At 42.7% G+C, this 576,716-nt stretch overlaps 1 protein-coding gene across 5 annotated transcripts; it reads left to right on the top strand.

The window, feature by feature from the left end:
* Positions 1–92,837: 92,837 nt before the first annotated feature.
* LRRTM4 (leucine rich repeat transmembrane neuronal 4) lies at positions 92,838–524,540 on the top strand. Of its 5 annotated transcripts, none has more exons than XM_081843289.1 (4): positions 92,838–93,118; positions 95,334–96,880; positions 316,844–316,903; positions 523,292–524,540. In XM_081843289.1, the coding sequence occupies exons 1-4, from the start codon at positions 93,115–93,117 to the stop codon at positions 523,511–523,513; spliced, it is 1,833 nt and encodes a 610-aa protein (XP_081699415.1). In that variant the 5' UTR covers positions 92,838–93,114; the 3' UTR covers positions 523,514–524,540. The 5 variants fall into 5 exon arrangements, 4 of the variants coding, with proteins under 4 accessions (XP_081699415.1, XP_081699416.1, XP_081699413.1 ...); XR_014151759.1 differs by lacking the exon at positions 92,838–93,118 and adding an exon at positions 95,104–95,223 and having other exon boundaries at positions 95,334–96,929; positions 523,292–523,335; XM_081843287.1 differs by lacking the exon at positions 92,838–93,118 and adding an exon at positions 95,105–95,223.
* Positions 524,541–576,716: the final 52,176 nt, after the last annotated feature.

The raw sequence follows: 576,716 nt of genomic DNA, 5'->3' as shown, positions 1-576,716 counted from the left end.
CAGATTTATTAGTCAAATCAAAAGGTCGTGGTTGGAGCTCTGTCATCTTCAGAAAGCACAGTTGCTGGAACTGAGGTCCGCCCCCTTCCCCCCCAACAGGAAAACCCCCACCTTCTCTTCCTATCTTTTTCACGTTTCTCCTCCAATCTCGTGATCCTACAAGATTTTGGAGAGGGCACTCCCTGTATTCCTGTGTCTGTATCACTGTCTGAGCTGACAAGTTGCATTATTTCACTCTGGCTCTCTCCTTCATTTTCCCTGTGTCCAGAGATCAAGTTGCGGCTGCTCCCTGCTGCTTCTCCCTCCCCTCTGCATTCCACTCTTACCTGCTCTCTCTCTATGCCTGCGTTCTCATTCCCAGTCAGTGAAGGAACGGAGCTGGCACTTAGGCTGCTGTGGAAGCAGCCAGGGGAGGAGCCTTAGAGGGTCCTTGCAGCTGCCTGATTGGGGCATCTGATTAGCCAGTCTCCTCTTCTTGGGCAAGGTTTTGAATGGATGGTAGCAGACCAGATCCAGACGCTCTTGGAGGAAACTGATTTTCTGATCCAATTCAATCATGGTTTAAGCCTGGTTATGGCACAGAAACTGCTTTGGTTGCCCAGTATGATGACCTCTGTCAGGAGACAGGCAGGGAAAGTGCCTTCTGGAGTGGCTGTCCGAGTTGGGGGTGGGTGGGACCACTTTGCAGTAGTTCCAGTGCTACTTGTACAAACATGTGTAGAAACTCCTCACTTTTGCTTGGCCACTATTACAAAGGTAATAGTGGCATCTGTTGCTGCCCACGTTTTCCTCTGGCCATGCCCACCAATAGTATATGTTACCCAGGAGGGAATATAGCCGTAGGGCTGAAATAGTTTCCTGCCTCTTTAAAAAAATTGAAGAAAGCTGTTCTGCATATGGACACCACTCTGGACCCTCCAAAATGTCTGGGGACCCTGAAAAGATAAAACCAGAATGTGTATCAGAAGACAGCAGCTATTCCCTATTGCAGACATGGGACTTTCTCATCCCTTCCAGAGCTGCCAGGACCAAACCTTTGGCAAACAAACCATTTTTTCTTCCATTGAGCTACATACAGCCACTCCAATATCAAGGGTCTAAAATTTAAAGCTGATTTTACAATAGGGGAAAAAATGGGAGAAGTTCCCCGAAAAGATGTTCTTGGGGCAATCCTGGCCACCCAGTGACAACTTGTTCAAGACTGGAGGGTGAAGTGGGCGTATTTGAACTTGCAAACCGGTTTTTCCCAAACTTGGATCTTTAGAAGTTGTTGGATTGCAGCTCTCACCAATGTCAGCCAGCTTGACTATTCATCATTCTGCCTGGGGATGAGGAGAGCTAGAGTCCAACAATATACTGAAATCCAAATTTGGGGAAGGCTGGCTTAGGGAAAAGGCTTGCAGATCAGCCAGTCTTGCTTCTAGGGACATATCAGTCCTGATGCCTCTCTTTCCCCCCAGAAATTAAGCACTGGCTCTCTGAGATATTATATAGTTCCAACATTCTCCCTCGCCTCTCAGTTTTTACAAATTGTCTAGTATCACTCTAGGAGTTGCCAAGGTTGACCAAATGCTGGCATCTTTGCTGGGAACTCTTCTAATATTAAACACAGGATAGAAATCTCCAAACTCCCATTTGGTGCTTGGCTCATATGACAAGAATAATGGCAGAGGGACCAATTAGTGCTAGTGGCTTATTTACCATCAATGTTTTTCCAACAGGAACCGGGCTGAGATCCTCAAAACTCAGACCATAGATGTTATCTCCCCTTCTTTTCAATTTCCATTATAAAATACGATTCCTAGTAAACTAGTAAAGGCCAACTGAGTGTAAACTGAAATCCTCACTAGGATAATTAGGGTAAATTATGATTTCCAAGAGAGCCCAATGGGCTATTCTTATTTTAAACAGATGCCTCTGCTATGATTGAGAATAGCCACAGCATCTGCTGTGTCAGGAAGGGAAGAAAGCAGGAGACAGGAACTGCTCTCTCGCTCCCCACCTGTGTTTATGCTTGTTGTCTCAGTTGATTTTGTTACTTGTTCACTCTGGTTCCCCAAGCAATGAGATGTTCTAGTGACAGCACCTTCTGGGTTCAGCTTCCTTTTTGATGAAAGGGCACTGTTTTTGCAATATTGGCTTTATTTACAAATATACATGTAGAATATATAAGTGTATACGTGGAAGTAAACAGCAAGGCAGCAGAAGCACCACCCCTGCAACAGAGCCGTGCCAAATATTCCAAATATTTCTTTTTTGACTATGTGGGTCAGAAATTTCTCTGAAGTGTTCATCTTGCTGCTGCTGCTCACTAGGCTTATGCACAGTCCCCCCCCCCGACCAGTCTGGGGCCCCAGATCCAATGGGCCTGACCCAAATCTATGTAACAAGCAATCACCCTGTCCCATATCTGGTCCCAAATAAATTTGGGGGTGGGACTGGACTAATATTTAATTAGGACCCAAGTAAACTTATAATTGGGAGTGGCCAGGGAATAGAGACATTGCATCCCTCTCCTGTCTGAGAGCAGGGGGCTCAACCCTGTGGAGGGCTGCTTTGCAGTCACCTTCTATGCAGAAGGAGCTTGTGCAGGAGTACCTCCTTGCACCCCACAATTTCATTCTGATTTTGGACAAATTCAGTGCACAGCTCTACTGCGTAGCTTACTCCAGGGTGGGGAACCTCAGAATGCCAGTCCTGAATGTTGCCTTCTAGGCCTCTGTGTTTCACCATTAGGACTCACAAAGACCATGGCCCCTCCCCATGCTATACACTCTATTGGTCCTTTCCCACACCCTTCTTGAGTGCTTTAGCCTGGCTGGAATGTATCCCTGAACTCCAATGATGCCTTTTGCTTGCGTGGATCAACAACAGATGGAAATGCATGAGTGCCTGCCAGCCCAGGAAGATTCTCTCCCAGAAATGTGCAGAGATTCCAAGTATATCAGTCACTCAGAGGTCACCCTGAGCCTCTTGTTGACTAGCTGGATGTTTGTCCATGTACACTAAAACAAGTACATATATTTAGGAATCCAATGGGGCAAGCACCTGGTTCATCGCCTGACCCTGGACACCCTGCTCCTGGGTTATCTTCGGAGCAATGCCAGAATAAACCACTTGACTCTCAAGACATTCCAGGAAATGTGAACAGCAGATGACACACAAGGCTTGCTCAGATTCTCACCAGCTGCACATCTTGGAGAGACCCAATAAGCTTTAAAAAGAAAAAAGCCCTCAGAAAGCAGTAGGTGGCTAGCATTTTCTGGAAAACGGCTGGGGAAGAGAAAACAACTAGCTGAGTCTTCATCAAGAAGAAGATGAAGATGAAGATGAAGATGAAGATGAAGATGAAGAAGAAGAGTAGTAGTTTGGATTTGATAGCCTGCTTTATCACCACCCTAAGGAGTCTCAAAGCAGATAACATTATCCTTTCCCTTCCTCCCCCACAACAAACACTCTGTGAGGTGAGTGAGGCTGAGAGACTTCAGAGAAGTGTGACTAGCCCAAGGTCACCCAGCAGCTGCATGTGGAGGAGCGGGGATGCAAACCCAGTTCACCAGATTACGAGTCTACCGCTCTTAACCACTACACCACACTGGCTCTCAAGCTATCTACTACAGCTCCAAGGTCCCTCTGTCCCTCTCTGCCTCCACATTCAGAACCATTTCAGAGACAAGATCAGGGGCTTCAGAACTCTGTGATCCTGGGAGAAATTTGGCTGAGAATCTTGGAAGCACTCCCCAGTGTATACCAAATGCTAGGGAAGATGTGGTTGTTCCTCAGTTCCACGTCAGTGAACCTGACTCACCGTTCTGATTCACTTCCATTTCTCTCATTGAATTCCCAGCACAAACAACAGCCAAGCCACATAATTTAGCCTGTTCTCCTTTCTAGAACAAAAGTGAAATCCCTGAATTATTGATGTTGCTGGAAGGGATGAGGCATAAAGGGATCCCATTGGTCCAAAGTCTTTAGTCAAAGTGGACAAAGCTAAATTCCGCCAGATATGAAATGGAGTGCCTTGAAAGGTCACCACAATAGAAAGGCACTTGGAAATTATTTACTATATTATTTATGTGAAATGCATTCTAGTCTTCATAGCAAACAAAAGCGATATTTTAACGGTATAATGCTGTCATAAAAGACCAATAACCACTGCTGTTTTAGTTAGAGCAATAAAGAAACATGTTTTATTTTAAAGATTTAATACGCTGGTCCTCCATCCACCCAGAGGAAATTGTTGTCTCAAAGATTAAAAATACATAAAATTCTCTCATTCTCTCTCTCTCTCATCTTGTTGGCAGCTTTCTCTCCCCATCCAAATAGAAATTATGGTCCCAAAGCCCTCCAAAAAAACTTTTTGGCACAGCAAAAGCAGAAAGATTCTTCATCCAACAAAGAGAAAAGGAAGTGACTATTTTTAAGTGCAGTAGATCTTTTTCCCCCACTGGGGATAGGATTTGCTATTTATCTATCCCTGTGGATTTCTGGGAGGAATGGTACTGCTGCTGGCATGGTTTAAGTGCTGTGCACTGTGGTTTTATTGGATTCTGAAGTGGGGTTTTTTTTAAACTGCTTTTCCTGTTGAGTAGTTGGGCTGTTTTCATTATTAGTTAAGAAAGATGAAGAAAGCTGACAAGCTGCTTGAAGGAAGGGTGAACCACTTGCTTTTGGAGGATATGAATAGTTTTCCTGTTCCTGCATCAATAGATCAACAGCTCTAAGGACAAGGAAGAAATTTGTTCAGTTCACAATTAATACAAACTAATTTGCACATCCCAAAACAATACAGAAACAGGAGAAGATCCCACTTTCAAAATAGAGACTTCTCTGAATTTTGTGATGCGGATCTCCAGCCCCAAAATGCATGCAATAAAGCAAGTATTTTTAGGTGAAAATGTGAACCAAAATGCAAATCTTAGTTAAAATAAAGTGAGGTGCTTCTTTTTTTTCCGCCAAAGTAGAAAACAGCAACAGAGGAAAACCTGCAGTCACCTTTTTATCAATATGGAAGGGATGGGGAAGCTTTTTCAGTCTGAGGACAACAGCATAGCTTTCCAGGCAGATGTCATTTTGGCATCAGAGGTGAACCACAACATGTTGGGTCCCCTCTCCTGGCCAGGGAAGAAGTTGTGAGTGAAGACCTACATCAGGGACGGGGCAGGGACACATTGAGGGAAATGGTGGGAGGAGACCAACAGCTCCTACCATTTGTCCAAAGGTCACTGTAGAGGCCGTAATGGGAGGGGGTGGGCTGCTGAGGAAGTGGCAGATCCAGCCTTCCAAGAAGAAGAAGAAGAAGAAGAAGAAGGGGAGGAGGAGGAGGAGGAGGAGAAGTAGTTTGGATTTGATATTCTGCTTTATCACTACCCAAAGGAGTCTCAAAGCGGCTAACATTATCCTTTCCCTTCCTCCCCCACAACAAACACTCTGTGAGCTGAGTGAGGCTGAGAGACTTCAAAGAAGTGTGACTAGCCCAAGGTCACCCAGCAGCTGCATGTGGAGGAGCGGGGACGCAAACCCGGTTCACCAGATTACGAGTCTACCGCTCTTAACCACTACACCGCACTGGCTACACCACAGCCATTGCTGCCACAATGGCAGCAGCAGTGGGCGATGCATTCCTGAGAGGTCGAATCTGCTGCCCTGCTGGATTCTGCCGCCTGAGACAGTCACCTCATCTTGCCTCATGGGTGAGCTGGCGCCAGGGGCCACATGTCAGTGATGAGTGGATCCAAAGTAAGTGCTTCTTGAGGCAGAAGTGTGTGGAGCAGTGGCTGAGGCTCTTAAGTTTGTATAATACAATACTTTCCAGACATGCAAAAGCCACAGATTTATACACACTCGTGAACACACGAAGATGCATTATTGCAGTCCCAAGGGCATTTTGAAGAGCAATTCTTGCTTAGTTGCTGAAGAGGCATAAAAAGGACCCAGGACCGAAGAGGTCAAACCTAGGAAAGAATGACAAGGATTTGTCTAAAGATCTTTCATGGCTTGGAGAAGGAACAGGAAATCTCAAGACAAGTAACAAAAGAAATTACCAGTAATTCTGTGTTTTTAGAAATCAAATTTCACCTAAATTTTTATGGGGACTCATAGCTCACCTTGTTGTTTGGCCTCAGAGAGAGTCAGATCAGCAAAAAGTAATGACAAACCTTGGATTAATCACGTATTAATTTTGTGGCCTTTTGGCTACAATCAAGTATAGTTGTAGACATCTGTCTGTCTCGGGAGCCAATGGAGTGAACCTCCAGGGGTGAAGTCAAACCACTGTGTTAGCAGCACCATAGCAACCGTGTGTATGCAGGCCCTGGGCTGCCCAGATTATAAGTAGAAATCTAAAACAAGAAATTAAAATAAGGTCCTACAGAACTCAGGACCAGGTAACTTGAAGGAGAGTGTATGTTGCTGTAATTTAAAGATTTTATCCAAATACAATAGACGTAATCAGGGAAGCCCATTCTAGGATTCCCATTCCTAACCCATTCCCAGGAGTTAGGACCAGGCTGTATGAAGAAAATATTTGACATTATTTCTCTCCCCTGCATCCCCAACTAACTGTGCTATCAGAGTAGTTCCAATATTCCCTTACTGTAAAGTTTCAGGTAAAATGTTCCTTCATGCTGGAGGCTTCTCCTGCTTCCTACAAATACTTTTCAAACACTGGCAAAGCAAGCAGTGTAATTTCTCCTCCAGCACAGATTATGACATGAAAGCAAGTAAACCTGCAACATTGATTGCTGTTGTAATAAGATGACAAGTTTGCTTTTATCACGGCTTTCAGAGATGATGAAAATGCCCTTTTCACTCCTTTGCTCTTTCTTTCTTGTCAATATGAGTCTCCATCCCATCTTCATCCTGGCTCCTATTTCAGCCTTGCTCCTATCACTGTCAAGAAAGCTATTTGAGTAGGTTTAATCAAACACTAATCTGTTCTGTTGAAACACCAGTCAGTACAGAGTGGTCGATAACTTTCTAGAGGGTTTTTTTTGTGAGGAGGGGGGTTAGGGGTGTTCTTCAACACTGACAGTGTAAGCATGTAAAATTTCTTGCATTGGACTTTTTTTGGTATATCAGGTCAGTTTTGCATGCCCTGATAAGTAAATATCCTCAGCCCCAAACAGCCTATCACTGTTATATGTTGTTTTCATAGTCTGACCTGCTATGGTAAATAGGTGCCTTTGAAATGTTACAGTATCACACAAAATGCCTTTTTCCCCCATAGCATTTTCTTCAGGTCCAAATCTCCACTCAGTGATCACTGGATGACCTAATCCCAACCTATCTCACAGAGAACTGGGTCATCCTTTGGCGTACTATCCAAGGCTTTCTGGAGGAAATGTAGCAAGCAAGGTAGACTTCAGTGTACTGCTGTGGATCTTGATGGCATTCTTAACGAAGGGGTGGGGGCCTTGTTGAATAATCAGCAGGAGTCTCAGGCACCCTGGAAGCTTCATCTTCCATGACTCTTTGTGCCTGGGCTGCTGCTAAGGACAACAATAAACATCCATGCTACAAACTCAGGCCCCCAGGAAAACTTCAGCCCCCAGTGGTGGATGGTCCATAAGGGTAAATGGGGTTTTGCCCCACCATTCTCAGTATGTCTTACTTACATCTAATCAGAGGGTGGCATTGCCCTTCATTGGCTTGATCTCCAGCTGATATTCACTCTGGCTCCACCTACTGTTGTCTTCCTACCTTCCACCTCACTAGTCCCAATGAGCACCTGAGCTGCTGCCATTTCAATGCCCCAGAAATCCAGGATGAATGTAGGTCACATGGCCACATGGTGACTACTGCTAAGATTTGGTAAAGAGGCCTTAGGGAAGGATTCAGGGGGTTCAGGGCAGATGGAGAGGTTTGTGGGATGCATTTGGATTAGAGACTGAGTATAATTTCATCCCATCCACAGTTATAAGAAAACCAACCTAATTCATATATATTTTTTTGCAAAAATTTTATTAGTTTTTACAATATCAATGACAAACAAAAACATAAAACAAACAAAACATAACAGACATAAATCATAACCTTATTGAAAATAACAGTTATTTACTTTGTAAAACGACTTCCTCGTTTCCCCTTAGTTGAATTTCATTGCATATCCTTATAACGGTTTTCCAAATCCCAATTTTAATACCCTTTAAATTAAACATTAACATCTTTAAATCTTCTCCTTCTTGTATTAAACATATTATTTTATCAGTTAACATAGATACAATTCTAAGCCCTTTAAGTATCTGGATGCTATTTCCAGTTATTTTAGCTTAACAAATTTAACTAAATAATCATTAAATTTCTTCCATTCTTTGTGATGTTCCTTCTCCTTCTGGTTGCGGACTCTTCCAGTTAGATCGGCTAGCTCCATACAATCCATCATCTTAATCTGCCATTCTTCTACTGTTGGTAATTCTTGAGTATTCCACTTTTTAGCTAACAAAATACGAGCCGCAGTTGTGGCATACAAAAATAGATTCACATCTTTCTTGGGCAATTCCGAACCTGTTATTCCAGGAAGAAAGGCCTCTGGTTTCTTTATAAATGTATATTTCAACATTTTTTTCAATTCATTATAAATCTTTTCCCAGAAGTCTTTCACCTTGGAGCAGGTCCACCACATATGAAAGAATGTTCCTTCCTTTTCTTTACATTTCCAACATGTATTATCACAATTATGATACATCTTTGCTAATTTTACAGGTGTCAAATACCATCTATACATCATTTTCATAATATTTTCCTTTAACAAAGTACATGCGGTGAAGTTCACCCCTTTCTTCCACAATCTTTCCCAGTCCTCAAACATTATGTTATGTCCTAAATCTCTTGCCCAACCTAATTCATACCACCTGGACAAATATACACATTGGGCCATAATTATCCTTCAGATTTCACACTTCTTCAAATTTTGTGAGACAATTTTTGGCTCCATAAATAATAGCAAAAATAATAGCAGGAATCTATAGTTTGGGATAAAATATGTTTAGAAATGTGTGCAGCTAATTTAAACACACACACACACACACACACACACACACACTTGGTTTCCTGAGACAAATTCCAAATTGATCTAAGGAGAATTCACTCACAACTACTGTAATCTCGACTACTTTTGTGTTCCCAGGTTTTGCCTCAGTAAGGTTTCCTCCTGATCAGATACTAGTTCAAATGAGTGTGTGTGTGTGCACACGCTTGTATGAAGAAGCAGGGAGATCTGTAGGCCACCTGAGGCAGAACATAAGCAACATTCTGCTTCAGTGTACTCAGGGAAACATGGAATTGACTTGCTAATTCAAACCATCTGACTTCACTGCTTTCCCCTACTCTGCTGCACCAGCAGTGTCATACCTTGAGACAATCATGAATGTCAGTGAGACTGAGTAGTTACACTCCAGCCTGTGTTAAGACAGTCACAAATGTCACTGAGACAGAGTGATTACACCTCTGTGCACATCCCTGAGCATTCATCATAATGACTATAGGATCAAATTTTTATATATTCATGAAAGAGCTTATTAATCATACTGCAGAAGTGAATAGCAGAGAAGGGGAGAGAGTCAAGCAAGCGACAGATGATTAAGGCATTGTGACAGAAAGCTCTTTGATCCAGCAGATCCTTCCAGTAATGTAATAGGGTTGTGCTTGGTAGGGCTATGCACCAGATTCAGCCAAAGCCCCAACTGGGCTTGATTTTAGTGGATTCTGACTTTGGTCAACTTGGGTGGAGACAGCCCCGGATCAAGCTTTCTGGAATAATCTGGGGCTGTAAAGGGGCAAGATTTTGGATTGGAAGAAAGTACTTTGGCTTAATATTCCTGTTTCCCACTGAAGAAAACACACACACACACACACACACACAGAGAGAGAGAGAGAGAGAGACAGAGAGACAGAGACAGAGACAGAGACAGAGACTGAGGCAGATTGAATTGAGGATATATGTTGTACAGTATATTAGACAAAATTCTATAGAAACATGTATCTTTGGGCAGGGGGGAATCACCATAAAAGGCTGATGAATTTTCCTGAGGACTTTTGCAGATAAATAAATCACAAACTGATGTGGAAAAATGGAGAAAATAAGACTGGAAAAATGAAAATATGAAACAAAACAAAATTGACAGATTCTTCCATCTCTAACCTTCAAGTATACAAATTTATCTGCTTTGAAAACTGTTAACTCTTAAAATAACTGCATGCAGGTCATGCTTAACAAACACAATGCATTTCCTGCAAATCATTCATTAGGCAAGCATTCACATAATGAGTCCATGATTTACCACATACCCCATGGAAATATTTCTAATCCAGGATTTGTCCGATCTCTTTTCCACGTCTCTCCCTTGTTTCTTCCTGAAATGACTGCAGCCAATCAGTTAAAAGAGAGACGAAGGGGGAGAACTGATTTGTCCCTGATTTCTCTGATCTTTCCTGCTTTCTGATTCTTTCAATCTCAGTCACCCCTTCTTCTCTCTGTGGCATCTGCCCCAAAATGTCTGCTGCCGACCAGCAAAGCACAAACCAACAAGGAAGTAAGGAAGCTGGCCGTTTGGATATCTGAACCTGCAGAACATATAGCAAGGCTTGGACATAATTGTTTAGCTGTGGATAAGTGAATTTTCGGATAACGAGCATGCAGATAGCAGAATCTGTGTGTATTGGGAACTGATTTTGTCCAAGGTACCTTCGATAAGAAACAATGCATTAAAAAAACAACAACTAACAACTACAAGGTAACATTGTGTGACCAGGCGGTGACAGCCCCAGCCGCCAGGGATCATAAGGAAGGAATAAACACTCCGACAACGTTATATGGAATTAAAATTAGGCCACAACTTTATTCAACTTCCGAATGCAGGAAGACCTTGGCTTAGGCCTTGGGCATGTATCCCTCCCAGCCCCCCAGCCAGGGGGAACTGGGGCTCCTCAGGGTAAATGGGATATGGGGGTGCTTCGAGACATAAGTATAGCAGGCAGCCCAGCCCATATCCCCGCACTCAGGGTGACAACCTTTCAGTGTATGGCCAGTGACACCTATATATATATAACCCCTTTTAAGAGGGGGACCTTGGAATCGCCAACACAGGGGGGGGGGTGAGTCACCACTTCACGCCCCCCCCCCAATATAGGAAAGAAGAGACTAAAGGATTCCACCCAAGGCCATAACCACCAAAGTTGTGACAAATCGCTATGGGGAAGACAAAACCTACCAATGCAGGAAAATTTCTTCCTGGTCCTTCAACAGCAACCAGTCAAAGACCGTAGCAACACCCACTAAACAGGAAGAAAAAGTTAACCTGCAACAAGAAAACATTAAACAAAGGGAGGGTAGGGAGGGTGAATCTCCAGAGCTGACTGCCTAGCTATTGTCGGCTCCACGCCCTATTTAAAAATGGGGCTGGCCCCACCTCCCAGCAAGAAACTTGATTACTGAGGATGGGCGTGAACCTCCAAAAATTAACACTGAGAGGCAAGCCAGCCCCTGTTTTCCAGTAAGCTCCCTGGGAACTGTAGCACTGCGCGCAATCCCACAAAGGGCACCCACAATGTGAATGCTCATTCTGCCCAAAATCAAGATAGACACTCTCTCTCTCTCTCTCGCTCTCTCTCGCTCTCTCTCTCTCTCTCTTTGTCACATCACTCTCTGGCACTCTGCAAGCAGCCTCAGTGGCCTGCTCATTTTCTGGAATACTCATGAGTACCATCTTCTGATGGGTGTTCATGGAGGAATGGCACAAAGAAAAGAACATGAGACGATCTGCTGGATCAGACCAAAGAGCCAACTAGTCCAGCATCCTGGGAAGCCCATGAGCAGAATCTGAGCACAATCAGCACTGCCCCTACAACCCCAGCAAATGATGTTTGGAGGCATGCTGCCTTCAACTGTGGCAGGGGAATACAATATCTGTTTGTGTTTGGAATAAATTGCTAGAATACCTGTAACCCTCACACCCTTCATAAAAGTGTTTACTAAGGTAAATGCCCAGATCTGCAAATAATTTCACTGTAATTCCCTGGACTCTGGGGAGGAAGAGATGGAGCATTTTTTTTCAAAATTCAGTGGTCAGGTTTGGCATGGAACAAATATTTGAAATACTAGAACTAAGCTGTTGCACTCATCTGTAGTTACAACCAGCTGTCTGATTTACTTTATGACGATGATTGTAAAGCTAATGCTAATCTTGTATTCTAAACTGTCGTGAGACCTGATGGTGAAGGGTGGGTAATAAATGCAAACACCACAACAACAATACAGTAATAGTAGTAGCAGCAATGCTATTCTGCATGAGTGATCCTCTCAATCAAACCTAGAAACCACTTTCTTAAGCCAGTCATTCTGGGTTATTAAACTGTTAATTCCTCTGTTTTCCAAATCAGGATCATCTGTGAATTTGGTTTCTTCTTCTTTTTGAATCTTAAGTTCAGTTTCCACATTTCCATATCAGCATTTTAGCGCAGGTTTCTCCTAAAATACACATTTTTGCAAGCAATTTACTCCTAATATAATGTATTTTTGCATGTTCTTTTTACTCATTTATTCAATTTTATGCACACTTCTACCCTAATATTTGTGTTTTTTGTACACAGTTTTTTGTTGTTTCTGTTTGCATATTGTTTCAGAAACTACAAGTTTTAACATGAACCAACATGAAATCACCACCACCACCCCTTCTCCCTATACATACTGTTTATAGGACGAAATACTTCCAGTGCATATAAATCTATTGTAGCTTCCCAAGCTCCTGATACAAATTAAAACTTTTTTTTCTGAAAGACAGGTTTGTAAGGATCTTTGCTAAGTGTAATATCCCACCTCCTACCCACTTTTTTTTACAGCTCACATTTTGTCCAGGAACATAGACATCCTCTTCTGTCAACCGTTTGCCTGGCTCTGATGGGTAGAAAACCACTTGGAGGACAATAATGCTAAATAGAGAATGGAGAAAATAGTGTTTGTTGTTTTGAATAAAAAGGATGGAGAGAAAAACTGGGCATCTATTCCTATTACTTGGAAGGGAAAACATATGACTGCCTATCAAAAAAAGAGAGAAAAGAATGGATGTCGATATTTTTACAGTGCAATGAAGCATTTGGATATAGCAGTGTTGGCAACATTTTATTTGCTGGCAAAGCATTCAGCAAAATGCCACTTTAAGTTGAACTCTCTCGTGTGCCAGCTCCATTAGTATTCCACAACCAAACCAACCCGGGTACCATCGGCATGGCATGCTAATTAATACAATTGCTCATTCTTTCCCCCCTCTCTCTCCCTCCCCCTTCTCCTGCCTTCCCTTTCCAGTATGGCCAGTCACTTCTATCAATGATATATGGTTTATATCTTCTTAGACATTATGCTGACGACCCAGGGCAGCACCTGCCACTTTTGATAAACTGTCAGATTATTTTTGGAAAGTCTAACATATGCTTTTTTCTGGAGTTACAATTTAGCACTGGGATAATCTATTAAATTGCTTTCTCGGTGATGCCAAGTAGTTGTGCTGTTCTTTTATTTAGGGGACTAAAGCAGTAGATTAAATGGGTGTCCAGATAATTTAGACAAACCGTGAATGAGACATGGAAAGATTCCACGAGGGCTTCATGCTGGAAGCTGGTGAGCAACCTCAGCTTTGTCTAGCCATGCTCTAGTCAGATATAGTATTTCACTTTATTCCATGGCAGCTATTTCTCTGGGAACTACAGAGCACTTAAATCCTGAGGGTGGGATTCACCTAATGAATTTAAACATTGGCCTAGGAGAAGCCAGCTTAAAGGGTACTAAAGTCTACAACAGTGGCGTAGTGGCGCCCACCCTGTGGAACACCCTCCCACCAGATGTGAAAGGAAAAAACAACTATCAGACTTTTAGGAGACATCTGAAGGCAGCCCTGATTAGGGAAGCTTTTAATATCTGAAGGACTATTGTATTTTAATATTTTGTTGGAAGCCGCCCAGAGTGGCTGGGGAAACCCAGACAAATGGGCAGGGTATAAATAAATATTGTTGTTGTTGTTGTTGTTGTTGTTACAATGAATGAATGGATTACATCACTCATTCCACTGCTTTCAGGCAGTTGTTTACTGAACTTCATGGCTTGCCAAATAGCCAGTGATCAAGATGTCCCAAACTAGGGAATATAGGAGACTATATTCTTGCTTTGTGAATGTAACACATTTATGTTTGGGATTTTATTTTATTTTATTTGCAAGATTGAGCTAGAAGACATTGGTTTCATGCTGTCAGTTCTTGAAGATTCATAAAATGTGAAATGACAGTTCCCCAACACAGTCCATCCCTGAATGTAAGAGCTGATTATTCAATGGACCTGATGTGCTTTATTGACACATATGTTACAGTGATGGCCACCAACTTGAATGATTTTAAAAGAGGATTAGACAAATTCATGGAGGAGAGGACAATCAATGGCTACTAGCCATAATGGCTATGCTCTTCCTCCACAGCTGTAGACAATAATGCTTCTGAATAATAGTTGCTGGAAGCCACATGAGGGAAGAGTGCCCGCATATTCCTTGTGGGTTTCACACAGACATCTGGTTGGCCACTGTAAGAACAGGATGTTGAGCTCGATGGGCCCTTGGCCTGATACAGCAGGCTCCTCTTGTCTTCTTATGTGTGCATCCAGGTGTTCCTTTCAACAACCTGGCTGAAGCATTCTGTTCAGTCTCACAGGAAGCCTCACATAAAGAACATCACAGTATTCCTATTACCGTTGCAATTCTAAAGACCCATTGTTTCAAATCACAAGTGGGAAGAGTTCTGTTGTGTTCATCTCCAGCTTTTGTGATTCCCATGAATATCAGGTTGGCAACTATGAGAACAGGATGATGAAGTCAATGAGCCTTTGGCCTGACCAAGCAGAGCTCTTCATATGCAACTAATACATACCGGACCTTTCTTCTATTGATCAAAATATAAGTATGTGTTCATTTCAGGTAGGCAGGAAGAGAAATAAAGCCTGACCTAAATAGAAAGACTAGATCTTTCTGAGATGAAACCAGTAGCAAAACTTAATAACTGAAAACAAACACTGTCGGTTTCCCTCCAGGGATCAAAATATATCTTTGAATAGAAGCACTTCTGTGCAAAAGACAAATGCAGAGCCAATTGCCTGAAAAGGTCACCTTTTCACAAACTGGGGGAGGGAACATTTTCAATTAAGTATACAGGCATTGAAGGGGCAGTTTTCAGAAGTGCCAACAGAGCCAAAGGGCACAATTGATATGGAACCTGACCTGCACAATCCCCCCACAAATAATAGAATTTGGGATGCAGCTCCTCACTCTTCCTCACGAGTAATCAAAGAAGGAAGCTCAAATTTACATACATCCCTTTTAAGTTATGTACAGCATGTCTCCATGAGATGTGTAGAGGAATACAGTTTTGTCTTCTCTTGAATCCCATATTTTGCAGTGAACTGTATGGGATCAGTGTTTGCCAACATGATGCCTTCCAGATGTTTTGGACTACAAGTCCTATCAGCCCAAGCCAACACATCCATGCTGGCTCGGGCTTATAGAATCATAGAAAGTTGTATGAAGTCAGACAGCTGGTCCATCTAACTGGTAGTGGCCCTCCAGGGTTTCAGGCAGGAGATGTTCCCAGCCCTGTCTGGAGATATTGGGCAGGCATAGGCAAACTCTGGTCCTCCAGATGTTTGGGACTACAATTCCCATCATCCCTGACCACTGGTCCTGTTAGCTAGGGATGATGGGAATTGTATTCCCAAATATTTGGAGGGCCGGAGTTTGCCTATGCCTGATGTTGGGGATTGCGTAAGGAACTTATGCAAGCAAAGTAAATACTCTGTCACTGAGCTACAGCCCTTCCTTACTAGCATAAAGGTAAAGGGACCCCTGACCATTAGGTCCAGTCGTGACCGACTCTGGGGTTGCAGCGCTTATCTCGCTTTATTGGCAGAGGGAGCCGGCGTACAGCTTCCGGGTCATGTGGCCAGCATGACTAAGCCGCTTCTGGCAAACCAGAGCAGCACACAGAAACGCCGTTTACCTTCCCGGCAGAGCGGTACCTATTTATCTACTTGCACTTTGATGTGCTTTCGAACTGCTAGGTTGGCAGGAGCAGGGACTGAGCAACGGGAGCTCACCCCATCGCGGGGATTCGAACTGCCGACCTTCTGATTGGCAAGTCCTAGGCTCTGTGGTTTAACCCACAGCGCCACCCACGTCCCTCTTACTAGCATAGATTGCATGAAAAAGAGACTAGACAAATTCAGACAAGTTGTATTTCCAAAACATTTGAAGGGCACCAGGATGGTAGAGGCTGCCATAGAGTATTGTGCAAAAGTGGCTGTATTCTCAGTGATGAAATAGACTCCAGTTTATTTCACATTCACATTTTATAAGGTTTAGTCCCAATGATAAACATCTGAATTTGCCATCTAAATGTTTTAAAATTGCAAATTTCAGGGATGCCTGCCTGAAAATTCCAAGAGGTAATTGCCTACAACTTAGCAGGCTTAATCTACTCTGGAGGGGCTCCCCTGCCTACAGATTTCAAGCACACTTACCAAGGGGGACTTATAGCCATTTTTAGATCCCCATTATAGTAAATGGGAAACACAGAGTTTTGTTGCATACAAAGCAGATTGAAGCAAAGAGGAAACAGAGTGATTAAGATTTAGGGATGTCAAATAGCTCAATCAGAAATGGAAGTAGAAACTGCTGCATTGCCTCATTTCATCCCGGAACAGAAGTCAAGCAAGCAAATATGAGTGTCATTCACTTTTATTGGTTATGTAAACATTTGTGTGATTTTATGCATTGTTTTATTCCATCCCATTGAAATTTATTACATTAGATTCAGCCATAGCAGACAGAGAGATGTAAGTAATAATGTAAGTTTTAGTGGAAGCCGAACTGTAGCGGAGCAGAAACAACACTAACACAGGATGCATATGTTTAAATTGCTGTCTCCTAACATTGCTTTGGAGAGAAGGACTTCAACACATTTTAGGTGCGTGTAAAATGGTCCCCTCCTACTACTCTGAACATTGGAGATCACTGCATAATAAGTAGAAATGCACAAACCCTCATTAAATAAAAATAAAAATCAATGTGCATTGCATAATTGCTGCTTTTCCTGAGAACAGAATTTCTTGCCACAGCACTTCACATTGTTCTGTTCACATGTTAATTCTGAGCCTAGCTTAAGTACAATAGGCTTTCCAACTTGTTATTTTTCATAGCTATTGCTCTACAGAATTCCTGTTTGAATAGCTCTTGTGCTAGCTATGGTGCAGAGCGATAGTCTATTACTCATCACTTTTCCTCGTTCAGATAGCTGGCTGGTTTGCTATTGTAGGCGAAGCTAGGCCATCATGCATTCTTTCTCCATTCTGTGTAATTGCCGCAAATGCAGATCATGAAAACGTGACTTCCATGCCCCCCCCAAAAAACCCTAATCAATGCTTGATATATACTAACAGCAAATTCATTTTCTGACTGTTGTGGAGGATGGGAATTTGGGGAAATGGCAATGGAATGAAGAATTCAGCTAATTTCATTCATGAATTGTTTCCCATAAAATACACTGAAGCAAATTCAAAGCAATAAAAACAGTTACACTACACACACACACACACACACACACACACACACACACAATGTAACAATTAAAAACACATTAATATTTATTTATTTTTAAAGGAAATCCAATCCACTGCTGACACAGAGTGGGATAATGATCTCCATCTAAAAGGCTGTGAAGAATCCAGTATGGATGAAACCTGACACATAGGTTCCAGGAGGGGGTTGTAAAGGGCAGATGCCACCATGCTAAAGGTCAAATTCCCATATTTTATATACCACACCTCTTAATGGGATGGTACCTGTGGGAGGTCTTCTGAAGAGTGCAGTGATAGGTTTGGTATATAAGGGGTGAGACATCCTGAGCTAAAGTGGTATAGCCTAGGGCTTGCTGATCAGAAGTTCAAATCCCCGTGACGGGGTGAGCTCCTGTTGCTCAGTACCAGCTCCTGCCAACCTAGCAGTTCAAAAGCACATCAAAGTGCTAGTAGATAAATAGGTAAACAGCGGGAAGGTAAACAGCGGGAAGGTAAACAGCATTTCCGTGCGCTGCTCTGGTTCACCAGAAGTGGCTTAGTCATGCTGACCACATGACCCGGAAGCTGTTTGTGGACAAACGCTGGCTCCTTCAGCTAGTAAAGCGAGATGAGCACCGCAACCCCAGAGTTGTCCGCATCTGGACTTAACTGTCAGGGGTCCTTTACCTTTAACCAACATATTGAACTTACCTGGGTAGCACACATACCAATGCACATCAAACACAGTGCAGTAGCCCAGCCTGGAGTTTACTAGTGCATGGATAAAAGCTATCAGCCTATCCCAGCCTAGAAAAGGACATAGCAGGCTTACCAGTTGAGACTGATAAAGGCACTCCTAGCCACTAAGGTCACTAAGGCCTCTCGCGACAAGCATGGAGCCCAGAAAACCACCAGGCTACAAACATGTTCCCTCATGGGAAAGACAACCCTATCCAAAGCAAGCAATTCTCCCTGCTTTGTGATGCAACATTATGTTTCAAGTCTCTGCTGTATATACTGGTAGTGATTTCAGTTCCCTGAGTTCCAAGATAGCTAACACAGCCCAGCCCACTAAGCAAGAGGAAGATATCAATAGACTTGGGGAAGCAAGGAAATAAAAAGACAAACAAGGAATGGGGCAGATAAACATTCTGTTACACTCCCCGGTTCTAGAAGGTATCAGCTCTCACCCATAGTACTGGCCAAAATCAGCATGATTTAACGCTGTCCAAAGAAACCAAGGTCAAGCACAGGGAATCCAGAAACAAGGCCAGGAAACAGTCCTACATCAATATCACAGGAAGCACAGGAAAGGGGGGGAGGGACTAGAACCGAGCACAAGGAAGAAGAGGCCTATGGTGTTTGCAGTACCGGGAAGAGTCAAAAGAGAGGCACTGTCTACTCCAGCCTCAAGGACGACAGCTGCTTGTAATAAAGGAGTTTCAGGGATTGAGTAGCATGATTACTCTAGGTCTAGGTGCATACGATGGTGTTCTTTGATCTTTTGGTGCCAGTGTTCTTGAGGACTGAATGGTGGAGGTTCCTCCTCATCTGACAGCTCCAGGGGTTCTTCAGCAGGTGCCAACCCAGAGGGTCCCTCAAGGGGATCCTCAGCAGTGGTTTCAGAGGATCCTGCTGGTTCCTCAAGGTCCTTGACCTGTGGAGTATCTGGCTCATCATCAGAGGACCTTGTATCATTGGTAGGCCGGGTCACAGCGAGGCACAACTTATTGGGTGAACCCCCGAAACAGCCCACAGAGGACTGAGCGTGTTCAATTAGCATGGAATGATGGGCAAAAAATCTAGGGTTGGGGTAGAATGGAACATCTGGGTTTGTATCCAATGTAGCACTAAGTTAATATCACTTAGCAATATATTTGCTCCACTGGCAAAATGTTTTGTGCCAGTGAACACTCTTGCACAACAGAATATATAAGCAGGTTACTAGTAACTTGGTTGCACAATAAATTGTGCAATTCTGCTGTGGGACAACTTTCCACTAATGTAACTGTTGCATTGGATTTCTCATTTGCACAGAAAATGATGGATTTCTATTCAGCAGCATTCCACACTGCAGCAGGTTATCAGAGGTCCAGCTGGTATGGTATATGCTGGATAAAGTTGCATCTAGGGTCCTTATTGTGACCCATTCTGCAGATCCATTTTACGATGGTCCCAAACCAACAGGGCTCTAACTTTGCTGTCAAAACAAGCACCCAGCATCTGGGGAAGTATAAGACTTTGCACAACACAGCTTTTCTCTGAGCTGAGACCCACACAATACATTCATAATAGCCAAGCCTATTTGTAGTCATAAGGTGGTTAACCAAATGGGAGCGGAAGGCCTAATTATGCAGAGGCACCTTATTGTAATTCTTGAGTAAGAGGTGTGAGAAAAATACAAAGTATTTGTTATTGTTGTGAATTTATGGAGCCAAATGATAGCTGCTATTTTCAGATCATGGTTTCAATTTGAGGGATTTGTGCATAAATTGGAATTCCCCAAGAAATAAATGTGACCTCAATTTCCATTTATTGACTGTGTGTCTGCCTGCCTTTGGCCTCCTTAGGCACTGTGGTGTGAAATGGGAGATTAAATTAAAGAAGCAATCACTTTGATTCCTTCTGTACACTGTACCTGGATTACTAAAACAGGAAAGGCATTTTGCAGGGCAGAAGGAAGTCATTTAAACCAGAGGCAATTTCTCGTGCCTGGAGCTTTGGACTCGTTACCCTCAGCTTCATTAGTTTGCCCACAGTGAAGCATGCTCTTTTGCAGGGCCTCAGTGATACAAAGATACTGCCATAAATGAGATTGCATGTGTAAATATAAGCATGATAATGCAATAAATTGAGGGTGGAGAACCTCTGGCATTCTGGGCCTCTGCATCTGGCCTCCGGGACTCTCCGCCGGCCACATCCTCACTATTTTAGCCCAGCTGAAAACATGTTCAGAAATAATCATGGGGATGGAGCAACTCCCTCATGGGGAAAGCTTGGCCACTGCTAGAATAGGAAGATTGGCCTTTGGCCTAATTCAGCAGGCTCTTAAAGTGTCATTGAAGAGAGATAGCATATTTTGCTTATCTAGATAAAGGATAGAGAGAGATAGGGGTGGAATATGGAAAACTCTGGTGTGTTGTTGTTGTAATGCAATCTACTGTACAATGGTAAGGATCACATCCATGACTTCACCCACTTTGGCCTTTGGCTTCACCCTTCATTGGCCTACGGCCCCCAGAAGTGCACGTGGCACTTAGGCTGAAAAAGATCCCCAAATCCAGCAATAAATGGAGGATGCATTTCTTATAGAGAGCCAGTGTGGTGTAGTGGTTAAGAGCGGTAAACTCATAATCTGGGGAACCGGGTTCGCATCTCCGCTCCTCCACCTGCAGCTGCTGGGTGCCCTTGGGCCAGTCACACTTCTCTGAAGTCTCTCAGCCTCACTCACCTCACAGAGTGTTTGTTGTGGGGGAGGAAGGGAAAGGAGACTGTTAGCCGCTTTGAGACTCCTTCAAGTAGTGATAAAGCAGGATATCAAATCCAAACTCTTCTTCTTATAAGTGCTTGAAAACTACACAGAACTGGAGTCAGGGCATATGAACATGAAGCTTGTGTCATGACTGAATATGACCAGTGTTTAGACCATTGTCTAGACTCAGACTTCTGAGTTGTGAGAAAACCACTGTGCATCTCTTTTTGAAATGCGGAAATCTTCAGCCCCTCAGCGAAGGTGACAATGCATGTCATTTGCATTCAATTCTGGCAGCACTCTGTTGGTGCTGGGTGGGGAGAGATCTTCTTTTCCCCCTCTCCCTCTCCCCACCCTGGTATTCTGCTTATATGATGTTTGAGACACTCTGTCTGGCCTTCTGGAAGATTGTTCTGAGCTACCATTCTGTACAAATCGCTACAAATCAATTCAGGAAAACCAGAGCTGTTCTACAGTCATTTGTAGCTGCTTCAACCCAATCTGGATAGGCTATTAATTGGCCCTAATTGGCAGGAGCTCTGGAAATGCTTTTCTCTCATCTAAGTAAATTGTGGCTTGACAACTTCCAGTCCTCATCTCATTTGTGCCTAGCACCTCCACAGATATCTTCTTCTTACGTTCCACAACTCAATAAGTGTAACAAATCACAGCTGGGGAATCACATGATCATCACCTGACTAGGGAGTGGGATGGGTGAGTCCAACTCCTGAGTCCTGGTTGGTGGATGCTGATTCTGGTGGAAGAAAAAAAGGTATAAAACAACTTCCATGAGCATGCTTCCTTTTACTCCTGCTGTCTCTTTACTGTTGCCTACAAGTGAAGCATGCAAGCCAGGTTTATTGCCTTGAAGGGGTCAGGCTCGGGGAGGGGACATGACTGGTGAGCAGATATATGGTAAAGCTAACCAAAAGAGTTCTCTTTACTTTGTATCTGTTTCTGTGTTAGCTGTAAGTCATCTTGAGTCTTTGTCAGGGGAAAAGTCAGGATATGAATATTATTGTTATCATCGTATGGGCTGATTCTGTACTCCAGATGTTCTTAAGCTGCTGATTTATTTTATTAGCCAATTTATAGTGCCTGGGGTCTTAAGGCCCTCTCTTGTTCTTTCTTATTCCAAGAAACGTTTGCTGCTGTAAAGGATTGGTATGAATTCTTGAGAAGGAAGTCCAAATTCTAAGTCCAGTGCACAGACTGGTGGTAATGGGGGTGAGGGGATCCCATTCCTACTCCTTTGGCTAGCTACGGAGTCACAGGCACAGAGACACAGGCTGAGCTTTTCCAGGGAGCTAATATTTCCCACTTTCATTTCTGCTGCCTGGTAAAAATGGTGGTGGGAGAAGTGGTGGTGCAGTCAAGAGGGTCTTACTGACTTGGAGACTCTCATTCTGGCATTTGTTTTATATTTAGATATGTTTGAGTAAGGGACGCGGGTGGCACTGTGGCTTAAACCACAGAGCCTAGGGCTTGCCGATCAGAAGGTCGGCGGTTCGAATCCCCGCTGTGGGGTGAGCTCCCATTGCTCTGTCCCTGCTCCTGCCAACCTAGCAGTTCGAAAGCACGTCAAAGTGCAAGTAGATAAATAGGTACCACTCCAGCGGGAAGGTAAACAGCATTTCCGTGCGCTGCTCTGGTTCGCCAGAAACGGCTTAGTCATGCTGGCCACATGACCCAGAAGCTGTACGCTGGCTCCCTCTGCCAATAAAGTGAGATGAGCGCCGCAACCCCAGAGTCGGCCACGACTGGACCTAATGGTCAGGGGTCTCTTTATCTTTACCTTTATGTTTGAGTTAGTAACTATTCGGTAGGCTTCTTGAAAATAATTTGCCTGCATTATCAAGCTGTATGACAATAAGCTACCTTCATTGTAATGCCACGGGAAGGTAGGGATGGAAGATAATTTTTTTTGTTCTCCCCTGTGTTGTTTCTGTTCTGCTGCATTTTGTCTTCCACCAAAAGCTACATTATTCACCCCACCGTCTGCTATGGACAAGTTACATAACATAATTCCACAATTTTCTAAATACTTAAGTTGCCATTATGCTGCCCCACCCCATTAGTTTCAGGGCAAAGAAACAAAACAGAGGGAAACATAATCAATTGCACATTTTATGGACTGAAAATAACTCTGATTGGTTATCGTATGTGTTCATTCTAGTCATGGGACAAATAAGTGATCATTGGTTATTTCAATTCCCACTTCTGTCTTTATTAGAATTCTCCAACATCCCTTCTTGAATGCTGCTGAAAATAGCATTGGCATGATGGTGTTCTATGTAGCTGGCATGGAAGCTCCATGATGGTGCCATGGCCAAGAGGAATGTTCAGCACTGGCATGAGGGTAGGTCATTCAACTGAGATCACATACACCTTATCAAAGCCATGGGCCTCACGTGGAGAACTGCCACATGGAAATAGGGTCTGGCAGCCTGCATATGGAGGGTGTTTGGATTGATTATATAAGGATGCTATTCACATATTTTTCTCTGCAGGATATTTTCTCACCAAGTGAAAGCTGGAAATCAGAAGCCACAAAACGTCGAATCATAGCTCTGTAGAACAAGATAACTAAGCAGCCCATGCATGTATAATTGTTTTACAATCCCAAGCATGTATAATTGTTGCACCAAAACATCTCCAAAAGGTCAACTAGTTATCAGAGACGGGGCCAAAGGGGAGTGTAATTAAATCCACACAAACTAACAAAGCTAATTTATTAGGATAGTTTGCAAAGAGTAAAACCAATGTTGCTTGCGAGTCTTCCAGATGTCTTGTCTGGTGGCCAAGCTTAAATATATTTTCAAATGATGATTTAAAGACAAAAATCCACTCATTTGACCTCTATCTCTTAATGCCTTCTGTGGCAGTGTGTGGGCATACATAGGAAGCTTTCTTATGCCAGGTCAAAAATATTCTAGCATGGTATCCTGTGTTGCTTCCTCTGTCGAGGCTTGATTCTCAACAGAGAAGTGTTTTCATTATGTGTTTCCTGATACTTTAAGATGGAGTCACTAATGTGCTACCCACAGGCTCACATGCACTCAGAGACCTCCCCTGGCACCCACAGGGCCCACTCCCTGCACTCAAATTAGACTGGAAGGGGGCATTCTGTTGTAGCCAAGATAATATACTGTGGTGTAAGCTTGGTTGTTGTGGGTGTATTGTGTTCAGTACAATTTATCTGGTTTGCAAATGTGCCCATCGTTGGTGATGCTTTCTTTAAGAACAAAAAATATATTGGAAATGCCAAGGACTGAGCCTGGGACCTTCCGCATGCTAAGCATGTGCTCAAATAATGAGTTCAGTGTTCCATCACTGAAGAGGAATTGCAGTTAGTGCTTAAACCCATTCCTCCTTCCTTGGAAACATAAATTAACTTGAAAAGATAGGTTTCATAACCTCTCTCCTTGTTTGAGGTAGGTTCTGATTGGAATATTATGAACCATTATGGGCCACTTCTAGGTGGTACCACTTCCACTAAACTATCTCCTTCTGTTACTGTCATTGCTTCATGTCCTCATCCATAATCTCACTGGTCTCAGACAACTATGTGCAGCTTCTGTTCTTTACCTCCAAGTCAATGGAGAGTTTTTAATGAGACTGCTCCTTTCATAGATTAGAGAATGAAGCCATTTTGTTTCATAATTGTTCCCCTGTTTGTTCTCCCCCAGTTTAATTCCAGTCAGCAACAACACTGCTGCATTAGACCCTGGAGCAGCTCAGAAATGGACCATCCTCCCTCTTGCTCCTGACTCACCACTTTCAACCTGCAAAGGGAGAAAAACTGAGCTTGAATATGGGGAAGTCCTATCCCCAGTTGAAGAGCAATGAGGTAGCTGTTTGAACTTGTGCTCATTCATCAAGGTGGATGTACCTCGGAGCTTCTTGGAGTCCTGCATGTCATCAAGAGTGGGGCATTACTCCTTGGGCGGCAGGGAGGTGGGACTGGAGCTTGTTGGGAATCAGCTACATTTCTCAGCATACAGTAGAGACTGATCTGTTAGGGCTAGTGGAGAGCATGGCTCCACCAAGCTCAGCTTGTTCTTAGCCCCTATTGAAGAAGAAGAAGAAGAAGAAGAAGAAGAAGAAGAAGAAGAAGAAGAAGAAGAAGAAGAAGAGGAGGAGTAAATATTTATACCCCACCCAGCTGGATGGGTTTCCCCAGCCACTCTGGGTGGCTTCCAGAAAAATATAAAACATCAAACTTTTTTTTTTTAAAAAAAATGCTTAAATCTCTTATTTACAACCAGCCCAAGAGTTCGCATTGATTGCCTACTTCTTCTTTCATAAGATCATAGAACTGCAGAGCTGGAGTCTTGTCGTCCTCTTTAGAATGCAACACTTAGGAACAAAACCTGAGAGTGCCACATGCTGGTGCTAGGCTCAATAGACTTACTTCATTTTGTTGCAAGCATACCCTTGTAAGTGTGAAATCAAATCAAATCAATATGATGTTTGCATGAGTAATTTAATCTTGGCCCTCTACTTATTGGCAAAAAGATGCTATTCTTAGCATTTATGATTTGACATCTATATGAACCTGCATCTTCCCCTCCCCCACCCCCACCCCAAAATGCCGCCTTGAGCTTGTGCAATTTTCATGTCTTGAGAATACATTAATTGCTGCTTTTATTGTTCTTTGGAATAATTTCTGTGGCATCCAACATTTTCCTTACTGTAATTAGCATGAATGAAAATCATTTCAGACAATTGTTAGAATTGAATAAGGATGATAATAATGTGTTGGGGGGGGGGAATCCTCCAGGACAACTGATAGCTAAGGCCAATTATTATTCTATTATCCTGATGTGGAGAATATATGGTTTTTAAAAAGGAAAAGGAAAAGTGTGCGTCTGTGCGCATGCATGCATGTAGAGAAAGAGTTCAGTCTGTGTTTGAGACAGTGTCTCTCCACATTCTTACAAGAAATCCCAACCCCATCTGTACCAGGTTGGCAGCAGTCGTGGGATTGCATCAGCTACCAGCAGCCCGGGCCTGTCCAAAATGACACAGAAAATAGCCCTGGCCCTCCTGAAACCAGCTCCTAATCCCCAATATCAAGAGGGCCCTAATACTGATATTCCTAGATTTGTAGAATGGGTAATTTTGTCAGGTTGACGCTTGTTTGTTTGTCAGGTTGACGCTTTGACGCTTGTTTTAATATGGAACCTGGCAAAACTTTTCACCGTCAGTTAAAATGAAGCCCAAAGCAGACACTTTTGCCTCACAGAATATCCTGTTATTACCACCATCACTATGTAGGATTGGTAGGATGAGGCTGCAATTGCCATGCAGAAAAAAAAAGAAAAGTGAGTGTCAGGGAACTGCCATCAGTGCAGGAGGGAGAGAGCAAAAGCCAAATGGATTATAGAGAGCCTCCAGGGATCGTGGGAAGTAGCTCCTCTTCAACGGAAGAGAGTAAACGCGGCTCCAGTGGAGAGGAGGTGCAGGAGTCGGAAGTGGCGAGGCCGTCCCAGGACTCCTTGCCTGGGAGAAGCGGGGAGGGAAGGGGTCCTCCGCTGCCCACACCCTCTTTGCGCAGAAAGCATTCACACAGAGAGGGGAAGCGCAGACTGGGCGTCAAGAAGCTGTTTTGCTGGGGAAAGTTTAAGAACCGCCCACTCACGGATTCTGCCAGCGATTGAGTCAGCCACGGGAGAGTGGCACTCTGGACAGATAAAGTTTATTTTGGCAGCAAAGCCAAGTCTTCACAGCCAAGTAGGGAGATATTTGCCTGCTTGCTCCCGAGCAACCCCTTGGAAACATAACAGTGAGGAAGGAAAGGAGCCACCATATCTTTACAGTACCTGTAGGAGATCAGTGATGGTGGAACTCAATCAATCAATTGATCAATCATTTTAGCTGTATGCTGCCTTTCCATGGTTAAAACCATGCTCATAATTACAAATATGACAAAAGTAGTCATAAACAATAAATAAATCATCAAAAAGTACACAACCAAATTGAACAATTTCCACATAAATCATAAGTCCTAAAATAAAGATACAAAAAATATATCAATAACAGCAACAACCCCTAACAACTCCCTCTAAACCAGTGTTTCCCAACCTTGGGCCTCCAGATGTTTTTGGCCTACAACTCCCATCATCCCTAGCTAGCAAGACCAGTGGTCAGGGATGATGGGAATTGTAGTTCAAAAACAGCTGGAGGCCCAAGGTTGGGAAACACTGCTCTAAACAATACCCCAGCCCAAGAGTCTGTTCAATAGACTCAGCTTTTGCAACTGTATTCAGAGCTCTGCCTTCCCAGGCCAGGTGGGGAAAGGCCTGTAAGGCAGGGAGAAGCTCCTCCAGGACTCACAACCAAGATGGAAGTGAGTAGATGGAGTCTGCAACCTCCAGATGCACAGTTGCTGACTGCTTATGGGAGCCTAATGTTAGCAGCTGGCAGTAGGGGAGGCTACACACCTGCATGATTCTAACTCTTGCTTCCTTGTTGCTTTGACTCAAATCTCAAGATGCTAAGGGCATGATGGGAGGAATCTGTGGTCCTTCAGATTTTATATGGAAACCAACTCCCTTAAGCCTCAGCCGGCATGGGCAATGGTGAGAAAAGATTGTAGTTGTAGTTCAATACCATATGAAGGGCCACTGTACTATTTCACTTACTTGCCTGGAGGGTATGTGTGTGTCCACTCTGTACATTCCCACCACTTAGGTATGGATGAAACAGTCAATTTTAGTTTCAGCTTCTCATTTTCCATGCTTAGCTTCCGTTTTCCATATTTCGACACCAACCCTGTGAAAATTCACACCCTTGTGAAAATTCATCAGCATTTTAGTATAAATTGCTCTCAATCTACACCTTTTTGGGCAATATTTGCCTAACCATCACATCTTTGCAAAGCATTTTTCTCTAACACAATGCTTTTTGATTGTTATTTTCAGCATTATGTGCATATTTATGCACACTTGTCCCAATGTAGGCATATTTTGACACATTATTTGGCTAGAGAACTGCACTGAAAAATTTGGAGACGTGTGAATTTTCAAGGATGGCTGTGTTTCAGTTCACATATTGTTTCAAATTGAGTGGGCTCATATTTAAATGGAAATGAAACTGAATTTCTCCACTATAGCTACCCAACACTCACCACCATGGTTTCTCCACAAGAGAACCACAACATTCTAACAGTCCCAAGAGAGAACCATTTTCTTCCCTTCCAACACAGCTTGTCTTCCCTTTCCTGCCCATCGCACATTCTCACTAGCCGCTGTTGCCTGCTACTTCACCTGCAGAAGATAAAAGGTATCTGCTGCTTTTGAGGAATAAAATAATCCATTTACGTTTTCTGTTGAAAGTGGAGAGGAAGTCTGAAGTGCTTTGCATCCACAATGAAAAGCTGATCCTAATTAACAAAAGCAGGATTAGTTTATAAATAAAATACGAGCCACAATACACTGTTCTACAGCTCTTCAAAACAAAAAGGAATTGTGACTCAAGTGCACATTTGATCAGAAATGTCTGTTGTAAAGGTCCCATCAAAAATGAATGAATAGCAGACTTGTTCATGCCCTACTGATTTACCCTCACTTATCCTCACAATACTAGAATTGTTTAAAAGCAGAGATTTATTAGAAACATAGGAAGCTGTCTTATGCTGAGTCAGACTGTTGGTCCATTTAGTTCAGTAATGTCTATTCCGACTGGCAGTGGCTCTCATTAGAAATGTGTTTTTTTACAGACAAAAAACCCAGTGCTTTTCAATCGACCACAATAGAACATGGTTGTGGTTGTTGTTGTTTAGTCGTTTAGTCGTGTCCAACTCTTCGTGACCCCCTGGACCAGAGCACGCCAGGCACTCCTGTCTTCCACTGCCTCCCGCAGTTTAGTCAAACTCATGTTGGTAGCTTCGAGAACACTGTCCAACCATCTCGTCCTCTGTCATCCCCTTCTCCTTGTGCCCTCCATCTTTCCCAGCATCAGGGTCTTTTCCAGGGAGTCTTCTCTTCTCATGAGGTGGCCAAAGTATTGGAGCCTCAGCTTCAGGATCTGTCCTTCCAGTGAGCACTCAGGGCTGATTTCCTTAAGAATGGATAGGTTTGATCTTCTTGCAGTCCATGGGTCTCTCAAGAGTCTCCTCCAGCACCATAATTCAAAAGCATCAATTCTTTGGTGATCAGCCCTCTTTATGGTCCAGCTCTCACTTCCCTTTCATGGATCACTGCCTTGCCATGGCAAAGGGGCTTGAATAACTCAGAGAAGCTATGAACTATGCCAAGCAGGGCACCCAAGATGAACAGGTCATAGTGGAGAGTTTTGACCAAACGTGATCCACCTGGAGGAGGAACCGGCAAGCCACTCCAGTATCCCTGCCAAGAAAACTCCATGGGCAAAGACAACAGAACATGGTTACAGGCCCCTAATAAGACGTGGAAAATTGTGAAATGATACTTTGTGCCTGAAAACTGAGCTAATTAAAATTTTTAACTTATTTAGACTGACACTTAGTGCTTCTACTGGGGTAGTGGAGGGATTGTTGATTGCTGCTCTTTTGTATTAGTAAGATATAATTTAAAAAGATATATTTAAGGAAAAAAAGAAATGTGCTTCTGTTTGCTTGCTTGCTTGCGGGACACCCACACATATTTTGATTTGTCTTCATTATTTGTAGAGGTTTCTGGATTGCTTTGAATATAGGCCCAGTGGCAGCTGTTGGTTAATTTATTTCTGGGCAGGGTTTTCTGATTGAAAGGGGACCCTTTACATTTGTGGGCAACCCAGACACTCAGGCACCAACTGCTTAACCATTAGTGTTGGGGGAAAGAGGGAAACATAAGAAAAGCTCTGTTGGATCAGGCCTCAGGCAGCTGAAATGCATTCTGCTTTGAAGGCCTCTAAGAGGAAAAATGGTTCCTAGAAGTTTCATGCTACAGTATAGCAGACCTGCATTGGTTACACTTAAGCCACTATATGTCTGCAATTCAAAGGATTACATGATACAAAACCAAGCTTAAATGCACGAGCATCTTTGCCTTTTGAAACAGGATTATGGAAAGAAATGCTACATTTGCTAAAAGAAGTTTAACCCAAAGCCACTTGACCTCCCCTTCAGCATTAGAATTCCCAGTGCAACTGATTTGGCTAGTGAGGTTTGAAATGTGGGGCAATGGGGGTGGGGAGGCGCAAAAAAAGAAAAGAATTCCAGAACAGATGGATTTATGAAATGAGCTCAGTGGCAGATGGTGCTTAGAAGCTTTTATTGGCATATAGTGGATTGTAGAGTTCTCTGTGTTGTTGTTTTATTTTTATTTTTATTTTATAGGAGCACTAGTGGTATGTAAATTTGCACAAGTGTTGACTTATTGATTCTGAAAAAGATTCCCATCTCTTACCCACTTCCAGAACTGCTACCGTCGGCAGTTTTCTCACCTGGCTGCATCAGAGGGAGAGGTGAGGCTGTGAGGCCGACTCCATCAGTTTATCTGGGACTAACTGTCCTTTAGCTCCTCCCTTCCTTCAGATTCGGGGCAATCTCTCAAAGAAACAAAGGCCTGAAAGTGCCTCACTAACAAAGTGCAACATGCAGGGCTGGCCCAAGACAATTTGGCACCTCAGGTGAGTCACAAAATGGTGCCCCCCCCCCAGGGGAAGAAGGGGGAATGAATATCTATATCCAGAACAAAGGGGAATAAAGATCCACATCGGCAACCAGCAGCGCCTCCTAGAGGCCACCAAGAGGCATGGGTGTGGGGTTGCCAAGGAGTCAGCAGATCCTGCCTTCAAAGAACATGCTACCGTGGCAGTGGCAGCAGCAGGCGATGCATTCCTTGAAGGCCAAGTCTGCTGCCCCTGTGAATTCTGCCACCTAAGGTGGTCACTCCATGTTGCTTTATGGGTGTGCTAGCCCTGGTCCAATGCTTTGTAATATGAGGGAGCCATAGGCAGCTCCTGATAGGCTTAAAGAGTGGGGCCTTACAGTTTCCCTTTTTAAAATAATACGCAGGGAACAGGGGAATCAAAACGTCTTGTCTCTGCACCTGACTGAGAGGAAGGGGAGAAGTAGGGAGGTTGGCATTGTGCAAATGCACCAGCAGGTGCACTGGATTGGTTCTGCCAATGTGAATGCACCATGCTGACATCTATACCACCTCATCTCTTCCCTCCATCTCTGTCCTGGTAAGGGGCAGCAATTCAAATAATGGGATATTATTTAAACGGTACCAACCCTCCATGGTGATCTGTGAACCACTCTGGGAGCCTTTTGGCTGAAGAACAGTGTGTATGTACACACAGAGAAAGAGAGGGGAAAGGGAACTGGGAAGCTCATAATTCAACAGGGCACCAGGGTGCCTGAAAATTTGAAATATGTTCTGGTACTGTTCTTAAAGTCCTTGTAATCAGAACTTCCTAATACCATTATCATTCAGTGAAAGTGGGATGAAAATAGCAACTTAGCCAGATTTTGATCACAGAGGGTTATCATGCTAGGAAATAAATAACCTTATAGGATTTAGTCTCCTGAGCTTTACACTCCTTTATTTGAAATAATCTTCCCAGATGGCAAAATCCAAAAGGACTTAGGGGAGAGATGCTTTGCTCTGTTTGCTGACAGAAGGTACATATTATCAGATAAGCTTTTTCAAAGAGAACCTGTTGGGAATTTGGTGGTCATAATGAGATAGTTCTGTACAGCGGGTGGGTGATGGGCTAGGTGATTGAAGTTGCATCAGGGAAGAGAGCAGCATGAAATACCTTTTCAGGACATTGCCTTGAATTTAGCTGAACACTTTTGTAGCCCCCTTTATGCTACACATTATGAATGTTTCTGCTGCAATATTTTTCCTGAAAGACTTGGAAAGTGAGCCAATGTAAAAACATTCAAGAGTATTTCAAATGACTCTCTTAGGTGGCTAGTAGATTTAGATTGTGATCAAGGCTGGAATCACCAACTAGCACTCCCAGGCAACTGCCAGGGTCCAAACATCCCTGCCAGGGCCCACTGGTGCTGATGCTTGTCTTGGCCAAGATGGTGCCAACACTTGGCTTTGGTCTTCCTTTCTACTCCTTGCCCCACCTATGGACTTGCCCGGTGGGAAACTGGGTAGCTTTGGGTAGCTACCTGGCATTTTCAGTTTCCTACAATATCTCACATAAATGTTCTAGTATTTAAAATACACAGCTGCATATTGCAGGACCCTTTTGCATCAGAATGGAGGAGATATTCAATTTACTTCCCATCTAAAGGCAAACCAACCTAGTTTGCACTTTCTGAAACAATATGCGAACCAAAACACAGCCTTCCTTCAGAATTTGTCCTTCAAATTTTGCAGTGTACAATAGTCTCCAAGCTAATGTGTATAAAAATGTGCATATTAGGGGAAATAACATTTAAGATGCATTGTATTCTGGAAAATTGCTTTGCAAAAATGGGTATAATAAGCAAAACTGCATAAATAAAGGTGAACATTGGGAGAAATTTGCACTAAATGCTGATTAATTTTTATGAGAACTGAACCTATGAGTGGAAAAAATGAGAAATTTTGGTAAAAATAAATTGACAGATTTACCAAGGTTTGTGCACTGTATGTTACTAGTGGGGATATAGCCGGAGAGGCAATGTGTGTGTGTGTAATTACCAGCAACATCAATAGGATTTACTAAAACACTACCGGTAACACGATTGCAGCCCAAACATTTTTGTTTTGCTTCTGTTGACTTTGTATCCTTTTTGTTTACCATTTTTATCCTTGTTGTTTACAGATTTTATTAGATTTTGTTTCAAATAGCCAAGCAAATACAAGACAGACGGCCTTATTAGTGGTGATGCAAAGGATCTGGAAAATGCTCCCGGTGGAGGTTCAGATGTCTCCATTGCTTATCTTTCTTGATATAACCATTATTAGAAATGGACAGAAATTTAAAACACTTTCTAAAAAAAAATAGGGTGGTTTGTTTTTTTAACCACAGCCCTAGTTACACCTATTTATTAATTTACTTGTACTATTTTTCTCCTGTTCCAGAGGGTACAACCTGAACCAATGGATTCCAGTTACAAGAAAGCAGATTCTGACTAAACATCAGGAAGACGGTGCAATGGGCTCCCTTGGAAGGTGTTGGACTCTCCTTCCTTGGAGGTTTTTAAGCAGAGGTTGGATGGCCATCTGTCATGGAAGCTTTAATTGAGATTCCTGCCTTGCAGGTGGTGGGACTAGATAATCCTCAGGGTCCATTCTAACGCTACAGTTATATGATTTTGTTTATATACCACTTCATTGCAACCATTTCTTAATACTGTGCAAAAACATAATGCAATAGAAATGAAGAATCTGTTAAAATGATAAAACCACTCATAACCCACCTACTTTCAGCAGCCAGAAGCACCATAACCAGACACCGGAGAGACCTGTCAGGAGTAAGCATGGACCAATGGTACCAAATAGTATGGGAAACAGCCCTACTAGAAAAAATTGTATTTGCATGAAAACCAATTAAAAATATTTGGATTATACATACATACATACATACATACATACATACATACCTGTAGATGCTTTAGACCAGGGCTGAGGATCCTTGAGTCAAGCTGGGCTCCAACTTTCATCAGCCACAGCCTGATACATGTTGGCACTTGAGGTGAACCTCAAAACCCCACCAGGGAAGAAGGGACAAGGTGGGGGAAAGAAAATATTGATACTGAGATATGCTACCCCTGGGGATCTTGCCACCTGAGGGAGTCAAGTCACCTGGTGTCATGGGTGTGCTGTCCCTGGCCCCAACTAGCCAACCAATGGTCAGGAGTGATGGGAACTGTAGCCCAACAACATTTAAAGGGCCTTAGGTGACCCACCCCTCTTTTAGGCAATGGTGACAGAGCTTATTTTCTCTGTAACAAATGTGTACAGTTAAACAGTGGAAAAAGCTAACTGTGCCATCAGTCTCAGAATGGTACAACAAAATATGACTACCATAAAAATGATTAAAATTAATATAAAGGTAAAGGTAAATGGACCCCAGACCATTAGCTCCAGTCGTGAGCGACTCTGGGGTTGCGGCGCTCATCTCGCTTTATTGGCCGAGGGAGCCGGCGTACAGCTTCCGGATCATGTGGCCAGCATGACTAAGCCACTTCTGGTGAACCAGAGCAGTGCACGGAAACGTCGTTTACCTTCCCTCTGGAGCGGTACCTATTTATCTACTTGCACTTTGATGTGCTTTTGAACTGCTAGGTTGGCAGCAGCTGGGACCAAACAACAGGAGCTCACCCTGTTGCGGGGATTCAAACCGCCAACCTTCTGATAGGCAAGCCCTAGGCTTAGACCACAGCACCACCCGTATCCCTACACTATATCCTTAGTAGCAGTAAAAAAAGATCCATGGCATTGATATAAAAAACCAAAGTACAGCAAAAGTAAAACACAAAAGGGTTGTAACCAACTAGGCTCTAATCAGAGTAGGCCCACTGAAATTAATGGACATAAATTGGCCATGTTAATTAATTTCAGTGGGACTATAATTAGATACAACCCTGAATATTTTATTATTTATAAAATATTATTTATTTTATAAATAATAAAATTATTATTATTAAATGACAAAAACCCACCCAAACATTTAATCAATAAGCATGCAAACAATTGTTGCTGTTTTTGCTTTCAGAGTCGTTATTCTGAAGGGATATTTGCATAATCTATTACTGACGTGGCAAAACTCATGGCTCCTGCCAACCTACAAACAGAGTGCAGCCACAGAGATACTAGTATCTCAGTGGAACTAAGGGAATCTGACGACCGTCCATTGCCACCCTTTTTGTAATCTATCATATATTACCGTAAGTCTCAGCCCATTCCCTTGCCAAATGCTGAGATAGAGAGATTAATTCATTCTCCTCCGCTGTTTGTTGACTGCCGAGAGCCCAAGTGAATATAATTCAGTGGCAGAGCACATGCTTTGCACGTATGAAGCTCCCAGATTCAGTCCTTTAGATCTAGGGCTAAGAAGAACCTGCTGGAAATGCTGGATCGCCACTACTAGGCAGTCTACTAAACAATACTAATGGAGATGGACCAGCTGTCTGTCTTCATTTAAGGAGCATTTTCCTGTCTTCCTGGTAGGGGTATGCAGCAAGCACAAGATTTGTCTTATATCTGTAGCATTTGGAAGCCTCACAATCTGTTTCAGATTCACTCTCTGTCATTTCATTTCATTTCAATTCATTATTCTAGTCTCAATCCAATCTGTTAAATCTGGAGCTCTGATTTGTTCCCACTGGAGAATCTGAAAATGACTGCAACTTTCTTTCCCCTTGTAACATAAGTGGCTAGAATTTTCAGGCAAATGAGCTCCTCCAGAGAGAATTAAGCCTGCCAAATTTCAGGCAGATTCATTGGGGGGGGGGGGGGGCGGTTGTGCAGGGAACTTTTACAGGTTTTTTTTCCTTTAAAAGGAAAATGTATCTAAACCTTTTTATTTTATACAGAATTGGATGCATATTGCAGGCATGAAAATCCATTCTGAGGGGCTGAAGCCTGCCAAATTTAAGTAAGATGGGTGCAGAAAGTAAGTCTCTTTCACTGGGTGGGGAAATCGTAGATTACATTCCTTCTATGTATTTTGGGACAATCAGTTTAAAAACTGGGTACATGAGGGAGGTGCCCCTGAGTAACAAGCCACCCAGAGTTCAGGGAGATAGATCTAGGGGGCACCACAAAAGTTACCATTAGGTTAGGTTACCTTTGTTGTAAAAAATGGGAAAGTTGTGGTTTTTCTTGCTGCCCCTCTAATAACCTCCATATGCGGGAAAATAGAGAGATATGGTTTTAAATTGTTTGCTAAGAAAATACAGTGGACCCTCCGGATAGGAACTTAATTCATTCCGGGGGTCTGTACATACCCCAAAAAGTCTAGAGGCACCGTTTCTGCGCATGCTAGCGGCGCTATAGAGCGCTTCTGCACATAAGCGCGTGGTGAAACCCAGAAGTATACACTTCCAGATTTGCCGCGTTTGGAACCTGAAAGTTACGTTACCCGAAGATAGCGTAACCCAAGGGTCCACTGGTCCATCCCAATATTCTGCACCACTTATGCCCTGCTATCACAGCCCAAACTTCTCATGGTTATTTGGTGTGCCCCCGCAGGGGTTGGGACAGCACCATGTATAACAGCACCTGGAAGCGGAAAGACTGGGCTTCTTCTTGCCTGGACTTCCCTACCCACCCTCAGTTTCAGCTCCTCGCTGAGGAATCCATTGGTCACTGGTTAACAAGGCTGGAAAGGAATTTTACTCACAACCACAATTAGACCTGCTGTGCTGGGGGTAGAAAGAAAACATGTCAGGAAGGAACAGGCCTCTCAGCTACAGATGTCCTTTATTGCTATATAGCAATGATGGAAAATAAACTCACCCTGGGGCTCTGCAGCATGCAAGCTACAGGGGCTCAAGAGTTCCAGAAAGCATTGCGCTGAAACGTAATGCCCACTGGCATATGTAATGAGACCCAGGTGGTGAGGTTTAGCCTCAGTAAGAGCATTTGTCATTATTAGGTGTTGCTGTTTTGATTTTGCCACAACTGGTTTCCCTTTTGAATTTATTTTCCCCTTTATTTTGTTCAATTGAAATATTTTCAATAAAATATAATTATAAAAATGATGGAGATGCATTGGACCCCACCGTCAACTTGAGGGAGACCCCCATAATGGGTCATGGGGGTGGCTTACAACACTACACATGAAGTGGATGCACACAAGAGGCTCTGCTGAAAAGTGTCGTTAAGTGAGGGGGGGGGAGAGGTGGCTGTGATCCCTGGCAGACACAAAGGGGCAGCAGGTCTACCAAGCAGCTGTACACAGACTAGGCAAAGATGGAGCCATTCCATCCTACATTAGCTACATTCATGTCATGGTAGTTTACGTGTACCCTCTCTGCAGTATGTGCAGGCTTGCTAATACATACCCTCCAACATTTCTCCGATGAAAGTAGGGACGTCCCATTCTGTAATGATAATTTTACTATTTATACCCCCACATATCTTACTAGGTTGTCCCAGCCACTCTAGGCAGCTTCCAACATACATAAAAACATTTTTAAAAGCCTCCCCTATACGGGTGGCGCTGTGGGTAAAAGCCTCAGCGCCTAGGGCTTGCCGATCGAAAGGTCGGCGGTTCGAATCCCTGCGGCGGGGTGCGCTCCCGCTGCTCGGTCCCAGCGCCTGCCAACCTAGCAGTTCGAAAGCACCCCTGGGTGCAAGTAGATAAATAGGGACCGCTTACTTGTGGGAAGGTAAATGGCGTTTCCGTGTGCTGCGCTGGCTCGCCAGATGCAGCTTTGTCACGCTGGCCACGTGACCTGGAAGTGTCTGCGGACAGCGCTGGCCCCCGGCCTCTTGAGTGAGATGGGCGCACCAACCCCAGAGTCTGTCAAGACTGGCCCGTACGGGCAGGGGTACCTTTACCTTTACTATACAGTGGTATCTCTGGTTATGAACTTAATTTGTTCCGGAGGTCTGTTCTTAAGCTGAAACCGTTCTTAAGCTGAGGTACCACTTTAGTTAATGGGGCCTCTCGCTGCCACCACACGATTTCTGTTCTCATCCTGAGGTAAAGTTCTTAACTCGAGGTACTACTTCTGGGTTAGCGGAATCTGTAACCCGAGGTGTTCGTATCCCGAGGTACCACTGCATAGGATTGCCTTCAGACGGCTCTGGGGTTGGATAACTGCATACCCTCCAACATTTTTCCAATGAAAATAGGGACATCCTAATGAAAAGTGGGGCATTCCAGGATCAAATCAGAAACCAGGACAGCTTCTCTAAATCAGGGACATCTCTGGAACATAGGGGCACTTGGAGGGTCTCCAGGTAGCTTTGGTCAGCTGCTGGGTGAGCTCTCCAGGCAGGTCCTCAGATGCAGCCTCCTAGCTGACATTAGTGTTGACCATGAACATGGGCATCTCAGTGGTGGCAGTGAGGGAGAGGCTGGTTGGCTGAGTGCAAAATGGAGCCTGGATGTTCCCCCTGTGCATTTGGGGCTGTCCCGTTCCACATACTCCCTCTCCTCTGCTCCTTTCCCCTCTTAAACTCTGGGTATCTCCCCAGTCAGCTTGATTTTGTTTCTCAGAAGAAGGAAAAAAGGGGGATTGAGGGCAGCTGTGGCCTTAACTTTATGGAACCAAAACTGAGGCTATAGAACTCTTTGGAGGGTCAGGCAGTCCTTGGTCTGCTTCAATACATATTGTTAACAGCACAATCTGACTCGGTAACAGATCTTGGTAGCAGAGCTGATGAAAATCACTAGTTCCTAGGATAACTCAGACACTGTGAAAATCACTTTTAAAAATAATTTCTGTCAAAGGGAATGGATTGGCCAAAAGTTCTTAAAAAACACACCAATGACATATGTTCAGTTAAAGTCACAGGTGCCCTGAGCATCAGTTGCATAGTCCCTCTTTATCACACACCGTGTCGGCTCGCACAAGTGTTACCTGTCATCAGCTTGATTCCCAGCCAAAAGAACATAGTTAATAGAAGTCTAAATAAGATCAATTTTCTCAGCAGGTCTCTGTGGACCATGAGAATTCCTTTCCCCATCCCCAAGAGAAATAAGAGGGTGTGGATTCAGTTCTTCCTTCAGAGGCATTTGTTTCCTGTGAAGAGACATCCATGAGAGGGCAAAGGAATTTTTTTGGTAGCGTGGAAAGAGGCCTTTTAAAATTTCAAGTTCAGACTCCAGTTGCAAACAAGCTAGCAAAATAAGTTTACTTGAGCAACTTTGAGTTCCTACTGACATGGAGCTCACTCTAAAAAATAATGATTTGGGTTTTTTTTTCTGATGGAATTTGTTATGCAACATCTATCGGCAAATATATTCTACCAAAATTTAATCCCCCCCCCCTCTTGCTTACCGAAGAAGCTTTTTCTGATGCTGTTGGTGCCATACACATGGACCCTCCAGCCCTCTGGCAGAAGAAGGAACACAGTGGTTGCTAGGCAACTGCATTACTCATTCTAGCCCCAATCCCTGGAGCGCAGGAGGGCTCAGAGGTGGGTTATAGTGCTATTTAAGACTGTGTCCAACAATAAAGATTATGGATTGGCACCCATGGGCCACTAGCTGTTCCAGAATGCACAGATCCCCATCTTCAGTGTCTCCATAAAGGGATATGTAGGAAACCTGAGAGCCCAGCAGGCATGCCTATTAACCTCCTCACCTTGCACTCCTATGTGAATCCCCTAAAGCATTCAAAAGAGAACACACATGCCTGTAAATGGGCACTTAATAACTCACATTTTAAAATCAATAATATTCTAGTTGCCCTTTAGACTTCTGGAGAGACCTCAGTTTTCATACAAAAGCCCCCAAAGATACTTGTTTGCCAGAAGTGCAAGACAACATAAAAGTAGGGATAGCTATGTCAGGTTTTAAACCGAAGGCACAGTAAAACTGTAAATACGTGTGTGTTTTTTCAGAAGTGTGCTTCATGTTAAGGGATCAGTCCCACCAACAGACAAACAATGAAAACAAGGCATTTGAGGGGTAAAAACTAACTTTGTCCCTTTATGATTGTAAAGGTAAGCCTCATAGTTGCACAGATTCTACAAGTTACAAGAAATAAATACATTGCCTATGTGAACCTACAATTTAGAAGTCCAGTCTCCAGCCAGTATGCCCAAACATACGCTATTTGGGAAAATAAAAGAGGCACAGGCAAGGAAGTTGAAACCACTACTGAAAATCCGAATCTGACAATCCCAGTCTCCAAGTCGAAACAAAATAAAAAAATTCCTTCCAGTAGCACCTTAAAGACCAACTAAGTTAGTTCTAGGTATGAGCTTTCGTGTGCATGCACACTTCTTCAGATACACAGATTCTCCAGTCTCCAAGTGATATACAAGTGGGATCCTAAGACTCTCCGTGACTGATTCACAGGTGCATGGCCTTAAAAGCATCAGTATGTCTCCCCAATCACACACACCACCCTGAAAACCATAGTAGATTTCCTCAATAAGGGATCGCGCTCAGCAGAACTTTAAAATTTAAAGGGACAAGCTGTCCAAAGCTCCACTGTCAAAGTTGCGCCAGAGTGCCCCTAGTGGCAAGGCCATGGTAATAGCAGGCAATACTGCTGTTCTTCAGGAATGGGACCATTTGCTGAGAAAATGTAGCAAGCCAAACAGAGGAGCATGCAGGCTTTCTGTTACAAACGGGAAACAATTAATCAAGCCTGCTTTACTAGGGAAACTGTGTATATATGAATGGAATATAGCATAAAATGGTTTGTAAATCATATATATTTTTTCAAATGAACTTCCAAAACCACACACATCCCTTGTTGTGATCCAGTGATGCTCTGGCATAGGAGGCCTGACCGGTGTGACACAGACTGTTGGTTTTGTGTGCCTGCCGGGACAACAGGTTGTAGCCTGCCTGCAAACTGGCCAATCACAAGCAGGCCCTCTCCAGGGGTGGAGCTAGCTGTGCCCATGGGCATCACTTACATCTGCTTCTGGAGGATAAATTGCGGCCTCCCTGAGCCTCCTCGCCCACTTCGTTGCAAGATCTCCCTCCCTCATTTATTGGCTGCTTGTGTGCAGGTCACTGTATTCAGGGCTGGGTAGGAATTTTTCGACTAGGCAAATTGGCTCTGGTCTTGTGGTTTTCACTTGCCTTATAACAGTGGACACAATTTTGTGCAGTTACGCATTGGGTAAGCCTTAGTCTTCACTGGAGGGGAAGTTGTAGCCTTTGCCAATGGGAAATGGGTATCCCATTAAAGGGACCTGGGAGGAGTTGCTTCTGTCCAGACACCCAGGGCCATAGCACTCCTCAAACGGGGATCCCCTCAGGAAGTGCTTCTATTTAATGTAGTGGGTCATAGGATCCCTGTAATGTGATACACATTTCCCATTGAACCCCATATGCTTCTTCCTGCATACTCAGCTAAATTCTTAATGGTAGAGAAAAGGCACACCATAGGACAGGACAGGACCTTGAATATTCTCCTCACCATCCTCCCAACTTCAAGTTTGATTGTATAAAGGATGCAGGGGAATCTGGAACCACAATCATTCAGGGTTCCAGATTGTGTGGAAGTCTTTGCATGTACTGCTGTAGGAACAATGGCTAAGTTAATACAGACATTTGCTCTTTATGCATAGATGCAAGGGTGGAGTGGGGATTTGACATTTCTGCTTCTGTGTAGGGCAACATGGGAACTACCACAAGTAAACAAGTGGGAGAGCCGAGAAGCAGAGCTCACTCCGTTGGCTCTGGCGTGAAAGGTCAGCTCCATCAGGCACCTCCTGCCCCTGAACTGTACCAGTTCATCATTTTAGGAACAACTGTTTCGAAATTGGTGCCTGAGTTTGGGGTTTGATTTTCCTCTTCCTCCCCTGTCTCTTTTTGCCTCGTGTTCCATGTTTCGTAGATTGTAAGCCTGTAGGTAGGGACTGCCTTGTTTTGAATGTATATAAGCCGCTCTGGGAGCCTTTTCAGCTGAAGAGCGGGGTAAAAATGCTCTAAATAAACAAGATACATAACAAACAGCTATGGTTTCCTCTAGTTCCATAGCAAAGGAGCAATGTGTTTTTTAAATGGTAATGAAACAATAATTGGCCTCTTGAGTATAAAGATGATTCCTTTGAGAGGGCATTTATGTTTATTATAAGCAACTCTATATCTTTAGGAAAGGGGGACAAACATACTCTCAGTGGTACTGAACAATGAATAATTGCCAATGTTATTTGTGTCACAGTAGCTTATTACTTGAGAAGGATGAAGCTGCTACCCCAGAGGTCACGCATGACCCACTAAATGAGAGCATCAAGCATTACCATAAATAATTAAATTGAACATGTTACTTGGGGTCTGATCATTTATTTCTTAGGTACTGTATTCCAATTGTCTTTACTGGTGAACGTTAATCAAGATAATGATCAGGTTCACCACACACTTGGATATATATATTTTTTTTTAAAAAAAAGATTTAAGGTTAATGATGCTTAAAGTAGCTCAGGGAATGAGAAATCAAATGGGGAGAGGGGAGACCTTTCAGTTTAGTGACAGACCTTTATCATATATGATAGGAGCAAATCACATCCCTTCAGGACCAATGGCAGGGCTCCCATTAACTGAAGCTGGATTGCACCTAATACTTTTTGTCTTTTGGTTTCAACCAAGACCAATAATGTACCTTGCCACACTGCCTTTTCTGACCATTCCCCACTCTTTTATCCATGAATAAATGGAAAACTTATGCATGTCCATAGGCGAAAGCTAGTGACACAATTTGCATATGGCAGAGAAAACTCTTACTTTCTTTTTAAAAATGTAATGTAAGGCTCTTCCGTATATACCATAATGTGATCTGGCAAAAATGCTCACTATCTCTGCTTGTGTTACTAAAATATAACAGAACCAGTATTCAGAAAGCATCATTGGTGAAAAAGAGTAATGAATCTGAATTCAGTGAGCTGGGTCCATGTTTAGTTGTCCTTGAAGAACACTCACTGGAATCAAGAGATTTAAGCTAGTAATGATGAAGTTAACTCCCATTGCTTTTGATGGGTCTGCTCTAAGCATTGCATACAATTAAATCCTAACTATGTCTCCTCAGAAGTTAGTCCTGTTGAAATTAATGGTGCTAAAGCCACACCAATGTGATTTATGTGGAGAGTGAAGACCAATTTCATACAGAGTAGCTGCAATTCTTTGTGTGGGTTCAGACACAGTGAATCATTCTCTGGTATACTCATGATTGATTGTGCCAGCATTATCACAAGCTCTAATGTTGAGTCCATACGGTACTGTACTCTGAAGAAAATTCATCTGTGGTGGGGTAGCTTGGTCAATGATACCATCCTGCCAAGTGCTAAGGAGGATTTTACCTCATAGCAGATGCAAGCAAGGTGATAAAACATGTAGTAAAATGTTCACTTATATTAGCCCTCACCAACTTGGTGCACCCAGCAGTTTTGGACTACAACTCCCATCAGCCCCACAGTCAAACTTCTGGGAGCTGTAGTTCAAAACAACTGGAGGGCAGAAGGTCGGAGAAGTAAGATCTACATCTACAAGAACTAATAGTAGATATATCAGTAGACATTAGATATATCCCACATTTTTCTGCCTTGCTTATGGGTAATAAAGACGGGCATTTTCACAGAGGTGAAGCAATTTAGAGAGTGGGAATACCAGCCTAACTAGTACTCCTTCCAGTTCCTCAAGATGGCTGGCAGCCATCTTTAATTCTTTTTCTTCTTTTTCAAAAAGTCCTTAGGAAACTTCATCAGCATGTGAGTGGAAATTTCTCCTGATGAACACATTTTTGTATATGGCTGTGACTAATATATACTCCTCCCTAATATGACACCGTATGTACGCAAATCTCTGGTTCGCCAGAAGCGGCTTAATCATGCTGGCCACATGACCCAGAAGCTGTACGCCAGCTCTCTCGGCCAATAAAGCGAGATGAGCGGCACAATCCCAGAGTCGGTCACGACTGGACCTAATGGTCAGGGGTCCCTTTACCTTTACCTTTAATGCTCACCTTTGGCCAAATTATGTTGCAAAAATTAAAGTGTGCATTAGATTCGATGGCACATTTACATTTGCCAGCAAATACTTTTTCTGTTTCAAGGTTCTGAAAATTGAGGTGCACATTAGAGTTGATAGCACACTAGACTTGAGTAAGTAAACCACCAGGGATATCAGCAGGATTTCCTGGGCTCAGTACATTGTAAGTGAATTGCCCCCCACCCACAATCTATTGGCAAGAAATGCTGCTTATGTTTATATTTACCCAGTCTATCCACCACCACAGGGCTGTTGCAAAGATAAAAGGGGGAGAGGAGGGTAATAATAATAATAATAATAATAATAATAATAATAATATAATTCATTATTTCTACCCCACTCATCTGGCTGGGTTTCCCCAGCCACTTTGGGCAGCTTTCAACAGAACATTAAAAACAGAATAAAACTTCAAACATTAAAAACTTCCCTAAACAGGGCTGCCTTCAGATGCCTTCTAAAAGTCGGATAGTTATTTCCTCCTGATGGGAGGGCGTTCCACAGGGCAGGCGCCACTACTGAGAAGGCCTTCTGCCTGGTTCCCTGTAACCTCACTTCTCGCAGTGAGGGAACCGCCAGAGGGCCCTTGGTGCTGGGCCTCAGTGTCGGGCTGAATAATGGAGGTGGAGATGCTCCTTCAGGTATATTGGGTCGAGGGTAATATACACCATCCTGAGCTCCTGGGAGGAAAATCAAGATACAAATATATAATACATCCATGTAAAAAAACAAAACAAAAACCCTATACATGCAAAAAGTTAGAAACCACTCAACCCTGCTTTAATTGCCACATTTTATAGTGCTGATATTTACAGCAAAATACCACATACACTCCCAGCCTTGATAAATAAGAAGATAAAATACTCTAATTATGTGCAGTTTCACAGCTTTGGTGTCTGAAGTACCAAGTGTCAGCCCAGCCTACCTATTTTAATCAAAGAGAGGGGAAGACATTGTCCGCAGCCTTGAGTTCCTCGAGAGGGGGGGTGGGGAAAAGAAGTCTTAAATTGCTGGAGCTGTTACTGTGTCTGATGATTTTATGGTTGCATCTGCTGATTCATTTTGTACTTTATATTTTTGATTCATGGTGACTGTATATGAATATATAATTGTCCAGTGGTGACAAGCAAACCACAAGTGGCTGGGGGGGGGGGCACATAGAAAGCGGGTGGGCATTGAAATATCACAATATTTTTTTTAAGTAGGAAGGCAGTTTCATTTGTTTCAAGATGTTGAAACTTCTGAGTGACATAAGTCACCCTTAAGCAAACATACCCCAACATCTTCCTCCACCTAGAGTCAGGCTAGTAGCAACAGTGATTAGCTTGTCCCATTTTTTGAGCTGTTCTGAGAGCCATCTGCCCTGATGTATCCAAGCAGGGATAGGGAAAAGACGCTTTTTGTGAGAACCTGCAGAACCGCTGTCCATCAGTGTTGGCAATATTGAGCTAGATGGACAAATGGCCTGACTCAGCAAAAGGCAGCTTCCTAGGCTGCTATGTGGAGATGAAATAACTCAAGGTACCCATGAGTGCTCCAGATGCTGTTGGACTACAAATTCCTTCAGCTCCAGTGAGCATGGACAATGGATGGTGGGTATTGCAGTCCAACAGCACAAGACGGGCACCATGTCAGCTATTTATGGTTTAATCATTCTTTGGATTAATGGGTTAATGAATCTTAATTAATCTGGCAGTAGGTTTAGCAACTCTTTTGGCAGCAGTAGTTCATGTTCCCCTGCAGCACACTCTGATATCTCCATTAAAAGCAAAACAAAAACCTCCCCAAACTGAAATAGCAAACAGAAATACCAGCCACTACAGGCTGATTGTTCAGAATGTGGAAATTTGAAAATTACAGCCACCAGCTCAAGGGATTAGCCAGCCTTCTCCTTAAGCATGCTGAGAAGCCTATTTTGCAGAAGTCCAAGCAAATACCCTTTCACAGCCACTTAATGCTGTCTGTCCCCGAACAATAGTGATTGATTTTGTTTAGTCCTGCAAACACAAATTATCCCGTAATCATCTTAGCCTGCAAGCCATGCTTACGTCTGACTTGTTTGTGTTTTAAGTGAGGGTGCTGGGTGGTGAGGTGGAAGGGCATGATTATAATGGAAAATGGAAAGGGTTTGAGGCAATGACAAAATTCTTCCTTTCAGGGTCACGGGACATTTATCCACTGTAATTTTATTTATTTTTTTAACCCTGGTGCTGGGTTTTGGTTGAATGCAAGAAGTGAAGGGTGAATGTAGAAATTAAAGAAATCACGTTGCTGCTTTCTGCTAAATTGCTGCCTCGGGGTTCCTCCATGAAGATCTTTGGGACTGTATGATTGCTTGTTTTTCTGCCGAACAAGAGCACACAGTAGGATGCTAAAGAGACCCTATTTTGTAACTACACATACTTCTCCACAACTGGTGGTTTAGTTGTTTACCATCAGTCTCCGTTCTGGGGGATGAAATTGCACCGACAATTACCCACCATTTTTGAATAGCAAAGAATATCCTCTGGCATCTATAGAAATGATGGGGGCCAATGTCCTCAGTGTCTGATATTTGTGTTTGTTCTGTTAATCTCTCTCCATAGCTGAGGCTTCTGTTCTAAATGCCTTCATCACATTTTATGTCCTCCCTGCAATTCCAGTTCATTTTCTCTGTCTGTGCCACAAATAAAACCACTGCATTTAATTGCATTGCCTTCTTGTGACTTGAGATGTTCAGATGAGACTTTTCTCCACTTCCCACCATTGAGAGAGGTTTCCTCTGTGGTGACTCAGAATACAGCCTTCTGCCTGATGGAATGCCTTTCCCTTACAACTACGGCAAGTGTCAATTTTGTTATCAGTAGCAGGTTAATGCTCGTTTGCTCAGGCATTACAAATCATAGATTTGTAAATAGTGCTTAATCTGCTCTGTTTTGCATTTATTTATATATTTTTTTCTTCAATAATATTTATTCAACTTTTAAAAGATTACATAAAAGAACACAGTATACAAAAACAAAAAATTATCCAAGATAGAAAAGAGAAAAAAATAAAAATAGCAAAATAGCAAAAGCAAAAACAGCTAAAAAAAGAAAAAAAATTACAATCCAAAAGAAAAATCAAAAGAACAAGTTAAACCTTAATGTAACTCCCTTTCTTAATCTCCTTGACCTCCTCACACCTCCCCTCTTTGTATTCTAATTCATATGGATATTTCAGCAAATCCTTCATCCTATTTTTATCCTTATATCTTATCTTAATATACTGTAATTTTCCATTCTTTCTTTCACCAATTAACCATCCGCTTTTACTTTATTTAATCTTATTTCTCATTAAAACTTATATATCTGAACTTATTCTTAAGACGTTTCCCCTAGGGTCAAAAAAAGATTCCATTCCACGATTTTCCCATCTCTCATTAAAAGGAAAAAAACAAAACAAATTATATTATATACATTTTAAATTCCCAATTTTCTTTCACCAGCTCCCCTCCTCAGTTTCGGCCCCTAGTAATAGTTCCAACAATCTCAAAAAACCATCAACCCGGAGATCTTAAGTCCGAGGCTCTTAAGTCTCTTTCATGTCCCCTCTGCCGGTCTTTTTGGTAGTCTTTGATATTAAAAACCAAATCTCGGGGATGCTCCAACCCAACGGTAATCGTATTCCTTCCTGCCAAACTTCCATAGTTAAAGGTAGGGCCTATAGGATATTCCAAATCTTGTTTCACTCTCCTTTCAAATCCAGAGGCCCCAAAAGCTCCATTCTCCACCTGGCTCAGATTTGTATCCCAAAGGTCATTTGATCTCCACATAGGGTGATTTCTCCATCTTTCATTTCCCAAACCAAGCCAGGCTTTCATCTCCAAAAATTTGCTTCTCCTAATTGCCATCATGTAAGGCCTCAAGTTGTAGTCCACCATTTGCCTCTGTAGGGTTACGGCTCCCGCTTTCATCAGAACAAGTTTCTCCTTCTCAAATTCTTCAATTTGTTCAATTTGTTCAATTTGTTCAGTTTGTTCAATTTGTTCAGTTGGAAGAGGTTCCTGTGCCGAGTTCCTGTCAGCTTCTTTACCAATGCCCACTTTTGTTCCCAAGATTACAACATTAGTAGCCATAACCTTTATCTGGTCTTGCAGCTTTCCCAACAGATAAAAAGTCCTGTTCAATTCACACTCAACTTCCTTTCTGACCGCCATCCTTAAACAATCCAAGGTCAAAAACTAGTTTCTCAGAGGAATTTTCCAGCTGCGTCCTTACGACAATATCCCAAAGCTCCCTCTAGAGGGATTCAAGTTCCTTTTCACTCCTTCCAGCACAGTCCCAAAGGTTCCATACGTTAAATTGTAACAGTTCCTTCCTTCTTTTTAAATGTAAGGTTGTAACAGAAACGGACAGTAGAAACAAAGTCCTTCTTTTGTATCTTGACAGCTAACTTGACAGCTGTCAGATTTATCTATTCACCATCAGCAGGCTCTCGCAGACCACTCCCGGGTTTAGGGAAGTGGCACTTCAATTCCCGAATTTTAACCTTCTCCTGCAGGCTCCCCGGCTTCAAAAAAAAAATATTGATGGTAGTTTCAATAAGTGGAATTTAAATCCTTTACATAAGACTCTCCACGACCTTAGTTAACAGGTTCTTTGCTTCAGTTTATTTACAGAAAGGGGAGGTGGACTTCCTGTTTAGACCTTCCCCGATCGGTGCCAATTTAAAAATACTTTGAAAATCCAATTTCCGTTCTACTCATGGGTTGTTGTTTGAAATCCAATTGTCCACAAGAAAAAGTCAGCGCTATCCGGCAACGGCTACACGGCTTCACTCCGTAAAAATAGCGGTTGATTCAAAACACCGCGCCGCTCACCCCACGTCACTTCGGAACCCCCGAAGAGGGGTTTCCCTGTGGGTAGGGGGGGCGCTCCTGGTGTCAGCCGAATCCCACGTTCCCAGGCTTCATCCGCCTGGGATTTCTAAAGGGTCTCTGCCTTCGCCGCGGCGGTACGACCCAAATTCCACGGAGCGGGTTCCTCTCAGTCAGAGGAACGCCGCCATTGCCGATGGAGCTAACCCGGAAGTCCTGTTTTGCATTTATTTATATTCATTTATTTAAAATATTTATAACCCATCCTTTACCCAAAGGTCCCAGGGTGAAAGTTTACACTGTCAAAATGACAAATGAAGCAATAAGATTTAAACGCTGCAAAGCATAATACAAACTTCAGTTACAAATCAAGTCACTAGTAGATACAGAGGCGTGTCTTCACTCGCTGATAAGAAAAATACCACTCGTCTTCTTGTGGGCAGCAGTTGCTGCACAATTCACTGTTGGTGCCAGTCTTTGTTCTGGAAGCTGCTGGGAGACATTCATCTCCCCCTTTGGCTGTTGGAATTTTGAAGTTGCCCACCTGTGAAACTGGCCAATCACAGTCAGGCTCTAGGAGGTGTCATTGGAGGGACAGAGCCAACTGGAGACTGTTTGCGGTTTCCACTTGGGTCTGTTTCCCAGGGATAAAAAGGGCATGCCTCCTTACCCAGCACAACAGTTTGCTTTTGGTCTCCCACGCCCCCACCCATACAACATGGAGCTCTTAGTTGCTAGATCTTGCTATGGAATTCACCATATTTGGGGCCAGCAAGGAATTTTATCCCCAGACAAATTGGCTGGTCTGGTGGTTTTCAACTTCCCAATAGCAATTGTCAAACTTTAGTGGTTAGGGCATTGGGTGTAATCCATGGTAATTAACACAAAGATAGGGGTTGTAAGGCATTGTATCCCCCTTCCAGAAAATGGGGTGGCCAGTTAAAGGGATCCTAGGGGAGGTGCTTTCATTCACAAGCCCAGTTGGGGGCTATAGCATTCCCCATGGAGGCAATTCTAATGGGCTGCTCCTATTTGATGTAAGTCATAGGGCAATCCTCACCCAAAGTCAACTGTGCGGCAGCAGTCAGCTGGCGGGCTCATTGAATGGAAAACCACCCAAAGCCTGAGCCAAAGTCCACTTATATCTACTGTATAATCAATAAAAGTTGTGGCCTGTTTGGCCCAAGAACCTAGTCCAGTGTCATTCTTTATCACATTCACAAGGCATCAGGTGACAGATTCTCCGTGCCTAAGAACACAACATCAATGTTATGGATGAATCAAATCTCACAGGAGAGGTCATTCCAAAATAAAGGGACCTGTCCATCAGCCTGCATCTCATGAATCATGTTAGGTGTGGGGTTCACCAGTAGTGATTCTTCTGGAGATCTTAAAAGATCTTGGATGGTTACTGTGAGATGATGCATTATTTCAGGTGTTTAGGAGGCTAGATAATATTGGGCCTTAATGATAATTGACTCCTTAAATCAGGCCCAGACATCAATTTAATTCTGAATTAAATGTTTTCAGAATTAATGTACCGTATTTTTCGCTCTATAACACGCACCTGACCATAACACGCACATCGTTTTTAGAGGAGGAAAACAAGGGAAAAAACATTCTGAATGAAACAGTGGATATATCATTTTTGTGCTTCATGCTGTGGCCACAGACATGTGATCTGATGGTGAATTTGGGGTTACCCAATGCAAAAATCCTGAGAATCCCTGTGGATCCATGCTTTGTAACCACGTTTTTGCACCATTGCAGCCCCAGGCAACAGTGGGTGTGTGATTTTGGGGGGGCAGGCTGTAGCCATGGACATGCTATGTGCTCTGATGGTGAATTTGGGCTGACCCAATGCAAAGATCCTGAGAATCCCTGTGGATCCATGTTTTGTAACCACGTTTTTGCACCATTGCAGCCCCAGGCAACAGTGGGTGCGTGATTTGGGGGGGGGGGCAGGCTGTAGCCATGGACATGCTATGTGATCTGATGGTGAATTTGGGGTGACCGAATGCAAAGATCCTGAGGATCCATGTAGATCCATGCTTTTTAACCACATTTTTGCACCATTGCAGCCCCAGGCAACAGTGGGTGCGTGATTTTGGGGGGGCAGGCTGTAGCCATGGACATGCTATGTGATCTGATGGTGAATTTGGGCTGACCCAATGCAAAGATCCTGAGGATCCATGTGGATCCATGCTTTTTAACCACATTTTTGCACCATTGCAGCCCCAGGCAACAGTGGGTGCGTGATTTTGGGGGGGCAGGCTGTAGCCATGGACATGCTATGTGATCTGATGGTGAATTTGGGGTGACCGAATGCAAAGATCCTGAGGATCCATGTGGATCCATGCTTTTTAACCACATTTTAAGTGGGGAGGGAAGGAAAAACACAGAAGGGACAAGGAGCACGAGAGGGGTGTGCAGAGAAGCAGCTGGCTAAGAATGCGGGAGGGAGGAAAGGAAGGCAAAAGTTTTCCCTCACCTACCCACCCAAGCCAGCCAGCTCGCGCTCTCTCTCTCTCTCTCTCTCTCTCTCCCTCCTGCATGTTTTCAGCTTTCCCCTCTGCTTGCCTGGAGGGGAGGGGCTTTCCCTGCTCTTTGTTCCGTTTGAACAAACACAGCAAGGAAACAGAGATGGGTGGGCAGTAAGACCCTGAGGCAGAATGCAGGAAAGCAGCCGCTTCCTCTTTTCAAGTTTCCCTTCTAGGAGACGCGCGATTTGATTTTTGCCTGCTTTTTTTTGCCTCCACTCGCCCCCTTTGGATCCAGGGACCACACATTCGCTGAATAACACGCACAGACATTTCCCCTTCCTTTTTAGAAGAAAAAATCTGCGTGTTATAGAGGGAAAAATACGGTAATTAAATACCCAGGATACCCACTGGGTATTTCAACTTCTGGTTATGGGTTATATTCAGTGCTGGTCAGAGAAGACCCATTGAAATTAATAAACATGAGTAACTTAGGATCATTTATTTCAATGCATCTACTCTGAATAAAAATTAATTTAATACTACCCCATTGTTCTGAGACGTTACGGAAAATTAAAATGGTGACTTCCAAATCCCCCCCAGTGGGGTCCACTTGACTGGAGTGTTACTCCACTGTTGGAGAATTGGTGATATGATGTGAAAGTGCCTAAGTGAATTAGATGGGCCCTTGGTCTGATCCAACAGGACTGCAAAATATGGCACTGCAGTGTCCCCCTCCAATTGACTAAACCCCCTCACTATTTAATCTGGCCCAGTCCTATGTCATGATCCATGCTGCAATTTATCTTGCCCTGAAAAATCCTAGCACTCTCCAGTCTTTCCCTGTAGTGACTCTTTACCACCCAAACACTGGACCAAGATAAATCCTGCCACGTTGGTAGGGCTTAATAGGATCAAACTGGTAGGAAGGCTCCCAGCATGCCCCTGCTAAATACATGGGATGTATATTCTGCTATTTGCAACTTACAGCCTCTGATCTTTAAGACGACTTTATTCCATAACTCCTTAAAAGGGAAAAGTTAACCAAGGGTCTTAGAAAAATGGATAATCCCCCATCTGTATCATAACAACTGGCTGTGATTATGATGTCACAGAAAGAGAATTATGTCCACAGGTAGAAAATAAGCAGTAGGAATGAAAGGATACTTAAGATTTCATTTTCATGTCAGTAATGAGAACAAGAGAGTGGGAGAGTGCGAAGGCAGAGGAAGCAATACGGATAATGGTTCTCTTAGGCCTTTTTTACGTACGTTATTGTCACAGTGGCTTTTACCTAATGGACTCTATCCCTGTCCCCTATTCTTCCCTATGGTTTTGCTGGGCTGACAAAAAGAGTTGTGCTATGCAACTAAATAAAGCCTGATCCATGTGTATAGTACCATCAACGTAGCAGGCACAGACCCTCCAAGTGTCCTTATTTCCCAGGGACACTTTCCAGTTTCTGATTTGATCCTGGAATGTCCTGCTTTTCCTTTGTTGTTGTTTAGTGATGTTCCTATTTTCATTGGAGAAATGTTGGAGGGTATGGAGTTATCTGACCCCCAAGCCATCTGAAGGCAATCCTGTATAGGGAGGTTTTTCTTTTAATGCTTAATGTTTTTTATGTATGTTGGAATCTGCCCAGAGTGGCTGGGGCAAACCAGTAAGATATCTGGGGTATAAATAGGAAGGTTATCATTATGGAATGGGATGTCCCTATTTTCATTGGAGAAATGTTGGAGGGTATGCAAGCATTGGGAAGACCAGCCATGGGGGCATCCCAGGGGGCGAGCAGCTGGGGGGGGGGAGGTGAAGCGAGCCATCCATGGTGGGCTGCTTCCTGGGCGGGGGGAGGGGGACACACCGCTTTTCCAGCAGCTTTCCTCCCTTCCTTCTTCATTTGACAACTCAGGGAGCTGCCCCCCCCCCAGAAAGCTGCCCACAAACAGGGGGCAATGGCACACTGTCTGCCCAGGACTCCCAAGCCTCCCCTGAGCTGTCAAAACGAAAGGGGGAGGGGGAAAGGCTGCCCACAAGGTGGCGCAGCTCTGCCCCTTCCCCCGATAGCTCGGGGGAGGCTGGGGGGTCCCAGGTGGGCGGTGCGCCAAATGTCACCCCCCCCTCAATGATGACACCCGGGGCAAACCGTCCCCACCCCCTTCCTCCACCCCAGCTGTAGCTCAATGGTATAGCACTTTTGCATGACTTGCAATCCCCGGCACCTCCAAGTAAGGCTGAACCTTTTAAAAAAATATATACCTTGTAGAAATCACATTGGGAAGCAAAGACAGAGCTTGGCTCAAGTGAGTCTCGTGGATGTATGCATGCATGCATGTAAGCTATCCATACTTCATGCTCCCATTTGCAAGGGAAAGAGACACCCTTGACTATTTTGTGGGTTTAAATAACTGTATGCAAAATAGCGCTGTTCCAAAATCTGTCCCCCCAATTTCGTGAAAGTTTTCTCCCCCTTGGAAAGAGGCTTCCATTTTTTTTTCTGACACTTTCTCAGGACCCTTTATAATTTCAGTGGGTACAGAATTTTGACCTTACCTTATTCTTGCAAGCAAGGTGCCTGTGGGCTGGGGGGTGTGTGCGTCTGGTTTCTTTCTGGTAAATATTTCTACAGCCTCCCTGGCTGCTCATGCAGGGAAAAGGTTGCCACATAATAGTCCTTTCCTGGTCTTTAATTGAAGTGTGGGCACCCAGGGAGGCTACAGAGTGCAGGCCTCTGGTAAGATGATTTGAACACTGGAAAAAGGACACTAAAAGACCACCCCTAAGAAGCAAGAGAATCATGAAAAATAATTACCCCACCAATGAGAGTTTCAACTGTTTTTTCTCTGCCCTTTGGTAATTTTCAAAAGCAATTTGTTTCCTCATTAGTTGATGGACATTGATGATCAGAGACAGTAATGCTTTGTCAGGAGTGCATGCAGGAGCTGGGACCTGTGACTTGTAGAGCTTCCTGAGTTTGGCCTGGAAGGACAAGGTGCAGCCGCACAGGTGAGGCTTGACAGAAGACTTGTAGCACCTGGTGGCAAGGGCTGGGAGGGGTATACCTGTATAAGACCAGCATTTCCCTCTGGCTCTTTGCCACCGCAACACGCTACCCACCTAGCTGTGCTTTGGCTTCCTGACTCCTGGTATCCTCACTCTTGGACCCTTGATTTCCTGACTCCTGGTTTCCTGACCTAAGGACTCTTGGCTTCCTGACTCCTGGTATCCTGATTTGTGGACTCTTGGCTTCCTGATCCCTGGACTGCTGACCCTGGACTGCTGATTCCTGCTTTCCAACCTCTACCCCAGTCCCAACATCCCAAGCTGGGAGTCCAACTGCCTGTAACCTGGACTGTGACATGCTTCTGAATGCTAGTTGAGGGAGCCTCAGGATGGGAGAGTGCACTTGTGCTAGGGTCTTGCTTGCAGGTTTCCTAGAGGCATCTAATTGGCCACTGTGAGAACAGGATGCTGGACTAGATGAGCCATTGGCCTGCTCTTATGGGATGTAAATACAATGGGGCAGAGATCTGAGACTGCAGGGCAATGTAAGAGAGATTAGCACAAGGGAGATATAAGGTTCTAGAAATCAGCAATGGAGCTCACTGGGTGACTTTGCTCCAGTTGCTATCTCTTACCCCACAACACTGTGGTGAGAATATCCAGGAGAGAAGGAACTGTTTCCCTGGTCTTCTTAGACTACGAACGGGGAACCTGTGGCCCACCAGATGCTGTTGGACTTAATCTCCCATCGTCCCTAGGCATTTGCCACACTTGCTGAGGATGATGGGAAATGAAGCCCAGAAACATTCTGAAGGCCACCATTGCTGTAGAGAAAGGGTAGGAGAAATAGGTAATAAATAAATGGTTTATTTCTCACCACAAAACAAGAAGCTGACACATAGTGCTTAGGTAGTTAATTACTGGCAAAGAGCAGGAAGCTACTGATATGAAGAAATAAATTCTGCAGGGGTGTTTCTAATTGCTCCGCATGGAAGGAAATGAGCATTCCCAGGACTTCATGGTGTTTAACTTGGGTCTGCGCACACACCTGTCACCAGCATTGGGATATGCATTGAAGGCAGGAGGGGAAAGTATTCTATGCTGTGAAATTCTCCAGTGTTGTTCCAGTTGGTTGTGTAACTAGGGAAGAGGAGTTAACGAAGCAAAAAAAAAAAGAAAAAAAAAAGAAAAGACCAGCAACAGCTGCTGGATCCTGCTACCAAGCCAGTGGCTTCTGCTAATTTCTTCAATAGGGGAACAGAAACTGTCTGCCAGTCTCTCTCTCTGTTTCTCTCTCTCTCTCCTGCCAATGATGCCTGGAGCTGGATAGAGTGGGTGCAAATTGCATCCCGACATTATGCTGTAAGAGCCAATGAAGGAAGTTCAAGGCGGATGTTATTCATTTGGACCAGGCAGTCGGGGAAAAAGCATCACCTTCAGTGTTAGGAAAGAGCTAAACTTTTTACCTTAAGTGAACCAGAGAGGGGGAAAGCTTCATAATATGATAAGAAGCATCCCCTGGTGCCTTTACAGTCTTGAGAGGTTCTGATGAAGATCTTCAAAAGCTATGTGGAGTTTTATTCTGCCCCTATTCTAGCATTATTAGAATTGGACTTAAATGTGAAGGGGGCAGCAGTGGGAGGTGCGGGGGGGGGTGACGGCTTCCCAGTAGCACAGCACTGCCACTTGCCAGAATGGGAATGGGATGGGGCAAGGTTGAAGGAGCCTCATCCTGAGGAGTTGCTCTGCCAGATGGTACCGCTGACACTCCCCGCAGTGCGCCACTGATGACAGGGCCAAGGACTGTGTACAACAGCCACTGCCCTCACTGCTAATCTTTGTAAGATCATAGGTCATAGAATCAGAGTTGGGAGGTATGTTCATTGTGAAGGTCTGATGGTTGAAACCCAGAGCTGTTTAATAATAAACCCCTCTTCCTACAGAACTCTGGGAATTGTAGCTCTGTTGAGGGAATAGGGGCCTATTAACAACTTGTAACACCTTTAACAAACTACACATCCCAGGAGTCTTTCAGGGAAGCCATGACTGGTTAAAGTGGTATCATAATGCTTTAAATGCATAGTGTAGGTTGCTTCTGTTGGGGGGGGGGGGCAGTGTTTTATCAACAGACCTCAGTAATAGGGGGTTGCGGAGAGTGGAGCACACTGTGCCCCATTCCAAATTCAGAAAGAGAAACAAAATAAAATAACTATAATGCTTTGGTTCAACTGATTTTTTTTTTGGGGGGGGGAGGGCGATTGTATCCAATGACACTTACAGTATGCACTAACAGAAAACATTTCCACACAGGTGGGAGCATCCAGTTTTATTGATCCCTTCTTTTCCACCTTATCACACATGCCCCCCCCCCTGAAGAAACTTCTCCTGAGGATTGAAGGACACACCAGGATGTGGCATTAGGTACCCGTGAGGGGGGTGGAATCAGCCAAAATTGAGTGCTCTGTTTTGTGTAGGTGTGCATGCTTTAGTTCAGGAGTAGGAAGTTTGGCCCTCCCATTGTTGCCGGAATGCAAGGAAATGTAACACTGTTCCCATTTTACATTTTGCGATGTTCCATTCTAGCAGGACTTTTCTTTTAAACATCCACAGAGCCTTGGAAATGTTCCTATGAAATCTTGCATCCAAGGATAATGGAAATCAACTTATTCCCTTTTCCAAATGTCATTATCTGATGTTATAAGCCAGCTTTCATATCGGGCAAGTTGTTAAGTCCACTAGATCTGAAATTCTATTTGAGTAAATGTGTTTTCTAGATTCTAAAGGTTATATCCTAATGTTAATGATAAGTGGCGCTTTCTCTTTATAATGATTTGTAAAGTCTTTTGAGCTAGCAAACGTGATGCTAGATGAAACTTCAGCCATGGCTAATTTTCAGTTTGATGATCAACTTTCATAGAGGGGAGGGAGGCCAACTTTTTCATTGATTTAACATCCTCTTCTGAATGTAAGGAAAACTAAAAGGGAGGGAGATGTCCACAAGATTGAAGGCAGATTTAAAATGTACCCTGGATGTGGTATATATAATAACTCAGTGGTAGAATATCTGCTTTGTATGCAGAGAGTTTCAGGCTCAAACCCTGGGATCTCCACACAGGGCCAAGAGAAACCATTGCCTGAAGGCCTGGAGAGCTGATGACAGTCATTGTGGACAGTCCTGAGATAAATGGATCCATGGTCTGACTTGGCACAATGCAGTTTCTTATATTCCTAAGAATACATTTTCAAGAATTCACAATACTTTAAAACCACAGATTCACCTCTGTTCAGGCTGACAGTGTATTAATGAGGTCACTGAAGTTGTTTCACTCCGATTGCTAATCTATTCATAGCTTACCACCAGAACAGGAAAACCCCAAGGTCTTCCATTAAATAGCCCTTTGCTTCGATACTTACTTGCAAACCTTGGGTTATAGATCATGTTCTCTCAGCCCTGGGGAAAGATCCAAGAGTGAAGGTAGCCAGAGAAATTGAGGCAAAGGAGACCAACTTGAAAATAGATTGAAATATGGAAGCATGGTATTAAATTACAGTCTGCTTAAAAGCATGTGCTGTCTTATCCAAAAGAATACTAGGACACCAGATAAAGCAGATGGATCTTGGGCCTAGTCCCACATAGCTACTAAAAATTTTAATGGCCTTGGGTAAGTCATTATCACTCAACCTCAGTTTTCCGTCCATAAAATGAGGGAAATGTTCCCACCAGAACAATGTGAGGGCAATGAAAAAAAAAAGTTTATAAAACATGGTAAAATGCAGTGCTTTTTTCAGGGGGTACTCAAGGGTACACAGTATCAGCACCTCTTTTTTGTTGTTAAAAAGTATGGCACTTACTGTCAGTGGTGGAACGTGTCCCACTGGTTTCTGAGGTGCAGAACAGAGCACTCTACTGGAGCGACTACAGTGGACGCTCAGTTTGCGAACATGATCCGTGCGGGAGGCACGTTCACAACCCACAACGCTGTGTCTGCACTTGCACGGGTTGTGATTCGGTGCTTCTGCGCATGTGCAAACCGCGAATTAGTGTTTTTGTGCATGCGTGAGCGCCAAAACCCAGAAGTAACCCATTCCAGTACTTCCAGGTTTTGGTGTGTCCGTAACCTGAAAACGCGCAACCTGAAGGGTCTGTAACCCAACTATGTCCTTCTCAGCCAGAGGGACACAGCAGCCCGGGTCCCCTGCAGGTCCCAGGCTGCCTGCAAAAGCAGTGCAGGGCCAGTGGATGGAGCCACCACATCCCTCTGTCTCCGTGCGCCCCCTCCCCAAACTGTGCCTGGGGCAACAGCACCCCCTGCACTCCCACACACGCTATGCCTCTGCTTACTATAACAACTTCATGGTGAGTACTGGCACCTATTTTTCTGGGGGAAAAGCACTGGCAAAATGTATTTTATTTTATTTTAATACCACTCTTCATTTACGATTTTAGGGCACTTTACACTGGCACATAAAGCCAATCCTAGGACTATACAAAAAAAGTATACAACTTTAGTATTAAAATGAATTGTATTCCAGCAGAATCTCAGAATCTCTCCTAGATGCACACACAGCTGCTTCTTTATTGGCTGATGGTGTGCCTATCAAGGCTTCTCCAGATCAGTGTTCCCGCCTCCTTGCTTCTGGTCTGTCTGGCTCACCTTCCATTGGGGTGATGGGAAAAGCAGTGCAGAGAGCAGCTGGCCATTCAACTGCTTCTCAGCAGACCTGTTGAAGATGAGGCAAAGGCATATGGAAGAAGCTAGTTCTTTAAGGATCCTGGTCACAAGCTGTTCAGCACTGTGCACTGCACCTGAAAAAAGATGTTTGAGTAGTTGTGGTGAAATATGTTCAGAACTGATGCTTACCAGTTAACAGCCTACCTGGCATGTTCTGAACCAGTTCACACTTCTGAAAAATCTTCTGGCAGACAGTACCATGTGCAGCACATTGCTGCAATTTAACCTGTCCTAAGATATGCTATATGAATACAGTGGTACCTTGGGTTACATACACTTCAGGTTACAAATGCTTCAGGTTACAAACTCTGCTAACCCAGAAATAGTACCTCGGGTTAAGAACTTTGCTTCAGGATGACAACAAAAACCATGCTCCGGTGGCGCAGAGTCAGCAGGAGGCCCCATTAGTTAAAGTGGTGCTTCAGGTTAAGAACGGACCTCCGGAACAAATTAAGTACTTAACCCGAGGTACCACTATATCTATAAATAGTATTGTGTTGAACAGCTCCTTTCAAAATTTAAATGCATAGACTGTGGTTCAGATTCATTTGTTTGCACCCCACAAGGTATTGCTCTTGAGTGGCACCACAGGAAAAAAAGCTTTTGCCCATCTGAATCTATGGCCAATACCAGTGACCAACCATATTCACTGAGGAAATGTACAGCTGTGGTATTCTGCACAAGGAAACACCTCCTCAAAGTATTCTCTGCCCTCTCTTATGACCAAATATCTGCTATTGGTCTCTGCTTTTGGATCGAAGAGCTCCATGTCACAATGTCATAACACAACTCACTTTCAGCTGCTTTTTCTTCGTGTGAGTAGTGATGAGGGAGAAATTTGGTTTGGTTCATGCTTTAACAAGAATTTAACGAATCTGCACTCTAAGAAACAATATGTGTATTGAAACACACCTGCCCTTCAAAATCCACACTTCTTTGGATTTTGCAATGCCCTTCTCCAACCAAATAATGTGAACAAAAACACATACAATGGGGGGAAAGTGTGCATAAGAATGCATGTATTCCTGAAAATAGCAGGGAAAATGCAGTCTACATGGGGAAATTGTAAAAAATGTGTATATAGTAGGCAAAATCCCGATGACTTTTAATGGATACTTCCCCCCACCCCCCACCCCCTGTGGAAATATGAATAAATGAGAAACAGAGAGAAACAGAAACTTGGATTCACTGATCCACAGAGATTGAGAGGTTGGTGAACTGTGGTCTGAGCTGATTGGAAAACAAATCATCACTTAACTAAGTGTTGGCCTTCTGCACAACTCCACTCCATGCATGCCTCCACATTCTTAGCATATTAGTTTGCATAGCTAGGCCATTTGCCAACATGAGTTTCCCAGTGCTAAATTTAGGGTTGTCTGCCTTGGGACAATAGGCATCAAAGCATGCACATGTTTTCTGAATGCATGACAAACACTTATTTAATCAAAGGAAGCTTTTAGTGAGTCAGAATGCTGCAAAGCAAAACCAGACAAATTTGTTATGAAACGGGAACAGTGTATCAAGCAACTTGTTCTTTCATCTATTCACATTTTGTCTTCCCCCCTCTGCCACCCCACAGCAAATATGTAAATGTGACAAGTAAGCATATACAGTGGTACCTCGAGTTACTAATGCCTCGGGTTAGAAACGCTTCAGGTTACAAACTCCGCTAACCTGGAAGAGTCACCTCGAGTTGAGAACTTTGCCCCAGGATGAGAACTGAAATTGTGTGCCGGCAGCGCAGTGGCAGCAAAAGCACGCCTCTGGTTAAGAACAGCTTCAGGTTGAGAACAGACCTCTGGAACGAATTAAGTTCATAACTAGAGGTACCACTGCATTTCATCCATTAGGTTTTAATCTTTCTAAATGTTTTTGTATGTAAGCATACATACGTTGGAGAATAGATAGACTAAAATATTGCCTTGAGCCGAGTTAATGAGCCTGAAAACATTGTGTTAACTTCTCTGCTCTCAAAAATAGCTTTGAGGGCACTGTGCATGCCCTAATCAAGCTACCTTCCAATATGTTTATACACACATACTTAGGCTCTGCACATGGACTATCATAACATTGGGGTCATCAGGTACCTTACTTAGCACAGGAGAAATTATCATAAAAGAGGATGGGAGAGGACATGAAATTATCCATCAACAATTACACCTGGATAGCAGATTGTGCAGGCCAGATAGATCACCTGGTTACAGAACCACTATGGTGAGATGCATTGCATTTCCATTTAAATTACAGTGATCGTTTCTAAATTTACATCAATGTATTTTAATTAGCATATGCCATCTTTTTTTTTAGTTAAAGCAGTGTCCTCTGTTGATGCATTTCCACTATTTTGACAGTATCCAAATGGTCACTACGCCATCAGTACAACTAGATGTGCACACCTAATTGCCCAGAGATAACAGTCATAGAATTTGCTTCAGTAGTAATTTTGCATCAATAGTTAGGTGTTTACATGGCAAAGGAATGAATCAGAGTTGAGAGCGGGGGCCGGTCTGTAGCTTCCTATGTTCCTATGCATCAGGACAGTTTCCTTTGCAGCCAATTAAACTAAGTCTTTAAACTGGTATTTTAAAATATCTCTTTTCCTATTCAACTCCAGTGGTGCTTCTGGTTGACTTTGTATATGGTACATTGGGTGTATTAGGCAGTGGGACCTTCATCTGCAGTTCTGAAGGATGAGCAAAGCTACTGCTTTGGAGCTATTTACAGCCATCCAGATCCTCATCAGCATCCCCCATCACCAACAAACTGTGTGTCACACATGGAATTGTGACAGGTTTACATCGCAGGAAAAACCAGAAGTTCAAGCAAGCCTTTTGTGGGTCAGCAGCCTCTGAAGAAAAATGTTGTCTTGCTGTCATTTAGGCACAAGGGGAGTTGTTTGTGCTGGAGAATGGCAGTATGTGAATATTCTCTCTCTCTCTCTCTCTCTCTCTCTCTCTCTCTCTCTCTCTCCAGGCACACTATGTTTCCCTGGGCTACTTGGTGACAGGTTTTCAAGGGAACTTTTTGTGCGTGGCTTTAAAACAAACAGACCAGTTCCCATTTGTAGTTTATCTCAGGATGTATAAAGAGGAAAACGGGGACAATGTCACCAAGAGCAGGGATGGGCTACTAATACTCACCCCAAAAATATCCCAGAGAAAGCACAGGTAAAACCCTCTGCACTCCAAATGTTACCTCAGCCAATTGCTTCCTTTCCATCACATGCCTAGGACTATGACCTTAGCATCACAGAATTGTAGAGTTGGAAGGGACCACAAGCTCCATCTAGCCCAGCCCCTCACACTGCAGCAAACCTTTGCTCAGTGTGAGACTTGAACCTACAATCATGGGATTAAGAGCCCCATGCTCTACCAACTGACCTAGTTAATTTGTTGATTTATATTTATAGCCCACCCTTTACCAATGGTCCTAAAGCATGCTACATTTTAAAAAAACAACAACAAAAGACTGCAATATAAAACCACTGCTGAACATAAGCATCCATTAAAATGTCAGTCAAAATCATTTCAACAACAGTAACAAAAGTAAAAATACAGCAATCTGGGCAAAGAAGTGACTCTTGACTTGCTTGATGAAAAAAGATATATGTAACAATGGTGCCAAACTGGGCTCAGAGAGAAAGGCATTCCTCAGCTTGGTGGTTGTGATTCGAGGACCCGTCCCCCGCTTGGGAAAAGTAAAGACACGTGGACACGGCATATAAGGTTAATGGGCTAGAAAAGGCCACAACTTTATTGATTACAGCATGTGAAAAGGTATTGGCTTAGGCATTGGACAAGAGCAATTTGACTCCACCCACTCAGGATGAGGGGTGAGTCTAACGAGGGCTTAACCACCAGTAGGGGGAGCCTGTTGATGCAAATACAACTATAAGCTCTCCCCTGATGTCACCGGGGGTCATGCCATGGCCCCCTGCCATCGGACAGGATCCACGACCGCTGGATTCCTTTAACGGAATACCCATAATTGAAGCGGTAGGTGATGGCCACACCTTGCCCTTCCTTACACCAACAACACATTCCAATGCCTAACCGCCAAATACCAAGAAAGTTGTGACAATTGCTACGAGGTAGGCGAAAAAAACCAAGAGGCCGGTGCCAATTTGCTGAATGGAAAAAAGCTCCTACCAGGCCCCCTGGGCAACCAGGGCGACCAACCAAGGGTCCATAGCAAGGTCAAGCGAGAAACTATGCACTAAAGGGAGTGGTGGGTGGGTGACTCACAGAAATCGGCAGGGCAAATGGTGGGGGAGAGCTGGCGCGGGCAAATTTGAACGGCTAGACCACGCCCCCCTGCGTGACGCGGAAGTCGGCTCCCACTGACAACACCTCCCCTCTGGAAGGAGGAGAGGCCTTACCACAGAGAAGGCCTTCTCGTGAGCCACCCTCGAATGTCACAGGGTGGTACTGCTGCTAGGAGGCCCTCCTTGCGTTAGTTCTCACTGCAGCAATGGTGACATATAAATGTTGAAAACAGGTCAGAGATCCAGGGCTCCAGTCAAAGGAATTTCATATTGTGAAATTAAGTGACAAGAGGCACCTTGCTTCATCTGTGACATGTTGGAAGGCATGACACATTGGAGACCCCAGGGCTGCGCACCAGACTCAGCAAGAGGCATGTGCTAAGACATTTTTTTATTAAAAAAACACAGTGCAAAATGACAGCAGTGTGACAGTCTTACTATCAAACAGGAAGAGAAATGAATAAACGGTTGGTGGGAAATGGACACAATATGCTTATTGTAGTGTTTTTATGAGGTTAGCTGCCCTGAGCCCGGCCTTGGCCGGGGAGGATGGGATACAATTATTATTATTATTATTATTATTATTATTATTATTATTATTATTAGGCTGTTAGAACAAAAGGAGATTCCTGCTGCATCAGACCAAAGGTCAGTCTAGTAGTCCAGCATTCTGCTTCCATTCAGATGTTTATGGAAAGCTTGCAAGTGGGACATGAGCACAATAGCATGTCTTGCTTGTGATTCCCAGTGATTGAGTCTGTGTGCACATTATCAGCTTGAACAATAGCCAGGTTCCCACCCCACTTATTTTGTATTGCTGTTTACACCAGAGAGGTGCCAGGGATATCTTCACCTGATGCCCATTACCTGATTTCTTTCTCGATGCTGAACTCCAGTTCACTGAAGCTGTCATCTGCCTGAAATGTACGCTCCTCAGCTTAACTGTGGTGTCCACATTCTGAATACCAGTTGCTGGAAACTTCAGGAAGAAAGAGTTCTCTTGTGCTCGAATCCTGCTTGCTGGTTTCCCACAGGCATTGGGTTGGCCACTGTGAGAACAGGATGCTGGAGGAGATGGGCCATTGGCCTGATCCAGCCAACTCTTCTTGTGTTCTTAATTGGTTTGAGGGAAAGCACATCAAACCGGAGTGTTTCTCAAGAAGCTTCAGGATATCTATGGACTGTGGCTTAGGCTATGTATACTCAGCTTCAAACACTAGTAGTGGGAGCATGCTGGAGCCAAATTAAATGGTAAAGCAGGCATAGGCAAACTCGGCCTTCCAGATGTTTTGGGACTACAACTCCCATCATTCCTAGCTAGCAGGACCAGTGGTCAGGGATGATGGGAGTTGTAGTCCCAAAACATCTGGAGGGCTGAGTTTGCCTATGCCTGTGATAAAGTGTATCTACCCTCATATTCAGAAGCATGCAGTCTCTGATACTTGGAGGTATTACATACAGTGGTACCTCAGATTACAGATGCTTCAGGTTACATACACTTCAGGTTACAGACTCCGCTAACCAAGAAATAGTACCTCGGGTTAAGAACTTTGCTTCAGGAGGAGAACAGAAATCGTGCGGCGGCAGCAGCAGGAGGCCCCATTAGCTAAAGTGGTACAGAGAGGTTAGGCTGGCCTCAACTAGAGCCAGGGCTTTCTCGGCCGCAGCTCCAATCTGGTGGAACGCTCTGTCACAAGAGACTAGGGCCCTGCGGGACCTGACATCTTTCCACAGGGCCTGCAAGACAGAGCTGTTCCACCAGGCCGTTGGTCAGGGCACAGCCTGACCCCCCTCCTCTGGCAATCTGCACAGAATTTTGCTTAATGGTTGCCATCAATTTGATTTTAATTAATTTTTATAATGAAATGTTTGTAGAATGTTGGATTATTTTGATTGTTGTTAACCGCCCTGAGCCCAGCTTCGGCTGGGGAGGGCGGGGTATAAATAAAATTTATTATTATTATTATTATTATTATTATTATTATTATTATTATTATTGTTACCTCAGGTTTAGAACAGTTTCAGGTGAAGAACGGACCTCCAGAACAAATTAAGTTCTTAACCCGAGGTACCACTGTAGTCATCATGACTGGTAGCCATTGGTGTGTCTTTCCACACATCGGGTGAGATAGAGTACAATGCATTTGAGGTTGGTTTTGACTTTTTCTTTCTGATTCTTTAGCAAAACAAACAAACAAAATCTTGCCATCACATTGTAAATTTTGTTTATGGATAATCACAACAGCTAGGAAATGGCCCAATTTCTTCACTGATACTTAGTTGTCTGAGAAATCTAATAAGAATTCCCCAAAGCATCTTGCAGAATCACATATTTCCAACCCTGATTGAGGCATTTAATAGACCCTAATAAAGAGTTTAGTAGATATAATTCTTTCTTCCCTTTTTTATTTATGACATTGAAGCTGCAGTCTTATACACACTTTCCTGGGAGTAAATCCCACTGAGTTTATTTCTGAGTAGACATGTATAATATTCCACCAGCAGTATCCTGCCTTTCAGTTCAAGTAGAATTCCCAGAACGGATTCCAATTATGAAATAAAAGGCACAACAAATTTCAATGCAGTTACCAATAATAGAAAACAGATTAATAATGTGATCTCTGTGTTAATGGGGTGTGCATTTGCTTAGCAGTATGAAAAATATAAGAGCAGATTAAAAACAAAAACAAAATTAAAGCACTGGGAAAATTAAAAATGTATGTGCTGGGCACAAAGGTATTTGGTTTTGCAGATTTACATGCATAAACATTCCTCAGCTCATAAAGAGTTAAGCCACCATATACTATTAATCTCAACTAAGATAATAATCAAGTTGCTCATCATTCCAGTTGCATCTAATATCTTCTCCATTGCACTGGGAATATTGCAGAACTGTGTAGCTGCAATTAAATAATATTAAAAGCATTGCTGCCCAACTCTTCTTAACATGAGTCATAGGCATCCTGTGCAACTCTCTCTGTCTCTAGCTCTTTGCTGATGATGTATTCATTCCTGACTGTTCATGGAGCTTTTCTCTAAAATCTGCATAGAAATTTTGTATCCTCTATTTTTTTGTATTTTCTCTTTTTAAAAATAAAAATAAAAATTTGAAGATCTATTGGTACTCTTTCTTGTTTTATTTTTCCCTTTTCAAAAATCAATAAAAACAAAAAAGATAAGAGACCCATGGGCCTTGGAGAACAAGCTATATGGTCAGAGGTTTGGACCTAGCTAGGGCTGAATGAAGGAAGTGGAAAAGAGAAACACAGGAAGTTGCCTTATATGAAGGAAGATCATTGCTCCATCTAGCTCAATATTGTCTGCACTGGCTGGCAGTTCAGGATTTCAGACAGGAGACATTAGCAGCCATATACGGAGAAGTCGAAGACTGAATACTGCATGCAAAAAAGATTTTCTATCATTGAATTAAAGAGAGGGGCAGTGGAGATACTATGAACAGTGGTGTAGCATTGGTTGCCAGTGCCCAAGGTTGGCACACATGTGCCAGGCAGGGAGCACATGCATGGGTGGGTGGGTGTGCCAGCCCAGCACTTGCTGCTGGAGGAACCCCACTCTCACCAAAGCAAAGCAGTGCCACACTGAGCCACCTGCCAACCTGTGCAGGGGGGAGCCTAGCTGGCTGACACGGCCCTTGGTGGGCAGAGAGGAGCACCAGGCAGGGCCGCCCTGAGGGTGCTTGTATAGGGATGACTAGTTCGTGTCCCTCAAAAATTGTGTGCCTATAGCCACACACCCTGGCACCCCCCACATTATGCCCCTGACAGTAAATAGTGTGTAATAGCTACATCTCTAGAAGAGGTGCCTCCAAACAGAAAAGGAAGGCAGATCTCTCACTTGCTTGCTTGTGGCCATCCTCAGGCACCACTCTTATCCCCACTGGGTGGGGCCAAAGAGGGGATAGCTGCATGCTAAGTTTAGCTACCCCTTTTCCTCCATTGGAAGGCATAGGAGTCGAGGGGCAGATCTACAATCGTCTTTTATAACATTTAAAATGTGTTGTTAAAATGTGACACCAGAGGGCGCTGCAGAGCAGTGAGCCACCAGCAAAGGGAAACTGGCATTAAAAGTTATAGAGAGTTATATTTTATAACGTTTAGAAGATCAATGTAGATCCAGCCCAGGACTAAAGCCTGCAAAGTAGAAGTGAAGAAATCTGTCAATTTTAGTTGTCTGCATTTCTCATTTCCCCAATCCTAAATACAGTTCTCCAGGTTTCTGCAGCAATTTGTGAATTTCATTTTTAAAAAATCCTCAGGAAAATTCACCAGCAGTTTAGTGTGAATTTCTCCTGAGAAGCACTTTTGTGTTTAGATTTGACCAACATACACATCTTTGCAAAGCAACTTCTCCTAATTTAATTCATTTCTGTATGTATCACTTTATTTTGCATATGCATCTTTGTGCATATTACTTTGCCACAGAACTTCATGGCAAAATTCAGAGAAGTGCAAGTTTTGAATAATGGTTGTGGTTTTTGGTTCACATTTTGTTTTGCAAAGTGCAAGTTAGGTTGGTCTGCCTTTACAAGTGAGCTGAATTGATTTTCTCCTTCATCCCTACCTAAGGTTGGCCCATGGGAAATAAGGAGTACCCCTGTTTTTATGTGCCCCTTCTCCCGGGGGGTATAGAACAACTATATGTCGAATGTTCAATGCTTAGGGAAGTGAGAAATGTGTGTCACTATGTCCTGTGAAGATGGGGTTGCCATATTTCAAAAAGGAGACCCCCTCAAAAACCAGGACATGTCAGGAATTTTTGTGACTTATGGCAATCCTATGTGAAGAGCCACCTTTGCAGGAATGGATCAGCCCACCAAAAAGGGTTTTAAGGCCCACTCCCCGCCCCACTTGCTTTGCTTGCCTGATGCTGGAAAAGAAGGATTAGCTGCCAGCTTGCTCATTGGCTCACTGCCAATGGGCAGTACCAACAATGAGGAAGAGAAACAGCAACCGCTAGACATTGAGAGAGAAGGGCCTATGGAGGTTGTCCTGCTCACCAAAGGTAATCCAAAACCTGGAGCCAGCACTGGCATCAATATATAGGTTGCTAGTCTAAAATCAGCCTGGCATAAATTCATCACCATTCTTTATATTATTAACTAGCTTTCAACCTATTTTCTTCCATTCCTTACTAAGCAGATATACACGCCAGTGGTGGAAATGGCATTCTAGCTTGGACAAAGAAGCTGCCTTATAGGACATCTTAGGAGGGAAGCCATGCTATTTTGAACATACTGCCAACCCACATGGATGCCTCTCCAGGCCTGGAATAAGCTCATCAATAGGAACAGCAGGAGACCGATTCACACTGATCATGCTGGACCTACTTTATGGGCAAACAGAAAATGCCAGACTCCAGACTCTGCAATCAGCCTGGCACTTCTTGTAAGCACCAAATGCTGATTAGGAAGCCACTTGTGGCTGGGACTTGAGTCTTGTCACTTTCTTCTACTTGCAGTGACCCAATTATTAATCGAGGAGGGGGAAAGCCATTTTTCCACATAAGAAAGCACCATAGATCCCACACAAATAAAGCCTGGAATTACGGAATCAGAATTGCTTTTGCAAATTTAGATGAATGCAAAGAACCTGACTTTTGTTTCAGTTGGATAGAGTTGGTGCACAAAGGATTTTTTTTTTTTTTTAGTAAGTAGAACAAGAATAAGAATTAGTAGCAAGAACATTTTCATGTTACACTTAGCATGCTCTATCTGAAAACACAAGAGCTATACTCAAGTAATCAAAGATGGATACAAAACACAAGTGGAAAGTAACTAGGAATTGTGAAGAGAAGGAAAGTGATGAGCAAGGGGAGAGAAAAGGGGGGGGATACATTGCCCTCACCATTGCATTGCTTCCTGCTCTTTCCCTCTCTTCCCTTTTCACTTTGCATCAGTGGCGTAGCGTGGGGGGTGCAGGGGGGGCCGGCCGCACCGGGCGCAACATCTGGGGGTTAGGGTTAGGGGGCGCAAATCCACAGGTTAGGGGGCGCAAATCCATGAGTTAGGGGGCGCAAATTACTTGCCTTGCCCCGGGTGCTGACAACCCACGCTACGCCACTGCTTTGCATCATCCCATGTGGCATTTGCCTCCTAGGTGGGTCATCAGGAAAGGGTTAAAATGAGTGTGAAGTGATTGGCCAATGGAAACTGATAGGAGGAGTTAGAATGAGAGTTGGTGTTGTGTGAAAGTCAGTTGAGAGTTGAGAGTTGGGAGTTGAAGAAGGAAGAGGGAGGATATAAGTCTGTGGGTCGGTCGAGTTGTGTGGTGAAAGAGTGAGAGGAACTGTTAGGTGGAGTCAGATAGTTAGTTGGGATAATCAGTTTGAAGTTGTTAGGAGTGAATAGGACAGTTAAGGAACTAAGATTAAGAAACTGCCAAGAAAAATTAACTGAAACCATAAGCTTGTTCATGCCTATAAAATAAACTTGATTATTTGTTAATGTTAACAAGTTACTGGACTCTGTGTGTACCCGTGAGAAACGGGTTGGTGGCAGCGAAGAAAGCAATTACAGTAGTGGCACAGGGTCAATAGAGCGTCAAACGTCCGGGGGCCCTGTGTGATCGCCACATCCCACCTTTCCTTTCCACTCACATCTGTTGATTCTGCACCTGGGTCTCCATTTAGCCATTTGTCTGTCTCTGCACCAGATAGTTGGGGCTAGGAGCCAACTTTTTACATTTCTCATGTCATAACTTCACTGCGGTACATTGTGAGAAACTTGAATAGTGAGCTCCAGTTGTCGTCTAGGAACAGGCATCGACAGGTGAAACTCAGAAAATTAGAATATCGTGGAAAAGTTCGTTTATTTCAGTAATTCATGCCACGCTGCATTGAGGCAGTAATTGAGACAAAAGGGGGCCAAACCAAGTACTGAGTACATATGCATGCTTCTACTTCTCAGAGGTCAAATATTGCTCTATTTGCAGTCCTTGTTTTGCTGATTTCATCTAACATTCTAATTTTCTCAGATTGTTAATTTGGGGTTTTAATCAGCTGTACCCCATAATATCACAATTATAACAAATAAAGGCTTAACATATCTCGCTTTGCATGTCATGAGTCTATCTCATATATTAATTTCACCTTTTAAGTTGAATTACTGAGATAAATGAACTTTTCCACGATATTCTAATTTTCTGAGTTTCACCTGTAAATTCCCCACAATTCGCTGTCATAACATCACTACAGGGCATTGTGGGAAAATCTAAATGACAGGGGCCTCTGGAAACAGCTATTTAAATTCCCCACTATGCCTCGGAGTGATGCTACATTGGTAATATTGTGGGACATTTGAATTGGCGTCTTCACCAGAGCAGTTGGGGCCCTACTAGAGTTCAGTCTGACCATGACTCCAGAGGAACCTCATGGAAGGAAGAGTATTGGTTTGAGACCTCCAGGGCCACAGGGAACCCCAAAGAGCCTACGGTCACTGTCAAGCAGCCCAAGATACCCAGCCCCAAAGACACCTTGTCTGCCTGCACTGCATGACTCCACACACAGCACTTGAACCCCTACCCATGCTTCACAGGAACAGAAATGGCATTGGGCCTAGCAAGAACTCCACAGCTGGCAGAGGAGCACTCACATGGCAGCCAGACAGCTTCATTACCAGGAAGCTTCACAGGAGTGTGGAAAGATCCAGAGAAGCACCAGGTGTGCATTGGGGTCCAACAAATGACCAGCAAGAGAAGAGCCGACTAAGATAATATAAATCTCCTAGTCTCTCTTGGTACTTTGATGGGATAAGCCACTGGTCTTCAACTGGTGGGGCAGGACTGACCCAAGGTGGGTTGCAGCAAGAGCACTACCACCATGCAAATGTGTGGGAAAACATATGTTTATAAGGCTGCTGTGGACAGCTCATCCTAGCTCTGATTTGCGCTGCTTCCAGGAGGGACCCCTATGCTTCCATCTCCAAATTGGGGGGGGGAACCAGCTTTTTGCTTTTTTAAAATACTAACTGGTCTTCTGGATATTTGTTCTGACTGCACAGTTTCCAACTGTCTCCTGTTGTCATTATTGCAATCCAGTGAATGTATTTGAGGTTAATTGGCATTGTTTGACCTGTGAGCATGCTCAGAGCTCTTTTCTTCAAGGCCACACCTCTCAACCTGTTTGTAGGCCAGCAGGAGAAACTGAGTAGTTTGAAATTTTTATTAGTCTTTTTAAACACACATGAAGAAATAATGGATGGTGTTTCTATGCCATTTATCTGTTTTATTTTGCCTTTTGTTCTTTAAATTATTTGCTTTTATTTTTATTTTTAAAAATATTTTTATGGATTTTCCAATATTGTTCCAATATCAGCCTCATTATCACAATACCAATTTTATCCATTTAATGCAATTATTAATCCCTATTATTCAAATGTCAAATTATACAATTTAATTAAAATGGCATGCTAGAATTGATGGCTCCTACATTCTCCTACATTTTTTCTGTTTTTAATAATTTCCATTCCATTCCATTCAGATATAGTAATCCCTTATATACGGTAACAGCTACGGTCTTGTGATTTCTATTCGTGTTGGTATATTAGGTAATTTATAAAGTTTCAAGTGAAGAACTCTAACTGTAAACCTTATTCTTTCCTGCATGTGACAGTTTCCCCCCATGATGTTTTCCTGTCCATATGTGGTGTTGTATCCTTCATTCCTGCAACTATTGAGGGTTCCCATCTTGCTGCGGTTATCCCACAGTTTCCAAAAGTCGCTGCATCACTTCGTCCCGTAATTTGGCTTCCAGTAAACAAGCCATCTTCACTATTTTTTCCAGCCTAGGAAGAACAGTCTGAATCGAGACTGCAGATAAATAATCCAAAAACTTTACCACAGCTGGTAGATGCCTTTCCTCCCTGTTGCTGATATATGGCCAATTGTGCATTTTTATCAATACACTGGGGTATACTATAGGAGGACTGGGAGACAAAACAGTGGACAGCAGCGGTAAAGCATGGGAGGGGAGTTATTGGGGAAATTGCCCATGGCTCATTTTCTAGGAGGGGGTGCAGTTCACATCCTTCTCATGCCACCCTCCCCAAGCCACTTGGCGAGGCTGGGTTCTGATCAGAGGCTGGGCTCATTCCAGCTTTGCAGAGGGACTCAGGGCTGGTGTTGCTCTGGAAGCGAGGGCTGGGCTGGTGCACAGTAGACTCTTTTCGCTCTCCACCCCCTGCCCCCCCAGAATGTGTGTGCTCCCCCCTGGCATGGTTAAAGCATGCTCCACAACTGGTGGACAGTGGACTGTGCCCCTGCACTTGATGGACTATTGGAAGGTGAGTAGCTGGTGAATATAAATTACTGTATTACAAATAAAATGGGGTGAGATTGTCCAGAGTTGTTGAGGTTTGGGAGGTTTTTTTGCCAAAAACCGCTTACCTGCCAGACCTGTGCTGCCAATCGCACGCAACGCAAAAGCAACCTATCATCTGTGCCCGCGCCAGCAAAAGGCTCCAATCGCACGCCCTATTGCCGCAGCGACAGCCTATCAACAGCCACTCACAATCTCTGGCTCGCGGAACCAACCAATCACACCTCCGCCCTATGCACTATCCATGTATAAGACAACCCCAAATTTTTAACATAATTTTTTCTTATTAAAACCTCGTCTTATACTCGGAAAAGTATGATATTTTCTGTTTCCCTGATGCGCCCACTCTCTATGTGTTTGGCAGTGGTGGTGGCAGTCCAGTGGACTACTTGTCTGCCTTTTCTGCAAGTGTGCTTGCTCCCAAAGGCTTTTAGAAAGTTGGCTGCGGTAGGTTTCTACTCTCTTAGTGTCCCACTCATGGGATTGCAGTCAGAAAGTTGGGAGGAGCTGGTAGATCTTTGTCTGCATTCCAGCTTTTGCTCCCTTGCTAAAGTTGCAGTCCAAACCCCACTTAGATGGAAGTTAGCCCCACTGTATTTGATAACTCTTAGATCTAAGTAGACATGGTTAGGCTTTTACTGTAAGGTGATGACTTGCTCAATTAAAAAAGATTTCTACTGCATGCTTTGTTGCTCATAAAGGCTTTTGGCAAGTTAGGAGGATTTTGCAGTAAGTCCCTCTCCTGTAGTCCCAAGCAGACTCCTCTTTCTGCAAGTTTGTTTACTCACAGCTATTAGAAAGTTGGAAGTGGGATGTTGGGGTCATTGCTTGTTAAGACTGCTGAGAGTTTTAAACTGAACTCTATTCCCCCTCCCGCTAAGAGCTACAATTTCCAGAGCTTCCTGGAGGAATTAATGGTTAAACCACTCTAGGAATTATAGGTCTCTTAGGGGATTGGGGGTCACCTAAGAACTCTAAACACTCATAACAAACTACAGCTTCCATGATACTTTTGAGGAAGTGCTATGAGGCAGCTTTAAATGTATAGTGCAGATGATACCATTATAGGGCTGGAAAAGCAGCCAAGGTGATTGACAGGTTGGAGCAACTCTCTTTGCCAATCTGGGATGCAGGCCAAGATCTGGCTCCAGATAGGGGCACTGATGCCACAATTCCCTCGTTGGGGTCTTAGTGGAGCCTCTGCCATCCCACAATGCCACCACACTGAAAGGGTGAGCGGACTTATTTTTAAACTTTGCTTTTATTGTTATTTTAATGAATACTTAATGTCATTACGAAAACTGCTTAGAGCGATTTTTTTAATTAAGTGGTATAGAAAACTTGCTAAATAAAATAAAAATGTGTGTGTTTGCTTTTGAAAAGAACGATGAGTAACGGGAAACATCATAGTGATGCATAAATTTATTCATCATGTGAGGAGAGATTTTTTTCTTCTCTCACAATAGTAGGACCTGAGGTCATCCAATGGCAGGTAGGAAATTAAGGAGGAGTTCTTAACACAGAATGGAGTTGAAAAATGGGATTCAGCTTCCACAAGATGCTATGATGGCCACCAACATGGGTGCCTCTAAAATGGGGTTACACAAATTCATGGCGGATAAAGCAATCAGTGGTTATTTATTAATTCTAATGACTATGTTCTACCTCCAGTATCAGAGGCTGTATGCCTCTGAACACCAGCTGCTGAGAATCACAAGCTGGAAAGTCATATTTTGCTCATGTCCTGCTTGTGGGCTTCCCAGAGCACCTGACTAGCCTTTGTGAAAACAGAAGACTGGACTAGCTAAGCCTTTGGTCTGATACAGCAGGATGTTTCTTATATTCTTATGAGTGTAGAATGAAGCGTGTCTCCAATTTAAATCCAGGCAAAAAGAGAGAGATGTGCCCCAGGTATCTAAAGTTTTGGGAACACTGCATTGAATCTATGACCTCAAATTTGCTTTTTCAGTTTTCAGTTCTCATTTAAGGTTTCATATTTTTTTCTGCAGAGAAGCAATGTGATTGGCATTTGAGATAGGCTTCACAAAAGTTGAACTTGCAAGATCAAAGCCTTGCCAAGACCTGAGCTCCACAGCAAGTTAATTAAAATGAACAAAATGACTTCTGCAAAACTCAAGGCAAGGTCTCGACTCTTCTGCAATGAGCTTTGGCCAAAGTGGATTTCTCATTCTTCTTGCAAACCTGATTGAAGCAAGAGTTGCCTTGCCTTCTGTGAATAAATGCCTCAAGGTTTGCAAAGCCCAAGCTTTCCCCAACCTGGTGCCCTGAATAAGTTTATCCCTGACTGTAGAATGATGGGCATTGGAGTCCAAAACACAGAATTATAGAGTTGGAAGGGGACCCAAATGGTCACCAATCCAACTGCCTGCAATGCAGGAATCACAGCTAAAGAATCTCTGACAGATGATCATCCAACCTCTGCTTAGAAACCTCTCGTGGAAGGCATAATTGTTTGGAAAGTTGAGCTAGAATAACCACAGAACTTCCTTAAAGACTTCAACACTTCTAGAGAGAAGAAACCCCTTGTCAGAGGCCACCTTATTGTAGGTTTTGCAAGCAGAATTGAAGAAGAGGAGGAGGAGGAGGAGGAGGAGGAGGAGGAGGAGGAGTTTGGATTTGATATTCTGCTTTATCACTACCCGAGGGAGTCTCAAAGCGGCTAACATTCTCCTTTCCCTTCCTCCCCCACAACAAACACTCTGTGAGGTGAGTGGGGCTGAGAGACTTCAGAGAAGTGTGACTAGCCCAAGGTCACCCAGCAGCTGCATGTGGAGGAGCAGAGACGCGAACCCGGTTCACCAGATTACGAGTCTACCACTCTCAACCACTACACCACAGATTCAGCTTGGATTTTTGCACAGCACGACAATAATCAGAAAGCATCTTAATGTTTTCACTTTTAATGTATTCTTAAAAGTAGGGTCAGCATGAACACAAATACAAATCCTCTTATCTTTAACTTATGGACCAAGGGACTGGGACTGTTGTATATGTTGGGGATCCCTTTTGATTTGCTGTATTTCTTTTGCATTTCAGACAATGAGACTTTTACATGAAACTCTCTAAAGCAATAGCTACCTTCTTGAGAACTGGGACTCACAGGTCATGCCTCATTGTTTAATGGTGTTTTGCTTCAATGCAGTATCCATATGCTTCAGGAATCTATGCATCTCATTGGTCTGTGTGTGGACACAGAAGGTGAGTTCAACCAGGTCAAGCTCCTCTTCCTGTACCAAAAGTTGATTAGGCTAAGTTGAAACGGTCCTTAGGACTCTGCAAAATTCTTTGCAAGCCTGGTAGCTTGTATGTTCATTTCATCAGTGCTTTGGGGGGGGGGGTGTTTGGAAGCAGGGCAAAGTATACCCATTTTGCAGAAGGAATTGCAACCTAAAGTTGCCTAGGTGATGTCGGGATGCATCCTCATCTCACATTATGCTCCAGCCTCTGAAAAGAATGAGCCTTGACAAGTTGTCTACACAACTCAGGGATACTTAGTTCTGTTACTATGCTGTGCTGCTGCCCTCCACGCAGGAACAGAAACCACCAGATGTTTCCCCATGGTCTGGAAAGATATACAAACAACTAATGACAGAAGAAGCCTTTTAAAATACTTACAAATTACGTTTTTCCCCAAGGGAAGGGGTTTCCACATCAAATCATTTCTGTGAGTGATGCATTGGGCTGTCACAACCTCAGGGTTACATATGAGAATTTCACACATGTTGGCTGGGATAAAGATGATTACTTAAATCAATATCCTGCCCTTCCTCCCAAAGGAGTCCGGGATGGCAAATACAGAAGTGAGAAAACAATTAAAATATCTACAAACATCTAAAAAGAATTCCACTACAGATGCAGACTTGGGGAAACCTCTGCTTAAAAGACTTGTTGGGAGAGGAAGATCTTTAGTAGGTGCCAAAAAGACAATAGAGGTGGTACCTGTCTAATATTTAATGGGATGGAATTCTAAAAGGTAGGGGGCATGACACCAAAGGCCTGTACCTTGTATGGAAAGGATCTCCTGATAAGACTGTGGTTAACAGTATATGTAAGGAGCAAAATGATCTTTCAGGAATTATCCTAATGTGCAGAAGCAGGGGAAGGGACATTTGCAGACTGCTGGTAAGTTCAGTTCCATTGGCAAATGACGATCATCAGTCCCTGTCCCCCCAATATCTGGGAGCAGCACAGATCAGAGCTAGGATGAGCTGTCTATAGCAGCCCTATAAACAGAATAGAGCTTGGCTGAGAGGTGCAGAGAGCCAGAGAATGGGAGACTGACAGAAAGGTATTCAAGACTTTCTCTACATTGGATTTGATTATGAGAGGTAGTGTGGAACAGGAAGAAGTGTGACTTTGAGATTTTGGGGGAAACTTAAAAAACCCAAAAAACTCTTGAGCATTTCACTTGGTAGGGCTGAGGCTCAGTTGCCATAAACAACAGCCTGTGTCCCAACAACTGTTCACTACCTTTAAGCTCTGCCGATAGCTGTGGAAAAGTGATATTAAATTTATGGAATGCTACAATTTAAGAGAGAATGTAATGAAAATGCAATACAGATGGTACCTGACCCCAGTTAGACTGGCAAAAATGTATAAAAACTGTAGTGATGTTTGTTGGAGATGCAACAATGGGGCAGGAACCTTTCTACACGTATGGTGGGAGTGCAAAGAGATAGTGGGATTCTGGGAAAATATTTACAAATTGAAAAAGATGTTTAGATTTTCATTTGGAAAAACCCCAGAATCCTTTCTCCTAGGTATCATGTCGGGGGGGGGGGAGGTCAGACCAATATTTATATATGTGACTACGGCGGCAAGGTTATTAATTGCCAAAAATTGGAAAAGCAGCAGCGTCCTACTAAAACAGACTGGCTATCTAAATGATGGAATACTTTCATATTGCTGAATTAACAGGGAGGATAACAGGAGATATGGTACAAAAAGTGAGTAAGGAGTGGGCTATCTTTAAGGAATACATCAAAAGCTATGTGGAAAAAGTAGAACTTTTGACAGATACTGAGTGAATCCAGAAAATGATTAGAGTGAAAGGAGAGTAAAGTTAAGATAGAAGAAGAGATTAAAGAAATAACAAAATGTGTTTAAGCCAATTGGAAAAACAAAGTAGCGTAACAAGAACGGCTGGAAGTCAAGTCACTTTGTGGGTGGTGGGTGGGGTAGGCGTGTAGGTGTGTTGGTATGTATAGTATAGGTAGGTATAATATAGAGTAATGTAGGTATGCTTTATGTTATGAAAATAAGGTGTTGTGTATATGTACTGTGCAAATGTAAATGTATGTGTTTTATATGTTAATAAAATATTTTAATAAGTAAAATTTAAAAAAAACCTTTAAGCTCTGCCGATAATCAGCTGATTCCAAACCATGTGGGCAACATGGATCACCTGGCATCACTGTAATGTCAAGAGACTGGCAGGTGGGGAGAATTGTCCACCTCTTAAACTTGACTCACAGTGGTCGACGAAAGAAATAATAATCTGGCTGGATCTAATTCCCCACGGCTGATCTGAAGCCACAGAGATGAGTGGTACAGAAAGGATAATTGACCTAGCAAAGTGATGGATTCCACAGGTCTGAATGTGGTGCAGCAACCTTACACTTTGGGTCTTTCTCACTCTGGCAGCAAGCATAGTCTTCAAATAAACCCTTCCTGGATATCACATTTCCCTCTGGCTTGATATATTTGCAGATGCTCTGGCAACCCGGCTGCTGTAACAGCATTTACTATCCTCCCCCTGCCCCCCACAATTCCAGCGAACACAAATAAAATGGCTGGTATTAATATCCTTGGAGAAATCAGGCAATGCAAGAACATAGTGTGAGTGTTCCCACTGTGGCTTGTAATACGGGCTGTGTTACACTGTTATAGGCATGTTTAGTAAATCTTGTCCTGCTTTTCAAATTGACATTGCCCGTGCAGTGCTTTAATGCCAGCACTCTCATTTTCTCTTTTGAAACATAAAAGGCCATACATTAGTGCAATTGCACAGTGTTGCACTGCCTAGTGTCAGTCTCTCGCTCACTCTCTTTCTCTTTTTAATAACATTAGAAATAAAGACATGTGACTTTTTCGCCTGCTGAATTGTTCCAAGAATGAAACAAATTGAAAGGCTTTAAATGTATTAGCAATTGCCAGGTCTGAATTATTTTTATAGAGCTGGAGGCTCAATTAACTAACTCAAGGATGATCTTCAGTATAAATGATAACCTTAAACACAATTGCCATGCAAGCAAAGAATGCAAAGTAGGAATATGACTGATTGCTGAAAAAGTGATTTAAAGGGGGGAAAGTCTCACTGGGGTGTTGTGTGTGTGTAATTGTAAGTAAATGCCATAATATTCCAAACCCCCATGTGCACAAATTTCATGCTGCGTTCAGTATCTTCCACTAGACATTTCAAATTCAAAAAGTGTTTTTAAAAGCATGAATGTTTACACGCAGGATGTCAGAGTCGCCACATGAATGCAATCATAGCATGAGGATGTAAGGAGCATTGGAGATTAGAGACATGTGCCAGAAGATGTTAGAAGTCCAAACAGCAGCAAGGACAGTTTTTGCTCTTCTGATATACTGATATACTGACGGGGGAGATCCATGGTCCACAAATGGCACAAGAGGTCACACGAGACAAAAAAAAAAAATCTATGATTGGATTTCCTAGCTTTAAAAAACCACACACATCCTTTTTATTAGAGGAATGACTTGGGGGTGGGGGAGTTGTTGTTGACCCTTCAACTTCTCTCTCTCTCTCTCTCTCTCTCTCTCTCTTTCTCTCTCTCTCTCTCTCACACACACACACACACACACACACACACACACACGATACTGGCCTTTCAATGTGAAAAATGCAGACGTAATATTGGAACTTGCGTTTCTCTCCACTGATAGCAATGAGGTGAATGCAGTTTTACTGGGATGACCATTTAGATCCAAAAAGATAAAATGGAGAAGCTTGAAAAAAGAGAAAAAAACACACACCAGCTCCACTTTCTCTACATACTGTAACCATACAACAAAATGAGTGGTGTCTGAAGTGACCACGGTATTAGTTAGTTCTCTGCATGAAGTTCAGGATGATAATTGATAATTGATAACCAAGGAAGGATAACCTTCCTGAGGCTTGCTAACTGCTGCTTCTACTAGTCAAATCCGCCTCCTCACTGGCACACTGATGATCCTTCATCTTTATTCCTCTTAGCACAGTCCACTTCATCCCCCAGCCCAAACTGCAAATCAAAGTCTTCCCAACCTTCTTAAGAACCAGTTGGTCCATTCCCCCCAGGTTGGTGACCACAAAATTCCCTCTCTGCTTGCTCCCAACTTCAATGCATTTCATGGAGCCAAACAAAGGCAGGTAGCCCTCTCAGTGGCTCTTGCCCCCAAACCCACAGGACCCTGGGTGTCCCTGGTTTCTGTCACCCGTTTAAGGGCTGCACCCAGTGCAGGGATGGGTCCCCACCCCACAAGACCATACTAGCGCACCCAATGGGCAAAATCGCTGACAGTTTTTATCTCACCCAGTTCACCAACTGCACTTCAAGCTTCTCCAGAGCACACACACAAGCCTCAAGCTGTTCCTTATCGTCCTCCTCTACACAGGAAAACAGTGCCTCTTCCTCAGACATGCAGAGAAACACCACCAGTGTGCCCTTCCCCATAGCACTTCCTTCTTCCACTGTTTGCACACTGGGAGTGCAGAAATCAATCAGCTGCAATTCTTGCACACTCTTAGGCACCTCAAATTCATTCTTTTCCAAAGCAGGCACCCAGGGAGTAGAGTAGAGAAATTGATTAACATGCCTTCAGCTCCTACCAGCATGCCTCCCCCCTCACCTGCAGCTACGGGCTGCATCTCATCACAGTCTGAGCCCTTTTGCTTCTCAGCCACGCGCTGGACCTCTCCGGTCACCACTTCCGATGGGTGCCATGCAGCTGGGCTCCTGGGTCACTTCACCTCATAAGGCAGGGCTCTCATCTCATGTGAAGTCACACTTTTCTCTTCAGGGAGGATTCTCATCCACTCTGTCAGCAGCTGGCATGATCCATCAGACCTCTGGCTTTGTTGCTGGAGCATCTTGTCAAACAATTGGCTTTGTTGCTGTTCCATTCTCTCAAGTTGCTGGCTTTGTTGCTGTAGCATCACCCTGAACTGCACCAGGAATGCTGCTGTTCCTCCTTCCATTTTTGGCTTAGGCACACCTTGTTCACAGGCCTTTCATCCAGGGTTCATGACAACCCTGATGTGAGATTCCAAGGTCCCAGGCCCTTCCAAGGTCCCAGTCTATGTTTTCTTTGGAAATGAGGCACAGCAGGGACTGTGGTGTCTTTATGATATATGGTTTATTTACACATAAATACAACTAGCCGGGCTTAGATTTTAAACTGCCACCCCCCATTCTGCTTTGCCCATCCCTTTCTAAAGCTTGCAAAACTTCTTGCAAATCCTTCCTGGTGGATATTGGAAAATGCTACCACAAACAGATATCAGACTTCTTAAGTGTTACTGACAGGGAGCACCCACATCTGGCCGTGTTGGTTTTTATTGAGGGAGGTTGCCACAGCTGCCTAAAAGAGAAAAAGGTTCCCCAACCCTGAGAGAGGATCTGAAATGCAAAGGATCAAGGATGTTGCCTTCATCCATTCATGGCATTCCTGACAGAGCTTTCCAGGAGTTGTTGCTGTTGTTGTTGTTTAAATGATTCAAAACTAAACACTATTAGAAGCTAGTTCTCTACCACCGGGGCACAATGCAAACCAGAACTTTGTGATTTAAAAGAAACAAAGCAAGGGTAGTAAAAGTATTTATTTTGTGGCGTTGCCAACCAAAGATGCCTTTGTTATGGATATCTCCTAAGAAGGAGGTTCCCAAGTTAATGTAGGTGTTCTAGTTTCAAGCTTCCAAAAAGTGGTTGGAATTCAAAAAGGGATTCTATTTGAAGAGAAGACATTCCTCATTCTAATAGTTAAAGCAGCTCTTCAATGGGGAAAAAAATAACAACCCAAAGTTATTAATACACTAGGGGTGAAATGTGTGTGACTCACACTGAGTGTAAAATGAAATGAGTGAGCCAGCCCTGGTTTTTTTGCCCGCCTTTGCTTCTCTGCTGCAGTATATGAAGTGGCTCTTAAATATGAACCACTTTACATTGGTGGGATGTGAAGTGGTTCCTAGATATGAGTCCCTGAAGACATGCAGCAGGTGAAGTGGCACTTGGGTGGCCTTGAGCAAATAATCTTTCTCAATCTTATTCCCTCATCTGAGAAATGGGAGGAACAGGGGTAGGAAGCATCAGTTCATGCAGTGCAACAGTAGGAATTAAGAAATGCATTGCAGGTGGAATCCAGACTCAGGAATTGCCTTAGGAATTAAGCCACGACTAACTTTTCATACTGCTGTGAATGGGGCCTAAACACAACAAACTTAGGCTAGATGTGGATAGATTGGTTAGAGTGTGGTGCTGATAACACCAAGTTCGCAGGTTCAATCCTCATAAGGGACAGCTGCATATTCCTGCATTGTAGGGGCTTGAAAGAGATGATCCTCAGGGTTCCTCCCGACTCTTTGATTCTATGATTCTATGTGGCCCAAGATGGTGATGGGCAGAAGTGTAGAACCAGTGGCGCTAGTGGCCATGGAGCAGGTAAGTCTGAACAAACTATCATCAGAGTCAATAATTCAAGTTTTGTTCTCCACCTCTCTGCTGAGTTCTACAGAGGCAACACTGAGACTAAGGAGGAAGAAAGAGACATGTGGCTCTTCCCCATAGTCTGGTTGGAAGTAGACAGGTAAGCAGGTGGGGACTGATGGAGGGAAGACTGAGGTTGGTGGGGCACTGCCCAAGTTTTCCTAAAGGAGCACTCTCCACTGCTTCACAGTCAGAATAATTACCGTATTTTTTGCTCTATAAGACTCACTTTTTCCCTCCTAAAAAGTAAGGGGAAATGTGTGTGCGTCTTATGGGGCGAATGCAGGCTGCACAGCTATCCCAGAAGCCAGAACAGCAAGAGGGATTGCTGCTTTCGCTGCACAGTGATCCCTCTTGCTGTTCTGGCTTCTGAGACTCAGAATATTATTTTTCTTGTTTTCCTCCTCCAAAAACTAGGTGCGTCTTGTGGTCTGATGCGTCTTATAGAGCGAAAAATACTGTGCATTACATATGACTGTTGAGGGGGTGTCATGAGAGAGTCTGAGACTAGGAGGGCAAGTGGAGGAGCTGCATCACTGAATGCCTTAAAGCAAACAAGTCTCCCTGCACTTAGAAAACCAGCATGTTAGGGAGAAGAGCAATAATTTACTTTTTCCTTGATTGGGAAAACATGGGAAAGCACTTTTTAAAATAATAATAATTATTTTTTAATAATAGAAATTAGGTACATTGATGGCTGTTGGCCATCATCTCTAATTGGATCATCCTTGTGCAGAGCTTATAAACTTCCTAGAGACACTTGGCTGGCAAATGTTGGAGATGTATCCCAAAACACAAGGTGTGGATAAAATGGATTGGAAGAAAACCTCATAATGCTGGAACTTGGGGCCATCCTATGAAACTGAATGTTAAAAGATTCAGGATAGACAAAAGAAAATACTTATTCACACAACATATAATGAAACTAAGGAGTTTGTTCCCGCAAGATGTCATGACGGCTATTTTCTACCAGTAGGCCTCGGAATAACGGTATCTTGAAATCACAAATGATGAGAACAGTGTTGTTTGCAGGCTTCCCATAGGAATCCGTTTGGCTACTGTGAGAAGATGTTAGAGTAGATGGGCCTTTGGCTTGATCCAGCCAACATTTCCTGATGCTCCTATGTCCTTCCATTCATGAAAGGCCTTTGATCCAGCAGAAGTGGGGGAAAGAATTTCCCCTGATTTCTCTTCCCCGATCCTCTCCCAGTCTGCTGCAGTCAGTTGGGGAACCCTCTGGAAGAGGCTGGGTACCGCAGGTGAAAGTGATGACATGCAAAAATGGCATCTTCTCCATTCATGAATGTTTCTGCTAGATTAAAGAGCTTTCCATGAAGAGATGGACAGGAATGGATCCAGCTCAGGATGCCTAATGAAAGGACCTTTGGTCTGATCCAGCAAACCTTATGTCATTAGGGTTATTATGAACATGAACAAGATTGCAAAACAACCACATACTAAAATGTCATGGTGATGGCTGATGTTGCTAACTGTGATATATAGCTTGTTTTAACCAGTTTAGGAGATGATATGGTTGGAGATGGCTAAGCAATAACTTATAGTGCTCTTTTGTAAATATACTTGGCATTCAGGAGCATCATCTTCATACAAGAGTAGCAGAAAAAGGCAGAGGCATTGGCTCTGTGTGCTGTTTAAACCCATAGAAACCCAGTAAGTACATTCACCTCAGCTTTCTGCTCTAACCCATATGTTTTCCTCTTATCTAGGCAATATCTTTTCACTACTATTGAGATAGGGAGGAATATATTGAAATACTAATAAAATGACTTTGGATAGATTCAGGGAGCTGAGGTACTATGTAGAACAATATCAGACTCACTGGAGGGGGGGATGGGAGAGTTGAAGCAAAATACTTTGATGATAGTTTTTTTGTGGTGGAGGCTACCATTTGCTGCAACTGAATTTTCCAGGTGGCAAAGAAATTCTGCAAATGTTTCTCAGGGCTGGGGCATACAGTCATCAGTGGCAGTTTCACACAATACCATGGGCTTTGCATCATTCCAGGGTGGGATGTCTGTGGATATATATTTTTAAATGGTGGAGATTATTCAGAGAAAATTCAGCAAAGTGGCATTCTCCCCCCGCCTTTTTTTTTCCTTTTTGGCAGAGGGAGGGTATGAGAAAAAGGTAAAAGGTAAAGGACCTCTAGACAGTTTAGTCCAGTCGAATTCAATTATGGGGTGCGGTGCTCATCTCCACTTTCAGGCAGAGGGATAAGTATCTCAAAAAGATAAAGTGTCTTATGAATAATTTTGGCTTGGCTCTGATAATTTTAATAAATCCAAGCCACTCTCTACGTTTCTCAGAATGCCATTCAGAAAAATGCTGTGTTGCGACATAGCATCGTTATGGAGGACTGTGAGCAAAACAAAATGGCAGCTGCCCTATGAATTAAGTCTAGAGCAGGAATAGGCAAACTCGGCCCTCCAGATGTTTTGGGACTACAATTCCCATCATCCTTGACCACTGGTCCTGATAGCTGGGGCTCATGGGAGTTGTAGTCCCAAAACATCTGGAGGGCTGGAGTTTGCCTATGCCTGGTCTAGAGGAACACTGTTAACTCCCCCCTCCCATAACCTTCTCCACCACCTCCTGAAGATGTGAAAGGTGTATGGAAGTTTCACACCCCCTTTTTTCACCCCCAAACCCTCCTAAAATTAGGAGGTTGTCATCTGAAAACTTCTAGCTTACACCTACATTAAAATAGCTTAAATAAATAAATGTATAAACAGGTATGGATATGTTGTTCTTAGCCCTTGCTTGATGGCTATCAATTCTAACAACGTCTACACATGGTGCTGCTACCAGAATGAAGGACCCCCATCTCTTGCTGATAGCAGGTCTATCTGTTCTGCTTCACCACTTTGCTTCTGTGCTCCCACATAATGCCTGCGGAGAACCTTCCGCCCCCTACCAAATTCGTTAAGACTGTTTTATAAATCATGCTTAAGGCCACACTTAAATGATGCTTAAATCACACTTAAATTACACTCAAGGCCACAGTTTCCAGTACAACAACAGAAACATACACATGTTCATGCACACACTGTGTGGTTGCAGTCTTTATGAGAAGCTTAGCTAAGCAAATACAGAGCCATCAGCCTTGATGATAAAGTGCAAATCAGCAGTGTAAATAGGCTCACTGGATATCAGTATTGATATTTTCTGCAGGTTACCAATAACAGCAGGAAGCCATCTTAGGTAACACTGCTGCTCAAGCACTCATCTATGGACCTATTTTTGTGTGAAGACTGTTTTGACTTCCATTCAGGTTTTGTTTGTTTGTTGTTGTTGTTTTACTCTGTGATGTTTTGTTAGGTAAAAGTATGGACACTTTGTGGTTGACCTGTGAATGTAGTCTCCCAGGATTAAGCTGACTTGCAGTTCTACTGCCACCCTGCCTCTGTATAGGAAAGAGGGCCAAATTTGGTGTAGTAGTTAAGCATATCAGGCTTACTGGGAGAGTATAATCAATCAATCAATCAATCAATCAATCAATCAATCAATTATACCCACCTTTTCCTCTGATGAGATTCAAGGCAGCTTACACGGAAAAATTGTTGGCATCCATCTGTCTCAAGAGACAAGAGTATGCCTTCAGAGTTAAAGTCAAATTGCTGGAGAGTTACAGTGTCTGCTGTGGCAGTAGAAATTGATATGGGAGAGACATGTTTCATTGCAGCTGGGGCAAATAAAAGCGTCCAGGTTTTTTTGCTACAGGTGCACCATGGCATTTCTTCTCTCTCTGTTCCTCCCAGCAGTCATTCTTCCTCTGGTCACTACTGTGGATTCAAGACTTGACTGTCTCTAGGCACTGCAATAGTTTGCAAGGGATTCCCATATGGCAGGGTAAATGTCGCCAGACTTCATATCACGTTTGCAGACATCTTTGCCATGCAGAGTTGGTCTGCCAATGGGCCTGGTGACTGAATCCTTGGGGATCGTACCATCTTCCATTCTGCAGACATGACCAAGGCAACGTAGACATTGCTTAGACAGATGTGTGAACCTGCTGGGAATGTGGGCTTGGGAGAGCACATCTTTGTTTGAGACTCTGTCCTGCCATGTGATGACCAAAATCCTGATGCAGCGCATGTGGAAGGCATTGCTCTTGGCAGGTGACTTACTTTCATAAAACAGTAGGTGCTCAACACACAAGCTGGTAGATCTTCATCTTGGTATTGGTCATTGGCGTCACATTCTCCCATACCCTTTTGGAGAGATGAACCATTGCTGTCGCTGCCTTGCCAATATGTTTGTCCACCTCAGCACTGAAAGAAAGGTTGTTGGTTATGGTGGAGCCCAGGTAGAAAACATCATCTACCATCTCAAGCATATAGCCACCAATGCTGATGTGTAGAGCAGTGTTTCCCAACCTTGTGCCTCCAGCTGTTTTTGAACTACAACTCCCATCATCCCTGACTAGCAAGACCAGTGGCAAGGGATGATGGGAATTGTAGTCCAAAAACAGCTGGAGGCACAAGGTTGGGAAACACTGGTGTAGAGTGCAGGTGACATCCTGAACCAGGATGTTGGTCCTCATCTGGCTGGTGATGAGGCTGAAATCCATGCCAGCATGGGCAAAAAGATTGATGAGTCTCTGTAGAGCTTCTTCAGAGCGTGTTATCAAGGCTGTGCCATCTGCAAACATCTCTTGGATAAGAACCCACCACACTTGTGTCTTGGTATGGAGATGTGCCAGGTTAAACAGACCTCCATTGCTCCATGAGTGGAAGGACACCCCCTCTCAGCCTCACTGATGTGGTCCAAAGGAAATCAAAACAATACATTTGGCACCAGCTCGGCTGCAGGAGCTGCCAGAAGGAGGTGTCCCACCAGGCACCTTCCAACCACTGAGGTTTTAAAGGCATACAGGAACTTAGTGGATCCCCAGTACGGCCAAATCTTTGCTTGAAAGCGCATTCAGTTGCAGCAGCAAAAATGCACAGTATATACAAAATGAAAGTGAAGAGAGAAAGAAAGGATAAGGAACTGCTCTCAGTGGCAAGTTTATATCACCCTGTCTCTCAGCACTGACCTTGAGTTCTCACATGACTCACAGAAGAAAAACACCAGCTGTGGCATGTTTGACTAGAAAGTACCAGAATGTTCCTGAAAGATCTAGTAAATTCAGGAAGATTCTGCAGCTCCATCCCCGACAAAAAACATCTGGAGGGCACTGCATTGGCTACTCTGGGAATAGCATCATTAGGCTGAACATTACAGTTTGGAGGCAGCTGGAATTACTCAGAGGAATTGTGACCATGCTGCATGCTAGGGGGGACCACACTGGAGATGAGTACATGTATACAGCATAGCACTTTGTGCAGCCCACCAAACCAACAACTCAGAGATTTGACTGTTTCCTCTTGGACCCATCCAGGAAGATTGCAATGCTAGCTGTGAATTCTTTCTGGGCTCTTCCAGTGCCAAAATTGGCAGCCAGTTTGGACGTCAAACAAAACAGCAAGACCAGAAACCTGGCCAGGTAGCCTGAAGACCCTTCATTTAACCTAGATTTCAATGCCTTCTACAAACTTAAGAAGCTGAAGTGCTGTGGCTGAAATAGCAGGTAATGTGGATTAGCAGGTAATCTATCAAGATTTCGGAGAGCATGAACTGCATCTCTTTCTTGGGCCGTGATGTGAGGCAGAGATTGGCAAACATTTTGGGGCTGATGGGCATATTTGTAAACTGGAGAAATTATTGTGAGCACCACATGCATGCTTCAACATTCCCCATCCCATCTTTAATACTACCATCCCATCATCCCCCATGCCACAATTAGCCGGGGGGGGGGGGGAGCCCTGCTATTGGCTAAGGATGGCTTATTTAAAGCATAATTTCTGCAGAGGGAAGGGTGGAGAAGAGGACCCTGCAGGCATCAGAGAAGACCACTTTGGGCACACGCACACTCAGTGGCGCCACGTTGGTGACCCATGGTGGGGTGTATTCCTATTCCACATGGGGGCAGTCATTACACAACTGTAGTTACACAGAGTTGCTTTGCAGCAGCTGAACCTTTGTATTCACTACGGAGGAAGCGTTTGCCTTTGAAGTACAACTGGAAAGTAGAAAAAGTGAAGAGCTCAGGATCTGACTATGAATAATATCTGAATATTAATCCCTTGAGTGTCAGGATGGGTAGATAGCAAATTAGAGAAGCTGCTCTGCTTGTGTCAAGATGAAAGGGAAAGGAGGTAGCTCAGCAGGAAAGGAAAACACAGCCTGAAGTATCGGAACTAGCATTAACTGAGTGAGGACTGGAGCAGCTGAACCCAGTTCTGGAAAGCAGGTAGAAACTAAAAGAAGGCTCAGCAGTGACAAGGGCAACCTAGCTAGTGGAAAAGTCAGCATATAAGCAAATTTGTGGGCTTAGACCATGGTTAAAACTCAGTTTGGGTTTTTAAGTGCAGCTTTTAAATGAAAACAGCCCTTTCCAACCTCTGATCTCAAAATATTTTTGGATTGCAGTTCCCATCAGCCCCAGCCATCTTGGTCAGTGGTCAGCAATAAGAGCATAAGAAGAGCCTTGTTGGATCAGACCACAGATTTATCTGGTCCAGTATCCTGTTTTCCACACTGGCCAGCCAGATGCCTCTGAGAGGCCCATAAGCAAGACTTGAGCACAATAGTCTTCTCCCAGTTGTGAACCCCAGCAACTGGTATGCAGAGACCTACAGCCTCCAAACAGTCAAGTTGGAAAATAGGTCAGCATACATCTTCGTCTTGTGGTAGGGAAGTCATTTAGCTAAGTGCTGTGCCAAGTGCTTCCTTTTATCTGTCTCAAATTTCCTACCTTCTGCTTCCCTGGATGGCCCTGGATGGCCCCACAACTTCCAAAATATTGGGAGAGGAACAAACACTTCTCTCTATCCACTTTCTTTACTCCCCACTTCACTCTCTTCTTCTCAGCTGAAAAACTCCAAGCAGCATCATTTTTCTCACAGGGAAGTTGCTCCAGCACCTATTATTATTATTATTATTATTATTATTATTATTATTATTAAAATTTGTATACCACCCTATACCCATAGGTCTCAGGGCAGTTCACAACACAAAGTTGCAGTATACAAAGCACAAAATATATAATAAAAGCAGAAAATGCATTATCAAAATAATCAAAACACAAAGATGGTAAAACATGGCTTTTCACTCTGTGAGCTAACGCCTTCTCCCAAGCACATTGTAAGTCATCCTCCAAATAACTCCATATGTCTTTCCATTCTTGATTCTTGCACCACTGATATCTACTCCGACCATCAATTGTCCATTTAGTGAAAGGATCTCATCTCGCAAGTGAACCTTTCTACATTTCCCAGCTGGGCTGTTTCTCTTTAAGTTGGTGACCCAGATGCTTCCGACATCCAGCACAGGACGTCTATGCCCCTTCCTCTTCTTGTTGGCCTGATCATGCATGGATGATGTAGTCCAAAATATCTGGGACACACCCGACCAAGGACAACTGAACTTCAGTGCAGACGTAGACCTCAGGTCAATTTTTAAAAGTTCATTTCTCACACTCCAGGTTTTGTTTTGCTTTTTAAACTGGGCTAAGTTTTTAAAAGTACACATTGCAGCAGGCTTAGAGTGAATCAGACTCTTGCAACCCTAAAGAGGTTTCCAACTGCCCACAGTCTCACTTTACTCATCGCCCATTCATTCTCCTGAGTCTAGTGCAACCAAGTAGCTGATTCATACTGTTATATTTCAGTGAAGCAGCAGAAGTTGCATTAAAGCAGTAACATAGGACATGTTTGTGAGCGAGCCCAGCTCGACAAGCAGGAGGGGAGTTCCAACTGATGAAGTGTTTCTGCCCTCAGCTCTTACAGTTTGAAAGCATTTTGGAAAACAGGTGTTGGGAAAGAACTCTGCCTACACCACTGTTTGAGTTTAGTGACAGTCAGATGAGACAACTTTAATTATTTAAATTTGTATGCCACTTTCCCATATAAATAGGCTTAATCCTGGCCTTAGTGTACCAGTGTTCACCAAGTGTTCCAGATCAGTATAAGACACTTTACTGTAAGATGACTTTGGATCCCAGGTTGTTTCTGGGTCCAGTTTAACATGCTGGTTCTAAAGTTTCAAAACTCTAATTGGATTGAGACCAGGTTACTTATCTTTTTAGTTATTCATTTATTCATTGCATTTATAGACCTGCTTTCTGCCAAGACACCCACGGTGGTTTACAATTTTCAAGGACTAAAATAAACATTTAAAGTTGGCATGGGGGGCAATCCTACTGGAACCGGCCCTACTGTTCTCTGTGCCTGCCTCCCTTGCCCTCTTCTTTCTCCCCACAAGTCAGATAGTATCAGAAAGATCACCCCCTCAGCCCTTATGCCTTCTGAAACCAAGGTAATCTTTGGAGGCCTTAATCCAGTGGCATTAGTAAAAGTGAGGCAGGTGGCTATCAAGGAGAGGGCCTTTTCAGTACTGGCACCCTGGAAGAAACATTTTTATTCACCCAGGATTTTAAATTGTGGGTTAAACTAAGCCTGGTCTGTTGTAGTCTAATGTACTTTAATCCAGGCTGATAACTGATTGTGCTGTCTCTAATGATGCATGCATTTTATTGCATGTTGTTAGTTTTGATTCTTATATCTCACATTTTTAATGTTGTTTTGTTTTTAAGCTGCCCAGTACATATTAATATAAGGGTAGCGACATGAATGAATGAACTGACCACATAAATAAATGCTTCAGGGATTCAGCTTAAGACATACAGTAGATCATGGCAGATTTATATCCTGTTCTTCCTCCTGAAGAACAGGGCAGCAGGCGGAGAAATGATTACAAAAATAATAATTTTAAAACAGTATAAACACATTGTAAACACAATTTAAAAACCTTCTTTCAACCAGTGATCTCAAGGTTGCCATGAACCCTGAGATCACTGGTTAAACATAGATATTCCATTAGATGTTGGGGTTCCATTGGCTTCCAGTTTGGATTTTTACATGTTGTCATATAAACTAAAGCGGCTTTATATTGAGTCAGACCACTCAACTATCTGGTCCGGTATTGTCTACACTGAATAGTGTGGTGTTTCATAAACTAAGGCAGCCTTTGTCAACCGGGTGCCCTTCAGACGTTTTGGGCTACAATTCCTATCATCCCCAGCCATTGTTCCCATCATCCACGAGGAGGGCACCAGGTTGGTGCAGCAGGCTACAGCAGAAGTTGCACTATGGTATCAAGTGGAGAGGAGTCTTTTCCAGATCTCCTACCCATGGTCTTGTTACCTTGACGATGCCATGGATTTTTATTTTGATTAATTGCATTTATATTCCACCATTTTTTTAACCCAAGGACTTCAAAGTGCCATACATTGAATCTCCACAGCAACCCTATGAGGTAGATTAGGCTGAGAGGCAGTGATTGGCCCAAGGTCACCCAGTGGGCTTCATGACTGAGTGGGGGTTTGAACTCTGGTCCCATATGTCCTAGTCCAACATCCTAACCACTGCACCACACAAAATTGCCCCTGGGACCTTTTGCATGCAACACATGCTAATTCCATTGATTACTGGCATTCACCTCTTGGGGAGGGGGGCTGAAGGACCAAACATGACACAACAGGGTCCATATTAACAAGTGTCCATGATTAGACATCTTGAGTTCTGTGCAGTATATCGATTTGTTTCTCTCACCCTTCTCAGTGCCTCCACGGTTCAAAAAAGCTGCTTTTAATACAATTTCCTTTTAGTCCATGAGTGATGCCTTTCACACCAATTATGAATCTGCAAACAGAAAGCTTTCCCATGCACCCCTTCCAGTCCAAGTGAGGAAAGAAAAATAGAGCAAGGGAAGGGGGGGAGAGGTCAGAATTACAATGCTCGGGGGTTTAAAGTTGGAATTCCCGATTTTTCGATGGGAACCTTGCAACGACAATTAAAAAGAAAAAGGAAGAAGTGAGGCTCTGAGTCATTTTGAACCTGTTTCCAGCCAATGCAAACAAATCGGCGGCATCACACATTTAGTAATAATCTGGAAAAGGTCCAGAGGTGCTGAAGTGTGGGGACGTGTGGGGAGGGAGGGGAGCCGGTGCAGAAAGGAGCGCGGGGGTGGGGGGGGGGTGGGCGTTGAAATAGCACGCCTGTGTCTTTAATTCCCTTCCTGAAAGAAGGAAGTCTGCATAGCAATGACAGCCTCACTTGTTCGTGCCTTTAATATGTGATCTGTTTTCTCCAGTGGAGGGCACTCCGTGTATCGCAAACTAGAACATTAGCACCAACAAGCTCCTGAGCATCCTCGCTGTCTGAAAAGCCTTCTGAATGAGTGCAGGAGAGCAGCCTCTCTCTCTTCCAGCACAGCTAACCCAAAACAAAAAAAGCCCAACAACAACAACAACAACAAAAAGAGGGAACACTCTCAACCCGACCGGCTAAATGGAGAAAACTAACCAGCTCAGCTTTGAGTAAAAGCGGGTGGCGGGTCTGGTGGAGGAGAAGGGGGGGGGGGTTGACTTCTTCTACAGCTCTGGAGGCCTGGTGGCATCGTCGCCCATCGCCGGGGACCTGCCAAAGGATGGATTGCTGTGGCTGGATATGGCAGGGGGCAGCCGCCTGAAGAGGGCTGCTCGGAGCCGGGCAAAGATTCCTGCCCTTCTTCCTCCTCGAGAAGTTGCTTTCCCTCCGTGGTCCGCCGTCGCTCCGGCACTGAAGCTTCCCCATCGATGCTCCTGCTGATGTGCTCCATGGCTCTGAGAGGTTAACAAACCTGCCCACCCCACCCCCCAACACCCGTTCCATTCCTCTTCCTGCCCCATCACTCATACCCCATCCTCCAGTCCTGTACCCCCCTCTCCAACCCCCCCCCCCATCATCCCCATCCCCTAACCCTCCCCCATCTCCCCCATCTCCCCTAAATTCTTTTTCGTCCCCCTCCCCCCTCTCTCGGGAACTTTGTGTAGGTTCCTGGCATTCACGCCGGATGGCGGTGAAGTAGGTGGGCAGCTGGGCTTGTGTGTGACATGAACATTGTGATGGTTTAAAGGAGAGAGACCGACTTGGAAAGGGGGGGAGAAAAGGAAGAAGGGGGAAAACCATCCTCACCAACAAGAAGCAAAACAGCTGGAAAGAAAGGGAGACACAGTTGCCGATGACAAAAGGATGGGTAAGCGAACTTTTCCCTATCTGTAGGACAGCTGCATAAAGAGATATAGATATATATAACGTGTTTGTGTCGCGGCACCGCTCGTGCCTTATTTTGCCAGGTGACTCACTTGCTATTATATTTTTAGCTTCTGTGTTTTGTCCCTTCCTGCCCTGCTCCGTTTCTGTCCCTGCAGTGTCTCTTTTTGTGATTAATCTCTCGATGCATGCCCTTACTTAATTGATACACATACATCCTTTAGTTATACATACATCCTGGAGTGATTTTGCTCTCCCATCTACCCCCCCCACCTCCTCCCCCGCTCCTGCCCCAGCTCCGCTTCTCTTTTGCTTCCCTGTCCACACATAAGTAGACAAATGCATGTTGCATCCCCGTCAAGGGTTTGCCGGGTTTCATATTGAGCAAGCTTTTCTGGGGGACATCTGAATTTTTAGCCCTTTTGCTGAATGCAGGAAGGCAAAGTGAGGAAGAGGTATTTTGCTGTAGACCTGCGTTCAGGAGGGCTGAGTTGGTATCTGAAGGGGGGGGGACACTCCTCCCAAAATATATGCTTAGATCTCCAGCAGTCATTTGATAGCTGCTCCTTCCCCACCCCCTCCAATTGTGACAGGTTACATTTCCCCCTCCATCTGTAAGCCAAAAACCGTTTCTATTTGGCTGCTGTTCCTGTCTTAGGGGTAAAAAGAAAATAACAGAATTTAAATGAAAAAGCCTTGCCATGGAAGTGACATATTAGAAACAAGAGTCAAAAGATCTTGAGATTAGGAATACTTCCTTGCTCTAACACACACACACACACACACACACACACACACCACTAACACACACACACAGAGTATCTCTTGATTTCAACCAGGGACATCAGAGAAAAATAACTATATGTTCTCCCTCTCTGTCCTGTCCCTTTTCTCCCCTCTCTTTCCCACTCACCCCAATAATAATAATAATAATAATAAACTATTTATTATTGAGAAGACAATAGCTCTTTCTCAAAAATTCTCCTGATGAAAAAATGCAGTTGAATCATCAGAAAGATTACAACTCTGGAAAGAACCACTGGCTCAAAGATTATTGTAAGGTCTGAAAAAGTCTCTCTCTGCTGCCGACTTCACCACACACACTTTGTGAATATACATGCATGCAAGACCCTCATAGTTATTCAGAAAACATGGGCTATGTGGGCTGCATGCACACTGAAGCGTAACAGTACAATAAGTTGCTGGCATGTGGAATGTAAAATACTAAAATTGGCTAGAAACTGATGCATATCTGACTCAGTTTTGCTCTGTTGCTGCTAGGAGTATGCCATTCACATCAAGCTAAATGAACATTATTCTGCAAACATCTGTCATATATACACATACACTAAAATAAACCCATGCCGCTGTGCATTAAAACATACCTGCAGGTGATAGTTATCACTATATAAGCAATGATATATGAAGATAGATATGCAAGTCTGTTACGATTATTAGGAAGCTCTTTATTTATTAGGATGCTATCTCTGAGACTTCCTAATACACAAGATATGACACACCAGGCATGCACACCAATCTACCTTTCTGCAGGCTTGAATTATTTTTTAGCTCACATGAAAGAATCCTACCTTGCACTCTGTTGGAAGATCATTTCAACATATACATATATATATGCATAGTTTTGATGACTACTAGTTTGCTATGCTATAAAGATCAGTTATAAATTTGGGTTGCTAATTCTTAAGAGGTCGATGGGACCTGTACTAGCAAGTTGGTTTATTAAGAAACCTCCTGCTTCTTCAGGAACTATGAACAGCCCTAGAGTCAGTCATTTTTCCTTCCAAAAGCTATATCACAGTGACTTGACAAATATGTTTATTGTGAAAATCCCAGCATCCTAGGAATAAGGATGTTCTGGTGAGATGTAGCTTGCTGATGCACATGGGGATGAGTCAAAAACAAGTGGAAGTGGGGAGGGCTTAATTCCTCCTCAAAGGTCATAAATCAAACCAAGGTAACTGAATAGTGTGGTGGTATATATGAACAGGGAAGAGCAGGAGGAAGAAGCAACGGAAGAAGGGATAGAAGAGCAAGCATCTCCAGGCAAAACAAATAGGGAAAGAATCAGTAAGGAGGCTAGACTTGCTCTGTGTTATTAGAAGGTCCCACTGATGAATCCGGAGCCTCTGGTTTATTTGGTTTTACAATGTATGTTTCTCATCTTCTTAATATTGCAGGTTTCCATGTAATCAAGCAGCTGAGAGGCATGAGTGCAGTGTTGGTGCTCCTCCCTACAGTGCTGTTTGTGACGTTCACCGGGGCTCAGCGAGCTTGCCCCAAGAACTGCAGATGTGATGGCAAAATTGTGTACTGCGAATCTCATGCATTCAGAGACATCCCTCAGAACATTTCCGGAGGGTCTCAAGGCTTATCGTTGCGGTACAACAGCATCCAGAAGCTTAAGCCAAATCAGTTTGCAGGCCTTCACCAACTCATATGGCTATACCTTGACCATAATTACATCAGTTCCGTAGATGAGGATGCCTTCCAGGGCATCCGTAGGCTGAAGGAATTAATTCTGAGCTCCAACAAAATTACCCACCTACAAAACAAAACATTTCACCCAGTCCCCAACCTCCGCAATCTGGACCTGTCATACAACAAGCTGCAGGCACTGCAGTCTGAGCAGTTTAAAGGTCTCCGCAAGCTCTTGATCTTGCACTTACGTTCAAACTCATTGAAAACCGTTCCAATTCGAGTTTTCCAAGATTGTCGCAATCTCGATTTTCTGGATTTGGGCTACAATCGCCTACGGAGTTTATCCCGCAATGCTTTTGCTGGCCTCTTGAAGCTAACGGAGCTCCACTTGGAGCACAACCAGTTTTCTAAGATCAACTTTGCTCACTTTCCACGTCTCTTCAACCTCCGCTCAATCTACTTGCAATGGAATAGGATCAGATCCATCAGCCAAGGTTTAACGTGGACTTGGAGTTCCTTACACAACTTGGATTTATCAGGGAATGACATTGCAGGGATTGAACCTGGGACGTTCCAGTGCCTGCCCAACTTGCAGAAACTCAACCTGGATTCCAACAAACTCACCAACATCTCTCAGGAGACTGTCAATGCCTGGATTTCTTTAATATCCATCACTCTCTCTGGAAATATGTGGGAATGTACTCGGAGCATTTGCCCTCTATTTAATTGGCTTAAAAGCTTCAAAGGAAACAAGGAAAGTACCATGATTTGTGCAGGCCCAAAGCATATCCAGGGTGAGAAAGTGAGTGATGCTGTAGAAACCTACAACATTTGTGCTGAAATTCCAGTCGTGGTGACTGAAAAGCCCTACCAGGCCCCTAAAACTCAGCAGAGGCCCATCTTTGTTCCAAGGCCTACTCTTCCCAAACTGGAAGACTATCAGCCAACCTCTTTTACAGCAAATCCTTCTCCAGATTTCCCAACATCTGGACCAGAGCCAGAGTATGAGCATGTTTCCTTTCACAAGATTATTGCTGGAAGTGTGGCCCTCTTTCTATCGGTGGCTATGATTTTGTTGGTCATCTACGTCTCATGGAAGCGCTACCCAGCCAGCATGAAACAGCTCCAGCAACACTCTCTTATGAAGAGGCGCCGGAAAAAAGCTCGAGAGTCTGAAAGGCAAATGAACTCCCCTTTACAGGAGTATTATGTGGACTACAAGCCGACAAATTCCGAGACCATGGATGTATCGGTTAATGGATCTGGACCCTGCACGTATACCATTTCTGGCTCCAGGGAATGTGAGGTATGAACCATGATCCTCCTAAATCCATTTCTGCTGCTGGGAAGGAGAGGTAAATGTTCGAAGCTCTTGAGGTGTCTCTAATCACTAGAAAGATTAATGAGCCTTTTTGCTTTTGGGTTTGCCCAGTGTGAAAGGTTATTTAATTAAATTACAGCAATCAGGAAAGGGACTGTGGTTATTTTCAATAGTTCAGTCCTGAAAGGGGCTTGTTCAAGTCTGAGATGAGGTTGGAATAAACAGCAATGATGAAGGCATTTAGGCCTGTCTTTTAGCCTCTAGACATTTTATGCTGGTTCAAAGTTGTTGGCGTCACAGGCATTACTTCTGCCCACACCCTTGATGTCAAGGGGGGAGGTGAATAAGGCTGTATTTTATTAGACTCTAACAGGGGATGAGAAACCAAGTACTTAAACATCCTGGTTTTGCCTAGGGTAGTGGCGGGGGGTGGGGGGTGGGGGTGGCATCAGTGCAAAATTCCATGGTTTTTCTGACCTATTTCAAATGAATTATCAAGCAGAGGACTTTATGAACTTTCCTCCCAGTATTTTTGTCCTAGTTCCTCAATGCATTTAGGAATGTGCTATAAAATCTCCTCAGAATGCAAGGAAGGAAAATGTTGTGTTAATTCATTTTTGAAGTGCCTTGATAAATAAAGGATTTAAACGTGGTCCTGATATTAAAAATTCAAAACTCAAATAAGCATTTTTATTTTTTATTTTTGCTGAAATTAAGAACTTGAGAAGAAAACAAATAAAGCTTCTATTGGCAGGCACTGCTTAATGCCTCATGTGTCAATTTTAGATCTGCAGGAACCAGTCAACAACTCTGTTTCATTGGAGCCCATTTGTATCAGGTGGATGTTCTGGTTCATGTTTATACAGTATATTTTGGCAGGAATATTTGTTGCTGCCTCAAAGGCAGGCATCTCCACAGGAACTGGGAGTCCACAGCTTCATAGGGGGCTTGTGGGGGGGAATGAAGAGTATTACCATAATTATTATTATCTTTGTGCACCTTGGCACTATGGCACTTGAATGCTGAGAACAGTTCCTTCCCTCTCGGTTGATTGACACTAGACTGACTGTGTCGTGCAATAACCTTTACCCAAATCTGTCAGACCAATGTCCACTTTTGTGTGCAGAAAGTTGGGTGTAACCTAAGATGGGCACACTCTGTGATGGATTTCTGTGACTATGCTGCAACATTGACAAGCTAATATGTGCACTCTGGTGGAATGACAACTGGGATCACAACTGTAGTAATTGACTTTCTTCATTGTAGTTGGCATTCTATTTGGATGGAATTCATTTATCCATATATATATATATATATATATATATATATATATATATATATTCACAATTTTAACAGGGTATAGTGACCCTATCATGGAATGGAGTGAAAGGACAGAAGGATATCCAAATATTTTATAATTTTAAGTATTTTTTCTGCCTGTTTGACAAATGTTCTTCTCTATCAGGTTTTATGTCAATCTATCCCCCCCCCCACCAAAAAAAAACAAAACTCGGAGAGAGAAACAAGCCTATAAGTCCTGCTCAAAGCCCACTGAACTCAATGAATTACTCAATATGAGTTTATTGGGGCTTAGGTAATGCTCATAGTGTATATCAGATGCCATGCTTGACAGATCACTGTAGACTGAACTTGTTCAGTGTCAACAGAGTAAGAGAAGGGGGTCTTCCTCAGGGACATAGAATGAGTCTAGGATATTTTTCTTCCATGTAGAAATGAAACAAGATGATACAACATTGAAGCTTGTAGGAATCAAAGGACAATCCCACTGTCTCATAAAGAAATCAAAGGATATGTGTTGCCTTGTAAATGTTGTTTTAGGCTTCTGCTGCAAATGAGTGCTTTGCTAAAAGTACCAAAGTAACATTGAAGCTAAGACTAAAGACCATTTGCTCTTTCCCATAGCAGTAATAATAATTTTCAAAAGGCAAATACAGGATGGTCTTTGGTAGCAAGTGCTAAAACCTTATCATGGGTCCTGGAGGCAGTAATGAGAGCAGGCTGGCAGGCAAATTGCAGTTGGACAGTTGTATCCCCAAAAGCAATGAGCAGATCAAGGGCATTTCTTTCAAACGTGTGTAATTAGGTGCCTGTGCTTTCCTTCAATGCGCTGATGTAATTTTGAAGAAAGGAGAAATGCAACTGTAAACTGACTTTTACAGCAACTACTTACGTATGGCATTTGAGGGCTAGAAAATTCTCTTCTGTCATATGTAGAGTAAATGAGTGTAAAAAAGGGACGCGGGTGGCGCTGTGGTCTAAACCACTGAGCCTCTTGGGCTTGCTGATCAGAAGGTTGTTGGTTCGAATCCCCGTGATGGGGTGAGCTCCTGTTGCTCTGTCCCAGCTCCTGCCAACCTAGCAGTTCGAAAGCACACCAGTGCGAATAGATAAGTAGGTACCGTTGAAGCGGGAAGGTAAATGGCATTTCCATGCGCTCTGGTTTCTGTCATGGTGTTCCATTGCACCAGAAGTGGTTTAATCATGCTGACCACATGACCCAGAAAACTGTCTGTGGACAAACGCTGGCTTCCTCAGCCTGAAAGCAAGATGAGCACCACAATCCCATAGTCGCTTTTGACTGGACTTAACTGTCCAGCGGAACTTTACCTTTACCTAAATGACTGCAAGTTTCATAGGATTTGCAGTCAGTGGCATATCTGGTTGCAGACCAGGCTCCATGCTTCAGTGGCTAGTACCCTCTGTTACACCCCTCCTACAAAGGTGGGTCTCTGATTATTAAGGCAGGCTGCCATTTACATTTTCCACAAATCCCATTTTTCACAATCCCCGAAACTACATCATGGATATTGCAAGAAAATAAACTGCCACTATGTAAGCTAGGGGCCCAGGCACTATACCTATACCTATATTACCCCTTATACATCCAACCAATCACTGTTCTCTTCAGGAAAAGGAGTCGTGCAGATATCATCTATCTGATCAGGAATTCTCCATACAAAGTAGGAACTTGGCCTTTAGTATGATGGCACCCAGCCTTTGGAACCCCCTCCCATTATATACCAGCCTGGTATTGTCTCCATTACTTTTTCAGCACCTGTTGAAGACCTTTCTTTCCCCAAAAGCCTTTTAAGTGGGTATTTTAATCCCAGTCTGTATCTGTGTGGGACATGAAATTTTATAACTGTTGAATCGCTTTGGGATATTTTGTGGGATGTGATTCAGAAATGAAACGAACAAACAAATAATAAATAGGGCATGACAAAGACTTAGGGAATGAGAGAAAAGCGAATGTGCTCTTACTTCCTCATGGCCCTTGAGTATTTGCATTTGACAGAGACAAGATATCCCAGATATAAATAGCTTCATTAAGCTGATTTGCAACTGAAAAGGCTCTATCACAAAAGATAATGAAATGCTCTTATTGTATCGAGCCAGAATAAGTAATCTGGCCAGGAATTTCACTTTGTCTGTCAATATTGTCCTTCTAAAGCCATAAATCCTGTCCACCTTTATGGGTCTTAAAGCCACAATGTATGCAGTGCATAGCTTGTGACCCACTAAGCCAAACCCAGCTTACTTGCCAGATATTATTATTTATAGAGAGATGTAGCTGTAAAGATTCAGTGCTATATCAGCAGTGCATGAGATATGACTTGGTGAGTCCTACCGGATACCCAAAAACCGTCCCCTTTTAACTGCCCTGACCTGACAGTAGAAGGCAGTTAAATGTTAGTCCCCATTGGCTCATCCTAAGAACCCTTGAGGATTCCTATCAAACCATGAACAAGCTTTAAAAAGAATGCATGAATATATGCCTTCCCTGTACATTCCCTACATCAAGTAGGGGAAAACCTCACCTGGAAATGGGACGGCCAAGCTTTGACACAGACGATGCTCAAGGTATCAACCATCCTGCCATTGGGGAGCTTGTAGTTTTCAAATATGAAGTGCCATGATTTCCTAAGAGGAAATTATGTTCTGTGTATAACTTCCAGCTAAGGAGAGAGCAAAGGGACGTGGGTGGCACTGTGGGTTAAACCACAGAGCCTAGGACTTGCCGATCAGAAGGTTGGCGTTTTGAATCCCAGCGACGGGTTGAGCTCCCGTTGCTCGGTCCCTGCTCCTGCCAACCTAGCAGTTCAAAAGCACATCAAATTGCAAATAGAGAAGGTAAACAGCGTTTCCGTGCGCTGCTCTGGTTCACCAGAAGTGGCTTAGTCATGCTGGTCACATGACCTGGAAGCTGTACGCCGGCTTCCTCGGCCAGTAAAGCGAGATGAGAGCTGCAACCCCAGAGTCATCCATGACTGGACCTAATGGTCAGGGGTCCCTTTACCTTTAAGGAGAGAGTGAGGATGTAAGTCCTCCACACTTTTCTGCTACCCGCTCAAGAGAGGTAAGGCTCAGAGAAAAGTGAGGTTTATGTGAAGCAAAGGGGGGTTATAAGCCCCATTTCAAGTCAGGCTAAGGTAAAAAAGAAATGGACCCAAATTAAAATGGAGCCAGAATTTTTGAGTGGACAAAGTTCATACTTAGAGCTCCCCATGCTTCCAGTGTGTTGTTACCAATAACAGTTCACAAGTCATGTGCAGGCCACAGATGAATCATAATTATTGAAAGGTGAACATTTACTAACAATAATGGCCAATGCAAAGTTCTTTGATGTGCTAGAAAATGCAATTGAGATTTGGCAATTTTCAATAGGAGTTCTAGAACTTATACCAGGGATCTAATTTGGTTAGCAAAATAAATGTGCTCAAAATAAATAGAATTTGTGGCTAAACTGTTGTAAGCAGAAGGATTGTGGTTTAGAGTGATAAGTTTGCTGAGATATAAATCACTTGGTCCACCTGAGGTGTACTAAGCACAGAGGTGCCCTGATGAAGGAGGGGCGAATACTGCATACCTCCTGTACTAGTACTGAGCGCAGAATTATAGCCCCAAGGCATAATTCCTTAATGTAAACGGTAGGTATCCCAGACCGTATCATGCAAACCTGCTTTGACCACGATTAGTGCTAAAACTATGGTTAACAAGGATACTGTTGCAGTTATAATGTTAACCATAGTTCAAATCAGAAAGGGAAAAGGGAATCTTGCACAAGAAAGGGGAACCCATGAATTTATGGTAAATTTCTAATCTCCCAACTATAATTAAATAGTCTCTAACTGCCCCCAAAATGCTGGGACCATCATGCAAACCCTTAAGCCATCATGGCTTCTCACTTTGTCATGCAGAGTCCCGAATTCCCACTGCCCTAAAAAAGAAAACCTCAAAGCTTTCTCCACTTTTTCATTCATTGCCCCTTCCATCTCCTGGCCAGGGAAAGAGAGAAATAGCAACCTACTTTGGGTTCTCATTTGCATGCTCTTATGAGCTGCGCAGCAACATTGCGCACAAAGGGAAGAGTCTGCTCTGCATCCAAACCTCTTAGGATCGGTCCAGGTTCCTTGCATTGCTGCCTCCCCTTTCATTGCCAGTTTTTGTTTTTTTTAAAATCATATTTATTAAGTTTTAACAAAAAGAAAAAGGGTTACAAAACAATACACAGTAAACAAAAAACACACAAAGAGGATACAAAAACCAAAATTTAACATAGAAAGAAAAATGAAAAAATAAAAATCCCTCATTCTGATATCTTATCATTCATTTGCTTATTTTCATGACTTCCTCACGCCTCCCTTTTTTGTATTCCAGTTAATAGTTAATTCAGCAAATCCATACCCTCTTTATTTACTCTTAGTTCTTTGTCTTCACCTATTATAACTTCAAATTTTCGTCAAATATCAATCCAGTTTTACATACTCCTATTTTACCTTATTGCTAAAACCACTTCATTTCATTCCAGCATCATTAACATTCAAAAATTTTATAGTGTTTCTGTAAATAATCTTTGAATTTCTTCCAGTCTTCTTCCACCAACTCTTCTCCCTGGTCTCGGATTCTGCCAGTCATTTCCGCCAATTCCATATAGTCCATTACTTTCATCTGCCATTCTTCCAGGGTGGGTAGATCTTGTGTCTTCCAACACTTCGCGATGAGTATTCTTGCTGCTGCTGTAGCATACATAAAGAAAGTTCTATCCTTCTTTGGCACCAATTGGCCGACCATGCCCAAGAGAAAGGCCTCTGGTTTCTTCAGGCATTGCCAGTTTTGTTTGGGAACCAGAAGTGTCATTGAGCCACCACCACCTGTGTGGGTGGTGGGCGTTTCCTCTTTGTCTCCTGTTTGAGAGAGATGTAGAGAAATATGTGGCTTAAAAGGAACTGGACTAGATTCCTAGAGAGGAAGGGGATTTGGGAAGATGGGGAAGGGTCCTCTGAAGCAAAAACACTTCCCTTCAAAATCCCCTTCCTGCCTGGCTTCTCACATGGACAGGGAAAATGCATTGATCTCTCCCACGAGCTGAAATGGTGGCGCCTTCTGAAATCTGATATGAGTTTTCCTGTTTTGTGCATTTGGGTGAAGGGGAGTCCCAGGGCAGCTGGGAGAGAGGTTGCCTGGGCTGGGTGTATGTGCAGCTGATCCATCCAGGATTCACCACAGCACCAGGATGTTGCAGTTGTTTATACATGCATAATTTGCTCAGAAATTGGAACTACTGAAAAAAGGGAAGTTTATGTATCCCCAAACTTAAAAGTTTATATGTTCCTGGACCCCAAAATAAACATTGGGATTATTTATTAAATTTGTTCACAGGATAAAATCACAATGTAAAAACACAATTGCAATAAAAATGGATGTTCAAAGGTATTCTGCTTCCAAAATACTCATAAATGCATGATAGTCATGAATGCATAAATACTCATAAATGCATATTCTACACACACAAACACACATTAAGTTGTATTTATTGATTTGGGGTTTCTTTTCCCCTCAGGCTTTCCTAAATGCAATACATAAATTCAAAGATTTCTGTGCTCAAAATAATCCAGTTTTTGATGTCTCCTCTAATAACTTTAGTGGTTGACCAGGAGGAAATGCACAAGCAGTGATACTGATGTAGAATAAAATGTCCCTACTTTCAGCTGAGGAAAGTTGGAGGATGTGTAATAATTCAGAATCAGAAAGCATTGTATATGCACCAAGCTTTTCTTATAAAGAGATGAAGTAAGTAAAGCATATGCTTCTATATTTGCAATTCCTTAGTCTTACTAATACATATCATCTCATGTATTCTGTGCAGGAAGAGTGGTATATTTTCAGCTCATGTCAGTAATAAATCACCACCCATTCCCTTCTCACTGCTAAATATGAGGCCTGGCTGTTATTTGTATCTCTTCTATTACAGCTAGACAATTAGGGTTGCATGAAAGCAACTTCTTATTCTTTGGTGATCACTCGTAGCCAAGTAAGATTGCCTTCCATGAACATGGTCTTAACAGTGAGTCCATAAGTGACTGTGGAGGCCAATTCTGGGACCACATTTCCCGGGACAGATGTTTCCGGGCAGAAGTTGATCACAGTGAGGGTTTGCCAAACGTGCCTTCCTCTTAGCACATTTCTCCCTTTCGTCCTGGTTTCAAGTGTCTTCAAAGTCCATGACACCTTTGGTAAAGGCTTTTCTTCAAATGGAGGGCTTGCAGACCAGTATTACCCAATAGTTGGTGTTTAAACTACATTTTTTAATATTTGCCTTGAGAGAGTCTTTAAACCTCTTTGTTGACCTTCAGCATTACGCCTTCCATTTTTAAGTTCAGAATGGAGTAGTTGCTTTGGAAGACGATAATCAGGCATCCGAACAACATGACCAGTCTAACGAAGTTGATGTTGAAGAATCTTTGCTTTGACACTTGTGATCTTTGCTTCTTCCAGTACACTGACATTAGTTCGCCTGTCTTCCCAAGTGATGTGTAAAAAATTTCAGATCATAGGAACATGTAAGCCCATTCACCATGACAAGGTGATGATCCAGCGAGTGAGATGAAAGCAACTACTATAATGATAGTAAGACATTGCTCAAATGCAGTGCTTTGCTTGAATTTAATATTGTTTTCTCCATAGCTACCAAGTTCCAGTAATAAAAAGGTAGATCTACAGCTTGTGGTACTAAAGACATATGGAATATAGGTCCTGCCTAGTAACTTAAGATTGAATCAAAGGGTGGATAATTGTAAGAACTGGACATGGGATATAGGTACATGATATATAGCTGGATGGATAGCTATACAAGCACACACAGTTTTAAATAAGCAAACATGCAAGGCAAACGTACCTCTTAAGTATGTTTGGAAGGAATAGTATGTTGTAAGAAGGAATCATGAGTTGGTTTTTACAAAGTGGAATCATATAGACAGGGCTGTCTTTAGCATATGTGCTGCTGGGGTGCAAAAATCTGCCCAGCAACCCCAAATTTAGTTAAGCTCCCAAATTACATATTTTTCCATCTGACATTCCTGTGTATAAGGACCCCTCTATTTGGGGGGGTCTCAATTTTAAGAAAATGAGGGGAGATGGCCCAAAGTTGTTGAGCTTCTCCCCCCCCCCCAACAGCTGCAGGCAGGAAACACTCCCTAGATCATTTCCCATGGACAGCAGCATCGGGGGAAGTTGTGCGCCCGTCCGCCCACCAGTTGGCAGGAGCGCAACTTCCTCCAATGGCACTGCGTGTGGGAAACACAGCTCCCCCCTCCAGGTAGATAGTTAAAAGCTTAGGCGGCTTCAGCAGTGGGCTTGGGTGCCCCACATGGCCCTGCGCATAGATCAGGGTAATAAAAGAACTTTCCCTAACAAAGCACCTGCGTTTTCATGGACAAGTTTTTCTGGTTGTTTCAAGTGTGTGTGTGTGTGTGTGTGTGTGTGTGTGTGTGTGCGTGCATGCTATTGAGCTCATATCCTGCTTACAGTCATCCCAGAGGTATCTGTCTGACCTCTGTAAAAACAGGATGCTGGACCAGATGGAATGATTCAGCAGGGCTCTTATGTTCCTCCAAAGCCCCCCATATCTCTGTTTTTTGGTTGTCTGAGGATTCCCCTTGTTTCTTGCAGAGCAAAGTAGTCAACATTCCTTGCAAAGTCAAGATATGTTAATTGCTGTTAACTGTGATCAATGATTTTTAAAGGGCTCGAGGAATTATTGATATGAAAAGTAAAGGTGAAGGACATTTGACTCAGCCCTTGAAATATATAGGAAGGCTCTCGTAGGTGGACAAATCTCTAGGCATTGGTCATACTTTCTGTTCACATAGGTGAACTCTGGTCTAGCCAGTTGTTCTTCCATCCAAGTCCTTATATCCAAGATAGAAACTGGGGTGTGTGTGTGTGTGTGTATTCAGTAGCATAATAGGAGCACCTGTTTTCATTGCTTTTGGTAAGGCTTGATGATATTTGAGCTTTCCTAAGAAATTTGAACTCTCAAAAACATGACCCAAGATCCCTTAGAAATAATTGTTCTCTATTGTTTCCAGTTGTGGAAGCACAAAATTGGAGGAGAGCGAAGAAAGGAGATGACACCAATGTACAATCAGCACAAAAGAAAGAAGGGGGGAACCTGCTTTGCTTTTCTTGCAAAGTAATTGTGGGAGTATCAGTATTAGTTTCTGGGTTAACATGACACAGGCTGTCCTTCCCCGAAATAATGCAGTAGTCATAATCTCACTCACCCACACACTCAAATAACTGGGCACATATTGTTTTAAGATTTTTACATATTTAGTCTAACTTTTCTTTTATGCAAATTAGATGTCATAAGCATATATAACATTTATGGCTACCTACAATATAATTTTAAATCATTATTATTATTATTATTTTAAAAATAATTGATTTAGGCATTCTCATACGAAATTAGTACCTTGCAGCTTCATATAATCAAATTGTATGCATAGCACCCAGGTTCCCATTCTAATCAAAGTTTGAGATCCAGGTTTGAGATAAATTTGCAACCCCTGATGTGTGCAGAATCTCTGTACAACCTCGGACGCAAGGAAAATACTCTGTTTCAGCTCAGGTGAAACAATATCTGTTCATATTGCTGTATTCTGCTCCTGTTTTCTGTGTGGTAAAACATTTCAGGGGCACAGTGCTTACCTGACTTTCATTTCTTTTGGATTCTTATTGGTGTTTTGGAATATTTGCATTTGTTTGTTTGTCTGCAATGTGCAGGTGGCGTGTAGGTGGGGGCACAGCTTAAACCTGTCAACAGCCAGCTAAAGTCCACCACTCCTACGTCAGATACTAGGGATGCTTACAAAGCCCAAAATACAGGTCTCTGTGACTTTCTCTTTCTCAAAACTTCAGTTTTTGTATTTTACGACTTCCTTTCATGCGACAGGGAGGCAGGGTAAGCATGATTTTTTTTATTCTGACCATCACCACACCTTCTTCGGTCATCTTGCCTCTATTGAGATGTACCTGAATCTTCTTTGGTGATCACTTGTAGCCAAGTAAGATTGTCTCCCATGAAAATGGCCTGTAAGTGAGTCTGTAAATGACTATGTAGGCCAATTCTGATCCACACCTGAATACCACAGGCTATCAACATTCTTTTTTCTAAGAGATGGGCCAGGTATTGCCTCAAGGCAGTGGTGAGTAACCTCAGGCCCAGAGGCCAAATGTGGCTCTTAGGATTCTCCTCAGCTAACACCTCTTCCTTAACCACTCTTCACAAGTCACACACGTCACCAGCCCTATTCTGCACCCTCTGTGAGTATTTTTGCCCAGCTGGAATGTTTCCTTGCTTGCTTGGATAGATGGATGACAGATAAAAAGGGTTGTTGAGTATGTGTAGAAACTAGTCTACTGCACAAATGTAACACCACTTTTTTCCCTATGGCCCTCCCCACCACTGACATGGGGCTCTCAGAAGCTTGCCCAGAAGGAAATGCAGTCCTCAGTCTGAAAAAGGTTCCCAACCCAGCATCGTGGCAGCCACATTAATAGCCCTGTTCACAGAAACCTGAAATAAAACCCATAAGAATACATTTCAAATATGAAGCTTGACACTGAATACAGACACCAGAGTTGAGCTTAGTTAACCCTGACTCAAATTAATAACACTTCAGGGCATCTGGTGGTGCCTTAAAGACTGTGACATGGCATGAAATATCTCTGGAAGAGAGAGAAGAGAGAGGGAGAATCCTTGGGGATGCACTTAGCTCTTCATGCCCTGAACTGTTTAGAAAATGAATGACTCTGCTGTGGAAATGAGTCCAGAACCTTCCGTAAGCTTGACCTTTCCTGCAAATGTCTCATTGCTTTTCCTGAGAGGTAAAGAATGTGAGGTGGAACAACCTGCTCATTTTAACGGCAGAGCCTGTTTTTACTTTACGCTGCCACCTGCTGAAAAGAGGTAATGACTAGTTTTAAGCCGAGTTAGAAGGTATAAGGTTGAAGGAACAAAAATAATGGTTATGTGTTACATTGCATACTTTAGTCCCCTTGAAAAGTCAGAAATCTCTCAGCAACAGGCTCCATCTTTGCCATTCGCTTTGCCTGCTGCTCACCACCCCTGGAAAACAAAAACAACACACACATCCCACTTTAGAGAAGCTTCAAAAATCCTTTGGGATATGAATCTAGATATCAAGGTTGGCATCAAGGATTGGCACGGCCAGGCACCTGCTGAGGGCCCACACTCCAGCAGGGGTCCACTGACCACAGCCTCCTTTTTCCACCTCTTCACCACTGTGAGCTGCTTGTTCACCTGTCTCACACTCCAGGCAATAGTGGAGATTAGAAGGTAGAGCAGGAGATACCACCTCCTCATGGCTCATTGCCAAAGAAGCAATTCAGGAGACAGAAGAGAAAAAGAAGAGGAGCATCAGCAACAGCTGGTCATAATTGTGGTGAGGAGGTAGACTCACAGAAGGAGGGGAGTCATGGAGCAGGCCTTACCTAAGGCCCCTCCAAAACATGGAGCTGGCCCTTCCAGAGTTTGTAACTGGGATTTCCACTCACTTCCAAATGAAAAATGAAATGATCCTCCTGGGGTTCATTTGAGGGAGGAAGTAAAATATTCACCTGCCTTTTCTTATTCTCTTCATGCCAGACCTGGCAGGGAGCAAGATGGCTTGAGAAGGAAGAGCAATGTTCTGCTCCAAGTGGGACTCACTCACTCACATGGGGTTCTACTCAGACAGCAAACAAACACCCAGATGGTTTTGTTCTTCCTTCCTAGTGGGATACCTGGGGAGGCCCAATATATTGTTTTCACACCATTCACACTCCAGGACCCTCATTTTTATGCCAGCAGTACGAGAGAGAAGAACACAGATTCTGCTCACAATGGGGGTGCCAATGAGTGCTCATTGTTCCAGCTGTTGCGGCAGAAGGGCTTAGGGTGTGAAGCTCTACCGCCATGTTGTGAGTTTCAGCAGTAGTGACAATTCAATCCCTTCCCCTCAAAGCTTCCTGAGCTTTCCTAAAGAAATTTTTGGGAAACGCTTTCCTCTTCCTCCCCGAGAGCTACCTTTCAGCTCATAATACAAGCCTGGTTGAGGGGTCTCCACCAGCCGTTTCTACCAATTACTCTTTTCCCAAAACTTCAACACGCAATGGAGGAGGCTGGAGACTTGAAGCGCTTGAGACAGTAGTGACAGAGGCCAGCAGGGACAGCTGGCGCTAGAGGAAAAAGCCTCCTCTGTAGGACCTGGTTGTTTTCCACACTTTAATATCTCAAACAAATCTACCCGGATGTCATACAGAAACACTGAGAATGTTGTCATAAAGTGAAGAGTCATTTGTTTTCTTAACACACATACCAAAACAAGCCGGGCCCATCCACACTTATCTCTTGACCCATGTTTTCTAGGCACAGGCCGGTGTTTTAAAGCTCTGTGTCTAAGTGTTGTGTGCATGCGTGCATGCGTGCGTGCGTGCATGCGTGTGTGTGTCCCGCCACTTTCCCCAAGAAACCTGCTCTTCAGCACTGAATTGGAACAAATGGCCATTCAGGTTTTCTGTGGATTCAGCAGTAAAGAGTGGGTTTTCACAGGGAAAGCACTGGGGCAAAAAAAGGGGGGGGGAGTTCAGATATGATGCTTACTAAGCTAAACCTTGAGTTGCAGTAAAGGACAATGGAGGACCAAAGAGGACCAAAGAGACTGTGAGCTGCTCTCAGGGTTGGCTTAATGTCATGTGGGGACCAGGTCATGATCGAATGATGGAACAGAGTCCTCTACTACACTCTCTAGGTTAGTACACTAGCCTAGGGACTCCAGAGCAGACCACATGGCGAACATTTCTAGCCACTTTTTGCCCCCCAGAATTTGCCGCCTGAGGCAGCTGCCTCATGGAAGGGCTGGCCTTGATTGAGGATCTATTCTGGATCTTCCACCCAAAAAATGATTCTCCTCCCCAGAAGAAGGAAAAATAAGTTCTTCACATACTTCTTCAAGCATTGCTTAGTTAAACTATGGAACTCACTTGGATGGCTTTAAAGGATTAGATTCATGGATAAGAGGGTTATTGATGGCTAATTGCCACCATGGCTATGCTCTGCCTTCACAGTTGGAGGCAACAATGCTTCTGAATACCAGTTACTGGAAACCACAGGAGGGGAGAGGGCTACTGTTTTTGAATCCTGCTTGCTGGTCTCTCACAGGGAACTGGTCAGCCATGGTGAGAACAGAATGTTGGACCTGACCCAGCAGGCTCTTTTTATGCTGTTATGAGTTTCTTTAGCAGGGGTCCCCAAACTAAGGCCCGTGGACCAGATAAGGCCTGAGGGACTCATTTATCTGGCCTGCGGCAACCCCCGCCACCCGCTGCCACTGCCCGCTCTTACCGGTGGTGCGCGGCTGCCCACTTCCGGGTCAGAGGAGCACCGGAAATAGCTTGTGCAGATGCGCAAGCGTTATTTGTGCATGCACAAGCATTATTTCTGGTGCACATCCGGGCACGCGCTCCCCTGCCTTCTGGCCCGCTGCGCGATCGGCGCTGGAGACACCAGCCCGAGGCACAGTAAGTTTGCTGACCCCTGTTCTTTAGTTTATTGTTCCAGAATACTAGCTGAAAAGTGATTATGTTGTATGGTAGCACACTAAGAAATAAATAAATAAAAGTCCTTAATGTTGCCACTATAAATGGTAAATGTGGAAAGGCCTATGCATCTTATAACTTGTTTGTTTGTTTGTTTGTTTGTTTTAAAAATTGTGTTTCTATGACTGGCTTCTTCCATGTCTCTTGGCTCCATGGAATCCTCCAGGATTCAGTTCAGGAGTTCATGGCCACTGGAAGGTTGTTTTCATTAGCATTTCTATGGCAAATAAAGCAAATGCCAGGGTAAGCACATTGGTTCATTTTGACAATCTCCTATTTTATACACACCACGGTCAATTGTTTCTCTTTCACACACAGAAAACAGTGTTTTTTTCCCTATCCCAACCCATTCTTTTGGCTGAATATTCTTTTCAAGTATGAGTGCTTTAAAGCAGCATTTCAAAACAAATCTCGCCCACCTTCTTTCTCCCGAAGGAAAGAAACATCATTAGTTCATAGGCAGGTGTATCACAGAACCAGCAAATGGATTGCAAAAAAGGAAAAAAAGAAAAGAAATGAATGTGTTTGGTTCTAGAAAGTGAATGTTTAAATCAGTTTGAATTGAAAACATTTGTCAGATTTGCAGCTTCGGCCTGCTAAATTTGGTATGAAATTACTTTCATTTTGAATCTAAGGTTGACATTTCAGTAATTCTACTTTCGCTTTGAAGCTTGAAAATGTTTTCTTCAGACTTCTGATATCTGATATTTTGAAAGCAATGAAATTTTATTTAGAATAGCAGAAACTTTGAATTCACTTTGTACGAAGAGAGAGAAACACAGACACTCCATTCTTCAGAATTTGATAGACCTCAGCTCAGTGGTGGAACATCTGCCTTGCAGCCTGGCATGTAGAATGTCCCAGATTCAATCCCCAACAGCTCCAGGTTAGGACTGGGAATGACCCCCTCCTGCAAAGTTGCTTTCTATGATGTTTTACACTTACTTTTGCTTTTTTTGAACTCAGTTTTGTGTTTGAAAATTCAGAATATGGATTGCCTTTAAGAACACTGAGAAAGCTTTGCAGTTTGCAGGTTGACATTCTTTGAAGCTGATGCCATTTGCTGCTACAGTTGTACCAGCGGAATAGGCAGGAAGACCTCAGAGAGACAAAAAAATATTAAACATAACAGAGGTTAGTTATAGGATTAGCTCATCCAAATCATAAATACTAAGGGTGTGCATCGAGTCTGCATTTTGTGTTGGGGGACAGGGTTTAAAGATGTTAATTGGGATGATTCAAGGGTCTCCTTCCCTTGCCCCCAAATCAAAGCTTAATGTAAACAACTCCTCCCCAATTTGGATAACTCCCCATCTCCTATCATTGTGTTGCTCCATTCCTTTGCTTTTATGTACCATATGTTTTAAAATACAGTATCTCTGAGTTTCTGTAGATCTGCAGATCATTGCAAGGTGAAGCTGTCCTAAACATTGTCTGCAAAGCACTGAAGAGCTCTGGATTGGAGTTTGTGTGCTATTATTGATGTTAGGGTTTTTTAATATAAAAAAAGAACAGTGATTGTGGCTTTTTAAACAAACAAACAAATAAAGGTAAAATCCTCATTTATTTATTTTTAAAATCTCAGCATTCTTCAGAACTCCACAGGAAGCATTCTAGACAACACCACATTGTAAGACCTATTAGATACTTATAAAGGCCTATCAGTGTGGTGTAGTGGTTAAGAGCGGTAGTCTCGTAATCTGGAGAACCGGGTTCGCGTCTCCGCTCCTCCACATGCAACTGCTGGGTGACCTTGGGCCAGTCACACTTCTCTGAAGTCTCTCAGCCCCACTCACCTCACAGAGTGTTTGTTGTGGGGGAGGAAGGGAAAGGAGAATGTTAGCCGCTTTGAGACTCCTTCGGGTAGTGATAAAGCGGGATATCAAATCCAAACTCTTCTTCTTCTTCTTCTATCAGGAGGAGAAAAACAAAGGCAGTTGTGAAACCTCAAGGTTCTTGTTTGTTTGTTTTTAAACACATAAGCATGTACACCATTCAATCACCCCTAATTATTTTGAGGTAAGAAAGAGAGAAAAATGCTTCCAACCCCAGTTGTGGATGATAGAGTAAAGTGAATTACTTCCCCCAAAAAAAGAACTGGAACTATTTATCTGCAATTTGGCAGACTTCATCCACTCCACAGAGGTTCCTGTGCCTATACATTTCATCCACTTTGGCCCAAACGGGGGAAATGTTGCATTTTAAATTTTCCCTTTACAGTGAACAGGGAAATACAGAAATTCATTTATACTGAACAAACTAAGAGACATATTACCGTCTAAAGTGATAAGAGCACAGAGCAACTCAGAAACAGATCAGTTTAAAAATAATAATAATGCATAGATAGAAATACAAAGCAGAAATCGGGGCCTGTGCAGACTCCTAGTAAATAGGTAAAGTATGTGTACACCAGCTTCTGCACAAGCATGTCAAAAAGTGTGCCATTGAGAGTTAGCCTGCATTATAATACTATGAGGGGTCAGTGAGGTTACAAAGAATCTTGGAAGCAGACATCTCTGATGTAAGGTATTTGTGGCAGTCTGCCTGACTTTAGCGTTATCAATGCACAGATGTGCACTAGAGGGGAAAGAAGCAAATGAAAGGAAGGAATTGTGGGAAAGCACATATGCTCTAATTTCAGAATTGTGCTTAGAAATTTTCATTGTTGTACAAGAACTCAGAAGGAGAGGAATGCAAAGCAGAGCAAAGCATGAAACAAACATAGAGACAGAAGGGCAGAAACCCCCCCTTTGGTCACCCTCAACAACACTCTTGTAGGTGGTGGCCCAAATTAGGGATGTTTGAAGAATTCAATTTTCGCAGGTGCTTGAGTCATTGATCTATGCAAACCTGATTCACACCTCTCAGATTAAAGTGTGAATGGCAAGTTTCACATCCCAAATGTTCTAGCACCATATCTACACCTATACTTTATAATGGGTATTTCTAGCAATAAAATGAAATAAAATAGAAACGTGCATAATGGAAGAAAATACATTTAGGAATCTGTACTTTAAGAGATTAATTTAAAGCACAGATCAATATAAAAAACAGATTAATGCTAAAGCAGGACATACAAGAGCTGTGGTGGGTAGTGTCTGTTGGGATTGATAGGGCAGAAAACAGGGAAATGGGTAAAGTCAGAGCCAATGATACAACCAACTAATGTTTTGTCCCTGACCTTTTCCTGGATGAGTTCTGCAAAGGCATCACTGAGACTGAGGAGGAGAAGTCACCCTGGACTGACATTTAAGTAAGAAGGCAGCAAGTGGGAGCTGGTTGAAGGTAGAATGAGGTTGTGGGATGGCCCCATTTGGACCAGCCTCTACTGACTATGACTGAACCAATATGAAAGTGATAGAAGCTGTAAATAGACTGTTTCACGGAAGGGTCTAGTCTACCCCCACTCCCCTGCTTGATGCAGGAAATCCAGGACAGGAGCATTCTCAATAAATAGCTGTCCAGCCTCTGGCTCCTGTCTAGTGTGTAGCTAGTCACACACAACAAATAGCACCACCAATGCATATTTCCAACTCCATCATAAGATGCGCTCATCCAGTTCAGTGGGTTAGATGCACATCATGATTTGGATTCAGATGTACATCTCCATTGGCTATGCACAGGAAGCCTACTTCAGCTCATGGTTCAAGGCTACTGTCTACTCGGATTCGCCTAACCAGATATCGGAATGTATACGAGCACTGATCCCTTTAGTTCAATTACTGATGCCTTTCTCAGACTGTGCAGAGAGGAATGGTGTTTTCTGCTTCTTTGCACCCAAACAAAGATAGCTGGGGGTAGTGATTACCAGCCAAGAGGAATTTTGGGTATGGAGGAAGTCACCTATAAGTGGTGTTCACTGCCTTGACTCTTGCATTTGTGGTATGATGCTGGGCAGATGTGAAACTCCACAGAACAAATTGATAGCATGGATTCAGATGCCTCCCCAGATATAGGTAAACTTCCAGGTCAACTGTCTTAAATTTATTTGGTTTCTCCCTCTCCCTCCCACATTTTCTGGGCAAATCAGTGACCCTTATAATCTTTTGTATAACTCCCAGTGATTAAGCCTGAAACAGAATTCACTTGAGACTCAGTTTTGAAAGCCAATGTAATTTGAAAGCTGTCTCTGTCTAAGGCAGGGCTAGGAAACCTGTGGCCCCTTAGGCAGTTGGATGACCTGTTTGGATGGGCTGTCTGCAGAGACTTATAGTGCCGAGGCCCTTGTCTCTCTATGGAGTGGTGAGGCTGAAGGGCAATGAGCACTATTGCTCCTGAAGGCCCTCCTTGCTCCATGGGAGCGGGAGATGTGAGGGAGTCTTATGAAGTTAAGAAAGTATGTTATGATAGATGTTACATTGTTCTTTATCTTTGAATCTATGTTTAAAAACCTTAATAAAATATATATTAAAAAAAAAAGACCCTCCTTGCTGAGATTGCAATGTGCCCTGGTACTCTGCGGAGTTGCAAACAGTGGAACAAGATGGATGATAGTTGCCACGTCACTGGCACAAGACCCACTGCAAGTAGTAACACAACTTAGAGTGCATAATTGTGCCTATGTGTGGTAGTGAGAGAGGCAAAAAGGGGCGATTTTGTTTCTGCCATTGCATCCTCACTTAGTCATCTAGCAGAGCTATTTTGAGTAACATTACCTCCCCCCCTCACTGCCAATAAATGGAGAATTGGGGCATTTGGTTGTCTTTTGTGGCGCTTTTGCAAGGCACCTTGAAGATAAAATCACCTGACTGTCATTATCTTGATTCTAACATGGATGCTTTTCTTGGTTTGATCTATTAAGATAGGAGGACATTAAATAATGTCATCACCCTCCTGAAGTTTGAAGCGGCTTTGTCCATTTGACCAGCTCATTTTAATGCATGTGTGGATCATCACCCCTTTATCTTATTTTAAAAGAAAACAAAACAGCCAAGTAAAAATGTTGAGTTGCTGCAGATGCTACCTGCATTAAGCTGGAGCAAAGCCTAGTTGTGGTTTGCTAGGGTTGCCACTGGATTTTGTCTAATCCAAGCTTCTTTGGGTGGAACATCTGAAAAATTCCAAGGAGAGCACTCAGAGTTTGTACCCAGCAGGGCTTTGGATTTCTTAGATTTCTTAGAGCAGAATGGTGTGGTTCCTGATCAGATAAGGCACCTGAGGAATTAAAAAAAATGCTTCTCAATAAGACTAGGAAGGCTTCTCCAGGAGATTCCATAAATACCTGATGAACAGAAAAGTCTCCTGATTTGTGCCTTACATACATACTAGTGCCATCTGAGATCTGTTTTGAGCTATATGAACACACAGTTTTGTACCGTTTTGTCTTAGTTTGATATTGAGATTTTTTTAAAAAGTTCTTTTTAAAATATCTACACTATATCCATATGTAGCAGAGAATTGCCTGCAGCTCCTTGGGTGCCAACTTCTCCCAGTGGTTTTCTGCAGTGCAGCAAACCTACATGATTTTAATGTAAATTTCTTATCTTTCTTTCTCCCCCTTTCTCCTACATTATGATTTTTTTTCCCCTTCCCAAAGCCTCTAAATCATATGTTAGGAGCCTTTGATTTCAAAAGCCTTGTCAATGTTACACATGAAATAAAATGGAGAAATGAAGGGAGTTCTTGTGTTCTCACAGTGGGAACACAAATTGCACAAATCAAACCAAGAAGCAAGTTGCTGGCAATTTAAAATTAGCAGCAATTTGCCTATGGAAACAAATTCTACACATGATTTCCTTTTCTTTCCTCTCTCCCTTTTACTTGTCAAATGTATCCACAGACCCCATGAGCAAGGGAGGAGGGGACCCCCCCACCCGCTGCTGTCTAAAGAAAAGATTAACCCTTTGTTCTTAATTATTTGCCCCAAGAATGGAATTGTTGTTAAAGTCTGGGAGAGCTAGATCAGCATTTTAATTTTTATTGATATTTTCATTTTATTACTTGTTATCCTAGGCAGTAAAAACATTTTTTGGCTGGAGGGTTTTTGTTTTGTTTCAAAAAAGGGGGGGGCAAAAATTTCTGCTCTCATTCATGTTGTGAGAAAAAGTTCTTTTAAACAAGCCAATGTAATCACTATATATGCATATGGGACGATTTCTAATTGTGAATAATAGGCAATGAGTGAAGGGATACTGGTTGTTTGCCAACATATAAGCACATCTGTTTTCCTCATTAATAGTGCATTTGGTGGTAAAACGGTCAGGTTGGACAGTACCTAGAACTGGATCTGGCCCATATGTGTAATGGAAAGAGGCAGTGCCATGTCCCTGAGCTGACCATCAGGTCTTCTCTCGGTCCAACACGCAAGGGCATCCATGAATGGTATCATTAGTTTGTTGGTCCATGACCCCATGGACCAGAGCATGCCAGGTACTCCTGTCTTCTACTGCCTCCCGCAGTTTGGTCAAACTCATGTTCGTAGCTTAGACCTGGTGCTTCTCTGGATCTTTCCACACTCCTGTGAAGCTTCCTGGTAATGAAGCTGTTTGGCTGCCATGTGAGTGCTCCTCTGCCAGGAGTTCTTGCTAGGCCCAATACCATTTCTGTTCCTGTGCGGCATGGGTAGGGGTTCAAGTGCTGTGTGTGGAGTCATGCAGTGCAGGCAGACAAGGTGTCTTTGGGGCTGGGTATCTTGGGCTGCTTGACAGTGACCGTAGGCTCTTTGGGGTTCCCTGTGGCCCTGGAGGTCTCAAACCACTACTCTTCCTTCCATGAGGTTCCTCTGGAGTCATGGTCAGACTGAACTCTAGTAGGGCCCCAACTGCTCTGGTGAAGATGCCAATTTAAATGTCCCACAATATTACCAATGTAGCATCACTCCGAGGCATTGTTGTTGTTGTTTAGTCGTTTAGTCGTGTCCGACTCTTCATGACCCCATGGGCCAGAGCACGCCAGGCACTTCTGTCTTCCACTGCCTCCCGCAGTTTGGTCAAACTCGTGCTGGTAGCTTTGAGGACACTGTCCAACCATCTTATCTTCTGTTGTCTCCTTCCCCTTGTGCCCTCAATCTTTCCCAGGGTCTTTTCCAGGGGGTCTTCTCTTCTCATGAGGTGGCCAAAGTATTATTTTTAAAAAATTATTGTTATCCTACTCTTCTGCTCCAAGGGTTTGTTCAAAACAATTTACATAATTAAAAGAGCAGTAAAGCAATTAAAATACAATTGATGTGCAATCACGTAACACTCCCCACCACCACCCAAAAAGTGCTGGAATTCCAGCATTTTGTCTCACCTGCACATTCTACTGTTATTTCTGCATTCCACTGACTCTACTTACCACATGCAATAATCAGGAAGGAAGGCCAACCCTGGCTTTTGCCATTGGCTCATTAACTACGGTAATGGCTGCTATGTGTGACATTATGAAACTCAATACGTGATTGGTGCTTGAATTTGCTTTCTTCCTTCTTCCCTCTCCATTCTCTCTCCCCCCCCCCTTGTATCATGTCTATTGAATTGTGATCCTGTGGGCAAGGAATCTCTTATCTTCTAGACTTACAATATTTGAGGTGCTTTATAAGATTATGTCACCACCACCATCTTCATAATGCATATTTCTCCTAATGTGCACTCTTGCATGCAATTTTGTCTGTGACACACATTATTTGTAAAGCAGTTTATGCTAACAGATTGCATTTTTGTATACTGTTGTCACTGATACAGTGTTTTACTTTATTAACCACTCTTCACCCTAAGGTCCCAGGGCAGCTTATAACAATTAAAGCACAATGTTAAAAACAGTTCAAAACAACTCTTATATGCTTTGTTTTGCATGATTTTCCCTAATGCATTTTTGTAAGCATTACTTACGGTTAAATTTGAAGAAGTATTAATTTTGAAGGATGGTTGTATTTTGGTTCTCATATTGTTTGGAATGTCCAAATCAGGTGGGTTCACCTTTAAATGCAAACTGAACCAAATTTCTTCCCCATTCCTTAGTACTGTATAGGAATCTGCAAACCTGAAGCCTTCACACAGGTTCTGGAGAAGCCACACCACAATAAAGAATGCCCAAATGCTTAAGTTATGTTCTTCAAAATATTACAGGAGTGCCATCATTTAAGCCAATTCCTCATGCAGTGTCTAAAGAGTCATACATAGGTCAGCAGGGTAGATCAGATGTGCCATTCCCACTAAAACCCAACAATGACACCTGTGTCCTGAGTTTCAGTCTTTTAACACTTTGCCAGTGCATTTGGATGAATCCCTGGGAAACTGTTCCCTCTGTGCTAGGAGGGGGATGGAGAACCTGTAGCCTACCTGTTGGATTCCAGCTACTATCAGCCCCAGCCAGCATGGCCCCCCACTACTGGTTTAAAGGGCACCTGTGCAGTGGATCAGACATCATCTATGGGACAAATGTATTGCTCGCTATGGGAAAGGTACATAATTTAGGCAACATAATAATGTGGTGGTCTGTGTGGCAGTTAAAGGGAGAAGGGAATTTCTGAAATTTGCCCATAACTGTTGGGCTGTGCAAGCATACAGTCGCTTTGTAACTGGTCACCTTTGTTGGTTTCAGCAGTCCCTGGCAATTCCTAGGAGCAGCTAACCAGTCAGCAACTGCTTGCTTGTATCACAGCATACTTGTACTAGCAAATTGCTTCAGTAGGAATGTTGGCAGTTAAGATGTCTTTCCAAAGGGCGGAAGCTTCAATAGGCAAGATGTAAGATCCCTCCTACCTCTGTTTCAAGAAATCAAAAGCGGCTGGCAATTGAATTCAACTCAAAGGAAACAAGAAAGCTTCTTGCTTCTTCCTTTTGGGGTGTGTGATAACAATATCCTGACTTCTAAAACACCACTTTTCTCCTATCCATTTAATGGTGGTGCCTTGATGATTAGCAAGAAGCATATTATTTCTGCTACATTAGTTCTCTATTACTGGATTTCAACCAGGATTTGCTGTGAGGTTTTTATTTTTATTTTTTGCCTTCACATCTCTCTGCTGCCAGAGAAGCAGAAGAAGCAAGCTTTACAGCTATGCAGCAACACAAGTATCATGGAATAGGCTAGAACTGGAGAATGGAAACTTTGGTCCTCCAGATGTTGCTGAACTATAACTCTCACCATCATGTCTGGCCATTGGCCATCAATGCTAGGACTGATGGGAGTTGCAGTTTGGCAACATCTGGAATGCCAAAGGTACCCCACACCTGGACTAGGATGTAGGGATGTCTCCCCAGGTTCCCAGAAGCATTCTGTCCAGGACAGCCTCTTATCATTAGGTACTTTTGCTACTATGAAAAACAGCAGAGAGTTTGCCCCAGTTTGCCCCTTGTGGAGTTCAGGCAAATGTGACTGATGTGTTGAAAGAGCTTCTATGATATCCTTAGTTACAGGTAGGTAGCCGTGTTGGTCTACCATAGTTAAAACAACAACAACAAAAATCCTTCCAGTAGCAAAGGTTTCAGTGTATCTGAAGAAGTGTGCATGCACATGAAAGCTCATACCAATAACAAACTTAGTTGGTCTCTAAGGTGCTACTGGAAGGAATGATATCCTTAATGTGGGATGGTAGTCAAAGAAAGAAGTGATTGAACTCTAAGGAATCATCCAGATAACCTGTTCAATGAACATTCATCATGATTTGCTTTCAAAAAGTTTATGCAGAGGTGAAGCTATGACTGGTCGTTTTGGAGCATTTTTTTCTGATTTGCTTACAGAGTGGTTATAGAACAAGGAGCATTCTTCTTGATTTGTCTGTGCACTGTTTATATGCCTAGCTGCTAATCATTTGTTCATCACACAATTTGCAGTGCATTTCTCCATCACCTTCCTCACCACGCAGTCTTTGTGTGTCTTAAAGCGGACTTGTTGTGCTAGGGTGACAGAGCACCTCACTCCACTTTAATGGCACAAACATAAATTTCTGGTATGTGCTCGAATTCTTCTTGCAAAATGCTAAGAACATGGAGTGACCTAAATAAAGGTATGACTCTACAAAGGCTCTGTTATCATTTGCAGGGTGAGGGAGAGGTTAAGGAGCTTTTTGTCTCTGCTTCTATAGTGGCCAACCAGGCATCACCCAAAAGAGAAAATGAGTCACCCCCAATGTGCTATGTTTTTTGAACTAGAGAGCTTTTCAAATACATAGAGGATGCCTTCAAACAGAGGGCTCTCTTCTGACAGCCCTTCAAACAGAGTCCTGTCTTTTATAAAGTAGGACACATGGTCACCCCGTAGGTGGCTAAATGGCACAAAAATGTTGGACTCTGTTGAAACCTCTGTTGCAATCACAGTGTGGTGAGGGGGGTGCTAATGTTCTTTCTGTTCTCTGTGGAGTAAATCCATGGGCAGAGCAAATATCTGCTTTATGCTTGTCCTTAAGTGATCATGTGGCTGAGAGTAAGCCTGCTTCTATGTGCAAGTGCATGTATCCTATGTGCATGTGCTTGGCTCTTGAAGGGGTGGCCAACTCTCAATGTGGCCCATAAAAAAGTTCTCAGTCAGGCCAAAGCTTGCCTGTGCCTTTCCAGGCCTTCCCCTTTGAAGCTTTCACAAAGGGCTTCACTGGATGATCTGTTTATTCATTCTGATTTGCTTCCACAAAGCTTATATAACCAGGCCCATGCAGAAAGGAGAGGTGGGAGTTAGGATTTCTTGTCTGAGTTTATAACTCTATTCTAACAAGACTCCCACCCTGGACCTCAGACAAGTTCTGCCTGTATATAAATTGAGCTTTCATCCTAATTTCCTTATGGGATGATTATTCATATTCCTGTTAATCATTTATTCGTCCAGCTCTTTTCAGTGCATTTCCCCATCACTTTCCTAAACTCAAACAGTCTGCTGTAGTTTTTACACTTTGTTTCATGAGGGCAGCAGAGCACTTAAATCCACTTTAATTGCATAAACCTAAATTTTTGATATGCACTTGAATGCCTTCCAGGAAATAGTGACGGCCTGGAGGCACCCCACTTTCAGTAACAGCAACCATGCATTCTGGCATTGACTCTGAGCACATCAGGCCAAAGTTCAAATTTTCTGTGTATGAGATCAGCTGTTATAAAAACAGACTTGGTTCCATAGGGTTGTACCCAGTGCTAGTCCTACTCAGCATCAACCTATTAAAGCTAATAGGCAAGACTAATTTGGGTCATTAATTTCAGTGGGTCTACTCTGAATCAAACTAAGTTGGATACAAGCCATAGCATTCAGTTTGTTAATACAAGACAATTCTTTTGAGCAAAAGGGGATGCTGACAGAGAAAACATACTTGCTATCACATTGTTTCAGGGTTGAATTATTCCCTAACCCTTTTCACTGTTTACAAACAGGCGAAATAAGTGTTGCAAGAATGCATCATTTTTATTTATTTATTTATTTATTTATTTATTTATTTCAGCACATTTCTGTGCCACATTTCTGAAACCAGCTCAGTTAGATCTTTATAAATAAGAAACAAAAAGTGCAATATCAAAATCAGATTGGATCACTTTGTTTGCTGCTGCTCCAGTGGGATTCAAACCAATGGGTTCAAATTACAAGAAGGAAATTTGGTTTAAATGTTAGAAAGAACTTCCTGATAGAGTGAGCTGCTTAATGGGGGGGGGGGTCTCAGAAGATGGTGGTCTTAACTTCATTCCAGGTTTTAAAGAAGAAGCTGGATTGCCACCTACTGTACCTGGAATGCCTCAGTTGTGTATTCTCTGCATCAACAGAGCACTGGACTTGGATACCTATGAGGTCCTCCCAAAACTCTATGCTTTTAGGGAAATAAGTTTCTTGAGTATGCCCCAAATACATATAACCAAAGCTGTCAATTTTGGTTTCTCATTTTTCCAGTCTTAAGTTCAATTTCCCACAATATCACATTGCTTTGCAAGAAGAAAAATAAAATATTAAGATATCCTCATGAAAATTCATCAGCATCTTACTTCAACCTTCCCTTGGTATACACTTTTGTATTCAATTTTGCCTAATATACACATTTTTTGCAAAGCAATTTATCCCCAAATCATGCATTTTTGTACAGTTTCACAAATGTATGCATTAGAGAAACTTTAGCTCAGTTAATGCATTTTTGTATACATTACGTGGATGCAGAACTGTATTGCAAAATTCAGAGAAGTGCAAGTTTCAAAGGATAGCTGTGTTCCATTTCTCATATTGATTCAGGAAGTGTGGATTATGTAAGTTCACCTTTAGACATGAAAGAAGTTGAATTTCTCCCCCACCCCCAGTCCCTAATATTGGAAATCTAAACCCTCTGTCAAGCAAACCGTTTGAAACCCACATGCATCATTAACGCCTAACAAAAAGAGACGAGGAACTCGAAAGAAAACACACAGTGAGTTTATGAGTTAACCCCAGGATTTATGACCTGGAATTGATGGTTTCTCACCAGGATTGCAATTGTAGGCCCCCACATGGTACGTCATAAATGAGGCATCGGATGCTCAAATGACTCACTCCTCCATAATCCCTGCTTCTTTCTAATATATGATTCAGCCCTTAGCAACAGAACATTGGCGAATGTCTCTAGCCCCTCACAATTTACTGTGCTTTTCTATAGAATGGTGAACTCTGCCAGCCAGGGTCATTCTGGGGTGAAGTGGAGGTGAAGGAAGAAACCCTGATCTTGCCTAAGGTTGTTGACTCTCTTTCAGTTCATGTCAATTTTGATTCACTCTTTGAATGTCTGGAGGGGAAAGAAACACTCCATGCTCAGGAGCTGATGTGCTTAATAGGAACGAAATAGGAATGAGCATTCTACTTTGAGGAAGCTGTCAAGTGTCTTAAACTAGTGACGTGTGATTCCCCTCCTCCCACCCAGAGAGTGAGCAGTTCTTCTTGTAAAAACATTTGGGGGTGTCAAGTGTTCCTATTGTGTGCTCAAAAACCTTCAAGGGTTTGCTTTCAAGAATGCTTAAAGAAGTGAAATGAGTGAAGCATGCAGGAAGCAGGGGATCAACCTTGCAGGCAGCAGGTCCCAGGTTCATTCTGCAGCATCTCTAGGTAGAGCTGGAAAAGATTTCTGCCTTGAACCCTGATGCCAGTCAATGCAGAAGGTGCTGAGATAGATATAAGGCAACTTCCTATATTCCTATGTAGGGCCACTCCTTAAAGTGATGCTCCTGAATCTTTATCCCAGCAGGTGTATGAGCATCACTTACGTTTGGCTTCATGGCATTTGAAGTTTTCTTACAAACTTGAATTGGGATACTATGCTCCTCAGCAGGATATGACACTTCAAATCATTCTCTGGGATGCTGTTTCTTGCTATGGACAGGCCACAAACACCTCCATAAGAACATAAGAAAAGCGCTGCTGGATCAGACCAGCTCATCCGGCATTCAGTTCTCGTGGTGGCCAACTAGATGTGTCTGGGAAGCCAACAAGTAGGATCTGGGGGCAACAGGTCTCTGCTCCTCTGTGTTCCAGAGGCATGCTACCAGTGGAGGTAGACCATCATGGCTAGAAGCCATTGAGAGCCTTATCTTCCTCATCTTCCACAATAAATTGTCTATTGAGCCCTCCTTGCACATAGATTCAATGCCCGTGCATTTTATTTGTTTGTTTGTTGTGGGAAAAGAGTCCTGGCTGCTGGTACAGTGTGAGAGGCAAACTTCATTTGAACTAGGGTGGCCAGATGCAAAGGAGAGCAGGGCTTCTGCACCTTCAACAGCTGCACAGAAAAGTTAATTCCAGTTGGTGTAGCGCAGGCATCCCCAAACTCGGCCCTCCAGCTGTTTTGGGACTACAGTTCCCATCACCCCAGGACACTGGTCCTGTTAACTAGGGATGATGGAAGTTGTAGTCCCAAAACATCTGGAGGGCCAAGTTTGGGGATGCCTGGTGTAGCGTGTCATGCAAGTTCAAAAGGGTCTGGGCCCAACTCATATTTAGGTGCTTTTTAGCATGAGGATTGACTCAACTGCCTCCCCTCAAAGTTTGCTCCATTGCTTTCTTAAATGGCCTATGTACTGTATTCAAGAGATTCTAGAACCAGAGGGGTTTGAAGATTATTTTGTTTGATGACATCCTTGACGTAAAGCAACCTAAGGAGAGAATAGATATGTGCAAATCTGTCTATTTTGGTTTCTCTCAGTTTCTCATTTTTCCCATCTTAAATTGAGTTCACTACATTTCCACCTCGATCTGATTTCTCTCTCTCCCTTTCTGGAATCCTCATGAAAATTCACCAGCATTTTAGTGTGATTTACTACTAATATACCTTAGAGTCCTGTTTCTGGATTACTGAGCCTTATAACCTTGAACCAGATCTAAACTGTGTAAGGACTTTGGAACAAATCCTTTGGGAATAATCAAGTTGAGTGTCCAAGTACCATGTTGAAGGGTGGAAGCCAGAACAATACAATGGGAGCATTAGTGCTCATGCGTATACCTTTATGCACATGCATATTTTTTACTTATGCAGAAACAACTACATACCTGTAGGAGAATAGCATAAGATCAACAACAAAATTGCATTCTTCTTCTTCTTCTTCTTCTTCTTCTTCTTCTTCTTCTTCTTCTTCTTCTTCTATATAGTGGCTTCTACACAGTTTACAACAATAGGAATGAAATATCAACCTATAATTAAAATACACAATAAAGCAAGCCCATTAAAAAGCATATCCATTAAAACAGTTAAAAGAGCAATTAAAAGTATTAGATCAGAAAACAAATATAAGTCAATGGATTAGCTGAATACATCAAGCATAGCTGGCTCTCTCGTGGAGGAAAAACTATAGAAAACTTGCCCCCACTGACCCACTCAAGTGTTTGAACTCCTAGAGGTCCCTCTGAACCCAATGAGATGCAAGTTTGTGCTGGCGCCAAGTACAGTTCCGACCCTTGTGTTTTGCTTACAAGCTGGCACCACATGTAGCAAGCAGAGCTTGGGGCCAAATATCTTTGGTGATACTTGGAAGCTTGATGATAACAGAAGAAAATGTGACCCCGACTCCCCTGAAGTAATTAATTTAAGGTGCTTTTTCTTCTCCTAATTAGAGTTCCACCGAAGCTGGGTTATTTTCACTTGCATCCAATTAAACACTCAATCCTTTTGCTTCCCCCATATGTTACTGTCTGATAAACTTTCTTTAGGACCGCAGCCCTGTTGAGAATAGTGCTGGATTTAATTCTTTTGTTTACACATAATGTATCCCTTAGTTGAAGTCTTGTTGTCTTGCCTAAACAAAGGTATTTCAATCATGGGAAGAGTTTCATAGCAGCTTAGGGCCAGAGTTCCTGTGGTTTTTTATGTTTATCAATCATGCTTTGTTTGCAAAATGGAGAATTTTTTTCCTAGAGATAAATTTGTTACAAGAGAAAAGGACAAGAGAAGAGACACCTGATCATGCTCAACTTGAATTACAAAGGATGCTGTTGCTCCCATGTCAGAATTAGCACATACTCTCCAGTTTCTATAGAAGGGACAATGCTTACTTTCTAATCCCAAAGTGTGGAATGGAATCTTGTTTTCTCTGCATATAGATATGCACATATAGATTAAGGTGCTATGCAATTAACAGCATGCCATTTCACACACCGAGGGTGCTGAACTGTACAGTGGTACATTGGGTTAAGTACTTAATTCCTTCCGGAGGTCCGTACTTAACCTGAAACTGTTCTTAACCTGAAGCACCACTTTAGCTAAAGGGGCCTCTTGCTGCTGCTGCGCCGCAGGAGCACGATTTCTGTTCTCATCCTGAAGCAAAGTTCTTAACCCGTGATAGTATTTCTGGGTTAGCGGAGTCTGTAACCTGAAGCGTATGTAACCTGAAGCATATGTAACCTGAAGCGTATGTAACCCGAGGTAACTGTATGTAACTGTATTTTGAACTTTTATATCTCAACAGCAGCTGGGAGCATTTTTTTGGACCTTCTGGGCAACCCTTTGGTGGCCCATGGCAGTGGTGGGCAGGGCCAGAGGCAAAAGTAGGTGGAGCAATGTGTGTGTGTACAGTGGTACCTCGGGTTACAAACTTAATTCGTTCTGGAGGTCTGTTCTTAACCCAATACCGTTCTTAACCTGAGGTACCACTTTTGCGAATAGGGCCTCCTGCTGCTGCTATGCCACAGGCGCTTGATTTCCGTTTTCATCCTGGGGCAAAGTTTGCAACCCGAAGCAACTACTTCCAGGTTAGCGGAGTTTGTAACTGAGAGTATGAGTATGTGCACCCTCTACTTCTGCAGTTGCCCTATTGTCTATCTAGCATGTTTTATTTATGTATGGAGGTGCTTTTATCTTATGCTGGTCTACGACCGTAATAAAGATTTGGAATTGGTAACCTGAAGCGTTTGTAACCCAAGGTACCACTGTATATATAAATCTATCATTCACACAACGATGTGTACCTTCATACAGAGGGTTAGTTTCTACACACACAAACACCCTTGTATCCTCCACTCAGGCAATCAAGATCCATTGACATGACTAATTTAGGTCCATTAATCTCAGTGGATTTACTCTCAGAAGGACTAGGCTTGAGATACCACCCATAAGCAGCATTCAAGGATGCATTCTAGCTGGCAAACACACTCAAGGAGCATGTCAAATGAGGCTAGTGTGGGGTGTCCCCTGGGGAGAACCCCAAGGGCCAGACAGAGAGGTCTGGGGGCCAAATGTAGCCCTCCCGGCCTGAGGTGCTCCAACTCTGTTGGCAAACAGTCAAGTTGCATTGCATTGTTCCCCCTACCCCCAAAAAATACCTTCAAGCAACAGTCTTGACTTTAAAATCAGTAGGTTGGGGGGCTTAACCAGGGTAAATGGAATACAGCAGGCCATGTGGATATCTACTAGAGCGGGGGAGCATCAGGTACTGAACTTTGGTATGGAAATTGCATTTTTGCAAGCATTCCTCTCTTTTTGTCTTTGTGTTGTTGGAGAGCATTCATCACTTGATGTCCACAGCCTCAAAGGATGATCTGAATGAATTAGAACTGTCATCATAAGGCCAGGCACAGATTCCACATCCGAGTTTGCTGTTCCATGCACAGTGGAGAGAGCAGCAAGTACGGTACTCAGGTGATGGTGAGAAAGGGCATCCAATTTTGCAACCCTCCTGAGATAGGAGATATTGGAAAGAAGCCTCAAAAAATTTTCTTACTCCTTTTATTTTTTTATTTTAAAAGGAGCTATTGACTTAACAAAATGACTCACTTTGGCTGAGCTAGAGCTGCTTTTGAAGCTGCATTTTTACCCACATAGAGAAGCTGTCAGAATTTAGCTGAAGACAACGCTCAGGGTACCAATTGTGATGCTGTTTAAACTCTCCTGTTTGATTTTCTGGTCAAAACAGCAACACATTTCCCCCCAAACTACTTAGATTGTACAAACTTTCACCTCTGTTTGCCCAAGGTGTTGTTTCCTCTTCACTGAGGAGTGCTCCAAGCTGATGCTTTGTTCTTCTTTCAAAAATAGCTGCATGAATGAACACAGTCAATGGAAGGATCATGGAGAGGCTGCAGCTGAGTGACAGGGCACATGGTTTGCATGCAAAATATTCCAGTATCTGGGGACAACTTCTGTCTGCACCTGAGATCTTAAGTCACAGCTACACCATACATATAAAGAACATATGTAGTTTAGTCCTACTATAGTTATAATTCCCAGCACCCTTAACAAATGCATTCCCAGGATTCTTTGGAGGAAGCCATGTGCTTTAACTGTATAGTACATTTGCATGCCAAGGCCCCATGACCCACAGTTCCCTAGTGGATAATCAACAAACAGACACAAGTATTTAGGCTTATGGGTTCAAATAGGCCACAAGTTTATTGGTTACAGATGTGAGAAGTTTGGCTTAGGCATTGGGTGAAGCCAGGCTACATTTCAACTCCCGCCCATCTGCAGAGAGTCCATCTAAAGGTAAAACCATCGGGGTTGTGGCATGGCCCTAGCCCACATCTGGGCATCAGACAGAATCCACACACCCTGGATCACCAGGATGCCCTTAATGAGGAGGGGCAGGAGAAGGGACGCGGGTGGCAAAGGGACACGGGTGGCGCTGTGGGTTAAACCACAGAGCCTAGGGCTTGCCAATCAGAAGTTCGGTGGTTTGAATCCCCGCGATGGGGTGAGTTCCCATTGCTTGGTCCCTGCTCCTGCCAACCAAGCAGTTCGAAAGCACGACAAAGTGCAAGTACATAAACAGGTACCGCTCTGGCAGGAAGGTAAACGGTGTTTCTGTGCACTGCTCTGGTTTGCCAGAAGTGGCTTAGTCATGCTGGCCACATGACCCGGAAGCTGTACGTTGGCTCCCTTGGCCAATAAAGCGAGATGAGCGCCGCAACCCCAGAGTCGGCCACGACTGGACCTAATGGTCAGGGGTTCCTTTACCTTTAGGAGAAGGCTACAACCTCCCCTCCATACAAACAAAAGCTTACCCAATGCCTAACCTCACAAAGTTGTGACGATTGCTACAAGGCAGGCGAAAACCAAATGTCTGATGCCAATTTGCCAAGTGGAAAAAATTCCTACAATATGGCAGCTGACATTTGTCCATAGCAAGGTTGTGTCATAGCAAAGCATAAAAAAAGAGTGCAGGTGGGTTGGGAGATATGGCAAAGGGCAAGAGAGGGTGGCTCCCGGGCTGTGCTGTGGTTTAAAGTTCCCATGGCTATGCCTCCCACTGGTGCTGATGGGACAGCAGGGCCACCCCCCGGTGGAGCCCTGCCCAGTGCCAGCAACATGGCCCAGATGGCAACGAGGGAGGCGTCAATGTCCGCCCCCCTATGGATCACTGCAGGGGCCCAAATTCCTGGTCACACCACCACCCACCAGAAAAGGTGAGCAGACATGTGACCATAGTTAGTGCAGGGATTGCAAAATCTGACTGTTTGGGTTTCTCTCAGTTTCTCAGGTTTACATTTCCACATCAATTTGCATTTCTTTTTTAAATAAAATAAGTACTCATGAAAGCTCATTAGTATTTTAGTGCATCCTCCCCTTTTGCAAAACAATTATGTCTAATATAATGCATTTATCTATGCAATTTTCAAAAATGTGTGCATTTTGTTTCAAACTACTTTTAATATTGTGTTTTAATGTAACCCACCCTGGGACACTAGGGTGAAGGGCAGGCAATAGATAGATAGATAGATAGATAGATGATAGATGATAGATTAGAGATAGATGATAGATAGATAGATAGATAGATAGATAGATAGATAGATGATAATATTTTTTAATGTACACTTGAACCTAGTACACTACACTGGAGAAGTGCATTGCAAAACTTGACAAAGTGGAAATTTCAAAGAATGGCTATTTCAGATTGTGTATTGTTCTGGAAAGTATGAACCAGGAAAGTAAGCCTTTAAATGTGAACTGAATCATATTTCTCTCTCATCCCTAGTGCAGAGTAGTGAGATAGAGGGACAAGGCAGCTTCTTGTGTTCTTATATAGTGAACAGGACAGTACCCTTTCCCCCTACTATGCAATTATTTCATAATTGGCTATTGTCATGGTAGAATCTCAAACAAGGCCTGAGGAGACCCAGGTTCAAATGCCTGCTCAACCATGAAACTTATTGTGTGAACCTTGGCAAGTCACTTTCTCTCCATCTAGCCAACCTCACAAGGTTGCTGTGAAGATAGCATGGGGGAAGAACCCTGCATTCTGCTGCAAGCTCCTGGGAGGGAAGGAAGGATAAAAATGTATAGGGGTGGAATACATCATTGAAGAAAAGTGTTTTCTGGTGAAATTAGCGCAAACAAATCAGTGAACATTTTTGTTAGGAGGGTAGAAAATGTCAGAAAGAGAAGGATTTTTTTTAAACAAATAGTGAGCAGGGGGGTTAATTTTTATTTTTTGCTTTCATCCTAATTCTAAGTGCACATTTCCTCCAAAATATGAGCAGAAAAAAAGAACATTTAATTTCTAGGTTGCATTTGCTAAATCAGTGTTTATTATCTGGAAGCCAGTGTTAGGCATATTCTCTCTTTGCCTCCCCTAGGTACACCAAGCTTTGGTTTTCTTTCAGAACTGTGTTATTTTAGACAGAAAGGGATCATGAGATCCCACCCCTCCATTTTGCTCTGCCTTTGAATGTTAATTAAAGTGGGAGCAAATGCTGCTTTATTCCCTTTAAAAACATTTGCTTGAAACTATTTGATCATTGTTTGTAAATCAAACAACATGATGACTATCAAAGAGAAAGCTGTTAGACACTTTCTTCATCAGCTGTCTTCCTTCCTTTGTGTCAGATTTGATTATCTTTTTTAAAGAGAGAGAGAGAGAAAGAAAATAATTCTACCTGTATTGCTCAATCTGTCTGCTTTTGTTTTGATTTCTCCTTCTATACAAGAGATTGGAAGGTGGAGAAAGCCTAAAGCTTAAAGAACCACTGGTGACCTCCCTGTTTACCCATGTAGTTCACAGTTTACCCAGAGTCCACAGTTCTCACTTGTTCAGCCCACCAGAAAAAAACTGGATAGAGCAGCCTTCTGCTTAGTAATGTCATTCCCTGACATTGCCTTTGTTTCAGTCACTGGCACTTTCAGGGAAGACTTTGATAAGCATCTGCCCTCCTCAACAAGCTGATTAGAATAAATCTTGCAGAAACCAGCCTGCAAGAGTTCAGAGTTCTTTGCAAGCCCTCCTTCGCATGTTAAATCAGAGCTCCTTGTAAATTTTCCTTCGCACAGTATTGTTTATTGTTGACATTTCTATGCTGCTCTTCAAGCAAGCTCCCAGAACGGCTTACGAAAAAGAAAAGAAAAACTGTAAAAACATGCAAACAACAAACGAGATACAGTGGATTTGTTTTATATTTTTTAAGTGGCATAGAATCAGGAGCAGAGCTAAAAGAGCAACTCTGGGAAAATATTGGTCCAAAAATGGCATCCCTGAGGGATGCATTCTCTAACTGGAGTGCCAGAACTGAGAAGTCTTTTCCCTTGTAGTCTTCCACTGCACTGCCACGCATAGACAGATGAAGGAGGGCCTTTGCAAATGACCTGAACTGTAGGACAGACATATTTTAATTAGGGATTGTATGCATTTAAACCTACATAATTCAGACAATACAATACACAACCTGAAAGACAGACATCCTTTGAAATCCATACTTCTCTGAATTTTACAATGGAGTTCTCTAGCCAAGCAATGCATGTTAAATGAAAACAGCATACAGAGCAACTGAGAGAAACAAGAACTTTAAGATTTTTCCTAATGTTAATTACTACGAGACTTTGAAAACATTGAGTTGCTGGTAACTCGGATATGAGGCCTTGAAACCTTAGCTCATTTGCTAACAAGACTATATTGAAAACTATTTTAAAATATAAACTTGTTTTGCAGTAATATGTCAATCATATTAGCTTTATTTGCTGTTTATGGTTACATAGTTTTTTGCCCTAGTACCATGATTCTCCCTGTAACCTTCCCTTCCCCTGGTAAAGACCATTCTTTTTCTCCATTTCATAGTCTCCAACTGCCCTGAAAATGACAAGAATCCCTTAAGTCATCACGACTTCTCACTTTGTCATGCAGACAAATGAAAGCTTTTCCACCCCTTGCCCCCAATCCAAAAAACACTTAAAATAAGGGATCAGCAGCCTCACCTGTTCCAGGCACTCCAGTCTTCCTGTCCTCCTGCAGTCTGGTCCAACTCATGCTGGTAGCTTCAAGAACACTGTCCAACAAACTTTGTAACCAGAGGTTCAACTGAATAGAATCTGAATCACATGCACCACAAGGCCTATGCAGCCTCAACTTAAGATGGCTCCCTGGCCTGGCTTTGTACTGCAAAGTTTGCAGCAGCACGTGCAACAAAATGGCATCCAGCATTCAAAAAAACCCTCAGCTTGCATTAACTAGCCACACACACACAGCCTCCCCTCCTCGCCACGAGATCGCCAGTCACCCACCATTTTAGTCAACCAGCTCCTTTCTTTTCCCCTGTAAGTCAATCGAAGGAGCCTCCAAAACAAATTCAAAAGCTCCCCCTCCCACGAGATCTCATTTCCTTTTTCCCCACCATGTGCCCCCACTCCAGACAGACCTTTTCGCCGGCAAGGGAGAGTGGGCCGTCGATGACGTATCCATCCGATTCCGATCCGAGCACTCAGCACAGGTATGTTCAACTTCTGAGCCCCTCTGAAATCTGATATGAGTTTTCCTGTTTTGTGCATTTGGGTGAAGAGGAGTCCCAGGGCAGTTGGGAGAGAGGGTGCCTGGGCCAGGTGTATGTGCAGCTGATCCATCCAGGATTCACCACAGCACCAGGATGTTGCAGTTGTTTATACAGGCATAATTTGCTCAGAAATTGAAAATACTGAAAAAAGGGAAGTTTATGTATCCCCAAACTCAAAAATGTATATGTTCCTGGACCCCAAAATTAACATATCATACAATGGCAACAAAAATGGCTGTTCAAACTTGGCATTCTTCCAAAATGCTCATAACTGCATAATCTACACACACACACACACACACACACACACACACACACACACTTGTATCAGTGCTTTTTTCTGGGGGTACTCAAAGGGAAGGCAGTACTGGCCCCCTTTTTTATCTAGAAGAAAAGCACTGGTTAAAAGTGTGGCACTGTAACAGCTTCATGGGGAGTACTGGTACCCCTTTTTAAAAGAAAAAAAGTACTGGTTGTATTCATTGATTTGGGGTTTTCTTTCTCCACAAAGGCTTCCCTAAATGCAGTACATAGATTCAAAGATTTCTGTGCTCAAAATATTGCAGCCTTGCAGCCTTGTGTGTTTTCTCTAATAACTTTTGTACTTGCCCAAGAGGAAATACTCAAGCAGTGATACAGATGCAGAATAGAATGTCTCTATAGTCACCTGAGGAATGTTGGAGAGTATGCCATTTAGGAAACTCTTTCTTCCCAGGCCTATATAGGAAACCTGATGTCCTTTACAACACAAGTTCAAAACAGTTGTCTGCTGTGAGACAGCATCAGTGCTTGAATGTTCAGGAATATCCCATTGATGACTGCAAGAGTGAAATGCTATGGGAAGAACTTGACTTTTGCATGCAAGTGCATAGCAAGAACTTAGGAAGCAGCCTTATACTGAGTCATTGGTTCAACTTGCTCAGTATATTCTACAATGACTGGCAACAGCTCTTCGGGATTTCAGAGAGGGTTTTCTCCCAGTCCTATGTGCAGGTGCCAGTGACTTAAGCTGGGATCTTCTGCATGCAAACTAGATGCTCAACCACCGAGCTATGACCCTTACCCCAAACGTAATCTGCAGGGATAAATATTATTGACTTTTGTACATGAAAGATTTGTGGGTAGCATGTTTCTCTCTTTGCCCACACAGCCCTACTGGGTGGGTGGGTGGGTGGGGGGTCTCTTTTATGGCTGTCTTAACACCTCCTTGAGTTAATGAGCTCCACTGTGTCACCTAACACTCAGTTGGCTACTGCCTCCTGTTGGAAGCGATCCATGTCTCTGTGCTCAGATATTCTTCGAAGTAGCTAGACAGCAGGGATTGGTATAGAATCATCTTAATTAGCGCACCCTGGTGGGAAGTGAAATGTGCCAATTAAGAGATTATCCCTTTCCTCTGATCATCAGAGGGATGTACTGTGACAGAGAGAAGCAGGACCTATCTGAAATTGGTGGAAAAACAAATGAACAAACAAGGCAAAGGGAAATTTGAGAAAGAGGAGACATGATAGAGGTGTATAAAACTGAGGCATGGTCTGGAGGAAGAGACGTTTTTCACTCTCTCTCAGATTACTAGAACATGTGGTCATCCAGCAAAGCTGAACTTTGAGAGACAAAAATACTCATCCACACATCAATGTTGAGCTAAGGCTGGGGAAACCCATGTTTAAATCACTACTTTAGGGTTGCCATATGTCCAGGAATTCCTGAACATGTCCTCTTTTGGGGGTCCTATCCCATCTGGGGGGAATTTTACATTTTAAAGGAAATGTCCTGGACTTTGGGGTTTTTTAAATGTGCATTGGCAGCTCTGGTTCAGGCTTTGGCTCTGAGGTGGGTTCACTTGTGGGTGGTTTGGGCTCAGCGACGGTGGGGCTATTGGGCAATTGCCTTAAAAAGCTCAAGAACTTTTGTGTCCCGATTTTAACCTCTTGAAACATGGAAACTCTACACTACTTGGCCATGAAGCTCGTTAGTGGACCTTGTTTCAGTTCCTGTTTTTCAGCTTAACTTGTCTCACAGAGATGTTGTGAGGATAAAATCAGGTGGGAGTCATTCATGCTACCTTGAGCTCCTTTAAGGAAAGACAGGATAGCAATACAGTGAATGAAACAAATATATTGTTGTAGATAAGGCTGTCAATCAGGAACTCCATAGCCCAAATCATGATTTAGTCACAATTTTCTCAGCTGTAAAGCCCCTCAGCCTCAGCAGCAACATGGGGATACTTGTTGGCATCTGTCTCAAGAGTCAATGGGGTGCACCTCCGCAGCTCTAAACTAAGAATGACAATAATATGCCTAACAACAGGTGACTTTAAGAAGATAGGTGGAGAAGCTGCAGGCACCTAGAATGTGGCACATAAGAACGGCCACGAAAGTGCATGAAGCCAACATTTCTGTGGTTTCCAGTTCAATAGTAGCATTGCACAGTGGGACAAATAGGGTGGAAGGCATGGAGACAAACAGCATGTGGAGCCAGAATGAATGATGGGCAGAGCAAAGCAATTCTTGATTTGTTTACTTCTGAGACTAAGGAGGAAGAAACTGACAGGCAATGTCAACTCTTGGGCTAGTTCTAAGTAGGAGGGCAGGCAGATGGGGCTGGCTGATGGCAGACTGAGGTTGGCGAGGCTGTGCCCCATTTGTCCAAGTGGAACACCCTCTACTAGTCCCGCACATGTTCAGCAAGGTACTAGGCCCTTATCTATCAGGTTTTTTCCCCCAAGACAGTCAATTTTGTGTAATAATAACCCCAGATGTACATTTGTACAGTACGTTTCCGAGCACAATTCAAAGTGTTGGTGCTGACCTTTAAAGCCCTAAATGGCCTCGGTCCAGTATATCTGAAGGAGCGTCTCCTCCCCCATCGTTCTGCCCGGACACTGAGGTCCAGCTCCGAGGGCCTTCTGGCGGTTCCCTCACTGCGAGAGGCCAAGTTACAGGGAACCAGGCAGAGGGCCTTCTCGGTAGTGGCGCCCGCCCTGTGGAATGCCCTCCCATCAGATGTCAAAGCGATAAACAACTACCTGACATTCAGAAGACATCTGAAGGCAGCCCTGTTCAGGGAAGTTTTTAATTTGTGACATTTTAGTGTATTTTTCATCTTTGTTGGAAGCCGCCCAGAGTGGCTGGGGAAACCCAGCCAGATGGGCGGGGTACAAATAATAAATTATTATTATTATTATTATTATTATTTGTTCTGCTAAAAAAGAAAGGGGGGACGAAAAGAAATCCTAGCCAGACTATGGTGTTTAAAGAACTTTCATTATTTTCATTAAACATTACAGCAACAAATATAACCACAGAACATTATTTCAGTTACAAGCTTGTACAAAACAAAGCATAGTTCATTGGATGACCACAAATTCTAATCTTATGAGAGTAGAAAGGGGGGAAACCCTGCGATCTATTAACTTGCTCTGCACTGTGCATAATTTTATAAACATCATGCTCTCAGTCAACTCCCCTCGTACTTAAAAATGCCCCCAATGCTCTAGCATTTCCTTATATATTTGAGCTTCAATTCCCTGATCATTTTGGTAGCTTTCCAGCAGATTCTAGATTGATCCTGAAATACTGTGAGGCTTCCAATGCATGGAGATGTGTTTGTTTTGCCTTGGGGAGGTTGGAACGTGTGTGTGTGTGTGTGTGTGTGTGTGTTTAACCTTCTCATGGGATTGCTTCTCGGCAGAATGCACAGGCACTTGAAGGGAAGCTTTTGCAAATTGGAGGAAAATTGGTTCTTATATTCATTTAGATTGCCAGTGTGTTATAAATGACTAACACATGAGCAAAGAGGCATCTAATTTGGGGTTCGGGAGCAAGTCTGCATTAGTGTGGAAGTACAGTGAATTGCTGACATTTAGAGAAGCAGTTAGTGGCATTGCATCTCCCTTCTCTCCCACTCACACACACCCTTAAAAAAGGCAGAGCTTGAATCTGCAGAGCCCTGGCAAACATCACAATGCCTACTGGGGGTTAAATTGTGGAATTCACTCCCAGAAGACCTTTTGGTTCTATTCCAAAAAAAAAAAAAAATATTCATGGACCAGGTCCCAATCTATTCCACTCTGCCCAAACTGCTGAATAGATTGAATGTATTCTGGACATGTATTGCTAGACATCTCTGAGGACACACTGAAGGCACTGGCATGGTGAGTGGCAGTGGTATCAGTCCCTCCAGAAGGTCAGAGGCATCCCGGTGCAGCCTGGCAATGCCTTCCTGTGATATTGGCTTTGTCTCTGATGCCCTGAGCCCTCCAGCTTGCCAAAGGAGAGGTGATATTTTGGTGCCTTGACAACCACCTAGATATATGAGGCGAGCCTTCACTATACGCATACTGCATGCAAACCAAGAATGGGCATAGAATTCCCTAGAAAACAGGGGACCTGTACTAGATTTTAGTAGGGTCAGAATTTTTGATAACGTAGTCCTTCCAATCTTTTCCTGAGGGCTGGCCCTACTATTAGACAGAGTGAGGCAACTACCTCAAGCAGTATGTCCCTCTCTGCTGTTCCTCTTGAGCTTCTTGGCCATGTGCTTCTGTTGGAGGGCAGAGTTGTATGTGCCTGCTGCCCTCAGGTGTGGTGAATGGCACTATCCTGTTTCCAGCATTGAATTAAGTTTCAATTGCTAGTCCCACTGTGCTTTAACTTGTCCTTTATCTCAGACTGAAAAAATTCCTTGGGTGAGCCCTGCCTCTCCCTGCCACTGAGTTATTAAGGACCAAGAGTTTTCAGCAGGAGCTTGGCAGCATTGGTAGGTTAAACTAAGTTATAGAATCATAGAATCATAGAGTTGGAAGAGACCACAAGGGCCATCGAGTCCAACCCCCTGCCAAGCAGGAAACACCATCAGAGCACAACTGACATATGGTTGTCAAGCCTCTGCTTAAAGACCTCCAAAGAAGGAGACTCCACCACACTCCTTGGCAGCAAATTCCACTGTCGAACGGCTCTTACTGTCAGGAAGTTCTTCCTAATGTTTAGGTGGAATCTTCTTTCTTGTAGTTTGGATCCATTGCTCCGTGTCCGCTTCTCTGGAGCAGCAGAAAACAACCTTTCTCCCTCCTCTATGTGACATCCTTTTATATATTTGAACATGGCTATCATATCACCCCTTAACCTCCTCTTCTCCAGGCTAAACATGCCCAGCTCACTTAGCCGTTCCTCATAAGGCATCGTTTCCAGACCTTTGACCATTTTGGTTGCCCTCCTCTGGACACGTTCCAGAGTTGCTAAACAGACCCCTGGAAATACCCCCAAACATGCTTTAAATCAAGCCAGTTTTCCAGGGCAGTGGAAGTTATCCCTGTACAATGAGTGTATTAATATTCTTGCCTTATTTTCCCTTTCCATGGTTTTTTAACTGCATTTATGAGCCTGAGCTTGCTCTTGAAAACAAAAACAAAAAAACTTGTTTTTATGAAGGACTGAAACCTACTTGTAAGTAATGGCCAATGTACTTTAATTGGCTAGATCTCATTTCCCTTAATGTTTAATAAAATAACTTAAAAGCTATCTAAAAATAAAGCTGATGTTTATGTTGAGCTTAAGCAAACAATTAACTGTAGAATTGTGTCCTTGAATGGCTTAGAGTTTACAGTGCTCATTTTATGGACAACTTCTCAAGAGATGGGTTCATAATGCAGACTGCCTTTCAGAACCCACCCTCCATCCCTGGTGCAGTAACACTTTTTAGAAGAATCACTGAGACCACAAATGTGGCTTTCGCACCAGTGCAGTAAGTGAGAATGAAACAAAGAGAGCAGAAGTTTCTATATTCAATCCCTGGGATTTCTTTTAAAAGGATCAGCCAGAAGGTAACCTGCAAAAAAACTACTTTCAGAAACCACGGGAAGCCACTTATACTCAGAGTAGAACATATTGGCCAAATAGGGGGGGGGAAACATCTGAGCCAGTTTAAGGCAGCTTCTTATGCACATTAAGGGTTTGACTATATTGAAAGCACTCACCCTCTGCAGGTGTGCCCCCCATACACAATTACCATTGCTTATTTGAACTTCTTTAAAAACAACCTTCAGCAATGGTATTTGCCAGCCACAGCCGCTTGAAACAGCAAAGTGGTGGGGCCTGACACAGAAGGGACATACAGAAGAAGCTGACCCTAAGCCATTAACACCAGCAACCTTGAATTGAGTTTCTGAACAGCTTTTGAGAGCAGCCCCTCACAGTGTGTGTTACAGTAGTCTGATCAATGGGTAAATGAGGCATGAATGACTGTGGCGGGCTTTGACTTTGTCATATAGGAGCTTGAAAACTGGCTAAAGCTGGAAAAAAAAAAACACTCTGTGCTATGACATCATCTCACAGATCAAGGATCATTCACTAAATTGTGAGCCTGATACTTCAGGAGGAATGATGTCCCATTCATGACAGGCTGTAGATGTGTTAGAAGACTCACCCATCAACAGTATTTTGGCTCTGTCTGGATTGCATTTCAGGTTCTTCCATCCCATTCAGTCCTTCAGGGTTGACAAACAACTCCATTCTCTTTAGGGTACCAAGCAGTAGGGGTATTAGGCACAATGGTTAGGGCCTATGAGATTCTCACATGGTATTTGACAAAGGAAAACACAGCCTATGTTCAGTCAACGCGGGAAGGGTTTTATGGCACAGCATTAAAAGAAAACCAAATATAAATGATACGTTCAATGAAAGCGTAGCTCAAATATGAGCTACCGATGTATTCTGCCAATATTATTGTGACGGTGGGCCAACCATCTTATTCCAAGGAAGAAACAATAAATATTGACAATGAAATGAACACCAATACAATCACACTGTATCTTCTTTTGTCTTAAATATCCTGATTACCAGCATCTTGTGTGGAAGCAAGAGTGAGATGAATTTAGTACCTGGGGGCAGAGTTTCCTGTGAGTGGAAAGTGGTTGAGTGCATGCCTCAACCACTAGATGTCTCCAAATGCTGGAATGGATCCATGCACGGCCACAGAGCGATGAATCAGGGATGTAAACAGATTGCGCAGACAGAAACCTCTTGGGTTATGGCTCTCATTATAGGTGACTTGTGGAATAACTCCTTTGTTCTGGTCCCTGGGCAGTCTTTGGATGGATGTTAAGTGTCTTTAAATATTCTTGAGAACATAACCATGCATCAAGGCCACTTGCAAGTAAAGGTGATTTTGTGGGTTTTTTGTCTCTTCCCATGTCAAGTACATTCGTTCAGCCTGTGCTTGATATTTGTGAACTCACAGAGGGAGTGTGCTGATTTCTCTTGCTTCAAAGAAGTGTCAGAAGAATAGCAGCAACAGCACTGGTGGGAGAGATTTTCTTAATGCAGATGCTCTGCAGCAGACCATCTGCTGGTTTTAACCTTTAAAGCCCTATATGGCCTAGGACCCTCGTACCTGTGGGACCACTTCTCTTGGTATGTCCCACAGAGGAACTTACGGTCTTCAAACGAAAACATCTTGGAGGTCCCAGGCCACAGAGAGGTTAGGCTGGCCTCAACCAGAGCCAGGGCTTTTTCGGCTATGGCGCTGTTCTGGTGGAACGCTCTGTCACAAGAGACTAGGGCCCTGCGGGACTTGACATCTTTCCGCAGGGCCTGCAAAACAGAGCTGTTCCACCAGGCCTTTGGCCAGGGCACAGCCTGACTCCCTCCTTTGGCAATCCTCAGAGAACTCTAGCCCAATGGTTGCCATTAATTTAATTTGAATTAATTTTATAATGAAATGATTTTAGAATGTTGTAGTATGTATGTTGCGAGCTTTCTTAGTGCTCTTTTGAGTCCAATGGGGGTTCTGGATAGAATTACCCCATCATCGGCATATAGCAGGACCGAAATATGCTGATTTGCAAGCTTCGGCGGGTGGAGTTCTGAATGTTGTATTATTTTATTGTTGTTAGCCGCTCTGAGCCCGACTTCAGCTGGGGAGGGCGGGATATAAATAAAAAATTATTATTATTATTATTATTATTATTATTATTATTATTACAGTCAGAACAACAATAAACCCATTGATCCAATACAGGCAACTCCCCATTTGCATGGGCCTTGTGTTCCGAGGCACTGAACACATTGGTGGGACATGCATAAGTGTGCCCCGCTCTGCCCCAGTTCCTCCCCCTTCTGGTGCTGAAAATGGCACACATGTCAGTGATTTTGCGGGCCCTGAATGCACACAAATTGGGAGTTCTCTGTACTCCATTTCATACAATCATAGGACTGTAAAGTTGGAAGGGACCATGCGAGTCATCTAGTCCAACCCCTTGCAATGCAATAATCTTTTGCTCAATGTGGCGCTCAAACCCATAAGAGTCTCATGCTCTACTGATTGAGCTATTCCAGGGCCTATATATGTTCCAGTGCATCTCTTTGGAATCTCTGGCAGGAACTTGTCCTAACTTGGTTAAGACTTAGACCATGTTCATCTGCTGAAGCAGAGCTCCTACCATTTTATGCAACGTTAATAATCACTGATAAACTTACAGTACCCCTTTTGCTTATGTAAGTTCTGCCAGGCGAGCTGAAAGTGGCATAGAATAAATCTCTGTTTCTCCTTGCCACACCCCACCCCTGGAATACCCCATTTTGCGGACTTGTGCTAGTATAATTTGGGCTTGCTTAAGTTACACTGGCTGAGGCAGTACAGCTATGGCTGAGCTGGGACAGTCCATTGCCTATTGCAAATTCACTCATTCCAGCTATTCTTGGGTTTGGATTGTGCTGTTAGTCATGCCTTGGAGATCTAAAGCTCATATCTGGGGATAATGCCTTTGCATCTCCAAACAAAGAAAATGCATGATGTGTATTTTCATGTTTCCAAACCTCACAGAACATCATAGTGATTTGATGGTTTTTGTTCCACTTTATTTATTTTACTTTTTATGAGTTCCTTATGGACGTTGCTGTTTGATTATAAGAATCAGAACATTAAGGGTGTAGATATATACGTGGAATTCAATTGGCTTATTCTCAATATTATTATATTTCTGTAAAATGCTAAAACTCAATTACAGAACAGAATAAGCCATCTGGACCTTGTCACAGCTACTGTATATAACATACATATGGAGGAAATTGCTTATTGATTTAGCTGAGTGTGAACAAACTGCGGCTAGAGAACCACAAACATATTCTTAATACTAATAGATACCATCAAAAACAACATGCTGTTCTTGAATCTTGGCTACAGGGCATCAAGTTTAACCAAATAGCTTTTTTAAAAAAATAAAAAACAAATAAAAGCCTGTACTTTATATAGAAGCATTTAATGAAAAATGTCTTGGCAATGGGAGCGTAATGCATTTAGAGACAATTGTGTATGTTTGTTTTAGAAGGCTAACAGTATATTGGATTGCAGACTGATAGGTTAATAAACCAAATATTTCAGTAAGTGGAGTGCTTTTATTTGAATGGAAACAGCAAGCTGAAAAATCAGATTTCAGAAGACAAATACAATATGCTAACCTATAATGCATCAAACTTCTTTTTTTGTGTTCTCAAAGTCTTGGTGACTTGGTGTAAAATGAGTATTTTTGCTGTGCATGTGGTCTTGGGGTAAAACCCACAGAGGGACACATTAATCTCAGCTGCGCCCTCCCCCAAATTGCCCACACATCAGTCTTGAAGCTTCAGAACCAACCAAGGCTGTCCCCAAACCTGAGCGGGCTGCACACAAGATGCTGCCAATAGCACTCACCTAGTGCCAAGATGTGTCTGAGCCCAGAATGATGCCTTCAGTGAACCACCACTGCTACTAGTCACTCACCTGGATTGGTCTGGATTAGGAACCATTTTATGCTGGGGTTTATCTGCACCTCCATTTGCCCCACCATTTTTCCCTGAGGAAACCTGATCTTTAGTGCTGAATCGGAACAAATGGCAACTGGGTTTCGTACGGATTGCCATTTGTTCCGATTTAGTGCTGGAGTTGTGTTTTCTAGGGGAAAGCAGTGGGGCAAAGACAAAACCACTCAGACACATGTCTAGAAAGTGTGGGACAAGCCAAAAATGGGTCAAACCTTATTGTAAATGATTTCTAGTCTGAATATATCTCCTTGGAAAGTACTTGCTCAGCTGCCCTTCAAAATCAGTGCCACCAGACACTAATCGCGCGGACATCAGATGAATGATGTAAAAACCAATATCTAGCATGCTTATAAATCACCTTGTGACCTTTCTGAAATATGATTCATAAATAGTAACCCTTTAAACAAAAAACCAGCAGAATAAAACAGCTCCTAATCCAGGTTGAGAAAACAATTCTTTTTTTAAAAAAAAAGAGGAAATGACAGTTAAAGAACTCTGCCCATCATATTAACAAAAATAATTGTTTTTATTTTTTAAAAGGTTTTTAATGGCCACTTAAAAGGATACTGAGAAGAACCCAGATGTACCAAATGCAATACAACTGAAATAAATGCAAATGTGGCATGCCTAAATATAATTTCACTAGGAAAATACCCATCAGCAAGATTAGCAGAATGGGGGGGGGGATCTTCCCATAAACAGAAAAGTGCACTGCCTCTCTGTGTGCTTGGTGCCCTCTCGTGGGGTGCCTCAAACATCTTGCCCCATCCCAACAGTGGTTAGGGTTATTTTAAAAATAACTTCATTTTGTTAGTTCTTGCAAAAAAAATAAAATAAATAAAGCTCAACAAATGTTGTGTCTGGACTTTCACTTTTTGAAATACAGTGGTACCTCAGGTTACATACACTTCAGGTCACATACGCTTCAGGTTACAGACTCCGCTAACCTAGAAATAGTGCTTCAGGTTAAGAACTTTGCTTCAGGATAAGAACAGAAATTGGGCTCCGGCGGCACAGCAGCAGCGGGAGGCCCCATTAGCTAAAGTCGTGCTTCAGGTTAAGAACAGTTTCAGGTTAAGTACGGACCTCCGGAACGAATTAAGTACTTAACCCAAGATACCACAGTATGGCAACCTTATTCAACAGCAGCCTCAAATTCAGTATGTTACCTTTTCCCCAAGTAATGTTGTGTACCCAGAAACACCCCTTGAGTAGCAGTGTGGGTGAGATTCTCTAATCCAGGGATCACCAACTTTTTTCAGCCATGGGCAGTCCACCGTCCCTCAGACCAGGTGGTGGGCCGGACTATATTTTGAAAAAAAATTAAAAATAAACAAATTCCTATGCCCCACAAATAACCCAGAGATGCGTTTTAAATAAAAGAACACATTCTACTCATGTAAAAACACACTGATTCCCGGACCATCCGTGGGCCAGATTTAGAAGGCAGTTGGGCCACATCTGGCCCCCGCGCCTTAGGTTGCCTACTCCTGCTCTAATCCATCTCAGCTAAATGGCCAGTAGTGTGGTTAGTTAATTTTAGACTAATTATTTTATTGAGAGGTACTCCTTAGATAGTAATGTTTGTTGCTACCACTCAGACCCTGATGTTGGGAAAGATGGAGGGCACAAGGAGAAGGGGGCGACAGAGGACGAGATGGTGGACACTGTTCTTGAAGCTACCAGTATGAGTTTGACCAAACTGTGGGAGGCAGTGAAAGATAGGAGTGCCTGGCGTGCTCTGGTCCATGGGGTCACGAAGAGTCGGACACGACTCTACAACAACAACAACCACTCACTTAGAAATGTGGTTCCCCAACCCTGCTGCATTTGGTGGCTCCTCTTGCTCATTCTACTGAGTGAGGCCCTGGATCTCCCCCCAAAAGTTCTGCCCTGATCGTAAGGATAGTTGAATCTGTCAGCTTTGGTTTCTGATTTTAGTATGAATTTCTCCTGTAAACACAACTTTGTACTCATTTTTGACCAAAATGCAGATTGCCACGAGCAATTTCCACACATACAATGCACTTTTGTGTTCTGTTTTCACATACGCACAAACTCAACACTTTCTGCTTTTGTGTACTTATAGTTTGGTTGGAGAATTGCATTGCAAACTTTGGAGCAGTGATCATTTCAAAAAACAGCTTTGTTCCAGTCCGCGCATTGCTTCAAGAAGTGTGAATTAGTTAGTTGCTCATTAAAATGTGAACTAAATCCTCTTTCTTCTCCATCCGTACCTGAAAGCGCCATTGCTTGTGACCAAGAATGGTAGGCAGTGTGTACGTGCCCACCTTCTTTTGCCAGTGAGTGATGATGGCCAAGTATCACATAACACATCATTGTATGGGCTGCTCCTGAAAATATATAACAAGAGCATAAACCCAGAAAGCATCTCACTGCTTTAATCATCAAACACCTCTGTGTATTTATTCTTTCAAGGAGGGACTTGGTCAAATGAAAAGCTGTACTTGGCACTGTTATCTCTTCCTATTAAATCTCCCATCTTTGCCTGCTTCATTTTTTAAAGGAAGCACAGGCATTCCAGCCTGTGGCTAATGCTTCCCTCGTTTCTGCTTGTTGCTTTAGAATTCCCTATGAGCTTGTCTCTAATAGCATCTGGTCCGAATGCCATTTCCTCCTGAGTCGGATACTTGATGTTGGGTGTTTGTGACTAACGTGGCAAGAGATCATTGCATTCAAGCTTCATCTAATTGAAAAATAGATTTATTTTTTTTTACAGAAAGAAGCTCTGGAATTCTCTTTTTCTTTTTGTTTCAAATTAGGTACCAAACACCAGCAGTGCTTAAGAGGATGCTGTGTTGTACTTGTTTTTCCTTCACACCTAACATTCTTGCGCAGGATTTGATAAAATGCAATGCACAGGATTTGGGGTTGTCTCCATAGCTGTCAACTTTTCCCTTTTCTTGTGAGGAATGCTATTCAGAATTAGGGAATTTCCCTTTAAAAAAGGGAAACGTTGACAGCTATGGCAGAGACACAGGCTGCAATTCTCTGCACACTTACCTGGAGTAGGTTCCACTGATTTTAGTGTGGTTTATTTTCAAGTAGACATGTAGGCACAGCCCACTTATCCACAATGGTGCGTACTTCCATGTGGACAGGCGTCAGATTGCACTACCAAGTCGCAAAGTACATAGGATCTTCTGGGACATCACACATAGAGCTTGTTGTTCTTTCATTCTTATTGCAGTGATAGTCACCAGCTTTTGTGACTTTAAAAGAGAATTAGACCAATTCATGGAGGGTAAGGCTACCAGTGGCTACTAGTCACAATTAGGGCTGGGCGATATATTGTCCAAAACCAGTTCAAAGTTTACATCGTGATAATTGTTTCATAATATTTGAGCTGGAAATGTATCACAATTCACAATGTGTGTAAGTGCTAGCCGATATCTGGTTTTCAACATCTCGATACCTCACAGTATCACCTGCTAAACACTGCAATGTTTTCACCAGCTAAACCTCACAATATCACCAGCTAAACACTGCAATCAACCTTAATGTCTGAAATAAGGATGGATCTATACAGAGGCGAACAGGCAACTGCTACTACTTAAGAGGTCTAAAATGGATAAATGATAATATTATCAATCACTACACACGTCTGTAACCTGAAGCGTCTGTAACCCAAGGTACCACTGTACTGTGTGCTTTACTAAAATACTGTGCGCGTGCACACATGTGCGCGCGCGCGCACACACACACACACACACACACACACAGAATATATTGATGCACCATACATACACTCAAATTGAAGTTGTTATTATTCATTCATTTATAGGGAAATTGCTTTCCAAAATGTCTATATTAGGCAACACTGCATACATACAAGCATATATTAGGATACATAAACACTAAAACACTGATTAATTTTCAGTAAGATCTTTTTTTTTAAAAAAATGCAAATTGATTAGAACTGTGGATGTAGAAACTGAATTTAGGGGAGGGGGAATAAGAAGAAACCAAAATTTGCAGATTTGTCCATCCCTATGAACGGTTGTTTCCAAAAGAAAACCTCTTGGTGGAGCTGAGGCTAAAAATACAGCCCTGTTCTGCTATCACCACAGGATTTGGGCTTGTGGACATTTCAGTGCTGGAATAATTTTAGAAATCCTGCAACTCAGGAGGAATGGAATGCAGAGTAGAAAAAGCCAGAGGAACAATACAGTATCTGAAAGGGGAAAACCTTTCCATATGAACCTGCCTGAATCCTGAGATCATCAACACTTTAAGTGATATTTCTAACTGTGACTTATTTGTATTAAATCAGGTTGCTATAAGGTGTGTGATCTTTGTAAATTTTCTTGTTTCTTCAGTTTGTAAACCACCTTGGATACAGTAATATAGAAAGGTGGCATACAAATTAAAAGTGAAATGAAATGACTACGAGTTTGACTGGTGCCCAGCTCACCTGGATGCACTAATGATAGCTCACTTGGTAGAGCATGAAACTCTGAATTTCAGGGTCATTGGGTATGAATGAGTCCCACGTTGAGGAAGATGTCCCTTGTGGTCTTTTCCCACTCTACAATTCTATTCTTCTCTGCATGAAACCTCTGAGGCAGATCTGAGAGATAGCAAGAAGAAAACAGGTCTTCTCTGTAGTGGCCCCCTTCCCACCCTACCCGACTTACCAATGGAGCCCTGCCTACCTTGCCATTGTTTTGCTGCAGGCAAAAAAAAAAAGTTTTCCAGGCAAGCACCAATGGCATGATTAGATTGCTAAATCTGTTTTTTAATATGTTTATGGAATTTTATTATTGCATTTTTTATTTTTTGAAAATTGCTTCAGGACTTGTGGGAAGCAATACATAGATTCAATAAACCCAACCTAAATCTTCATTTTCCTATTTTCTTTCTTTTTGCAAAATGTTACCATGGAGACTGCAATTTAAAGCAGAAGACCAGTCTATGGGGAAAAGTCTCCTTAGCCCTTCTCAACATTATGGCTTATTTTTCAGGGTGCGGGGAGGAAATCATCCCCTTTAAGCTGATTTTCCAAGGTGCTTGGAAAGGAGAAAGGGATGGGTGACTCTGTCAGTTTGGGTTTCTCTCAGTCAACCCATTTCTCCAATCATAAGCTTTATTCTCCACATTTCCACATCAGATTGTAGGTTAAAAAAAAGTAACAATAAATGAATGAAAATTTATCAGCATTTTAGTACAAATTTCTCCTAAGATACACATTTTGTACAATTTTGTCTAATGCACATATTTTTGTAAAACACACGGGTGGCACTGTGGGTTAAAGCACAGAGCCTAGGACTTGCCGATCAGAAGGTCGGCGATATGAATCCCCGCGACAGGGTGAGCTCCCGTTGCTCAGTCCCTGCTCCTGCCAACCTAGCAGTTCGAAAGCATGTCAAAGTGCAAGTAGATAAATAGGTACCGCTCCGGCGGGAAGGTAAACGGCGTTTCCGTGCGCTGCTCTGGTTCGCCAGAAGCAGCTTAGTCATGCTGGCCACATGACCTGGAAGCTGTACGCCAGCTCCCTCCACCAATAAAACGAGATGAGCGCCGCAACCCCAGAGTCGGTCATGACTGGACCTAATGGTCAGGGGTCCCTTTACCTTTACCTATGTTATATTCACTAATGTGTGCGTTGTTATTCACACATTACCCTAGTACATGCAATTTTGAACATGTTACTTGGCTAGAGAACTGCACGGCAAAATTTAAAAATTTTCAGATCTTGAAGGCTGACTGGGTTTCAATTTGCATATTGGATCAGAAAACACAGATTAGGTAGGTTTGCCTTTAACTGCAAAAATAAATTTCATTTCTCCCCCATTCCTACGCAACCTGAGGCCAGAAAGCTACTTATAGCAGGTGGGGCCTATTGCTTTTAATCAAGGAGAGGCTGAAAACAATGGCCCAGTTCCTTCTGAGTTTTCCCAAAAAGTACTGAAATGAGGAGAGAGTAACACACACACATGCCCTCTTCATTTGTATTCTGGATTGTCTGCCATCCCACTCCACCTGCATGTGGCTGATTTTTTATTTTTCAAAAAAGTCATGGGAGTACCTTCATGCGCATATCAATTGTCAACTTTAACCCTAAGATGTGCAGTGGCAACCTTAAACAAAGGGAGAGATTGGCTGTGAGGTGAGCTTAGCACACCCCCATCCTTGTTGAAAGACTAATTGAGGGAAAGTACAACAGAGCTTCAACTCTTTTAAGCATTGCATTATGTTCACTGACAGATTTCACTTGACAAAGGTGCTATGTTACCATGTTAAGCATATAATGGCTATGATGCTATTAAATTAATAGGAGCTGCACCAATGGCTATAACATATTAATGAGAAAGAGAAGGGAAATGAATGCATTAGCAGCAAACAAATGCAAGTACAATTTTCTAAATTCTTAATTTGGCCTTGAAAGTGTTCCGCCTCATCTGTTTCCTCAAATGAGAGCTCTCTAGCCATTACTCATTGTCTGGAGAGTTTTAAATTAACAACTTCATGCCAGCAGGATTAAAGCATTCAATAATGGCCAGGGCAAGGAGTGGGGAATGCTGTTGTGGATGTTTGTTGGTGTCTGAACTTTCTTACAAAGATCTATGGGGAGAAGATGTGCCGAGAAGTGTCCTTCTGCCACCCCTTGCTCCAAACATGGACATTTAATTTAAAGCAATTCTTCAAAGGAGTCATCTGTCTTTTGACTGCCATACTCCAGGCATTTACTTTGCAACAGCCTGGAGGGACTCAGCAACCACCGTTCTGGACCAAACACTTTGGACATTTCAGTGGGAAATCCCTACCCCTGGGACATCCCTGTCATTTCTGAGAAGGGCTGAGAAACACCCCTGTCTGAAATACAAGCAACACAGAGCCAATAAATGTAGACCAGGGTAGGGAACTTCAGACCTGGGGCCAGATGCAACCAACAAATCCTCTCTGTATGACCCACAGAACCCTCCACAGGCCACACACACCCCTCACTAGTCCTGCTTAATGTCCATTTATCAGTGCTTTTGCCTGGCGGGAGTGTGTTGCTGAACTTTGATAATGTCTGGGAGAGATGTGTGTGGTTGTCACAGTATAGAAACCTCTGACTTTTGTGTGGCTGGATTGTAAGGTAAAGGTAAAGGTACCCCTGATCATTATGTCCAGTTGTGGACGACTCTGGGGTTGCGGCACTCATTTTGCTTTATTGGCCTAGGGAGCCGGCTTCCCACCGGAGCGTTACCTATTTATCTACTTGCACTTTGACATACTTTCGAACTGCTAGGTTGGCAGGAGCAGGGACTGATCAACAGGAGTTCACCCCGTCGCGGGGAATTCAAACCGCTGACTTTCTGATCGGCAAGCCCTAGGCTCAGTGGTTTAACCCACAGCGCCACCCACCACCTACTGTCAAAGGTAAGAATCACATCCATAGTGCCACTCACCCAGCCAGATCCACAAAAAGGGTTCCCCATAAAAACAAAGAATTAAAAAAGTTCCCTGGGTAGGGAATATGGAGATAGCTGTCCCAATGCTCTGACTCTGTATAAGCCAGCTTCCCATGTTACTCTGGCCTTCTAACAATAAATCTTCCAGAGTCTTACAACTATGACACATGAATGAATTCCCTAAACAGAGACTCCTGACCTTGGTTCTGAGCCCCACCTTCCATCAGACTAGTCTCATTTGTTTCCCAGTGCTCTGTATGCAATACATTTGGCCGATTACATCTCTCTGAGTGTAGCTGATATATCAGTAGTCCAAGTTATGGTGCATATTAATTGAAAGCTAATACTATGTTTAGATAATAGTAATACTTAAGCACATAACATCTTCAACGTGCTGTACAAACATTAACTAATTAGTACCCCCAACACTCCACTGAGGTGTGTAATTATGTGCATTATTAGAGCTGGTGGAATTATTCCTTATGAATAAATTAGCCAGCGGAATTGGCTTTTTTCCCTATTCAGAAATTTGTATGAATCCCAGCCTAATATTATTTGCCTCTCTTAGGTTTAGGAATTGTATCATGAGCGGACCAGCTAGATTAGCTTGCCCTGACCTCATGCCCTTCAGATGTTTTATACTAGAACTCCCATCAGCCCCTGCCATCATGGTCAGGAATGTAGAAAGTTGAGTAGACTGGTCCATTTTATACATACATAATTATATTTTGTATGCCACCTTTCCATAGCTAAAACCATGCTTAAGGTGGGTTACACGGGGTGTGCGTGTGTGACCATAATAATTACAAACATAAGAAAAGAAGTCATAAACAATAAATAAAACATCAAAAGTACTCAACCAAATTAAACAGTTTCCACATACATCATAAGAAGTTCTAAAATAGAATGCAAAATATTATTATCAAAAACAGCAACTACCTCCCCCCCCCCGCAACAACCCCCCTAAACAATACTCGAACCCAAGAGTCTGTTCAGCAGCCTCAGCTTTTGTAGCTGGAGTCAATAAGGGGACCACCATCACAGGCCAGGTGGCAAAAAGACCTGCAAGGCAGGGAACAGGTCTTCCAGGACTCACAGTCAAGACTTTATGCATTCCATCAAATTACTATGCATATATTTTTGGCAAAATCTCTAGTGCCTTGGAGCACCTAGGAAGTGTCCTGCTTGCCACACATGCTGAACAGTTTTAAGTAAAAGAAGCTTCTGGAAGCAACAATACATTATGATGTGCCACTGCTTCCCTAGCAGTTGTACACACAAAAGGACAGCTGCCCCCACATACCACTGCAACAGAGAATAACGCAACCCAGAGACCCTCAAAAGGATGTACAAGTGAAACTTGCTTGGAAAGGTTTGTAGACGTGCAAAATAATTCACGTCTTCATTCTGATCTGTGCACAATCCATCAAATGCAAACTGGGAAGGTTCACTCCAAAGTGCAGAGTAAACCATAGTCCTTCATCCCTAACTAAAACTAGCTGAAACTCTACCTGACTGAAAATAGTAGTGAGCATACCATAATACCCTCTTGCAATGAGTTACCTGGGGCTAGGGAGGATGAGAAGAGAAAGTAAGCCTTTGGAACAAGGGCTGTAATTTTCTATTGTGGAACTGGGTTCCAAGGTGGTTTCCTACCCAGGCCCAGCCTTACTTAGCTTAGTTTAGCCCTGTGCCATAGTATGTATTTGTATTATATATTTTTTTCATGCTTCAGCGGTTAATAATAGCCCAGAAGTAGGTGGGAGTAGACCAGCACATCCCTGTGCAATAGAAGTTATTGATGACATGGTAACTTAGATCACGCAGACAGCATCCATTCTTTAGCATGCATGCCAGGATTTATCTCAGGATTTATTACCTGTTCATCTCAGAATGACTGTGGTTTGCAGGGATTAAATGCCTTACATAAATGCAGTCAGTTCATGGAAGATGGCTTCGTGTGGAGGGACCCCAAAATTGAAAGGGACTGAACAATGGCTTTAAGGGGGAGATAGTAGATGTAGTCAAGATGGTATGATTAATGTTTACACCTGCAATCTTTTTTGGATCTACCTGACAATGGATTTTGACGTATAAGCAAAAGCAAACATCTGAACTGCACATGAACACAATGATAAAAAGAACATTTGAGTCAGAACAAATAATGAGGACTTGCCCTTCACATACAGAGATTTATTTGGCTCAGATTATAACATTCTCCATCTACTTGCTTGGATTTGTAGTTCTATTATACTTTTCTTGTCCTCTGATTTTTCCACATTGTGTGCTATATTCCCTCCCCTATTAAACTGAGGCTTCTGTTTAAACTCGAGTACATTTCCTAAGATAAATAAATAAATGTTGTTAGAATGCAGAACAAACAGATCTTCAAGGATTATATTGCTTTTCGGAGGGGGGTGTAGTTTATTTTACATGTAGTCCCCCCCACCCCCGCCACCCACACCAATCCGTATTGCAAAGAAAGTGAGAAAATGGGCTCCATAGAGCAGCATTGTGTATCTGGGAAGACCCGGAGAGATTATTATAGCAGGCAACACTGGGATCGTTAGGGTAACCATAGCAACCCAAATCCTTTTTTATATACTTTGTGGTGAATTCTTTCAATTTTGTTGCCTTTCTTGTCAAATGCAATGAATTTCTAAATTTGCACTTGCAACATGCATTTCAAATTTAGTTTTGGCGAGTCTGACGAAGATTGATTTTAATGATGTTCCTTTAAAAGGGACAAAAAGAAAAAGAACATGGGGAATAAAACTAGAGGAGCAGCTAACGAAACTTTTACAGAACCCAGCTGCATCTCTTGTGGACGATATACTAAGCAGTCTTGTAAAGAGCCCCAGAAAAGGTCCCAGCCTGCAATAAATTAAAGTTAAAAGAGCCTACTGCAAGGCCAATAGCCTTCATTTTCATGCAGGCAACTGGGGAGAAGTCCTATCCACCATGCCCAGCGTGGAAACACAAGCTTTCGGCCTCTTGGCTGGAATAAGTAAAAGAATTACGGAAATTCTGGGTCCCTTTGGCTACTGGGCAAGTTGTTAAATGTTACAAAGCTGGAAGATATATTTTTGCAAGGTTAATGTATACAAAAATATTAGTTTCTACATCCTAGGACTTTTGAGGGGATATATTATAAGACCTGGAAAATACTTAGGACAGATGGGTTGACTGGCTCCTTGAAGCTGCAAGTTCTCCTTGAGTTATGCTACATTTCTGACAATTCTCAGAAAGCATGTTGATGTGCTTGTTTTGATTGGCTGTTTGTTGTTGTTGTTGTTTAGTCATTTAGTCGTGTCCGACTCTTTGTGACCCCATGGACCAGAGCATGCCAGGCACTCCTGTCTTCCACTGCCTCCCGCAGTTTGGTCAAACTCATGCTGGTAGTGGTCAAAACACAGACCAACACGGCTACCTATCTCATGCTGGTAGCTTCAAGAACACTATCCAACCATCTCATCCTCTGCCGTCCCCTTCTCCTTGTGCCCTCCATCTTTCCCAACAGCAGGGTCTTTTCCAGGGAGTCTTCTCTTCTCACGAGGTGGCCAAAGTATTGGAGCCTCAGCTTCACAATCTGTCCTTCCAGTGAGCACTCAGGGCTGATTTCCTTAAGAATGGATAGGTTTGATCTTCTTGCAGTCCATGGGACTCTCAAGGGTCTCCTCCAGCACCATAATTCAAAAGCATCAATTCTTCAGTGATCTGCCTTCTTTATGGTCCAGCTCTCACTTCCATACATCACTTCTGGGAAAACCATAGCTTTTACTATACGGACCCAAGGTGATGTCTCTACTTTTTTGGCTGTTAGGATGTATTAAATCGTAAAGGTGGAACTCAAATATGAAATGGGTGTATTAGAATTTAGCAGTAAACTTGATAAAATTCATTTCAGACTCAAACATCTGAAGGCCCTGTTGTCTCAAGAGTCCTATTGGTAAGATGATGTTTGCCCCTCAACAGCTATTTCGCAGCAAGCAGCCTGTTAATTTTTGCCTGGAAACATAAGAACGTAGGAAGCTGCCTGATAATGAGTCAGATCATTGGTCCATTTAGCTCAGTATTGCCTGCACTGACTGGCAGAGACTCTCCAGGATTTCAGGCAGAGTTCTCTCCCAGGCCTACCTGAAGATGCTGGGGATTGAAGAGGCCTGCCATGTACCACTGAGTTACAGCCCGCCTGACACACCATAACCCTGGACTTTGACAGATTAGGAGGCACCTTTATTCTTTTTAGGCACGCGGGTGGCGCTGTGGGTTAAACTACAGAGCCTTGGGCTTGGTGATCAGAAGGTCAGCGGTTCGGATCCCCGCGACGGGGTGAGCTCCTGTTGCTCGGTCCCAGCTCCTGCCAACCTAGTAGTTCACAAGCAAGTCAGTGCAAGTAGATAAATAGGTACCTCTCCGGCAGGAAGGTAAACGGCATTTCCATGCACTGCTCTGGTTCACCAGAAGTGGTTTAGTCATGCTGGGCACATGACCCCGAAGGACAAGGGCACTAGCGGAAACTCATTATGCAACAGATTTCACAATCTGTAGCATAATAAAGTTACCAGAAACCTGCTTATGCATTCTGTTGCACAACAATGTTCTACTAGAACAAAATGTTCTGCTGGTATAACCAAGTATACTGTAACTCTCAGGGAATTTAACTTAGAGTTGCATTAGACACAGCCACTTGCTTTTCATCTTTTAAAAAAATACCTGTGTTGGTGTGGGATTCCTACTGAGAACGCAATGTGTGGGGAATGGGAACTTTTTCTTCTGGGGACGGACAGGGGGAGGTGCAGATTGGGAATCTCCATTCTGGTCACAATGAGAAAGGGAAGAAATAAGCCTCTCCATTTCCTGTCTTCACAGCCTCCCACATTTATAATCATTTAATGAAAAACAATATACTGTATGTAGCTGTATGGTACACATTAAGGAAAGATCAAAAATTGTATCCACTATGAGTCCTATTCAGAGTAGACCCACTGAAGCTAATAAGATAGATAGATAGATAGATAGATAGATTCTTTATTGTCATTACACAAGTGCAACATTGCACAAGTGCAACGAAATTGGATGCCATCCCTTAAAAACAACAAAAGCAAAACAACAACAACAACCAAACAAACCACATTCCAGCCACACCCACACCCACACCCATCAAACTCCCAGGTCACACTATCGAGTTACTGCATTTAAGAAGGCCACAGCTCTTGGATAGAAACTATTTTTCAGTCTATTTGTCCTTGACTTGATATTTCTGTATCTCCTGCCAGAAGGCAGTAGTACAAACAGACTGTGTCCCGGGTGAGATGCATCCTGCAGGATATTGTTTGCTTTCCTAAGACAACGGGAACCGTACAGTTCTTCCAAAGATGGGAGGGGATGACCAATAATCCTTTGGGCTGTGGTTATGACCTTCTGGAGCACCTTCCTCTTCCTAGCTGTACAGCTGGAGAACCAGGCACAAATACAGTATGTGAGAATGCTCTCTATGGAGCCTCGGTAGAAGGACACCAGCAGTCTCTCACTCAGATTGTTCTTCTTTAAAAGTCTGAGGAAATAAATTCTCTGCTGGGCCTTCTTCACCAGAGCAGTGGTATTTGCGCTCCAAGTCATGCCCTGATCGATAGTCACTCCCAAAAACCTGAATTCCGCCACCCTCTCCACCCGTTCCCCGTTGATATACAAGGGCTGAATGTCCGCCTTTTTTTTTTTTTTTAATAAGCAAGACTAACTTAGATGTGTTAATTTCATTGAATCTAATCTAAGTATAATTTAACTGGAAGGAACCCCAAGTTGGGCCCTTGGGTAGAAATGTAAGTACTTCAATAATCAGACCACTAAATGAAGAAAATAGATAAACGGAAATCCCGTTTGCACTTCACGTATCTTTGCATTTCAACAATAGATTGGAAGCAAATGTATGCAAGGTGCAGGGATTCCTCTGATGCACACATCATACATCTTCTAAGTATAATGTTGATTAAAAAAAAATACTCTGAATTGAGACTAGACAACTTCTATTTTACTAATGTAACGTAGGAATCATACTTCAGCAGAGTCTGGGTGATTTTGCATTCCTGACATGAGGCAACTGAAATTGGATTTCTGTCACTTTTCATCTAAATAAAATCATCTTCTCATCTGCAATATTTGCTTTTTTGCTAACTGGTCAAATATGATGTGGTTAAATGAGAAACTCTCTCAGCTGGCCAGCACTTTCATGCCTAAATGAAGACCCTTCCAATAGTGACAGTATGGATCAAAGGATTTCAGTTGCAGAGCCAGCTTTCAGATGTCCCACAAGAAAGTTTCCATTTTGATGTTTCTAAGAACCAGCAATCAGATGTGGAATGAGGACTCCCTAAGGATTTTTTCCCCAGTCTGGATTTTACGCCTTGCCTTAAGACCTTGTTTCCCTGCAGCCTTACGTTATCAAATGCCTCAATCAACATCTGCTCACCCACAACTTGGTTCAGTGACATGTCATCTGAGGCTCCGGAGTCAGTGTTCTCATGACTGGGGGTGGGGAGCAGTCAAAATGCCATTTTCAACAAACTCCACTAGAGTCTCAAGAGTGGCCTTGAGGCCTGTTATCTCCCACACTTCCTAAAATTCCTGCAAGCGTGTGCCGAGATAGAAAGCAATGATCCCATAGAGCCTCCCACAGTTCAGCTTGTTAGGATTTCATGCTCCCTGATGCTGATTTTATGATTGGTATATTTCACACGCCTGTCTGAGTGGAGCCTGAGAAAGGAAGGCTGTCTTCTCTCTCTTCCGGTGTGAGTCTGTGAAACTGTACTTTCACTTTTATGCCGTGTTGTTTGTTCTTGGAGCTGGAGAGAACAGACGCCATAATGCTGTTGTCTGTAAATATTCTGTAAATAAATAGTAGTTTAGAACTACAATGCCTCTTTCCTTTTGCTGTGTCAAGAGAGAAGGCTAGTGTGCATAAATGAAGTTGGTTTATGTTGCTGGAGTGCCCTGGAGAAGAAGGGGATGCCTTTTCCAGAGCTATCCTCACCAGAGGACGCTCGGAGATCTGGGCAGCTGCAGTTAGCCCGGACCGCTCTCCCAACACAGCCCCCCCTTCACCTGAGTTTCTGTGGCAGGGGCCTCTTTGCCTGCAGCTGGCATAATTTTAGCCTGTGGGGGTTGGTATTGCTCAGGGACATTGAAAATGTCACCATAAAGGGTCCATGGACCAGTTTAATCATCTCATCAGCATTGGCAGCATCAGACCTGGCCCCTGCAGCCAAGTGATCGATATGGAAACCAGAGCTGTCAATACTGTCGAGAGAACCCACATGTTGATCTGGCAGTGGCTTCCAGTCGCCTTGTGTTTGCAGTTTCATTCCCGGCTGATATGTTGTTACCTGTCCCATAAAAGTCCAGTATAGATTTCTGCTGCTGACAGTTGTCCTGAGACTTTCTGAGGGGCAGGGTGGACCCCACATGCTTGGGCATGGGTGAGAACCATCCTGCCCTTTTGTGAGCCTTTTCTGTACTGCCATATTTTAAGCAAACTGACCCGATTCACATTTTGTGCTCTACTACGTGGATTGGAACACAGTTATCATGTGTATTACCCTGAATGTTGTGAGTCACTTCTCAGTTCAAAAAAACTTAACCAGAATGCATATAAAAATGTGCACGTTAGTTTAAAATGCAAATTTTTGGATAAAATGCATACAAAAATACATATTCTAGGGCAGAAAAATGTGTATTGGGGGAAGGAGTGTGAAATATAATGCTGATTTTAATCTACTTTTAAAATAAAATAAAATAATGCAGACTGATGCCGAAACGTGATGGAACAGACGTACATGTATGAATGAGCACGTGAAATTGGCACAGACTTGAAACAGACTTATCTGCCCACTCGTCTTTCACATCTGACTAGTCCTGCTTCATTGCAATGTCTGGTATTAGAGCACAGGAATGTCTGGATCCTATATAGCTCCTTAGGGTCGCTAGTAGTGTGAAGATCTGCTGAAGGGTTCTGTTGCTATTTCTCCTCCTCTGAGAAGTGTGATCCACTTCCTTAACCTAGTGTGCTGTAGCGGTTGGAATGTTAGGACTAGATTTAGCCAACAAGTCCCATTCATGGACGTTGCTCAAGGACTTCCACTAGTGCAAACCTCCTCTCCTCCCCTGTGCACCCCCCTTTGGCTCGGGTGTGTGTGTGTGTGTGTCAGGAGAACCCACAAAACAGCATACAGGGATCATTCCATCTGTCAAGCTGAAATCACATTGTTCATAGAATGATAGCCATAGTGCTGTGTTGAATTCCTCCCTTAGACTGGAACCCAGAAGGCCAGGGTTAAAATTGCTGCTCAGCAATGAAATGTGCTGGGTGTCTCTTAGCTCCCTCTTTCCAATAGGAATGTTGGGTTATTTGCAGTTTTGCTGCTTTTCAAATCTTGGGTCACAAAATCTTAACACCCCATCTTAAAGTGTGGTACAGTTGAGAGAACACAATTACAGTTATGTTTTCTTTCATTTCCTGCAACAAATTAATTTCATTTAAAGGGGGTGGGGTGGGGGAAACCAAAGAAACATTTATATAGAAAACTATTGCAGAAAGGCAGAATAAGAGCAAAAACCCACCAGAAAGCCCTGCCTGGTGCTTCGAAGAGCATAATTAATAAAGGCTAGTCTTTTAGTGTTTAAACTCCCATTTGATTTTGTAGAATAAATAAATAAATAAATCCTTAACTATCCTAAAGATCTTCTGTGATAAAAAATTCATAAAAGTGATTGGTGTTGGCCAAGTGGAAATGGAACTGAACAGCTCTATGCAAAGGTCACATTAATTAAAGGAAGCGACTCGGCAGACATATTTCATGCCTGTTTCATGCTAACAGAGCTGTCGAAACGCATCAAGTCAAAGCACTGCTCTAGAAGGCTCATGGTCTACATGAGAATTGTGGAATACATGAGCCCCGTTTCAGTGTTCTGCGTGGTGCGAAAGAGAGGTGTTTTGCATGTTTAGTATGTGCCTGCCCCCTCAGCCCAGTGCCAGCCCCTTTCCCACACCAAGGGTGTTCACACATTACATTCAATGACTATGTGTACACAATAGCAGAGCTCTACAAATAAAGAAGAGTTTTTTCACACAAACACTTGTACCTGAGTTCAGCACAAGTCTAAACAGTTGAGCTGCACACTCTCACGGTGATTCAAACATTTAAAAAGTATATGGTCTGTGTGGTGTTGCTGGGGGAAGTGGGGAACTTTGAAAGCAACTCAAAAGGGGATATTTTAAAGGTCTAACAGCCTCTATATTCACACTTTACTTTGCTGCATATTCTGTGATTTTAAATCTCTGCTAGGGTTCTCTCACCCAATAGTACTTGCCCCAAACCTGGATCTTGGCATCCAGGAAATTCTCCTTTTTATATCTATTTTTCATTGCCACTAACAATCCCCAGCCACTGGCATTCAGAGGTATACTGACTCTGATACTGGGGGAATTATTTGGGCATTATGTCTTGTAGCCATTGATATATTTCCATTCATATTCATGGAGGATAATGCTAACACATGCATAATATGTATTCACCTGGCTGGTGTATACATTATGTTGCTTGCATTTGATTTAATTTAATTTTTACTCTACACAACTGATTTACTCTAAGCTATTTATGCCTGGTCTCTAGATTATTCTAGGAGTTGGTTGGAGATTTTTGTGAGCAGATTATCTGCTTTTTAGATGTAGCAAATTAAAGCTAGCTGCTGTGTTTGGCAGACTAGTGGTACCTCGCAAGACGAATGCCTCGCTAGACGAAAAACGCGCAAGACGAAAGGGTTTTTCGTTTCTTGAGTTGCTTCGCAAGACGATTTTCCCTATGGTCTTGCGGGTTTGCTTCCTTTTTCTTAAAGCCGTTAATACCCAGGGAATCCGTGCTCCACAAGACGAAAAAAATCGCAAGACGAAGCAACTCGCGGAACGAATTAATTTCATCTTGCGAGGCACCACTGTATAGAGATGAATGGGAGCCATGAAATAAAATATACTGGCCCCAATTCAGCTTCAGCCATATGCATGTAAAATTACTCTTCAATGCATGGTAAATGAGGAACTTCATGAGCACTATTCATTTTTTCAATTTCAATTGATTTTGATATTACTGATACAATATTTTATAATGAGTTTCAGAATCATTGCAATAGAATAGTGGAGCATTTTAAAATAACAACCAGCCACATGCAAAACCTAGTCTCGTATGTAATGTGCATTTCTAGAACTAATCCCCATTTCCTTGCTGTAATAATAATAAAAAACAATAGATTTTTTTTTGTTACAAACCCTTAGTGCCTGATAGCTTATTCAATAATGCTTTAAAATGTGCTTGGTTCCTGTTACATTGTATTAATGCATGGATCATACAAAAAAATGAGAGTCAAAGCTGCACAGAATTTCATTCTCAAATGAATTATATCATTCTTATTTTATTTTTTTTAAGCAAGGACTGAGACTTTATTGGTTTCGTAATTTTCTTTTTATGATGAATAGTGGTTAAAAAGTGCTGGAACTGCTCCTGGCTTAAACTGTTTTAAATGAGCATTATAAAAGCAAAGCACTTCTGTGTGGTGAGGGCATAGGAACTAGTGGGGGTGCTAGTGGCAGTATTTATGATCCCTCTTTGAAGGGAGCCTTGGAGAGAGAGGGGGGGGGTCATGTGCTTTGGACAGGGCTGATTCTTAAATGGAAACTTCTCCAGCCCTTTCATTTGACAAGGGTAAAGGGAGGTACTCTGGTCTACATGGTGGTGGGATCCTAAAGTCAGGGCTTCAGGGAGACAATACCAATTCCAGTTTCCTACTGAGTATGAATGCATGTTTTTTGTCTTTGCAAATTACCTAAAATATGTTCAGATATGCCTTAAAAATGCATTGTGTAAAGCAACTTACTTTGCTAGTTCAGAAGTCAAGTGATTAAAGAGAGGTGCAATAGGTGATTAACACTTCAACCAATTAATCATACCTATTAATCAATTGAAAGCTTGCAGGCTTAATAAGAATAACAATGAACTTTAAATGTAGCTTGCAAGGAAAAAAGTATACCTACCAGGCAATAAATTCTTTAAACATTCCTCCCTGCTGACCATGTCCACCAAGATTTAGCATCTTAGTTTTAATCACTGGCATACCTCCCTGCAAAGCTGGATAATGTTAAAGTGCCATTTTGAGCATAAGGCATACCCTGATTCCACTTTTCATGGAAATGTTTTGTTACTCACAGAGATTATGTAATGTGAATAGCTAATGCACATTTACAAACATCCATGTGCTCATGCTGTGGAGCCTTGATTGACCAGAAATCCTCAGCATGTGTATTAAGATACGTGCAGCTGATGTTCAGATAGCATAATGTTTGATTATAAAGTGCATTGTTACAATATGTCGTACTGGCCACCGGTAGGGCTGGCCAGTGTGAGGCATCTGCCTAAGATAGCAAACATGAAGGAATGGCAGTGAGGTTCTGGAAAACAGAACATGTCTGTGTACCCTCTAAGAGAGCCTGCTGCCCTCAGGTGTGGTATCCCCTCAGCAGTGCTGAACTATATGGAACGAGAGGAGGCTTCTGCATATGCAATAGGAAGGTCCCCATCTTGTCCTTCACTCAGGAAGCCAAATGTCTTGGACAGGCCCTGACTACTGGGTTAGATGACCTCAGAAGGGTGAACAGACAAATTCTCAGAGGACATTTCAACAAAAAGCAAATGGCAACACGCAGTGCATTGCATGCAGTAGGCTGCAGTTCCAATCTCTGGGATCTCACAGTAGGCTGGGAAAGACTTCTGTCTAAACTGGAGTCATGTGTTATGTACAAAAGGCCTCTTGAAATTATCCCCTGTATTAGTGGGCAGAGGTAATCATTTCATTACATATCTGCAGAAAGAGCAGCAGTTCCCCAAGAGGATCTAAGGGTGGCGCTCACCACCCTTTTTATTTAAATTAAGAGCAGAAGCAGCACCAATGACCATGTTGGCAGCATGGCCACAATTTTGTGTGTGAAAATGAGAACTGCCACAAACAAACAAAAATGGTGGAGGGTATTTTGGAAAGGATCTGCAAATGGGTGAGAAAAAGAAAAATCTCAAATTTTATCAGAAATTATCCCCCCCCCCATAACATTTTATTTCAGCTCTAATCTGAACACAAGAGCCTTGACAGATCAGCATATAAGTCTATTTAGTTCAGCATACTGTTTCTCACAGTGATCAACCATATGCCTATATGGAACTCCCACAGGCAGCAGTCCTGCTGGTTTTTCTTCAGCGACTAGTGTTCAGAGGCATGCTGAGTATTAGGCAAATTGGACCCTTTGGTGGTATATAACCATGTAACTGGTGGTCAGTGATTGTTGTTGTTGTTGTTTAGTCGTGTCCAACTCTTCACGACCCCATGGACCAGAGCACACCAGGCACTCCTGTCTTCCACTGCCTCCCGCAGTTTGGTCAAACTCATGTTGGTAGCTTCGAGAACACTATCTAACCATCTCGTCCTCTGTCGTCCCCTTCTCCTTGTGCCCTCCATCTTTCCCAACATCAGGGTCCTTTCCAGGGAGTCTTCTCTTCTCATGAGGTGGCCAAAGTATTGGAGCCTCAGCTTCACAATCTGTCCTTCCAGTGAGCACTCAGGGCCGATTTTCTTAAGAATGGATAGGTTTGATCTTCTTGCAGTCCATGGGACTCTCAAGAGTCTCCTCCAGCACCATAATTCAAAAGCATCAATTCTTCGGCGATCAGCCTTCTTTATGGTCCAGCTCTCACTTCCATACATCACTACTGGGAAAACCATAGCTTTAACTATACAGACCTTTGTTGGCAACGTGATGTCTCTGCTTTTTAAGATGCTGTCTAAGTTTGTCATTGCTTTTCTCCCAAGAAGCAGGTGTCTTTTAATTTTGTGGCTGCTGTCACCATCTGCAGTGATCATGGAGCCCAAGAAAGTAAAATCTCTCACTGCCTCCATTTCTTCCCCTTCTGTTTGCCAGGAGGTGATGGGACCAGTGGCCATGATCTACGTTTTTTTGATGTTGAGCTTCAGACCATATTTTGCGCTCTCCTCTTTCACCCTCATTAAAAGGTTCTTTAATTCTTCCTCACTTTATGCCATCAAGGTTGTGTCATCTGCATATCTGAGGTTGTTGACAGCCTTATCTTAATCCCTGTTAAAGCCATCCAAACTGGTGGCTATTACTACATCTTGAGGTAGCAAATTCCTATCTTCCTAATGGCAGCCAACCATGAAAGTTCAATAAAAACATCCCTATCCTGAGGCAGTATGCTGAATTGTTGATTGCTGAAACACCTGGATGGCCACTGAGAATGGACTGCTGGATCAGATGAGACACTGGCTTGTGATCCACGCGACAGTCACCTCCAGATCAGGTGGAACGCTCAGTCACAAGAGACTAGGGCCCTGCGGGACTTGACATCTTTCCACAGGGCCTGCAAGACAGAGCTGTTCCACCAGGCCTTTGGCCAAGGCACAGTCTGACCCCCTCCTTTGGTAATCCTCACAGAACTCTAGCCCAATGGTTGCCATTAATTTGATTTTGAATTGATTTTAGAATGCTGTGTTACTTTTATTGTTGTTAGCCGCTCTGAGCCCGGCTTCGGCTAGGGAGGGCAGGATATAAATAAAATTTTATTATTATTTATTATTATTTAGCTGGCTCTTCATATATTCACATCACAGACGGACATTTTTTCAGTGGTACCCTATGCAAGACCCAAATTTGGTGCCCCCTCACATCTTGCCTTCCGTTCTCCATGTTCACTACATCATAGTTGTGACACCCTGTGGTACCCCCTCAGCTTGGCACCCAGTGCAGGGGAACCAGTCACACTCCCCTAAATCTGCCTCTGTTCATAGAATCAAAGAATCACAGGGTTGGAAGGGACCACCAAGGGTCATCTAGTTCAACCCCCTGCAATGCCCATATATATTGGGCCACTGAGTGATAGAAGATCTTGGGGCTGGTCTGATTCATTGGGGCACCTTTTATATCCATGTTATACACCTGTGCTGCAGGTAACACCATGCGTAGCATGGCCGTAGTGTAAAATGTAAATGTCTTCATCTTAGGGCTTGGTTGTTGAAATACTTCCTAGCTGTTTCTTTGCCACTAACTCTCCAAAATTCCAAAAGCTATTCTTATCCAAATGGAATATATATCATTTACATTAAGTTTTACAGACACACAAATGTGAAAAATCTTCTACTGCTGTTAAATGGGATGAACCATTTGTGCTTCACATAGATAGAGGGACATGCTGTGCCGCCATCTTTCATTGCTCATTAGGAAGATCACTGCAAAAGTCATTTTGAAGTCTATTGCTTCTGCACTCTGTCATCTTCATTACACAGTTTTGTTTGCACCGTTTTCTTATTAGAGCAATACCCACAAAGACAGAAACAAAACACAAGATGGAGCAAGATGGCAGGAAACACAACACAGCTAGTCAGTTTCAATTTTCACGTCAAATGTTGCCCATTTAACAAAGTAGAACTTGTAAAAAAAAAAAAGTGATGCATTTGGGGACTGTTAAAGGGAAGCAGCTTCTCAGCCTTGAAGCTGGAGAGTTCTCAGGTAAGCTCTGAAAGAACCTGGGTGGAGAAGCTCCACAGCCTCAACTGAAAGTAGAAGAGAGGGACATATCCCCCAACAAGCCCTAGAACGACACGGGGCAGGTAATGTTTATTCCATCCCCCTGAAAATAAAACCAGATTGTTCATTAGTTTAAGCTTGCACCATTCTACATTCCTTTTCTTTCTCATTTCTTAGCAGATTTCAATTAATTGTGAACTTGTCATGATTTAAAAAGGATCCCACAGGCATCACAAGAATGTAAGAAGCTGCTTTATACTGAGTCAGACCATTGGAGCAGCTGCTCTCCAAGATTTCCTACTTGGAGATGCCAGGGACTCAACCTGAGGCCTTCTGCATGCAAAGCAGATGCTCTGAGCCAGTGTGGTGTAGTGGTTAAGAGCAGTGGACTCGTAATCTGGTGAACCGGGTTCGCTTCCCCACTCCTCCACATGCAGCTGCTGGGTGACCTGGGCTAGTCACATTTCTCTGAAGTCTCTCAGCCCCACTCACCTCACAGAGTGTTTGTTGTGGGGGAGGAAGGGAAAGGAGAATGTGAGCCGCTTTGAGACTCCTTCGGGTGGTGATAAAGCAGGATATCAAATCCAAACTCCTCCTCTTCTTCTTCTTCTTCTTCTTCTTCTTCTTCTTCTTCTTCTTCTCTGAGCCACAGACCTTCCCACCTGTGTTGCAGCACCACCGAAAGTGAGCCCCTTGCTCCAACAAAGGCTAGTGGTAGACTGAGGACTTCTGAGCTTCTGCCCACAGCCCACCTCTCCTAGGCGCCACTCCCTTTGTGGGAACTGCTATCCTTAAAGGGTCCAGCCTCTGACCTAAGTCCTTCTTTAACCTACATCCGGCTTCTCCTCCCTGGAATCCTCCTCAGTGTGTTCCTTCTGCCATGGCAAGACACTCACTTCCTTGGGCTCAGGGGAACACACCTGTAAGAGCCTCCGCTGTGGTTCTACAGGCCCTGGTATTGTTGGATCTGGTCCGGATTGTTCCTAGCTGCTAGCACCAGTCTTAGTGCCCCCCACCCTGGTCACTAGAATCAGGCTCAGTGTCAGGAAATCAGTTTGTATCTTTAGTCATTGAATCTGATGTCTTTGGCTTGGCATCTTGATCTCTGCTGGACTCTGAGGCCACGGCAGTTAGGGATACTTGTGGAATTTGATTCCTGTGAATTCCGAGGTGAAGTGACCTCACCTCATACACAACTCCCAGAGTACTGTGTGGAATAGTACCTTTTTTCCCTTATAGGTTTCACAGTTTGCTTATTTTTCTTATTCAATTCTCAGCTCAAGAATAGGTACCAAAAAGTGTTGAAATGCATATTTTAGCATAAAATACAATTAGAAATGTGTGCCTCAAGATAAATAACATCTATAAATGGGCATTTTGAGATTTAGATATATATTCAGTGTTGGTCATTTGTTTTGTATCTTGTGATTTTTTAAATCTCATGATGTTTTAAATCGTTTAATTATGCACCCACATTTATTTATTATTTGTTTTGCTTATGAGTTGGTGTTTATAAATATTAATCATTCACACCTGTATCTATATCTAAACCTATGTATCCAAATTTTGTTCCAGGCTTTTCTTTCCCCCCTTTTAAAATTTGGAAACGGTACCATACAGACTTAAGACCACATGTGAAATTGAGACAGGCTAGAAACAGACTGCTCTGCCCACTCCTAGCATGGACTGCCTTTCTTTAAGCGCCATAAATCCTCATGGCCAGTTCAGACATAAGCCCATACTGGTCCATTAGGGCAAGTGGGGGCATTGCCCTGCCACCACAGTCAGTCTTCACTGGCTTGCTTCCTTACTTGCAACCAGGCCAGCGGGTAACACTGCCTGCCAGCTGCCAGTCTTAGGGTTTCCCTTTAGAAATCAGCAGGGATATTTTTTGGGGGGGTGTTAAAACTAACATTCATTGATTGCCTGTCATTGGCTCTGGTTGCACCTGCTGCTAGCCTTTCTGCCTTCCTCCCTAGCAGTTTCAATAGACACCAGCCACCAACATATCAGACTCAACTAGGCATATTTCCTTTTCAGCTACCCACCTTGGTTGTAGGAGGGTGTAACTGGTAATTTCTAGGAGTCTGTAGTCAATTTTGTTTAACAACAACAACAACAACAACAACACTCAAGGGGTTTGTTGCCAGAGTGGCTGGGGAAACTCAGCCAGATGGGCGGGGTATAAATAATAAATTATTAAAAATTATTATTATTATTAAAATCAAGCATTTTACAATTTGAACTGCTCCCCCTCTCCCCCCTGCCAAGCCTAGTAGAAAAGCCATTAATGGTAAAACAACACACAAAAAACACACAAATTAAAAATGGAGAGAAGAACTCATTTTTTAATTGAGTGATTATAAATTTTGCTCATAGCTAATACCCGCAGGCCCATATATTAAATGACATATCATGGAGCACATCTCCTAGAGCTCAGCTGCAAGATTATCTATAGTACATGACTTAATAACTACAGTATAGAAATCACAGGGAAGGGAGAGATTTCAAGAACATGACAACGTCCTTAAATAGAATTTTGAAGCCATGTTCAAAATATCTCCTTCTAATTAGCAGAGAAAGAGCTTCCATATGTTCGATCTCAAGCAAGCCTATTGAAATGGATGGCAATGGCAAAGGAGGATTTGTTTTTTTTTTTAATAATAATTTTTATTCAGTTTTTCACAAAATACAAACAAACATAAACAAATCAAACATAAATAAGTTCATAATCTTATTTTCTTGTAACTTCTTTCAATCGACTTCCCCATACCTCCCTTTCGCTGCATCCTTATTTTAGAAAGATTTTTTTAGCAACCCTTTAGTCAATTTATCCATTTAGCTCCCTTCATTAAATTCCCATAGATTTGTTGATTACAGCTGTAATTCTCTGCTTCTTACCCCTTGACATCTTAACACTCCTCAATTTTACAACAGTTTTTAAGATATATTTTAAATTTCTTCCAGTCTTCTTCCACTGCCTCTTTCCCCTGGTCACGAATTCTGCCGGTCATCTCTGCCAGTCCCATGAAGTCAATCACCTTTGTCTGCCATTCTTCCAGAGTAGGTAGTTCTTGCATCTTCCAATACTTTGCCAGAAGAATTCTTGCTGCAGTAGTAGCATACATAAAGAAAATCCTATCCTTCTTTGGCACCAATTGGCCAACCATGCCCAGGAGAAAAGCCTCTGGTTTCTTAGTAAATGTCCATTTAAGGACTTTCTTAATTTCATTATAAATCATTTCCCAGAATGCTTTCACCCTCGGGCAGGTCCACCATAGGTGATAGAAGGTACCTTCATTCTCATTACATTTCCAACATTTATTATTGGGCAAATGATAAATTTTTTGCAAGCTTGACTGGGGTCATGTACCACCTGTAGATCATTTTCATTATATTTTCTTTTAAGGCATTACATGCCGTGAACTTAACACCAGTGGTCCATAACTGTTCCCAGTCAGCAAACATAATGTCATGACCGATATCCTGTGCCCATTTAATCATAGCTGATTTCACCGTTTCCTCCTGTGTATTCCATTTAAGCAGCAAATTATACATTCTTGACAGATTCTTAGTATTGGGTTCCAACAGTTCCGTTTCTAACTTTGACCTCTCCTTCTGAAATCCTATTTTCCTGTCCTCTTTAAATGTCTCATTTATCTGGTAGTAATGCAACCAATCTCGAACTTTGGACTTTAGTTTTTCATAACTCTGAAGCTTAACCCTTTCACCTTCATATTCTAAGATTTCACAATATTTTGGCCATTTAGAATCCATATTAAGTTTTTTCACCCCCTTGGCTTCCATTGGTGACAACCACCTGGGAGTTTTAGTTTCCAATAGATCTTTGTATCTGGGCAAAGGAGGATTTGTTTAGAAGGATTGTGCTGTGTTAAAACTACAAAGGAAAAAGATTTGGAAGGAAACAGCAGATTCAAACGTGGCAGGTTTACTTAACAGGGCTTTCCTAAAAACATTCCCTGCTTCTCACTCTTATGAGTGTGAGAGCTAATTCCAGGGTATTTCATACTCTACCAAAGAAGGAAGTATGGGGGAGATGAACTCTATAGTCAAATCTAAAATCTGCACTTGGAAATTGTGTCCCTGAACCCGATGGTTGAAATTTTACAACATTTAATATCCTTATATTTGCAAAGAAGCAGAGGAAGGGATGACGGTTGCCTAGTAGACAGAAACCCTGATACAGCAATGGGAAGCTATGCATGGAAGCAGGAATCTGCACATAATCCCAAAAAATCATAAGCCAAAGAAGGAATGAAGGGAACACCGCTAAGCCGCTAAACCGCTAATAGCGCTAATCCGCTAAGCCGCTAATAGCCATGCTTCGCAAGAGGAAAAAACCGCAAGACGAAGAGACTCGCGGAACGGATTCTTTTCGTCTTGCGAGACACCACTGTACTGTTGAAAAGACAGTATCTTCCACTGTGCTTGAGGGCAGCAGGCTAGTGTAAGCGGTACAGGGCACTCACAGCTCTGACCACTCTCCCCCTTCAGTATCTGCCGTGTAAGACAACTGCCTCACTATGCTTCATCATATGGTCAGCCCTATCTATCGAGTTCTACTTATGTTCTTATGAAGGCGAGCTTACTTTTCTACATGATGACTTCATTACACAATTTTCAAATAGTGACTTTTTCACCCAAATGGGTTAAGATTTTCCGTAACAAGGCAAACTCTGGTTTTTTGTGATGGTCACACTCATGGTAAACACCAATAGTAACCACAAGACACAGGATTCAGAAGAAATAACTCACCCCCCAAAATAGCTAGGAGTCCATAACATCAAAAAGCAAGAACTCAAACCCAAATTTCTTGTCATTCAACAGCTTCAGATTGTTGTCTACAAACCCTTTTAAAAGGCTAAGTGAATTTAGGGCACAGCTTGGTGGAATGCCTTCAGGTTTAATATAATATTTAGCATGCTTCCTCCCTCTGTGACAGTAAGCACTCTAAAATGGCATTGCCATTATGAGAGTAATTTCTATAATGTTTTTAATGCAGCTGGGAAATGGCAAAGAGGTTCCTGGATCTCTGACATTTTCTTAAATGTTATAATCTTTTGCTTTAGAGAAAAGGGAAATGTAAATAATTCGTGCCACATTTTTCTTCCACAGCTCCCAAGAGAAAATAATAAGAAGAATGAAAAAATAAAATAATAATAAGGAGAACTAGTCCTAGTTGATCTAGGGGCCACGTATGTGTGAAACAGGTCTTCTTCACCTGTGCATCCTTAGCTTGATAAAGAACCATACCTGCAGACAAATATTGCTCCTCTTGGCCCAGCTGGCTGCTGTTAGAAATTCTGTGAAAGTACCTATTGGCTGTTTAGGATGGGGAGTGCAAGCTAGATTTAGTTTTTCCTTTCTCCCTGTTGAACAATTGATCGATGCAGTTTTGTATTTTGTGTGTGTGTGTGTGTGTGTGTTTACTACACTTTTTCTAACATAGCTCCAGCTGTTGCATGTGAACACCCCCCAAGCATAGCTGTCAACTTTTCCCTTTTCTTGCAAGGAATCTGTTAAGTTGTGGGCGAACATATCAGACGACACAGCGATTCTTCCAAAGCAGCTCTTTATTTGTAAGCTGGAACAGAACTGAACTGAGGAGCTCAGACAGCCTGCTTATATAGAGCTCCACTAGAATGCAACAGTAACCATTTTCTGTAACTAGCCAATCACTGAACGTCACTTTCAATCCTTCATTTGCATACAAACTATCCAATCACTGAACGTCACTTTCGATCCTTCATTTGCATAACTATCTACAGTATCTCCCTGCTGCCCCTGGGTGAGAACTTCAGTACGTAACAGAATCCTATTCAGAATAAGAGAATTTCCCTTTAAAAAGGGGAAACGTTGACAGCTATGCCCCCAAGACCTTCCAATGAAAGACACAGTTGACACCAATATTAGTTTAAGGTTATTGCCATAATTTTTTTCCACAACTTTATTGATTACCGAATGTGAGTGGTTTGCTTAGGCATTGGTTCGACTAGCCACACCTACACCTCTGTCTGTGGTAGGACCAATGCTCCCCCAGTATGTTTACCCTTACTGACTTCTGCAAGTTTTGTTGAAGGGGGTGCCTGATTTTTGAGGTGCCTGATGGGTGCCTATGAGTGTCCTATCTTTCATTCCACAAATGATTTATTCAGTGGTCTAGATCATGCAGGCTTTCTGAGTGCCTGCCCATGCACCAGCAGGCATGCTGCCCTTGTGTTTTCACCACATCACCTTCCTGGCTACCTTCTGGTGAGAAACAGCCCCTCATCTGTTGCGAACCTAGTCTCCCCCACCCATCTAGCTCCTTCAAGTGCCCACAAGTCTGGAAAACCTGGTCTTTCTTTAGACGTAGGAAGACAGAGAGGCTGGTGGAGGTTCATTAAATTTGTAAAGCATTTTTACTTTAAAAAACCAGTGCAGAATTATTATTTTTTAAAGAAAAGGAAGGACTTCCCATAGACCCCCATCTGCACTGTATATTTAAAACAATACCATACAACTCTCAGCATCTTTAACAAACCACAGTTCCCAGGATCCTTTAGGGGAAGCCATGATTGTTCCTATAGGAGTAGTATAGTACGTACGACTTTAAATGTATAGTGCATATAGGGCCTCAGAAAACAAACATATTGAGTGCTCTAGTTGTTCATGCTTTCCCTGTTTGCTGGAAAATATACTTATTTATTTATATATTTATTTCATAAGATTTATAACCAAAAAGAAACCCTCAAAGCAGTTTACAAAAAAGAGAAATGATAAAAAGAAGAACAAAATCACCACCAGACTTTAAAACATACAAAGGTTGAAATACTAAAACAGATTAGAATTACCTCAGCTTTCTAAACATCTGGATAGGTGCTTGTCTAAACCAGAATGTTTTTAGCAGGTGGTGAAATGAGTTCAGGGAAGGCGCCTGCTTGATCCTAATAGGCCGGGAGCTCCAAAGTGCAGATATCATGAGGCAACTCCTCTCATGGGGCTTTTTGAGGAAACACAGACAGCCAGGAAGGAGACGCAGAGCTGACCAAATGTTTGGTGGAAGAAATAAACACAAACACACACACACACAAACACAAACACACCCCTCTCCTGGTTACTTTGCAACAAGAAGGTCAGCTCAAACCCTGCACTGAGCAACATTCTAAAGAAGATCTAAAGTCCCTTAACAACAGCCAATCCCTTATTTAACTGCCTATCATAGAGGCATATTTTATTGTTTATGCCACTAGTATTTCTTTGTATAAAACTAAGCAGTTGACCAGAAATGCATATGTTAATAATAATATATTGGCCATATGAAATACCCATGCGATATGAAATATTTGATACCATCTAAAATATTATTTGCCACCCTGGGTTCTATTGGTAGTAAGGGGGGGGGACAGAAGTAATAATAATAATAATAATAATAATAATAATAATAATAGGTGTGCCCTGGATATAGTTTTCTCTTTGCCTGCCCCACAGCGGAGAACATTATGAAAAAAGCAGAGCATATTTACGATCCAGCTCCATGCATTATACAGCAGCACTTCTTAAACGCAAGAAGATATATTTCTTAGCCTCAAAATTATCTGAGTATGACCACAGAATACAGCAGTTAATAAAGGCCTAAATGTTTAATGACATCAGACTTGCTAATTTGTGAGTCCCTCCGGGACGGGAATATTTACTAGGCACTGACTGTTTATCATTAATTTTGCTGTCATTATTTGAAAGCTGCATGATTTAGTGGACAAGGAAAAGAAAATATTATTCTTCCCAAATAAATGAGAGGGCTGGGAGCCTGAAGTGTCACCGTGTGAGAAACGGTAGAAGGTTTCTGTGCGGCTGTCGAGAAAATGATGTAAGTGCCTTTTCTGAGGATCAAACCAGCTAGAAGTAACAAGGGACTGTTGTTCTCATCACAGGGGATTGTTGTCACGATGGCCAAGGTTTCTTTTTCTCCTTGCACCATCTGTAATATACATTCACATTAGTATCACACCACTTTAAACTGTCATGGCTCCCCCAAAAGAATAACAGAAATTGTAGTTTGTTAAGGGTGCTGAGATACCCTTATTCCCCTCACAAAATTCACAGTTCGCAGAATACTTTCACAGTCAGCCCCTCTTCCCAGGAAACTAGGAATTGTAGCTCTGTGAGAGGAACAGAAGCCTAACAACTCTCAACAGCCTTAACAAACTACAGTTCCCAGGATTCTTTGGGGGAAGTTGTATGATATTGCTTTAAACGTATAGTGCAGATGGGGCCCATGTTTCCGACAGTGGAGTTTAGCTAAACCTCCTAATTGTATCTGCTGCAATACAGCGAGATGGTGATTTGGAGGCACTTCTACACTGTAAATATAGTGTTGTGTAACCTTGTGACCTATTCCAGTAGCTCACCAAGACAGGTCATTTCCTGTAAAATTTGCACTGGCTAGGTTTGTGAAAACAGAAGGAGCTTTTATTGCCAAACAGAGATCAACAAATACAAGGTCATCCTTTACCTGCATTCTTCATCACAGGTCCTGTCTCAGAGTAACATTTCATGCGCAAAAGCACAGACCTTCAAGCCATTTAGGTCTAGGCACTCCCTGAAACATTCTACCTTTAGCCCATGCTCTGTGAGCCTTGTCAAGTAAAGCAGACTCAAAAGCAGAAAGGTGTTTAAATATGTCGCGGTAGTCTTCTCATGCAATCTCCCCCAAAAGGTGGGGGAAGTAAAAAGAAACCCACCACATTTAAAAGTCCTCTTCATGTGTTTGGTATGAAGATGATGAGCAAGACAAGTTGTCCGCTCACTTCATTGACCTCATATGCATGTCCAGGCTGATGTGTAGAGATGCACACAGTTACCCTTTTCATTTGACGCTTCCCTAAATTTTGTGTGGCAATTATTGGGCCAAAAAGTGTAAAAAAAAAAAACCAAAAAACCCAACCCCCCCACAAGTATAAAAATGTGAATTTTAGGATATGCTTAAAACACAAATTTCTGAGAGAAAATAGTTTAGAAATTGATATTTTTGCCACAAAATAACTCAAAGCAAATTTCCAGGTTGCTTTAATTAACACAATTTGTATTTGTAAATGCTGTATTGTTCTTCCTCTATTGTAAGCCACTTGGAAGATTTTACTTATCCATGGCCGGCCGTATGAAATTTATTACTATTATTTTCATATAAAATTCAGATTAGTGGAATGTAAGTGAAACAGAATGGGCTTATGAATGATTGCAGTTGGAAAATCTACCAGTCCATCCATCCCTATGATGGAATTAGCCTAAATCAAACCCCCACCAACCCATCCATTCCCATCTCAAATATCTTATGCCTTTTCCTCATCCACCTGACTATGTAATGTAATACAGGGATGTAGCAGTCAGGCTTGGTAGAGGATCTAAATTTGTATTTGTACTCTAAAGGTCCCAGCCTCCCCATCTAATCTAGATGTCATTTCAAAGACATTGCCAAGATCAACTGAAAATGCCTGGGGTTCATCTTGGCATACAGCAAGCAAAGTGCCCCACCATTCAACCATATCCTCTTTAATTTAACTTGAGACCAGGAATTACAATTAAAGCTATACACTTTGGCAGCACTCTCTGAAGCCAGTCTGTTTTGACTTTCATCATGGATTTAACAGTCAGGACAGTTTTTGCTAAAATATTTGCAAAGCGTCTGGCAAGCTCAAACTGAGTTGCACACATAGCTTGCAGTTTCCCAGATATCTGATTTCTCATGTTCTGGTTGTTTGGACAGGGCTTCTGTTGCATTTTCACAGGTGAATGACAGTCCATAAACACTGAAGCCAAAGTGTCAAGGGGGAGGCAGTAGACACTGTTTTACTGTCAACTGAGAGATTTCATCTTTCACCCTTTAATGCACTCTACATGGGGCTGCCCTTGAAGATGGCTTAGAGATTGCCACTAGTGAAGAAGGCAGCTGTGAGAGTGTGGACTGGTGCTACAGCACTCAATCATTTTGAAAGACTAGTTCTACCATGCCCAATTCAATTGTTATTATTTATTTATTTATTTATTTATTTATTCGCCCAGTCATTAAATTAATTGCTTGCTTTTTTGTCAAGGCAAATCAAAGCAACTTACAATATTTATGTAGGAAAACCCAGACAAATGCATTTACATAGCACTTATTTGGTGATCACTAGTAGCCAAGTAAGATTGTCTTCCCAGGAACACGGTCTTTAATGGTGTGCTTGTAAATGACTGTGGAGGCCAATTCTGAATCCACACGTCCTTCTACAGTGAGGACATAAGTTTCCAGGACGGGGTTGATCACCCTGAGGATTTCCCAAGTGTGCCTTCCTCTTAGCACTTTTCTCCCTTTCATCCTGAATTCATGCTTCTTCAAAGTCCATGATACCTTTGGTAGAGGCTATTCTCAAATTCCCCTATATAGCACTATATAGCACAGACACACAGCCCCAACTGCCCTGTGACTCTGATCTGTGGGGCATCATCTGACCTGTTCTGGGTTGACCTGGGGACTACCACTACCACCTGCCCCAGATTCAGGCCGGAGAACTAATAACTAGTAGAACTAGTAGAACTAGTAGAACTAATACTTAATTAGGGTTTCTAAATCCAGATTAAACATAAAGCCAGGAGCAGTGTGGGAAAGGAGACCTTGTATCTCCCTCCTAGTCCTTCCTCCAACCAAACCACACACACACACCACTATATAGCATTCAAATGCAACACTGTATAGCACTTCTTATGCACTTGCTCTTATTGGGAATTACACAACATGTTTAGGTATCATGACAGACCTAACAGATCCTGGCTTCGTCAGAATCTGGCAATGCTTGGCAGCCACAACTACTATTTGGCAGCAGGAGGAGAAGACTGGCACCCAAGGATGGAGGAGATAGCTCCTACCCTTGTGACTTTAGATATCAGAGAAGGAGTATAGATCATCCTTATGGAGGTGGGAGGGCTTGACCGGCCAGAGAGAGGGACTGAATAGGAGGAGATGGTGTCAGAGTTGGAACCAGACCCTAGACATGTCGCCAAGAACTGGGTATTGCCTTTGTAGGTGGGATCAGACACACCTGCCCAGATGGATCACATGTGTGTGCAGCAGAACCATAGGGTGGGGGAGCCCCATGAATGAGCTTGGGAGTTGAGGGATAGCTCAGTCAGTAGAGCACGAGACTCTTAATCTCAGGGTTGTGTGTTTGAGCCCCACGTTGGGTGAAATATTCCTGCATTGCAGGGGGTTGGATTAAATGACACTTGTGGTACCTTTCAACTCTACTAGTCCGTGATTCTTCTCCACCTCATCCTTAAAAGCTTGGCAGGAGAGACCTGTCACCTGTTGAGACATCTTTGTAGCTTCAGTATGAGTTCTTGCCTTGCCCTTGCCCCTTGTACCTTGTACCTTTGAATCTTGACTCCTCATGTTTGCTCCTGGGCTTGTACAACTATTAGCCTGAATTAAAGATATCTTCCTTATTTTCAAGTGATAGTCTCTGCCATGATTTTGAATAGGTGCCTGACATTAAGCGTCTTTTAACTCATAAAACAAGAGAGGCAGCTAAGAAATCTTGGCAAAAGCTGATTGTGGCTTCCTTTTCTTGAACTTCTACATCCTTCTGGCAGTTTGTGTTGAGTGGGTTAACTCAAAATGCAGGTATATGTGGTTGCCATTTTACAGCTGAAGTCTGAGTTTATCATGTTGGCTAATTTTTAACAACCAACATTCATCAGCTCCCAATTCTTCCATATTGTTTCACCCTGACACTCCTGATTGTACTCCAGTTAAAATCAGTGACCAGGAGGAAATATTGTATCAGCTAAAATAAAGCAGGTCTCCTGGACCTGGTGGTATCGTTTCTGAACTACTGAAGAGTAATCTTGGAGGGAGGTGAGGTCCAAATGCCCTTGAGCCAGTCTCTGGAATCACTCACCAATTATTCCAGCAGCTTCCCTTTTCTGCACATGTCTGCCAATTGAAACCAATTGACATAATTATCAGATGCCCACTACCACTCACACCTGCTTGGCACCATGGGATGGAGTAGGTTGGGAAAAAAACCCTTCTGCTAGCGAATTACAGGAGACAACTAAAGTCATATTGGGAGGTTGGATGGCTCATCTGAAAAGAAAGAAGGGGAAAGGAGGCCTGGCTGGGACTTCTTAAACCTCCTAACATCTTAGCAATTGATTACACTGAAGGAGTGAAGCTGGAAGTAGCTTCCGGCCCTGCTCACAAATGCGCTCCCCCCCCACCCACGCCTTTTGCAGCCGGACATTGGAGTGGTATTGCAATAAGGCCTGCAAAGAGAAGTACAAGGAAAGTTCAGTAAAAGGTTTGCAACAACAGCACTTTTGCCTGATGTTTTCTCATTGAGCTGCTGTCTCTGTGCTCTGCTGCTATGAGAAGCACACCCAAAATAGACACAGATAGTGGTGGCAGTGCATTTTTATTATATTAAAATGCTGTTGACATAGTCTTAAGAAGCCAATTTTCAGGAGTAAACACATTTCTGGAAACGCTCAGAGCAAGAGGGAACGTGAGAAGTAGCACATTGATGCCAATGATCCTCTCTTGGGGAAAAGCATACAATATTGGTAGAGTGTCTGCTTTGCATGCAAAAGGTCCCGGGTTCAGTTCCCAGCATCCCCAGGCAGGGCTGAGAGAGAGATCCCTGTCTGAAATCCTGGAGAGAGAAAGCTGTTGCCAGTCAGCACAGTTGATATTGAGTTAGATGGGCCAGTGGTCCAAATAAGGCAGCTTCCTGTGTACTGGAAGCCTGGAGAGTGCTGCTTTTGCCAGCCACCAGTCTGCAAAGGCAGAAACAGAAGGGACTGTATCATATATATTTTAAGAAGGGCACTGTGTCAGACAGCAGAGCTGGACCAAAGTAGCCAGAGAGGGGTGCAGCCAGAAATTTGGGAGGGGACATAAAAGGAGCTGTTTCTGAGGCAGTTTTTATATAGGGATAGAGAAGGGAAGGAGCTGGAGGTAGATGAGGTTTAGTTTGATGGACAGGGCTTGATTTAAGGTGGGAGATAGGGATTAGGATAGGGTTTCTCTGAGGTAGAAGGGAGTGGGGCAAGTGGAAAACTTCTTGGACCCATGCTTTCTGGATCTGGTGATTTCACAATTTGGCAGTTTTCCCAGAATTTGTGGTTCGAGGACCCAATCCCCGCTTTGTGGAATGAAAGCACACAGACACAGAGTATAAGGTTAATGGGCAAGAAAAGGCCACAACTTTATTGATTACAGCAAATGAGAAGGTATTGGCTTAGGCATTGGACCATGACAGATTGACTCCACCCACTCGGAGAGGGGTGAGCCCAAAGGGGGGTTTATTCACCAGAAGGTGGAGCCTGTTGATGCTAATACAACCATAAGCTCTCCCCTGATGTCACCGAGGGTCGTGCCATGGCCCCCCGCCACACAGGCATCAGACAGGATCCACGACCGCCAGATTCCTTTAACGGAATACCCAAATTTGAAGGGGTAGGCGATGGCCACACCTAGCCCTTCCACACACCAACAACACATTCCAATGCCGACTTGCGATGAGAAGGCAGAAAATGAGGAGGAATGGCTGGCGCAGCAGTAACTTAAACTGCAACCACGCCCCCTCCAAGCCACCTGGTTGGGCGCTTACCTGTAGGCATGGTGCGCCAGCCAGGTGAGTGGGGCAGGGGGCATAACGCCCCCTGCGTGATGCAGAAATCGCGTCCCGCCCACAACATCTCCCCTCTTGGAGGAGGAGAGGCTTTCCAAGAACATTCATAATACATCTCTAAAAGGAACCAAACGATCCAGCAGTTAATTTGCTCCTCCTGCAGATCAGTCTTTTGGAAATCAAAAGGCCTGGATTGTCAGAGTCACAACACACCCAATAAAAGAGCTGCCCAAGCTGGGAGGCCTATTCAGACATTCATCCTAATAGTAGGGCTAAGTGTGTGCAGAAATAAGTGTCTGCAGAAGTGTGTGCAGAATAGTAGGGCTAAGTGTGTGCAGAAATTTGCACAGAGGGAAAGTTGGGCAGAGGGCTGACACATACATACCTGACCCTACACACATTTAAGCCCCTGTGAAATCAGGCTGGATGCCTGAATAGGGCAGGGATTCCTTGCCACAGCCACCATTCACCTTTCAAAGATTGTCAAAAAGAGTCAAATTTCCACAATATTTTCTGTGAACTACCATGAATTCAATATTTCAGCAGTGTAATATTTAAATGGAACAAAACCAGAATTAGTTCAATTTGAACATATTTTTTTGGAATGACGTTTGAATTTCACCATGCAGTCTGGTTGCATAATCTGTGCTTTCCTCTTAGAGAAATTGAGGTTCTGCGTGGCTGAATTTAAAACATTTCACCGTGGTTTCAAAGGGCATATGGTGGTATGACAGTTTTATGAATATGTAGTATTGATGCCAGCTCTTGCTTTTTGGGTTCTCTGTTTAATTATAGATCACCTTTTAAAATAAAAAAAAAGTGGCCTTCAAAAGAAGACATTAAGAACGACAGTAATATAACACCCCTTCAACCACATGGGCCAATGCAAGAAAATCCCTGCCGCCACCCATCAGAACTTCACTGAAATATTCTCCTCTTGTTGATTTCCGAATGAAATTTCTTTTGTTTTCATTGATTGGTGGAGTATGGCTAAACAAAATGGAGAAATTACCAAGTTCAATGATACTGAGTCAACCCATGGGCCCATCTATCCCAGGATTGTCTAAGCAGCAGTCCATCAATCTCTGAAAGTTCCTACTGGCAGTGGCAATTCAGGGTCTTACTTCTTGCCTTCCACCTGATCCAGTTCCTGGTATCTCCAGTGGAAAGTACCTAGAACTTACTGCACTCAAAGCTTGCCCTCTCCCACCAAGCTCTGGCCCCTCCTGCTCTTCCTGGCAAATGATATGTGCATAGGGTAAACGGAGCATCGCTTTGCTTGACTCCAAAGATGAATCAGTCATGACTAAATTGGAAACCTGCATGCGGTAAACCCATGCAGAACTCAAGGATTGGAGGATGCTTGCTGAAATGAGCAGACAAAAATAGTAAATCAAAGCAGCACTTTAAACAAATCATTCTTCTTTGGAACGACATGCCAAAGGTTGCTCAGCATGCCAACAGTATAACAGGCTTCAAAAAATGATTTAGGCACGTTCCTGTAGAATGTGGTCCTCCAAGGCTTTTTGCCAAGTTGGTCAAAACCTTGTCTTTTGTCATCATTAATCAAGGGCTCCCTAACCTTCAAATGGCAAAACAGCAGGAGACAGCACAGTAATTGGACCACTCTAAAATAGTTCTTACTTGTGTTTCCTCTGCAGCATCAGATACTGTTGGGATACCAACTCCCAAGAGACTGTGATCTACTCACTGAGTTAAAAACTGTCAGTGATCTACCCCCTTTTGTGAGGTTCAGGTCAAAGTTGTTGAGTTTTTTCACGGAGGAGGTAAAATGTTGAGCTTTTTTTAGGGGAGCCACAGTTGTTCAGCTTCTTTGGGGGGGGGAGGCAATGATCTACCAGTGATCTACCACAGACGTCCAGTGATCTACCGGTAGAGCACGATCTACATGTTGGACACACCTGCATTAGAGAAAGAACATTGAGCATTTAGATAGACCATTATTCTAATGGAAGGGTGTCAGTTCCTGCTCATCCATTATTAACGGTGAGTGGAAGAATTTTTTTGCAACAACAACAACAACAACAACAACAACAACAATAATAATTCCCTGCCCATCTGGCTGGGTTGCCCCAGCCACTCTGGGCTGCTTCCAACCCATACAAAAACATAATGTAACACCATACATTTAAAACTTCCCGATACAGGGCTGCCTTCAGATGTCTTCTAAAAGTAGTGTAGTTCTTTATCTCCTTGACACCTGATGGGAAAGCGTTCAACAGGGAGGGTACCATTGCGAAAAAGGCCCTCTGCCTGGTTCCCTGTACTAATGGTTTCCTGGTTCTAACTTCCTGTGCCAAAACATGTTCTCCAATTTCTTTCAAGTTTTCACACTGTTTTCATACTGTCTCTTTCAACTGGGCTTCAGAATTTGTTTTAAAAAATTGGTGGGTGTGAGGTTTAGTTTACCTTATTGTTGCAAGGTGGCCAAGGGTGATGTTTTGCCCAAGGATTGAAGCAGATCAAGATGGATCTCAGTCTGATAAGCTTTGTTTGTTGTTGTTGTTTAGTCGTTTAGTCATGTCCGACTCTTTGTGACCCCACGGACCAGAGCATGCCAGGCACTTCTGTCTTCCACTGCCTCCCGCAGTTTGGTCAAACTCATGCTGGCAGCTTCGAGAACACTATCCAACCATCTCATCCTCTGTCGTCCCCTTCTTCTTGTGCCCTCCGTCTCCCAACATCAGGGTCTTTTCCAGGGAGTCTTCTCTTCTCATGAGGTGGCCAAAGTATTGGAGCCTCAGCTTCAGGATCTGTCCTTCCAGTGAGCACTCAGGGCTGATTTCCTTAAGAATGGGTAGGTTTGTTCTTCTTGCAGTCCATGGGACTCTCAAGAGTCTCCTTCAGCACCATAATTCAAAAGTATCAATTATTTGGCGATCAGCCTTCTTTATGGTCCAGCTCTCACTTCCATACATCACTACTGGGAAAACCATAGCTTTTACTATACGGACCTTGGATAAAACACCTGAATAAAAGCAAACAAAGAAGAAAGGGCTGCTACTTGAGAGTAGGATTCTTCTGAGAGTCTGGTAAGGAGAGCTACTGCTTAAGTTCAGGGAAAGGTTATGTCATCTATTTTGCTACTTTGCTCCATTTGGGGAATTTTGGGGCTTTCTGTAACTTTTGTACAAAATATATTTTCTCTTTAACTCCATATTTTTGTCCTACTAATGTATGGCTTTTCCCTCCTTTCTTATACCTGATGTGATATCTTCATATTTTAAAACCCTTGTGCTTGGAAACCATAACCTACACCAGGGAGACCCAAGGTGGTTTGCAGACTTCCTTGTAGAAATACCCCCCCCCTTTATTTGGTAGCAGCAAGTTCCTAAATAAGGAAAGGGAGAGTGCAGGATAGTGTACCCTCTGTTGTGGCTGTTTTTCTCTTCCCTAGGTGGCTCTTGGCCCATGGTGGTTACAAGGTGGCTGCCACAGAACCTAAAAGAGACTCATTTGAGCATCAGCTAGCACCTCTCCCATTACGTCTAATGATGCAGACCCTACTGCTTTTTCCAGTCATTTCTCTCCCCACGTTGCTCTGTTTACCAACTAACCCATGGATTAGGAAGCTTTGGCCCTCCATGTCTTGCTGAATTACAGCTCCCAGCAGCCCCAGCAAGACGGCCAAGGGTGGTGATAGTTGAGGTTCAGAAACATCTGGAGGGCCAAAGGTTCCCCACACCTTATCTAACCTGATGAAGAGTTATGGAGAACTCAGAGCCTGCACACTCCTTTCTGATAATGCACAGGCTTCCCTGCAGACGCACATAACAAGAACAAGAAAGTCAATTGCTTTTGTGAAAATAACATCACACCTAGTTTGGCCTTTAGTCTGCAAAACACCTTCTCCACTCTGTCTTACAGCATGAGGACTGGGGTCTTTTCAACATGTTCAATAAAGCCTTCCTGACCTCTACTCCCTTTTTTGTGTAAACATCCAGCCTGAAGAAAAGGACTGTGGGACTAGAAAACGTCCATAATAGGTTGTGATATTTCCACTGATTTGATTAAGGCATTTTCCTACTGTAACTTGGGATTGTATACTTAATGGTATCTCCCTTCGCAGTAGTAGGGAGAGATTTTTTATGGGTCCCTGTGGTTTCCCGGTGCCCTGCTCTCCAGTCTTACTCAATTCTGTTTTAACTAGGAAAATATCTAAAATAAATTATGCAATAGAAGCAAATATGTGCACATTTTCAACTGTGCATGGTTTATATGGGTCATACAATTCAGCTTTTCCAGGATCAGAGTTTAAAGGAGTTGTTTTGAGTACACTTATAATCCTGTGTGTGTTCATTTAATGTAAAACAATAGTACCTATTCTCACTGACAGGTGCTGGAGGGGATGAACTGGAAGCTCTACCACCCTTTCTGAAAAAAACAATTTTATTTTATTTATTTGCTCCAGATGCTTTTCCACCCCACTAGACTAGGTCTATTACACCCATTTGAAGCTACTCACGTTCATAAACATTTGCAGACTCAACTCCTAAGCGCCATATGTTCTTTGAATCCAAAGCAGTATATGAGTTCATCACTTTTAATAATGATAACGATTGCAGGATGGTGTCCAATGCCAGAAACATAAGGCATCTGTTGTATTGCTGGCATTGGCCAGCTGGCTGAAATAACAGTTGAGCATCACCGAGGCCACAATTTACACTCAGTATGTGACTTTCCTCTGTGTTGGTGCTAGAATATACAACTAAGTTTGTACATAAACACAAATAAACACATTAATATAAACCAAGAGCAGAGGCTTGCCATTTTATTCTTCCAAGATACCAAACTCCTATTTATTTCACCATCATGTATGGCACATGGGACTCTGTCAAAAGTGCAGGGAGCTCTTATCCATCTATAAAAACAAACAGATGGCTTTTTGGGGAGACTCAAGCCCACATTATTCCTCCAATCAGCACAGGCCTGTGGTATCTACATATGGTAGTCACAACTCTGAGTTACATTTCCATGTATATTACAAGCATCCTCCCCATACTTACTGTATTACTTAAATTTATTGGCAGCTTTTTTTGAAGGTAAAGTGATTTACAATATCTAAACAAAAACATGCATTCAAATCAGAGTGCAAGAAAAACAAATAAAATCTAAGAAAATCCCAGTTTTAAAAAGCAAGGTTAAAACATCCCATCCACTAAAGGAAGCCACAGATAATTAACAGCCAAAGACCTTAAATATCTGGTTAGGTTAGCATCCTGAGTGTCTACGCTCCCACTATGTGCTCTGACATACAGACCAAGGACCAGTTTTACTCGTATCACAGCCTCTTCAGCACAAACCCATTCTCTACCAAAGCAAAACACTGACTGTCCTGGAGACATCCAAGTTGAGGCCACTATCAGCACTGAACTGTGTTTGTGTAACACACAGAGCTACCACAGTCCCGGGTAGCAAGCAAGATCCATCTATAGCTGAAGAGGGCCCATAGCAAAAACTAGAAAGTGTGGCCTCGAATCAGCACTGCCAGAAAAGTCATACCTGAACTTTGTGAAAACTGCTCTGATTCCATCAAACAAGCTCTACTGGGCTGCCCCAGAGATAGTGTCGAAGCAAGGTGGAACTACATCAAAGAGGCAGCCTACAACAGAGCTATGTCTTCCTTTGGCAAAAGAGAGCAACAGATTCCCGACTGGTTTTAGGCCAGCATAAAGGACATGGAGCCTGTTATCACTCTTGTGAACGACAACTGTGTGTTATGGAAAAAGGCACTTTCTGCACTGAGAAAGTCAAGGAGCGACACCCAATGGATTGCCAGACAATGCACCAATGTGCCAATGACTACTGGCTAAAGCTGTGTCCGAGAATTCAACTCACTGCTGACACCGGCAACACTTGCAAAATGTTGCAAAATGTATGAAAGCATGAAGAAAGCCTTTGGACCAACAGTCAGGAAAACTGCACTGGTGAAAAACTTTTCTTGGAAGAGCCGGATCCCTCTCCCTCCCTTGACGAGCTGAAGAATGCCATCAAGTCGTAGGCATGTGGTAGAGCCCCAGAACAGGATGGAATTCCAACATAAATTCTGAAAGCCGTCTTCAATTCCTTCATGACACACTTCCACCTCTTGCAGTGTTGAGAACAAGGATCTGTGTCACAGGATATGTGGCCAGCATTGTAACCCTCTAACAAAGGAGACTGCCAAGACTGTGACAACTACCGTGCTGTTATCTCCCTGCTTGTTTGCAGATGACACAGGCTCAACAGTGTACGCCAAGGAAGCTCTACAGAAACTCATCAATCATTTTGCCCAAGCCTGCAGGAAATTCAGCCATACCAGCCTGACGAAGACCAACATCCTGGGTCAGGATGCCGCCAGAACCCCACACATCAGCACTGATGACCACACACGTGAGGTGGTAGACAATTTTGTCTATCTGGTTCCACCATAACCAGCAACCTCTACATTAACACTGAGCTGGACAAGCATCTTGGCAAGGCAGCTACGGCAATGCCTCACCTCTCCAAAAGGGTCTGGGAGAATGTGATGCTAACGATTAATACCAGGATGAAAGTCTACACTTTACAACTCCGCTGTGTTTTGAACACCACAAATTGTGTTGTGGCATGAATTTGCAAATGTGCAGGCTGAGCAAAATGACTGCAATTTGCTTTTAAGGTGATAATGCCAGAGCAGTTTCTGAATTAAACTGATTAAGCAATCCTAGAATGCAGCTCACAAAATCACAGGTGTAGATATGAATTATTCTGGTAATGAATTTCAAAAAAACCTTCATTATGAAGGTGTTCTTTTTCTGGGAGTAAATAGAATAAGAATAAGCTCCCCATGCACCCTAAGTGTGTTAGAATTAGAATTAAATCCACACAACTGACTTTGTTGTATGAGGCAACTGTGATAGGCAACACCTAAGAGCACCTGTTTTCTCACATGGCTTTGATTTCCTTCTGATTCCATGTTAAGAATGTAAGAGTTCCCTTCAGCTGCTGGGTTATTGCTACAACCAGGATGGTACTGTCAATTCTGGCTGATAGTAGTCTTTCCTGGCTCTCCTATCTGCAGGATAGGAAGATGCTGGAGATTCAACGCTTCGTACGCAAAGCATGTGCCCTACCACTGAGCTAAGCCATTTCTTTCCAATAGCTTCCAAATAAAATACAATCAATGTCCAAATACAGCATTTTGCCATTCTTTTTATCCAACTTCAGTATGGAATAAGTAAACTGATTCAAACTTTCATACACAAACATCTTTAACATACTTTATGCAACTGAGCTTATAGGGTTAGTGGGCATATTTTGAGAAAGTGCCATGGCTGTCGTGAGGCCATGGAATAACACAAAATGGATGCCACACACAAAAGAGCAGAAAAAGAGACAGCACCATTGAAAGGGAGAGGCAGGGGCGCCAACTATAGGGGACAGAAGGGGCTTCGGCCCCCTCAGTATTTGTGGGGAGGGGGATCACAATCCCCTGTCGCTGATAGCAAGCACTGGCACACCGGGTGGGGGCAGGACGCGTGGAGGGTAAAGATTCCCTCCCTCCTGTACTTCCCATCCTCTGTCGCTGCTGGGAGAGCACTGGCACATGTCACATGACAACAGGCCCTCGATGTGGGGGGCAAGTTGGTGACCCTGAGGAAAGGCATCCGCCCCCCCCCCAAGCCCTATATAGATAGGGAAAAGGAACCAGCACCAGTTACTGCGGCACTCACAGAGAGAAGCTATTTGCACTGCTGCCCTGTTCTGAATAGACGAGATTGTGGGTATCCAATCCTGGCATCAGATGAAAGGTGGGCATTTTAAGAGGGCATGTTCCATGTAGGAAAGCCAGTGCAAATAGGACATGATCAGGAAGAGCAAACAGTCAGGATTCATCCACACTTTGTGTATCCTCTATTCCTTTTGAACCCTCTCCAGCCTCCACAGAGGTTTTCCACTCTCCAGAAAGTCGGAGAGGAGAGCCGACATCCCTGCTCCCACTGAAGTCACTTGAGAAGGAGGGGAAATCCCATTGTGCAACTTGAAATCTTTGTACTGATGGAACATGTTAGGTGCATACTGCCCACTGACTGCATCCATGCACCCAGATGCATGGATCCTTGCACCCAGGATGCAAACCAACTCCCAAATGGTCACAGGATAAATGGAGTGGGAGAGAAAAAGATCAGTTCAAAGACCCATCTGGTCCACTTCTGTTCTCACAGTGGTCAACGTGATGCCAATGGGAATCCCACAAGCATGAACCAAGGGCAACAGCATTCTCCCCCCTTGGGATTCTCAGCAACTAGTATTCAAAGGCAAAGTACGAAAATAGAACATAGCCATTGTGGCTCCTAAAACTTGCTCAATGGCCATTTCTTCCCATGATGCCACACATTATGTTGAGATGTAGCATCACTCCTGAGTATTTTGTTTGTTTGTTGTGCTGTGGGGAATGGCTATTAAGGATGGACTAGTCAGTCCATTTACAGTTCCTGTCAATTTCACATGATTTCATTCATCAGTCTGTTTGATCCCATTCTGTTGTAGATTAATCTATCTGTATCACATTATTTTTATTATTTAAAACACCCATACCCTTAAATTTAATATGGGGAAAATGAAACCAAAGTTGACAGGTTCATGCAATGTTTTCATGTCTAGTGCCTTTGAAACAAGGTGAGTCCTCCACAACCATGAATGAAGGGTTCTAAGTTCTAACTTTGCAGAATAACAACTATAGGAACTTACAGTAATAACATTTTTGCAAGACATTCCCCAAAGGCAAACGAAACTAAATGACAGTGGTTCAAGAGGAAGAAGTACCGGGAAACTGGAACAGTAAAGACAGACAGTTGAAGCAAATGAACTGTTGTCTTGTGGGGGGGTCAATCCACTCACTGCAATCTGAGGATTGATGCACTTCCTGGAATATTTTATATTAGCTGCATCAGTTATTATTTGTTTCACTATTTTTGTAATGAACTTGGAACCCTGAGTCTCAGGAATCCCAGATTATTGTCTCAAATTTGATTTGTGTGTTGAGGTTACTGCCTTCTGCTACAGCAAATTTTAGTGTCTTTCACTATTACTCTCTTGCTGCTGACTCTCTTGCCCATTCACAAGTTTTCTCTTCACCCACCAGAGTTAGTGACCTTCCTGCTGTTAATACTCTCACTCATCTTCAAAACGAGATGTGACAAGTCAAGAGCCCATGCTTCATTTTGGATTGGCTTTCAACTCCTTATAACCTCAGCCCTGTAACAAATTTGTAGCCAGAAGACATTTAGGAGAATTTATTTCAAAAATTTAAGGAAGGGTGTTTACGGCAATAGCTCTTTTTAGAAGAATATAGGGATTAATTGATGAGGGCATAGAGAGAGGCTACAGAAGCTGTTTTGATTGAACAAAGGACATCCCTCTGATTACTGAAGCATTTCCCATATTTCTAAAATCTATTTCTGCTCCAGCGGAAATCTGTAAATTTATTGCATATCAAACAATGTTTTTCATTTCAGAAGGGAATTAATTCAGTAATTTATTCATATTATTTAAATATCACAACTAATGTTTGGAATGAAATTCATTGAATTGGTTCAAATAGTAGTTCCCATAATTAATTTTCTTTTGGGGGTAGAACTTTGAATGACTTCTAGTTTTTCTTCAAGTTCACTTGAAGTCAACACATGGGTTGGTGTTTTGTTTTTTTACACATATACCCTTTGGATCTCTAAGCTTAAATATAATATGGTTGAGGGACATAAATTGAACAATTGACATTCCACTCTCTCTGTGTGTTTTGATGTTTTCTAAAGTACGGTATATAGTGTATTACAGCACAACAGCTTGTAACATTCTGAATACTGAAAAAATTGAAAGGCTTATTTGGGTGAACTTGAATTGAACTGTGATCTGATTGTGTACCAGACTAGTTCATTTTCCAAAGGGACAAATGTGAACTGGAAGTAGTTCCTTTTTGGACATGTTGAAATTGAAAAAGGACTGAGTGTGAGATTGGAAAAATGAGTAACTGAAATTCACAGATTTGTTCACCCCTACTCCCAGGAAACTATGCATAGTGTTGCAGTACTGAGGCTGATCCCAATAAATTAGGTGTCACACCATGTACTGTTGCTCTTTGGTGCCCACTCTCTCCCTGTGTGTGTGTGTGTGTGTGTGTGTGTGTGAGAGAGAGAGAGAGAGAGAGAGAGAGAGAGAGAGAGAGAGAGAGAGAGAATGGATCAAACCATCTGCTGGCATTTTTGGATTCCCCATGGGGGCAAGGGCAAAAGAGGCTATCACGATGAGCTCCCAATCTTCAAAATTTACCACCCCTCACAACTGTTCTGCCATCAAGGTTTTCCTCAGCCAAAGTGAATGGCTTCCTGGCTTTGCAATCATGCAGTGCAAGAAAGAACTATAATGGGCTTTGAACTGCCAAACCTTCACTAGCGTCCCTGAAACTAAATGAATGTGGCATGTACCAGGCACTAGCGCTGCAGCCAAGGTCCTTTAATTACTGAAAGCTGTGTGGGTGAAGGGAATGTTTTGTGGTCTTTTTTTCCTGAAAGGCATTTGCTATTCTGTCCCCAAGAATTCTAAGATCCTGAGATACGATGGTGTAGAAAGCATGAAATAGAAGGCTATGTTTTGGCAGTACTGGGAAGTGATTTTGGCTAAAAGAGAGATAATCCTTTTTTAAAAAGCAGTTCTTAATAAACAAGCTCTTAATAATTACTTTGTTTAAAAGCAAAGTCTACAATTTGCTGCATTCCCAGAAATCTGTCAGTAAAAAAGGGGTGGTGTTGCTGTTTGATATTTCTACATCAAACCACAAAGTTGAAAGGCAGGGTTTTGTCAAATGACAATAATTGTGAGAAACTACAGCTTCTGCCTGTCATCAGATTATCAAACATTAATTAACTCTCATGTTACTTCAGTGTGATCAAATCCTAAAATCAGAGTATGAACAACTCACTTTCCTTCTCCTTTTGCTCCAGTGAGGAACAACACTAAACCAAACCTGTGTAGCTTCTATTCTGACGTCCTATTGAGTTAATAATAATAATAATAATAATAATAATAATAATAATAATAATAATAATAATTTATTATTTATACCCCGCCCATCTGGCTGAGTTTCCCCAGCCACTCTGGGCGGCTCCCAATCAAGTATTAAAAACAACACAGCGTTAAATATTAAAAACTTCCCTGAACAGGGCTGCCTTCAGATGTCTTTTAAAAATAAGATAACTGCTTATTTCCTTGATATCCGATGGGGGGGGGGCGTTCCACAGGGCGGGCGCCACTACCAAGAAGGCCCTCTGTCTGGTTCCCTGTAACCTTACTTCTCGCAATGAGGGAACCGCCAGAAGGCCCTCGGCACTGGATCTCAGTGTCCGGGCTGAACGATGGGGGTGGAGATGCTCCTTCAGGTATACAGGACCGAGGCCGTTTAGTGGGATTTGTGTATAGGATCAGTGTAGCATTGCAGAAAACTGAACTAGGAGCTCAGCTGAAAAATGTGGCATGATTTGTGTTTGTTTTATAAATGTATAAACTTCTTCATGGCCTAAGGCCATCAACACAATGTAGAAGATAAAAATACAAACCATACAAATTCTAAAAACAATTGCAGCCATTTCTTTAAACTCTATAAAAAACAATCAAGCATACAGAGCTAAGTTAAGTGTTGGGCTCAACCACATTATACAAAGCACCCTCTGTCACACATAGGCACCTGAGATGTCTCCACAGTCTTATCTAAATTATTTAGTTCTGTTGAAGTTATTCAGATGAAGGAGCCTACAAATTAGGGTTTGGATTTTGCATCAGAGAGAGGGGGTTTGGCTATAATATGTGGTTGATTTGTACCAAAGTTTCAGAAACTCTGTTCTGGATGTTTATTAGTTAGTGTTGATGATACTGGGCTGTTAGAAGAAGAAGAAGGCAGCATCCTATGTTCATATTGAAGCAGGAGCAGAGTCAACACAACCCTTGACTTAACGCTGAATATGAATGCCTGAAGAAGGCTATGGACATATCTGTATTTTAAGTTTGCCACAATAATGGGAATCTGTACTTCTGATCATGCCTCTGAGCTCATCGTACCAGCTGTCTAAGAAACAGATCTCATTCCCCATCCAAATTCATGGTTCTCTGTACCTCTTCCTCCCATGTATTATAAAGCTAGTCCCGGTCTCATTTATTGTATCTGTCCATTGTATAACTCACCCTGCTCTAACCCTCAAACCTCACAAGCCTTTCCCTTGAAATAACGAGGTCGTTCTGAATAAAAATAAAACATTGTCCAGGTCTCCCTGGTAACATCTCATGCTGAATGGGTGCTTTCCACAGGCTGGTAGGCAGCTTATCTGTCAAAGATTTCAGCTAACCACATTGCTTCAGCTCCTCTTTTTCCTTGCTGCCAGTAAAGCAAGCATACATAGTTAAAGAGGAAAGGGGGACTAATAGCTATAGCTCAATAAGGACCCTCTTGGCTTAAAATGAGACTAAAGGATAGCATGGCTGACAAAAGGAAGCTGCAGGATGCAAGTGATGCAAAACCAGTGCACAAGAGACCATACAGTGCCACTGAGGAAAGAAAAGTCTCCTTTAAGGTTTAGAAGTCTTGTCTCAACCCTGTCTCCAAGGCAATTCAGTTCCTTAGACCAGGGATGGGCAGAAGGTAAGATCAGGACCTGCCCTGAGAAGGCCCTAGGTGAATTGCAGCAGATTATCAAGGGTTTCTGTCTCCCAGGTGTTAACAGCAGCAGGAAAAAAGAGCTCCCCTTTCTATTTCCTCCCTCCATTCTATCCTTCCTGTATGCTTTCTTTTTAAATCAGTCTTTTAAAAATCTCTGATCCATAGTAACTCTGGTGTCAATTTGCACCAGTATATGGAAGATGACTGAGTACATATACCAGGTGTGTGCACAGGCCCCGAGATTTGGCTTACATCTGTCTCTCTGTATCTGCTTAAAAACATCTGATTTGTTTCTGTGTTGCTTGAATATGTTCTCTGTGTTCTGAGTCTGTATAAAATAATGTTCTGTGTGCCTAGTTCACTATCATCTGAAATCTAAAAATGGCTACAACATTCCTTCCCTTTTGGCCAAGGTGGATAAAATTTTCAAGCACAGTATACTTTCTATTAATTAAGCCTCTCAAATTAGAGCAAATTAAGTCAGGGACCATTTGTGGGTGAATAAAAGAGATCCAGTTAGTTTATATGAGTTTTGTATTTTCAAATAAAGGACTGAGCATTTGTCTCTTGGTCTTTCTTAGATTAAAACAGTTCAGGAGTTGCTGAGTATGTGAGCTTGTGTCGCTGAGTTTGTGTGTGTTTTTCTCACTATGTGCAGTGTAAGGGGAACTAAACAGTTATGTCAAATTGTTACTCTTTTTTTAAGATTTGGGACTTCAAAGGTACAGAATATTTCACAGGATTTCACATAAATTGCCCAATTAAGGATGTATAATAGGCTTGGGGAGACTTTTTCAGGCCAAGGGCCATATTTCCTCATGACAGCCTTCTAGGGGCCACATGCCAGTGGTTGGTGGGGCAAAAAAATCTTACTCTTTCATTTATAAAGTTAGCTATATTCCCGTAGGCTTCTGCACACACCTCTCCATCTGCCATTCAGTCAAGCAAGCAGCATGCACATACTTCAAAGAGACATTTGAGACAGGCAAAAGCACTTGAGAAGTGAGTAGAATGGGGCCAGCGAGACTTGTGGCCTGGGGATAGTGGATGTAGCTTAAGGAGAGTCCCAAGTGCCAGATAGAGAGGGCTATATAGCACTTCAGTGTTTGTTATAGTATCTCAATGTTTAGAGCCCAATCATATTTACACTCATGCAGAAATAAATCCAGTTGTGTTTGACGGGGCTTGCTTTTAAAGTGTGCATAGGACTGAAGCCTTAATAGTCACACAAAAGTGAGATATTTAGATGCAGTTTGAACAGGAGCTTTCTTCAGGTATTATGCTTCCTATCTAGAGAAGCACTGGAGCCTGCCAAGTAGCCACAACCCCTGGAATCTGCACAGACAACATTAACATTTTCAGGAGTGAGCAAGACTTTGGAAGTGCCCTTCCTGAAGGCTTTGCTTGTTATGTACGGGCATCAGGGAATGGGACTGTTTGGTGTGGTGTTCACAGTTTCAGGAGTGAAGCTACTTGGTGCATCCTTGTTCCCATAATGCTTCACATGAGAGCCATAATGTGTGACTAGGTCTATAGAGCATTGTTTTTCAGAAGTTCTATTAGTGTAAAAGTTTTATGTAGCCTGATATTACAAGAAAGCCCTGATAAGTTGAAAAGAATTTGGACATACATTGGATTCTAGCCACAATCAACGGGAAGTAGATACCTCCACTACAACTCACTGATTTTCAATTAGGCCAATTGTTCTGGAAGCATGTATATGAATGACTCACCTGGCAAGTATAGGAGAACAAGCTCCTACATTAGCATTTGTGTGGTCTAAACACAGTGCTTATATAAAGCACTGAGCTGTGTAGAAGGAAGGTCTCAACCTGAATTAGATGAGATCATTCTGAAGTGCTTGTTAACCACACAACTTTGTGCTGGAGAGGAAAACAATGGATGAGAAGGTAAAAGATCTCCTTGAAATAAATGAACGTGAATCAAAGGAAGCATCATCTTCTCCATTCTCCTTCCACTAGGCATGTCCACGGTGACGCCTACCACATGTATAAATATTGTTTATGCACGTACAGTTTTATCCACATGTAATGGAATATTCACTTTTTACAGGGGTTTGTGGAGTTATTCCAGCATTATTTTGCATATACAAGGACAACCCCAAATCACATGATGATATTACTTTCTCATTGACTTGCCTGAAAAGGTGTTTCCTAAATTGCTGTGCAGAACTCTGAAAAAATAATAATCCACCATACAGTGGTACCTCGTGTTCCAAACGCTTTGGGTTACAAACACTCTGGGTTACAAACTCCTCTAAGCCGGAAGTAGTACCTTGGGTTAAGAACTTTACCTCAGGATAAGAACCGAAATCTTGAGGTGGTGGCGTGGCGGCAACAAGAGGCCCCATTAGCTAAAGTGGTACCTCAGGTTAAGAATGGTTTCAGGTTAAGAATGGACCTTCAGAACGAATTAAATTAGTAACCAGAGTTACCACTGTACTGAAGTCAGGTCAGGTCCAGCAATAAAAAGTGGATGGGACTATCTACAGTATATAACCCTTATCTTAGCACCATAGGCAAAACTATACAAAAGTCAGATGTGCATTGTTTTCGGCTCTCCTGCCCCACCACATGCTCCTACCAGTAAAGCAAGATACATTTGCATATATCCAGAACAGGAAAAGGAATGTGAGGAATGTGTGGAGCAACACTGGTGAGAGGTGTGACCTGTGGAGGAGGACCCATATCCTGGGGAGAGTCCCAAAGGCCATATAGCCTGACCAGGAGGGGGGCTTCACTGAGCACCCCAAACCTGAGGGGCCCCACCCCTGCCCTAGAACTTTTGGTCAGGCATCTCTTAAGATTTGTGGGTCAGGTGGTAGATTCATTGAGCATTCAATAAGGCACAACAATAACTTGTACTTTCAAAAATTCCTGTTGCGACAAATGGGGGTATGGGAATTAGTAACACTCAGCTATGATCAAGCAATAAATATTGTATTCTAGTTCACACACAAAGATGGTTACATAAGCTCACCAAACTAACAACCATATCAGCTGCTTGCTTAAATTTAGCCCTATTAGTCATCTTTACCACACCTCCAAATTTTTTTCTTTTGTGTGCCTTTAATTTCTTCTGCATGGATATATTTTTAGAAGAGTTAACTGCCTTCAAGATCCGATTCCTGCACAGCAAGCACAGCAAGTCTACCTAAAACATTTACTCTTGGAATTAGTGCGTAGTTCCATTCCCCCCTCTACATCAAAACCACTTCTTCTTTAAGTAATACTGCATGACATCTCTCTTGTGTTCAAAATTTCCCTTCTATACAAAACATATGAAAACTAATAGCTGGTAGTGCTGCAATGAGAATCCTTCAAACTGATGATTTCGGTGATGTTGGGATGGGGGGAGAAAATTCACAATGCAACTCTATGCATGTCTACTCAGAAGTAAGCATTGTTCAATTCAATAGGCTTCCTTCCAGGTAATTATGTAAACCAGGAGTAGCGAGCATAGCACCTCCAGATGTTGTGAGCAAAAACTCCCATCAGGCCAAGCCATTGTTCGAATGATCGGGGGTTTGTGGGAGTTGTAGTGCATGACAACTGGAGGGGACTATGCAGGTTAGCTCTGGAATATAGGGTTGCAGCCTTGGGCTCCCAGACTAGGGGGAGGGTCACTGTTCTTTTGGGGAAAGAGCATTTCCCCAAAATACATGCATTTTATTTCTCTGATGTGGGGGTAGGCTGGGAAGTTAGCATTATTTGTGGTGTTGGTGACTTTTTAAATATAACTTCCAGATTCCATTATTGCAGTGCACTCTACAGGAGGCTGCCCTTGAAGACAACCCATAAACTTCAACTGGTCCAAAATGCAGAGTCTGGATAAGTGGCTGGGGTTGCCTTTAGATCTTACGTAAACCCTGTTCTAAAACCCTGTTCTAAAACCAGTTTGTCCCTGGCCTCGATCCAAGGTGCTCTTGCTAGTGTTAAAGCTCTGAATGACTTAGTCTCACATATGAAAAAAGACTGCATTCATCCCTGCAGATCATCCCTGGGGTTAAGATTAGCAGAAGGGCCCCTTATGGTAGTTCCCTCTCCCTCAGAAATTATGGGGAGGTGGTGATGGTGTAGGACAGGGCCTTCTCTATGGCAGCCCCTACGATGCAAATGCTGAAGACATACTGCTGTACCCAGGCCTTTGACACCTGAAATGTGTGTTTCCAGGACACACCTGTTCCTGTGAGTGCAATCTGTTGTATATGTTTTAATTCTGAATTTTAAATTGTTGCAACTCACCTTGGAACCTGCCGATGAAGGGTGGGTAATAATAAAGTTAATAATTCTTAATTATTTTTCTGCCTCCATGTTTATGTGGCAGCCACCGTGTCTCTCCACAATGTCTGGGAAGGACACAGGGGGGGCATGTTATGGTTAAAAATAGGGCAACTGGGCTGTGAGAGTATGCAGTGGCCTTAGGAAAAGTATATGGTGGGGAGCCATCCCCACCCACCACAGATAAAGTTAGTCTCCCCCAACTCAGCCCTTGGTGGTAGCAAATTTCATTGCACAGGTCCCTGATAACTAAAGGTCCTCTTTCCCTGCAGCCCTTCAGTTCTCATTAAAGGTATTTAAATAGACTGTGTGGCTTCATTGATGCTGCACCTTCAACTTTAGTTTTTAAAATAATTCCATTAGTTTAGCCCTCCATGGATGCTGGATATTCTTTGGACTATGGTGCTTTGCTGCTGCTGCTGCTTTCTCATAAAGAAGCTTTTGGCCTTTAGCAGCTGCAAGGTTGGCAGAGCTCCAACAAGTGCAGCTGTTCGTATTGCCAGATGGGGATAGCGTTAGACATGTTGCTGCCTCGAGTGGAAGATCCACCTGAACCACCCACCCACCTGGTCCAATACAAGCACGCAATCTGGATCTTAGGCGCTGTTGGCCCGAGAAACAGAAATCATTGCCCCTATGCACACCCTCCCCATGTGTTGGAGGATTCTGATGGAAATGGGAGCTGAAATTGCAGGTGTTAGCTTGTTCACTCCATGTCTGGAATGGAAATCAGTCCAGTGAATATGATCAGTATTCACTCTTGTTGTTTTCAGTCAACAAACAAGATGTATTTGATGACTCCCCTTGTCCATTTGCGCTGAAATGAACGGTGTGGTGGGTAAGGCATTTGGACTGAGCAAAGGCATCCCTTCACCCACTTCTAGCAACTCAAGTCACCAACAGATGGACACTTGTGTCACTCTGTGGGCACAACCTCCCCTTTTGTTTGCTGGAGGGGCAGAAAAACCCCTGATAGTATTCCTGCCAGAGCAGCCAGGGATCAACTTTCACAGCCAGGGGACTCAGTCCAGGCCTGATCACTGCACTAGTCTGGAACTGAAACCAACAATTTTGGTGGTTTCATTTAAAAAAAATAATAAAAAAAAGCTCAACAATTTTGGAGTTTTTACTTTTTGAATATGGCAACCCTAATCCATCCCAGTACTGTCCACTTTGTCTGGCAGTATCTGTCCAGGACCTCAAGGTGTCCTCTAGCTGCTCCTCCTGATATTTCAGAAAGCATGTGGGGACTACTAAAATGATGTGAAAGCAGACTCTTACTAAATTTTAAAAATGGCCAGGTGCACTTAACATTCTGCTGGGTGAAGGCTGAGTACATCAGTAAGAAGCACTCCTATAGCTGATGTCTATCTTGTCTTCTCCTCAACATATGTCACATCGTGGGCAGCGCATTAATTTTTTACTTCCATTATAGATAGTGCAGGTAGCAATTTTCACGTGGATATTCCTCTGAATGAGCACTTAGCTAATAAGAGTATACCATCCGGCATTACAGCAAGGGAACTTTAAACTAGATGGAACGAACTAGATGGGATGAGAAGATGGGGTTCACTAATTATCGGGGTCAGGGGTGGTAAAGTGCAGTTGTGGTTTGGCAAAGATAATTGCAGATCCTTCTGTGCAACAGCAGGGGGAAATGTGCCCGAGAATTGCATTAAGTGAGTGGGTGAGTGGCTAATAGCTTGACAATGTGAGTGACAAGCAGAAGCTCACCTGACGGCGCACACATCTTCAGACTTCTAATACTGTTAAGCAGGAATTTCAGAAATGTTTGTTGAGCCTTCTGCTTCACTTTTCGAGTTCCAGATTCACAATGTTCAGTAAAGATGGAAATCTTTAGACAGATGCCCATGGTTAATTTGTCCCATAACATAAGAATGAAAGGAGAGCCTGCAGAATCAGGCCAATGACCTATCTAGTCCATCATTTTCTTATCACATGGGTCAACCAGATATCTATGAGAAGCATGCAAGCAGGACTTGAGTGCAAGAGCACTTTCCCCTCCTATGGTTTCCAGCAGCTGGCAATTATTATTATTATTATTATTATTATTATTATTATTATTATTATTATTATTATTTATTTGTACCTGGCCCATCTGGCTGGGTTTTTCCAGCCACTCTGGGTGGCTTCCAACAAAGATAAAAAATACATTAAAATGTCACACATTAAAAACTTCCCTGAACAGAACTGCCTTCAGATGTCTTCTAAATGTCAGGTAGTTGTTTATCTCTTTGACAGGGTGGGCGCCACTACCGAGAAGGCCCTCTGCCTGGTTCCCTGTAGCTTTGCTTCTTGCAATGAGGGAACCACCAGAAGGCCCTTGGTGCTGGACCTCAGTGTCCGGGCAGAACAATGGGGGTGGAGACGCTCCTTCAGGTATACTGGGCCTGAAGCACAGTGCCTCTGATAATGGAGGTAGAACATAGTCTTTATTAGTAGCCATTATCCTCCATGTGCACCACATGGTACAATAAAAATTTTTTTTGATGCATTTATCCCTTTTAGCACGGATTCTTGGTAGTGCCCAGTTGTGAAATAGCCTCCCCAAGCATGTTTACAAAGACTTTTTTACATTTAGGTCTGAGCTAAGAAGTCTCTTGTTCTTCCAGAGTTTTGCTGTCATGTACTGACGGCCTTCTCCCACATAAACTTGGTTGTGCACTCAGATCACCATTCCTGTTTCCTGTCCTCTGTTGATGCCAGTGGAGATACTTGAATAATTCGTTCTTTGCAAATTCCAGTGCCTACTGACCTGATTCACCCACCTGGGTGCAGACTGGAACACACTTAGCTTTTGGATTAAACACTTCTTCAAATCTTACTGTGCAGTTCTTGGCTAAAAAGTAAATAAATCCCCAAATGCAAATAAAAATGCACATTTTAGGATAAAATGTTTTTAGAAATGTGTACTTTGAAGGAAAAATGCATTTCAAAAGGCAAAATTTGTGAGAAAATGCATTCAAATACATATTTTACACTAATTTTTATATTACTTTTTAAAAATGCAGATTAATGCAATAATTGTATGGAGCAGACTTATGAAGGAATACATTCCTGCTTGGCAGGGGGTTGGACTCGATGGCCCTTGTGGTCTCTTCCAACTCTATGATTCTATGATTCTATGATTCTAAAGAATTACAGCCTCTAAAAGGATTGATTCATTCATTATTGTTGATGGGGGCCGTGTAGCAGACCAAAATAGTTGGCGCCTTCTTGACTGTGGCACCTAAAACTTGTTTGTGCATTTTCTCTGGAAATCCTCTTTATTCCTTCTTTGTTCACTTTCAGTGAATATCAAAAATAGGTATGTTTTACTAAGCTGTTACAGAATTTGAAGCTCAACCCTAGATGATTTTGTGACTTTTTATTATTACTGGCTGCTGATTATTGCTATTTTATGTATTCATCCGGGGCTTGATTTTTATTTTAATGGACTAAGCAAATCCCGCTTTTGTAATAAAAATAATTTAATTATTATTTATACCCCACCCATATGGCTGGGTTTCCCAATGAAGATGAGGCAGGAGATAATATTGGTGTCATACAGAGGGAATGGGGTGAAATTCACAGCCCTTTGGGGCAGGGGTCTGTGTGCTTACAGTTTGATGAGGTGGCTTAGGTTTGTCTTTCATTTCATTTTCATTTTGTATCTCACCTTTCTACACATCTTACAACAGGGGTGCCAACTTCAATAAAATATGGGGGGGGGAGTAAGCCCATAATCGACCACATGCTGTGATTAATGGACACTATTTGAATGGCAAAACAGTCATACCTCGGATTACAGATGCTTCAGGTTGTGTTTTTTCAAGTTACGGATGCGCCGAAACCTGGAAGTACCAGAACGGGTTAATTCCAGGCTTCGGCGCTTGCACATGTGCAGAAGTGCTAAATCGCACTTTGTGCATGCGCAGAAGAGCCGAATTGCAACCCGTGTGTGTGCAGACGCAGCGCTGTGGGTTGTGAACGTGCCTCCCGCACAGACCACATTTGCAACCCAAGCGTCCACTGTACTCACTTTAGGGGGGTGTTTCAAATATTTTCTTGGGGGGCTCCGAAGGGACCGGGGCCACTAGGACTAGTGGCTCCTATGTCTTACAACAATCTGATACAAATAAGATGTAATAAAAATATGACTTAAAATAGACAAAAAAAAAAAAAAAATCAAATAAAGTAATATTCAATAAATCAGTGCCAGAACTCATCATGAACATCTCCTTTTTTAATGCCAATGGTGCCCACCTGAGAGGTACCTGAACTGAGTTCCAGTGAGTTCCAGCTGAAAAAAGCCCTTTCAATAACCCATTAGAATTTAATAGTACACAATGAACTTTCAAAATATCACAAAATGAAACAGAAATTCACTGTCAACAATGATAATAAATCATTACTAAATTATAATCAATAAAAATAACAGCAAAGTTACAATATACCACAATACGTTAAAATATCCCTCTTTTAATTTTTTTCACTTTAAAAAAGAAAGTAAAAGCCCTTGCTCCAAGGTTTAACTTGAAATTATAGAGATGAGTACTGCAGAAGTCAAAAAGCAAGACAGATATAATGTGTATAAACAGGAAGTTGCTTGTTAAAGATATAGGGGGGGGAATCAGGCCTCCAAAAGAAACTGTTACATTTAATGATGGTTTGTTATAGTGTTGGAATTTATAAAACATGGTTTCTGATCATCTGGAAAATTAAAAGAGTAAACTATGGGTTTGCAAAGATAATTTGAATGTATGTTTTAATTTATGTAATCTGCTTAGAGTTTTTTTACGATTAAGCAGCATATAAATTATGTTAAATGAATAAATAAACCAACTGTGATTTGATATGATGTCCAAGTTGGTGAATCAATGATGCTCTACTTCCACAGTGTGTTGCACCATAGCAACAGACATAAGAAGCTTGACTGAAAAGAAAAGGAAAGCAGTTGTGGCTGGCCTGTTGCATATTTAGAAGCTCACACCATTAATTGGGTTCTGTGTTATCTGTGGGTGGCTGTATTGGAGAAAAATCTTTCACACACTTAGGGATGGACTAATATGTCCATTTCCATTTCTCTCATTTTCTCATCCCCCACCCTCTTAAATTTATTTCATTCAATTTCTCTTTCTTTGTGCAATTTTTCAAAGTATCCATGAATACTTGAACTCTTTGTGTATAATTATTCTAATATGCACATGTTTTCCCTAGTAGAGGCAGGTTTTTCCAAGCCATTTCCTTCATAGAACACATTTCTGTATATTAATTTTACCCATATATGCATTTTCCTGTGACATTTTCACTAATGTGCAATTATTTTAATACATTATTTTGTATGCATCCCCTGACTTGGAGAACTGTGCATTTTGAGCGAGAGCTGTGTTTCGATGGCTTGGAAAATGGAAATTTGATAGGTTTGCATTAAGATGTGAAGCAAATGAATTCCTCCCCCATGCCTGCACACTTTGCTGGTATCTGTGGGCTTTCTGGTTCTGCTGGTTTCTGATTTGCTGATGACTGTGGAAGGGTGGAAAGTGCAATGGGCGAGTCACATTTCAGAACTTCACAGTGTCAAAATCAAAGCAGGTGGAGTTGGGAAATTAGCAGCAATCAGGATTAGCCAATCAGGGCACTCTGGGGGAAGGAAGGTTGAAAGAGAAATAAGGTGTCTTGGGGGGATGGGGGAGAGGGGGAAACAGGCAATTAAATGGATCGTATTGGATGCTTCTGTTTAAGCACAGTATGTGCTGCAAGATCCTGCTTAGAATCCAAATCCATAGCTTATGCCAGCATGTGTGTCTGTTTTTCTCCCAAAGACTTGCTGCTTGGAAACGGCAGTATTTTTGGGACAAATTCTTGTGCTAATTGCCATCCAGAAATAGAGCTGAAGTTGTTTGTCAGAGCTTTGGGGAAGGAGAATAGAGGATTTGGAAGTAGCTGTAGATATTTTGCTGTGTTTTTTGTAAATAGAACATTTTATATGTATATAAAATTCTGCTTTGATGTTTTCCTTTGAGAATCTATTATCAAGGCATATATCAGAGCAGCTAGCTTGGATTAAGAAAAGCTTCTTCTCTGTTCCAAAACCATTGTTTGTCCATAGTTACACAAAGTGCTTTAAACAGGCAGCAGGTTGTTGGTGTGACAATGACATCATTCCAACAAGTTAGGTGTGTTTAATTTAAGCCCTATCACTTTCAATAGCATTTTCAGTCAAATATGCCTTATGCTGCTTTGATTCCTCCAGATATCTTTGGACTATAACTTCCTTTTTTAAAAATAAATATTTATTAAAATTTTTGAATACAAATGCATAAATAATAAACAACATTACTTATATCATATCATAATTTCATCACTTCTTTGGACTCCCTCACGTCTCCCGCTCCCACTTGCATCGTTAAAAAGTTTTTTCAAGCAAATTATCATCTTGTTTACAATCTTATATCCGCTCATTTAAGTATAATCTAGCAATTCTCCAAAAGGTTTATATTTTCCTTAGTCTCACTTATCATCGAATTCAAATCTAATTTAGTGGTGGACAATTATTTATGATCTAGCATCCTTCTTAACATTCAACCAAATTACAATATTTTTGTAAATAAATCTTAAATTTCTTCCAGTCTTTTTCAACCCTCTCTTCTCCCAGGTCTCGGATTCTGCCAGTCATCTCGGCCAGTTGCATATAGTCCATCAGCTGCATCTGCCATTCTTCCAGTGTGGGTAGATCTTGCGTTTTCCAGTTCTTAGCGATGAGTATCCTTGCTGCCGTTGTTGCATACATAAAAAATGTTCGGTCCTTCTTCCATCAACCCCAAACAGCGTTGGCAGTGGTCAGAGATTTAAGAGGTTGTATCCCAGTAGCATGTGGAAGTCACTACATTGGCCACCTCCGTATTGTTGTCTGTTTCGGTTCTCCAGGATTTCTTCCCCGTGGAAGGTTTTCTGATTCTTTTTTAACTGGAGAAGCCAGGGATTGAAGACAGGACATTCTGCATGAAGAATACATGGTCTACCACTGAACAATGGTCCCTTCCTCTAACAAAAGGAAAGCATGTCCCTACTAAATGTAGATAGTAAAAGAAATGGATTGTGATACACTTTCCTGTAGGTGGGGGCTTACTGTTTGTTAATTTGTGCTTTATCATTAAAAAGAAGTTCTAAAAGTATTGGCTCCCCACCCCAGTGTTGATGATAGTAGCAAAAGGCAACAGCAATTATGCAGCAAACTGGAAACCAGCCAGTTTAGCCCTGTGCCCAAAGTGACGGCTTGAGAGACAGAACCTGGGTATAAGTTTATATTGATTCACATATAATGAGTGGAATCTGGAGCAAATTGAACCAACACTGTTCTAGAGTGGGCATGTGCAAGCTGTGTAGGCAGAAAGGCAAAGACCTCGTGCCTCCCACCATCTAAGTAGAGCTCCATCATCATAAAGTGTGTGGCGGGAGGTAAATCTATTGGTTGTGTAGGACCTGGTTTGCACACCCCACCCCTGACTGTCCAACAGGGGAGACACACCAGATCCCAAAAGTACTAGACCAAGGAGCCTTCCAAGTCAGTTGGCAGTAGAAGGTTGTTGAAGAGGTGCCCTTCACCCAAGAGTGTCAAAGGTATTATCCGCCTGCACTAAATGACACTCTGAATGAAAAGTGAAACAGCCAAATCAGCAAGGCCAAACACACCTTAATCTAATCATTTAAAGGACAATGTGAACTAAGCCGCTACAACATTGCAACAAGGTGCCCCAAAAGACAATTGAGGAACACTCAAAAAAGGCTACTTGCCCCCCCCAAAAAAGGCTGACTAGCAAAGTCCCCCCTACTGAAGGGTGCATGGCGCACATACTGAGCAGTGTACAGGTGATGTTATTGTGGTGCCTCCAGCCTTAGGAAGTCAGCTCTAGTCCCATTCTAATTGGACTCACATTTAACCCCTCCTTTCAGAAGGAAAGTCTCTTGAGACTTCCTCTTCTAACAGGCTGGGGTAAATGGGGACAGAATCAGCAATCTGCTTAAAAATGTCAATTTCAGGTTGAGGCAGAGATAAGGTTTAAGCCCATCTATTACCTTAACAAATGAATCTGCACTGCGCCAGAAACATCTGGGCAAAACGGGTGATACTCTATATGACAAAGTAATATTCAGAGTAGACCCATTTAAATTAATGGATTTAATTAATCATGACTTGTATAATAAGTTCACTGGGTTGCATCCAATGCTAGCCCTACTCAGAGTAGGCCCATTGATAACAATGGACAAGGGATTTATGTCCATTGATTTCAACGAGTCTACTGTGAGTAGCACTAGCATTAGCAACAACATATTGATTCCAAAAGGTATACTACACAGGTGTCCTAGGGCTCGTCCTTCTTTGGCGATCACTCATGGCTGAGTAAGATTATCTTCCATGAACACAGTCTTAACAGTGTGACTGTAAGTGACAGTGGAGGCCAATTCTAGATTCACATGTCCTTCCATAGTGGGGACATCCTTCCACTTGTCCTCTGATTTCTAGCCATTATTCTGCTAGGTTTTTCTTCTGTCCTGCTGGTTTCCCTGGGAAAACCTGCTGTTTCCTGCTGAATCAGAACAAACATCAATCTGCAGAAAACCCGATTGGCGTTTGTTCCAATTCAGCAGGAAACAGTGGGTTTTTCCAGGGAAAGCGGCAAAACAAAAGTAAAACCTCTCATACTCATGCCTAGAAAAAACAGGGCAGGTGGAAGCATGGATGAACCCTTAGATACACGCTGTACTGTTGGGAAAGGATGATGAGTCAATTCAGCAAAAGACTGAACTGCTGGTTGCCATCAGGAACATGGACGTCATACAGGGAATTCTTCCTTTGCTTACAGAGTAGCCAAACTGCATCAAAATACTGAAGAATGTGTTATTGTTTTGAGTGGTTTTTCAAATCATATATAATAGTGATTGATGGGCTTGTAATTTTTTATTGTCTTATCACTGTAGCTTATGGCCTTGAGAAATAAATAAATCTTGTCCAAAGTAGCATTATGCCAAGAAAATTAGGGTGGTTGGTTTTTTGGGTTTTTTCTTACAGAGTATATGTATTCAACATCACATTGCTGAAATCATCCATTAAAAATACAATATAAAACTTCTGCTAAATCTAGTGTTGCAAATTACTTTTTGTGACTTGCTGTTGGGTCAAGTTCAGGTAGATGAAGCAGAGCTGTGCTTGCACAAGAATAATGGAGTACACATTTGTCAACTGCAAGTGAATGTAGATGAAATTGCCAGTGTTATAGCTCCCACTGGATCAAATTTGAATTTCTAAATCACCAATGTGTTTGTGCAAAAACCCAAACATAGTGTCAGATGCAGGTCACCTTACTGTGTGTGTCTCTATTGTGTTAAGTTCCCAGGTTAAATTGGAATATATCTAGAAGCCAATTTCTATGATGAAATTAATATAACTGTCCGTATAGTTGTGGTTGGACTTCTAATAACTATTCCACATCCTGTCTCTGAACCTTCCAATTTGCCATCCTAACTTTTAGGTGGGATTTCCTTTTCACTTATGATTGGCTAGTGTTCCGCTTCTGCTTTCTGCATTTTCCCATATGAGATAATATGGGAATATCCATCTGTCTCAGTATTTTCTACACCAAGGAAGGGGAGCCAATGGCCCTCTAGATGCTATTTGACTCTACCTCGCATCAGTCCTAGCTGGCATGGCCAGTGACGGAAGATGACGAGGGTGTTACTCAAAATACACCTAGAGGTCTGCAGGTTCCCCATCCATCCATAAGAATAATGCTGCTTTAATGTCAACATTAGTAACCTCTTTTGTGAAAACAGGAAAAAAACCTGGACATTGGGAGTTGTATATATGTATTTACAGCCTTCGGCTTAATTTGGGAATGTTGTATGTTTAATTAAAATTCTAGACCATCCAGTCCTAATGCTCTGTTGAATAGCAGGAGGTAAATTCAGGCACGGCATGCCCAATTGCTACTTTGAACACTGCAGAAGGGATGCAATTGTTTATGGCAAATTTGCCCTCTTTAATGAGGACATGTTGTTAATAAGACCATGTTTTGGAGGGAAACTTTATTAGTCATTTGCTGTTCTTGTTGTAGCTTAGAATGAAGCTGGGATTATGGGAATGGCATTCAGCATCCTTTGGTATATCATAGTTAAACTGCATGTGGTCTTGCTTGTCCTTCAGTGCAGGATTTTTTTTCTTGCAGAAATAGCATGGGAGACCCGGTATAGACCAACACCATCCTGCACTTAAAATTTGTGTGTTGGGGGGGGGTCTTATTAGAGTGGATGGACCATGCAGGGGTGGGGAACCACCAGCTGGTGGACCCAATTAGGCTTGGCTTATGTCCCAATTTTGAGAGACGCGGGTGGTGCTGTGGGTTAAACCACAGAGCCTAGGGCTTGCCAATCAGAAGGTCAGTGGTTCAAATCCCAGAGACGGGGTGAGCTCCCATTGTTCAGTCCCAGCTCCTGCCCACCTAACAGATTGAAAGCATGTCAAAGTGCAAGTAGATAAATAGGTTTCGCTCTGGCGGGAAGGTAAACAGCGTTTTCGTGCGCTGCTCTGGTTCGCCAGAAGCGGCTTAGTCATGCTAGCCACATGACCCAGAAGCTGTCTGCGGACAAACGCCGGCTCCCTCGGCCAATAAAGCAAGATGAGCACCGCAACCCCAGAGTCGGCCACGACTGGACCTAATGGTCAGGGGTCCCTTTACCTTTACCTTTATGTCCCAATTTGGCCCATTAGGCCATGCCACCGCCATTACACCCACCTGTCCCACACCTAGGGATGGGGGAGAAATCCGATTCTTTTCCCATTTGCATTTTCCAAAACAATATGTGAGCCAAAACACAGCCATTATTCAAAAATTTTACTTATTTGAATTTTGTAGTTGCACTCGCCAGTGAACTAATGTCTACAAAAGGGGCATATATTAGGGGAAAGCGTGCATAAAGATTAATGTGCATTAATTAAAATCACATGCAAAGGTACATTATATTATGGGGATTTGCTTTGCAAAGATGTGCCTATTAAGAGAAATTGCATGCTAAATTGTGTAGATTATGATACATTTGCACTAAAATGCTGATGAATTTTCATGAGGACTTTTAAATAAAGTTCAAAAACTGATGTGGAAATGTGGAGAACTGAAATTAGGATTAGAGAAATAACAAAGTGAGAGAATCCAACATTGTCACACTTGTTCCTTCCTACCTACACTTGGTGTCCTGTGTGTCACCAAGTGTGGGGCAAGGAAGTAGGTAGCTACAAAGGAAAAACTGGGTGTATAAAGTGATCTTAAAGGGGCTTAAAGGTGTCCCCCAGTTTTCATAACTTATTCATGCCAGATTCACAATCTATTCATACAGGGAAGATCCAGGCTGGGTGAGAGTTTTTCCAATTACATCCTTCAGTATTCAGAAATACACACTTTAGGTGATTGTGTGGATTTCTCCATTCGGAAATATTATACAGTACTGGGATTAGTCATCTACACATGTTTCTATGCACATGTACTGCTCTCAAGCCAGGTGTCACCCATCTTGTATTTGTGCCTCTCATTTTTTTTGCCCAAGTGCAATACTTTACATTTCTCCCTGTTAAAATTCATCTTGTTTGTTTTGGCCCAGTTCTCTAATCTGTCAAGGTCATTTTGAAGTGTCATCCTGTCCTCTGGGGTGTTAGCCACCCCTCCCAGTTTAGTGTCATCTGCAAATTTGATCAGGATGCCCTTGAGTCCATCATCCAAGTCGTTGATAAAGATGTTGAATAAGACCGGGCCCAAGACAGAACCCTGTGGCACCCCACTAGTCACTCTTCTCCAGGATGAAGAGGAACCATTGATGAGCACCCTTTGGGTTCGGTCAGTCAGCCAGTTACAAATCCACTGAGTGGTAGCATAGCCAAGTCCGCATTTTACCAGCTTCTTTACAAGAACATCATGGGGCACCTTGTCAAATGCCTTGCTGAAATCAAGGTAGGCTACATCCACTGCGTTCCCTTCATCTACCAGGCTTGTAATTCTGTCAAAAAACGAGATCAGGTTAGTCTGACATGACTTATTTTTCAGAAATCCATGCTGACTATTGGTGATCACAGCATTCCTTTCTAGGTGCTCACAGACTGTTTGCTTAATGATCTGCTCCAGAATCTTCCCTGGTATTGATGTCAGACTGACTGGGCGGTAATTATTTGGGTCCTCTCTTTTCCCCTTTTTGAAAATAGGGACAACGTTTCCCTCCTCCAGTCTGCCGGGACTTCGCCTGTTCTCCAGGAATTCTCAAAGATGTCTGCCAGTGGTTCTGAGATCACATCTGCCAGTTCTTTTAATACTCTTGGATGCAGTTCATCTGGCCCTGGAGACTTGAATACATCTAGACTAGCCAAGTATTCTTGTACTATCTCCTTAGTTATTCTGGGCTGTGTTACCTCTGCTGAATCATTTGCTCCAAATTCTTCAGGTCGGGCATTGTTTTCTTTATCGGAGAAGACTGAGGCAAAGAAGGCATTGAGGAGTTCAGCCCTTTCTGTGTCCCCTGTTTGCATTTCACCATCTTCTCCTCCACCTTCTTCCCCACTGTTTCTTTGTTCTTCCTTTTGCTACGAACATACCCATAAAAGCTTTTTTTGTTGCTTTTAACCTCTCTAGCAAGCCTGAGTTCATTCTGTGCTTTAGCTTTTCTGACTTTGTGTCTACACGTGCTGGCTATTTGTTTGAATTCCTCTTTGGTGGTTTCCCCCCTTTTCCATTTTTTTGTACACATCCTTTTTTAATCTTAACTCAGTTAAAAGTTCTTTAGATAGCCACCCTGGCTTCTTTAGGCACCTTCCATGTTTCCGTCTCATTGGTATTGCCTGAAGTTGTGCTTTTACTATCTCCCTCTTAACAAACTCCCAGCCATCATGAACTCCCTTTCCTTTTAGTATTACTGTCCATGGGATCTCACCCAGCACTTCCCTAAGTTTTATGATGTCGGCTTTCTTAAAGTCATAGAATCATAGAATCATAGAATCATAGAGTTGGAAGAGACCACAAGGGCCATCAAGTCCCACCCCCTGCCAAGCAGGAAACACCATCAGAGCACTCCTGACATATGGTTGTCAAGCCTCTGCTTAAAGACCTCCAAAGGAGGAGACTCCACCACACTCCTTGGCAGCAAATTCCACTGTCGAACAGCTCTTACTGTCAGGAAGTTCTTCCTAATGTTTAGGTGGAATCTTCTTTCTGGTAGTTTGGAACCATTGCTCCGTGTCCACTTCTCTGGAGCAGCAGAAAACAACCTTTCTCCCTCCTCTATGTGACATCCTTTTATATATTTGAACATGGCTATCATATAACCCCTTAACCTCCTCTTCTCCAGGCTAAACATGCCCAGCTCCCTTAGCCGTTCCTCATAAGGCATCGTTTCCAGGCCTTTGACCATTTTGGTTGCCCTCCTCTGGACACGTTCCAGTTTGTCCGTGTCCTTCTTGAACTGTGTTGCCCAGAACGGGACACAGTACTCCAGGTGAGGTCTGACCAGAGCAGAATACAGTGGCACTATTACTTCCCTTGATCTAGATGTAATACTCCTATTGATGCAGCCCAGAATTGCATTGGCTTTTTTAGCTGCCACGTCACACTGTTGGCTCAAGAAATTGAGTCCTAGTATGCTTGGCTGCTCCTTTGATTCCTCAGTCATGATGCAGAGTCTTCCAAACCTCTTCCTCTAGAATAGTTATGTTGATTATTGAGTAAAAAACAGTTTGAGGATTGTGGATGTTAAAGGCTTGTGTGGGTTCTACAGTTCTGTCACAGAATGACCTACTATTTCTATATAAAAAGTTTACTGGGCATCACAGATGGGTTTGTTTTTTCAGCTCTTTGCCATCAAATGTGGAAAAGATGCTAATTTCATTTGTGCATGCTAATTCCATTTATTTCTGAAAGATTGTAAAGGCACAGGAGATAATAATCCATATATTTACTTAGCTTTGGGAAACAAACAAAAACTGTAATAATGATTCAACATTTTGTAAAAACTATGCTGGGATACAAGCAAGAACATCATCAAAGCCTAAAAAGAGGTGAACTTTCAAGGGGGGGGGTGTTAGTGTACCTGCATTTTTATACTAAATTAATATTGTTTAATTCCTTGCTAATGAGCACCTCATTATGCATATTCATAGCCCCTTGTTAATTGCTCCTTTTCAAGTACAGAGGCTAGTTTGAAACTGTTTTAAAACAATATTACCTAAATACATAATCAGACATTTTTGGAACATCCCAACCTTTTTAAATAATGAAATACTGTAATTCTTGGAGCGGAAATGGGGAAGCTGTGGTATTCAAGCTGTTGTTGTTGGACTCCAACTCCCACCAGCCACTGGCACATATATTTTATATATAGATAGATATAGATATAGATGATATAGATATAGATATAGATGATATAGATATAGATATAGATATAGATATAGATATAGATATAGATATAGATATAGATATAGATATAGAATCTCCTTTACAAATGTATCTGTGTCTTAATGTTGAGAAAGTCGACTAGTAATGATACCTAATCACCAGTAGTAAACAAGTTTGCCACAATCTTGGAATACTTGCAAGCCCATCTCCTACAAACATCCCTTGATTTCTTCTGCAAGCTTACTGTCTGATGGAAGTGCAGCAGCAGAGATCATTCTGAGCAATTCTGTTAGTGTTAAATTTCAATTAGACAAGGTGGGCAAATGGAGGTACTGCTTAGCAACCAGGCAGAGTACATAACCCTCCAATTTTCACTATTTTGCCGGGACAATCACTACAATGCTTCAATAATAATAATAATAATAATAATAATAATAATAATTTATTATTTTTACCCCACCCATCTGGCTGGGTTTCCCCAGCCACTCTGGGCGGCTTCCAACAAAGATTAAAAATACATTAAAATGTCTTCTAAATGTCAGGTAGTTGTTTATCTCTTGACATCCGATGGGAGGGCGTTCCACAGGGCGGGTGCCACTACCAAGAAGGCCCTCTGCCTGGTTCCCTGTAGCTTTGCTTCTCGCAGTGAGGGAACCGCCAGAAGGCCCTCGGCACTGGACCTCAGCGTCCGGGCAGAGCGATGGGGGTGGAGATGCTCCTTTAGGTATACTGGGCCAAAACCGAAGCCATAATCAACGATTCTGTCTTTATCACGGAAAGGCCCAGAATAAGAGCTATCTATACTTTTGTATCCCTATGATGCCACTCTGTCACCATAAGGAACTAACTCTCAGTTAAGACCTCTATCCATTTCTAGCTGTATGGTTCCCCCCGGCCCCTCCCATTCACCCAATTGCCACTCTTTCCTTCCCACACTGCTTCATAGGAAACAGGAAAGTGGGCACTGGGTAAGGCAAGGTTGGGCCAGGTGGTGGGCAGGCATAGTGCCGCCACTCCCTGGTGCTGGGTCCAGCCACTGCGAATGCAGCAGCCTCTGCCCGCCTCCCCTTGCCACCCTGTCCTGATTTTGTTCACCCGAATGTCGGAAGGTATGAGAGTGACATGATGTTTGCTGAGGTAGCTCATCCCCTGACTGGCTGTGTAGTTCTGAGGGAGGTTTTCCCCTGTATGTGTGCTTGAATGTCTCCCTGTTATGTGCAGGGCTTGAAGTAAAGAAAGGCAAACCTCTTTGATCCCTTTGCCTCAAACTGTACAGACTTTTTGTTCAGTTTCCTCAGTGAAGAAGAAAAAGAAGAAGAGTTTGGATTTGATATCCCGCTTTATCACTACCCGAAGGAGTCTCAAAGCGGCTCACATTCTCCTTTCCCTTCCTCCCCCACAACAAACACTCTGTGAGGTGAGTGGGGCTCAGAGACTTCAGAGAAGTGTGACTAGCCCAAGGTCACCCAGTAGCTGCATGCGGAGGAGCGGAGACGCAAACCCGGTTCACCAGATTACGAGCCTACCACTCTTAACCACTACATCACACTAGCTCTCGTGTTGCCCGGATTTCTTTTTTATCTTTGGACTCCATTTGCATTGTTTAAGTGACTTTGCTAACACTGTCAAGCTTCTCCCTCTAACTGGAACTATGGTGCAAAGGGTCTCCTCTTTGAAAGGCTACCTGAGGAAAGTCCTCTATAGGAAGGGTTGTCTCATTTCAAGAAAGGAAACATAGGAAGGGAGAGCAGAAAGGGCCTGGAAGTTGCCCATTGACAGTTAGCACCTGGACTGCAGACTAAGCATAAACAGGTCACCTGGCCATAGTCTTCCCCACTATAATGAGAATTACTGTGATTAGACACACACAGAGAGGGAGGAAGAGAGAGAGAGAGAGAGAGAGAGAGAGAGAGAGAGAGAGAGAGAGAGAATGAATGTATGACCTTATGGTGCTAATGCTGTAATTTAAGAGTTGAGAATGTCATCCAGGCCTTTATGCGTTATCTTGCTGGGAGGTCACTAAAATGCTGTTGAAGAACTGTCAGCGTAGCAGCCCTAAAACAAAGTAGATGGAAGTATTCCCAGGAACACTGTCTTCCTGATAAACGGAGGGCTTTTAACTGTTTAATTAAAAGGTTATATGATGTTTTTATTGCTTTGGGATATTTTGTTGTCATGGGTCAATTGTGTAGCGCAGAGTACATTCTGAGAGCTCAAATTATAGTGCCAGCTTGTTCCTCGGCAGCCATTAAATGATGTATACTCATTAAATAAAAAGGGTGGAAATGTTTAGGGTTTTCATTCTAATCGCTTGCAATCATAGTGTCAGGGTCACTCTGGCTGGCACAGTGCAGTTGTGTTACATCCGGACAACTGGTTGGCTCATGGAGGTTATGATATCAGAGCAGAACAGCCAATGGCATCAAAAGATTTGAGACATAGGCTGGATCTACAGTGACTTGTTTAACATTATTAGAATATGTCGTTCTAAAACGTCACAGGGCATATTTGTAAATTAAAGCATTTTTTACCTTGTTTTTTTCTGTCAAATTTTGTTGCAATTGTGTCCTGAGATTGAGATGCTTAAAGCGTATTTGTTTAAATGGGTATTTCCCAACCATTAGAGTTCCCTGCATGTACAACCACCAGACTGGCCATTGTATGCTTGTTGTCTTGTAACGTTATTGCTTTCTGTTGGGCAATATTACGTTGGGCAATAAAATCCTGCGTTGCATGGGGTTGGACTAGATGACCCTCGTGGTCCCTTCCAACTCTACCTTCCATGATTCTGTATGATTCTACTCCTCCTTGGAGATTTTTCTTTGCTATAGACTGATATATATGGGGCTGCTGCCTCTTCTCACACCACTTGCCAGTCCTGTTGCTGCCACCTTAGAGTAGAAGTGGATTTAGGGGAGAACGATTTGCCCGCACTGGTTGCCAAACTGAGAGGGTGCTGCAGGGGGTGCCACCAAAATGAATTAGAATGGAAAGTGAGATTTTGGTGTTACACAGGGTATTGCTGAAATTTGAAAGCCCATAGTCTGCCACGTCTTGGAGAGATCAGAGCAGACAGTGATGAAGCCGATGGAGACATAATTGGTATGAGACAGCCTCCTACGTTAGCCACATGGAACCCTTAAGCTGCAGGGGTCAAATGTGGTTATGGGGTTGTATCTGATGCTTGTTCTATTCAGAGTACACCTATTAAAGATAATGGGCCCCATGAACTTAGGTTCATTAATTTCAATGGGTCTACTTTGAGTGGTACTTCGTCAGATACAATCCACAGGACTGAAGACCTTTTTGTGGGAGAGGGAAGGGCCCAGATCCTGGACAGGTGTCACAATCACATTTTTTCCATTTTGGCTCAAGTTAAGCTACATCTTCCCAAGCTACAGCCTCCCCCTCCACCTGCCCATGACCCTGGTGCCAAACAATTTAAGAAAATAATGAAGACTGTAAATATGGTGCATAATGCAGAAAATTAATTGCAGTGCCAGAGGTTCACGATGTTTTCTAGGATAATGTCAGTCATGTAGAACTGAGCGGAATGATCTTCCTCCCCCAAGTGAGGTCACTGAGGGTAATCTTAAATTTACTCTTCATTGCAGACAAAGATCAAAATCTCACTTGCACTGCAGTCAAACGGTGGAATCTCAGCAAAGTAACCCCTGGCCATCTGATGAGCTATAAACCAAGCCAATAATACAATTCCTTTATTATTCAGACAGCCATGAAAAAAACAACCACAATGACACAAGTACAGTATCTCTTAAACAGTTACTTCCACCCCCCACCCCCAAAGAAAGGTCAATTTTAAAGTCAAGGGTTCTGAGGAATTATTTTCTGAAACATAATCAGAAATCAAGAACTGCTATTTATTTAAACTGACTTGATTGCTGATTGGCATTTAAAGAATGGTGTTGAGTGTATGAGATGTTTGTGGTGCCACAACCCCACATCAGTGATCTTCAGTCACCTCACTGAATCTTTCCACTGCATTCAAAGGTGACTTGGAATTTTCCAAAGCTAAATCAGAAGGGAAAGTAAACTGGGCGGTGTGAGTGTGAGGGAATGAAAATGTGAATAATTTGCAAATATAATTTGTAGTTTCTTTCTCTTCATTACTGGATTGGCTTGAAGATGTGTGTGTGAGAGAGAGACAGACAGAGAGAGAATAAATATTAACAGCAAACTTTTGGAATGCCTTTAGTTATAAAGAGATGATTGAAATAGGACTTAAATTTCTTTTGATCAAGTGTTTCAAAGTGTTATTGAAAAACACAGTTGTGCTACAAAACATAATTAAAAGGTATATAGGTGGTCTCCTTTAGCTTCAGTGGGCATGGCATACCTCCTTGCATAATCAAAACAAAACAAATTCCTTCCAGTAGCACCTTAAAGACCAACTAAGTCAGTTCTTGGTATGACTTCCGGGTTAGCGCGAACGGCTAATGGCGGATTCCCTCCTAGCTCCGGAGGGAATCGGCTCTGCTGAAGACGGGTCTTGCCGTGCCGGCGACACGGGGACCCTCAGAAACCGCAGGCGCGGAAGCCTGCGGACTTGGTGACTCGGTGGGCACCTTAAGCGCCCTCCCCGACCCACGAAGAGCCTTTTTAAAGGCTACGGAGAGGGTACGGAGAGTGGCGTGGTGCTGAGAGTAGACCGCTACTTCAGTGGAGCGAAGCCGCAAGCCATGGCCGGAGAGCGCTGACTTTCTTCCCAAAATTTGGACTGGATAACAAAGGACCCATGAGTAGTGGAATTTGGACTTTAAAAAATTTTTATCCTTTGAATTCGGCACGACCGGGGGATGTGTTAAAGGGAAGTCCGCACCCCCTCTACTTATAGACGATTTAAAGCAAGGAACGGAGAATTAAGGTGGAATGAATATTGTTTTGATGATTTAAAAGTTTTTCACAAATTTGATAGAAGAAGATTTCGTGCTGGAGAGAAAGGGAGGAACTTTGGAACTTTGTGTGTAATCCCCCCCAAAACCCGGGAGTGTCCTGTTTGGGTGCCGGAGGAAGAAGTGAAAGGAGTTTGACAGCTGTCAAAGAAGCTGTCAAACGGGTGGACAAAGTAAAGAATTTTGTTATTTAACAACTCTCTGAATTAAAGGTGATACATTTGAACTGAGGCGATTGGAAACAAAGTAGTGATAATAACAAAGTAACAGATTATTGGAAAAGGACTACTAAATAACTGAAAGCCCCCTAGGGGGAATTAGTGACATTACAATGGCTGCAGAGGGAAAATTACTGGCGGAGATAGAAAAAATGTTCTTTCTCGTGGGAATCCTGCAAGAGCAGAGTATGGCTCTGAGCAAAGTATTTATGACCTTGAATTCTGAAACAAACAACTCTGCTGAATGCACAAAGGAGACGTATGACAAAAACTCTGCAGCTGAGCAGGAAGAGATGCTTTTGGAATTGACAGAGAAGAAAGAAGGAGTGCAGACACTACAAGTGGAAAATATCAACCAGGAATCTACACTGTTAGAGTATGAGCAAGAAGACCTTTGGATTATAAACCTGCGAAAGATGAGAAAGAAGAAGAGGGAAGTCCCTGGAGTACTTGGAATATTAAAACTAAAAAGAATAAAGCAACATGATTGGGACTTTCCTCTTGAGTATGGAAAAGTAGATGATCCTTCGCAGCAAACACTTTTTAACATTCTGGATGAAAGAAAATATGATGTGACTCTGACTGAACTCCTTCGGGGTCTTAGGACCAACAAAGAGGACTACCAATATAGTTGGCAGAGAGGGACTGACAGAGAATCAGACGCCTCGGACGTGAGGAATCCGGGCTAAGAACTATTTTTTGTTTGTTTTTTGGACATTTGTTTGGGAAGGGACAGAAACCGGGGCGGGGGGGGGAGAGAGAATAGAACTATAAAATGTTATGATTTGTTTTATTTGGTCAATGTGACCTATAATTAATATAATAAAGGGAAAATTTGTGGAAGGGAAGTTAGATCGACCTTAAAAAAAAAAAAAGAAATTAATGATTATAAGAGAATTGGATAAGTTGAATATAGATAAACAAAAAGAATTAAATTTTTAAAAGCAATATGAATATGTTTAAGAGGTTAGGTAAGAACTTGCTGAATTAATTATTGGAACTGGGATGTAAGAGGAGGGGGTGGGGGGAAGTCAATGAAAGTGGGTAAAGAAAATTAGGGTATGTAATTGTATTTGTGTGTTTTTGTCTTTGTGTGTGTGTTTGTTGTTATAAAATGTAAAAACCCAATAAAAATTATTTTTTTTAAAAAAAAACTCAGTTCTTGGTATGAGCTTTCGTGTGCATGCACACTTCTTCAGATACACTGAAACAGAAGTTTCCAGACCCTTCTATATAGTGAGAAGGTGGGGAGGGGTATTACTCAGAAGGGTGGTGGGAATGGGTGATTGGCAGATAGCTGTGATGAGCCTGTTGACGACTCTTAACGACTGCAATAGGTCTTACAGGAAAAAGCAAGGGGTGAAAAGGTGAAAAATGGCTTTGTCATGTATAATGAGATAAGAATCCAAGGTCTTTGTTCAGACCAGGTTTCTCCATGGTTTTAAGTTTGGTGATAAGTTGTAATTCAGCAGCTTCTCTTTCCAGTCTATTTCTGAAATTCCTTTGTAGTAAAACAGCTACTTTGAGATCTTGTATAGAATGTCCTGGGAGATTGAAGTGTTCTCCTACTGGTTTCTCTGCCTTGTGATTCCTGATGTCCGATTTATGTCCGTTTATTCTTTGATGTAAGGTCTGTAACTGTCTATCTGTACTATCTGTAACTCCTTGCATAATGTTTAATAACAGGTTGCATGCTGTCCTTTGCAGTACTTAGGAATGTGTTTTTGTCATTGGGTCAGCTGTGTAGCACAGCGTAGATTTTGAGGCCTGGGATTAACTGTCCTAGACTGCAGCTCAGAAGCTGTTAAAAAATAACACTGGCACATTAAGTAAATAAAATAAAATAAATAAAATAGAGGGGGGAACTTTGAGTTTTCTTATTAGTTTTGGGCAAAGAGCCTGCCATGACATCTTAGGCTGACTGAAGGATTGTGCAATTTAGATGCCAGGCAGCTAGCTGAGTGGCTCAGTGGGAGTGTGACATCAGAGCCAATCAGCCAATAGGATCAAGAGATTTTAGCTTTAAAATGTATAAGCAATGTTTGTTAAATTGAACCAAGTAAGTGAGTTGTAACCTATCTTTTTTCTGTCAAGTTTCCTGCATTAATTATGCAGCATTGATTATGCTATACTTGTACAAGGTGACCCCGATTCAAAGATTTTTTCCCCCCCATTTCGTCATGGCTGGCTTTCTTTTCATCCCATCTCTTCCCATAAAGAGTCTTTCCTAGCCAGCAGCCCTCCAGATGTTGTTCGACTCCAACTTCCATCTGCCCAGCCAGCACAGCCAATAGTCAAAACTGATGGGGGATATTGTCCAAGAAATATTTGGAAGACACCATGTTGAGGAAAACTACTGGATTGGGGGTGATTCAAACCCCAAATCTCTGGTTTCAAAAGACTTAACGTTAAATAAAGAAGGCCAAACCACTCTCCCATGGGTATAATAATAATAATAATTTATTATTATGGTCAAAGACCAGTTCAAGAAGCACAACTGAGACTACTTTCACAAAAGTGAAATAGACATTTAAAACAGTATATAATAACAACTTATATATTAAAATTGAAATAGTCACATATACAGGAAAAGAGCTAAAATTAGACTAACATGCAGATTGACCAAACCACTCTCCCATGGGCAGGAGTGAGAGCTTCCCTAAATCAACAGAGATAACCAAGACTTAGTTGTATTTGCAGCAGATGTCCATTAAAAATACTTCTTTTTCAAACTCAGATGGTGCCTCTAACTCAGTCCTTCCTCTTTATAGTTCAGTCTTACTTTGTGTGCAATATTCAATAGTGTGTTTGTGTGTTGAGCTTATAAAAACACAGCCTGTCTACATACAAGTCTTAGTACAAGGCCTCCATGAAGAGTTGGATGCTAGATTTGGCCTGGGATAATGTTTGAGGGGAAAGTTAACTCTATATATCTTGGATACAAAAGGCTGCTTTACAAGAAGGATTTTGGCTGACAAATAAAACCAGACTCAGCCCTAATACTACATTAAAGTGCACTACACTCCAAGACTGTCATGAGTTACTGTTTCTCCAGAGGAAGGTGACTAAGATGATAATGGATCTGGAAATGAAGCTTCATGGGGAATGGTTAAGGGAGTTGGGTTTGTTTAGCCTGAAGAAGAGAAGAGATAGCCACCTTCAAATATCTGAAGGGAAGATGGAGCAAGCTTGTTTATCTGCAGCTCCAGAGAGTAGGACCCAAACCAAATTGATTCAAATTACAAGAAATGAGTTTCTGATTAAACATTAGGAAGTACTGTCTGGTGTTAAGAGCTGTTTGACAGTGGAGCGGGAAACCTCAGAAGATGGTAGATCATCCTCCATTGGAGGTTTTTAAGCAGAGGTTGGATGTCAAGGATTCTTTAGCTGTGATTCTCCCATTACTGATGTTCCTTTGGGGTCTCTTCCAACTCTACACTTCTATGTTTTTATATACAGTATGCTGGAAGTTGCCCAGAGTGGCTGGGAGCCCAGTCAGATGGGCAGAATACAAATAACAAAGATGGTGATGATGATGATGATGATTGGATCACAGCCACCCCACCCCCAGATGTGCAATGGGAGTGTAGTACTGCCAAGTCAATATAAACCATTCTTTCAGCCTTACTGCTGACATGCAGAGTTCAGCATGGATGGCACAGAGCTATTATATGCCACTCTTTCCCAGCCATAGTCCCTTTGAACTGCAAATGATTACCTGCATTTGCATTGACATTTGCTGCAGTTGTAAAGTTGTTTAAATGGTGAAGTTAATAAATAAAATTTTCTCACTAAATAAATGGAATTAGAAAGAGCAGGGACTCCTGCTTTTCTACCTCACCTTAATGGTCCCCAATCACATATAATGCTTCGCTGGATTTCCCTCTTTCTAAGGGCAACTTCCACTCTTGCTGGAGAGACATTTAAAAATGGTTTCTTGGTATGAAACAGGAAGTGACTCATCCAGAGAAGATGCAATAAAAGTACAGTGAAATCCAATAAATCCAACAAGTATTCAAAACCTCAGAAAGAGCAAAATCACTGAATACACAGTGTGACTGGTGAGTATAAGTTTGTGATCTGCACTCAAGCTCTCAGCATAGTCGCAGCTTCCCAGCATTCCACCTCTCACTTAGAGGCCAGGCTAATTCACCTCCCTCCCCAACAACTGTTCCGATCCCTTACCAAGGAGGAAGCCCATACACAACCAATTATCCATGGGGAGTGCCCCTGCCTACATGACACCCAAAGGAATGACCCAGAGGGGTGACTTTTCTTTGGTGTCAATGGCAGCCTCCAACTATATAGGCTTCTCCTTGGTCTGAACCAGCACAGATGTTCTTTTTAGCCAGATTCACAGTTGGTATTGCCTTGTCATAGCAATGGAGCTATTGATGCATAAAGATGCATGTGTGATGCAGAATATAAAAAGCTGCCTGAAATGTACAAACTTTTCCATCTGTTTTACACTATTTCTTTACTATTTCAATATTTCACCCCAGTTTTATATTTTAATAAAGCATATCAATAAGGCATAGCAAGGGCATTTGTGGAAACAGGAGATGATTACAAACCCTTTCCTTATTCATGAGCGGCTGTAATTTCAGTGCGACGGGCCAGTTCTTGCTGCTGCAGTCACTTTGTTGATTGGCAGCCTGGCAGATTTTTGTGCATATGAATGATCCCTGAGGTTGATTAAAGTGATGCTAGTAGGATCAGATTAAAAGGAAATTCTGCCAAGGCCTCACACAGCAGAACCTTATGTGCAGATCTTTCCCGGGGGGGAAGCAAACAAACAAATCAGTTTTGTGATACTCATGTAGATTTTAACAACTTCTTACCTTTCTTAGCCTTGGCCACAAAACTTAGTCAATTTCTACTAATATAGTTTCATTGGTTTGATAGAATGAAGGTGTAAGGCAGGTCTGTGGAACTCTTCAGGGCCCCATGACAGTGGTGGGTAGAGCCAAAGGCAAAAGTGGGTGGAACAATGGATGCAAAATGCCTACTTATGTATAGGATGTTTCATGCAAACCATGGAAAAGTCAGGTGTTTATTATACCCACTTTATATCCCTATATATAGACTTCTCATTCCAGGCCAGCAAGTGACAGTTCAAAGACACCATAGATAGCCCAGTCAGTAGAGCATGAGACTTTCTCAGTGTCATGGGTTTGAGCCCTTGTTGTTGTTGTTTAGTCGTTTAGTCGTGTCCGACTCTTCGTGACCCCCTGGACCAGAGCACGCAAGGCACTTCTGTCTTCCACTGCCTCCCGCAGTTTGGTCAAACTCATGCTGGTAGCTTCGAGAACACTGTCCAGCCATCTCGTCCTCTGTCGTCCCCTTCTCCTTGTGCCCTCCATCTTTCCCAACAGCAGGGTCTTTTCCAGGGAGTCTTCTCTTCTCATGAGGTGGCCAAAGTATTGGAGCCTCAGCTTCACGGTCTGTCCTTCCAGTGAGCACTCAGGGCTGATTTCCTTAAGAATGGATGCTTTTGATCTTCTTGCAGTCCATGGGACTCTCAAGAGTCTCCTCCAGCACCATAATTCAAAAGCATCAATTCTTCGGCGATCAGCCTTCTTGATGGTCCAGCTCTCACTTCCATACATCATTAGGTTTGAGCCATATGATGGGCAAAAGTTTCCTGCATTGCAGGGGGCTGGACTAGAGCACCCTCACAGCCCCTTCCAACTCTTCAATTCTATTATTCTGCATCCAGCCAAGCAAAAGCATTTGCAGGGGTTGGAGTCAGGGCAATGAGGGATGTAGCCTGGGAGGCTTGGCGTAGGAAGAGTCCTGGGGGCCCATTTGACCCCTTATGTCTTCAGGGGAATCCCTTTTGGTGGCACATCACCCTATAGGTCATTGTGGCTCAGGCAGCGAACTAGAAGCAAGTGTTTTCCATGGCTGCCCGTGTGGTCTCAAACACACTTCTCTCTATGATTTGTGAGACACCACCAGTTATCTGTTTTGGATGTCTCCTGCAAAATACCCTCATATATGGACCACTGCTGTTGCATTATGTTGTTATGATGTGCTTAAAGATTTTATATCATGTTCTTGTTTGTATTTAATGTTTTTATATCATGTTCTTATGATGTGTAGGTCTAGGCATGCCATCTTAGTCTCTTTCAGGCCAGCCTTGAGAAATATAGGGATACTACTACAGTACAAGTTGTGGCAACTTATGTGAAGTGCTTTCATAGAACCATAGAATCATAGAATTGTGGAGTTGGAAGGGACCCTAATGATCATCTAGTTCAACCCCCTGCAATTCAGGAATACGCAGCTGTCCCATACAAGGATTGAATCTGCAACCTTGGTGTTATCAGCACCAGAGTCTATCCAACTGAGCTATCTCTTTCTGTGTTTGGCTGAGCACCCCAGAAACACCAGTTTCATCAGGCTTTTGGATGTTCGATGCTATTGCACTCTTAGCTGGCTAACCAGTTTACTGTGATGCTGGTACGCCTGTATATTTGTGTGCCTGCTTTTTAATTGTGATTTCACTGATGTTTGATGGTACATTTCTCACATGCTTGGAGCCCCTTTGATTATAGTGCTGTAGAACAGTCAGACAAGGGCCTGCAAAATAAAGAAAATACAGTGGTACTTCGGGTTAAGAACTTAATTCATTCTGGAGGTCCATTCTTAACCTGAAATGGTTCTTAACCTGAAGTACCACTTTAGCTAATGGGGCCTCCCACTGCCGCTGCACCACTGCCACACGATTTTTGTTCACATCCTGAAGCAAAGTTCTTAACCCGAGGTACTATTTCTGGGTTATCAGAGTCTGTAACCTGAAGCGTTTGTAACCCGAGGTACCACTGTAAAGGGCACAATCCGTATCTCGAAAGAGTGCGGGGCACCAATTGCACAATTTGAAGCTTCTTGTGTTTTCCTGACCTTCCTATGACATGTATATCACAGAGCTGATCAAACTTCAGCACAAGGGCTCTTTTCTTAGGGTATTTTGAGAGAGGGTGAATGGGAACTTGCAGTTTACCTGCTTCTGCTGCTGTGTGATCTTTGATGTATGTCTCTTGTGCAAAATAATAATTCCATTCTATGTTACTACTTAAAATATGTATGATTCTTCAAGGCGATTCAGTGGCCTGTAGAAATGTGCTTTTGATCTGCAGACACTCCACTGAAATAATAATGGAATGCTGATTACTGTAAGGATAGGGCAAAGCCAAGAAACGAACATTTACCGCTGTAAAAGAAAGAACAATGAAACCAATGATTGGAGGTCAAGCTAAGGTATACTGAGATTGACAATAACAACTAATAATTAAGTGTGTCGTGGAGGAGGTTAGGCAGAATCGCTGAGGTTTTCCCTAACTGATGGCAACAGACCTAAATAAGTTGGATGGACAGAGAACACTGACAAATTCCATTTCCCTTTTTCAAAAACCAAAGCAAGTTTCTAGCACTCATGGATATTACTGTAAATAGAAACTGAAATTTGACTCAGTATGTATTAGAATAGTTACAGATTACAGAGTATAATTACAGATAATTACAGAGTAGAATAATTACAGATTACAGAGTACGTATTAGAATAGTTACAGATTACGTATTAGAAGGGGAAGATACATTTATTTGAGTCAGGTATTACAATGAGAACTGTCTAGCTGGATCAGGCATAGGCCCACCTAATCCAGGACCTCTGTGGATCTGGTAGTTTTAAATAACTGATGTGAAGTAGCAAATACCCGCCTTGAGGCAAAGTGCTTGAGAAGGTGGTGGTGGTCCAGCTTCAAGAATTATTGGAGAAAACTGAATATCAGCATCCATTTCAGTCCAGCTTCAGGCCCAGTCGTGACAATCCTTGGTCATCCTGGTTGGTGACATCTGTCAAGATCTGTCCCCTCCCCCCCAGCCCAAATGTGTCGGGATGTCCACTTTGGGATGCTGTTAACCCAGATGCCCTCCTGCCTTTGACTGTAGAAGTTGGAGTATGTGTTGTAGCCATCGCACAAAGAGAGAGAGAGAGAGAGAGAGAGGGGGAGGGAGGGAGGGAGGGAGGGAGGGAGGGAGGGAGGGAGGGAGGAAGGAAGGAAGGAAGGAAGGAAGGAGGGAGGGAGGGAAGGAAGGAAGGAAGGAAGGAAGGAAGGAAGGAAGGAAGGAAGGGAAGAAGAAGAAGGAGGAGGAGGAGGAGGAGGAGGAGGAGGAGAAGGAGAAGGAGAAGAAGAACTGACGGATTGCTATGCACCCTGCCAGCTGAGTTCCCTATGTGTCCCACTCTTTTCAAGTGTAGCAATTTTGCCTGCCTAAGAGACGTTAAGCTGATTATAGAATTAATTTCCTGGTTGGAAAATTCTAATGGACAACAAAGCAGCCATCAGCACGTTTCCAATATTGCTACAAATGCCACCTGCAGGCCTTACATTATCCCTCTTAGTTTCTTTATATTTTAAGTTACAGGCCTGCCAAGAGGACCAATCTAACACCAGTTTCCATGCTTTTTATCAAGCTACAGAAAACAGGGTAACTGCATGCTGCCTATGACATCTTTTCCCTTCGAGGTCTGAGTTCTTTTGGTAGGTCTGTTTAATGTAGTCCCCTCCTGCTCAAATCCAGTAGAAAGGCAGGTTTACAAATCAATTGCCTGACTTTTTAAAAAAGTCCTCTTCCTTTGATCTGCTGCTCTTGGCTGTATGCAGGCAGCTGATGTGTGTGTACATCAGCTTGCAGAAAAAATGTTCTTGTTGATGTATAGTCTACAAATAGTATAGACCATTCTCCTTTTATAGATAACGCCATTGCACACCAGCGCAATACAGCACGGCACACATCAAAGGAAACAGGAGAATGGCCACAGAAAGTAAGTCAGGTGTTTGATTCAACCCATCAGTGGGTTGCTAGAGAGATTGGTGGTGGAAGTTTCTGATTTTAATACTAGCCAGTGACTAGTGGATGTTTTGAACCCATTCCCAGAGCTCAACAGCTTGGAATTGCACATGTTCTCTTAGAGCAGGGGTGAGAATCTGAGACTCTCCAGGTGTCTCCAGGTCTTCAACTGCTGTCATTCCCAGCCAATATGGCCAATGGTCATTCATTATGGGAGCTGCAGTCCAGCAGCATTTGGAGGGCCACAGGTCCATCCCCCCCCCCAGCTAAAGTCGGGCATACTTTCGGATTGCATTCTGTGAGGCATATTATACATTCTGTGCAAACGTGTAACATTAAACATGAAAAGCCCCAATATCCCCCCCCAAAAAAAACCATTCAAAGCAGTGTACTCTGCCAAGCTGTTTCCTCTGCTCCCAGGATTCACATTATTGCTCCTTTGCTCTCAACACCCCCCCCCCATTGCTCTACCAGCACAAGCATTTCATCTAGCCTGATGAAACCATCACTCCTCACCCCACCCCAAGCCAATTTGGCAAACAGAGAGGGAGGAGTCCCATTGTCCTAGCAGAGCTTGTTGCACGGGCTCCAACTAGCACACCTCCTTGGTTGAATTTCAACCTCTGTTTTTGTGTGTGGAAAATCATATTTGTAAGATGAAGAGATGACCATCTCTAAGTTTCTAATGAGCCAAACTGAGACTTTTAAAACCAGACATTACGCTTACTTGGTAGCTTTTGGCTGTCAGGAGATGATTCATCAATGAGCAATGATGTTTGGTGGTGGCTATCTAGGGCAGGAAGTGAGAGCTTGTATGTATGGAAGTGAGAGCTGGACCATAAAGAAGGCTGATCGCCGAAGAATTGATGCTTTTGAATTATGGTGCTGGAGGAGACACTTGAGAGTCCCATGGACTGCAAGAAGATCAAAAGCATCCATTCTTAAGGAAATCAGCCCTGAGTGCTCACTGGAAGGACAGATCATGAAGCTGAGGCTCCAATACTTTGGCCACCTCATGAGAAGAGAAGACTCCCTGGAAAAGACCCTGATGTTGGGAAAGATTGAAGGCACAAGGAGAAGGGAACGACAGAGGATGAGATGGTTGGATAGTGTTCTCGAAGCTACCAGCATGAGTTTGACCAAACTGCGGGAGGCAGTGGAAGACAGAAGTGCCTGGCGTGCTCTGGTCCAGGGGGTCACGAAGAGTCGGACACGACTAAATGACTAAACAACAACATCTAGGGCAGGGATAAGGTACTTCATAAGCCTGGGGGGCTACATTCCCTCAACGGCTGCATGCCTGTGGTGAGGGGACAAGAAATGTTGCTCTTATTTTTGTACAGTAGGATACATTGTTACAGTGCAAACACGTCAGCCAGGCAAAATAACTGGACTAAAGAGGGGTGAGGCCTGGGGAGAGTCCCAAGGGCCAGGTAGAGAGGCCTTGGGGTGACATTGGACCTTGTGCCTGTGGTTCCCCAACCCTGTTTTAGAACAATGAGGTGTGCTTGGAACTAAGAAGATATTGGAGTTCCTTGCACTCAGAGATCTGTCCACAGTCTTGCAATCCTCCTGCTTCTCCTGAACTCCAGAAGCAGATCATCTGTAGGTCCTGCATAATTCAATGGACCATAGGAAGCTGAAGTGAACCAAGTTAGAATTTTGGTCCATGTAGCTCTGCACTGTCTCCATTGACAGGCAGTGGCTCTCCAGATTTCAGACAGAAGTGTTTCACAGCTCAGAGACGCCATAGACTGAAGTCTCAAAATGTGATATTCTTTTTTCAAAGCAATAGTTCCAGAATATTGTACAGGAAAATTTTAACAAACAAAATGAAATCTTGCTATGAGCTTTCACATCTGAAAGGGAGAGCCTTCTCCCACATTTCCCTCCCCCTCCTCCTCCTCCTCCTCCTCCTCCTCCTCCTCCTCCTCCTCCTTCTTCTTCTTCTTCTTCTTCTTCTTCTTCTTCTGGTGTAAAAGTTTCATTAGTTCACAAAGTGAATGCCATGTCATAATTATTGTAAGGAAAATGTAATATTGCACAAAATTGCCAGAGCCATACCTTATTATTAACTTTCCTTGATAAAAAGTGTGGAGGATCATGTTAAAACTATTACATTAATATTCCTCAGAGACCTGCGCTGTAATTTCGGCTTCTTTTACTCTCTCCCTCTCTGCCCCGTGAGTCAATATGGGAGGATGTCTGGCAATCAGCTATTGCAATTATCTTTCTTCCCCAGATTTGAATTGGTAACTGTAGCTTTCACTAATAGAGTTGCAAATGAATAGTATCCTATTCGGCTGCTTGTAGTTAGTGAGTGGCTATTAAGGCAGATGGATCTGATGCTCAAGGCAGGGGAATATGAGAGGGTAAAGAGGACATATGTTTTATAAGCCTGCTTAATGCCAGATATATATATATATATTGTAAAGCAAAGACTAAAAATATCACACTAGCTTGTAAAAACTTGACTGGATGGCGTAGGATGAAATGGCTACTGCCAGGTTATGGCACCAAAGACCTCTGGATCGAAAGCGAAGAGCTATTGGCTATATGTCATTTCTCTAAGTGACTTTATTGTACTTGACACCTAATGGATGTCATAATCCACCTCTGTTACGAGTTCCAAGTACATAATACTTGCAATAAAATCCAGTGCATGTCTACTGAGAACTTAATCCTATGGAATTTGATGGAGCTTACTCCCGGGTAAGTGTAGCAATTGCAGTATCACTCCTTAATCTAATCAGGAAGCAAGGCTCTTCCCACCAGGATCTTCTAAAAAATTGAACAATTCTCACATATTGCATGCAGTATATTATTACTATTCATATATGATATCATCTATAGGGCTCATTTTATAAAAAGTAACCAGCATGTGAACATATGCATATCATGTATCCCTGCACTACTCAGGGGTTGGACTAGATGACCCTGGGATCCTTCCCAACTCCACAATTCCATGATTCTAACTGTATATAGATACTTGCGTATTGATATATTTATTAACTTATGCTGCACAAATACAGCACAGTATGGGACTTGATTTTTCATATTTATAATACAATATACATTTTGTGTATAATTTTGCATGTAATTTTACATATAATTAGTTGTTTAAAAAGAAAAGTGGTGCACAAGCAACTTAGACATACCTATCAGGATCTAGCATGGCAACATCACCAGAAATAGGTAAAAATTGCAACCGATCCATTTTGGCGTTGAAGGCAAGCAAAGGCAGTTTAAATTCATAAAACCCTTTTTGCAAGGACTTTCAAATAATCACCGTATAAGGAGGATATGGCTTTTAGACCCACTGCCAAAAATATTCACAAACAACAGCAAAATATTCATGAACAACAAATTCCCAGTTCCGCCGCCCTGTGAAATCATGAGTTTTCTCTACCAGTTCCCTATCTGCCATCCACTTAACACAGTGTTTGTTTAGGCAATTGTTGACTTTTTGGGAACCATGTTCACCTAAAACATTTTACAATCCTTCCTTAGCTACTTTTCTTACGATGCTTTTCTTTGAGTCACATCTCTTCTGCCAGTTATGTTATCCATTTGCCAGTGGTTTTCCCATCTCCTGGCTAATGTATTATGTACACAACAGAAGCAAATCTTTCTTATTAGAGTTTTCTTCCTCCTTCCACAGCCTTGCCACATCTCTCTACCAGGGTGCTTAATGAGCCCAGTCCATATATATCTATATCTATATTTGTGTGTGCGCGCGCGCGAACGCATTAGCTGTATGCAGTGCCACAGAATGCTAAAGCAATGTATTCAGGGAGAGCTTATGCATTCTGACAAAGGGAAGCACCTCCTGGGTGTTCATTCCTGCAAATGAGATATAAAATAGTTTCATATTTCCCTGGGGGATCATGCCGTTCGTTCCATCAGACTGCAGTGGCCTGGGATCCATTAAAAGTTTTAAAACTAATCATCTGCTCGGCTATGATATCCTTTAACCTGCTTGGCAAGGTATTGTCAGGATTCCATCACACTGTCAACATAGCTAGCTTGAGATGGTTTTAAGGTACTGCAATTTTTGTAGCTAATAACAATCTAATTCCACCAGGCTCAGTTCCTACCTGCCAGCTGCCAGCATGTTTTAGATCAGCAGCACATACATTTCCTAGAAGAAGGGTGGAGGGATTTAAAATATATCTTCCTATTATCAGGTAAGCAAAAGTCTTTTAAAAAAAGTGATTGCATGGTACAGGTGTTTTTTGTTATGGTTTTGAGACAACCTGGTGCATTCATACATATGCATGGTTTCTTTTGCTTTGCTTCTACTGGAGCACTGAGCTTATGAGACTGACATACTGATAACTAAACTAGATGGCAACCGCAACAAACTTTAATGTCCTTGGCATATCATACGACAAAGAGGTAGCAATGACTGCACTGACCGTTATTTCACATCCACTATAGTAATTCCAGAGTGGTGGCACCTTTGTAAGTGGCTCAATATGTGCCTTTTCACACCGCCATTTCCGTCCTCCTCAGAAAAGTGAGTGGGCCTCCATTATCAGCTGTGAATCCACACCAGTCTAGCTTCCCTCCTCTAGTGATCCCACCTCTCCTCCATAAGGACTCTTGCTACATTCCCTTTGTTCGCCCCTCCCAGCCTGCTCCTGCTCTCGTATTCTCTTTCTCCGGCCCCAATCTGGGTGCTGGCTCTCCACTTTGCTTAACCCCTCCTGCTGAAATCGATAGCTTTTTGCTCTTTCCTTAGCCACAGAATCTTGCAAAGGGCAAGATGACTCGGCTTCTCCACAACAACATCCATTGGTTATCCTGCACATATCTACCAGATCCTTAAGATCCCCACCAGCGGTCCTTCCAAAGGAAGGGAGAAAAGTGGCTACTAAGGAGCGGGGGTCTTCGTCATGGTATATCCCCCGTGGAACAGCCTTGCAGGGCAGCTTCTCCAGTGCATTCTTTTTGTTCTTTTCAATGCTAGGTTGTAGAGATGGGGAGCTGCCCAAAGAACATATGCTGTTGGATGGCCATGCAAATATTGTTAGACAGTACATAAAATTATTATCACGTTGTCCTCCCCACCTGCCCTGCAGCAACATTATATGATTGTCCTACAGGACCCTCATAGTAATAGATTCAGCCTTCATGGGATGGGATATGGATGAGTGAAGTACCTTGCTGCTGAGAGATAACAGTATTAATGGGAGTTTCATGAATATCATTTATGCCATCACAAAAGCAGGAGAAATGGAATTGATAAAGCAAGAAAAAGTGATCACTTGGAGGGTGTCACACTTCTTATTTTCAACAAATTTCAAGTTCTCCATATCAGCACATTTATTGCACACAAAAAATGTTTGGGTGGGCCCACCGCCCCTGCACCACAAATAGAATGGAGAATTCATGACCATGCAGCATTAACAAATGATGCTATGCTAAGGGGACCACAATTTCTTGCGAAACAGATTTAATACAAAAAAGTTTTCCATTCTGCATGCAGCCTCTCTGCACATCAGTAAGTGGCATGATTGTGCTGAATAGCACAACATCTTTAGAAGACGAGCAGAGCTATTTTAAGATATGATATTTATAATCATTATGAAAATGATTGGGGGGTTTTTTTCCGTATGGGGGGTGGCAAAGAAGAGGCTTGAGAATAGCATTTTCCTGAATGTTCTAAGTGGTATGATCTCAGGTGGTGAAGTTTCTTGATGTGCATCATATTTAAGACATAGTAATTTATGATTTCACTCATAGGATAAGTTCTAAATATATTAGATGTCTATTGTACTGTACTATTAGATGTAATTGTCTCTCATTTAAGTCCATTGTTAAGAAGCTCACTGAGAAATGGGTGTTATGGTAAAGGGCAAAGAGGCAGGGGACACACAAATACACAGGGCAGGATTGGGGGGGAAAGAGGCCCAAACAAAGCTATGACAAGCAGCCAAAACACAAGTGGCTAAGGGAGTCCATCCCTTGCCCTTGTGAGCAGAGTTGAATCAAGGGAACTCTTACTGTCTGAGGAACACTCTAAGTCAGGGATGGGGAACCTGTGGCCCTTCAGGCCAATATGGCCAGTGCTCACGGATGAGGAGAGTTGTACAAAAACACCTGGAGTGCCCCATTTCTAGTGTAGGCCTTTAAGGGTTAAGCGTATTGAACTGAGCTCTGAGATGCACTGGAAGCTAGTGCAGATCTGCACTTTGGAAACTATCTCTGTTTTGTTTGCTTTGCTTTGTTGTGAAAAATGATGTGATCTCACTAGTCTACACTTTTAGGTGAAAATGTCTCATTTGGCTGAATTTTAAGTGCTGAGCTGAAAAAGTTTACTGTCATTTTCCTTCCCCCAAAAATACTGCCAGGACATAGCATCATGCAAAGCTGCCTTATACTGAGTCAGATGGTTGATCCATCTAGACTGCCAGTAGCTCTCCAGTGTTTCAGGCAAGAATCTCTCCCAGCTGTTACCTGGAGATGCCAGGGATTGCACTTGTGACCTCCTGCAGGCAAGGCAGATTTTCTACCACTGAGTTACACCCCAGCCTAGAATTTCAGGGCAGTTTTTCTGCAGGGTGTGAGTGTGCAGGGATGGTGAATGTTGCAGGAAGTTCATTGCTGTTGCCTGGATTTTTTTTAGTGGACAAAAAAGAACAAAAAGCCAAGTTACCACTCCTACAAAATGATAAGTATCCCAAAACATTTGGAAACCTTTGTCCCTTCCAAAATACACTCTTCACTTGCTGGTTAGGATACTATCCTAATTCCCCCCCCCCCACGGTTTGCTATTGATCCATCAGGACGTTTCTTAAGAATAATGGTATTTGGGTTAGTACTCAAACAAACACTCTTGTCTATGTGTTAGCAACAGTTTCGCAAACATATTTTGAACTAGTAAATACATACAAAGCGTTTGAAGCAGATGTTGTCAGAAAAGAAAACCTCATTAAAAATGCTTATGTTCATCTCCACTGGTGTTAAAGTTGTGAATGAATGGAGACAGAAGTCTGGGGTGTGAACCTTCAGAAATGCAAAAACAAGCTGCAAGGGACAAATACAGTGCAGGACTGGTTTGATTTATAGCTTCTTCCAGTTCCTCAAGAAAAGAAAACTGTCTTTGGTCAAACTACTAGGCTATGAAGAGTTTAATCAAAGTCAGTACAGAATTACAATGCAATAAGAAATTATGATAAAAGAGACAGTGTTGAAAGTGGTCCAAATAAGGACTCCATGCCTGGTGCAAATTGATTTGTATGGGGAACATTTTATTATTGTGCAGAAACCACTTGTTCTGTTTTCTTTGTAATTTTAGCTTTCTGTACCACTGGTAATGATGTTCTTGGCAGCTACAAACAAGACAATCTGGATAAACACAGGGCAAAGTCATATTTAAATACTACAGATCAATTCTTGTTAAGAAGTATCCTCAATTCATTTTGTAACTTGTAAAATTAATGAAAGAAAAAGAAAACATGCTTGTAGTGTTCTACATTGTTTTTTTTCCTGGTAATTTCCAACAGGAACACGTTCACAGCTTTTTATATTCAGTTCAGACTCACTAGGCATTTCAAATTACTCTATATGTTGTTGGGGGGGGGGAGCATAGACTTTCCCCACCCAAGGTGTTCACAAAAACAAACAATCATGAACACATGTTGTTGTTTCGTCGTTTAGTCGTGTCCGACTCTTCATGACCCCATGGACCAGAGCACGCCAGGCACTCCTGTCTTCCACTGCCTCCCACAGTTTGGTCAAACTCATGCTGGTAGCCTCGAGAACACTGTCCCACCATCTCGTCCTCTATGGTCCCCTTCTCCTTGTGCCTTCAATCTTTCCCAACATCAGGGTCTTTTCCAGGGAGTCTTCTCTTCTTATGAGTGGCTATAATGTTGCCCCATCGCTTAGTATGCCCCCAAAGCTCTCCTTTTGTGGGCACAGTTATTTGTGCACTTGGTGTCTTCAGTCATGAGGCTGGGCAAGCAAATGGGCACTCTTTTGAGTAGGCTGGGTTTCCTGACTTTGTTCACACCTCTGTGTCCTTGGAGATTGAAGTAAAGTTGATGAGACTGGCTCACTGTATGATCACAGTCCCAGGCAACTCCCAGGGGGCTCTTCACTGGTGGGCGGCAGTGCTAGAGTCATGCCAGTCTGTTGGGACATGGTGCTAAGGGTGGCTGGTGTCACCAAGGCAGGCTCTTTTGCTTCCCTGGATCTGGGTCAGCACCTTTCAACCCACTGGGTCCCTCCCTAGGATCCAGTTCCACATTTATCCTCCCCATCCTCTTGCCAATCCTGCCAGGATATCTACACAGAATATATGACACACATGTGCCCTTAGGATTAGGTTTTTGCACCATTCTCAGATTGGGAGGGTATTGGATTTGAAAGAGTACCAGTCTCAGAATTCTCTATCATCTCTTCCCTCCTTCAAATATGAATTGCTCTTAAGGCAGTCCCTTACAAATCTAGAGTCCCTAGAGTCCACTGAGTATTATCTTTCCTTGCATATGAAATCCATCTGAGATGCCCTCTATAATTGGCTTAATATTGTATTGAACCAACTCAGATGCTAGGGGAAAAAATGGAGGTGGGGAAGAGAATAATCACTTGTATGCTACACTATAGCACAATACTAGGTTCCCTGTTGCCATAGCACCAGCTAGGAAAATGCATTTTTCTCCAAGATTTATAAACAGTGATTGCAATGTTTTCAGCTCTTTGTGGCTGGATGCAATATCCAGTGCCCTCAAGCAGAATATAAATTCAAGCACTAGGGGACCATTCAGATCACATTTGAGCCTTGTTATATATGTAGGACAAGAATGGTATCTCACCAGCGTCCATTAATGTATCTTATCCTGCCCAATCACAAGATAAATTTCATGTAGATAGATACTGTGGACACAGAAAAGCATTTACTCAAGTTCTCATCTCCAGCAACTATGCACAGCAGTTGCTAGGATTCATAAAAGAATGTGCTCCTTTTCCCCTCTCTGCTTCTCTCTCCCCCCCCCCCCCGCCTCATGGTACTTGACTTACAATGGCTGCTACATCCAGGAGCAAATATCAATAGTGTATGGGACTTTTATTCATTAAAGTTTCCAGAGTGCTTTAGGTTCCACAGGGGGGAAGGCACTAGAGGGCAAAATGTAATTATTATTTTTTTGGTCTTTTTATTATTTAATTTTGCTTGATATGCGCTTGCACATTGTTGCTGTAGGGTGCTTATGAAGGCAAGCTTTCCTCCTGTTTTTTAAGTCACATTGTAATGCATAGTGGTGGCGGTGCAGGCTGTGAGGGCAGGATCTCTGCAGTGCCTATAATTTCACAAGCCCATTAACAACCCAGTCATAAACACATTTACTTGGAAGTAAGCCTCATTTGTTTTACGTGTAAGCATTCTAGGTTTGCGGTTAGGAACGGGGGAGGTTTTCTGGGCTGGTTTCGCTTAATTTGCACTTTCTGAAACAATGCATGAAGCAAAATACAGCTACCCATAAAAATCTGCACTTCTCTGAATTTTGCAATGCAGTTCTCCAGCCAAGAAAAAAGGTGTTTACAAAAATACACATGTTACTGAAAATAACATGCAGAAGTGCATTACTGTATATTATCTAAAATTGCTTACAAAAATATCGGGCTTAAGCAGAATTGCATAGAAAAAAATTGTATATTAGGAGAAATCAGCAATGTTGGCTGATCTTCATGAGGACATTTAAAAGGGGGTGGGGTAAGCAAAGGCAAAAAAAGGGACAATCTGAATTTAAGATTGGAAAATGAGGAGCTGGGATTGATGAAATCATTCATTCCTAATTGGAATCTGAAGGGATAACTCCATCCTGCCTTTCAAGTGGTGCTGTTGAACAACTGCCAAATCAGGATATTTGTATCTTCACACATATTTTTAGGAACATATAAAAGTCCCAAATAAAGCAACAGTCATCTAAGCAGCTATTAAAGGTCCAGCGGGCAGTTAAATGAATCCCACAGAATAAATGAGGACGTGCAAGAAGACTGGTCTTCATTTGGAATCTACAATTCAACATGGAACAACATGTAATTCCCAAAACTCTGCACAAACTGAAACACAGCTATCCTTTGAAATTTGCCCTTCTCTGAATCTTGCAATGCAATACTCCAACTCAACGTTGTCTTGTCTGCAGAAAGTTAGGGGGAAGTGTATAAAAATGCATATCTTAGCAAAAACTTTGTAATATTGTGTTTGGAAAAACTGCTTGCAAAATGAGTATACTAGGCAAAACTGCATGCAACAATTGTGCTCTAAAATGCTGACAATTTTTTTTATTTTTATTTTTGTGAGGACTTAAGGAAATATCACAAACTTATGTGGCAAAGAACTGAATGTAAGACTGGTAAGATAAGAAATATAAAAACTGAAATTGGCCTTCCGTCCATCCCAAGTTGGGAGTGATCAAGATACCTGGACTGCCTCTCCCCATAGAAACTATCCCAGACTCTGTGATCATAATCTGAAACCCTTCTTTGTGTGTCTCTTCCATGTGAGGTCTGGAGGATTGCAACATGAGAATGGGCCTTCTCTGCAGCGGCTCCCCATGTTATTCCCAGGAAGGCTCGCCTGGCACCTTCATGATATATTTTTAGGTGCCAGGTGAAACTGTTCCTCTTCAACCAGGCCTTTGGCTGATTCATATCTTACAGCCTTTTAAATGTATCTGTGGGAACGGGATGTGTGTTATTGTTTTGTTGTTTTGGCTTAACTATTCACTTGTGTTTTATCTTGTATTTTATTCTGTGAACCACCCTGAGATCTTTTGATGAAGGGTGGTATATAAAATAAATAAATAAATAAATAAATAAATAAATAAATAAATAAATAAATACTTGGCAGGCAGGCAGTGGTCTATTGAACAGCTTTGCATCTGGCCAGCTGTAGCTCAGCCTCCCCCCTCCCCTCCCGTATCTCTCCCATACACCAGTACCACGCAGGGAGAAGTTGCAAATGAGCACTGTCAGAGGCAGTGAGCTTCTTAATACCAAGCTGCTGAAAACCACAAGCAGGGCAGAGCCCTACTTATGGGCCAGCTATTGTGAGACCAGGATGCTGGACTAGGTGGGTCAGTTTTGTTCTTATGAACTGAAGAAACTGAAGTTGGTAGGAAAATAAACATATTCCAATTTCAGCAGTAATTTGAGGAATTATCCCAAGTAAACCAGAAGAGTGGAGCAAATGTCGGGGAAAACCCATTGGAGCAATAAAGGAATAGCAAAGAGAAAACTCACCCATTCTGATATTATTTCAAGGAGGAAGATTATAATTTCAGAATCAGTTCTAAATATTGAGATGACTCCCAAACACAAGCACAGAACTGTGCAACGTAAGGCTGTCAAAGCCTTTAGCAGCAGGAAATGCCCAATGTGACACTTCAAGGTAATCTTTGAGAGAGTTCTTTCTGTCTCAAGAGCTTCAAGAGGAGTCCAATATTCTTACTTCTTTCAGAAATTAGCTGCTGAGATTCCACTTATCCTCATTTAAAATGAAACTATCCATTCACCACTAAGTTTTTGTAACAGAAACATATCATGAAGCAGAAGAGAGTGCTACACACTGGCCTATTTCTTTTGTACACAATATATAATCTGCATATCATTTCATGAACAAGTTGCATGCCAGACTGCCGCCAGTGGATATGTAGCTATGCTCCTTCAGTTGAAAAGTTTGTGCCAAGTCTTCAGGTACCATTTCACACAGGTCTGACATTGGAAGAGGAGTCACAGGAGAGAAAGTAGCAGCAGCAGTGCAATGAGAGATTATGCCTTTCCCTTTTAATAGTGTGAACATCATACATGGGGTGTATGGGGAGGCAGGGAGGAGTAGCCCCCAAAAGAGAGATGGGGGCACGCTGTGCTCCTTCTGTGGTTGTTTGTCTACCTTTGGCGTCCATCCTGCACTTAACTCTTGCCTGTGGCTCCTAGAAGCTGTCAGCATGTGACGGCAGCCGCACCCCAGGAAGAGCTTTGACTGGATGGCTAAACCAGGTGAGGGTAGCCAATAGGTCTAAAACTCTTAGTGAGTTAGGGACTTCCCATGCATGTAAAGACAGGCTCCAGCAGATTTTGCAGACGAGATTGAACTCAAAGAAAAACAGACGAATTTGAGGTTCAGAGCCCTACCTGAATTGGAGAAGGAAAGCTTGACAGATTTTCTCATACAGGAATCTGCTGACTTTTGGGACTTGGACTTGGGCCAAGAAGAGTTTAGAATTGTGAGGGCCTTCAGACTTGGAAGAGGGGGGGGGGAAAGAGAAGAATAGATTAAGAGACTGCTTGATCACCCTTCAAATTAAAGAAGAGAGAGATAGAATCTTGGGTTGGCATTACCAGAAGAACCTAGAAGTACAACAGTCAAGAGTAGACATTTTTAAAGACGTCCCGAAATATCTTTTGGATTTTAGGCCTAACTACGGAGATATTGTTGCCCTGCTGAGAAGGAACAAAATCATCTTTAGGTGGGAGTTTCCCCAAGGTCTATCCTTCCGTTTCAAAGGAAGGAAAATAAAAATAAGATCAGTAGTAGATAAAGTAAAGTTTTTGTATAAATATGAAGAAGATCTGCAGAAGGGACTTGGAAAAGAGCCAAGAGCATCGGATAGAAGATCACCAGGATGAAGTTGATGGACTATACGGACTATACGAAACTGGCAGAAATGACTGGCAGAATCCGAGACCAGGGAGAAGAGTCGGCGGAAGAAGACTGGAAAAAGTTTAAAGATTATTTATGGAAATACTGTAAATTTAATGAATGTTAGAAAAATGTTGGAATGAAGTTATATGGCTTTAGTAGAAATGTATACAGCTTTAGTAGAAATGTTATAAGGAATTAAGTATAAACAGATTAATAGAGTATTAAAGGGAAAATAAGGTTAGAATGTGCTAAGATAATTACAGGATAGAAAACAGAGGAAGATGGAAAGGAATTGCTGAAACAATTAACAGAAGTGGAATACAAAAAGGGAGGTGTGAGGAGGTCGTGGAAATAAGATATTGAAATTATTTGATGTGCTTTAAATTGTTCTTGTTTTGTGTTGTTAGTTTAATGTGTTAGTGTTATGTAGTGTTTGTGTATTGTATTGTATTGTTCTTGTTTTTTGTAGTGTTTAAATTGTTGAAAAGTAATAAATATTATTATTATTAAAAAAAAAAAAAAGATTTTGCAGACGAGATGAACAGTAAGTCCAATTTCTGCCCAGGTCCTGCTTGCGAGTTTCTCACAGGCTATTGTAAGAACAGGAGGAGGAGCTGGATCGCCATTGGCCTCACACAGCAGGCCCTCCTTAAGTTCTTGTGCTTTAAAAGAGAATTAGACAAATTATGGAGGCTAAGGCTACTAATGGCTTCCAGCCCTAATGGCAGTATTCTACCTCCACAGTCCACGGCAACTTCAAAAGTGGGGAGAGCTATTGTTCTCAAGATCTGCTTGCAGGCTCTTGTGGGCATCTGGTTGGGCCACTGTGAGAACTCAATGGGCCTTTGGTCTGATCCAGCAGGTTCTCCTTACATTCTAATTTCAGGCTTTGATTTTAGCCATGCATTCCCTGACAGCATGAGAAAGAAGATATTAAACAGTAGAATCCATTGTTGCTCAGAGACTATTTATAGCCACATAATTTAGGTTTCTCAGCCTTTCTCCTAGTTTCTATCCCCACCCCCTCCCACCTCACATTTAACGAACCATAAGGAATCCTGCATTAGAAAGAGGTTGGTTTTTTTTACCATTCAGGTTATTGGTTTGAGAGAGGCAGGCATGGTACGATGGTATCCAACAAGAAAGGATCTCTTTTGTTCCGTAGTATCGTAAAAATCTCTACTGAAAGACTATCTTTTGTATCCCCTAGGGTAGATTTATTAATGGGCAGTACCTTTCTCCCTTCTCTAAATTATATTAACAATGGTTTGATTTATGTCTGCTCAGACTGAGCAAATTTTCACAAACTTGTTTCTTGCTTTATTTGTGGGAAACTAACATTGTACTTGAGAAATAAAGGCAACAAAAGAGGATCACCCATCCACTTCCTAATAAAGAGAAGTAGATTATTAAAGCTTAACTTGGACCTCTGTGGTTCAATTTGATAATGATGTTGATGATGATATACAACAATACTCAGAGGGCCATAACTGAGGCCATTTCTGCTTTGGAACATATGGCCCAACAACATCTGGAAGGCAACAGGTTAGCTCCCCCTGTTCAAGAAATGGAGAACTTAAGAGTGGGAAAGAATTGAGAAAATGAAAGGAACAGAAATTGGCAGATTTGTCAACCCCTAGCAGTGGGAGTACCTGGGAACATAAGAGCACAGGAACTTGCTTTAGACTGAGACAGTCCACTGGGCCATATAGCTTCATACTGTCTATACCGAGAGGTTGCAGATCTTAAGAGTTTCAGAAAGAAATGTTTCCCTGTCCAACCTGAAGATGCCATGGATGGCACATGGAACATTCTATGCACTCTACTAAGCTGCTGGTGATTTCTAAAGGGGAGGAAATACTGAGAATAAAATCTCATTCATGAAGTTCAAAGAAAGGGAATTGAAATGCAAAAAGGAACAGACAGGCTCCCTGAATGCCAATTCAGGATTATGCTTCATGCATCTGATGAACTGGACTGTGGTCTACAAAAGTTTATGCCATCATAAATTTAATAGTCTTCAAAATGCTACAAGAAACCTTGTTGTTTTTGCTGAAAAAGCCACCTGTCACTGCCAGCGACTGAAGCATGGAGTTGTGGCCACTGTTGCAAATTGTCTCCTTCAAGCCCCCTCCCCTAGAAAAGGAGAGGGAAACTTTTGGCCCCCGGGTGCTGTTGGATTCTAGCACTAGCCTGGATGACCAATGGCCAGGAGTGGTGAAAACCATAGTCCGCAGTATCTGGAGAGCCAGAGGTTCACATCATCCTTCCCTAGAGATGCAATGCTCACACCATTCCAGAGTCATTTGGGAGAAAACTGGATGGAGGATGGAGGTGTGTGCTAAAAAATGCAGAAGGGGAAGTAACAGTCCAGTGCTCACGCTAGTCTGCTCTTTATAACAGAACACTTTGTATGCAGCTGTGTACAGTCCCACCTGTGAGCACATGTGTAGTGTCATCCAATTGCTACTACAAGGAAAACCATAGGGAGGAAAGCCAATCAATTATTCATCTTCCTGCCTCCCAATCAACTTCAAAAGTGCCAGCAGAAAAACACTGGATCTTTTTCTTTGAAATGTGGCAGGCATCTTACCTAGGAGGATCTCTCATAGCTTCTATTTTCCCACCAATCGCTCACACTATGGGGAATTAAGCAATGCCTTTTTTAACCACCCCAGAACTGTAAAGGTTGTCCTGGAGAGAAAATCATTACAGCTATCTATTTATTTATTGCTATATGCATGTATAAAATCATAGGGGGAAAACATGATTAGATTTGGACATAGGGTAGAGCAGGCATAGGCAAACTCTGGCCCTCCTGATGTTTGGGACTACAATTCCCATCATCCCTGACCACTGGTCCTGTTAGCTAGGGATGATGGGAATTGTAGTCCCAAACATCAGGAGGGCCGGAGTTTGCCTATGCCTGCTCTATCCTATGTCCAAATCTAATCATGTTTTTCCCCTATGATTTTATACATGCAGATAGGAATGTGTCAGAACAGGTGCATTGTGTAATGATCAGTGATTCTGCAGCAATCCTATTCTCAGGTTGTTGTTTGACTGCACTTGTTCTTCCTGAAGACTTTCTCACAGAGCTGAACAAACACAAGCACTTTCCCCCAAGGGATAACAGTTGTCCAAATCCACTATTTGCCCTTTTGCAAATAGTTGAAGTTTAATCAAGCATCTCTAGCATGAGTGAATTGATTTCAGGGACTGAGTTGATTGTGGATTAGGTCTTTATCGTCTATCTGTTTGTTTGTTTGTTTGTTTGTTTGGCAGTGAAATAGTGTTGATGAGGGTATTAATTTTTTTTAAAAAAAAAACCTCCTCCATCGCTGTAGAAAAAAATTATCAACAACAAACACAACAAAAACTTCATTATATGTGGAATAAGGTTGCACACATCTAGAATTACATATTTATGGTCTGATTTTTATATGCTATTATTGATTTGTTTTCCTCCTTGTTATGTATCTTCCAGGTGCTTTTTTGGGTGCTTTGATTCATGGTTCACAGCTTTAAGATCAAAGGGTTGATGATACAGCACATGCGCTTTATGGCTCTGCACTTTGACCTCTTAAATTACCCCAAGATAAGTGGGCAGTCCTCAAGCAGCTTCTGTGATAATGTGCATATGTAAAACAAGCTTAGTTCTATTAATCTCAGACAATTTAGTACAACACACATTAGAAAATGTAGATATCAGGTGGAAGGAATTTGCAGAGGATTCTGGCTGGCATTCTACTTCATCATACAAGGTAAGGCTTGTATGAAACAAGCCTTCTGTTTCTGAAACAATACGCTATCTGAAATTCAAAATTGGCACTTATTTGAATTTTATAATGGAGTTATTAATTCCCCTTCTCCCACCTCAAAATAAACTAAAACAAAAATAGGTGTTGGTTTTTATTTGGACTGCCTTGGTATTTTCTTCTTGGAATGAAAATTGGTACATACATTTATTTATTTGATTGACTTCTTACCCACCCTTCATCGTAAAGTCCCAGGGAAGGCTACAACAATAGAATATAAAGTTATAAAAGCAAATAACAATGCTATAGTCATAAAACCATTTCTGATGGAAAGTAACTGCATAGTAGGGGAAAGAGTGCATAAATAATATACAAATTGTATTATATCGCGGGAAAGTTGTTTTGCAAAAATGTGTGTAGAAATGTGCACTAAAATGCTGAAACATTTTTGTAATGACTTCCTGGTTGTTGTTGTTGTTTTATTAAAAAAAATTGCAAACTGATGCAGAAAGTTGGCAAACTAAATTTAAGATTGGGAAAAGATTATCAACTGGGAGAAGCTGAAATTGACAGGTTTATGCATCCCACTCACCATCACCCTGTGTGATCGGAGAGAACACTCCAAAGTCCCTGCAGCTGTAGGCAAAAATTAGGTGTTGGCGGCTGGTGGGTAAGCGGTCTTTCAGAAGGGAGCTTCTCTGCCGTTGCTATGGACAATGTGACAGGGGCCTGCATGAGACTTAGACAGACATTGTGTTCTGTCCTGTGCCTAGAACGCTTTAAAACAATCCCCAAAAGACAGTAGGACAGAACAATAGTGTGCCAGCCATGATATATGAATATACTGGCAGCCCTTATCATATCCCTTCCCTTTGCCTGCTGTGAAAGGGCTGCTTGCTCAAATTTGTGTGGCAGAAACTGTTGTAAGGATGACGGCACTGCTGTGATGGGTAATCTGCTTCTGTAATTCTTTGATGCATCTTTAAAACTTTATGCTGTCAAGTCGGGGCTTTGGGAAGTGTTTGCAGTTTCATTAAGGCACACTTCATTACCACATCATGCTTTTAAAAGTTGTAGTAGAGCTGACTCATCACACGCTTGTAAATCTGATAACGAGGGCAATTATGAATGGCTTTGGTCGAGCCCATGATTAATGCCACTGTAGCAGGAATCAAGTATGCAGTTTTTAGTACCCCGGGCAGGACCAGGGTCATGCTGCAATGCCTGCACAGGAAGAGGAAGCAGCTTGCATTTCCAGATCCCCTTGCCCCCTGTTGCCTTGCTTCCACCCTACAAAAAAGTTACTTATTTGTGCAAAGCACTGACATTCCTTAATGACAGAAAGTCAGGCACACTGGATAATTTTGTTTCCTAGATGAAGTCCCAACCTTATGTCTCTATAGCTGTTTTTTCTTCGAATCAGGGAAGGCCCTTCGGTCAGCCCTGTAGTTTAGTAAAGTTATTCTGTAGCTTAAGAATCTCTTCCTGGAGTGCCAATGAAGTCCTCTCTGGTTGCTGGAGTGGCTCACACAGGCCAGCAGCACACACACTGATCTGATTGCTACCCAATCCTAGAGTGGTCTTTTAAAATGTGCATGTGCTTTTCCTTGACTTTTGGTTTATCAGAAGGCATTGGAAACACCCAGTTTGGACTACAGTGGTACCTCTGGTTAAGAACTTAATTCGTCCTGGAGGTCTGTTCTTAACCTGAAACTGTTCTTAACCTGAGGTACCACTTTAGCAAATGGGGCCTCCTGCTGCCACTGCGCTGCCGCCACACGATTTTTGTTCTCATCCTGAAGCAAAGTTCTTAACCTGAGGTACTATTTCTGGGTTAGCGGAGTCTGTAACCTATTAAAATCCTAGGACTGGAGAGGAGAAGGCAAATATTTTCTGTTCTCTGCCACCACCAGCAGAACCAAGGCCTCTGGGAGGTTGCAAGAGGGAGATCATCACAGAAAGGGGAAGACCAGCCTGGCCTCATCCGGCAGCCAGAGAAAGAACAGCTGCAGGGATCTTGCTTCCCTCCCGCTTTAACCAGAAAGGGTGGTATACATACATATGGACTCAACTTACCAAGAAATGAAATGCTGACTGATTTACATATATGCAATTTACATATATGCAAATATGTAAATATATGTAGATTCTTAAATAATCTGTTGTAACCATGCTTTAACTCTTTGAAAGCAAAAAAATGACCTAAATGTAAGCTCACTGAAAAAAAAAGGCATGCTTCTGGGTGCTGTATATTCACCTGTATACAACTGAACAACAATAAGATTAAGTGGGAAACGTGTGGTTATGGCATAGCCTCTTCACAAGAAGCTTATAGCCTGACAGTATAAGACTCCCTTCCTTTCAAATGCAGCTATCATTACAGCTGTGGTTTATGATTCTGACAAGTCATCTTCAAGGAGCTCTGATTAAAATTCATAGCATAGTCATCCTTCATCTTTATGGCCTGTATTTAAACAGCAAGACACTGTAAAAGTGGTGGACATGGGCATCAGTGAGCTTTGCTTTTCCCTGTTAATCCAAGCTTCAAATTGGAGTTTTGGGGGCTGGCGTCTGGTAAGGAGTATTCAGGTTCAAGTTGCTTTCACATGAGTTTATGCATAAGTCTATTCAGTCCCATTCTTACCTTAATCTGTGAAGAAAGCAACACCAACATTCATACTGAAATTCTTCTTTTTAATACAGTATATCCTCTTGGGGGGGCACCTTGTATAAATTTCTCTCAAAATACACATTTGAAATGTATATTTCAAATGTGTATTTTGAGAGAAATTTATATTTTTAAAAATTTAATATATTTATATCCTGCCTGAATGCAAGGCAGTTTACAAGCTTTTAATAAATCAATTATAAAATACAAAATAATAAAAACAAATTGGTCATTTTTTCTAGTTTCAACTATTTCTGAGGCGCTTTTCTGCATAAACCATACCAGAACAATGTACCGTCATAAATAATAAAATAAAAATAAAATCTGATGATAAAGTCTTTTAAAAGATCAGGAAATAGAAATGAATCAGGTAGAAAGAGTAGCAGCTGTCAATCATTCAGCAATCAATCAGACGGGCAGAACAACAGGAACAAAAGTAAATCAAATGCTTTGACAATGGAGGAAGGCTTCATTCAATACTTGATGGCTGTAGGAAGGCAATGGTTCATTCTTCTATCACTCCAAAAAGGCCTATTGCACTGTCACAGTTCCGTCATCTTTCTCACAATTCACCAGACAGCCCAAATTTAAGCTGGACCTTAGTCATGATCTTTAGATAATAGTAACTAGCCATTGCCAGGTTAGTCCATCAAATAATTTCATAGCAGATTTAATTGTCATATAAAAATAATATTTGTATAGGACTGCAAAGTTGAGGTCAAATTCTGAACTTACCAAACTTTCTTTTTTTGGGGGGGGGGATTCAGAGGGGGTGAAACAACCCACTCAGGATATATGTGCATGCAGATCAGATCAGAATAATCTTTATTTGTATCAGCCACTAGCCATACAGTAGCAATAAAATAAAATAAAATAAAATAAAAGTGAAGATAGAGGTAAAAACTTAACTATACAAAATACATTTTGGAGGTTCACGTCAATAATCAAATAATAGATCTTATTCTAATTGCCCCTGCTAAAAACCTTCCAGTTTTTGCTGTCACCTGATCATCTTGCTTTGCTAGAAGAAAGGACACAGTAGCAATGGTTGGGCGACCCAGCATGGACAGTACTAGAGGGGTAATAACCTCACTCCTCAAAGCTTTATAAAGAGTGCAGGCCAGAAGTACATGAGCTATTGATTCAATAGTGCCATTTCCACATGGACATAACCGTTTTTCCAGTGGATTTTTTTAAAAAAATCAACCCGCATACAGCCAAAGGCAGAATATTCAATCTTCCATAAGTGAAAGCGCGTCTGTATTTTGGAATTGTTAAATTTTGTCAGTAGGGTGCCAAAGTGTCAAAATGACAAGGTGGGAAATAATCATACCACAGACAAAATTTCCTGATCGTGGCCAAATTATTCTGTCACCCAATATCATATAGGCTCTGTCTAATTAAATTATTTGCTTCACTGAAGCCCAGCGTTAATAACTGTTGTGGTGATAAACCAGAAAAGTAAAGCTTTTGGTTGACAATTTTAGTTCAAGCGCTCTCATGACAATTTTGCGATACTAAGGGTAGTAGACCAGTGGGGTTTAAATTTAGGCAAAGCCAATAATTCATGGTTAAGAATACCGGAGCAGGAACATATGTGATGTCAACCTGCATGTATAGGCTGATGTGATTGAATTCCTGGGGAAGGAGGGAGAGGGTGCTTGGAGGATATATATACTGCATGAAATTTCTCATTTCTTTGGACTTGCTGTGGACTGACCACGCAAGTGCCTTTCTGCTGTTCCGGAGAGCAGAAATAAAGAACTCTTTCTCTGAACCAACCCTCGGTGTCATTTGACTTCCTTCCTCCTGTCCGGGAGCAACGCAGACCCCACCAGTCAGTAAAGTCTAATAAGGCTACAGAACTATCCCAGCTCATGTTTTAAACGTTTTATTGGTTTTATTTTCTTTTAATTACAGTATGTTGGTTCTATGTATCTTTGCTTTTAATTGGACTATGATTCCTGGATGCATTTTTAATTCTACTTATACAACAGTTGGAAAACTTTTCGATCAAATAGTTTATATGTGTGTGTGTGTTTAATGAGAGACATCTGATGGGACAGGTTACTCACCCATTATTAAATAAAAACAAAATGAATAAATAGTACCATTCTTTGTATTTACCATTCTTTGTATTCCTCAAAGCTTTATAAAGAGTGCAGGCCAGAAGTACATGAGCTATTGATTCAATAGTGCCATTTCCACATGGACATAACCGTTTTTCCAGTGGATTTTTTTAAAAAATCAACCCGCATACAGCCAAAGGCAGAATATTCAATCTTCCATACGCAGAAGTGAGTCCTACTGAATTCAATAAGATTTAATCCTAAATAATTTGTTCACGTTCAAAGGTGGCTTACCTGGTTTATGCATCTGAAGCAATACACAGACTGAAACACAGCAATCCTTCAAAATTCACACTTTTCTGAATTTTGCCATGCAGTTCTCGAAGCAAGTAATCATAGAATCATAGAATCATAGAATTGTGAAAGAGAGAAAGAGAAAGAGAAACATACAGAAATATATGTTATTAGAGAAAATGACTTTGCAACTATGCATATAATTGGCAAAACTGCATACCAAAACGTGTAGGAGAAATTTGCACAAAAGCCGATTAATTTTCATGATGATTTTTTTCAAAGAGCAAACTGATGTGGAGAACTGAACTTGAGATCAGAAAAATGAGAAACTGAGAGAAATTGGAATGATCTGATTTGCCCATCGTACTGAGCACCTTCAGTCTGAAATTGTAGAGCTCTGGCACAGCCGTACCATTGCAGTGAGAGAACTAGACCTAAGCAGTACAGAGTCCACTGCAAGGCTAGTCAGTTTTGCATTTGGAACAAGACATCAGCATCTCTTTCAGTAAGCACTGTTCAGAGCCCAGGAATTTAGCAAAGATACTGGCTTGCCAATAATTTCACTCCATGGATTTTTATTGATGCGAAGAGGCTCTTCATTCTGGCCTTACTAGGTTAATTAAACAGGGAGGAAATGGCTGACTTGGCAAGATGGGGAGTAGCCAGTGTCTTATGGGGAAGAATTTATTGTAAAGAAGAAGCTTGAAAATAATGGGAGTGTGTGCCTACAGAAAATGGCTTTAAAATCCGTAGTAATAGCACCAGAGTCCTCTATATCAAATTCCAAATGATATTGAGACTGGGAGGTGCCATCTTGAGAGGACATGGCTATGTTAGGAACATAGTAAGATACCTTATACTAAGTCAGACCATGAGTTCACCTAGCTGAGTATTATCTACATGGACCAGCACTGGTTCTCTGTGTTCCAGGCAGTGGTCTCTCCCACTGCACCATGTTTTTGTTAATGAGTAGTACAAAAATATTTTTAAATAAATAAGCAAGTAAGATTTGGACAAGTGGCAAAGAAATTATTCAGCATGTAGTACAAATATATTTCTAAATTAATTCCCTTTTTTCTTCCTGTGTTATCCTAAGGACTAGAATCACATTGGGATTTTACATGACAGATGAGATTTTCCAAAGGAGAAATTGTGCATCCCTTCCCAGCTTTACTGAAAATTAGGACAGAAACACAACAGATTAAAGAAAGTAATAGTACCACTCAGTTCTGCCTTGGTCAGACCACACCTGGAGTACTGTGTCCACTCCTGAGTGTGACAATTTAAGAAGAACATTGTCAAGCTGGAACATGTGCAGAGGAGGGCAACCAAGATGAAACCAGGCCTTATGAGGAAACCAAGCCTTATGGGGTCTGGAAACCAAGCCTTATGAGGAATAGTTGAGGTGATTGGGTATGTTTAACCTGGATAAGAGGAGACTGAGAGGAGATATGACAGCCATCTTCAAATATCAAAAGTGCTCTCACATGGAAGATGGAGCAAGCTTGTTTTCTCCTGACCTGAAGCAATGGATTGAAGTTACAAGAAAGGAGATTCCAACTAATCATCCAGAAGAACTTTCTGATGGAAATAGCTGGAAGTTGGTGGGATCTCCTTCATTAAGCAGAGGTTGGGTGGCCAACTGTCAGGAATGCTTTAGTAGAGATTCCTGCATTGCAAGAGTTTGGACTGTATGTCACATAAATATATGATCCCCACCATTCAGCTTATCAGACCAATGCAACATTCCTTCATTTCCTAAAGATTTTTTTCCAACACACCAGGCTCCTCAAAGAAACCTTTTATGAGATGGTACTTGTATGCTCATAATTTCTAACTTCTTTAATTGCCTTTGAATAGTAATGTCATCATTAATGTGCATGTAGCACGTCAAGCTGCCACACATTTAATGGCTCTGGGAATTGTGACCTTGCTGTTCTCTGACAATTTCACCACTTAAAGGGCAGGGGGAAAAATTATGCTTCTGAAATAGGTAGCTGTGGAATAGTGTTATTTACAATTGTTATGGAAAAGATCACTGTTTCATAGGTGAACCATTTGTTCTTCCACTCAGTAATAGAGAAGCCCACTTCAGGTATAAACCTCCCCCTTGTGAATAGTATAATGCAGAAGTGAGTGGGGATGAACACATTAAACTCTGGCTCCCCTGGAACCATTAGGAATGGGTGACTTCGTTAATTTCAGGTTTTTCCAGTTTCTTATTTTTTTTCTAATCTTAAGTGCCATTGTCCACATTTCCACATCAGTTTGTTTTTTTTAAAAAAATTAAAAAGTCCTCGTACAAATTAATTTGCATTTTAGCATGAATTTCTCATAATAAATACATTTGCATGGAGTTTTTGCTTCATAAGCACATTTCCCCAAAGCAATTTTGCCTAATATAATTGTATTTTTCAATGTTATTTTTTTGCTAATATCAATATTACTGAAATAGATGCATTTTTGTGCACATTACTTGGCTGGAGAGCTGCATTGCGAAATTCAGGCAAGTGTTTATGTATTGTTTAGGAAAGTAGGAATTAATTAGGTTTGCCATTAAGTGAGAATGGAATAAAATTTCTTCCCCCATCCCATGCCACTTTAAAGGAAATGCCCTCCTTAAATAAATAACAACAATAATCCTAAGCATATATGCAGACAGCAGCCTCACTGAGTTCAACTGGACTTACTTCCAGGTGAGAGTCCCAATTCCCATGATCTCTGGTCAGTGGCCATGCTGGCAAGGGCTTATGGGATTTGTAGTCCAACAACATCTAGAGGACACCACATTGGGTATGCCTGGTGTATAGGATAGCAGTATTAATATCTTCACTCAGCCAAGCTTAGAGTCTAAGGTTTTCTTATTTGATGTATTGAATTTTTTTCTTTTAATGTGCTTACAGAAAATAAATAGGAGAAAAAGAAAGAAACCTGTGAGCAGTGAGCAAGATAAGTGAGCAAGTGGGACACGGGTGGCGCTGTGGGTTAAACCACAGAGTCTAGGGCTTGCCAATCAGAAGGTCGCCGGTTTGAATCCCCATGACGGGGTGAGCTCTCGTTGCTCGGTCCCTTCTCCTGCCAACCTAGCAGTTCAAAAGCACGTCAAAGTGCAAGTAGATAAATAGGGTACCGCTCTGGCGGGAAGGTAAACAGTGTTTCCGTGCGCTGCTCTGGTCATGCTGGCCACATGACACTGGCTCCCTCAACCAATAAAGCGAGATGAGCGCCGCAACGCCAGAGTCGTCCATGACTGGACCTAATGGTCAGGGGTCCCTTTACCTTTACCTTTAAGATAACTATCAGAGTTCCCTAGAGTACAGTTTGAAAACCACTCTATTAAAAGGGCAGGGAGTCATCCTTATCCCCTTTGATCATAGAAAGCCTTTGTCCTGGAGTGTAGCATTTCCATCTAAACAAACCTTGTTTTGCAGGCTTGTCTTCTTTGATGTCTGTTTCAATTACTCGCCTGGGTTTAGGCTCCAATGCAAATCTTTGTGATACTAATGGGGATTACTATATATTTTATTATTGTTGTTATGTTTTGTATTGTAAGGTGCCTTGTTTCTTTGTAAATTAGCAGTGTGTATGTGTGGTAATAAGAGTGGCTGGGGGGACCCAGCCAGATGGGCGGGGTATAAATAAATTATTATTATTATTATTATTACTACTACTACTACTAATTTATGGACTTGACCTTAAAACCGATGACTATATTGTCTCTAGTGGCAGAGGCAGTGTCCCTTTGAATACCAGTTTCTAGGTAGCATGAGTAGGGAAAATACTGTTGCAGGTGCACTTATCATAGGTATCTGGTTGGCCCCTGTGAGAAGAGAATGCAAGACTAGGTAAGATTTTGGTCTGGCCCAACAGGGGCTCTTCATATGTTCTGATAAGGTGCAGAGAACAGCACCATATTGTGAAATATCATAAGAATGTAAAGAGACCCTGATGGATCAGGCCAGTAGTTTCTAGTGTAGTTTCCTGTTCTCACAGTGGCCAAACAAATGTTTATGGGAAGCCCACAAGCAAGACCTGAGAGCAACACCACTCTCCCCTCCTGTGCTTTCCACCAGCTGGCATTCAGAAACATATTGCTGTATCTCTCATTTCCTTTGCATAATTGGAGCCTACTCTATTGCAGGATACTTTTTAAACATCTAGATTGGCTATGGCCCTGGAAATTCAGAGGAAATGTACATGCCCCCCCCCCAAAAAAAAACCCACATAGGACAACCATCTGAGGAACACACACTTTCAGAATGCAAAGCTCTCTGTCTGATTATTCCTTCCACATAAAAAGGTTAAATGAAATATTTCCCATAAAAAGCTAGTATGCAAGCAGAAAGTACTAGTCTACCTTCTCCCTGGAATGCTGGCTTTTGATCAAAGAGGTCACAGGAGTTTGTCTGAACCTGGCTTGGATATGAAGGACTGGGATACTTAAAAGCCCACCACAAGAGAGGAAGGTTTCTTGACCCCATCAAACCTTCCTCCAGCTTCAATTGATATCTGGGTCAGAAAACTTGCCCTTCCCTATAGCACCAGCAGAGCAAAGATAGGAGTATTTGTTTTTCCCCTTCCTCTCTACCTTCAGGTATTTACTCTGACAAATTGAGGGCAACAACTATGTAGGAGTTCCAGGCTCCAGATCCCCAAGTTGATCTCACCCCCAATGACCCCTCTATGCTGGCCTTTCCCCTTCCACTCTTGGCATTCATGGGTGTAGTTCTAATCCTGACCCTTTTGTGTTTCGCATTAAGGTCCGAAGGGGGCTTCTGTATGTATTAATCTGAACATAGAAGCCTCCCCACAATCAGGAATCCTGTGTAATCACTTGAGGCCCAGGTGGCCTCAGTGCATACTTGCAGCTCTGGCTGGCTCACTGTAGCCTTTCCTGGACTGGCATAGCCTAGCAATGGTAGTAAATGCTCTGGTAACCTTACATGTAGACTCTACAGTTGTTCCTGCATCTGCCCCCTGAAAACAATCTGGAAATTGCAGCTATTGCAGAATGCAGAGAGAGCTCAGGGAGAATGGATCATATTACTCAGTTCCCCTTTAAGGCTTGGGTATGTGAACGCAGCACTTGCACCCAGAACTGAGGTGTGCCTGTTAGGTCTAAAGGTCACCTCCAAGGGCACCCGCCCCACAAGCCAAAGGTGAGAGCCAGTGTGGTGTAGTGGTTAAGAGCGGTAGTCTCGTAATCTGGTGAACCGGGTTCGCGTCTCCGCTCCTCCACCTGCAGCTGCTGGGTGCCCTTGGGCCAGTCACACTTCTCTGAAGTCTCTCAGCCCCACTCACCTCACAGAGTGTTTGTTGTGGGGGAGGAAGGGAAAGGAGATTGTTAGCCGCTTTGAGACTCCTTAGGGTAGTGATAAAGCGGGATATCAAATCCAAACTCTTCTTCTCTTCTTCTTCTTCTTCTACAGAAGGTGAGTCAAGAGTGTCCCTAAACCAATAATGCCTCAGGGTACCTATCATTTAAGGTCTTTATTTCCTTTACCCACCCACACTCAATGCCAAGCAGACCAAATTAATAAAACGGATACACCTACAGTTAAGTATATAAAGAAGAGTGCCATTCAGGAGCTTCCCTGCCCACAAAAAAACTCCCAGTTCAGCCCCTAGAAAAGGGGCCCACCTTGTAGTGGGAAGGGTGGCGGATGCTACAGTGAAAAGCAGGATGTTGAACATGCTGAACAGGTGTCAATAGTGGCCTGAAAGCCCCCTACTATTGGGTGCTCCTGCCCATGTGATCTCTAGACCCACTTCCCTTTCAGTCTTTTCGGAAGGAGAGGGGTGAATTGGAGGCAAATTCACCTCGCTAAAGGTTGGGAGGAATTTTGGTTGTTGTTTTCCCCCTTGTAATACATGGATGTTTTGTAAAGCATGCGTTTTCCATCTGATATACACTTGTGCTACCTTGTTCTACATAACCGCCCTACATAAACTGAGAGAGAAATCTTTGTGTCACTCACTGACTTAACCAGCACCAGTGCTTAGCTCCCCCCACCCTGGCTGCATAATCTTCTGTAAGAACAACTAGTCATTTTGAAAGGATATTCACAGAAATAGGGAAGGTGACTGGGATGTAATTGCCATTGTACTGTAATAATATGCTAAAGAATAGTCTTATCAAATTATGTATGTTTATATAATAGATATAATAGTTTCTTATCAAAATCCATTGACACATACTAATTTTCACTTATTAGAGTAAAGTAGAAACTTCTGATAGACTATTCTGTATTCTGCTATTTGAATTCTGAACAAGAGAAGCAGGAAGGAAGCCCCTCACAACATGAAGTGCTGTTGCGATGCCCTCCAGATGTTGCAGTACAACTGAAATCAAGCCCAGCCAGCATGGTCTGTTGTTGTTGTTAATGATGATGATGATGATGATGATGATGATGGTGAATAATGTAATTTATATACCATGGCTTCCAAGAGGCTTGCAACCATAAGATCAATCTAGAATTAAAATACATAATAACATTTAAACATTCTGAATTAAGATGTACACTAAATCAAACAATTAAAAAAGCATAACAAAACAGTTTTTAAAAAGCAGTTAAAACAATAAAATCATAAGTTCTGTTCAGGGGAACACCTGCCGAAGGAGGTGCCTTTTCAATAATGGCAGCACTGATGGGGCCTCTTGTGTCTCAGAAAGAAGAGCATTCCCATACACTGGGGCTACCAGTGAAAAAGCCATGCTACCACAAGCTGATAATCCTCAGACTGTGGCAAAACTAACTGTGTTCTGTGCAGTAAAGAGGAAGGATGATGGGATCCGAGTGTACCACATTGGCTACGTCTCCCTACAAAATGGAACGCACCATCTCAGAAAAATTGCTTTGCTGATCTGAAAGTTGTTTAGCAATCCAATGCAACAGAAGTAAGTTTTATGGTATTTTGCATTCAGTTGTACTGAATGCCATGCTAACTGCAGCCTTTTACAAGTATTGATTTTCACATGGGACCTTGAAGGGAACTGGGCATAAGAGCATTCTCTTGTTGTTTATCTTGCATTTGTTAAAGAAGTATGAAAATGGTTTTCAGAAGCACAATTAGCACAGTGGGGCATTATCATTTAGGCAGCCTAGGAAAGCAGTCATAAGGCACGAAATGTCAAGTTAAGGAAATTGGGCGGGGGGGAGAATAACCTAAGAATCCAAGAGGTTGCAAGGAGCCAAAGATAGGGAGATACTGAGGGGAAAGGGAAAGGGAAAGGGAATGGATTGAAGACCATCTCAGTACAAATTCTCACAATTTGATGAGCATGCTTTTAGTATTGTAGAGCTGGAAATGATCTTGGAGGTCATCTAGGTGAACTTCACTGCTCATTGGAAGATAAGTATTGCAGGCTCCAACTCCATCATTCCTGAGAAATGATAGTCCTTTCTCTGCTTAGAATAAATCTGAGGAAGGAGAGCCAACCATCTCTCGAGGCAGCCTGTTATGTTATAAAACAGCTGTCAGCATCGCCCTTGAGCCAGTGTACCAACTGGACTCATGCACTACAGCCCCGACTGGGCTAGGCGAGCTGGGTAGCACTGCCAGAGACCTCCTTTCCCACAGGAACAGGTCACAGTGCTGTGGACTCACAGCTTGGAGCTGAGAGCACCGGATTCACTGTCTCAATTATACAGTCGTTGCGCAGCAGCGTTTTGCAGAGTCTTGCAGAGTATAAACCACTCGGAGAGCAGCTCTGTAGAATATCTTCCTTTTATTCTATTGCTACAGCTATAATACAAAACTATATACAGAGCTACAAATTCTAAGCATAAATCAATGCTATACTCTGAGTGCCTGCAGCTGCTCTTAGCAGCAATCTTATCTATAAACACGATCTCTTGCACTCTCTCTCCGACACACTGACTGACTCTCTCTCACACACATATTCACTCACTTAACTAATTAAGTAGAGAGCAGTACATTGCTCCTCCTCTCTGTAGAGTCAGCAGAGACCTCAGGAGATTCTCAGGAGATTCTTGGGTATGGGTGTTTCCAAATGTTGACCCCAAATCTTCTCCCCTGCAATTTCCATCCATTGATTTTAGTTATGCCTTCTGGAGTGACAGAGAAAAAAGTCAGAGACAGCCTATACAAATAGGTTTATCACTTCAACTAGATTCAACAGTGGGGAAGCTAGCACACTTGTCTTCATTCTCCCTCTTTGCATGACAACTGAGAATGTAGGGTTCATTTTTTAAAATGCTTTTCGATGGAGCCCTACGACCATAAAGAAATGTTCTTCTCCTTGCACAGAGAACAGGACACATCATATTCTCCAGAAACAAAGATAGTAGTGCAGCAGAATTAGAGGCAATAAAAGTCTGACATCATCTGCCAATTGCATTGCCAAACATCCCCACTTATCAGGTCTCTTTGCAGTTGCCAATGAAACACACACACTGATGGTATCCAGGTTTAGGAGCACAAACCACAGAGCCTAGGGCTTACTGATCAGAAGGTCAGCGGTTCAAATCCCTGAGACGGGTTGAGCTCCCGTTGCTTGGTCCCAGCTCCTGCCCACCTAGCAGTTTGAAAGAACATCAGGTGCAAGTAGATAAATAGGTACTGCTCCAGCGGGAAGGTAAGTGACACTTTTGTGCGCTGCTCTGGTTTGCCAGAAACGGCTTAGTCATGCTGGTCACATGACCCGGAAGCTGTCTGCAGACAAACGCCGGCTCCCTTGGCCCATAGAGCGAGATGAGCGCGCAACCCCAGAGTCATCTGCGACTGGACTTAACGGTCAGGGGTAGCTTTACCTGTGCAAACAGAAAGGCAACAATAAATCAAGCCATAAGACATACATAAGAAAATCCCTGCTGGATCAACCTAGAGGCCTACCCAGAATCCTGTTTCCCACAGTGGCCAACCAGAAGGCTATGGGAAACCAGAAGCAAGACATGCCGTCAACAGCAGTCTTCTGTTCATGATCCCCAACAGCTGGTATTCAGAACCATGCTCTTCTCATTCTGGAGACAGTGTATGGTCTATGATAGCCAAATCTACCATCTACATCCTGATGTAGCAAATTCCATAGTTTAAATATAGTGCTGTGTGAAGAAGGTTTTGATTCCCCTCCCATTCAGCCTCAATGGATGGCTCTGGGCTCCAGTATTATGCAAGATTGAGAGGGGTGGGGGAAGGTCTCTCCCTACCCATTTTGTGCACACAATGTTGTTGTTGTTTAGTCGTGTCCGACTCTTTGTGACCCCATGGACCAGAGCACACCAGTGCACACAATGTATAACTTTATAAATCTATAACATGCCCCTTCATTTTTTCTAAATGAAAAAGCCTGAAATGTTGTAAAATTTCCACACAGGCAGTTTTCTCCAGCCCTCTGATCATAGTATTCTGCATACTATTTTGTTACATGACAACATGAAACACAATGGGCAGGTTTGGGGTTGGGTTGTGGTCTCCTCAGAGTAAATCCATTGAAATAAATGAACATATCTAACTTAAGCATTCATTTCAACGGATCTACTCAGACTAGAGCAAACATTGAATACAACCAATCATCATTATCTCCCCATGCCCCCATTTTTATCTCAATGAGGACCAGTTACTTGGTCTTTTGTCAAATAATAGTAATACCTATATGGGATTCTCAGAAGTACGTGGACTATAACTATTCCCCTGCTGAATATGATTTAGCAGATAAGCCTCCTGTCCTGGCAGTGAGCTTGTTTTTAATTAATGGGGTGATGGACAAGTTTTCTATCAAACCTTTTGTGGCTGTGATTTTTCAGAGCCTGTGGAAACTAATAATCTTGCAGAATGGGACAGACACTGACAGTACTAAAGGACTTTTACAGGGGTTTGGTGAAGTCATGTCATTCTTTGTAGCCTTTCCCTGCTGTCTCTCTGACATGCCTGGAAGCATAATGAAATGATGCATACACTACAATAAAGAGAGTGGATGAGTTTGATGCTGAGTTATTGATGACCAGATCTCGTCATCTCTACTCTACTCCGCTATACAGCCCTATTAATTTCAATGGGGATTTGCAGTGTGTGGATGGCACTTGATCCTCTGTCTTCAATGTATTAAATTTTTAAGTGTAGCTTGGACCCAGGAAGAAGGTCATTGGCATTACATCCTTTCATTAGCAGTAAATGTTCTTGCCAAAGACCCTCCCCCCCCTTCCTGTGAGCAGAACATAAAGATTTTATTTTAAATGCTGAGTCTTAGCATTAACAAGCACATAAACAATTCAAATGTTCCAGTGCCTAGTTCTAAATTAATGCTTGGAAGTAGGATCCAACATTGGAATTGGTTCCCTCTTTGAGATTCGGTCTTGATTCCACAAACAGGCACACACTTTAGCCCCCACCCCGCCACAGCACGGTATGCTCTTGGTCCCAATGTATGGTCTGAAGACACATGAAACCACCACCTTGCTGAATCTAAGCCGGTCTAGGTCTGGTCAATGCCTGGATGGGTGATCATCTGGGAGCAACATGCATGGTGCCTTGAGTCCCATGATGGGAGAAGAGTGAAATACTCTTTTATTTAAATGTAGGGAGGCTTTGGGAGGGCCACAGCTCAGTGGCGGAGCATCTGTTTTTTATGTAATGGTTCCAGGTTCAATCACTGTCATCTCCAGTGTTTCCCAACCAGTCTGGTTGTGGAGCACCAGCTAGGCAGCTACTGTCAGAAGTAGGAGAAGTTTGGCACTGTCTGTTTGGGAGGGCTTGTTCTGGTGGCTTGGGCAGTGTGGAAGCAGGGCAGAGGGTGCCCCTTCCTATTTTGCACCCGAGGCAATTGGATTAATGATGCTCATGATCAAGATAGGCTGATGCATGCACAGAAGATCAACTGCTTTGCATGCAGAAAACCCCAGGTTCATTGGCATCTCCAGTTGGGCTGGAGACATCCCCTGTATGAAACTCTGGAGAGCCACTGTCAATGAGCGTAGACAATGCTGAGTTGGATGGACCAGTGTGACCTGATACAGATTAAGCAGCTTCTTAAGTTCCTATAGTATGTTCCCCAAAGAATCCCATGTCTAAGGCAGTTTAGCAAGTATGTGCATATCATGCAGCCGTTAGCTGAACTACAAGCCATCTAAATGTGGGTTAGTGTACTAAAAGCAGATCTGTCTCAGTTTCAGCACATGGCCATGACATTGTCATCAATGCCTCACCACAACCTGTTCTGACTAAATATCAGCAGAGGCTGATGGATGGAAAAGTGGCTTTGGAAAAATGCGATCTTAATATGCCACCCCCCATACATATTTTTAATGGGCACTCCCCAAAAGTGGTACTGTGGAAGACACACACACAAAGAGAGAGAGGTGTGCATGATGGTTAACAAAAGGCTAACAATGACTTTGAAAACTCTGTGTTTCTCCAATATTTTCACAGCTGTATGCACACAATCCTACCCCCTTCCAGTCTTTTGTGAGCAGTTTATTATATTACTCCAAGTCCATGTTGTTTTGAACCTGTTTGTACAAATAAAATGACACTCCTAAACTCTGCACTAAAACAAATTAGATTTATTTGGAGGAGTTCAGTGAACAGCATTTTGAATGGGATCCATAATAGGCTTTTTAATTAAATGAATATAGTCATTTCATAGAGGCAGTTCTCATTAGTGCAGCAATATTGAGATGACCATTTCCTTCTAATTGTGTTGTATATTTATGTAAGTGGCTCTATTTTAGGGTTGGTTTGAACAGATTTATATGTAATCATGTCTTGACACCTCACTTGAATTTAAAAGCAAGGTAGTCCTGCTTGCCTAAAAAAAAGATGTTAAAGCGCAAGGGATAAAAACTGATTGTGGATATTTCTGGTCATCTGAACAACTGAACCTGTCTCATACTGCGCTTCGTCAAGACATCCCAGTTCTTTCTGCCCTGGCTGGTGGTAGCTGGGTTGGGATCTCTGGGAGAAGCCTTTCCTGTCCTGAAATCCTTCTATCTGCCGATGCCAGGGATTGAACCTGTGACCTTCTACATGCAAAACATGTATACTCGGGCTATATACCCAGTCCAGACAAATCCTGGATCCCAAACTGGATTGGTCCAATGTAGGCTGTTTTGAGATTTGCCTGGAGTGGATCAAGGAAGTCCCAGATCATCCTGAGTTGGGTATACCCAGGGTGATGCAGAGCTGTCAGGTGGAGGAAGGAATAATAAACATGCAGCCATGTGGCATGAAGTGGGAGGGAGAGAAGGAGAAAATGCAGGTAGAAAGTTTCTTTTTTCCCCAGCTATCGATTTTTTGTCATTGGCATCCATCCATTTCGGGAAACAATGGAGGGCTGTGCCTTTTGGGGGTAGAGTCAAACCATTGGAGAGTTACAGCACCTGCTGTGGCTGTAGAGACTGAAATGGGAGGTACATGTTTTATGATGAGAAAGCGGCGTGGAATCCAGTGGTGTTCCAGGATGCATTTTATGTTTTGGAAGAAAGCTGAAGGAAATTCACCCCTCTTGGGCTTTCTGATGAGGACCATTTTATGATTCAGAGAATTTACATTTGCATTTGAAGTGTTCTTTCCTTGGAGGAAATATACATTTCTGATGAAGGATTAATTTAAATATGTGAAGTATGACTGTTGCCAGTTGTAACACCAGGGGCTACACAAATGATTTGTATTAGGGAGAGGTAAAAATGTAAACACACAAACACACACACACAAAGAACCCCAACCCAATTTTAAAATGTTAATTAGGTTCCGGTCTTCGTGGACAACACTTGTATTCCCTGCATCTGAGTCAATCAGCAATCCTGAGTGTACTTTATGTCATATCTCATTTGGAGAACAATTCATTTCCATTCTCTTCACTTCTCTGCATTTAGTCCTTTATTGTATGCTAGGGCAGAGGCATGGGAGCAACTTGCATTATGACGTTGATCCAGAAATATTCTGACATTGATCCAGAACATTACGGAAAATGTCTGGTTTGGGAGCCATCCAAATATCAGTTCTTTTGGGTGGAAGCTATGTCTTTGTGAACTCTGTAGCTTTAACACCATAGATTTTCCAGGGACATCAATAGATTCTGTAAATTTGAGTTTCTTTTAGTGCTGTACATCAAAAGGAGATTTACCTGTCATTTCATAGCTGCAACAACTCTCTCCTGACCATAAGGGAGAAGTCTTTGCTCACCCTTGAATTAAAAAAGGAAGAAAAGAAAAGGATTATTTCTGCTAGTCACATAGTTCCAGGCTAGATGTCAAAAGAATTTTTGCAAGAATTTCTCAAGGTCTTTTATATCAATAATACCAGTTAGTAATAGCACATAAGAAATATAGTCTTAACAGAATGTGAAGTTTGCAAAGATGCAGAACTTTGAACTTAATAAATGCCAGAGTAAAAGCTTTCCCAGATAACCAAGACTAGGCCGCTTTGAGTATATGCAATGTGACACCATCTTTAATCATGTAAAGCTCATAGTTCAGTATAAGGAACTAAAAGAGATGAATATGGTAAATACTGAAATTGAAATTGCAATCAGGATGCACATATGCAATCTGTATTCAGAAAGGCCAGTAGGGCCCTGGCCCCTCAGGGATATCCAAGAACCCTCTATGAATTTCCTTTTCTTAAAAAGCTCATTCTGGTCCGTTTGCTTCTGGGGCTATAAGGTAAAGCATGCAGTAGCATTCAATGGGGCGTGCATCAGATTTTGTGAGCTGCTTTAGAAGGAGGGAGGCATTTAGCATGCACTGTTCATCAAATGGGTTAGTTTGATCACACTCCTGGCATGAAGGCACAAGAAACTGAACAGGTAGAGAGGTGACTACTTAGGAAACTTTTAGGATGATGGCTGTTCCCCATAAATTGCTGTACAGGGTTGTGGGGCCATACATCTTACTCTGTGTTTCTCCAGAGTGGGTGGCTCCAGGAGGCCTCCTTACACCCTTAGAAGGTGTGGATTAGAGAGAGATGGTGTATAGAACCATTGCTCCACCCTTGGACAAGACTAGCTCACTCTATGCATGCAATCTTGATAGAGCTAATTGTTCTCCCACACTTTGGCCTCCTCATGAGAAGAAAAGACTCCCTGGAAAAGACCCTGATGTTGGGAAAGATTGAGAGCACAAGGAGAAGAGGACAACAGAGGACAAGATGGTTGGACAGTGTTCTCAAAGAGACCAGCATGAGTTTGACCAAACTGCGGGAGGCAGTGGAAGACAGAAGTGCCTGGCGTGCTCTGGTCCATGGGGTCACAAAGAGTCGGACACGACTAAACGACTAAACAACAACAACAAAATCATGCTATCGTTGCAACTATATATATGTGGCCCTAATTTAACCCATTTACCTCTGCTTTACCTCATTGCAAATGTTCTTTTCATACTAAAATTGTAACTCACATAACTACTGGTTGGGAAGCAAATCATTTTCACCCCTCAGTCGAATTTAAAAGTGCCTAGCAGACACACACACACACACACACAAGCCTACACAAAAGCCTTCTGAAATTTGGCAGGTTTCTTGCCTGGGGGGGCATCTCTGTGGTATACGCTATTTCCACACACATTTCCCACAAGTGTACAGGGGAGATTAAGTGAATCCTCTTTTAAATCACTGCAAAATGTAAAGGCATCCTTTGCAATAAAACCGCTTCCTCTATCCTTCTAAAATTTGGCAGTATTTGTCTCCTTTGATGGGGCTTCAATGTCTTCAAATTTCACACAACTTTGTCAAAAAGTATTTTATAGATGGTACTTATTTATTTATTTATTCATTGTATTTACATAACACCTTTCTTCCAAAGCAGCCAATGAGATTTAAAATTTTCAAGTACTAAGGCAAATAATAAAATAGTAAAATGGGAGGTGGGTAGTACTGGACAGTCTGATAGGAGCAGGCCCTTATATTGTCTGTGTCTGCCCCCCTCACATTATTCCTCGTCTTCACAGGCAGACGGTGTCCACTGGCCCTGTAGCGGTGCAGTCTGACCGGAGTCTGTCTGGGCCTGCCTCCTTTGCCAGTGCGTGTACACACACACACACACACACACACACACACACACACACACACCTATTGTCTGGAATTTTACAGGTATTATTCATTTAGTAGGAGCAACTATTCCAGCAAATTATATTCAGTTCTGTCAAACAGAATGAAATAAAACAAGTCCCCATAATGTGGGGACAGGGAGATCAAAATTTCCTGGATCAGTATTAGAATTCTGTCCCAACCAGACAGCCTTTGCATCGCTCACTGTGAATTGTGGTCTGAACGGAAACTGTTGGTCAGTGCAAACTTCTAGAATTCAACTCGGTGGCTAACTGGGAAGTAAACTTGCAAATGTGTTCCAATTTTCTGGTCAATGAATGCAAAAGCATAGGATGGAAACATAGAAAAGCATTTTGAGTTCTCAAATGAATGTGCACAGTACTAATGTTGGTAACTCAGATTTAACCTAGAAGGGGGCTGAAAATGAAGAACTCAAGTGCACACATGCACGTACTAACATTATTTCCCCAGTTCCCCCCAAAACTTCAAAAAATGTGGGGAGGGACAAAAAAGAAGAGACATTTAAGCAGGGACCGGAGGCAATATAAATAGGGACTCCCCCTAGTGAATAGGAATAGCTTGGACATATAGTGTTCCTCACTTCCTGAATTCTGAATTCTGTCTGTGCCTTGTGGGGTGAAGTTCTGACAAGCTGTCTGGGCAAAGGAAGAATGTAAGAAGATCCCTAGAAGATTAGACCAAAGACACATCAGCATTTTATTTCAGCTGTGGCCAGCCAAATGCCTATGCAATCCCTAAGCAGGCCATTGTGCACGAGCTTTCTGCTCATGTTACCCAACAACAAACAGCCATTGATAACCATTACTGCATACCTGCTGAAGACTGGAAACGTCAGCTGGTGCAGAGTTCAATAGCCAGGTTGCTCACCAGGACAAGATAGCTTGAGTATATTACATCAATCCTGGCCCAGCTGCACCGACTGCCAATTGGTTTCCGGACCCAATTCAAAGTATCTATAAAGTCTTAAATGGCTCAGGACTGCAATACCTTAAGGACGACCTCTCCCCATATAAACCAACCTCAACTCTGCAATCAGCATCTGAGGCCATCTGAGGAGGTTGGCCTCCTCCATGAGAGGTCTGGAGGGTGGAAACATGAGAATGGCACTTTTTTTGCAGCAGCAGCTCCCCGTTTGTGGAATGCTCTTCCTAGGGAGGTTAATCTGGCACCTACAATATACTGTACATCTTTAGGCACCAGACAAAAATGTTCCTCTTCAACCAGACCTTTGGCTGATTAAAATTCTGTGACCTTTTAAATGTGTTTGTGTGTGGGTATTGTATTTGTTTTAACTTGTTTAGTGCTGTTATCCTGCATTTTTATCTGAGCTTTGAGATCTTTGGATGAAGGGCAGTATTTAAATTTAATAAATACAGTGGTGCCCTGCAAGACGAATGCCTCGCAAGACGAAAAACTCGCTAGACAAAAGAGTTTTCTGTCTTTTGAGGTGCTTTGCAAGACGAATTTCCCTATGGGCTTGCTTCGCAAGACGAAACGTCTTGCGAGTTCTTGTGAGTTTTTTCCCTTTCCCCCCCTTTTTCTAAGCCGCTAAGCCGCTAATAGCCGTGCTTCGCAAGACGAAAAAACCGCAAGACGAAGAGACTCGCGGAACGGATTAATTTCGTCTTGCGAGGCACCACTGTAAAATAAAATAATAAAAATACTAGTGGGCCCATGGGAAACAGAGTGGCAGGGCTTAATCTCAGATCAAGATTCCAATAGCAATTGCAAATGCAGCCAGGACTTTCAGAGGCCAGTGACCAGACCACTCCTTCAGTTTATAACCATTCCAATGGTCCTGACTATTCTTCTTTGGGAAGTTCAGAGCCTTTTCTTTCCTTGCTGTTCTGGAGCACGTGTCAGCTTAGCATAAACAGAAAAACAATGAAGCAGTGCAAACACAGTGTTAATAAACTTGTAAGTTTGCAATAAAAAACACAACAGTGATAAATATCTATGTGACAACAACATCTAGATGGACAGAAAGAGTTCACTTCAGACAGTGAAAGAAAAGAGCCCTTTGGCCAGGAGTCTAACGCTCTGTCATCTCCCCATGATCTCACAGTGGATAATACATTCATTAAAAAGCAGATTCAATTGTGGACAAGGCTTATGAGAGTGTAGATGCCAGGTTTTTGATGGAATTGAAGGCTATCCCCCCCCAAGGGCATAAACTATGGGGTTCTGGGCTCAGAAATCCCTTGTTTCTCCTGAAAGGGACAACTGGGATGCATGTGTTGTCTCCGTCCATCTCACCACTGGCAGAAAGTTAAAAAAAACAGCTTTTGAGCATGGGTAGGCAAACTAAGGCCCGGGGCCCAGATCCGGCCCAATCTGTGGGAATGCTCTGGGGTGCAGGAGAGGATATATTGACTAATTATATCCTTATCCAACTTGTACTAACAAGTTCCCAAAATATCAGCAGAGTTTATAGACATTCCCCTTTAAGTTCGCAACGGTAACGCTTGCACAGGTTCGCTAGAACCTCTATAATAATTACTCTGGTAATTTCCCCTTTGTTCCCTCTTAATATACAAGACACGACACAGTCTTTATAAAAGTATAAAAGAGTTTACTCACGTTCTGTTCACAATATGATCCCAGAAGGTAGGCAGGCTTAAAAAGGTTACATGCAGTTAGAATCTATCTTGTAGCAAGATAGTACTGTCCTCTCTTGGCTGGGAGCCAAGAGGGCATGTTGCTCCTTCAGAAGATGAAGATGGCAGAGAGGCAAGAGGCAAGAGGCAAGAGGCAAGAGAGTGGCTGCCTGCCCTGTGCTTTTATCATTACCTGCACAGGTGAGGCCACACCCACCTCTGGTCACATGCGGAGGAAGTCCGTCCCCAGGAAGTTTACCTGCTTGCTGGACAGACATCCCTCCCCATGTTCTAACATGTACACTCTAGGAATGTTGTCATTGACTGCTCCTGTGTTTACATCCCACATACCCCTTCTCAGGCAATACAACATACACAAAACATAAACAACTTTATTCAACCACCCAGAGTCCCAACTTGACACGTAGATTCTGGAAACTCTCTCTTGGTAGGGGTTTCGTCAGGATGTCAGCAGTCATCTCTTGGGTGCTGCAGTAGGATAGTTCCACAAGTCCATCCTGGATCATCTGGCGTATGTAGTGGTATTTAACCCCAATGTGTTTTGTTCTGGCCAGGAACTTCTCACTCTGTGTCAGCTTCAGGCAACTTTGATTGTCCTCTAGCAAGCTGACAGGCCCTTTTCTCACCAACCCAAAGTCCTTTATGAGTTGATCAAGCCAGGCGATCTCTCTGCAGGCTTCTGTTGCTGCAACGTATTCTGATTCTGTGGAAGATAATGCTACACAGCTCTGTTTATAACTGCCCCATGAAACAGGTCCATCACCAAACATGAAAACATGACCACTTGTTGATTTATAATCAGCATTATCCCCAGCCCAATCCGCATCAGTATACCCAACCAACTTAGGGTCTCTGACGGCTGGTAACCTTAATTTACAATTCATGGTACCCTTCAAATATCGCACCACCCTCTTTACACCTGCCCAATCATGCTCAGTGGGAGAATTCACTTTTCTGCTAAGAATCCCCACAGCATTTGCTAAGTCAGGTCTACATGTGGTAACTAAATACAAAAGTTTACCAATCGCCGACCTGTAGTCATTGTTGTCTGGCAACTGCTTCGAATCCTCCTGATTCTTCAGGAAGTCAGTAGCCATCGGTGTAGCGACTGGATGTGCGTCTTGCATCTGCATGTGCTCAATTAGCTCGTGGATCTTCTGTCTTTGGCGGGAGGCAGCTCAGTGAGTGTCCAGGTCTTGTTCTGATGCAGTGCATCCATCTCCTCCTGCGCGGCCTTCCTCCAGAGACTGGCTTCTGCAGCTGGCATCTCCTGTATCTCTTCCCAAGTGGAAGGTTCTTGTGGAAACGCCGACCCTGCAAAGTAGGACAACCGTAATGGTGGGACACCTTTGTTGGTTCTGGACGAGCGCCTGACCTCTGGTTCTGCGACCGCATCAGCTTCCTCATCCTCCTCCAACGCAGGCATGTCCCCATCTGAGTCCTCCTCTTCGTCTCTGGTGCCGCCAGGGTTCTGGTCCTCTGCGTCTTCTGGTGCGTCGCCTGTAGGGGGCGCTGTAACACTCGAAGGCAGATTAGTACTTTGTGGGGTCTCAAAAGGGAAATATACAAACTCTTGAGTCCTTTCTGACTCATCGGAAGAATCCACAACAGTGTTCTTAGTGTCTACCTTTCCATATTCATCAACATAAACCGCATGGTATGCATTTGTCTTACCAGTTTGTAAGTCCATAATTCTGTATCCTTTGCCTCCAGAGGCGTATCCCACAAGGATACCTGCTTTTGCCCTGGAGTCAAGCTTGTGTCTGTGTTCCTTGGGCACGTGGAAGTAACACGGACTTCCAAACACACGTATGTGCGACAGATTGGGAGCTTTCCCATGCCAAAGTTCAAATGGTGTGCGCTCTGCACCTTTAGTTGGCAGTCTATTCTGCAAATAGACCGACGTGTACACTCCTTCGGCCCACAGCTTCTGTGGCAAACATGCATCCTTTAGCATGCACCTTGTCATGTCCATAATGGACCTAAACTTTCTCTCAGCTATGGCATTCTGCTGTGGTGTGTAAGGAATTGTGGTTACGTGTGCAATTCCTTCCTTGGCCAGGAGAGCCTGCATTTCATTTGAGCAGTACTCACCTCCATTGTCGCTCATTAGCACAGCTGGAGCTCTTTGGAATTTATTCTTGACCATGGCAATGTATTCCTGGAGCTTGTCCACTGTCTCACTCTTCTCTTTGAGGAAATACACAACACAAAATCTTGAAAAGTCATCCAGAAATATTAAAATATATCTATTCTTTCCCAGTGAGGGAACACTCATGGGTCCACATATGTCAGTGTGCACTATGTCAAGCACTTTGTTGCTTCTTTGTTCTGCACAACGTGGAAATGAAGGTTTTACAGCCTTCTCAGTAATACAGCTTATGCACTTTGCTGGAGCTTTGTTGCTCTGCTTTACCTGCAAACCTCTTACAAGATCTCTTTTCTGTAGATCCAGAATGACGTTGGTGTCTCTATGTCCAAGCCTTCTGTGCCACAGGTCCAGATCTGCTTCATCCTTCTGGCTGGAATGTGCCACTTTTGCAGACTGATTCTCTGAAAGATCAAGCTCATATACACCATTGATTAGCTCTGCTTGAGCAAACACTTTGCCATTTCTAGTCACCTTGCATTCTCCATTTCCAAATGTGATCTGGAAACCTTTCTTGTCCAGTGTGGACACGCTGATTAAATTGCAGCTCAGCTCTGGTACATACAAAACTCTAGAGATTGTGTTCTCAATGCATTCATTGTTTATATTGCATTTCAGACTCATGGAACCTGCACCTTTTGCTTTAACAATGTTGCCATCTGCAATTTCAATTTCAGATCCTTCTTCATCATTTATCTCATTAAAATAGTCCTCTTTATATGAAAAATGTGAGCTGGCACCTGAATCAATTATCCATTTATTACGTCTATTTTCACAATTCTGGACAGCTAAATTCCTTTCTTGCAGTAGCCATGTGCATTCGCATTTCCCCTTCTTTTCCCCTTTTGGCTGAAAGGGGTGGGGTTTCTTGGCTTTAGGAGCCTTGCAATTCTTTGCAATGTGTCCTTCTTTGTTACAATTGAAACAAATCACTTTCTTAGGCATCTCTTTGGACTTTGTACATTGCCTAGATGCATAACTGCTGTCCTTGCTTCTAGCATTTCTCACTGGAGATTCAGCTCTATCTCTGCATTCTTCTTTTAAATAACCAATCAAGTCTTTAAAAGTCAGACCTTGTCTATGATCCATCAAACTTACAAATGCGCTAAAGCGTGGTCCAAGTGATGATAACAAAAATGCTATCTTTGTATCTTCATCAAAAGCTTTGGGAGTCAGATCAATTCTTTGAATAATCTCAGTGAACTTGTTGATGTGCTCTGTGAATTCCTCTTTTGAATTCATCCTCACTCTGGTTAATTTACACACCAAGTTTCTGAAGCAGTTTATGCTAGATTCTCCATACACGCGCTCAATATCTCTTAAGATTTGAGATGCATCATCTGTACTATTTATTAATGATAGCTGCTCATCACGAAGTCCACTCAAAATTATGTGTCTAGCTTCGCTGTTCATGCGTTTCCAAGCACTTATCTTGGCTAAAGCTTCCTCAGACGATCCCGTAGGTTGAGGGTTTAAAGCTTCCAAAATGTGCTTATAATCTAAACATGCTATCAAGCGCTGCTTCCAGTGTATGAAATTGTGTTCATTCAGCACAGGCATTCCTAGCTTTGCATCACTATCAAAAGCTGCTCTAGCCATCTTAAAATCCAAAAATTTTCAAAATTCTTCAAAATTTCAAAATTTCTCAAAATTTCAAAATCAAAATCTCAAAAATCTCAAAATTCAAAACAATTCTTCACTGCCTTGGGTCACTGTGAACTCTGAGGGAAGGGGGGGGTGCTTAATCCCCACTGCACAATGGAACAAAGGACCATGTGCTTACCAGGAAGTTAACTCAGAAAAATACTACTCAACTCAAAATCACAATCCAACGCAATCCTTCAAAAATACGCAGAAATATGCAATACTGGGGCCAATAACCCTTTGTGGGAATGCTCTGGGGTGCAGGAGAGGATATATTGACTAATTATATCCTTATCCAACTTGTACTAACAAGTTCCCAAAATATCAGCAGAGTTTATAGACATTCCCCTTTAAGTTCGCAACGGTAACGCTTGCACAGGTTCGCTAGAACCTCTATAATAATTACTCTGGTAATTTCCCCTTTGTTCCCTCTTAATATACAAGACACGACACAGTCTTTATAAAAGTATAAAAGAGTTTACTCACGTTCTGTTCACAATATGATCCCAGAAGGTAGGCAGGCTTAAAAAGGTTACATGCAGTTAGAATCTATCTTGTAGCAAGATAGTACTGTCCTCTCTTGGCTGGGAGCCAAGAGGGCATGTTGCTCCTTCAGAAGATGAAGATGGCAGAGAGGCAAGAGGCAAGAGGCAAGAGGCAAGAGAGTGGCTGCCTGCCCTGTGCTTTTATCATTACCTGCACAGGTGAGGCCACACCCACCTCTGGTCACATGCGGAGGAAGTCCGTCCCCAGGAAGTTTACCTGCTTGCTGGACAGACATCCCTCCCCATGTTCTAACATGTACACTCTAGGAATGTTGTCATTGACTGCTCCTGTGTTTACATCCCACACAATCGCCTTCTAAATCTGGCCTGCGGACGGTCCGGGAATCAGCGTGTTTTTACATGAGCAGAATGTGTGCTTTTATTTAAAATGCGCCTCTGGGTTATTTGTGGGACATAGGAATTCATTTTTATTTTTCATTTTTTCAAAATATAGTCCGGCCCCCCACAAGGTCTGAGGGACAGTGGATCGGCCCCCTGCTGAAAAAGTTTGCTGACCCCTGCTTTTGAGGGATACTTCAGGGGAGAGCAAACCCCCCCGGCTCCAGTTCCATTTCCTGCCTTTGCCGCTGGTAGGAGGTTCCTTGCCTGCCCTGGACATGGCAAAAGGAAAAGGCAGAAAGACCATCTTGGAAGGGATTAACCCTCCCCCTGCCCTCCCCCTTGTCTTTGTTTCCTGGATCCCCTTTTGCTCCCTTCCTCTATCTGTTTTCGTTCTTTCCCTCCCTCCTATCAGATCTAATTTTTTCTAGGCCTTTTTTGGGCCAACAGCCCTTGAGAGGCCTCTGGACTTCTGGACTTGGGAGGGAAACCTAGGAAAGGACTGGAAAAAAAAAAAACAGCAGGAGGGGTTTTCCTTCTCAGGAAGAGAGTTTCCTTCCTGGGAGGTGGAGGAATCTGGGGGAACCCAGGTCGCTTGTGTAAGGGGGCCTGAAATTCCCTTGAATTTAGCATTAGCCCAGGCTAGAGATGGGAAGGTGTGGGAAAAAACTGGGGGGGGGGGTTCCAAAACCATTTTTTTTCTGGAAAAAACTGGAAAAAATAGGGTGATATAGTTTTAATATTCCACACACTTTTTTCTTCTTCATTTTTTTCCAGGAGGGGGGCAGCTTTGGAAAAAAAAACCAGAAAAAACATCCCCCCCCCCAGGCCTGCTCAAAACATTTTCGTTAGGGCCAGCCCATCTGAACACATAGAAGCTGCATGTGATTTACTTCCTTTTAACTACTGCTGACTTCAATCATCTTTTGAATACTCTTAAATACCTGTTTTAAACTGTGTTTTATCAATCATTTTAATGTTCTGTTGTATATTTTTGTAAACTGTCTAAATTTTAAATTTAGAAGCTCTCTTACCATCATGTGGTTTATAATATATAATAACATATTTTCTTACCTTACTTTCCAGACCCCCTCATACTACCCTTTCTTATATTCCAGTTCAAAATTGTTTGTTCAGCAAGTCCTCGCCATTAGATCTTTTGCTTATTTCAAATCCTTATTTTCTATCTCTTAAGCATTACAGCTGAAAACCACTTAGTTACTATCCAACATCCCTCTAACATTCCTTAATTTTACAGTGTTTCTGCAAATAGTCTTTAAACTTCTTCCAGTCTTCTTCCACCAACTCTTTCCCCTGGTCTCGGATTCTGCCGGTCATTTCTGCCAGTCCCATGTAATCGATCATCTTCATCTGCCATTCTTCCAGCGTGGGTAGATCTTGTGTCTTCCAATGCTTTGCGATGAGTATTCTTGCTGCTGTTGTCGCATACAAAAAGAGAGTTCTGTCCTTCTTTGGCACCAATTGGCCGACCATGCCCAGGAGAAAGGCCTCTGGTTTCCTCAAGAAGGTATACTTAAATACCTTTTTCATTACATTTCAAAATATGTAAATGGAATTTATACATGTTCTTTTTCTTTTTTCTTGTTTTTAAATTGTTTTTAATTTTCTGTATTTTTGTATTTTTGTTTTTTCTTCTTTTTTCTATTATGTATTAACCTTGAAAACTTTAAAATATATATATATATATATATATATAATATTAACAAATTCAATTTTAAAAACACACACACTCCTTTTCTTTTCAAACAGAGTTTGAGCCTTAGTGCAACATGCTATTCAGTAACTGGTTGTTGGCTACTTCTGGGCCTGGCATGCAAAAAAATTGCCTTACGCTTTGCCCCGGCTGTCCTCAAGTAGAGATGGGAAAGCCTGGAAAAAAAAAACAAAGCAGAAAACTTGGGGAAAAGACAGGTTTTTTCTTGTTTTTCCCCAAAGCCGTTTTTTAGAAGTCCATGAGAAAAATGACAAAGAGGAAGAGGAAGAAGAAATGAAAAATGATAGCAGTGGTTCAGAAAATGAGATAGAACAAACTGCATGTATATGTTTTGTCTTCTGTTTATTCTTTTTTTAAAGCACTACTCAAAGGGTTGACCTTCTATGGAGCTTAAATATTGAGGTGGAACTTAACTTTATTTGCTGTTGGTGTGAAGGGGCAAATCTGATTATTATTTATGTTGATGGTTTCTTGCTTTTTTTCTTGCTTTTGAGAGAAAAGGGGGTGGTTGCCTGTTTTATTGCAAGCGTAATACTTTTATATACACTGCGTTTCACGCAATTTGTAAAACCACACTGAACTCCCCCCCCCCCATTTTCCCAAAGTTTCTTTTTTTCCCCGGGGGGAAACGGGGGGGGGGGGGATTTTTTTCTCATCGCTTCAAATTTCCAGAAATTTCACATCTCTAGCCTAGGACGAGGAGGTTTTGGGCGACCCTGATCCTGCAGTTCCAGAACTTCCAGAGGTTGTAGATGCTGCTACAGTGGTACCTCGCAAGATGAATGCCTCGTAAGACGAAAAACTCGCAAGACGAAAGAGTTTTTCGTTTTTTTAGTTGCTTCGCAAGACGGATTTCCCTATGGGCTTGCTTCACAAGATGAAAACGTCTTGCAAGTTTGTTTCCTTTGTCTTGCTAGTTTGTTTCCTTTTTCTTAAAACTGTGCATTCAGGGGGTGCAGTTGCGACTTGACTTCAAGGAGCAACTCATAGTATGCGGTGTGGTAGCCTTTTTTGAGGTTTTTGAAGACTTTGGTGATTTTTGAAGCTTTTCCAAAATCCGTGCTTCGCAAGACGAAAAAAATCGCAAAACGAAAAAACTCGCAGAACGAATTAATTTCGTCTTGCGAGGTACCACTGTACTAGTAACTTGGTTACTTAGAGGTGTTTATTATTTACAGCAGACTCTACAAGTTACTATATACAAGAACAGATGTGGATCTTAACTAGCTCTCTTAACAAACTCCAAATGATTCTCAGAACACCACACTGACCAACACTATCCAGTCAGAGAAGGTCATGAGTCATCATGCCTGCGTGGAGACCTTAACCAAGAGTAGAGCTGTATCCAAGGTCCCATATCTCTAGGCAGAATAACTCCCTCTGCTCAGTCTTCTTGGCCTTCGGCCAACTCTTAATTGCTATGTGGGAAGCTGCATGTAGGCAAAATCCCAACAGAAGCAGCCCCAGGCAGCCATTCAGACCTCCCAGGCTTCCCCCCAAGTGTCCAAGAGGCTTTTCCCATTTCCAGAAGAGTTTGAGGAGAGCATCTTGCAGGAATGGGAGACGCCTGGAGCCTCCTCTCTCATAAAGCAGCTATATCCATTTGATAAGTCTGGAGTGGGATTTCTGAGTGTTCCTCTCGTAGATGCCACCCCCTCCCAAAGTTCCCCACTCATGGATCCTTGGTTTCTGGAAGTGGGCAAGAAAATCCCAGGAACCCGGAGAGCAGAGGTTTTTTTGAGCAGATCACGTGAAGCTAGCACAGATCACTAGCCATTAAGGTCTTGCTACAAAACAATTACAGAACGTTGGCACCAGTTTCGAGGGTATCAGACAACACTGGGTTTTTGGGTGACCCTGTGACCCCTGTTTCAATTACTCTCTCTGTGGGGTGCTAGAAAATGTGGGGGGTTTGCTACTAAATGCTACAAACCGATTACAAAACTTTGGCACCAGTCTCAATTGGACAGCATTGGTTTTGGGGTAACCCTGTGACCCCCCCCCCGGATTTGATTTATTAATTACTCCGTTTGCGGGATGCTACAAAACATGGGGTTTTCGCTGCAAAACACTACAAAATGATTGCAAAACTTTAGCACTGGTTCCGAGGGGATCGGACAACATTGGGTTTGGGGGTGTTAACGATGAACCTGGGTTTGACTTATCAATTACACTGTTTGTGGGGCACTAAAAATGCAGGGTTTTCACTACAAAACACTACAAATCGATGACAAAACATTGGCACCAGTTTCGAGAGGATCCCAGATTTTGGGGTTCGTAGTTAATGAAGCTGTCTTGGGCCCATGATGCATCAGTCAATTCCACTGGTCCCCTCCTCCTCTGTGCCCTTGTTGATGTTGGGAGCTTGTGTTATCGCAGGAAACAGGGTTGAATCCAGCCTAGTTGGGGGTGGGCAAATAAAGAAAACCAAAAACAAGAGCAGCAGACTGTGGTAACATCCCTACTTGTATAGCATAGCAAATAAAGCTCTATTAACAGACATATTTCAAATTGTTCCACAAATAGTTCTAAAAAGTCTCTTAATGTCTTTATAAACTACTGTGAAGGTCAGAAACATGTTTTCTCCTACGGTGCAAACACATCCTAAGGATATGAAATGTCAACCTTGTTAGCTGAAGTGAATTTTAAAGTACTGAGTGAGGTTTTGTCAGATAACCGGCCCAATCCTTCTGCATCCTAGGATACTTTTATTATTTTGGTTTTTTGATGGAGTGGGAAAGATAGGTCTTTTCCATTTAGATTCCCCCCCCCATTGTAGATACCAGGGATTCAACACGGGCCTGGGATATTGTTATGTTATTGTTGGTTAGTAATAAATGCATTATTACATACTCTCTCTATATATATAAATATATCACTCTCTCACATACATTCTTAAAAGCTCTTTCTCATGTCAAACAAGCTGAACTATTAAGCAGTTTATTTTTCCTACAGCAGAGGTGGGTTGCTTTACTACTCCTAATTAACCTGTGTCTGACTCCCAGATATTAGTGGACTACAACTCCCATCATCCCTGCCCATTGGCCATGTTGACTATAAGTGATGGGAGTTGAAGTCCAATAACAACAGGCACAGATTACATAGGAACAAAGCACTTTGTGATCTCAGGTGGACTTATTCCCCACACACCATTTGTTTTTTAAAAAAAATCCTGAAAAATGCAGGAGAGCTGGGAGAGAACATATTTAAAAGATTGGAAGGACAATATCATAAAAGATTAAACAAGCATGGTATCAGAATCTAAATATTATATCTAAACTAATCATAGCAAAATGCCAAAGCACGTTTGAAATCATTGTTAAAGTATCCTGAACATTTAGATTATATATATGTGTTTCCCCTAATATTTAATAAACCTTCCTTAGTAAGTCTTTAAAATAATCATTTCTTTAATAAATCTCATTCTAGCATTTGGGATTGCTGAGAGTTTACCATGAACATAATATAGCAGATTTTCTTAAGTCATTCATCTACTTTCTTCCTAATATCTAGCAAGCAACATTCTAGCCCCACCCAGTAAATTACAAGAATGATAATCATCATACAACTGTACAGGTAAATCACATGACAACTCACTTTTGTGGTATTTTATCAATACAAAGGAGTGCAGAAGTGAATGTCATCTCTGCACAAAATGAATCTTGATTTAATCATGTGTATGGATCCATCGCGGGTCGTGGGTGGCGCTGTGGGTAAAACCTCAGCGCCTAGGACTTGCCGATCGCATGGTTAGCGGTTCCAATCCCCGCAGCGGGGTGCGCTCCCATTGCTCGGTCCCAGCGCCTGCCAACCTAGCGGTTCGAAAGCACCCCCGGGTGCAAGTAGATAAATAGGGACCGCTTACTAGCGGGAAGGTAAACGGCGTTTCCGTGTGCTGCGCTGGCTCGCCAGAGCAGCTTTGTCACGCTGGCCACGTGACCCGGAAGTGTCTGCGGACAGCGCTGGCTCCCGGCCTCTAGAGTGAGACGAGCGCACAACCCTAGAGTCTGTCAAGACAGGCCCGTACGGGCAGGGGTACCTTTACCTTTATGGATCCATCAGGTCTGAATAAACACTACAAAACAATGGCCTTATTCAAACATTATGATAAACAGTGGTTTATAATTAAATATGGTTTATGATAATGATACTGAGCAGACTTCCATCTTCCTTGTCTAGTATGGGAATGAGGAGGTAATTGGAAGCTTTTGCTGCCAATTCTCTTTTTAACTGATTGCAGTTTAACATTATATCCAAATCTGAAGAATTGGTTTGTCTTAATTATGGTTTAGTGAAATAAACCAACTTTCAATCTTGATATATAAGGCCAGCTTGTTTAAGCAAACCATAGTTAAGAGTAACCATAGTTAAGGGTTCTGAAACACTGCTAAACTATGGTTAATTGAACATCGAAACTAGCCTTATAATGGGCTCACTTGAGTAGAAGAGGGCAAAGGCGGCAGCAAGACTTGTGCAATGCTAAACAATGGTTCATAATTTCATCTGAACCAGGTCAATGTGTTCTTGCTTTGTGAGCATACAGTGTTATCAATGTGGAAACAGGAAGCTGGGAATTAATTTAAAGCTGCAAGAAGATACATACGCACAGTGCTTGGTAAAAGGAAGGAAGGAAGGAAACAGTAAATAATTCTAAACATTGTTGTTTGTTGCTTAGTTGTTTAGACATATTGATTCCAATTTGGAAACTTATCCAACTAAGTTTGCCTCAGAGCAGACCAATTGAAATTAGTGAGTTAGGGACATGGGTGGCGCCGTGGTCTAAACCACTGAGCCTCTTGGGCTTGCTGATCGGAAGGTCGGCAGTTTGAATCCCCGTGACAAGGTGAGCTCCCGTTGCTCGGTCCCTGCTCCTGCCAACCTAGCAGTTCGAAATCACATCAAGTAACAAGTAGATAAATAGGTGGGAAGGCGTTTCCGTATGCTTCTCTGGTTTCGCCAGAAAAGTCTTACTGGCCGCATGACCCGGAAAAAGTGTCTGCGGACAAATGTCGGCTCTCTCGGCCAGTAAAGCGAGATGAACACCACAACCCCAGAGTCATTCGCGACTGGACTTAACTGTCAGGGGTCCTTTACCTTTACATTTAATACTAATTAATTTCAATGGGTCTATTCATAACTTCACCAACCTTGAATACAACTCAATGACTAGGTAGAAATGATGATGGAGAGAATTTTGGAAGCACCCCACATGTAATAATTGCTCTGCAACCAAGCCTTTGAAAGGATGCTGTACCACTCCTTTCCTGACCCTCACATAGCAAAATGCCGCTTAATAAGAACTTGCTTTAATTCACGCCAAATGAAGCTGAGATGCTAAAACCCCTCTGTGTGTGTGTACACACCATAGCTGTCAATGTTTTCCTTTTTTTAAAAAAGGGAAATTCCCTTATTCCGAATAGGATTCCTCGCAAGAAAAGGGAAAAGTTGACAGCTATGGTGCACGCGCGCGCACACACACTCATGCTTATGCTTGTTTCTCCTTGCTACTCCTTAACTTGTGTGTATTTTTTCAAGCAGTTAAAAATACAGTCCAACACAATTTGGGGGAACATTGTGCAGAATCAAACACATGCTCTTTTAGCTCGTCCGATGCTTTATTTAATTGCCTCATCACAGAGTTTCTTGTAACAACACCAAATATAGAAAGAGCAAGAGAAGTAGGCCTTTAACCCCATTATTTCAATCATTTTGATAATAATCCTGAAGGGTTTTGATGGGACTTGTGCCATTTTTAATACACGCCAAACTTTAATTCATCTATGTGACACTAAAAGGCAGCAAGCAGACATTTGGGTATCATCTATTTAATTTTTTGCTCGGAATTCGGCAACTGCTACAACGATCTCTAGGTTAATTACTGTGATTTTAATTTTTTGTTAAAAGAATCTTGGCAATCTCCTTTCCATATACAAGTGTTGCTGTCTAGAGAGGGCTATGCCCTGTCCTATAAAAATAGATTTGTGTAGGAAGCAAACAAAAGAGGAAATTATGCGAAAAAAGGAGTCCTGCCATTTTAGTAACTTGAATAGAGGCAACAGAGCTGCAAGGGGACACAGATCTTGCAGTCTTAAGACCGTAAGAGGGAAAGTGCACATTGCAGCAACAACAACAGCACCCTCAATGGCTTCTTCTTTATTGCAAAGTATTCCCGGAAAAGGAAGATTTGCTCTAGAGAAGGGACAGAAAGCAGAGGAGTGCTTAAGCTTTTCAGCTTCTGTCTGAACACAAATTTGACCTCTGTGTTTTTGTTTTTTCGTTTTATGGTGAGTGGGAGAGAAATTGCTGGGGGGATATAGGAACAGTTGAAGCTGCCTGATGCTGAGTCAGACCATTGGTCCAACTAGCTCAGTATTGCCACCTTTAAAAAGGGCTCATTCCCCCAGCCCTAGTTGGAGATGCCAGGACTTGAACTTGGGCCCTCCCATATGCAAAACAGAGGCTCTGCCACTGAGCTTTGGCCTTTCCCTGACCGTGTTTTACCACTTAATTTCTCTGATGCAGATGAGGTCTTTCCCATCTCTCCCATGAGCTTTCCAATGTCTTGAACGTGGTGCATCATTGCCACTAAGTGAGAGGGGGGAGTGAAAGGCAGAGGGAGCTTGGCATGGAGCCATTCGGACCCTGCTCTCACTGCATCTGTGTGGTGCCCATACCACACGGTTCCTGCTGCCCTGCCCCTGCCCCTCCCAGTAAGCAACAGTGATGTGCCATATTCAGTAGGCAGGAGAACAACACCCCTCCACACACACACACAATCCCACTGTTCATAAGTCAGCACAAGAGTGAGCCAGAAGGCATCAAGTTGGTGAAAGAGAATGCCCTACAACGTTAGAAGAAGAAGAGTTTGGATTTGATATCCCACTTTATCACTCCCCTTAAGGAGTCTCAAAGCGGCTAACATTCTCCTTTCCCTTCCTCCCCACAACAAACACTCTGTGACATGAGTGAGGCTGAGAGACTTCAAAGAAGTGTGACTGGCCCAAGGTCACCCAGCAGCTGCATGTGGAAGAGCGGGGAAGCAAACCCAGTTCACCAGATTACAAGACTACCGCTCTTAACCACTACAACACACTGGCTTACTTCTGCTTGCGGGCCATTTGTGATTTATATGGCTCATTCCCCCTAAATAGGCACTTATTTGGCAACATTCGTGAATATTTGGTATGCTTGGTAGAAATACACCTATCTATATCTATCTATCTATCTATCATCTATCTATCTATCTATCTATCTATCTATCTATCTATCATCTATCTATCTATCTATCTATCTATCTATCTATCTATCTATCATCTATCTATCTATCATCTATCTATCTCTATCTATCTATCATCTATCTATCTATCTATCTATCTATCTATCTATCTATCTATCTATCTATCTATCTATCATCTATCTATCATCTATCTATCTATCATCTATCTATCTATCTATCTATCTATCTATCTATCTATCTATCTATCATCTATCTGAGATTTTCCTAGGCTTTGGTTGCCAAGGTCAGAGAATGGAACTCTTTTGGGAATAGCCTGGCTCACACACATAGAGTTTTGAGGTTTAGAGTATCCTAAACAGGTATCTTCCAGATCGCAAGAGGGGTAGGCAGTGTTCTACCTCAACCTGGACTGGATCAGGCTTGCACTAATTTATGGTTAGTTAGCATGGTTGCATACATTATAGCATTATAAAGTTTTTACACCATCATTAAAATTACACATAGCAATAGGATACATTGCAGATCTGTAAAGTATCTGTGAAGAAACAGGAAGCATTAGTTTTAGATTTTAGTTAACCACAGTCGAACATTATCACTGCACCCACTGAATCTTAGCTATGGTTGTTGAAACAAGACAGTTTCATAACCTAAAGTTGTATTCAACATAGCGCTAAATCATTGGTTCCATCATTGCAAGGATTCCCCACTGCACAATGGAATGTTCTCTCTCTCCTGCCCTGCACCCCCTAAATCTGCCCTGGGAGTTTTCCCAACCATTTGAAGCAGTTTTGGGGGTGGTCCATGGTGTGTGTGGGCAGAGGAGATGGGGGAAATCCCATTGTACTAGCAGCAATCCTTTTGATAGCACTTTCATTTCGTTCAGTTCTTTCAAACAAACCATGGTTTGAAATTCACTTCTTTCAAACAAAGCCTGGTTTACATTAAACACGGTTTGTCAGGTCTGGGTGACACAGCAAGCCATAGTATTAGTAGCAGCAGTAATAGTAATAGAAGTAACACAGAGAAAGAGCTTCCCAATTCCTTCCAACTGCTGCACTGGATGGGTAGAGAGGAAGCCAGAAGGAGGCTACAGTAGGCTCATAATTGGCTTGATAAATCACAGCTTATCAGGGTGTCCAAATGCAGCCAGAAAGAGAGCCACGAGGTGTGTAATGGCTGGAGGCATCTGAATACCTTTCTTCGGGGATCTAATGTGGGGTAACAGATCTGCTGCCTTGTTTGAGTGTATCTTCTTTGTCTTTCCTTACGCTTTCCTTGCACATTTTAAAATAAAGCAAATAGCCACCATAACAGCTCAATGAATACGCAGAAGTAAGTCCTATTGAATTCAGTGGGGCTAGGATTGCGGTCAAAGTCTCCATCACTCTCCCAACCAAAAACAACTAAATCTGGATAGCACACCCAGGAATTTCTCACCATGTGGGAAGGTGCAGAGATGCATGAAAGATGCTTAAAGATTATATTGAAAGGATAATGCCTCCTACTAAAATCTGGAAGAAAGAGAGAGAGAAATGTTGCTTGCATCACATTCTCTCAGGGCATCTTAAACCATAAATGTTCCTCAAAGCATTTAATGCCTCTTTAAAAGTCTGGTTTAGTTTTATTTTATAGGGTACATATGACCACTGAGGTAGGCCAATTTCACACTGCAGTGGATTGAAATGATTGACAATCATGAGGGAGTTTTGATGTGATTCTTTTAAGCTCTTTCCACATGATTCATTGGACTGTCATTGCCTTTTCATGCAAATAGTTTTTAATTCATTTTATTTCCTCCCAAAGAGTTCCAGAGATCATAACTCAAAACCTGCAATGCAATCCTATGTAAGGAGACTTAGGAAGAAGTCCCACGGAAACCAGTGCGCCTTGTTTACTAGGGCTGTGCACTGGGTTCAGCTGAGGACCAAACTGAATTGGGCTGATCTGGGGAAATCGGGGCTTTGATCAAGTCAGTTTGATACAGCCGGTGGTTGCTGCAGGTTGGGTCAGGCAGTCCAGAGTGATCCAGAGCTGTCAGGATGTGACATCAGGCAGAAAGAGGAAGAAGCTGTGAAAAGGAGGGACCTCGCCGGGGGCTGTGTGGGACTGGGGAATGCCCTTCCTACCCAACCTCTCTTTCATTCTGCTAGATTCTACTAGAGTAAGTGGGAGGATCTTATCCTGTGTGGGGCTAGTTGCTGCTCCGTTGTGAGTGGCTTCTCTTGTGCGCAGGAAAGCTACTCATGGAAGAGCGGTGCCCTTCACAATCAAATTTGCCAGGGCTCAATTGGGAGTCAAGGAGCAGGAAATTCAGCACTTCCTTTCCCTGCTCGTCCCAACCATACGTTTGGCTTACAAAACCCTTAGTCTGCCTTACAAATTGTTTTAGGGACAGATCAGGGACAGGACAGATGGTCCCTGGGGTGGCACAGGATGGATGACCGCAATTCAGGGGCCACATATTGGAGCCATGGGCCGAATGGAGGGGAGCTGTGCACATCCCTGTTGTTTACAAGTATCGTACTTGGATTAGAGTGAAGTTGCTTCAGTTGATATAAAATGACGACATTTTACTTTTACTAGGGCGTGCCTTCTGCTTGCTCCACTCGCCAAGCCCAACTTCAGTTTCCTTTCCTCTCCAAGATGACAGCATATGCTCTGCAGGTCAGCTTACTCTCAGTAACACAAGCTTTCTCTGCCACTGTTTATGCCCGCCCACCCCTGCCCGCCCACCCCCATTTCTGTCTTTCTGACCACAGTATCTTCCTGCTGTCTCAGTTTCCCCCTGGGATCACAACATCTCCCCTCTCCATACCTCTGTTTTACACCCCAGGACCAAAAAAACAGCCACAATATTTTCCCCATCACTGAAACCACCCTCTCTCCCACAGAAATGACAATGATTAACCCCCCCCCCTGCTGCCCCAGTTTCTCTTTCTCTCTCCTCTCCCAGAAAAAAAAAACCTCCATCAGTGCCACAGAAAGAGGGTGGGAGGGAGGGAACCCATCTGGCAGGTCATGGCAGTAGCCCCTCTCCCCCCCAAGATAACCCACTTGGACTCTGAGGGGGATTCCTGCAAGGGCCAGCTTCCAAGACTTGTCTCAGTCTATGTGCCTTTTGTGCCCTCTAGTGGCCCAGACTGCCATCACAGCATGATGACAGACAAGTGCAAATAGGATAGAGAGAGATTGACCTGGGTTAATCAAGTGGAACCCCCCCTTCTCCCTCCCTCCCCCCTTCTCTCAACACCTTTTAAAAGCCAGTTAAGAGTCCTTTCCACTCCTTACATCAGCAACCCATAGTGATGTCATGATCATATGGTGGTTGTACTAGGTGGTTTAGGAATTTGATGGGGTCAAATGCCCATCATTGATATAACATAAGCATACAGTAAGGAAGGCCTTCAGAACCTGCAACCTGCCAAGCTGCTGAGAAGAGCTCACTAGCTATGACTTGTGATATAACAGGTGCTTTACACCACCCCAAGCCTATCTATGTTGCATGCTAGCATGCAGCAATATAATAACAACAATAATTTATTATTTGTAACCCACCCATCTGAGTGGGTTTCCCCAGCCACTCTGGGCAGCTTCCAACACACACACACACACACACACACACACACACAGCAAAACCAGACAGACAGCAAAAGCCCACCACCATATGCACTGCCATGCCTGTGTTTTATCACAAGATGTTCAGTATAGTTATCTTTGGAGATGTTTACTCTTCGCACCCTTGACCCATGCTTGACCCATGTTGCAGGACATTGCATTGACCTATCTCTCTGTGGGAGGCACAGCACGTTTAAAAGACTGAAATTCTCCTAATGAATGTTCTCATGTATCACAAAGAGGGAGGAGGGATGAAGAAACATTCAGTTCCAGGCTTTTGGAGATGCTGTAAGTCACATAGCATGACGCAAAGTGAAGATATTTGAGACCTGTCTGATCAAGACGGGAACTCATTTTCAGAGCTCAAGAGGCTTCATAAATATTTTGCCACACTCTAATGCTCTTTACACCCTAAGAACTCAGAGCATTTTAGATTAATAACTGATTCTCTAACACCTTCATGGGGTAGGGAAGAAGGTGCAGGAGGAAAAACAACAATAACCTATGATTATAAACATTAGGGTTTTGAGAATCATTCTGCACCAGTCAAGATTTATTCTCACTGGAGTAGGGACTCCCCTTGTTTTAAATCATATCAAGGACAAGTCGTCTTTTCAGACAGTTTTAAATGGTGCCATCAGTCTGAATCTTTGATATGCCTGTCGAAAGCACCATCTACAAATGTTATTTTCCCCTTGAACACAAAATAAACCAATGCACCAAAAGGTATAATGCATGGCCTCGAAGATCAAATTCTACTCCTTCCCACTAGTAATGTTTGAGATAGATTGAATGTTGCTCGTATGACTCAAGGATTCTTTAGCCAGAAGCTGGGATTGTTATTATGGGGGAAGGGGAGTGTTGTAGAGAATTCTCTGAGCTGCTGTTGCTCCTCCGCCTTGTGTGGTCACGCAAGATGACAACACATTTTAGGAACCAAGTTTTTTTTGCAGTGGGTAAAGCAGTTGAGATGAAGCTGCCACCAGGCTTCAGTTAAGAGGACTGGCAAGTTTGAAGAAAACTCCCTTTTTGCACGTTGAGGTCCCCAAGACAACCCCCCAAGAAAAACACAATAGACACTTAATTTTTGTTTAAGGTTTTGGCATAATTTTGGCCACAACTTTATTCAAATACAGCAATGTGAGTGGTTGCTTAGGCATTGGTAGCACTAACTGCCCCCGCACGGGGACAGCTCTGACATTCGCACCCCCCACGAAGTCAGGAAGGGTAAGTCACCTGGGGAGAGAGACGGGACTGGGAACCATGCCTCACCTCTCCCCAGAATGCTCCCAGGGGCTTGCGTGGCCCTAGCCCCTTGCCAGGGGGTTTCGGACAAAAGCATGGGGGAGCCCCTGGGTTCCTTTAACAGTAAAACCCTTCAGCAGCAGCAGCAGCATTTTGGAGGGGCAGGCACAGCCGAATCCATACCCCTCCACCACCAGCAGCATTTTGGAGGGGCAGGCACAGCCGAATCCATACCCCTCCACCACCAGCAGCATTTTGGAGGGGCAGGCACAGCTGAATCCATACCCCCCAGCAACCAATTCCAGACCAATGCCTAACCACAAACCTTACAAGTTGTGACGATTTGCTATGCGGTAGGCGAAAACCAAGTGGCACACACTAATCAGCCAAATGGCAAAATTCCTACCGGGCCCCTGCCCCAAAGCAGACGACCCCATGACAGGCAATAGCAAGGTCAAGCAAACAGCCTAACATTAGGGAAGGGAGGGCGGGTGATCCGAAGCATTAAGCGAAAGAGGACGTCCGTTGCTGCGTGCCTTGTATTTAACAAATAGGGCTGTCAATCACTAATTGGCAACATCTAAATTTCCCCAGTAACAGCCCGTCCCTGCTTAAAGGATGGCCAAACCATTTGCCTAGTAACAGTGAGGTGTCTTGTCAGCCCCGCCCGCAACCCATGCTCTCCATGAGGGAGAACACACTTTGTGATTATTTGTGAGGAGGCTCCCCCCACATACACAGATGTTTCAATTCGGAAGCCTTCTTCTGAGCTTTGATTTACCTCAGTCCCCCAGGTGTCTCCCTAATGCTTCGACACATTGAATTTAGTGGATACAAAATCCTCCTGTAGCACAAGAGTACCTAATGGGGAACTCTGAAAGCAGATAAAGGCCTAGCCACAAATGCTTCCTTATGTTGTGCAGTGCAATGATTGCATCCCACGCGACCTTCATTTGTCAGAAAGCACACCAAGCTGCAGAAATTCAATCTGTTCTTCAATCTTTCGATATAGTTTAATGCTTTCTGTCTACAGTGCATCTTTCTCACTCCCCTGCTGAAGGGTGGGTGGTTAAGCAAGGGCTCAATTACACATTCCGCTTCCCAAAGTTCTTATCCTAGGACTGTTATCCTTGTCTACATAAACAAAGAATTCTGCGGTGTTTCAGTTATGCCTCCTGGCTGAAGGTCACTCCCAATTCTATACACTGATACCTCTGGTTACATACTTAATTCGTTCCGGAGATCCATTCTTAACCTGAAACTGTTCTTAACCTGAAGCACCACTTTAGCTAATGGGGCCTCCTGCTGCTGCTGCCATGCTGGAGCACGATTCCTGTTCTTATCCTGAAGCAAAGTTCTTAACCCAAGGTACTATTTCTGGGTCAGCGGAGTCTGTAACCTGAAGCGTATGTAACCTGAAGCGTATGTAAACTGAGGTACCACTGTACTGGAGATTCAGACAAATATCTGAAGTGAATAAGGGCATACCTTTACTAGGGATGGGCAAATGTCTTAATTTTGACTTCTCTCTGCTTCTCATTTTCCCAATGTTAACTTCACTTCTCCACGTTTCCACTTGCTACCACACCAGGACTGCATTAACCATTAAGCAAAATAAGCATGTGCTATGGGCATCAAGGGAAAGTGGGGAACCAAAAATAATTCCCACATTCAGGTTTTGTCTCATTTTGAAAAAGAAAAAAATAATGGTCTATTATTGTTTATATTTTGACTTAGATATATATGAGAGCCAGCGTGGTGTAGTGGTTAAGAGTGGTAGACTCGTAATCTGGTGAACCGGGTTCGCGTCTCCGCTCCTCCGCATGCAGCTACTGGGTGACCTTGGGCTAGTCACACTTCTCTGAAGTCTCTCAGCCTCACTCACCTCACAGTTTGTTGTGGGGGAGGAAGGGAAAGGAGGTTGTGAGCCACTTTGAGACTCCTTAGGGTAGTGATAAAGCGGGATATCAAATCCAAACTCTTCTGTGGGGGCACCAACATCTTTTAAGTGCTTACAGTATTCTAACAGCAACACCTTGAACCTAACCCTGTAGCAATTTGGCAACCAGTGCAGATCTCTGAGAACACAGGTTATATGCAGGCAAGGTCTCACCCCTGTCTTCAATTGTGCTGCAGTTTCTTGATCAAGAGCAAGGGAAGTCCCACACAGAGCACATTGCAGTCATCCAGTCTTGAAGTAATCAATGTGACCAGGCTTTCCCAGTTCAGGAAGGTCGTAGTCGTCCAACCAATTGCAGTTGGTTAAAGGCAGTTCTAGCCACTGAGGCTACCTGGGTCTCCAGTGGCAGAGCCAGATCTAGAAGCACCCCCAAACTGCAAATCTGCTGTTTCAGGGGGCATGCAACCCCATCCTGGGTTGGCAACCGTCCAATTTCTCAGATACATGAAATGCTCCCCCACATTTTGCTAGGATTCAAGCTCATCTTGTTTTTCCTCATCCACCTCCTAATGAATACATCCTAACTGCATGTTTTGCGAGCACGTTCCCTTAATATAATGCATTCTATGTTGTTTTTATAAATATATGCAGTTTTGCACACTTTATCCCAGTATATGCAGTTTTTGTACCCATAACTTTACATAGAACCTGCCATTTCAGTACCTGTGAATCACAATGAAATGCCTATGCGGACATCACCATACTTTTAGGGCTGAAAGCAAAACTGATTAATCAGCTCCTCATCCAGTGCTTTAATGTTTGCCCTCAATTTAGGCAACAATTATTCTGTAAGGCTGAGATTAAATAAAAAGAGCACTGAGCTGGCATGTGCACTGACTACATCCTTCTTGTTCCAAATTTGATTATAAGAACCACTGGATGGCTTGAGGGTGGGTTTTCTTCCAGTTTGTGTCCTTTCTTAGATGTTTTAGCCCTTTAGAGTGGAACTATTGCAACTTCCATTCAAAAATAAAAGGATAGCCTCCAACTAAGTCCTACTCAGAGTAGACCCATTAATTAATTTCAATGTGTCTCCTCTGAATATGGCTAGCGCTAGCACTGGATACAATCCATAAGAATCAGAGGCAACAGAAACAGAACGTACTCACCTTATTAGCAATGTTGTTATAAACTTGGGTAGTCCATAATTCTGATTATTTTTGACCTTTCCAAAATAAATTTGGCTTGAAGGTTTCTATAATCATATTCATGATTTCCAAAGGTACTTGTAAGTTTGTTTGTTTTTCAGTTGTAACTGCCCCCCATCTTTCAGGATCCCCCCCCCAAAGGCAGCATCAGTGAGGTTTAGAGTTTTAATGTTAGTCAATTAATTAACTGGTTAACCTGTTCAGATTCACAGCATACAGTAAATCATGTTCAAAACTGTTTGGCAGCATTGTTGTGTGTGTTACAGTGCACAGGACAAATGAGACCTTGCTCACTGATGGTGGGGAGGCAATAATGCAATAAGTGATGTTGCTGAAGTTCATAATTATACTTGGAACAGAGTATGAATTTGTCCAGTCCATAATGCTTGGGTATACACACAAGCCCCACTTACTAAACACAGTGAATTCCTTAGAAATTGTTCTGTAGGCAACCGTTTGCATAATGAGTTGACAAGTTCTATTGATTCCTGTGGAAAATTTCTAACATGTTCCTGACCACATAATTTTGAACCCCACCCCCCCCCAAAAAAGCCAGTGAAAACCCAGGAAACTCCCTCCTCCCCATAAATGTTCTCTGATTTGTCTGATCACCCACCCACCCTCCCTCCATTCTTCAGCCAACAAGCAAAAGGCAAACAAGTAAAAAATGCTCTCTGTTCAGCTTTCTGATTCTGCAGTGTGTATGGGGAGGTTTGGGTACTAATTCTTTGTGTTCAGATAAGTGAATTTTCACGCAGTGAACGTTCGTAAAGCGGGACCTGCATGTATTATGAATTGTGCATCATTTATTCCAGAAGTTCTTCTCTAGCTCAGAATGGAAAGAGAAACAAACCAAGATTCATTTCATGTGTGTCTAGCATTCAATGAGATAATGTTGCTTCCCTAGGACTTCAATAATGTGATTTTTATACAGATCCATCTAAGCTGTGATTAGTGTCCAGGACTTGGAGAGGAAATAGAAGATATTTTGAGGGGCAGCTGAAAGACAAGAAGGAGCTCACTGAAAACAGAGGGGGCTTTCCTAAACTCTTCACAGAGAAAGCTCGTGAATAGCAAGTCAATTCCAAATTGAGGAGAGGGGAGTTTTTGTGCAGCACAAACTACAAATGCAAATTATGCTGTAGCTGTTGTTGTGTGCTTTAGCCTCTTAGAGACAGCTTTCTACTTAGGAAGAAAGCTTGAGGAAGAAAAGTCAGGCTGTCAGGTGAAATTCTTGCTACTTCCTTGCTACCCCGTTCTCTATTAGATATACAGTACATATGTCTTTGTGTATGCACACACAAGCTTTTTAACCCACCTCTCAGCCAAGACCTTTCATGATAATTCCAAGTTACACATAAGCTATAAAAGGTATATCTGAGAAGGAAGAAAACTGACCTGAACCCCCTCAGTGCAGCATGAGAGGCTGGTACCTAAGATGGATGGTGCTGAGGCTCAATGAAACAACTATGGAATAACATGGGCAGCTGTCTTATACTGAGTCAGAACTTTGGTCCATCTAGCTCAATATTACCTACACTGACTTGCAGTGCTCCCCGTGGTTTCATATAGGGTTCACTCCCAGTCCCACCTGGAGATGACATGGATTTACACTGGGGCATTTTACATGCAGTGCAGATGCTCTGTCACTGAGCTGTAATTTCATATGTGTTTCCTTTGAATGGGAAAGCTATAGTTTTAAATGCACTAGGAGAGCGTAAGTGGCACAGAGCCTAGGGCTTGCCGATCAGAAGGTTGGCAGTTCGAATCCCCACGACAGGGTGAGCTCCTGTTGCTCGGTCGCTGCTCCTGCCAACCTAGCAGTTCGAAAGTACATCATAGTGCAAGTAGATAAATAGGTACCGCTCCGGTGTGAAGGTAAACGGTGTTTCCATGCACTGCTCTGGTTCGCCAGAAGCGGTTTAGTCATGCTGGCCACATGACCTGGAAGCTGTACGGCGGCTCCCTCAGCCAATAAAGCGAGATGAGTGCCGCAACCCCAGAGTCGTCCATGACTGGACCTAATGGTCAGGGGTCCCTTTACCTTTACAAGGCAGGAAGCAAGTCAAACAGCCCCAAGGCTTTATCCCAAGTTCCAGCTAACTCCACTCAGTGGGCTCTCCCCAACTGCACTAGCTCTTTCTTGTATACATCTTTTTCCTTCTCTTCATCTGGAAAGGAGTATGCTGTTAAGAAATACAGAGGGATACAACCAGGTCTTAGGAGACCATCTCAAGATCTCCCCATCTTAACAAAGGAACCATTGACCAGGAGTGTTCCCCCCCACACACCAATCTGATTTAAAAGCCTTACCGTATCCTATGGAAACCTCTGTTTTAGAATATAATGAGCTATGGGGTAGGCACATGATACCTGAAAACACATGTGGAAGAAAGATGCCATGGAAGATCAGCACCACCCAAAATGTAACGCAATGCTGCTTCTGTATTCTCAAGGTCAAGACTATCATGCAGAAACATTTTTTTTTCCTTTTGATTAAGAATTGGCAGGTGGCAAATTATGTGGGAATTACTGCTGCATAATTATGAACTTGATTTATATTTAACAGCATCGGGTGATTATGTGCTTCTCCCTCTCACTCCTTTGTGATCATTAAATCAGCTTTGTTTTACATTTCACTGATGGCAGAAAGTTTATCTAACACCAGAGCTTGACAGTGTTCATCTGGCTCCACTCACGTATATTCAGTAGCTGCTTCTCTTACTGAGAAAATAAGTGGAGGCTTCTAATCCATGGGGATAAGTAGTTGTTTACCTGTCTAATGTGATTACCAAGGAGCTATGGACCTGTGGTGTGGTCCTGAGGTGGGGGAGGTTGCCACAAGAGCAACCTTGATAGGGACAAGGAAACTGCCTTTAGTTAAGAACAAGGGCACCTGTGGCCCTCCAGATGTTATTGGGCTCCAAAATGAGCCCCATTCACCATGCCCTATGGCCAAGGATGATGGGAGTTGCCAGCCAGCAGCATCTGGAAAACCATAGTTTTCCCAACCTCAGCAGGAGATCTCCAGGGTTTCAGACAAGAGCCTTCCTCAGCTATACCTAGAGATCCCAGGAGACTGACCTTGGGCACTCTCACATGCAAAGCATGTGATTTGCCACTGCAGTTGCACCTACGGTATTACCCACCACATGCGAAGAGCTCAGACTGGATCAAAGTATGCTAACTATTCTGCCAGAAACAACATTGCTAAAATTTGTAATGGTGTGGCTTTGGAAACAAACCCATTACCCCATACAGAACATTTTATGATCCAAACCTGCAACCTGGGATGAGGGAGCCTTTCACAAGAATGCAGTGGAGCAGTGGTGGAGCACTGCTTTCAGCCTGAAGGCTGCATTTTCTTCTTAGTAAGAGCCCGTAGTATTCAGCAGCATAGGCAAAAGTGGGTGGGACAATTAATGTGAATGTTGCCTTTGTACAGGTAGGCTAGTTTCTACACCCCCCCTCTATATCTGCCCACCAAAAAATACAATAGTTAATGTTGGAATTCAGTGACAAATTACAGCCAGGTGCTTACATTTGGGGTATAAAGCAGGTACAGTGAGTTCTGAGGGCCAGGTAGAAAGGCCTGGAGGACCACACCAGGTCCCCATGTCTGAGATTTCCCTACCAGTGCTGTATCCTTTTATATTTCCATTCACCTTGTAAAACAACAGCAACCATTTCACCCCTTCACAACCCCCCCACTTTAAGATGAGACATATTCATCACAGTAAGGTTTATTTCTTTTGTTCCCTTTAGCAGTCATTTGTATTTTTTCTTCGAGGTCATATTTATGTCAGTTTCTCATACTCTCCCAAAGGAAGACTATAGTTGCTTCCTTTATTGGAAGGTTTTGCAGCTGAGCAAAGAACCTTCCCCCTTTATTCTCCATAGTTTTCCCCCATTCTCCCCATTTCCTCTGGTAGGTTGGAGGGAAACCCAAGAATGAATTTAGGGGGTATTTAGGGGGAAGAGAGGGGGAAGGTCCATTGAAAGCATAAATCCTTGCACTACTAGAACTAGTCCCAGTATGTCTGAAAGCATTGAGCAACACATCACAATGCATTTCAGATTTTGAGTCTGATTGTTTTGTTTCTTTGTTTTTGTTTTTGTGTGTGTGTGGTTTTTTACTCCTGGTTGTTGTTGTTTAGTCGTGTCCAACTCTTCGTGACCCCATGGACCAGAGCACGCCAGGCACTCCTGTCTTCCACTGCCTCCCGCAGTTTGGTCAAACTCATGTTGGTAGCTTCCAGAACACTGTCCAACCATCTCTGTCGTCCCCTTCTCCTTGTGCCAACATTAGGGTCTTTTCCAGGGAGACTTCTCTTAGCCATGAGGTGGCTAAGTATTTTCTGCTGCTCCAGAGAAGCGGACACGGAGCAATGGATCCAAACTACAAGAAAGAAGATTCCACCTAAACATTAGGAAGAACTTCCTGACAGTAAGAGCTGTTTGACAGTGGAATTTGCTGCCAAGGAGTGTGGTGGAGTCTCCTTCTTTGGAGGTCTTTAAGCAGAGGCTTGACAACCATATGTCAGGAGTGCTCTGATGGTGTTTCCTGCTTGGCAGGGGGTTGGACTCGATGGCCCTTGTGGTCTCTTCCAACTCTATGATTCTATGATTCTATGATTCTATGATTCTACTGGGGCCTCAGCTTCAGGATCTGACCTTCCAGTAAGCACTCAGGCTGATTTCCCTCAGAATGGAGAGGTTTGATCTTCTTGCAGTCCATGGGACTCTCAAGAGTCTCCTCTAGCACCATAATTCAAAAGCATCAATTCTCTGGTGAACAGCCTTCTTTGTGGTCCAGCTCTCACTTCCATACATCACTACTGGGAAAAACATAGCTTTAACTATACGGAACTTTGGTAGTCCCTGCTTTTCTGTCTACCAGGAGAAGGAAATGCAGCCTGCAAGGAAAAGCTGTTTGCATTTCTTGATACTTTTGATTTGTTTATTCTCCTTGAGCAACATCCAAAAATAATATTTGCCAAAATATCTTGTGGGATAATTCTTATTTGGAGAAATCTGGCTGTACTGGTAAAGAGAATCTGCTGAATACCAAATCTCACTAGTTACCTTTTCTGTTCTTACTTTCTCCACCTGAATATATGTGTGTGTGTGAACTTTCAAAGTGTTCATTAATGCTAAGCCTATTTGCAAAGTGCTAAGCCTCACCAGGGATAACTCTATGGAAACATTTGAAAAAGAGCAAACAATGGGAATTATGTTTGATTGCGAGCTCTACCATGCCCAAAGCCCATATCAGAATCTGACAGTATCACATATCTTTTTCCTTAGAGATAGAGGAATGGGATGAATGGTAGAGGGATATGAAGGCTAATTGAATTATTCTAAAGTGTAATCTTCTTAATTGTCTCTAAGCTTTAACAACAAGTATACAGTAGCTGCAAAACTGCTTCTGGAGACTTATAACCCATTTTGCCCAGTGTTTTTCATTCTTTGGTTTAAAAAAGTGTTCTGCTCAACATGTGTATTCTAATGCAGAGGTTGTTTATTGGTGGGGGGGGGGTCACTACATCCAGAAATACACAATGTTCTGCCATTTCAAAATTCTATATCCAAAAATGCCCACCCCGCACCACCTATCAGTCAGGAGCTGAATCCTGGCCTGCATCCTGGATTGGCAAATTGGATTGCAGGGTCAGACACAGGCTAGGCCAGGGGGCAGCCACGGACCTGGCGGACCCGGGAAGCTTCCCTCGGGTCTGCTTCCTGGCCACTTTAACAGCCCTCACCTGGGGCCCTACCTGCTTTTCTTTTGTCAGGTTTCCCGCCCACCAACCCTGGTTCAAGCTGATAGTCAAGGACTTTGCTGTGGCTACGGTGGTCACCATTTTATGGGGCTATGTAGGAATTCGTCCACCGGGCAAATTGGCTCTAACCCGGTGGTTTTGCCTACCTCATAGCAATTGGGGCAATTCTTTGTCTTGGGTGGAGGAGAGGTTGTAGTCTCCGCCTGCCCTTCCAAACAATGGGGTATCTCGTTAAAGGGATCCGGGGAGAGTGGTCATGTCTGCGTGCCCGGGTGGGGCCAGGGGTGAAGGCACTCCCCCAGATGGCGGTCCCTGTGGGGGTCACCCTATTTGATGTAAGTCTTAGGAACCCCTGCCTGGATTGACCTACACATCACTTCCGCTGGGCAGGCCAGAAGTATTTTGATTGTTCCATGCCCAAGCCAAACCTCTTTCATCTGTATTCAATAGAGTTGTGGCCTGTTTTGATCCAAACCAGCCTTAGTGGTCTCTCATTTATCTGGGGGTTGGGGACTGAACCTGCAAGAGAAAAGACTTCTACACACCCTCCCTTTTGCTTCAAACCTGCAGAGCTTTGAAGGAGAAGTATGGAGGGGGATGTTTGAAGGTGTTATCCTACCTTGCCTCCAGCCCCTAAATCTACTTCAACCCCCCACTGGGGTTTGAAAGTCATCTATAAACATCCTCATGCAAGGATGTTTACAAAGGATAGCTTGAAAGCCCTGTTGTTCACTTTGAAGACCCAACATTTGGGTCTTCAAAGCAAAACCTTGCCTGTCACTATGATGCCAGAATATTGACAGGTGGGCAGCCCAAGCCACCTGCCCCAGCCACCTGCCAGGGATGGGGAAAGTAAATGTTTGGCTTGACAGCCATAAAAGATTCTGCACCTCACTGTAAGGGATGGGGAGGGTGGGTTTGGCGTGAGCTGTAAGGGGAGGCAGGCAGGGTGCTGACAATCTCTAAAAAGGGCAGGAGAAGTTGGCAAGCAACACAGGAAGAGGTGGCAGCCCCACTGTTTTCATTTTTGCTTGCAAGATCTGGCTTTCCAAGGCTCTAGGATGTTATGGCAAATACTAGGAATATGGCCCTTCAGGTGAAAACCATTTCCCACTTGATTGCTATACTGTCTCTTGAAGGTAGACAGTTCTGCCAGAGCGTATCTTTGCTGCCACGTGGCATGTCACCAAACACTGTTAAACTTAGGAGCTAAAGCACTGTCTTCTCCTGAAATCCCAAATCTTTGCAGCAGTGCTTCATCTCTCGCAGAGGTTGTTATTATTGATTGATTGGAGAAAAGGAAGGGAAAGAATTGTGAGTCATTCAGCATGTCACAAGTTCTGCAGTTGTCTCGGAGGCTGCCAAACGGCTGAGATGGAGATAGGTTTGCATGTGCTACTTGTGTACGTGTGCCAACTCAGTGCTCAGTTTATTAACAAACATTTCACCCCCTTTAAAAATCTGCCAGTGTTTGACAATCAGCCAGTGAAATCTACAAAAATGAATTGGGAGTCACAGGAGATATAGTATAGGCAGATAAGTGGATAAATGTAGTTTGCCTCCAGGATCATATTCCACTCTCATTATCAAGCATTGTTATTTCACTGTGGGGAACCTTGTGTGCCATGTGGCACTTCAAACCTTTATATATGGCTCTTTGAACTCTCCCTGGGCCTTGGCCCTGCTTCACTTTCCTAAGTTTTCCCCCTAGTCTGAATGTATTCTTAAACTCTGATAAATTCCTCTTGAATGCTTGGATAGAATACAGGAAAGGGTACACATGCAGAAACTAGTCTACTGTACAAAGGTAAAATTGGGATTCATAGCTCTGCCTATTTCTGTCTCTGGCTCCTGACCATCAATAGCACGTGGCCTTCAGAAGGTTACCTAAAAGGAGGTGTGGTCCTTGACCTGAAACAGGTTACCCACTCCTGCTCAACTGTGGACTGTGCATTTGAACAGGTGTGTTCGGAAGGTAGATTGGGATCTGCTCGTCTGGTTCTGAATTATTGGCAGAAGATGGAAAATGCTTTCTGAATCCCAACTGCTTAGCAATAGGAAGAATAACAGGGCTCCCCCCCCCCCAAAAAAAAGCCTCCATCCCCTGAATAAGGCTATTTAGAATCCATTATGTGCAGAAACCTCAGATGTGGCGCTGTATAGTCAGTCAGTGCATAGCTCATGGGGTACAGTAATTGCCTCTTAACCCCCCCCCCCAAAAGTCATTACCCTTTGGGAAATGCTGCTAAAGCAACTGGTGATGTTGGTAGCTTTTAAATGGTTAAAAAGGCAAATAGTCTCCCTGCTTCAGTCTTCCAAACTAGCCTGCTGCCCTGAGTTATGCTATCCCATCACCAGTGTTGAAGTTGGAGCCAGTGCAGAGAGATTTTGTACGTGGGGCTGTCCTTCATCTCAGGCAGCAAAAACTCTTGGGGTGGCCACGAGTGAGCCCCATCCTGCCATGCCTTTCCACTGAAATGGCACATTTCTACCCCATTTTCATCTCATTTTGGGATTCACTTTAAACACCCCTCAACACGAAGTGATTTCTGAAATTGAGTGCAAAGCCTACTTATTTCTTCTGCTAAAAATTATTGAGTCTGCGAGAAAGGTGCCACCAGAAGCAAACCACTTTAAGCAGTTTGGAATAAAAATGGGGCTACAAATGTTTAATGAGCAATTAGAATAATCACATTTCATACTGGCTTGGGAAAGGATCCATATTGGGCATAGAGGAGCTCTACCTACATACATCTGTTCAGAAGTGGAACTCTTTCCAATGTCCATTATCTATTGCTAAATCTGTTTTAATGTGTTTTTGTAATTTTATGATTGCGTTTTTTGCTTATAAATCACTTCAGGGCGTTTTTGTGGAAGTGATATATAGGTAAAGGACCCCTAACAGTTAAGTGCAGTCACAGATGACTCTGGGGTTGCGAAGCTCATCTCACTTTACAGGCCAAGGGAGCCAGCATTTGTCCGCAGACAGTTTTTCCGGATCATGTGGCCAGCATGACTAAGCCGCTTCTGGTGAAACCAGAGCAGCACATGGAAACACCGTTTACCATCCCGCCGGAGCGATACCTATTTATCTGCTTGCACTTTTTGGCATGCTTTTGAACTGCTAGGTTGGCAGGAGCTGGGACCGAGCAATGGGAGCTCACCCTGTCGTGGGGATTCGAACCACTGACCTTCTGATCGGCAAGCCCAAGAGGCTCAGTGGTTTAGACCACAGTGCCACCCGCGTCCCTATATCTATCTATCTAATAAAGCTAAGTCTAGCCACTGAGTATGCAGGTGGATAGGGGTATGTAGTGGGGCTGCACAGTGATGTTTGATTGTCTTTGACCCTGCGGCCTTGTCACTTCCTCTGTGTGCGATTTTCACATATGGAGGACCCTTTTAGCCGATCTTAATACTGGAGGCAGGGAGGGGATTCATAATGGAGAAGACATTACATGCTAGATGGGGGAGATAAGACACAGAGGTCCAGGTTTTGGCTTAAGCTGAATAACTGGTGTAAAACCTACTTCCAGTGAAATCCAAGTAGAAAAGCGTTTGTCAGTTGAACTATGTACTTATAGACACACATGACTAAAATACTGCCTTCCTGTTTGTATCAATGTAGCTTTCATTGTCCTTTCATTGTCCACTGAAGTTGCAGAAAGCATTCCACTTATTTTGTTTTCGTTTCCTTTTGGTGGGGGACTCTTCTCATACCTATGTTCCAAAGTACTTGCTGGATATCAGCTCCATCAAGTCAGAGATCTCACGATTGTAACTTTATTTAGAACATGTTGGCCATGGTGAAGTTGGCATCCTTCAACTTGATAAGCAATTTAAAAGAATCCCTAGGTGTTTCAGAATGCTCCGGGGGCGGGGGGGAAGAATGCATTCTTAAGGAAGAAATACAAGCCATATCATTTGTGTAAACTGTTTACTTTTCCCGCTAACCCCTAAAGGCTGCTCCATGGAGAATTAGTTGCTCGAGTTCTGCCAGCTCTTCTAATAGAAAGAGGTCAATTCACACAACTACATATGAAGAGCAACCTTGTGAATGTTTGAACACACATACTAGGGCAGGGGTTGCCAATTTTTTCAGGGCAGTAACTATATTTGGAATTTTGAGAAAATGCTGTCATTGCCAGTCACAAAATGGCTGACATGGAGGCATGGAGTAACACAAAATGGTTGCTGTGTGAGTGTGGCATAATACAAACAACTCCCTGTTTGTGTGAGGATTGCGTTCTGGATCATTATGTACTTGTGTGAAGTCATGTGTAACTGAACACCCATAGAAAAAACCTGCAAACACCCCGTTCCACCTCTGCCCTAGCCCCTCTCTGTCCCCCACCCTGCCCTTTTAGTGATGTTTCAGTGATGTCTTTATGATGTTCCCGGATTATTTCCGGGGTCGGTGCTGTGCGTGTGTGCGCAGATGCCCACGTATCATACCCTCCAACATTTCTACAGTGAAAATAGGGATATCCTATTCAATTATTATTATTATAATACCCCACCCACCTGACTGCTTTACCACAGCCACTCTGGGCTGCTTCCAACATATATAAAAACATAATAAAACATTAAAACATTTAGAAACTTCCCTATACAGGGCTGCCCGGCACTGTTCAACTTACATATAAATGATATTGTCCAGTATCTAACATCTCCAGAGTATAATGCCCCTAAATTGGCCACAAAACCCATCTCAATACTCTTATATGCAGATGATGTGGTTCTTCTTTCCCAAACAAAAGTAGGCCTAAAAAGACTGATGAGGGCATTTTCAGGATATTGCCAGAGAGAACAACTGGCTTGAATTACAAGAAAACCAAAGTCATGGTTTTCTCAAGAAACTATAGGGTCCATAGATGGCACATGGACAACCAGCTAATTGAACAGGTCAACATTTTCAAATATCTTGGCCTTATTTTCCAGTCTACAGGGTTGTGGGGAGCACACCAGAAATGTGCTAAAGAAAAAGCATCCCAAAGCACCAAAATTCTGACACACTTTTTCTACACAAAAGGTAGTAAACATATACCATCAGTCCTGGAGGTGTTCTAAGCTAAACCCCTAGCACAGCTATTATATGGGGCTCAGATTTGGACAGACACTCACAATGGATCTACAGAAGCTGTCCAATCAAAGTTCTTAAGGCAAATTTTCTCTGTACCACCCTGTGTCCCAAACGCATCATTGTGCCCAGAGCCTAATCTTCCCTTGGTAGAATTATGGATTTGGGATAGAACACTTAACTATTGGCTTCGCCTAAGCTTAAATCCCCCTGGTCTAATATCCCTAGTGCTGCAGAAGCAATGTACACAGGTTCATACATTGGCAGGGTTTTGAGAATGCTTGTAATTTTATTATGAATGGACAATAAGTAATTTAAATGGTTAAAACCATTGTATGGACAATAAGTAATTTAAATGGTTAAAACTTTAATTTAAATGGTTAAAACCATGTAGTACATTGCTATACAATGGAACCAAGGAAGGGAATAGGGGGAAGTCAATCTGTTTTGTTTTGTTATTGTTGGAAAATTAATAAAATGTTATCAAAGGGGGGGGGTGTATTGCCCTTGACTGTACTTGAGGGACGATTCCACACACAAAATGCTTATGTCCCTGTGGAGATGGCAGTATTGAATTGGTGCCACATGCCCCTCTGGCTTGCACTCCTTATAAAGACTTGAGGAATGAGATTGTCACCCTCTTTTATTGTCCATTCCGGGTTCCCCAGCCACTGCCACAATGTCCTTTCTCTTGGCAGATCAAGATGAGCAGGTGACAGCAAAGGTTGCAAGGTTTTTAGCTGGGGCAATTAAAATAAGATCCACTATTTGACTATTGATTCAAAACCCTAAAATGTATTTTAAATAATTGACTTTTTATTTCTATTCTTTATATATTGCATTGTTGTTTTATTGCTATGGCTTATGGCTGATGCAAATAAAAATTCATTCATTCATACATACATACATACATACATACATACATACATACAGGGCTGCCTTCAGATGTCTTCTAAAGGTTGTATGGTTACTTATCTCCTTGGCTCGGAGCTTGCATAACTCTATACCCACACCAGCATTTTGCCGATGAAAATAGGGACACCCTAAGGGAAAGCGGGACAGTCCAGGGTCAAATCAGAAACCAGGACAGCTTTTGTAAATCTGGGACTGTCCCTGGAAAATAGAGGCACTTAATGGGTCTGGGTGCTTTATACCCCATATTAATTACATTTTGGTGGGAGTTGATTCAAGAGCTTTGAAGTCAATTGACTAAAACTGACTCAAATCCAAGTGCTTCAAGTAAACCGGGAAGCAGCTCAGGATTTTATATTTATTCATGCTGCCACTGAATAATTATTGCAACTTAGCCAGTACTCATTTGCCCATTCCACCTAGATGAGCATCAGTTTCTTTATTCAGAGCTAGAATCTTGCCAAAACCACAACTAGACATCTTGAGAGATGCTTAATGCAGGTGGACAGCTGGTAATATTTTTGTACGTATCTGGAGGCTGAGATACAGACAGTCAAATAGGTAGTGCAGCATCTAACCAGCATAATGAAATCAGACAACTGACCAATACTCTCTTCCTTGTTACGTCTCAACACATTGTACAAAAAAGAAAAGTGTTTTCCCCACAGTTTCATCTGGTTTCCTGTGGTGTTCAACATCTACATGAAGCCTCTGGGTAACATCATCTGGGGGTTTGGGCTGAAGTTTGATAATTACACTAATAATAGACATCTCTGTCTCTCATTTTCAACCAGTCCTAGGGGGGATGTGGAAGTCTTGCACTGATGTCTGAGGGCAGTGATACACTGGATGTTGGCAAACAAAGCTTAAATTTCAAATAGGATGGAAGTACAGTCAATTTGGGGTGGGGCTCTGTTTTGGGTTTGGGCATTCAACACGGATGACAGTGTGTTTTCCCAGCTCAGGCTGCTTTGCCAATTTTGGCCTTTCTTGGAGAGGACAGACTTGGCCATGGGACCTCATGCCTCAGTAATATCTGCTTTTGACTACTGTGTTGCTGGGATATTGACTCTTCAAATGGTTCTGCTTCCAAGATTTGACTTGGTCAACTAGTACTGAGCATATTACTCCAATATATTTCATTTTCACTGGACACCAGTTTGGTTCCAAACCCAGTTCAATGTTCTAGTTTTAACAATGTCCTAAATGGTCAGGGACCATAGCATCCTAAAGGACTTTCTCTCGCCATATGTACCTAACCACTGCAGAATATCAGAAGTCCTTCTCCGTGTTCTTTCACTATGTAAGATACTGAGGGAGACTTTTGTTCACATTGCCACAGTTTGGAATGCTTGCTTCAAAGTGCTGAGAAGTCACAGAGGAGATGGCTTTCTGTTGTGTTTTAAAGACATAGAAATGTAGGAGGGTGCATCCAGGCGGCTGGTCCATTTATCTCAGTATTGTCTGCACTGACTGGCAATGGCTCTTCTCCCAGCCCTATCTGGAGTTGCCAGGGATTGAACCTGGGGCCGTTTGGATGCAAAGTAGATGCTTCATTGCTGAGATATGGGGTTTCGTCTGATAGCTCTCCCACAGGGGGACTGCATAATAGTGAACTGTGAGATCCTGACAGTTTGACAAGTTTTAGAGTTAATTCCTATGCATGGTTACTCTGAATAAGTCACAGAGAGCTTATTCCTAAGCAAATATTCATGGATTACATGTTGTTGTTGTCTGAGATGTGTTAAGTGTACTTTTTGTGGTGGGTCTTTTTAAAATACAGAATATTGCTTTAGAATAGCATCAGTGACAACTCTAAACAACCCTAACAGTTCAATGTGACAGATGTCTACTCAGAAGTAAGCCCCATTAAGCTCAATGGGACCTAGCGCTGATCCACACAATTCATTGAAAGCACACATAACACACATTTGAAACACATGGCTTTCTCCAAAGAATAGTAAGAACTGTAGTTTGTTAAAGGTGCTGGGAACTGTAGGTCTCTGAGAGGGAAACTACAGTTCCTATTATTCTTTGGAGGAAGTAATGTACTTTAAATGTGTGTTGGATGTGCGTTAAATGTATGGTGTCTGCCCTTCTTCCCATGCAAATGGGTTTAAGATTGCTGCCTAAATTGACTAGAATTAGCTTGACTAGATTGTAGAATGGGTTTTCATCTAGGAATAGTAAAAGGGATGTACAGCTAAGTAAGTAATTGTAAAATGCTTACCTAGGGCTCAATACCTTCACAATACCTGGATTCTCCCCCCCCCCCCCGCAATCTCTTTCTCTAACATTTTTTTAATTGCTAAGGCCCCTTTTACAGTTACTGTCAACATTCTCTGTTGAACTGAATAATTTACCCTTTTAAACTGACAGGAGCTGTCATTATAAAAATTGCAGGGCCACGTTTGACAGGATTCACACAATAGGGGTAACTTAAAACTTTTAACAGGCTTTGCGATGGCATAGACTTTTTTGCATGTCTTGTCAGTCTGTGCATGATCTCATCTCTGCCTTGTGAAAAGTTGGCAGATTAGAAGATTATATCTGACAGATTTGAAGTGGCGTTGATGACATACTCTGACAATAATATCACTAGGAGAGAGGGAAACCGCAGGAGCAGGGTGGAGGGACGTTGGCATAATGAAAAAATCATCTTTAGAAATTTGGTAAGCAGTTTACAAATTGAGCAATGCTTGGTCGTTGCAGATAACTATTTTTAATTCATTGCAGTCTTGTGGGGTGATGGAGATGGTTTGATGTGTCAAATGTATTCCTCCCTCCCTCTTTTTGAGTCTAAGGCTTGCTTTGAATCACAAACATTTGTGAACCTGATACTCTTTTAGAAGTGAGGTTTAACAGTTTTAGAGGTTTGAGGTCCATTTTGTAGTGTGCTGGGATGTGAACTCTGAGGCAACTGGCATTATAACCAGCAGAACAGAAAGTGAGTGATCATCATGTGGTGTTGTATATGCGTACACAGATGTGCAACAGAGTGTACCTGTCAACATACATCAATTCCATCTTTTTGTCAATGTTAGGGTTACATTCACTGACTATCTTGTAAGGATCTGCTTTACACAAGTATCGGAATTGTCTCTCTAGTTTTTTTCTACAGCTTGACAAAAAGTTATAATTAGAGGTGGAGGAAGAGTTCAAAAGCTTTATATATTATTATATTTATTACTGTTCCAGAATGTAAACATAACAGATAGAATGATATTTTCCCTGTCCAGGTAGAGACCTATTAGCTATTAAGAAATAAATATCACTAGTTTATACTGAGTTTGAAAATAGATCTTCCATATGTATATTCAAAGCATCATATTTGTATTTAGAAAATAATGAACTAATAAGTTATTTTTGGTAACAATTTTTTTACTGCATTCAATAAAATTATTCCACATTGCTGCAAAGCTATCATACATCTGCTATTGTTCTTTGCATGTGATATAGTAAGTTAATTCAGCCATTGCAGCAAATTCCATGTTTTCCTACCCATTCTTTAATAGGTCCGCTTATCTTATTTAGTGGGCAATGTTGTGGCTGGGCCCCGGTCCTGAGTGACCCGTCTGAGGGCTGGAGACTGGCGCACTCCCTGCCCCATTGGCACTAGGTGGAGCCGTAGTCAAGGAGGGGGCCTTGCCAACCATTCGGTGCCAATGGGGGTGTGTCCATGGGGAATTTAAACTCCAGCATGACTGGGAGGCCGTCTTTCTTGCAAAAAAGGGGGGGAAATTAGCTGGAACCACCTCATAAGAAACCGCCTCTTTATGTTCTGATTTTACCACCTCTTCCATTTAGTTTGAAGGAAACCAATTCTGGCTGGATACCCTGTAATTTTTTAATCTGTCCTTCTCCACCCAATACTTCTGTGTTTTGCTACTATTTTACCACATGTGAAAGAGGTTTCTGCATTGTTTCTGGCACTTCCAGCATGTGTTACAAACACTCAGTGACCCTATATTGATCACAACAGTACAGGAGTTGTCTGTCTTTCTTTCTGCTACATACAGAGGTACCAACTTCTGAAAGAGATTGTGGGAGCCTGATGTGAAGTCCTGACGTCACATGCATGATGTTGCGAGGAGCCAGGCTACAGATTGAGAAAAGTTTGCAATTAGAAGTGGCATAATAGTTCAAACTTTTGGAAACAAACAATCAAAGTCGAAAATCAGCAAAAAGTTCCAGAACACCTCCTGCTCCCTCTATTTGTTTCTAGTAATGTCTGTATTCAGAAAGCACTTCATTCCACTTTCACTGTTTCCTTACCTGATAATTTCCACACTTCCAGAAAAGTAATGGAATAAAGTGCAGGTTTAATACACATTTCTGTGCAGATCGTTCACAAGGATCCTTGAAAAATCACTACAAGGGTCTCTCTTGATTCTGATGATTCTTCAAAATGCTGTCCTATAGTCTCAGCCTTATACATTGGCAAACACCCAGTATTAGAGGGGTTTATCCAAGACCCGCTTCTTCCTGGTATAAGCTGGTTTCAGGGATATGAAGCAGCTTGAAAGCCCCCAGCCTCCCTTCTGTTTACTCTTGTTATTTCAGAAAGCTTTGCAGTGATTAAAGGATAACTGGGAAGACTTCTATCTGACAGGTCCCAAATTGTACAGCCTTAGGTGTCACTTTTGAAACTGGAGTTCTTCGATGGTGAGAAACCCATTAAAAGCAGTCAAATTTAAACACCAGGAGGCTTGTAAGCTCAGCAGGCAGCACTGGACTAGTTGTGATAACACAGGAAGCATTATGCATTCACTACTCATCCATCACAAAAGTGTAGTTGCACCTGCTAAATGTAGTTGGCCAGATCTGGGTATATCCCAGACTTTGCCCGAACAGTGATGTCCCACTGAAAGGTCACCTTAGACATAACAGGACCAGCATACAGCTTACAGAACTCAATCTTCTCCAGTGCATGACCTCATTGAACTTAGGGCTGGCTATTCCAAAGTGTGAATTGTATGAATTGAAGTGTTCCAAAGTGCAATGATTGGGACACCTCTGAAGATGTTGTGAAATTTGGCACAATGGTTTTCAAGACTGAGAAGTTGGGTTTGGTCTATCTTTGTAAACCATTAGATACCATTTAGAATCAAGATGGTGGACCAAAATGTTCCAAACTGCATGGATTGGGATGTCTGTGGCATTATCATCACCCATTTTGGTACAATGGTTCCTGGGATGGGGAAATCGATTTTGGTTTATATCCTATGCCATTTTGAATCAAGATGATGGACTGAACTGTATCTAACTGCCTGTTGTGGAATGGTGGGGTGCTAGGACTGGCAGGATGAGGATGACCTGGAGGAGGGCACCAGCAGCCACTGGAGGCTTGGGTCAGAAGGCCTCAGCACCCTAGTAGGACATAAAGAGGTGCCAGAGGGGCTGAGAGATGAGGAGTAGAAGGAAGAAGATATCACACAGCCCTCCAGCACAGAGGGGGCCAGGAGCCTGGAAGAACCTGATTCACTGTGCTGCCCCACTGCTGTCTCCAAGAGCCAGGAGAACAGTTAGGAGGGCCAAACAGCTGGGGTGGCCAGTGTGAGTAGACGTAGCACATTAGCCAAGCCCCCAATGCAGAAGCAGTGCAGGAGCTGTCCACCTAAAGTGCAGTGCTGTTGGTTACAGGAAGGATGCTAGTGAAGCAGCAATCAGCAGGTCTTGAATCCTTCTGTCCTTTGTACATAAAGTGGACAAGAGGACAAGAAGGACACAGCATCTCCTTTCCACTGTCTTCCAAGTGTACAGTGTTTTGTTTTTTAAAAAACAGCAACAACTATGCATTAGTCCCAACCACTGAATTTATGTAGGACAGGATTAGAGTCAGGTGTTCCTTGAGTCAGGGAGAGTATGCACAACCCTAGGAACTAACAAGTTACAATATCCATTTATAAATTTCAGGGTTTTTTGGTGTGTTTTTCCTGAGAATTCCTGGGCAATACCGAGTACTTTCCACTAGTGCATCATATTAGGGATAATTGCTTGTGAAAATATGTGCCTAAATCAAAACTGTATATGGAAATAGGTTTATTAGGCAAAATCCCCACTTAAATACTGATGATGATGGTTGTTGTTAGTAGTAGTTGTAGTAAGCATGTTTGTGGATTTTTTTTTAGTACAGGTATCACAGGTAAGTAACAGTGCTGAAATGAAACATTAGGTGCATACAAGAGTGATGTGGATAGTTGAATTTACATTTGGGGAAATAAAAAACTGAAATAACTGAAATTGACAAATCCATTTACCCCTATTTCATCCTTTAAACTCACTTGCAATGTGATCCCTGGATCCTGTACTGGGCCATACCAGAGGTATCTTGCCTTGTATATCAATACAACCTGGCTCAGTGATTCTGAAGATCTATGAGCCTTGTTCTATATAGCAAACCACATTCTCAGTAATTGTGTCCAGAATATCGTTCTAGCTACATGGGTTAAACCTTTGCCTATTTTCATAAGATGTCATTAAATTACATGACCATTTCTTCATATTGATTGGTTTTATAACTGAGTTTTAAAAAGAGGGCAGTTTTAAACTGGTCAGGTTAGCAATCTCAGGTTAAATAAAGGAGAGGTAATTTTCATGTCTAAAGTAATGTACTGACAAGAAATCAATCTCCTTTCTGTAATAAAATTAGCCAGATCCCCACACTCATTATTTTTCACAGCTGAAGATTGTCTTATCTAAGTAAGAGCCGTTTTATGGCCTATTTTTTAAAAAAAATACTGTAAACCAGCATGAAACATTTTTTGGGGGTGGGAGAGAATTATATATTTTTTATTTTAAAAAAACCTATTTAAAAGCTCTCCTAAACCTTGAATGACTTGCATACGCTTTAACCCAGATGAGCATTGTGAAGAGCTTTTGAAAGACAAGTAATTACTTATTAGCTGTAATACTTGTCAGTGAGAACAATGTCTACAGCTCACCTGGCATAGTTCAGCTAAATGAATTACAACTGAGAACAGAATTAAATACCTGGAAATCTATTCGCCAAGAGCATCACTATTTAGCCTTTTACTTCTATATTCATTAGTTTTCTTTAGAGACAGTGCCGGATTCTATCTCTGTTGGAGTTTCCTAATGGTTTTGCTGTTTGCTATGAGATTTCTCCCCCTGCCCATATGTGTGTGTGTGTGTGTGTGTGTGTGTGTGTGTGTGTGAGAGAGAGAGAGAGAGAGAGAGAGAGAGAGAGAGAGAGAGAGAACATATGAATATGACGGGGAACTTGTAATACTTCAACATTTGGAGGACCACATCTTTCATCACCCTTAACCATTGGCCATTCCTAACAGACACACAGCTTTATTGTGGTCCATGGACCCCAAATACACAGTAAAGGTAAAGGGACCCCTGACCATTAGGTCCAGTCGTGACTGACTCTGGGGTTGCGGCACTCATCTCGCTTTATTGGCCAATGGAGCCGGCATACAGCTTCCGGGTCATGTGGCCAGCATGACTAAGCCACTTCTGAAGAACTAGAGCAGCGCACAGAAACGCCATTTACCTTCCTGCCGGAGCGGTACCTATTTATCTACTTGCACTTTGACGTGCTTTCGAACTGCTAGGTTGGCAGGAGCAGGGACCAAGCAACGGGAGCTCACCCCATCACAGGGATTCGAACCGCCAACCTTCTGATCAGCAAGTCCAAGGCTCTGTGGTTTAACCCACAGTGCCACCTGCGTCCCTTGAATACACAGTACAACAATACACAGTACAAGAATAGTAAATACCAACAGTTATTAAGGTGTAAAATCGGTCATGCTAGCCAACAGAAGAGCTTTAGCCTGTACATACTGATTTCTGATTTTTACTGCCACCGAGAGGAATTTTGCTACAGCCAATGTAACAGCATCAAACTTATCCTCCAGGAGAACTTGGCATAAAATGAGTCAGCAATTCTAGGTTGTTCTGTTAGTATTGGATTGATTAGATGCTGTCTAACCTGTTTATACAGACTACAATGCAATAAAATGTGTTCCATACCTTCAACATAGGCACAGCCTATCTTGGTATGGGACACCAGCAAATTTCCCCCGCAGCACTTCATAAAAGAAAACATTTAATCTGGCTTTAGGAAACATATGGCGGTAGTTAGGTACGGTCAAATTCTTAAGGTAGGGAGATAACCAAAAAACCCCAACCTTCTAGGTATCGGATTCCAGACACAGACGGGCCACAGGTCACATGTGAGCAAGATCATAAATCACTAAAGGCAATATCCCAAAACCTCTTTCACAGTTTTGAGGGCAGTATCATACCCCAGGTGGGTATGAAAAGATGATGAAAGAGGCCTTATGCACCATGGTTTTTGACCAGGAGCTGATGTACTCCACATTTATCACATGAGTACACCATTCCCAAGGCCATACGCCAGACCCAAGGCACTCCACCAGGCCTTAATTGAAAGTGGGCATTCACCAGTTTCCAACAGAAGTATTGAGCTAAGGACCTGAAGTAAGGACCTATAAGCTTTGATTGAAATGTATCAAGCTTTGGAAAAGAGCCCTTGTACCAAACATTGACAGCATATAAGAGTTTTGATGCAGATTTCACCTGTGCATGAAATAAACGGAGAATTGCCAGTTTGCTTGCCTCCTCTATTTGGGAAGTAATCAAACAATGGGTGCTCCAAGATTTTGTGTGGTGAAATGTAAGTCCTAAATACTGTAAGCTGATCTGGTAGCATATGCTTTTAAGACCAGGCCTTAAGTGCATTCAGACCAGCTAGAGCTTCCAGGTCAGGTCCCACATACAGCACATTGTAATAACTACGCCTTGAGCTTACAAATACAAAAAGCACTATGGTCAGGCTACCTCTGTCTAAAATCAACCACACTACAAGACCCATCTCACTTCTTCGTTCTAGAGTGTTGAGTGCAATATGTCACCCCAGGGAGAGCAGAAGCTGTAGAAATTCTCTCAGTCCTCTTATAAATTTCCTCACCTCCCTGCTGCAACTCCAAAGAAATAATAATGGAGAAGGAGGGACTTGGCCCTGTGATAAATGAAGGGCATTATCATGTTCTTCCCATATGCAGACTCCATGTATTATCATCTCCATAGAATATTTCTGGTGTCTTCGATCCTGGAGAGTTAAATGAGGTCACATCAGTTAACCTAGGAGAAGACAGATCCAAGAAACAGGTAATTGTGGGAGCTGTGGAATCCATTTTCTATCCAGTGTGTTAATTCCAATGGCAGCATGAGTGCTTTTTTTCTATAAAAAAAAATGTTTAGGGGTACTCTCATTTTCCCATTCATATTGAAATACTGCCCCTCAATGAGGCCAAACTTAGATTCACAAAATGTTTAGAGGTTTGCGTACCCCTGCGTACCCCCAGGGGGAAAAAGCACTGGGCTGCATTATGTATTGAATGAGATGTCTTGTGTCTACCCAGGACACACTCTCAATAGTTAAATGCTGCTTTTGTCACTGGGGACAAAAATGCACTCTTTAAATCACGAGGGTAATTAATTTTCTTGACAAGCTTTTAAAGTGCTCGATTGAGATTTTAGGCATCATATATATGACTTGACAGTTTGCATTTGCTCAGGTTATCCCCTCCCCACTTTCTTCCCTGGAGGTACCAGAAGAAGATGGAAGCCCTACTAAACTGCATTGTTAATAATCTGTGCAGATTCTTACAAACTCCAAGAAATGGTTTATGGCTTTAAATGTTTGTGTGTGTTTCTTTCTTGGCATCTGTACTTCAAACAGAATCCTGCAACTTTAAGGTCTGAAAAGTTATTGTTTTTATTATTTCCAGAGTGGTAGCTATGTTTTTTCTCTTGCAGCAAAATCAATTAAAATGGCCTATGGCACTGTAAAGGCTAACAACTGTATGAACAAAGCAAGGATAAAAGGAGTTCTACCAACTTTCATACCTTGCTAGTGTATTTGGGGCCTCTGGTCCCTCATTTATGTATCTAATAGAGTCAAACCAGCCTTGATTAAAGGTGCCTTGTCTTGATATCCCTCTGTATAAATGAACTTTTTGCATTAGCTTTCCTGATAATAATAATATTATTAATAATAATAATTTATTATTTATACCCCGCCCATCTGGCTGAGTTTCCCCAGCCACTCTGGGCGGCTCCCAATCAAGTGTTAAAAACAGTACAGTGTTAAATATTAAAAACTTCCCTGAACAGGGCTACCTTCAGATGTCTTTTAAAGATAGGATAGCTGCTTATTTCCTTCACATCTGAAAGGAGGGTGTTCCACAGGATAGGCACCACTACCGAGAAGACCCTCTGTCTGGTTCCCTGTAACCTCACTTCTCGCAATGAGGGAACCGCCAGAAGGCCCTCCCTCGGCGCTGGATCTCAGTGTCTGGGCTGAACGATGGGGGTGGAGATGCTCCTTCAGGTATACAGGACCGAGGCCGTGATATTGCCAGATACCAGAAAAGTTAATGTCAGAGTAGAATTTGTCTATTCCTCTGGGTTGTAGCCATGTGTGCAGGTACTGTATGTGAGCTGTGATTAAGATGATAAAGATTCTGGAAATCAAGCCTTACAAGTAATGATTGAGGGAGATTGGTATGTTTAACCTGGAGTAGAGAAGACTAAGAGGTGATATGATAGCCATCTTCAAATGTCTAAAGAACTGTCACATGGAAGATAGAGCAATCTTCCTTTCTGCTTCACCTGAACCAATGGACTCAAGTTACAAGAATCCATTGAATCTGCTTGGTGGGAGCTGCAGTGCAACAACGTCTGGGGGGGGGGGCACATCTTCCCCATCCCTATTTTAAATAATGCATTTTGAGGTGGCATATATCAAAGTAGCACTGTGATTTGAGAGAGTTTTGGGATCGAGCAAAAGTGTACTGCTAATACTGTAAGATAACCTAATAAAAGTGACTTACTTAACAAGAACAGAGTAATTAGGCTGTGTCATTTAGGGTGTGTGTTTTTTTAGCCATAAAAATTGGTTGCTATTTTTCAAATGTTCCATTATTAATTAAGCAGATGACAACAATTCTTCCTCTCTAAGGAGTAGAGAGGGAAATTGCATGATGAAAATGTGCTCATCAGAAGGACAAAGTCTCTCTAAATAGTACCATCCAGGCTATCTTTAAAGTAGGATCTTCTTGACCTAAATAAGGACATTGACAAAGTTGAGCAAGGTTTGTCAACTCTCGCTGTCAGTGAATCTCTTTTTGGCTGATGGAAGGCCTGCTGTCCTGATGGTGATACATTACTTCAACACCCCTTCCTCAAAGCGCTGTGACTGGAGATCCCTGGAAAAACAATTCCTTCTAATTAGAAGTCAAACCTGTCAATCACAAAAGAGTTATCCCTCCCTCCTCTCCCCAAGCTTGGGGAGAAACACTGTCTGCAGCATTTTGTTTTTAAAACATACAGATCAGCCTAAAGCACTTCAGAAATCCCCATTTCAGTTTGGAGAAATTCAGAGAGATGCAGCTTAAGCACATACTAGTCCAAACCTGTCTGAAGTGGCCTCAATTCAGACCTTCATTTGTGAATCATCCAAATTATATGCACACTCCTGTATGGCTTTTCTAGTTGGTATTAGAGCAGAATCAAGCTTTTTTGCTCTCCAGAATACTGCTCTTCCAAATGAGTGGAAGGAAATGTTTCCATTCCCTTCTCCTGCTCTCATTAGAATAATCTCACACTGATGGCAATATTAGGCCCATTTATCCATCAGTACAAATGAACTGAGCCAGCAAATCCAGTTTGTGTCAGAGGACTTCAAATATAGGTTAGCTTTGTCAAAGAATCTGGGAGAAATCAGCTTGTGGTGTCAATATCACCTCTAAAAGGACCGTGTGAACTGGTTCAAGGGCCAGTTTGTGCAATCGGAGAAGTCACTGGTTGAATGTTATGGTCTCTTTAAAAACTGGAATTGTTTTCCCAGGCTGCCTCTGGTGTTTAGGAGAGTTAGTTCAATTGCTGGTTTCGGGGTTTATTTATTTATTTTATCGATGGGAAGGGTGAGAAAAGGAAGTGATTTCCATTCTGCCCCGTCTTCATCTCAATCAGCTCTGTTTCCATTTCACTTCAGTTCTACTTCCAATAAAAACTATGTAACGCAAGTTTCAAATTTAATGTAATTAATTACGTAATTATTTCCACACCACTCATTTGGATGGTGTCAAATGTGAAAACAATGTTCTTTAAAAAGGCTTTGTGTATAGGGTTGAGTTTTTTAAAAAGGGGAAATTGTGAATGAATAGCAAATGCATATCCTTGCTTGATTTCCATTATGGAACTGCAGTGGAAACCACAAACAGTGCCAGTTTCGTTTTCAAATAGAATTCTCCAAAATCCCTGAATTATGGATTGTGTGTGTGTGTGTGTGTGTGTGTGTGTGTGTGTGTGTTTGCTATTTCTGATCTTTTTAAAATCCGTAGCATCTTACGATACTTGTGAGCCACTTACGTATTTTCCTTTACCAAGAGTTAAGTGGTCTATCCATTATCTAAGCAAATAAATAAAATGTGGTAAAGCATCAGCCAGAGTCTGTCCTGCTATGTGGTGCAGGTTGGGACAGGAACGGGTGTTCAGATGTATCACCAACACAAGATTAACAACCACACACTTAAGCTTCTGTGCTGTACTGAAAAAAAGAGCGGGGGGGAGCGTATGTCGGAGTAGAAGGCTAAGCAGACTCCTTCCTCTCCACATCAAGGTTTTTATGTGTCTTTAATGTTATTTGTTTAGCTGTTAAAATAAATGCATTACACAATATAAAAAGGCAAGTCTTTAAAGCCTAAAGGCTTACATTCTAAGTGAAGCTGAGACACAAGAGAGAAGGGGGAGTGAATACAGGAGGGGAGAATATATATGTTGTAGCAGGCCCCAGGAAAAGGCTGGTGGCTGAATGCCAGGCCAGAATAAAAGTCCTTTCATTGATCTCCTGCTCCATAGCAGTTGATGGTGAAAGTCTAGGTTGTGAGAGGGCAGAGGAGGGAGAGAAGGAACTGTATATGGCTTTGGAAGCTGGCTGTTGTTAGAAGCAGGCAATGGGAAGCTGTTTTATACCAAGTTAGACCGAGCAATCTAGCTCAGTATTGTTTGCTGTCTTTCCCAGTCCTACCTGGAATGAACCTGGATGTAAAGCTGTTGCTCTATAGCTCAGTTGCAGCCCTTTCCTGATTAATGCCCCAAACCATTTTGAAGAAGGGGAATTTTATAGCCCTAGTCATAGAGACAGGGCAAGGTGTTCATCTTGTTAATGAAGTCACCTAAATAAAGAAGATGCAGTCCAGAGAGAAGTCTTCATAACACTTTACAGTGGTGCCTCGCAAGACGAAAAGAATCCGTTCCGTGATTCTCTTCGTCTAGCGGTTTTTTCGTCTTGCGAAGCAAGCCCATTGACAGCTTAGCGGATTAGCACTATTAGCGGTCTAGCGGCTTTTAGCGATCAGCTGTTAAGCGGCTTATCAGCGGAACAGCTGATAAGCGGCTTAGGAAAGGGGGGGGGAGCGAAAAAACCCCGCGGGAACTCGCAAGATTTTTTCGTCTTGCGAAGCAACCCCATAGAGAAATTCGTTTAGCGAAGCGCCTCCAAAACGGAAAACCCTTTCGTCTAGCGGGTTTTCCGTCTTGCGAGGTGTTCGTCTTGCGGGGCACCACTGTACTGAGGAAACTGACGAAAACAGTGTATAATTTGAGGAGAAAGGAAAAGAGGATTTTTTTTTTAGGCCTTGTACACAGGATAGACAGGCCTTGTACACATTCTACAAAACATACTGAGGAAAACTGCCTTCAAAATTGCACACCCAATCAGGGACATAGCTGTCAACGTTTTCCTTTTTTTAAGGGAAATTCCCTTATTCCAAACAGGATTCCTCGCAAGAAAAGGGAAAAGTTGACAGCTATGATCAGGGCACATGCTACCTTAGCAAACTCTTCCTGGTTACTAAGCAACACCTCCACCCGTTCTGCTCTTGGCTAGTTGACTTTAACAGTAACAAAATTAACCCTTGAGTTGTACACTGAATGATCTCTGCTGTTCTAATTCCAACACATCAGAATAAACAATGCCAAGTAACTCAGGTTAGAATTCCCTTTCAGAGCTTCCTGGAGATAACATGGATTGGACCTGGAACCCTCTGCATACCTAGTAGATGCTGCACCACTGAACGATGGCTTCATATGCATCCCCCGCACAACTTTTCAATCGCAAAGTTTTTAAAAGCAGGACAAACATGTATAAAATTGTATGGGAGGAAAAGCTACTGGGGAGGGGAAATGGCAGGTTTACAAAGGGTTAAATGCTTCCCTGCTACTTCTCCAGTTTTGCTTGCTGACTGGAAGTGGCTTTTCTATGGCTAAAGGGGCCATCAGGCAAGTGTGAAATGTCTTTAGGTGTTTCATGTAGTCTGAGCCTCAGGCCCATATTTCTCTGACTGTTTTCCATGGGTGAGGGGGAAAGCAAGAGAAGCATTGATTCATCTGACAATGGGGCTCCTTTTGTGCTGGCTACTACCTCCCTCTAATTCCCACTTAAAATCCAATTGCAATTTAAGAATGAAGCATTTTGACTACAATTGGATGAGTGTTTTAATTAGAGATAAGAGATGCAGCCTGCTGATATCAGCTGTAGATAGCCTGCTTGCTTTAGAATGCCTCCCACTGACACATAATACATCATCTGGGCTGCATCAGCAAGATTAGTTTATAACCTAAAAAAGAAAAGAAAGCAGATTCGTTGAAGGAGGCTATATCTGCAATTAAATAGAACACGCAATGCCTATGAACTGTAGGATGATGATTGGAGAGAGAGTGTATTTCTGTGATGAATGAAACTGTGACTTTAAAGGCATGATACTGTAAAATGAGATGTTAACATTTTTTCATGGGTTGGTGGGTGGGTCGGTGCTTGCTTGCTTCTCCAAGAAGGTGCATTTTGTTGCTCGTGAGGGTGGTGGAAATAACTCAGATGGACACTGGTGTTGGGTGAAAATCAGGCCACAGCTTTACTGAATAAATATCAGATTGGCAATGGCAGTAAGGTGAGGATCATTTTCTCATTCTACACAACCTTTGCTGATGGAATGACACTCCATTGGAGGTTCAGAAGCACCCAAACCCCCACCATAGGAGCATACCATCCTACTGTTACTATTTTCCCGGGACTGCCACAAAAACCACCAAGCAATCATGGTATCTTAATCTGGCCTGAAAATTTCTGAATTGTGACAAAATCCTCACGGAATCTAGCACAACAAAGCATTTCACTGTGGGAAAGGCAAAAAAAAAAAAAAACCAAAACCAAAACCAAGGGCCAATTGAATTTGGGAGGGGAAAAATCATTTCTGACTGTGTCAGCTAGTGACCCAAAAAGCCCAATCAGCCCCCAGCATGGAGGGTGGGTCAGTGGGTGGGAATCTTGTGGGGCAAAATGAGCCTGAACTCTCATGAGCAAGGCATACTCAGTGCTCTTTTTACAGAAAAAGAGATGCCAGAACTCACCATGAACAGCTCCCTTGTTCTCTTATAATGGCAATGGTGACCACCTGAGAGGTGTCAGAACCACGTTCCACATGTTCCGACTGAAAATAAAGCCCTGCTAGCACTTATGCTCATTCTTCCTTCCTTCATTAAAGAAAGAATCCTCCCCCTTTTTTGCAATAGTGCATATGTGCGTATGTATACATTATTTCCCTTGCACATGAGGGGGAGACTCTAAGAGACAGTTTTGATGATGAAGTGAGAAGTTGTTTAATGGTGCATAGCTCTCTATTAAAGCAGTGACTGGCTGGGTGATGGGCTAGGGCTGAAACTTGCGCATCATCTGAACTGGGGTTGTCACCTGATTACGGACCTCTTAGTTGATTCATCATTTGAATCCTCACAGGATTGATGGATCAATTGTATTTGCATATATTTGCATATGAGTCAAAACATGACTTCTGAAGCAAAATACTGGTACATGCCCTACAAATAGGAGCGAAATAGGGATGGGTTGTTGTTGTTTAAAATGTGCTCTCTAAATAAGGAAACTCCTGCACATGAATGGATGGAGCTAGGGGTAGTAGAATTTAGGTGGCCAGGTGGACAATGGCAGGACCAACACAATCTGGATATAATTGGATGGTTTTGAAAGTAGATTATACAAATTCATGGAAGAAAAGGCTATCAATGGCCCCTAGCCATTATGGCTATCCTCTGCCTCCACTATCAGAGGCAGTAATACTTCTGAATACCATTTGCTGGAAGTCAAAGGTGGGCAGACTGCTGCTGTTCTCATGTCCTGCTTGTGGGCTTCTCATGGGGGCACCCGGTTGGTCACTGTGAGAACAGGATGCTGGACTTGATGGGTCATTGGCCTTATCCAACAAGGCTCATTTTATGCTCTTAGTGTGTTACAGGTAGAAAGCAGGAGCTACAAGTGAATGCAAGCAAAAGGCTCTGTATGAAGTAAGCCGCAAACTACATCACAAAATACAGTGGTACCTCGGGTTACAATCGCTTCAGGTTACAAACGCTTCAGGTTACAGATTCCGCTAACCCAGAAATAGTATCTCAAGTTAAGAACTTTGCTTCAGGATGAGAACAGAAATCGCACAACAGTGGCATGGCGGTAGCGGGAGGCCCCATTAGCTAAAGTGGTGCCTCAGGTTAAGAACAGTTTCAGGTTAAGAACGGACCTCCAGAACGAATTAAGTTCTTAACCTGAGGTACCACTGTAAAAGCACAGAATGCAGGCATAGATAGTACAATGGGACTTGAAACAAAATGTGTCCATTAAACTTTGATTAGTTTAATGTTAAGTAAACGTCCAGTGCGCTTCCAACGCCATAAGACTTATCTCAGCAGAGAATTTCGTGCCACGGCTGAAGGAGGCAGGAGAGTCAGTACCTTTTTCTAAATGAAGAATCCTGGAGCAAGCACTTTGGAACTCAGGAAAAAACTTTATTTACAAAAGAAAAACCCTGGCGATAAAGCACACATGCTTTTATCTCCGGCATAAAGAAAACTTTACTCTAAACTTAACTCATATCAGCAAACACGCCCACGGCGACAAACTGAGTCTGCAAGTCAGGTCAAGGGGGGAAGAGGGAGAAATACTGGTGAACTGACTATTTATACAAACCAATTCACATTCCTGGATGCTTAATGACTTCCAGCTGCTCAGTGATTAGAGCGACTTGTTACCTCATAACCCTTTAGTACCAACAAAATGTTGTAGGATAGAAAGAGGAGCAGCTTACCTAGTGAGGGACAGCTGCCATACTAGATTTCAGGCAAGTATGTCACCTGCCACTTCCCAGGAGAGGGATGAGGAGTTAGTGTAGTGTGGACACACTATTGAAGCCAGTTCACTTCTCCCACCATTTGCCCACACCACTCCAAGCTCTCCACTTCCTCTTCTGTCCCCATAACCAACAGCAACACACTTGGAAGATATTGATATTGATTTATGTAACATTTGATAATGTTATTGATAATGTAACAATTTTTAATGTAACTGTATTTTATAATATTTTATTTAAGTTGTCTGTTGTTGCTTCAGTTTTCTGTGTACTACTTAGAGGTATTTTTAATAAGCGCTGCAGAAATTAAATAAGCAATCAAACAATCAAACAAGTGATGAAGCTCTGTCCCACTGGTGTGGAGGGCCCATGTTCACACATATCTACCATTGTGGGGTCTGAACTGGAGGTGGCAGGCCATGAATGAGACTTTGTGGTTTACTGAAGATGTTGAATCAGTTATGGCAGCTGTGAAAAAGGTGAATGCCATACTAAGGATCATTATGAAAGGGGTAAAAATAAAATTCCATATATCATAATGCTGTGATGTGACCACACTTGGAATATTGTGTAGAGTTCTGGTTGCCTTACCTAAAAAATAATATGGTAGTTGGAAAAAAGTTCAGGAAAGGGCAACCCAAACATTCAAGGAGATGGGGCAGCTCCTCGCTTTTGAGAAAAGGATAAAAGGTGTATAGAATGTGTACAGTGGTACCTTGGTTCTCAGACTTAATCCTTTCTGGAAGTCCATTCCAAAATCAAAGCGTTCCAAAACCAAGGCACACTTTCTGATAGAAAGTAATGCAAAATGGATTAATCTGTTCCAGGCTTTTGAGAACAACCCCTAAAATAGCAATTCAGCATGAATTTTACTGTCTAACAAGACCATTGATCCATAAAATGAAAGCAATAAGCAAAGTACTGCAGTCACACAATCAATCAATCAGTAGCTGAACTGGGTTCTACACAGTCACACACAAAAAGAGACAAATCCACCTCAGCGGGAGCATGTTCGGCTTTTGGGAAAAGTTTGCAAACCTGAACACTGACTTCTGGGTTTGCAGTGTTTGGCTTCCAAGTTGCTTGAGTACCAAGGTGTTTGAGAACCAAGGTACCACTGTACAGAACAATGCGTCATGTGGGGAACATCACAAAATAGTAGTAGTCAGGGCCATCCCATATGAGAAGATTCAAGACAAATGAAATAAAGTACTTCTTTAAACGGTGCATAGCTAAACTATGGGATTCACTCTCATAAGAAGCAGTGATGACCATCAAGATAAATGACCATTAGCTTTGTGCCAGCATCGACAGTTTTTCCATAGGCAAGGATGGGGAGTGTTCCTCCCTCCCAGGCTGAAGGCAGCATTTTGTTGTGGGAAACCATCCAGGGGCCACATTCCAGTGATGGGTAGGACCAGAGGCAAAAATGGATGGAGCAAGAAATGTGACCTTACTTCCATACCACGCACAGTATTCCAGCCATACAAGTATCAGTGGGGGTCTGGGATCGCTCGGTTGGTAGAGCTCGAAACTCTTAATCTCAGAGTCATGGATTTGAGTCCTACCTACGGGACCGCCTCTCCCGGTATGCCCCACGGAGAGCCTCAAGGTCCATAAATAGCAACACCCTAGTGGTCCCGGGCCCTAAGGAAGTTAGATTAGCTTCAACCAGAGCCAGGGCCTTTTCAACTCTGGCCCTGCAGGATCTGATTTCTTTCCGCAGGGCCTGTAAGACAGAGTTGTTCCGCCTGGCCTTTGGCTTGGAGCCAATTTGATTCCCTCCCCCTCTTTCTTCTTTCTTCTTTCTTCTTTCTTTTTCCTTTCTCCTCCTACGATGAGGCTGCATTTTAATATTTTAATGTTTCAATATTTTAATTGTTGTATTTTAATCTTGTTTTTTTTAGTTGTATTCATTCAACTTGTTTTTATTATTGCTTGTTAGCCGCCCTGAGCCCGGCCTTGGCTGGGGAGGGGAGGGGTATAAATAAATTATTATTATTATTATTATTATTATTATTATTATTATTATTATTATTACATTGTGTAAAAAGATTCCTGCACTGCAGGTGGTTGGACTAGATGACCCTCATGGTCCCTACGTACGTAGAGAGGCCTGAATAGTTGAATTTGGCCCCCAATTTCACATGCCATTTTTTTCTGTAAAACTTATTTAAAAATAAAATAAAAAGGAATTTGATCTTTGCAAATTCCTATATGAAATGACTTGAATGGTATCTAATGCGTAGATCAGAACTTGGCTGCCTGCTAGATTTCACACTTCTCTTTGATTGTTGCAACATAGTTCTTTACAGTTTGAACATAGCAAAATACATATTTGAATATATGTTCTGAGAGAAAATACAATTTGGAAGAGTATTTTTTTTTTTTTTTTTAAAAAAAAGCTCAGATTAATGAGGGGAATGGAACAGAAAAATATGTTTAAATAAGTGTAAGTGAAAAGGATTAGAAATTGACATACTTACCCATCCCTGTGCCTAATAGTTCATATTTTTTCACCTACAGTTACCATAAAAAAATCGATCACATTGAATATTGCTTTTACATTGTGCAAGGAATAAAGAACCCTGGTAATTAGAGACACTATTTAAAATTATTTGCAAAAGTTCTCAGCACAATCTACCACCATCCTCCTATATCTTGGAACACAAGTAGACTGTGGATGTTGCGCCGAGGAAGACTTGAGGCCACTGGGTCTTCCTGTGATGCAGTAGTAAAAATGGCACTTCAGCTCCCATCAGCCCCACCTACACTGGCCAGTGAACAGGAATGATGGGAGTTGTAACCCAACATCATATGGTGGCAACTTGTTGGCTTCCTCTGCTCAATGGCTTGTGAGACAAACCTGGGTTTCCCATTTAAGGTAATGGCTAGGTTTGCTGGAAGAGCAGGGGGAAAGAACTGAATGAGTGGTACTCAGAGTAGACCCACTGAACTTAACAAGCATGATTAAATTTCAATAATTTCAGATGGTTTACTCTGAGTAAAATACCACCCATTTTGTGCACTTGGTGGGGAGGAGAACTAATTGTTTTTATTTGCTAGAGACAAAAACTGCTGAGCTGCTAGTGAGGTGTTTGTTAATGATGATCTTGGCAAATGATTGTTTAATATATATTATATTTGCAAATGATGGTGAATGTCTTGTACCTAGATGGACTGCAGAGTTAGAACGAATAATAATAGAGCTGTATATTGTTTCCTTGCCATTATCTTCTCAGCTCTCCGGAGAAGTCCTGTTTCAAAAAGGAATTGTCATGGATGATTGTGCAGTGAATAAGGTAGGAATTAATTCTATAGCTGAGGCACTCTCTTATTATTATTATTCCTTATTGTTATTTCATAGGCCACCTGAGGGCCATGTTTGGGATGACCTTGTGTTGTTTACCTGGATGATTCCCCCACATCTTTTTGCTGTAATAAACATAAGCAACATACTGTAGATCAAAGCCATGATTACCTTAAGAGAGCGTGGATACAACCAGTGGCGTAGCGTGCAGTGCAGGGGGGGGGGCGGCCGCACCGGGCACAACATCTGGGGGTTAGGGTTAGGGGGCGCAAATCCACGGGTTAGGGGGCGCAAATCCACAGGTTAGGGGGCGCAAATTACTTGCCTTGCCCCGGGTGCTGACAACCCATGCTACGCCACTGCATACAACCCACAACTGCCCTCATTTAGTTCAACTAGCAAACGTTCTTGAGGATTAGTTGTGCTTTTACTGTCAATTTTCAGAACCATTTCCTTTTGTTTGTTGCAATAACAGCAAAGACGAAAGACAGCAAAACTAAATGATTCAGGATAATTCCACATATGAATATTTCTCCTTGACTTCAGGGTCAGCCTTTAATATTTTAAAGATAATATAATGGCTTGCTTCTATCTTGCTCCCTTGTGCATACATTCATCACCATGGTTTCTCCACTTGATTAGGCAAAATGAATTCCCTCGGCTCAAAAGAATATCGAGTCAGTATGCACAATATGATTTGCACAATACAACAGAAAGGGAAGATGTGCGATCAAAGGGGCTTTCTGCACTTACCAGTGATATAGTTGCTGTTTGAGCCAAGGTTTTTAAAGGTGAATTTGTAGCAGATTGTCTGCACCTTTGATCATATGTCACCGCTTTTAGAGAGTGATCGTGGGATTTTCATTTTCATACTAATGGTGGTTGTGCCGGAACTGGAAGAAAATTCATGGCTGTGGTCTCGCTGCACACACCCTACAAACCCTCATGTTCCTCCAGCCAATAAATGTCAGTTATGAGCATGTGCACAGGGGTAGCCCTTTTGTGACTCTTAAAAATGTGCATTTGAATTCTGGAATTCTAATTTCGTGGGAATGTCATATACCGTCTTGAGTGGAGCATGAATTTACCACACACTCCACGCCTACAAGAAGAGATGGGGTGGTTTGGTCTGGGGTGGAGCATGCTGTGGCGCAAGGACGCCAATTAGCCAATGATGGAAAAGATGGAGACCAGGCTACTTAAGCTGTCTCTGTCCCTCAATCTTCCTTTGTTTGACACCTGTACTTCCTCCCTACAGTGAGTGCTTCGTTAGTCACTTTATTTACGGTTGAGTAGGATTTTGGATTTGGGACTTTATAGCCTACTTCACACTCTTGAGTGTTGTTTGTGGCTGGAGTGGTGTTTGTTTATTATTTGACTCATTTGGCATTTAGTCTGGGCAGGTGAGAAGTTTTAAGGAATTGTTAATTGTATACTAGAAACATTATTTGTTTGGGGGCCTAGCAGGCACACCAGGGCAAGTTTGTGGTGTGCCTGCCGGATTCACACATAAAGTGCATGCTGCAGGGAGAGAAATTTCTTCTAATCCTTGCCATGTGGCCACAGTACGTGGCTGTGAAAATGTCCAGGACATAGAATTTTCCCCATTTGCTGCAAATCACCTGCCCGGATAAATTTAATTTAGTTAAATATGTTTAAATTGGTTTGTTACAGATCCTCTGATTTGTTATATTTAATAAATACAGTCTGCTTCTAAAGTTATTGCCTCGATGTTTCTTTGGTATGATGGCAAAGAGAAACTAAATGTCTGTCTGAGCTATTGCAAACCTGGTTAAGATGATGAAATTTAGTCTGCAGCCAGTGACTGCTGTCGTGAGCAGTACTCCCTTGCAATGTTTCAGAGGATACTGGGCCATCACTTGGACAGTGGTTGGTTACAAACTTTTCCTCATCTGAATAGCTGCTTCCCCTATTTCTATTCTTGCTTTAGTTTTTAGTTTTTCCAGACTGCTGCATACATGAGATTTGATTCAGTTTTCAGCCCCGTCCCCTGCTTAAGTTATCTTTGTGCACCAGCACATATACACTTTGGTTAAAACAGCACAAACCGGAATCTTGCTGATATTGTGCTGCTTGCAATCAAAACCTGGTTCTGTGTGTGAAGGGCTATCTGAAACAAGTCCAGTTTTAAGATCAATTTAACATCAGAAGGGAGAGCAGGGCCTTGAAGGTCTCCTCAGCAGTTAACAAGTGGCCAGCAGACTGAGCAGGAACACAGATTACCTAGGCCACAGTCTTGCTCCCTCAGAGGTGAGGTATATTCCATTTTTATTTAAATTCCAGGCATCATTTCTGAATTTGCACCTGCACATATGCAGTGGCCCTTAAACATTATATGCAGATACCAAGTTCCCTCTTTGCTTTGTTCCTTTTTGGCAATGCATAAGTGGCTGCCCTGGAAACCGTTGGCACTGTGGCTCTTCAGACCAAGGGCTGCCCTCTCTCATGGTCAATTTTCCCGGCACCCACACACCAGCAGTGGGTGGGGCAGAAGGAACCCACCATGCTACTCAGGAACAGGAGACTACGGTCCAACAACCCAGAAGTCAGAGGTTTTTACATACACAACTCTCCATCCAGGCAAGACAGAGTAATTATTACAGTCAATGAGAAATTCCAGTCAGACAAAAGATCTGGAGGAAGGTACAAAGCAGATGTATTTAAGAGGTGTGGCTTTGGGAGGAGTGGCCCATGGAGCTACATTTGGACACTAGATCTGAGCCCCCCCCCCAAAAAAACCCCCAACTTTGAGACTTTTACTAGCCCCTCCGCTCTTGGAATGAGCCTCCGGCTTTGCTTCACCCTCCAAATATTTTCAATACAAAATTCTTGCCCGGAAACCTTGAGCCCAGCTGCATGTTGGATTTGCTCTCCCTGGATCAAGGAACTTGTAATTGTATTGTTCCTGTATTATGTGATTTTAGTCAATATCAGTGTGGTTCCCCCTCCCCTCTTCTCCTGCCTAGGAGGATATGCATTAAACATCACCTGCCTAGCAAAGTCCTGTACATCAAAACTGTTACTCTGAATCATTCTGAAATGTCACTAAATGTTAACCTGACTCTTGTGTAAGGTCCTATGGGGAAAAGATACAAGGTGTCTGGAGCCGATCTGCCTTTTGATGAATGGACTAAAGCATCTTTTGTTTCTTTGCTCTTGGGAGAATTGCCCTGTATTGTCTATATTGTACCATTTATTCTGAAGTATGAATTTCAGAGGTACCTGCTTGTAACATATGTATCTCTTCACTGAAGGATGTGACCTAATGCAGCCCTCATTAGATTGGCTAATGTGATTTAAAGGTAAAGGGACCCCTGACCATTAGGTCTAGTCATGGCCGACTTTGGGGTTGCAGCACTCATCTCGCTTTACTGGCTGAGGGAGCTGGCGTACAGCTTCCGGGTCATGTGGCCAGCAGGACTAAGCCGCTTCTGGCAAACCAGAGCAGCGCACGGAAACGCTGTTTACCTTCCCGCCAGAGCGGTACCTATTTATCTACTTGCACTTTGACATGCTTTCGAACTGCTAAGTTGGCAGGAGCAGGGACCGAGCAATGGGAGGTCGCCCCGTCACGGGGATTCGAACCGCCGACCTTCCGATTGGCAAGCCCAAGAGGCTCTGTGGTTTAGACCACAGTGCCACCCGCATCCCAATGTGCTTTTACACTCATGCAAAAAACGTGCAGTTTTTACACTGCATTCAGACTTATTGTATTAGGTGGTAACTGAAGTTTATCAATTAAGTAATTAAATTACTTGTTAGATCCCCCCTTCCTCCAAAAAAGGAGGCTAGTATTGATCAAACATAGAAAACTGAAATAAAACAATAGTCAAAACCAATATATAATAAAAAAAATGTAGCTTTCAGCCATTGGTTAGGATATAAAATTCTCCTCTGCCTGTCCCCAGCTATGTGCCAAAGGCCTGTATATAAATGCAGATTTTAAGATGTCACCTGCATAAAACAAACCACATGGGTGATAAAGACTCTCCTCCCTGCAAGAGAGGGGAGTGGTTGTGGCCGGGAGCCGGACTCCACCTCAAGCAGGGCGGCGTTTGCCCCCTGCCTCCCACTCACCTGGCTGGCGCCCATGCCCTTGGCCAGGCACCCAACCGGGTGCCTTCATGGGGGCGTGTACAGCAGCCTGAATTGCTGCGGCGCCAGCCTCTAGCCCTCACTTTTTTGTCGTCCCGTTGCGAGTCACCCACCCTCCACTCCCTTAGAGCAGGGTTTCCAGTTTTCTTCGGCCTTGCTATGGACCTTAGGTTGGTCGCCCTGGTTGTCCAGGGGGCCTGGTAGGAATTTTTCCATTTGGCATTAGGCTTTTTGGTTTTTTCGCCTACCTTGTAGCAATCGACACAACTTTCGTGGTATTGGTGGGTAGGTTAGGCATTGGAATAATGTGTTGTGGTGTCAAAGGGCTAGGTGTGGCCATCGCCTGCGCCTTCAATTTTTGGGTATTCCGTTAAAGGAATCCGGCGGTCGTGTATTCTGTCCGATGCCTGCTTGGCGGGAGGCCATGGCACGACCCTCGGTGACATCAGAGGAGAGCCTATAGTTGGATTAGCATCAACAGGCTCCACCTACTGGTGAATAAACCCCCCTTGTTTTAGACATCCAATGCCTAAGCCAATACCTTTTCACTTGCTGTAATCAATAAAGTTGTGGCCTTTTCTTGCCCATTAACCTTATATCATGTGTCCTTGTGTTTCATTCCACTGCGCGGGGTTCGGGTCCTCGAACCACAATCAGATCTCCAAAGGAATGAAATTTATTAACTGGGGTACCACCACCGAGGAAGCAATTTAGTTTGAAATGACTAATAGCAGAATGATTATTATAGATATTGGAGAATTCCAATGGAAACAGAAAAGGATGTGGAAATTGCTGAAGATCATTTGTTCATCTGTGGTCAGGAACAGAAAACAGTCAAATGAATATGCTTGATGTTGTTTTTTAAGCCCACAAATGATACATATTTCATCACATTTAAAAATAGTTTAGGGTGTTCCCTTTGAAATGAATGTAAGTTATGCAACTTACATTGAAAAGCAGACATCAGGGTGAATAAGGTAGTATTTGATGGAAACTGAACTGCAGCGGAATGGATACAGCACTTATTTTAATGAATATCGTTACATGCCTTGGCAGCTGGTGTATTGTGGTGCCTAAATTATAGAGGAGGGAACTTGTGACCCTTCAGATGTTGTAAATAATGTTTTTATTCAGTGCTTCTATTTAAAATTTATTTTCCACCGAAAAGAGCTATTGAATTTGTACACATTAGCATGCATAACCCCCAGCATCGCATAGATCAAGGATGTGAAATATTGAGGCCCTTCCTCTGCTGTTGGATTCCAACTCCTAATAATAATAATAATGTGACCATCATCTTGTGACCTGAGGGTGGGAAAAACAGAAGATGGGAGGATGCACTTGGGAACCCACTAATGACATTTAAGAAATGGATTTCAAAAGGGCAAAGCAGTAGTGATTGATGAACCTCTCCACAGCTAGATTCAAATTGGTGAAACAATTATTACTGGAGAACACTTGATTGCACAGCTCCCTTTCCCCAACAAAGTAGCATAAATTTCTGGTGCTCATCCACAGTTCCCTTAAGCTTAAAAACAAAAAACAAAAAAGAATCCTTCAGAGGTGTTTGTGACTAGTCTCATGGACTTGGAAACGCTAAAGGCAGTAACCAGTGCCAAAGCTCCATTAGCCACTAGTATTTACACTTGTGCAAAGGAACTTCCCCCCATCTTCCCCCCATGCCCCCTCCCCAAATCTGCACCTGATGGTTGGGGGAATTAGGGAGTGCACAGGGGATGAAAAAGGGGGCACAAGCCTGGGCAGTGGGTATGGAGGTCCTGGGCTGCCCAGATGACAGGACCCCATTCTCGACCTCACTGATGTGGTCCAAAGAAAAGCAGAGAAGATTCATCCCAAAGAAGTCAACATAAGATTGCACTCTTCCACTAAAAGTAAAATCTGCACATTTACCAGTGCAAATAACTGCAATAACAGGGGTAAATAGCTGCAGGAACTGTCCTGGTGGAGAGAACCATGAAGCATGTGAAAGTGCATACCTCTTATTAAGTAAGTGCTGATCACATCCAAGGCAATCTCTTATGCGTGGCTCAGACTGTACCAACAAGAAAACAGAGTTGTAGTGGTGCTTCAGAAAACTCTCTTTCTGACTGTGAGTCCTTAATCCCACCCCCTTTGATTCTGTAAATGAGATACTACAGAATCTGCGCTTCTTGAACCAATACACAAACTACCCTTCAAAATTTGCACATTACTGAATTTTGTGGGGCAATTCTCCAACCAGACGATGTTTACAAAAAATGCATACATTAGGGGAAAGTGCGCATCAAAAGCATTCTTTTTATTTTTATTCTTTTTATTCTTATTAATTTCTATTCTGCCCTTCATCCAAGGATCCCAGGGCAGTTTACAGTATAAAAACACAAAGATACATACCATGGTAACAAGCAAAAACAATACCCCCAAACACTCACACAGTTTAAAAGGCAATACATTGTTTAATTAGCCAAAGGTCTGGGAGAAGAGGGATCTTTTTACCTGTCACCTAAAGATATGTAACAAAGATGCCAGGTGAACCTCCCTCATGTTATGAATGAAAATAAGGTGCAAGAAACATTATTTGAGAGGAAATTGAGTTGAAAAAAATGTTTGTAGTAATCCAAACAGCACACAAAATTGTGATTATGTGGAGAAATCTGCTCCAACCTGCTCACAATTTTAATGACTTTAAAAAATAAAAATCAGAAATTGCTGCAGAAATTTGAACTCAGTTTATGATCTTGAATGGCAGCCTAATTAGATCATTTTTACTGGAGACATGAACAACTGAGAAAATCCCAAACTGACTAATTTGTCCTTCCCAAAATTGATGCCCAGGGCATTACAATCCCCTTGTTTCTCTAGACATCAACTTTAGTGCTGTGGCGGGGAGGGAGAGTTGACTGCCATTTGAACTCTTTCATGAAGGGAAAATAATGTTTTGACAGTCTCAACCAGACATTGAATCTGTTGAGTGTATTTCCCTCACCTTCTTTCCTTCCTTCTTCATTTCTGTCTCATCGCCTCTCTAGACTGCTGTGACTTTGACCCTTTGCTCTCTTTGCTTACAAGGGGAGCATAAAGAATCTGAAGCAAATGAAATCACATAACCACTGATGCATTTATGTAGCTGAACCCTTTTTTATTCAAAGTTGTGTAAACCACTGTATGAGCAAGGAAGGCTAAGTGGTGAGTAAAGTGCAGGTACAAAACAGACTGATTTTAACCCATAATTTGAAGTACCAAAGTAAAATCTGACTGGCCTCCCCCTAGTTCTGTTTGCTCCACAAAGCAAACAGCAACAATTTAGAAAGTTCACTCCAGCTGCCCAGAACTCCACCTCCTGCCTGCAAAGACGCTGGTGGAAGTACCACCTGCAAATGCCCCCTACCAAAAGATAGCAGCTAGCCCCCCCAAAAGTGTGTTGAGGGTCGGGAGCATCAACGTTTCCCTTTTTTAAAAGGGAAATTCCCTTATTCTGAATGGGATTCTTCACAAGAAAAGGGAAAAGTTGACAGCTATGGTCGGGAGGGGTTGAATATATTGGATTTCAAGACAATCCCACTGCCATCATGTGCTGAGATTAGGCCAAATCCATGCCCAATCACTGTGCCAGCTGCAGGTTGATTCAGCAATCTTCCTGCTGCCCCATTCTTTCAGTTGGCATGCTTGGTTGTGGCAGTGATGCCATTGCTCCATAACATCCCACTGACTAAGCAGTACACCCTTAGTCTGCCAAAATGTTATTCCAAAGGAACAAGAGTTAAAATGACATGGAATGGTTTGTACATATGCTCATTATTCCTTTTGCTATGAGCTGAAATGAGCATCATGTGTTTTTAAAAGTGTGCCATCAAAAATACAACAGGTTTCTGAGTGCCTTTCTAGACATGGTAACTTCTGATGCCGGGGGGGGGGAGTGTTGGAGTGCCCTGGGCACAGAATCTTTAGAACCATTCCTTTTACACTCTGGCATGTTAAAATATTGCAACATCACCAAGCCAGCTCCCTGGTCCTTGAACCATGGCGAACAGATGCCTTTGATGTTTTCTTGGGAAATAACCTACATAAATCTAGACAGGACAAATGGTCTCTGATCCTGAAAATAACTCTTGACATTATTGGTGTTAGAAACCAGCCTTCCCTTCAGCCTTTGCTCGGGCATCCATCTGGAGCCAGTTAACAGGACTGAATACACTGCTGTGGTGGGCAGGAGGGAGAAACTACAGGTCAGTTTATGGTCACTGCATGAAATAATCTTTAACTTGCTCCAAGACACAAACCATTTGTGTACAGCAGCTCATTATGCAAATTGGATGATATTTCTTCATGCCATAACAAATGTTGAAAAGAAAACTTGGTGATATAATGGGCAAAATCCGATACAAAACACAGAAACATTCTCCACCACTACCCTCATGTTAAGAAGAGCATTGTGGCTTTTAAAATATCAAACAATGCTTAGCAATTTGGAATTAATAATTTTGAAACATTGTCCCATTATGAACAAGGTCCAAACCCCACCAAATTAATCCCTACTGCTACCGATGGGGCAGAAATTCTGATCACTTTGCATTTCAGTGCAAACCTACCTAACTTGTACGGTGCACATATCACAGCTATCCTCTGAAATATCCAACCCAAAACATAAAAATGCATATTTTAGGAGAGAAAGTGAAAAACAATGCTTATATTAGATAAGTTAACATTAAAATGCATTATATGAGGGAAGATTATTTTCTGGTGAAGCTGGTGATTGGACATGGGGTGCTCTACATGCAAAGCATGTGCAATCCAAATATACATTTCCATCATTAAATATCCTCCATTGTAATAATACATTCATCGACTCTGCTTCTTTCCCTTCCATGGTTCTTTTATTTTTCCCAAAATTTCTGCTCATTCTGATAGAACCATTTAGTTCAATTTCTCCCCATTCACATTTCTTTATTATACATTATTATACTGTTGAATTTACGTTAATCCTGCTAGCGTTTTCACTTGTTTACAGCTATTTTCCAAATATTCCACCAAAAAATTCCACTCTATACTTGACCTTGTTGCTCTCTTATACTGCTAGTTAGGCCTGCTAACTCTGCATATTCTATCATTTTAAGTTGTCATTCCCCCTTCTTAGGGATCCCTCCAACATGTGCAATCACATTTTGATAGCACATAAAAACATAGGAAGCAGACTTTGGTCCATCTAGCTCAGTATTGTCTCCACCAGGCATGGCTAAACTTGGCCCTCCAGATGTTTTGGGACTACAATTCCCATCACCCCTGACCACTGGTCCTGTTAGCTAGGGATGATGGGAGTTGTAGTCCCAAAACATCTGGAGGGCCAAGTTTGGCCATGCCTAGTCTACACGGACAGGTGGAAGCTTTCCAGGATTTCAGACACGGGTCTCTTCCAGTCCTACCTGGAGACGTTGGGGACCTGACTTGGGTGGGGCGATGTCAGGTTTTTGACATTGCGGTTTGGCGGTACATCACAGTGTTGAAAAGTAGGAACAAGCTGCGTTGGCGAAACCGCTGCCACTCTGACTGGGGGAGCTGAGGCGGTTTTACTGTGGCGCCTCACAGGGCCAGGGATGAGGCAACTTGTTCCTGCTGCCAGACGCAGGGCAGAAGAGGCAGCTCTCCCACTTCAGCGAAGGTAGAGGCAGTCCTGCAGACCAAGCCTGTCAGGCTCTGTTTGCAGGGCTCTCTCTCCACCTTCACACAGGCAGGCAGCTTCTGGAGAGCCAGTATGGTGTAATGCTTAAGAGCGGTGGACTCATAATCTGGTGAACTGGGTTTGCTTCCCCGCTCCTCCACATGCAGCTGCTGGGTGACCTTAGGCCAGTCACACTTCTCTGAAGTCTCTCAGCCTCACTTACCTCACAGAGTGTTTGTTGTGGGGAGGAAGGGAAAGGAGATTGTTAGCTGCTTTGAGACTCCTTAGGGTAGTGATAAAGTGGGATATCAAATCCAAACTCCTCCTCCTCCTCCTCCTCCTCCTCCTCCTCCTCCTCCTCCTCCTCCTCCTTCTTCTTCTTCTTGTTCTTCTTCTCTGCTGAGGGGTGCATGGCTTCCTGAGCCTCAGCGGAGCAATTTAACAAAGTGCCCACCCTGCCATGCCCCTCAGTGGAGCAGTTTAAGGAAGCTGCCTGCCTGTGCAGGCAGCCGAGGAAGGAGCAAGCTTCATTGGCACCCAGTGCCTCTCCAAAGCCGCTTGTTTCTCCCTCTGCAGTCTGAGGGCCAGAGCATGATGGCGGCTTCACCAGACAGCAGTATATTGTGGGTGAAACCGTCGCCGCTCCTGAGTTTCTTTGCCAAGCTGGTTGCAAAGGGATTCAGGAGTGGTGGCGGTTTCACTTTCAATATACTGCTGGGTGAAGCCGCCATCATGTTCTGGCCCTCATACCAGTCCTGGGTGATGTATTGTTACAGGTCCAGTCTAGGCCTGGGCGATGTGATCCTCTGCTTGCAAAAGCAGTTGCTCTATTACTGAATCCTTTTACTTTTCATTAAGCCAGCATCTGACTGAAAACCAATCAATCCCTTGAAAAGAGGCTGCAGAATCCAAACCCTCTTAGGGGCTCTAGAGATCATCACAAACATTATTTCCCCCCAAAGGCAAAAGCCCTTATCGTGTAACAGCTGGTCTGTGCTATGTGTGAAATGAGTTTGTAGATAAACCCAAGAGACCAGCATTGCACCTGGCAGACACTCTCCTAACTGGCATGTACTTCAGGTAGATTCAATTTAAAAGAGTGTATTATTTATACAGATGAACAGCCTGCCCTGACTCCAAGCTTAAGGATAGAGATAATAAAATTCCTTCTCTCATTCACAGTGTCTTTGGACATTAATCGGGAACTGAGATAGTTAATTTCCAATAGTGCAAGAACTTGCACACCTGCAAAATGCCTCCCAGCACCTATATCAGAGTCAGGATTTGCCCCCCGTTTCCTTTAAAGATTGATTGGCTGGATATTTGCCTGGGGAAAAATTTGTTCGCTCTGCACTTCCTGTGATTTAAATGCTGCCTTTTTTTTTACAGTAGAATTCATTTTGAATATATTGAAGGTAACCCTGAGGAAATGGTGTGGGGGAGAATATCCCAGCATGTTCTGCATTTTCCTAATCAGCTTCGCAGGAATCGTAATATAAGCAGTAGCAGGAAATCTTTAGCTGATTTAGGAACTTGGTGCCTTTCTGAAACTAACGTCTGTCCTGTACATTTCACATTAGCTAATCAGTTCGGTATGGGGAAGCAATATTTAAACGAGCAGAAAATCATTAGATGATTTACAAAATGCTGAAAACACACATTGAGAATATGAGGCTTCTTCTGAAAGAGAAGATGATTTAATTATTCTCTGCTGCTTAAAACATTCATCTTAGTAAAAATTAAAGCACTCGTGACAGACAGAAAATTGTCTTCCATGTTAATATTTGCTGAAAATGAACAAATGGCACATTGTCGATTGCTTTCTTTTCTGGTCTTTAAAAAATGTATTCTCTCCCGCTGCCCCTCCATCCCCTGGGGCGGGGGGGAACACAGTAGTTTTTCAAAGCTAATAAGGAAAAATTCTATAAATCTGCTCATGGTTTATGGTTTAATTTGGGGAAGCCTATATCTTTGTCTTGTAGGATTATTTTCAGACAAACGAGCCTCGAGAAATGATCACAGGCCATTTCTTCTTCTTGCCACAACAAAGTCAGCTTGGTCATTCAGGAGAAGCCTTCAGAATCTTTGAAGATTCAGGCTGACTGTAATCTTGACCCCACTTTCACAGAATAAAGACACTGAGACACAGTAACTGAAACAAGCTATGGGCCACAACTTAATAATCTTATATACCTGATCTGCATCTTAAATATTGAAAGCACACACATTGAATGCAGGCATATATTCTACTGAGTCGCTGGTTGTCAGGGGTCAGCAAGCTTTTTCAGCAGGGGGCCAGTCCACTGTCCCTCAGACCTTGTGTGGGGCCGGACTATTTTTGGGGGGGATGAACGAATTCCTATGCCCCACAAATAACCCAGAGACATATTTTAAATAAAAGCACACATTCTACTCATGTAAAAACACGCTGATTCCTGGACCATCCGTGGGCTGGATTTAGAAGGCAATTGGGTCAGATCTGGCACCCGGGCCTTAGCTGGTCTACCCATGGGTTGGATGATCCCATGATGACTCCAAATATCAGATCAGCAGAACATTTCCTCTTCACTGTCCACATGCCTTGAAGATAAAATGAGGAAGACCCATCAATGACATCAGCTACTTTGGGATCTTTCAGACTGTCATGGTCTGCAGGTTGACTCCTGATCCTATTCCCCTCAAGCTGATAAACCCTGTTGGGTTAGTTTGGAGAAGTCTCCACCTCCCTCTGCACCCACCCATTACTTTGATGCCTCAGGGTGCTCACCTTTGTCCTCTCTGCTTTTCCTTCCTACCCTCTAGCAACCTATTTATGCACTGAATAAGGCAAACAGATACTGGATCATTAAAACCACATGACCTGACCTGACAAAGCATGCTGATTCCTCCATCATGCTAGGACTCCTGCCAGCCTGGAGGCAATAATCTGATCTGGGTCACAAGCAAGTGGAGCTGCTTCCTGCTGGGTCAGATCATTGGTTCATCTAACTCTTACTGGAAGCAACACTTCAAGGTCTTTTGTGGGAGTTTTCCCTAACCCTCCCCTCTGAGTTCCATTAACTGGAGATGCCAGAGATCAACCTTCCACAGACATGATGCAAAGCATAGGAAGCTACCGTAGACAGTATTGTAGACACTGACTGACAGAAGTTCTCCAGGGTTTAAGACAGGGTACATCCCCAGCCCTGCCTGGAGATGCCATGATTTAACATGGGGCCTTCTGCATATAAAACATATAAAACTTCACGTCTGAGCTATGGCTCTTGCTCTGTCACTGAGCTTTCATTCCAAGATGACAGCTCACCATCACCTGGGAAACCGGAAAGTGCTTTTATCCCCACCCCAGATCTTGCAGCTGATATAAGCTTTCAGAGCCCACTGAAGAGGGAAAAGAAAAAAAAAATATACAGTGGTACCTCGGGTTGCATATGCTTTAGGTTACATACACTTCAGGTTACAGATTCCGCTAACCCAGAAATAGTACCTCGGGTTAAGAACTTTGCTTCAGGATGAGAACAGAAATTGCGCAGCGGTGGCAGCAGGAGGCCCCATTAGCTAAAGTGGTGCTTCAAGTTAAGAACAGTTTCAGGTTAAGAACAGAACGAATTAAGTTCTTAACCCGAGGTACCACTGTACATTCATTAGCATTTTGTACCCATTGTATACAGTGGTTTATATGGAGGCAGTTAAACCTTCTGACACCCAGAAATCATTTTGGTATCATTTGTTACCAAAACAGTTATGGTCAGAAGTCTGTTAACATGAATCTCCATTTACAGTTTGCCTCCCTTCTTTGGTTGTGCTTTATACAGTTGACAAAGGATGTATAGTATTGTTTACTTATTGAAAAGGTTTACGATTTCTATACATTAGATTTGTAGTCCAATGATGATGTGTTCATCCTTTTCATTTGTTTTGCTTTCTTTCCCCTGCTTATTCATTTCCCTTGTTGTTTGGCTCCTGTTGTTTAGTTCTGGATATGCTTTTTGCAGTCAGTGAGTGTTTATACATGTTGAAATATGAAAAACCTTTAATAAAAAGTTTTTGTTCTTTCTTTTTTTTTTAAAAAAAAAGGGGGGGTGAAAATGAAAAATTGGGACATTGCCCTCACAACTCCAAACTGTAAGGACAGTCTACCCCACACCTTCTGTTGGTACCTGCAGGTTGTGCGCCTGAGTGACAATGATCCGGGGGGGGGGGTTGCTTTGTTTTTACCATTTTCTTTTGAATGCTGGTAGTAAGATTCAGTAACTTCAAAGCTGTCATTGTCACATAAGAATCAAATATTGCATTCCAAAGAGATAAATATTTTGTTACGGGTTTGTGTCTTTGCGTGTCGAGGTCCCCAAGCCACCCCCCGATAACTCACACATCACACATCAATTTTGGTTTGGGTTTTTGGCACGATTTTGGCCACAACTTTATTTAAATTCACCCAAGTGAGTGGTTGCTTAGGCATTGGTTCCGACTATCTATCCTTGCCCAGGGGACAGAACTGGACTTCCGGATTCCAGCAAAAGCCAATGCGGGAAACAAATTTTGGGGAGAAAATGAAGCTGGGCCTCAGTCCCTCACTTCTCACCCTCATGCTCCTGGTGGCTTGCACGGCCCAAGTCCAATGCCAGGGACAAGGATGAAAAGAATGGCAAGCCCCTGGATTCCTTTAACGGAATTCCCTTTCCGCACCACCATTGGAGGGGTAGGCACTTACCCCTCCACCAACCAATTTAAACCAATGCCTAACCGCCAACCTTACAAGTTGTGACGATTTGCTATGCAGTAGGCAAAACCAAAAGGCACCAGCCAATCAGCCAAATGGACAAAATTCCTACCAGGCCCCTGCCCCAAAGCAGATGACCCCATGACAGGCATAGCGAGGTCAAGTGAACAACCCCCCCAATACAGGGAGGGTGGGCGGGTGATCCGGTGCAAGCAGCCAAGAGAACGCTCAAAGTTGGGCGTCCAGCATTTAAAACCTCTGACCCCTCCTTCAAAATTGGCAACAAGCAGTTCTCCTGATTAACCAGTTCACTGCCTGGATCCCTCCACAAATCCGCCCAGCAACAATGGGGTGGCTTGTATCCCCCACCGCAACACGCGCTCTCTTCTAGGGAGAACACGTTTTGTCACTCTTTATACATGATGGAGTGACATGTTTATCATTGTTGTGACTTCTGGAGAATTTCAAATCCAGTGGAGCAGTGACCAGGTTAGTTACTAGCTGCATGCTTCACGACTGCCGAGTGATCCTTGGACACTGCTTGTTTGCTACTTTATTGTTATCATCATTCCTCAAAACCTGAATGATTTTAAATCACCATTTCTCATATACTGGAGAATGGAGGGGCCAAAGGCAAAACTGCTCAGACCTGTGCCTTAAAAGCATGAGGCAAGCGGAAAACCACTTGAATTTGTGCTTTCTAGACACAGGACAAGTGGAAGTTATGCAGTTATACCCCTTCATTATACAGCTTTAGGCATCAGGCAAAAACGTTCCTTTTTAACCAGGCCTTTGGTTGACCTGATCAACATTCTATACCCCTTTAAAATGTGGCTCTTTTTTTGGGGGGGGTATTATTGGGTTATTGCTTTTATTTTGATTTTATATACAGTCATACCTCAGGTTACAAATGCTTCAGGTTGCGTTTTTTTGGGTTACGGATCCGCCAAAGCCCAGAAGTACCAGAACGGGTTACTTCCGGGTTTCGGCAGTTGTGCATGTGCAGAAGTGCTAAATCGTGCTTTGCACATGCGCAGAAGTGCCGAATCGCAACCTGTGCATGCGCAGACACGCTGCTGCGGGTTGCAAATGCTGCGGGTTGCGAACGTGCATCCCACACGGATCACGTTTGCAACCCGAGCGTCCACTGTATTGCGATCTTTTTTGTAAACTGCCCTGAGACCTCTGGGTATAGGGCGGTATATAAATTCAATTAATAGTAATAATAATAATAATAATAATAATAATAATAATAATAATAATAATTTTAAAAAGTGTGGACAAGCCCTTAGTCTCATTTTTGTCATTGTAGAACTCTGCAGGGAGGAGAATGGTTCGATCTGGGTCAGCTAGCCCCAGTAGCTCAGAATAAGACTGGAGATTAGGGTCTGGAGCAAGCAGACAAAGGGCTGAGTCAAGTGAAATCAAGAGAAGTCTGTTTAGGATTCTCCCTCACAGATAACTAGTAAATAACAAAGACAGGGACAGCTGTTATATATAGGGCTAAGCAAACCACAGAGCCTAGGGCTTGCTGATCAAAAGGTTGGCACTTTGAATCCCCGTGACGGGATGAGCTCCCGTTGGTCGGTCCCAGCTCCTACCCACCTAGCAGTTTGAAAGCATGCCAGTGCAAGTAGATAAATAAATCTGGTGGGAAGGTAAACAGCGTTTCCGTGCACTGCTCTGGTTTCAACAGAAGTGGCTTAGTCATGTTGGCCACATGACCCGGAAAAACTATCTGCGGACAAATGCCGGCTCCCTCGGCCTATAGAGCGAGATGAGCACCGCAACCCCAGAGTCATCTGCGACTGGACTTAACTGTCAGGTGTCCCTTTACCTTTTAAGCAAACTCCTATTTGTTCCTCATGTCACCAGGTTGGGCTGGGCTGACAAATCTCCAGTACCATCTCTGACCATTTCGGGGATGCTGCTGAAGCATAGAGGAAAGCAGCTCAGAAGCTCCTGTAGGCAGTGGCGTAGCGTGGGGGGTGCAGGGGGGGCCGGCCGCACCGGGCGCAACATCTGGGGTTAGGGCAAATCCACGGGTTAGGGGGCGCAAATCCACGGGTTAGGGGGCGCAAATCCACGGGTTAGGGGGCGCAAATTACTTGCCTTGCCCCGGGTGCTGACAACCCACGCTACGCCACTGCCTGTAGGAGATACATCCAGGGCCATATAATCATTTATATGCCTGCCAAATCACTAAGGTCTTTAGGGAAGTCACTCTTAGTGATTAGAGCTGCCATACATCCAGTGGCGTAGCGTGGGAGGTGCAGGGGGGCCGGCCGCACCGGGCGCAACATCTGGGGGGGCGCGCTCGCACTCGAGTGCTAAAATCCACAGGTTAGGGGGCGAAATTACTTGCCTTGCCCCGGGTGCTGACAACCCACGCTACACCACTGCATACATCTGGATTTTCCTGGACATGACCAGGATTTCAAAGGTGGAATTGATGTCTGGAGGGAATTTCTGAAAGCCGGCACTTTGTCCTAGATCTTTTCCAATTGAAAAATCGCTTTTTGGGGGGCATTTTTTTGTATAAAAGAGCTCAATAACTTTTGGCATTTCCTGGTTTTTACTTTTTAAAATATGGCAACCCTATTAGTGATTCTCTGTGGCCATCGTCCAGCAGGAGCCGTGCATTTCGTCTTGTGGGCCCAATTTTATGAAACTTTCTTCTAGTTGAGGCCAGACAGGCCCACTCTGTACTGACCCTCCAGTGCCTATGGAAGTCTTTTTAAATCTATCAGGCATTTTAATCTACATTTGCTTTTATATTTTTTTTTTGTAATGTATCTTTGCAAACCACTTAGAAATTATTGTAGTTAACCAATACATAAATTGTTTAAATAAAATAAATAAATGTGGACTGTTTAGGGAGGAATTAAAAAATCTCCACCATTCTGTTTGTAAGGGAAGGGCTGTAAGTCTTCAGCTGCAGAGAAAGTGGTGTTATATGATCAAACAAACTGGTTTTAATGATTGATATTTAAGGCGATCACACCAGTAAAACAATGGATGTATAGATAGACATGTATGCACACATCATATGTCCACAGGAGTGAGGAGCAAAAATACCTTTGGCTGCATTGCATTATACTGGCCACATTGTTCAAGTTTTCAATTTGCAAGAGTTCAGCCAAGCTTGGAAGCTTATGAGCTTAGCTGGAGATGGTCGGTCCCATAAAAGCGATCATCCTATCTATTTTGACATCATCAGATATCATTGCTGTAACAACATTTCAAACAACTTCATCATAAACTTATATGCCCTAATACAGTTATCTCTCTGTCAGGTGTGAAGACTGCAAAGCAGACAGGAATCTCTCTGCTTCCTGTGGAAACATTTCCATTGATTATACTACCGGGTACATTTCTCTTGAGTTGATTTGAAATTTTCTTTGTATATATGAGCTTGTGGGGAGGAGAGCATGTCCATTTTCTGAAAGTTCTCATTCAACTGATCATATTGCTGTGGGCATTTTGGTAATACATGCCAGTGGATGTGCATTTATCCATCCTCCCCCCCCCCACTCCACCCCCATGTGCTTCCTCCTTGTAAAGTTGGTGTGGGCATTTTGATGACGTTCTCTCGAAACAAAATAAAAAAATTCCTTCCAGTAGCACCTTAAAGACCAACTAAGTTAGTTCTTGGTATGAGCTTTCGTGTGCATGCACACTTCTTCAGATATGGTATTCTTCAGATATGGTATCTGAAGAAGTGTGCATGCACACGAAAGCTCATACCAAGAACTAACTTAGTTGGTCTTTAAGGTGCTACTGGAAGGAATTTTTTTATTTTGTTTTGACTATGGCAGACCAACACGGCTACCTATCTGTAACTGTTCTCTCGAAAGTGTACTTTTTAGCACCAGACATGACAGAGATCCACTTGAAAATTCAAACATCCTTACAAAACAAAATGCAGGACATGACGGAAACGGCAATCATTAAAGAATCACAAGAACTGACTCAAATTGGGAAGTTAAGTAATTGACAATTTCAGTGAGGATAAGGAATTACCATTAAGGAATCTTTATGTGTTCCCTTTGTGTGTTTTCCAGGGGAGAATTTCTCCCCCTCCAGTCTGAGGGCTGCATTCCCTTCTGGGGATAACATACCTGTAGTGGGTGGGGCCAGAAGTCAGAGTGGGCGGAGCAATTAATGTAAATGTTACCTTTGTACCTTATGCTCATTTCTACGCAGATTCTGTATAATTTGTCTAGACAAGGCATTATCAGTGTTTTCAGGACACAACCCAGCCAGGGGGAGAAATTGAGGGTGCAAAGAAGGGCTGGTAAAGCAGATTTAGGGGAGCATGACTGGTTTGTTCGCACTGGGGGCCAAGCCAAGAGGGTGCTGTAGGGGGTGCCACAACAGTGATATAAAACAAAAGTCGAGAGGTGGAGGGGTGCTGAATTTTGGCATTGCACAGTGTGCTGCTGACTTTTGCAAGCACAAAGTCTGCCACTAGGTGAAGGGTGTTTCCAGAAGGGAAGAGCCAGACAGAGAGGTCTGGAGGGCTACATCTGGATTCTGGGCCTCAGGTTTATCATCCCTGATACATTCCTACAAAGCAGCTGGCATTTTTGTGGAAGCGGTTTCATAGTAATCAACTCAAGTTCCTTCCAATAACACTGTCATCAAGAGTAAAGGTATGTAAAAAAAAAAAACTAGTAAGCCTAACGGATGAATATCATAGATGCAAGGATTTATCATTTCACATTCAGTGCCAGGGGAGAACTTCTTTGGAAAATGATGTTTGGTTTCTTATACTCTCCATAGGACTTGGGAGCATTAGGAGCTGAGCAAATTAATATTACAAACTATGTAGAAGGGATGGAAGGATATTTCAGTTTCAGTTCTCTGTTTCTCATTCTCCCTCCAAGCTTAAATTCATATTGTAGAAATTTGCCTTAAAAAAATCCTCATGAAAATGTATAAGCATTTTAGTTCAAATTTCTCCTAATCAACACATTTTTATGTGTGGTTTTGACTAATGTGTACAGTTTTTGCAAGCAATTTCCCCTTGTATGATATAGTGTGTTATTTTCAGGAATATAGTCATTTTTATGCACATGTCCCACTAATATATGCATTTTTATAAACATTGTTTGCTAGGCGATCTGCACAGTAAAATTTGTATAAGTACATATTTTGAAAGATAGCTGTGTTTTGGTTCGGATATTGTTTAGGAAAGTGCATACTTGATTGATTTACCTTTAAATGAGACCTGAATTGAATTTCTGCTCCACCCCTATGAATAAGCAGCATCTTGAATAATGCAAGACTATGTATGTCTATCTAGAATTAAGTCCCATTAGGTTCAGTGGGAATAACTCCCAAGAAAGTGGATATAGGGTTGCAGCCTACATCATTCAGTGGAGGATGGCAGCATCAGAGTGCTGGACCCTCCTGGGGGCACTGGGGTCCTGACAGGTTCCTATGAGTGTTGCATGTTAATGTGAGACCTACCTGACAGCCAAGATAGGCGGCACTGGGCTGTTTGGAGCATAAGTCTGGCACAGTGGAAGTAAGCACTTCATACAGCTGAGAGCTAGTGCAAAACTGTGACTAGGATGCTCAGTTGGGAACCAGGAAGCCCTTGCTTCAAATCTCACTTCTGCCATGACCCTCTGTGAAACAAGCCAAGGACAGGGAACTCCATCTTGTCTGCCCACTCAGCATAGTCAGTGGCCAAAGATGATGGGACCTGTAGTCCTATAATATCTGAAGGGTCGCATGTTCCCCACTCCTGAGATACGCCACTTCTATCTCAGATTCCCCCTCGCCCTAATAATACTGACAATACCTTGGATAGCTGTTGTAGGGATCACTGGATCCTTGCTTCAAATGGTCTTATGCTGCCTTAAGTAAAGTAATCCACATGGCATCTTCATTCAGAATGCATACCCTCCAACATTTCTCCAATGAAAATAGGGGTGTCCTATTCAGTAATAATAATTTTACTGTTTATACCCCACCCATCTGACTGGGTTGCCCCAGCTACTCTGGGTGGCTTACAACATATCTAAAAACATAATAAAGCTTGGGTGCTCAGAGGGCTCAGGGCTCGAGTAATTCCATACCTTCCAGTGAAAACAGAGACATCCTACCATACCCTCCAACATTTCTCCAATGAAAATAGGGACGTCCTAAGGAAAAGCTGGATTTTCTGAGATCAAATCAGAAATCTGGGACTGTCCCTGGAAAATAGGGGCACTTGGAGGGTCTCCAGAATGTGACACACTAGCCCTGCTGCATTTTGGGAGGGGGGTGTCCTCCTATTAAATCTGCTAGTTGGGGTCTTGATGTCTAGCCCCAAATTCCTCCCTGAGTTTACTACTGTATGTAAAACACATGTTCCTGGCTTAATGTCAATTGCACTCCCACATATATATCAGTGAGCATATCATCTCTTTATATCGTTATTCAGTTACCCAATTTACAAAGCACTTCACAAGGTTCTTTAAAAGCAAGAAACTATATAAAAAGCAATAAAATCCAATGAAAGCTGAAACAATTCAACAGATGAATAGCAGCAGGTTGTCCTCTATTCCTTTCAGTATTTGGAGTTTGTATTTTCAAAAGCAGTGATTATAACAAGAACAATACTGCCTGTCCTCCTGTCCTACCTGGGTCATCTAGTAGACCTCTGTGGAAAACAGATGCCATGTGACAGAAGTAGCTTGCTGAGTGGGGCATTTTCCTGGCAGGTGGATTGCTGTTGCTTTCTCCGGACAATTGAGGGGGCCTGAGGCAACGTCCTGATGTCGTGCGTGGGGCCCTCTGACTATTGTGCCCCCTCAAAAAGAAAGAAAGAAAGAAAGAAAGAAAGAAAGAAAGAAAGAAAGAAAGAAAGAAAGAAAGAAAGATTGGGGCGGCCATTGTGCCTTGGCCCCAGGAGCTGGCACCCTTGGAGGTCAGTATCCTGCAAATGCACTGGCAGGAACATTGGATTGACTCCCCTGGTGCTCTTGCACCACAGTTGCCTCCTTGCCACCTCCCTCTTCACCTTCTCCTTCCTGATAAACAACAGAGACCCACCAGCCAGGAAGCAGCTCCACCTCACCTGATGAGCTGCTTCTGCTGGACAAGATGATGTTCTGATTCAATAGAGCTTCCCTTATGTTTACCTGTCTTTGAAAGCCCTTCATGTGATGGCCATTTCACAGTAAGAGGGTGGCAATCAGAAAGGCCCTGTTTCTGGTGGAGGCTAATCTTAGTGTGTTTCTATTGATGTATTGCTTCAGCACAAAAGGCACCCTGAGCAGAGCTTTGCTGGCATAGTTGCAGAAGGGAGGTCACACAAGAGAAGATGTTTTCTTCTGTGAGATATGCTAATCCCTGACTACTTTCGTTCAGAGATGGGGAACCTATTTCCCTACTCCCTCCATCCCTGGTCATTGGACCTGCTTGTTAGGGCTGATGGGAGTCTAATGACTTTTGAAGGGAAGCAAGCTTACTAACCCTGGTTAGTCAAAACATGCCTCATCCGCTGCAAAAACTTTGCAACATTCTTTAGACCATTGCAATAAACAATATTGTTTGTATAATTGATGGAATGTACATGCCCACACATGTCCCATGTGAACTCATGGATACTGGATGAAACCCAGCATTTTAATTTACCACTTTCTGGATCAACAGAAATATGTTACTTAATTACAGTATCATAGTTATAAGCTTCATAAACCAACAATGGGTTTCATTCATTGTGATCAGGCACTAAGAGCCTCTAACTTGTATTCGACCCAAAAACTTGACAATAATCTGGAAACGTTACCTTTAAATAGAGACAATACCCGCCTCCCACGAGCATTTTTCTTAAAGACTGATAATACATTAGGAGCTTTTGCATAATGAGAGGGGGTTTATCACCAAGCTTTTATGTGTATTTGCTACAAAACGTTTTACTTGTCATACAAGTTCAGTAAATGGGTACTGTCTTTGCAATGGATGGCTGGGTTTTTGCTGAAACCTCCTCCGATAAGCATTGCCATAAAATAAGGCTATTGTTCTTCCATGAATCATTGCAGCTCATCCATATAGAGAACTTTGTGACTTGCCAAGTTAATAAAATATTGATTGGAGTATTGTCGCTGATACTATACCAGGAAGAAATACTGCGTACACAAACATTTTTACATTTCTCTCCCACTCAGTACCCTCCAGAGTTGCTACAACTGCTGTCACTTCCAAAATCACATAGGTTTACACATAATGCTCCTGCTGTAAAAACATATCTAATTCAATTACTCCGGAGGACAGAATAAAAGAAAGGTGTGTGGAGGCGGGGAGACACAAAGGACATCTATTAAGCACAGTGATTGGTTACATTGCAGAGATTTAAAAGGATGTGTTTTCCAATGGGAGAAGTATGGGTAAAAGCTTTTCAAACTGAATATACATGCAATACTCTCACCTTGTTGAGAGATTCATTATGAAACATCTGGTACTGAAGTTCTTCCCTCCCCTGCCATATTGTCTAACAAGAAGAAGCTTGCATACATGTAGGAGGGTTGTAAGGCCAGGAACATATAGGAGGGTTGTAAGGCCAGACCTGTAAGTCCCAAGCCTGATACCTAGGGGTGGCCCCCAGTGATGCCACAAGAGCTTGTCCCATGACATCTCCGGGGCCCTCCCTTGGCATGACACATTAATGAGATAAGACATACTAGTTTTAGTTTGTTTACATTTGTGTTATAAATCTTGATTAGAATCAGTGTTATATCACGTTTTTCTGATCCCAATTTGTTTCTGGGTTTGTTTTTTACTATTGTGTGTGTTGTGTTGGGACATACTTCAAATGCCAAAGTATTCTGTTTTATTGTGTCTTGAACCCTGCAGTATAGCTATAATCCTTACCAAATGTGTCAGAGGAATGAATGGTTTTAAAGTCTGGCCACCACTAATTTTCCACCAGATTCTTGCCTGAAAATGAAAAGAGATGTTTCAGTTGCTTGAATGAAAATGTTCCAATTATAATGCAAAGAATAGTCATGCCCATTCCAGATGTCTGCTATAACTATGGTAACCTTGCAATGCTGTATTACTTTGCTAAAGGTTAGGACAGAAAACAACTCACTCAGAGAACAGAAAGAAGTCAGTAATTGTGTCCTAGTAACATGTTGGTGACTAATGTCATTAATTTTCCATTGACTGTTTCCTTGGGTTGGCTTCATTGGCTCTCCACATTTGAAGTTTTAATGATGCTCACTATTAAAACCATAGGGAGTGTGCAGAGGTGGGTTTGCTCTTATCACTCATTTCTGTGTTAATCATGCAGGTTTTCCTCCACTTCTCTGAGCTTGTATTTTTTTTAAACTAAACCACAGCATGTTTTTACCAAAACAATGCTTTGGGATTAAACTAGTGGAGCAATGTGAACAATCCCCCAAATTGATGTGGCAATATGTTATTGTTATTGTTGTTGTTCTTTCTGCCACTTCCAAAGACTCAGAGCTAAAATTACTGTCCCATCTTAACAGTAATTTTTTTTGTAAATGTGTTGTTCTAATGAATAGCTCTGTAACATGTTTTGCCAGCCTTGATGAAATCTCATTCCGCAGATGTGTTCAGAGAATCTTCTATATCTGGTTTGATTGACAAAAGAGCATATGGATTTTGCTGTTGCAAATCTAATTCCAGCTCTTCACATTGTCCTATGCTCTAAATGAGGAGTTTACAGTGGGAAGCTAATAAAACTGATTTGTTTTGGTTAAATTCTAATAAGAACTCTGGTATTTCTGTTGTTTTGCATTTCCGTTATGCTTATTTTTAGGTTCTAAAATCTAAGCAATTCCAGGCTGGAACTGTCTCAATGGTGGAGTGATCCAGCAATGTTTTCGCTACAACTCAAATAGTTGCTTTGAGTGTATATAAAACACATGTATAACCAACAGGACATTTGTACTTAAAAACAACAACATTTTTAATCAATGGCTTATAACACTGATGGCTATGTTCCAGCTATACTGTCAGAGGCACTATGCTTCTGAGTGGCAGTTGCTAGAAACCACAGGAGCGGAGAGTGCTGCTGTGCTTATACAGTAGGTCTTGCTTGTGCGCTTTCCATAGGCATCTGGCTGTCTTTGTGAAAACAGGATTTTGGGCTAGATGGGCTGCTAGGCTGATCCAGCAGGCTCTTCTAACGTTCTTATCATCAGCAACCTGCTCCTAAATTAGTACAACTTGTTGCTTTCAGCTCTTAATAATTCACACCCTGGCCGGCACTTTCTTGATCTCCTGCCCTCAGGCAGAAGATATAGAAGCATGATTAGTCGCACCAACAGGGTAAAGAAGAGCTTCTGTCCATGGGCTGTTAGGCTGCTGAATGAAAAGAGAACAACAGGGCAACTGAATTTCGGATTTGGTGGGTGTGCGTCAGTAAATGAGGGGAATTAAGACCAAGAGAGCTGAGTGGGGGGTGCTTGTGTAATCTCACTGTATACAAGTTGCACAAGTGACAATATAGTATTTCAATTTCAATTTAATGTTTATTTTCTATATTCTCTGGTGGTAATGCAATTTTTCTGCAGCAGTGTGGAACTGGGCCATATTTCCTGATATCCTGAAACTGTTTTGTGTCTTCTCCCTACCCACCCAGACAAACACTCAATGATCCATTGTACAGAACACTGATATGACAGCTCCTTTGGCTCAACTTTGCTTTTTGAACAAAAGTGGCGGTAAGAAGGACAGCTTCCCCATGCACAGCATCTGGCTGTCATTGCAGAGTTTATGAATCTCCCTTCTTACACACTATCGGAATGACCTCAAGTGAAACATCTGCTTGAGTAACAATAACCCGGGGGGGTGACATTGATAACGCTTTGTTTTGGGCTGCTCTTGGCAACACCTCAGATGGACAGACGGTGGCTTGAAAGTTATCAATGGGAGCATTTGCATAAGCATAGTAAATTATGGAGTGATCCTACCTAGACACCAGGGCTGGCCCAATACATTTGGCACACGAGGCAAACCGCAAAATGCCCACCTTCCTACCCCCTGCCAGGGAAGAAGTGGTGAGTGAAGATCTACATCGATAACAAGGGTGGGAAGAGACCACCAGCCCCTTCTATTCTTCAAAAGGCTGCTGTAGATACAGCATGGGGGAGGGCTGCTAAGAAGAAGGTACATCTGGCCTCCAAGGAGCACATGAATTGGCAGCAGCTATGGGCAATGCATTCCTTGAAGGGCTAGATCTGCTGCCTCTGTGGATCCTGTTCTCTGAGGAGGAGGGCCGGCCCTGCAAATGCCAGTAACAGATAAAAATGGGGGAGGAATGGGTCTCAATTTTGTTAAACATTGATTCCAAACATGTCCAACAAATGACTGGGGTGACATGCAAAATATTGCTCCTATTTTTCTTTTTCTTTATGTGCAGTGATATGGAAAGTAGCTGCAGATAGAATAGTCAGCCATTTTTTTAGCTCATTTCCAGCTGTTCTAGCTTTAGGAAGGGAATGCATTTGTGCAGATGGTCTTTCAAGTAGTGCTGACAAGGCAATAGTTGGTGCCATCCAGGGCCTCACTCAGCAGAATGACAAGAGGTCAGCTAAGTGCAGCAGGTCTGTCTTGCCATGTTTGAAGTATGTGAAGTAATGCAATTTACCATCAAAAGAGCCCTACTGTTCCTTCAGATCAGAGTGTGATGTTACAATATTTATTTGCATGTATGGTTACATGACCTCATTTCAAGGCAGGACACTACAAAAGATATAATCTTCTTTAGATTGATCAAACAAACACTCAACAACATCATTTAAGAGCAAATGAGTACTTAGCATGCAAGTGCCTTTGAGAATACTGTTTATATGTATTAATCTTCCATAGGCAATTGAGTTTATATGTTGGAATGTTTGGGGGAATGCATTGCTCATTCCTATTGATTAGGGAGAATTATGTGTAGAAGTCAGAAAATTGTGTATTTATTTTGGGCATGTTTATGCTCTGGTTTTCTATTTATTTAGATTTAAAATGGCTAACCATCTGGCTAAAACCCTACAATAAAACAAAACCATCAATAAAACCAAGCAACCAGAACCAATTCTGCTACCAATGTGGTGTCCAAGTTGGAACAGATGTGTGGATTAAGCTTCATGGAGGATAAGGCTACATTACTCTTGTTTCAGAGGCAGTAGGGTTCTGAAAAACAGTTGCCTAGGGAGTTTCCTAGATTTCCACTAGGACCAGGATCAGAGAGTTTAACTGGACAACATTCTGCAGATACAATGCTAGAAGAGAAGTAAGATGTTTTTGCTGCTCTCACCAACACTGAGTAGGTTCTAAGATGAGTCTCAGTTGTATTATGTTAGATTTAGCTGTTGGCTCTTCACCACCTGCAGACTAGCCATCATTTGATCCATGGCTTTACTACTGATTAGGGATAGATGTAAGAAGGGATAGTTCCACCCTGTAGCCATCTCATCCTGCTCTGTTTCTATTCCATTGCAGTTCATCTTCGGCCAAACACTACATCATTCTTCTCACTTTCAGCTGTGGCAAAATTACATAATTTATGTTATCTCTGTAACTATTCACATATATTCAACTATGATTATGTTATTTCACCCCATTCCCTTCAGTGCAAAGGAAACAATGCAAAATGGGAGTGTGTGTGTGCGAATGCAATCAATTATGTATCCTTTGTAGAATGCAAGCAACAATGCCAGTGAACACTGATCATATTTGCAGGATTGATTTCTGTTCTGGACATAGAACAAAAAATCAAATATTGACAATTCTCACTCCCATTTCTGTTTTCATAACAATTATCTGACATCCCTAGGGTGAATCAGTCAATTCCTGGTCCATATCACATTTGCATGTTTTTACTCATGAATTAATGGTGCCCTGTTTCTGAATTAATCTGTGATTTTTTTTTATGATGCTATGAATTATCTCAAAATATTAATTTGAAAACTATTTTGATATTTTTTAAATCTGAAAACTGTCAAAACATTCATGAAATTTAAAAACTGGCTGATAACAAATCTGAACATTAATCCAGGAGATGTGGATCAAGTCAGTTCATTCAAGAAATCACAAAGATCAGATTAGTGAAGTATGCCTGCTCCCAGCTTCTCAGAACATAATATTATGTGTATTATTCAATTGCAGAATTCAGTAGTCTGGAATCCCTTCCCTTCCCTTCCCTTCCCTTCCCTCCCTTCCCTTCCCTTCCCTTCCCTTCCCTTCCCTTCCCTTCCCTTCCCTTCCCTTCCCTTCCCTTCCCTTCCCTTCCCTTCCCTTCTAAAAACAAATCTCTAGTTCTTATCAGAGTGAAAAAAAGCTTAAAAATATGTAGCAATAGTTGGTAAACTTCAGGCATTAGAGCGAGCTTTTAGCATAGTACCTTAACAGGTACAACTTTTAATGGCCAACAAATTAAACAGTTCTGATTACCTTGGCACAAAGTTTTAATGAGTCTTTGCATGTATTGTAGCGTTGGGGATACACATCCCTGATCACATACTTAACAATGTACATCAGTCACATCAGTTTCAAGCCTACCCTCCTCTCCCCTCCCCACCCCACCCCCACCTCTGTATTGCATCCATTATCTGTATGTCCTCTATTGCGTGTTCAATAAATTCAGACAAGACTCAAATTTTGGTTTGTTTTTTGGCAGAATTTAGGTCACAACTTTCTTGATTACAGCAAGTGAGTGGTTGCATAGGCTCTGGTTCGACTAGCTCCCTGCACCGTTGCAGGTAGCGCTGACCCAGGGCACCGGAATAGGTCAGCCAAGGGTGAACACCTGGATAAGCAGGAAGCCAGGAACAGGCTATCTCCACCACCAGATGCCCCCAGGCACGGGCACGGGCACAACCTCCTCACAGGGTTTACCAAACCATTGAGTCCCGGGATTCCTTTAACAGAATATCCTTCACATAGGGATGGAGAGACTGTTCTCCCATCCCTATCACCTGAACCAGAGCCTATTCACAACCTTACAAGTTGTGACAATTTGCTACGCAGCAGGTAAAACCCAAATGGCACCAGCCATTCAGCCAAATGGGGGAAATCCCTGCCGTGCCCCTGTCCCAATGACAGACGACCCACGACGGCATAACAAGGTCAAGCGCAAAGCCCTAAATATAGGGAGAGGTGGGCAGGTGTTCTGATGCACGCACCGAAAGAGGAAGCTCTGGGTCACATGCATAGGTATATATAGGTTCCTTGATCCATTTAGCCCGTGTCCCATTGGCCTGATTAAACCCTGCATCAAGGGACCTACCAATTGTGGCTATCCAAACATATCCACCCACAGCACAGGCTTTGGTCGCCAGGTCTCACTTCCCTCATCTGATCTGTCCCACTCCTTCTGGGCACTGTTTGGAAATAAGAACTCTCTGCTGCCTATACCCAATCTTCATCCCTATCCCAATCTTCATCAGGAGGACCCAATTTCTGGGCCTGCTGCTACAGACAAGCCAAATCAAAGATAACATCCCAAGGGTCTTTATCAGTCATGTCCCACCTCCTATTAAATGTTCAATTTTGTAGAGAAAAATCATTAGCAAGACAGCAGTTACGTAGCACCTACACAAAAAGACAGCAGCCATGTTGCTTTCCCTCGCATCGATATTTGCATTTTGAACTGTCACACCAAGCCATTCCTAACATCATTTGGCATAAATGCTCCAGTCATGAAGCATGGAGAGAAGAAGAGATTAATTACAATGCAGTTGGCATAGGATTACCTGCAGCACATCCAGGAAACAATGGGAACTAGCAGCTGAGTGACAGATCTCTTAGAATTCAAAGGTAAGGCCAGCACTCCATCTTATTTGTGTCTCATTGTTCATTCTTATTGCAGTGCTTATGGATTGAGAAGCAGTATAATTCACTCATCTGAAGCAGCCGCATTGTTTAAGATGAGTGGAACGAATTAAAGATGGAGTGCCTGACTTTTCCTGTGGCTTCTCTTGTTCAGGAGAAGGTTTCGTTGCAACCTTATCATGTTCCATTGAAGTCTAATTTTGAGCTTCATATCAAGGATATGTGCTACCATTTCTTATTCCTCTTTGAAACAAAATATTGGCCTTCATTGTTTCTTTTTGTCCCTCAGTCTAAAACATGAAACAGGACTTCATGCTGCTGTTTTTCCCCACATATTTTTGTTCTTAAATCATGAGCATGCACCTCTTTTAGACAGATAGCCTCTCTCGCAAAGGACTGTAACATAGTCAATGATGTGGATGGGGTTCTCATGCAGAGTTGCCACTGAAACGGGGTTCCTTCAATGTGCAGCATGGCTGGAGTGAAGCATGGCATGGGAGTGGACTGGTCTCAATCACATGCAAGATCCACCCATTGTCCAATCGGGGTGTGTGTGTGTGCTGAGCAGGACTTTTGGGGTTGCCTCTTGCAGTTAATCTTTAGGTTCAACCTTTTCCCACCTACGCCACACCAAATTATTGAGCCTGGGTGTATAGTGGCCTGCTTCAGTTATTGCATTTTATTTGGCTTTCATCACAATGAGGCAGGTGGCTTAGGGATGAAGATTGGGTATAGGCAGCAGAGAGTTCTTCCTTCCGAACAGTGCCCAGAAGGAGTGGGACAGATCAGATGAGGGAAGTGCTTAGCTCACATTTAAAGTAAGTTTGCAATGAAAGGCACAGATCTATTATCTTCCTGATATGTTCCTGGTGCTTTGCATGGTGGTTTTCTCCTGTTAGGTATGTATGCAGGTTGTTAGTCAGCCCATTGCAGGTCCTTGTTGATTTAAAGATGAATAAAGCTATGACCTTTTATTCCCAACTGTGGGCAATGGCAGAACATGTGCCTATTTATTATATCAATTCCCCACTTTTTCAAGATTAGATGCTACAGTAGTTAACAGTTAGAATCCATGCAAAGGTACGATATGATATAGCAGTTTTGGATGGACACTTACTTATGTCTGTTGAAAGGTGATGGATGGTGGAGAATGATGGAATGCTGTTTACATTGCCACCTCCATAGTCCTACCATTCATGTTGGCTGATACAAAGCAGGCAAAACCCCACTGTGTGCTACACCGGCCTGGGGGTAGTGGATCAAGTCCAATAACATCAAGTGAAAGCAGCGTGGCATGTGCAAATCCAGGGTTCCTCAGACTCTTACTACCACTGGAATGACCTGTACTGGACCATTCTGCAGACTCCTAATAGTGGAACTTAACTCACCTGCTCATTTATCAGGCAGACTTTGGAGCTCTGTACCAGAGGGTGGAGGGGGTGTTTTAGGTTGGGCAGAGGAAGACCACCACCCCATCCACCACTCCACCATGGTGAACTGAAGAATTGGATTGCAGTCTTACACTTTAGCTTTATTTCATTACAGTGGTACCTCGGGTTACATACGCTTCACGTTACAGACTCCGCTAACCCAGAAATAGTACCTCGGGTTAAGAACATTGCTTCAGGATGAGAACAGAAATCATGCTCTGACGGCGCAGCGGCAGCGGGAGGCCCCATTAGCTAAAGTGGTGCTTCAGGTTAAGAACAGTTTCAGGTTAAGAATGGAACTCCAGAACGAATTAAGTACTTAACCCGAGGTTCCACTGTATATTGATTTTAGTCATTTGTACTTTTAACTGTTGTATTTATTTCATTAATTTATCTCATTTTTTGTAAGCCACTTTGAGACTATTTTATAAAGAAATGTGAAGTATTTCTTTTTAAAACAGATAAAACTAATAAGGTTATCAACTATATTTATGGGGAGGAGTAGGAATCAGTTAAATGCTGAGGCCTAATGCTGATCCTTCCCCAGTCTACTAAAACCAGGTGCTAAAATCTAATATCCTTAATGTTTGGGTAGTCCCTTTCAAATTTAACTGCCTCCTCCAACCTTACCTGTTCAGCAAATTAAATAAATGTATTCTGTGCTCACATCCTTTATAGTAAAGTAATTGTCCCTGGCAATACAGTGCTGGTTTTCAGTTGTTATTATGCAGAAATGGTTCCATAAATCAGAGACTGGTGATGTGTTGTATTATGTGCAAAGCCCTCAAATTAACTGCAATGCATATTTGTCATTAGAAGCTCCATGGCTATCATTAAAAAGTTGTTGTTGGTTTTTTTACTAAGTTCTAAAGGAACTGAATTTAAGGCTAGCTATCATTCAAAATAAGCAAACTATTAGGCTTAACTCGAGGTGTCCGAAGATGTGCATTGACATTTGATAATGAAATAAAGATAAGTATTGGGGATTTTCTTTTCCCTGGGCTTGCATTTGCAATGGGAGAGCTGAAGACAGAATTAATTCATGGCTTGTCCATAGGTATGTTGCAATTGTTTGCATATACCATCTTGCAGTCTGTGCTTGGCTTCCTCATAAGCACCCCCAGAATCAATATTGATGGATGGTGAGCCCTGGGCCATGATTCAATACATTCATCTTCTTGTGGCCATGGATTTGAAATTTTATTATAATGGACATTCACTGCTTCTAAACTTTATGCTCATTCAAATGGAACAAGAGATTGTTCCAAGTCTTTATGTTTGAAGATTGCTCTCATATCTCCTCTCAGTCTCCTCTTTTCAAGGCTAAGCATACACATCTCCTTCAACTGTTCCTTATAAGACTTGGTTTCCAGACCCTTGATCATCTTGGTTGCCCTCCATTGCACACGTTCCAGCTTGTCAATATCCTTCTTAAATTGTGATGCCCAGAATTGGACACAGCATTCCAGGTGCAGTCTGACCAAGGCAGAACAGAGTGGTACTATTACTTTCCTTGTTCTGGACACTATACTTCTGTTGGGTGCCAGCCCTCACAACTGTTAAACAGGAGGCCCCAATCCTACACAGGTGCTGCTTTGCAAGTGGCTGTGCTGCAGGAAAACAGCTTGTGAAGCAGCACCCATACCCCCACAGGCCCAGTGCCTCTGCTTAACAGCTTTTGAATGGAAGCACTGATCCTGTGGGATGCTGGTGAGGTAGGTTGTGTTTACATCCTGCCTGCCTTTTTTTCCTGTCTGCAGCCCCACCCCTGACTGCCACAGATTGCTGTGGGCCAATCCAATCCAACTCATGGTGATTTGTGGCTGAGTCAACTAGGTGGACATTTGATCTTATCTAATAGGCCTCTTCTTTTAGTCTTCTGTACTACACAATGTAGCTGAGTCCTGATGCTCCCAGCTGACATCTTCACTTGAAATGTCCAAAATATAAATGAGTAGTAGTATACCTGTGCAGTTCTGAACCACTATACATATGATTCAGATTCAGTTATTGTGGGGAAGTCCACATTGCTTTCTTGCTATGGGATATAATTCCCACAAAAGGTTTTCTCTCTCTCTTTTTCCCATTTGTTCCCAATTACATTTATTGATCTTGGAAAATTTAGAGATCCATTTAAATAAGGAAGAGATCCATTTGCTGTAGGGAAGAGTGGCTGCTGGAGCTGCAGATTACAGCAGGTTTTGAAGCAGGCTGGTGCTTTACAAGCCTCACGTGGCTCTTTTTTCATTAACTATATTCATTTACAGTCAAGCTTTTTATGGGTTTCTTCTCAGTTTTAATCCTGGAAATGATGGAGTAAAACCGAGTCCTGTGTTTAATCTAGAGAGCAGCTCATTTCAACTCACACTTAAAAGATTTAAGGTGAGGGAAGATGGCTAGCAAAAAGATTTAGCTTTCCTGTCAAAAAACAAAAACAAAACAAAAAACCAGTGGGAACTGCAGTCTCTGAATACTGAATGGATATGTCAATAAATGCAGAGGAGAGAGCCGGCCTTAACTAGTGTTTAGCTGTAACAAAGGTGGTCTGTGGGGGATGCTAAGCTTTATGTCAACCCATTACAAAAAAGCATTAGTCTGGCTTTATGCTTTCTATGTGTATTTTCTTCTAATTAGCTCACTCTCACTGTCTTCTGCTTCCATCACACTGACGCCTTTCTTGTTCATGCTGGCACTGATTTGAAAGTATCAAAAGTGTTGATTTTTCATGGATTGGGATTGCACAAGGTTGATTCTTACCTTAAGTTTTCCCAGGATAGTTCATTGATGATTCCAGCACTTGGAACCCCAGTGAAGTTGCTTGGCTTTCCTAATTGCATGTCAGTTTCATCTGCCTAGATCTGATAGGTTGGTAGGGAATTCATTCATTCATATATTCCAGTGTATAATATATTTTCATCTATTTTGTTCTGATTTTATATCTTTAAGAACAGAAGAACGGGCTGCTGTATCAGGCCAAAGGTCCATGTTGTACAGCATCATGTTCTTACAGTGGAAGATCAGGTGTCTTTGGGAAACCAGGGAGCAGAATATAAGCACAAGAGCACTCACCCCTCCCATGGTTTCCAGCAATTGGTATTCAGAAGAAATACTGACTCCATCTGTGGAAGTGGAACATAGCCACCATGGCTAGTTGCCATCAATAGCCCTCTCCTCTTCTTCCTTCTCTTCCTTTATTATTGAGGCCATAATGTAATCTGTTTGGAGTCTTTAAAGAAGGGTGGGATGTAAATTTAAAAATGAATTTTATGAAGTTAATAAAATATTGGTACAATACAATTGAGTGAGAATTTGGACACAAGAAGCAACCACAAGTTTCCATGACTGTGTAACAATTGGCTAATTATGTCTCACAGGAATGGGGAATGCCAAAAGTTGTTGGACTTCAATTCCCATCAGCCCCATCCAGCATGGCTAGTGGTCCGGGATGATGGGAATTATAGACCATGCCCTGCAGCCACAGACAGAGGTCCTTACATGTTTACACAGAAAGAGAGATTTATTCAAGCATGTAACAGTACAGACTTAGTAGCAGGTATAGAGTTCTGGAGTCACAATTCAAGAGTTCAGGAGTCAAGCAAGAAGTTCAGAACTAGATGGAAGCCCAAAGATGTCCCAACATTCTCCAGGCCCTGCCCTCCAAGTCTTTAAAGATGAGGCATGGCATACTTACCTGCAAGCCTCAATTGCTTGGTGGGAATGTTGGGATTGCAAACATATGTTAGGGCAGGTGGATTTGCTCCTTTCTGTGGAGATGAACTCCTGTTCAGGCTCACTGCCATCTCCTGGGCTGCATCCCCACTATCAGCTGCCCACAACACTGAGGTCCAGCTCCGAGGGCCTTCTGGCGGTTCCCTCACTGCGAGAGGCCAAGTTACAGGGAACCAGGCAGAGGGCCTTCTCGGTAGTGGCGCCCGCCCTGTGGAACGCCCTCCCATCAGATGTCAAAGTGATAAACAACTACCTGACATTCAGAAGACATCTGAAGGCAGCCCTGTTCAGGGAAGTTTTTAATATGTGACATTTTAGTGTATTTTTCATCTTTGTTGGAAGCAGCCCAGAGTGGCTGGGGAAACCCAGCCAGATGGGCGGGGTACAAATAATAAATTATTATTATTATTATTCCCAGCCTCCACTGAGGCTCTTCACAGCACAGGAAGGTTAGCAGGAGCCACCCCCTTCCAAAGTGACTGAAGATAGCCCCCTCCTTCAACCCCAGTTCCCACCATTCAGGCCACCCCTCTGTTTAACCCTCCAGCTTCTGCATCAGGGCCTGCCAGTCCCAACTCAATCCCAACCATGTTGCGAGGTTCATCACAGGCCAGCAATGTATGAAGGGCTGTGGATTCTTCATCCTCCATAATGCATTACATCAGTGGGCAGCAATCAGTACACGGAGTTTGAATTCCAACTTTGCAAATCTTAAAGCTGGAAAAGCTGTTGTATTTTAAATGTGATCATACTTGTAGTAGTAATACAAAATGCAAGAACTAAAGGACTAGCTTCTCCCACACATACCTTCCTGCCAGTTAAGATCTTTGTCACAGGAAAACTTTGTCAAAGAAAACATTTGAGAAACTGGAGAACAGATTCCAGCACAGCACCAAAATTATTCACTCATAAATCTGTTCTGTTTCATGTTCACAATAATCTGCAGATTTTTTAAAAAATCTGTGTGTCAATTCACATTAAATGTTCATTCAAATACACACTGTTAAATGTACTTTATCTCAACATGTGCATTTAAAACACTTATTGCAATGCTTCTTAAAGCCAAGAAGTGTTAGGATATTTGAAAACGGGAAAGCAGTTGGATAACTGAGTTCCTATCTGCAAATTAGTTGGGAATTTGCAGGTTCAGATCAGTTTGTGTGTCAAGTGTAATGTGTGAATAGTCCTTTATGGCTTCACTTATGCCTTCAGCTGATTTCCTCACGAGCTGTCCAATTTAAGTCATAAAAAGTGGAATTCTGGTCCAAATTAAATGTGTAACTCAATTCCAGTCATAACTATGAAAGGCTACCCTTCAGTCAAATGCACATTCTCCCGACCAGGATCCAAAGGGTTTCAACAAAAAGCTGGTCAAAGTTACAGTATGTTTCTGGTTGCTGAAGTTAATTCTGTGCAATGACAGTGCTATCCTGAATGAAGATGTGTTTATATATGTATCATTTGCCTTCTGTCCTCCTTTGACATTGCCATGGAACATAGGCTGTCATTAAAATAAATGATCTAAGATTAGCTGTATTAATTTTAATGAAGTGTCTGAAAGACACCTTAATAACATAGCAATTTGGTGTTTTACGTTTTCCACAAAACTTTATACATTTTCTTATATAAAGTTTGTTTTGGACATAGGCATGACTTCCTTAATATTAAGCATCACCTGTTTAATTCACACTATGGCTTTTAATAGAACAATGGCTGATTAATGAGGAAATAGGACATATTCAAACTCGGTTTAGGAAGTTCAGCTTACATGGCCTGTAACACAGCTGTAGCCATTAGGTTATAGATTGCATACATTCACCTTATGCTGAGTTGCATTCTAGAGGTGGCCAGAAACCACAGCTCATCCAGAGCATAGCAATGGTTTTGACTGGTGCTGACCATAGGGAGCTTATTACTCTATCGTTGTGTTGCTTTCTGAGCCAAAGTCAATGTGCTGGTGTTCACCTTTAAGGTTCTGCACCTTCTAGGGACAGAATATTTTTTGCTTATCTCCTTCCATGTGACTCTGCCAGGTCATGTACTCTCTGAGATGTGTGTTTGCAGGAGGAGTTATTTGGCCATAGGAAACTCCTCCACAGTGTGGAACTCTCTCCAAAAGGAGATCTGCTTCCTTGCTAGCACACGAGGCAGAAAATCCCACAAGCATCTCTTATTAAGATTAAAAATACTTCTTAATTTACTAGGGTTTTTCATGGTCCTCTTTCATGAAGCAAATGCCCTGCTTTACCTAATGGTAGGGCCGGTCTTGTTTAAGTGATATTGCCATTAATTCTGTGAGTAGTATAGGAATAGCTCCAAGATTGAGAGGTCCCTAGTTTTGTAATCCTTGGTGATTTCACCTGGAGGGTTACAAAGTGGTGGTAGACAACAGCAGTGGCTAACATTGCATCCTCCAAGAGGTAATTTTGACCTATTGCAACCTTCTAACAAGCAAGTAGGAGTGCCTGGTGTGCTCTGGTCCATGGGGTCACGAAGAGTCGGACACGAATAAACGACTAAACAACAACAACCTAATGACCTAATTTAGCACTCTTATGGGACACTGTGGAAAATTTAAATGGAAAGAGCTGGGAAGCTGTCAGCTCTGCAAAGTTGCTGATGTCTGCTCTGATGTAATGATGTTTTAAAATATACATCTGTATACTTGGCTTATAAGAGAAGCCTATTATAACCACTATTATTATTGCTCTTTGCTACAATAAGTGTATGTCTACAGTGGCGTAGCGTGGGGGGTGCAGGGGGGGGGCCAGCCGCACCGGGCACAACATCTGGGGGAGGCGCGCTCGCACTCGCAGCTCTCTGCCCCTACCTGGCTCACTCAGGGTTAGGGGGCGCAAATTACTTGCCTTGCCCTGGGTGCTGACAACCCACGCTACGCCACTGTATGTCTAGAGGGAGGCCAACATAAGCTAGAGACAGTTGCCTGGATGAGTTTTCTTTTATGTTGGCTAAACATTTGTTTTTCAGCAGACAAAGATACTTTACTTAGTGAAGATCTGTCAGACTCCTTCCCTTCCCCAGGGCTACAACTGTTTGGCACAAAGATACGGCAACTTGGGCTTTCAGAGGATCTCCTGGGTACTGTGGCTTTTCCAGTCGCCAAGGCCATGCTAAAAACTAGGCTGTGGGACATAGACCGCCAGGAACTACAATAATCTCAGCTGTGGAAAAAACATGTTCCCCTCTTTACTTTCGCAGGATTTTAACCTTAATTATTTACAATTTTTGTTTAATCCGCAAGAAAGAAGGGCTTTTTCGCTGGCTAGGTTCAATTCTAATCCTTCTAACCTCCTTTGGGGTAGGTTTGCGGGAATGGCAGAGGGAGATAGGATCTGCCCATGTGATGCCCACCTGGTGGAAATTCTAGCTCACATGGCCCTTAAATGTAAAATGTATGATGATCTCCGCCAACAGTTTTTAGACCATCTATGTATCCCAATGGGATGCGGGTGGCGCTGTGGATTAAACCACAGAGCCTAGGACTTGCTGATCAGAAGGTCAGTGGTTCGAATCCCTGTGACGGGGTGAGCTCCCATTGCTCGGTCCCTGCTCCTGCCAACCTAGCAGTTCGAAAGCACGTCAAAGTGCAAGTAGATAAATAGGTACCGCTCTGGCGGAAAGGTAAACGGTGTTTCCGTGCGCTTCTCTGGTTTGCCAGAAGCGGTTTAGTCATTCTGGCCACATGACCCGGAAGCTTTACGCCAACTACCTCAGCCAATAAAGTGAGATAAGCGCTGCAACCCCAGAGTCGGTCACGACTGGACCTAGTGGTCAGGGGTCCCTTTACCTTTATGTATCCCAACATGGAAATCAGAGACAGAGGTCATACGCTTCTTATTACAGGGGAGAGATCAGGAGCTCACCAAGACAGTAGCTAAGTTCCTGTATTTGATTTTTTGCCGCCGAAGTACGCTACAGGACCCTGCCCTTGCTGGAGACCCACAGAGGTGAAACAGAGTGCTCGCCTGCTCTTCTTCCCTTTGGCAAATGACTGTATTGTTGAAATGGCAATGAGATTGCACTGGCCTATTTATTCTGAATGTTTGTGAGTGATGCCAGTAAAGGTTTGATGATGAATAAGTGTATGTTTGTGTAAGTATGGAGAGGACTCTGTAGCATGTTGAGGAGCCACCCTTGGTTAAAATCTAGAGTGCAATAATGGGCCTACCTGATGTTGATTCCAACACTGGGAGAGACTTGAGATGGTTCTGAGTGCCCTGTAAAACTGCCGTTTGCCTAGAATTACAGTTATGTGCACACAAGTGCCAGGAATTATTCACCCAGAGCACACAGCCATGTTCCATGAGGTTTTGCTGACTTAACGCTAAGGAACAAATTGTGCTGCTTGAGGTTGCAGACATGGCATCTGGCCATGAAAACTAGTAATGTTGTATTTGCTGGCTGTGATGTATGACATAGTAGATGACTGTATTTTTTAGCTTTGGGGTCTGATTTTGCTTTTGGCTGCTGATTTTATTCATTTCGGTTTTATTTTATGAACCTGTTTTTAACATTGATTTGGATTGACAAATGCATATTTTATATTTCCTGCAAACCACTTAGAGGTTTTGCCCTCAGTTAAGTATTAGAAAAAAAATTAAATAAATAGCAATGGGCGAAGGAGTCTGCTATATAAAGTAAAACTGTTGGCCAACATCTGTAAGCCTCAATACATCATTAAGATCTTGAAAGGATAGCAGGTCACACCCCTGCCACCTCTCTGTCACCCCCAGCTCATGTCCACCAAGAAGAAATTAGAAAACTTCAACCATCTTCCAAGGAATGAATAGAGGAAAACAGTATCAATTTTGTTCTTCATTGTACTGGTTATGAAGATGACCTCACAACCCCATTATTGCCTATCTGCTGAAATACCACCTCACTCACAGTGAGGAGGTGTCCTGAGGTGCTGGTGACCAGGATTTGCCATCAGGGACAACCATTAGATATTCTGCTCAGCTCCCACTGTTTCTGGCTATGGTATCTGATTATATTTTCAACAGTTGTCCCCAACATAAAAACAGTTTGTGACAGCAGTACACGTCCCAAACCATGAAGGCTTTTAGCCATTGTTTGCTTAGGTTAGTGTAGTAGTTACAGCCTCTCATGGACAAAAATTTGCTTGGCCACCATTTTCCATGGCCTGGTAACATTCCATCTGGAATACTGTAATGTCTTGTACATGAGTCTGACCAAACTGCGGGAGGCAGTGGAAGACAGGAGTGCCTAGTGTGTTCTGGTCCATGGGGTCACGAAGAGTTGGACATGACTAAACAACTAAACAACAACAACAACAATAAATGTATTGTACATGGGGCTGCCCTTGAAAGTGTTTCAGAAATTGTTGTGAGTCTAAAATATGGCTTTGAAGTAGTCTTGTTGCCATATACTGTAAATCAAACTAGCTTCCTGTGTCATTGGCCTTTAAGGAAAACAAAGGAAAGGAGCTCTGTGTGAGACTGCAGGTGGGCAGGGTCCACCCCCCAGCTCGCAGTTAGCTAGAAGGATGAAGCCAGAGTTTAGAGTTGAGTTTGCAGTGATGCGGCCAGATGTGAAACAGCAAGCTGGGAGAAGCCATAGAGACAGAGCCATCTCTGGTTTCTGTTTGAATTCAGGGCTGCCACTATAGGAGAGGTAAGACCTTTTTGGGGTGTTAATGCTGTGAACCATGCATATATACCATTGTGGTATTTATGTAAATAAATTATACACCATAAAAACATCACAGTCACCACTGTGCCTCATTCCTGAAGGAAACACTACAAACTTTGATAAACGCATGGAACCCCTGGGATCTCGCAACACCCAGAGATTGGGGTGCTATGCAACAATAACCCAAGCAGTCCAACTATTTCTGAAACAATTCCATGAGAGAAACTCTCTGTGAGTATACTTGTGCAGCTACAGTCCCAACGGAACTCCGACAATGAGACATTAAGATTTTTATCAGTGTTTTGTGAATCTTCTTCTGGTTGATCCGAAAAGGAACTATACAATGGTAATTCAATGCTCCACCAAACAGATCAGCTCCAGCCTTAGAATGGTATTTTGAGTTGTGAATGTTACTATTATTTTGGCGTTGTTTATATTATTTAAGATTTCATTTAACAGAAGATGTTGAAATGCTGTACATTATTGTTAATCAGTTTTTGTAAACTATATTCAGAGTTGTTTAGTTTGTGATTTATCTCTGTCTTCCTTGTGTGTGGTATTGAACAGTATAATAAGCATCAAGACATCCATTTTAATTTCTCATACAGATCAATATATGCTATGTCTGAACAGGTATCCAAATGAGGTTGGTGTTTATAGAAAGGACATTCAAATGTAGCATAGGTGTTCTTCAGACTGTGGTATAGTAGACTATTTATCCTTCCAGGCTTGAAGTATAAGTTTTTTAGTGACCACAAGGTTTATAAAATCCATTTTTGTTGTCCTGCTGTTAATCACTATACTACAGGGATATGATTTAAAAGTACACAAACATCCACAGATATCAAGGATTTCACCAATACAAGATTTATCTGGACAAGAAGTTCAGACAAAAAAAAAAAAAAAAAAAGGAAGAAATACCACAGGACAAGCCCACATCATATGAACATATAGCCAGGCTTAAAAAAAAAAAACAATTACATTGACTCCAAATCCATTGCCAGGCTCAACTGAAAGCTGGTTTTAGCCTTTAAGTAATGCCTTAGATATCTTGCAACCAGATATCTTATGGCCCCCTTCTTCTGTACAAACCTGGCCAGCTGCCAAGATCTTGCTTGGAGCCCCCCTTTCGTGTTCTCCTTCAATAGGACATTCTTCATTGTGACACCCCAGATGGAATTATTTACTCTAGGTGTCCCACTTGGCACAAAGCTCAAAAATTATATTTAGTGAATTCAGAGTTATATTTAGAGAATTCAATCCCTTATAATTTGCCATGCTAGCTACGTCAGGTGGGAGCTGGATTCCAACAACATTCAGAGCACCACAGATTTCATCTCTCTCTCTCTCTCTCTCTCTCTCTCTCTCTCTCTCTCTCTCTCTCCTGACAAAACTAGAATTAGTTGGGCTCACCTGTTGTTGGGCCCCCTCCCTTCCATCCTACCAGCCACCACCACTAATAACAATAATAATTGAAAAAGAATTCCCCAAATAGCCCACATTCTAGTCAACATACAGGAAAACATATTGATAATCAGTGAAAAATCAACACTGCATAATTCAGTCAAATTTTCTTCCTTTGACTCTGGATTGTGGTTTAATTATGCCTTCTTATTCCTGCTTGATTTGAGAAAGAAAAGCCATTAATTCTGTTCATTGTATTGGGCCAAAAGGGAAAAATCTCTGACTCACTAGTAGACGCTAATCAATATGCCCATTGAATAGTGATAATTATTTAAATTGGCAGCTTGGTAGCTAGCTCCCAACTGTAAACATCTTCAAAATGAGATTTCAAGGTAAGGAAGAGGTTCTGAAAAGAAATAAATGGGGAGAGGGAGGGAGGGAGAATCTTAAAATGGTGTCAGCTCCAAGTTTTGCAGGCTCCCTCAATCAGGGAGTCTATCTCCTCACTGCCATTTGGACCAGCTCTCACCAGTGCTCCTCTTCCTCATAATTTCTGCCCCCTACTTGTCACACAGGAAGCCAATTAGCAAGAAGGAAATAGCATCTAGGAACATAGAAGGGTAGGGACAGAGGTGAAAGCTCTGGTTCTGCTGAATCTCTCAGCGGCTTTTGATACTGTTGACCACTGTATCCTCCTAGACCATCTAGAAGGACTGGGAGTTGGGGGCACTGTTAAGCAGCAGTTTCGCTCCTTACTCCTGACTCGTGTCCAAAAAGTAGTGGGGGATGAGTGTTTGGATCCCTGGGCTCTCACTTGTGGGATGCCTCAGGACTCCGTTCTCTCCCCCCTGCTTTTCAACATCTATATGAAACTGCTGGGGCAGATCATCAGAGGGCTTGGACTGGGTGTTCCCCAGTATGCAGATGATATCCAGCTCTACCTCTCTTTTAAATCGGAACCAGTGAAGGCAGTGAGTGTCCTGTGTGAGTGTCTGGAGGCGGTTGGAGGACGGATGGCAGCTAATGGATTGAGGTTGAATCCCAACAAGAAAGAAGTACTGTTTCTAGGGGACAGAAGGTGAGCAGGTGTGGGGGACTCCCTGGTCCTGAATGAAGTAATTGTTCCCCTGAAAGGCCAGGTGCATATCCCAGGAGTCATTTTTAACTCACAGCTGTCCACATTAATTCTGTGTCCAGGGCAGCTGTCTACCATCTCCATCTAGTACAACAGCTGAGACCATGCCTGCCCATGCACTGTCACCAGAGTGGTACATGCCTCAGTTATCTCCTGCTTGGACTACTGCAACATACTCTGTGTGGGGCTATCTTTGAAGATGACTTAGAAACTACTGTCCTGACAGGCTTAGCTGTATAGCTCCCTCAAGCTATTCTTGTGTTCCTGTACCAATAATTTAGGAACATTCACCACTTTGACTAAGCCATGTTTTTCTGCCTGTGCAACTTTTCTAAACTGATGTATGGAAAAGCACATGAACCTGGCCTTTGGAGAGCTTGTAAGTAAACCAATTTTTAATTAACCAAACTGTGTTTGGGGAAGAGGGAAGTTTTAGAACTCACAAGAGCATATTTTAAAGATTTAATAGCTTATATTTCCATGCCTTACTTTGCTGCATATTTCGCTGTTTCAAATCTCTGCTGGGATTATCTCACCAAAGAATACTTGCCCCAAACCTGGGTCTTGACATCCAGGGAATTCTCCTTTCTTTATATAATATTTTCCCACCAAAACTAATAGGTATGTGCGTTTGCATGTAAGTTCCTATGCCTCCCCATTTTTAGCCCACATGAATTCAGGCTGACACCTGAATAGTTTTTGTTTGGTCGTTTAGTCGTGTCCAACTCTTCATGACCCCATGGACCAGAGCACGCCAGGCACTCCTGTCTTTCACTGCCTCCTGACACCTGAATAGAGAAACAGATTAAACCCCGCAGAGCAAAGCCCTTTTTTTCTTAATAAGAAATCATGCCTCATGGCAAATATGGCAGCTTACAAGAAGCTTCACCTTTGAGGAAATCTTAGTTTTCAGTTTTGGGTGAAGAGAAACCCCAAAGTAAGAGATGTTATTTCCTTTTCTCCTTTTCCATCAAGTGGGGGCTGTGGGCAGGCTGAGAGCAGTCCCAAGGCACAGCATCACATCCATTAATTCTGGGAGCAATGCTGTACCACATGGTTAATGATCCACTGTGTGGATTCATTTCCTTCAGTTTTTGGCAGCTTAGGTTTGGATATTAGAATGATGGATTTCTCCTCAGCCTAAGAACTTTCCCTTTGAAAGTCAAAATGTGTGTGTGTGTGTGTGTGTGTGTGTGTGTGTGTGCATGCCCACATACACACGCATGTTCTTGTTTTCTTGAGTGGGTGGTATTTAAGGGGTACAAATCAGCTTCCAGGGGGAAAAGATAAATGTGGTAAATATCTATGCCCCAAATTCAAACAGGCCTGAGTTTTTTAAGAAATTAGAACAAGTATTATTAAAATTAGAAAATAACAAGACGATACTACTGGGCGACCTCAATGCAGTACCAACACCAGAAATTGATAGACAAACAGAAAAGAAAAAACGAAACCAAGGAAAGTTACCAAAATCATTCCAAGATTTGGAAGAAAATTTGGATCTAACAGATATATGGAGGCACAAACACCCAACAGAAAAGCAGTTCACTTTTTTTTCAGAGGTACATAAAAGTTGGGGTAGAATAGACCAAATTTGGATCTCGAGGGAGCTCACCTTAAGAGCCACAAAATGTGAAATTCATCCGAGAACCTTTTCCGACCACAACTCAATAACACTGGAAATAAAAGGTGTAATGCAGGGGGGTTTCAGATGGAGGCTGAACGAATATTTATTGGATAATGATGAAATCACTGAGAAAGCTAAAACCACCCTAAAGGAATATTTTGAATTAAATCTCAAATCAGTTACAAATATCGAAACGGTATGGGATGCCAGCAAGGCGGTTATAAGAGGTTTTTTTATCCAGCAAAACAACTACAGGAAAAAAATTAGACAGCAAAAGAAGGAAGAAATTCTCACACAGTTAAAGGAGCACGAGAAAAAATTAACAGAAGACCCGAAAGATGAACAAAGTACACAAACAATAAAAATACTACAAACACAATTCTCAATATTAACAAATCAAGAATTAGAATGGAAAATCAAATTAATGAGACAAAGGTTCTTCGAATCGGCAAACAAAACGGGAAAATTTTTAGCGTGGCAACTAAGGAAAAGACAAAAACAAAGTGTTATAAATAAAATAATGGTAGAGGATGAATTGATAGTAGACCCAAAAAGAATACAAAAAAAATTTCTTAAATTTTATGAGGAATTATATAAAAAAGGGAAAGAAGACCCAATGCAAATAGATAGATATTTAGAGAATTGTGAAGGAAAGAAGGTGACGGATGAAGAAAGACTCCAACTAAATAAACCCATAAATTTAGAAGAGGTACAGAATGCGATAAAAAAAATGAAGTTGGGAAAGGCGCCGGGACCGGATGGCTTATCGGCTAAGTACTACAAAGTTCTAGGAAACCAATTGTCATCAGCGCTTTGTGATACCATGAATAATATCTTAAGAGGAGGGAAGATACCTGAGTCCTGGAGGGAGGCCTTTATCACCTTAATCCCCAAGTCAGAAACAGACAAACTGAACATCAAAAATTACAGGCCAATATCTTTATTAAATAATGACTATAAAATATTTGCTGATATTATGGCAAATAGATTGAAAAAGTGCCTAGTAAACCTGATTCACAAAGACCAGGCGGGTTTCTTACCTAATAGATATTTGAAAGATAATGTGAGACATGTGGTTAACATAGTCGAGCATTTGGAGAGGAACAATGATAAACCGGCGATTTTGATGTTTATAGACGCGGAAAAGGCGTTTGATAACGTCTCTTGGTTGTTCCTAATGAAATCTATAGAAAGGGTCGGGATAGAGGGCGAGTTCATGAAAGGAATACAGGCAATATACTCAGCTCAATCTGCCAAATTGATAATAAATAGCAACTTAACAGATACATTTAAAATCGAGAAAGGGACAAGGCAGGGTTGCCCTCTCTCTCCGCTCTTATTTATCATGGTCTTAGAAGTATTGGCAAACAAAATAAGATCAACGCCGGAGATACAAGGAATCAGGATTGGATTAAAGGAGTTTAAGCTGAAAGCCTACGCGGATGACCTGATGCTATCCTTAGAAGAACCGCATGAAAGCATTAGTAATGCGCTGAAGATATTAGAGGAATACGGTAGACTTTCCGGTTTTAAACTGAATAAACAAAAGACAAAAATGCTGGCAAAAAACCTGGGAAATGAGGAAAAAGAAAAATTAGAGAATCAATGTGGAATTAAGGTGGCAAAAAAATTAAAATACTTAGGAATATGGCTTACATCAAAAAATATAAACTTAATTGAAGATAATTATTCGCCAGCGTGGAGAGAAATCAAAAAAGACCTGGATGTTTGGAATAGAGCCAACCCCTCTTGGTTGGGTAGGATGGAAGCAATAAAAATGAATATACTTCCCAGGATGCTGTTTCTGTTTCAAAATATTCCTGTTATTAGAGGGTCCAAAATATTCAAAGATTGGCAGAAGGTCCTTTCGAGATTCATTTGGCAGGGAAGAAGGCCAAGGATCAGATTTAAATTACTCACGGATCGGAAGGAGAGAGGTGGTCTTGCAGTCCCCAATTTAAAGCTGTATTACGAAGCGGCCTGCCTCTGTTGGGTTAAGGACTGGATAACCTTGGAGAATACTGATTTATTGGATTTAGAGGGGGCGGACAACAGGTTCGGATGGCATGCCTACCTGTGGTCAAATAAAGAGAAAGTCCACAAAGGATTCTCGAATCACATTATTAGGGGCCCTCTGTACGAAGTTTGGGAAAAAAACAAAAAATTATTAGAAAAGAAAACCCCCTGGTGGTTGTCCCCAACAGATATTTTAATAATCAAAAAAACAAATATGGAAGAGAAAAGACTGACATATGAAGAGTTACTGGTAAGATCCCAAGACAGCTGGAAACTAAGACCATATGAGGAGTTGAAGGGAAAGCTGACGAGTTGGTTACAATATCACCAAGTTAATGCGATGTGGACAGAGGATAAGAAAATAGGAATGAACGAAAAGAAATCTAAATTCCAGATTGAAATAATCGAAAGCAAATTTAAATTACTATCTAAAATGTACAATATATTACTGGAATGGGACACAAAAGATGAGGAAATTAAGGATGTTATGGTTAAGTGGGCGATAGACCTGGGGCATAACATAGAGTATGAGAAATGGTCAAAACTGTGGAAGGAGGGAATAAAATTTACGGCGAGTGCTGCCATTAGAGAAAACTTAGAGAAGATGGTATATAGATGGTACTTAACACCAGAAAAACTTAGCAGGATGTATAAGACTGGTAATAAGGCTTGCTGGAAATGCAAAACAAAAGAAGGTAACTTTATACATATGTGGTGGGGTTGTGAGGAAATGAAAAAGTTTTGGAACCAGATATATAGTGAGCTAAAAAAAATACTTAGATACACATTCCCCAAAAAACCAGAAGCCTTTTTGTTAGGAATTATCGGAGAGGAAATCAAGAAGGAAGATAAAATCTTATTTCAATACTCTACTGCAGCAGCCAGAATGTTAGTCGCTCAAAATTGGAAAAACACAAATATACCCACGGTGAAGGAATGGCAAACAAAATTATATGATTTTATTGAATTGGCAAAAATGACGCAAAGAATCAGAAATCAAAAGAATGCAAAGTTAAAGAACGATTGGAATAAATTTTTGGTTTATATTGAAGACGAATTAGGAAACTTACCAACTATAGCAGGTCAGTTATAAAACTTCCGGTGTATAAACCATCTATTAATACCAGCTGTAAAAACCAAACTATTAAAAGCAGAAATCCGAAATCAGCAGGGAAGGAAGTTCGGCCTTTTTTTTTTTTTTAGTGTATCAGTCTTTCTTTTTGCTTTTTCTTTTTCTTTATCTTTTTTTTTGGATGTGGTTCCTATCTTTTCTTACTTTTAAATGCCCTTTTTCTTTTTTCCTTTTTTCTTTGTTAAGATACTTAGTAAGTAGCTGCATTTGTGTTTTTCTTCTCAAATGTATCTGCTTCGCTTTTTCTTGTAATTTTTTTTTTTTTTGTATTTTGTGTCCAAATGAAACTCAATAAAGACATTATAAAAAAAAAAAAATTCTGGGAGCAATGCTGTACCACATGGTTAATGATCCACTGTGTGGATTCATTTCCTTCAGTTTTTGGCAGCTTAGGTTTGGATATTAGAATGATGGATTTCTCCTCAGCCTAAGAACTTTCCCTTTGAAAGTCAAAATGTGTGTGTGTGTGTGTGTGTGTGTGTGTGTGTGTGTGTGTGTGTGTGCATGCCCACATACACACGCATGTTCTTGTTTTCTTGAGTGGGTGGTATTTAACGCTTTCCTAGGGCAAGTAATCTTATCTCCTTTTTGTAAAAGTTGCCAGACATCTCTTACATTGTATTATTATATCCCACCTTTCCTCCCGAAGGAGCCCAGGGCAGTACATGTCTGTATATTTGTTGTTGTTGTTGTTGTTTGTTGTTTCTGTCTGTTAATTTTGCTTTCTCTCCATTTCTCATTTTCCAGTCTTAAATTCGTTTTCAAATGAGCTTGCGATTTGTTTGTTTGTTTTTAAGTCATGAAAATTCATCAGCATTTTAGTGCAGGTTTCTCCTTTTTGCCTGATATACAGTCTTGTAGACCCTTTCCCCCTAATAAAATACATTTTAATATGTTATTTTTACGAATATATGCAGTTTATACACACTTTTCACAAGGCACACATTATTTGGTAGGAGAACTGCATCAACAAAATATGGATAAGTGCCGATTTTGAAGGATACCTCTACTTCGGTTAGGTAATTAGGTAGGTTTACATTCAAATTTGAACTTCTCTTCTCGTATGCATGGGTTGTTAATGGGCTTAAGTTGTGGGAGCATACATATGGGTCTGTGAGAAGCAGCATATGGTAGGGTTGAAGACACTGAGTGGGAGAGCCTTGACTTTTCCCCCTTCTGGATAAAATTAGCTGAAATTGGGCGTTGCTCTCTTGTGATCCGTTATGTTATGAAACCACTAATAAAAGAGATATTCCCCTCTAAATACTTGTGGAGAAAGCATGCAACAATTGAGCTGACTCTGAATTAAGCGGAGTTAATTTCACCCATCACTATATACCACTAGCCCCATCATCCACCAGGGCTTTTCCTCCCTCCTACCCACCCAAAAAGCCAAAACAGTGACCCAATAAGCACTGCCTTAAACCTCCTTCATTCAGAGAAAAAGAAAAGCAGTGAACCACTAGATATTCAAAGTGCATCCTCTCTCATTGGCAAACCAAAGTTGTGCCATCAAGATCTAATCTAGCTTGCAGTGTTATGCCCATTCCTGGGCTGGAGGACAATTTCTTTATATATTTATTCTCTTTATTATTTTTCTTTGAGTGAAGGAAGTGGCTGCCACCTAACTGGGAAGAAAATTGATAACACGGCAGCACAGCCAGTGGGGTGCTTCTCTCGGAGTCATTGATTTCCTTCCCTGCCAGGCAATGGCTGTACCAAGCTCCTTGCCAGAATGCAGAATTCCTCCTGCCTACTTATTGTTATCATGGCAGTTGTGCAGCGGACCCTGCCACTGGATTCATTAGGGAGAGGGTTGTATTTTTCAGAAACACTAATTCATAAACTGCAAAGGCTACTTCCACATATAAAAGAAGCCATTTCATTCAAGCAATACCTTCCCTTTACATACTGTAGGAAGCTGCCTTATTCCAAGTCAAGGCAGTGGTTTGTCTAGCTCAGTATTGCTGACAGTGGCACTCCAGGCTTTCAGACAGGGCTCTTTCCATAGTTGGAAATGTGGGTGATTCTACTTGGGATCTGTTGCATGCAAAGTGCATGCTCTTCCCCTGAGCTGTGACCACAGCTGGCCCACACATGAGCCAAGATGAAGCAACTGCCTCAGGTGGCAAGATCCACAGGTACAGCTGATCTGATCCTGGTGTAGATCTTTATTCCCCTCCTTGTTCCTAATGTAGATCTTCATTCATATCTTCTTCCTGGGTGGGGAGTAGGGCATCATTTTGTGGTTCCCTCAGGAGCCAAAATGTCTTGACCAGCCCTGGCTGTGACCCTTGCTTAAAAATCAAAGATTGCTGCACTAATCTCAGAAACACAATTGTCATTTTTAAACACAACCAGGATTCTCAAAGTGTCACACTTTGGATCAAGGACCTATTTTTCAAGTTACAGGTAGGTAGCTGTGTTAGTCTGCTGTGGTTGAAACAAACAAACAAACAAAAAATCCTTCCAGTAGCACCTTAAAGTAAAGGGTAAAGGGACCCCTGACCATTAGGTCCAGTCATGGCCGACTCTGGGGTTGCGACGCTCATCTCGCTTTATTGGCCGAGGGAGCCGGCATACAGCTTCCGGGTCATGTGGCCAGCATGACTAAGCCGCTTCTGGCGAACCAGAGCAGCGCACGGAAACACCGTTTACCTTCCCGCCAGAGTGGCACCTATTTATCTACTTGCTCTTTGACATGCTTTTGAACTGCTAGGTTGGCAGGAGCAGGGACCGAGCAACGGGAGCTCACCCCATTGCAGGGATTTGAACTGCCGACCTTCTGATTGGCAAGTCCTAGGCTCTGTGGTTTAACCCACAGCGCCACCCGCATAACACCTTAGAGGCCAACTAAGTTTGTTATTGGTATGAGCTTTCTTGTGCATGCACATTTCAGATACTATTTTTCAAGGATGAACTGGTCACTGGTGTTTTGAAATATGATCTGATTTTGCATTACAGTACTTTTAGCTCTACTGATACCTAACTAAACCCAAGGCAAACTTGATATTTCCAGTGCTATTGCACTCATGTCCTTTGTGTGGACTTCCCACACCATGACAAGCAGAATTCTGCTTTGGTCTGTTTCAGGAGGGCTCCTGTGTTGGAGTAGATTTGCTGCTTGTGTAAAACAGTGGAGAATTTGCAAGCATCTCTTCAATAAGGCTGACTTTTCACCAGCATATTGTTGGGCATATTGGGCTGGTGAACATGTAAAAAATCCTAAGTTCTAGAGTATAAAGGAGAATAAAAACTGAATGATAAAATAGCTGATAGCATTTGACCCTCAATATATTCATTAACAATGTTTATTATTTGGCATTATATGCAGTGGATAATCATTTATCTTAAATCATCAAGAGTAAAGGCAACATTATCTCCATCCCATCAAGGAAACTGGGTCAGTTAACTTTCCTTTAAACACCTTGCTAAAGACTTTCAGAGCGCTGTGTATCCGGACATTATCATTGCCACGTGATGATAAGGAAACCTTATTTTAATTCTTGAATTTTGCTGGACAAGAAAGTCACAAAATGTGCTTTCAAAAATAAAAACAAAAATTGAAAGACAAGAGTAAAAAGAAGGTTTATCTGAAAAGAACAAAGTTTTATTGTCAGGCATCACTATACCCTCCCCTGCCAGTGGCACAATGTATTTTGCAGTTATCAAAGTCTGGTGAATGGTGATGTGTGAGAGGTATGGGAATCATTTTGAAGAATTCTGTGTTTACATACTAAGAGATTAGTCATACAGAGGGAAAGGGACTGGGGGGGGGGGGAAGGTGGAATAGGGAGATCAGTTTGAGAATCCAGGAGTGAAGAGATGAGTTTTTAAGAGGCATTTAAATGCATGGACAGAAGGAGCCAGATGGATGCCAGGAGGTAAAGAGACCCAATGGGAAGTCACAGCAAGGGAGAAAGGGTGCAATAAGGCAATGGGAGATGGCATTGTGGGTTTACAAGTACAAGAGTACCAAAGGAGACGGAAAGAAAGAAAGAAAGAAAGAAAGAAAGAAAGAAAGAAAGAAAGAAGAACATACACAAATGAGTAGAAGCAAGAGAATGAAAGCAGGGGTGGGATTGACAAATATGTCACTACCATTGTTTTTTTCAAATCCAGTTCACCCCTTTTGCATATCAGTGTGTGATTAAAAAAAAAATTCCCATAAAAATACATTTGTATGTTTTCCTAATACATCATTTTTTGCATGCAGTGTTGCCTAAAATAGATTTCCCCTTTAATATAATGCATTTATATACACCATTTAAATTAATGTATGCATCTGTATGCATCCACAAAAGTTGAAGAAATGTGAATTTTGAAGGATAGCTGCATTTTCGTTTTGACATTGTTATGGTAAGTGCAGATTTCCACAGGCTTGCATTAAAATGAGAAATATTTCTCCTTGATTCCTATTTCAAAATCAACATTAAATAAAATGCAGGAAGAAATACCTAACTGCACACAGCCATTTTTATTTTCCCCATCCCAGCATTGTTAGGACAGAATCTCTTCCTTGAGTTTCAAAGACCTTGAGATCGTGTTCTCTTAAATATTACAGGTCAAAGAACAGATGTCTGGCTATTACACTGGCCATCATAGGACAGGGTGGGTTATGACAATAAAACATCTAGTAATAAAACGCATAAAGCCATTCCAAATGGAATACAGCAGTGTACATTCAGCAAAGGAGGAGGTCCCTGCAAAATGAGAGCCAGTGCCAGTCAGCATAGGAGGTGCTGAGGCATATATGCCCATGTCTAGTTTAGTATAAGGCAGCTTCTGATCTTCCTATGTGTAACACCCTTCAGCAACCTAGAACCAAACAGTAGGCAGAGAACCAAATTTCAGTGGCGTAGCGTGGGGGGTGCAGGGGGGGCCGGCCACACCGGGCGCAACATCTGGGGGTTAGGGTTAGGGGGCGCAAATCCACGGGTTAGGAGGCACAAATCCACGGGTTAGGGGGCGCAAATTAATTGCCTTGCCCCGGGTGCTGACAACCCACACTACGCCACTGCCAAATTTTATACAAGTAGACAGTTCTGAGCACTATTCAAAGGCAGCCTCAATGCACATCACGTTACAGTAATCCAGTCCGGGTGTGAGAAGCGCATGGATAAGAGAGGCACGGTCCAACTCTTCTAGGCAGATTGTTACACCAACTTACCAACTCACCATATATATTATTTACATGTCGCCCATGTAACTGGGTTGCCTCATATACTCTAGGCGGCTTCCAACAAATTAAAACATCAAACATTAAAAGCTTCACTAAACAGGGTTGCCTTCAGGTGTCTAAAAGTCAGGTAGTTGTTTTTTTCCTTGACATCAGATTGGAGGACGTTTCAAAGGGAGGGCACCACCACCGAGAAGGCCCTGTGCCTGGTTCCCTGTACAGTGGTACCTCGGGTTAAGAACTTAATTCATTCTGGAGGTCCGTTCTTAACCTGAAACTGTTCTTAACCTGAAGCACCACTTTAGCTAATGCCGCGCCACCGGAGCACGATTTCTGTTCTCATCCTGAAGCAAAGTTCTTGACCCGAGGTACTATTTCTGGGTTAGCGGAGTCTGTAACCTGAAGCATTTGTAACCTGAGGTACCACTGTAACCTCATTTCACACAAAGAGGGAACTGCCAGAAGACCCTCGGAACTGGACCTCAGTGTCCGGCTGAAGGATGGGGGTGGAGATGCTCTCCTGGTCACCACTACCAGCTGACCTTCATCAGACATGATGAGTTCAAACTTGAGTGGAGCCCTATCTAGGGCAGGTTGCAGACCTCTAGCCAGTATCAGCAGTCTTCTGTGAGTTCTGCTCTTGGCTCATTTATAAGCCAGGCTGTGCTTTCTGCTTAATGCTTGTTAAATACTTACATGGTCTATACAATATTAATCGATTAAGAATAAGTGTCTAATTACACCTTTATGACTCACATAATTTTGAACTAATTGTTCTATGAGGAGCTCAATACCGGATGTAGCTGCTATACTGACAATAAATACAAGAGGGTGCTCTTTTGGTGTGATTTTAAAATATTGTAGTGTCCTGCAGGAGCCATTAAAACTGTGCATCTAAATTAAAGGTTTGCCTTCAGTGGCTCATTTAAAATGTTAAATTACATGTGATCAGTTGTTGCCCAGAGCAGCATTTTTAAAAGTGACCATGGTCAAAAGAACTTGAAGGCTATCGCAGAATATTAAATGTTTATATAAAGTGCAGTTAAAGCACAGCCTGATTTCCTGGAGCATTAAACCTCAAGCGATGGCTTCCAGTAATTCTGGACTATAAGAATGTGTCAGCAACAGAAAATGTTTCAGAAGGACATATGCAGTTATTAGCAAAGTATAAGACTATTGTTGAACAATCAGGCATCACACCAGGGAAAGAAATTAGAATACAACCACATGGCCAGGGTTAAGTCATTTTAAAAATAATTTCACAATTCTATACTTTCCAGCTTCCTACTTTACTTCCCGGCGGTTCCCTGTGCCTTCAGAACTCCTGCATATCTCATGTTCAGAACCACCGGGGAGCCCATCACCCTTTCAAATCAAGGCTCTTTTCATCAGCAGGATCGCTCTTTTTTTAAAAAAATGTAAATTCTTGCCACTTAGTGCACCAGCGAGCTATGTTGCCTCAGTTTACAAACCTCATTCTGCTTTGCCTTCCTTGGTCGCTGTTGTCATGCCCTTTTATTCAGCTGTAAGTGCTCCTGCCTTAATTCACCACAAGTAATGTTGCTTTCTCTTTTTCTTGCATTAGTCAGTTTCATACTCCCATTTCTGTCTGCCTCCATTTGCCTTTCCTTTTTACTAGCTGGCTTTCTGCATGTTCCTCCTTCTCCTCCTGTTTCACACTCACAAATCCACACTCCCTTCCTGTCCTCCCTTCCAGTCCACTTAGTCTTACTCTTTTCTTCACAATCTCCTTCCCACTAGGCTTCTGTCTTACACACACACACACACAGACACACACAGACACTTTCTCCTTCCATTAATTCATGCTCCTCCTCCTCCTGCTGCTCCCTTTGCTTCTGCTTCCTCTCCTGTATGTTAACAACAACAACAACAACAACAACAACAACAACAACAACAACTTGTATTTATACCCCGCCCTCCCCGGCTGAGACTGGGCCCAGGGCGGCTAACACCAAATATACAATACATTAAAAACACAAAATCAAATGATTGGTTTAAAATACAATTCGAAATCACATTTCAAATCAAAATAAAATTAAGTGGGAACCCACGAATCATAACCATAGGGGTAAAGAATTAAATGTTCATCAGACCCATAGGCGCCGACTCCATGGGGCCTGAGGGGGCCCGAGCCCCCTCAAAAATTCGTTTGGGGGGGGCTCTGCCCCCCCCAATAATTTAAGAAAATTATTAGTTATATTATGCTTTGTAAAATCACAAAATTATGTTGGTATTTTTTATTTTCCTTGTTTGACGATAGTTACCTTTTAAAATACATTCAGTAATGAGTTAAAACAAAGCCACTCCCGATCTAGAGAGGGGGTGGGGTTGCGGGCTCTCGACCCATCAAGAATCTCGCGGGGCTGGCGTCAGCCCCGCGAGAAGTGGGGATTCCCCCTAGCTCATTAATATTCACCGCCCACGGCGGCAGCCAATCGGCTGCCGCAAAGGGCGGGCCCTCACAGGTTCACTTAAGGTCGGGGCAGCCCGGGGCTCGCCCCTTTCGTTCCCCCAGCAGCAGCGGTTTGGAGGTCTTGGGCCCCCCCAATATTTTTTATAAGTTGGTATGGGCCCCCGCCCCCCCCAATATTTTTTATAAGTCGGCGCCCCTGATCAGACCCCACCACCAGTGCTGGTCCCATATGGGCCGATAGAGCCAAGGAGGCCACTTACATACAGGGTCCGAGAGAGAGAGAGAGAGAGAGAGAGAAAGAGAGAGAGAGAGAGAGAAAGAAAGAAAGAAAGAAAGAAAGAGGTCAGACTGGGTGCCGACCAAAGGCCTGTCGGAACAGCTCCGTCTTGCAGCTCTGTGGAAAGATGTCAGATCCCACAGGACCCTGGCCCCTTGCGACAGAGCATTTCACCAGACTGGGGCCAGGGCTAAAAAGGCCCCGGTTCTGGTCGAGGCCAGTCTAACCTCCTTGAGGCTCAGGACCTCCAAAGTATTATTGTTTGTGGACCGTAAGGTCCTCCATGGGGCATACCAGGAGAGGCGGTCCCATAAATACGAGGGTCCTAGGCCATATAGGGCTTTAAAGGTTAAAACCAGCACTTTAAACCTGACCCTGTACTCCACTGAGAGCCAGTGCAGCTGGTGTAGCACTGGATGAATGTGGTCCTGTGGCGAGGACCTCGTAAGGAGCCTCGCCGCAGCGTTCTGCACCCGCTGAAGTTTCTGGGTCAGCTTCAAGGGCAGCCCCGCATAGAGCGAATTACAATAATCAAGCCTGGAGGTGATGTTGCTTTGTCAGCTGTTTCCACTTCTTGGTGGCTGGGACCCACACCCAAGGTATCTCTTACACTGCCTTTATCCTCTGTCAGGTTGTGTGGCGCTGCATCTTCATCGTGCTCTCCCCCCAATGTCACTTCTGGTCTGACTAGCTCACCTTCTGAACGGACCACTACCACCTCGGGGAAGGAACCTGTCCTTTGCTCCCATACACAATATAATATCAAGATAAATGGGGAATTTGGAGGCAAAATTCAGCACCAACAGATACAGTCAGGAATGGGTTACTTCTGGGATTCGGGGCTTGCACATGCACAGAAGCGCCGAATCACGACCTGCATGTGCACAGCCGCAGCGCTGCGGGTTGCGAATGCTTTGGGTTGCAAACATGCTTCCCGCACAAATCACGTTCGCAACCCGAGCGTCCACTGTACACCTATTTAACTGCTTCCTGGTTGTCTCTGTGTCCTCAGCTTACATCTACAAGCAGTTTAGAATAAACAACAAACTGAATTAATAGATGAATGAACTGAAAAGCTTGAAAAATCACTTTCTTTCTAGTTTGTACTCACACTAAGCAGGTTTGCACTGCAGAGTGAAACTACTATTGCTTTCCTTTGATCAGTAAATACCAGAGACAGCTGAAACTAGCAATGTTTGGCTGAAACCATATTTCAAATCTAGATTTTGCACAATGCTGATAGAATTTGAACTTCTTTCTTTTTGAAGCATAGACACTACTTATTCTCTATAGGATCGGACTATGAGTGCAGTTTTGGAACTGAAATTTTAATTTTATATTCCAGATTCCCCAGTGGATGAAATTGCCTTTTATTGTCTTTTAAAATTATTTTTAGATGTTTATTTCTAACATTCTGTTAACACAAAACTCACAATATAGATGTAATATTCAATGCAAGATTAATCAACAATGGTATATCCTCATCAGATAAAATAACACCATCTTAATATCAAACACACATACTAACAATGAGAACGAAAAAGGTCTAAATGAAAAAGGCAAGCATACAATTTAATCCTATATCAATAACCTGCTCCCTTTAAATATACATAGCTATGATATCCAATTACAGTGGACGCTCAGGTTGCGAACATGATCCATGCAGGATGCATGTTCGCAACCCGCAGCATTCGCTTCTGCACATGCGCAAACAGCGATTTAGGGCTTCTGTGCATGCATGACCGCCGAAACCCGGAAGTAACCTGTTCCGGTACTTCTGGGTTTCGGCGGGTTTATAACCCAAAAAAACTCAACCTGAAGCATCTGTAATCTGAGGTATGACTGTAGTAATTTCTTTACTTTATGAGGTTGCATCCTTGCCATTAGATTTACAATCTCTATTTGCCCCTATATTTTCCTTACTAGCTATGACTTACTTCATCCTTTATATGTCTTTGCAAATAGTATGCTGGCAATTGGCATTATATATAAGACCGGTGGTGGATATTTATTTATATCTTCCTGGCCATGTTGTTTCTAAGCTAAATATTCGTGCTGGGATGAAGTATTTCATCTTTACTTTTTAAGTTATTTTAGAGCGGGGAGCAAAGGCTTTCAGCAAAACAAAAACAACCAAAAGCCCTTCTGTATTTGGGGGACACAGGTGGAAATATTTTTTTTAAAAAAATCAGAAGAAGGAACAGTGTGTCATTGTGGGTCAGCATCCCCCCACTAATGCATTTGGGAGATATATTATTGGAGAACACGATGTCCCAGCTGCCTGCTGCCACCACCACTTCAAATGGCCAAGGAAATTACAAAACACACATACACACACAAAAAAACAATTTTGGAATAGGAGCAGCTACCCCCACATTTAATGTAAAGGTCCCTTCCAATTAACTTTTCCTGCTTTTCAAGTTAGGGTTGGGGATAAATTCAATAATGTTCACATTTAAATGCATGTATTAATTAAAAAGAAAGTACAAAATGCATTCTATTGCTCTGCAAAAATGTGTATATTAGGGGAAAGTGCTTACAAACATGCATATTAGGAGAAATTCACACTAAAATCTTGATTAATATTCATGAGGACTTCTTGAAATAAATAAATTGTAAACTGATGTTGGAAATACAGTGGTGCCTCGCAAGACGAAAAGAATCCGTTCCGCGATTCTCTTCATCTAGCGGTTTTTTAGTCTTGTGAAGCAAGCCCACTGACGGCTTAGCAGATTAGCACTATTAGCGGTTTAGCGGCTTTTAGCGGCTTAGCGGATAAGCGGGTAAGCGGCTTAACGGCTTAGAAAAAGGGGGGGGGAGGGAAGAAAACCCGCAGGAACTCGCAAGACATTTTCGTCTTGCGAAGCAAGCCCATAGGAAATTCGTTTTGCAAAAGTTTTATTGCTTTTGCCGCAATAAAACTTGACTTGACTTTGCGAAGCACCTCCAAAACGGAAAACTCTTTCATCTAGCGAGTTTTCCATCTTGCAAGGCATTCGTCCTGCGGGGCACCACTGTATAGAGAACTGAACCTGAGATTGGAAAAACTGAGAGAGATGCTGGAATGGACAGATTCACTCATCTCTGTTCCAGGTGTCGTCAGTAAATGCTCTCTCAGTTTTATAGCATGTGGATGAGATTACTAAAGTTCATTCTTTCCAGATGTTTCTGCCCGTTTTCTTCAGCAGCACTTTTTTCTTTTAGACGCTTCAAACTTTCAGGTGTCCCTCTTATGAATTCTCATTCCTCTTCCTCATCGTGAATGTCCCAGCCCAACAGCTGTTTTGAAAGTAAAATTTATATCAGTCATTAAATGCATGTGGTCACAATGATTTTGTCAAGGAGCTAATGCTCTTTGTTGGAAACCACCATCACTAACTGGAGCACTGGAAACAAATTAACAATGAAAGTTGTCTCTGGAAACACACACTTTTTGGATATTTTTACTGATCTTCACCACATTTCAAAATTGGCTGTGCATTCAGATTTAGTTATCAGAAAGCCAGAGACTGTGAATTTTGTCCCTGCTTTTTCATTTGTAGTTGAAATAAATAAATAAATGTTCAGTAACACCTTAGAGACCAACTAAGTTTGTTCTGGGTATAAACTTCCGTGTGCATGCACACTTCTTCAGATACTTCAGAACAAACTTAGTTGGTCTCTAAGGTGCTACTGGACAATTTTTTATTTATTTTGACTGTGTCAGACCAACACCGCTACCTACCTGACTCTATCTTCATTTGTAGTGCACTCTCAGATCAACTCCTGGGGCGCTAAGAATTTAAGTTCCTTCTTAGCCCCTCTGATGCAGAGAATCAACAAATATGCAGAGAATCAACACATGGGAAAAATGATTGGAATAATAACATCACAATCCCAACATCACAAACATCACAAATTATATGTATTATAATTGAGTGAAAATCTATGCTTTTTTCACCAAATGAATGTAATATACCGTATTTTTCGCTCCATAAGACACACTTTTTTCCTCTTAAAATCTAAGGGGAAATGTCTGTGCGTCTTATGGAGCGAATGTGTGGTCCCTGGGGCTGGGGGGGGGGACCCAGGCTTCCCCTGCCAACCCGACAAGCTCTGAGAGCATCGGGAAGGCTGCACTCAGCCTTTCCACTGTTCCCTGACCTGCTCTTTGGGGCTGGCGGTGGCTTTTCCCAAAGAGCAGGTCGGGGAGCAGCGGAAAGGCCTTCCCGCAGCCTTCCCGCTGCTCCCCGGGGCTGGCGGTGAGGGAAGCTCGGCTTTCCCCACCACCAGCCCCACAAGCGCTGTGCTGTGGAGGCTTCAGGTTCCTTTCACTGAAGGGTAGGTGCCCCTTCAGTGAAGCGGGAGGAGAAATGGAAGGGGCTCCATTTCTCCTGCCGCTTCGCTGAAGGGGCACTGCGCAGAGAGAGTGAGATTTTTTTTTCTTGTTCTCCACCTCTAAAACAAGGTGCGTCCTATGGTCGGGTGCGTCCTATAGAGCGAAAAATACGGTAATGAAACGTTAAATCTTAAGCTAAATGTTGAGTCCCATTTATTTCTGAAGAGAAAGAAAAGTTAAGCACGTGCAGAAATTCCCTATGAAATCAACAAAGCTTTGTTGTTGTTTAGTCATTTAGTCGTGTCCGACTCTTCGTGACCCCATGGACCAGAGCACGCCAGGCACTTCTGTCTTCCACTGCCTCCCACAGTTTGGTCAGACTTGTGTCTTAAACAAAGCTTAAATGTGCTTATATTTGGCTACAATGCACCCATTTTTGTTTGAAACAATTGGGTTTAAGATGCCCCAGGGTTGATGGTTCCAAACTTGCCTTTCATCTTTACTTTACAGCTCATTTAATGGATAATTATCCACTATGAACTGTCTGATAGTGGAACTACTTATCTGGTCCAGTTCATAAATATGTGATGCTTAGTTTCAAGCCTGTACCTAATGGTTAACCTTAGCGTCTTTAATTTGAAGATCTTAAAGTGTATTGTGAATGAAATATGAGCCAGGAGATTATTATTGACATTAAGCATTTAAACAGAGAGAGAGGTTATAAAGTAACCATCTACCATAAAACACTTACCCTTCTGTGTTTTCATGGACATTTCAGCCTGATAGTTCAGGCCCAATCTGTGACAGCTTTGCCTGACAGTGTGGGGGGCCAGTGGAGAAGCAAATACCATGGAATTTTGCATCACATATTGGATCCTGCAGGGACCCACAGAAGAAAATTGTCCTGCTGGCCCTTGCAGGAGGGGGAGGGGAAGAGTTTGGGGCCATTTTGCCCCATGTAGCATTGGTGAACAGGGCTCCTCTTCCACATTTAGTACTGAATCAGAACAAACAGCAATCTGGCTTTCCATAAAAAGGTAAAGGTAAAGGGACCCCTGACCATTAGGTCCAGTCGTGACCGACTCTGGGGTTGCGGCACTCATCTTGCTTTATTGGCTGAGGGAGCCGGCGTACAGCTTCCGGGTCATGTGGCCAGCATGACTAAGCCGCTTCTGGTGAGCCAGAGCAGCACACAGAAACACCGTTTACCTTCCCGCCAGAGTGGTACCTATTTATCTACTTGCACTTTGACGTGCTTTCAAACTGCTAGGTTGGCAGGAGAAGGGACCGAGCAACGAGAGCTCACCCCATAGTGGGGATTCGAACCACCGACCTTCTGATCGGCAAGTCCTAGGCTCTGTGGTTTAACCCACAGTGCCACCCGCATTCCTCTGGCTTTCCATAGCTTGCTGTTTGTTCCTGTTTAGCACTAGAGAGCAGATCTCCCCTGGAGCAAGGGCACAGCCTCTTGGACCCATTCCTAGAAAGCACGGACTAGTGGAAAACTGCTGCATCCATACTTTCTAGGCACAGGACAAGTGGAAGTGTGGGCAAGCCCTGAACCTGCTCTTTTGCACATTGGGGTGTGATACCTTCAGCTTTTCTGAATCGGAGATTTGGGGGGACACCCTACTGTGACAAGTCATGTCCCTGTGGTTCAGAAGAAATAGAAACAGTAAGCCACATCTTAATATTTTGTACCTATTATCAAAATTTCTACAAAGTGTTGATTATTCTAGTAACCACTTTACATTCTGGGAGATCATTTCCTTATCTCTGTCACAAGTAAAATCATTACAGAAACTGAACCTAAATTCTTCTTGAGGTGAAGGAAAGCAAGGGTAAAAATATTATCCAAATAAATTTTATCCAAAATGTTTTTTTCCTGCCTGTTAAGAGATATTTCCTGATAGTGTGTCTTATTTTGCATACTAATAGATGCATACATTTTATTGTGAGGTCTGTTAATGGGAGCAGGTTAAATGATTGACAGAAACATGAGTGAACTTAGCAGTAGATGCTGCAGTTAACTCTTCGAAGTAGGAAGCTAGTACCCTTGCTAGGGCTGGGTGAACCCCCCCTCCATTTTATCCGACATCTCTCATGAAATGGAGCAGGAAATAATTTTGGCATTTTGGTGATATGGGTGACATATTCATGGGAAGATTTACTGGAACACTTCAATTCTCCATCAGGCTGGTGTTGCAGAGAGGTGTTTGGAAGAGAGATTCCCACTCTCCAGTTAGAACAATGGTGATTTATCCAAAGACATTTAATCTTGGTTAGATTTACATCTACCCTCATCCACTTTTAAACAAATGTTCCCTGCAAAAATACTTGGGCTAGAATAAATCACAGGCACTTAGCTTTGCAAATAAGTGAATGTTTTACTAACAGTTTCCAGAAGTTACAGCAAACAAGTCTCCATCTCTGGCAGTAAAACAAAGATGAAAAAGGTTCCAACAAATTAAAAAGAAAAGTACTTGATTTCCTTATGAAAGGATCATGCAGTCTTCAGGTTAGCAAAGATGCATGCAGTAAGATCACCTTTTAGAGAGATTCAGTTCTCTTCCAGGGAGTCATTGGCCACATGGCTCCTTCTTTGCTTGTTCCAGGAAGCATGAAGGTGGAGGAAAGAGTGAGAAGGAGAGCACAGAGGTTGCTGAGAGCCTGCTAAGCCACATCCACTTGCAACCTGAGCTCTCGGCTCAGGTTAAATCTTTAATGCATGCAAGTGTAAGTCAGTAACTATACTGTATATTACAACAGCTGGCACTCATCTTCTTTAATTTGCTTAGGTAAAGGTAAAGGGACCCCTGACTGTTAAGTCCAGTCGCGAATGACTCTGGGGTTGTGGTGCTCATCTCGCTTTACAGGCCGAGTGAGCTGGCGTTTGTCTGCAGACAGTTTTTCTGGGTCATGTGGCCAGCATGCCTAAGCCACTTCTGGTGAAGCCAGAGCAGTGCACAGAAATGCCATTTACCTTCCCGCCGGAGCAGTATCTATTTATCTACTTGCACTTTGACGTGCTTTCAAACTGCTAGGTTGGCAGGAGCTGGACCAAACAACGGGACCGAACAATGGGAGCTCACTCCGTCGCGGGGCCTCAACCCACCAACCCGATCGGCAAGTACAAGCAGCACAGTGGTTTAAACCACAGTGCCACCATCTAGTATAGATGGATTCCAGCACAGGCAGGGACATCATTTGTGATCTTTGATTCTCGTATCCTTGCATGGACAACAATTTACCACCTTTCTCAATGAAAGAAGTGACATTCTTGCATAACGGGCCATTCCCTGTACATAAATCTGTTTCCATCAAACTATGGCATGTCCCTGCTTATTCAGATTTTGCAGTTTTGACAGTCTCTTGGCCAGAAGATTCACCAGTCCTGCTTTAAGTGGTTTTAAACAGTCAGATAATATGAAACCATTGTGCTTCACACTTGGTTCCATGACCTGCCCATTAACCCAACCTCCTCTGTGGGATATCAGCTTTGCCTCATACAGTAGTTGCTGGTGGGTGAGTAAATGGGCTGGTGGAATAATGGGGCTGGAACTATTGTTGCCTTGGAACATCTCAGGATAACAATGGAAAGTCTATCTTTGGATGATTGGGTGGGGCATAGATCTTATATTATCAGAGGTGCGAAAGGAAGCATTTGCTTATGCAAGGATCCAGATCAGGCAAGGAAGGGAGTAAGAGGGATCATTTGAGTTCTTCTCCATCTTAAATTAAATTCTGAGTAAGATTTAAAAAAACCCCAAAACCCTCCCTTTTGAGGTGAGCCACCAAGGGTTGCATTCTGAGCAAAGGAAGCATGAGGTCTGCTGACATATCTGGACTCTAGAAACATGTTTAAGCAAATAGATTACTTGGATTATAACTCAAAACAGACTGTAGTGGCGGCAGATACCGCATCAAAGCAGAAATGTGAACTGATCCAATAGCTTGATGTTAACAAATCCACAAGAGCTTAACTCTTTTCTTGGTTATTATTTGCTCTTCTCTTTTGGATCCTGCAACCCCAGAAAAATCTCCCATAAAACTTATTTTTAAAGTACCAATGAAATTAACCCTTGTCCTGAATCTGACAAGAGAATCTGTGCTTCATGATGATGACACTTCAAGATAGGATTGGTTCTGGCCATGAAATTGATCAAGTAGTCTTGATATCCTCTTATCCATCTGTCTTATTCCACTTTAGAGTGGAGAAGGAAAAGAAACTACCAGAAGTAATTGAAAAGAGTAAAATCATTTTCACTGGGAGAACAAACATTTTGAATCCAAACAGAGTAACAATGGCTGTTTCACACAGATACACTGACAGTGGCATGTGTGTTTACATAACGGAGAGCTCTGCTATATCAGACTTAATGACCCAGCTAGTCCAACTTTCTAACCACAAGCAGTTGGCGGTGCTGATAACACCAAGGTTGCATGTTCGATCCCTATATGGGACAGCTGCATATTCTTGCATTGCAGGGGGTTGGACTAGATGATCCTAAGGGCCCTTTCTAACTCTGTGATACTATGATCCCCAACTGGTGCTCAGAGTCATACTACTCAGAGATTGATAGATAGGGGCAGCATGAATGCAGCAAAGAAAGAAACCCCCACTTAAAACTATCTCTAAGAATATAGGAAGCCACACTGAAAACACTGTTAAGATGACATTGGACTCCAGTCCGTCTATCTAGAATTGGCAAAGACTGTTCCAATTTATATTGGTGGAGTTGTGGACACGCTGGAACATACCTTCATATGTGGTGGGACTGTTGTATAGTTCAGAGATTCTGGATCCAAACTTTTGATACTATTTCCATCTTCACCTCACAGGTCCTTTTCCTGGCACTCTGATCCTTGGAGTGTGGGACCAACTCATCTAGCATGCACAAATCTCTTGTGCTCATGCTTCTTGCAGCAGCCAGATTGACAGTGGCTGTCCATTGGAAGTCCAAATCACCTCCTTCCCAGGAGGACTGGCTATCGAAAGTATGGGCGTAACTAGGAGTCCCTATACTTATGCACAGTTGTGCAGATGCACATATTTACAAATCAATCCTATGTATGTTTACAGTGGTACCTCTGGTTACGTACTTAATTCGTTCTGGAGGTCCGTTCTTAACCTGAAACTGTTCTTAACCTGAAGCACCACTTTAGCTAATGGGGCCTCCCGCTGCTGCTGTGCTGCCGCCGTGCGATTTCTGTTCTCATCCTGAAGCAAAGTTCTTAACCCGAGGTAATATTTCTGTATGTAACCTGAAGCGTATGTAACCCGAGGTACCACTGTACAGTCTTTAGTGGGTCTTACTAATGTGTTAGAATTGTGTGTTAGAATTCTGACCTGCATTACTTAGATACAACCAGAAGTTTGGACTGGATCATATGTCCAACCATGGATATCATATGTCCAACCATGCTAGGGGTGTGCCAGGACACACAGGGCTGGCTGGGAAACTGCAGAGAGCCATGTGGGAATTTTTGGTTGCTTAAGGGGACACCAATTGGCTGGGAATCAAGAAAGAGAGTCATGATTATGGTTGTGGAAGAAATCCAATTATTTTTGCATTTATAAGTGCACCTTCCTAATTCGTACTATCCAAAACAATATGCAAACTGAAGATCAGCCATTGTTTGACAGTGCAGTTCTCCAACCGGGGTAATGTGTACAAAAATCCACACACTAAAGTATTCATAACATGTATATTCATGAAAATAACATAGTAAAAATGCAATCTATTCGGAAAACTGCTTTGCAGAAAAAAAACCAAAATTGAGAAATCCACCCATTCTTAATCACAAGGTTGTTTTGCTGCTCATAGAAAAAGGGGGGCAATGGTGGAGCCAGGAAGCTACTGGGAGCCAATGTGGGGGAAGGGAATCCTTGGTCACCTTGTAAATGTAAAGAGATGGACAGAACTCCCAAAGGTTTGGAGAAATTTCTCTCATTCACCACTCTTCAGGTTGGTTTCAACCCCTCCCCATACACTCAAGCACCCCCTCCTCCCAAAGGAAAAACTGAGCTGAAAATTATTTAAATGTACTTAACTTTGAGAAATCAGACCCAACATTGTACATAGAATTGAAATATCAGGTTTAGTCTTGATACCCTCTTTAAATGCAAATAATAATAATAATATAAAATGTTGGGGTGGAATGCTGATGGGTGTCAGAGACTGTAAAATGAGTCTAATCTAACTCTCCCAATTTGTCCATTGCAAAACATCTTTTCTATCCCATAGTAGAAGCAACCAAAGGGGTTTTCTTGATAGCAAGGCAGCTGGCTCACCCCCTCCTGTGACTCAAGACAGAAAGGAATTGATGGCTTTAATGTGAAAAAGATGTAGGCGTTTTCCTCCTTCTTCTCTATAGGGTAATTTCCCCAAGTTTTTCTTTCCTTTCCTTTTCATCAGAAAATAGCTGTGCATATGGGTGACAAGAAATAGGTTTCCCACTGGGAATGATTGTCACTTGTCTGATTTCACACACAGGGATTTTCAACCAGAGAAGAGATCACTCATGCAGCTTGGTGCACAATACTGCTCAGAGAAAATGTGTTTTCTATCAGCTCGCCCATTTACCATAGAATATCCCTGCCTGCTCTGGTCTAAAGTAAACACTATCATCATCATCATCATAATTGCCACCATCACACTGGAAATGAGTTAGGGGGGAGGGGAGGGGGAGGCACTGGTGGCAAATGGAAGTAGTGAAATGAAGAGAAATTTATAGTGTGTCAGATATGCTTGTGTATCCATGACCTAAAGCAAGGTTAGACAGTTAGTATGGTATCACAAGCACTTATCAATTCCTGTTGAACATTCAAAGGAACTTTGTGTTTTGAAGCACCATAATCCCTGGCAGGAAATTATGCTTAGAGCATCATTTTCAGTTAAATCAAGAGCATACAGGGTCTCTCCTGTGTGGAGACATTGGGACATCAGAAACTGTCTTGTACAGAGTCAGAGCATTGGTCCATATAGCTGAATAGTCTCTATCCTTCAGTTTCAGGAACTTGATGTTTCCCAGCCTTACCTGGAGATGCCTGGAATTGAATCTGGGATATTATGCTCACAAAGCAGATACTCTGAGTATATCATCCTTCCTCAGAAATTCACTATTTGAAAATTAGTATATGAAGCGACCAGATCTGAACCTCTCAGTCTAATGAGCAGATCAGGATGTGTCCAGCAACCAGCTGACACTTCTCTGTCAATCGTGATACAGTTCTCAGGATTTTAAATGTATCAGATTATTTCTTTAAATATGTATTTTGAGAAATTGCACATTTTGATACTATTTTGAGGGGTGTAAATCTTTGAGAAGTTTTTATACAGCTCGTATAGTTGCAAATTTAGAAATAATTACTATAATTTAAATAGAAATACAGTGCATCTTATCATATTTGAAAAAATGCTGACCAAATTATTGCATCCAACTAACTTCTACTCAGAATAGCCACATTGAAATGAATAGACCTAGGTTAGCCAAGTCGATTAATTTCAGTGTGTCTGTTCTGAGTATGACTAGCACTGGATACATTGCCAGGTGACCCATGAGCCTGTTCTGTCTGCTGTCCTGCTGCTCACTATTGATGTGCAGCTCTCCCTTCATATGGTTTTGTGTGTGTGTGTGTGTGTGTGTGTGTGTGTGTGTGGATTTGAGAGCCCTTCAAATAGAGAACACCTTTAATTAGAGGGATGACATCTTGACTGCTCTTGAAATACACAACGGTACTCTGTAAAGCAGAACACATGGCCATCTCAGGAGCCCATTAGGGCTGGAGTGCAGCTTCCCTTCTGCCTGAATCTGTACACACTCAGGGGTCAGAGGACAACAACATCGACTTGTTCCCTTCTCCGTGGATCTGCTGTACGTATGCAAGAGAAAGTCGGGATACACCTTTAGTGTGTTCTGCGCTGTGCAGAAAAGCGAGAAGTGACTGGACTACGCAGCACGAGGGCACTGGGAAGCAGACTTGCTTAACTGCTACTAAGACTTAACCACCCTTCTTAAAGCTCACTTCCTTCTGAACTCTTCCTACACAAAGATACCTGAGGCAAGGTAACCTTACCACATTTTCACCAAAATGAAAGTCAAGATATTGACATTGTGCTGGCTGGGTGGGAGCGTCTCTGATATTTTCACTCATTACAGCTACTTGCTTCTACTCCTTGATCATGTGAACACAATGGCACTTTAATGAGTTCTGCTCTCTCAGGAACCCTAATAAGTGCAAACAAGCTCTAACCAGTGTGTATCTGCTTCTGATCTCTCTAGACAGAGAGAAATTAATGTGATTTCCCATCTCACAACATTATGTCCCTGACCTCCTTCATAATACTGCCCAAACCTTTCACATTTCTAGCTGTAGGGTGGAAAAATGAAGTTGGTTCACACAGACAATTGGCCCCTGCTGGGAGCCTGATTACATCCACGAGACTCCAAGCTTCTGCTAACAGCATGATGAGGGAGGAAAAGTATTTAAGCTGAGAGGAAGTGAAAGGAAGAAATAAAACTGCATATACCCAGCACAGGCAATGTGGTGTCCTCCAGATATCTGACTGTAGATATATGCATACAATCTATACATTTAAACTACTTTTAAAGCACACACACCCCAAAAAAGTATCATGGGAACTATCAGTTACCCCTCACAATTCCCCTGACCCTTAACAAATTACAGTTCCCAAGATTCTTTGGGAGGAAATAGGTGCTTTACATGCAGGGCGTGTATGCAGACCCATCAGACCAAGAGATCAGGGTGATGGGACTTGCAGTCCAAAACGCAGGGGGCATCACATTCGCTGCTATGTGTTAAGGGTTGGGTTCATTCAGGTTGCAAGGCAAATGAAAACATTGTGGATTACACAGCATTACAGTGGTACCTCGCAAGACGAATGCCTCGTAAGACGAAAAACTCGCAAGACGAAAGAGTTTTTCGTTTTTTGAGTTGCTTCGCAAGACGAATTTCCCTATGGGCTTGCTTCGCAAGACGAAAACGTCTTGCAAGTTTGTTTCCTTTGTCTTGCAAGTTTGTTCCCTTTTTCTTAAAACCGTGCATTCAGGGGGTGCAGTTGCGACTTGACTTCGAGGAGCAACTCATAGCACGCGGTGTGGTAGCCTTTTTTGAGGTTTTTGAAGACTTTGGTGATTTTCGAAGCTTTTCCAAAATCTGTGCTTCGCAAGACGAAAAAATCGCAAGACGAAGAAACTCGCAGAACGAATTAATTTCGTCTTGCGAGGTACCACTGTAATTATTATTATTATTCAATTACAATAATTATAAAGCAAAGAAACCCCCACAACCTCACAACCCATCTTTCCCCAGTTCCCATTCATATCCAACCTAAAACATAGTGTTGTTGTTTAGTCGTCTTAGTCATGTTCGACTCTCCGTGACCCCATGTACCAGAGCATGCCTTGGAAACTCTCACTTTCTTCTCAAAGCTTCTCCTTGTTTATGTCCATGGAGTTTTCTTGGCAAAATATTGGAGTGGTTTGCCAGTTCCTTCTCCAGGTGGATCACATTTAGTCTAAACTCTCAGCTATGACCTGTCCATCTTGGGTGGCCCTGCATGGCATAGCTCATAGGTTCTTGGAGTTATTCAGGCCCCTTCACCACAAGAAGGCAGTGATCCATGAAAGGGAAAACATAGTGTACAGAAGTTCAAAAGAGGCATGCAACATCTAGAGAATATTCTAAAATAGGGGTGAGGAATCTCCTCTCTCTCTCTCTCTCTCTCTCTCTCACGGCTCATCCACACTTCCACTTATCCCAGGCCAAGAAAGTCTGAGAGGTTTTATGCTTGTCACATGATTTCTAGGCATGGGTCTGAATGGTTTTGTGAACAAACATACTGTAAATCCACAGAAAACCTGATTGACATTTGTTCCAATTCAGTGGTAAGCAGTGGAATTTCCCAGGGGAAAGTGGTGGGATAAGTGGAAGGGACGTGGGTGGCGCTGTGAGTTAAACCACAGAGCCTAGGGCTTGCTGATCAGAAGGTCGGCGGTTCGAATCCCCGCGACGGGGTGAGCTCCCGTGGCTCGGTCCCTGCTCCTGCCTACCAAGCAGTTCGAAAGCACATCAAAGTGCAAGTAGATAGATAGGTACCGCTCCAGCGGGAAGGTAAACGCTGTTTCCGTGCACTGCTCTGGTTTGCCAGAAGCGGCTTAGTCATGTTGGCCACATGACCGGAAGCTGTACGTCGGTTCCCTCGGCCAATAAAGCGAGATGAGCGCTGCAACCCCAGAGTCGGTCACGACTGGACCTAATGGTCAGGGGTCCCTTTACCTTTACCTTTATGTGGAAGTGTGGATGAGCCCTCTCTGTTTTCCTGATGAGGACCACATTCCCTTGGGGATAATGTATCAGAGGATACATCCTGACACCTCTTTCTCCATCTTTCCTTCTCTCCATCATTCTTTCTCCCGTCCCTCCCCATCCACCTCTCCCCCACATTCCCTCCCTCCTTGTCACTGACATAAAATGGGGGCAAGGGTGACATGAAATTGGAGTTAGCACAGCAAATTCACCACACTTGGTTTTAAGACACATGGCACTATTTTTCTCTGTAGCTAAACAGATCTGTCCTGGATGAAAGACAGCCTGGAACCAGGGCTTCTTTTCAGCCGGAACTTGCCAGAACCCAGTTCCAGCACCTCTCAGGTGGGTGCCATTGCCATTCCAAGAGAACAAGGGAGGTGTTCATGGTGAGTTCTGGCACCTCTTTTTCTGGAAAAATAGCTCTGCTGGGAACCATGTGTCTGTTCTGAGCTCCTTGGAGAAAGAGCAAAATACTGAGCACTTACTACAATCTGTCTGTGATAGGGTAGGTTGACCACTTATATGTGATCAGCTTGCTGAATCCTGACCTAGGATCCATCTCTACTATACATTTAAAGCAGTACCATACTGAGTGCTCAATGGAAGAACAGATAGTGAAGCTGAGGCTCCAATACTTTGGCCACCTCATGAGAAGAGAAGACTCCCTGGAAAAGACCCTGATGTTGGGAAAGATGGAGGGCACAAGGAGAAGGGGACGACAGAGGACGAGATGGTTGGATAGTGTTCTCGAAGCTACCAGCATGAGTTTGACCAAACTGCGGGAGGCAGTGGAAGACAGGAGGGCCTGGCGTGCTCTGGTCCATGGGGTCACGAAGAGTCGGACACGACTAAACGACTAAACAACAACAACAACCACTTTAAACTGTGATGGCTTCTTGGGAGCTGTAATTTGTTAAGAGTGAGAGTTGATAGGAGATTCCTATTCCCCACACATATCTACCATTCCCAGAGTGGTTTAACAGTAAAACCCTCTTCCCAGGGAACAACACTAGATCAAGGGTGGAGAACCACTTACAGCCTGGGGATTACCTTCCTGGAGCCTTACGTCAACGTTGGGCAGGGCCAGAGGCAAAAGTGAGCAGAGAAATGTGTGTGAATTTTACCTTTTGTGCAGTAGGCTAGCTCCTAGACAGACATAGACACTTCTCTCTGTCCTCCACCAGGCAAACAATAGGCATTCTCATAGGTCAAGGACACATTCCAGCCAGGCAAAAACCCTTCGGGTGTGGATCAAGGTTGATGAGGGGTGTGGCTTAGGAAGGGTGTGGCTAGGGGAGAATCCTGTGGGTCAGATAGAAAGACATATGGCCCCCCAGGCTGAGGTTTTCCATCCTTGAGCTACATGTCGCCTTGCTGTCCTTGTCAATATAAGCTTGGGGAAAGTGTTATTCTGATTCCATCTTAATATGAGGCTTGAAAACACAAGAGCTCTTCAAGAATTGTGAACATCTGGAGAAGGCTCTAGATTCAGGGAGCAGAGAAATATCACAAAGACATATTCACTTGCAACTGGAAGAAGATTCTACGGCAATTCATTGTTTGAAAATTAATGGTTACAAAGTAGGAAACCCCAAGCTAGTGTTCAGTAGACTTCATCAGCACAGCCACAGATCTTCAGCAGGTCATTTATTTGAACAATGGATAGGAGTGCTTGTGGTTTCCAATGTCAGCAGAACCTGTGGCCTGAATAATAGCTGTGCATTCAAACAAGTAGGAAGAGATAATCCGTACATGAGTAATGGGATACTGGGCAAAGCTGAAATATTTGAAAATCCCGATGTGCTCTGGCAAGCATAAGACACTGGTAAGACACAAATGCTATGACTATTACTGATACAATATATATCATTCAATATTTCACAGATGACAATTAGGAATGCTGGCTAACCTTACTGGGCTAGTGCCTGGAAATGATTTTACTGCTACAGACCTAGATGTGCTTAGCTGAAAATAAGCCATTTGAGCTCAATGGGACTTTACTTCCAAATAGACATGCATAGGATTGTCCAGCAAATTAGTGAAATTGAAGTGAGAAAAGAATTCCTTCAAAACCCTGCTAATGCAGACTCTAGACCTTCCAAATACACTTTCCTCCTTCTTTAAATTCACGCTTACTAGTTAAGCAACAAGAAACTTCACTAGCAGAAGGTGTGGAAGATAATTTTCGTGCTCTGTGAGATTCATGAGAAGTTATTCTGGAGGCTGAAAAAAGTCATGTGAAACACATACTAGACAGACTTAGGCTACATCCAGACTAATGCAATAGTTTTACTGGTTATAATGCTAGTGCTTCTGTCCCAATTTTGAATTCCTTTTGCACGACAGTACCTGTTGCCTTATGGAACCATGGCTTTCTGATTGACATACCACCATGCCCCGCTAAATTTTAAATGGTGGGAAATAACTGTGAATTTAACAGTGCAAATCTCCTGTGATTTTCTGAGTTAAGAGGGCTACAAATTGATTTCTTTTTCTGGGAACAATTAACATGAAACTTAGTGCTAAGCTTCCACTAGATTCTATTGGGTTATAGAGATGGATTGTATGTCATGTGAAAGGTCACACTTAATGTGGAAAGTATCAGGCAAGGAAACACCAGGAAGATTGAATAAAAATGCATCTGTGACGTAGGAAGCTGCTTCTTATCATGCAACCTTTCTCAGTTATTGTCTGCAAATATTGATTGTGGGCATCCAGGCATTTCAGGCAGGGGACTTTCTTAGCCAATAACATTTGACATGGAAAGGATGTGTGAGCAATGGCGTATTTATGCATTTATCTATTTAGCTATACTATGTATGCCTGCATCCTTCTATGCATCATGATTTTGCAATGTACATCTTTCAGGACAGTGCTTTAAGGGACAGAGGAACAGAAAAGCTGCAATAGGGAGGAGGGAAGGGAAATCTTCCTGAAATGTGAATTTTGAGAATGCAAATGCACATTGTATATCTAATCTTCCACTGCAGCTAATTTGAAGATGTGGCAAACAAATACCCAAGGAATCCCTAGTGCAATCCTCATATGTGTAGCTGTTTGGAGGGAAATGTTCCAAGGCTCTGCGTTCATCATTTAGCACTCTTTTCCCTTGTGCCAAAGGCTGTCCCTGCCTTGGCATGTGTAGGCAACACTCTGCTACCTCCAGCGAAAGCAACTGTTTACACAAGCAGCGAATGAGTTGAATAGGAGATTGGCATCCCATATGGAGTGGTTATGAATGGAGCTGGATGTCATTCCCATCATGTTGGGAGGGCGATAATATTTTGCATGATCCAGCCTGACATTTGAAGAAAAAGAAACAATCTGGGGTGGTTGGCTTGTCACCATTTCCATTTTTTCTCTCTCCTGAATGAGGCTTTCAGAGAGCTTTGCCAGTTTTGCTTACATTGTCCTGCCCTGAAACATCAAAGTCGTGACTGCTTTCTGTTTGGATGCGATGACTGGATTTCTATGGTTTATTTTTTATTTGGTGGCTCTGCTTTCCTGCTCATTTCCTGTTTCTTCTATACACAATGCGTGAGGTCTTTGTGTTAGTGCTAGAGTTAGAATCAAATCAACTCTGGCTTTTGTATTTTGAAAGTGAGAGAAGGCACTATACCACTTTCAGTGAATGCTGAGGCCATGCGTCTTTACCCTGACCTTGGACACATGAGGTGTGCATCTAGGACTTACCCTATTAATGTGACTGTGATTTGTTTTAGCCATTTATAATACTGACTTTTTTAATGAGCAACCCAGGAAACTGTTGCTTCAGAGGGAGTGGTGCAAAGATAACATTTGAACTCATTGCTCCATCTCATTTTGCCTCTTGACCCACCAACCACCATCATGTGGCCCTCAGATGGTTGTTTATTAGGAATGCAGCCCTTTGTCTGAAAAAAATTCCCCACCCCTGCATTTAAAACCACCAAGCCTGATGGCTGTCACTGTGGCTTTTAGCAGCACATCCCACAAATTAAATATGCACTATATGAAGTACTTTCATGCAGTGAGCCACTGTGGTGTATGTTGGCTGAAAAAGGGGTGGGGAATAGGTATAAAAGGAGAATTCCTGAATGCTAAGATCCAAGTACAGTGGTACCTCAGGTTACATACGCTTCAGGTTACATACGCTTCAGGTTACAGACTCCGCTAACCCAGAAATAGTAACCTTGGGTTAAGAACTTTGCTTCAGGATGAGAACAGAAATCATGCTTCAGCAGTGCAGCAGCAGGAGGCCCCATTAGCTAAAGTGGTGCTTCAGGTTAAGAACAGTTTCAGGTAAAGTACAGACCTCCGGAATGAATTAAGTACTTAACCTGAGGTACCACTGTACTCTTTGGTGAGATTTAAAATTACAAAACACGCAGCAAAGTAAAGCATAGAAATGTAAGGTGTTAAAATTTCTTTATATGTCATCCTGTGAGTTCCAAAGTTTTCCTCTTCCCCAGCATAAAAAAGGCCACAGGTTTCGTAAGTTAAAAATGGTTTACTTACAAACTCCTCAAAGGTCAAGTTCATGTGCTTTTTCATACAGCATTCTGAAAAGGTTGCAGAGTCAGTAAAAATTGGTTTAGTTTCAAAGTGGTGAAAGTTCCTAAATTATTGGTATAGGAATTCAAGAGTACCTTGTAAGAGCCATGCAGTCTGAACTGCAGCAACCCACTCAGACCTCCTCACCTGTTGAGCTTCTCAGGTGGACTGAGAGGGAACAAAGTATTGATTCCTTAGTCCCTCCCAAGGTGAGCTAGCCTGACAGGACAGCTTACTCTATGGTTTTAACCCCTTCATGCTTTAATTAGACTTAAGCATGCTGGTTATACTCTATAAGGCTAGTTATCCCACAGTGTAGAATTTGAGTGTTAGGCTAAGAGTAACTGAGACACCAGACTTCAAATCTCACTCAACCATGAAACTCACTAGGTGGCCTTCAGCCAGTTGCTATCGCTCAGCCTAACCTGCCACACAGGGTTGTTGTAATGATAAACTTGGGAGGGGGTAGACCATGTATACCATCACCTTGAGCTTCTTGGAGGAAAAGTGGGCTATAACTGTAATAGTAGTAGTAGTAATAGTAGTAGTAGTAATTATTTTGTCTGTCCTTAATCTATTCACCCGCCTCATATAGTTAATGAAGGTTCAAGCCCATTGACCTTCCCAGATAGTGTGTGTATGTGTGTGTTTGGGTGTGGGAGGTGAACTGTACATTGGATGTTGTGGCTTTGAGGAGAAGGAACTAGATTAGCAAATTGGCTTTCTGACTCAATTTATTAGTGAGTTACCAAAGTAGCATTTTTTTCCTCATTGAGGTTTTTTTTTTTTTTACCACAGAATTGGGTGCCCTGTCAATGAGCATAAATTTTAAGGCATGTGGGGAGAATGGTCAGTGTAAACATCTCATTCATGGAGGAACTCTGTGTTTTTCAACAGAATTTACTGCCTACCTCAACAAATCTATTACACAGCCCATGAAGTTTTTCAGTCTAGGGACAGCCCCCCCCCCTCTGTGTGTGTGTGTCTTTTCATTTGGAATCATTGATTTAAGAATTGATAACCTGTTTTGCCTGGAGGATTGTGCTATGAAAGTCGATTCCTCCAGGATGCTCAGAAAATCTTTAAAATTTCTTTAAGAAATTTTTTAGCCGCTTATACCCAACAATGTAGTTTTTACTTTCTCAGATAGGCCTTATGCTGGCCTTCAACGTGTTAAGGGCATTCATTTTCTGTGACAGACGGTAACAAAGAAATTGTTTTCTTCAGCAAGGGAAAGTCATGGGGCACAATCCATTGACAAGCACTCGTGCACAAGCCTCACTGAAATGAATGGGACAATGAAGAGCAATATAAGGAGAGCCTGGCTGCTGGATCCGGCCCATGGGCTGCCTAGTCCAGCATCCTATCTTCATAGTCATCAAACAGATGCCTTTCAGAAGCTCCAAACAGGACCTGGGTAAAAGCCCTCTCCTCTCTCCCCACATACAGCCTCAGACCATGGAAGTAGAACACTGGCATGGCAGCAAGCAGCCATTGGTAGCTTCATCCAATCCTATTTTAAAGTCATTTGAGTTGGTGGTCACTAACTGCACCCTGTGGGTGCTCCACAGTTGATAGGCATAAGGACATAAGAGCCCTGCTGGATCATACTGGTGCATCTACTTCAGCATTCTGTTTCTCTGGGAAGCCAACATAAGCGAGTCCTGCTCATGATCTCCACTAAGTGGTACCCAGAGGTGTACTGCCTCTGTTGGGTACAGGGAAAGGGACCCCTGACCATTAGGTCCACTCGCGGACAACTCTGGGGTTGCGGTGCTTATCTCGCTTTACTGGCCGAGGGAGCTGGCGTACAGCTTCCGGGTCATGTGGCCACTAGGACTAAGCCACATCTGGTGAACCAGAGCAGTGCACGGAAACTCCGTTTACCTTCCGCCAGAGTGGTACCTATTTATCTACTTGCACTTTGATGTGCTTTCGAACTGCTAGGTTGGCAGAAGCAGCGAGCAACGGGCGCTCACCCCGTCACGGGGATTCGACTGCCAACCTTCTGATCGGCAAGCCCTAGGCTCTGTGGTTTAACCCACAGCACCAACCGTGTCACTGCCTCTGATACTGCAGGGCAATACAGCCATGATGGATTTATGCTTTCATCTCTGATTTGCTTTGAAGCCGCTCTTTGTTTTTTATTTTTTTTCCAGTTTGAAAACACTGGGTCCAATAGGAATCGTTGGGGGGGGGGGCAGGGTGCTCGGGAAAAGAGCATACAGCCCCCATAGGACTGGGGTGGAGGAGAAGGGATCCTCTTACTCCAACCATCATTTGTTGGGGTGGGGCTTCTGCATATGGACCTTTGTGGATACAGCTTCTTAACCCCTGGAAGAAAGCTCTCTCTCTCTCTCCATGAACTTGCATAGAAGAAGGCAGTGGTGGAAAAGATAGCACCTGTTCCCAGGAAAGGCTGAGATGGGGAAATGTCACTCCACAACAAGGGCTTTATTAACCCAAGGTTCATTGGTGGGAGGTGAGCCACAGACTTTGGGGACTTGCAATGGGGAAAGAAATGGATCCCTGAGAAAAAGGGGGTGAAATCAGCCAGATTGAAGCAACATTGCGTGCTAGCAGAAGTCAGTGCAAGGGCTCCCGCTAGTGCAATTTGGCTTCCCCCACTCATCCCCCTGTGTACCCCAACACCTCCCCCAAATCCCCAAGTTGGGAGAAGCCCCAGTGTGCATGGGGGGGGGGAGTGAGCTGGAATTATTCTGTCTACCAAGCAGAAATGCTTATGCTGACACAACAATCAGAAGATCACAGCACTGAATTCCTCCCACCTTTTCTAATCCCTCCTCCAAATCACTGTGATTAGAGTGCTTTTTTAAGGGGGGTGGGGTTTAAAGCTAGATCTGTTGGTTAAAATGAAGGACCCCCACACCTCTCCACCCTGTCCCTGCTTGGGCTGGGTATTTTTCCACTTGGCTTGTTTTAATTTCTCAGGAGAAAAAGAAACATTGTGCTAGGTTGTTGTTGTTTTGTGCGACAGCGGCCACAGAAGGTCTGGGATGCTTAGGGAGTCCATGATTCAGCCTGTATACAGATTTATATATAGTTGATGGTGTCCCCCCCCCCAGATTGTTAGAGCACTTCAGTCTCATGTTTTATGGGAAGCAGCTAATAAATGAAATAAATTAATAAATAAGTTGTCAAACCTAAAGTAGCAAAAATAACAAATAACATGTATGTACATAAGAAAAATAACAAAAAATAAAATAAAAACCAAAATCAATCATACACTACTGAGTACTTTATAAAATATTTTAAAATACTGGTAAAAATCAACAGACTTTAAAAACTATAAAATTATATATTTATGCAAAATTACATGCTTTCCTAAACGAAGAAGTGTCTGGCAGGCATCAAAACCATTTCAGCAAAGGCTTCCTGCCTCACATTAATTTCCTTTGGCTCTTCTCTCATTTTGGATTTCATCTCCACTGTTATCTCAGTGCACATTTGGCTTTTCTCGTTGCTGCTGATGACATCCCCCCCACAAAAAAAAATGTAGTGGATAAACATTATTCAGGTAACAGGCCTATCTTGCTGTGCAGATAATCTGAAGCAAACAAGGCAGAAATAATGTCCAACATGACAGTTGCTAGCATTTATTTTATTTTATTTTTTAAAGAGAGGGATATCTAATTATTTTGTCAAAGAAAACAATATAAAAACGTTTATTTGAGCAGTTATTTCATGGGTCCTTTTTATTGCAAAGTTACAGATGAAAAATCTTGTGGAGATAAATGCTTTAATAATTGTTCCTGGTTAGTGCCTGATCAGTCAAGCAGTTCACGAAAGCAGCAATCAAAGCAAGCCAATCTTCTTTATTTACTCCCCCCCCTCTTTTAGTCTGTAAATAATATTTAAGTTTGGGAGAACAGCATGAAAGGTTATCATTAGCAATCATAATGATATTTGCGAGATCAGAGAATTAGAAAGATTATACACGAATCCTCAGCAAATTAAAAAGAGTATTTTAATCTGAGCTTGGCCCTATCTAATTTGTCACATCTTTGAAGACTGATGTTGCCATTGAATTTCATCCTTTTATTGGCATTCAGTTGTTTCTTCTTGCTGCTTCTGATTTATTTGTCAGTTCTTCCTCCAAGGCAGTGGTGGGGAACCCTTTTCAGCTCAATGACCACGTTCCCTTCTCGGCAGACTTCCTAGGGAAACATGGCTGAGCCAAAGTGGGCAGAATAGCAGATGCAAAGTTTACCTTTGTATAGAAGGCTGGTTTCCGCACAACTCATATACTCAGGCAAGCAAGAGGCATTATCAGAGGTATAAGGACACATTCTAGCCAGGCAAAAACACTTGCATGGGTTGTGAAGAGTGCAGCTTTGCCATGGGGCAAGGTCTTGAGGGCTGCATTTGGCCCCATGTCTGTGTCCCCCCCCCCAGGCTTTCTAATGAGCTGAAGACCATTGCTGCACTTTCCCAGTTTTTCTTCATAACAGCTCTGTGAGGAAGATTCAGCTGATGGGTGGTGACCTTCCCAAGGTCATGCAATAAAATTAATGGATTCTAAACTAGGTCCTCCCAGCTATAGTCTGACACACAAAATACTACGCCAGACTTGGTCTCAGTTCAAAGCCATGTGAGGCCAGAGGTGGAGGTGGGGGAAAGTCGAAAGAGGGGACAATGGCTTGGGTGCTTTTCTCTTTCAATTCTTGTTTATTCTCTGAAGCTCCTCTTTTGTCTATTGCAGTTGAATGCTGCATTTTAGAAACCCCTCAAATGTGGCATGATCAGAACGTAATGGAATAAAGACAAATCTGCATGCCGGAATGGGAATGTTGTAACATTTTGTGGCCCACTTCAATATTGTGGAGGCAGCACGAAACAATTTTCCATTGAAACAGTGCTGTTGATTTTCATTTTCCCATCATTTATCTTCAAATGCTCATCGGAATGAGATACTTCATTTTCTGTGGCTCAGCTTGATTATTTATCAATATGCTAAGGGATGGCGTGGAATCCAGAAAACATTTATCTTGCCCAAATCCCCCATTCCTCTCCCTCTGCAACCAGTGGAGGCTGGTCTATTAGGACAAAAGGGGGCACTTCCCCACCAAAATCAATCTGTCCTCAGCCAACTGCCACCTACTGCCGCTAACAATCTCCTTTCCCTTCCTCCCCCACAACAAACACTCTGTGAGGTGAGTGAGGCTGAGAGACTTCAGAGAAGTGTGACTAGCCCAAGGTCACCCAGCAGCTGCATTGTGGAGGAGCGGGGAAGCGAACCTGGTTCACCAGATTACAAGGCCACTGCTCTTAACCACTACACCACACTGGCTCCCCTTCAGAGGAGTCCGTTCAGGGGATGGGTGGTCAGATCAGCTTTCTCCTCCTTAGTCTTGGTGTTGCCATTGCAGAACCAAAAAGGAGGAGGATTGCAATGCAATTGGAATAAGTTGTCTGTGCCTGTCACTGGCTCTGGCCCCACCCACTGTTGGGCTCCCTGTTTTTCACTCCATCATTCCCAGATAACACTACCAACTGCTGATTGAAGCTCCAGAAAAAAGAATATGCTAAATGTGCAGAGTGCAGCTATGCCTGTGGATTTTCTTTAATTAATTAGAAGCTTGAGGGGATTATCATCTGGACTGCAGAGCACACAGAGAGGAGATTTATCATTTCCCTCCCCAGCCATGATCTGCAAGAAAATCACACTCATGTGCCTATGAGGAATAAATCTTGCCATTGGAAGGGGAGAATCATTGCTTGTATATAAATCCCTAATAGCCCTCGACTTGCTTAGCTTAGAGTCCACCTTTCCACTTTACCATACTGTTCAAACCCCCAGGGTCAACAACATGCCCACAATGTGGTCACACCAGGGATGAGGGAGAAATGTGATTCCACTTAAAGATGACTCTGTTCCACACTTTCTAAAACAATGTGTGAACCAAAACACAGCTGGCCTTCAAAATTTCTGCTTCTCTGAATTTTGCAATGCATAGTACTCTAGCCAAATAATGTGTAGGTAAAAGTGTGCCTACGTATGCACATAGTGAAAATAACATACAATATTGCATTCTTTTAGAGGGGGTGGCTTTGCATAATTGTGTATATTAGAGGAAATTGTAGGAAAATACTGATTAATTTTCAGGAGGGAAAGTGAATTTCAGATTTCAACAATGAGAAATTGAAATGTACACAGATCCACCCAACCTTAGGTGGTGCTCACACTTTGAAGGGCACTCCCCCTAGAAGTTAAGGTGGTACCAGCAATTTGGTTTTTTTACGGCAACCATCATTCAACCAGGCTTCTTCAGAATACCTTTGCTAGCTATTGCTTATGTTGGTTATACAAGTACATTTAATGCATTTTTATTGTAACAACATACTTTTTATTGTTTGTAATATTGTGGTTTGTATTTCTTGTATCCCTTGCTTGAATGGACAGAGGTGTGTGTGTGTGTGTGTGTGAGAGAGAGAGAGAGAGAGAGAGAGAGAGAACTGGCTTACTATAAAAAGGCTAAAGAGACGTTAATTGCTTGGGCTACATTTTATTCTCGATCTACCCAACACTGGCAGCCCCCACTGAAAGTTGCCTAGAAGGGAATGTGCCCTGTGCACTGAAATGGGCTCCACAACTCTGCTGTTTTATATATGTTCTTCTACATGCTTACCTAGTAATACATGTGATTAATAGAAATGGATAAACAATGCAGAGGACTGGGATGTAAGAGTTGTTAAATGAACCCTTTCCGTGCAATTCACATATTGTTTCTCTGGATTGATCCATCATCTGGCACCCCACTCCCCTCCTCATACCAGACACCCACTCATCTCAACACCATTTGAGAATTGCACAATTGCTCAGCGTTATCTTACTTCAATGTTATTGATGGATGCCAGGGCAGCTTTAGCTGAGAAACAAATTTGACTTTAGATCACAATGGGCTTCAGTGGGGAAGTGAAGTGTTAAAAGCATGAAAGGTGAGAGCTGTGTTGTGTTCTGGAAGAATATAATTTGTACAAGGAGAGCTGAGTAACCCCCTTCACCTTCTCCCTGCTGCGCTCTAATCCCCGGTCCTGGCCATATGGAGTCAGCTGCTCACACCGAGAGAATGTAAATAAAGCTTTTCATTGTCTTCTGCATCAAAGTCAGTTTTATGCTTCTGTCTCAGCAAGCCTTTCCATTCCCTCCAAGATACAGTTAACATAAAAGCCATCCTACTGTTTAGAATGCATTTAGACTAAATGTTTTTTCCCCTCAATATAAAAAAAATATGTTTATTTGTTGAAAAGAATATTGCCTAGAGTTTAAAAAAATAATAATAAATCTTTGCTCTGGAGTAGATTTCCTGAGATATCCTTGCCCACTGTTTTCAGGGACTGATTGATGGAAGGTTGGTCCTGCTCCAAAGCAGAGTACGAGGGCCAAGCTAGATGAGATCGTGGGAAGTCCATGATTTGATCTCCTGACATTGTGTTGTATCCAGTTGCACTAAATTATAGTCACTTAGAGCAGTGTTTCCCAACCTTGTGCCTCCAGCTGTTTTTGGACTACAATTCCCATCATCCCTTGCCACTGGTCTTGCTAGTCAGGGATGATGGGAGTTGTAGTTCAAAAACAGCTGGAGGCACAAGGTTGGGAAACACTGACTTAGAGGTATACTTGTTCTGCTGTGGAAATGTTCTGTGATAGTGAAAGATTAGAACCATAGAATTGTAGATTGGAAGGGACCTTGTGTCATCCAGGCTAACCCTATGCAATGGAGGAATCTCCGCTAAAGCATCCATGACAGATGACCATCCAGTCTCTGCTTAAATACCTCCAAGGAAGGAGAGTCCACAACCTCCCAAGGGAGACGGTTCCACGGTCAAACAGCTCTTACTGTCAGAAAGTTGTTCCTAATGTTTAGTTGGAATCTCCTTTCTTGTAACTTGAAGCCATTGGTTCGAGTCCTACTGTCCAGAGCAGGAGAAAACAAGCTTGCTCCATTATTATTCCAACCAAGTTTATAACTCCATCAAAAAAAGAAATAAGATTCGTTTGACGTTACTTATTTTTGAGAAACCCATGCTGGGTCTTAGTAATCACAGCATCCTTTTCTAAGTGCTCACAGACAGACAATTGAATTACCTGTTCTAGGACCTATCCTGGAATCAATGTCAAGCTCACCAGCCAGTATTTACCGGGGGTCTTCCTTCCCCCCTTTTTGAAGATGGGGACACCATTTGCCTGCCTCCAGTCTGCAGGGACCTCACCTGTTCTCCAAGAATTCCTCAATGATCATAGACAAGGCTGTGAAATTACACCCGCAAGTTCCTTTAGTACCCTTGGGTGCAGCTTGTCAGGCCCTAGAGATTTGAATTCATTTAAAGTAGCTAGATGTTCCCTTACTATCTCTTTTCATATAGGGCTGCAGCTTCCTTCTTACATCATTTATTCTGTTATCACCAGGTTGGGTATCATTTTCCTTTTGGGTCAAAGCAGAGGCAAAGTAGGTGTTGAGTAGTTCTGCCTTCTTTGTGTCACCCAATACCATTTTTCTGACTTCTCCAAGCAGAGGACCTACCCCTCGCTTCTACTTCCTCATCCTTCAGGCATAGTCAAAGAAACCTTTTAAAATTATTTTTAACCTCTCTTGCAAGCCTGAGTTCATTCTGAACTTAGCCAGCCTGACCTTCACCCACAACTGTTGGCTACTCTTGTACTCTCCTCCTTTGTGATTTCCCCTTTCTTCCATTTCTTTTACATGCCCTTCTTAACTCTCAGCTCATCTGTAAACTCTTTATGCAACCACACTAGTTTCCTTAGATGCCTCCCACTTTTCTTTCTTGTTGGTATTGTCTGCATTTGGGCCTTCAATATTTCTCTTTTAAGAAACTCCCATCCATCTTGGACTCCCTTCTCTTTGAGTATTTCTGACCCCAGGATCTCACCCAGTAGCTCCTTAAGCTTTTTGAAATTTGGCTTCTTAAAGTCCAGAGTGCATGTCCGACTACACTCAGTTTTCCTTCTCAGCTTTCCTTCTCCAGACTGCAATTCCCTTTCTCCAATATTGTCTCCATGGAAGGTAGTAAGTGGGCTATCAGAATAATCATCCATGGTCAGTAGTCTTGGATCTGAAGTGGTTAGGTCAAGAATTTCATCTCTTCCTGTCTCTTTCTCCTCGGAGTGGTGGAGGCAGGAATCGTGCGCACTGTACCTTTCACAGCCACCTTGGTGTATTATGAGGTCGGCAACTGTTGCCCTAGCTCCTCTAGCCCACCCAGAATCAGTGTCCGAGGTAAGAGCATGGAAGGAATTTTGTTAAGCTTGTAGTCTACCAAGACTCCTAGATTGTTTTCACATGTACTGCTAGTAAGCCAGGTGTCCTCGATCTTATATTTGTGTAGCTGGTTATTCCTGCCTAAGTGTAGATCCCTACATTTGTCTCTGTTGAATTCCATTTTGTTTGGACCCAGTTCTCTAATCTGTTAAGGTCATCTTGAACCCCAATTCTGTCTTCTGCAGATTAGCTACCCCTTCCAGTTTGGTATCATCTGCAAATTCCTTTGTGCAAGTCGTTTTTAAAGATGTTGAGCTACGTGTGCCAGATCCAACTGCTAGTTGAAGCCCATGCATTGACTCCCACTAGTGCAATGGGGCTTTCCCCTCTCCTCCCCTTGTGTGTCCCACCCCCCTGACTAACTTGGTGGGGGGTATTGGGAGAACCCCAGAACAGTGAACAGACCATTCCATTGGGCAAGCAGTAGTGCTTGTACTGAAGGAACTTTATAACAGTGAAATTCCTCCCTACATGTTCATTCTGAAACCTGGATGTCCAGACATGCTCAGAGCATCAAAGTCCATGGCAATGCAACCCAACATCACCAGCCAGCGTGCAGGTATATTTCAAATAAATTACATTTTTGCAGTATTTCATCTGCCTCAAAAAATGCCCTTCCTTGCTTCATAGATACGATAGTGAAGTGAAGAAGCATTAAAATGTACTTTGTTGCTAGATATGTAAAGAATGCAGGCCAGATACCAAGCTACAATAAATCAGCTTTGCTCCACTGGTGCCAATGCAGGAGCAGTGATTTACAGAGCATAAAAGTGTGGATATTTTCTTTCATAACCAGAAGGAAGCGGATCTGGGAATGAACACAAATCCCAGCTTGTGTGTGTGTGTAAGAAAAATAATCAAGCTTTGAAAAGAGAAGAATTTCCCTTTGTGTGATAGTTGTGAAATTCCACAATTGTTTACTGCCCCCACCCAGGCATCATTAGGCTCCCTTAGATACTTTCAGTGCCAATGTAGGAAGCAGAAGTAACTGGTGTCTACTGAGACTGATGGGGTGAAAGCCATGGAAACCAGAGGCACCAATTTGGGTTTGTGGGCGCCCAGAAGCACGCACATGCCACATGAAATCATGACATCACTCGTACCATCCAGTGCACACTGCTCAGCCTCCGCTTGCTGCCTTGCCTCTTCTGACTCAATTCAACTACTTGAAAATGGGTTTCTTGGCTGAGCATGTGCTCAGAGGCTCCCTGTTCCTTATGGTCACCTTACAGCCCGTCATTTTTTCCCCACCTGGATCTAGCTAGTGAATCTTGAGGTTCATTTAAGAAGAAGAAGAAGAAGAAGAAGAAGAAGAAGAAGAAGAAGAAGAAGAAGCAGCAGCAGCAGCAGCAGCAGCAGCGGCAGCAGCAGCAAAGTAGTCTGATTTTTGTCCCTGCTTTAAGGAATATTATTTTGTAGATTGGTCGTTCATTGTGAGTAACCTCAGGCCTGAGGCCCAAATGCAGACTTCCTCTCTATACAGTCCTTAGGATTGCCACCAGACCAAACCCCTCCTTTGAACTGTCTTTGAATGTTTTTGGCTGTCTGGTGTCCTCTTGAGTCCTAATGATGCTTGCCTGAATGAAGGCTAGAGATGGGTGTGTCAGTGTGTGTGTAAAAACTACGCTTCTGTACCAAGGTGAATTTTGCATTAATAGTTCAGGCTTCTGGCCCCTCCACACCACTGGCATGTGGCCCTTGGAAATTAGCTCAGAAGGGAGCATGGCCCTTGGGATGAAAAACTGTTTCCCATGCCTTGTTTAGTGTGTTTCATCTGCTGCTACCTATCATATACCTGGAGCAGGTCTGTTGCAGGTTCAGTGTATTCATTTGCCAGCTTTCTTCTTGAAAACACAAAGCTGGATTTTTGGTTTTTGGTTTACTGGGATTAATGGAATTCAATGATGCTGAGCAAAAAGATTAACATACCCTCCAACACTAATAACAATCCCTATTCTCATACAAAAGATTGCTGCCTTCACCCCTCACCCCACTATTACTCACTGCTGAAGGCTCTGTTCCAGTTGCTGTATACTGTATTCATTTACTCTGTAATAGCCTGTCCTCCATTGATTTAACAGCAAAGACAGTGATATTTCTTCTTGAAGATATACTAGATTTAAAAAGAACAGAAAAGTGTTAGAAATTATGGGTGGATGAATCTGCCAATTTCAAGTTCTATTGGTTTCTCATTTTTCCATTCTTATGTTCTGTTTGCCACATCTACATTTGTTTGTGATTTTTCTTTTAGAAAATCTTCAGGAAAATTCATATGCATTTGCAGGCACATTTATCCTAATCCATGCATTTATGTATGCAATGTTGCCTAGTATATCCTTTTTTTTTTTTGCAAAGAATTTTCCCTAATAAAATGCAGTTTCATACATTATTTTCATGAAAATATACATTTCTTCCTGTATACATTAAATTGTAATGCTGTCGTCACACTGCAGTTCAGATGGCTGTCAAAAGGCAGATATGCCAACTCCAATATAAGGATAGAATAGCAGGTAGGTAGGTAAATGAGGAAAAAGAATGCAGGTCATTGAGAGTGCTGAGAATTGTAGCTCCATGAGGCGTAAACTATAGCTCCCAGGATTCCATACAAAGGAGTGTGAGGACTTTAAATGTGACTCAAGTGTATGTTGTTTATGCTGACATTGAAGTCAGATAAAAACAGCAATAAACAAAACTGAGAAACTCATTGGAGTACATTGCCAGTTCTCACCTTGCAGGCTCTCACCCACTGCCACCCCACTTCCCCACTCCCATCCATTCCTTTCTTAGCACCTGAATTTCTTAAGAGCCCCTGTTTCTAGCCAACATATTTTGTTCCCCAGATACAACAACTCTTTTTCAAAAGAGTTAAATTGAAATAAATGCACAAATGGCTTCCATGTTTTGAACTACCGGTACTCAGTTTCCTGACATGTCCTCTCCCATCAAAGACAGCCCCACTTCTGTAGAACAATGACAGTAACTGAACCTGTAAGTTTTAAGGGTCCTGTGCATTTCTATAGCACAGGATTGTGGGACCTGTGACTCTCTGGGGATAGTTGGACTGCAGTTTCCATTATCCCTGACCATTGGCCATATTGGCTAGGGCTGATGGGAGCTGGAGTGCAACAGCATCCAGACAGCCACTGGTTCCCCATTCCTGCTTTTGTGTATCAACCACTGGCTTCAATCAACAGAAATCCAAATGACTGTCTGGTATTGGATTAGGAGTCAGTGTTTCTAGAACAGAAGGTATTGCTTTCAGCAACTTTGAAACACCTGCTCCTCCCACTTTTAAGTGTTGGGGATCAATATCTACATTGACATGTTAGGAAAAGTGTCTGATCTGATTTCAGTGTTGTGGTTTATACTCAATAAGCAATCAGCAACTCACTTGTGTGAGGCGAGGCAGCCTTCAGAGTGCCTCTCAAACCAGCTTTTAATGAGCATTAGCCACTTCTGGGGTTGGCTACAAAGAGAACCTTTAATTTCAAGGGACCAAAAAAGTTTTGTTGTCCCTATTGATGACCTTTCAGCAGCCCTGTGTTTTGCTATTATTTCTTGAGCTTTCAGAGTGGGAGGCTGCAAGACAGCAAAAGAGGGAGGGCAGGAATAGCTTTTATCTTTGCTAATAGGAATCTAATGGACACCACCGTCTGCCTGTAATTGGATTTTGCTTCAGATCATGATTAGGAAGATTGCTAAACAAAGTGTATAGAAACTGCCTGCAGAAGTTATATGCATTCTTTGGCTGTAATTGAATGAAGAGATGGGATAAAGGAGATCTTGGAGTTATCGGGTAAACCGAAATGGAAGCAATAAATGCAAGAGGGGGTGGAAATCACTGTCTTATGGAAGAAGAAAAAAGATGAACGTGGATAGCACTTCACAATCAGAAACATCTACCGAGGCAAATAAATAGGCACAGTTTGCTTGCCTATGCCTTATAACATTCATAGCTTTTTATTATCATGTGGATACCTGATTCACTCACAATATGAACCATTAAGAAGATGCAGAATTCGCTTCTTGTTTCATCACACCCCTTAAAGTCATGATAACAGAAGAATTATAGAACATATATTCAATTCAATTCAGCCTGCTTGCAAGACACATTTGATAGGATTCACATAATTCTGCTTGAGCCAAATTTGTCAGGGGTGGTTTGTGTTTGCAGGTTAGCAGTGCCTGTAATGATATGAATGGCAAAATTCAAAGCTGCCTCATGATCCACACAGGAAGCTCAGAATCTCCAAGTGTCCTTATTTTCCAGAGTCATCCCTGATTTAGAGAAGCAGTCCCGGTTTTTTATTTGATCCTTGAATGTCCCACTTTTCCTTAGGATGTCACTATTTTCACTGGAGAAATGCTGGAGAGTATGGAGTTATCCTACCCCCGAGCCATCTAAAAGCAATCATTTATAGAGAAGTGGGGTGTTTTAGGTTTAATGTTTTATTATATATATATATATATATATATGCAGGTTTTGGTGTCCTCGGGTGTCTTCCCGTGTAAAAGTTGGGGTGTCTAGGCGACGTTTCGACGAGGTCTCACTCGTCATCTTCAGGCTGGTGCTTTCGGCTTCTTGTTACTGGAACAGAGCAGGATCTCAGTGTTTGAGTTCCTATAAATACTGTAGAGGGGGTGTGGTGTATAGCCTCCAATGTTCTGGGCAGAGAGGAAGTTCCCAGGCTAGTGTGCCTTTTCTTCTTTTGTTCCTTAATTACTTGAGAGATATCTTGAGTGATTTCTTGAGTGATATCCTGAGTACCACTTAGGTGGGTCATTAGGTGTGGATCAGAAACGAACTACACAAGAAAAGATACCTACTAGACCAAACCAACAAAGATCTACTCACTCTTCACCTCAAACTCTGTAACAAAATCCACCCTGCACTCTGGGACAAATGCAAACAACTAGCCGTCTGGAGAGCTGAAACGGAGAAGGTCAAGACACAAAGACTTTAACAACTAATCCACACCTAATGACCCACCTAAGTGGTACTCAGGATATCACTCAAGAAATCACTCAAGATATCTCTCAAGTAATTAAGGAACAAAAGAAGAAAAGGCACACTAGCCTGGGAACTTCCTCTCTGCCCAGAACATTGGAGGCTATACACCACACCCCCTCTACAGTATTTATAGGAACTCAAACACTGAGATCCTGCTCTGTTCCAGTAACAAGAAGCCGAAAGCACCAGCCTGAAGATGACGAGTGAGACCTCGTCGAAACGTCGCCTAGACACCCCAACTTTTACACGGGAAGACACCCGAGGACACCAAAACCTGCATTCCTGTACCCGTGAAAATCTACGAAAGCATATATATATATATATATATATATATATATATATATATATATATATATATGTTGGAAGCTGCCCATAGTGGCTGGGGCAACCCAGTAAGATGTTTAAACAGTAAAATTATCATTATGGAATGGGATGTCCCTATTTTCGCTGGAGAAATGTTGGAGGGTATGGAAGCTGTCATACTAGGCCAGACTATTTCCCACCTAGCCCAGTACTGTTCCAATCCAGCTGTGTGCAATTTGTGGCTATAGGGCTGCATGAATCTCAGCTTAATTTTGTGCAAAACTTTGGAAAGGACCATTGCTCAATGGTAGAGCATTTGCTTTGCATGCGTAAGGTCCCAGGTTCAATCCCTGGCATCTACAGGTAGGGTTGGGAGAGAACCTTGTTTAAAACCCCAGTGAGTTGCTGCCACTCTGTGTAGACAATACTGAGCTACATAGACCAATGTTCTGAATCAGTATAAGGCAACTTCCTATGTTCCTAATTCCAGAGCAGCCATTGTTCCATGGCTTGGATGCACATCTCCTATTCACCTGGAGTCATGTGTTCAGTATTGTGGGCCCAATTTTATGGTTCTCACAACTGAAGTAAGACACACTACCATCTTGTTGAGCTTCCAGCACCAACCAAAGATTTCTTTTTTTTTCTTCTGGCAGGGATTTTAACTGAATTATGATTTTAGATTTTCAATTTAGTATTAATATTTTTGTGTATTGATCTACTTGTACACTACTTCAAGATTATTGAAATCAGGTGACATATAAATGGTTGGGATTATAAATAAATAAATGCCAATCTGCAAAATATCACTTGTATACTGTGGCAGGAGTAATATGGCCCTTCTCTGGATATCCACTGGTGAGAAGGGGAGAAGGCAGAGGAGAAAAGGAGAAGGCCCACTCAGTTTTGGCTCTGGCCATGCCCACCATCTGCAGGCACTCCCTCACAGACTAGCCCTGTGCAACCCATTCTCAGTCTACTCATTCCTTTCCTACCACCTGTCACCTAAAACTAGAGAGCCAGGATTGAACACAGGACAATCTGTATGCAAAGCATGTGTTCTATCACTGAACTACGGTGCATCCTCAGACATCTACCTAACTGCAGATACCTCAGTGAGGGATGCGGGTGGTGCTGTAGTCCAAATCACTGAGCATCTTGGGCTTGCTGATCAGAAGGTCCGTGGTTCAAACCCCCATGACGGAGTAAGCTCCTGTTGCTCCGTCCCAGCTCCTGCCAACATAGCAGTAAGGTAAAGCATGCCGGTGTAAGTAGATAAATAGGTACCACTGTGGCGGGATGGTAAATGGCATTTCTATGCACTCTGGTTTCTGTCACGGTGTTCCGTTGCACCAGAAGCGGTTTAGTCATGCTGGTCACATGGCTTGGAAAGCTGTCTGTGGACAAACGCTGGCTCCCTCAGCCTGAAAGTGAGATGAGCACTCCAACCCCATAGTCACTTTTGACTGGGCTTAACTGTCCAGGGGTCCTTTACCTTTTACCTTACCTCAATGAATATTAGATTGGGCCTTCTGACAGAACTGGTATATTTGCTAAGAGTGTGAACAAGCCCCAAGGTTTCCAATGTATCTGTGCTAACAAACAAACAAAGAGGATATGTTTTGGAATCCCTCTCTGCTTTGGCCACTTCAGTTTTTCATTTGGGTTCTAAGCTGCTCTGTATTTCCCATTATTAATTTGCTGGCACAGGAGCCTCTCTAGAGTGGATTAAGCCTGTGAAATTGCAATTCCAACAGCTTTTGTAGGGAAAGTAAAAGGGATCCCCTTTCGTTCATAATCAGTATTAGAGTAGTATCTTTATAAGACTAACTACCCCTCTGTCTGTCTGTCTGTCTGTCTGTCACACACACACACACACACACACACACACACACACAAATTGCTGGTGTTGTATCTTTCCTAACCTTAAAATAGTTAAGAGGCGGCTGAGTGGTGGGGATTCTTGTTTGTATGTTAAAAACAAGCCATTAGCAGCTTCATAATATCTACCTTAGGTTTCCAGTGCTTGTTTGTGTTGGAAGAAGATGTCTTCCAATGGGTATTCAAAGGTGAAGCTGTCCGAATGCTGCCTGCAGTGCTGAAAAACACTGGAGGTTTTTCTTCAAGCGAAAGAATGAACTTTTTTTAAAAAAAAAGTTGAATCAAGTTTTTACTTAATTCACTCAGGTATGCTGAGGATGAATGTTAAAAGCATAGGAGAGCTACTATGAGCCAGTACTGAGCTGGGCAGATTTGATATAGTAAAGATTCGCCTAGTTATGGTTGCATTCTGACTGCTCCTTATGTAGGTGTGCTTCGCTAGCAGTCTAGGTCAGTGGTTGGTTTTTCATCAATGGAAGCTAAGGTCAAGTGAGTGTCCCCTGATTTCTAGGACTCTCTGACAATGGTTAGGAGAGAACCCCACCAGCATATGCAGAAAATGACATGCTCCAGCTGAAAAAATACAGCAGGTTTTGTGAGTGTATAGATCATAGCTGGAGGAAGTTGAAGCAGTTTAAAGATGGTGGTTGCTATAGATCTGGTGTCTGCTTACTGAGTGCATGTTTGCCTCCACTGGGCTCTGCTTGTATATATGTGTATTACAAATACAGTGGTACCTCGGGTTACAAACTTAATTCGTTCTGGAGGTCCGTTCTTAACCCCAAACCGTTCTTAACCTGAGGCGCGCTTTCGCTAATGGGGCCTCTCGCTGCCGCCAATGGGCAATTTCCATTTCTCATCCTGGGGCAAAGTTTGCAACCCAGAGCAACTACTTCCAGGTTAGCGGAGTTTGTAACCCGAAGCGTTTGTAACCCGAGGTACCACTGTACTGCTTATGTCTCAAGCATGCTTAATGTCATGCTGTGCAACAAGACAAGATTCAGGAAGTCCTGTAGCAGCACAAGGAAAATGCTGAAACAGCCATCATATAGCAGCAGCAGCAGCAGCAGCAGAGTTTGGATTTGATATCCCGCTTTATCACTACCCTGAGGAGTCTCAAAGCGGCTAACATTCTCCTTCCCCTTCCTCCCCCACAACAAACACTCTGTGAGGTGAGTGAGGCTGAGAGACTTCAGAGAAGTGTGACTGGCCCAAGGCCACCCAGCAGCTGCATGTGGAGGAGCGGGGAATCGAACCCAGTTCACCAGATTACGAGTCCACCGCTCTTTACCACTACACCACACTGGCTTTCAGGTGCAGCCTAATTGCCAGCAGCCCCTGTGCTACAAGATGCTGTTTGATTGAACAAGGCCTAGCCTTCTCCAACAATCTGCTACTGTGAAGGAGGCTCAGGTCTTCCTGGGTCTTCTGCAGTGGGGTACTCTGAGGAGAAGGTGGGGGCAGTGGTTCTGGAACTGGCCCTGGGTACTCCTGTTCAGGTTCAGAGTCTTCACCTCCATCACCTGCTAATGAGACATCTTACACCTGGAACCTGACACTTTCAACCAAAGTAAACTAAAGCTGGGAGTGCTGGCCCTATAATTACTCGAATGCTCAGAAGCATACAGTGCATAATAATTAATTAACACATGTTAAACCATGAACTATGCCAGAGCCAGTGCATTAAGTTCTAGACACCGCAAGTCTAAGGATCTATGGACTAGAGCATGAAGAGAAGACCTAAGGAAATTGTTGTTATTGTTATTATTATTAATTCCACTTATAGATCACTTATTCATGGAAGTGAAAGAAGACATTACAAAGAGGGTAGAAGTGAAATCACAACTTTGTTTGGATGAGCTCAGTATTGCAGGATAACACAACTTTCTTATGGATGTGTTTTAACAATGTACTTACTATATGAAGGTCATATCAAATAAATGAGTCTGAATGAATAGTGGCTTTGATCAATTGTGATTAGAAGTCATAAAGACAAATGCAAGTGTGTCTCTGATTATTGGACCAGATAATGTATCACAACTATCTAATGTACTTTAAAGAGTTGGTTCCATGGATGTCTGTGGATATCTGTATAGTCTGGATTAAAATAATAATAATAATCAGCAGAGGTAACATCATAATACAGCAGAATTTGAAAGTTCTCACAAGTTCTCATGACATTTCCAGGGCACCATCAACCTCAAAATGTCTTCATTTCCTGCCATACTGGCATACTTTTTTTGGTCAGGCTAAGTACATTTTCAGTGTGTAGAATGGTGTATTAAGAGCATACTCATTCTCATTACTTTTCACATGGTGAACACATCTGCACACAAAATACCAATCAATATGCAGAGGTTTGGGGAAATCTTGATATGATCTTAAGGAAATTTTTGTTTTATTTCATGGTTTTAAATATTTATTAGCCACCATTCTTCAAAAGATTCCAGGGTGTGCAAAAAGAAAAGAAAAGAAATATAAATGCACTTTAAAGCCATCAAGAAGATAAGACAAATAAAAATTAAAAGCCATAAAAAGCAATATATAGCAAAATTTAAGTAATCTAAAATCAAAAACATCTGGTCAAATAGGCAGGTCTTTAACCGGTACTGAAAAGCTTGCAATGTTAGCACCAAGTGTGTCATCTTGGGAAGCGCATTACAAATTCAAGATACCATCCCAGAAGAGGCTCTCATGAAAGTATGATGTGCCTCTGCTGAAGAGGAACCTGAGCAGGCCCTCTATGGAAGAACTTCAGCCATGGGCAGGTCAGTAGGTGAAGAACTGCTCCTTCAGCTATCTGGGAAAGCATTAAGATTCTGATGTGCAGGTCCATTTGTGTGCACTGATGTCAGGGCTGAGCTGTGGGCAGCAGAATAAGGTGAGCCATGAGCCAAGCCAGGAGGCAGGACCAATCGAACAAGCCAGAACAAGCAAACCTTGAGCTCAGGAAGATATTTACTGCACTAGAGATCAGAAGCCTTTTTATATTCCTTCTGGCCAAGGGGGATCCAATAGCCAGCCTGGATGGGGTCAGTTCAGAAGGTTCATCTCTGGAAAGTTGCAGTGACACCACTTTCCACAGGGTATGCTTGCCGATTTAGGAACCTGATAGTTTGGGCTAAATGTTTCTACACATATTGTTCCCCCCTGTGTTGTATTCAGTAAAGTGGCCTTAGTTTAACTTTCCTGTATTGCATACCCTCCAAGTGTCCCTATTTTCCAGGGAAAGTCCCAGAATTATGAAAGCCATTCCAGCTTCTGGTTTGATCCTGGAATGTCCCTATTTCTCCCACCCAGTGCCACTGTTGCCAAGCTTGGGGAGAAGGGTGAGCTGGTGTTTGTCTCTCCATGGCTGCCATTGCCGGCCTCCTCCCATGAGCAGCTGGACAGGAAGAAAGGGGGAGTGGAGTGCAAGGAGTACTGATTTATTTATTTATTTAAAAAACACCAACTTTGTGCACCTGTGTTTAATCTTGCGCCTTTCGAAAATTTATACAGTGGTACCTCGGGTTACATACACTTCAGGTTACATACGCTTCAGGTTACAGACTCCACTAACCCAGAAATAGTGCTTCAGGTTAAGAACTTTGCTTCAGGATGAGAACAGAAATCGTGCGGAGGCGGCACGGCAGCAGCAGGAGGCCCCATTAGCTAAAGTGGTGCTTCAGGTTAGGAACAGTTTCAGGTTAAGTACGGACCTCCGGAATGAATTAAGTACTTAACCTGAGGTACCACTGTAAATTGGTGTGTGCTTTTCTTTTTGTAAATCTACCAAAGAATAAAATAAAATGAGGATTAAATATTTTTCTCAGGACCGTGAAGTGTGTGTGTGTGTGTGTGTGTGCTGTGTCCCTTTGCTGTAGTGGTGGTAGAAATGCTAGGGGTGGGTGGGTGTGAGACACACACAAAATGGAGGGTCAAGTAGGCTCAGTTGGAGGGTTTCTATTTTGAGGAATTTCCCTATTTTCATCTGAGGAATATTGGAGGATATGGTCTTGTGCCTTGCCCCTTTATTCCCTTCTCCTTACACAAGTATCTCAAACCCATATAGAGTGGCAATGGGATCTTGAAAATATATTCCCTTTGGTTCCTTAAAACCCACAACAGAAATTTCAGTTATTGTTATCTCCTCCCCCCCGCAACCCCCCAGTCCTTACTGCAATGGCTTTGGAGCAGAAGCAGGGCAAGGATAGAACTAGGGTAGCATTTGCAATTGGGAAAGCTATTAGAAGTGTACCTTAGTAGCGCCAGAAGCAGTGATAAATGCTGCCTGAATTCAAGCTATTGCTTTTAAGTGGTAAGGGAAATAAATCCAAGATTTCCATAGGGGCAATGCTTAGATTAGACTTAATCTTTCAAAGAAAGAAAGAGCAACAAGAATTTTCTGTACCTTAAAATAAATGCATTCAAGGGAGCAAACCATGACCTGAGCATTCCCTACAGCCTGACTGCAGAAGGCTGTTCTTTCAGATAATAGATCAATGCCGCAAAGTTTAAAACCCTCCTGGACTACGAGGCAGAAATACCATCTCAAAGGCCTACTCACTCTGAGGGCTGCTGATTTGTGTGTTTGTGTGCTGTGAAACACTATCCTTATGTGATGTGAAAAGCTCACTAGATAAGACTCTCCCCCTCACACACACTTTTAGAATGCCTCACTATACAAAAGAGAGAAATTTCAAATAGCATGTGTCCTGATTAACCCTGCAGTATAATTTATACTTCTACTTATTTAATCACTCCGGAGTTTCAGGATTTCCTGGCAGTTGCTAGATTGCTTTTTAAAATTTAGGTTGGGTAGAGAAGAGTTTATGCGTTTTCACTCCTCCATCACAATTTGGGAGGGGGTGTGTTAAATATTGTTCTGTGTAAATTATTGCATTCTTTGCTCATCTGCATACAAAGCCTTCCCATCTTGGTGTCTTTAAATCACAGCTAACATCCTTATTACATCTCATCTCAGCCAGGCACCCAAATGACTGATCTCCACGTTTATACATGCTTCTTTTAAATCAAGTGAAGAAATACACTGGATTGTTGTGAAAGCAGTTTTGAAAAAGACAAATGCTTGTTTTGCAAAGCTTATGGGGTCCAGAAGTATAAAATGTGATATATTCTCCCCCACCCCAAAAAAGTTAAAATAACATTAAAAATAACGTTATGAATTAGTGGGATTGTGTTTGTAAATCACGACCTCCATCAAGTTTTTGCTTTGTTTGTTTGTTAATGTGAGTTTCATATTATGTATTTTGTGATTTTTAAAATGTATTTGTAAGCATTTATTGGACAGTTTGGGGAAAACATTTCTTTGACAGTTATTCTATTCATCTTCAGAATACACCGTTTTGTAAATACTGTAGATGGGTTGCATCTAACTAAGTTGTAATCAGAGTAGTCCAAATAATAATAATAAGAGTTTGGATTTGATATTCCGCTTTATCACTACCCTAAGGAGTCTCAAAGCGGTTAACATTCTCCTTTCCCTTCCTCCCCCACAACAAACACTCTGTGAGGTGAGTGGGGCTGAGAGACTTCAGAGAAGTGTGACTGGCCCAAGGTCACCCAGCAGCTGCATGTGGAGGAGCAGGGAAGCGAACCCGGTTCACCAGATTACGAGACTACCGCTCTTAACCACTACACCACACTGGCTCTCTATAAAATCAATAATAAATCAGTAATAAATATATTTATATATAAATATATAAATATATAAATCAATGGGCATTGCTACCTTGAGTCCATTCATTTCAGTTGGCCTACTTTGAGTAGAATCTGGTATATTAGGTTGAGCTTGCATGGAATTATAGAAGACAAGGAAGCTGAAATGAGAAAATCGCTACTGACAATCTACACTGCAATGCAACAGTAATACAAGGTTGCAGTACTATTCCCAGCATTTGAAGACAAAAATTGTGATGCGTCAAAACATGCCACTGTTACCTGCAGAGTCTGAGAGGGCTCCTGTGCCTTTAATTTAAAAGGGTGAAATGATCCCAACATTTGTATTTTGTCACGGCAAGTGGCTGTAGTAAGTTTTCAGACAATGTGGAAGACAACCATGGTGCTGGCACGTTTTCCATTGGCATTCATCATTATGAATGATGTTCTAGTCACTACCAGATGAATTAATAATTTTCCACTTCTCATAAAGTGCATTGCCAACTTTTATTTCACCCCCTCTTATCCATAATAATATTAAAACTATTCTGCAACACTCCATAATGTGCAGCAAGTCCTTATTATTTCCTTTGGTCTCCAATTGTAAAAACATTAATCATAGTTAATACAAAGCTATCCAAACCAGATAGAAATATATCATCCCTTACAAATTTCAGTGATTTAGCTCTACGGTCTTAATTGTCTAAGATATATGATGGAATTATTGCTTAGCACCTATAGAAACGTGTGGCTGCAATGTCTGCCAAATGAAATGGTTACAACCAACTAAATTACAAGTGTAAACCATATAACTTCAAAACAATTAGAAACTTAAAATATGATTTAAAATTATAAATATTGTTAGCTTGCACCATTCTATGTACATAGGCCATCAGCAGCAAAAGTGACACACAGCCACACCCACCCGCAGCCACACCCACCCCTCTTTTATCTTTTGGCATAATAGATTCAAGCTCTGGGATGACATTCATTGGATTTTTTGTTTATTTGGAGAACTCCACTATTTTTGGGTCTGGTGCTGCACTTGTGAAACTGTGATATTACTTGCTATTTCCTCCGCCTAAAATTTGTCATCTTTATAAAGATTGGAAAATTAAACCACTTTCAGGCAACTATATGAGAGCCACATTGCATTTGGGGGGGGGGGTGTCAAAATGGAATAAATCAACTGACTCAGTTCCAGCTCCTCTCAGGTGGGTTCTGGCACCTCTCAGTTGGGCACCATTGCCATTCTAAGAGAAAAAGGGAAGTGTTCATGGTGAGATCCAGCACCTCTTTCTCTAGAAAAATAGCACTGGGTGTAAGAGTAACACACCACGATCATTATGGCTGTTGGGCACAATCACAAGTACATAGGAAGCTGTCTCATTCCAAGTAATTTATTTAAACAAGTTCAGTATTGTCTTCTTTGAAAAGCAGTGGCTCTCCAGAATTTCAGATGAGACATTCCCAGCCCTATCTAGAGATGTCACTGATTCAACCTGGAACTTTCTGCCTGCAAAGCACATTCTGTACAACCGAACTCTACAACCTTTCCATATCAAGTGGGCACTGAAATGAATTGGTATTGTGCAGGATTATAACATGAGTTATTTGGTGGATTGTGCCCAATATCATCACAGTCTTTAGGTTTGAATCTTTGGGAGTGTTGATAAGGAACCCAGAATGTCTTCTCAGATTTCTTGAACTGAAATACTTAGTGCATATGATTAATTAAAGCAGACTCATTAGTTTAAGCAAACTTGAAGATGGCTTTTATTTCACCTTGGTAGTAACTGCTGTTGTGGAAATACCTTATTGGCTGAAGATAACTTCTTATTGACTCCTTTCATCCCATACCAAACTGCATTCTTCTTCATTATGGTGCCCTCCACATGTTTGGATTACAACTGGGGTCATCAGCCCCAGCTATCACAGCTGTCCTGGGAATTAATGGAAATTGTAGTCCAAAACTACAACATCTGAAGTGCATCAGGTTGAAGAAAGCTGATAAAGCATTTTCAGTTATTTCATTGTTACACAATGGAGATGTTTTCATACCACCAAAAATAACGTTTGCAAAACTCCCAATACAAATTGTGGAAGTTTAACACATTCAAAGGCAGAATCATAATAACATGTACATCTCATCACAAGCCTTTACGCAGTTTTCTGTGTGTAAGAAAACTGTTTTGGGCAATGCCATTCAATACTGTACTTATCTGTGATGATTTTGGTGTAAACCCCAAACCCAAAATGAAAAAATCAATGGCAAAATTTAGGACTTCTCCAGCTGCAGTCAGCTCCTAGCTGGAAAGTCCTGTGTTGTTGCAAATCCATCTCCATCTCCATACACATAATAAGATGACTGACTGACAGAATGTGGGTAGATGGAGTTTTTCCAATAACTGTATTTCCGTACTAGACAATGCTTAACCAGTTCAATTTATGCCTATCCCACAGCTATTAAAGATGCAACAACCTTACTTTTCACCAAAGATAATCCTAAACAAAACCCTAGGTTGCAATCTTGAACTTACTTAGCTGTGATTAACTCATTAAACAAAAAAAATGACTTCTCGGGAGTACCAAATCTCAGAGGAACTCACTATGGGAAAGGTGCATCCTAGTTGCTAGGGAAAACAGAAGAGGAAACTACTTAGGTTACAAGGACTAGAAAATGATACAGAATTTTAAAAAGTGCTAAAAGGGAGGGACCATAGCAGCATTTCCTATTGCCTGGTGTCCAAACAAGTCATTTATCCATCATAGCTATGACCAGGGATGGAAGAATCTGTCTAGATCTCTCGGTTTCTCATTTTTCCAGTCATGAATTCGGAACCACTTTGGGGGAAACTCGGCAACAGCGGAAGCCAGAGATGGGGGCCCTCAAGCCCTGGGCTCAAACGCAGTCTTCCAGGCTCTTGGGACTCTTCCAAAGCCACACCCCTCCTGGGATCACACCTTCTATTCCCAGGCCACACCTCTCACTTAAATGTTTTGGCCCTTGATCTGCAATAAAGCCTCTTGCTTACTTGCCTCGATGAAGTGAGGGGCGTGTGTAGAAATCTCTGACTTTCATCACTTGAATATAGCTTTACTGTACTAAGAGTCACATCCGTTGCTTTGCTCACTTGCACATCTGACCACATATATACCTTTGCCTCTTGCTACATCCACTGCTAGAATGTTGTTTACATTTTCATGGCCTCTTTAACTTATAGGGAGACATTCATTGTGAATTTCACAGAAAGGTGCCTCATACAGCCTGATGTCGCCTGCTCAGACTGGCAGCTGATCTTCCAAGTTTCAGGCACGGGATGGACTCTTCCCATCACCTTCTCCCTGATCCCTTTTTGACTGGAGATACTCAGGGCTTCTTGCATAACACTGAACTTGGCTCCCTCCCCCAAAAGAGGATGAATTGAGGAAAAAGAAAGAGGAGAGTGGCTGGTTTAAGCTTGCTTTTAATAGACACTATACCAGTGGAAGGAGTCAGTCCTGGACAAGGTGAAGAGAGAAGAAGTTGCAATGGCAGGGACCAGCCAGGGGGAAAGGATCCTACTGGATTGATTGCATGGTTTGGCTCCTTAATTTGGAAAACAGCTGAGCTTTTAGCTGATTTCCCTCTCGCCCTGTGCCGGCTTCTGACCATTGTCTGCATATACAACTGACAAATTTCCTTTTGAATTACAGCCCCGGTGTCATGGGAAATTTCATTTTTGAATTGCACTAATATGGAGAGGAACAAAAAGTGTCAGCTCACATTATACATCCACAATATGCCTTCCTGCAGTCAAGGCTTTGACTGCAGCTAACTTGCTCTCGCTCAGGAAATGTTGAGAGCGACAGTTACACTATGACACTTTAATACTGCATTATAAATCACTGTCACCACACTCCCAATCACATCACGCATCCGCCACAGCGGGTTCGTTCTCATTTTTCCATCCTCCTCCTCCTCCACTTCTTCCTGATATTACCCATGTCGTACAGGGCCATTTCTAATCTGCTCAGGCTAAGCATGATAAATATTCAGTGCTGTCGTATTATCACAACAAATATCCATTCTACGATTAATAAGCGGGGGTACTCCCATACCGATAAATAAACATTGGATTGAATTTGCTATTTTATTTAAGAGAGGATGGCAAATTGGAAAGTGTTGTGCAAGTCACAATCATTGGTTTTTCTTAAGCTGGGCGGGGGGGGGTGTGCTTCTGGAGCTCTTTGAGCTACTGGAGGCAGGCAGACACTTTTGTTGACTGTGTCCTATTTGAGCTTAAGGTCAACTCAGGCAGATCTATCAAGCAGGGGTCAGCAGACTTTTTCAGCAGGGGGTCGGTCCACTGTCCCTCAGACCATGTGGTAGGCCGGACTATATTTTGGGGGAAAGAAATGAACAAATTCCTATGCCCCATAAATAACCCAGAGATGCATTTTAAATAAAAGCACACATTCTACTCATGTAAAAACACCAGACAGGCCCCACAAATAACCCAGAGATGCATTTTAAATAAAAGGACACATTCTACTTGTGTAAAAACATGCTGATTCCTGGACTGTCTGCAAGCCGGATTTAGAAAGCGATTGGGCCAGATCCGGCCCCCGGGCCTTAGTTTGTCAACCCATGATCAAAACCAAACCCTTATTGCAAAAATGGCAAAGACTGTCTAAGCAGATCATTAGGTGGGTGGTAGATGAACCAGTGGTCTGATTAACCCTACTCAGGGAGGGAACATATTAATTGGGCTCCCTTTAATTTCCTTAAAAGGACAGCATATTTCAGTGGTAGAGCACATACTATGTGCACACAAGATACCTGATTCTGTCTCTGCTAGTAAAAAGTATCTCATCATGCAGGGTGCCCAAAGCCATTTCTGTGCCAAAACCAGCCCTAAACCCCAATTGAAATGGATTTAGAAAATCAGTTTCCTCCAAGTACACCTGGATCTAGTTTGCTACCACCCACTCAAGAACCTTGCCAAGAAGGAGAGGTTGGCTAAACAGATGCCTATGGGAAAGAAATCTTGATAGTTATATCAATATAATTTTCTGGGGTGTGGTGTAGGACAGCACATGGAACAAAATATTGATTCTGTCATATACACAATCATATCAGGATCATTCTTTTGCAGCCTTTAACGTGCACATTGGTAAAGTGTTGAAAGATATCTATGCTCCAGCACTGGACTTAAGGCCCCACCTGCAATGTACATTCAAAGCTGCATCATAGCACTTTAAGCAGTCATGGCTTCCCCCAAAGAAACCTGGTAAATGTAATTTGCTTAGGGACCTGAGAGCTTTTAGGTAGGAGAATGCTGTTTTGCTCATAGAGCTGTAATTCCAGAGTGGTTGAACAGTCCATCCCTCTTCCCAGGGAACAATGGGAATTGTAGTACTTAATTTGGGGAAGATCTGTAGTCAGTGATATGACATCTGCTTTGCATGCAGAAGGTCTGAAATTCATTCCCTGGCACCTGCGTGTAGAGTGGGAGAAATGCCGCCTGAAACCCTGAAATTACTGCATTGTGTGTTGTGAGTGGAGCCTACACATTTTACCTTATTTTTCGCTCTATAAGATGCACCAGACCACAAGACGCACCTAGTTTTTGGAGGAGGAAAACAAGAAAAAAATATATTCTGAATCTCAGAAGCCAGAACAGCAAGAGGAATCACTACGCAGTGAAAGCAGCAATCCCTCTTGCTGTTCTGCCTTCTGGGATAGCTGCGCAGCCTGCATTCGCTCCATAAGACACACACACACATTTCCCCTTAGTTTTTAGGAGGGAAAAAGTGAGTCTTATAGAGCAAAAAATACGGTACTTACATTCATGAGAGGAAAGAGCCAATAAGGAACACTGTCTCAGGAACCAGGCTTTTCCTTTGACCTCATTTGTTACATCCATTTCAGAAGGCAGGTGCAACTCTTAGTGTGACACCCACCATGCTGATCATAGTCCACTCCATTAACACCAATACTGTTTCTTAAAATTATTTGTCTGTCTCTTTTTTATTGTTGATCCTATTATTCTATACTGAGATTTCTGCATTGCAGGGGGTTGGACTAGATGACCCTTGCGATCCCTTCCAACTCTACAATTCCATGATTCTAAGGATCTGTTTACAGACTTTGGTAATTAACTGTCCTACCAGGGGTGAATGAACTCTGGTTTGTAAGAGTTCTGCACTTCTTCTTGTGATCTTTGATATCACAACATAGGATCAGGAAGTCTTAATCCTAGGATTACTCTCTGGATGGATGATTTCCTTAAATGAGGCCTTTAGCTTGCCTTTAATGTAATGTTAAAGTAAACCTGGTCTGTTCACAAAGCAGAAATGCCTTAAGTCGCTACATAGATCTATAGATTGTGGCTGTAGTGCAATTTTTATAAGGAAAAAAAAATCAATATTTTGACTTTTTCTCTCTCCTGGAGTGAACCAAAGTTCACATCAAAATTATGAATGAAACTCCTGAAAAGTTGAAAGCTTTCGAAAATGGTTTTTTCGAAGTGGAAGAAAAGTTAGCATCACTTTAGCCTGGTCAAGGAGGGGCCATATGCCCTGGGCACCAGGCTGGAGTGTGTGTGGTGAAATTGCAGGCTTTCTAACAAGGCTGGCCATGGATGCGTGGATGTGTGTGGGCCCTGCCCCACCCGCTTGGGAAAATGGAAGCCAGGGCTCTAATAATGATGATGATAATGATAATGATAATGATAATGATAATGATAATGATAATGATAATGATAATGATAATAATAATAATAATTCCACACACCCTTCCCATCATCTCAGAGTGCAGGTGCTGCACTTTGCCATCTCTCTAATTACCCTCTCTGTTGTGCATGTATGTGCATGGGAAGTGTGCCCCTGCCCGAGAACCCAAAGAACTGCTGGATTAGGTCTGTGGTCCATCTTGCCCAGCATGCAGTTCTCACAGTGGTGAGCCAGCCATTCTCCTCGCATATGATTCCCAGCTACTGGCATTCCGAGTGGCTGAAGAACATAGTTTTTTTTGTGGCAGCCATTGATACCCTTTCCCTTCATTATTTCTCCCGTCCTCTTTTAAGGCCTTCCAAGTTGTTGGTCATCACAGCCCTTGGGGTGGCTTTAAAAGGGATTAAGCAAATTCTAAATAAACAATCTGACCTGGTGTAAGGCAGCCTCCTCGTTTGTAAACTCTCCTGCATTTTGTTCTGCTATGTAATTTTGATGATATACAACAGAGGATTGTTGAAACTTGCTGCCAAGTAGCATTTTAATGATATTTTAAAGTGTGTGTGTGGGGGGAACAATTCCAAGTTGCTTGCTCCAAAATATATGTTTTCTTAATGACCACTGGTGGCTCTTTAGGCTGAAATAAATCCAGTCTATCTGTCAACTTGAAGACCATTCATAGATTGGTTCCCATTAATGAACAGATTGGCAATCAAATATTAGCCCACCCTGTGACTTCATTATATTTGGTTAGAATCCCTACAGTAAAAAGTGAACAATTAATTTGTCTGTGTCTGAATTTCAAGTTCATGAGGATCTGTTCTCCACTTTAATTAAGGGATTCATGCATGTGATGGATGAGTAACTACCCTTCATTGGGTGCATGCTACATTTTTTGCCCACCAAAGCTGATTGTCGGCTGAGGTGAATGAAGACATTTGTACTGAGCTAGCTTCCACTGAAAAGCAGCAGCCAAAGATTCCACAAGGGCTGGATCTCCAGTAGAACCTCTATTTAATGTCCCGCTCTACTTAGGCCTGTTCCAAGTCGTGACTGCGGCAAACCCGGAAGTAAACACTGGGTTTGCCACGATTCGTGCATGTGCAGAAGCAGCTGTTGCTGTCTGCACACACGCAGAAGTGGCTGCTGCCAAATGCGCCTGCGCATGACGTTTCTACCAGTGACCCATTTCGCCATAAGGATGGGCCTCCGGAACGGATTGTGGTCGTGAATAGAGGTCCCACTGTATACCAATATTTAAAAAGCGGTATGAGGAAAAAATCTCCCAAGGCAATCTGCCATTGAGTTTGGATTCTTCTTTACAATGCCATCTGGTGTCACATTTGTATAAGGCATTTTAAATGTTATAACTTGACCTGTGTAGCTGAGTCCAAGGTCTCCGTTCATGAGGATTCTTTGTTGCAGTTCTGCACTCCAGCAGACCTATGATGCCTTCCACTGAAGTCACTAATTAGGCCTAGCAGATTTCGCAATTGGGCTCATCAGAGCACTCTAGCCAAGCCTTGGCAACCTGACCTACACCTGTGATGTCAGCTGATTGTCGGGACTTGCAGAGCGCCACACCTAGAAGACAAGCATTGCCACCCATCCCTTCCTCTTTTATCCTCACGGAAACCCTGCATGCTAAGTGAAGCTGAGATTGCTCAAGGTTCGCCGGTGAACTTTGTAGGAGAGAAGGGAATTGTACTCCCGTTTTCCCGGTCTCAACCTGATGCTCAAACTTTTATGCTACACTATCTCCACACTGATTCAGTAGAAGGCGACTTCGTCTAGTTTCATCAGAGTTAAAGGTTAAAAACACTGTTGTTAAAGCTTGTTGTGTGTTGTATGGTTACTTCTTTCAATCTCAGCAGTTGATTCACTTAAGGTGACTACAGTGGTACCTCGGGTTACAGACACTTCAAGTTACAAACGCTTCAGGTTGCAGACTCCGCTAACCCAGAAATAGTACCTCGGGTTAAGAACTTTGCTTCAGGATGAGAACAGAAATTGTGCGGTGGTGGTGCGGCGGCAGCGGGAGGCCCCATTAGCTAAAGTGGTGCTTCAGGTTAAGAATAGTTTCAGGTTAAGAATGAACCTCCAGAATGAATTAAGTTCTTAACCCGAGGTACCACTGTAGTGGTATTTTATTTGTTAGGACATTTACAGCCCAACTTTCCTCCAAATGTAAGGCTTAGAGATAGTGACAGACCAAGTTCACCCAGCGAGCTTCATGACTGAATGGGGAGATGAACCCTGGCCTTCCACCTCCTAGTCCAGTACTCTGATCACAACATGTTCCAACCATCAAAGGGTCTCATGCCTTTATGGTTAGTGTTGTGGTACCTAACAACAAAACCCTTTTAAACACCCTAGGAAAAAGTTCAATTTTTATAATAATATATGTACACAGCACAGCAATATTTTCGGGTGCTTTTAGAAATTATAAACAATGAGGTTCACTATGTTGGTGGTGATAATAAAGGGAAGATGTAGAAGGAGATGGGAGAATGTAAGTTGCTAGATATTTCAAAACACCTGGGGCTGGAAGGTGCGGCAAGGGGTTTACAAGAAGAAGTTAATGAGGTGTAACTAATTAATTATAAGGGCAAGGAGCATGAATGAAATGTAATACAATGCCAAAGGATGCCACTAATGATTTGGCCTCAGCTTGATTTAAAAATGCTATTGCTCACTTGGTAATGCAATGACATTTTTCAGCTGTGCAGGGCAGAGACAACTTACATCTCCAAGGTTCCATTGCAATCATTCATATGTAATAATAGTAATTTATAATAATTTATTAATTATCCCCCACCCATCTAGCTGGGTTTCCCCAGCCACTCTGGCTGGCTCCCAACAGAATATTAAAAACATGATAAAACACCAGACATTAAAAACTTCCCAAAACAGGGCTACCTTCAGATGTCTTTTTAAAAGTCAGATAGTTGTTTATTTCCTTGACTCCTGATGGGAGGGCATTCCACAGGATGGGCACCACTACCGAGAAGGCCCCATCTGTATTTTTTTCTCACTTTTCTGGAGAGCCAGTGTGGTGTAGTGATTAAGAGCGGTAGATTCGTAATCTGGGGAACTGGGTTCGCGTCTCCGCTCCTCCACATGCAGCTGCTGGGTGCCCTTGGGCCAGTCACACTTCTTTGAAGTCTCTCAGCCCCACTCACCTCACAGAGTGTTTGTTGTGGGGGAGGAAGGGAAAGGAGATTGTTAGCCGCTTTGAGACTCCTTCGGGTAGTGATAAAGCGGGATATCAAATCCAAACTCTTCTTCTTCTTCACTGTAAACTACACTGTTGGGTGCAGGAATGTGGAGGATGAGACCTAAGCAGCTCTGATGGCATCAACCTTGCTTGCTAAATAGTGAGCCAATAACATCCTAGTGTAGGTATCTTGTTTAACTTATGCCTCCTCCACACCAAATCCCCTCCCTGATATGGAATAGGCACAGGGATAAGCACCAAATATGTCAATTTTGGGTTCTCTCTGTTTCTCACTTTTCCGATCTGAAATTCAGTTCTCCACATTTCCACATCAGTTTGTGATTTATTTTTTAAAATGTCCCCCTGGACATAGTGTGGATTTCTCCTAATATACACAGTTTTCTATGCAATGTTGTCTAATATACACAAATTTACAAACCACTTTTCCCTAATATAATCCATTGTTGTGTGTTACTTCCCCCAATATATGCATTTTCATGTACAGTGGTACCTCGGGTTAAGTACTTAATTCGTTCTGGAGGTCCGTTCTTAACCTGAAACTGTTCTTAACCTGAAGCACCACTTTAGCTAATGGGGCCTCATGCTGCCGCTGCACCGCAGGAGCACAATTTCTGTTCTCATCCTGAAGCAAAGTTCTTAACCCTAAGTACTATTTCTGGGTTAGCAGAGTCTGTAACCTGAAGCGTATGTAACCAGAGGTACCACTGTATAGGCTCAGCAGCTTACCAAAAAAATGAAATAATTCCAACAGACCTAGAAGTGGAGGTTTGTCTGTTCCCACAGCCTGCATTCCAGCGTTAATGGGCTTTAAGCTGTTTTCATGGAGAGCTTCATTTACATCCTCACACTCACAGAGTTTTAGAACAAAGAACCAGCCACCACCCTTTCAAGATGGTGAGTTTGCAATTCAGTACTTCTCACATGATGGAAGGTTAATCACTCACATGTTAGCTGCTAGAGAACAACAATCAGGTAATTTTCAAGTCAGTTAAAGCTCAGAGAGAGCTCTTGCTGTTCTTTAGCTTCAATGGAAACTTCCAAAACAAAATAAAAAAATTCCTTCCAGTAGCACCTTAAAGACCAACTGAGTTAGTTCTAGGTATGAGCTTTCGTGTGCATGCACACTTCTTCAGATACCTGAAGGTATCTGAAGAAGTGTGCATGCACACGAAAGCTCATACCTAGAACTAACTCAGTTGGTCTTTAAGGTGCTACTGGAAGGAATTTTTTTATTTTGTTTTGACCATGACAGACCAACACGGCTACCTATCTGTAAATGGAAACTTCCAGTTAAACCCTTTCACCAATACACATTTCACCATTCCCCATTTCAGTGTCAATTAATCCAGTTATACTTAACACAGGGTCCCTTCTCCATAGCAATATGTTCACGGATTTGACATGGCAGGGGCACACAACCCTTTTTTGGGGAAGTGCAGTGATTAGAGGTGGAAAGTTTAAAATTATGGTATATTGCTGGGTGTGGAAATTCAGACATCTAGTTGTCATTTCAACACAAAAGAGATCACTGGCTTACCAATAAACTGTCCTTTGAGAATTACAGTATTAACTTCATAGTCAGTGCCCTTTGCTCTCTGCAATCAGAACTATTTAACTGTCTTTTACTCCCTTTCTCTCCCTCTCACCCCTTCTTGCCACATAATGTACCTCCCCTAGCAAAGATTCTTAGAGTACAACCTCTGCTGGTGATTTTAAGGCATAGGCAGGTTGGGACAGAGAGGGATTTAGAGGTAGGTATTAGCTTCATGGATTGGGTTTGAAAGTGAATAGGTAATGTTATAAGAATTTTAAGGTCTCTCATATATATATATATATTAGATGTTCATTAATGCACCATGCAAAGACATACAAATATGTAAACCACATGTCTGAAACCCACAGAAAAGTCCTGAAACCATTTTCCCTCTCCCAAAATGACCTCAAATATTTCTCTGCAAGGTCGAGGGAAATGAAAAAACCTCCCCATTGTCTCTGGGCTCACCAGTCCTGCCTTAAGGTCACATTTAAGATGTGAATAGGGTGAACCTGTGACCTGTGACCTGGATTCAGGAATTAAGTAGTTATAATAACAAATGAGTGGCCAAAACCCAGATAATGCAATCAGGTAACCTGCCAGACAGGAGATAAACAACACAGGATTCTGTTTTAGACCACCCCTTCTGTGATGTATGTATGATGTTTCTGGGGGTGGTCTGGAATTTGAGGGTGGGCAATTTAAAAAGTCTATATAAGGGCGGGCACACCTTTGTTCTGGGTTCCTCCTCTTTCCTGCTTGTGGTGAGTGAGGACCCTGTTGCAACAATAAAGATCAGGCTTAGTAGCTGCTTTGCTTCTCAGTATTCTCTGTTTGGTGTCTGTTATTTCTCCTACCGATAGAGAACCTACAAAAGGACTATATGGGCTCTTGGGTACCCCATAAGGGAAAAGGAGCCCCCCCCAATAACAGTAACCAGTGCATTTCTTTCAGAATCACTTATAATATTAACCTCCTTGCTTTGAATATGTGCATCCTAAAATTCTGGCTGGGACACAGGTGGCGCTGTGGGTTAAACCACAGAGCCTAGGACTTGCTGATAAGAAGGCCAGCAGTTCGAATCCCCGTGATGGGGTGAGCTCCCATTGCTTGGTCCCTGCTCCTGCCAACCTAGCAGTTCGAAAGCACGTCAAAGTGCAAGTAGATAGATAGGTACCGCTCCAGCGGGAAGGTAAACGCCGTTTCCGTGCGCTGCTCTGGTTCGCCAGAAGCGGCTTAGTCATGCTGGCCACATGACCCGGAAGCTGTCTGCGGACAAACGCCGGCTCCCTCAGCCAATAAAGCGAGATGAGCGCTGCAACCCCAGAGTCAGTCATGACTGGACCAAATGGTCAGGGGTCCCTTTACCTTTACCTTTACCTAAAATTCTGGCCACTGAGCCCTACACTAGCTGTGGCTTCAGGTTGACTGCAAGGGCAGTTCCTAGTGCAGTGCATTACAGTAATCCAATCCCTATTGGCGGCCTCTTTTTTGGTAGAAATGTGGTGTCGGGTGTTGGACTAGGACCTGGATGACTAGGGTTCAAATCCCCACTCAGCTATGAAGCTCACTGGGGCCAGTCACTGTCTCTCAGCCTAACCTACCTCACAGGGTTGTTGTGAGAATAAAATGAGGAGGGGAGAACCATGTACATCACTTTCAGCTGCTTAGAGGAAAGGCAGGATATAAAAGTAATAAAAATAAATAAATAAATAAATAAATAAATAAATAAATAAATAAATAAATGTTTCAAAAAATTAAGAAATCCTTTCCCTAAAATGACATGCTAACAAAGTATAACATTTCTCTAGAACTAAATGCCTTGTACTTTCACCTGGGGACAGTGCAATTTCCTTTTGCAGATAGTTCCCCAGCAGGCCATGAGATAAAGTCTTGAGTAAAATAGGCTTCTTGAGTGAGATGTTCTTTGTCTCCCTGTTATATGACATTTACAGATGTTTTATGAAAATTACTACCCTTTTGTTCCCTGTTAGAATTATTTATTATCAAGGCAGATGCTGCTGGTGATTTATCATTAAACCCACCAGAAAGTGAAGCTTCCATAAACCAAGAAGATTGTATGCCAGGATGGTAGAGATTGTGGAATGAACTGAATTGTCAGCCAACCATAACAGCTGGGCCTATAACATTTTGAATTCTTTGCTTCGGTACATTTTCTTAAGCAAAGATCATAGGGCTGAGGAGGCTTTTAAATCCACAGGAGGGATAGAGGCAACATTTTTAAAGGGTTTGAAGCTTCATGTAGAGATTAAGGAGAACCCTTGTGGGAGAGGTTAATAGAGTAATGTCTTTGTTAGTGTCTACTGCTGGCATGGAAAAACAATCTTTTGCATTTTCCAGCTCTAACCTTTCTTTCCCGTGCACTCTTGTATACCATTTTGTCTTTGCAGCAGTTACTAGAAAACTTTAAAGACACTGGAGCTCAGTTCAAACAAACATCTAGGTCTAGACACCTTATGGAAACTGAATGTCAGTTTAAAAAATGATTAGTCTTTATGCTAGACGTGTATTGACTGTTACAGCAGTGTCAGCTTCCATGTACAGAAAGTATTAAGTCTGTAGCCCTCATGGTTGCAATGAAAAGTTGGAAGTCTGTTAGCTGGTCATGCTTAAGTCTCAGAAGCCCTCTGATACTGCAATCCTTTACTTTCCTCGGAGTAAGCCCATTGAACTCAAGGGGACATATTCTGAGCAGATACATACAGGATTGCATTCTACGATTTAATCTTTGCAACCATGCAGAGATTTCTTTTATAGCTGCTATTTCCTGATCTTGTTAAAGGCAGAGGAGCTTTCTTAGGAAACAGGAAAGCAGGGATTCTCCCTTGATGGCCAATTGAAAATGAGACAATTTTCCTCTTCCAGTCCATTATTGGGACTGCTCTGACTCCTCTTTGATGCATGAAGAATTCAGTTTCTGTGAATTCCTATGTACTGATCTGATCCACACATTCTGGACTAACGTGTAGAATGGAAGGCAATTGTTCTTCAAATGTCACACTTCTGAATTTTATGACTAAAAAAATACCAAAATCTGTATTTTAGGATAAAATGCATCTGGATGAGTAGGGTTGGTTTGTTGATGAGTAGGATTGGTTTGTTCCTTCATAATGTTTATGAATAACAGTGGTCTGAACAGAAAGCTTTGTGCAAAGACCTCCTTCGTTATTTCATTGGTTTAGTGGAGCTCCATCTTGTCTTCTGATACTGGCCACTTTAGTGTTTTCCCGCCAGCGGCATAACATTTGCAGGCTTACTACTGCCCCATGGAGTCATGGGTGACCATGACGTTGATGGGCTTTTGGCACATAGTGATAGCAAATTTGAGTGGACTACTAGAGGTTCTTGAGGAGTTTGGTATCTGTGAATTTATATCAAGTCACAAACTGACTTGATACAAGCTGACTTGTGTGGGTTTGGAAAAGAATTATTTTGCCCTTCTCCAGATTTAGCAACAGAGGTCTGCTAAAAAAATGTACACAAATGCATATGTATGTAAATGCAAATTATCATGCATTTGAATTAATAATAATACCATAAGAACAGATTAATGAGGAAATGGGGCAGTAGAAGAAGAAGAGTTTGGATTTGATATCCCGCCTTTCACTCCCTTTAAGGAGTCTCAAAGTGGCTAACATTCTCCTTTCCCTTCCTTCCCCACAACAAACACTCTGTGATGGAATGCATTCAAAACTGGCATGGACTGCAACAGACTGAAAAACCATCCTTACCATCAACTTTACACAAGCATGGAAAAGAATTTGGTCAGATCAAATAATTTCTAATCTTCTTTCTGGTAGATGTCAACAAGCACTTGTGATGATATATCTATGTCAGCATGAATTGGGGGTTTGTGGGAGATATTGTGGTGGGGGTGGAGTCCCTCCCCCCAAAAGCATGTAAGCTCTGCAATCTTTGTCCTTTATTTTCTGACCAACAGGGTGACATCCACATACTTTTAGCCAAAACTGCTGCAGGGGCAAAAACTAGCGTAGTGGTGCTTTAAGTACATGGGAGAAATCAAAAGTATATGATTATACAGGAGCATTCTGTATAGTCTGTAGGCTTAAAAGGATAATCACTTCATCATGACACTGAAAATTACAATAATCATACCACAGTTTTTCATTCTTATTTCTTTTCAGTCCATTATGGGGCCTTTTTCCAACAAGCAAAATTGGTGCTTGCTTCTTTGACAGCAAAGGACAAATGCCTCGACATGACACAGCACTTCTTGCCGAATAATTAAATCAAAGGATGGTGTACATCCCAACGGTCCCTCTTCATTGGTAGTATTTCTTTCACGAGTCTGGGAGACCATAAATCCAATATTTAATATTTATGACTTTCACCTATGGTTCAAGGTTGGAAGCAGCTGGCTAGATTGAGCTCCTGCCTGACTCAACAGACAACCTTTTAACTCCTTGTGTGCAGCTGCGCGAGAATGGCACATAAAAGTGTTCCCTCAAATTCCTACTATATTTAAGGAAAGCTCAGTGGAAGAGCATCTGCTTTGCATGCAGAAAGTTCAGTCCCTGGTGTCTCATGCAGAGCTGGGAATGACCTTGTCTGAAGCCCCGAAGTGTCATGGCCACTCAGTGTAGACAGTACTGAACTTGATTAACCAATGGCCTAACTTGGTGTAAAGCAGCCTCCTGTGTTCTTCTGTGTTCTCTTAGGTCCAAATAATTCTGGAACCAAATTAATGCCACGTTATAGGTTTTCAACACTGGAATACTAAGGCTGCAGTCATATACTGTACCCACTTACTTACAGTAAGATCCAACTAGCTCTGTAGAACTTTTTTTAGTAAATTGATGTCACAGGAGCATGCCAGCTTGTAATCACACAGTTCAAACATTTTATTAGTAAAACCTGATTTTTACTTGGTTGAGTGGCAGGCCTAATGAGCGAAGCAGCTCATTCCCAGTGCTTTTCCACCAGTTAGTGAAACTGAAAGTCTCCACCGCCTCACAGCTGTCTAAGTCTTCTCCTCTCCAGGGCTTTCCCCAAGCAATCAGAGACTGTGTCTGCATGCAGCCAACCTCTCCTCCCTTTGCATGTCTCTTCTGGTTCTTGAAGCCAACTGGGATGGGGAGCTTGTCGCAGCAGGAGGGGAAACACCAGTGACTCTTCCCCAGCCTGACTCATCTCTCTGCGTCTTGTCCTCCTCCTCCCACACTCCTGCCTCAGCTTCTGCCTCTGATTCTGGACTTCAGTCTGCCACAGACTCTCTCAGCTCACTAAGCCCTGTTACCTATTCAGTTTCTGACACCTCCTCTTCCCAGTCCTCCCCTTCTCCCTCTGACCAATCATCATTGTCCCACCACCACTCTCTGAGCCTTCTTCCCTTGGTGGTTCCTCAGCTGGTTCCTCTGAACATTCCTCTGTGTCCAACCTATGCATAACAGCTGATGTGCACAGGATTGCACTGTCAATCATGGATTATCATACAATGGCCTGAAGTTGACATACTGTCAAATTATGTAGTAAATGAGCTCAGCTGTAGTGACGAACAAAGTGGATCCCCTAGTTCAACTTGAAAACTGTGAAGAAATATGACTTTCAGCCATTTTGTACCTCTCAAAAACAAGCTATGCCAATGGATTTCCACCAGTGGAATAATTATGTTTTATAATCAAGTTTTAGAGGGGACTCAAAACTTCACAGCTAGGTTAAAATTGCAAGGGAATATTTTGCTCAAGAAGTTTTGCACAGGAAGGTCAAATGTTAAAAAGAAAGGAGGTTCTGCTTGCTTTTATGCCTCCCTTCCTTCTCATGGTAAAGTGTACAGCCCTGCCATCACAAAATATACCAGGGATTTACATGTATTCCTGCTTGTGGGGGAAGGAACTGGAAAGAAGGGCTGCCTGGTGGGATTATGGGTTAAAAGCATTTTAAGTTCACTCCAGAGTTTGCATTTTGAAATTCTCTGCTCATAAGTCATCAGTATCACTGACGAACTGTGCAACCACTCTTTCTCTCTAAAAGCAATGGTAGCACCCTTGATCTCACACTTATGGTCCCCTTTTTCAGTTTCAAAAATTCTACTATATCCCACTTCAGTTACCTGCATACATAATCTGCCTGGATGATATTGCACACACAAAAAATATTGATGCATCTGAGAAGGGGATAAGCAGACTCAGATGTGCAATGGTAGTTTGGTGCAATGTGCCTTCTTAATTATTAGATGTCATGCTTAATTGCACACCTGAAAAACTATCAGGTGAATCTGTTTTCAGTGGCATGTTGTGACTGAAACAACCCACATCTAGTCATGTTGCCCAGAAATTGATTTTTTCCCTTATTTGACACAAATTGCAATTATTTCTTTGCAGAATGTCTTCCTCTTCCCACTGAAAACACACACACCACCCATATTTCCCTTCATATTATTGTCATGCCTTCATGCAAAAGGAGCTGGCATAGATGTATATTATTCAAATTCTGTTGTGACATCTCCAGGGATTGAACACATGCATGAAGTTGAAAAGTCTGTTCTGCAGATTGGAAGCAGAAGTCTGTTTGACATTGAATTAAACACTTTGATTAAAGATAATAAAAGTTCTAATACTTCTGGGTTTCCATGTTTAAAGTTGCGAGACATTGATTCAAACTTTGGTGAGGTCTGTGTTCTCCACACTTGTAATGCTTTTGTGCCACACCCAGAATGAAGATTTGGCACACGGATTGGTTAAAGGTTATCTTTATTAAAGTAAAACAAAGAATTTACACCAATCCAAAAGGAAATGAGAGCAGGTATAACCTGTGCTAGGGGATGCGGGTGGTGTTGTGGTGTAAACCACTGAGCCTTGGGCTTGCCGATCAGAAGGTCGACGGTTCAAATCCCCACGATGGGATGAGCTCCCATACTTCAGTCCCAGCTCCTGTCAACCTAGCAGTTTGAAAGCACATCAAAGTTCAAGTAGATAAATAGGTACCGCTTCGGCAGGAAGGTAAACAGTGTTTCTGTGCGCTGCTCTGGTTCGCCAGAAGTGGCTTAGTCATGCTGGCCACATGACCCAGAAAAACTGTCTGTGGACAAACGCTGGCTCCCTCTGCCAGTAAAGAGAGATGAGCGCCGTAACTCCAGAGTCCTTCGTGACTAGACTTAACTGTCAGGGGTCCTTTACCTTTACCTTTATAACCTGTGCTACCAGGCAGAAAGTCTCCTGCCTGAGTCCAAGGGCCAAACCACCCTGGAACAACTCCCAACTGCCTTGAAGGGAGGTAAAACCATATTCCAATAAAGGGAAGCCACAGGTGTGTAGCCTGACAGGTGTGAGCTATCCCCACTGGTCAGTGGTAGCCAAGCCCCAATAACACCAAGCCACACAGCCCGTCCTCCCCCCCAGCCATCTGACAAAAGGTGGTTATGGGAGTGACCTCCATCCCAGTACTGGCAATTATCTAGACTTCTTGCCTGCCCAAGCTAAATGCCAGGAAAACTGATCCAGCTTTATCCCATCACAAGTCAACCAAATTCAGAGGAGTGTAAAGTAGGCAAAAGGGTGGGGGGGTCAGCAAAACCTAATCAGGGTGCTCTAAAAAAATTCTTACTCAGCCCTGTGGCACCTGGCTAGGCCCACACTGCTCAAGCCTGGGAGAACAGGATGCTGCTACAGAGGAGGAGTCGGAGTCAGGAGAAGGACAGCCTTTTAAAGGCCACTCCCTCACCTGAACCTATTGCCCCAAACAGGTTGCACAGTCTAGAGCAAATGCTCCTTCAACTCAGAAGGAATCAAGGTGAAACTTCTTCATCAGAGTGCTAAAAGTTGTCAGGAAACCCCTTATTCCCACCACAGAGCTCCAGTTCTCAGAATGGTTTAAAAATCAATCCTTCTTCCCAGGGATCTCTGGGATTTGTAGTTTTGAGAAGGGACTGGGGGTGTTCTAACAACCCTCAGCACCCTTAACAAACTACCATTTCATTCCCAGTTTTTTGGGGGGAGGGAGCCATGACTGTTTAAAGTGGTATGATACTGCTTTAAATGTGTAATGTAGACGGAATAGTGCTTTAAACATATAATGCAATCTATTGTGTTTACCTGGAGTCAATTCTGTTTACCTGAAGTTTGTTATTTATAGTTTGATAGCTATTTTTTGCTCCTTCCTGTGCCTTATTGTTTGGCTTGAACTTAACTGCTATGTTTATTTACCGGTATTTATTTGAATCTGTTGCACAAAATATTGTTTCAACTTTTAATCTATTTTTTATGTTATTATGATATCTTATTTTATGGAATTGTTTAATAACATCCTTTACTTAATTGGACAAGTTCTCTAGGTAGCGTTTATTTATTTATTTACTTACTTACTTACTTACTTACTTACTGACTGACTGACTGACTGACTGGATGTTTAGAGCATTACCGTGTTTTTCGCCCTATAGGACACACTTTTCCCCCTCCAAAAATGAAGGGGAAATGTGTGTGTGTCCTGTGGGGCGAATGCAGGCTTTCGCTGAAGCTTGGAGAGTGAGAGGGGTCGGTTCCGCACTGACCCCTCTCGCTCTCCAGGCTTCAGGAAGCTCTCCGCAAGCCTTGGGAGCTTCCCCGACCTGGTTTGGAGGCTGGCGGTGGGGAGAAGCGCGCTTCTCCCCACTGCCAGCCCCACAAGCTCGGGGGACAGCAGGGAGGTGTGCTCCCACGGCATGCAGAGAGCTGCCTGCATCCCGAAGCCTGGGGCGCGCTGAGCCACGCGCCCTGGGCTTCAGGAAGATATCCGCAAGCCTGGGGAGACCAGCGTGACTTCCTGCCGGGCTCCCACGGCTTGCGGATAGCAGCCTGTTCTGGGGGCTGGGGGTGGGGGAAGCTCGGGCTTCCCCCGCCCCAGCCCTGTGCCTGGGGGGGAAATAATTTTTTTCCCCTTTATTTCCCCCCCCCCAAAAAAAAACCTAGGTGCGCCCTATGGGCCGGTGCGCCCTATGGGGTGAAAAATACGGTAATTAGTTCCTGTTAAAAATCACATTGAATGGACTTCCGGTCGGCGCCAGCGTTTGATGGCGGTCCTAGCCTCGAGCTCCGAGGCAGGACTGCTCCGTAAGTTCGGGTCTTACCCGCTACGGCAAGCGGGGGACCCCTAAAATCACAGGCGCTGAAGCCTGTGAGCAAGGAGATTCGGTGGGCACCTTTGCGCCCCCCCGGCATCGTGAAAGAGCCTTTTTAAAGGCTCCGGAGCGGCATCGGGGTGAGCGCGGTGCTGAGGATCGCTACCCAGCTTACGGAGTGAAGCCGCGTCGCCATTAACGGAGAGCGCCGATTCCTTTCTGAAACTAAAGATTGGCAACAACAATACCCGTGAGTAAGAACGCAAAATTAAAAACGGGACTTAAAAATCTAGAAGATTTGGCTGAAAACGGGAAGGCAAAAATTAAGGAAGTCAGCCTCCCGGATCTGCATGATTAACGGAGCAATGAAAGACTGAGCTGTGTTTAAACGGACTTTCTTTTAACTCTTATTAAACCAGACATCGAAAGGATCTCCCCCCTGTAGTGCAGGAGAAGGGGGGGAGGAAACAGAATTAATTTAACCTGCAAAAGAAAGGGATAAGGAATAAAAAACCTCTGCTGCTGACACTTCTGGTCAGGCTGCCGGAGCAGCGATCGCCTGAAAAAGGAACTGTCAAGTGAGCTGTCAAAAGACAGTGGCTACAAAATAAGACTTATTTGAAACATATTAACGGGACTTTGGTGGATTACAATTTTAACAGTAAAGTGCTACAAATTAAAGACTCTTAGTGGGACTTTTGCCTTTGGACTTTCTGTTTCTTAGTTGTGGGTGCCTTTGGATGGTTACAATTTCCTCCTCTAGAGGGCTTTAGTTGTATTACGGTGTATCCAGCGGGATTTTCCACTTGCAACTTTCCTGTGTGAATGACCTTGAGTTATGAGCAACCCGCCAGAAGAAATTTCAACAAGAAGTAAAACAAAGCAGGCTCAAAAACAAGCTCAAAAAAGAGGCTCTTTATCAGGAGCAGCAGCTGCACAAGAAAAAATAACAGCAGCATCAATGGAGTCAATGACACAGGCTCTGCTCAAAATAAATCAGTCATTAGAAGTACTCACCAAGCAATCTGCAGAACTTACTAAACAGTCTACAGAGAACTCTAAGAAACTGACGGAGCTGACAACAAGACTAGACCTGAACACAACAACAATTTCATCTAATACAGATTCTATAAACCGTTTGGTTCAAGAGTCTACGGAAACAAGGAGAATAGCTGAGAGTGCTAGGTCTACTGCTGAAGAAACCAAAGGAAAGTTTGCGCCTATTGCAAAAAAAGTACATGAACATGATACAGCATTAGCCCTACTAGAACTGGAAAGGAAAAGCAAGAACCTGAAATTAAGACTGGTTCCAGAAGAGGAAGAGGACAAGCTTGGGGAATTCCTCACAGATAAATTTCAAGATTTTTGGAATGATGAGTTAGATGGAGAAGAAGATGAATTTGTGATAACCTCAGCCTTTCGGATTGGCAGGAAGCAAGGGAAGAAGCCAAGAGACTGTTTAATTACCTTGGGATCAAAGGAACAAAGAGACAAAATACTGAACCTACATTTCCAGAAGGCCTTGGTCATTAAAAATTCTCAGATCCAGATTTTTAAGGATATTCCTAAATACTTTTTGGAGGTTAGATCTCAATTTAAAGAATTAGTTGATCTACTTAAACAGAATAATATCCCATTCAGGTGGGAATTTCCACAAGGGCTGTCCTTCAACTTTAAAGGGAAGAAAATTAAAATAAAAACAAACCAGGATAAAGAACTCTTTTTGGAAAGAAATCAAGAGGATCTTCAGAAAGGAACTGTTAGTGAGGGGGAAGTACCGGACATTTCAAATCTATCATTTGGACTGAACCGAGCACCGACCGAGGAGGAACAACAACTTGGTGCAGTCGGTGGAAGAGCTACCCAGTAACAAAAATGTCTCTGCAACTCTTCAGCTGGAATTGTAATGGTTTGAACCACCCTCGAAAAAGGGGTCAAGTATTTCATCTATTAAAGAAGGAACATCTAGATGTAATCTGTTTACAAGAAACACACATTGCCAGGATACATAGAAAACTTTTAACAAATAAGAGATTAGGACAAGAATTTATTTCATCAGATAGAGTTAAGAAAAGAGGAGTTGTGATCTATGTCAAGGAAAAATTTGAACCAAAACTGATCTTTAAGGATGACCAAGGAAGATACCTGGCAGTGGAAATTCAAATTCATGGAGAAAAGATTTTGATTGTTGGAGTTTATGCACCAAATGAGGGGAAGGCTGAATTCTTCAAGAAGTTGCATGAGACTTTAATGGACTTTTTGGATTTTAAAATTATAATGATGGGTGATATGAATGGAGTCGTCTCCACAAACATGGACAAGGCCCAAAGACAAACAATATCTAATGATGGAAGACTACCAAAGACATTCTTCGAACTGACTGACACTATGGACCTGATTGACATTTGGAGAACTAGGAACCCTCTGGAAAGGGAGGGGACCTTCTTCTCTGAAGCAAAAATGACATGGACTAGAATTGATCAAATATGGACTTCTAGTAACCTGGCATCAAAAGTTAAAAAAATAGAAATCTGCCCAAAGACCTGTTCTGACCACAATGCTGTCAAGATGGAAATGAAACTGACAACAGCTGGAACCTTTAGATGGAGAATGAATGACACTCTTTTTGGAGATGAAGAAATTTGTAAAAAGGCCCAAAAGACACTTAAAGACTACTTCGAGATTAACCTGAGATCAGACACTGAAAAAAGAGTTATTTGGGATGCAAGTAAAGCCGTGATGCGTGGCTTCCTAATACAACAGAATTCAATAAAGAGGAAAAAACAGAATGAGAAGAAAGAGAAAATTTGGAACCTAATAAAAGAAGGGGAGAAGAAATTGAGATCTAAGCCTAAATCTCAAGAGATATTAAGAGAAATAAAATTCTATCAAACACAATATATGGAATTGATGAATCAGGAAATAGAATGGAAAATTAAACAAATGAGACAAAAGACTTTTGAGTCCGCAGATAAATGTGGGAAGCTACTGTCTTGGCAATTGAAAAAGAGGCAAAAATTGAATACAGTGACATCACTCGAAGTAGATGGGAAGTCTATTAATAAACCAAATGAGATAAGTAATTGTTTTCAAAGTTTCTTCAAGAAATTATACAAACAAGGGCCAAAAAATGAACAGGAGATAGAAGAATTTATTGGAAAATACGGCTTACCAAAAATCTCTGAAAATAATAGAAGGAGTTTGAATGAGAAAATTACAGATCAAGAAATAGAGAGCGCCATTCAGGATATGCAGCTGGGAAAATCACCAGGACCAGATGGACTAACTGCGAGATACTATAAAGCACTGAAGGATTGGTTAATACAACCATTGAAAGAAGTTTGCAATCAAATTTTGGAAGGGAAAAAGGCTCCCGAATCGTGGAAGGAAGCATTCATCTCACTTATACCGAAGACAGAAACTGAGAAACATCAAGTTAAGAATTACCGCCCTATATCACTCTTGAATGTGGATTATAAAATTTTTGCAGACATTTTAGCAAAAAGATTCAAAAAAGTTTTGTTAGAGGAGATTCACAGGGACCAAACTGGCTTTCTACCAGGCAGGCAATTGTCAGACAATGTGAGGAATATTATAGATATTTTAGAACTTCTGGAAACTGACATAAATAGAAAAGCTGTTTTGATTTTTGTGGACGCAGAGAAAGCCTTTGACAACATTTGTTGGAGCTTTATGAAGAGGAATCTCCAAGGGATGGGGGTAGGCAAAAACTTTGAAAATGGTATAAGTGCAATTTACTCTGAGCAAAAGGCCAAACTAATTGTAAATGGTATGGTTATGGACGAAATTCCAATAGAGAAAGGGACACGACAGGGATGCCCAATTTCCCCTCTATTGTTTATATCGGTACTGGAGGTTTTCCTAAATATGATCAGAAGAGACCAGCTGGTTAAAGGTATACAGGTCGGAACTAAACATTATAAGTTAAGAGCATTCGCAGATGATCTAGTCTTGACATTACAACAGCCAGAAACCAGTACAAAAAGAGTTTTGGAACTTATTGAAATATTTGGTCAGGTAGCAGGTTTTAAATTAAATAAACATAAGACAAAGGTGTTGGAAAAAAATCTTACGGTCGGGGAAAAAGATAGTTTTCAAAGAGAAACTGGTTTGGAAATTACTAAAAAGGTAAAATATCTGGGGGTGAATTTAACATCTAAGAATGTGAACCTATCTAAAGACAATTATGAGAAATGCTGGGCCGAAGTGAAGAAAGATTTCGATATATGGTCAAGATTGAGACTTTCCTTGTTAGGCCGAATTGCTGTTATCAAGATGAATGTATTGCCGAGATTGTTGTTTCTGTTCCAGACATTGCAAATTTTAGATAAGATGGACTGTTTCAAGAAGTGGCAGAAAGATATATCTAAATTTGTCTGGCAGGGCAAAAAACCCAGAATAAAATTTAAGATTTTGACTGATGCAAAGGATAGAGGGGGCTTTGCCCTGCCGGACTTAAAACTTTATTATGAAGCAGCGGCTTTTTGCTGGCTGAAACCATGGCTACTTCTTGAGAATACAGACATTCTGGACCTGGAAGGTTATGATAATAGTTTTGGTTGGCATGCATATTTATGGTATGACAAGGTAAAGGTACATAGAAATTTTAAAAACCATATTGTTAGGAAAGCATTGTATAATGTATGGAATCGATATAAAGATTTGCTTGAAAGTAAAACCCCCAGGTGGTTGTCACCAATGGAAGCCAAGGCGGTAAAAAGACTGAATATGGATACAGAGTGGCCAAAATATTGTGAAATTATAGAATATGATGGTGAAAAGTTGAAACTACAGAGTTTTGAGAAATTGAAACCTAAAGTTCGAGATTGGTTACATTATTTCCAGATCAATGAAACTTTTAAGCAGGACAGAAAACTAGGATTTCAGAAGGAGAGGTCAAAGTTAGAAACAGAATTGCTAGAACCCAATACCAAGAATTTGTCTAGAATGTATAATCTGCTGCTAAAATGGAATACACAGGATGAAACGGTTAAATCAGCTATGATTAAGTGGGCACAGGATATTGGTCATGATATCATGTTTGCTGACTGGGAGCAGTTATGGACCACAGGTATTAAATTTACGGCATGCAGTGCCCTGAAAGAGAACATAATGAAAATGATCTATAGGTGGTACATGACACCAGTCAAGCTTGCAAAGATATATCATTTGCCCAATAACAATTGTTGGAAGTGTAATGAATGTGAAGGAACTTTTTATCACCTTTGGTGGACCTGCCCAAAGATTAAGGCCTACTGGGAAATGATCTATAATGAAATTAAGAAAATCCTTAAGTGGACATTTGTAAAGAAACCGGAGGCTTTTCTCCTGGGCATGGTCGGCCAATTGGTACCAAAGAAAGATAGGACCTTTTTTATGTATGCAACAACAGCAGCAAGAATCCTTTTGGCGAAGTATTGGAAGACTAAAGAATTACCTACTCTGGAAGAATGGCAGACCAAGGTGACTGAATTTATGGGACTGGCAGAGATGACCGGCAGAATTCGCGACCAGAGGAAAGAGACAGTGGAGGAGGACTGGAAAAAATTTAAAATCTATCTTAAAAATTGTTGTAAAATTTCGGAATGTTAAGATGTCAAGGGATTGGATACAAAGAATTACAGCTATAAATTGAAATTTATAAAATAGAATTTTTTTAAAGAGAATTAAATATAAAAATGGGATGAAGAATTGCTAAAAATTTTTAAAATATGGATGCAGGGAAGGGGAGGTTTGGGGAAGTCGTGTTATGTTTATTTGTTTTTTGTTTATGTTGTAAAATCAATAAAAATTATTTAAAAAAAAAAAAAATAAAAATCACATTGAATGCCATTTATGGCTGAAGAAGGGAGCATATAAAACCTTTAGAAACATATGATAGCATACTCCATACAAATGAATGGTGGAGATTCTATTGCATACCCAACCAGACCCACCTGCTTTGTATTTTTCACACCACACTAATCCTGACATATGCATTCTGAGCAAGGTTCTGCCACGTTACACAACTGAATATAAACCATATGTGAGCAGAAAAAAGTGGGGGGGGGGGAGATTAATTAGATTGTCATCATTCAAATTGGATTTGTAGACAGCAGGTACATTCTGGAACCTGCATGTAGATTGGCTAAGATTAATCTGGAAGGGTAGGGGGAGAGAATAGTTGCATTTAGCACACAACTGCCAGTGTACCAAGGACAGCCAAGTTTATTATCCATGGCAAAGTCAAAGAAAATAAGGGGATAGTGGCTTTTTTTGTAAGTGAGCTGGTGATGATAACCATTGAGCAAGCACAGTCTGCATAAATGTGTTTTGAAACAATTAATTATAAAACATTATTTTCTGTTTTAGTCTTGGACAAAATAAGAATACTTGTGACACTACCTAAGACAGTCTTTCCTAAGCTTGGAACCTCCAGATATTGTTGTACTCCAGTTTCCTTCTTTTGGCCATGATGCCTGGGCCTCAATGGAGTCCAAAATCTTTGAAGGGTGGACATGAGTGTGCAAAGGAACAAAGAGTGCTGCTACCAATAATAAAGATACATTTAGGGCTTATCCACACCTCCGTTTGTGGCCTCTGCTGCCGCCTGGCCTTCGTGTGTGTCCCCCGTCCCCCGCACCCCATGCCATCCTGTGCCACTGCCACCTGTCAGGGACTGGACAGAAGAGGCAGGCTGGGAAGCGCCCCCTCCTTCTCCTTTGCTTCCCTCAGAGGAGGGGGGCATTGCCCCCCTTCCCCAGTAGTTTCAAGAGAAGAAAGAGACAGGATCAAATTGCAGCAGAATGCAGAGCTGCCAAGTTATGAGGTGTTAGGAGAAGGAGGGGGAGAATTGCCAGCAGAGACTTCCTTGGAAAGCATAGGAGGGCCACCATCCGCGCGTACGTGCCACTCACTGAGCATTCAAGAGCGAAGGGCTCAAAGACGTTTGACTCCCGAGGCCACCCATAGAGCCACAGGCTGTTGCTGGGGAAAGAAAAATGAGAAGCTCAGGGTGAGCAACATCACTATGGAGTTAAGGACTGGGTCCTTTGTCTAGCACAGGTTTCCTCAAATGCATTCCAGATGTTTTGAGACTACAGTTCCCATCATCCCTGACCACCAGTCCTGCTAGCTAGGGATCATGGGACTTGTAGGCCAAAAACATCTGGAGGGCCGAGGTTGAGGAAGCCTGGTCTAGCACCACGATAACAATAAAATCATGAATGTGAACTTACTTACTTCTTCCTTGATCCCTGATGCTTCCAGAGGAGGAGAGAATCTTCCAAGCCTGACACCACCCAACGTTTTCCTGCCTGCCACTGCCTTTTCTCTAGTGCTCAGGTGCCCCAGCAGCAATAGGACCTGCGTGCCTCTGCTGGGGCCTGCAGCAGCGGCAGAGAAGCACGGCAGACAGAGGTGGTGGAGGCGCAGGCCCCGGTTCAGGTGCCCCCGTGGCACGGGAGTGCATATGCACACAACACACTGCGACGTCATTACGGCGCAGTACAGCACATGCATGAGGAGCACCCACGGTGTGGGGCTCAAGAAGGCACTGCTGCCAGCAGCTGTTTTATTTCAACACTGCTGATGGAATATCATTGTCCACCATATTGGCAGGCTGTGTGGCATGCGTAGTTCAACAAAGTGAAAGGGCCCAGGGCCCTAGGAGGAACAGGCAGGGGTCTGCTGTTGCTGTCTCCCAGCTAGAGATAGGAAGTGAATTGGATTGAAATATCATTTGAAGCCAGTTCTACCAAATTCACATTTCCCAAAACAATATGTGAACCAAAATGCAGCCATCCTTTGAAAGTCACACATCTCCAAATTTTGCTATGCAGTTTGCCAACGAGACCAAATTTACAGAAGGGAATGTAGTAGGGGGAAATGTGAATAATAATGAATATATTGGTAAAAATAATGCAAAAAGTGCATTATATTAGGGGAAACTGTTTGCAAATTTGTGTACATTAGTTAAAATGCCATATAATGGACTGGGTGAGAGCCAACAAACTGAAACTCAATCCAGATAAGACTGAGGCACTGTTAGTGGGTATTCCCTAGACCGGATGGTTGGGAGATCGCCTGCTCTTGATGGGGTACACTTCCTCTGAAGGAGCAGGTACACAGCTTAGGGGTCCTCCTGGATCCTGTGCTGTCACTTGAGGCTCAGGTGGCCTCAGTGGCCCAGAGTGCCTTCCATCAGCTTTGGCTGGTGGCCCAGCTACGTCCCTATCTGGACAGGGATAGCCTAACTACTGTTGTCTATGCTCTGGTAACCTCAAGGTTAGATTACTGCAATGCATTATGCATAGGGCTGCCTTTGAAGAGGGTTCGGAAACTTCAGCTGGTGCAGAATTCAGCAGCCAGGTTGCTCACCAGAGCAAGATGGTGTGAGCATATTACACCGATTCTGGTCTGACTGCACTGGCTACCAATTAGTTTCCAGGCCCAATTCAAAGTGCTGGTTTTGACCTATAAAGCCTTAAACGGCTCAGCACTGCAATACCTCAAGGACTGCCTCTTTCCATATAAACCTACCCAAATCCAGAGATCATCTTTTGAGGCCCTTCTTTGTGTGCCTTCTCCATAAGAGGTGTGGAGGGTGGCAACATGAGAACGGGGCCTTCTCTGCAGTGGCTCCCTGTCCGTGGAATGCTCTCCCCAGGGAAGTTCGCCTGGCACCTTCATTATACACCTTTAGGCAACGGGCAAAAACGTTCCTTTTTAACCAGGCCTTCATTGATTTGATTGACATCCTATGGCCTTTTAAAATGTTGTGGGGGTGGGGGGGGTGGAGGTTATTGGGTTGTTGGTTTTATTTTGTATATATATATATTGTAGTTTTATATTTTGATTTTGTTCTGTGAGAACTCTGGGTATAAGGTGGTATCTAAATTCAATTGATGATGATTATATAAAATGTGTTTAAAGATAAATTTGTACTAAAATGCTTGTGAATTTTCATGAGGATTTTTTAAAAATACAAATTGCTGCAAAGTGTGGAGAACTGAATTTAACACTGGAAAAGTCAGGGACTGAGAGAAGAGGAATGTTCAGATCCTTCCTTTCCAATATCCAGGATACGCAAACAGTGCTACGCGGCTCACGTTTGCCTAATGGCAGGCTTCGCCCCTAAGAGGAGTTTGAAAAATATCCCCTGCCACCAATAATTATTTTCTAAAATGATCAGAAAATTCTTTTCTGATAAATGCCAGCCTAGCCCTACTTCATCCTGCTACAACCACTTCCTATTGACTGCTCGGGACTAGGCTTGGTTGTTATCTTAGTGACAAATTCAGTCTGCTGAACAGCGAATATTCAGGCAGCAAATCATTAAAATTAGACAGCTTCAGCATGCCTGATCAGAATGTTACTGATCTGTTTTAAAAAAGAAGAAAAGAAACTGCAATGGGAAAGAAAAAGCTGCCTGTTCCTGCATTGTGCCAGCCAAGTTCTTTGTATAATGTCAAAGAAACAAGAATTGAACACCATGTTATCTATATTCTATTTTCCCCCTTTCATGCTGTACAATGTGCAGTGTAGAAAATGAACCACCTGCCTTTTTTCATTGTGTGTGTGTGTGTGTGTGTGTGTGTGTGTGTGTGTGTGTGTTCTGTTCTTCCTGCAAGGCGAGAGCCTTGAGTTGGCCATGCTCCAGCTCAGGTAATTACATTATTTTTTTGCCTGCCTCAGTTCTGTCTGCAGTTTCATCTGAGCATGATGGTATCGTGCTTTGCCGTCTGTAGTTGTTGCCTATGATTGATGGTGTGGTACCCATTGAGGTATTTGCATTAGTATTTGGGGTTTCTGGTGGCCTGAGGGGAAGCATAATCAGATCAGCAGGTTTGGCAATAACAGTTTGAACAGTGCTGAACACATTTCCATATATTGAGTATCTAGCAGGTTCAAGCCAAAATATTCCTCCTTTACTGCCCTGTTTCCATCCTGTGAACAGGTATAGCACTGTGTTCTTTATGGCAATAGTAATGCTTTCCTTTTCCTTTCCTTTTTCCTTTTTATGCACCAGATGCACAAGTGAGGGCAGAAAGGAATTGCTGCAACACTTTTCTGGTTTCAAATGCCACCCGTAATCCAAATCTCATTGCTATGTGGCACTTCCATAAAGCTGGTTCAAAGTGAAGCAAGAAAGAATTGCTCTCTGTCTGATTAGGGTTTTTGGCAATTTCACATTGCCAATGAGATCTGACTACACCATGAAGCCAAATTTGAGTTATACTTTCTGTCCTTACTCTGCATCTTCAGGTTAAAAGAGAGAGAGAGAGAGAAAAGGGCACTCAGCAGGAACAGCAAACACATTCATGACCACAATCAGGGTGGGGGAGGCAGCAAAACTGGATATAGATAGATAGATAGATAGATAGATAGATAGATAGATAGATGATAGATAGATAGATAGATAGATAGATAGATAGATAGATAGATAGATGTTGAAGTGTACTTGGATAAAATATTCAGTTTCCCTTAGAAAAACTCCCCATGGAAGCAAAACAAAAAGCACATTCTCAATGGACAAGAGTTTTTTGTTCAACCTAGTAATATTTACTAGGGTGTGCATTAGATTCAGACAAAGACAAAGCAAATTCAGGGTGCCTTGGAGGGATGTAAGGCTTGTCAGAGGTGAAGTGGGATCTGTATGAGGCAGCCTGAGTTGAAGTGGAGACTCAGCCAGCGCTGTATGTTGCCTTGACAATCTAAGTGTAAAAAATAAAAATCTGCAGGCAAGCATCTGCTAAAAGCGTATCTTCTCTATACAGTGGTGCCTCGCAAGACGAAAAGAATCCGTTCCGCGAGTCTCTTCGTCTAGCGGTTTTTTCGTCTTGCGAAGCAAGCCCATTGACGGCTTAGCGGATTAGTGCTATTAGCGGTTTAGCGGCTTTTAGCGGCTTAGCGGCTTAGCGGATAAGCGGCTTAGTGGCTTAGAAAAAGGGGGGGAAGGGAAAAAAACCCACAGGAACTCGCAAGACATTTTTGTCTTGCGAAGCAAGCCCATAGGAAATTCGTTTTGCGAAGCACCTCCAAAATGGAAAACTCTTTCGTCTAGCGAGTTTTCCGTCTTGCGAGGCATTCGTCTTGCGGGGCACCACTGTACATGTAATAACGTCAGGGCAGTATGAAGAGTGTGGAGAGGGAGGAGGAAACATTTTGTTGTGACTGACAGACCAAGCTTGTAATCAGAGGAAATGATCTAACCCTGGAAGTGAATTACTTTTAATTCTCCTGCCCTTAACATAAAACAAACAAACTTTAAAGATGCACATACAGACAACCCCCTGAACCTATTCTCCTGAAATTGGCAGGTTTCTATCACATTTGCAATTTTCAGACCAATAACCCACTAGGAGAGATTAAGTTATTTACTTTTTATCCACTGTAAAATGTTAATGAAAACAACTGAACCTTTCCTTCTGAAATTTGACAGGATATGTGCCCCTAGAAGGAGTCACCTTAGCTACACATTGCATCCTTTTCTGATCAAAAATATAAAGTCGATTTTTAAAAACAAGCAGAATTTAAATATGCACAGTAAAAGAGCCCCTGAGCCTATTTGTAATTTGTCCAGTCTGGTTGGGAGACTATGCCTGCAAATTTCATCCACTTCTGTCAAAAAAGTTAGAAAAAATTACAGTGGTACCTCGGGTTACAGACGCTTTGGGTTATAGACACTTTGGGTTACAAACTCCGTTAATCAGGAAGTGGTAGCTCTAGGTTAAGAACTTTGCCCCAGGATAAGAATGGAAATCACGTGCCAGTGGCACAGCGGCAGCAGGAGGTCCCATTAGCGAAAGCGCCTCAGGTTAAGAACGGTTTCAGGTTAAGAAGGGACCTCTGGAACGAATTACGCTCTTAACCCGAGGTACCACTGTATAACCATAAATAAAAACAATAGTGAAGCAAAATGGAACAAAGCAGGCACAGATGGACCCCAAGTTGAATCAGGCAGAGACTTGAACTTAGGTGAACTTTTCCAAAGCACCAAATGGGGAATGAAACCAAACCTTGTGGTTAGTACGGGGTTTCCTCAAGCTTAGATATCCAGCTGTTTTTGAACTACAGTTCTCATCATCCCTGACCACTGGTCCTGGTAGCTAGGGATGGCGGGAGCCATAGTCCAACAACAACTGGAGACCCACCTTTGGGAAACCCTGAGTTAGTGCATGCCCCTAGCATTTAGTGCAAGGGATGCGGTCATCCCCATAGGCACCATGTAGAAAAATGACTCGCATGCCTCAATCTCTGTCAGAGTGCTCAGGGCTGTGTGAACTGTCATACAGACATCAAACTTCAGCCAAATCAAGGTCCCTACTAACACCTGACTATATAAAGGGTGCCTTACACACACATACAGTATTGCAAGCTTGAATTCCTCTGAGGATCTGGTGCCATCACCATTCTTGAATCATCACAATTATGTTCCTTATTGGGAAGAGAAGTATAAAATGATATAAAGTGTAATTCCTGGAAATATTTGAGGCTGAAAAGCAGAACTATTGGGTCTTGGAGTGTCAGAAAAGTTGGTTTGGGGTAGATGTCAAATCTTTTCAAAAGTGGAGCATTTTTTCATCTCCCCTCCCCTCTTGTGTACACATGCCAAAAGCTGAATTTTGTCCATTTACTTAAACAAACAAACAAACAAACAAACAAACAAACAAAACATGCTCTTAACTGCAACTGTTTGGTGTGTTTTCTAAGGAAGAAAGGATTTCTAAGGCTCAACATCTCTGCTTCCATGGCAACATATAACATGGCCTAAACCAGACATTATCAGACATTTACTATCCTAAGAAGTGGGATTTCCTGCTCAATCTCTGAACTTTGCAATCAGCTGGCATTCACTAGGATTCACATACCAGAGAATCATCTCCATCTTCTTCAGTAATACATTTGTTGCTGCCCCTGTGAAAAACCCTCTCATGAATACTGCAGAAAGTCATTCATGAATAGAGCCTTAATTATTTAAAACCATTTTTCCATTAATTGACTTAAGGATGTTGCCTTTCATGTGCCCAGGATGAATTTATTGCAATGAATTATGAATTTCATTTCAATTAAGTTGGGTATGTACACATATCTGGATCTTGTGGCCATCTGTTTGCCATCTGTTGATTGGTTGCTATTCCTGTAGAGTATCTTCCTTTGAAATTTAGATGGCCAGACGTGCTTTACCAATTTATCATTCAGCTCCTTGTGGAGATGAAAACCCAGCCACCGCAGCCTCCGTAAGCTCCTCAGAATTCAGAGATGAATTAAAACCATAATTAGAATCCTTTTTAATCTTAATTGAGCTTTGTTTCCCAAATGAGCTCATTTTGTGTGAATATGATTGTCTTAGAATCATAGAATCACGGAGGGGAAACTGAGGATCATCTAGGCCTACCCCCTGCAGGAATCTCAACACACAGCCTCCCATCCAATCTGAAACCATACTGGAGCAAATATGCAAATATACGAGCAAATTTATTGCTGCACTTTACATGTAGACACAATCCTGTGCTATTGACAAATGGTGGTTTGCAAACTATTTACTTAAGGGTGAAAGGTAAAGAGAAATAAAATTCTGTGCCCAGGAATTTATCTCATTCTTCATTTCTGTGGGGATTTTCCTAATGAAAGATGTGGGTTTTACACTTCTGGGGACATAAAAAGCTCCCTTATAGTTGTAGGTCAGAACCTTTGGGAAGTATCCAACTACATTAGCCATGCCCATTAACTTGAATGGGTTCATACCCTCCAACATTCCTCAGATGAAAATAGGGACAAAAATCAGGACCCCTTGCATTCCTCTCCGCTCGCCCTTTCTTCCCACCCAGGGCAGCCCTGCCCTCTGCCTGCCCCTCAGAACCAGCACACCATGTGGGGCTGGGCCTCAGCAGCAGTAGCCTCTCCTCCTACTTGCCTGCTCTCCATCAGTCACTATGAGCTGCCCAAGGGAGGAGGCCAGCAGCAGCGGCCATGGAGAGGCAAGGAGATGCTCCTTTGCAGCCACAGCTGGATCATCCTCCTCCCCAAGCTTGGTGCTGCTGGGAGAAATGGGGACATTATGGGATTGAATCAGAAGCCAGAATGGCTTTAGTAATTCTGAGACTGTCCCTAGAAAATCAGGACACTTGGCGGGTATCTGGGTCTGCTGTGAGTACTACTTGCATTGGAGACAACTCTTTGGCTAAACAGCCTGATATTATCTGCTCTGGTTGACTCAGATCATAACACAATTATCATTCAGCCCAAAGCTTCTCTGAAACCTCAGTGTTTTCACTGTTTAATGAAAAGCAAGCAGGGAAGGAGAAAGTGGCCACAAAAGTTACTTTAGCCCTGGCAGTCCTCGATCTTAAGGACAGTTTGAAGCAAAGTCCTTTGGAGGCTGCTTCCGAAGTCCAGTTGAATGCTACGTCCATCTCCCCACTGCTGCCTCTGAACGCCCACAGCCTGCTCACTTCACTCACTTTTGCACTGCTGCACTGCCCCCAATCACCCCAATCTGAGTACCTGACAGGTGTTTCTCCAAAGCTACATAGTGAAAGGAGGAGAAGGCAGAGCCCACAGTAGCTACACAACAGGAAGGGGAGAAAGAGGAAGTGGAGGTGGCGGCGGTCGAGTTTAGAGAAAGAGGAACTGGCTAAGAAATGAATTTGGAGGGGGAAACTGATTCAGGGGTGGTGAGGGTAAGATTTTAGTTGGGGAAAATGCATTAATTTACGAGGGATGCATTTAGAGTATTTGGGGATAATGATGAATGGGATAATTAATTGAAGGGGGACTGATTTGGCACAGGAACTGGGTGGAGAATTAATTGAGGTTGATAAATGGAGGAGGAACTGATTTGGAGAAATCTGGTGAGATGTTAATTTTGGTTGGGAAGCAAATTAATTGAAGAATGTATTTCAAGTGATCTGGGTGGGCAGTTAATGGGAAGGAAATGTATTGAAGGAGGATTAAATTGGATGGGAAATTAATTGGATTGCCTTCTGTGAAATGGGTGTTCTTGCAGCAAAAGTAAAAAGTGGGCATCAAAGGCGTGATTTAGTGTTTGTGGACTCAGAGTCTACCCTTTGTCTTGTGTTCAGTTTCTTTGGCAAGTTATTTGTCTCTCAGTCTCAACAGTTTGCCTTCTGTGAAATGTCTTCTACCCACCCATAGTAGCAAATGTGGAGTCAATATATGGTATGGATTTAGGGGTTCTGACACAGTCTCTGCCTTGTACTTGGTTCACTTCACATTTAAAATTTAAACTAGCTAATTTGCACTTCCCAAATCAAAACAGAGCTATTCTTCAAAATATGCATTTCTTCAAATCTGGCAATGCAGTTCTCCAGACAAAGTAAGGTGTACAAAAAATAGTATACTGGGGGAACTGTATGCAAAAGTGTATATTAAGAGAAATTCACACTAAAATGCTGATTGAATTCTCACTTAAAAAAACAAAAAACAACAACACCAACTGATGTGGAAATGTAGACAACTAAACTGAAAATGAGAAACTGAGAAAAAGTGAAACTGACAGGCTTGCCCAACCCTCATTTTGCTCTACATTTTATCCGTGAAGGAGGTTGAGGTTTAGAGACAATGGCTTGTGAACCAAAGTCACCCAAGGAACTAAGAGACAGTGGGGCTTTGAATCCAAATTTTCCCCTACCCTCCTACCCCATCTGCAAGAACATACTATTTGGGATTATACAGTCCTATGAGAAACAGTATTTGGCTGCCTGTGTTTGTGAGAGATCGAACTTGCTATGCTAAGAATACAAAGAGAGCCTGCTTGTTGTCATTGGAAATATAGAACGCTCTCCACAACTCCCCTCTTGCAAGAGAGATTATCCCATTTGGACATTTTCTAATTCTGCCAGTCTCCAGCCTTCCTAATAAAATTGCTTTCCCCTTAGGAACTTCAAGTCTCTCGTATGGGCACAATCTTTTCTCTTTAAGTGGCAGTTATATTTGTGCCTATTAGAGAGATATCGAGATTGGCCCAATGCCACTTTAATGCTAAAGAAAAGAATATGGAACATATAATTCTTTCAAATTGCTTCTTCAGAGATGAACACTGGAGTTCTTAACACTCACAGCCGAAGCCTTCTATAAGAGAAGTCATAATCAAATGTACAGCGAGATAAAATATGTTCAACTTCACCACAAAATTCATTTCTTTGTCAATAGCCCAGCACTGTCCTTTTTCCTCCTATCGAGAACCATTTGTTTGCAAATAGATATATAGATTTATTGTCTCTCCCCACAGCTAAAACAATGCTCTAGATGGCACTTAGCCACTTTTGTTACTGAGTAAATTTCCTATTATGTTGAGGTAAGTGAATACCAAGGGAAAGTACATTTAGTTCTGCCTGTGACCTCATACCTCTCCCTGATGCCTCTGTGTGGAAGATTTTGTGTGTGTGTGTGTGTGTGTGTGTGTGTGTGTGTGCCTAATACATACATTTGCATGCACATTTTACCCCAGTATATTCATTTTTGTGAATATTACATTGCAAAATGCAGAGGGGTGGGAATTTCAAAGGCTGGCTAAGTCACAGTTTGTTTCAAAAAGTGTGGATTCAACAAGCATCCCTTTGATCATTCCTGGAATGTTCCAACTAAATGGAAGGAGGCAGCAGCGGTCTCTACATATAAAAAGGATGGAAGAGAAAATTCATCCCATTATAGACTGGTTCGTTTACTTGCATTAAAATCTAGTGATAATCAGAAGTTTCATAATTTATCGTATTTCTATCTGCTATGAATTGATTTTTGTTGAGATGTATAAGCCGTGTAGAGATTTCTTCAAATATAAAGTGGCAAACAAGTTAAATAAATAAATAAAGTGATTATCTAACTGTAAATGTGAAGTAGCTTGCATCAAAATGTCTGGCTGCATCATGAATTGAGCATAATTTTCTTGAGGTCTTATTGAGCTCAAAATCTAAAGGAAGGTCCTGTGGTCAGTGCAGTCAGCACAGCTATTGGGTGCAGTGGTGATGTGCGTCCATGGCAGGATTTGTGCAGTAGGGGATTGTGTACAAAGTGAATATTTCCCCCCCCCCCATAGAACCCTGGAGTCTAGTGGATTAAGGGGGAAAGCATATGCTGGCTCATAAACCCTGACACTTAGTTCTGTTATTTAACTAACAGTATGACATTTGCCTCTGGCTAAATAATATCTCAGGCATAAGAAGCAGAAGGGTATGTTACAACGAAAATAGCCCCAAGCCACCAGAGACTATTTTGCATTTCTCCTTGCCCCACCCTCCCTCCCTTCCTTCAATCTCTGAATCTTTCCTCCCTCTTATTCACATCTGTTTGGGAAATGGTTTTGGCTGAAATCAGATGGGCACAGGTGGTGGCACCTGCTACAAGTTAATTAGCTCGCCTTGGCTCCATCCCAGCTGTTGATCTTGCATTTTGTTTATCTTTTCTGGCTGTTTGCTCGGTGGAGAAAAGGTCCTTAAACATAGAAAGGGTCCTAAACATCTGAAGCCATTTGAAGCCATCTCTGCTTTCAAGATGGCTTCCATCAAGAGCACCACATACTGGATTTCAGAAGCAACTTGTTTGATAGATACAAGCATACCCTCCAACATCCCACTGATCAGCTCCCATTTCCACAAAGGACCCAAAAGGGAAAGGGGAGCACATTTTTGCATCAGGGCTCCTTCTGAGGCAATATCTTCTCCCAACAGTCACTGGTGTCTGTCTTTATTGACTGGGAAAACCTGCGACATTTCAAGATGCCCCTGAAACCCCCATCCCACCCTCATACCTCGTCAAGCGGCCTCCCTCCTCCCCTCAGCGCTAGCTCTGAACCAACCCGGCGGCAGCAGCAATGGCAAGGGCATGGAAAGCATTTCCTGCTCCCTCCACTGCTAGGCCTTGAAGCCCCAGCCTCATGTGTGCCACTCACCCAGCCTAGGGCAGGACAGTCAAGTGAATAGCCTTTTCAGTGCTCCTGGCCTCTACCCATCGCTCCAGATCAAGTGACACATGGTCGCCTTGGTCATAGAGGAGCAGCCTCCCTGAGCGAAGCTGAGAAGGCCATGTCTCTGAAGGGCATGGAAGAAGGGCAGGCTGCAATCACAGGTGGTGTCAAACAAGGACACAGAAGTGTAAGGAATGTAAGAAGATCCTGCAGCATCTTTTGGTCTGACTCGCACCAGAGCATTGGATGAAAAATAGGACATTCTGGGATCCAATCAGAAGCTAGAATGGCTTCTGTAATTCTGGGGTGTCCTGCTCAAATCAGGACTTCTGAGGGACATGTACAAGCAGTACACACATACTGATGAGCTAAAAGAATGACCATGATTGTCAGGAGTGGGAAACATTTATCAGCTTGACAGTAGCGTAGCGTGGGGGGTGCAGGGGGGGGGCCGGCCGCACCGGGCGCAACATTTGGGGGGCGCTCGCACTCGCAGCTCTCTGCCCCAACCTCGCTCACTCACTCTCTCTCACTGCTGTGCGAATCCAAGCCGAGCCGCCGGGTCGCCGCCCACTGTGGAGGGGGGGGTGCCAGGCATGTGGGTTAGGGGGCGCAAAATACTTGCCTTGCCCCAGGTGCTGACAACCCACGCTACGCCACTGCAGCTTGAGAGACACATTCCGTTCCGTAAACAGGAGCAGAAGCAAAAGCATGCAGAGTGATTAATGTGATTTTTACCTTCTGTGTGGTATAATACTTTCTTCATACTCATACATGCATGGGTGGAAAAAGTAGATAAGTTTTTATCCTTTTCTCATAGTCATAATCTAGGGTCATGCAATGAAGCTTCTTCACACAGCACATGGTTAAAATATGGAGTTTAGATTCACATGAGGAGCATAAGAAGCTGACTTATATTGAGTTACATCACTGATCCATACAGTTCAGAATTGCCTGTGCTGGTAGCAACTCTTCAGGACTCCAGACAAGAAAATCTCCAAGTCCTACCTAGAGATGCAGAGGATCAAACCTGGGATCCTCAGAAAGCAAGAAGATGCTCTACAGCTACAATCCTTCCTAGAGCACATGATGCAGGCATTGAAATATAGGAAGCTGCATTACACTGAGTTAGATCCACTGGTCTATCTAGCTCAGTATTCCAAATTCTGACTGGCAGTGCTCCCCAGAGTTTCAGGCAGGAGACTTTCTGCATGCAAAACAGATGCTTTTCGACTGAACTATGGTCTTTCCCCATCACCCTAAGTTGGTGATGACCACCATGGAAGATAGCTTTAAAAGGATATAAGACAAAATCATGAATAATAGGGCTATCAGGGGCTGATAGACATAATGGTTTTATGCTCCGTTCAAAATCAGAGGCAGTGTGCCTTGGAATACCAGTTGCTGGGGAACAACAGTGCAACAGAGCAGAGCTATTACTCTCACGTCCTACTTCTGTGCATCCTGTTGACCATGTGAAATAATAATAATAATAATTTATTATTTATACCCCGCCCATCTGGCTGGGCCTCCCCAGCCACTCTGGGCAGCTTCCAAAAAAATATTAAAATACTGTAATACATCAAACATTAAAAGCTTCCCTAAACAGAGCTGCCTTCAGATGTCTTCTAAAAGTCTGGTAGTTGTTGTTCTCTTTGACATCTGGTGGGAGGGCGTTCCACAGGGAGGGCGCCACTACCGAGAAGGTCCTCTGCCTGGTTCCTGTAAACTTGGCTTCTCGCAGTGAGGGAACTGCCAGAAGGTCCTCGGTGCTGGACCTCAGTGTCCAGGTAGAATGATAGGGGTGGAGACGCTCCTTCAGGTATACTGGACCAAGGCCGTTTAAGGCTTTAAAGGTCAGCACCAACACTGAGGATCTGGCCTTAAAACACTTTTGTTATGATCCATCATGACTCTTCTTAGCATTCTTGCATGGGATAGTCATCTCTGACAACCTATATGCGGCGTATACATTCTTTCCACAATGAACCTGCTTTTCCACGCGGAAACCAAGTGACAAAGCCAAATGGTTTGCAAAGATCTAGGGCCTGCCATCCGTAACAAAACAGCAGCAGCAGCAGCAACTTGCTACAGTGTTCCTGATGGTGCTTGGAAATAATTACCACTGACCTCTTCCCTGTTGGCCACACACTGAGAATTATTGTTTGCAAAGCTGCAAAACCCACAGAGAGAACAGATGCGAAATGCTGTTTCAGTATACATTTAGGGTTGTGTTCCTTCCTTGTTGCTTCACAAAAACACACACACATTGAATGTGACAGCCTATCCAGAGCGTACAGGAGCCAGAAGGATGAAGCAGCAGCCAGCTCTGCAGCAATTAAGGACTAAGAAGCAGCTTATTGTAATTCATGCATATATGCTCAGAGACTTCAAAAAGGCAGGGCAGAGTAAGAGCATTTACAACATCTAGTTATCTTGGATCCCCACCAAGATGCTACTTTTCTCCTGCTGGTGAAACCTTTAGTTATACCATTTCCTTGCAACCATATTCATACCCCAATCATATCAATATCAAAAGCTAACAGGATACCTGTTGCCTACCCTGTCCTCAGCAAACCTTGGTGCCCAGTTATGGGTTCAGCTGCTGTGGTGGAACAGAATGTTCAGAATTTCTTGGAGAAAAGCTGGTGGCAATGGAATTATTGATAGCAATTTAAATACTTATCTCTGAGCAGGGGTGCCAACTACTGGGGGCATGACCCTTTTGCCCCCCCCATACTTTTGGGCCCCCAAATGTTCCAAGACAGCAGGGCCAAGCACAGAGCTGAGGGTAGCACGGCTTCAGTGTCCAGCTCCTTCTCCTCCAGCTGCTGTTGTGGAGGAGAAGCAGCCCTTGGCCAGCAGCAGAAGGAGCCACCAGCCATTGAAGTCACACTGCTGCTGTGTTTGTGATTCCTCTGATGTCCTGACACAATGTCACACGTGTGACTCTCCATCACAAGTTGGTACCTCTGTCTCTGAGAGAAAGGACAGATTAGTTTGGTTGAGGAAAAGAAACATGTGCAGGGACTAGGGCCCTTGCCTCTTTAGCAGAGCCTCAAAATAGTCAATATAATGGGATTAATCTATGAGTATGAAATTAGTTCTTTTTGCCCTCTCATATTTTTGTAAGTAATCTAGTCCCCTTGGCCTTATGGTCCACAGAGAAGTGAATCCTCCAGGGTTGTAAAGACTGTGGAGAGAATAATTGGGTGCACTCTTCCCACCTTGGATCAAATCTGTGCTCCCAGGTGCCATAAGAAAGCTGCAGAGATAGCGCAGGATAGTGCACACCCTGGAAATGATCTCTTTCAGCTTCTGCCTTCTGGACTAGGACTAGGACTAGCCACCTGAGAAACAGTTTCTATCCAAATGCGATTTTGGTTTTAAACGCAGTGTAAGGTAGTCTCTGTGGGAGTATATTATATTTAATTATGGGGTATCAGAGTTTTTAGGGCATTAACCAGGCTGGGATAGCTGGGATAGCAGGCTTGCTAGTTTTTGAATGTCTTATGTAGATTTTTTTCAATTTCATGGTTCTGTATGGGACAATGACAAGATTATCGTATCGTATCGTATCGTATCGTATCGTATCGTATCGTATCGTATCGTATCGTATCTGGTTGCTTTATTTAGCCAGTCTTCCTGTTATTTCCTTTGTAAAATAAATTTCACATGAACATAGGAAGCTGTCTTACCCTGAGTGAGACATTTGGTCCATCTAGCTCAGTATGGTCTTCACTGACTGGCAACAACTTCATGGTTTCAAGCAGGCATCTCTCCCTGGATGAAAGTCCTATACGGCCTAGGACCCTCGTACCTACAGGACCGCCTCTCCTGGCATGTCCCACAGAGGAACTTACGGTCTTCAAATAAAAGCATCTTGAAGGTCCCAGGCCACAGAGAGGTTAGGCTGGCCTCAACTAGAGCCAGGGCTTCTTCGGCTGTGGCTCCGATCTGGTGGAACGCTCTGTCACAAGAGACTAGGGCCCTGCGGGACTTGACATCTTTCCGCAGGGACTGCAAGACAGAGCTGTACCACCTGGCCTTTGGCCAAGGCACAGCCTGACCCCCTCCTTTGGCAATCTTCACAGAACTTTAGCCTAATGGTTGCCATCAATTTGATTTGAATTAATTTTATAATGAATGATTTTAGAATGTTGTACTATTTTATTGTTGTTAGCAGCCCTGAGCCCGCCTTCGGCTGGGGAGGGCTGGATATAAATAAAATTTATTATTATTATTATGCCAAGGATTGAATCTGGGATCTTCAGCAAGAAAACTGGATGCTCTACCAGTGATCTATGATCCTTCCCCAAGTACCGTATATACAAATATACAGTCCAGAGAGCAATTTCCAGGAAATCCTCTCTGCAACTTTTTACATTTAAACAATAAAGAAGGGTCAAGCACATTATCTGGACAAGTTTACTCTCTGCCTGGCAGACCTTGGTCTGCTCACACTTAATTATGAGAGAATCAAAGCTATACTTTAATAATTGAGTGTGTAAATCTCTTCTTTAAACTGTTGGCTTTGCGTTAATCAGAAACTCGTTTGTTGAGGCTATGAACTTATAGCCCAGAAAGGATAAAACTAAAGACACAATAAAAATGCATTTTCCAAATTTGTACACCATTTCTATGCATTAGCTACAAATTCAATAAGTGCTAAGTGGCTTTTTCAGCTAAGCGTTGTCATACCTTTTCCACTTGAAAGAGAACATGTTGGTGGCATGTGTCCAAAATTATATTGCAGAGGTTTGAACAAAGGAGAGGATTTAGTGCTGGAGCAGATTGTAATTCCAAAAGGAGAAACATTCACAGTTCACAACAGGTGTGCTGCTGAGTTGCCTAGATAGGGTGGTTTTAGTGCTTGTTTATGGCCCAGTTCAGTCAGTTAATGGGTGGTGCCAAGTTTCTCTTGGAGGAGGTTTGCCATCTATCCACCATGCTTCTAAAGTGGGAAATCACCAACCTTTTTAGGCCCATGAGCCAATTTGTATTGTGGGCCCCACTCTGGCCACATTTTTCTCCCTTTCTCTGGATCTGCCCACCACTACCCTTGAGAGAAATAAAGTGTGCGTGTCACACAAGCCTCACTCTCCCAAGGGATCTGGGTAAGTGTTGGATGCAGTGAAATTATTCTGAGGCTTGAAAAGAACAGAGCTGAAAATGAACATCCTCCTTCAGCTCTGTGTGTTTTTACAAGGAAGAAAGTGGTAACTACATCACGAGCTTATTGCCTTGGGGGCAAAGAATGTGGGAGAGGGGGCTTTGTGGGGGGGGGCAAGGGAAGACCTCAAGGGTGCCAATACATGCATGACTGGGAAAGCATCTATGGAGAAGGTTCAATCATCTCCAGGTAGGGCTGGGAGATACTCTAGTCTGAAACCCTGGAGACCCACTGCCAGTCAAAGTAGATATAATACTGAGCTGAATAGACCAATTGGTCTGACTCAGTATAAGGACTCCTTCACACATACCCACATCCCTGCCTGGCACACTTTCTAGGCACATGTTTGTGCTTTAAAGCTCCATGCCCGAGCGCTCCCACCATTTGTTTGCTGCTTTCCCAAGGAAAACCCACTCTTTAATGCTGAACTGGAACAAACAGCAATTTGGGTTTTCTGCGAATTGCCATAGGTTCCAGTTCAGCAGTAAAGAATGTTTTTTCGGGGGGGGAGTGCTGGGGGAGGGGACCAAGTGCTCAGAGACAGCACTTTAAAGCACAGACCTGGGCCTATAAATATGGCACAAAAGGAAGTCTGGATGACCCCCTAAGCTAGCTAGCTTCCTGTGCTCTTGTGACCCCTGAGGCCATCACAAGTGATTCATATTTTTCCTAGTCAGCTGAAAGTTGTGGTTTGAAACTGTAACATAAAAATGTGTCCTCAACATGCAAAAAGTTTGCATTCCAATACAGTGGTACCTTGGTTCTCGAACTTAATCTGTTCCGGGAGTCCGTTCAACTCCTGAAACCGTTCAAAAACCAAGGTGCGGCTTCCGATTGGCTGCATCAGCTTCCTGCACAAAAGTGGAAGCTGCGTTGGATGTTCAGCTTCCGAAAAATGTTTGCAGACTAGAAGACTTACTTCCAGGTTTGCAGCGTTTGGGAGCCGATTTGTTCAACAACTAAGCCGTTCGGGAACCAAGATACACTGTATCTCAGTTTGTATATATCCCTTAATATATACATTTTAGACAGCAATTTCCCCCAATAAAACACATCTTATACAATTATTTTGTGGCTATGCAGATTTTAATGCACACTTTTCCCTAATGTATGCGTTTTTGCATGCATTTTTTTGTTTAGAAAACTGTTTTGCTAAATTTGGAGAAGTGTGGATTTCAGTTTGCATGTTGGTTAAGGAAGTGAAATGTTCACATTACTAAATGACCGTATTTTTCGCTCCATAGGATGCACGTGACCATAAGATGCACCTAGTTTTTAGAGGAGGAAAGGGGGAAAGCTTCGTTTTTTGGAGGATCAGCTCACAGTTGTGCAGCTTCTTTTGCGAAGGAAAGGGAGTCGTTTCTACAGTTTCCAGACAGATAATCTAATCAGCCAGTCACATGTCATTGGGGAAACAAACAGCCTCCGTCTGCAGAACATTCAACAATGGAGGCCTGGGCAAGGGGGCGGGGCTGGAAAGGGACCCAGCGATCAACCACACATTCGCTCCATAAGACGCACAGACATTTCCCCTTACTTTTTAGGAGGAAAATAGTGTGTCTTTTGGAGCGAAAAATACGGTACATACATTTCTCCCCCATCCCTATGTATAACCAAACATATACATAAAACAGAGAAATCTGAACAGGCAAATTAAACCCAAGCCCTCTATTTGGTTGCCAAGAAAGAGAAAACACCTTGCAGAAACATACTGCATGGTGTCAAGTTTGCCATGGCTGCAAGCAAATTTGGCACTAGTTTATTAAAAGGAAAATGATCTCTTGTGAAAGATATTATAGGCTTGACTTGTTTGAGCAGGATTATGACTAATTTCTTTAGTTACATTTTATTGTTTGAATAATTTTTATGATGTTTTAGCTATATTCATGGGTTTATTCAGTATTCTCTGTATTTTTTATTGTTTTCTGTCATTCCACTTGGATTTTTAATTATTTTGTTATATGGTTTTGATCTTGTAGCTTAAAGAATTAAATAATATTATATAAGAATTAAATAATATTTTACGTCGCCTAGACACCCCAACTTTTACACGGGAAGACACCCGAGGACACCAAAACCTGCATATATATATATATATATATATATATATATATACCTTGACATTGAACTAGGAAAAAAGGTGTCTGTGGTCCTTATGAGACTCCTGCTCCACAAAAGTTGTCTAAATCACACAATAGAATGTACAATGCTTGAAACCACCTTGAATCAAACTAGTAATATTTTAATCATGGTTATAACTTATAACTTAAATCCAAGGTTCTCACAGACTGAGACAGGTGTGATGAGACTTGTATCTACAATATTACTCTTCTCAAAAATTATCAAGCTGCATGAAGGGCCAGGTAATGAAATGCCTTCAACATGCAAAAGCATAAATAGAATGGGCATATCCTATATTTTTAGGGGGTTCACATGCTACATTTAATGAGTGTACAATATGAGTACTTTTGTAAACAAAAAGGGTGGTCACACAACATACTCAGTGAGTGTACAATCTGTACACAAATAGATTCTTCACACACTGTACAGGTACAAACTGTTTTGTACACATAGACAAGCGTCTGAGTGCAGTCAGAGTGCATTGCATTAGTTTTCCTGGTTATAATGCTAATGCTTCTGGGAAACACAAAAATCATCAGGAAAGGACGTGTCAGGAAAATAGAAAAAGTGCTGTCTGAATGCATCCTTTGTGCAAAAGAGTGTACACTTGTTGATTCTACAGCTCAACCATTGTGCACAGAAGTACATATACTGTATACTTAGAATCATAGAATCATAGAACTTGTTGAACTTACAGGACTGAATGTAATATGTAGTGATGTGAGGTAAGAATGAGAATGAGAATATTCTCTGCTAGAAAATTCTCCAGATAATATTCTCCACAAACTGTAAATTCTAATGTAAGAACCAGTTTTACAACCCACATTTAAAAAATCCTTAACATGCCAATTGTATTTTTTGACTTGTCCTGTAACATGTACATGTTCTAATGGAAGAATGAAATATGATTTAACTACTGAGTTTCCTTATACCAAACCTTAACATGACAATTACTGGTGCCATCACCTTAGAATGGTTTAACTTTAACTATAAAGCAGGTTTTACTTTTTAATTTGATACTTGGAAGTGACAAGTATTCATGTTGAGTCATTCACGTTGAATTTTCAATTTCAAGTTTGGTGCAAAAACAAAGAATGTGAATTCCCTGCATTGTCCCACTGAATAAAAGTATCTCTACAGATTTTTTGTTGCCATCTGAACAAGTTTACCCATCAATAAACGTGTATATTAACTAATTATATCATTTTCAATGCAATTTTAAATGAAAATTCTCAAATATTTTCATTAAACAAGAATATTCTCAAGAATATTCCCTAGAATATTCTCCAAAAGGTTATCCTCAAGAATTTAACATCACTAATAATATGTGATAGCCAGAGGCAGAGTATTTCTGAGAAATTAAACCAGTTTGTAACCCAGATCTGTACCACAGCCTATGCAAAGCACATGGGTTCCTGTGGAGGCAAGTGAATAGTTGTCAGCTTGCGACCACGTTGTGACATTTATGTTGGACCCAATTGTCCAGCATAATATTTGAGTTTTTATTTGGCATAATTTGCAATCAGTTGTATTATTGACAATTTATGCTGGCTTCATTTTGAGGGAATTTGGCCCTGTAACATTGAAACAAGGCCCACTTTTTGGCTCTTTATCTTTTAACATCTTATTTTTTTTACAAAGGGATAACTTTATGGAGAGAGAGGAAGGAAGGAGCCGAAGCAGAAAACTAATCTCACTACATCACAAGTGTAATTCTATCAGGATGTAGTGGATAGTCATTGTTAGCCAGAGAATAGCTGACTGTCAATCAAGAGAATGACAGCTGTAGCCAGAGGAAATGGCGGAGCAACCTTTTGCATCGAGCTTGCGAGCCGCTGACTCTGGAAACCTATTAGGGATGACACGACACTTTATTCTTTAGAGGTTAGATAAACCAGGCTCAGTTCCTTGCAATTTACTGATTAGGGTCTTTTGGAGGGAACCATAAAAACCTGAGATTCTGTCAGTTTGGGCTAGATTTTAAATATCCCATAGCAACTGCCAGAAGAGTTGTCTTTCCAATATACTCTTCTGCTCACTGTTACCATAGCGCTGGAGCATGTCACAATATTCTCCATTTCTGAAAACTCGAAAGTACGATAAGGATTGTTCTTCATTACAAATAGGGATTGAGATGGGGGGGGGAGCAGAATCCATCCCTTTGTATTACTTGATCACTCAAATAGACATTGAAATAGTATAGAAAACATGTTCCCCTGTATTTTATTTGAACACACTGATCATATGTATGAAATGATAAATGAAATGCATGAAGAAATCACTGTGTCATGTTAAATGAGTTTGTTGTTATCTTAGATTCTGTATCCCATTGTCTTTCTGTGGGTATTTTTTTAAAAAGTAGCATTAGAGTGAATGATTTTGCATCAAGAAGAACACTTGCTCTCAAATACAGTCATCTCATACATTTGCTATCAATAAGATGGATGATCTTTTCTTTTCTCATTGTGGCATCCCCTACGCACACAATACAACTAAAATCTTGATGAAAGGCAAATATGAAGCCAATGCAATTCCAGCTCATTAAGTTCTTCCTTAATTATTCCCAAAATTTGACTGCACTTAGAAGAATAATGTTAACAAATGTGTTCCCATCCTATATTTGGAAATTAATTTGAATAATATTCAGAGTGATGATTTGCAAGGTACTTTGGATGGAAATAAATCAAAAAAATTGGGTATGGAAAGTGGTGGCAGTAATCATGCTGATTGCATGTGGAAAAATGGGAGATTATAAGGGTTAACACCAAGACCATCTCATACCCTGTAGCAACAGGCTGCTAATATTATGTTAAGAGCCTGTAACTCATTGGATTGAATATGCACTAAAGTGAGATGGTGAGTTACACAGGCTTGTTCACAAGTTACACTGACTGCAGGTACCATGTGTCTTTACACATGTACAAGTGCTTGTGTGAAAAAGTGCACATTTGTTGATTTGCACAACTTAGCTAATGGGTACGCAGGCTGTGCACATGTTGCATGTGGTTAACTGTACAAGTGGACAGCTCAACTATTTGTGTAACTAGTGTATCATCTGTGTAAAAGGTGAAGACTCCTTATAGACTCAGATTTCTTTTATCTGCTGATTCTTTTGTAACAAGGAAGCTTTTGTAACAAGGAGGAGGAATTCCCTTCCAATTACTTCCCACAAGACCATGTGGCACCTGTAATCAAGTCCAAGAGAAAGGAGGAAGCAGATCCCGCCTTCATTTAAGAAATTTCTGACTGGACTAATTTTTACACACCTGGTTCTCATTAATTTGGTGCTATAATCCAAAAACATCTGGGGACCCAAAGCTGGGGAAAGCTGTTCTTTCCCATCATCTACTGTTGCTTCCTTTTAACTGGAGAAGCCTGAGATTGAAACTGCATCATGCAAAGTGTCCCCTGCCCCACTGAGCTATATTGTATTTTCACCATTGCCCAATGTTTCTTCTGCAAAAAAGTCTTCACGTTTCTCGCTGCCTTTTTCTCTGCTATCATATTTCTTTAATCACCCGAAAACTCTTTGCAGAACATTATCCTTTACCAATTTACAATGCCAGTGTTGCCTAAATGAACCTACTGTTTCAATGGGGGAAATGCATGATCATTAAGCTTCCTTATTGGCTTTTTTCCTCCTCTCTCTCTTTCTCTTTCTTAAAGTACAAAATTAATTGGAACTGACAAGAGGAAAATGTTGCGTTTGAATGCTCTGATAAGCAATCAAGGCTTAATAGATTAGAAAATATAATTAATTACTTAATTATTCTTGAAGTGGTAGCTGTTGGTAAATTGTTCATTGAGAACCTATTGTCTATAATATATGAAATAACCATGGTATGATTATCAGTCACAGTCCACTGCTGCTGCTGCTGCTGCTGGGCAGAGGATTCTAGGGAGAAATAGGGCCTGTTCAGGTCAGTGGCTTCATACCTTTTATCTTTTCTGCTGGGGATAGCAACAAAAGACAGATGGGACTAAAGTGGAAATGAGCTACTTTCCCAAAATTACCAGCTGCAAATCTAGATTTAAAATACACACTGAGATTCCCTAAATATCTTAAATTGTCCCTGAATATCCACCAAATATTTCACATCAATATTTATTATACCTTTATAAATTTGTGGGGTGGGGAGACCCTGCCTAAACCCAATAAATTATTGAATGTCATAATCTAGATAATATTTAGGATACTGCAGCAGTTCTCCTGAACTGTGACAAAGAATCCCTGGGCTGGTTTATGCAAACCAGCCTGGTCTGCTAGCTAGAGACAGAGCCATTAAGAAAGAATACTAGAGCTTTGGCAATGCAAAATAAAGAAGAATGGACAGAGGCAGGAGAATTAGCAGGGGACCAAGGTGATGGGGAGGGGTGAGAGGTGACAGGAAGGAGTGTCCTTTGGCAGGAGGCTAGAGTTATGGCAAGGGATGGGCTGGGAAAGAAGGCGAACAACAGCCAGAGCTCCCTGAACTGCTGGGCAGGCCAGAACTCCATGCAGGGGCTGGAGGTCAGAACCATATTGGCTGCTGGCTGCAACTGAGAGACCAGCAGCCATGCCTGACTGCTGTGTTGGACCCAAGCTTGCGGAAGTTATGAAAGGGGCAATGAGAGACACTCTTAGGGTTTGATGTTCTGCACCTCTTCCACTCAAGACTTGAAGCTTATCTTGGTGTAATATAAACAAATTTCTTAAATACACTGCTGTGCTTCAATCTTCCCAATGGAAACAGAACCCTGAGTGAGAACCTGGGACCCTTGGTGGAAATCAGGGTGGCGTGTGACTATACAGTTATACCTGGTGTGTGTGTGTGTGTGTGTGTGTGTGTGTGTGAGAGAGAGAGAGAGAGAGAGAGAGAGAGAGAGAGAGAGAGAGAGACAGACACACTTTGGTACAGTCCCCTATTGCAACCCACACCCTACTGCAATGGGCAGAGCAATCCTAAATACGTGGAAGGGGGAGATCTGCAGCAGAGGATAAGGACATTGGAAGCTGTCTTACTCTGGATCACATCATTTGTCCCTCCAGGTCAGCATGGTCAACAGTGACTGGCACTGACTCACCAGGATTTCAGACAACTCTCTCAATTTTACTTGGAGATGCAAGGGATTGAAAAGGGGGCATGCAAAACAGATGCTCTACCAATGAGCTATACCACTTTTGCTTCATCTGCAGGTAAAGGTAAAGGTAAAGGTACCCCTGCCTGTACGGGCCAGTCTTGAAAGACTCTAGGGTTGTGCGCTCATCTCACTCTAGAGGCCGGGAGCCAGTGCTGTCCGCAGACACTTCCAGGTCACGTGGCCAGCGTGACGACGCTGCTCCGGCAAACTGGCACCAGAGCAGCACACGGAAATGCCGTTTACCTTCCCACTATAAAGCGGTACCTATTTATCTACTTGCACTTAAGGGTGCCTTTGAACTGCTAGGTGGGCAGGAGCTGGGACCGAACGACAGGAGCTCACTCCACCGCGGGGATTCGAACTGCCGACCATGCGATCGGCAAGTCCTAGGCGCTGAGGTTTTACCCACAGCGCCACCCACATCTGCAGCTAGAGGTAGACAAAGCAGTCAATTTCAGTTTTCCCCAGTTTCTTATTTTTCCAGTCTTGAGTTGAGTTCTCCACATTTCTGCATCAGTTTGTGATTTGCTTTTTGCAGAAAGGCCTTATGAAAATGTGTCAGTATTTAAGTGCATTTCCCCCCTTCCATAGACATTTGTGCCAAAGCGGGTTCTCCTTCATGGAGAGCATGTGTTGCGGTGGGAGCAACCATGACATCCCCTGTTGCTGGACGGGTTAGTTTGGATGGCCACGAATTTGATTGGGCACCTCCAATGTTACTGGGGAAAATTGATTGTTCCAATTTTATCTGATAGACAGGGGTGTTTTATATATAGGTCCTTGTGTGCAGCGTTGAGCTTCTTCTTTTCGCTGCGCACATCAGATTACCCGCCCACCCTCCCTTTATTTAGGGATTGTTTGCACTGACCTTGCTATGCCTGGCATGGGGTTGTCTGCTTTGGAGCAGGGGCCTGGTAGGAATTTTACCATTTGGCCGATTGGCTGGTGCCATTTGGGTTTTGCCGACTGCGTAGCAAATCGTCACAACTTGTAAGTTGCGGTTAGGCATTGGTTAATTTTTGTTTGGTGGAGGGGATGTGGTCGGCTGTGCCTGCCCTCCAATGCTGCTGCTGCAAGGGTATTCCGTTAAAGGAATTCAAGGGCTCACCATGCTTTTGTCCGTATCCCTGACAAAGGGCTAGGGCCATGCAAGAGCCCCAGGGAGCATTTGGGGAGAGGTGTTAGCCTGGCACCCAGCTTTATCCTCTCCCCAAAATTGCTTACACTTACTGACTTCTGCATTGTGCTGATAACACCAAGGTAGCAGGTTTGATCCCCATATGGGATAGCTGCGTATTCCTGCATTGCAGGGAGTTGGACTAGATGATCCTCATGGTCCCTTCCAACTCTACAATTCTATGATTCTATGATTCTGCACGGGTGTGGTTGTCAGTTCTGTCCTACTTCCAAGTGGGAACAGATAGTCACTAACCAATGTCTAAGCAACCACTCACATACTGTAATTCAATAAAGTTGTGGCCAAAATTATGCCAAAAACCAAAACAAAAATGATGTGTGAACATGTTTTTATTCAGGGGTGTCTTGGGGGTCCTCGACACGCAATAATTTTCTCTAATATAATGCATCTCTGTTTGTTTTTTGCAACTATATGTATTTGTGAGCACACTTTCTCACAATACACACATTTTTGTATAACTCATTTGGTTGGAGAACAAGATCAGAAAATTCTGAGAAGTGCAAATGTTGAGGGATAGCCATACTTCAGTGCAGATATTGTTTTGAGAAGTGTGAATTAGGTAGCTTCACACTGAAATTTGAACATTAATCCACATCCCTTCAGCCAGGTTGGAAGGTGATAGGAAATTCTTTTTGCCATTCCTTAGGAGATCTCTGGGGCTTTGTATCCAGCTTTATGCTGCCAGAGGGAGCACCGCTGGAAGCAACTTTCCACCCACCTGAAAAACTTGGGGCCTCCATAGCGACAATGCCCCCCATGCTGTTCCTCTCTACCAGTATGGATTGGTGAAGAGGCGACTACAACTCCTCCCCTTCTCTCCACTATTCCAAGTCTAGTTTTAAAAGGTGACAATTTTCCTGTGTGGCACCACACCCATCTTGCCCAGGACAGTTAACAGTAAAATTTGAAATCAAGAGTAGCAATAAATATATGCAATGAGACATTCAAAATTAATAAAGCTGTAGAGTGCAGAAATGGTTAAAATAGCCAGAGCTTTAAAAATATGGAAGCATTAAAATACCTAAGAGAAGTAAACACAAACAAAGAAATACACAAAATGTCTTAAAATAGCCCTGGACAGCCAGTTCTTTTTAGGCTGAGGTTACCAGAACTGTACACACCATAGATTTATATAATGGCATTATGATATTGGCAGTTTTATTGTCAATCCTTTTTTTCTAACTATCCTACCTGATTTCTGATTGTGGGGCACTCTGTGCAGGACCTCAGCACATGATTTTAACATTTGGGCAAGTTGATATTGGAAGCAGTTTTTCGTTTGTGTCAGGTGGGTCCCAAGCTGTGATATTTTGGCAAGAAGGAGTGGGCGGGGATTTTGCTAACCACAGACTCACCATGTGAAATAATCCAAGACAGAATGCAAGTTCTAAATATATATAGTAGCTTCATTCTCAATTTCTATAGTAATTCAGAGCAGGCTGGGATATCACAGGTGCAAATGAAAAGCGATGGTAAGATTAGCTAGCTTTTTAAAATAAATAAATAATGCTCAAGACCTAGTTGTCTCTATGTCTAGTTTCTCTGGCCTGAAGTATTTATTTTGGTTCTCTATTGAGCTCAATTAACAGCCTCAGAGGTGTTGGGAAGAGTCAAGAAAGTTGTGTGGATTTTTTTTTAAAAAAAGTGTGGCAATGTTTTCTTGAAGAGGTTTGCTATAATCACATTTTCAAAAGAAGAAACACAAACCAAACAATGGTTTTTAAATGTAGTTAAGACCAAAAAGAGGCACTTAATTAGCAGCCACACATCTGAGAGTGCTTTTGTGCTTAAGCTTCCTCATTAACAGCTGAATTGCTGAAGAGACTTTAATTTGCTTGAGTTTCTGTTGTGCTTTATATGTCAAGAATCTGTGAAGATTCCCTGAAATTGTTGTGGTCTTTCTGCACAGATTTTTCTAAGATTTTTCCTATTTTCCTAAGAACATAGGAAGAGCTCAGTTTGATCAGACCCAAGTCACTTTTAATCCAGCATTGTGGTCTCACAGTGGCCAATCAGATGCCAGTGGACAAGCCACAGTCAGGATGAGTGCAACAGCCCTCTCCAAATCGTGTTCCCAAGCAACTATTTACTGTCTCTGAAATTGGGGTGCTGCTGACTGAAATTGCTTTCAAATATGACCCAAAGGTAGATAAAATGTCAATGACATTTTCTTTGCAGTCATGCAAGATGTTTGTCATGGGTTGCACCCCAAGCTGTCACTATTTTCAGGTGGGATTCAACTACATACTGTACATCTAAAGTTGATCCAGTGTTCCTACACAACAAACCAGCTTCCCTCCTCACATGTCATATAGCATCCCTGCAATCAAATAATAAAGAATGCTCATTAAATAGCTGCCCTTGTCTCACCTGCCTGCAAACTTTGTGCGAAAAAATAAGCAGGGTGACTACGCAGTAATCAGGTGATCTGAAAGCCACCATGCTCGCTGTCCTTTTGAGGCGCCCAAGGTTGTTTGTGTGTCATTTTCTTCAATCTACAAATCATTCCACCAGTGATCTGCACTCTACAGCCTTCCTAGGTGTCCATACAGTGGTACCTTGGGTTACAGATGCTTCAGGTTACAGACGTTTCAGGTTACAGACTTCGCTAACCCAGAAATAGTACCTAGGGTTAAGAACTTTGCTTCAGGATGAGAACAGAAATCGTGCGGCGGCAGTGGAGGGAGGCGAAGGGACAGAGTGGCGACCTCCCCCCCCCCTCAGGTTTTGCGCCACAACAGCGCGGTGCGCACTCGGAAAAGTGGCCGGGGGGGTGTGAGGCAAAGCAACACACTTTAGGCCCCATTAGCTAAAGTGGTGCTTCAGGTTAAGAACAGTTTCAGGTTACGAACGGCCCTCTGGAATTAATTAAGTTCTTAACCCAAGGTACCACTGTATAGCAATTAAAGCCCAGGGAAAGATTTCATGAGATAAATACCCCTATGGGACTCTTTCAGATAATAAAGTGTGGACAGCGAACCAGGAAGAGTAGCACTGCTTAAACTAGTACTCTATGCTGCCTGCCTGATTATCTGAACCTGCTATCAGCTGTGTGGAGGTGTGGTCTTCAAAGAAACAGTGCTCAGCATGTTCAGAACAGATGTATGTTTCTAATAGGTCTAGCAAGCTAATAGCACTACCATGGCAACAGACCAACAAATGTTATTTTCATCATGACAGAAGGAGCAGGAACTTGCAGTAAAATACAGATTTATCACACACCTTTTCTCCTGGAGACTCCTGGCCATGACAATATTTTTGGATTGGGTGGTACAGTCAGCTGACTGGCCAGAGAACACATTATTATTATGATGTTCAGTGGCTGCAGTGGCAGCTTCTGGATTCTGGTGAGATCTTGTGAGAGCCCCACAAGATCTTGCAGAGGCCTCATGTGATCTTCCTGAGTCCCCAATAAGTAAGTCAGAGCTAGATTTTACAGGACTTTCACGAGACCTTGCTGGAGCCCAGAAGCCACTGTCACTTCTCCTTGCTTCTCCAGCATGGGAAAGTGTGTGTGTGTGTGTGTGTGTGTGTGTGTGTGGTGGTGGTGCTTGCAGTGGCACTCCTTGGATTCTGCCACCTGAGATGGCTTCCTCAGTCTGCATTGCCACTCTTTGTGGGGCTGCCCTTGGGTCTGGTTCTGAAGCTCTAGCTGGTGCTGAAGTGGCCAGACTGCTGGTGGGGGTATCTGGTCAAGAACTTATGACTCCAGTGTTAAGACAGTTGCAGTGGCTGCCTATCTACTGCTGAGCCAGATTCTGTTCCTTGTATCAATTTACAAAGCTCTGAACAACATAGGTCCAGAATATAGTCTGCAAGAATATCATTGGTCACTCCCTGAGTTGGCAGGGCTCATCTGACAACAACAAACTAAGCAGTTAGTATCATTGGCCCAGTTTGAAGGCATACTCTGCCATTAGAGACTCGTGCCATTAGAGGGCCACAACTTGACAGGGGGAGCCACAATTGATAAAGTAGTACAGCGTGCTCAGTTTATGCCATGTATGTAACTCCTGTGTCTGTTTCTGCAAATTAAGCATGTATTGGCTAGCACCTGTAGAATTACTGGAAGCAAGTAATATTTTTACTCAAAGCATCACCGGGGAATGTTTTACAATGGGTTATGACATTTTTCTATTAATACCTGTATAAATAATTGTTTGTCAAAACATGTAGATGTTTGTGATTGATTGCGTCCTACATGGATCTGGAACCTATCTGAATGCAGCAAGTTAGTTGTGTTTGGGGGGAGAGATGGGTGCCCCCCAGGGGAATGCTCTGCCTTTTCCATGATCATTTTATTTTCCCTTAAAGTTGGTTTTAAAAGTACACATTTTCATGTACTATAGTGGGCATGGCATGATTCAGCCAAAATGTGGAACTTTATCATCCTGTCGGTTTCAACGGGAGAGATGAAAGCAGGTTGCTCTACTATCCTATGTGGTGTGCAGTACAATTCTATGAGTGTTTGCTCAGATCTGTCTTATCTTTCTGCCTGTTTATCTCATCTGTTGTAAGAAGGAATGTCTTTTCTTAGTTGCTACCCCTAGCAAGTCACTTTTCCTCTTCATTATGCTTGTATGGTTATCCAGGTAGGATTGAAGAAAGATAGCGCAGCTATCATCAGGAAATCACTCTCGTTGCTCCATAAAGATAATCTTCTGTAAAAAGCCTTAGAATCACATCCCATATTGACTATTTTCATGCTCTGTTTAGTTTCCATTATCTTCCTAGATTCTGCTTTACTTAAAGAGAAAATTCTGATGAGGAGTGTACAGTTGTGCATTTCAGGTAGCAATCTTACCTTTAAAATTTAATGCCTTGCCATGATGACTGTTGAGATTTAATTTCATGCAGTGGCATCAAACCCACTCATTTTTTTAAGTGGGGAAATAAGCTGTACATTTTGAACCAAGGAGAAAATCCAGTGTGATAATATCTGCTCACCTGGGACTCTAGGAGAGCGGTATTTGCCTCATGGCATAGCTGCAGCTGCTCCAAGGAGGCCACCATATTCCAGTATGGCTGGGGGAGAGGGTGGTCACCTGGTGCCACTCACCTTGCTGTGGGCAAGAGTCAAGTCACCCATGAGGCCAAGCAAGGGCATGAGGACTACCCCCAGCTTACACCCCTCCAAGGTATTTAAATGAGAGGCCAGATTCAGGCCACCCTCTTTAGGGGCCAACCCAGTAGGGGAGCAGGCACGTTGCCTGTGGAGCTTGCTATGGTTTACTCAGTTGCCATACTGGGGGCCAGGGAAGAGTTTTTCCTGCAAGCCAATTGGCTGGCTTGCAGGTTTTCGCCTGCCTCATAGCAACTATCACAACTTTGGCAGATAAGGCAGTGGGCTGGGGTACCCATTAGAGGGGTCCAGGAGGGGTGACTCTGTCCAGGAGTCCACAGGGGGACTGATGGGCCAATACACCTCTCCCAATGGTGACCTGTGTAAGGTTGTGGCATCCATTCCATGTTGGAAGCGACTCCATCAGGCTGCCTGATGCTGGATACAAGCCAAATGCCTTAGTCAAATCTGGACATTCCTGTAATCAATAAAGTTGTGGCCTGATTTAACTCAATTCCAGTCTCTCCTCTTGCACCAGCCATGGATATCATGCACCTGCTAGGCAAACCCCATATTGCATATAATTGATTTTAGTTCACATTTTGGCCATGATCCACAGATATCAAATGCAGTACAATACTATAATACAGTGTTGCATATGTGAAAGAGCATATCAGGGTTGACGATCGGCTGTAATTTGAAGAGGAACAATTTCCTTTTTGTGTGTTTTCAGGAGCATGGTGAGGTCCTCTCAATACCATATTTTTCCGAGTATAAGACTAGGTTTTCCCCCTTAAAAATTATGTCAAAAATTAGGAGGCGTCTTATACACGGGGCCATCTCCCCTCATTTTCTTAAATCTGAGTCCCCCCAAATAAGGGGAGTCTTATACATGGGGGCGTATTATAGATGGAAAAATATGGTACCTCTAAATTTTCCTGCCTCTGGAGGAGGAGGAGGAGGAGGGAGATAAGTCTGTTTTAGATTGGTTGGCCTGATGGAGTGTTGGAGGTAGTGATGGAGATATTAAGAAATGCTTCTGGGATGAGGCTATATATATATATATATTTAAAGTGCTCTCCAGAAATATTGAAGGTAGCACTGAAACTTTGAAACATCCCAACTAGAAAAAAGTAAAAATAAATTCTAAGCTAAAACAGGAGAAATTAAGAAATGGAAATCTTACAAATGAAATCCATTAAAGCAGTGCACAGAGAAACGGCTAAGCCCCCAACTGTTGTTTAAATTGCAAATGCCACCCCAACTCCTGTAAAAAAAACCTGAAGATAAGACTCGAGGCTTAGATAGCCTTGGTACATGCAGCTGCAGCTACAGAAATCCTATCCCAAGTCCGTGACACACAAATGTCCTTGACATGTGAATTGGGAAAACAAAAATAGCATATTTACTATATTATAACAAAGGTAACTTAAATTAAAATATGAACAGTACTGTACAATTCACTTTGTTTATGTGCTGCTGGTAATTGTAAAGTCACGTTCTTAAGTAACTATTTAATGGTACTTGCTTTGGCTTGATCAGCCATGTTTCAAATGGGGAGAGAAGATGTCATCAGGACTCCCCATGCCACGTCACCCAACCACAGGGAAGGGAAACTGTGCTCCATGATGTCTGTCATTGCCACATGATCTCTGCAGTTGCATATTATCAGAGCATAGGTAAGAAGGGATTGTTCACTGCACAGATTGTATATAAGAAGGGATTGTATAGTGCACGGATAATGTAAGGAAATAGGGACTCGGGTGGCGCTGTGGTGTAAACCACTGAGCCTAGGGCTTGCCGATCGGAAGGTCGGCGGTTCGAATCCCCACGATGGGGTGAGATCCTGTTGTTCGGTCCCAGCTCCTGCCAACCTAGCAGTTCGAAAGCACGTCAAAGTGCAAGTAGATCAATACCTTCCTCTGGCGGGAAGGTAAACAGCATTTCTGTGCACTGCTCTGGTTTCGCAAGAAGTGGCTTCGTCATGCTGGCCACATGACCCAGAAAAACTGTCTGCGGACAAACGCTGGCTCTCTTGGCCTGTAAAGTGAGATGAGCGTCACAACCCCAGAGTCGTTCGTGACTGGACTTAACTGTCAACGGTCCTTTACCTTTAATGTAAGGAAGGGTTTTTGTATGGAAACAGGGAGTGGTGGTCTTTTTTTTTTTTGTATTTACTATGGCAGTGTAGTAATGTAGTTTTTAAACAGGGCCCACAGTAGTTGCAGTAGTTGCACATGCGCCCACAGAGGCCTCCCCCCCCCCTGCAATTAGACTTTCAAAAAAGCATCCTACTATAGCCACTATGAGGGGCTGTGGTGACTGCTTGGTTTCTGTGTTTGTGCCCATGATATTTTATCCTGTTTTTAAATCAATAGAATTACTGGAAGAGTGAGGAAAAAAACACAGCTTCCTCTCCGCTCTCTACTGCCTACCAAAAATAAAATACAGTACTTATTGGAGTTCTTGGGAGTAAAGGGTCCATTTCTACAAGAAAGCTTTCTGAGACTGTCTACTTTTAGAAATACAGTGGTACCTCGGGTTACATACACTTCAGGTTACAGACGCTTCAGGTTACAGACTCCACTAACCCAGAAATAGTACCTCGGGTTAAGAACTTTGCTTCAGGATGAGAACAGAAATCGTGCTCCAGCGGCGCAGCAGCAGCAGGAGGCCCCATTAGCTAAAGTGGTGCTTCAGGTTAAGAACAGTTTCAGGTTAAGAACGGACCTCCAGAATGAATTAAGTACTTAACCCGAGGTACCACTATAGAATGATTTAGCAGCATTTAAGTATCATGACTATAGTGTGGCTAACAACAACAACAACAAAATTGTATCAGGTATTGCTTTATTAAAATATCAGGTATGTGAAATTTTAGTCACATTGTCAATTTTAATCACAACACGAAGACTCCTTGATTTTAAATCACATTCTTTAATCATGTTTTTGGTTTGTATTTTTAAAATTTTATTTCCCTAAAGGGGAGATGCATTCTCAGTTGATACACTCTCATGAAAGCGTGTTGATTTGACTATTTACAAGTAAATTAATCTCCTGCCTTAGATTTCAGGTTCGTTAACTATTGGCGAGGAGAGTCAAAAATTAAATACCCATATTTATGGTATTACGTAGCTTAACATAAATTTATTCAGAATTTCTACCTTGCATTATTGCAGAATAGTTGTTTCATTTTCCCCCTTCTAGATAATTAGTGCTTTATTCACTCCTCTCCCTCTCACCACCTCCCTCTCCCTCTTGACAAGTGGCAATTGAATGGAAACTGGCATTCACTTCCAAGGCACAAAAGCAGCATTTTAAAGTTCAGTTTTTTTAAAAAAAAAAAAATATTTGTTACATTAAATTACTTTAAATGTGGGTGATTATGCATAAGACAAAGAATGAAAACTAAATATTTCAGCTCAACTGAGATGAAAAATAATGATTAGGCTAAAAGTTTTGTACTTACATGTAATAGTTTCCCATTAATCCGAGAACAATCAGTGGGAAACTGAATGGTATTCGCTAGCACATTTGAAAATTGTAGCTTATTGTGTACCCAGCTCACTCTAGGAGCACATATTTGGCAGCAGGAAAATAATTCCTCTGTATGTGTGTGTGATGTATATAATATATCATATCCAAGGACACCCTCCCAAATCCCAAGCATTATTATTTTTAATTTTATTAAGTATAGATTGCTGCACGTAATAGTTTCAAGGCTATGTACAATGAAAATAGCAAAAACAGTTAAAATTACAAAAGTAGTAGATATATTTAAAATGAAACAAAAAACATACACACACTACACACACACACACACACACACACACACACACACACAGAGTCCCATTCACACAGCTGGGAAAGCCCACTAGAAAAAAATGTGTTTCCTGAAAGTGCAGACTACGTGTTGCTGCTGAATCTTGACAGGAATGCTGTTTCCCAGAACAGGGGCAGTTACACAGAAACCCCCTTTACAAGTTACTGTTGAAGCCAGCCAGCCCAGGTGCAAAACCAAAAGAGAATGGATCCAAAAGACACAACTTTTGGTTGTGCACTCTTTTGGTCCTGCTTAGGTGAAATCCTGGGATGGAATCAGAAGCTGGGGCAGCTTCTGTAATTCCAGGATGTCCCAGTAAAAACAGAACAGTTGCCCAGTATGAAATCCTAAGTGGATGAAAATGTTCCTACAGTTAGGGGCTTCCCATGATGCCCCCTGGATTCTAACTAAGTCTGCTGGCAGATGTGCAAACTTTTATAGGTGTGTGGACCATTGAATATGTGAACTAGGCCATCGCTTAGCCCCGCCTCCTTCCATCCTGCAGAATGCCTCATTTTGGGGCGTTCTACTGACTGCCATTGGTGGGCAGCCCACCAGTCACACTGACATTTGGCAGGAAGAAGGGGGCATGACATTATGATGGAATGGTGCTTTCATCACACTGTCATCAACTGTCTTAGCTAGAAGAGCTGGGTGAAGAGACCCCTCTGCCAAATCCAAATCCCCACAGTAAATGTCCAGTAAATGTGGTTTAGGGTGTGTGTGTGTGTGTGTTAAAAAGAATTCTGGTGTTAGAGCACCAAAATGATATTCTTCCCATCCAAATGCTCTTCACATGTTGGTTGAACTGGAGCCATTTCACAGCATTTTACACAAGTGGCTAGATCCTGCTGTGAGGCTGATTGTCTTCCTAGGAGTCAGGGCACATGTTCCAAACAGGATAAAACAATGATGTGCAAATTGGAAAAATAAAAACTCTCGCTGAGCAGCACCAAGGAATCTGGCAATGTCATCATCAGAAGCAACACTAATTTGAAGTTCTATTTTGACAGATGGTTGAAATTACAGTTAAAAAATGTTTGTGTGTGATCAGTGCATGTGTTGGGCTCCCAGAGACTTCGGGAGAGCCAAACCTACATCGTACTGCAAATTTCAGACAGAATATGCTTTGGCTGGCATCAAGGGCAAACAGAGGGGAGAGATGTTTGTAGAAACAATTCCAAAATACAACAGGAACTGAGTATCTTAGCCGATGAACCTTCTTTTTATTGTGCAACCAGGCAATCCATGGGACGCTGTGTTAATTAGGGAAGAAGAAGGAAAACATGCATTCCCTTCTTTGTAGTGTCTCTCTCACCTATGAAGAATTTGCTCCTAATCCCATCTGAAGGCAAGCCATCAGCTCGACTGGATGGCTCTTCAGATGGAGCAGCTGTTTATCACTGGCACGCATTACCAATGGCATGTTTGATAGCTTTGAACTACCAGCCAGGATGTTACTACCAGCCATTTGCTAAGGGAGTAGGAAGGCAATGAATAACACTCCCTCTGTTAGTAAAGCGGATATGCCTTGTACAGATTTGCTTGATGCTAAAATGGGCAGAAAAAACCCCCAGAAGTGAGATTCTACTTAGGGGGGAATAAAAATGAGGTGCCTAAATAAAGCACTAGCTTTACTGAAGCTTCCCAGAACTGGGGGTGGGGAATCACTAGGCTGCATTTGTACATCCTGAGAACCAATGGGTTTCAGGTGACAGGGGTTGCAGTTAGAAACCTTATGTGCTGATATCTAGCACCATGCCCTTAGTATTAGCCAGAGGGGTGGAAGTGCTGTATGGGAAGACGCATAGCTCAGAGGCAGAGCATCAGTTTTGCATGTGGAAAGACCCAGGTTCAATCTCTGGCATGTCCAGGTAGAGCTGGGAAAGCACTCCGTCTGAAATCCTGAAGAAGTGCTGACAGTCAGTACCAAACTGGATGGATCAGGGGCCCAGTTCCCTATAAGGCAGCTTCCTATAGTCCTAAATGTTGGCCCAGTGTCTTGGGTGTATGTAAGTAATATTCTGAATTCCCAACATACATTACATAGGTGGTTTTAAACTGCTTTCAGGGTTGCATTTTAATTGTTGTAACCTGCCCTGGAAGCTTAGAGTGAATGGCACATAATCTCTGCAGGATGGAAAGGATTCAGAGAAAACTGGAGGCACACAAAAATGTGTACCGATGTTCACAGAGATTTTTTAAAATTATTAATAATAATTATCTCAAACTAACTTGGCAATGGGGCAAACTCCACTTAAGACTGGAAAGGTTGAGAAACTGAAGTTGCTGAGCAACAGTGTGCAGAGCTTGGTGGAGTGTGAGACCAAACAAACAGAAGTGAAGAGTCTGAGATACACTTGGTAGAGTCAGCATACAAAGTTAAGTCCACTCCAAGGATCAGGCAAACAGCAATCCACAGTGGTCAGGAATCTGATGATCATGAAGGCAAGGGTCCAGCCCATAGCTGTCAACGTTTCCCTTTTTAAAAGGGAAATTCCCTTATTCTGAATAGGATTCCTCACAAGAAAAGGGAAAAGTTGACAACTATGGTCCAGTCAGAGAGCGGGCAGCAGCAAGGTAAGGGCTGGAAACCATAGACATTATTTCCAGCATTTGACTGCTGCTGCTGAGAGCTCTGTTTAAGAAGGTTGAAGCCCGCTAGTTCTCATCAGTGCCTTCTCCTCTGTGTCCTTGAAGGCTGATCAGCTGCAGGTGGATTCGCTCCACCTTCTCTCATTTCAGGCTGCTGTTCAGCAGGTGAAGCTGACCCCTGGCCCATGACAGAAGCCCAATTCAGGCATTCAGGATGTGACTTGAGTGCACAAAGTAGGAGTATGCCTAAACAGACCTGATCTGCTGCTCCTCACAATCACCGTCCATGAGTTCCAGGGCAACTGTCCGCAGCAAGGAAGCTACTCATGGAAACTTTTGCACTGCTCAGAACCTTGGAAACATAGGTTCCAAAATGCACAGGAGCCCCCACACATATAGGAGGCTTCACAACTGCAGACATTCACCCTGGAACAGGTGGAGAGAAATGGGGAGAGAAAGGGGAGGCAGAGCTAGTGTTCACATGCACATCAACCCTTCTTCTTCGTTTACTTAAGTCACATTCCTAATGCCCGAAAAGCTGAAATTGGCATTCATCCATTCCTACCTGTGGGATAGGAGAACATTGGCCTGATTTAAAGTTGTTGTTTAGTCGTTTAGTTGTGTCCGATTTTTCGTGACCCCATGGACCAGAGCACACCAGGCACTCCTGTCTTCCACTGCCTCCCGCAGTTTGGTCAAACTCATGTTTGTAGCTTTGAAAACACTATCCAACCATCTCATCCTCTGTCGTCCCCTTCTCCTAGTGCCCACAATCTTTCCCAGCATCAGGGTCTTTTCCAGGGAGTCTTCTCTTCTCATGAGGTGGCCAAAGTCTTGGAGCCTTAGCTTCAGGATATGTCCTTCCAGTGAGCACTCGGGGCTGATTTCCTTCAGAATGGGTAGGTTTGATCTTCTTGGAGTCCATGGGACTCTCAAGAGTCTCCTCCAGCACCATAATTCAAAAGCATCAATTCTTCGGTGATCAGCCTTCTTTATGGTCCAGCTCTCACTTCCATACATCACTACTGGGAAAACCATAGCTTGAACTGTACGGACCTTTGTTGGCAAGGTGATGTCTCTGCTTTTTAAGATGCTGTCTAGGTTTGTCATCGCTTTTCTCCCAAGAAGCAGGCATCTTTTAATTTTGTGACTGCTGTCACCATCTGCAGTGATCATGGAACCCAAGACAGTAAAATCTCTCACTGCCTCCATTTCTTCCCCTTCTATTTGCCAGGAGGTGATGGGACCAGTGGCCATGATCTTTTGATGTTGAGCCTCAGACCATATTTTGCGCTCTCCTCTTTCACCCTCAATAAAAGGTTCTTTAATTCCTCCTCACTTTCTGCCATCAAGGTTGTGTCATCTACATATCTGAGGTTGTTGATATTTTGTCCTTATATTTGCAGCATCACTAAAAACACCTAAATCTGCCATTCCTTCCACGTGCCCTGCATCTACCTCTTTCACTTTCAGAGTTCCTGAAGTAATATATATTTTGCTAGGATGCCTTTTAGTTAGGACTAGACTAGAACACATTTCAGGTAACAGCAATAGATGTGTTATCCTCTGTAAATACCTGCTTTGGTACATTTCTTCTTTGTCTTAACTCTCTAGGCCTCTAATTTTGACAATTGGTTTCAGCTCTGGCTTTTGTTGATATAAGGTACCGTATTTTTCGCCCTATAAGACGCACTTTTCCCCCTCCGAAAATGAAGGGGAAATGTGTGTGCGTCTTATGGGGCGAACGCAGGTTCCTTGGCTTCAGCGATAGCAACGCGAAGCCTCCGAAGCCTGCGCTCCGGAGGCTTCACGTTGCTTCTGCTGAAGCCAGGAGAGTCTGCTCTTTGAGGCTGGCGGTGGGGGAAAGCAGCGCTTCCCCCATCGTCAGCCCCAGAGGATGGAGGGCAGTGGGAAGGCGCGCAAAGCCTTCCTGCTACTCTCCAACCTGGCTTGGAGGCTGGCGGTGGGGAAAGCAGGCTTTTCCCCAAGGAGGGAGAAGGGACGGACTGGCGGAGTCCGTCCCTTCTCCCTCCTGTGGGCTTTTGCGGGACATGGGGGAATTCCCCCACCTCCCGCAAAAGCAGGCAAAAGCCGGGCGCTCTTTAAAGCGGCTGTGTAGCTTCTGCTGGCTTTTCTAGGAGGTGGGGGAATTCCCCCACCTCGTAGAAAAGCCCGTAGGAGCCGCGCAGCCTTTAAAGAGCGTGCCGCTCTTTGGGGCTTTTCCCCAAGGAGGGAGAAGGGACTGACTGGCCGTTTCAGTCCCTTCTCCCTCCTGGTCGAAAAGCCCGCAGGAGTCCTGTGGGCTTTGGCGGGAGGTGGGGGAATTACGCCACCTCCCGCAAAAGCAGGAAGAAGGTCTTGGAGTAGTGCAAAGGCTGCGTGCAGCCTGTCCGCTGCTCCCAGAGCTGCGGGGGGAAATCATATTTTGTTCCTTGATTTCCCCCCTGAAAACTAGGTGCGTCCTATGGGCCGGTGCGTCCTATAGGGCGAAAAATACAGTACATTTCCGTTTTCTGTTTTGACACTTAACCGGACACCACTTTCATTCTTCTCTGATAAAAGAACTATTTCCCTGACTTAAACTTGCAGTGACTCTCAGCAGAGGAAATCAATATTCATTTATATAACAGTTACCCTAGCTGACAATGCAAACTAGCAATCTTTTTTAAAATATATCATGCATGTATACATGTGTGAGAGAGACAGCGGCAGCAGTGTTGGTCCGAGTGCCTAATCTTGCACCTTGCAATTGAATCCCAGCCAAATACAGGATCTCAGTTGATGATTGATTTTAAGGTAGGGGTGGTTGGAGAAATTTCTTTGGTCCACTTTTCACAGCGCTCTCAAGCTTCTTGGCAGATTAGAAGACAGCTCCTACTGGGATTGTACACTTCTTTCTCTTTCTGTAATGAATCTTTGGTGCACAAAAAGTGCACCTAAAACTATGTATTTCACAGTACTTTAAAGATGCATGCAAAATGTGTATATTACTGGAAAATGCATTGAAAAAGCCTGAACGTATGCATTTTATGTAAAAAGTACATTAAAAAAACAAAGTACACAAAATGCATACAATGAAACAGAAAGGCATTCAACAGGATGGAATAGAGTGCAAAGACATTCAGTTGGATGGAAGAGACCCATGCTTGACTGCCAGTAAGATCAAAACAGGACAGAATTAGCTGTCACATAAATTCTCATATGTAGGATTTTCTGAAATTGTTATTTGACTGCAGTTGTGTTGATGCTGGAGTCTGAAGATAGTTGTGCATCTGTTTGTGTTATTTTATTTTTACCCGCTTTGCAAGCAGGATTAACTACCAAAGCACCCAGTAATCCAAATGCACAAATAACAATGCAATTTATTCATGACGTGTGGAGGTGGTCACAGTAGCTTTCTGGTCTCTAGTTATAATCCCAGTTCTAGATTCTTCCCTCCATTACAATAGACTTCCATGGGAATTTACTAATCTAAAACTCAATTACAGCCATAAAATAAATAAGCTGCAACAGCATAAGATGATATTGAGGATGTATGTGATTTTGTTGTGCACGTTACTTGGCTGAAGAACTGCACTGCAAAATTCACAGAAATGCAAATTTGGAAGGACGGATGTGTTTGGGTTTGTGTATTGCTTCAGAAAGTGTGAATTAGGGTGGACTTCCGGGATAGCGCGAACGGGTAATGGCGGATTCCCTCCGAGCTCTGGAGGGAATCGGCTCCGCTAAGGACGGGTCTTGCCGTGCCGGCGACACGGGGACCCTTAGAAACCGCAGGCGCTGAAGCCTGCGGACATGGAGACTCGGTGGGCACCTTAAGCGCCCTCCCCGACCCGCGAAGAGCCTTTTTAAAGGCTACGGAGGGGACCGGAGAGTGGCGTGGAGCTGAGAGTCGATCGCTGCCTTGGCGGAGCGAAGCCGCGAGCCATGACCGGAGAGCGCTATCTTTCTTCCTGAAATTTGGACTGAAAAAACAACTCGTGAGTAGAAGGAAATTTTGGCACTAAAAGTTTTATCATTGAATTTGAGTACGAGCGGGGGATGTGTTAAAAAGGAAGTCCACACTCCCCCCCCCACCAAAAGACTTAAAGCAAGGAGAGGAGCACTAAGTCGGAAAGACTCTGGTGTTGAAAGGAGAAAGAACACTTTCATAAATTGGTTGAAAAAGTTACTTGTGCTGGAGTGAAGAGAGGGGAATCCCAGAGGTTTTGCTTTTGGTGGACCCCCCCCCCGAACCCGGGCAGTGCCCTGCTTGGGAACCCGGGAGAAAAAACAAGGTGTTTGACAGCTGTCAAAAGAGCTGTCAAACGGACGTCAGCTTGGAAATTGAGTTAAAACTGTGTTATAACTATATTGTTGGGACTAAAAGTGTTACATTAAATTGACTGGAAACAAACTAATTCTGAATAACAAAGTAACGAACTGTTGGAAAAGAACTATGATGGAAATCCCCCTGGAGGGAACTAAAGACATTGCAATGGCTGCGGAAGGAAAACTACTGGCAGAGATAAAAAAAATGTTTTCCCTGGTGGGAGCTCTGCAAGAGCAGAGCTTAGCCATGAGAGATCAACTGATGACCTTCAATCTTAAACTAAACAAATCTGTTGGTGGAGCTAACCGGATGGAAAAAGAATCTGCAGCTGCAGAAAAAGAGACAACTTCAGAACTGGGGGAAAAAGAAGAAAAAGAAGAAGGAGTTCAGGAGGAAGAGAGCAATCAAATATCTGTAACTTTTGGGAGGAAAAGAAGTGAAAAAGACAACCAATGGATCACAAATCTGCAAAGAGAGAGAAAGATGGAAGTCCCTGGAACAACTGAAACATTAAGCTACGAAAGAACGAATAAGTATGATGGAGACTTCTTCTTTAAGCTGCAACATGGGAGATCTGTTGATCCTGGACAAAGACTGTTTTTGTTTGAAAAATATGAGGAACTGGTGACAGAATTCCTTCGAGAAGAGAAGATCAATAAAAAGGACTATAAACAAAATTGCTGGAGAGTGATTAACGGGGGCCTAAGGGCCTCTGATGTGAGAAATCCGGGTTAAATCTGTTTTTTTTTTCTTTGGGATATTAATGTGGGAAGGGGCAAATACCGGGACAGAGGGGGAGGGGAGTGTAGAGTGGTAAAAGTCTGGGGTTTAGAATAGAAATATTATTGTTTTTTGATTTAATATAAAGAGCAAGGAATTTGTGGGAGAGAAATTAGGCCGACCTTAGAGAAACAACTTAATATGTATAATGGGATTTAAAGTAAAAATGGATAAAGGATAAATTATAAGAAAAGATATGAATAATATTTAAGAGATTTGAACAAATAACTTGCTGAGATATTTAATGAAATGGGAAGGTGGCTGGGGGGGGTGGGGGGAAGTCACTGAAAGAGGGTAATGATTGTAAGGGTATGAAATTACAGATATTTTGTTTTGTGTTTTGTGTTTATGATATATGTTTGTGTTTGTTTAAAAAAATTTTGAAAATCCAATAAAAATATTTTTTTAAAAAAAAAAACAGAAAGTGTGAATTAGGTAGGTGGCTTTTAAATGCAAACTGAATCAAATTTCACACCCATTTCTTGTGGTACTGCATCCTCTCCCTGCCCCCATATATGTTCTGGGTGCTGCTTTATCTCCCTTGTACACCCAGAGTACCCATAGGAAGAATACAAGTGTCACAGTTCTTTTGAATTAGTCAGGTTCAAGTCCCCACTGAAGTTTCCATTGAGTTTGGTTTTTTTTTATTTTTTAGTGTATGCTGTATACTGCAAGGAGCAATTGAGCTGTGTTTGCATTGGAGGAAGGGAATTTCATCGCAGTAGGACATTAATATTGATGTACCAATGAAAGGGGATTGTATTATGTTGTAGGACTTTATAACAGGTGCTACGCTGGACATTGTTGCAGGTTGGATGTTTTGTATGAATTGCATTATATTTGGGTTAATGTAATGCATTCTTTCATTAGTGTGAGGTGGCTGGCTTTCATACACATTGTGTTATAAAGTAATTGAAACCTAATGGATTGCAGCTTACGCTTTGAGCTGGGAAGCCTATCTTTAAAATACTACTGTGACTATTACTACTAATAAAAATCAGGGCTCTGCCATCTGTTTTAATTTGATTTGTTTTCTGCATGGTTCCTTTCCCTCTATTTTGTTTTTAATAGTGATTTGTGATTCTATCGTTGTTTTGTACTCGTTTTATTTTGTTGTTTTGTTTTGTTTTGCTTGTTTTGTATCTGTATATATTAGGACTGATCTAGAAGAGCCTGATCTGGCAGTTTGGAGGAGCATCGACACAATCTTGGGTTGACCTGATCTGTGTTCAAGCCCTGAATTGATTTGGGAGCCAGCCCTAATGTTTAACAGGGGTTTAAACCCTATTAAAACATGCACTTGGGAGGAGTGAGGCGAAAGAAGGAAACTCAACATTTCTTTCTCTCTGTGCCCCTGAACCAACTGTGTGCTTAATCAGAGGTATAAAAAACTAATTAAAAATACAACCAGGAGGGGATGAGGTGAAAGAAGGCAGAAAAGGGTCTTCTTTTCCTCTCCCAACTGCACAGTAAAGAGCACGATTCAATTTCCTGCTCAGCAGCTGGTGAGTGAAGGGTTCAGTCCTACTGGGCTTACTCCCCCTGTGTGTTTCCTTTGGGGAAGAAGCTCATGAAGCAGACCCTGCAGCCAGCAGGATTGCATTCTCCACTCACCAGCCCAGTAACATCTGGAGGCACCATGTTGGCTAGCTTCTCTGGCTACTGAGTAGCAATGCATTGGTTTGATTCCATACCTCCAGAACCAATAGAAACATTGTTGTACAAATTACTTGGCTGGAGAACTGCATTGCAAAATTCAGAGAAGTGCAAATTTCAAAGGATGGCTGTGTTTGGGTTCTCATTTTTGTTCTTTAGAGTTTCAGTTAGGGCTCTACCTTTAAATATGAATTGAACCAAATTTCCCTTCCACTCCTAATTGCAATAATCAATTTGTATGTCTGCTTCCTTCATTATCCCGATGGTGTTTGTTTTTGTGTGTCTAAGGTAAAGGTAAAGGGACCCCTGACCATTAGGTCCAGTCGTGGCCGACTTTGGGGTTGTGGCACTCATCTCGCTTTATTGGCTGAGGGAGCCGGCGTACAGCTTCCGGGTCATGTGGCCAGCATGACTAAGCCGCTTCTGATGAACCAGAGCAGCGCACGGAAACACCGTTTACTTTCCCGCCGGAGCAGTACCTATTTATCTACTTGCACTTTGACATGCTTTCGAACATCTAGGTTGGCAGGAGCTGGGACTGAGCAATGGGAGCTCACCCCGTTGCGGGGATTCAAACCGCCAACCTTCTGATCGGCAAGTCCTAGGCTCTGTGGTTTAACCCACAGCGCCACCCATGTGTCTGCTTCGTACCAAATCCACGTCCTATGTGTCAGCTTCACCAGCAGGGGTAGCCACAAACTCAGTGGCAGAAGAGGAAATAGCTCATAAGAGAAAAAGGTCCTTCCTTCCTTCTACTCCTGCCATTGGAACAGTTCCCATATCAGTAGAGGAAAAGAGAAAGAAAATAAGAAGACCGTGTGAGTGGGAGAGAATACTGTTGGCAGTACATGAGCCAATTGTCCACAGTTGCCAGCTATGGTGGGTTTGGAACTCACATGGGGGTTTAGGTGACCCAAAGGGCTTCGTAGGTCATGGTGTAGCAACTACCAACAAATTTAGAACTTTTGCAAAATGTAGTGGGTTTTGAAATTTATTGTTCTTGAGTGTTTGCTACCTTGTAACCTCTGGTCACAGTGAAGCCTGGAAGAGTTTGCCCACCTCTACTAATGATGATCTTACACTATTTTTTTTATATACTTTATATATATAAAACCATCAACAACCCTACTGAGAATACAAATGTACCCAATACAAAACGAAAAGTCTACAATGTATAGATTTGTTTTAAAGGACAAGCCAGCTATTGATTCACCAATCCTTTCTTCTTAGAATTATAAAGATAAATCAGGTAGCAGATGTGCCCCAACCAGCAGTCCAATGTCTCCCAAGCTTTTCCTGGTTGTTGCTCTAGCATTTTTTAAAAGTTGTGTGTCTTTGTTTCTCAGTTTGATCCTTTTACATGGTTTTGTGTGTATTGTGGTATTCTATGCATTGTGACTTGCTGTTTTTTTATGGATTATAGCTTAGTAATTCTTTTTTTGTAATAGTTAAAATTTCTGTTTAATTATTTAATGATTATCCATTATATTCTAATAGATTATTGAATATTACTTTATTTGATATAAGTTGTTTATTTTAAAGTTGCATTTTTATCATTACTTTTTTGAATTGGATCAGATTGTAATAAGGTGTGTGATCTTTATTTTATATTTTCTTGTTTCTTCAGCTGCTAAACCTCGTTGTGTATTGTAATATAAAAGGCAGAATGCAACTTAAAAGGGAAATGAAATGAAATGAAATAATGCATTTGTGTCCACGTGAACATACCAACTTAATGTTCACATAATTGGGTGAAATCACTTCAAATATCTTTAAGAATGGGCTGGTTTCTGCCTTTTCTCACTTAGTTGTGAATACTAGTCAACGCCACAATATACTGTATTTTTCGCCCTATAGGACACACTTTTTCCCCCTCAAAAAATGAAGGGGAAATGTGTGTGCGTCCTATGGGGCGAATGCAGGCTTTTGCTGAAGTCTGGAGAGCGAGAGGGGTCGGTGTGCACCGACCCCTCTCGCTCTCCAGGCTTCAGGAAGCTATCCGCAAGTCTTGCAAGCCCGGCGGGCGGTCCAGCGGGCTCGCAAGGCTTGCGGGCAGCAGCCTGCAGCCCAAAAGCTTGGGGGACAGTGGGGAGGCACAGCGCCACCACCCCGCTATTCCTCGACCCGGTCTGAAGGCTGGCGGGGGGGGGGAGAAGCAAGCTTGCTTCTCCCCCCTGCCAGCCCCACAAACTTGGGGGACAGCGGGGCAAGCCGCTGCCCCACAGAGGTTAGAGAGGCTGTCCCTGAAGGCAGAAGAGGGAGACGGAGCGCTCCGTCTACCTCTTCTAGTTTGGGGATGGCTGCGCAAACCTGGGGGGGAAATAAATTTTTTTTTCTTGATTCCCCCCCCCCCAAAAAAAAACCTAGGTGCGTCCTATGGGCCGGTGCGTCCTATAGGGCGAAAAATACGGTAAATCTAATCCACTGATAAGAGAGAAAAGAGATGAAGCCCATTTGCTATTCAATTGACACTCTTTTAAAAATTCTATTTTAAAGCTGGTTGTCTAATCATAGGAATATTTCATTTTTCAAGCTCCTCAAATCCCCACATCCATTTCATTCCTGGTTTTATTAATGATCAGAAGCAGCTGTATAGCATCTTCCTTAATTTCAGTAGGATTTCCCCTCTGCACAAACACTTGTGTTCTATTTTTTTAGAAATTTGAAAGGCAAATTATTATTGCAAGATGCAATAAAATATCAAAACAAGGAGGGAAAGCAGACAACCATCTAATCTCAGACAGTTTCATGTCTATTATGCTGGGCATGCAGCTAGTCCACAATGTACAGTGGCAAACCTAAAAGGTGCGGAAATGTGAAGAAGATTTTTCTAAAAGAGAGAATCTGGAAGAGACGGAACTTGACATTCACCCATCCCTTGATAAGCTCCACTGAGCACGGTAGGGTATGTGCTTAGAATTGCATTGTTACTCCCAAGTAAATACAAATAGAATTGCAAGCTTGAATTTCTAGCACCCTCAAAATTTATACAAATTCCAGAATTAGGGCAATAAATCTGTGCAACGTACAAAGGCCAAAGTGTTGCTGGGGATGAAAATTTCAACTACTCCATTGTTTTCTTTTGCACTTGTTTACTTTCTTTGTGGTAGGAAACTGTTGCTCTCAGGATACTTGACAAGATGGTCCACTGATAAAGTAGCAGCAAGGCAAGTGAGTGGATTACATAAAGCTTCAGTTCAGAACTAGATGGGATCAGCATCTTTCTTTGGCAAACCTGAATTGCATCAAGCACAATCCTTTCTTTAAACAGTGTGTAAGCTCTGCAGATTTTAGCTGCTAGCTCTTCTTATTAAGATTCCGTTTATGGTATGCAGTATGTTTTCACAGGTGTCCCAGGCCTGGGATGATAAAAAAAGAAGAAGTTTCAAATCCTAGCTTTATGGTCTCTTTGGTGTTGGCCCAGGCTATACTCGAATAATCTTAATAAGATTTACATGTGAGATGCACTAACAGAACTGTACATAAAGGATATTCAGAAGGCAATTGGCAGCTGATAGTGATGATGTTCTTCCTCTACAGCTGGAGAAAGTATGCCTCTGAATACCAGATTCCTGGGTATCACAAGTGGGGATAGGGTGATTCCTCTCAGGTCCTGCTTGCAGGTTTCCCATAAACATCTTATGGAACTTATTAGAACTCATAGGCATCTCTCTCTACTTCTCTTCTTCCCCAACCTTATACTGTCTATAACATTAGTGTCTCACATCGAATGAAACCAATCTGTAGAAAAGATTCTGTTAACGAAAAGCTGAGGGTCTGAATTTACTTTTGTAATTCAAGAAAATCTTTAATAAAAACAAAACAAAAAAATAACTCATGGGCATCCAGAAAAACTGAATGTTGGAGGATTCAGGAAAGACATGGATAGCCCTAGTTGAACTATGGGAATTGCTCCCACAGGAGGCAGTGGTGCACACCAACTTAGATAGCTTTAAAAGAGGATTAGACAAATTCATGGAGGTAAAAGCTATCAGTATACTTGGTCCGTTTACTCGGACACGACTAAACAACTAAACAACAACAACAATACTTGGTAATGATGGTTGTGCTCTGCCTCCACAATTGGAGGTAGTATTCTTCAGCTGCTGGAAGCCTCAGGAGGCAAGAATGCTCTTGTGCTTGGGTCTTGTTTGTGGTCTTCCCATAGTCTTGGCCACTGTGAGGACAGGAAGTTGGACTAGGTGGGTCACTGGCCTGATTCAGCAGGCTTCTCTTATGTTCTTTTGTTCTGAATACAGCAAGGAAGCATATGTGATGTGATCTGAACATTTCAAAATAGCGGTATAAATTATGTCATTGGGTTTTTTTTAAAAAAAAAATTAAACCCCCAACCATTAAGTATGAAATATTTTTGTCATGATTTGGTTCCTCTGACATCTGTCAAAGGATAGCTTAGGAAGAGTTACAACCCACCTGTCATGAGAGAAAATTTATCACAGGAGCTTTTGTTAGCCAGTTCCTTTTATTTTGTAAATTAATAATTTTACTCAAGTCCATTGTAAATCTGTCTAGGGGAAGACTGCTCATTGCTAAGACAAAATGCTTTTTTATAAACTAGGGATGAGGAACTTCAGCCCCAGGTGCCAAGTGCGGCCCTCCAGGCATCACCATCCAGCCCTTCGGACTCTCTTCATGTCACACTCCCAAGACATGCCCTTATCCAGCCCTACTCTGTGTCCAGACTAGAATATACACTTCAGTTGTGATAATAAAAAGAAGAAATTTGTTCTTATTACAGTGATAGACAGTGGGTCTCCAGGGTTTCAAGATGGAGTTCATCCCTAGGCCTACCTGGAGATGCCAGGGATTGAAGCTGCAAAATTCTGCATGCAAGGCAATTTTGCATGCAACACAGAGCATTTGTTGTTGTTGTTTAGCTGTTTAGTTGTGTCCAACTCTTTGTGACCCCATGGACCAGAGCACGCCTGGCACTTCTGTCTTCCACTGCCTCCCGCAGTTTAGTCAAACTCATGCTGGTAGCTTCAAGAACACTGTCCAGCCATCTTGTCCTCTGTCATCCCCTTCTCCTTGTGCCCTCCATCTTTCCCAACATCAGGGTCTTTTCCAGGGAGTCTTCTCTTCTCATGAGGTGGCCAAAGTCTTGGAGCCTCAGCTTCAGGATCTGTCCTTCCAGTGAGCACTCGGGGCTGATTTCCTTAAGAATGGATAGGTTTGATCTTCTTGCAGTCCATGGGACTCTCAAGAGTCTCCTCCAGCACCAGAATTCAAAAGCATCAATTCTTTGGCAATCAGCCTTCTTGATGAACCAGCTCTCACTTCCATACATCACTACTGGGAAAACCATAGCTTGAACTATATGGACCTTTGTTGGCAAGGTGATGTCTCTGCTTTTTAAGATGCTGTCTAAGTTTGTCATTGCATCCCTACATACTTATACCAAGTCACATCATTGTCCCATCTAGCTCAGTTGTGCGCATCAGCAAACAGTAACTCCCCAAGGTCTCAGACAAGGACAGTCCTAGTCCTACCTAGAGATACCAGGGATCGAACCTGGGACCTTCTGCAATGCAAAATAGATGTTCTACCACTGAGCTGTCATTGGGTGTTAGGTGTGATTTCGCAGAAGCCCAGTCAAGTGGTTAAGCTCACCACAGGAGACAGCTCTTTAGCAGAGTTGTCTTTACTAGGCCAACACCAACACACACTCTTCACACATACACTATTTATAGATGTTACAAGTTGTTTTCACTCTCTGAGTCCAGAGAGGGTTCTTTGCTTCAATGTCTTAACAAGTCATGTCCTAAGTTCAGTTGTTTGCAAGGTCCTGCAACTCTTTGCAAGGTTTTCAGTCTTCCACAGTTCCAATTCTTCTCCACAAACTGTTCCAAGCTCTCTGCACTATCCCACAATGAATTCTGGGGTACATGATAATTCTGCCCGGCAGCACCTATAAGACAGTCATAAGATGCCTGCAGCTGCATTGTGGGAAATGAATCCTCGCTATTGACTCATGGAGGATTAACCCATTTTTCACTTTTCTTAACAGCTACGTTCATTATTGGCTTTGTATTGTTTCAATCACAATGAGACAGAAGCTACAAAATCTCAAAATCATTCACTGCCGACTTTCCAAGTTCTTTGGACTTCCAGTTCAAAATTACAGTGAGAGCTGCATTTGACCTCTCTATATGGGTGAGCTAATCAGGTGGAAGTTCATTATGTACATACAGACAACAGATTCCTTTATGGTTCGCCTTCACAGCCTGACCATGGCGTCAGGCCAGTGAAGCACTCAGTGAAATTTTCCATCTGTCTGTCCTTCCATAGCTTGCATGATATACATTATGTAATTGAATGTCAAAGAAGTTTATGTGGCATTTAGACTACTCTAACAAACGCTAGAATGGAAAATTGGTTTGAATAGATGGTCTGTGCAGGACGTGAGCTGGTTCCTCAATCCCCTTGCGTAGTATGCCTTGAGTCCACCTCCAGTGTTTATTATTCCATTGTATTGTAAATTTTCTGTCTGGCACTTTATGAAGCTCAGGCAACTACATTTATCACAAAGGGAACATAAATTATTGCTATTTTATTGTGACTGAGAAAACAGGCTGTAGCTCTGGGTATTTTTGCATTGTTGTTACTTCTTCTTTTTTTAACAAAAGGCAGTTAGGAAGCTCTGTGCCTGGAGAAAATGGGAAATCATTACCAGATACAAAAAGTCAGTGGATTCAAGGTTGATATCAGAGGGCTGGCCAAGAAGCCAAAGTGTTTGGAACTTTTTGTTACATCTTCAAAAAGCAGACTTGAAAATGAAAGGGCAAACACTTTTAGAGGGGCAATTGTTTGTTCATTTCATTTCTGAAAAACCTTTCCCACAAATCAGGTACCCAAGATGATTTGCAGGCTATTATCCATCCATCTGCTTGCATTTGTATCCTGCCTCCCCAAGGCTCAACAGAGCATTCAACAAAATAATACTAATAAAGCACAAGTTAAAATAACCATCTAATCTGGAAGATGTAGGAAGAGAGACAATACAACCCTGTATGAGCATCACACCTGGATCCCAGAACCAATTCAACAGACCAGCATAAAATAAAACATACAGATAAACTGAACACCTAAACCTTAAAACAGGTAAGGGATAAAAACTAATAGTTAGAAGGTGATTATACCATACATAACTTTAAAATGTAAAAACAAGGACAAATGGTTAAAAGTGACTATAAGGGAGGGAGCATGAAAGGAGCACAGGCCTTGCATTTTGGACCTTCAATTTAGGCCTAGTTTGTGGCACAAACCATCTTTTGATGAATATCCATCATGGCAATGCAAATCTAACAACCGAGAATGTAACATCTGGGTTTTCATCTTGAAGCAGTAGGAAAGTATTAAGCTGTTCTGTGTGACCTGGAAATTTATTTAGTATAGGCAAGATGAACCTAGCTCGTATATCTGTATAGTATTGGCAATAAAAAAAAAGACATGTTCTGTTGTTTCCAGTTTTACCATCTGATAAGAATATTATTTCAGGGTGTGGGGGCAATATATGCATATTTGTACACACAAGATGGTTGGAGAACTACGTCACAACACCCAGGGGAAAAAATGCAAAATTTGAAGGATAATTGTGCTTCAGATTGTGTATTGGTTCAAAAAGTGAAAATTAGAAAGTATCACATTAAAATGCAAACAAAATTATATTTCTCCCCCCATCTCTACCAGTGGCCAATGTTCCTTTAGGAACAACCCCCCCCCCCAAAAAAGCATCCTTGTACGGTTTTGCAACATCACTGGATGCTTGCGTTTTCTGAAATGTATTTCCCAACCCTGCCTGGCTGGCTGAGGCTGCATTTGGACTGCCTTAATTGGCACAAAGACATTACTTTAAGTTAAATTGGGGGGGGGGGGGTTACTTAGCACCACTATCAGGTTTTCCAGAGGCGCCCTCTCCCTGTTGCACAATGTATGTGCCACACTATAGTAACTTATAAAGTTAGGCTTATGTTGTTTGAATACAATGCTTTTGCCCATTTTATATACCGTATTTTTCGCCCCATAGGACGCACCAGCCCATAGGATGCACCAAGTTTTTTGGGGGGGAAATAAAGGAAAAAAATTTTATTCCCCCCCCCCGGCGCTTGTGGGGCCGGCAGTGGGGAGAAGCGCTCTTCTCCCCGCCACCTGCCTTCAGATCAGGTCCGGGGACAGCGGGAAGATGCACTGCGCCTCCCAGCTGTCCCCGGAGCTTGCGGGGCTGGCAGCGGGGAGAAGCGCTCTTCTCCCTGCTGCCCACCTGCAGACCAGGTCCGGGGACAGCAGGAAGACGCGCTGCGCCTCCCAGCTGTCCCCGGAGCTTGCGTTTTTTTGGGGGGGGAAATGAATAAAAAAAATTATTCCACCCCCCCAGCCGCGGCTGCCGCCCCAAGCCTTGCGCACACCTGCCCGAAGCACGGAGCACCCTCCAGAGGGCTCCATGTGCTTCAGGCTGCAGGCTGCCGCCCCAAGCCTCGCGCGCCCGGCGGGACCTCCCGCCAGGCACGCTAGGCTTGCGGACACTCGCCCGAAGCACAGGGAGCCCTCTGAAGGGCTCCCCGTGCTTCGGGCGGCAGACTGCCGCCCCAAGCCTCGCGCGCTCGGCAGTACCTCCCGTCGGGCGCGCAAGGCTTGTGGACACTCGCCGGGGCTCCAGGCTGCTGCCCGCAAGCCTTGTGAGCCCGCGTGAACTCCCGCCGAGCTTGCAAGGCTTGCGGATAGCTTCCTGAAGCCTGGAGAGCGAGAGGGGTTGGTGCGCACTGATGCCTCTCACTCTCCAGGCTTCAGCGAAAGCCTGCATTCGCCCCATAGGACGCACACACATTTCCCCTTCATTTTTGGAGGGGAAAAGTGCGTCCTATGGGGCGAAAAATACGGTATATTCATTTTTGGTATTTTCTCTTTTTATAGATCCCCAAGGTGGCAAACAAATCAGATTTAACCAGATAACATAAATATAAATGATGCATAACACTTGAAAAGAAGCAGAGGAGTTGGAAACAAAACAATCTAGGAGCTAACACCAGGGGCCCCCAGTGGGAGAGTGGGAATCAGGTATTCTGAAAGCCATGAACCACTCTGAATTAAAGAGTTCTGACAAGCCAGTGTGATATACTAGTTAGAACAGGAGTTGCCAGCTTTTTGGCCTATGGACACACTTGAAAATCAAATAAACTGTAATGGGCCACACTCACTCAAACATAAACACACACACACACCCTGCCTCAACTGGTTCCATTGGCTATAATAGAAAGCTTCTTTCAAGCTTAATTTCAATGGGTGGGTGGTGGGTTGGACCCTGTGGATGTCAGGGAAAACTTCTGTGGACGGGATTGCATTCTACCTGAAGGAGCATGTTTGTAGTTTGGCAGTGCTTCTAGATCCAACTTAGTCCAGGTAGTTTTTAGCAGCTGCAACTAGTACAACAGCTACAACTTTTCCTGGATCAGGAAAGCTTGGTCACAGTAGTTCATGTATTGGCTGGATTATTGCCATGTGTTCTACATGGAGCTTCACTTTCTCTTGATCTGAAAGCTGCTGTTAGTACAAATTGCTGCAGCACAACTGCTGGCAGGAGTCAGACCTTGTCAACATATAACACCTGTGCTTAGAGATCTGCACTGGTTGTCAATTCGCTACTGGGACAAGTTCAAGGTGCCTCATATATTTATGAAGCCCTTAACAACTTGAGACCTTAACAACTTGAGCGCATTACTTCCAGGTTTCGCTGCTCGCAAATGCGCAGACACTCAAAATGATGTCTGCATACGCAAAAGCGACAAAACGTGACCTGCGCATGCGCAGACACGGCATCGCGTCTTGCGTTCTATTCAGGATGCGAACAAGGCCCTGGAACGGATCCCATTCACATCCCGAGGTACTACTGTATTCTTTTTGGTGACTACTAAAAACATTTTTGTTTAGCATGTCGACCTCGGTAATCTGTATCTCATGTATTACTAATTTAAATTATTATTTGAAGGTTTTTAATCACTGTTTTATACTGTTTTTACTGATAATTTTATTGTTTTATTCTGTTTGTAAACCCTTTTGAGAGCTTTTCTTTACAACTGAGTGGTTTGTAATTTTGATGAAAAATAATTAAAAATAACAAAACAGTAAAAACAATGTGTATGTGGACAAGCCAATATAAGTAGTGCACACATTTTCAGAAATGCAAATAATCAAAACCTTAAATGGCGTAGTTTATCATTAAGTGCTGTTTTTTGTTTTGTTTTGTTTTTGTCCCCTTTGTAGTCAACACTGTTTTCCACCAGAAAAGTATCCCAGAACTAGCATATCTAAAGCTACCCCTTGGGGAGCAAACTTTTCTACATCAGCCACCTGATTTTAAAAGGACTTGACTGACCTTCTAGAAAATTCTGGAAGAAGAAAGAAATATATCCTTAGATGTGTTAAATAAAGGGCAATAAAGAATACAGTGTGCAGTGCTTTCAATCTGAGGTGTTCTTCATATACTGAGGTGGCCATTTATTGGCCTGTTAAAAGTTTAACTGGTCAGATATTCTGTGGGCATAGTTTGAAATGCTGAGTAAGCAGATGTCTAGCAGAAAAGAAATAAGCTACCCTGTTTATGACTGGATTTACTTTTAATAATACCAAACAGAAGATTCAGAATTCTTCATACACATGAAGGCCGTTCCTATGTACCTACGGTTGTAAAAGGATATGTTTATTCTCAAGAGGTTTTGTGGGAATAAATAGAAGATGGAATGAATAGTGTTTGATTCCTGCATCAAATTCAGAGGCTTGCTTCCTCTGATGAACACACACATTCAATCCCTTTGAAAACTTCAGCTCTGAACTTCACATCAGTAATTTTGGTTTTGTTTAATTCACTTTCATCGCTGAAATTGAAGCAGATGCAGGTGGCACATGGTCAGCCAAGCAGCCGTTACACAAACAAGTTACATAAACTTGGCGATGTGCAGGAGGGTGAGCACACTGAAAGGCCAATGAGGGTAAAACTAGACAAGAAGTGCATGCAGAGTAGGAAAAACCACAGATAAGGTCTTCCAGTCTGCCCCTCTCTTTGAGTGGGATTCAATAATATACTGGCAAATTCAGACTGCGCCATTATATTTGATTGGGCAGGGGGAGCTGTGCAACAAAACACAGATTTCCCCACCACACATGCTAATGGAAAGGATGGGGAGATGCACTGGAAAGTATATGATAACAACTTGCTTTGATACAACATCAACTAACCCTGCAAACCAATTAGAATACATGTATTAAATAGCCAAAATGGTTCAATCTGCACTGTACATTTAAAGCAGTATCATACCTCTGAAAACAGTCATGGTTTCTCCCAAAGAATCCTGGGAACTGTAGTTCATTAAGGGTGCTGAGAGTTTCCAGGAGGCTCCTCTTTGCCTGGCGGAGCTACAATTCTGAGAAGTTTAACACTGTCAATGTGTCTTTCCAGGAAACTCTGGAAAGGGCTGTAGCAGGTAACACTGTGGTAAGAATTCACTTCTGCACCACCTTAGCCATTATCCAGGTAAGGGACCACCTTTTAAATAAACCACAGAAGCAAGGAAAGTAATTCAAGTCCAGTATCCTGGAGGGACCCAGTGTTTATTTATGTTGCAATAGGACAGAGGACTTGGTTGCAACAGGACATGTGCCAGTTAAGAAGGTCTGCCCAAGGTACTTCAGAGCGAAAGCTCAGATGGTAATTCAAACCCAGCAAAACAAAAGTCACAAAACATCTAAATAAACATTCTTAAACATACATCAGAAAAAGTTATAGGTTATGAGAAGTAAAAAAAACTCCCCACATGGCTCCATATCAGTATCTTCACCCCCACAATCACCTTGTGGTGACCAGAAGTCCCTATGTCATTTGACCATTTTGGCCCATCTCCTCTTCCTGGGCCTGTGTTCCTTCATATACAGTGCTACCTCGGGTTAAGAACTTAATTCGTTCTGGAGGTCCATTCTTAACCTGAAACTGTTCTTAACCTGAGGTACCACTTTAGCTAATGGGGCCTCCTGCTGCCGTTGCGCCGCTGCCACACAATTTCTGTTCTCATCCTGAAGCAAAGTCCTATTTCTGGGTTAGTACTATTTCTGGTTACAGATAGGTAGCCGTGTTGGTCTGCCATAGTCAAAACAAAACAAATTCCTTCCAGTAGCACCTTAAAGACCAACTAAGTCAGTTCTTGGTATGAGCTTTCGTGTGCATGCACACTTCTTCAGATACGAAGAAGTGTATCTGAAGAAGTGTGCATGCACACGAAAGCTCATACTATTTCTGGGTTAGTGGAGTCTGTAACCTGTAGCTTCTGTAACCTGAGGTACCACTGTATAGCACATTTTGCCACTTCAGGCAAAACAGAAAATTGTGCCTGTGTTGCCACCACTGCCACCTGAAGCGACTGGAGGTAGCCTGGGGAAGTCCTGGCGTGGGTGCAAGGGATCAAAAAGGAGGCCAGCAGAGAAAGAGGAGATGAACAACAAGCACAGAAGGTGGCGGGCAGCGTGCTCCTCAGGCCCTGATCTGCCAGACCTGCCAGCCGTCCCCAGCCTGCTGCCTGAGGCGACTGCCTCACAGTGCTTCATGGGCGAGTCAGCTCTGTTCATATCAATACGACTTTGTCTTATATCACACGAAGCCACTGGTCCATATAGTTCAGTGTTGTCAACACTGGCTTACAAAAACTCTTAGGGTTATTCTAGGGACTGAACCTGGGATGTTTTCGCAGGCTTGAATATAGGTTCTTCTTCTTCTTCTTCTTCTTCTTCTTCTTCTTCTTCTTCTTCTTCTTCTTCTTCTTGATTTTTAGACATTCAATAGTGTTCTAATACGTTTTATCCTTTGGGGAAAATGGCAATATAGAAAACATGTTAGAACAAGTGAAAGAACTAAAACAACTTATGGGTTGGATTGATTTCTTTTTTAATGTTTGTGTGTGTGTGTGTGTTATGGGGGTGGGGTGGCCTGCTTAGAGTTGGAGGAAGAAACAGAATAGGTAAACAAGAATACAATATATTTTGGAAAAGCTGAATACTCGATCCAGAACTCAAAACTTCCTTTATAAAGTATGTTCAACAGTGCCACCTAGTGCTACCTGCAATGATGATCTTGTTTTTAACCCACCCACACATCCATTCACCGCAGGGTATGTGGTGCTAAAATCATATAATATTGGCAGAAACAAGAAGGCAGAACCCCTATCTTACTTTCTTGAAGTGATCATATTATGGACAGTGGAAAGATTCAAGTGGATTTGCGTAATATGGCGTAATTCTAGTGGTTTTGTTTTTACCATTTGATTTGACCATCAAGAAAGCAAACATCAGATGTCGGAAGACATATTTGCTTCTAGTATTCTTACCATATTGTTAATGAATTACACTGTATGAAAGAGAGAGTGAGAGAGCAAGAGAGGTTAATCACTCACAGAATGGCACCAGGATTTGAAGCAAAGAAGACTCTTCTGAATTAGGAGTATCCCCTGCAAATATCAGTTGAACAAAATGGACTATATTTAATTTAATTTACTGTTCCAGAAGTCAGTTCGACTTCCAAAACGTTTCGAAACCAAAGCATGACTTCTGATTGGCTGCAGGAAATGCCTGCAGGCACTCGGAAGCCTCAGAAGACCCATCAGACATTCGGCTTCCAAAAATAGTTCGCAAACTGGAACAGTCACTTCCAGGTTTGTGGCATTCAGGAGCCAAAACTTTCAGAAACTAAGCTGTTCCAAAACCAAGGTATGACTGTACTTATAACATGAAGAAACCCAGAGCTGTAGGTTCCCAAGTCACCTCCCATTTGGGGATGGACTACGAGGAATGTTCTGTTTTGGCCTTCAGGCCCATACCTGATACCCATTTGGAATATGTTGAATGTCTTTAATGACCAAGTAAATGACCTAGGATGCAACCAATTGATTCAATATGGGGGGGGGGGGGCCTGAGGGCAGGCAGAGTTGTTTCATTTTACTTCAGTTACTGAGGCGAGTGGCATTTTTCATTAGATCTCAACCAGCCCTCCAGAAATTCAAGGGCTCTTTGGTTCATGGAGGGAGTTGGGATCCAGTGGAAGCCCCAAGTGGAGTATGACGGTTTCCCTGTTTATCTCTCCAGTCCATGATCCCCTCTCATGTTGTCCACCCAACCTTCTGAAACAGAATTTAGAGGAGCAAAGGGGCTGCAGCAGGAAGGGGAATAATAAAAATGCAAGGACCCCTTCCCCTGTCAGGAGAGTTCCACTAACAAAGCTCCACACGGGATGCTCCCACCATCAAAATCTTAGTTAGGAATTTAGGAGGTAGCTAATATGGTCCCCCCCTCCATGCTGTGGTTTTCAACACCTATAAATCCCAGCCAGCATGACCAATAGCCAGGGATGATGGGAGTTGTAGTCCAAAGCTTTTGGAGGGGGCCACATTGGCGACTATGCCCATCGTACATCACTATGAAAAGATATTAACTTTTAGAAGTAGAAAACCTTTCTCCAGTACTTTAGAATGACAGCTATTAACTGGCATTGTAATATTTCAATTAATTCAGTAAGGTAACAAAACCAAAGAATTTGTTGTAGGAATTAGGACCCTGTGGCAAGCCGTTCAAGTTAAAAGGACAGAGGCTTGCTTACTTTCTTTTAATGAGAGATTAACGATCATTCAAGCATGGGGAGTCAGGCTCCCAGGGGTGCCCCTGTATCAGTGCCTTCAAAATGTTCCACTGTGGCCCACGGTACCCGACTGAACCACAGTATTTACAATGTCAGAGCTAGGAAATCAATGCTCATCACACAGGGCAAAACAGCTAATGTATCCATTACAGTGAAAACTGTCTTCTGGAAATGGAAGCAATTACTCCTTGGGGTCTCAATGATGCAGTATGGTTAATTCATGAACACGGAGTACGTTCTTATTATATGCATTCTATAAGGGCTCATCCAGACTTCCTTTTGCTCCATGCTTTTCCCGACACAGGTCCATGCTTTAAAGCTCTGTGTCTGAGGGTTTTTGTTTTTGTTTGGTCCCTGTGCTTTCCTGGGGAAAACCCACATTTTACTGCTGAATCAAAGCAAACAGCAACCTGCAGAAAACCTGATTGCCATTTGCTCTGATTCAGTGGTAAAAAGAGGGTTTTCCTGAGGAAAGCGCTATGATGGAAAAACAACAACTGCTCAGACATGAAGCTTTAAAGCCCAGACCTGTGCCTAGAAAGGGGGCACAAAAGGAAGTCTGGATGAGCCATGACTTTTGTAGCAGATTCTTTGCCAAAACTGCAGCAAGGACTTCTGCTTTTTTCCCAGTTACAGTTAAGAGTCGTCAACAGGCTCATCGCAGCTATCTGCCAATCACCCATTCCCACCACCCTTCTGAGTAATACCCCTCCCCACCTTCTCACTATATAGAAAGGTCCGGTGACTTCTGTTTCAGTGTATCTGAAGAAGTGTGCATGCACACGAAAGCTCATACCTAGAACTAACTCAGTTGGTCTTTAAGGTGCTACTGGAAGGAATTTTTCTATTTTGTTTTTTCCCAGTGTTATTGTTCCATTGAGAATTTGTGATTTCAGCTATGGAATTTGCTCCTGCAAGAGGTAGTAATTTCCTGCAGCACAGATGGCTTTAAAAGGGGTTAGAGGCAGTCGTTAGGAGCTAAGGTGCCTATGTCCTCTCTCCACTGTTGGAGGCAGTGTGCCTCTGAATACCAGTTTCTAGGAATCACAAGTGTGTGTGTGGGGGGGGAATGCTGCTGGACTCAGTTCCTGCTTGCACGCTTGCCATGAGTATCTGTCTCACCAGAGTGGTGCATGCTCTAGTTATCTCTCACGTGGACTACTGCAATGCGCTCTATGTGGGGCTACCTTTGAAGGTGACCCAGCAACTACAACTAATCCAGAATGCGGCAGCTAGACTGGTGACTGGGAGCGGCCACTGAGACCACATAACACTGGTCTTGAAAGACCTACACTGGCTCCCAGTACGTTTCCAAGCACAATTCAAAGTGTTGGTGCTGACCTTTAAAGCCCTAAATGGCCTTGACCCAGTATACCTGAAGGAGCATCTCCACCCCCAACGTTCTACCGGGACACTGAGGTCTAATGCCGAGGGCCTTCTGGCAGTTCCCTCACTGCAGGAAGCAAGGTTACAGGGAGCCAGGCAGAAGGCCTTCTCGGCAGTGGCACCCGGCCTGTGGAATGCCCTCCCACCAGATGTCAAAGAGAAAAACAACTACCAGACTTTTAGAAGACTTCTGAAGGCAGCCCTGTTTAAGGAAGATTTTAATGTTTAATAGATGGTTGTATTTTAATATTCTGTTGGAAGCCACCCAGAGTGGCTGGGGAAATCCAGCCAGATGGGCGGGGTATAAATAATAAATTGTTTTTGTTGTTGTTAATCTGGTTGGGCACTGTGAGAACAGAATGCTGAGCAAGATGGGACTTTGTCTTGATCCAGCTGGACTCTTCTGATGCTGCTAGGGCTGAGCTGTATGAAGCAGTCAGAGTGGAGCAAGGAATCAGAAGTTAGGAGGTTTTGCAAGGAGACAAAGCCAAGGGAAAACCAAGCAAATTCACATCCCACACAAGAATCCCCTTACAGCCCTTCCTCTCTGGGATTAGTGGGGCCAGTCCACAGCCTAAAAATGCTTCACTGACCAGGGAGACTATAACTTTGTGGCTCACCACATGCACAGAGAGACAAGAGCTCCTAGCTAGTCCCAGTGGCTTGTGACACATTCAGGTGGACACCCCCCAAAAAAAATAAATTATGAGGTTGGACCTCCCCCCTCTACCCCCTGTCCATGCCAGACAAAATTTAGGTGCTGAAGAGGAGAACACTCCTTCTTTCTTGCTACTTTGTAAATTTCAGGTTATTTTTCTGAGCATCTCTGTGTCCAGTTTGCTATTAGGACCCTAACAGGGTCCCATGGTCTAACAGGGGTCCCATGGCACATTATGCAGTATCTTGAAACTATTGAGGTCTGACTTTGATGGATGTCTAGATAGGAGGCTGCCTAGGAACCTTGTTCATGCTACCCTTCTCCATGGCAAATATTCAATATATCAGTGTACTGGGGGATGGGGTAAGTAATTATCAGGAGCTAGAGTCAGGAGCAGGTCAGCAATAAAATACCTGTGTTGGTGAAATTAATTATTTATTTCAAGAAACCAAAACAGTGCAGGCCTAGTGATCACAGAAACTCTTCCCAGTAGCTCTTGCCCCAATGAGGCAGTTGCAAGGACTCTCTAAGGCAGGCTTCCTCAACCTCGTCTCTCTAGATGTTTTTGGCCTACAACTCCCATGATCCCTAGCTAGCAGGACCAGTGGTCAGGGATGATGGGCATTGTAGTATCAAAACATCTGGAGGGCTGAGGTTGAGGAAGCCTGCTCTAAGGCTCCTCCCCTGGTTGCTTCTCCAGCAGCCTAAGGCTCCATCATCTTGCTTCTCATTGCTCTGCCCTCTTCATTTCTATGCATGTTCTGGGAGACCAGGGGGAGGGTAGCTGGTTGCAGCCATAGGGGGAGACCCCCTGTCCTGCCTAATCTCTGTCTTCTGGCCCCTCTCCTCTCCTCTCCTGCCTCTGGGTCTGGCTCTGTCACAGCCTCTTCCTGCTCACCAAACCCTGTTACCTCTTCAGCTTCCGACACCTCCTCCCAATTTGCCTCCTCTTCTCCTCACAACCACTCATTGTTGTCCCACCACCAATCCCCTGGCTCTGAGCCTTCTTCCCTTGGGGGTTCCCTAGCTGGTTCCTCCCACCACTTCTCTGCATCTAGCCAACTCATGACAGCAATAGACTTTATTGGGTGATGTAGGACTAGTTCATAGCAAGGGATGGAGATGTAGTGAGGAAAATTTATGGTATCTAACTGGAGGCTGGGGGTGGATGTGTGGCAACTGCTCTTGTGAACATTTACAAAAAATGGATGAGCTATTGCAAAACACGGTGAGTCATAGCTTCCCATGACTCATACACAAGTGCATTCCCTCATACATCTTGTAATATAAACTCTTATATTTATCATTTAGCTGTTCTCGAAATTATTTCCAATGTATCCACTTGGATCTTAAAGATGGCAGCTATTCCTTTTCCAGATGTGATGTAATCAGAGATAGGAACTATTATTTCCTGTATCTGTTAACTTTACTTTATTGGTCTACCCTAAAAAAGTTCCTGTGTGAAGCACACAAATATTCTGCTATCACAATAGACTAGATTGACTTACCTCAATTATGCCCAGGAGAAGTCCAGTGCTAGTCCTACCTGGTTGTAGACTCAGTGAACCTAATTGCCATGACTAACTAGCATTGGTTATAACCCAGTAGACCCATCTCTGCCATCTTGAGGAACACTGGAATGGAGAGGTGGATGAGCTCTATTCTATCCCTATCATCATGAGTTATGCTACCAAGGCCTTTCATTCATAAGCTTCTCTTTTTCTAAGCTACTGTAGGAATCTGTTCTCAATTTCTATGGTATGTGAGTAGGAGATGGAGTTGGCTACAATTTGCCTCATCTCCATATAAATGAGAACTTGAGATGAATGCATTGTCCGTCTGTATTTTGATGGGTGAGAACAATTAACCTGCTTTAGAGCAGAACGTGCTGGATGTTCATCGCACCCGACATGTGCCCCTCCTGGAGTGTAAGTGCCAGGGAGATATATTCAGTAGTGTGCACAGTGAGGTGAAGTGGCTAACAAAGTCAGTCTAAATTATTCCCCCTTGTCAAAATATGCAAAATGTTCATCAATCCACCCCCATGCAGAGCTTGCTTGATTATTTGGGTATTGAAATGCATGGTAATCCTGTGAAACAATTTGGCCGCTAATTGGAGCAGCCTATTATATGTAATGTAGAAGGATATGCAGAAATAGCCTGCGCCCCCCACACACCGCTTTGTGCAGAGCTCCAATCATTAAGATAAATTGGCTCCCTTAGATTTGCTATTAGTCTTCATGAACTCATCGCTACACCTATTTACTTGCCTTGTGCATTTAAATGCCTCCTTCTCTGGTATATGGGAGAAAATTGAGTACTTTCTGCTTGTCCCTGCTGCTTTCCAGTACCTTGGGCATAGGGAAGATGTTGGGCAGGCCCAAGAGTATTTTATTCCTTGGGTGGAGGACAAAGCAGTATTACTCAACATACAGAAGCCAGCCATTGTTGTTGTTTAGTTGTGTTTGACTCTCCATGACCCCATGAACCAGAGCATGCCTTGGAAATGTTCACTTTCTTCTCAAAGCTTCTCCTTTTTTATGTCCATGGAGTTTTCTTGGCAAAATACTAGAGTGGTTTGCCAGTTCCTTCTCCAGCCAAACCTTTGACACTGGCTGCTTCCACCCAACCTGAGCGCCACAGACTAGCATAGATTTCTCCTACAAGGCTTCACAAGGATTTCCAGCCCCCTATCACTTGCTGCCTTGAAGCAGTTGTCTCTCTGTGCCTAATGATAAGGCTGGCCTTGGAGAAATACGAGCAAGGCATCATTTCAAAGTCATATTTCACTTTTGGAGCAGTGAATATTCCTGTATTGCTGGAAATCACGAGTGGGGAAGAGTTGCTGCTGATTTCGGCCTTTCCATAACAGGCATAAATCTGATTGACATAGTACTGACTCCTAGGGGCAAGGCAGTTTTGGCCCCCTGAAAATATTTTATGAGGGGGCCATGCCCTCTCAATATTCAGAGGACATCGTACAATGTCACGTTAGCCCCTCCCCCAATCCTCTGGAGAAGCTGGCGCCTGTACCGATTCACCATTATGAGAACAGAATGGTGGACTACGGGAGCCATTGGCCTGAGGTATCAGGCTCTTATTATGTTCTTTTTATTCTTACTTGTCTTCTCCACAGTTTAGGCCTATGGAGACTCACCTACAGTAGAAATGAAAGCAGAAACATTCAAAAATATATTCAGAGTGCAAAGAGAAATTTAGGACTTCCTTGGGCTCGATCTCTGACTGTCCCTCCCGCAACTGTCATAAGACCTCTGAAGAATATATCAATTGCCAGACAGCTTCCTGTAGAACAGAAGGATAGCATCATCATGTGTCTTCAGACCATTCTTGATTTCATCCTTGATATAGCAGGAAGGGCCTATTTTGTATTGCACCAAGCAAAGAATATGAGTGTTTTCGTGACATTGAGAGAGAAACCGCCGTTTGAGTCAGAGAGAAGCAGAGCTGAAAGATCTTTATTTCTAGGTTTGCATGTTTTTATCTCTGGTGACCTGGTGAGGAGCAGTAGGTTTGTTGTTCTATAAGTGCTGTTTTAGAAGCTGTTCTAGAAGTTTGTTTCTGGTCAACTTATATACAGTGGTGCCTCGCAAGACGAAAAGAATCCGTTCCGCGATTCTCTTCGTCTAGCGGTTTTTTCGTCTTGCGAAGCAAGCCCATTGACGGCTTAGCGGATTAGCGCTATTAGCGGCTTAGCGGCTTAGCGGATCAGCTGATAAGCGGCTTAGCGGCTTAGAAAAAGGGGGGGAAAGGAAAAAAAAACCACAGGAACTTGCAAGACATTTTCGTCTTGCGAAGCAAGCCCATAGGGAAATTCGTTTTGCGAAGCGCCTCCAAAACGGAAAACCCTTTCGTCTAGCGGGTTTTCCGTCTTGCGAGGCATTCGTCTTGCGGGGCACCACTGTATTGATAAATAAACCCAAATATCACAAAAGGTTGCAAGTCTTCAGTAATCTCCCTTCCAAAACATGCCAAACTTAGTGTTGCTACTGGAACATCTCATTGCTACGGGAAGTAGAGAGTGCATGGCACCATAGACATTGCCTCCACCGGTGAGGACCAGATATTCCCAAACCAAACACATAAACTATGCTCCACCAACACAGAGGCTAAGAACTTTACCTTCATGGGCAACTGTTATCAATTTCCCCCAAGTCCAAGAAAGAAAGAAAGAAAGAAAGAAAGAAAGAAAGAAAGAAAGAAAGAAAGACATGAGACAGGATAGTAGGTCGAAGACACACAACTTTATTACAATTTCAATCTGCCTTACTTGAGTTCTTGTTTTCTGCTATTGCTCTTACACTATGGAATGCCCTTACCTGTGCTGTGCATGAAGGTACAACAATTAGTTGATTCATGCATTTGTGAAAATTTTTCTTTTTGCTCAGGCTTTCCGTGGCCATTAGATCAGACATTATTTTATGTGTTTGAATCTTCTGATTTTCTCTTCTGATTTGCTTTTATATGTTCTTCTGCCCCTCCCTTTATATTGCTGTGTTATTGGTTTTAGGATGTGCTTTTGTTTTTGTTTTAAACGGTTTAATGGCATATTATTTGTTACCTAGTATATGGCTTAGAGATGTTTGAAATATTAAGCATTTCACAAATGTTTTGAAATAAAATAGCTAGATTTTGAAGGCCCATTTCTCTAGGCATCACGCTTTACACGTGAACATTGATGGAGGAGTATGTTGCACGGGTGGCACTGTGGGTTAAACCACAGAGCCTAGGACTTGCTGATCAGAAGGTTGGTGGTTTGAATCCCCATGATGGGGTGAGCTCCCGTTGCTCAGTCCCTGCTCCTGACAACCTAGCAGTTTGAAAGCACGTCAAAATGCAAGTAGATAAATAGGTACTGCTCTGGCGGGAAGGTAAACGGCATTTCCATGTGCTGCTCTGGTTCGCCAGAAGTGGCTTAGTCATGCTGGACCCGGAAGCTGTACGCCGGCTCCCTCGGCCAATAAAGCGAGATGAGCGCCACAACCCCAGAGTCGGCCATGACTGGACCTAATGGTCAGGGGTCCCTTTACCTTTACCTTTATGTTGCACAGGAACATAAAAGATTGCCTTATACTGAACAGAGCATTGGTCTATCTAGTGCCCTGTCAGGGGCTCTTCAGGATTTCAGGCAGGAGTCTGTTCCAGCCCTACCTGGAGGTGCCAGAGACTGAACCTGTTGCTTTTTGTGTGTAGAGTTGATCCTCTGCCACTGAAATACAGTCCTGTTTTCAGGCTACTCTGTGTGTTGTTGAACATGGGAAGTAGTGAAGAACACTCAAATGAGCTCCTATTATTAACTTAATTGGAAATATGACACACAGCTCAGTGTTGATAATGCCCAAACAGATGTCAAAGAAAGTAAGAGAGAGAGAGAGAGAGAGAGAGAGAGAGAGAGAGAGAGAGAAAGAAAGAAAGAAAGAAAGAAAGAAAGAAAGAAAGAAAGAAAGAAAGAAACCTGTTGTACAAGAGTTCTCTCCTCATCTCCCTCTCCCTCTAAGAAAGCAAGTTTGAAGAATATTAGAGTAGCTGGAGACTGTTAGATCATGGCTGACTGGTTTGGAGATCGGTCAAGCATGCTGTCTCTTGTTGACGTGAGCTGCAGACATTTTCCCCTTAAGAGTTTTTTGTGCTTTCCACATGCAATTCATAGGGTAGTTTTGCTTTCCCCTGTAGGGTACTTTCTGCCTAGTCCTGTTCACACTTAAAATTCATTGCAGCAAGCAAATGACAACAGCAGTATCTAGAAACTACTTTGCACATAGAATCATTAATGTATATTAGATCAAATATAAGACTGATGAGTATTTGTTTATTGTTTATTGTTTAATTCTTGGTCACTTTTTGTTTAGTCAGATGCCACTGCCCTCTACTAACTGCCCTCATTAACTATATCCTATACCACAGTGGGAAAATGGGTGATCCCGATTCTCTGTGGCCTTCAAGCTTAAAAAAATATCACTGTATGTTTTATACCTCTCCCTCCCCCCTCCACCCAAAGCACAGCTTATTAGTTGCAATAAAATGCCCTAAAACCTTATTTCAGGCAATATTTAACAAAATTGCATTGTTTCAAGTGGATGTCAAAAATTAAGAGGCAGCAGAGGGTCTTGAAAATGGTTACGTATTATTCATTTTAGTGATAGTTTACAAGACCTGTGAAAGAAGACACCCCTGACCATCATTCAAGGTGCCCCAGAGCGCCACGGCACACTGGTTGAAAACCACTATTTTAGGACATTGCTTAAAGCACACAAGTGCATTTCCCTTCCATAACAGATGGGCTTGATGCTTTCAAAAAGAAAATCAGACCATAGTTGCAGTCATATGCACACCTTTTTAAACATGAAGCAAAAACGAGGAATGGAAAATAAAGCATAAAATGTTATGGATGATGCCAAACTCATGAGCAGAGGCAGCTGAATTTAGGTCAAATGTTGTCATTTCAAGTATCACTCTGAAAACACTGGTTGCACTATATTAAACCATATGCATAAACTGTGGCAATCACTGCCACATTGTTTTCTCCTCCCTCCCAGAAAGAACTCTGATGTGTTTTATAGTGATAGCAGGGACAAAAGTGGTCTGTGAGTAGGTGCATGGAGGGAAGCTCTTATGGGGAACCCTAGTGGAGCACCGAAAACCTAAGGCAGCAGGTATTTTGTGACTAGCTGTTAAGAGAAAATTGCACAGTGTTCAATTGGATTCATTTTATTGCTTACTCCAGCCCCTGTGGCATCATCATTCCTTCTAATAGCAAATGCTGAGTGCCTAAAGGACTGAAGCTGGAACAGGGCCACTGAGAAACACAATGGTGGTAACCAGCATGCTCAGGGGGGATCCCAAGGTATACAAAAGGACAGCACACTGAACAAAAGCAAAATGGGACGCTCCACCTACAGCCTTGCCTCCATCAGGGTCAAGCATGCTTGGTGGCCTGGAAGAACTGTGGAATGTTGAGAAATAATGGAAAATAATACTGAAGTACCCAGGGGTGGGGTCAGCTGGGAAGTTGTACTTACTCCTTCCTACAATTTTGTTGAATTCCTACATAAAATGTATGTCTAGACCCCTCAGACTATTGTGCAAATTGCTGCTTGGCTCTTATTCAGATGTTGCACTTCTCTGAATGTTGTGACACAGTCCCCAGCTGTTGAAACATATCCAAATATGCATTCATTTATTTGATAGATTTGTAGCTCACCCTTCCTCCAAAATGGAGCACAAGGTGGCTTAGAGCAATGATGATAAAATGCCACCATCATAATACAGTTGAACCTCTACTTACCACCGCCTCTTCTTATGGTCCTTCCAAGTTGTGACTGTGAGAAACCGGTGGGTTTGCCGTCGCTCGCACATGTGCAGGAGCAGCAATCGCCGTTTGCACATGCGCAGAAGCTGACAATCGCCGCCCGCACCTATGCACAACGGCGCCTCTCCCAGCGACCTGTTTCGATCTCCGGATGGACCTCCAGAACAGATTATGGTCGCAAATAGAGGCTCCACTGTAAAACAATTCATAAAACCAACAAATTACATTTCTTCTTGTGCCATGCCTAGAAAGCATGGGGCTGAGTGGTTTTTCCTTGCTGTTTAACAATAGAGCAGAACAAATGGCAATCTGGCAGAAAACCTGAATTGCCATTTGTTCTGATAGAGCACTAGAGAGCAGTTTTCCCCAGGCAAGGTAAAAGGTAAAGGACCCCTGGATGGTTAGGTCCAGTCAAAGGTTACTATGGGGTGTGGCACTCATCTCACTTCAGGCTGAGTGAACCCGCGTTTGTCCACAGACAGCTTTTCTGGGTCATGTGGCCAGCATGACTAAACTGCTTCTGGTGCAGTGGGACACTGCGAAGAGTGCTAGAGCGCACGGAAGCACCGTTTACCTTTCTGCTGCAGCAGTACCTATTTATCTCCCCACACTGATATGCTTTCAAACTGCTAGGCTGGCAGAAGCTGGGACAGAGCAATGGGAGCTCACCCTGTTATTTAAACATGCATTTTGAAAAGATTAAACAAGGCTGGTGGAGGAAATGAAAGAAAATGGAGTTTGGGGTAAAAATGTTTGAAAGTGGCCATCTTTTCTTCCCGCCTAGACATTGCTTATCTTTGTTGTCAGTTCCTCTGCCCTGGTTGTTAGTAATTTGAAGTTTTCACATTTAAACAATGGGATGCAAAATAAATGAAATAGTGCAGGCATTTTATCTCCTTGCGGAGGACACTCCTCCATTTGAACAGCAGGCCCAGTTTAGAGACAACGTGTTGCATCCAATGTAGTGCTAGTCACTTAATAATATGCTTGTTCGGCTGGTGACATGTTTTGCGCTGGTGGAATGCTGTTGTATAAGAGAATGCTTAAGCAGGTTGCTGGTAACCTTCAACTAGTGCAATTGTTGTGTTGGCAAAATTATGCAACATTAGAGCTCACCTGTCTGCTAGCACAAGAGCACCAATGGACAGAGTGTTAGTGTATAAGAGTTTATGCATGCAGAGAAAAGGACTTGCCTTGCACCCGCAACTGCTTAAGTGTGAGTCAGCAAATCCGTGAGAGTGAGTCAGAGAATGACTCGGCACAACATAAAGTATAAATACCCTTGTGTTTGTAGCAAGCCTTGGCCTCCACATCCTGGCTAAAACCTAATCTGTATTGGAATGCTGCAAGGAGGAGATGTTGCTGGAAAGACCTTTTATTACTTTTGCTGTAAGCTGTCTGTTGGGCATTAACAACAGACTGAGGTGAGATTGCTTTATGCTACAACTGTATGTAACTGCTAAAGTGAGAAAATGCATTATACTTTGGACTACCTTTCAGTAAAGGAAGTGACTTTTCCCAAACTTTTCCAATGTTTCTCTTTACAACCACATTCTGGGTTTTCCATTTGCACAATCTGCTGGTGTGTTAATTGGGCACTCTGCACATGCCCCAACACAGAGAACATGGAATGCAGTCCAAAGTCCAGCAAAAGAGAGCGTCGAAACCTTGAAATTGCCCATCAGCAGTGAACACGTGGACAGCAATCGGAAAAGGTGCACAGGTCACTAGGTGGCTTTCCCTCAAGAACAGTCTTCCCCACTAGGGCAAGTTGTTTGGTTGGCATCCATCTGCCTCTGGAGACGATGGAGGAGTGCACCTTTGGGAGTGAAGTCAAATTGTTGAAAGGTTACAGCATCCACTGTGGCTGTAGAGACCAATATGGGAGAGACTTGTTTTGTTGCAGCTGAAGCTGATGAAGGCGTCTGGTCGTGTGATGTATTGCATTTTCATTTGAGCCAGTGTGGTATAGTAGTTAGTGGGTTATACTAGGACCTGGGAGACCAAGGTCCAAATCTCTACTCAGCCATTAAACTTAACAGTTGGTCCTTTGGTTGAGAGGTAGTGACTGGCCCAACCTCAAAGAGTTGTTGTGGGGATGAAATGAGGAGTGGGAGAACCAGGGAGAACCACCTGAAGATCATTGGAGGAAAGATAGAGTGTGAATGTAATAGATAAATAAACAATTACATATTATTTCTATATTTTAATCTATACATACGCTAATTTTATGCAAAACTCTATCCTCTTTTATCCTACTGATTTGAGGTATGTAAGTGGCCATTTAAAGGGGGAAAATCTGTGCCCCAATGATTCAGTGAAAATTGCACACTACAATAATCCTGATCAATATATCAAGATTACTCATGCCGCCCTCCCTTTTCAACATTATAAATCTCATGTTGTTCTGATGTAAAGCAAATAAGTCTGCAACAAAGTACACAGTCTCAAATGTTCAGGAGGAATTTCCTTCTTTAGTTCCAGAATCAGAGCAGAGCTGGTGAAGGGGAAGAGTGAGATTAAGAGACCGCTAAATGCATTTTAATAAATTCATCTTATAAATACAGGGGTTGGGGAGGTGAAAGAGGTCACTGTTAATTTAGAATGCTGAATATGCAAACCTGTGAGCAATCAAGAGAGAGTGTCCTCTCCCCCCCCGACACACACACACACATACACACACACACATTTGGAGGAGGAACAGCAGAAAGGTCAGTAGAAAGTCCTTGGAACCTATTTGTTAAAGCAGCCTTTGCTAGTGCTAAGGGGCATAGGAGATACACAGGTATTATATCAAGCACTAATTGGGGAGGGGGCTGGGGCATAACTTTGGGAGAGTATCAGGGCACCATTCACCTGCACCCTTCATGTTAACTACTTGAAGCATGTCTAGACATTTGGAAAAGTATCTGCTTTTACATCAGTAGTGAGGAACCTATGACCTTCCAGATATTGTTGGACTCTCAAGCAATGGCCAATGGTCGTGGTTGATGGGATCCATCAACATCTGAAGGGCCACGGGTTCTCTATCCCTCAAGGGGCAATTAGTATCATGAATCAAATGGCCTCTGTAGTCAAGTGAAAAGCACTTATTCATATTCTGTTAGCATGAGTCACTAGAGTTGTCATGCTCCAGTCCATGATCCAGCCCTAGAAATGTCTTTTCTAAGGGGGAAATGGACGTGGCAACAGTTTGTGGAGCACCTATGTGCATAGAGTAGCTCATGCATAAATGTGCCCTTGCAGGTCCTGTGCTCAATGATCCATGTGGTAAGGGGGCAGTGCCAGCAGCACATTACATCAGGTGCAAGGGCACTGGCACAGTCCTGCCACTTTCCTTCTCTATCTCCCCGACCACCTGAGAGTTGTTAGGAGACCCTACAATTATCAGAGTGGTTTACGAGTCAATTCCTCTTCCCAGGCAGTTCTGGGAACTGTAGCCCTGGAACGGGACTAGTGGGCCTCCTAACATCCTTAACAAACTATAGTTCCCAGGGGGTCTTTGGGGAAAGCCATGACTCTTTAAAGTGGTATGGTGCTGTTTTACATGTGTAGTGCAAATGGAGTCACAGTAGGACAAATTATGAGTACCACATCTGTGGAATGTTCTTCCTTTGGAGAGGGCTAACACTGCTGCTGTTATCATTCTGGTGCCTAGTTAAGACTCACTCTTTTGCCCACGTATTTTAAGCTTGATTATGGTTTGATCTGTTCTGCAGTCTTTAATTGCCTTTTTTTGTTTGTTTCCTTGTGTTTGTTTCATGTTTTGGTGGGTTATTTTTCTTTCATGTTCTGTACCTGCTGTGGTATCTGCATAGATGCAGAGCAGGATTTTTTAATGATGATACATTGGGATAAAGTCATGGGAAGACTGGAATGTAGACACCTTCTTTGTCACACACAAAATGAGCTACCCATGGAGAAGAAACTTTTTGTCTCTCTTTTTAATGCCAAGTTGCTTGACAATTTTGCCTGCCATTCATTTGCTTGTGTGGGATAATGAAACATAAATACCTGGTATACTTTCTCTTCAAAGATAACAAAGCTGTAAATATTTCCCTGACTCCCTCCCAATTTTTCCTCCATGATCTTGCTTATAACTTTCTTGTTTTCTCTGCATTCTGTAAGTACATGCCCACAAGAATAAGTAATTTGTTCTATAGGAGAGAGATGGGGGGAGGGCGGAGAGAGAGACAATTGTTGTGAAATTTCCTTTGCCTGAAATTCTGGGCAGGCTTGCATTAATTTTCTGCTTGCTTGATCTCTGATATACAAAGTGTCCAGAGGACAAGACTATAAGCGGGAAAGTTTGATTTTCTAGTATTGGTTCTGTTGCCATTAAAAATAAATAAATCCTAGGAAATTAGAAAGTAGAAACTGTTGAAAAGATTGACAATAGTCATTTAAAGGGATCTGTTTCTAGAAAACAGCAGTGTGGAATCTCTGGCTTGAGAGCATAATTAGGCCCACCAGAATTTCCCATTTGAACATGTATGATGTCAGGTGTGGGGCAGGTGTGGACACAACTTGCTGCCAAAAGTGGGCTTTGGAGGCACCACTGATCAGCTGATTTTCAGTTCCTGTTTAGCCCTGTGAATTTGAAAGTGACACTGATCAAGGCACAGGACTTTGGAGGCATGAGTGATTTGCAGATCAGTGGCACAGTGCCTTTGCAAGGGCCAGTCATCACAACGAGACTTGCAAAGGCATGGGGATTTGCAAGTGCCATCAGGTGGTTGTCAGCATTTGCACAGCGCTGTGCCTTTGCCCAAGCCACATGAGCAAAGGAAAGATAGTCACCTGACATCCTTGTGGCATCAGAATATTGACAATGGTTGGCCAAAGGGGCTGCATCAAGGCTGTGGTTTGATACAGTTTCCCACCCTTGCTATAAAATAATACTGTGTATTTTGTGTTAAGATCTTAGAGCCCTTTCTGAAAGTTGCTTACTGCTCACAACATTACACAGTACTCATCAAATACTCATTCCATTTGAAATGCATAGCTGAAATGATTTCTGCATTTGAGAGCCACCTGGGCTCTTTTGAGATGATGTTTCCATGCTGGCAAGATATTAGCACATGAGAGGAGAGCAGCAGGCATCATCCTCCACATGTTTCATCTGTGTGGAGGGTACATGTGTACAATTCTCTTATTGCCAATCACATCTGTGATCCATTGCACCTGATAATGCCATGGCCATGCACCCACCCTCTTCCATGTTCAACATCTGTGAAAGGTGTACACACATGCACACATAGTGTACACACATGCACACATAGAAATTCTCTACACCACCCTTGATTAATCAAGATCCTCTTCTGTGGGGAGGAATTCTGTCCCAGTACATGCATAGGGATCCTTCTCATGTGTGCCAAAGCATGTCCCCAACACATGTGGCGTTGCTAGCCCGCAGAGCCCTCCAACCACCTCTTGCGGTTTTCTAAATGTGGAGGTCACTGGAACCCTTTTTGTGACTGGGAATCCTGGAAGATTCCTATGTGTGTATACTCCATGTGCATAGATATAATGCAGGCATGCAAATGAGCACACACATGTCCCGTTGTAAATACACAGTTGTGCTACCAGTAAAGGGCTTAGATCCTTTATTGGTGTGGTAAATCTGGGCCTCTGTTATTAAACTTAGGCAATTTGTACAATCAAATGGCTCTTCCACTGAGCGATGGACCTCTCTTTATTTTACTGTACTGAAAAGAGTCATGTGCTGCTGTAAATAGTATGTTTAGTGCTTGAGCTACACCCACACCAGATGTTGCTCCTGGAATCTCAGATTGCAGCCTTTTATTAGTGTTGGCCAATGTACCAGATTTGGTCAGGACCATTATCATTCAAGCTTTGGTGATTTGCAGATTAAATTACTGTAATGGGGTACATTTACTACATGGGGCTGCTCTTGAAGTTCAAAAACTTCTTTTAGTGCTAGATGCTGCCATTCACCAGTTGACAAGATCATGACAGCACTTTCATACATCACATATCTTAGAATTACTGTGTTGGCTGTCAGTTTCCAGGAGAAATCCAAATAATCGGTTCTGGTCCTTAAAGTCCTATCCGAACATGGACTCTGATGAACTAAGGAAACATCTTTTCCCCATATGAATCCTCCCCTTTCCCAAATAAGACCTTTGAGTTTATTCTGAAAGCTTCATCATATATGGAAACTAAACTGACCTCTGTAAGAAGCAGAGACTTTTTTTGCTGCAGCCCCAAAGCTATTGGAAATCCCACCCCCACCCCAAGAATCTTCCTCCTTGGTTCCCCAACACAAGGTGTAGTATTCCTTCTCTCTCTCTCTCTCTCTCTCTCTCTCTCTCTCTCTCTCATATGCCTTTGATAGCTGAGTTATTAAGATATTTCTAATGATTACCCCCCCCCATATCTGCTTTATTTGAAATAAGCAATATGAAATTTAGAGGGGGCAGGGCAGGCTCTGATGTTCTCTGTCACTTGGCTGTAATCACTCTGCCTTGGCTGTAATCACTAGGCCAGACACCCCACTTTACTATTTTAGGCATGTGACTTCTCTGCCTTTTGAATCATGCTAGTAGTTTTGTATAAATCCCCCAGCACTCTCCATGAATCATTTCCCCATCCATTTAAAACTGTGGGGTTGCCATCTCAGTGTGGGCACACAGTGTTTACAAGTGCCAATGAGAGTGATATCTGCACCTCAGTAAAAGGTTCTCCCCTTGCGGAATGGATTAATGTGATTCTCATTTGCACCACCAGACACATTGGTTTTTCCACAGATAGGTGCTAGCTGGGCAATTATACTCCTGTAATTCTGTCTGAACAGTGTCCCACAGAGGCATTCAGGACAAGAAGAACACCCTTCTGTGTTCGCCATCATTATGTGCTTTACTGGGCTGACTGTTCCTATTCAACAGAGAAGACATGCCATGGAGAAAATTGTCACATGAAAGAAAGGGGTGGATAGGATACATTTCCCCCGTTCTTGACTCAGTATAAAGAATATTGTGAATGATGCTTCAGTATGCATTTTTCACAGGGGCTCTTGCTCCCTCAGATCTGCCCTATCTTCAAAGAGGGAGTGGGAGTGTTTTTTTTTTTCAAGTTTGGGGCACAGGGCATTTCAGTCTACATCTATGTCAATATATTATATTATTATATATTATATTAGTAATAAAAACATAATTTTTATTAACTTAGTTTGTTATTTTAAGACATTTCTATGCCACCTTTCTGAACAACAAAAACCCACTACCACTATAGCATAATAAAATAACCCCATCCTTGAAACTCCCAAAGAACAGTGAAATAACAAATTATACTTATTTCATTATACTTACTTAACATATTTCATTAAATCAGCAGTAAAAATCCCTACAGCTGTATTGCCTATCTAAAAGCCACCCGAAATGGACAGGTTTTCACAGCTTTCTCAAAATATTGGAGTTTGGTGAACTGCCAGCTGCCAGCAGGATAGAAGTTCCAGATGTGTGGAGCCACCACAGAAAAACAATCCTCTTTTATCCAGCCTAGTGCTATTTTTCTAGAAAAAGAGGTGCCGGAACTCGCCATGAGCGCCTCACTTGTTCTGTTATAACGGCAGTGGCACATACCTGAGAGATGCCAGAACTGAATTCTGGTGAGGAAAAAGCCCTGATCCAGCTCATTTGCCAAAGTCTGCAACATGATGTGCATGGTCCCACTTCTCTTAGCGTCACAACAATCCAACAAAAATTAGGTTTGGCTGAGAGATAGTGACTAGTAAGTTTGCTTGTTTTTATCATCATCAACATCTTCACATCATCATCTGTGGTTAGTTGGGAAGCTGAAGCTGGGTTTTTCTATTTCTGGGTCTAACTTAAGGATAGCTGAGGAGCTTGACCATTGCAAAAAGACCTGATTTTCACCTCCTGGGCTAATGTGAAGAAGAAAACTCAGGCTGCAATCCAATCCCACTACGTGCCAGTCTGAGTCGCTTCAACATCACTCCCTCAGTGTGGAATTCCCTGTTTTCCCCACTGAATGTGTAGACAGGCAGAAGTTCTGGAAAAGAACAACACATTGCCTTTGAAACAACAAGGTACTTGAATAAGTTGCGGAAATCCTAGGTAGTTATTTGCCATGAGTTATGACCAACACAATCAGCGGAGGGGCGTTATATCTTGGCAGCACAGGCTTGTGACTTTAAGAAATCATTTTAATCTTTTGCTCTCCATGTACAGGGCTCCTGCAGAACTTTTTTTCCAAAAAGCATTTAAAACCCTATAAGGGAGTCATTCATTTCTGAGTAGCCCTCTTGCGTGCCATAAATTTTGAGCAGATCTAATGAAAAGCCAATATTTAATACAAGACAAAGACTTATTTCACTCATTCCCCAATGCCTTCATTTGTCACTGTGGCAGCAACATTATCAAATGTTCATATTAAATACTATGTGTATTTATTGTGAGTAATGGATGGATCAGGTTGCCATCTTTATGATCACTGCACAGAAAACAACAACAGCTCTACCTTCTCCCTCATTGTCATAATTCTTTCTTGACAGAAGTGGTGTGCTTTGGTTTCCAAATGCTATGTGGACATATATTTGAAAGGCCATCTCCAGCAAACAGCTGGCATTTGATGTAATGATCAGATAAAACAAACATGGCAGAATCTTTTCCTGTGATGATTTATTAAGGGAGAGGGTAACCCCATATTGCATCCCCTCAAATTGCAATAGACATTTCCTATAAAAAAAGCGCAAATACAGTGTATATCTGGTTCATGCTAGTTTCTTACATAATCGTGCGGCTCAAATAATTTAAGGAACATCTGACCATTCAGTGAAATTCCATGTGGTGAAGGTATCCCATGACTGGTTCAAAACATGAAGAACTGTGTAGGAGCTGAGGTCTTGGACATGACATAGGTGGGAAACGGTTTCTGAATCCCCCCAGCCACCTTGCCTAGAGGGAAAGTATTTGCTCCTCCCCATCTCTCAAGCCCAACTGACCTCACAGGTTTATGAGGCTAAAGATGGTTGGTAAACCATGTATGCATCAATGTCGGAACAGCAGTCTAAAAAGTAACATGCTCAGGTTGCTCATTGGGTTTGAGCAAAAATTGCTTGGTCTGCTTGTTTTGAGTTTGCTCAACACACACACACACACCCTTAAATTTTAAGTGATTTTCTGAACTCTTTTGCCCACTTTAGCTGTAATACTTAACTATGTTTATGTTAAATAGCCAGTTTTGAGTTTTCAGCTTTGTTGTCAGCAAACTATATACTATAATGTGTTGTTCATATAAACTGCTTAGAGGTTTATCTTGATTAAGTATTGTAAATTTGTTAATATGAATTCTGTTTCTAGTTCTAAATAGAAGTCATTTCCAAATATGTCATGTTCAAATTAGCTACATTCATTGCAACTGGACTCTCCTTTTTATAATAAAATTGACCCTCAAATCTAAAACTGATTGCTTCAAATAGAATATCCAAGCTGCCAATCAAAAATTCACACGAGGGTCAATATTTGTTCTCTGCTCTAAAATATGTTCTATAATATACCGAGCTCCTTCATGGAGAATATACACACATAAGGCATTATAATCTGTTGTAACAAGTTATGAGTGTCCCTCAACAGTATTCTACTGCAGTATTCTACTGCTTTTACAAGGTGCTCTATTAAAAATAAGAGACTGGATTTAACATAAAATCCTAAAAAAGAATTCATGAAATAGAACTAAAGGTTCCAAGATGGGTATTCCTGGGAGAGGAAATTCTTTGTGATAATTAATTAATTAATTAATTAATTAATTGAATTGAATTTATATACTGCCCTTCACCCAAGGATCACAGGGTGGTTTACAGTATAAAAACACAAAGTGTATAAAACACTGTTGCATATTCTCTAACCCTAACCATTGGGCATGCTGACCGTGGTTCTTGCCTTATAATTCAGCAGCATCTGAAGGGCTACTAGTCACCAGTTCCTGCTGTAGCCTCAGTTTTACTCTGAAATAAAAGATTTATTAGCCCAGGGAGTTGCCTTATGCTGTGTCAGACCATGGTTCCATCTGGGTTTCAAACGAGGGCATTTCCAGCTCTTCCTGGAAATGATTGAGATTGAATTTTGGACTTTCCACATACAAAACAGATGCCCTGCCAATGAGTTATGTCCCTTCCCCTATCGGTATTTTGGTTCTTAAATTCCTCCTACCAAATACCAAAATTTTTAATCCCGCCAGCTGAGGTTTATGCAAATATCCTCAAGAAATGAATATTTCTTTCAAGTATCCAATCATTAAAGGCTGTAACATTGACATCATTCAGCAGCAAGAACTACAGAGGTGAAGACTTCACAAGTTAATGCCAGCTAATTAATCCAGCCCATTAGACCCAAACTCTCCATGAACATTTGAAGTGCTTTTCTAATGGAACAAGCTCCTCAGTTAATAAAGTAAAACTTGCTTCAGAGGAACGGATAGAAGCACATCTGCTGATTTATTTCCCTATCTGAACCAGGTTCCCTGCATTTGACAATACATAAGGATGTAGGAAGAAATCAGACTGTTCTGCTTGATTATTTAAATGTATTTTTTTAAGGGGGGCAAGCTGACACTGTTGTCTGTCTCTATCAGTGACATGAAAAAATATTTTCAAATTAAGTTACATTCGCTCCACCACATTAAATAAATGAGCCATATATTTAACTGGATATTATTAGATGTGATGAAAACTGTGGGCATATAATTTGTTTAGAAGAGACTAAATGCAGATAATATGAATAACAATGCTGTCTGGTGATAAATAGCACACCACCTCATTTTTTAAAAACAACAACACAGATTTATTTTTGTAATATGTATACAGATACCAGATCAAGAAAAACAAGTTAAGAAAACACAGAGAACAACAGAAGGTTCCCCTTTGTGTTGCCACCCATTCCTTGAAGTGTGCAACTCAGCTTACTCTTATGAGAAGCCTTTCAAAATGTACATGGCAAACAGAATTGTTTCTGCAATGCTCTAGTTATCTCCCGCTTGGACTACTGCAACACGCTCTACATGGGGCTACCTTTGAAGGTGACCCGGAAACTGCAATTAATCCAGAATGCGGCAGCTAGACTGGTGACTGGGAGTGGCCGCTGGGACCACATAACACTGGTCCTGAGAGATCTGCATTGGCTCCCAGTACATTCCGAGCACAATTCAAAGTGTTGGTGCTGACCTTCATAGCCCTAAATGGCCTTGGTCCTGTATACCTGAAGGAGCGTCTCCACCCCTATCGTTCTGACCGGACACTGAGATCCAGCTCCGAGGGCCTTCTGGCAGTTCCCTCATTGTGAGAAGTGAGGTTACAGGGAACCAGACAGAGGGCCTTCTCAGTAGTGGCGCCCACCCTGTGGAACACCCTCCCTTCAGATGTGAAGGAAATAAGCAGCTATCCTATCTTTAAAAGACATCTAAAGGCAGCCCTGTTCAGGGAAGTTTTTAATATTTAACGCTGTACTGTTTTTAACACTTGATTGGGAGCCTCCTAGAGTGGCTGAGGGAAACTCAGCCAGATGGGCGGGGTATTATTATTATTATTATTATTATTAATAATAATAATAATAATCACCCTACAGTGGTGTTGTGTTGTTTGCTGGTGCCTGGGGCACGCTTGCACCAGGCAGGGGCATGGCGCAGAAGATATACAGAACTCACCGTGCCAGCCCAACCCTCACTGCTGCTGCTGCTAGTGGAGGGTTCACGGAGCCCATGCACCAGCCCAGCTCTCACCACCAGAGCCAGGTGGGGTGGCACTGTACCATCTGCCCACCTGCACAGTGAGGACCCCGGCCAGCCCCTTGATGGCCAGATCCACTGGACACTGGGCGGACAGCCATTCAGCAAGGGAGCCGGGGGCGAGGAAGTGAGGCCAGGCTGGGCCAGGCTCTGGAGCCCAGAGACCCCATGGGGCAGGCAGGCAGGGATGGGGATCACTGTATGGGGGGTGCCTGGTTTGTGCTCTCTAAAAATCATGGCCCCAGCCATGGCTGTCAACCCTTAATTTATATTTCTTTATTTTATTACATTTGTATCCCACTGTGGTGATCACACAGGGTCCCTGGGCGTTTCACCGTCTATTGATCCCTGTGCCACCACTTTATTTCTCGCTGCCACCACCCAGGCCCTACCTGGTACAATACTGAGTCCAGCCAGGGTTAAATTGGAACATAAACTTCTGTTTATTTATTGCCGTTTAACAAGTATGTGGTTTCATAAACGGTATCGATCCATTGCAATCATGGGGTGCCTATCCAGACCTATAACATCCGCTACCTGCTCTCACTCACTAAACCACCTCTCAGATATTTACTTGTCTTCCTAGCCCCTAACTGTTCCTGACTCAGCTTATTTCACTACACTAACTCAACCTCCCCACAGACTCTATCCCAATTCACTCCCACTCCACCCAACTCCCCACGAACTCTACCCTTCGCCCCTCCCAGAGCTGGTTTTATAGTCCCTCTGACTCCACCCCCCTGGGTTCTGATTGGGTAACTTGTTTAACTATTTCACCTCCAGCACTCTCATATGTTAACATCACACCCGCCTTTCCTCCAAGGAGCTCAAAATGGTATACATAATTCTCTTCCTCCCATTTTATATTCACAACAACTTTGTGAGCTACATTAGGTTGAGTGTCACCCATTGAGCTTTGTGGGATTTCCTAGTTTGAAGCCAGTGGCTATGCCCCCCGCCCCCACTATGCCCCTGCTTCCCTACTGAACTGTAGGTGGACAAGAACTACAAAATAAGAAAGCTAAAGAGAAGTGCAGGTGTTACGATGCAATGGTTACCTGTCCATTATTGGAAAGAGTAGGGTGAAGTGGTTAGTGTGTCAAACTAGGACCAGTGACTATAAAATGAGGGAGGGAGAAAATTATGTATGCCATTTTGAGCTCCTTGGAGGAAAGGCAGGATACAAATGTAATAATATTAATATTAATTAATAATATAAATTAATGATTAATATAAATAAATATAAATTATAAACCCAGTCATGGCTGGGACCTGAGTAGCTTTATGTTGTCACTGTCCTTAAATTTCTCAAATCGTTACCTTTTAAAGGCTACTTAACCTAATGACTGTTAACAGATTTTGGTGCTGCAACTTCCATGTTAGGTCAGGCATAGGCAAACTCCAGCCCTCCAGATTTTGGGACTACAATTCCCATCATCCCTGCCCACTGGTCCTGTTAGCTAGGAATGATGGGAATTGTAGTCCCAAACATCTGGAGGGCCAGAGTTTGCCTATGCCTGTTTTAGGTGCACAGGAAGCCATCTTATACTGACTCAGACCATTGGTCCATCTAGCACAGTATTGACTGCACTGACTGGCAGAAACCCTAGGGTTTCTGAGAGGAACCGTCCTTCTTCCCTCAACATCCTTACAATGTGTGTTGAGGGTGTGTGTGTGTTAATGAATGAAATAGAAAAATGAAAGCCTCTTTAACCAGGGAAGACAACTTTTGGGAACTTAGGGGACAGGTTTCTAAACAGCCCTAGTGTGGAGAAATATTTCCTTTTGTCTGTCAGCTTCACTGGACCCCCGGTATTATGGGAGAGGAAGGGAAACTTATCAATCTCCACTTTGGATGATACCTTCTAGCGGAAAAATGCTTCTGATAATGTAGCAGGGCATTCTCTGAACTCTTAGAGTTCCTCTCTGTGCCGTGACACAGAGTTTTTCTAACTTTTTGCCTTCCCAGCAGGAAATAAGTAACTCTAAAACTTTCAAACCTCATTTTGAACTAGTTTTCTCTCTTCCTACTGAAAAGCAACCTTGGTCAGAGAAGCAAAACATCCCAGGCTAGAGCTGAGGGACAGTTTGGAAAAGTACTAAAAATATGGTTGAGAGGGTAATGGTGTTTGTGGGCCGTTTAGAGATAATGTTGTAATTCAGAAGCTTTTAACTCCTGTTTGGAGAAAAGAAACAAAGCCGTGATGTGCACTGGACCCCATCTGGTTAATGTCCTGTACGTTATTACTGTAAAAAAGCAAACAAACAAACCCACACAAAAACAGCCCACCAGGGCTTCCATCTCTAAACTAAACAGAACACAAAACAATGGTTTATAGTATCATAAAGAGCCTACTTTAAAGCTTGAGGGTGGAGGCTTTGTATAAACTGGTGGGAATCCCATTGCCTCCGAGGGGATTTTATTTCAGTATTTATCTTGGCTAGCCTATCAATACTTCCAGAATGCATTGACTGTTGCCTCCCTGCCATTCAACCATTGTGTAAAATTATGACATTTCAAGCTGAAGAAATCCTAGTATAAAATTCTAGGAGTCTTCCTTACCTCCTAAAGGAGACAGGAAAGGGTAACTAAGACTTTGAAGATAGTAAGTTATTTCATTCATATTTGTTGCCTCATAAAAGTCACTTTACTTTGCTTCAAGGTCATCTGTACATTGTCGATTTAAGATAATTGTTTACACACTCTTCTCTTTCTCATTCTGACTTTTTGGGACCGCATGTGTGACAGTGTGCACTCAGCCTTGTGTCATCCCCATGGTTCTCTGGATTGGGGTCCGTATTCAATTTGTGTGCGCACACACACACCAGAGGTGCACTTAAGGAAATACAGAAGCACCAACTTCTGACTTACTCCAAATTTACACAAATTAGTCCTCTGTCTCCTAGTTTTTCATGTGGGGGGTAAGATTTGTTCCTTTTGTTTTCGCTCTTGAATAAATGCCTTAAAACATTTTATTCTACTGTATTTTATTATACATATTTGGTTTTCAGTGATTGACGAGCCTTATGGTATTTTATATATTTGCAAATCACTTAGATATTTTGTTTGTAGAAAGTGATGAATAAATGCTAATAATAATGTCACAGGCCTCCTCTGGCTTGTCATAGAATATCATAAGAAATTAAAATGGGAGCAGAAATTCCCACAAGTTACATGTTCATCAGGAATAGACATCACAAAAGCAGGCAGTATTTGCTTTTTTTTTTAGTCCACAAATGGTTCCTAAATAGTTACGTTATTTTCTCTATTGTTTTTGATGTTTCCCTTGCATTGAAATGTATTTAAATTGATTATATTATTAATTATGTTAGTTTCAGCCAAAGCAGATAGTGAAACAAATAATGCAGGTTTTAGTGGAGGCAGAACTGGAGCACAATAGAAACAGTAATGAATGTATTGAACACAGGTTAAGACAGAAATTGCTGCCTCCTTGGATCCCTAGCTCCATCCCATATTGCCTTTTCATTGCTAAAAGAAAAAAGAAAAATATGTGTTATTCTGTAATGATGCTGACATGCCTGTTTTCCCCTCCTCTCTCTCTAGGTCCCTCACCATATGAAAACCTTGCCCTATTACAGCTACGACCAACCGGTGATTGGATATTGCCAGGCCCACAAACCCCTCCATGTAAATAAGGGATATGACACAATCTCCCGGGACCAGGCTGAAGCCACCAACTTGGAGTTGAGTCGAGACCACAGCTTCATTGCTACAATTGCACGTTCGGCTGCTCCAGCTATTTACATTGAGAGAATACCAAACTGATGGAATCTCTTTCCTGAGAATCAAGAGAGGGTGTGTATGGGAGGCTTCTTTTTTCTGGGGAGGGGGGAACCTTCGGGTGAAGAGGAACAAGGAGCAAGGAGAAGAAGACAACTCACCATTCCAGTTACAAATGTTTTGATGCAAACAACAGGAAAGGGGAACAAAATAAATAAATAAATGACACGTTGCTTGAGGACTGCCGTATGAGGAAATTCAGTCTAGTGACACTATAGTACCGACTGGAGAACTTGAGAATTTCCTTTGGCTTTAAACTGTCGAACTTCTTGGTGTACATATCAAAGAAAGATTGCTGAGTTCTTATATAAAAATGTGAGCGAGCGAGAGAATTAGATTTCACTCTGGCAACATAAAGGGATGGATTAAAAGTTCTGTTTGTATATTTGATTTTTCTACACTGCACGGTTCCTTCAAAGGAGAACCAGAGGTACCAATTAGGGGTGGGATGGGGGAGAACATAGAATGAAATATGAGATATTGTTTATTGTTTATTACTCTTAGAAGTAACAGAAGGTTTCTTTATTTTTCCATTTGGGGTGGGAGGGAGGGGAATAAACCAAACTGAGTCCCGTTTTCCTTTTCTTTTTTCCCCCTTGAGGGAGTGGAAGGTCAGTGTTATAATTTCAGATTCCAAACATGGTTACGTTGAACCAAATGGACATTGGCAATTCCTGAAAAAAGAACCAAGAGGCAAAAACAGAAAAACCTCGGGGTGCATGTACATTTAAAACACATGCTGTACATTATAGGGAAAGGGTGACTTTTAATTTTTTCCTATCTTCATTGTGCTTCATTGTTGACACTACAATTATGTTTAGGGCTCTATAAAAAAGGAAAGAAAGAGGGAGCAGTTATTGATGACAGGAGAGCTCACACTTGAACAGGACAGCTGTGCTGAATGCAGGGGTGGGGAGGGGACTTTGGGTATGGAAATATTCATTATATACCTGGAAATTGTGGCGGGCGGGCTGAAAATTTGATGGCTGATGTGATTTAAGAAACAAACAAATGGGAGGATGTGTAACACTGTTTGATTTATTTTTAATTAATTATTCTGATCAGTTAGCTTTTGTGTAGTTTTTATCAATAAAACGACAAAAAAAGTGGTGGGGGAAATAAACATAATATTTTGTGGTTGGGAAGCCACAGCTATATGGATGATTCAGTGTTTTCTTTAGCTGTTTTATATTGTGACTTCTACAGTCTCTTGAGATGATACAAAGATTTAGCCAGATGAAAAAAATGTGAGGATGTTTCAGGATCCGTAGGCAGAATCTGGCCAAGGGTGCTGGCAGCTATTGTTATTGTTACCATTGCAGTTGTTTTCAGCGGGAGTAAGTTAAACACGGACGTGGGTGGCGCTGTAGGTAAAACCTCAACGCCTAGGACTTGCCGATTGCATGGTCGGCGGTTCGAATCCCCGCGGCGGGGTGTGCTCCCACTGTTTGGTCCCAGCGCCTGCCAACCTAGCAGTTCGAAAGCACCCCCGGGCGCAAGTAGATAAATAGGGACCGCTTACCAGCAGGTAGGTAAACGGCGTTCCGTGTGCTGTGCTGGCTCGGCAGATGCAGCTTGTCACGCTGGCCACGTGACCCCGAAGTGTCTGCGGACAGCGCTGGCTCCCGGCCTATAGAGTGAGATGAGCACACAACCCTAGAGTCTGGCAAGACTGGCCCGTACGGGCAGGGGGGTACCTAAGTTAAACACATGCTTAATGCTTCCAATGAGACCAATGAGAGATCAAAGCTTTGGGATGGATTGTGTTCTTATTTCTTCTTCATTCCCGGCCCCTCAAGTGGAACCCCAATCTTATTCATTATGAAGGCAAGAAAAGAAAAGAAAAGCTGGCTGGCTGGATAACTTGTGGAAGCATGTGGTGGAAGCTTTTCAAATCATGCTGACAAAAGTCAAACACTTATTTGGGCAACCCAAGAGGTTTAAAGTCAAACCCCTTAAGTATGATCACTGACTTTCACAAGAACGAGTACTGCACCGGGATTGGTTGGATTAAGGTTGCATCATTGTTCACACCTCCCTAGTTTAACTCACAAACAGTACAGAATTTTACAATTGCACATTGACTATTGAAGGAGAACCAGAAATGGCTGGGATAGAGAAGAAACCTGTACTAGAATAATTGACACTATCAGCCAGTCCTAGATTGGGCATTGATGTTAATTATTAGCACTCTAAGCCAGCAGTCATTTAATTTCAGCACGGCACTATAGAAAACATGGAACTGATAGCATTCCTGTCCAAAGGACTTGCCATCCACAGTGCTGCAACAATCTTCTCACCTCCCATTCTAAGCAACTTCAAACGTCTGCCTTTCAAAGCTCTTAAGTGATGGCTCAACTAGACATAAAACTTGGGATAGGGTGAGAAATTCAGTTTGGTTCTCCTAACTACTCTCAGCACCTTTAACAAACCAAAGTTCCCAAGGTTCTTTGAGGGAGGTAATGACTGTTAACATAGCATAAGAGTGCTTTAAATGTATGAGGTGGATGTAGTAACAGGCAACACAGCTAGAAGAAACTATAAAGGAAAGGAAGGAGGAGCCAGCAACATTCAAAATAACTTAGCGGCACCTGCAAGAAAAAGTTTCATTTGGGCCAAGTTTGGAGGTAAGAGCATGCATGAGTGAATGGAATCAGAGTTAGCTTTTTGGATTCTGAAACGATGAGCTTCAGAACTTGCCTGCACTGAAGCTGTGTGCAGGCAGTAGATTTGCAGAATTTCAAGCCAATGGATGTGTCAATTGCCTGTGGCCCTCATGTTCATATATTGCACCTCAATGGACTCTAATCAAACTAGTCTCACTTCAAAATGTCTCCCCTCTAAAATATATATATAGCTGGCATGCCTAAAGCCAAAACAAGCCAACAGAAAAATATGATGGAGCCATTCCATGCCAATGGTTCCTGGTAGTATTCCTTACCACCATATCCAGTTACAGTTGGAAGGAATGAACATCTGTTGCGTATATATGATCCTAGGATAGCTCAGTCAGTAGAGCATGGGACTCTTAATCTCAAGGTAGTGGGTTCCAGCCCCATACTTGGCAAATTATTTCTGCATTGCAGGGGGCTGCACTAGGTGGCCTTTGAAGTCCCTTCCAACTCGACAATTCTGTGATTCTACTTGTATGCAGAAAGCCACATGTTTGATCCCCGGCATCCCCACGTAAGGTAGGAAATGTCCCCTGCCTGAAACCCGGGAGGGCCATTGCCATTGCTCTGCTAGATGGATTGAAGATGAGATTCAGTAGAAGGCTGACTTACATTCTTAAACAATGGGCTACATCTAGCTAAGTTATACTCAGGATAGACCCACTGAAGTTAATGGACATAGGTTAGTCATGCCCATTAATTTCAACGGATCTATTTGGAGTAGTAGTAACCTTGGTTACAATCAAATGGTAGCAGAGCTAGGAAATACTTTGGAAAGCCACTGACAGTGAGAGGAGGCATCAGAGAATTAGATGGGTAAATGGTCTGATTCACTATTCAGGCAACCTAATATGTTTGCTTTGGCTGCAGCCATCAAATGCACTGGTTTCACGCTTCTTTCCTTTCTCCCTCCCTCCAACGCTGGCAAAACTACCCAAAATTGTTGAGACTTTTCATTTTAAAAAGTTTTATCTTTTAGCAGAGATGGCTGAACCCTCTTTGGCTCAATTCAGAATTGGGCTCAGTAAACCAAGCTACTTTCTGCTGAAAAATACTGGGGTAGCCATGAATCCTGTTTTTTAAAATTGTTAATTTTTACCAGAAATTCTATGCTCATAATGAAGCAATGTTTTTAATGTTTAATTATTTTTTATTTTTGTTGGAAGCTGCCTAGAGTGGCTGGGGCAATCCAATCAGATGGGTGAGGCAGTGGCGTAGCGTGGGGGGTGCAGGGGGGGCCGGCCGCACCGGGCGCAACATCTGGGGTTAGGGCAAATCCACGGGTTAGGGGGCGCAAATCCACGGGTTAGGGGGCGCAAATTACTTGCCTTGCCCCGGGTGCTGACAACCCACGCTACGCCACTGGGGTGAGGTATTAATGTTGCTGCTGCTGTTGAATCAGAGAAATGTTTGAGGGTATGCAATCCCCCTCCTCCCCCAAAAACCCAGTCTATATTCGCTTATTGGACATACATTTCCCAGCAGTCTGCAGTGGTACAGCCCAGTTACAGTTTTATCATTGCAATGAAAACTAGATTCCCAATCTTTTTTTGCCCCAGGGGCATGTTTGGAAAACTAGTAAACTGTTGTGAGGATCACAAAATACCCATTTCACAGAAGAAATACTGACGTTCAGATGCCCTCCCCAGAAAAGAAAGCAAGGCAAAACATTTACACAACCCAAAACAGAATAAAACAGACAAAATAACTGGCAAGATCTCCCTCACACGCACAAAAAGGCAAGATAAATAGATAGATGATAGATAGATTAGATAGATAGATAGATAGATGATATAGATAGATGATAGATAGATGATAGATAGATAGATAGATAGATAGATGATAGATAGATAGATAGATAGATAGATAGATAGATAGATAGATGATAGATAGATAGATAGATAGATAGATAGATAGATAGATAGATATATGATAGATAGATAGATAGATAGATAGATGACAGATAGATAGATAGATAGATAGATAGAGAGAGAGAGAGAGAGAGAGAGAGAGAGAGATAAAATTGGGAGCAGCAGGAGATGCTGTGATGCCCACAACCAACATACTGGAGACCTCAGCTCTAGAATACAGAACATCAAGTGGGGGGGGGGTCTTATGATAATCCGGTTCTCTGTCAGCCTGCATCCCTTTTCAACCTCATATATATGATTTTTGTTACTGAATAATGGAACAGAAAAAGGTTTTCATAGTTAAAAATGTATGCAATGGATAAATGAGAAGGGGGGGGGATCTGTGAGTTTAACAAAAAGACCCAACTGCTGTAAACAGGACACCAACAGGACTTGGTTCAAGAATTGGCAGCCTTTAGCTAGGAATCCAGGTGCACAGCCTGTGCTAGGAAAGGCAAGGGGGGGTGGAAAGTATTTCTCATTCATTATTTAATGGTGACTGAACCATCTCCTGTATACTTCCTACTCTGTGAACTCATTCTGCATAGAAAATCCATTCACAAAGTCATCTCTACAGACAGCTCTTGGGAACCTGGTGCTTGAGTCAGGCCGGCAGCCCTTCCCTATTCTAGCCTTCTGCCACCCACACAAGCAGTCAATGAACTGAGGATTCTGCTGATGGCTGTTTATGCGTCAGCAGAGGAGCCAGGCAACCCTGCCAACAATCCTGTCTATCCCTTTTCTCTTCCAAGGGGATGTTTGGAAGGATTAATCAGTTAATTGTTTGCACAGAGATGGATGCAAAGACAAATCTGCATTACACTGTAGCAGGCACCAAAATGTAAAAGCTCAGACACATCTCTCTCTCCGCCTAAATAGAGGTGCAATTGACTCACTTGTAGAAATCTGATTTATAAAGACCCTCCTTAATTCCACTCAAGGAAGTGGGATTTAAAGTACTTTGGATACAATCCAACCATGTTTAAGGATGTTAGACTTCTCATATTTCACAGACAAACAAAAGAGAAGCATGTAATCTGAGCACAGGACAGCAAATACTTTTACATCCATAGAAACAAGTGCCCAAATTAACCTGGCAAAGCATTGCCAGTCTTTTGATTCGGAGGTTGTTGTTTTTTAACTTGCTGAGATTGTGAGTGGTGAAGGAGGGGTGGAATCTGGTGAGCTGTGATTCTGAAATGGACTCACCTAATCTGATCTGCTCAGATCAATTCAGAGAGTCAAATTCTCTCAGTCTCATGAAATTCTTAAGGCTATGACAGCATCCAAGGGTGACCTGTCTGTCTTCTTTAGAAATAATTTCTGCTTCCTAAAGGAGCATAGCTAATGCATGGGGCTCCTACTACTGCACACATTGAAATCAATATAGCATTTTCCATAGGAAATATTGTACTGTAACCATAGGAGCCAACTCCTAGCGGTCAAGGTCCCTTCGCCACTGCCCCCCCCCAATAAGGAGGCTACCCACAGTTGATGGGCATTGCCATTCAAATGATGTGTGTGTGTGTGTGTGTGTGCCAATTCATGTGATCAATTATGCAGGGTGGTGCTTACCTGGGCCCCACAATATTTTATTCAAGTTGGCACCTCTGACCATAACTTTTAGGATGAAATTCTATATTTCACACACATTCACATTTTAAAAATATATTTTGCATTCAGTTTCCCTAAAGACTCAAAGGGGGAAACTGAATGTAAAATTAGATTTGCTGGGGGGGGGGATATGGAAGTTAATTGCCCAGGTCTACTCAGAGGTAAACCCAACTCAGTTCAATGGGATTATTCCCAGGTAGGTATATACATACAGGATTGCAGCCTAACTGCCTTATTATATATGTGTTTACATTACATTGTTTTTTGGTTTCATTTCAGTAGTCTGGTTTTCATGTATCTCTGAGGTATGACAGGACCACAAGATTTAACCCAGATCTTGCTGTCGTGCTTTAGAAAACAGCCTGCCTCAGTCCAAGGCATTTTGAAGGCTGCCTTTTTCCATTCAGGGTCCACTCAAGTCTACTTCATCCCAACATGCAATTCACAATTAGAAAAATAAAATAGCTATATTTTGTATCCCTCTTGGCAGGAGTGTCTGAAATTTGTGGGCCTACTATCTGCTCCAGATTGGCTAAAGCCTCCCAAATTCCAGGCAAATAGGACCAGGAGCTTTTTCTGCTGGACACCTTTATATTGATTTGTTTAATTTTATTTATTAAAAAGGAAGCTTTCGTTTCTGCTTTGAGGCAGACTTAAATAAAATATGCAGGCAGTGTTACCCCTTCTGGGGGCATTTATTCTGCTAAATTCCAGAAGGATAACTCAGCTATTACAGTTCTAGGTAATGCTGTGCCAAAATCTCTTTTCCAATTTCTCAAAACATCTCTTCATCTGCTTCTATTTTTCTGCTTTGTTCCCAGGGCACATTGAATTTTTTTTCGTGGGGGAGGGGCTTTGAGATTTTGTTACAATTTCAAGGTGGTCAAGAGTAGTGTCTGTTTTTCTTTCAAGTCATAATGGAATTCTTCATCTGCCTTTTCCTCACTCTGGTGCTTGCTGTCCCCCAATACTCCACTTCAAGGCATTATCTTTCCTTTCAACAGAAACTTGTCTGTAGCATTTTTTAAAAATGTATGGGTCATCAAAGCATCACGAAGCATTCCTGGCTTTGCCATTTTAACTGACACCACCTTGTGCAGATCCCACTTTGCCTCTGAAATATTGATTATTGCATGAAATGAAGCTAAGGCCAGAACTTGCAGTCATGGGAAAAGCTCAGAGGGCTAGAGAGGGCAATGAACCTCTGCTCTGTAAAACCAGATGTTCTATCCAAAGCTCTGCCCAGTTTCTAGTGTCTCTTTATGCATTGCATTTGTAGGGTTGTACCTACGTTATTTTAAAGTATGAAACGTGGGTGCAGGGAACTAGAATTTGCAAATACATGTGACATTTGTAATTCTTGTTAGGGAACCAGGATTCTTGGAGAGCCAAAATAGCAGAAGATTCATAAAGACTGACCTTAGGAAGATGGGAAATTTTCACTTGGAAAACTGCACAAGGGAAAGGGTTAATCTCCTCCTCTGGCACCGTAGCCCCAGTAGGATTTTTAACCTCACACGACTGTAATTAAACTTCTGAAAATCAGCAGGAAATCCAATCATTTGCTCCGTGCAATGCACGAAACAGCCCTAAGCCTTCAACATAAATTTGATTCTGTTGCTTGGAGACTCTTAACTACAGTGCTGAGGTTGTATAAGGTAGCCTTCCACATGAAACCATTGGCTGCTTTTTTATTTTTTTTTACAAAATATTGTTTTAATCCCCTTCCTCTTTGCAATGACATCACATGAAGCCACAAAATCCATGTTTAAAAGGTAACATTATTCTGCTCTTACCAAATGTATCACACTCATGTGTGAAGGGGGGGGGGGATGATGACATTCACCACAGAAGTGGAATATAAAACTATATTTTCAGCCATTGCACCAGTGCTAACTTCTCCCACAGACCTCTTGTCATACCCTCCCTTTCTTCCTTGGAATGCTTGAAGAATCTGTAATTTCAATCAAAATGGACCCAATCCACACCTTCTGGACTAATTTTTAAAAAGGTAAGGGACCCCTGGGCAGTTAAGTCCAGTCAAACTTGACTATTGGGTGCGTCGGTCATCTCGCTTTCAAGCTGAGGGAGCCAACTAATGTGATCAGAATTATACTTTGGATACATACAAGATATAATACATTATGAAACGTGTTAAGCAAGATAAAATAAGTATTTAAATAGTATTTTGTGATAAAATGCATATTTATAAGCATATTTAAATATCAATTCAAATATTAATTTCCATACAAATCTCTTTAAAAAAAAGAAAAGAACATTGCTTCAAATTAATGCTGAAAAAGGACAGAACAAACTTATCAATGAACATGCAGGAAATTGACACAGACCAGTATAGGAGAGTCCATCAATATCTAATTCTTCCTCGTTCTTGAGTCATATTGCACCAGCGTTGTAATCACCTCTAACCCTCAACTGCTGAAGTTTCATGCACCAGGGGCAGTACCTTAAAGAGAGTCGCTGCCAGTGTGGCAAAAAGCCAATTATTATTTCTGGAAGAATTCCATATGGTCTTCCACTGAGGAGCTCATTTTGTAAGAGGACCAGCTTGAACAGTATTATGGCATACTAGGGCTGATTATTTTTATGGGTAGTTTTCTGAGGATAGTTGTATAGTTCAAAAATGAATAGGAAGGTTCATTTTGTAAGTTTCAGCTGCATCAAACACTCTGGATATTTATGGCCCATTCCAGTTATTGTACATAGTGACATTTGAAAATAACTTAACATATATTTGCAGTGTGTTTAGCATTTTATGTGAGATAAATTACTGGCAAACATTTATAAAGCATTTATGAGACATGCAAACATTTGCTAAATGATTTATAAAGTCAGCCTGCACAGTGCAAAGCGATGGCAGGGTTACATATAAATCCCTTGGTAAATATTTTCTCTGCATCAATATTGCTGATATTAATTAGTTTACAGTTTATCTACAAGTGCTTGTTGGATGATTTACACATCCTCATCCTAAGGGTTTGAAATACGAGGCAGAATTAAGTACCTTTCCCATTAACATTTCTGACACTTGTTTCTCACTAGGTCTAGAGGCATGCCTTAAGATATCCCAGAAAGTATCCTTAAGTCAATGCAACATTTGCATAATCTCTTAGTTGTGCCAGGACCTATAACAAATTTATTTCATTAGGTTCCAGTACTGTGATAGACATGTAATTCCGACAAGTGAGTTCTGTATTTTCCCAGCTCCTTTGGATTATTTCGACACTGTCTTATATAGCTCTTCCTGCAACCATAGCATCTAAATCCACACTGTCTAAGCAGCTAGTCATCAATAAACTTATTTAGCTCCACTTCCAAGAATACTAATATAGCCTCTTAAACCACCATTGGAAATTGGTAGAGCAGGAGAAATTATTGAAAGTAACGAGGAGCAGGAATTACCTAGCAATTTATTACAATGATGGAAAGTGGTGGTAGTGGAGTAAGACTCGCCATTAAGAGAAGCATTAGCACATCTTTCCCTTCCTCTAAGGGTTTTCAATGCATTTGCTGCTGCAGTGATTTTATCAAGAAGAGTTTGGATTTGATATCCCGCTTTATCACTACCCTAAGGAGTCTCAAAGCGGCTAACAATCTCCTTTCCCTGCAACAACGGCCGTGAGAGTTCTGGTAGCACAAGGATGGAAGACTGAAGCAGTGGCGTAGCGTGGGTTGTCAGCACCCGGGGCAAGGCAAGTAATTTGCGCCCCCTAACCCATGGATTTGCGCCCCCTAACCCTAACCCCCAGATGTTGCGCCCGGTGCGGCCGGCCCCCCCTGCACCCCCCACGCTACGCCACTGGACTGAAGAAACCCCAACTAAAGAATCATGGCAAGAAAAATTGATGGACCATGCAGAAGTGGCAAAACTGACATATAAACTACAGGACAAAGATAACTGTGACTTTAAGGATGAATGGAAACCCTTTACAAAGTATCTGAAGATGCAACAAAGCGAACTGGACTCCTTGGCAGGCTTTGAATAAACATTTACAAACTTTTTATTGATAATAATCAGCTAAATAGTTTGAGGATCCATACAACTTTGTAACATGCAGAAAACCGCATTCTTAGAGAAACCAAGGACTGGAGCTTAGGGAAGTCGGGGGGTGGGTGGGTTTTGTGTGGGAGGGGGGAGGGAGTAAGAATGGGGGGAAACAAGGATGATATGTTTTTGGATAATATGTCTTGTTATAATTTTGAATAAAATAATTTTTAAAACAAACAAACAAAAACAATCTCCTTTCCCTTCCTTGTGAGGCTGAGGGACTTCAGAGAAGTGTGACTAGCCCAAGGTCATCCAGCAGCTGCATGTGGAGGAGCAGAGATGTGAATCTGGTTCACCAGATTACGAGTCTACTGCTCTTAACTACTACACCACACTGGCTCTTATCAACAGCTTGACCACCATTTTGTATTCTCCACAGTTCCCTCGACATCACATATTGTAGATCATTGTGAAATGCCTCTTGTTTGACTTGATAAAGGATGGAGATATGTGGGTTTATCTTTGTGTGTGCATGTGCATGCAAGAATCTCTGAGATTTGCATGGCAGAATATCCCCATTTATACAAAGGTAAGAGAGATATCCATCGATCCTCCCACTTTTGCCTCTGAGACTGCTCAGTGCTGGCATGAACACACAACCCTCAGAAGGTTGCCTTGGAGGAAATGCAACCCTCAGTCTGAAAAAGGTTCCCTATGATTTCTTTAATATACCAGTTCCATTCTGGAAAGAAGACCAGGTAACTTGAAACTGCAAAATCTTGGAATAATTTTTGCTGAACAGAATTTCAAAACCTTTTCTATTCCCACTTCTGCCATCCATAGCATCAGCCTGAACAGACTGTTCTGTTCAATTGGTCACTGGGTATCTTCAGTTAACTGTGCATGTTTCTTCCTTATCTATCCCTCCTTGCCAGCATGTGTCCTCAGGTAAGATGGAACTCTGTACCTTCCATCTCCTTTTCTCACCTCCAGCAGTGTCAGACCTCTCTTCCCATTAAACATTTCCAGACCTAGTTGCAATGGTTGCTACATTGCGGAATTGAACACTGTTGCCATATTTATGAAGCTATGTGTTATCCGAATTCCATTTTTATTCTAATAGGAACTTTCCATGAAAGCAAGGAAATTGCACACAGGTCTGCTGCTTGGAATGAAGTTATAAGTAAAACTCTATATCAACAGACTAATAAGCTACAAATGAAGGTCAGCATAGACTCTTCCTTTCATTCTATATCCACATATATATGTCATTTTTTAATGAAACCTTTCTTTGTGTTATCTGTTGGTGGAAGGGCATCAGGGCTAGCCTAAAGGGGTGGCTGTGAGAATATTGCAAAGTTTAAGGTCTAAGCAAAACAATCAATCCTTGTACACAGCCCCGAGGTACAAATATTGGACGCTTTGCTTTGTGTTTTATAGCCACTCCACAGGTTCAGATTTGATCCCTGAAGTGCCTTTCTATAGGATACAACCAATTCAAGTAACAGATCTTTGTAAACAGTTACAATAAACAAAGATACTGTGTGAGCCAACCATGTCTTTGCACTATGTCCTTATCAGACTTAACTTACATGTGACCTTTAAATATTGTTTTTCAAAATGTATTCACAAAGTGGTTTACAATATATAAAGAACATGTACACAAAGCTGTGTGTGGAGATTGTGTCTGAGGAATGGGGCACATGCAGAACATGTCTGCACATTGGCCAGTGTGAGGCAAGAAATCAAGGGCTGTGTAAGTCCATTGTCTGACCTCATGTGCCTCTTTTGAATCATGTCTCAGCACCCACCCAGCTGACCTTTTGTAGAACTAAGTGGATTTCCTTCTCCTCCTCCCCCTCCCCCTCCCCCTCCTCCTCCTCCTCCTCCTCCTCCTCCTCCTTCTCTTCTTCTTCTTCTTCTTCTTCTTCTTCTTCTTCTTCTTCTTCTTCTTCTTCTTCCAACTCACTTGGAAGCAGTAGCAGACCCATATGCCACACACAGAGAGACACACACAAACGTTTTACATTTTAAACCCCTAAAAACAACCATCTTGCTGTCCTGATTTTATTAAAAGTAAAACTACTTCATTTAAGAAAAACAAGGAATCACAGCAATAGCAGCAGCACAATAAGCTGCCACCCCAATCTTCCAGTGCTCAAAAAAAAAAAAAAGAAAGAAAGAAAGAAAAAGGTTGGCTGAGGGTACCACTCTTGAAACAAATGATATGTGAAACCAATCAGCAGCAGTTTCTCCCACCAATGGGAGAATGAAAATGGATGAAAATGAAACTATTTGTTTTGTGAAAAGAGGCCAGTGACATGGCTGACTTCCCCTTCTAAAGGAGGGCATTCTGAATTGCCGGAGTGACTATTGAGAAGGCCCTGCTCTTAGCAAATGGCAATATATCCAGAATACATTACAGAACTTTTGTCAAGGGCTCTCTGGCAGACCTCAGTTTATGTGGGAAGAGGGTTTAAATTGAAGGATGCATTCCCTTAGATAGATAGCAAATAAATAAATACTAACAGTGTTGAGGGTCTGGTCAAAGCAATTTGTCCTGTTAATGTGGCATCCTAAACATCAAAGGTTTAGGCTGCAGCCTTTGATTTGTTGTGCCTTTTTGTGCAAAGAAAAAAGTCCTTTCGAAGAAGCAGTTGTGTAAAGTGGAGACAGTGATGATTGGTGCACCTAAAATGATTGATATGTGACATTATGGTTCCTGCTGGCAATATCCACCAAATAATGTGGCTACTGAGAGTCCAGGATGATATGTGCAAGACATGTCTGGTGTCAGGACTAGAGAAATGATCCTGAAAGCTAGGAACAACAAGAAGAGGCTTAAGGTCTCTGCCACTTGGCATTTTCTGTAACATCCCATCAGGTACTCAAGCACAAGAGCCATTGAGCCAGATGCCAGAAGGCTAGCCACCTCTGACTAAGATGGATAGGACATTCTGGCTGTGCATTTTTGTGATGTCAGAGCCCTCTGAGAAGCATGGAAGGTGAACCTGAGATTGCAGACAAATAGCTTATTTACGTCAATTATTTATTTCATAAAATTTATACACCACTTGATCATTCAAAAAATTCTCAAAGGGGTTTACAAATAGAATAAAACAATAAAATTATCAGTAAAAAAACGGTTTAAAACCATTATTTAAAACCTTCATATCAATGATAAACAAGAAACAGATTATCAAGGTAGACTTGCGAAACAAAAATGTTTTAGCAGGCAATGAAAAGAATAAAGCAAAGATGTCTGCCTGATGTCAACTGACAGGAAGTATCAAAGTATGCACACTGCTGCATTAAAAGATTGATTTTCTTACAAATGCGAAGTATAATGTGGCAGCACACATATTTCATACTTCTAGTCTGTTGACCTCAGGCAGATGTCTTCACTATATAAACAAATGTGAATTTATTGTAGACCAGGGGTGGGAAACAATTTTTAGTCTGGGGGTACAATCCCTTCCTCCAAGGATGGGGGTGGTGCATGTTCTTTCTTTCTGTTGGCAAAATACTGTTTACTTGCACTAAAGTCCTGTGAACTTCAGTGCAAACCGAGAAATAAAAGCTTACTGAACATATGTTGATACATTATCCATCATCCTGGGCACACCAGTGTCCTATCAGTGGTTACTAGAGTACTCATATAAGAGGTATGGGGAACCTCACAACTGGGGTCCATGTGTGGCCCTCCAGGCTTACCTATCTGACCCACAGGACTCTCCTTAGACCATACACCCTCTAGGGGCCTACACCCCACCAGCCCTGCTTTGCACCTTTCTTGGGTGCTTTCGCCTGGCTGGAAGGTGTCCTTGAACTCTGAATATCTTTTTAGTTGCTTGGATGGAGGACAGAGAGGGGTGCATCAGTGTGCCAGGGTGCCAACTTGAAAAAATATTGGGCGGGCCAGGTAAGACACCCCCCAAATAATCACAAGACATGGTGCATGCATGCCATTTGAATAGCAATGCCCATCAACTTTGGGGGTGACCCCCTCAAATATTTTATGGGGGGGCAAGGGGACCTCATCCCTTGGAGGTAGCTCCTTTGCAGTGTGTAGAAGCTTAGGTTGTGCACTAGGCTTGGCCAAGGCAAGAAATGAATCTAGACGGTTCAGGCTGATCTGAGCATTGTTTGACTCAGGTTCAGACAGCATTGAATTGGGTGGCCCAGAGACTTCCGGGTTAGCGCGATCGGCTAATGGCGGATTCCCTCCGAGCTCCGGAGGGAATCGGCTTTGCTGCAGACGGGTCTTACCGCGACGGCGAAGCGGGGACCCTTAGAAACCGCAGGCGCGGAAGCCTGCGGACTTGGTGACTCGGTGGGCACCTTAAGCGTCCCCCCGACCCACGAAGAGCCTTTTTAAAGGCTACGGAGAGGGTACGGAGAGTGGCATGGTGCTGTGAGTAGACCGCTACTGCAGTGAAGCGAAGCCGCAAGCCATGGCCGGAGAGCGCTGACTTTTTTCCCTGAAATTTGGATTTGAAGCAACCCGTGAGTAGAAGGGAATTTGGACTTTAAAAATTTTCACCTTTGAATTCGGTACGACCGGGGGATGTGCTAAAGGGAAGTCCGCACCCCCTCTATCTACAAAAAGATTTAAAGCAAAGATAGGAGAACTAAGGTGGAGAGATCTCTTTTTTGGTATGAGTTAAAAGACATTAATTCCACGAATTTGACAGAAGAAGATTTGTGCTGGAGAGTAAGAGTCGAATTTTGGAAGCTTTCGTTTAACCCCCCCCCCCCGACCCGGGAGCGCCCTGTGTGTGAGCTGGAGGAAAAGGAACAAGGAGTTTGACAGCTGCCAAAAGAGCTGTCAAACGGGCAGTTAAAGTTAATAATTTTTATTGTTTAACATCTCTCTGGACTAAATTTGTTACATTTGAATTAAAGTGTTTGGGAACAAAAAAGTTATAAACAACAAAGTATCTGACAGTTGGACTATTAAGTAACCAGAATCCCCCTAGGGGAAACTTTGAAACATTGCAATGGCTACAGATGGAAAATTACAGGCAGAGATAGAAAGAATGTTCTTTCTCATGGGAATACTGCAGGAGCAGAGCACGGCTATGAACAAACAACTTATGACCTTGATCTCTAAAACAAGCAACTCTGCTGAATGCACAAAGGATTTGACTGAAACAGAAGCTGCAGCTGAACAAGAAGAGACATCTTTGGAACTAGGGGAGAGGGAAGAAGGAGCTAAGAAAGTACAGGAGAGTACCAACTTCAAGCCTACATTGTTAGAATATAAAGAAGAAGACTCTGGGATTACCAACCTGCGAAAGATGCGAAAGAGGAAGCCCCTGGAACACTTGGAATATTGGAACTTAAAAGAAATAAGAAATATGATTGGGGCTTCCTCTTTGTACATGGGAGATCAGTTGACTTTTTGCAGCAGTTGTTACCAAGTTTCTTGGATGGGAGAAAATTTGATGAGACTGTGTTTGAGCTCCTTCGAGACCCGAGGATCAACAAAATTTGCTACCAACAAAACCGGCAGAGAGAGACTGACAGAGATTTGAAGGCCTCTGATATGAGGAATCCAGGCTAGGAACTGTTTTGTGGACATTTAGTTGGGAAGGGACAGAAACCGGGGTAGGGAGGGGGGGGGAAACAGAATTTTAAAATTTTTATGATTTCTATATTTGTCTATTATGACCTACATTTAATATATGAAAGGGAATTCGTGGAAGGGAATTTGGGTCGACCTTAGAAAAGAATTTAATATTCATAAGAAAATTGGATAAGTAAAATTTGGCCAAGTAATAAGAACCAACTGTAAAAATAATAATAATATGTTAAGGATGAGAGATAAGAATTTGCTGAGTCAATTGTTGGAATTGGGATGTATGAAGGGAGGGTGGGGGGAAGTCAGGGAGGGGGGTTAAGAAAGTTATGAAATTATATATGTTTTGTTTTTGATTATTTTTGTGTGTAAAATGTGAAAACCTAATAAAAATTATTATTAAAAAAAGAATTGGGTGGCCCAGAGTAATTGGGATGGAGGTGGGGCTCAAGTGCGAAGAAGAGGCTGGCATTGGGTGGGAACTGTGAAGAGGCCAAGGAGGACCTATCTGACTAGCTGCATCTTCCTGAGAGAAGGCAGGAGTTCCTGCCCAGCCTCCCTTTCTTCCTGCCCAATGTCACTCCCCCAAAGCCGCACCGTGCAGGTTATAATATTCCATCCTGCACAATGCAGAGTGCTAGTCTTTCACAACAGGCTTCCCTGAAGAGAAGGCACTCTCAAGCAAGTAGCACTGTGCAGAATGGGCCACTGAGATGCTCTCAAGAGAGTATAGCCAGTCTCAATGGCTGCTGTGGAAGCCTGACCCAGTCACAAAATGGTTGTCACAGAGAGCATGGCCAGTTACAAAATACATTATTGAAACAAAACACCAGTTTTACAGAAGGCAAGCAGATGTGCAATAATTAGCTCCAGAAACTGAGCCCCCAAACATGAAACCATATACTTGACTCATTTTTTTTAACTGTTCTAACCATTTTCATAGAAAGCAAGCTAATTCATTTGAAGTCCAAGTCAATTCACCCTCCAATAAATTTACCCACCATTAATTTATCATCAAGATCACCTCAAACAAATTCTTCAATTAATTTGCACCTATCCCAAATGAATGTCTGACCAGATGACCCCAAACTTTTCTCTATTATTCCCCTCAAATTCATACCCAACCCAGATTCTGCTCTAAATCAAATCACATTCCTTTAATGACTCCCATTAATCATTAACTCCCCAACTCCTCCAAAAGAATTCTTCTGAATTTAATTTATTTTATTTCTCATCATTTCTATCTTATCTAGGTGTATCTTGGTGGGGGGTAGTTGTAACCACCAAATTCATCCCCAGAGCTACCTGCAGAAGGCTGAGTACTACTGTCTCAGTATGACAGTATTTCCCATGAGCTTTAGGAACTCATCACCCTGCCCTGTGTCTAATTAATTTGCTTCATGCCTGTATGTCAGACATAGGCAAACTCGAACCCTCCAGATGTTTTTGGCCTACAACTCCCATCATCCCTGACCACTGGTCCTGTTAGCTAGGGATGATGGGAGCTGTAGGCCAAAAACATCTGGAGGGCCAACTTTGCCTATGCCTGCTGTATGTTCTTCCTTCATCACCCCCACCTGTATCCCTTAACACTTTCCAGAGTTCGCCAAAGAAACAAGATGTTCCACTTCTGGACTGGCAGCTGGATCTTAATTTAACAATGCAGAGGGAATAGCATAACCCAATACAACTGAGGCAGCAGACTAGTTTCTAAGGGAGAGGACAGGAAATGTAGCTGATGCAGCTCAACTCTGAATGGGAACTGGCTGATTCCATGCTGCAAAAGTGTTGAGTTGTCACTCCAGGAAGCAGAAAAGGAGACTTTGTGCGGTATGGCCACCTTATAACGCCAGCCTCCCCATGGAACACAGTGATGTGAAAAAACAAGACAAGACAACTAAGTCTTGTGATGTTACCGTATTTTTCGCCCTATAGGACGCACTTTTTCCGCTCCAAAAATGAAGGGGAAATGTGTGTGCATCCTATGGGGCGAATGCAGGCTTTTGCTGAAGCCTGGAGAGCGAGAGGGGTCGGTGCGCACCGACCTCTCTTGCTCTCCAGGCTTCAGGATGCTCTGTGCAACCCTCGGGAGACCGGCGCCACTTCACGCCTGGCTCTCGATGGCTGCGCAGAGCTGCCTGCATTCCGAAGCCTGGGGAGACCGGCGCGACTTCCCGCCGGCCTCCCTAGGCTTGCAGATAGCAGGCTGTTCTCGGGGCTGGGGTTGTGGGAAGCTCGGGTTTCCCCCGCGCCAGCCCCACGCCTGGGGGGGAAATATTTTTTTTTCTTTATTCCCCCCCCAAAAAAACCTAGGTGTGTCCTATGGGACGGTGCTCCCTATGGGGCGAAAAATACAGTATATCCCACAGTGTGGGGGGCAAATGCAGACCTACGTGAATATGGGAAGTGGGGCAAGATTAAGAAAAGAGTATAACAGGGAATATGTCAATAAATGTTGTGTCTGCCTGTCTCAGGAGACAACGGAACAGTGCGCCTTTGAGGGTGAAGTCAAGCCGTGGGAAGGTTGCAATGCCTGCTGTGGCTGTTTGAGACCAAAATGGGCGAGACATGTTTTGTTGCCTCTGGGGTAGATGAAGGCACCCAGTTGTTCTGCTGCAAATGCACCATGACATTTATTTTCTCTGCTCTCCTCCCAGCAGTCATTTCTTGTCAGGTCACTGCTATGGATAGATGACCTGATTGCCTGTCTCCAGGCACTGTGGTCATTTGCAAGGGATTCCCACATGGCAGAGTTGATGTTGCCAGCCTTCATGTCTCACCTGCAGGTCTCTTTGCAATGCAGAGCTGGCCTGGTGCCAGAAGCCAGCTCCCTGTAGAGCATGTCCTTGGGGATTCTGCCATCTTCTATTCTGTGGATATGACCAAGCCAGCATAGACATCGTTGAGACAGGAGTGCAAACATGCTGGGAATGTGAGCTTGGGAGAGAACTTCTTTGTTTGGAATTCTGTCCTGCCATGTGATTCCCAAAATCCTCCTGATGCAGCTCATGTGGAAGGCATTGAGGTGTCACTCCTGACGGTTGTAAATTGCCCACGATTCATTTCCATAAATCATCCTGCTCAACATGAATGCCTGGTAGACCTTCATCTTGGTATTGGATGTTAGTATCACTTCTCCCATACCATTTTGGAGAGGCAAGCCATTGCCACAGCTGCCTTGCCAATACACTTGTCCAGCTCAGCATCAATGGCAAAATAAAAGACCCTTTGAAAGATACCAGTTGCATAATTATGCTTCTCCTATTCAAGAGGTCTGATTCAGAAGATGTTTCCAGCCATTGCTTTCTGGTTATAGTAGAACCCACATAGACAAAATTGTCTACCACCTCAAGTGTGTGGTCACCAATGCTGATGTGTGGAGTGTTGGCAATGTCCTGACTCAGGATGTTGGTCTTCTTCAGGCTGATATGGCCAAACTCCTTGTAATTTTGGGCAAAATGGGTGATGAGTCTCTAGAGCTTCCTTGGAGTACACTGTCAAGGCTGTGACATCTGCAGACAACAATATATTGGGTAAGGATCCACTACACTTTTGTCTTATTACTGAAACTGTGTGTGTGTGTGTGTTTTAAAGACTCAGCTGAATCATTTAGTAAATTATCTTTAACAACAGTAATACTACTTAAGGAACTACTGTGAAAATTAAGCTGTGCAACCACAGCAGAATTAAGGTCACAGTTTTTAAGCGTGATGGGATTCATTTTGCTTTAACATTTAACATTGCCCATCCAAATAGTGACATTTGTTAGAACTGCACATCTATTTTGTTCTTCATTTATATCTCACTCATCCACCAGAAAACCTAATGCATGGTATACATAAAATATGAATGTCAACATTATACTAAAACTCCTAAAACACTATAAACTTAACAATCATAAACCAAACTGAGTCACAGAAGGGAGAAATTAATTTAAATGGCATTATAGGTCTGTCTAAAAATGCAGATATACAGTCATTGTTGGGGGCCCAGAAAGCAGATTGGTAACCATGGTGTGCATCTGAGATGTCTGTGGACAAGGCTTTTGAGCTGCTAAAGCCTGCAGACAAAAATTCTGTAGTATCTAGCTGGGAGTGGTCATATGGCTTGCTGCTAAGCCATCTGCTAGGGACATGCACTCTTCCTAGAGAACTGATGCTAGTTTGAAATTCCTTGTATGTTGTGCATGAGGAGGACTCTCCAGTTTCCTTCAACATTTTACTATTGTCCAAATTATGAGCGCTGTTGAGGTCTTTAAGGAACATGTGTGGGAATAAAGGTGGAGAGCCATGGGCCGGACAGCTGAGGCCCAACCATGAAGGGGAATATGTCATGATTAGCAAAACGCACTGCAGTTGGGAACCCTGATTGCACCACAGAAGATTCTTTGGTGGTCACTTGAAGATGCCCACTCCAGACCACTGGTTTTGATATGTGAAGGTCAGAGGTGGAGTGGGTGGGAGTGGAATGGGCATGAGCAGAGACATTGGGAGTGTGGGGGGACTGTGTGGGCTTGGCATGTGTGCTCCCATGCCCTCTCAAAACTTTATTCGCCCACATATTATTTGAACAGCTGAATTGGGTTATAGTGGCAACTGCGGGCATCTAGTTTATATAAATGGGGTGAATAAACCTGTCGATCTTCATTACTCTTGTTTGCCCCCCAATTTCCCAGTAATCAGTTCACAATAATTGTACATCAGTTTGCTAATTCTCATAATTCTCACTAAAGTATATCAGCATTTTGGTACCTATTTCTCCCAATATACAGATTTTTTTAATGCAATTTCGCCTAATATATATCTTATATATACACATTTTTGAAATATGCTTTGGCTAATGCAATGCATTTGTGTATGTCATTTCCACTAATATATGCAGTCTCATGCATAGTTTTACCTATTAAACCTATTATACACGTGTGTGGGGGGGGGAGGTGGTAAACTGCACCACAGATGTATGAATTTCAAGGACGGCAGTTTCAAGATGTGCAGAGATGGGCTCTCCAGTCTCCCTTCGTAGCTGACTGCCCACCTTAGGGTGACAATCTGGAGTAATTATCACTTTCACTAATTATCACTTTCACACCAAGGTCACATTTTGGACCACCATCTCGATTCAAAATGGTATATGGTGTCCAATGACGGATGGAGACTGCTGTCTCCACTTCAGAAAACCTTGTGCAGCATTAGGTAACAATATCTCAAGAAGCAGTAATATAACCACAGTTGCAACCAGTCATGCCAAACTGGGTGACAATAACTTCAGAGTCATCCAAACGGCTATAGTTTGGACCCAGAACACCAAAATGGGTGACATCACATCAAACTGGGAAATGAAATCCTTAGTGGTATCCACATTGGCACAGTTTGGACCCATCATACCAAAAATTGGTCAAAGCCACTCCAAAGTTTGGTCACACCAAACTTGATCCCCCATCTTGTCTCAAAATGGCATCCAATGTCCAGACATTGAAGAAGATCACCACCTCCCAATCAGGTACTTTCATGCCAACTTTGGTGACAATATATTGAGATATATATATATATATTGAGAGGTGGCCAAACCTATAGAGAACACAAAGACAGACAGAGAGATGAACAAACCACTTTCAAAAGCATACACTAGATAAATAAATACACTGACCTCTTGCAAAACATCAGGGCAATTCACAACAATCATTAACATGATTGTGTGTTCAGTATTTTTAAAATACTGTGTAGGCATAAAAAAAGTCTTCAAGAATTGCCTGAAAGTCAAATGTGTGTATGCCTGCATAATCTTTCCCGATGTTACTGGACTCCAATTCCCATCAGCCCCAGCCAGCATAGCCAGTTTTCAAGAGTGATGGGAATTGTAGTCCCACAACATCTGGAGGGTCCTAGATTTGCCATCCTTGGCTTATGGGGAAGCTCCTTATGATGGTCCTTATGGTGGGTCAGGTTTTAATATACCCATATGTGTCAGAGCACACCGGGACATTGTATCTAGGACAGCAAAGAGATCCCAGGCTATCACTCACACACACACACACACACACACACACACACTCTAACGGAACTGCCAAAATAATTATGCTTTTGTTTATGCATCTGGGCACACACACACACACACACACACACACACAGCAGCCCAGATATTAGCAAATGATTGCTTCTTTTTATGCTAACTTTTATTGTTCCCAAGTAGGCAATCTCTTTATACCGTCAATACACTTTGGTGGAAGAATATCTTAGTTAATGAACAGTCCACATGAATAAATAATTGTTTAATATTGGAAACCTGGCAAGGAGACATCAAAACTGAAAAAGAAAAATGACATTTTGATAAAAGACACTTTAATCAGTTTTTTAAGGCAATACCTGATTTTCCTGTAATATGAATTTCTCTAAAAACATGTACAAGTAGGACCTGCAATTAAATGGTGCAATGTGAAGTGTTCTGGTTCATGGTTCAAGTCAGCCAGCCAGACATGCTGTGATATAACATTGTATCTTGCTGCCCAACAGCTAGTCAGCATTCAGTGACCATTCTCCATTTTCACTAGGATTTTAGTTCAGTTTAGGCTTCTAGGAGGCTTTTAGTTGGCAAACTAAAAACTGTGAGAACACTTTGTAAACAGCTTTGAGGTGGTTGGGGTGGGTTTTTTTTTTAACAATCAAGCAGTGTATAAATTCATGAAAATAATAATAAATAAATGGTGCTGGATTAGATGGGCTTTTGTGGGGTGCACAGGTGGAAGAGAGGAAGGGGAACTTCTATTGCATGAGCAGATTTGGGGAAGGATTGTAGTTCAGTGGAAGAGCATCTGATCTGCATACAGAGGGTGCCAGGTTTAATCCCCAGTATCTCCAGCTAGGGCTGGGAATGACTCTTGACTGAAACCCTGGAGAGCTGCAGCTGTTCAGTGGTGTACCAACGGTCTGATTCATTAAAAGGCAGCTTATGTCCCCTAGCTGTTCTCTTTGCACACTGACTTTGTTGGATACAACCTACTGTTCCACTGTCAGCTTCAAAGGAAGATTCAATTGCCAGCCTGGTCAGCTATTGTACATGGAATGAAGGCAGATGTATGTGAGAGAGAGACGGTTTCAGAGAAAGCAAGAAAAGCACAAACACATACACCATCTCAGAAGAACCAAGAAGGTCAAATGTCCTTTAAAGAAAATTCATGGTTTCCTTTCTTGTATAGATTTCTGCAGAAGGTGTGTTGTCCTGTGTGCCTATACTTACTCAGTATGGTTTTGTGGATTTCCTGGATTTACAGGAGAAGGTGTGACCTTCTAAAAAGACATCAATATTTCAAAAACTGCAGAAAGCGGATTTACAGACTGTTCAGTCATCTTAAATAATGTATAGATATGTGGGGAGAAACAAACAAATCAATAGGAATAGCATGTTTGCCTCTGCATGAGGCCAAAGCTAGTGTCAAAGACCCTGTGTTTTTATTATAAAGGGGATGTTTTGTGCTCAGGCTCAGCTCCTCTGCATTAAGGCAGCCACCTGCTTTTAATGGCTTTGCTTATGAGTCTTTGGCAGCAGCTTGTTAAACATAAAAATGAAACTTTTCCCATGAGAAGAAGAGCCCCGCCTGCTGTATTTCTGCATATTGTGCTGCTTCAAGGCGTAGCAACCCCTTAAAGAGAATGGGAAGACCTGGGCCATGCCTGAAACTCTCCAACTCCTTTCAGATTCAATAGCAGCTCTGTTTCTTCATAGGCAATGCCTTCAGTTCCATGGAGGAAAAGAGCAAAGCCCAGTGGAACTATCACTACTCCCCACCATTCCATTTTTTTTCATATTTCATTGAAGGTGCCACCTAGGGTTCTCCTCTCCTCCCTCAATTTGTACTAGCCTGAAATTCAGCTTCCCTATCCCCAGAGTGACTAGTGGGGTGCCACAGGGTTCTGTCTTGGGCCCGGTCTTATTCAACATCTTTATCAACGATTTGGATGATGGACTCAAGGGCATCCTGATCAAATTTGCAGATGACACCAAACTGGGAGGGGTGGCTAACACCCCAGGGGACAGGATCACACTTCAAAATGACCTTGACAGATTAGAGAACTGGGCCAAAACAAACAAAATGAATTTTAACAGGGAGAAATGTAAAGTATTGCACTTGGGCAAAAAAAATGAGAGGCACAAATACAAGATGGGTGACACCTGGCTTGAGAGCAGTACATGTGAAAAGGATCTAGGAGTCTTGGTTGACCACAAACTTGACATGAGCCAACAGTGTGACACGGCAGCTAAAAAAGCCAATGCAATTCTGGGCTGCATCAATAGGAGTATAGCATCTAAATCAGGGGAAGTAATAGTGCCACTGTATTCTGCTCTGGTCAGACCTCACCTGGAGTACTGTGTCCAGTTCTGGGCACCACAGTTCAAGAAGGACACTGACAAACTGGAACGTGTCCAGAGGAGGGCAACCAAAATGGTCAAAGGCCTGGAAACGATGCCTTATGAGGAACGGCTAAGGGAGCTGGGCATGTTTAGCCTGGAGAAGAGGAGGTTAAGAGGTGATATGATAGCCATATTCAAATATATAAAAGGATGTCACATAGAGGAGGGAGAAAGGTTGTTTTCTGCTGCTCCAGAGAAGCAGACACGGAGCAATGGTTCCAAACTACAAGAAAAAAGATTCCAACTAAACATTAGGAAGAACTTCCTGACAGTAAGAGCTGTTCGACAGTGGAATTTGCTGCCAAGGAGTGTGGTGGAGTCTCCTTCTTTGGAGGTCTTTAAGCAGAGGCTTGACAACCATATGTCAGGAGTGCTCTGATGGTGTTTCCTGCTTGGCAGGGGGTTGGACTCGATGGCCCTTGTGGTCTCTTCCAACTCTATGATTCTATGATTCTATGATTCTATCTGATCCCCTACAATTTTCAGGCACACTTAGAGAGACACTTTATCTGTCACGTGGGTGGCGCTGTGGGTAAAAGCCTCAGCGCCTAGGGCTTGCCGATCGAAAGATCAGCGGTTCAAATCCCCGCGGCAGGGTGCACTCCCGTTGCTCGGTCCCAGCGCCTGCCAACCTAGCAGTTCGAAAGCACCCCCGGGCGCAAGTAGATAAATAGGCACCGCTTACTGGCGGGAAGGTAAACGGCGTTTCCGTGTGCTGTGCTGGCTCGTCAGATGCAGCTTTGTCACGCTGGCCACGTGACCCGGAAGTGTCTCTGGACAGTGCTGGCCCCCGGCCTATAGAGTGAGATGGGCGCACAAACCTAGAGTCTGTCAAGACTGGCCCGTATGGGTAGGGGTACCTTTGTTGTTGTTGTTTTTTAGTCGTTTAGTCGTGTCCGACTCTTCATGACCCCATGGACCAGAGCACGCCAGGCACTCCTGTCTTCCACTGCCTCCCGCAGTTTGGTCAGACTCATGTTAGTTGCTTCGAGAACACTGTCCAACCATCTCGTCCTCTGTCATCCCCTTCTCCTTGTGCCCTCAATCTTTCCCAGCATCAGGGTCTTTTCCAGGGAGTCTTCTCTTCTCATGAGGTGGCCAAAGTATTGTAGCCTCAGCTTCACAATCTGTCCTTCCAGGGAGCACTCAGGGCTGATTTCCTTCAGAATGGAGAGGTTTGATCTTCTTGCAGTCCATGGGACTCTCAAGAGTCTCCTCCAGCACCATAACTCAAAAGCATCAATTCTTTGGCGATCAGCCTTCTTTATGGTCCAGCTCTCACTTCCATACATCACAACTGGGAAAACCATGGCTTTAACTATACGGACCTTTGTTGGCAAGGTGATGTCTCTACTTTTTAAGATGCTGTCTAGGTTTGCCATCGCCTTTCTCCCAAGGAGCAGGCATCTTCTAATTTTGTGACTGCTGTCACCATCTGCAGTGATCATGGAGCCCAAGAAATTAAAATCTCTCACTATCTCCATTTCTTCCCCTTCTATTTGCCAGGAGGTGATGGGACCAGTGGCCATGATCTTTGTTTTTTTGATGTTGAGCTTCAGACCATATTTTGCGCTCTCCTCTTTCACCCTCATTAAAAGGTTCTTTAATTCCTCCTCACTTTCTGCCATCAAGGTTGTGTCATCTGCATATCTGAGGTTGTTGATTCTTCCGGCGATCTTAATTCCGGCTTGGGATTCATCCAGCCCAGTCTTTCGCATGATGAATTCTGCATATAAGTTAAATAAGCAGGGGGACAATATACAGCCTTGCCGTACTCCTTTCCCAATTTTGAACCAATCAGTTGTTCCATATCCAGTTCTAACTGTAGCTGATTTCTCAGGAGACAGAGGAGGTGATCAGGCACTCCCATTTCTTTAAGAACTTGCCATAGTTTGCTGTGGTCGACACAGTCAAAGGCTTTTGCGTAGTCAATGAAGCAGAATGTCTTTCTGGAACTCTCTAGCTTTCTCCATAATCCAGCGCATGTTTGCAATTTGGTCTCTGGTTCCTCTGCCTCTTCTAAATCCAGCTTGCACTTCTGGGAGTTCTCGGTCCACATACTGCTTCAGCCTGCCTTGTAGAATTTTAAGCATAACCTTGCTAGCATGTGAAATGAGTGCAATTGTGCGGTAGTTGGAGCATTCTTTGGCACTGCCCTTCTTTGGGATTGGGATGTAGACTGATCTTCTCCAATTCTCTGGCCACTGCTGAGTTTTCCAAATGTGCTGGCATATTGAGTGTAGCACCTTAACAGCATCATCTTTTAAAATTTTAAATAGTTCAGCTGGAATATCATCACTTCCACTGGCCTTGTTATTAGCAATGCTTCCTAAGGCCCATTTGACTTCACTCTCCAGGATGTCTGGCTCAAGGTCAGCAACCACACTACCTGGGTTATACGAGACATCCATTTCTTTCTGGTATAGTTCCTCTGTGTATTCTTGCCACCTCCTCTTGATGTCTTCTGCTTCTGTTAGGTCCTTTCCACTTTTGCCTTTTATTATGGAAATATTTGTATGAAATGTTCCTTTCATATCTCCAATTTTCTTGAACAGATCTCTGGTTTTTCCCATTCTGTTGTTTTCCTCTATTTCTTTGCATTTCTTTGCATTGCTCGTTTAAGGCCTTCTTGTCTCTCCTTGCTATTTTTTGGAAATCTGCATTCAATTTCCTGTATCTTTCACTATCTCCCTTGCATTTTTCTTGCCTTCTCTCCCCCGCTATTTGTAAGGCCTTGTTGGACAGCCACTTTGCTTTCTTGCATTTCCTTTTCATTGGGATGGTTTTAGTTGCTGCCTCTTGTATAATGTTACAAGCCTCCATCCATAGTTCTTCAGGCACTCTGTCCACCAAATCTAAATCCTTAAACCTGCTCCTCACTTTCACTGTGTATTCATAAGGGATTTGACTTAGATTGTATCTTACTGGCCCAGTGGTTTTTCCTACTTTCTTCAGTTTATGCTTGAATTTTGCTATAAGAAGCTGATGATCTGAGCCACAGTCAGCTCCAGGTCTTGTTTTTGCTGACTGTATAGAGCTTCTCCATCTTTGGCTGCAGAGAATATAATCAATCTGATTTTGATGCTGCCCATCTGGTGATGTCCATGTGTAGAGTCGTCTCTTGTGTTGTTGGAAAAGAGTGTTTGTGATGACCAGCTTGTTCTCTTGGCAGAACTCTATTAGCCTTTGCCCTGCTTCATTTTGAACTCCAAGGCCAAACTTGCCAGTTGTTCCTTTTATCTCTTGATTCCCTACTTTAGCATTCCAATCCCCTATAATGAGAAGAACATCCTTCTTTGGTGTCATTTCTATAAGGTGTTGTAAGTCTACATAGAATTGCTCAATTTCAGTTTCTTCAGCACCAGGGGTTGGTGCATAAACTTGGATTACTGTGATGTTAAAAGGTCTGCCTTGGATTCATATCGAGATCATTCTATCATTTTTGAGATTACATCCCAGTACAGCTTTTGCCACTCTTTTGTTGATTATGAGGGCCACTCCATTTCTTTTACGGGTTTCTTGCCCACAGTAGTAGATGTGATGGTCATCCGAACTGAATTCGCCCATTCCCGTCCATTTTAGTTCACTGATGCCCAGGATGTCAATATTTATTCTTTCCATCTCATTTTTGACCACATCCAACTTACCAAGGTTCATGGTTCTTACATTCCAGGTTCCTATGCAATATTTTTCTTTACAGCATTGGACTTTCCTTTTGCTTCCATGCATATCCGCAACTGAGCGTCCTTTTGGCTTTGGCCCAGCCGCTTCATCAGCTCTGGATCTACTTGTACTTGTCCTCCGCTCTTCCCCAGTAGCATGTTGGACGCCTTCCGACCTGAGGGGCTCATCTTCCAGCGTCATAACTTTTATATGCCTGTTGTCTTTGTCCATGGAGTTTTCTTGGCAGGGATACTGGAGTGGCTTGCCGGTTCCTGCTCCAGGTGGATCACGTTTGGTTAAAACTCTCCACGATGACCTGACCATCTTGGGTGGCCCTGCACGGCATAGCTCATAGCTTCTCTGAGTTATTCAAGCCCCTTTGCCACAGCAAGGCAGTGATCCATGAAGGGGAGGGGTACCTTTATCTTTACCTAATGGTCTCAAGCCAGCACCATGGGGGTTTAGCTCTTGAGGAGGTGGGTGATGCCTGACAGGATCATTGCTCTTCCCTCCACCTCCAGCTATGCTGGCAGCTTTGCCTTTCCAAATCCTGGTACAATTACTGCAGGCCATTATTCCAGTTTATTGTGCTCCACTGTGGGGACTTGCAGAGAGCAACCCAATGTGATACTTGCCAGCTCTAGTGTTGAGCTTCTCTAGCACTGCATCAGTTGCTCGATCCTTTGGCCTTGAACTTGGGTGCCCCAAAAGAGGAAATGCATTACCAAAAAAGGGGAGAAAAGAGGCTACGGGTTTGCAGCCAATGTGGCACTAATTAAAAGTGCCATTGTGGCGTAATTGGTGAAATATTTTGCAGGTTGCTGGTGATTTAGTAGCAAAATAGATTGTGAAATCTCTGGCGCAATAAGTTTCTGCAAATGCAACTGCTGCATTGGATTTCTCTGTTGCATAACATTGCGTGACCAGGCGGCGACAGCCCCAGCCCCCAGGGATCATAAGAAAGGAATAAAGACTCTGACAGTGTTATATAATTAAAAATTAGGCCACAACTTTATTCAACTTCCAAATGTAGGAAGACCTTGGCTTAAGCCTTGGGCATGTATCCCTCCCAGCCCCCCAGCCGGGGAAACTGGGGCACATCAGGGTGAATGGGATATGGGGGATGCTTTGCAAGACGTAAGTGTAGCAGGCAGCCCAGCCCATATCAGCGCTTGCAGGGTTGTTCACTGACTACCTTTCAGTGTATGGCCAGTGACACCTCTATATATAACCCTTTTAAGAGGGGGACCCTGGAATCGCTGCCGCAGGGGAGTGAGTCATCACTTCACACACCCACACCCATATAGGGAAGAAAAGACTAAAGGATTCCACCCAAGGCCATAACCGTCAAAGCTGTGACAAATTACTACAGGGAAAACAAAACCTGCCAATGCAGGAAGATTTCTTCCCAGTCCTTCAGCAGCAACCAGTCAAAGACCATAGTAGCGCCCACTAAACAGGAAGAAAAAGCTAACCTGTAAACAAGAAAACATTAAACAGAGGGAGGGTAGGGAAGGTGAATCTCCAGAGCCGACTGCCAGGGTATTGTCAGCTCCGCCCCTTATTATAAATGGGGCTGGCCCCACCTCCCAGCAAGAAACTTGATTACTGAGGCTGGGTGTGAATCTCCAAACAGTGCACTGAGAAACAGGCCACCCCCCTTCTATTAATAAGTTCCCTGGGAACTGTAGCACCGTGCGCGATCCCACAAAGGGCACCCACATTATCAAGTGTGAGTGCTCATTGAAATTCATCTGCTAGTACAAGAAACTCTCAACTAGCGGACACAGAAAATTGAATACAGCCCACAAATTACCGTATTTTTCGCCTTATAGGACGCACTTTTTCCCCTCCAAAATTGAAGGGGAAATGTGTGTGCGTCCTATGGGGTGAATGCAGGCTTTCGCTGAAGCCTGGAGAGCGAGAGGGGTCGGTACTCACCGACCCCTCTCACTCTCCAGGCTTCAGGAAGCTATCCGCAAGCCTTGCAAGCCTGGCGGGAGGTCCCGCGGGCTCGCAAGGCTTGCGGGCAGCAGCCTGCAGCCCAAAAGCTCAGGGGACAGCGGGGAGGCGGAGCGCCGCCACCCCGCTATTCCCCGACCTGATCTGGAGGCTGGCGGGGGGGGAAGCAAGCTTGCTTCTCCCCCCCCCCGCCAGCCCCACAAGCTCACGGGATAGCGGGGAGGCGGAGCGCTGCCACCCCACTATTCCTCGACCTGATCTGGAGGCTGGCGGGGGGGGGGAAGCAAGCTTGCTTCTCCCCCCCCCCGCCAGCCCCACAAGCTCGGGGGATAGCGGGGAGACGGAGCACTGCCACCCTGCTATTCCCGGACCTGGTCTGGAGGCTGGCGGGGGGGGGGAGAAGCAAGCTTGCTTCTCCCCATCGCCAGCCCTCAAGCTCGGGGGACAGCGGGGCAAGCCGCTGCCCCACAGAGGCTAGAGAGGCTGTCCCTGAAGGCAGAAGAGGGAGACGGAGCACTCTGTCTCCCTCTTCTAGCTTGGGGATGGCTGCGCAAACCTGGGGGGGAAATAAAAATTTTTTCCTTGATTTCCCCTCCAAAAAACTAGGTGCGTCGTATGGGCCGGTGCGTCCTATAGGGCGAAAAACACGGTAACAGATTTTGCTTGTGCCAACTCATTATTTATATAATGGATATAAGGAATTCATAATTTAGAAAGAATGACTATAACTAAAATAGAAAATAGAAAATTTAATCCATCAGATACCCAAACATCATTTACATTTTAGTTTACCATATTTTTCTGTGTATAAGACGCCCCCATGTACAAAACGACCCAAAATTAAGAAATAAATATTTCTTGAGTTGTTGAACTGTTTGCAGGGGAGATTGCTGCTGCCGCAGCCATTTACCTGCCCGCCTGCTCCCCTCTGCATTCACTATCTGTGTATAAGACGCCCCCCATTTTTTGCCTGAAAATATTTAGCAAAAACATCATCTTATAGACAGAAAAATATGGTATTTTATTAAGAACAGAAAAGAGAGGAAAGCAGAAAGATGGGAAGGAGAATGGAGAGAGACAATGAGAAGGAAATATAGTGTCATTGCTATCTAACTTCTACTCAGAGTAAACCCATTAAATTAATGGACCTAATTTAGTCATGTCTATTAATTTCAGTGAGTCTTCTCTGAGTAGAATTAACATTGGATGCAACCCTTCATTTTTCTTTGAAAAGTGGGGTACGGGGTTATGAATTGGAGTTGCAAGAAGGATCTAATTCTGATAAGATTTAATTCTATTGGCTTAAATAAAATATGTACAATTTTGATATCTGTTGTGCAATAATGTGGCCAGTAAAACTGCTTCTAAAGAATCTGTCTATGTAACCAACTCAGTATGTTCTGAGCGGCAGTAGTTCTGCATGGCCCCTAAGCTGAGGTTTTGCTTCCCAATGTTTTTTAAACTGGCGATAGTAGGAGTAAATCTATGATATGTTTGGAAAGCATCTGCTGTACTTGATATGACCCTTCAGCAAAAAAAGAAGATTGCACAAGGGAATAAGTCGCTTGCACCTTCCCAAGTTTTATATTTTCAAATCTGACTTTCAGTGCAGTGTCTCCACTTGATAGAGGTGCCTTACACAACTGTAAATAAAATCAGAATAAAGTAAACAAGAGATAATGAAGCCTACTTATCAGTCAGAACCGTGCATGCTTCACAGTACATTGGGGGGTATAGATTTGTGACAATACTGAAGGTTGCCTTCGCTGTCTGACGATGAACATTGAGATAATTTGCCATTTTCAATATAATATAATAATGTGCCAATCGCTATTCCATCTTTTATTTCGCACTGGTTTTAAATTAGATGTTTTTATACAGTGATGATTCGGGGCGGGCAGGCAGGGAGAATGAATTTGGCTGGCTTTTCTGACTATCATTCCTGAGCTGTCTTCAGTCTGACTCTCAAGGCTTAAAAGTCAATGTACACACCTACAATGGCCCATCACAAACAGCAGGTATTTTCCACATTATTTTTTTTTTTAATTTTTTTTGCAGATTAGGAGCTGTGTACTGGACACAGATGAATCAAAATTCTGAGGTAAAGCAGGGTGCCTCAGAAGGACTTTTGTCTCATCAGTGGTGAAGCGAAATTTCTATGACTACTGCAGTCTGTGCACTGGTAACCTCAAGGCTGGATTACTGTAATGCACTCTATATGGGGTTGCCCTTGGGTCTGGTTTGGAAACGCCAGCTGGTGCAGAATTCCATCTCTTTTTGTTTTAATGACCTCGAACAATTTAGTATCATTAGCTAACTTGGGTACCTCACCGCTCACTCCTAACTCTAGATTGTTTATGAACAACTTAAAAAGCACTGGTCCCAATACAGATCCATGGGGGACTACACTTTTACAAGGCAATAGCACAGAAATGCTCAGCCAAAAGGTCTGGATGGTTCCTAGGCTGGCACCTTTGCGAGCCATTGGGCAAGAGAGGCATAGTGGGAAAATCCTTGGCACCGAATGGCATATTCTTAAGGTAGTCTGAGGAGAGAGGCAGGGCTTGATCCCTATTTAAGGACAATCCGCCGTCCCTCAAGCCTCTCCATTTGCAGCACCCACCCTCCTTCCCTGTCTTGATTGGGTCACTTTTGGTGGTTTAGGTGTAGGAAAAGAAATAGTGAAGATGGGGACAACATTTGTCCGCCTCCAGGCTGTAGGTGCCTCACCTGTTCTCCAAGAATTCTCAAAGATAATAGTCACCCAAAAGCGCCTTTCGTACCCAGGGCCCATGAGGCCCTGGAGATTTGAATTCATTTAAAATAGCTAGGTGTTCCTTTACTACCTCTTTTCCTATCTTGGGCTGCAGCTCCCTCTTTGCATTGTTTATTCTGTTATTACCAGGTTGGGCACTGCTTTCCTTTTGGGTAAAGACAGAGGCCATGTAGTTGTTGAGCAGTTCCATCTTCTCTCTGTCACCTAATAGCACTTCTCTGTCTTCTACACACAGAGAACCTGTTACTTGTTTATTCTTCCTCTTGTTTTAACCACTATTGAAAACCTGCTGGGTTTTTTGTTTTTTTTAGTTTATAACATTATTCTAAGACTCTGCATGGGCCTCATCTCTTCCACCAATCCCTTGCAAACAACTCTGTCTACAAGTCCCGTTCACAAACTGTTGGTCATGAGCTTCAGTGAAACAGAAAAAATGCTGGGCCATTTCTGTGCATCTTGGAAGAGTCTTAAGATGAAGTGAGTCAAAACAAGCCTCTGAGAATTCCTTGCCATCACCATAAGTGACATGCTGCAGAATGCCCAAAATACATGGAAAAGCTCTGCTGGTGGTATTTTGAGGATTCAGTTGCGTCAGGTTAGAACTGCTGCTTTGCCAACATCACAACAACTTGATCTCTGACTAGTGTTCAGTCAACCTGTGTCTTCTACAACCTACATGCTAGCCTTCTTCCTACCTGCTTCATTGCCCTCAGCTCTCCAGTATACTCAGTAGAAGATGGAACCTGCAGACCATTGAGTCACTCTCTGCATTCCACAAAGTGCCAGCTTTGCCAAGCACAAATGCTATCATAGGAGCCAACTCCTAGGAGCCAAGGTCCCTTTGCCCCCTCCACCCAATAAAATATATATGAGGGGGCTGTGCCCCCCCCCAAGCTGATGGGCCTTGCCATTCAAATAGTGTGTGTGAGTCATGTCATGTGATCAATTATGCAGGGTGGGGCTTACCTGGCCCTCCAATATTTTATTCAAGTTGGCACCCCTAATGCTGTTAATAGAAAATGTCTTCTAGCTTTCCGTGAGATATCTGCCAATGAAAATATTTTTCAAAATTTCTGTCTGCGTTTGCTTAAGGTGCCATTTGGTGGCACGTTAGCGATGTTCAAGACTTTCCTAGAGATTTGTTGTACAGTTTGCTCAACATCTTCTTCTCACAGTAGTCAGATACACACAAAAACAAACAAACAAAAGCATTTTTAAAACCTAAAGAAAAGCAGAAATGCAAAACCTTCATACTTCTCATAAACATAGAGACACACATAAAACCTACAGTTCCAGTAACACACAACTGCTGAAAGCTGCAACCCACACAAAAGCCACCCTCCCTTTCTCTTCCCAGTTCTCCTTCTTCAGTCACAAAAATCCAAATGATTAGGTAAAAGCAAAGCAGTTATAACCCTCACAAACTCTATCTAATATTGCCGTGTCTTAATAGACAGCAATTCTTGGAGAACAGATGAGGTCCCTACAGACTGGAGATGGGCAAATGTCCCCATCTTCAAGCTCACTGGCTGGTGAGCTTAACATCAATACCAGGGAAGGTCCTAAAACAGATAATTCAACAGTCCGTCTGTGAGCATTTAGAAAAGGATGCTGTGATTACTAAGTCCAAGATGGGTTTCTCAAAAACAAGTCATGCCATATGAATCTCATTTGCGCTTTGAGGACCCCAGGACCACCCCACCCCCCAAATAAATTCACACAGACACATATTTTAGTTTAAGGTTGATGGGCAAAAATTTTAGGCTACAACTTTATTAAATACACAATGTGAGTGGTATTGGCTTAGGCCTTGACAAACTATAACTGACTCCTGCCCTCCCAGCAGGGAGTCTGAAAGGGTAAACACCAAACGAGGGAGCTACATCAATGCAAACTGACTGAAGCTCACCCCGGTGTTCCTGTGGTCCTCTAATGGCCCTAGCCCCTCAAGCGGACTTTGGACGAGATCCAGGACCCGCAGATCCCTTTAACAGAATACAGTGGTATCTCGGGTTAAGAACTTAATTCGTTCTGGAGGTCTGTTCTTAACCTGAAACTATTCTTAACCTGAAGCACCACTTTAGCTAATGGGGCCTCCTGCTGCCACTGCACGATTTCTGTTTTCATCCTGAAGCAAAGTTCTTAACCCGCGGTAATGTTTCTGGGTTAGCGGAGTCTGTAACCTGACGCATATGTAACCTGAAGCATATGTAACCCAAGGTACCACAGTACCCTTTTCATGGAGGGGCAGGTGATGGCCGCACCTCCCCCCCCCCACAACACTAAGCCAATGCCTAAGTGCCTAACCTTATAAAGTTGTGATGATTGCTGGGAGGTAGGCGAAAACCAAATGGCCCGGGCCAATCTGCCAAGTGGAAAAATTCCTACCAGGCCCCTGCCACAAGACAGACAGCCAACCAAAGTCATGAGCAAGCTCAAAGCACAGAGGGTGGGCAGGAGTTCGGCAGCACAAAGCAAGTGTGTGTGATGCATCGCACTGCCATTTTTATAACCCCCATGATCATGCCAACCTGCCTGATTGGCTGTTGCGATTGGTACGATCACAGGGCCATCGCAGAGAGAGCCGGGCACTCACCCCCCAGATGTAATGGGGTCCCAGGGTCCCATGCACAAGCAGGACCCTCCTTGAAGAGGATCCCAATTCTTTTCTTTCTTTCTTTTGATAAAGTTACAAGTTGGGTGGATCAGAAGAATGCTGTGTATCTTAATTTCAGTAAAACTTTTGAGAGTCCCACAAGATATTCTTGTGGAGAAGCTGGGTAAAATGCAGTCTGGATGAGGAAACTTTGGTGGATTTGTAGCTGGTTAACTGACTAAACCCAAAGAGTGCTTACAAATGGTTCCCCTTCATTCTGGAAAAAAGTAACAAGTAACAGAACCGAATGTTTCTATCCTGGGATTTATGAAAATGTAAATTTATCTTCTGTTGCAGAGGTGTTTTCTTACTCTAACCGAAACCTGATTAAAAGAACAGTCATACAGATTGGGGTAATTTGATAACTGTATTTTTTAGAAAATCCAGTGAGCATTTTTCTGCTCTTGAAAACATACTGTTTCCCATTTAACAGGAAATCAATAGTTCCCTTCAAAGTTCTTGACCTGCTGGCTTGTCAGATGGTTGGTAATAACTTTTTTTTTTTTTCTTGATCACTGGCATCAGTACTGTTGCATTTCTAAGTAAAATATAAGACATTCATAGGAAAACACATGTGTACGTTGTTAGTGACAGCAATACTATTTGTGCCCCAATAGGCAAATAGAGGAGAATACATAAGCTGGGGTTGAATTAGGCTACTTTTACTTAGACCTTAAATTAGAACCAGCAGTGGGAGATGCTATGGGGTGGGAACTAAACTGGATAACCATAGCCATTGGGCAACCCATTTTTGCCTAAGGAATTAGGGCAGGGCTCCCTGCCTGTCCCAATTCCCAGGCCACACCCTGCAGGTGAAAAGGGAGGCATTGCTTTGCCACTACCCCCTGGGACCACAGAACCCCAGGTTGATGAGGGAGTTTGGCCTCAAGGGAGGCCCCATCTCACTCCCTAAACCACAGAGACTGAGAAGTAAGCCTCAGGGTTGACCCATCAGAAGTCAATCTGTGAGCATTTTAAAAAGGATGCTGTGATTACTAAGACCCAGCATGGGTTTCTGAAAAATCCTGCCAGACCAATGATTTCCCTTTTTGGTGGAATTGCAAACTTGGTAGATTAGGGAAATACTGTGGGCATAGTGTATCTTGATTTCAGTAAGGCTTTTTACAAAGTCCCCCATGATAATCTTGCAAGGAAGCTGGTAAAATGTGGGTTGAACGAGGTAGCTGTTAGGTGGATTTGTAGCTGGTTGACTGACCAAACCCAAAGAGTACTCATTAATGGTTTGTCATCATCCTGGAAAACAGTGACAAGTGGGGTGCCACAGGGTTCTGTCCTGAGTGTGTTGTTTAACATCTTTATAAAAGACTTTGATGAAAGAATTGAGAGGATGCTCATCAAATTTGCAGATGACACCAAACTGGGAGGGGTAGTTAATGCTGCAGAAGACCAATTCAGAATTCAAAATGACCTTAACAGATTGGAGAACTGGGTGCAAGCTAACAAAATGAATTTCAATATGCAAGGTTCTGCACTTAGGCAAGAAGAACCTGATGCACATATATAGAATGGGGGACACCTGGCTTACTAGCAGTACACTTGAAAAGGATCTAGGGGTCTTGGTGGACCACAAGTTTAACATGAGTCAACAGTGTGATGCAGCAGCAAAGAAAAGCTATATCAACAGAAGCATTGTGTCCAGATCAAGGAAAGTAATAGTACCACTCTATTCTGCCTTAGTCAGACCACACTTGGAATACTGTGTTCAATTCTGGGCACCACAATTTAAGAAGGCTGTTGACAAACTGGAGCGGGTGCAGAGGAGGGCAACCAAGATGATCAAGGGTCTGGAAACTAAGCCTTACGAGGAGCACTTGAAGGAGCTGGGTATCCTGCAAAAGAGGAGGCTGAGAGGAGATATGTTAGTAGACATTTTCAGATATCTTAAGGGCTGTCACATGGAAGAGGGAGCATGCTTGTTTTCTCCTGCTCTGGAGGCTTCACGTTGCAAGAAAGTAGATTCTGACTAAACATTTGGAAGAACTTTCTGACAGTAAGAGTGTTTGGCATGGAACAGACTCCCACGAGAGGTGGTGGACTCTCCTTTCTTGGAGGTTTTTAAACAGAGGTTGGATGGCCATCTGTCATGGATGCTCGAGCTGAGATTCCTGCATTGCAGGGGTTGGACTAGATGGCCCTTAAGGTACCTTCCAACTCTTAAGATTCTATGATTCTATGAATAAAACCAAGCTGCTCAAACTAGCAACCACACTTTTCTCCTGCCTAGCTACAAATGTTCTTTTGAGGTAGAAACAGCTGTGAGCTGTCCTTCAAGGCAACCCTACAAGGCCTAGACTGAGGCCAGAATGGAACTGAATTGGCCTCATAACAGTAAGGAGGGGGGGAATCTCCACAACTAGGGCTGGAAAACTGGCAGCTCTGGTCCTCAATTTTCACAGGGGTTTTTCTGCCCATAAACACAAGGGAGGGACGCCATTGCCATTGCTAAACTTTTGAATGAGGATTGGCTGAGTGCTGCTGAGACTTGATTGGCCAGAGAACAGTCGATAGACAGGAATGTTTGTAGAGCTTCTTTGAGTTCTATGAGAAGCATAACATTTATGTGAGGCAGGAAAGGGTATGTGGCTTTGCTATTTAGGTGGATTTTTTAAAAGCTGCCTGGCAGTCTTCTTGGAAGGGCTGCACCCCAGTCACCTTGGTAGACCAGCCTCCACTGCAGCAGTGGTTTGTGCTATGTCTGATAACCTTACCCTTCGTCTAATCTCCTTCTAAAACCACCCAAGTGAATGGCTGTCCATATATCTTTTTGTATTGAAATCCATTGTTTACTATATACTGAGCTGACAAAACAAGAAGCTTTCAACTGGCTAAGGCACTAATGTGATGGTGTAATGAATCAACATGAAATCCTTTGAATTCAAAAAGATAAAACCTTCAATCTGAGGATGCAATCTGCACTTTATTGTTGCTGTATGTATAGACTTTTCGTGACTATCGAGATGTTTTGCACCAAGAAATTGCACAACAGAGTAGAGAATAACACTACTACCAAATAGCACAAGGTGAGATAAAAGGGTTATTTGGGGTCTCTGTAGTCAACTGTAAAAGCAGAGATGGATAAATCAGTCTATTTCTAGTCTGTCACTTTTAACAAACGTGCACTCAAATTTGTTACATCCTGTTTTCACATTCATGTGCAATTTATAAGGGGTGTGTGTGTGCTACTGAAATCCCATGATCCCAGACCAGAAGTCTAGGGTTGCCATATTCTGAAGAACAAATAGAGGAAACATTTGCCAACTTCTACTTTTAACTATGGATTGCTATGGTGACCCTCATTTTACATACCCATGAAAAAGAGGAAGTGTACTGGAAAAAGAGGACATGTACAAGGAAAAAGACCCATTTCTACCAAGTAGGGGCACAGTAAGAACTGCAGGGGATGCGTGAGGGTGCAAAAGACGTGTAAAGAATGTATATAACATGCTATGAAACCAGAATTCTTTGTCTAGACTTGGGAGAAGACTCCACTGGACCATTCAGAGCTAGTTTAAATAAACCTGTGTTTCCCCACCCGATTGTGGCCTGTTTGGCTTGGGGAAACTGGTGAAGCTAAGACCTACTGGGCAGTTAACGTGGGATGACATTTGAATACATACTTCTGAAAGTAAGGATTCTGAAATGTGTTTTGCAAGATCTAATAAAAAACACATTTTGATTTTTTTGGTATGCATATAGTAGTCAAGGAGGAGCAGATCAGGTCAGCCTCTGTTGGAATTTACCGAGATTGAATTCCTCTCTACAAAATAGTAAAACTGGTTATTGTTGTTTAATTTTTTTAAAAAGCATCTATAAGACAGTCATCTATCTTTTGTCTTCTATAAACACATCCAGCTGGCTAGTAGCTTATTACCTTCTTCTTTTAATCTCTGAGATGCCCACTGACATTTCTGTCTTTTGCTACCGAGCAAATATTGCTGCTCTGTCAATTCCATCTCCATAGGTGAAGAGTTAATAGACCTAAGTGGGAAATTATCTTGTAATAAGTCCAGGCCAATTTGAATTTGGGTCTTGAGAGATGTTTCCCCCTATATTACTGTGTAGGAAGTGTTCTGAAATACTAATATGTTCGAGGAGAGAAGATAATGGCCCAGTAGCAAGGTATAAGTTCACTTCTACATAATGGAATCCATGGATGGGTAGGACTCCCACATAGATAATTAGGTGGAAGGGTTTCTTTTCCATTGACTGAACATTCTGTAATTAGGAAAGAGAATATTCCCCCTGTCCCTTTCCATTATTGTCTCTAGCATTTTTTAATTTATTTTTATTTATTTATTTATTTATTTTTATCCTGCTATGGCTGTATGCTAATGCAATAAAGGTTTGATTGATTGATTATTGTCTGTCATTCTGATCTGGATTCTGTTCTATTTGAATTTCACCAGAAATTCCAGATTCAGAGGGTTGGTGTGGGATTTTGTACACGAAGCCTCATGATAATAATTTTTAATTTCCCTTTTCTATTCTGACATCTGTCTCAGATGACGCTGCTAATTCCCTTTATCCAGGATGGAACTGGGTGGGTGTACCAGATGTATTAATGGAAATGATATTTCACACACTCAAGCTAAGTAATGGCAAACATACAATTGTCAATCTCAGGGTCACATGATAGCCTGTAAGATAACAAACAGTGATCCATGGTAACTAAATTTAGTGTTGCAGATTCATATACAGGCAACTTATAGTTGCAATTATCTACCTGAGTTCATGATTGAACTAACGCATTTGACATCTGTTGTTGGCATCTGTCAGTCTCGGGAGACAATGGAGGAGTGCGCCTTTGGGCATAAGGTCAAATGGTTAGAAGGTTGCAGTGTCTGCTGTGGCTGTAGAGACCGATGTGAGAGAGACATGTTTTGTTGCAGCAGATGGAGGGCAGATGAAGGCATCCAGTTGTTACACCATTCAGGACCAGGGAGTCCCCCACACCTGCCTACCCTCTGTCCCCCAGAAACAATATTTCTGTCTTGTCAGGATTCAACCTCAATCTGTTAGCCACCATCCATCCTCCCACTGCCTCCAGACACTCACACAAGACATTCACCATCTTCACTGGTTTCAATTTAAATGAGAGGTAGAGGTTGGTATCATCCACGTACTGGTGAACACCCAGCCCAAACCCCCTGATGATCTCTCCCAGTGGTTTCATATAGATGTTGAAAAGCATGGGGGAAAGGGACAGAGCCCTGAGGCACCCCACAAGTGAGAGCCCAGGGATCTGTACACTCATCCCCAACATCATTTTCTAGACATGCCCCAGGAGGAAGGAGCAGAACCACTGTATAACAGTGTCCCCAGCTCCCAGACCCCCTAGATGGTCCAGAAAGATACCATGGTCAATGGTATCAAAAGCCTCTGAGAGATCCAGCAGAACTAGGAAACAGCGTTCACCTCTGTCCCTAGTCTGCCAGAGATCATCGACCAGCGTGACCAAGGTGGTTTCAGTCCCATGATGAGGCCTGAACTCTGACTGGAAGGGATCCAAATGGTCCTCATCCTCCAGACAAATCTGGAGTTGTTCAGCAACCACCTGCTCAATTACCTTGCCCAAGAATGGAAGATTTGAGACTGGGCAATAATTGGCCATGATGGCCTGGTTCAAAGATGGTTTTGTAAGAAGCGGTTTAATAACCACCTCTTTCAGTGGGTTTAGGAAGACTTCATCACCTCAAGGGCATCCTGATCAAATTTGCAGATGACACCAAACTGGGAGGGGTGGCTAACACCCCAGAGGACAGGATCACACTTCAAAACGACCTGGACAGATTAGAGAACTGGGCCAAAACAAACAAGATGAATTTTAACAGGGAGAAATGTAAAGTATTGCACTTGGGCAAAAAATGAGAGGCACAAATATAAGATGGGTGACACCTGGCTTGAGAGCAGTACATGTGAAAAGGATCTAGGAGTCTTGGTTGACCACAAACTTGACATGAGCCAACAGTGTGACGCGGCAGCTAAAAAAGCCAATGCAATTCTTTTTTTTAAAAAAAATAAATTTTTATTAAGATTTTTAAACACAAATGCAAATATAATAAACAATGTAACATATATCATAACATAATTTCTTAATTTCTTTGGACTCCCTCACGTCTTCCGCTCCCACTTGCATCATTGTCAATTCTTGCCCGCAATTTATCATCTTGTTTACATTCTTATGTCCCATTCCTTTAGAATATAATCTAATAGCTCTCCCAAAAGTTTATGATTTTTCCTTAATCTCACTTATCATCCTAATTGCATCTAATTTAGTGGTGGTCAATTATTTATGATCTAGCCTCCATCTTAACATTCAGCCAAATAACAATGCTTTTTAAAATAAATCTTAAATTTCTTCCAATCTTCTTCAACCTTCTCTTCTCCCAGGTCTCGGATTCTGCCGGTCATCTCGGCTAGTTTCATATAGTCTATCAGTTGCATCTGCCACTCTTCCAGTGTGGGTAGATCTTGAGTTTTCCAGTACTTAGCGATGAGTATCCTTGCTGCCGTTGTTGCATACATAAAAAATGTTTGATCCTTCTTTAACACCTTCTGGTCGACAATACCCAAAAGGAATGCCTCTGGTTTCTTAGTGAAGGTATACTTAAATACCCTTTTCAGCTCATTATATATCATTTCCCAGAAGGCCTTCACTCTAGGGCAAGTCCACCAGAGGTGAAAGAATGTTCCATCATTTTCTTTACATTTCCAACATTTGTTATCAGACAAATGGTATATTTTGGCAAGTTTAACTGGGGTCATGTACCATCTATATATCATTTTCATTACATTTTCCTTCAAAGCATTACATGCAGTGAAGTTCAGCCCGTTTGTCCACAACCTTTCCCAGTCCTCAAACATGATATTATGCCCTATGTCCTGTGCCCACTTTATCATAGCCGATTTAACAATTTCATCTTGTGTATTCCATTTTAACAGCAAGTTATACATTCTTGAAAGTACCTTAGTCTTAGGTTCTAACAGTTCTGTTAAGCCAATGCAATTCTGGGCTGCATCAATAGGAGTATAGCATCTAGATCAAGGGAAGTAATAGTGCCACTGTATTCTGCTCTGGTCAGACCTCACCTGGAGTACTGTGTCCAGTTCTGGGCACCACAGTTCAAGAAGGACACTGACAAACTGGAACGTGTTCAGAGGAGGGCCACCAAAATGGTCAAAGGCCTGGAAACGATGCCTTATGAGGAACGGCTAAGGGAGCTGGGCATGTTTGGCCTGGAGAAGAGGAGGTTAAGGGGTGATATGATAGCCATGTTCAAATATATAAAAGGATGTCACATAGAGGAGGGAGAAAGGTTGTTTTCTGCTGCTCCAGAGAAGCGGACACGGAGCAATGGATCCAAACTACAAGAAAGAAGATTCCACCTAAACATTAGGAAGAACTTCCTGACAGTAAGAGCTGTTTGACAGTGGAATTTGCTGCCAAGGAGTGTGGTGGAGTCTCCTTCTTTGGAGGTCTTTAAGCAGAGGCTTGACAACCATATGTCAGGAGTGCTCTGATGGTGTTTCCTGCTTGGCAGGGGGTTGGACTCGATGGCCCTTGTGGTCTCTTCCAACTCTATGATTCTATGATTCTATGATTACAGAGGGAAGCATTCACCACCCTGCAAGGCCCATTGCTCAACCCTGTCTGGCTCCCTTTTATGAGCCTGGATGGGCATGGATCAAGGAGGCAGGTGGTTGGTTTCACTCATCCAAGCAGCCTGTCTACATCCTCAGAGGTAATGCCAACATACCATAAGTTATGTAATTTCACCACAGGAGACAAGAAAATTTTTGGGTGGAAAACAATCTGCAGTGGAACGGAAACAATTCTGCATGTGGTGAATGTTGGACAGAACAGAAAATGACGCTTTCTTACATCCCTACTCCTCTGGGCTTTTTTCTGCAGAGAATGTGATTCATAGATCCACAGCAATTTCTATACAAACTGGTTGGGGTCAGGCTGAGGCTATATCATGCAACTAACACAGATGAGAACTGCTGCAGTGTTTCCAAAATAATAAAACAAAACTCCCCCCGCCCCTCATGTATCAGTAAGCCTGCTGCCTGAGCCTGGAGCTGCAGGTATCATTCTCAGAGGCTGTCAGCCATTCGGTCTGCAAGGTTCACTGATGCTAAATGCTTCATTTGCTCTTGTTGGGTAGCCTGAATAAAGACTCAAAAATTGTTCTGTACGTCCCAGGTTTAATCTGATTTCAACTGACATCAGCTGCTACATGTGTTCCACTCTTTGCTGCTTTCTCTCTACTTGTCTCCAATGGCTTGGTGAACTGTAAATTCATCCTCCATAAATTCCTCATCTCTAAACTTATGTAAGCTATTTTCAAAACATCCCGCAAGCTGTCTTTGGTTATGCCTCTTTCAAAACCTGATGGGTCGTTGAACAGAAAGCAGAGTGGGAGGACAACGGTAAGTGGAGCAATGAGAGAAACAACAAAACTTGTATCTCATGATCTCTCCTGCCCAGTCAAACATCTACTTACTTATGCATTTATGTCATGCATTAATTTTTTTAATTTTTGGCAACTCTTCAGCCATGGATCTGGCAGCAGCGTACATATAAAACATGCAGACAAAATGCAATGAAATCCAGCAATTGCAAATGGCAAGTTATAAACAGAACATGGCAGGGGGGCTGTGCTGAGCAAGTGTGGTGTAGTGGTTAAAGTGTTGGACTAGGACCTGGAAGACAAGGGTTCAATTCCCCACTTGGTGATGAAGTTCATTTGGGCAAGTCACTGACTCTTAGCCTAACCTACCTCACATGTTGCATGGATTATATAGTGAGAAGGAGAAATAGGTCCACCACCTTGAGCTCCTTGGAGAAATGATGGGATATAAATGTAAAAATAAAGAAATAAACATGTTTGCTGATTGCACTGGAAAGAAAATAAATATGGTGTGAGGCAAACATCTATGGGAAGGAATTTTTGTGAATAGCGTGGAATAAGAGAGTAAGAAGAGCTATGGTGGATCAGACCAAAGGCCCATCTAATCCAACATTCAATTCTCACAGTAACCAACCAGATGCCTAGTAGAAGACAGGACCTGAGTGCAACACTGCTCTCCCAACTAGTGATGTCAATCAACTGATATTCAGAGGCAAACTGCCTTTGGTGGTGGAGGTATGGTATTGTAACTATTGCTAGTAGCCACTGTCAGAATGGAAAAGGACTGCCTCTGACGTTATCCCCTGTTTTACTTCATTTGTTATATTGCCAGCTAGATAGCAAAACAGCGCCATTCCCAAACCAATGATTTCTGCATACTTGGAGATTTTCCTAAATATGCAGTAACATACAGTTAGCTAATCATTTGAAAGAAAGTGGAGGACGAAATAGCGTGATGCCAACTGAGCAGGCTCAGCAACAGCCAAGAGTTATGAAATGTTGAGCATGTCAGTTGCAGGTGGAGGTGAGGGAAAGAAATGGAAACCCAACAGATTACAGCATAGGTCACCAATGGGAATTTATGGGTGCAGATGACCCTGTGGAGGCTTTCTTGGGAACCTAGATGGCCACATCACCCTGCCCCTACTTAAATTAGCTCAAAAGAAGCCTTATTTAGTCAAAGCACCACATAATCAAATTTCCCATTTCTAGTATATTAAAATCCTGTGCAGAGATGATTTCAGCAAGGGAGGGGAGAGTTTTGTGCTGTGAGTCCTGAAAGACCTGCTCCTTGCTTTGCAGACCTTTTTCGCCCTGGCCTGGTAGGTGGGACCCTGACTGACTCAAGCTAAAAAAGCTGAGGCTGCTGAACAGACTTGGGGTTGGGGTGTTGTTTGGAGTTTTCTGTTGGGGTGGGAAGTTGTTGCTGTTGGTTTTTTGTATTATCATTATAGATCTTGTTGTGATTTATGTGGAAAGTGCAAGGTTTGGTTGTGTATTTTGTTAATGTTTACTTATTTATGACTACTTTTGTTATGTTGTTTTTGCAATGTAAGTCACATTGAGCATGGTTTGAACTATGGAAAGGTGGCATACAAGTAAAATTATGTATGTATGTATGTATGTAATGCCCCAACAGCTTCTTCAGTTTGCTAATACAGTCATATGTGTTACAAATGCCGCGGGATGCGTGTTTTCGGGTTGTGGACTGCACCAAACTCAGAAGTACCGGAACGGGTTACTTCTGGGTTTCGGTGCTCGCACATGCACAGAAGCGCAAAATGACATCACGCACATGCGCAGAAGCGCCGAATTGCGTCACGCGCATGCACAGACACGGCGCTTCAGGCTACGAACGCTGCGAGTTGCGAACGTGCCTCCCACACTGATCACGTTCGCAACCAGAGGTATGACTGCATAACTGTGGGCCCCCAAAGTTTGTGGATCCCTGGATTATTACATGACTCCCACTCAAAGTGGAGAAGATACACCCCTCTCAGATATTTCAGAAGGAAGGGTTAAAATAACATGTGGATATTCATATAATATGGGGGGAGAGGCTAAAAGAATTGACTGATGAAGTTTCATAGCATTGCATCGAACAGTTATACTCAGAGTGGACCCATTGATATTAATCAGACAAAACTAGCTTACGCTTCTTAATTTCAATGAACATACTCTGAGTAGAAATCAGTTGGATACAACCCTTACTTATTAAATCCCCTGGAGGTGTTCTAGGTTAATTTTGGGAAGCAGTCATTACCTTATTAATGTGTAGAGGAAGCCATTTGTAACGATGCTATCTCTGAGACATGCCAAATTACTATGAGATCAGTCTCAGTAGTCAGAAGTAAGCAATAAAACATCTCATCCTGACATGGCCTCTGTCTATGTTTGGCAAGGAAAGCTGGCACTTTGGGTGTATGAGAGGTGGCAGTGCATCACTTCTGGGAAATATCAAGTCATGAGAAACCCCCACCCACCCACCCCCACCACAGCTCACCCTGGCTTCTATAGGCTTCCTCTTCTGGGCTTCCCTTTCCCCCTATTGCAGTAATTACACAGAGTTAAAAGAAAAAGCCAGTTGCCTTGTAAAACACTGTCGATGCCATCCAGAATGTTTCCTACTTGCCAAGACACTGAGATTTCTCAAAAGTGTCTTGCTAGCTGTCACCATGCGTTAATTGAGCCTACAGGCCCAGATGGCATCTGCTCCCTGGAGAAACCAGTTTCCAATCATCCTGCAGCAAAGAAGAGCAAATTGGGAAGGGTAGACTATTCAGAAGGAAAAGCATTCACACTTTTATTTAAAGGGTCCATTGTGCAACAAATTAATTAAGGACAGCATTACAGGGTTACCATATTGCAGGCAAGGGGTGTGTAGGCACTGCAGTAGGCTTCTCCCCCCCCCATGTGTGTGTGTGTGTGTGTGTAAGTGTGTGAGTATGTGTAAGTGTGTGTGAGAGAGAGAGAATTCAGGGGGCTTCAGGGGCTTCACAACATTCACACAAATACTCTTGAATATATTTAAGATTTTATTGCCAAAGAACAGTACATTTCAAGAGCATCTGTTGTGGCTCCTTTTCAGTCAACATGATAACCATAGGAATAATAACATTGTCAGGGACTGTAAGATTTGAACAAGAAAAATGATGAGTGCATGGCTGTGGGGTTACTCAAATGGTTCACTATGGTGTCTGTGCTCAGGCACAGAAGATACACAGTGGGTATTGTATTATCAGACCCTGATTGGAAGACAGCATTGTCATAATTCAGTGGTAAAGCATCTGCTTTGTACATGCAAAAAGTCCAGGTTAAGTTGCTGGGACTGGAAATGTCCCCTGTCTCAAAGGCTCGTGAGTCACTGCCAGTCAGTACAGTGGGGTTACATACACTTCAGGTTACATACGCTTCAGGTTACAGACTCTGCTAACCCAGAAATAGTGCTTCAGGTTAAGAACTTTGCTTCAGGATGAGAACAGAAATCGTCCTCCGGCGGCGCGGCGGCAGCAGGAGGCCCCATTAGCTAAAGTGGTGCTTCAGGTTAAGAACAGTTTCAGGTTAAGTATGGACCTCCAGAACGAATTAAGTACTTAACCCGAGGTACCACTGTATAGTCAAGACTGAGCTAGATGGACTAATTGGTCTGATTCAATAAAATGCAACTTCAGTTGTTAGCAAGTTTTCATTAAACCTTTGGACTGACCAGGCCTACTATACGCTATTGGAGACTTCTGCTACTCTTGCATCCTGTTTTCTGTGCTTTCTGCTCAAACTTCCCAGCTCAAATATTTGAGCTTAGATGTAGATACAACGAGCGATGGCTATGGCCTAGTCCTAAGACACATGATCTGAAAAATGGGGGGAGGGAACAGGCTGGCATATGATGGCATACACTCTCCCTAAATCACATCCCAAAGACATGGCATACAATAAAGCTGTCAATAAGTCCAAAGAAAAGCAGCACCCAAACCTTTAGAGCTGTCTTCTGAGGTCAAGATCCTCTCAGATCTAGAGTAAACACTTATGTATTGACAGAAAAAAAGAAAACATGTCACCCAAAAAGATATTGAAGAGAACACAGGGCTTGCATAAAATTTGTGTATATTGATTAAAAATGTAGTGCACCAGGTTCAGCCAAAGCCCAAATATATTGGGGGAGGGAAAGGTGCATGGGGTGAAAGCCCCAGATCAGCCTGAGTCAGACAATCCCTGCTTGTTCCTTGCCGGAAAGGCACCGAGGAAGCACAGCAGGATTGAATCCTCCACCTAGCGAGCTGAGGTTTCAGTTCTGCTGCAGAGAAGGTGTTTGCAAAGCAGCAGCCAGCAGGATGATAGAATCATAGAATTGCAGAGTTGGATCCAAAGCAGAAACTAATGGGAAGCAAGAACCTTGCAGCCTGGGGTGGGGGGAGGAGATGTGGTGCCTCCTTCTTCCATCCCCTCTTAAACATTAGCCCCACCCGTGAATTGATTTGGGGTGAGATCCAGGTGAGGCTGGGGCAATCTAGAGCCCCAGAATGAGTCAAGGGGACTGTGCACAGACAGACAGATAGATAGATGATAGATAGATGATAGATAGATGATAGATAGATAGATAGATAGATAGATAGATAGATCGATAGATGATAGATAGATAGATAGATAGATGATAGATAGATAGATAGATAGATAGATAGATAGATAGATAGATAGATACATAGATGAGATAGATAGATAGATAGATGATGATGATAGATAGATGATAGATAGATAGATAGAGATAGATGATAGATATAGATAGATAGATAGATAGATAGATAGATAGATATATAGATAGATAGATGATAGATAGATAGAAGATAGATAGATGATAGATGATAGATAGATGATAGATAGATAGATGAAAGATAGATAGATAGATAGATAGATAGATAGATAGATGATAGAGAGATAGATGATAGAGAGATAGAGAGATAGAGATAGAGATAGAGATAGAGATAGAGATAGAGATAGAGAGAATTTAAAGGGAAATTTCAGAGGCACGTTCCCAATTGTCCTCCCCAAATGTGTTATAATAAGTGACTACTGGCAAAAATGGGTTTTCAGTGCTGGTAGTGCCATTATGGAATGCTCTCCCAAGAGGGAGGGTGCTGACTGGGGAAGTGAAAGGGGGCTGCCCCTTATTGAAATGGTGCAGAGGTGGGACCAGGTGGTAGAGAGGTCAGGACTACGTGGGCACACCAGTGGGAATACAGGATTGGCTCTGCCCTGAGCTTGCTGCCACCCTCTCCTGCCACCACACCACCTCAACTTGGTGGCAACAGAACTGATAATGCTTTTTCCTGAGGCCGGGGTGGACTTGCCTGCAAATACAAAGATGAGAGTCTAACAAATGGACAACAAAAGTGGACCCTGCTAACCCTTATGGTTGCAAAGAGACTTAGAGCTTGTCCACACTTCATTTTGCCCTTGATTTCAAGGTACAGGTGCTGGAAACCACAAGGTGTGTGTGTGTGTGTGTGTGTGTGTGTGTGTGTGTGTGTGTGTGTGTTATTGTGCCTGTTTGCTGCTTGAGGGTTTCCTATAGCCAGTTGGTTGGTCTTTGTGACAACAAGATGCTGGACTAGATAAGCCACTGGCCTGGTCAGGCAGGCTTTCCTTATGTTCTTAAATAAATAAAAGAAAAACACACACAGATGAGGAGGAAGAAGCCAATTCTTATCCCTGACTCAATAAATTTCCACTTAGCAGTCAGGTGTTGCTACAGTTTATTAATTAAATAAAGTTGTGGCCCTAATTTACTCCACCACATTTGTTTTGTCTCTTTATTTGGGGTCTGTGGGTGGAAAACATGTGCTGTACTACTGAACTATGGTCCTTCTCCAATTGATTTTTTTTTTAAATCCCCATAATGACTGATTGGGTAAACATATGGTTCTTTGGAAAATATGTGGAAACTCCATCCTTGATACTACCCATTGATTATGGACAGCGCTCCCAAAATATGTGCACTCTGTAAAATTGTGAATTTAGGCAATCCTACAGTTCGGTTTGGGAAGGGATCCTTTTATCATAAATAAACCTAGAACTGGCTTTCAAAGGCTCATTCTAAAGCTTTTGGAAATCTCTGGGCATTCTTCCACTGATTCCATAATGAGGTAGTTTGCAGAAATAAGTCAATATACATTTGAACAATATTGTGTTGGAAAAGTCAGGAAATTCAGCCCTTCTTATACAGTATATGAATTCTCCTTTGTCTCTTGTCTGTCATTTACAAATGACTGCATGTCTTTAACAGATGTTTCCCTATTTGTGAGAAGATGTTCACAAATGATTCTCATGTTTAATAAACATTTTTCCCCACAGTCATTTTTCCCCAACACGGTTTTCAGCAATAGCAAATAAGGATATTTCATTGCCAAGTGGTTACTTACTGTTGTGCACATGCTGGTGTGAACAGATTATTATGAGTTGGGGTGTTGTGATGGACAGCTGTGCTAGACCAGTCTTAGAATTCCAGCAAAGGGCTGGAGCCTCTCTCTGATTGGCTACCAAGATAGCCAGCCAGAGAGGGTGGAGCCAGCACTTTGGAAGGGAAAATAAAAGGAGCCACTTCTGAGAGAGGGTTCAGATGAGGAGATTGATTAAGAGAGATCAGGAAGGAGAGGAGAGTTGGTTTTGGTCTGTGTGTAACACCCACTCTGTGGAAAATATCTACAGCTAGAGAAAGGAGTCTCTGAGCTTCAATATGAAGACAGTGTGTAGTGTCTTGGGAGAGTCTTCAGACAGGAGTTAATTGGAGGGCTGAGTTTGAGCAGGAGAAGTAGAAGCTGTGAGGATACCGTCTCCTTGGGTCTCATGTCAGTCAGGAGGGGAGAGATCTTCTAGAAAGAGAAGGTTCCCAAACCAGAGGATCAGTGGGGATCCTCTGAGTGTTATACTGCTAGAAGTACCTCAGGAATGGGAGTGAGAAAAGGTTGGGAAACTGACAGAAACTTCCACCTTGTTTAAGAACCAGCGTATTAAGTTGTAACACTTATGCAACAATTAAGTTAAGGAACAGAAGTGAAATAACATCACTTCACTTTTAGCTAAGTCTAAAACCTGTAACATCTAACTGAAGAGTAATAACTTAAAATAAGCAACTGAAGTTTAAAAGAACTACCTTGTTTGGAAGCCAACAACACCCACTAGATTTAGTATAATGATTAATAAGTTTACTGTTTCCCGAAAGAACATTATCTCTAGACAGTTTATCGACTTTGTTCTGTAAAATAAATATTTTCTCATTTGTACAACTTCTGTCTGAGTCTCCAAGGATCTAAGTTTACCCTCACACAAAAAACATATGATAACCCATGGTGGTTATATAGAGCATCCGTAAGTGGGATCCACCACAATTGGTATCCAGAACAGTGGGATCTGCTACAAATTGGTGTTAGCGGTGGGATCTGCTATAGGGCGTCAGTCTGGATGATACCTGGAGTACTTTCCAATTCTTGGGATCCTGTATCTGGGTGGAATGTATGAGAGCAAGCTTGCCAAGCCAGTTTCTTTACCACAGTTATGCATTTGGCTAGCAACACACAATTATAACCAAAGAAATTGCTTTGTACCATAAGGCAAATGAATGGGCCTTCCCCACCACGACACACATAGTTGCTAGGTAAGATAACAATAGCCAAAGCGGTGTGTATGAGCTGAGCTGGAAGCAGGATGGAAGCTGCAGTCAGAGACTTGCTTGCTCTGTGCTGGATCCAAAGCGACAACCAATGGACAAGCTAGATCTCTAGGAATGTTAATGCTTTTAGCCCCTCCATTTCAGGTTGGCTGAGGTTATATATATGTGTAAATAAAACCATATATCCTTGAGGTTATATATATGTGTAAATAAAACCATATATCCTAAAGACACTACAATCTCTGTTGACCTTCATTCCAAGGAAACCACACTCTGGACAAGCACTGGAACCCCTGGAATCTCTCAGCACTCAAGAGATTGGGGTGATGTGTAACAATATGAAACTGTCTGATACTGAGTCAGAATAGTGATCAAGCTTGCCCAGGGTCTCAGGCAAAATCTGTTATTAGCCCTGCTACCAGAGCTCCTTGTGAAAGGAGATGGCAGGGACTGAACTTGTGACCTTCATTCTCAGTGACCCATCACTGAGCTACTGACCATTCTCAGTGGTGAGTAAAATCTGGTAGCCCTTTTGTATCTGATCAAAATCCAGGGGAAACATGGTGAAATGAGATTCTTTTTCACCAGTTGGCAGGACAAATGGGACAACCAGCTACCACATGGTTACATCAAGGTTAGCCAATGTGATGTTCTCCAGATGTTGTTGAGCTCCAATTCCCAATTGTCCTAAACAGCTTGGTAAATGGTCAAGGATCCTAGGAACTGAATCTGGGCATCATCACAGAATTGCATCGGCTACCCCTGGGTAGGGATAAGTGACTGCCAACTTTGGTTTCCCCAGTCTTAATCTCATTTCTCTGCATGTTCACATCAGCTTGCACTTCTTTTTAAAAAAAGTTTTCCTGGAAATTCCTCAGCAGTTTAGTGTGAATTTCTTCTAATATACATATTTTAATGCAGTTCTGTCTAATATAATGCATTTTATTTTCACCAAAATATGCATTTCCATGCACACTTTGCCCCAATATATACATAGCTGTACACATAATGTGGCTGGATAACTGCATTACAAAAATTGGAGAAGTGTCAATCAATCTCCATAATCACAATGGTTTTACAAAGTGCTGCCACCATCTCAGTACACCCTATATGTCCCCACTGTGGAAGGAAGTGTGGATCCAGAATTGGCCTCCACAGTCACTTACGGACTCATTGTTAAAACCGTGTTTATGAAAGACAATCTTACTTGGCTATGAGTGATCACCAAAGAAGAAGACATCCGATAATTTGTGATTCATACAAGTGGTGCCTACATGTAATCTTGGAGGACAACTTTTATGTAAACTGGTGCAAAGTGATGTAAACTCTCCTGGGCTGGGGAATTGTTACCTCCTTGAGCTCACCATGGCATGAGGGAAATAACATCCACTTTGTAGTCTAGTATTGAGCACCAGTCCCATGTTTCAGGACTGGGTAGTGGGCAGCAGACTGAGATGAGCCAGTCTGAAAATGAAAAATCTGTTCAGCTCTAGTTTCATTACTTTTCTTATCTCAACTCAGTCTGGAACAAACAAATTACATCCAGAACTGGTTCTGTGTGTGTATATACAGTGCAAAAATGTCACTATGTGAGCCCTCAAACAAGCATGTTTGCAAAGGGGATGTAGTTTGACTTCATTAAAAAGCCCCCCTATTGGCATGATCTGTATTTAGTTCTTGGAAATGCAAGTTCAGCGGCTTAATTCCCAGCATGCTAAGGTTAGTTAGCAAATGGTCCTGTTGCCTGGCAGTGCAAACATTTGATTTCTGGCAAGACAAATCTACAGAGTTCCTGGCAAAAAAAACACAAGTGGATGCTTTATTCCTCCTCTTTTTCTGCAAGC

This window comes from Podarcis erhardii (assembly GCF_964252035.2).
Source record: "Podarcis erhardii genome assembly, chromosome: 16".
Classification (NCBI taxonomy): Eukaryota; Metazoa; Chordata; class Lepidosauria; order Squamata; family Lacertidae; genus Podarcis; species Podarcis erhardii.
This window is presented reverse-complemented; position numbering and strand designations above follow the sequence as displayed.

What these genes read in the sequence shown, in the direction of transcription:
- LRRTM4 (XM_081843287.1), top strand. Translation starts at nt 95,136, where the DNA reads ATGAACAGGGAAGAGCAGGAGGAAGAAGCAACGGAAGAAGGGATAGAA. An exon ending in AACAAATAGGGAAAGAATCA is followed by an intron (nt 95,224 to 95,333) that starts GTAAGGAGGCTA and finishes TTAATATTGCAG; the next exon opens with GTTTCCATGTAATCAAGCAG. An exon ending in CTGGCTCCAGGGAATGTGAG is followed by an intron (nt 96,881 to 316,843) that starts GTATGAACCATG and finishes TTATCTTCTCAG; the next exon opens with CTCTCCGGAGAAGTCCTGTT.